The sequence below is a fragment of the Drosophila mojavensis genome, unplaced genomic scaffold (genome assembly GCF_018153725.1).
Source record: "Drosophila mojavensis isolate 15081-1352.22 unplaced genomic scaffold, ASM1815372v1 contig_80, whole genome shotgun sequence".
Classification (NCBI taxonomy): Eukaryota; Metazoa; Arthropoda; class Insecta; order Diptera; family Drosophilidae; genus Drosophila; species Drosophila mojavensis.
In genome coordinates, this window is record NW_025318906.1 from 1,849,313 (window position 1) to 2,321,181 (window position 471,869).

A 471,869-nucleotide genomic window follows, 5' to 3' on the forward strand; every position below is an offset into this window, starting at 1 on the left:
CAGATGCAAGAACTGATTGCGATTTGCGATTTGCGGCACATGTTGCTAATCATAGGTCTTGTTTGCTAAACGGCGTAGCCAACTCGTAAATATTGTAATTGGAATCCTGCATGGCCAATCAATTGGCACATATATAAGGCAGAGATATAGATAGAACCGAGCTCAATTGCCGTTGGGAGGTTCTGTGGCTAGACACAGTTAGATAGCGCTCAGACACGATGGCCAATGGGGATTTCAAGTCATATCTTGGCCTGCTGTGCGGCTTCTTTAGCGAATACCGAACGGTTTTGAGGCACAAATCGCAGCAGCCGCCACGCTTCGCCATGAACTACAATCGTGCGTTTTTGGTGTATGGCTAAATCAAAATTATGGCTCAAAGTTTTGGCCAAAAAACGAGATGAAATAATTTCAACTAACTCGTTGCATTTTCCAGCATAATGGGCCTCTATCCGAATCGCTGCCTCTTAGCCAAATACAGCAACTACAAGCGCTGCAATCGCCTGCTCATGCTCAATTCGGCATCTCTGCTGCTGCCGATCATGTTCGCCATACACGAGTCGACGAATGTTGTTGATATGGGCGACGATATGGCCTGGATGATTGGGGTTAGCTTAGCCAATACGAACTTTATCCGCCACATAACTATGTCGTCCTCTGCCCCCACAGACAACTCTGATTGTGACCAAGAACTTGTATTTATATTGGCGAGCCAATGAGATCGATGAAGTCATTGAGAGCCTAAATTATTACGAAAGCTGCTTTAGGCCAACTCAAGGCTTCCAGCCAGCAGAAGTCGAATCGGAGAATGTGGAAATACGGCGCTGGCAGCGCTTGTGCTACTTGGTCGAAACAACTATGTTTTCTACTCTAACCTGCTGCATGTTCCTCTTCAACATGGCCATTTGCGTTCAGCCGTTGTTTTCGGATCGCGATTTGCCCTACCATGCGGTGTTTCCCTTTGGCTGGCACAGCTCCGTAGAGCATCCGCGCTCACACATGCTCATCTATATTTGGCAGTCCCTCACCTCTCAGTTCAACCTGTTGTCCATCTGCCAGGTTGACGCCCTGGGCATACACAGCATTCTACACACGGCTCTCAATCTGAAGATACTCTGCCTGGAGATGCAGAAATTGAGCAAGTTGCAGTTGACTGATTTGGAATTTCATGCCGAGTTTCGTAGGATCATACAATTCCATCAGCATTTAATAAGGTAAGGTGGTAATAAATAGTGAGTTGATTCTGGAGGAAATCATGGATAAAATTCGAATCTGGGAACGAGTATATAGACAGTATAAGATTGCCTTCCTAACTCCCTTTCGCAGCACTGTCGAGAAGAACAATCGGCTATTCCATGGCGCTTTCATAGCTCAAATGATCGCCAGCTTTGCCTTGATATCGATGTCTACCTTTGAGGCCATGGCTGCTGCAAGTGATCCGAAGGTAGCTGCCAAGTTTCTGATCTTCATGTTTGTCACCTTTGTGCAGTTGTCCTATTGGTGCATCGCTGGAACCCTTGTCTCTACTCAGGTGGGCTCTCACCCTAACTCTATACTCTGTATATATCTCTAAGTGGTTATTCCTTTATCAGAGTACGTATGTGGCTCAGGCTGCCTTTGAGCTGAAGGACTGGCATACCAAGTCAATTTTCATACAACGTAATATTCTCTTTATGATCAGCCGTTCCCAGAAACCTTTGCTCTATGAGGCAAAGCCATTTCCGCCCTTTACCCTGGCCACCTACTCAATTGTAAGTCACATGGGTTTTCCTCAAAAATATATTCGGCATTATATGGATCTTTTGTCTTTTACAGATACTTCAGCAGTGCTATAGAATTTTAGCTTTGCTGCGTGAGGCCATGTAAGAGCTTTGAGGCAAATGGATTTTACGAAATATATGCGATATATATGTATATATTTATATATGCGAATTTGTAATAAATATACCCTGTGTTTAGTTTAAATTGAGATTGATGTACTGATGTCTTCCAAAAGAATCTATATAAATATGAACTGCACTGATGGAAATAGAATTTAGGCTGACTTAGTCTGCCTAAGAGAGATGACAACTAACTAACCTTTAAAATCGATAAATATCGTTACCAAGGATTTAACGCTACACAGAGTAGTCTCTAATAAAGTTATATACATACAAATGTATTTAGTATAGTAGGTATATAAAGTTCTGTTAGGAAGCATAGATGATTAAATAAGATCAAGGAACAACTTATCAAATGATCAAACAGATCTTCACGTTCAGTTCCGGCATTACCTAAACTCTCCTCGCTAAGTAGAGTAAGTTTTAGTCCGCTGCACAGTTCAATCTCTTCCTTGAATTTTTATGACAATCTCTTATAGTATAAGAGTATAATATATATAGACAATATTTTCATTTGACTTATCGTATCTTGTTGATTTTTACAGGGTATTTAATCAGGAAATTATTACAATATAATATCTAGTCCTCATCTTCAAATCAAATAATATACCATCTGTATGAAGAAATAAAGCAAATTACCTGAATTTATCTGAGCTAGTTATTCTAGTGAAAATCTCATTATAATGGGCATGAGTTTGGACTGTTCTATCCATCCATTTGTACCTCCGCTTTAAGCGCTCAATAAACCTTAGACCAAAACAAAGCCCCTTCTACAACAGTTGGACATCAATTAAAACTGAACTACTATACATAAAATTGCCCTAAACGCACTTAATCTATGTTAAGGATCGCTTATCTATCATCAACCTTGATTCCACCACCATTAATCACTTTGCTCCCACAATTATAGGAGTAATTAAAACAAGCCGTAACTAACTGAAGAGCCTTTTGCATCTGTCGGTGGCTCAATGCAAGCGCCTACAATGGGCAATTACTTGCAATTTCCTTAGGGCGTAAAGCTTCTGCTATTCAGATGCAAGAACTGATTGCGATTTGCGATTTGCGGCACATGTTGCTAATCATAGGTCTTGTTTGCTAAACGGCGTAGCCAACTCGTAAATATTGTAATTGGAATCCTGCATGGCCAATCAATTGGCACATATATAAGGCAGAGATATAGATAGAACCGAGCTCAATTGCCGTTGAGAGGTTCTGTGGCTAGACACAGTTAGATAGCGCTCAGACACGATGGCCAATGGGGATTTCAAGTCATATCTTGGCCTACTGTGCGGCTTCTTTAGAGAATACCGAACGGTTTTGAGGCACAAATCGCAGCGGCCGCCACGCCTCGCCCTGAACTACAATCGTGCGTTTTTGGTGTATGGCTAAATCGAAATTATGGCTCAAAGTTTTAGCCAAAAAACGAGACGAAATAATTTCAACTAACTCGTTGCATTTTCCAGCATAATGGGCCTCTATCCGAATCGCTGCCTCTTGGCCAAATACAGCAACTACAAGCGCTGCAATCGCCTGCTCATGCTCAATTCGGCATCTCTGCTGCTGCCGATCATGTTCGCCATACACGAGTCGACGAATGTTGTTGATATGGGCGACGATATGGCCTGGATGATTGGGGTTAGCTTAGCCAATACGAACTTTATCCGCCACATAACTATGTCGTCCTCTGCCCCCACAGATAACTCTGATTGTGACCAAGAACTTGTATTTTTATTGGCGAGCCAATGAGATCGATGAAGTCATTGAGAGCCTAAATTATTACGAAAGCTGCTTTAGGCCAACTCAAGGCTTCCAGCCAGCAGACGTCGAATCGGAGAATGTGGAAATACGGCGCTGGCAGCGCTTGTGCTACTTGGTCGAAACAACTATGTGTTCTACTCTAACCTGCTGCATGTTCCTCTTCAACATGGCCATTTGCGTTCAGCCGTTGTTTTCGGATCGCGATTTGCCCTACCATGCGGTGTTTCCCTTTGGCTGGCACAGCTCCGTAGAGCATCCGCGCTCACACATGCTCATCTATATTTGGCAGTCCCTCACCTCTCAGTTCAACCTGTTGTCCATCTGCCAGGTTGACGCCCTGGGCATACACAGCATTCTACACACGGCTCTCAATCTGAAGATACTCTGCCTGGAGATGCAGAAATTGAGCAAGTTGCAGTTGACTGATTTGGAATTTCATGCCGAGTTTCGTAGGATCATACAATTCCATCAGCATTTAATAAGGTAAGGTGGTAATAAATAGTGAGTTGATTCTGGAGGAAATCATGGATAAAATTCGAATCTGGGAACGAGTATATAGACAGTATAAGATTGCCTTCCTAACTCCCTTTCGCAGCACTGTCGAGAAGAACAATCGGCTATTCCATGGCGCTTTCATAGCTCAAATGATCGCCAGCTTTGCCTTGATATCGATGTCCACCTTTGAGGCCATGGCTGCTGCAAGTGATCCGAAGGTAGCTGCCAAGTTTCTGATCTTCATGTTTGTCACCTTTGTGCAGTTGTCCTATTGGTGCATCGCTGGAACCCTTGTTTCTACTCAGGTGGGCTCTCACTCTAACTCTATACTCTGTATATATCTCTAAGTGGTTATTCCTTTATCAGAGTACGTATGTGGCTCAGGCTGCCTTTGAGCTGAAGGACTGGCATACCAAGTCAATTTTCATACAACGTAATATTCTCTTTATGATCAGCCGTTCCCAGAAACCTTTGCTCTATGAGGCAAAGCCATTTCCGCCCTTTACCCTGGCCACCTACTCAATTGTAAGTCACATGGGTTTTCCTCAAAAATATGTTCGGCATTATATGGATCTTTTGTCTTTTACAGATACTTCAGCAGTGCTATAGAATTTTAGCTTTGCTGCGTGAGGCCATGTAAGAGCTTTGAGGCAAATGGATATTACGAAATATATATGATATACATATATTTATATATGCGAATATTTAATAAAGAAATGTATGGATGAATTAAGTGAAAGTCGATCAAAATAAATAAAATAAATTAACTACAATCAAATCCTAGAATATCTCGAGATGTACGTGATATCTACCAGTCGGAGAGTCTCGATAAAAACAGGTGTACTAGTTTTCCATCTAACATTTAAGTAATTTTCAATTATGACAAGGCCAACACCTTGAATTGACAACTAGAAGTGGATGTAAGAAGTTGGCCAAGTGCCTGGTAAAATATTTGACATGCAGATTAGTTGCTCGACAGGTAACTCAATTGGACAGTCAATTTGGAGAGAAGAAAATCTGATTTGACACTGTGCTAGAAGGCAGACGAAGATCCAGCTTGACAAGTTGTTAAGGCGCCAGTTAACCGTGATGAGGGAATTTAACAGCTGCTAAACCTCACTGTAAAGGTTACCACAATTTGGCTATGAAATGTACTTTAAATTAATCAACTGCTCAACTGTTTTTATTGAAAAGCAGAGAAGTCTTCGTCTCTTTTGCGACAATATTTACCAGCTACTCAACATCATTGTAAAGTGCCCAGTAAATTGAACAATAACCAATTTACTGTTAAGTGGAAGGGCTTGAAATGCTGCAAATGCATTTGCATGACATGCCACGCCCTTGGCTCATTAAAGCTCAAGCCGCGCCCACTTAAATATACACCAGGCACACACACCCCACACAGGTGCTAGCTGCAAAGCGCATAATATTTAAATAATTCTGCAATTGACGATGACCGCTGATGGGTTGAGACAGTGTGTGTGGTGTGTCTCTCCAGCCTCGAACTTATTCAGACGTGAAGCGCATTCACATTCACATTCACATTCAGACTCTACAATCAACTCTATATATGTATATATATACAGCTATATACAGCTTCGATTCTGGCGGACAATGAAGCGCGGGCGCAGCAAACGTTTAGCTGCTGGCTTTTGGAGCAGCGCGCTTGCCCTTCACACGGGCTGGGAAAGTAGTTGAACCCGAATGTTGTTCATGAATTTGGCAGCATATAGAGTATATACACATATGTATATATCTATATGTGTCTGTGTCTGCTACGCCCACAGGTGTCATTATGGTTAGCGTTCAATGTGCGCCCTGTACATTGGGCCATAACGATTTGCTGTATCGAGGCAGAACAGCGACGCACACAGCACTCACACCTGCACGCAGCTACAACACACCCAAGCAAGCTGCCTGTACAGAGGTGTGCGTGTGTGTCCATTGTCAACTCTGCTCCGATGGAGTTTTGTGCGCTGATTAACATTTGAATTGAAATTTACAAAAAAAAATTATTTAGAACTTTATGTTCGGTTTTTATTTTTTGTAGCTTTTGCTGTTGTTGTTGTCTCCACATCTAATTAATTCCTCTTTGGATCCATTGTTAACTGTGGAGTTGCTGCTGCCACCCCCGGCCGCCGGCTAATGTTAATGGTACATTGAGGTAATGTACCGATCCAATTGCAGCCGCAGCCACAGCCCAAAGCCAGAGCGACAGAGCTCAAAAGTCTGCCCAGCGGCCAACGCATTTAGTTTGTCGCAAATAATTCTAACGATCGGTCGAGTTTTTTGATCGAGCGTCCCCCGGAGTTAAACTCTGATTAAGTGCTAAGTGATTTATTAAATAACAGATTTAAGGCATTCGAAGGTCCTTTTCTGTTAAAGCCAAGGTGTGTGTAAAATATTTGTTGAAATTCAATGTGAAAATAATGTGTTCAAGGATCTGCTAAGGATCAGGCACTTGTGATATTTATAGGGAAATTGGAGTACTATTTTAGCTATAAAAGAAATTAAATATCCTTAAAATTTATGTGATAAATCTTCCAAATATTTTTTAAACTTTGTGAACACAATTTTGAATATTATCAAAAGTTTTTTTAATGTAAATATTTAAAAAAAAAAAATTAGAAATAAATAAAAATATAATAAAAAACAATATAAAAACATTTAAAACAGGAAAATATTTTCACTGCAGAAATTACCATGAAATTTTTATCAAAATAATAAAAAATTATATTTAACAAAAATTAAAAAAAAATATTACATATAATATAATAAAATAAATAAGCAATGTAATATTAAATGGAAAAAAGTGAAATTGAATGAAAAGAATGAAATAGAGAAAAAATTATTTTAAAAAAATAAAATAAAATAAACTAAGAATCAAGTAAAAAAAATTTAATTATAAAGGAAAAATAATAATAAATTAAAATTAAATTAAGTAAATAGTGAGCATTTAAGATTTGCATATTTTAAATTAAAAACAGAAAAAAATTTATTTAAAAAAAAAACAATTTTAACGAAAAATTTCTACGACTAAATATAGTATTTGTTACGTGTACACTACAGGCCTTCTTTATATAGGCCTTGAACAAGTCGAAGACTACTCAAAAAATTCTAAACCGTCGCTTTCCCATTTCACATGCAACAAAGAAAATCCATTTCAAAAATTCCATCACATAAAAAAATAAATTTGTCCATGATACAGCCGAATCACTCTAAAAACCCCTTTGAGGTCAATGCGACAGCTTAGTAAGTTTTCCTTTTCAGCAAAAAAAAAAAAAAAATGGTAAAAATCCGAACTAAAAGCTAAAAACTGGATTTGTATTGTGTTAAGCATAAATAGAGTTGAGTGGTACAAAGAGCCGGAAGCAACATCCGGAGTTGTGGATCGATATGAGCAAAGCTACACGTAGCATTGTTCGCCTATTCGTTTAATGATCCAATTTGGCGTTACGCATTGTGCACATTATGGTGCTGTACTTAGAAATATTTAACTATTCATATGACTCTGTTTGTTTTTTAGTTCTAATTCCAATTGTGGGGGAGGGGATGGATTTGGTGGCACTGGTGAAATTTTTAGTCACTTATTGAGGTCGAGCTGTAAATTGGTCAGCCTACGAACTGATTCGACCACATTTGATAAATACTCATTATTGAATTATACATATATAGCAATTCTAGAACACGCGATCGCCCACTGAATGTGATTTGCTGCTAATAATGCCGCGATAAACTTTTGGATAGTGTGCATTCAGTTCTAGAGCGACATGGAATTGCGCTTAATATTAATAGCCACGCTGGCTTGCCTTGCCTTGAGCCAGAGCTATGGTAAGTACTAGAGATTCCTCGTTCAGTATTGCTCTAAGCCATCTTGCCTCACTCCCAGCTCAAACCACCTGCAAGAATGGACTGGGTCGTGTGCTCTATGAGCGCCTGCCCAATCAACAGCTGCAGGGCTACGATGACGACGTGGTGCGAGACACTGCACCACCATTCCGCGTGCTGGAAAAGTGTCAGGATCTATGTCTGCGCGATCGCACCGGCACCAATAATCTAGTGCGCACTTGTACCAGCTTTGACTTCCAGCCCGGCAGTCGGATCACCTCGTTCGGTGGCACCTCCGAGTACGAGGAGTCCCTCTGCTACCTCACCTCCGAGCAGGCTGGACCGGAGGGCATTGGCAGCCTGATGCTGGTGCCGAATAGTGTGCACTTTAACGAGATCTGTCTGACATGTGAGTGTGTTTGGCTGTGTGTGTGTGTGTGGGTGTTGACACCGTTTCCAATTGGCATGCTCAAATTGCTCTCTTCATCCAACTAATTGCAGCCAGCCGCCCCGAGCGTGAGTGTCCCAGTCGACGATATGTATTCGAGCGACATCCGCGCAAGAAATTGAAACTGCCCATCAGCGACATCAAGGAGGTGAGTGAGGGATCAGCAAAGGTGTTACTCTAATCTGAATTGGGGGAGTCAGGGAAGCAGTGAAATAGAATACTGCAATTTAGCAAGCTGTTTCTCTGAGTCAAAAGAAGAGAAAAGGGGATTCCTCGACTTTAAATTCTATGTACTGATTATCCACTGAGTCAATAATAAAACAGTTAGAGGTCGAGTCGTAGAAGAAGAACGAATTCTCTACTTCAACTAAAAGTTAATAGAGAATAAAGATTCGCAGCGTACACTTTCTAAAGTCAAAAGAAGAACGTTTTATCCATGCCGATTAAAGTAAAAGAGATAAGCAGTCTTCACTCTAACACAGAAGGAGAGGGGCTTTATTTTGCCACTCTAATATGCTATAATTATATTGTTTCCTCAGATAACAGCCGCAAATCGTTCGGACTGCGAGGACAAGTGTCTGAATGAGTTCTCATTTGTGTGTCGCTCGGCTAACTTTGATTCGACGATGCGCTCCTGTACGCTCAGTCGCTTCACTCGACGCACACATCCAGAGCTAATGGAGGATGATCCCAACTCGGACTATCTGGAGAATACGTGCTTAAATGGCAAGCGCATACAATTTAGCTACCAAAATGGTCTAGAATTAAATTCTCTCATTTATAGCTGAGCGACGCTGCGACGGACTGGCCGTGTTTGTTAAGGAGGAGAATAAGCGCCTGGGCGGTCCTTTTGAGGTGGATATTTTTAATAATATGACGCTGGAGGAGTGCCAGACTATGTGCTTGCGTGCCGAGAAGTAATGACTGCGCTTGATACTTCAAAAATACATTAGGCTAATCGAAAGAAAAACTTTTTCAGATACTTTTGCCGTTCAGTTGAGTTTGATGATCAAAGCAAACAGTGTATACTGTCTGAGGAGGACTCCATTTCGCAGAAGGATGACATTAGCATTAGCTCCAGTCCCACACATCATTTTTATGATCTTGTGTGCCTCGATAATCGTAAGTGGCCAAACACCAGTTAGCGCCTCGGCTCAATGGCAAACAGGGCAGAACTGGACAGCGTGGACTAACTAGGACAGACAGGGACTGAGACTAGCCTAGACCAGACAGCAGCCAGCACGTTAAGTGCGCCATTAAGCGCTGCCCATAAAGACTTATGCTTCTGCTTCACTTTGATGTCTGTGTCTAAGTTTTATGCCACTTGCCATTTGCTCTAGCTATTGCGGTTGCTCTAGCTGTATACTGTATACCGTATGCTGTTGTATTCCCGTTGCAGAACGAGCCACCGATTATCCAGATAACTCAGTCACCTCGCACCTCTTCTCGAGCGGCCGTCGGCCAGATACAGCATTCCAACGTTACCGCAACTCGCGACTGGGCGGCGAGTTTCACTCTGAGATCACGGGACGTTCGCTTAGCGAGTGCCTGGACGAATGCCTCCGCCAGACAAGCTTCCAGTGCAGGTGCGTTGTGGTTGTCGTTCTCTTTGTCTTGTATTTCTTGTTTTCTTCGGTATTTGGTATTTTTTATTTTTTTCTGTTTGCTCATTCGCTGTCTTCCAATGTGCCAACCCACACGAAAACTCTTTTTAACAAATTGCAGGTCGGCAGTTTATAGCGATCGTTTTCGTACTTGTCGCCTCAGTCGGTACAATCAAAAGGATGGCATGCGCATTATATACGATGCTGATTATGATTACTATGAGAATCTGATGTGTAAGTGCTGTAGCTAGCTAGCTGTGTCCACTAGTGCTAATGGAGTGGTTGCACCAATCTTTGTCTTCTTAGTGAACGTTGTGGGCGGAGGCAGTGGCAGCAGCGGCAATGGCAACGGTGGCGCCGACGGCGACGTTGGTCACGGTGGCAGCAACGATGGCAAGCGACCCGGTGATCACTCTGGCAGCAATTGGAGACAGCCTAACAAGCATGACGATCGCTACGGACCGGGGTCAACGGGTGCTGGCCTGGGCGGTCCCAGTTCTCATGGGGGCGGCAATAGACTGCCGCATGGGGAGGGCATTGATTATGGTCGGCCATACGATCGCTATCCCGATTATGCAGGCAATGAATACGGTAGATTACTTGCATATCATCACAATTGATGGCAATAATACTTTTCAATATATTAACAGATCGTTATCCTTATGGCGATCGTGATCGTGACCGCGATCGTTATCCACCCGATCGTTATGGCGGCTCTCGTTATCCGGGCATCGACGGCATGGGCATGGGCTATCCGGGTCGTCCCTACGATCGTTATCCAGATGATTATGGTACGTATTTACATAACTCTATGAACTATGAATAACAGCACGCTTCGCTTTGCCACTGATCTATACTGACAACTAATTTACTAACTCAAAAGACCGAGATCGTGATCGTGATCGTGATCGCTATCCGGAACGTTATCCACCCGATCGCTATGGAGACAGACGCTATCCGGAAAGGGACCGGGATCGCGATCGTGATCGTGACCTGCTGCCCTATCGCCCGCTGCCCTATCCGGCCATTAATGATAATACACTGCCCAGCGATCTGCCACATACGAGACCTTTTCCCCCCGATGATGATGCGCCCTATAGGCCGTATGGCTATGGCGGAGGGGGACGATATGGAGACCATCGCTATGACAGTCGTTATCCGGCACGTTATCCACCCAGTCGTGATCCAGTAGGCGGCTACACGGGTCGTGATGCGCCCGATAGCATATTCCCAGACAGACGCTATCGCCCCTCATCTATGGCCCCACCGCGCTATCCCTATGCGCCTGATTCGCGCGCGCCTCCCGGACGCTATGATGATATAGTGCACAGTGCTCGGCGTCCAGAACCCGAATCCGCTAAAAGGTATCCGCCAGCTCCACTAGCGCCCACGGGCAGCGCCAGCAAGTATGCCTCGACCCCAAATCGTTTTCCGGTAGGTAGCGAACGCTATCCCATTGACATCTATAAGTACGGCAATCGCTTGGGACCCAGCGACGTAGGCAGACGCCCCGGTAAGTAGAAGACACTAATCAACTACCCCGTCTAATATGACTACCCACAAATCTACTGAACAGATAATGAAAGCAGGATTATCGATTGCTAATTTATTCTACTGATCTCTAGTTAGTTTCAGATGCGAGCTACTGCAATATTTTACTTTTTAATAGTTTTTTTGTTGCTTAATAAAGAAATTTCTACTGAAGAAAAGTTTATGAACTCTATATTTTATATTTTCCGAAATATTTCTATGTAGATCTATTAATGAGTTTCCAGTGTATAAAAGCTTTTACAACATTTGAGCTCTAAGTTCTACACTAATACTCTCTCAACTAGAAATTGTTTTAGACTATAATAATTTAATTATCGAGAGCTTCGCACTCTATAAAATTGCATACTTTTAGTAACTCGTTCTTAAATTGGCAATGCAATGAGATCAGCAGAATAATTTTAGGATTTTTAATTAATAATTATTTATATTGAATGCTATGTATATGTATTTCTGTTCAGCTTTAGATCGTCCGCCGCCTTACTATGACTACGACTATGAGGAACGCTATGGCGATCGGTATGCACCTGGACCCTATGATCGCGAATATGATGGACCACCGGCACGTCGACCGCCCTTGGGTGGTCCCTATGGTCGCTATGACACGCCCTTTAATCGCCCCTACGGAGGTGGTAGTGGCGGCGGCATTGGTGGTGGCCTCGATGATCGTCCCATACCGGTGCCCGGTCTCGGTCTGGGCCTCGCACATCCGCCCACACCATACGGTGGGGGATCGCATGTGGGCGTACCTGTTGGCGCTGGTCCACCGCGTCCGCCCATAACGCGCTGCGAGGAGAGCGATAATTTCAAGCAGATCGCAGCCAGACACAAAATGCGGCGTCATTTCGTCCGACGCGCTCTAATCGTGCCGAGTCTGATACAGTGCGAACGGGAATGCATCGAGAGTCGAGACTTTGTGTGCCGCAGCTTCAACTACAGGTAAGCCAGCGAAGACAGACAGACAGAGAGAGAGAGAGAGAGATGTGGCACAGATAAAAGCAGCTACAACTGCAATCGCAATCGCAATCGCATATTCAATTTGCAGAGACACCGCCTCCAGCTATGATGATCGGGATCGTGAACGTGATCGCGAGTCGCCCAACTGCGAACTAAGCGATCGCGATTCACGTGAGCTGGATATACACGATCCGGGTTCGTTCGATGCCTCCAACTATGATTTCTACGAGCGCAGCATTGGACGCAGCGACGGCGAATGCATGGATGGTAACAATGCTGCAGATCTATGCTTCTTCAATTGACTAAGACTAATTGCCCATTGCAGTTACGCAGACGTGCAACGAGGAGGGCATGGAGTTCACCATACGCACGCCTGAGGGGTTTTTGGGTAGAATTTACACATATGGATTTTACGATCGCTGCTTCTTCCGTGGCAACGGCGGCACCGTCAATGTACTGCGGATTAGCGGACCCCAGGGCTACCCAGACTGTGGCACACAGCGTGTAAGTAAATTTACAACTCTATGCATTAATCACGTTCGTTGATCTCGCGCTTGATTTTATCTTGCAGTACGGCGACACGCTGACTAATATTGTAGTCGTGCAGTTCTCGGACAATGTACAAACAAGTCGCGATAAGCGCTACAATCTCACTTGCATCTTTCGAGGCCCCGGCGAAGCGGTCGTCAGCTCTGGCTATATCGGCGCCGGGTAAACATTAGCCATGATGATTATGATCATTATCTCTGTTGATGATTAATACTTAACTCTGTCTTGCCATCACAGCTCGGGCAGTCCCATACCCATCGAATATTTGCCAGCCGAGAACACGCTGAGCTCGAAGGTGCGTCTGAGCATTCTCTATCAGGGCAGGCCCACAACAACCATCGCTGTGGGTGATCCTCTCACATTCCGACTGGAGGCACAGGATGGCTACAATCATGTTACCGACATATTTGCTACAAATGTGGTGGCTAGGGATCCATACTCTGGGCGCAGCATACAGCTAATAGATCGCTTTGGGTAAAATATTTATAGAAACTTTATAGGAATTTCCCTTGACTCGTATTTTTGTCCAGCTGCCCTGTGGATCCTTATGTCTTCCCCGAGCTGGACAAACTGCGCGATGGCGACACACTGGAGGCACGCTTCAATGCCTTCAAAATACCCGAATCCAATTTCCTAGTGTTTGAGGCGACAGTTAGATCCTGTCGCGACGGCTGTCAGCCCGCCTACTGTCCCGGCCCGGCGGGTCGTCAGGAGCCCTCCTTCGGGCGCAGGCGACGCAGCTTGAACCTAACCGAGGAAATGCCCGAGCAGGAGATCACGGTGGTAAATAGCACCACAGTCAGTGCTACAATGGGTGGTGCGCAGTTGAATGCCACTCAGGAGAGTGACAAGTCCAAGGAGAATGAAGAACCAGAGCAAGTGCGAGAAATGATTGAAGTAGGTTTCTGATAATTGATTGGAGATGGATATAATGCTGAAGAGAATTATTTTTTGTTCAGGTTTTTGAGACTCGCGAGGAAATTGAGAAGGAATCCTATCCACGCAAACTCGTGGCCCCCGTGGAAACTGTTTGCATGACGCCCGCGGAGTATCATGGCCTGATCACAGCCATAATATTGCTAATGATTCTGCTGTTTAGCATTACGCTAGTTGCAGGATTGGGCTACAGGTGAGGGAGCTCATTGGTAACCCAATTTGCTGTCCGTTCGCTATCTACATCTTTCGTTGCAGACGCTATTGGAAATCTATATCAAAGAATCGTCTGGTGGATCGCCACTCACCCATACACTCGCTGGGTCATTCCCACTCCTCGATACGCACCCACGAGCGCTTCACCGAAATTGGCCACATGCCAAATGGAAGTGGAGCAACTGGAACTGGATCTGTAACTGGAGCTGGCAGCAATCGCAGCACATCGAATCGCGCCTCAAACGCTTTTCGCACCAACATGTCCATGTTTGGCGGCTCATTACATAAGACTTTTGCCACGGGGTGAGCACATCCAGTCTAGACTAGTCCACTTATCGCTTAAGCTGACGAAATCTCTGCTTTCTGCTTACAGCAATTTGGCGCGCATGTGCCAGCTGCCAGTGATAAATCCCATACGCACTGCCGGCAACTCCAACCATCAGTTCGAGGATCCCAGTGAGCCCATCTACACCGATCCCTCGCTCTTCGAGCGCTCCAGGTAAACTCAATTTGAATGCTCGCTCACTTTCGATCTGATTGTGTGAATTTTATTTCGTCTCAGCTCTAGCAAGCCGCTTGCCATTAGAACCGTACGCAATTGTAAATATATAAAAACTATTTGGAATTTTCTGTTTTTGTGTGATATTTGTGTCTAATCAAATGCGCACTAGAGCGGCCTACAGATGCATAGCTGCATCTTGTTGCAAATGCCATCACGTCCGCCAGCTATTTGGCATCTGGTAGTGCACCAATCGCCCTGCAGGGCACAGACGTCCGTAAATGTGGGCAAATCGCCCACAGCTGAAGAAAACGTTAACAACAATTAATCAGCTAAACCGTTTTACGTATTTCTTTTCTATATTTTTTTGCTATCTGCCAACTTACATGCATTCGCCTGAACTAACCAGATTAACCATATAAATAGACACAAGTACTTCATATTTTTTTTTCAATCTTTAAATGCACAAATCTCGAGAGACAGCCAAAGACTAAAGTGAAGCTTTCGCATCTGTTGTAGCTCTGGGCATGTGCTCTCCGATAATGATAAGGCTTATCAGTCAACATTTCGTACAAGACGCTCAATCTAACACGAAAAGCTAGTGTCTCTTACATATAATTAGATTAGTCACAATATACATGCATCTATATATTTCTGATTTCTGTTTAATATATTTGTTGTTTTCGTTTCAATACAGATCGCTGCGAAGTCTGACCATGGTCGCCGAGTCGGAAGATAATCAAGAGGTCTAAAATGTAATGCACAAGGAAATTTTGCTCGTCTTCTTGTGATTAGCTGTAAATACCAAGCGAAACCATCTGCCTAATAATATATATACATATTGAACTGAACAATTCAGTTTTTTATTACGGATATATCCAATACACATCTACAGCCCACTGCATTAGGCTACTGCACGTGCATTCGGTTACCTCGACTTGCGTTTCGAGGCTCAATATCAAATATATTGATAATCCAAGTAGATCTAAGGCAATTCAAATCGAATATCGATCTATATTAATCTTAATAACAACAGCAAATACCAAAATCTCAAACACACAATTATTTCTACATAACTAAGATATTTAAATTATATACTATATTAAATGCAATAAAACTCAAAAACTTATCCATACCAAAAAAATTAACTTTGAGTTTATTAGATTTTTCTTTACTATGATATCTCATAGAGCATAAACATGAATCATATTATTTATTATGCGATAATGATTTATAAAAATCAGCACGATGGTTTTCTAATCTGTTTATTTTTCAGATATCTTAGAGATTCGTCGCAGTCGTTAGCAGTCTTACTTCAAAGCCAATTAGATGACTGGTTTATATGAATATGGTAAACTTATAGTAATCTGAGCGTATTTGAAATATTCATTAAAGAAATGGAATATTAGGTAAGTGAGGGGCTTACGACCATTCAAAAATATTACCCTATTTTCTCTAAACTCAATTTTCAATTTATATTTTTTAGCAGAAGCTCAAAGAACCCATTCAAAAAATTATATTTGTTTAGAATAACTATTAAAAAAATTTTAATTCTCGAGCAATGATGAGTTTTTTTCATACAAAACGTGACCGTTTACAGTTATTTTTAACTAAAGGCTTATGTAAGAGCCCTTTTTTTGTGTAAGTGCACATTTATATTATAGCATAACTACTCAAAAATACATACATCAAAATATATAATTGTTTATACATGTGAATACCGGGCTTTATCGGTACGGGGTTTTTCTGCGTCTAGCCAAAAATTCGTGCCGCTTTGGCTAAGAACTGTGAACGTGTTAAAAGACGCACCAGCACGAAACTATTTCTATGCGTAATTCTCGCCTACGTGTAAATATTAAAAACTAAAATAAACAATTACAGAAGAAACGCTTCACGATTGTCAATGACAATTACGAGCGGGTTACATGAATGGTTCTCAGCTTCCACACTGAACAATATCTTTGATCTATACTAACTTATAACTATTTAAAATATTCAATAATACGAGCAGCTATGGATTGATAGACGCTTGTTGCTATGCCAAAGCATGCAAACTATATCAGGCCCAGTTGGTTTTTTTATCATACCGCATGGAAGCATTTCGCTTAATCATTGTGCGATTGTTGTTCCGGCATCAACAACTGCAACAGCATCGATCACGTCCACGAGCTAAGCTAAATGGGACAGAGTGGCGATGGCAGACTATGCAATACCCTGGATTATGATGCTGAAGATGTCAAGAGTTCATATCGATGAGGAACCGAGAAATAGGTAGCAAGAGAAACCGTCAAGGATGTGTATAGCCATATCCATATCTGACTACTTCTTAGATAAAGAGATGAGTAAGAGAGAGCTATAAATAGACCGTCTATCGGTAGCTGAATAAACAACAGATTTATGAATAAATGAATAAAAGGAAATCCATCGATGAGATGTCACAGGAAGCCAAAGTCAAATGGATGTATAGATACAAGGAAGAACTGCCGAAGAGATGGACGAGTCCCTCAACAAAACTAATATACTCATTATCACCACTATTATAGGGTACAATTACTCACACCATATGCAAGCTGTGGTAAATAAAAATCAAGAAAGCAAGAAGAACAACAACAAAAATTGTAGTCGCAACGGAAGCCAAATGCTCGCCATCTCGCTCCAGAGCCAAGCATCAAGATGAGCTTGAGTCAGGTATTCTTTGGGTCCGCAGCAATGCTGTGATGCTTTTGCAGCTTCTCTTCCGGTTCTCGGCGCACGTGGCGTGCACTCATGAATCGATGCAGCGCGCTTAGACGAAGTGAGAAAATGTTGTTGGCTTATTTTCTTGCAGCAGCGAGCAGCAAGAAGCGAGCAGCGACTGCGTTTAGTTTCTTCAGCATAAATCACGCATCAGCACATTTGGCATTTCAATTATGCAACATTCTTAAAGCGAACAAAGTGCATTTAAAAGCCGTGCACCACGACTCTAAGCCACAAGTAACAAACGAAGCGCGAGCGCGCCCGCAGCAAAGGATAATCAAAGCGCCAAATTCGGTTTCAACTAATGTGCAATCAAAAAACAAACAAAGTGAAGACGAAACCCAAAAACTGAAACAAATATTATATATGAACGATATCTGTAAACTGAGTTATCGAGTGGCTAATACAATGACGACCTGCATCTGGCTGCTGGCCCTTGTGGCGGCCATCAATGCCCGCTCGCTGCAAGTGCCGCGTGGATATGGCATTCCCCATCCTCCTCCACATAATCCGTACTATTACTCGCCCTATACCTATGCGGCTGCTAGAGCCTATGCTGGAGTTCGGCCCAGTCCGATGCTCTACAACCCGCCGGGCAGTTACTACGACAGCATTTACGGCGTGCACAGATTCCTGCCGGGTGGCGGAAATCCTATAGCTGTGGACTATGTAGGTTTAGTTGATCTGTGAATATCCATGTACGACAAGTTACATTTGTGTTTCCTTTCTTTTCGAAAGAACAATCGTTGCTCAAGGAATTACGTGGGCATTAAGCCCCATCCCGATCAGCAGCAATACTACTATGTGTGCCAACCCAACTGTGTCATCTTCAGCAAGTGCCCCGAGCTGAAGGTAGGCTAATCTCCCTCTGATTCTATTTGGCTTAGGCTATGATACAACTTCCCAATCATCTTGACCCATTCAGAAATTCAGTTCGAGCACTGGCCGCTGCGTGGAACGCGTGAATCCCGATTATCCACCGATTTGCAAAAAGGAGGGTCGATTCGCCTATCAATACGATTGCAGAATCTATTACAAATGCGATAGGAATTTGACGCCACAGCTCTACGGCTGTCCCACAGGCACCATATTCTCGCAACTGGAAGGCAAGTGCATACCCGGCGATGAGTGTCCTTCGACAGAGATATCGAACAGCGGCAGCTATATACCGGAAAACTGCGAGCTCAAGTTTCCCGAATGCACGACAGAGGGCACGTTTAGATCACCGAAGGACTGCGCCTTGTACTACACCTGCAAATTGCAGCCCAGTGGAAACTATTTGCAAACGCGTTTCAAGTGAGTTTCCTACGCAGTTCTAATCCCAATGCATATGCAATTTTATGGAACACCGTATCTTTCATAGATGTCCTGGCAACAACAGCTACGACCCGAAGCGAAAACTTTGCCGACCCCATCATGAAGTCGATTGTCAAGGCTATCTATCCTATGCGCCCATTTCGCCTTATCAGCCATATATCTCCGAAGCAGACTTTGACGCAGAGGCACAAGAGAAACAACCAGAGCAGCCAGAGACGAGCTCGATATCCAAGGACTCTAAAGCAGCAAGCATTGACAATCCTAAGCCAAGTGTTCAACTAGTTATATTGCCTACGAAGCCTACACCCAAACCAACAACGACAACAACAACGGTTGCCACGCCTACAGCGCCCACAAACAAATATCCAGACTATCCATCATATCCGTCGTATCCTTCGTATCCGTCATATCCGTCGTATCCGTCGTATCCTGCATACCCTTACTATCCCTCGAATCCCACATATCCTAACTACAACTACGGAAGTCCGCTAATAGAGCCAGCAGCGCTGCTTGAAGAGAATCCAGACCCAGAATCTTCAGTAAAAATTGTTATCATCCCAACAACGGACAAGCCAGCACCAGATTGTGATAAATACCCTCCGAAATACCCCTACCCTACATATCCTTCCTACCAAAAGACCGACTCCACCACAGCACCAACCACAACTTCAACTACAACTGTCAAAAGCACGGACGCTCCGACTAGTATCTTAGAGTTGAATACTTTTCAGATTCAACCGTCAGGTGTTGCCTTAAAAAGTTTAAGCCAGCAAAAAATTGTTATTTTGCCCCCGGCACCCAAAAGCACAATCCAAACAACAACTGAAGAGCCAATCATTACCACAGTGGTGCTCAGTACATCCGATGCACCATCTACAACTACCAAGCCAACACCTACTAGGCCAAAACCAACGAGGCCAACTGTCAGGCCACCACCAGCTACCACACCTTCAACGACAACAAAGACCTCTACAACAACTACAAAACCAAGCACAACAACTCCACAGCCAACGACAACAACAAGGCCGACAACGACCACAATAACCACTCCTAAACCAACAACAACTGTAAAGCAAACAACAGCGAAACCAACAACAGCTCCTACACAACCAACAACTCCTCAGCCAACAACAACTTCTCAACCAACAACAACAACCCAACCAACAACAACAACGTCTCAGCCCACAACAACTCCTCAACCAACAACAACAACCCAACCAACAACAACAACCCAACCAACAACAACTCCTCAACCAACAACAACAACGCCTCAGCCAACAACAACGCCTCAGCCAACAACAACTCCTCAACCAACAACAACAACTCAACAAACAACAACTCCTCAGCCAACAACAACTCCCCAGCCGACAACAACCACGCAGCCAACCACAACAACTCAATCAACGGCTCCAACAACAACAACTCCTCAACCAACAACAACTCAACCAACGACGCCTACAACAACAACGCCTAGGCCCACAACAACTCCTGAGATAACAACAAATAGTCCTGAGCCAACAACAACTGTAAAATCAACCACTTTCAAGCGAGAAACCACCAATGAGGTTACGACTTCCAAATTAACGACAAGTCCTAAGCCAACCACAACTAGTCAGGCCCAAACTACACCAACAACCCCCAAGCCAACAACTAACAAACCTACAACCACAACTCCTAAGCCAACAACAACTACTGAGGCAACAACAACTCCCAGACCATCAACTACTACTACTATACCAACAACAACTACAACATCGGAGGTAACAACTGGTAAACCAATAACAACTAGCATTCTAACGACAAGTTCGAATCCAAAAACTACGTCAAATCCAACTACAACACCCGAGGCCACAACAACTACTCCACCAACAACAACAACACAACCAACAACACAACCAACAACAACAACTCAACCAACAACAACTCCTCAACCAACAACAACTCCCCAACCAACAACAACTCCTCAACCAACAACAACTCCCCAACCAACAACAACTCCTCAGCCAACAACTCCCCAACCAACAACAACTCCTCAGCCAACAACTCCCCAACCAACAACAACTCCTCAGCCGACAACCACCCCTCAGCTTACAACAACTTCCAAGCCCGCAACCACTCCTCAATCCACAACAACACCTAAGCCAACGACAACTCCTAAGTCCACAACAACTCCTCAGCCAACAACTCCCACAACCTCTCCTAAACCATCCCCAACTGCCGATCCAACGACAACTCCTAGGCCTACAACAGCTGCTCAGCCAACAACAAGTCCTAAGCCAACGACAAGTTCTCAGGCAACGACAACTCCTAAGCCAACGACAACATCGAAGTCATCGACAACCCTCAAGCCAACCACAACGCCTCAACCAACAACAACCAAAACACCAACGACACCGCAACCAACAACCTCGATAGCGACAACAACCAAACAGCCAACGACTCTGCCGCCAACAACAACAAACACCACTGCAACATCTGAACTAACCACAGCCACCAAACTGCCCCCATGTCAACCTGAAGGTAAGTCCTAAACGAAAGTATATTATCCCAATGCCTCATTATACACGCCACTCCAAGTGGGCAGCTTTTACCAAATGTACACAGTCAACCACACTCAATCAACTACTTTACAGACACACAATGCATACAACAACAACAACAGCAACAACAACACCTCAACAACATCAAACACACAGAAACCGAAACCCAATTTGTTATAAACAAATCGAGCAAAAATCTATTTGGGGAAAGAGATTCGCCATCCTCGCTGTTATCCAAGAGCTTAGTTTCCAGCGAGGGTAGCTTAGATTATATGAACGATGAGCCCGAACCGGAAGTGGAGAGCACCACAGCGAAGTGGACAACGGAAAAGCCACTAGCGAAGCCCTCGACCATGTCCAGCATTGCTGCAGCACATATACTCAAAAAGCTCTTCCAAGTAATATCGACAACAGCTGCACCCGTATCGAAGGTAACCTTTGCCCAAATGGCGAGGCACAATTTGGCCACATCAAAGCCCTTTATAGCCGTGTCGTTGAGACAGTCGATCAAGCAGCTGACGCGCGAATTACCAATACCACAAAATGCCACCAAAGAAGCTGAAGCTGACGATTCGGAGTACTATGATAGCGAATACGATACGAATGAGCTGGAGAATGTGGTTGATAAGCATGATCTGGCAGATATAAAGTTATCAATGAACAGTACAACTGGCACCACCAAGAGCACCACTGCGGCTATAAGTTCAGTTGAAAGCACCACAAAGCCAATGGCCATACCAGCTGTTGCTGCTATTGATCCGCTAGAAACTAGCTCCAGTGTGCCCGTGCCAGCTGTAGCTAATGCAACTGTACCCAAGTCCGATGATAAAGATTACTCCGAAAACTATGTGGACTCGGACTATGCCAATGATGAGCCCATGGAAGAGGCTCAACAGACCACTGCAAAACCCGACTTGAATGCTCAAAAGCAGACGCTGATCCAACTGCTAAAGCAGAAAATAATCCAAGCAGCCAACACCGTAGCGCCTGCACCACAAAGCTCCACCACCACCAAGGCTTCAAACTTGTTTGCAAATGAAATTGCAAGCAGTCGAAATGACTTGAGCGTGCCAAAAAGCCTATTGATGAATCTGCTAAGACAGAAGCTGAGTAGAACGAGCACCACTTTAACACCACTCAGCAGTAGCAGCAGCAGTAGCAGCAGCAGCAGCAGCAGTAGCACAACTGCTGGCACCACAGCGCGTACCACAACAACCAAGAGCCTAAACGCAATCGGTAGCAGCTCAGAATACTACGACGATGAGGATTATGAGTATGTAAACGATGCAGAGGAAGCAGACAGAGCCACGAGCGCAGCTACAGAAGCCACCATTAAGCAGACAGCGCTTAGAGCCGCCACGGCCAAGCGACACTCCCTACTCCCGTCTCTCGACCAGGTGAATGGGTTAACGAGCGAGGCCAACCAGCAACAAATGTCCGAGACTTCTGCACTTAAGCCACAAAGTGTGCCGCTGCCTGTACCCGCATTTCTCAAGCAATCAGCGAAGCAATTTAATGAAATATCAAAGCATAAATCAAAGAATGACCATTTTCTAGATAGCAACAGCATAGTAAAAGCCAAAACAACAGCAACAACAACAATAGCTGCAAGCAATGCTCGCACCACACTATCAAATAGGGGCCAGGAGATAAAATCGAGTCGTACACAATTTTTGAAATCAAACAGCACCACAGTAAAACCCAACACAACAACCGCCAGCGCCACTAGCAACACACAGACAGAAGCAGCAGCAGCAGCAGCAGCAATCACACACCAACAGACGCTCACACCTAATGAAAATCCTACACAATTCCTATCAAACCAAAGCGTAAGTCCTACAACTACAACCACCAGCACCACTCGCGACACCCTTCCACGAGCTGCGGTAGCCACGCGCCAAGAGATGCCCACACTGAAAGAAAATCCTACACAGCAATCGAAATCGAACAGCACCACAGTAAAGCCTAAAACGACAACCACAACAACATCCAGCAGCACCACTCGCAATACACAGCCAACATCAGGACCCACACGGCAAGAGATGTTCACTTTTATGAAAAATTCAATACAGCAATTGCAACTAAACAAAAACACAGTAAACCCTAAAACAACAGCAACTACAATCCCCACCACAACCACGAGCACCACACAAGCGACACCGACAGAGAAGTTCAGAAATACACGTCAAGAAAAACTACAGACACTGCAAAGTCTAAATCAAGTAAGAGATTTAAAAACAGCAACCACCAGACCAACCACTCGCACCACTCAACAGACAAAAGTGCCAGCACCAACCACACACCAAGAGATTCTAACGGTTAATCAAAAGCCGTGGCTGCTGCAATCAAAGAATCAAAGCATACACCTAATGCCGCTACAAGCGGCCAGCGCTAGCAATAGCAACCCAGTGACTCACTCGAATCGTTCATCATTATTAGAGTATACAACGGCCGGCTACTATACGACGGAAAAGGTGCCCGAGCTAATATTGAAGGTATACGAGCCCATCGATGTGAAGGTCGTTTTCTGTCCCAGAAACTGTGACGAGGACCACGATCATAAATATGGTAAGCATCTGATATGATATATCCTTCATCAAATATATGTAATATATAATATCTTTGTCCAATCGCCAGACCCAGCTGATAATTATAAGTCGAATTGTACGACGGGTTGTGATACGCCCAATCCGAAAACTCATCACAGCGTAGATTTATGGTGGAAGCCACTCGAACTGAAGGATACGGCGGGTTTCCAGACAATAACATAGATACCCATATATATATAGACTACATCTAACCGCTCTTAATATGGCTAAACAACATTAACTATATTAAACTAAAACTACGTTCATACACTCATATATATATTTAGATATATATATAGTTACATATACATTTTATTAAACATAAATTGAATAAATTACAAATGAGTTTTTCTTAGCTTAATTAAGTATACTAGGTATACATATACATTAAACCCGCTTAATAATAACTTAAGCTCTAACTGGAAAATTGTTCAATATACTTAGTTCATGACTAGCGCAAATGAAACATCTTTTCAAATGCCTTGGTGGGTTAACGAACAAAGTTATGGAAAACCGGACAACTTAGGAAAAACTTTAATCTTAAATAATAAAGAATATGTTTATAATATGTAGATATAAATATATCTAGATTTAAAATTCAACAGGTCGACAGAACATACTAAATAAGTGTTGGACTATACTTTTCCAACTGCTTTACCCGCTTTACTAAATTTCAAACTTATTATGTTGAATTTTACTTCTGAATCATAAAAGATGCAAAAAGTGCAACCTTCAAGCTTAAAACTTAAATCATACATTAAACAATAAGAGTAGTCGCATATACCCTATATATACACTATGTACAACAGAAACTCTTAATACTGTAGGACTTTGCTGCCCTGCTGCCTAATCATCAAAGAAGAGTATTTCCAATATTCTTTTTTGTACATTTTTCCGACGATCCTTATTCATTTTCAACAGCTCCGTGGTGACCAGTTCGCCTAGTAAATGTTCCGAGGAACGTTGCATGCCATGTGGATTTGATGGCGTTTGGAACTTGCCAAAGTTGGAAGCATGTGAGCTACCTGCAGCCTGTTGCTGTGGTAGTTGCTGATAAAGCTGGAAAAGGAAATCCGTATTCGATGGAAACATATTCGGATGTTGCTGTTGTTGTTGTTGTTGCTGCTGCTGTTGCTGATGTTGTTGTTGCTGCTGTTGCTGCTGCTGTTGATTATTATTATTACCATTGACATTGCCATTTGAGCTGTTGCGTTGCATATTGATTGAATTGTTGTAGTGATTTTCATGGTGCAACATTGTCTGTGGTTCCATTAGATCAGTGCTATTGTCATCCGAGTCATCATCGGTGTCTTGGCCAAAATGTCCATTTGGATTAGACATACCATTGCTGGCATGCTGTGCATGATTGCTGACACCATTGGAGTTCAGTTGCACGCGGGGCTTCTTATTGTGATAATTGGACGAGGAATGCATTTCATCGCTGCTCTTATGACTGTAGTTAGCCTGAACATTGGATGAGGAATGTACAGCTGACTGTTGAGACGCTATTGCAGTCGATTGCTCCTCTTGCTGTGTGGTCGGAGTTACACCCATACCAGGCAGAGGGGACGACAGCGGTGATTTCATTGAGGAAGACGTTGAGGTAAGGCCACCTGTGCTGCCAGTGCCATTCATTATCGGCTCCTGATAGCCCTGCGACGAGTCAGCCATAACTGCGGCCACAGCTGCCGCCTGTTGCTGTTGCATTTGTGATTGTGATATATGCTGCAGTTGCTGCGAGGCTACGGCAGCCGCAAAATCTCTAAATATTTCCGCCTCTATTTTTACTTGTCCATTGACATTCTCTAGAGCTGAGGCGGCAGCTGTGCTGAGTGCATTCATTGGATGCTGCTGATCTACTGTTCCCGACTGCTGTTGTTGCTGATGATGATAATGATGGTTCTGACCACCGAAATGCGACATATTCTTGTGTGAGCTATTCGACTTGGAATCCACATTATATTCACTATAATTGGAGCTATTCGCCGATTGTGGTGAGGTCAAAAAGTTGGGTACGTTTCGGTAGGATTTACGCGGCTGTATGTGCTGATCCAGGAATTTCATTTTTTCCAAGTATGGACGGGATAAATGCTCATAAACAGGTGGATCGCCTTGTTTGCGTTGTGATACATAGCGTTCACGCAGATATTTCCATCGCTTCTTACACGTTTCCACTGCCAATCAAAGTGTATGTGTTTATTAAGTTTACTCAGCTAATTAGCGCAAAGTTGAAACTTTTTATTAGGCTTACCGTCCGTCCGCAGCTTCAACGCAATGAGCTGCCAAGCCTCGTCCTTGGTCTCGTATTTGCCGCCGCTGGCGCTACCATTTAAATAATACTTTTGCCGATTATAGATGACGCCGTGTTGAGCTACTTCATCAATAAGTTGCTCATCCATCATGATGTAGTCATAAATCAAATTATGATTTTTATTTTCTTGTTATTTGCCTGCGCTCCAGTCTTTTCGGCGATTAGCGATGTGCAACAACGTTGAGACAACTCATCTATCGAAGCGTCAAACAATCGATATATGTGGACTTTTTAACGATAGTTTTAGTATTTCTGCTGGCCATATGAATATTTAGACTCGCGGGTGGCGACCACACTAGTTGGTGGGTCAAAATTCTCTCGACTTTCAACTAGCAAACATTTATGTCAAGTGCGCAACAACTTACTGTTTTCTTTTTACGACGAAATCAATTTTAAGCAAAATTTTTTAACTGTAGTGCTGCCGAAATTATCAATAGACTGAAGAAGCTCTGTGTATCAAGAATAGTATTATCGACTATAGACTAAATTGATCTTGTATTGCGTTGAAAAACGCATAACTAAACTTCTAGAAAATAGCTCCAAACATGTTTAAGTTAGCACAAAGGCTATTGCCGCAGCAGCGTTTACTGCAGCGCCCTGCATTAATGCGTAGATTTATATCAACCAGCGACGAAGTTAAATCTGTGGATACAATAGGCGGCCTGCCCTCTGAATTGGTCATCGAGCAGAAGCTGAAGAAGACAACGAGGTAAGAGAAAATGGAAGATGAAACCGAAATTGTTTACATTGTGATGCTGCTCCGGCCGCTAGGGGCGTGGTATAGTTGGAGTGAAAGTGGCCGGTCACGTAGGCCGCAGACAGCTGTTGCAGCAGTATTTTCCGTCAACATCCCTCATTTGTAACAGTATTTTTCTGTTATTATTATATTTACGTTATTCATATTTCGGTTTTGATTTCGTTTCTTCTACAGAACGTTATCAACGCTTCAAAATCATTCAGTGCCAATTGCAGCGCGCGTCACAGTTTCAAAAGATGAAAGTCGTGACTTTATGGCCGTATTTCCAGGTGAACATCAATTAGCATGAGAATGCTAAAAATTTGCATTTATATATTTGTATATGAATGATATTTTATTTATACCGTTTCAGATGTTGTCCGTGACCTAACCACCTATACAAAGGGATTCAATTGCAATGATGCTGTCAAATGGTTCGCCCAGGTCATGCAATATAATGTGCCCCGTGGCAAAAAGAATCGTGGCATCTTAACGGTGCTCACATACAAAAATCTAGTACCTGCCGAAGACCTAACCCCCGAGAATATAAAACTAGCTCAATATTTGGGCTGGTGTGTCGAAATGGTGAGGACTATTATTTTGTGGAGTCATACTAAAAAATACTAAATTTGAATATTTGAAAATTGTCCATAATTTGCAGCTGCAAAGTTTCTTCATTATATCGGATGATGTGATGGATAACAGTACAACGCGCAGAGGCCAAAAGTGCTGGCATCGGGTGGAATCAGTTGGCCTTATAGCCATTAACGATGCCCTTATGATAGAGAATGCCTTGTATGCGATACTCAAGCAACATTTCAGCCATTTGGATTGCTATGTGGCTTTAATGGAGCTGTTTCACGAGGTCACCTACATCACAACTTGTGGACAATCTCTCGATTTGCTCAATTCGAATAAAAGTGTCTCAGAGTTTACTATGGAGACGTACAAGGCAATTGTGGACAATAAGACGGCACATTATTCCTTCTATCTACCCTTTGCTCTAGCCATGCATTTAGCTGGGTATGTATTGACAACTTTAATTATTGACTTACATAAGAACCTAATTATCTTTGCAGCTACAAAGACGCCGAAGCATTTAGACAATCAAAGACGATTCTACTAGAAATGGGCCACTTTTTCCAGGTGCAAGATGATTTTCTTGACTGCTTTGGCAATCCAGAAGTCACCGGCAAAGTGGGCACCGACATACAGGACAACAAATGCTCCTGGCTCGCTGTGGTGGCTATGCAGCGCGCCAATGCGGAGCAGAAGCAAATCATGATAGACTGCTACGGACAAAATGGTAGAAATATAAAAGCTATTTATACCCAGATACAACTATATGTTTTTTTTATATACTTGCAGACCCCCTCAAAGTCGAGCGTGTTAAGGCTCTATATAAAGAGCTTAGCTTGCCCTCTACATATGCCATATTCGAGGAGGAATCTTACAATATGATAAAGACTCACATACAGCAAACATCTCGGGGAGTGCCGCATCAAACATTCTTGCAAATACTCAACAAAATCTATCAAAGAGACTCTTAAGCATTATACTATATGCAAATAGTATATATAATAAACAATATAGAATTTTAGTCTAAATTGCATTGGCAATGGTATATGCAATAAGTAAAACATAGAATTTTTTGAACTCACGAAATATGTTCTGCTTTTAATCATCAATCATCAAAAAATCAATCAATCATCTGTAAAATCGAAGGGCGCAAAACGTTTACGAAATTCAACAACATTTGCTTTTTCCTCCTCATTGTCAAGCAGACAATCCTTCCAATTCACTTTCTCATCACAATTTAACAAGTTCTCCGAACAGAAAACATCTCTATAAATATAATTATAATAGTATATAAATATCTATAAATAAGCAAACCATTTCAAGTCCAGGCAACACACCTGGCAAAATGCAGCGGAAAATGTTTCATTTGTCGTGTAATTAGGGCGGTATCATCGGGCAGCTCTGCCAGGAAATAGGGACCCACTTCAGGTAGCATTTTAGGTGAAGTCAAGGCGGGCAATGTTTCAAATTCTAGATTAAATTCCTCAGCTTTATCCTGTAAGCGGGGAGATATTATAAATCGGATATTTATGACTCAATAAATGAACTGTTAGTTTACAACTATACAAAAAACTTGTAACGAAATATAAATGTAGTCTGAATATCACCTCAAAGCTATGTTTTATCTTCCACGCATAGCCCTCCTCGAAGCCTATAACGTCTATAATCAAATGTGAAGTCTTATAATGTCGCTCCGTAAAGCAAGCAACTTGTCCCAGGCTTTTGAAGAGTTTACGCAAAGCGTTCTTAAATTTAAGCAGCTCTTCCCAATCCTCCGAGCTGAGCTGAGCAGCACAGGGTATATGTTGGGTTGACAAGATCAAAACATGTTGACTATTTATAGGTCCCTTGGCCAAAGCCAAATAGAAACGTTCACCCACAGCGATAATCAAGTGCTTTTCCACTTTCTCCGAAGACAAACAGAACCAGCAGTTATCTGTGAAGATATATCAGTAAACTGAATATGCATGCATGCATAATGATTTCTGATAATATTTCAGACCTTGGTCGATATGCATTATCCTTGGTCGCTTATCACGCTTGTCCGTTTCGCTGCGTCGCTTCCGATTGCCACTCGAGTCCATATCATAGAAATATTGTCGACTCTCCGACTATAACAGAAAGATAATATTATGTATATATGTACATATATATTGCTAAACTCTCACCGTTTCATTCTGGTTAATAACGCCATCCATCTTCAAGCCAATAAACGGGCATTCGATTTCATTTGTTGTCTTCTGCACAAGATCAAGCAAACGTGCTTTGTCCACAGGCTTTAGGCTTAAAGCATAAATATATTTAGCCTTATTTGCATTGCCCACATCGGCGAGGGATATAAATCTCGTACACAGCTCAAATTGCGTGGTCTCATCCTTGGGCATTCGGAAAGGCGGGCACTCGTAGTAGACACCACTGATGGCACAGAAATGATAGCGAGGTTTAATTTCACGGCACAGAAACGATATCAGCTTGGACGCCTTTGACTGTGGGGTGTATAAATAAGTAATAATTTGTTTATGAACTAGAATGTATCATATATGCAATTAGTTACATTCTGTTCCTCCTGCATGCCGTAGGGCCATTGGGAAGTTAAGAGTACATCGACGCCCCTGTAATCCGTGCCACAGTTCTTTGCAACCAAACAGGAATTGCGCACAGCTTGTACATCAGCTTTGGTAAATTCATGCTCGCTGCATTTCGTTCCACTGCTCGCTGCTGCTTCAACGCCACTTAAATAGGCAATTTTAACGCCGCTACTCAGCGTATAAACTCCTCGTTTGCCTAAGTATGTTAGATTCGTGCAGATTTCACCATCCGACAAATCTTCGTAGTATTTTTTATCCTCCTCCTTATTGGGTCCCAGTATATAGGTGGGCACGGTAACTGAAATATACATAAAGTTATAGCAATTACAAATTATATTCATAATTTTTAATCCACTCCACTTACTGTGTTTAAAGCCATTCTTGTAGGCAATCAGCTCCTCGTTTTGTTTTTCGGCGCCAAAAAAATCACCGACACAGCACAAAATCTCAAATGGTCCCGCTTTTTTGTTTACCTGCTCCACTCGGCTGAACAGCTGCTTGAAACGACCGCGCACATCGCCCACAACTAATCTGTTATTTAATTAATAAATTAAATTAAATAATTATTTTCCATATATTAGTTGTTTTTATTTTTGTTTGTCTAAATACATTTTATTATTCACATCCATCTGCTTCTTTCGACTTGTGGCGTTTGTTATCGATATATCCGATATATCCGATATTTCGATAGCCAACCAACCAACAGCTGATAGAGCTATGTTAATTGTTAACAGAGTGTAGACTAATGTTAGTGGACAAGCGAAAGGAAGCTGTCATACCAATACTAATACATTTTAAACTGAAGGCACACCGTTTTTTAATATTTTAACCAGTGCCTTGCAACTTACAATTAATTAGAAAACTACAATTAATATCATTAGTTCAACTACTCTTCTGGTAATTATTAAAAGCTTCTACAGACTTAAAAAGTTGACCCCAATGACCGTTAAGCATTTCAATTTTGGGATTACCAACAATTATCACTAATCATAAACATGTGTGGTTTTCCTTTTTTTATTAAAGTTGTCACCTTGAAATCTGAATAGCTAAATGCGCTAATTGTACTTCCTCTAAAATTACTTTTTAATTTATCGAGCGAGACATGTATGTGTGTATATTGAAAATTCATTTGACGAAACTTTAACCAGTTTTCATGTCCACGATGTCAACGTTCCAAAATATGGTATTAGATTTGACATTGGCACCAAATAGCAAACAATTGCAACAATGAACCCCTGCCCAGAGTTATTTGTTCTGCGTGGCTGGTTCTAATAGCATCTAAACAGTCTCTCCATTCATATAAAAACGTCACTTGTTTAAACTATTTTTACAGTTTGACTTGAAGCATCATTCAAAACAGCTATAGCTGCAGCTATGTGGAGTTCTAAAAATATTGTGGTTTTCGTTTTGCTGGGATATGGATCGATTGCATATGGCCAAACAATTGACTGTCAAAAACCGCCGCCATTATTGGTATGTAATGTGCTAAAGAATTCTGGAATTTTGTGGTAATTTGGTAGCCTAATTGAAATTTAAGGATCCTGCTCTTTGCTGCCGGGATGGAGGACGCGATCAAATTGCCGAAAAATGTACAGAGAAAGTTGTAGGTACAGCAAATGGTCAACAAAATAATGGACCGCCTACCTTGGATACGGCAACGGTAAGTGGGAATGAACAAAATTAGTTTAAGCTCAAGGCCATCTGAAAAAACCATTTCCTCAACTTCGATAATTAACGAATTAACTATCGCTTATCTCTTAGTGTCTGGCTGATTGCATTCTCACAACATCCCAATACAAACGAGAGCCGAAATCTCTCAACTTGGAGCACATACGCAACGATTTAACTGCCAAATTCCCAAATGATACGCTTTATGTGGAGGCTATGACTGCTGCGTTTACCAAATGTGAGCCAGAAGCTCAGCGTAGATTGGCAGCCGTTCAACAATTTAATCCAAAGCAACCAAAATGCAGTCCATTTTCAGCCATTGTGCTTGGCTGCGCCTATATGGAATATTTTAAAAATTGTCCCTCGCATCGCTGGACACAAAGCCCACAGTGTGTAATGGCCAAGACATTTGTCACTCAATGCATAGTTCAAAATAATTAATAATATTTATGATTAACACAATTAGTAATAAAGATTTTTTACTTTACGGAAATGATTGATATTTTTAGTTCAAGTTTTGTTTAAATAATTTCCTAGTGTTTGTGTGCTTAGTAAATAAATTATTAATTTCCTAAAATAATTTCACCATTTTAAGCTTAAAAGTTAACAAGACGTGTATGGTTACTTTTTCAAATAGACATTTCCGTTTTAAGTGTGTACATATTGCATTTTATATTTTCCAAATATATAATCGCTTAGCAACCCTGCTTGTGATTGCCTTAGTGTGAGTATATAGCTGTGTATGTGCGCGGCCGCGGCGTTTAAAAACATATTTAGTTAAATTGATTGAAATATGGATTTTGATGAGCAGATAAAAGGATTTCGCGAGTGGGCTACCAGCCTAGGCTGCCCGCCCGCCGCGCTGCCCAATGAGGACGCGCTCAAATCGTAAGTCTAACAAATTCGCTGTTCTAATTCAAGTCGAACTGCCATTTTATTTTTTCATTGTAGCATATCTAAATCGCGTCAAAATCAACTATTTGTGAATATGCAGTCGCGCATTCAACCGCGCCAGAATGTGCGAGAGGTGCGCGAGAATTTGCTGATTGCGCAGGTGGCGCAGCATAAGGGAAAAGTGGTGCCAGCCTGTGGACGCAGCTTTCTGCCACGCCAGCTACAAATTCATCTGAAAATGCAGGACTTGCTCAAGGAGAAGGAAAAGGAGAAGCTGTGTCTCGCCGAGGCTAAGAAAGAGTACGATAGCTTGGCAGCCTCTATCAAAACAAAGAGTAAGTGCAGCTGCAGCCGACGCTCAACATGAATCTGTTTTATAAGACTCTCCATCTATCTCCTGCTGCTTTTAGATATTCAAACGATTAGCGCAACACACAAAATGCAGCTGCACCAATCCAGATATCATTTACTCCAACTTAAGCTGGAATCTCTTAACAAAACCTACGATCAAGAGCTCTCGAACAAGGCACAAATCCTATCCACAATGCCGGTGAAACTAAATCAAAAGAACGCCAGCGAAAAGTTGGCCACAAAGGCCGTGGAGCAGGCGCTCAAGGAGTTGGAACAATTCTATAAAATCTGCAATGCAGATGGCCACAGTAGCCAACAACTGGCAGAGGCGAAGAATCAACTCTGGTCGCAGATGCGACAAATCTTTGCAAATATACCAAATGTTCTGCTCTTCAATGCGATCATGCGCATCAAGGAGGAGCAGCTGCAGCAAGTGATGCAGCTGAACAAGAGCAGCCAGCACATTGAGACCATAAGCTCTCTGTCCAAGCCAATGCTAAATAGCTTTGACATTAAGTTGCTGAAGACAAAGGCGGAGCTATTGGGCCTAGTGGCCAAGCATTTGTCAGCACAAAATGAAGTTGCACAGCTGGAGGAGCGCTTCGCCGCTGCATATAGCACATTCCTGAACGAGCTGCAGAGGAAAGTGAATAATTTCAATGCAATCAGCACCGAGGAGGAGGAAGAAAGCAGCGAGGAGATCATCTCTGAATTTATACTCCAATACAATTTGCGAAACTTCAATCATGCACGCAACGAATATCTCAGCGAACAGATTGAACAGCTTCGCCTGGAGCTGGAAGCGGGCGTGCGTCAATTGGAGAGTCACGAGTTGCTCCTTTGCTCCATCAAGCAAATCTACGCCGAAATCAATACCTCCATCAATGGAATAAGGCACGACATGTTGCAGCTATCGCAGATTAAAGAGAAAATTCTGTACTCCAAGAATATCTTGAAGAATATGCTGGATGACATGCAGGCAACGACGCACCAACAGAATGCCAAATCTCAGCTGTTCAACAGCAAGCTAAAAGTGGGCAACATGTCGTACCTGGGCATGGAGAGCTTCAGTCTGGCCAACGACAGCGTCTTCTCCAGCACAAAACTAGAGTTCGATGCAAGTCCAATGGAGACAACGCTGCGTCGCAGCTTTGATAACACAATTGTGGCAGCCAATTGTACCTCGACTCCTATGTTGCCGCCGCCAAGCACATCATCGCCTGCCACATTGCCCTCTCATCTGCTGGAGCTGAATACCTTTGCTGAGATGCCACTGGAGAAACTCAGCTGTGTGCCTCGCAATTGGTAAGGCTTATCTGTATATATTCTGTAGGCAGTGAAATCTCTTACTCATATCTGTACACATACACATACATACATAAGCATTATATATATATATAGCTTGTCTGTTTTCATAATTGAATTTCCCTTTTCGCAGCACTTTTTTGCTTTCGGCCAATCCGCTCATCGTGGAATCACAGGAATTGGCCTCCACCATGCAATTGGCTCCTGGTCATTTGCTAACCCCCATTGGGGCTCTGCAGGAAGTACGTAAACGCATTTTGTGGGCGTCAGCAATTGCTGAGCACACATCCGATTTGAAATTGAATTTGGAGACAATAATTGGTATGCTCGAAGCGCCCTTTCTCTTCTCTTTGTTTTTTGTTTTTGCAACTTCATTTCCATTTCCACTCTCGCTTTGCAGTCGATCCACACGGTTTGAAGCTGAGCGCCCGTCGCCAGCACGAGGAAATCGTACAGCTGCTCGATAATATCGAATCACTGGGCACTAAGACACAGCATCAGCTGCACAGGATCAAGCGAATCTATCGTTTCATAGTAGAGAATCCAATGCGTCTGTATGTGCCGCCCAACCGATGCTATAAGAATGCCAACTTTTCAGTCTACGAATCGGAATTCAATCTATATTATCGCATGGCGACAGCGGGCGGTTCGATTAAGTCTTAAGTCTAAGAAACTTTTATAATAATAGTATTTAAATGAACCCAGTGTGCTGTCTTAGGTTTACAAGTTAATATAAATTCAAATTCACATTTTCATTTTACACATTTTTTTGCTTTATTTTATGTTTTCTTTTCTCTTAGTTTGTAATACAAAAATTGTTTATTTACACCCAGATTCGGGTTAGAAAAGTATTAATTTTTTTTCGTCTTGTTATTCGCAATTTGTATCTTTGCCTCTCGAATTGTTCAGTTAGATGTATATCAAACTAATTACACACATACATATATAAAGAGCAGCACGAAAATACTTTATTATTTATTTAATAAAAAATAAAATATTTTCTCTTTTTGTAAACGAATTGTGGAAAATTAAACAATGTCATATGTGATGTATAGAACGGGAATGTCTGGTATATATATCTTATTATTATAATCTAAAGTTATTTAAAAATATACAGAGAGACAGAAAAAACGGACGGGTTTTGCTTTTTGGGATTCGAGTTGGGTTTTGTTTTTGTTTTACTAAATTAGTTTAAAATGCGTGAGCTCTTTTAAGAACTTAAACTTAACTTAAGATAAGATTGGACGTTTTATATAGACTGGAGAAAACATATAGATAAATCGAATTTCAAAAAGAGGATTTTGCGACAATGAAACTTCTACAGCTGATGTCTATGTTTAGCTATATATATTTTCGATATATATATATTCGTATATTCGAGATGGATTAGATATGATTATGTGAAGCATCGTTGTTGGTTTTAGATTGGCTTATCTGGAGTAGAGCACGGCCAGCACAATGCCGAGCAATGCCAAAGAGGAGGCAGATGCAGCAATATGTTCTGCTCCTCCGTAATACGCCTGGCCACAGGCTGGCGGGCAGACGGGTATGATTGTCTCGAACAGATTGACACGCGCCTCGGCATCGCCAAAACGATTTGTCGCCTTGCACACATAATCGCCGTACTGCCGCTTCTCAATCGTAATGACGCGCAGCGTCGAGTCGGTGTACTCATCGGCGGTGGCGAAGTGCGAGATTGTGTAGTGCTGATTGTTGGACAACTGGATGTCATCCTTGGTCCAGACAATGGCTGGTGGGGGATACGCCTCGATGTGGCACTCCAGATCCATGTCGTATTGCAGCGCCTGGCCGAGACGTGGCCGGGGCACAGTTATAACTGGTGCGAACTCCACCTCCACGTTGATGTTGCGACGATCACCTTTGCTGACGCCGTTGTCTGCAACGCAGTAGTAGGTGCCACGATCCTCCTTCTTCACGGACTTGATGCGCAATATGTTGCCGACATAGGTGGCACTATCTGTAATGAGAGAGCGAGAAAGGAGATATTTAATAAAAGCTGGACAAGAGATAGTGTTGGAAAGGCATAAAGAGATATATAAAGAGAGAGAAACAAGAGGAATCACACTAGCTGATCTAAGTTGTAGTTAGAACCGAGGGAGAGATTAGCGGTATAGAGAGGGAGAGTCGTTCATAGAGGGTGTTCAAGTGTGGCGAGCTATCGAAATTGGAGTTAAATGCTACTCGCTGTGGCTTTTGTGTTTGTGCACTCAAATCTGATTTTAATGAGGCGCCGCGTCGCATCCGCTGACTCTCAGATAGCGGGTGACCTTTTTTTGGAAATGCCACGTCGAGTGCCTATGTGCATTATGTAGCTATACATATATCTACAACAATAGTCGCGTTAATGACCTCTAACAAGCAGCAAACCATTTAGAGACACAGTCAACATTTTTGCAAAACTAACTTTTGTGTTTGTAAAGCGCGCGCATGCAGCAAGGGGAGGAGCACAAAAGGGGCCGAGAGAGTGGGTGAGCGCTAGAGAGAGAGAGGGGGAGGAATGCGAGTTTTCTGCATCAACTGAAGCATAAACGTGAATGGGAATGCGAATGCAAAAGGTGCTCGCATTCATTCAGTTCATAACCGGAAGTTGAAAACGAGTGCAATGCGCTCTGTCGATTACCTGTGCAGCTACCTGAGCGCCCACCTGAGGTCGGGGGAATGCGTGTGCTTAAGTGAGGTTAAAGTTAATGAGAGATATGAGCACGAACATGCATATGTTCCAATGTAGTTGTTAGATAACTTTAACCATATGAAGTAATTTCAAATTGTATTTCAAAATGAAAACATTGTTTTTCCTGTTCAATAGATTATTTTGTAGATTTAAGGGAGGTTGGAAGAGGGAGAGAGAGAGACGATGGGATTTGAGATATCTATATTTATATAAAGTTCATTTCATTGTTTTCTTTATCTATCATTCTCTTTATCTATCATATCATAATTATCCTTGTCAGCGTCATAGTCAATTGCCAATGGTATTATAGTGAATTGATAAGATCATTATGATTATCATTACATAGCATATGCCATCACTACTTCATCATCTGCATTCGTGCATCGCTGCCAAATCAAATGCAATGCACGCGCTCATCTCTAGCCTGCAAACATTTGCGGCTCTTTAACAATTGGCAGCTAGCACAACTATCAAAAGCTGAGCACACGGAGCGTTGACCGGGCCAACAAGCCAACAGCGAGCGACGAGCAGCGGGACGGAATGCCACGGAAATATGCCTTATGGGCAACCCTATGCAAAATGCCTGAATATGCGGGCGAAAAGGGGTCAAGGGGGTAAGTTATAAATGTGAATGATACATACAGACATATATGTATGTGCTTATAGGCGTCTGCTCATTCGACTGAAACATTTCAAATTAATTGCGCTGGGGAATCGAAGTAACGCATTTGATTAAAATTGAATTGACAGGCAACAAGAGGAAGAGAGAGAGGGAGAGGGAGAGGGAGAGCGAGAGAGAGACATGCTGATAAAGGGAGTAAAGGGCAATGCCTGACGACAATCGAATTGCATAGCTAAGCTGAAATTTCAATTGAAATACTTTAGATGCAGATGCTGCTGCAGTTACAGTTACAATTACAGTTACAGTTGCTCCGTCAGATGCGGGCAGCGGCAGCAACAGAAATTCATTTTGATATCGAACCAAGAAGAAAATATATATCAACTGTCACTAGGCTTCTATTTAATTAGCCCGAAACGAATCAGGTTTGTATACACAGTTGGCCCAGCTATGTGTGACACAGTAGGAGGCGTTGCTAGGTGGGTGAATACCCTGTAGAAAATGCTGAAATAGGCTGAAAATGTATGTCCTATAATAGTCTATACCCAAAGCATTTACAGGGTATATTTGAAGTAAAAATTTGCAAAACATTGTTAGGTTTTAAGTTTCATCTGTTATCAAAATTTACAGGGTATATTAAAAAGATTATTGTAGACACAAAATATCGCCAACTTTACAAATTCTTTTTCAATTCCCTTCCTCACATGTCTTCCACTCTCCCCAGTTATCATCATTTACAGGGTATATGTCATATTTCATTGTTGCCTTTGTTTTGCCTGAACGTGTCATTGGAAGAATACCAAGTGCAAGAGCGTGACAGAGCGTGTCCCACTCACAGGTTGAGCGAAACGCAGTGGCCATAACGAACTGTGCCCAATCCGAAATTCCCAATTCCGTATACCCGCATACCCATGGCCCCCACCTCCCGCCCAGTTGACAAATAGCTTCGAGTCAAGTTGAGTGTGAAATTTGTGAACATGTGTGCTGTTGCATGAAATGAGATGCAGGTCAGGTCGAACATGACGATATATGTTAACCGTTGCTCGCGAAGCTAAGCGATCTGCTAAGAGCAAATCTTTCCACAAAGTCATTAAGCTAAACTGAAGAGTCTTTAAACAATTGTGCTACAAAATTTAACTAGGGCGTGGCTGAAAACAAAAACCCCAAAAAAAATCTAGGGAAAATACCAAAACAAAAATTTAATTAGCTTTTAAATATGCAATACAAGAAGCGAGTCTCAACTTTCTATTGTAGAAAGAGAGGGAGAGAGAAGGAGAGGAAAATACTTCTTTGTCTTTGAGTTCATGTTCGTAATTAATGTCAAGAATTATGCACAAATGTTGACATTTTAGGTTAAATTTATTAAGCGAAGCGAGAAGAACTGAGAACTGAGAAGAAGAAAACCCATTCACAATAGCCACATGAATAATCCCCGCACATGACTGCGAGTGTGAGTATGAGTATGAATTTGCTTTTCCATTATTTTCCTTTGCTTGCTATGAAGTGACGTTAATTGGGCTTAATACGGCATAGAGTTACGGATCATATATCAAATGTGCAGGATAAACAATGCAGTCAAAATAATGTACCCTTCGGCCTGCTGCAAGTTCCCTAATTACGATTTGCAGTTCATATATCATTTTGATAACAAGGCGCTCTTTAAGTCAGAAATATCCAATTACCCTTACACATAATCTAGGGACTATTATAATTGTACACATGGCTCATATATCATTCGATGAAACTAGACAGCCAGACTGAAGACCTTAGGCAATTTGTTGTTATTCCTTGTGGTTTATATAATTATACGATATGATATAAAATAATAGTAATAGGAAGGAAAAATTTATAAATAATTTTATCAAAGAGACCTTAACTTTTCCAAGTCGCAGGCAGATTGAGTACACCATATCATAATATCTTATTATTATGTCTTTCATAAATGTTCTGCATATGTGCCCTATATATAATATACTCCATATTCCTAACATTTAAATTCACATTTCCTCCAAGCTCATATCAAGTGATAACCTTTAATTTTCCTGCATAACCGACTAAACTTAACTGATTGATATATAGAAAAAGAAAGAAGAAGAGCGAGCAAGAGCACGTTTTAAATATGACAAATTGAGAATGATGCCAACTGGAAATGGAGCCTGACACCGCGCTCAATTAACAAGCAAATGCTGAAAGCCCGCATTCAACTGAAAATGATATAGAGGGGAGATGTCAGGCAGAGAGAGAGAGAGAGAGAGAGTAACAGAGAAGAACAGAGAGAGATAATGATACAAATGGAGCTAATGCAGGGCCTAGCCGGAAATGATGCAACGCATACACTCGCAGCTCGCTCTATAGAGGCAAAATTAAAGTGGGCGGGGCAGACAGAGTCGGAACTGGAACTGGAGTTGGAGTTGGAGCTGAGACTGAAGTCAGAGACACAGTCACAGTCGGAGTCAGAGTCAGAGTCAGAGTCTAAATGCTGCGTTGTAATTTCAGTTACTAATGAGAGAATTAAAAACACTTTGCTTCAAGGGGCAGGAGAAGCAGCAATGATAAGCGGGAAAAACTCTCCAAAAGAGTGTGTGTGTGTGTGTATGTGTTTAGCTGCTGTTGCCAACAGGCAAGCAGGCAAGCAGCCTAACTAATGAAAGGAAAACACAAACATATGCCGGCTCACGAGCGTTGGTAATGAAAAATCAGACAGACGACAGCATTTGTTTAGGCCAGGCTAAGGAACCTGTCTGTAGCAGCAGCAGCAGCAGCAACAACAACAACAACAAACGACGTCCCTTGGGCAAACAGCCAGAGATAAATTGTCAGTTAAAGGCACAGGCAGGAAAATTGTGCAAAGTGCAAGGTGAGAAAAGAGCAGAAGACGAAATAAATAAGATGAAGCTGCCGGAGCTGCAGCAGCAGCAGTCGAGGCAACCTTTTGTGGCACAGGTAAGAGCAGCAGCAGCAGCAGGTAATACCTGCTCCCTAGAAACAAAATAATATGAGAAAGGATGCGAAATGTAACAAGGCCTCTTTTGTGGAAGGTCTCGACAGAAACTGAACAGAAATATGCCGACTCAGAGGAAATGCATTCAGGCTGGAGCGCAGCAAAGGTAAAAGGTTATAAACCGAGGCAAGAAAGAACGAGATAAGAAAAGACAACAGTTCGAATACCCTAACCAAACAAATGCAGTCCAAAATACAGGTGAGATGTGAATAGGGCAACATTGTAGCCAAGACAATGCCAAGAAACTAGATAATAAATTGAATGGATGAACAAATTATATCAAATATATATGTTTGCATTTCTTTATATCTGCTCTCCTCCAACTTCTTCATGACGAAAAGGCGACGATGTTAACTCTGGCATATACTAGTTTACTAAAGGAGTCGACTAGTGTAAACTAATATATGATTCTAGCTCTTGCAACTGCTTAAGGCTTATAGATTTAGAGATAGTTATTTGACTGGAGGAGGTTATTATTAACTTTTAGTCTAATAGTATTCTATTAATTTTATTATAAGCTAATTTAATAAAGCTAAAGTTAAGTCAAGTTTTTATATTTTGCAAAACAATTTAATCCCTTACTTTACTATAAGCATGAAGCATTGCTCATTCATGCATTCAGGCATCCCATCTTTATTCTAAAACATATCGTTTCGTTGCACATTTCTTCTCACATCGATTATGCTCCACTATAGAGTATCAAGCTAACCACCAACAATTTATTGAGGCAGTTATTTTCACCTGGCGGACCATCAACAACTTTTAGCGAGCCTCCGTCAAAATATATTTTCGAGCTGTTGAGTTTTTGAGTTATATATATTTTTGAGGGTAGCACAAACTACCCCTGCCACTGGGCCTAGCTGCTATCCCTAACCGCCGTAGCGATGCCTAGCATAACATTTTTGTTTATCGCCAAACGTTTAGTTTTTTTATTCATTTCGCTGCGCGCTGACTTGGAAAATTTGTGACAAGTTGTTGGGAAATCGAAGGGTTGCAGCACATGTATATACATGCATATACATATGTACATATATATAACGATTTTGGCTATGGTAAACTACGTTTAGACGGCGCCATTTTGGTCTGTAACAACCACCGCTGTTTTAGGTCTGATGAAAATTAAATGGCATGCAAAAATCTATTCGCACCAATCAAAAGCAGCGGTAGCATGAGGCGAGGGCAATTCAGCCAAAAAAAAAACATCAAATTGATGGAAAACGTGGCCAGGCGGTAGAGGTGTCTACCGGGCGGTGCCCTGCCTCCCCATCCCCTTTAACAGCTGCCTGTGGCCATATTTGCTTTTCCCTTTCAATTTCCTGGTTGTTGTTGTTGGTTTGAAGTTTTGGAAAAGCGCAGAAAGCAGAGAGCAGAAAGCAAAGCGACAAAACACAATCGACTCTTCAAATGTCAACATGGAGTTGAAGCAAAGCTGGGTTAAAGAGAACGTCCAGGTGGTTTAGTGACGGCATCAAGGTGGATTGAAGCGAACTCCAAGTGCGCTTTCCATTTGGTTCTAAGCAACGTTGCCATGTGGAAATTATGAATGTTAATGCAACATAGCAACGACAACGACAACAACAACAACAACAGCAACAACAATCTCATGTGACTCATCATAATCAAAGCGTCAACTGCAACGTCAACAACGACGTCGACTGCGCCGCCAGCTGAGCTTTTAATGACGCTCCACATTATTTCAGCACGTTGCACAGTGTCAGAGCCGAAGCAGAACCCAGGCACAGCACAACCTCTCCCAAGTTTCATTTCCAACTGGAGTCATGTCGCGTCTTCCCTGTCTCCTTCTGTCACTCTACGGCTCTCTCTCTCTCTCTCTCTCTTACTCTCTCCCTGGCTCTAGCTCTAGCCTAGTCTGAAATCCAATTAAAAAGTGCGCACACGTTGTTTGCTTCTAATGCAATTTTCACTTTTTTCTAGACGAGAGATTTCGTGCGTTGATTTGGTTTTTGCTCAACGCTTGCTATATAGAGCATATATCTTATGGCTGCATGAAATGCACTACAGTCTCTTAACTATGATATGCTTGTATGGAAATGTCTAGAGTTATGAAAGAATAAAATTTTAGAGCTCTTTTACAATTGAAAATCATGTAAGCCAAGATATCATAGAGCCCATGACTTAAGCAAAAGGCTGAATAGAAACGAATGTCTACTTTAAAACTTTTTTAACTATCTAGTTTCATGAGTTGACTCCGAGTTGAACAATAAATGCATAGCTATTTGTTCATATACTCTAATTAAACGATCTTTATAAAAGTATAATTAACTCTTAGAACCTGAGCTAGATCATTTTTAATGATGTGTTTATCACATCTTGGCTATAGATTACTTAGAGAGCATATAACATATACCTTTATCCTATCCTCTACTATATCCATACCAAATTTCATCTCTCAAGATTTTTCCTAACTCGAGTTACTTGAGGTTACAAATTTAACTTCTAGACACTTTTCAATCATTTGTCACAGCTCGGCAACATCTTCTGTTTGTGCCACGCATTGCAACATATCTGTCATCTCTTTCACAACTCTGTCTCTCCCTCTCTTTCTCTGTGTATGCTCTGTTATTCTTATTAAAAATTGCATCGCTGTGCAAATTTGCTGCCTCTTCCTGTTTTGTCACCCGAAACTCATCAACACATCTACATTATGAGAAGTCATCTTCCATCTTCTTCTTCTTCTTGTTGTAGGTGGTATACATATATATATATATTTATGTGTATATATCGAGCATATAACAAGCTCTTGAGACATGTGAATGCACCCACTTTGGTGGCTAACGCATCAACCTTCAACAATCTCTCAGCGACAGCAACCGCAAGCCCACAAAAACGAGACACCCTCCGGACGCAAGCGAGACTTGAGCCACCCCCACAGCGCATCAAGCCTACCCAGTCTCTCTCTCTCTCTCTCACACGCACACTCTCTATACCCTGTAAGCCTTGTACAACTTCCCCTCTCTCTCTCTCTCTCTCTCTCTCTATCTGCACTTCACTCTGTGTTGTTGACTTTTGAAAAGTGATTTCTTCGAGTAGAGCACATTATAGCTACCCGGCATGCCATTTATTGGATTTATAATACACACACATACACACAAACACATACACTTACCCGAGCAAGTCAAGAATTTTGCAGTTCAGCACTCACAAAAGAACCAACTCAATTGAGTTTTTTAGTGCAGATTACTTTTTTATTTTTTTGATACAAAAAAATTTCGTCTGATTGAATTTACGTGCAGACTGTACTTGGGAATACATATAGGATTTCTACTATAATAAATAATTAGAATAGGAAATTCTAGTTCAAGTGCTCTACCATAAGAGTAGTTGATGAACTATAGTTACCAATTTAACAAGTTCTAGTTCTAATTCAAGTTCAATTGATCGCATAGCTGACTGAACTGGTAACATTTACTGAGCACTGAACAAGTTCGCCAGTTCTATTTGACGACACATGCACAGAAACTTATTTCCAAGCACTAATCCAAAATAAATCTCCATATAACAGCTATTAAAATAGCAATAATAACAAAGAAACGGTATAAATCTCCTGCAATATCTGAGATTCGGAGTGTGCCTAAATAAATACGCATAAATCCTGAAAATAAACACAAATATTGCACACCCAAAAAGAGAGAGCGAGAAGCGACGAGGAGAGGGAGGGAAATGTCGTACCCCAAACCAAATGTGATAAGGATTAAAAAGCCGGTTGGATTTGTCCTGCGTGTGACATGGGACAACGAAAGTGCTAAGTAAATAGAGAAATTGCATTGAAATACGTGAATTACGCGCGATAAGCGCCATGAACAATGGAAATGAGAATCAGAATGAAAACGAAAAGAGCCACACAGATCTACATAAGTAAATATATATGTATATATTTATATGGGTCTATATGTACGTGGCAAACCCTTAAGCTTACTTTGGGCTTAGGGTTAAAAGGTTATAGCGAGAAGGTAAACTCACAAAATGGCGGAAAATGTGCTGTGAAATCTGAGTTAGGCAAGCCCAAAATGGGTTTATGCATGGCGAATGTCTAGCCGGTTTTCTATATTAGATTTCCCACGATTTGTAATGCGTGAAAGTAAAAAGTTGGCCAATAAATGCGAGCTTGATAGCGAGTGCGCTTAACATGCTTCAGGCTAACATTTTGGTTTAACAGACAAAGCTATGTTAAGTCCATAGAGCTAATATTCTGACTTTAATAACTGAGTAGCTATATAATCTTAGAGCAGTTCTCAATTTTTCTAAAATTATTGTAGAATGATGACGCTCAGTTTTCACAGAGAACTTTGAGCAATATAGGAACTAAATGAGATATTTAACAAAGATATCTCGAAAAAGAACGCCTTTTCTAAGTTGCTCATCCAAAAGACATGAAGTTTATATAGCCTAGAAGATCATTAAACTGTTCAAACATTAAGCCTAATTAGAACTAAAATCTGTACTTTCCCAGGAAACGTTAAGTGGTAAAGATGAATTCTATGCAGTCGCTTCCTTTGCTATCTGCCATTTTTGTTGCTTCTTCTCCATCCTGCCTTTTCCTTTCGCCGCAATAGACCCCTTCTCGTTGGATAGCAATAAGTTATGCCAAACGTTCGCTTTGAAAACCCTAAAAGCCACAGAAAACTCTTCTCTCTGCTCTCATGAACCAAGGAAAATCAAGAGCGCTTGGGATTTGGCGGTTTTACAGCCAAATCGTCTGCTGCAAAAGGCGCCAAAGGCTGCAAAAGGTATATATGTATCTATCGTAAAAGGCCCAGCAATTAACTAACAAGTTAGCTGGCCACTTACAGCTAAACTTTTAGCCACGTCAAAGCAAAGAGTGAAAAGCCCCTCAGCCCATTGTCCAATGTCCAATGTCCACTGTCCACTGTCCGTTGCCCGTTGCACGGTGCCTAGTTACCAATCCCTTCTTGTTGCCGGTTTTTGCTGGTCGTTGCCCTAGCAACCAACATTCATAAACAAGTTTTTCAGTACGTCATCATAACGTATATTGTTGTTCTGTGGTTGTTAGTTGGCAATACCCTGTAACTGTTGCTGGACATGGGGAATCTCGATATATGGGTTTGGTAAAATAACTAAGTAGACACACGTCTCAGTTCCTTCGTTTGCTCTTTAATCCGTCGTATACCCCTTTCAATATGTAATCTGTTACTAATAAATGAGCTTATTATTTACAGGACATTTCTACATCTCCTCTTCCGGTTCAACTATACTCTATAATATAATACTATAAGCAACTTGTTCATTTAACTGACTGATTTCCTGATATAATGTATAATTTACAATTTTTATGCTAATTACAGGGTATTTTTTAGTCGTCATTCATTGCTGAGCACACTGTAAGAATTTTCCTTTTCTTTGTTTCTTTCTCAATTATACTCTACTTTCTGTTCCTTACTCCAACACACATTTACAGGGTATCTCCTAGTCTAGCACAAATGCCCAGCACACGCCACTGGTTCCTCGCTATTCTATGCTACCTCTGGCAAGTAGAACACAGCGCCATAATACGCTCACAGACACAATGCAACATTCTAAAAGCTGTAGACCCAAGAGACAGGGAGACGGGGGCCTATATGTGGCACAGAGAGAGAGAGAGAGTGAGAGAGGGGAATTATGCCCACATATGCAATAATAAAAGCATAAATAGCCTCAACTCTGCAGCTGCTTCCCTTTGCTCTCTCTCATAATTACTTGCAAATATTTGAACAGTATCAAAGTGGATGCAGCCAACAGATACAAATTCGATTGCATTTGGAGAGGGTATTACGGGTGAGGGGGGCCGGGGGCGTACCGGGTTGACTTCTTGAGTGGCATGCTAGCAATTTTTCATTAAATATATTTTGGCAACAAGGGCAACTAATTTAGCCACGCCCCGTTGCGATCTGTAGTGCCGCATCGATTGCGCAACGCAATGTTTAAGCGTAAATTTCATAAAAAATAACTTCGGAATACAATTTACATAAAATGGGTGTTTTCACCCTTGGGCTACTTAGAGCCAGAGCAGCTTAGCTTAGGGAAGTTCAAATTGAAATTGTATTTGGTATTTGATTACGCAATTGGAGCACTTGAAAAAAATGCGCTCGAGTTGTTTTAATTTGCATAAACGTTTTTACGCTCAAGTAGAGCTCAGCTCCCTCTTGGCAAATGGGCTTGGATGAGGGAGAAGCTTGAAGCAGTCATGTGACAAGCGATCACACATACTGAGATCTATCGGATATATATATATGTATGTATCTATATAGGCATATAGTATGTATATCTCAAGAGCATATCTTTATGCTTCGTTCCACATTATTGTCCAATTAGCGTCAATTGGCTGCGGCTTAAGAAAAATGTTATTTCGAAAACTTATCGCTCGATTGGCATCTAAACATTCGGGATAAGCGCGTACTTATCTTTATTTAGATACGTTTTATGCCAGAAATGTTCTTTATGTTGCCGATGAATGGAATTTACTTCCTCTTGAGACATAACAATGCATGAGCGGCTATATCAGCTATGATCAGCGAGATAGAATGAGAGTTGAGCACTGAGGAGGAATTTCAGATACAAATTGAGCAATTTTATATTATTTACGACTTTACTATTGATCTAATTAAACACTGATAATTGATTGATAAAAATCATTGTTTGGGTATAAAGTAGAAGAAGATGAAGGAAGGAACCTACAAAAAAACTGCCTTCAGTAATAAGAGTTTCTTTCTATATTCTATACATTCTATAAGACATGAACTGTGTTCCTTCCTTACTTCAATTCTTTTTCTTCAAGTATATATTATAACTTTTTAGTTTCGGGCCAAAATATGAAAGAACAAAACAGAATAATCCAGCAGGATTATAGGTAAGAAGAACCACACTTTTGATATAAAACCCAGCTTTATTTCCTTTCGTAATTCATATTAGCTTCCCCACTACTTTTCAAACTGCCCTCGTTTGTGGCAGCAGCTGGCTTATGTTTATTGGTTTTCAAATAATGTCCGAATTATGAAACAAATTTGCGAGCGTTGCAAATTGCAAGGGGCCGGGTCATTGTTTGTTTGCATTTTATTTATTTTTGTAATATTTTCATTTCTTTTAAAATGCTTCTTTTTTTAGCAAACGCAGCTCGAATTTCCAGAAAATTGAAAACTCAATTCGATTCAGTTTTTTCGGCCTCACGTGAATCGCTGTAGCTGGGCCAAGGTAAGAGTCGCAATTAAATCACTGGCCAATGCAGTTTTTGCATGGCAAAGCAAAGAGCAAAGGGGCAGCGGCAGTGGCTGGGGCGTGGCTAAGGTAAACAGCCAGGTGCTTCATTCTGTGCGAAGTTAACGCTTGGGCTCAATGAAAGGTCCACACATCGATTTGCATGGCAAAGCACAAATTGAGCGCTTGATAGCGAGAGTCAGAGATGCACATAGGCATGCATACGCCCTATATACCCTGTAAATGCAAGGCAAATGTGGTATGCCGGGTGTAAAGTGTGCAGACAGCAGTCATTCAAGTCTATATATATTTAACTATATATTATATTTAAATACATATATCCAGGCCAGAACAATTTCATACCCCAAATCTAAGTGATATCTACTTTCTATATGCCCTGACTATTTTCCCAAGATTTCTATATATTGTTATAGTTTTGCCAAACATAACCAACTTCTATATATCCTTTACATTTGCATATATTTTCTATTCTTCTCCTTCAGGAACTTTATCGCGCTCTAGCTTCATATGCTTTACAGGATATCTGCTAGTCGACTAACAAGCATCCATCGGCACTTTTGCCAACGGAAGCGCCTGATTAGGGGTTCCTTCAGCCTTGTTGTTATTGTTATTGTTGTTTGTTTGCTGTTGTTTGTATGCGTGTCGCTGTTTTTCATTCTGCATGTTTTCTGTTATTTTTTTGCGCTCGCGGCGAAGGCGTCGCCCAAGCTCGAAAGACCCTCTGCTGCTAGCTGCTGTAGGATCGAGCAGGACAGGGCTGGGCAGGGCAAGGTAGGGTTGCTTAGGCTGCGGCAAATGTTTGTTTGCAGTCTTACAACTGAACAGGGGGCAGCCACTGAACAGGAGCAGCAGCAGGAGCTGTGGCAGGGGCAGGGGTTACGGATAGGGTTTTTTGGGCTTAGGGTTTGTGCGCGCTTTCTTTGTATTCGCTTTCGTTTTTTACCTTTTTGGCTTGTAATTTATATATATGTATATTGTATAGTATATATATACATATATATATTGTTTATTGTTTGCATTGTTTATGCCGGCTATCAAAATACAAATTATGCACACGCCGGGGCGCTGCAGCGCAAGAGAGAGGGAGAGGGAGAGGGTGCGGGGCGAGGTCGGTCGCCATGGCCTTAACAGTTGCAGTTTCTATTGTTGCTGTTCGTGTTATTTGTGTTGCACTGTACCCAGAACCAAAGCCGTAACCGTGTCTGATGCGCAGCAACGCCTGCTGCCTGTGCCTTCCTTTTGCCCTCAGCCCTTGCCTCGCACTCATATGTTACCTCAAACGCTGCCCGGCCAGGCCCACCTTCTATTTTTTTTTTTTTTTTTTTGTATGTTGCCTCCCGCTCCGCCTTGCTGCCAACATCATCAAACGGCGCGTTTTCAAGTTGCGGAAGCAATTGCGCGTGCTGAAGTTGTCGAATGCCTCGAATACGTACACAGACTGCACAAAAAGCTTCTCTAGTGCCAAAAGCAAGGGCGCAAAACTCTCTTTGCCCAACGGCTGCACTCCTGTACGCCCACCTCCCCACCTCCCCGCCTACCCAGCTGCCCACCTCTGCACTCTCACCTACCTTTCGGCACTGCACGGCTCGTTGGCGCATTTCAAAGCTGAGCTGCGCAGCGCGATTTCTGTTTGCCCAAGCGCTTTAAATTAGAGCGCTGCAAAAAATTTATCGTGTGAAAGTTGACAGAAGGGAGCGACGACGAAGACGACGATCCTACGACAAGGACTTGCCACATTTAACTTTGATTTATTGTATAGGTTTAGCTATATATATATATATATATATATATATATATTGTATATTTATACCACCCTGACTAACATTGAATGCAGCAAGTTTCTGAAGCGTGTCCCAAGCCCAAGCCCCTATACCAAACTTATAGCTCGAGCACCCCCATCCACTTCAAGCCACAGCCCAGGTCGTTCTTAAGTAGCTTTCAGTTTCAAGTGCCCCAGCTCGTACGGGGCACTCACACACACCCAAACAATCTAGTTGATAGCCTTTTGATAGACGATGCCAAACAGAAAGCAAATCAAGGCCAAACTAATTAAAGATTGCACAAGCTAAGCATAGAAATGGGATTGATATAGGGTCTATTAAATGAGGCGGGTGTGTCCAAAGAACAAATGAAGCGAGATATGTTCAAATAGTATGGCAATATAGCAATGGATATATAAAATTGGTTATCAATTTCAGGAGGAACTCGAAACTATCAAAGGCTGGGGATAATACTGCGGAAAAATATAGTTTCTCCTGGATTGGTCACGCTACTTTAAGATTAGATTTAAAAACTTTAAACAAAAAACTTGGATAACTTTTTCAAAGGATACTTTTTATATATGGACTCAGAAGAGTATAATAACAAATCCAAGCAGTGAAAATAAGTTATTATGCACAGTAAGCCTATAATTGAAGGCCTTTAATGTTGTACAGGTGCATAGATCTATGGAAACCATCCTTACTATCCTTACTTAGATCCTGAAATTAATCCGCTGCCTAAGCCTAATTGTAAAACTCAAGAAATTCTAGAAAGACATATTCGTCTGCTCAATATTTCCTTTAATATTTCTTAGTATTTCCTAATTGATGGTGGCTATGGCTACCGCTGCTAGCGTCGCTGCCGGCTGCATTAAGCAAATGACGCTGCAATCTTGTTAAACACGCTGCGAGGCTTAAAAATCAATTATGGCTGCACAACCAGCGGCGCGGCGTCGTTTATGGCACGCAAGGTGCTTAGAACAGGTAGAATATAGCATAAATTACGCACCTGTAAGGGATTAGCATTGACCTTGCTGGCTGCAGGTAAAGAGCTATTCACTTGCTGTTTATTGGCTTTTCGCAGCAGCAACAAAAGTGCCTCATAAAATTACAAGTGTTTGGAATTTCCAAAGAAAGCAACGACAACAACAATGCACACAGGCAACGAACTTCAAGAGCGCAAAGAGAGCAAAAGCTGCACGTGTGTGTGTGAGAGAGAGAGGGAGAGCAAGTGAGCTCAAGCTGAGCCAAGCTTAACGCCCCGAAATACTTGGCTATATTAATACTTAATTATATTATAAGAAACTGAAAAGCCAAATTACTACAAAACGTATTTAAGAACAGCTGGAAAATGCAAAAAGCGCAAAACATGCAAAACAACAATAACGAAAGTCTAGAAACTAGCAAATAAACAAACGCGCAACGCTGACGCCTGAGTGAGTCACGGTCACACGCACATACACATACACGCACACACACACATACTGCTACACGCACAGAGAGTGGGAGAATGAGAGCGTAAGAGAGGACAGCGCCCCAAAAGAAACAACAGACATGTCATGTCATGTAAAGCTTCAGGTTAAACGTCTGTTAATGGGGGCGCAGTGACGGGGTTAGCAAATGTTAGTAAATAATTCAAATAATACGGAATGAGACGCACCCGTTGGCAATATGGCATTGTTCTCGCGACGCCATGTGATGGTCGGTGTTGGGTAACCGCTTGCATAGCATTCCATTTGCACCTCGCTGCCCTCGCTGGCCACTATCGATTGTGTCGAGTTATCGGAGATGACGGGCGGACGACGCACAGATAGCTTGACGTTGGCGCTCACTTTGTGCACCGTCGAGATGACCACCTGACAGGTGTAGGTGCCAGCATCGGTCTCCTGTATATCCTTGATCTGCAGCTTGTAGGTGGAAGAGTTGGGGTCGTAGCGCAGCGAAAAGCGCGAGTCTTTAATCACCAGCGTTGAGCCCGTCGATAGGAAGACTGGATCCGAGTCGGTCTTCAGGAAGAGCACGTTATATTCTTTGGCATATTGCACGGAGCAATCGAATTCAACGGTGCCGCCAATATCCTTGATCTGCTCCTGTGTGATGTACGAAATCGTTGGCGTTCGTTGCGCCTGTGCACATGCCACCAGCATCAGCAGCAACAGTGCATGCCACAAATTGTTAATCTTCATTAGCTCAGCTTGCCACATTTTGGTTTAATTTCGATTTGTTAAGCGCACACCTATTTCGCACCACACCCTTTTGTTATTAATTTGCAACGGCCACAGCAACTTTTCTTAACTGTTCAAGAAAAACGCGCTGAAGACGTGCCCAAATATATATACAAAAACAGTTAGCTTTCTCTCTTTTTGTTGCACGGCGCAGCGCGGATGCTGAACGATCGACACACACTTGTTAGCTCGCTCTAAGCTGGTTTCTTACTTTATTTCACTCAAACAGCGTGTAAGTGTGTGTGTGCGCGCGCGCTCTTTAACTCGCTCTCACTGTTGTCTATGTGTAAGCCCAGTTTACTTGAATTGCAATTATGTTTCAACACACACACACAATTCACTGACTCTTTCTCACTTAAGACGTCTGCACACTTCGGCTGTCACGACACGAATGACTCGAATATTAAAGCGCGGCGGCAGCGGGCGCTTGCGTAAATTGTAAACCGCTATTAAGAAACAGATACTGTCAGGTATTTTTACAGCACTGGTTGTTTGAGCATTTTGCGTCGCTGTTATGATACAGAGTTTTGCGTCGCTGTTAACTAACAGCGTTATACTTATCGATAACTATGTTAACATAGCCGCGTTAGTTTTCAATTTAAAAAGAGAACAGCTTTTGATTTAGAATTGTTTAAAATGTATTTTTATTTACTTTTTTCATTTTTTTTTTTTTGTAATATTCTCCATTATTCTGTGGTTAATTATGTATAATTTATATAAATGTCTGATTTTGTTGGTTTTTTTTTTTTCATCTTATTTTGTTCTTCATTTGCCTTGCGATTATATGTAATAACATGTTTTGTTTTTGTTTATATGAATGCATAATATAAATTGATATATAATTTAAATAGTATCGACATAACAATGGATACCTTAACCTTTTTTTGTTTTGATTTTTTATTAAACAAAACTCAGCTTTTTTGTATGTATATAACATAAAATACAATATATCCAAAATATTAAATGTATAAACTTTGGAAAGTTCTCTAGTTTCTCTTTAACTTCTTCCAGCTCATAGATGTATGTATATAGGTATATATAGATTGCATACTTTATTTAATTATTATATCGTATATCAAAGTGTCTGTTTTTTTAATAATTTATTGTACTGCTGCCTTTTTCTTGAGGGGGGATTAAATTTGAAGGAATCAGCATTTAGAATTTGATTTTATGTTTTTTGTTTTGTTTTGTTTTTCTTTTCTGATCAACAATTTCTAAGTTCTAAGTACATAAATTTCTATTTAGTATTTTGTATGTATATTTGATTTTCCATTTGTTTAAATATTTTGCACAACTTCAAGTGTGCAAAAAAAAAAATCGCATTTAACAAAATTGAAAAACTTCTGTAGCAAAAGCAAAGTAATCCAAAAAATAATTAAGAGATTCAAGAGACTTCAAGTGTACGTATATAAGATGTTTTATAAATTATAATAAGATAGTATATAGACTAAGTTAGTCAATAAATAAATTGTTCTAGATCAAACATAAGATTTAAGTTTTTTTTTTTTCTTTAAAAAGCTAAGCGAGAGCCTAAGTATATCTATATATAGAGTTCTATATATGTATATGCATATGCCCAGTTAGAATCCATTTAGTTATTTTGTGAATTGAGACTCCATTGTGCAAATTGCTCCTGCCATTGGCTATTCGCATTTGCCTGGAAAAAAAAGTTAAATAATTAATTAGAAAATTTTTTAAATTGGTAATACTTGACTAGGAAATATCCTGAACCCAGCGCAGAGCTGTATTCTAATAATTTTAAAATTCAACTTTTGTTCTAGATGAATTCAGATTATGATATTACATCTGGAATTACCTTTCCAATGGGTTCAGGATATAAAAATAGATTATATATTTTGGATATCAATAATTATATAGCTACCCATAACTCTAAAACTTTAGCATGCAATACCAAAATACAAAAGAAAGTGAAAAAAATTATATATATATATCGAGTTTATATCATGTTTTACACAAGCTACATACATCAATAACATCAACAATAATACATATATAAATATGATTGATCATATTTTGAGTGCATGTCGAAACAAAAAAGGATATTTTGTATATATATATGTAAACAAAGAAGAAACTGTTTCTAGCAGGATTTCTATATCGAAATCCTTTACCTTTTCATTCCATTCGGGATTATATGTTTGGTTCTCATCGAAATCTGAAATTGTGTGTGCAAATTGCATGAGTATCAGTTTTATATATTCCAATAACTAAGCCTAAGCTAATCAACCTTTTAGCACATGTCTTCGGTATATTCTATAGATATTTCAGCTAAATACAGTGAAACTCTGATATGTGCCACAATGAGCTGATTCGAGAGTGGAGAGTGGAATGCCAAATGAACGATCAGGAGAACGAGAGAAGGGGAGATAGAGAGAGAAGGGAGACTGAACGAGAGAGAGAGAACTTCAGATACAGGTATTTATATATAGTATATATGAGACGACTTGAGTGCAAAATGAAGGCTAGACTCGAGACAAGGCAGGCAGCGGCGTAGTCTAAAAGGGATTTCAGATGCATAACATCATTATAGAATAACTTCAGATGTAACATAATACAACTACTCCCCTTTTTCGACTACCCCACTTCCATTGGTATATCATATTGAATGGTTTAGGTTTATTATACAGGAAATAAACTCCATTTGGAAATCCAGAGTGTTGATGCAGATGAAATTACAATCGAAATGAACGGTAAAACTAACGAGGCATTAGGCATAAGGTATATATGATTTTTATAGCATATCATTAGATACATATATATCACATACATATATATATTACCTGAAGAATTGCTTTTTGTCTTTTATATATTCAAACTATATTTCATAATGTAAGCGTGCATTATCAATTGCAGCTCATCGATTGTCTCACCGATCTCATGGAGGGCCGGAAAGCCCGCCTCCTGATCATCGATAAACAATTCGGGATGATGACGATACGCGAGCAGACGATTCAATTCAAATTGCGCTTCATCAAGCGCTACATCCCCATGGAAGGGATCTGTATAAAGGGGCGTGGTCAACGCCGAGGCAGCGCCCTCACATTCCACATCCTCGTGCTCATTGCCGAAAATCTGCTCATAACTCTGACAATCGCAATCGCAATCGCAATTGATGGACGAATTAGCTGCCGATTCGCGACCCTCGATGTGTCGATATTCTTCAAATTGGGTTTGTTTTGTTTACGATTGGAGTTATATATAGGTGTATATAAAAAACGAAATCAAAATTAAAAAGAAAAAACTCAACTCAACATTTGCAGCATTTTTTCTTATGCCGTCTATTGGGGAAATAATCTATAAAAAAAAAACAAAAATACGAAAAGAATATGAAACAATAAAACGAACGTAAAGTAAAGAAAACTGGGTGGCAACGCTGTACGCGCAGTTCGAACTCGACGATGTTTCTTTTCGGAAAACTTACCCAAAGGCAAAATGAAACGCGTTTGCGGCAAGGAGCCGACGACGTTGTTCGATTGTCCTGGAGCAAATACAGCAAGGACAAACGCAAAAGAAAGCAACACACAGAGAACACACAGTAAAGCACAGACAGACATAGAGATAAAGAAATAAAGGGAGAGAGAGTGTGTGTATGTGAGATAGAGATAGAGAACATTCAATCAGTGCCTAGAAGCCTGGGTGCTCTAGCCAAAATGCAGTGCCAAAAGAAAACAAACGAAAGCAGCTCTAAAAGCCAGGTGCAAATTGCAGGTGATAAAACAGGATATTCATAAGCTATATATGCTATGTCATATATCAAGCAACTAGGAGCAGCAGCAGCTAAAGCAGAGCGAGAGGGCGCGACAGCGAATACGTGTTTCGAGCAAAATATCAATTTTCGATTTGTTCGATTTTGGCTTTTCGAATTGGGAATTTCAGATGTTCTTTGGTTTTTAGGAACTGCTCAGAATTACCTGCATTTAGATCGCTGACCATCGTTGAAATGGCCGATGTTATGTTGTCGGCAGCTTCGTTGAGCTCCGCATCGGCAATTGGATTGGCATTCAATATGGGCGACGGGGCTGTGAAGCCATATAATATATATGTATATACATATATCGTGGGCATACATACATACATACATACATATATTTAAAGCGAGAGAGATTTGTAGACATATTTAATATTGGGTGAACTATAATCGTGTACAACTGACATCAGAAACAAATAGGCGTGTGTCACGAAACGCTATTGAGTGTGTTATCGAAATTTTATTTTTAGATAATAGATCTATAGATATATGTATGTGTGTATATAAATACATAGCGAAATATTGTTTATAACGACAAGTTTTTAAAATTATCCATATTCTCTACCACAAATTAGATAGACTGTTATCGGTTTATCGATATATTCAATGCATATCGATATGTGTAGATTATTATTATTTAGAGTGGCAAGTCCATATGATTATTTATATTTTAATTTTCGGGGCATATTATCAATAATCGTTATCGATATACGCGGTTCGACAACGATAACCTTCAATTCAAGTTATTCTACCAATTTTGAATATTTATCGATACATAGATTATTATCGCTAACCATAGAACATGGTTAGTGGTTTAATCCTGCCTTATGAACTACAACAATTTATCGATAAGTTTCAGAATTTGAAAGGAAAATAGCGTTTTCGTAACACACAAACATACGCAGCTCTAAAGTGTGTGAGTAGACAGTGGCTTAGTGGATCAGTGGGCTAGTGGATCATTTGATCAGTGAGTATATGTGTAGGTGTATGTGTGTGGCAATTGTGAGAGAGAGTTTAATTCACTGTGTGTGAAGATAACTTACATCATATCTATATATAGTGTGTGTGAGAGATAGCGAGAGAGAGACAAAGAGAGAGAACTGAGTTTAACCTAGCAATCAAATGTGTTTCAGCCAACCTAAACGAATTGAAGAAGAACCCAGAGCCCAATATCCAACTCCATTTAGGAGAGTCAAGTCAAGGTAATCCCTGTAAAGCCCTTAAGGTCGAAATACTCACTTGCACTGCCATTGGCGGCAAAGGCGCTGCGCATATCGCTGCTAATCTGATTGAGCTGCTCCATTTGGCTCTGACTGAAGCTGGCGGAAGATTGATTTTGTTGCTGCTGCTGTTGTTGTTGCTGTTGCTGTTGCTGCTGCTGCTGCAGCAACTGTTGCTGTGTCGAACGCAGCATGGGATGCTGTTGCAGCTGCTGCAGCTGTTGAGCATGCAAAGCGCTCATGGCACCGCCCCCAGCAGCCGCTGTGGCCGCACCTGCCGCCCCGCCGCCACCTGGCATCGGTGGCGATTTACCTGAGCGTGGACTCGAATTGGGCGTGGAACGTGGCGAGGCAGTCTGTTGATTCTTGAGCATGCGCATCAGACCCTCCAGCTGTTCCATCAATTGTCGCCGCGAATCCTGCAGCGCGCCCAAATGCCCCTCCAGCTCGCCCTTGCGCTGCCTCAGCGCGCGCAGCTCATTGATCAGCGCCGGGTTCTCTGGCGCCATTTGCTCAGTCTCCTGCTGGCGACGCAGGCGCGCAATTTCACGCATGATCTCCTTGTTCTTCGACTCCAGCTGCGCGATCAGCTCGCGCTGTGCACGCGAATTGTCTGTGCCAATGGGCGTGATGCTCTCTGCATTCGGCATATTCGAGGGCTACAAGAAGAAAATCAAGGTTAGCATTAAGATAAGTCCAGGTGGAGGCGTCTGCAGGGTCTCACCGCTCGATTCTCCTGCGCTAAGCGCGCTGCATAGCGTGCGATTAGACGATGCTCCTCATCATTGGCCGAGGCGGCGGCCACACGTGACATTGTCGTGTCCAGACTACGGCCGGTGGCACGCGAATCCAGCGTGCTGGAACGATCAAAGATGCCGGGATGATGGCCCGGTCCGGGACCGGGTCCATGCAAGTGACCCAACGCCGGATCGGAGAAGCCATTGTGTGAGGGCAACGGCGATGGGGGCACAATGTGCGATAGATTGAGTGTCTTTTCGGGCTGGTCGGGGAATCGTGGCAACACTTGCGTCGTCTTCTCGGGCACACAGCGAAAACTTTTGCGCAGCGAGTGTCCGATCTGTTTGCTTGGCGACTTATAGCTCGAGTACTCTTTCACCTCGTGATCGTTTTGATGGTTCAACGATGTCTTGCCATGCCAAAAGCACTCCTGGCACAATTGGTAGGCGTGGCACCGCTGACAACGATAACGGAATCCGGTAAAGTTTTCCTTGTGGCAAACAGAACAGATCGTCGGATGCACAATTGTCTCAACGGTTGCCAGCCGATGCAACAGCGGCAACCAAACGAGACACGATGGACCCGGTTCGGACATAAGTGTTGCCATGAAATCATTCACGGTGACCTTATTCTCAGCCGGAAAGATCTCCTCCTCCAGCCCATCCTTGTAATGAAATGTCGGTGATTCGTAAACGGCCGCTGGCAAAGCCAAAACCTCACGCAAAAACTCGCCCAGCTTCCAGGCGACCAGCTGGCCAGCGCCATCCGAAATCTGTGAGAAGATGTCTGTTCCAAACGGAGAGAGAGAGAGACAGAGAGAGGGAGAATATAAGTTCGATTCCTATAGAAAATCAAGAGCTACTCACATCTGAGCTTATCCACCAGCTTGCCCGAGCACATGGTAGCCAGCGCTACCTTAATGGAAAACACGCGTATTTTGCCAGAATTGTCGCTGCAAGAGATTAGAGATAAGGAGATTAGGAGATTAGTTGAGTCTTCCACTTCTGGCAACTGCATTCCGCTCACTCACCTGCTATAGGCAGCCAGCAGCCAATTGAGCAAGAGACCCGCCTTTGAGTCCACTGGCACCTGCTGTGCCGTGGGCAGGCGCTTATTCAAATTATGATATAGCGATGAGACCAAGGTCTCCAGTCGAGCCACGCTCACATCACTTTGCGGCTCCAGTGTGTTCAGGCCGTTCTCTCGGAATGCCTCGATCACGTTCCATATGTCCACCAAATGTAAATTTGTCGATTTCTGTATGTAGCGCAATTTGGACGCCGTGCGGTACGAGGCGAAGCGTATCGAGTCGAAGGTCTGTAGCCGCAGATCCTGCAATATAGCCACGCGAGGCTCCAGCTCCATCATGATTCAACTGAGAGCAGCTCTGGAAAGAAAAGAAAGTAATATAATATAGCTTTAGTATAAAGTGATCGACTGGGAGAACCCCGAACCCTGCACAGAGATGGTGCTCAGCTCTTACTAAGAAAAACTCTTTTAGTCTGTGTGCTTACTTATCTTTCATATCTTCCATTCTCTGTTGCGACTTTTAACTTTCTGCATTCGCTTTAATCACTAAACATTATTTAGATGATTATGACAGTAAAATAAATATAGCCACGCACTTTCAGAACTCTCATAAATTGAATCATTTTATGAACTAGTCCACACACACACACACACACACACACACACACACACACACACACATGGTATGTAGCCATACATTTATTTATGTGCGTAATGGATTTTATGGCAGCAGAGGAAGAAGCAGAGAGAGAGAGAGATGTCCCGCTTACAACTTAATATGCGCCCTGTAAACATGCCCTGGGTGCTTAGAAACATGTGTACACGGAATATTTAATTAACGCATAAATAATAATGCTTAGAGTCGCATAACTGGGTCATCAGCTGGCAAAGGATGGCAGAGAAAGCGACAAAGCACAGCGTCGCGTCGCGTCGCGAACATCATCAGCTCAAGCTTTTTTTTTTCAGAATACCCTGTTGTTCCAATTGCAAATGATTAGAGAGGATATATTGGTTTTGTTAGAGTATATGTAGCGCACAGTAGAAGACGTAAATGGATCTCTATATGATAGTAAGTAGGGGAATCGATCCAGTCTGTTGCAATGTCTGTAAACCTATCCCTTCTCCTCTCTTTCTTTCTTTAGCTCCGGCTCTCCCTGTGTCCGTTTACTCTTCTATTTTATTTGCATGTCGATCTGTCCATCTGTATATATCTCAATCTGCTGCCGTCTGTCCATGCCTCTGCGTGCGTCTGTCCATCCGTATAACCACCTTATACCGTCTGTACGTTTGTCTCTCTCACACACGCAGACAGCCTCAAATAGAAACTCTACCTAGTTCACGACACTGCCCGACTTTTCCTCTTTATTACAGAGTATCTGCTAGTCGTGCACTTTCGCCTATCGGTACAGCACTCTTGCTGTGCCATAAACATCAGTCGCAACGCAAATGCCAAAGCGATTGGAAAAAGGAGCAGCCAGGCCAACAACAGCTGCCAGCCGCCTAACCAGTACCTCCAGCCCCCCATTCTCTAACCCACTTCCGCTGCTGTCTGCTGTTATCCTGCCAACAATGCTTATATTTTTTTGTACTATTTTTCCTTTTTTTTTATAACATATTCCATTGTCAGGAGGAGGCAGCAGCAGCAGCAGCAGCCACAGCGTCTGTCTGGCGGAGGCAATCTCCCCAGTTGCCAGCGGAAGTACAAGTGAGCAATCCAAAGCAGCCCCCTCAATTCTCTTCACCCTTCACGATCCATTTACGAGCTAAAAAAAAAAGTGAGCGCGACTACAAAGCGCGTTGATAAGCAAATTTTATTAAATCATTTGTAATCCTCTTTGCAATACCAATTAATCGAAGCGCCTAAGAGCAAGGGGAAATGAAGTCCAATTGGATGGTGAATGCTGCTCCCTCTCACTCTCTCTCTCTCTCTTGCTCTCTCTCTCTGTCTGTCCCTCAGTCCCTTTCGACTGCAGTTTGTTCTGGGCCTTTGCTCCCAGTTGGGACTGCTGCACCCTTTGTGCAGCAGCGCAGCAGTTGTCGCCCCAAAGTGTCTGCCATTTATTATGTTGTTCGTGTTGTTGCTGCCTTTTTTGTGATATTCACACATCAGGCTGAGTAGCAGGATATTATCCTGCTGAACGAGTGTGCGAACATAACTCATGTTTCCCGGCCGTCAGCGACAATTCAAAACGAGCGCACAGTGAGTCAGCGATGCAATTTACATACCTTCCCATGAGCTTCCTTTGCGGAGTTGCCTCTCTAAGCGATTCTCAAATATTCATAGTTGAGGCACAGCGCTCTCAGGCTTACTGTTTATCTTATTTATTCTTCCACTCGTTCTTCTCCATTTACCTTTTATAGTTTCTCACTCTCTTAAATGCCGCCTTTCTCTGCGCTTCTCACAAAACCCAATTCATATGCTGTCAATCCACTGTGCCGCTGCTTGTCAGCCTCAAATTTGCTGCAGATGAGTGCGGCCCGAACGTGATGACGCATTCGGGATGGCGGAGGCGAGAGTTGAGATAGACAGCGCGGCACACTGAAACGTGGCGGAAATAACATGTGACAGCAGTGTGAGCAGCAGGAGCACGATGAGTAACGAAATACAAGGACATTTAAAACAGGATTTCTCTTCATTTAAATGCCGCTGCTATCCGACTTATATATATGCCATATTTGTTGAAGCGCACACAAAACCCCAGATGACAGGACATAGGGCAGGACACAGGACAGAGGACAGCTAGCCAAGGATAGCAGCCAATCTTGTTGTCCAAAGTGGAATTCAATTTCGAGTAACCTCCGCTCCCTGTAAATGAGAACCTTGATGAGGCTGAGCAATGATGACTCATATGCTCTGGCTCCTGCTTCTGCTCCTGCTCCAGCTTCTGCTCCTTGTGCTGGACTCTAAGCGAAATGGAGCGACAAGAGCTGCCAGGACAGACGTTTGTACATTTATATAAATATGCACATACCGTTTGCCCGCACAGATGTGGGCCAGCTAAATAACATGGAGACATGTATAGATATATATATAGATATATACATATATATGGCTGCCTGCATCTTGCCCAAACCGTACGAAGGACGCGCTGCTCTGAGCTGTGTAAACATTTGCGCACAAAAGTATGCAGCGAGTCCTGCCTGAATTATTCGAGTTTGGCAACGAGGCTATGAAGACGCATTGCAGCTGCTGAGGGGGCAGCTCGGTGGGGAAGCAGTTGAAGGAGGCAGACGAGTAGCTGCAGCAGGGGAGACGCATGCGATTGTGCTTGCCCCAAAGCAACGACATTCAACATTTGTCTCTTTCTCTCTCCCTCTCTCTCCCTCTCTATCTCTCCCTCTCTCTCTTTATGTGTGCGTGTGCTGCAAGTGGCCTAGACAGTGGTTCAATCGGGTCGAAACAGTGGATGGAATGAGGATATAAACACTTCAAAATTTGAACGGAAAGTGGAAAATGTGCTGTTAAAGGTATATCTGATAAATTATGATAATATTATCATAAATTATGAATATATGAATATATTATTATCAATTCTGACTATATTATCCAATGCTGACATCTTCCATCTTGTTTATCCCATTTCCCATGTCCAATATCCGATGTAGTATGTCCCATATCCCATATCCCATATCCCATATCCCATATCCCATATCCCATATCCCATATCCCATATCCCATATCCCATATACCATATACCATATCCCATAGCCCATATCCCATATCCCATATCCCATATCCCATATCCCATATCCCATATCCCATATACCATATCTCATAGCCCATGTCCTATGTCCCTTGTTTCATGCTCTATGTTACACCTTCGCCTAGAACTATCTTATATCCCTCATTTCCATTTGCCTTCTCCTATCTCTTATCTCCTATCATCTATCTCCCATCTCCCATCTCTGATTTGTTATAGTTTCCATTTTGTTGCTTTGCCCCACTGTGCAGCAATCTGTTTGGTGCCTGTCCTGCCTGCCTGCAGCTTGTCGAGCTGAACTGAGTTTTGGGGTCGCCCACAAGGCTGACCACCGTTCGCTTGTTTGTTCGTTGGTATTTTGTATCATCAGCCCCCGAGATTTTTGGCCAACAGAAAAATGCTTCGGGAAAGCGTTAACACATTTTTCATGGAATTGCAAATGGCTAAACGTTTGGATTGCACCAAATGCTGCAGTTAAAGTTTAGCTCAGTCCGGCTCAGTTCAGTTCCTGTTATACATTTCATATTCATGGCGCAGTTCGAGTCGAGTTGGTTGCTTAACAACCACAGCGTAAATATTGTAGAACATGAATAAATATAAATAAACATGAATTACGCGTGTTTCCCTCAATGTTTAATGGAAAACTTATCCCATGCAAAGTTTTCTGCGCTGCGTCACAAAACTTTGATTAAAGCAAATGCTGAAACTTTGCTCATCATCAAATGCCAGCTGCATGTTGAACATGAACGAGCCACACAATCGGGTCAGATATCGAGGAGGGCTACGACGCAACTATATGTCACAGGACAGGGCGTATATAGGTCAAAGCAAGGTTCCCTAATGAATGTCATGAGTGCGACGACAACAGCTCAAATAGCAAATAGTTAAGAAAATAGTTAAAAGCAATTTCCCACACGCTGAAAAAGCGAAGAAATACTGAAAGAGGGCATATTAGCTGAGTGATAAACTATGTAAGATATATAAGAAAGCTATAAAGAGTAAATTTATTGTAAATTATAAAAATATAATATATAATTTGCAATTGGAATTTTGAGCATATCTCAAGATTTCTAAGTCATAAAGGTATAATATAAGAATTTTGATAAGTTGAATACCCATTCTTTGCTTAGCCTTAAATAAACTGCTATAGGTGATATAAATCGATAGGTATTAGCCAGGAAACTAAGTTTGGTAGGTTCTATAGGCTCTATAAAGGGACTTCCGATATATCACTTTTTAGATACCTCTTTCTCTATATTATAGCTATCGCATTCTATAATAGCATTCTATAACGGCTATAATATAGAGAGAAAGGCTATAGGCGCACTCATCCATCACCCGCTAGACCTCAACTCTGTTTCCCTTTCTTTCCACATTATGCAACACTCACAGCAAACAGAAAAGACCCAGGTGAACTGAACTTAAGCTACTTATGGCATAACTTTTCCTTCCAGCTTTCATCTTGATGCTCAATTTACGCCAAAGAAGAAGTGCAGAAAGTAATGGAAGCAGAGCAAGAGCAAGAAAGGAAGGAGCAAAACTTGCAGTTGCCAGTGATGAAAGGCAACTCGGCAAAGCGCCGGGCACACAGCAAACAAGGATCCCGGGCACTTTCAAAAGATTTGCCAAAATAAAACACAGAAAGAAAAAAACTTTGCGACAGCTAAAACAAAAGAGAGAGAAGAGGAAGGTGTTGGTATATTTCCGTAGCGAAATCCTGCTGAAAGTCCCGACTGCCTGCTGCAGTTCGCGTGCCTTGTCAAATCAAAGACAACAAGAACAGCAACAACAACAACTGCTTTGATAACTGACACATAATGCAGAATTCTGCATTTCGAATTCCAGACAAGTCCGTCGAGGGGAAATCGTTCCGTTTTATTTCGTGTTAATTCACCTTTTTTCCATTCGGGCATGAAAAATGCGACCACAGCAAACAGGAACAGCAGAACAAAAGGCATGAAATATGCTATAGATAAGAGTTAGTTAAAGTTAAAGTTGAGCGCGATTGTATCGGAGTTTAGATACCCTAGTTAAGGCATTTATGAGTTGTCTTATGGATATACGGCTGAAGGGAAGTAATTAGATCTTTAAGAGATTTTCTTGGATGCGAAGATATACAGAGAGAGAGAGAGAGAGAGAGAGAGAGAGTTGAGTTAAACAAAAAAGAAAAAAGAAAAAGAAAAGAAAATAATCATGTGCATTTATCGATATATATCGATTATAAAAGGACACTTTCTTTCTCCCCTCCTTTCCAATTTCTTATATACTTTTAGCATACCCTAAACAACTCTCCAACACCTAGGGTATCAACAGCAACAGCAGCTACACGAAACAACAATCAACATTGCATGTCAAGCTGGAATGATAATCTAAAATCGGCAAGCGTACAATAACCTTTTGTCTCGTTTCTCTTGGTCGAAGCCAGCTGAAATTTTCAGCTGCAGATGGAGCTACAGCCAAGGCAACAGGAAAATAGCTTTTCATCTGACGAAAAGCAATTGCATTTGATTGAGAAAGAAAAATAGACTGTGAAAATTGTGCAAAACTCTTTCGATGCTGCTAGAGAAACCTTTTTAAAGCAGGTAAGCACGATAACTAATTGATTGAAAATGGGAGGCGTGGCAGCACCGCAAGTGCTTAATTATGAGAAGCCAAAATGAAATTAGTTCATGAACAGCAACAATAACCAGCACAACAACAAGAGGAAGAGCAGCAGCAGCAGAAAAAGTAGGAAGTGAGCACAAAGTTTAGCAAGAGAGAGAGAGAGAGAGAGAGACACACAGAGAAAAGGCAGGAAGGCAAAGCGAGGAAGCTGATGGAATAGGCACGCAGGCAGGAGCACTGAAGAGGAAGGTGGACCAGGCAGCAACAACAACTGGAAGCAGGAAATGCTGTGCCAGTTAGAGATGCCAAAGCACGTCATCGTCCTCCATCACAACACATCAAGTGCACAGACCACCACCACTACCACCACCAGCACCGCCAGCACCACCACCACATCGGCCTCCGGTATGAAACAGGCGGTTCTGTAATTATGCAGAGAAATGGGAACATCACCAAGGGACGGACAGCTGTACGTGAGGAGGGCGTCGAGGGGGCGCGGAGCTGGCTTCGTGCTACTTAGAGTGCAAGTTAACTCTGGCGTTTGGATAATGGAAAATGCGCATTCCATTCCGTCAGCTGCACCCACAAAAAGTACCATTAGAGACGAGCCGTGCACACGACCAAGGATTAACCGAGTGTTGCTCAAGTGGACCGACAGAGGGCGCTTTATACATAGTATACATATAGACTCTATATAAGGTATTCTTTTGCGGCTTGAACACTTCAAAGTGTCCATAAAGCAGCGCATTAAATCAACCAAACAGATTTTGTTATAACGACATCATGAAAAGAGAGAGAAAATATTTATGGTGTAAGCAAAACATAAGGCATATATTAAAAGTCCATTAAAACATACAACAGACACTTAAAATCTCATGATAGCTTAGCATGGACTTAAAGACTTTTTAAAAATGAATATAGATGATGTTGAGCAACAGAACTAAAGTTTAATAATGCTTATTCACTTATTTATGAAGCATATCTCTATTAAAATCCCTACATTAGAATCCTTTTTTACTTAAAATCAAAACCTATATTTTTATACCCTGAACCCATTGAAAATGGGAAATCAGGGTATAATGGTTTTGTGAAAAAGTATGTAACGGGCAGAAGGAGGCGTGGCAGACCCCACAAAGTATATATATTCTTGATCAGCGCGATGAGCTGAGTCGATATAGCCCTGTCCGTCTGTCCGTCCGTCCGTCCGTCCGTCCGTATGAGTGCGTCGATCTCAGAAGTTATAAGAGCTAGAGAGCTGAAATTTGGCATGCATACTCGTGTGTACCATACGCAGTACGAGTTTGCTTTATTTTTTCGATAAATCATCCGATAACTTTTTTATCGAGAATAATCGAAAAATTGATTTTGTTTTTTTAGCCTAATTTGAACACTTTTAGACCTGGAATCTTCAAATTTGCGTTGTATATAAAGTTAATGGATACAAAGATCTTGTAGTTTACAGATTTTGGATACCACGCCCCCTTCGCCACCAATTTGGAAAAAACGCATTTCAAGTACTAGAGACTTGTGCTTTGGAATGTACACACATATTCACCGTATGAATACGCTCTGAAAGTTTTATTAAGATCCTTCGTCTACAAAAGAAATTATTCAACAAATAAATTCTCATAATATTGCCCACACTGCAGTGCAGCCCAAGCGCAGTCGCTGCTTACTGCGCAGTTAGCAGAGCGCAGGCTAATGCGTGCGTGTGGATGCATGTGTATGTATGTTGCATAAAAGTGCAGAATAATTAGAATATCAGCTTAGAGGGTTCAGGGTATCTCCTAGTCGAGCAGTCTCGACTGGAGCCTTCTTACTTGTTAATGTTGATTCTACAATTTCATATTATTTAAAATATTTTATACATTTCATTTTACAATTTTCACTCGTACCGCTATTAAACAGTACCATATTTCATTATAGCTTTCCACCTGCTGCTGCCTTTTCCTGCTGATTGACTCTCATTAATGTGTCGCAACGAGTGAGCCAGGTTGATTTAGAGGTTGACACCTGCTCGAAAAACAGCTCGCTTAACGCCCACACACAAATCACTCAAAGTCTGGGCTCAGTTACAAATTATTCATAATATGCAAATGCAAATGCCAAGCAAGTGACGTCAGTGTAAATGTATATATAATTACTATACAAGTGCAATCCATCTATAGATATCTGTATCTGTATCTATATCTACATCTATAGCCATATAGAGACATCTAACTAAGGTGTGACAAGTTCTCAAATAAACAAACAAATTTTTCAAAATAATCAAGAAAGAAAAGCAAATAAGTATTGTACAGCTGGGTGCAATCGACTGCAGTATACACGCTCATTGCTCAAAACTCTAAAAGGCGATATACTCATATTTGCGAAATATGAATTTGTATATAAATATATATATTTAGTTAAGTTTCAAAATTGTCTAGAAGAGAGAGGGATAGAGACAGAGAAAGAAAGAGAAGAAGCAGAGCTTATCAAATCTTTATCCATACGAAAATCCGAGTACTATGAAGACACCGATCTCAAAAGTCACATGATCAATATACCATCCCATTCATTTACTTATTCTATATGCATATACCCATATAGACACACGAAATTCCCCTACTTCGATAGAACTCTACAGCTTTAATAGATATACTAATTTCTATTTTTCACACCTTCAGTGGGCGTATCCCCCAGCTCAACGCTTCACGAGTCAAAGCTCAAATGTCAAGCATTGCTAATCTATGTGCATTACACGAATGCCAATATACCCACAGAGCACTTAATGAACGAGTATATTAATTAAATCTATTAGCTTTACCGATCAGCATTGATCAGCATTTTAAAATTAGCCCAGTTGAATAATTATTTGAGTTTTCAAATATTTGCTAATACTATAATTGTTGCTATTGTTGTTATTGCTGCTGTTAGTATTCGTCACGCCTATTTTTATATGAATATATGTATTACAATCGGATGACACGTACTACGTGCTAAATGGCTAAAAAGAAAACAAAGTTCATATTTCGCTTCATGCTAAAACCTGATATTATAGCAGTTTACATTAAACTACAAAGCTTAAAGAAAATAAAATAAGTATTATTTTGTTAAAATATATTTTAGTTGAGTTCTTCTCGTATTAGTCTAAAGTTCTCTTTTGCTTGTAAATCACAATTGATGCAATTCTCTCTATATATATCCATTACGTTTCTTCGGAAGAAACTATATAATTTATCAAAATTATGGTGATTAATAAATCTTAAGTATTCAATTTGTTCATATATAACAAGTTTTTTATTTTTTTTTTATTTATAAGTCTTTACCCTATCAAAAAATATCTAAAATAATTCTATGACTAGCCAGACACTTTTGAGAGAGAAAAAAAAAATACATTATCATAAAGTTGACTCAGCATAAATCAGGAAATAAAACAATATATGTCATATATGCTTATACATGAAAACGAAAGAGGATTATATAGGTTTTTCGGTGTTAACTAAAGGAACTTATATTTATTTATAATACTCTAAATATTTAAATACTAATTATTTAGTTCTGAGCAAGCATCATGCAGTCAGTCATAGATGAAATCTTCTTTGTAACCTACAGCTATTTCTTGCTATTGATTTTCCTTTGATCTGAGTCCTAATTGATTTTCTTTAATTTGTTACATCCCTCATATGTAAATTGAATTTGCTAAGCCAAAGCTAATTGTTTAAACAAGTCGAAAATTGTTCGGACAACCTCAATGGCAAAGCATGCAAAAGCATTTTGCAACAATACTCTAAAAAAAAAAAAAAAAAAACAAGTGAAAATTCGCAAATAATTTTACTCGATACCATGTAAATTTAGAAAGTGTTTGAAGTGAGAAAATTAATGGATGTAGTGAGGCACATATAGAGGGATAACCTCAGGAATTGGGGTGAACCATCTTGAGGTGCTTTAAATTATATTTTGGAAGGCATAAAATTTATATAAAATCAATAGTATTCTATCGAAATTCAAACTATGCTTTATAGCATATGCAGAGCTTTGAGTGTTATCTATAAAATCGTATATCAATTGCTCAATAAATCAAATTTTTTATCAGCACAAGCTTTCCAAGAAGTGAATGAAAAAGGCAGTGAAGAAATTAATTTAAAGTTTTGGTTGTTTATAGTAGATATATAAATATACATAGTAAATACTACATATACTACACAAATATGTATAATCTTTTGACTACGTATATCTTATCTATTGGTAACAATAATTGATAATCAATTAGGGGATATTTAATAATCAAACATACTCAAACTAAGTTCTTATCAAAGTGTCAGCAGTGCTCGACTAGGAAATGTGAATGTTACTTAAATATAGTAAGCTTTTAGCTGTCTGAGTAAACTTCATGATGATCTATATACCTAGTTAAGTGACTAACAATTTGTAATCAAATCGATCTATATATGAAGCCAAAAGCCTCCAGCTCTTAAATGTGCCGAGATAAATAGCAGGATGCACAAAATGACGCTGCTGAAACAATATACCCCAGATGCACATTTGCAATGTATTTAGGGTATGGAAAAGCCACAGAAATGTGCGATTGTTTTTGACTTTTGTGGAGCAAATAACTCGCGGCGCTACATAAACAGCTAAAACTTACAAACATACAATATATATGTGTGTAATACATGTCCATATGTATATATAGGTTTATGCTCTATATATATTTATATGAAGTTGAGAACTGCAATCGCAGACAGCGTCCCACGCGCTGACGAGTGCCAAGTGGCTTGCGACATGGAAGACAACACACAATATATATGTATGTGTGCACATATATATCTATATATTTATATAAATTTCTTTTACATTTCACACTGAAAAGCGTGGGCAGCTTTTCTCATTTGACGTTACATTAGGAAAGCCCCCAGCTCAACTGTGAACAGAAATGTTGTTGTTGTCGTTGTTGTTGTTGTTCTTATTGTTGTTGTTGCTGCTGTTGCTTTGTCGACGCGATTTATCAAGTCGCGAATGATAAGAATCTGCAGCAGCCGATAAGAAACTAAATTTAGCAGGCCATAAAAGCGTCGTAAAGGCAATAAAAGCGAAAAAGAAAAACGCTGAAAATTGCATAATTCCGCCAAATAAAAGCTATTTTCTCTTTAAGGGCTTGTCAACTGAGACACAGGGGCGTGGCAAAGGTGTAGCCACAAATCAGGTGATTGCGACAGTCAACACAAAATCAAATCAATGCGGGCTAGAATGTGAATGAAGAAGAAGACGAAAGAAGAGGCAAAAGAAGCAGCAGTTAAAGAAGCAAAGCTAAGCAAATGGGGCTTTACGACTGAACACCAGTTAGATTTAAAGGGGAAAAACACAATGACTATTACATACCCTAAACGAACAATAAATGGAGAGATTAAGTGGCTAAGCTGATTCTTGCTATACGAGAAAGAATAATGAATATAAAGCTAGAATGCTCACTGCATTATACCCCACATGAATTGAAAATAGACGATATAGCCCAAGTCCTTTATATATAATATTCTTATAGAAGAAACAATGTGTCCTATATAGATCAAATAATGCCCTAAACATATAATACGTCAAAGCTGACTCATTCCTTTCAGAGAACTAGGGTATGACGACATTTATATACCCTAACAGACGCCCAAAGAAGGAATATGGGTTAAGATAGAGAAAGCTAGTTTTTCCCCAACCGGGAAGACATTAATCCATAAACTTCTATGGCGAGTATATAGCTATAAATTCGCAAGGTCTTTTGCCTTCGATGTCTCCTTCACTGCCTCACAGGCCTCGTAACAAACTCATAATACTTTTCAAGAAGGGCAAGCCAAATTCCTGCATATTTGATTACCAATGCCTGCAGTTTGTTGTAACCCGCTTTGCCGCTATACCCTGTAAGCAGCGAGAGAGAGTAGTGAGTATACAAGATTCATCTTGAAGCTAGATAGATCGTGTATATGCTATCTAATAATATTAATAAGTCATAAAAATAGTAGTGGAAAAAAAATATGAATTTTATTTGTATTTAATTATTATTATTATTATTTATTTCCTATGCTAAAATTGAATTTAAGACAATCTCACTTAAGTGTTATTTTCTTATTTGTGTTAGCCCAAAAATCGCTCAACCATTTTCATTCCAAATGCTTCAGTTCTTTATACAGAGCATCTGGCAGTCGCCTACAGCCGCTTTCGCCCTTTTTCGCAAACCTCAACATTCTGTCAGGTTTCGACTTTTTTTCTTTGCATAAATGCATAATGGGATTTAAAATGCGACTGTCAGACTTGACAAACAGAAAGTGCAATATGCATATATATTTATATACACATATATCTCCCAGATATATATGCACATATATATCTGCCCATGTCAAGAGCAAAAGCCAATCAATACGCATTAAATGCAAGGTTGTTTCTGTTCTGTTGTGCATAACTGTTAGCCCAATTACAGTTATTTAATTCAATTACCTGTCGAGAATTATTTGCATTTCGCATTTGGCAGGCAAACAGACAGCATAAAGGAAATCGGTTTGCGATTTAAACCGGAAAAGCTCATTTTGTAAACATTATTAGATTATAAACAAACCAAAACAAAGCGTAGCAGAGCAAGAAGAAGAAAATTGTTTATGCCTTAAGCTTTATGCATTGTTTACAAAGCCGATCGATTTATCTTTAGCGTGTTTGCTGTAAAAACATCTGTGCAAACATTTATCAAATCTTTGAAAATGTTTCACCAGCTAATTAAGCCAAAGGTAATTTTAAGTAATTTAAATCCTAATAAAAATTCAATTGGCAGGCAATTGTTTAAAAGAAGTTTCTTAGAGTATATATTTTCTTAGATCTCCAATTATTGTAGAAGAAGGAAAAGAGACAAAACTCATTAAGAGAAAGAGAGAAAAGCAGAAAAGGGAAGCGAATAGAAGTCAACAAAAATGGGGAGTTTAAAGAACAGAAAAGATAAGTAGAAACGACAAAGAGGAAATGTAGAGAAGAGAGAACAAAGTAGAAACGTTAAAAGAATAGAATAGAAGAGCTCCGGAGGAATAAAAGAATTCAAGTAAATAAAGAAGAGAAGAGAAATACTAAAAATTGGAATACGAAATATATATAAGCCGAGTATGACGAGTTATTTCATGAACTTCTGCTTAATGTAAAATATTTCTTTATTAAAGAACTTTTCTCTTTACACAAATGCCTGCACATATAGTACAACATGAAAGTATAACCATTCCAGTCTAACTCAATCAACATCTTGTCGCTGTCAGAGCACCCAACCAACTGTCAACATGTTGTCAACTAATTGAAGTTTGATATGAAATAGAACAAAGTCAGCCCGCCTGTGCACAGCTGACCGCAATACTGTCTTTTGATCTAGTTCACAGATGTATAAACAAACCAAAGAAGAGGCAGAAGAAGAAGTGCCGACAAAGCGCAACTGGCAATGTGGGCGTGGCAGGCAGAAAATGTTAGTGCAGTTCGGTTCAGTAGCTCGCTGGAAAGCTAAATGAGGCGTGACATAGAAAATGAAGCGCAGGCCGCACGCACGCACCCACACACACAAACACACACTTGGTAATTGGGAGCGCACCCACAACAACAACAACTGAGGGCAACAACAACCATAATAATAAACAAACGCTGAAGCGCCAAGCCATTGTGCTTAAAAACAAAGAGTCCGTGAAAATTCAAGACAAAAGCATGAAATTTATTTATGCGGTGGAAAAATTGAAAAACCTCATGAAAAGCTTAAACAGCAAGAAGGAAACGAAGAAGAAGATTGGCCAACAAGCGAAGTCGCCAAAAACAAACGAAAGCCCAATGGCCATAGACAAAAAGAGGGAGAGATGACACTAGACTGAGGAAGAGAGACAGTGAGAGGGAGGGAGAGGGACTGAGTTAAACATAAGCTGTAGAGCTGTGGTTAAATAAATGCCAGACAATGAAAATACCCTGCAGAGGCGCTAAATTAACTCAATTTAACTGCATTTCTGAAAGAAAAACTTTAAAGTGACCAGCTAGTAAAATACCCTAAGTTTATGTATCTATAGTATGCAAACTAGAAAAAAAAAAAACGGAAAAATAAACAATTTTTAAAGTATATTAAATTATCTATATATTTATAAATACTATTAAACATTAATATGATGCTAGCTATGCAAAAGAATTTTTGTTTTACTTATATATATTTCTAATCTAACTAGCTATTCTTCAGATATCACACAGCAAATATTCTTGAATATTATCTAAAATTCTTTTCGCATCATATTTTCTATATCTATCGATTATTAAAATTCTAAACACTTGTCAGATACCTTTGTACATTTCACATATACTCCATACTGAACACTTTCAATGTGCACAGGGTATAATAGAATGGGGGCCAAAGGGTCAGACAATTAACCCTTTTTTCGTAGTAGACGAGGCTGAGCCAGGCGCTAGGGCAATTCAACAATTGCTTTGAAGTTGCTTTTATGTTGTGCCTGGCTTGGTTTGGTCGCTCAGACTGAGTGCTGAGTTGTTGTTGTTTTTGTTGCTTTTGGCTAGAGGTGTTGGCAGTTTCAATGAGAAATATGGCTTTAATTAGTTTATAGAGAAGAGCGAGCAATGCAATAAAATTAATCGCTTATGCCGTAATCGTATTTAAGCCCCAACACCCTCTCGCTCCCACTCTTTCTCTCTTTTTCCTTGTCTCTCTCTCTCTCTCTAGCTCTGCCTTCCTCTTTGTGAGTGGTCTCAATTCCCAGAGAATCAATCATGTATAGCGAAGCGTACCTGATGCCATTAAAGCTGACTTAACCAGATTGTCAGCTACTCAAGCGGAAAGCCACTGCTTTGCTATTTTAGCTATATTTATATATATTGCTGATGTTTATGTATAAAGATAAACTCAATTGCATTAAAGCTTCTTGTTTCATTTCCTTTTCTATTTACTATTTCCAGAAATTAAAGTTTCTCAAACAAATTTTGAAGGACTTTCAAGGACTTAAAAACAGAAATTTAATCGAAATTATTGTAGAAAATATTTGATAATTTATCTAAGCCTTTATGTTTATATAGTCAAAGCTTAAATATCATCTTTACGCCCATTTTATTTATATTAGCACACTTGCTGCTCAGAATATGCAAATCATTCAATAACAATTTTGAGCTGAAAGTGAAATTTTTCATTATCAATTCACAGCACAAGGCGTTTGAGTAGCGCGCGAGAGAGAGAGTGAGATAGCGGCAGGGCAGCACCACACGGACTACTAATACACATAAACATACAGCAAATGATCTGCATAGGTATTCGCATAACAAGCTTAGTCAACTCGCTACGACTCGGCTCCGCTTGGGCTCAGCTTAAGCTCAGCTGCTGCTGCTTAGGCAGAGTGTGATAGAAAGAGAGAAGAGCGTATAAATACCTCTAGACTACCAACACATATGCGAAAGCATTAAACGAATTGCAAAGCTCTTGTTATAATAACTCAGCTTGGCCCGAAACGGCTCGGTTTTACCGCTGCCTTTGCCTCGGGCTCTGCCAATGCCCTACGCCCTGTGCGCTCTCCTACACAAATTGAGAGAGTAGAGAATGCAGTAATACAAATACAATACAATTACAACAACTGGATCGCAAAGCTATTGGCTAAACAGGAGCTCGGCTTCAGCTTATTCGGCAAGGCTTGACTCGGTTCATATAGGCTCGGCTCGGCTGTGACTTTGTCTCTGCTTTGATTCTGCCTCTGCCCTCTGTCATGCTCTCTCTGACCGGCAGCTTATATACACACTAAGAGAATGTACAAATACAAATAGAATTACATCAACTGGATCACAAAGCTGTGTCGCCGCAAGAACTCAGCTTGACTGGGTTCGGCTAGGCTCGACTCGGCTCGTGTAGACTCGACTCGTCTCGGCTATGACTCTGATTTGGGCTCTGCTTCTGCCTATTGCCTCTGCTGCTGCTGCTGCTGGGCTAGACACCTGCTTGAACATTAACGAGATCTGACTCGACCCAACGGTCTGCCTATGTGGTCGATTAGCGGGCATAGCACCCAGTGGAAGAAGAAGAAACAGCATAAAGAGCAGCAGACACCATAGCCACCGCTTAGCATTCGCTCCCACCGGTTAGTGGGATGGGTCGCTATCGCAGCCGCAGCAGCAGAAGCAGAAGCAGCCGCAGTCGCCGTTTTTCAAATGCTAAAATTGGCGATTAGTCAAAATGATGTCACCGAGTTATTTTGATTGTTTTTTATATATATATATATATATATATATATATATATATATATATATATATATATATATATATATATAACGTCGTATTTATTTATTTATTTATTTTGCTTTGCTTTCGTTTATTTATTTATTATTTTTTCAACGCTTTTTGGCATTTTAGCATGACTGTTCGAATCAGAGTGTCATCAATTTGCTCATTGATTAACTTCACGAAGCTCTCAACTATCAAAAGGGAGTTGGGATAATATAAGGGATTATTATGTATGAAAATAAAGTTGTGATTAACTGATTAGGTTTCTATACCTAATATATGTATTATTTATGATACCGTCATCTTTATATGTTTATATATATTATAAAGAAAACAATTCAAGACTAAATTACTTTTTTGGCTGATGTAAGAATCGAAGAACAGATCATCATCTACCTATATAGGGTATGCAATGATTTCATACCAATTAATAGAAAATGAAAGCAAATTGGAACTGTATTTAATGTACGTACGGTAAACGGTGAGTAAGAGCTATTTTCAAAGCTGTTTTTAGCGCAAAGCTGAGCACAATGTCTTTGTTATAATTAATTTAGCTTTCGAATTCTGGAATTCACGAAATCTCAAAGATTCTAAAAGATTTGTCTATAAATTGGAATTGGAAGTAAAATACTTCCTAAATATTTTGTTTTTACAATTATAAAACTTTAGTAAAAATAAAATTTATGGTTGAAAAACATAAATAACTTCCAATTAAAATTATTATTAAATGTTTCTAAAATTTTTATTATTATTAATTTAATATTTTTTAACTTTTAATTTAAAGTATTTTAAAGAGTATTTTAAAACATTGCATGCCCTGAATTATAATATCTGATCTAATGCACTGGAGGCAAGCAAAAATTATTTAAGAAAAAAACTAAAGCAAACAACAAATGACAGCAGCTAAAAAAAATGGCCATAAAAAAGCTCATTTAATTGCAAAATACCTCAAAAATAGATTAAAAAAAAAAAAAGGGGAAGCAAATGCTGCGAGAGAAGGGGAATTAGTGATGCATGCAAATGAATTGAATGAATTGCAAGCGTTTGATTTACAGTAACAGAAAACAAATAAAGCACAATAAAAAACAAAAACAACCACAAAAATGTGTAAACGAGCTCTTAATATGCGGAGAGAGGGAAAGCCGAGAGGAGGTAGACTGTCCCACACATTTTAGATCGAGCGCGAAGGTGAGGAGAGCAGAGGTTGAGTGTGTGGGACACTTTACCTCCTGCTTGCTCCCCTTTTTCGCACAAGAGTAAAAGGCTTTTCCTCACGCCCCCACTCCCCTCGACAAAAGCACCCAAAGGAGGACGGGGAAGGGTGCCAGCTGCTACGTTGCGATGCATCGCATCGTGTTTTTATGAATGAAACAAATTTGCGAAGCGTTTGTTAAAAAGAAAAACACAATTTGTGTGACGTTTGAAATGCAATTTGTTTACCTTTTTTGTTTTATTTTTGTAATTGGCTGCTTGGCTGTTGGCTGTTGGATGGCGTTGACTATGCGTCACTTTCGACCTGTGACAGTTTGTTCGAGTTTTGCACTTTTGCCCTTTGCTAGCACTAAAGTACCGTTGAATATTGTGCTGCGACAGCTGTGCCTAACGGTTGTTTTCCTTTTAATTGAATTTTTTCACCTGCTTCGCCCTTTAGCACTCTGGAGATTGCTGACTTTGGCCTTGCGAAATATGTTGACAGACAGATATACAACAACTTCTGTTTCTCTGTTATTCGGGCTATCTTCGACTTCGCTTTACGCTGCCCGAGACGCACATACACAAACGCACGCACGCACACACATAAACAATGAAACGCACACACACTCGCGGGAGCCAACAAACACAGCTTCGTAAGCTGGCTGAGTTTTTAAAATAATTTTTATTTGCACTTGTGTTTGTGTATGAATAACAGTAGTTTAGCACACAAGAACGTTTCGTTACTTATGAATGAATTAAATATATTAGCTGGCTGCTGAGGACTTTTTATGTTATTAACAATAATTTTGTTTACGCAGCGGCTAAATACACGACGCCCGCTGCTGCACTTGACTCTACTTTCAACCACCGACTGGCCAATGTGACCAGCGCGAGAGATGCGCCAGAATCTAGCAACAGTTCACATCGAATACAGCCAGAGCGTTAGCGCCAAAAATACCAAATACCATGACTTCAAAACAAATACCAATTGTGCCGGCTACTGCTTTTTTATTTGACAATTTTAAGCGAATGAAAAGAAAAACAATAATTTAAATTACTTTTTTTTGCTCTTTCGTTTTACATTCATATATATTTTCGGACAAACACTTAACAACTGATATATGGCGCTATCTATTCCTTATGCCTATTCTTCCTTCAAGTTTTTAGTACCAGTAGTTGGCGCAATAGGCGCGGTTGTTGCAGCAGAGTTTTCCCTTCGCGCTCTTTCCTTAAGCTGGGCAGTCTTTAGGGTGACCATGATTTGTGTTGAATTATATAGCCAAGTGCCCTAAAGAAAAAAGAAGAAACGTTTATCAACAGCCATATATATAGTATATATATAAAAACATAATATTTACAATTAACAGCATGCAATTTAATAAAATAGGTATGGAGAAAACGGTGGAGATAAAGAGGCCGTTGTTATCAAAGTATTGTTGCTTGGAGAATGTTTTCCAATTCGCTGCAGCATATTCGTTAATGCTTTCAGAGAAATAAACAACAGACACTGCAAAGATAAATAGAAATAAATGCACAATAAACTTTGAGCTCTGATAGTTCGATACATACAAAGTACAAGAAATAGAAAAACTTGAAAGTTTGTATAGTTCCGTGTAAGCAAAGCTGTACTAGTAGTTAACACGTGCAGCAGAATTAATCCAATAAGCCAAGGATCCTTCCAATCAATCTTAAAGAGAACAAATTCAATTCAATTCACATTTATTTATTCATATGCACGTATTATTCTTTGCACAGCTTACACTCATTAGAAATGACCAAATGCCGGTGATTTCATTAACTTCGATTTCTCCGGGATGCATTTTGTAAACTTTCTAAATAAATTATTCACAAGATTTTTTTGAGTTTAAACAAAAAGGCAACGAAGTTGCTTGAGCAGTAGCCACGCACAAAAAAGGTAAACAAATTTAATCAAAAACATAGAATAATCGGTATATCGATACAGGCACAGCTGATGTGGCAGCGATATACAGAATTAAAACATCGATAAAGTGATGAAATAACAATGTACAATTAAAAGCTTTAAAAAGCGACATAGTATGACACAATTTTAAATTAAAAATAAAAACCAGAATATATTTATTATATTTGCACGTATTATCATCACATTAATTCACTCCTGATATACAAACAGCTGATAAGACAATACGATATATATCGCATAGCATATCGATTGAGTGCACCCAATACGAATACACAATAAACAATGCACGTCATTTTGGCATAGACTGACCACATATTTTTATATAAAACTTCCGAATAAAGTATTTCAGCCCTGGCTTCTGCGATGGCTACATCGTGTGTGCGTGTGTGAGTGTGTATTTGTCATCATGCAGCTTGAACGTCTCAAACTTTGCTTTCACTGACTCAGTAGACTCCAACATTAACAAAAACTGAAAAATTCTCCACAAAGAATTTATTAAATACATATACAGTCAAAATTATAGTAAACATAAAACCAAAGCATTTAGTTTTGTTGTCGTTAAGCTCGGAAAAAAACAAAAAAATAACAAAACGTGCGAGAGCAAAACACAGAAATTCAACGATTAAACGTGCGAGCAAAGGGGAAAAAACGGAACACGCAGAGCAAAAAAAAAAAAAAGAAACACAAGCTAACAAAGCAAACTCATCTTGTTGTTTATAACCAGCGGGTGCGGAGGCGATTCCGCATCGTTACATATGCAACTGTGAACAGCGCGTTTCGCTCGTTGAATGGCTGACGCTCGCTCCCAATTTGTTTACTGTTATTTTTGCGTTAGTTGTTGTTGGCGTTGGTGTTGGTGTTGAGAGATTTGGCTGTCGGGAGGGTTAAAGGGTGAAAGCTTTAACAACGACTCGCAACGGCAGCTGGTTAAAGGACAGGCGGCGACTGTCACGCAACAACAGCCGCAGCGCCCGTGCCAAACAGAAGCCGCGCCGTCCGCGTAAGCGAGTGCCACCTGTGCGCAGGCGATTACACATACAGCAGCTGCACTCGAATTCCTTTGCGATGGCTGTCAAGCAGAACCCACAGGATCAGCAGGAGCAAGAGATCACCGCAGCAGAAGTTGCAGCGGCAGCGGCTGCAGCAGCAGCAGCGGCGTCGGCGGCGAATTCAGCTGTGGGCGGTGGCCCAGCAAATTCAACAGATGAAGGAGGAGGTGGCTGTGGTGCTGGCGGAGTAGACGTGGCCAATGAACTGAACGGTGATGCGGACAGCAAGACAGAGTCCGCTGCTGGAACGGGCAAGAGCTCGTGCTCCACCGAACGGCAACTGCACGATATCAATGGCCTGCTCAGCATTATGCAAGCCATCAATCCGGATGATCAGCCGGCCACGCTAATGATCTACCAGCACGTCATCTTCAATCTGGCGCGCATGCAGCTGAGCACCCAGCCGGAGGATCTGAAACGCTTCAAGGAGGAGATCACCAAGGTGGGCCAGTTCCTTGCGCTGCCCAATAAGAAGCGCTACCTCATGTTCTACTTGCGCATTGTCTATCAGCTAATCACCCAAGCCTCCTACGAGCCCTCCTGTGCCGTGGCCATTGTCTTTCAGCTGTTCAGCCCGAACCTGGTCATCGAGGCGGTGCAGCTGCTGCTCGATCTGAATGTCCAGGATGACAGCATACGCAAGACGGTCGGTTTGCTCTGCAAGTGGATCAGCTCCTGCAACTTTTGCCAGAATCTGAATTTGTGGATCATGGCCCTGCTGCAAGGGCTGCGCGAGCAGGAGAAGTACTTGCTACTGGACGAGATCGCCCTGGACAACATTGAGTCGCTGTTCATACTGATGATCTTTCCGGCACTGCGCCTCAAGGTGGCGCCCATCGTTTTTCACATGCTGTCCACAATCAATCAGTCGCCGGAGATCTTCTACAAGGTAAGAGACCTTCCATAAGGACTGGCCGGAATTTATATATGTTACGTCATCTTTCGCTTCCTAGATTCTGCCCAAGATTCCCCTTGTCATTGGCTGCATGAAGGGCCAGGACGGCACGCCCAATGACCTGCGCAGCTACATACAGAAGCTGGTTGATCTCACCAATGCGCTGATGATGCGCTTCTACGACAACGACGAGCTCTACGCGCCCATCAAGGCCGCCCTGCAGCTCTACGAGCCCTCGCCCAATTGTGTGGCCTTAGCCAGGGCGCTCTTCGAGAACGCCTTGCCCCGGAATGCGCGCGTTGGACTCGTTAATCTGGGAAATACTTGTTACATGAACAGTGTGCTTCAAGCGCTCGCCATGACCAGCGAGTAAGTGCATCCAAATGAACCCATCTATAAACTGTCTTTAATCTCCTCTTCCCCTGCAGCTTCGTGCGTCAAATCCTGCTTATTGAGAGCGGCTCCTTGTTGCTGCTGAAGGTGCAGCAGCAGTTGGCATTGATGCACCACTCGCTGCGCTACGAGCTGACGCCGAGTCGCGTCCTGAAGGCCACCAGACCGCCGGGCTTTACGCCTGGACTGCAGCAGGACAGCTCCGAGTTCCTAGGCTACTTGCTCGATCTGCTGCATGAGCATGAGATCAACAGTGGCGCGGCTCAGCACATGGACCCGGAGCTTGGCAAGGAGACACAGGAATCGGAGTCGACACTGACAGCGGAAATTGTCGCCGCCGGGGTTATACCCTACAATAGCAACGATCATGTGCACAATCAGCGATCCAGTGCAGCGGTTATGCCACAGGCCACGCCCACCTCGCAGCCCAGCCAGCCGAAGAAACCGTCGACCATTGACAAGACCTTCGCTGGCAAATTGTCGACGACCTACAAGTGCTTGAACTGCTCCTGGGAGAGCCGCAACGAGGACAGCTTCCGTGAGCTGCAGCTCTCCTTTCCGGACGACAAGGACGACTGCGGTGCTACCAATTACTCCGTACAGGATTTGATCGACTACTACTGCTCGCCGGAGAAGCTCGACGGCGACAATCAATACTTTTGTCCACGCTGCAAGAAACTCTGCGATGCCGAGCGACGCATCGGCATCACGCAGGCCCCACGCAATCTCATCTTAACGCTCAAACAATTCAAATACGATCAGAAGTATCATTTTCGCACAAAGCTCATGCACAAGGTGTTCCACGACGAGAGCGTAAGTTGACAAAGAGAGAGAGAGAGAGAGAGAGAGAAACGATGGTGTTATTTAGAAAATATTTCACATGTAGATAGATTTCTGCCCTGTTTCTCTATTATTACATTACCCATTCCTTAGTATAGTCAACATATTGCATTACCATGAAATCTTTTTGACTGAGTAATTCCAAGATTTCTAGTACATAAACAACTTATTGTAGATTAAAAAGATCCCTCATGGTATCTGTATGACTTCTATAGCTCCATATCAATTCCTAGGGTTTATAGTTTAGTTCAGTTATCAGAATTTGATAAGATGTTTGGAAAAACACAAACTCTATAAAAACTATATATATACGTATACAAACTATATATGTATATCTGTACATGCTATCAAATTATTCCTTATGATTAATATTCTTAATATAATTTCATTAATTTGAGGGACTTAACGTTTTCCTATGGATTCCTTATCTTCCTATTCCGGAGAGATTTTCTACTCCTACACTTTATAGATCCCATTGAGTTGTATGCATTAATTAGAGGTTCTTCTCTCTCTTTTTCGGATCTCACTCGCTCCCTTTCCCCAGAATTCTCATCACATCTTATCTCTTCCAGGTGATTGTTAAGGTCTGCGCCACCGACTCTCTCCAGGAGACGTGCACCGTGCACTATGATCTCTATGCCGGAGTTGTGCACGCCGGCTACAGCATGGACTCCGGACACTACTTCACCTTTGCCGCCGATCAGTCCAAGAATTGGTTCAAGTTCAACGACAGCCTGGTGACCAATTCGAAGCCGCAGGAGATGCACAGCCTGACCTCACCGAACACGCCCTACATCCTCTTCTACCAGATGTGCGGCCGGTCCACGGAGTCCTCTCCCGATGGACCCATGCATCCCATGGTGCCGGAACCGCTCGTGCCACCCCTCACGCTTGACGAGCTGCCGCGAACCCTGCGCGACTACGTCAAGCAGGACAATCGGGAGTACAGCGAGGAGCTGAAGCTGCAGCGCTTCAAGCGGAACGCCAAGCGGCAGAACGTGGCTGGCAACGGGACGATGCAGCGCAACGGCTATGAAGGAGATGACGAAGATGATCACATGCCGCCGCCCGCCGGTGGCTGTGGTGGCAATGATCTGGGCATGAATTTCAATCGTTTCGTCTACTGATTGTGGAATACAGAGCAAGACACAAATACACCCAAACACACACAGAAACACACGCGTATATTTATACATATATATAATATATATGGATTCATTCATATATCAACATATATATATATATATGTATAGATAAATTTGCATGTATTTGTGCTTTACGCTAAGGCGAACATTACGTTTCGTTATCATTGTTCCTTAACACACACACACATACACACACAGCATATATATTACAACTGTATTTCCATATATTTACAAATTTGTTATAATTTTTTAAAATTACGCATTGTTTTTTGTTGAAACACAAATTTAGTTATAGCTAACAAAAGCTAAAAAAAAAAGCATAGCGAGAATGTTATAATATTCCCTATATATACATATATATATATATATATATATATCAAATACCAAAACAAGCTTAAAAAAAAGAAACTTCCAATTCTGGCCTCCAAAAAAATAACTATATATATATATATATATATATATATATATATATATATATATATATATATATATATATATATATATATATATATATATATATATATATATATATATAATCCCCCATATATAAAACAGAAACAGCTCTATTAAATATAAGTTTGAAATGCACAAAACTAAATATTTTGTGCTTTGTAAAAACAATATCACAAGCAGCCACAGAAATCTAATGCAAGAAAAGAAAAAAAAAGCATATATACATAAATCCGTATATAAATTTAACATTTACTTTTAATGATTTGTGAATTTTTAAAATTAACACGAAAACATTTTTTTTATTTGTTGGAAAGTCATGATAAGATTATTGAATATTATTGCAATTAAATTGGAATAATTTCAATTTATATAAAAAAAAAATCTTTGTATATGCTGTAACTTATGAATATTTATCAATTACATTTATAAGGGTCTGAAATAAAAATTAAAAATAAAAAAAATTAAAGAAAAAGATTTTCATATAAAATATAAATACAGGGTATTTAATAGCGCCACACTTTGAATCCACTCAACAGTGGCGGCTGCACGATAATCATATTTTGCGTATTTTCAGCTGTACACACTGCTGGTCACACTTGGCACACATTTTGCTCCAGCTGAAATACGTCACATACACACAGACGCTCGCGCACACACATGGACACTTCTGGAGCGCGCCTATAAAATGAGCAAAACACGACGCGCTCTCGAACAGTCGCTCGACTTACGGAGATAAAACGCGGCGACCGTCCCAATCAGTCGACGTACAGCGCTGCAACAACAAAGACCACGACTAGAAGACTAAGAACTGAGTGCAAAAGTAAATAAATAGCGAGTTTTAACTGTGTTTTGATACGCGTGGCGCACAAATCAAGCAAAAACAGTGTGGCAAACCCAACTAGAAGACAAATAATTTGGCCAGCCATAAACTAAACTAAACTTTTTATGGCTCAGCAGCATCAAAAGAACATAAGCAGCAGCAGCAATAGCAACAGCAGCTAGCAAACACACAACAGCGGAAACAACAAACAACATTGCTGATTTATACAAATACAAATAGTTCACTTTTTGCAACAAAGCGATTTAAAGCACAATTGATATATTGTTGTAATTATTATAGTTGTTCTTGTTGCTGTTGTTGTTGTTATTCGAACTGCACGCAAAAGACTTTTGCCAGCTGTTCGTTGGAGCGAAATTGCGGTAAAAGTACAATACACGAAAATCGGAAAATCCAATAAGAAAAGCGAGAGTGTACTTGTGGCTGTATCTGTGTGTGTAAGCGGGGCCCCGGTCAACGTCCTGCCTAAAAGTAGGGTTATGTACGCTCGTATCCTCGCTGCTGCTATCGTCGGCTGCTGCTGAAGGTGAGCGAAGGACATTGCGCCTACCGGCTGCTATACCACGTAGTAAAGGCGACCGACCCACAGAGCCACAACTGATTATAAAAAAAAAAATACCAACACTCACAAAAGACACTCAACATGCGCATTTTTCCTGTACGCCTCTCGGCCGCCTCGTCCTCGATGGCGAGCCTGGCCAAAATGTTGGATTTCTACTCGGGCTTCAATCCGTCGCCGCTGTCAATAAAACAGTTTATGGATTTTGGTGAGTTGGTCTATTTTTGGTAAATAATTCAATGTGCTTGAGTCCTTGCCGGCTTTCGTTAGGTTTCGCTCGAGCTCTGCCATAACAAGTGCGCGCTCTCTTGCTCTCGCACACTCACTCAATCTTCTACTATGCGCGAGAACAATCTTGTATAATAATAAACACTTGATATCATTACTGACGTCATTAGATTCAACGCTTTTGATCTACATTACTTGCATAACGTGCCAAACCGAATAAATTGTTGTTGTTGTTCTTGGTTTAAGTTGGCGATTGAAAAGCACTCAAAATTAGCAGAAGCAGCTCAGTACGTGACATAGCTCGACTATGTTGTGATCTTGCGTAACGTAAGCTCACTCAACTTGACGAAAGAAGAGATCGAGAGCAATGGTTAATTAAGACGCACTCAAACATTTGCGCTCAATATGGAAAATATGCTCAGCTTGGCTTTGTGGATTTTAGATTTTTGCTTATACATAGCTGGACTGCGCAAATTGCCGTTATCTAATATTCAATTTAATTTCATTGAATAGTCAATTAAGCAGCTACTACTGTACAACAAACTGTTTACTGCGCACTGACAGAGATAGATAGAGAGAGAGAGTAATAGAGAACATAAATAAATAGCCATCTCAATTGCACGCTCCAATGTGTAAAACTATAGAAAACGGAAGTTCCCACAAATGAGCTTAGTTTTCATTAGCCGTCAACAATAAATGGCAATGAAATGCTATACTCTTGCTACAAGTAGCTTAGCCTCCCGTCCCCCGCCCCGCTGCCACCCAGGCCCACCCACCAGTTGCAATGACAACGGGCTCGTGCCACCCAAGGACGTTTCAATGTCAATTATATATATATATATGTGAATATATAGACAAATATATAGTTCCACGCGGATATATAGACAAAGTTCCTACATATATAGACATGTACATAAATGCATTTATAAGACTGTTCTAAGCTGCACGAAAACCTGCCTCAATAAGCGAGACTTTGCTAGCTGTAGTATGACACGATGTGCTACCCTGTAAGCGCGCCTAAAGTGTTATATAAGGTGAGAAAAAGGCTGTATTTGTATATATAACTTAGTTTTAAGCCAGAATAGGTTCAAAATAATTTTAAAAATCTGGCCTAAGGCTTAACTTTTTTATAGGAATTGCACTTTTTATCTTTTAAAATGCAAAATTATTTAATTTACCTAAGAAAAATATGACTCAGCCGAAAAGCAAATGTACGCAAGTCAAACAAAAAAACTATTGGAAATTTATGTTTAAAAATAAATACCTAAAAAGCAATTTTCCCAAAAAATTAAAATATATGTATGTAGTCATATAATTTAAACGAAAATGTCAAATATGGTATATATATATGAAATATATAGTTAATTTAAAAAGAAGCAAATGTATTTTTGCATATGTCTAATATTTGAAAGAAGTACCGTCTTTGTTTTTTGCACAAAGCATTTCTTGGGTATGAAATATTTTTTCGATGTGTAAATCTGATTAAAACTCAATATCTTATTAAATTGAAGAAAAAATAATGAAATAAGCTTTATTAACTGTGTAGAAGTCTAACTGGCTTATCAGTTCTATAGTTCCATTTTTTCTGAGGGCAATCGTATATAAATGAACATCAGTTTCTATGCATTTTTGTGCCTATTACCTTCTGTATAACTCTATACGATATCAATTTGTAATGAGTATTACGTCTCTTTTACTTGTGTCGTTGCTAACCTCTAAATACCGTTCGGTTGTTTTCCTAATGAGTCTACGTCTTTGTATGCCTTTCCACTATGTATTCACTATTACATCTTCATTAAGTTTCAAGCACGTAGCTGCTGTCACTCCTAATGTCTCTCAGGACTCTCAGCCCATGGCCCCATGCTGATGGGGAGGTATATAGATATATATACCCCTGCTCTCTGTCTCTATAGGGTATTACGCACGTTCCTTCCACCTAAGCTACTGCCACTCACAATATGCCCTTAAAGTATATTACTAAAGTACAGCTCGCACGACCTTCAACTCTTGCCATCGTCTCCTTTTCGCATACCCCTCCTCTTGCTATCTTTATAGGGTATCGCACACACGACCTTCTCCCCAGGCGACTATCGCTCTTTCTTAGGCATTTCACAGAAACAGCAACAACAGCAACAACAACAAAAGTTCTCAGCCAACGACTTGGAAACAATGCGTTCAAGCCAAGTGGCTGAAGGGCCTAGATGTGACGATGTCCTAGTGGAACCGGTTAGGGGGTCTGGCCCTAAGAGGAGGCTGTTGTTCTATTAATAAAGTGGGCTAGGCCAGGCCGAAGGTTTCTTCTTGTTTTTGTCGTTTTGTTATTAATAGAAATTGTACGAAAAACAGGCTCGTGGACAACATTGGAATATATATAGCCCCCATATAACCCCTAAGTAAACCCCATTATTATCCATTATTTATTATCTTTTGTTTTCGCTTTACTGAAGTGCAAAACAAAATTACTACACAATCAAATATCAATATACTTGATATATACAGACATATATATAAGTAAATGTCGACATATGTATATACCCGACTCTCCATGAACTTTCGATGCGAGCGATAAGATTTGCACAACTTTTGTGACCAACTGTACTTGAATATGCCACGACATGGAATAAATTGTATGAGCTCAGAGCAATTGCTCCATAGATAAATCATGAGAATCGGCTCAGCTGAACTAATTAACAACTTGTCGAGAGTGTAATAGATACAGATTTTGCACATATATAGCACAGATATCGTGGATTATCTTTTATGGCCCACACTTGCTATAGTATGCGAACATTTTTTGGTATTATCAGCTTGCAATATGCAAACTCTTAATTAAATACTACGAAAACACTTCACTTCAGATTGTTGCTAATTGTTATTTATTATTAAGCTTCTGACATATCAGACAGTCGAGCTTCGCTAGAGTGAATGACAAAGGTTATACGAGGGCCTGAAGGAATGTATCAGAAATTACTATAAAATTGATTCTAAAAAGGTTTTTTTAGACATTGTAAACTTTACGTTAATTAGTATAATTAGAGAGTCTTTAAATTATAGGGTATTAATAATATACCTCAAATGGTATAAAGTATAAAATATTCTATCTGAGGTGGGGAGGATAATTTTTGATGCTTATATACTATAGGATTGAACTATATGGTCTCCACTTAAACTATGTCTCACAGTAAAGTATACTGAATTCTATCAGATCTCTGGAATCATTAGTTTGCCATTTAAATTTTTTCAGTTCTTTCAAAGAAAAATTAAATTTCTTAAAATATTGTTTATTTATATATATTAAACATTCAGTTATGCCAAGCAAACTGTTCGTCTGGCTTACTTCAAAAAGCAGAAATTTCCAGTTTGACAATGCTTTAAAGATAACTCATACATATATTGTAGAATAACTAAAAAATATTCCAATATACGGTCGGCTGGTCAAAGTTCTAATGGTACAGCGAAGCTTCTATGTGTTTTAAATTATATAATGTAGAGAACCATCTCATGTATAGAATGCATTCAACTGAATCCTTATCAAAGGCTTTAGATTTAGATCTTCTATATCTGAGATCATCTTTGTTTACAAGGATAACTCACTGAAATCTCATATCAAGTGTGCCCAAAAAAACATTTCATTGAAACAGTCATTGTCGTATTAAATTTAAGATTATATATATGTATATATATATACCTATAAACGACCTTAATCACTTTCGCTATCAGTTGGCCAACGAGCAAAAAACAATATGTCAGAGCACATATAAAAAATATTTGATATGGCGAATTCGGAGGCTCGTTTTGATTATGCGAACGACCAAATCATGTGCCAAAAATGTCTATAGTATATTTCTTTCTTTTTTCAAAGAAATCAAATCGTGTGAAAATATTCATAAAAAATAAAATAACAAATTGCAGCGACTAAAGTCGACTAAATATATAAACACGAGTTTTTTTTTTGTTTTTCTTTTTTTTTTTTAATGGAAAATTTTTTGACGCATTCGTTAAGTATACGACATTATATTATATGGTATATTGAGTATACGTACCTGGTACATGACCATCTAAAGAAATGGAAATGGAAATGGCTAAGAACTGTTAGCAGCATCAGACTGAACAGCGGTTTCTAGACTTTGGGCACATCTTGAACTTTGGATCCTTCTACCAACCGGTTTCGTGTAGCCAAAATAAAGAGAGCGAGAAAAAAAAAACAAAATAAATATAAATAAATGCAAACGCAGACGTCAAGATTTAACCCAAATAGAAGAGGAAGCACAACAAAGAAATGAAAAAATAACAGAAAAAAAATTGCCAAAAAAGTCGAAGAAAAAGAGAGACAGAGAGAGACACCCCCGTGTTTTTTCTATACTCGTGATTATAATGACAGCCACACGCGCCTCGTTATTTTCCACGCACTTGCTGGCTAGACTGCAGGGTATATTATTTGATTTTTTCTTTTCAACAGTTATCTTTGATGAAAGAAAAAACTAATAAGTCTGTTTAGCGTCTGAAAATTGAGCGACATATGCTAAATTTGAGCTATTACAGAAGTCATTTGCCTCTCAATTGAGGCTTTCGTCAAGTTTTTAGCATTTGCAACTGTAAATTAATGCTGTGTAAGGCAACACAAAGTTCACCAATCCAGCAATGAGCTCTTAGCACATACAATGTATTTACATATGTATGTATGCATGTATGTGTGTTCTTTTTCGTTTCTTTCTTTTGCTTTGCTTTGCGATAAGTTTGTGTGTGTGTGCTAATTCGCTCGCACGTTTGCTTGTAGTCGGGCAAAGGGGGCCCGACAAAGGCGAATGTGAGTCGAATATACGCAAAAGATGATGATTGTCGGTAAAAGTGGATCTAATAAATACGCTGATGCCATAGCGAATGTTGCTGACACACTCACAAACATACGTACATATACATACATATAATATGCTGTGGGCGTGCCTTGCTGCTGCTGTGACGTCACTGCGTCACAGCAAAGGCTGCTCAAGTGGCTATTTTCGCAAATGAATATAAATGAAATTGAAATGGAAATAGAAATTGAATTCTAACTGTAATTGCAGTCTGTTCAGCTTATTTTACTCAACTTGAACTATCCATGACCTTGGTTCGGCTTGACTCCAGTGGGGTGTGCGTATGTGTGTGAGTGTGTTACCATTGCGTGACGTTCTGAATTATTTATTGCATTTTCCAGCACTGCACTGCGATTGAGTAATTGTGTGTTGAATGGCTAAACAGTTAACAAGACGCAGGAAAAGCACTCAATTGAGTACTAACTGAATTCGTGACGATGAAATTTGTCACCTGCCAATATCTAATTTGGGTATTCATTTATAGTATATAAACACATACATACATATACGATATTGGATCGAGTACTTTGCCCAGACGCACACATTAACAAACAATTATTTGCTAATAAAGTTTTGCTATCACGCGAGCTGCAATGAAAGTGAGGCCAGACGCTTATCACTGGCAATGCACCAAAGCGTTTGCCAAGTGTCAGACAGTTCCAATCAAATGACCAAAATCTTCTTTTTGTTTGCAAGCAGCTAGCACTCAGAACAATAACATCACACACACATGCACACACTCACACACAATTTCATCGTCATATCAAAACAAGCGCTGAAAGCGGAAGGCTACAACAAAGCATAAATAAATATTCATACATGTACATACATACATATGTATGTATTGTGAGGTCAATTTGTGGGTGCTTGTGCGGGAGTGAGGGGGACAGGCGCTAAATTGTTGCGCGTGTTTGTCTTACGATCGTGCCCATTCCCTTTCACTCGCACATTCTCTGTCTGCTCGCTCACTCTTGCTGTGCGCCTCTCTATTTCCAGCCGGTAGTTTCTCGCAAATTCTAACTGGGCTGACGTCGCTGCTTGTTTTGATTCTTGATTTTTTATTTTGGCTTGCTTTTGTTGTCTTTTATGCTCGCCGCCGTATTTACTACAACTTGTTTTTATTGACTCTGTTTTGTTTTTTGAATTCGTTACAATAGCAGCCCACACATAAGAAAATGGCCGACAAAGCTATCGTAACCCTTATGACTAACGACAATAACAACACACGCACACACTCACATGCATATGCGTGTATTTAGTTTGTTTTTTCATACCGATATTCGTCGTAAATTTATTGTGTTTGGCCCACCGTAAATGTTGACACTCTTTCGATTGCCCCCAACTGGACTCCGCTTATCGGAGAGCCTCTCACTTAGATTAGAGCATACACGCGTGCACAGCAATCAACGAAAAACAAAAAGAGAGGCGTGCCCTGCCAAATTTTGTCAACAGATGGCGCTGTACAGTTCAAGGTCTATATGTGTTTACACATAATTGTATTTGAATTCATGTTCGTTGTTTCGTTGAGTTCGCTGTGCTTATCTCTCGTCTGCCGCTCTCTCCCTATCGCATGTTGCTGCTTTCTCATTGCGGTTTTGTTTTTGTTACGAAATTGTTGACGAGACGAGAAAAACACAAAATACGAAAAATAAAAAATAAATGAAAAGTACAAAGTTTTGGCTCGGCTTTGTTATTTTTTTTTATATGTGCATAAATGACTAAAGCACTTTTCGTTTCTGGCTCTTGACTTGAGCTCGTTAATCAATTAAGCTGAAATGGAATGAAGTGGGTACGAGTGTATACTATATAAGTATATACAATTAAAACTTGTAATGCTTTCAGCTTGACAGAAGAAATTTAATTCTATTGATCAATCAAGCTAATTTTGATAGAAATTGCAAATGCATTTCTGATAAAGACTTTATATGTTTCTACATACCCAATGTCTTACCATTTACACATCGTATACTCATGACAGTGCTCTATTCCATTAAACATGCATACATACATATGTATGTACATATGTATATCGTCTATTACTAAGCCATTGACTGAGTGCATGATCGATGCAAATGCGATTCGGTTCCGACTAAATGGAACTATGATTGATAAGCCAAACTAGAACATTATATAGAATTTGATTATATGAAGAGAGTAAAAGAAATTGAAAAACCGCGAAACACATTTTGAAACAAAATAAATTTTCCATACCTAGAGATTAGTTTCTTAAATTGGTTTTTTATGCCGGGAAAAGTCTGCTCGAAGTAGTGTAAGATAATTCAATAATAATCCAAGCGATCTAGGCTTTTTACTAGAGCCATTGGGATAATTATTAGTTAAGATCTCATAAACTCTATACTATACATATAACAGCTCTATACATGCCCCATCTAACCATCTCTCTCCCTCTCTCTCTCTCTCTTACAGGTCAAAATGCATGCGAAAAGAAATCCTTTATATTTCTGCGCAAGGAGCTGCCCGTGCGGCTGGCGAACATCATGAAGGAGATTGCTTTACTGCCCGACAATCTGCTGCACACACGATCCGTGAGCGAGGTGAGCTCGTGGTATGTGAAGAGCTTCGAGGATGTGCTGGAGTACGAGAAGGTGGAGCCCACGCATGAAAATCTGCAAAAGTATGAACCTACCTATATATAAAATCTACTATAGAGAGTCTATAGCAAAAGTCTCTTTGGATTCCTTACAGATTTGTTCGCGATTTGGATCTCATTAGGAATCGTCACAATGATGTGGTGCAGACCATGGCGCAGGGCGTCATCGAGATGAAGGAGAACGAGGGCGGCAATGTGGAAGCGCCCACGGAGAGCTCCATACAATATTTCCTCGATCGGCTCTACATGTCGCGCATTAGCATACGAATGCTGATCAATCAGCACAGTGAGTGTGAAATGATCTCACTATATGTTATATATAAATACTATATCTCTCTTTCTCTCTCTGCCTCTGTCTCTCTTCCCTTGTAGCTCTGCTGTTTGGCTCCAGTCCGCATTCGCAGGGCCGTCACATTGGCTGCCTGGATCCCGCCTGCGATATCTCCGATGTGGTGCGCGACGCCTACGAGAACGCGCGCTTCCTCTGTGATCAGTACTACTTGACCAGTCCGGCTCTGGAGATCCAGCAGCACAGCTCGACCGATGAGGGCATACCCATACGCACTGTCTACGTGCCTTCGCATTTGTACTATATGCTCTTTGAGCTGTTTAAGAACTCGATGCGCGCCGTTGTCGAGCATCACAACCAGGACAGCTGCGACTCGCTGCCGCCGCTCAAGGTGCACATCTGTCGCGGCAAGGAGGACATATGCGTCAAGATCTCCGATCAGGGCGGCGGCATCCCGCGCTCCCAGTCCGATCAGCTGTTCAAGTACATGTACAGCACGGCGCCTCAGCCATCCAAGTCGGATCTGCACACGGTGCCGCTGGCTGGCTATGGCTACGGCCTGCCCATCTCCCGGCTCTATGCTCGCTATTTCCATGGCGACATTGTGCTGCTGTCCTGCGAGGGCTTTGGCACCGATGCCATTATCTACCTGAAGGTTAGCTCCATCCTTATCTCTGTATTTCGCCTCTCAACTAAGTTTCCCGTTACTCTCGCTTTCAGGCACTTTCCGATGAGGCCAACGAGCTGTTGCCCATCTTCAATAAGACGAGCTCAAAGTTCTATAGGGCCACGGTGCCCACAGGTGACTGGTCCAATCAGGTAAAATACGTTAAGAAGAAGACGAGCGTCGTTCGCCAATAAGACAGGCTGTGTCAATGTGTGCGTGCGTGCGTGTGTGTGTGTGCAGCCAAATAATCCCGAGTCAAATCCCCTCCCAGCATGTGGATGATGGAACCCTCGCTTAAGCCCAAAGTCGTAAAATTTATTTAATTTTAAATTAATTATTTGTTAAAAGCCTAATTTAATGTATCTTGTCTATATGTTTTCCCCGATCCCAACAACTAATTTTGCATTTTGTCATTGATTGAGTTGACATTCCGAAATTCTGAAAGATTTCGCAAGGGTTTAAAACATGGAACATAGGCTTTCCCTTTGTTTTAGTTCTTAAGCACGATAAAGTCTTATATATTTTATATACAAAATATATAAATATATATACATGTACACATAAATCCATATTCATATTTATTGCAAAGTCTATTTACCCAATGCATAGACAGAGCATATAAAACAAAGTCTTGAAACGATTTACGAAATTAGTCTTCTCATTATGTGAATTAGTCTGTAAGCTACGAGAATATAATTAAATTATATATATGTTTTATCGAGCACACACCTTATAATAATATATATACACACCTGCACATATACCCCATACAATAGAATACATTTAATGCTATTTATTTCTTAAGTTATACTGAAGTTTTAATTCAATAAACTGGTTGAAATCTTTATACACCCAACACATCAAACCAAATTTTTGTTGTTTTTGTTTTTTGTTTTTTGTTTATCCCAATTTATAGCTAACCAATTAACCAATTCCTGATAATCCTATGGTTTCTGGGTTTATATTAAGGTGAAAACTTTTTTATATAAAAGATATCGAATTTTTAATGCGAATAACTCAAGTTTTATAAGGCTATTATTTAAGGCATATATCTTTATTCTGCTGGGGAGACTCACGAGTCTGAACACATATGTAGTTTTAAGATCCGGATACATTGGCCTATTCAAGATTCTGTTGCAAATTGGCATAGTTTAAATTGGATATACTTTGTTTGATTTTGAAACTGGAAATCGATGAAAAATTTTACTAAATTCCCACATCACAACTTGAAAATAATTTAAAATTGTTTAATTTTTAACTTACCGAATTACGTATACGTATGTATGTATATTCCCGAGTTATCGTAAAAAGTTCTTGCCTCAACGTAGCATACTTTAGGGCTAGTTCTAAAAGGTCTTGCTTGCTGTGCCTGTTTGGTCTATCCCGTACTACTTCCTTCCTTCCTTATCCTCTTTCGTTGTCGCGATTTCTATTAGTTTATTACTTTTGATATTTCTTTCAGCTTCTTTATTTCTTTTTTCTTTTTATTGCTCTTAAACTTCTTTTCATTAAATTTCTTTCAGAACTTTTCCAATCGTTGGCGTTATTTATATGGTTTCTTGAAAAATTTATGAATACTCTTGAAAGACTGCACCAATTGTATAGGGTATTTCAACTACAGCACTGCTTAGGAAACTATTCAATTTACAATTTTTAATTAATTTTAGTTATTTATAAATGAAAAGTAGAAATTATACAAATTATATTTAAAGATGGATAAGGATAGAGGCTAACGAATAATTCGGTCGTGAATTTGATGAGAGGCAACTGAAACTCAATTCAGACTTTTCTTATAAAGATTTAACTTATTTAGTTATTAAATTAAAATTTTGATTTGCTTTAAATAAAACTCTATAAAGAACTCTTGTCCACTATATACCCTGTAATGCTGCTAATGGTGTTGGTTCAAGCACAAAGCCCACACAAAGCATTTAAATTTTAGGAATTTTGATTGTCTAACTGAATTAATTGATTGATTGCAGAGCTCGGACATGAATGCAAGGCAGCTAAATGCGACCATATCGAGACGCTACAGCGACTTGGAATAGAGAATCGTCATCAAAAAAAAAAAACACTCAGGACAAACTGCGAGCAACAATAGATTATAATACAGAGAACTAAAAGATATATACACATACAAATATATAAAGAGGGAGAGAAAGAGAGAGCATATTATAAAAGTATATATATATATATATATATATATATATGGTATATATACACTATATCACTAGACCTAGGCAAACTGCATTCCCAGACAACGGCAACAGCAATGACAACGGTTTTGTATTTGAATTTGTATTCATGGCAGTTAAAGCGTTAAGTTTTTAAAATTGTTGAAATAAAACTGTTAAAAACCAACCAAAACTGCATATTTTATGAATGAAAATGGAAAATCAACTATTTTTTAAGCGCTACATTTTATTTTTACATCATAATAAATATTGTTCATGTTGCAGAGATATATATATATATAGATATAGATTGATAGACATATTTATATGGAATATCTGTTAGATTATAATAATATTCATTTAGTTTTCCTTTTTGTTTACAATTATTTTATACAAAATTCTCACATTTAGTTTGTTTAGCTTTTGCACATTATCACGAGATTTCGTTATTTATTTTGCTCGGCATTTGACATTGATTTAAACTATTTAACTAGAGCAACAATTGATTCGTTTAAACAAAGTGCATTGGATTCGATAATATAATATAATATATATATATATATATGTATAGACTCATATATATATATATATTTAATAATCATACATAATATGCAATATAAAATTATATAAACAATAATACACATATATTTATAAATCAAGCGCGAAACTCAAAAAATATCTCAACGAACAATTTCTCCTTACGCAGCAGGCAAATATATATACATATATAAATATCTCTATATATATATATATGTAAATTGCAAATAGGCTATAAATAGCTATAAACTGTATACGCTCATATATATAGTAACACAACTTTTCATTCGGATCGATCGATATTGCAGCAAATGGCGTAGTTAGCACCGCTTTCGATCTACTGCTGCCGCCGCTCTTCCTCTTCCTCTTCCCCTTCCTCTTTCTCCTTCACTTGCGCAACGGATCCAAACTCTCCAATGAGAAGTCATCAATGTTAAGTTGACTCTGAAATCATATATAGATTATGTATAAATAGCTGTGGTATTTGGTGTATATTTATAGGGCTTTATAAGGCTATATATTCATCTTTCATCAGTCATATATCTCCAGTCAATCATATCACTCCCTCAACTAATTCACTACATTCCAAAATCAAAATGCTAATCTCCACTCAATCATGCCATCAATCCTCTTTATCGAATTGTTCTCCTGAATTCCTGTGGATTCTTCAGCCTGTCAATCACTCTCTCAATCAAAGCTCACCTTGAACACGCTGGGTCCGTTGTTCATTTCGAATGGATCGGAGCCAAACAGATCCGTATTGCCATTCAAGCCATTGTTGCCGCTATTGGACACCGAGGTGCTGCGACGTGGTGCCGCAATCTTTGGCGGCGGTGCCACTGTTGATCGATCATGCAAAGAAATGAACAGTTATTGATTGATCACTCTCAATACATTTCAAATGGACCTACATAGAGGTGGCGTGATGTTCAGCTCGCTGGAGAAGCCGCTGCTGTTGATGCTGTTGTTGTTGTTGTTGTTATTTAGGCTGCTGTTGTTGTTATTTAGGCTACTGTTGTTGTTGTTGTTGTTGTTGAAGAAAAGCTGCTGGCCAAAGCTCTTGGATGGCTCAAAGCCAAACAGATCGTTGCTAATGGCATTACGTCCATTGCTCAGATTATCCTGTATCTCATCGGCACGTGGATCGAAATCACTATCCGAATCCGAATTCAAGAGCAGCTCGTCCATTTTCTGGCTATTGCTCTTGCCACCACCGCCGCTGCTGCTGCTGCTCATCTGGCTGGACAGATTGCTCCGCGGCGGCACAATTGGCAAGAACGAATTGGGGGACGACGAATGTGTCGAGGAGGCGGTCATCGAATTGGTATCAATCAGCAGCTTGTCCTCATCTGGCCAAAATGATTGAAAGGTTTAATTGAAGTCTACGTTTGGCATGATCAATCAAGACTTACCCAGCTTGCCATTGCTCAGCTGTTCGGTGCCATTCAGCTCCTGGCTGGGCACCTCGACAATATCCTTGACGCCCAGCTTATAGAGCATTGCATCCAGCTCGCCCTTTGGCAATTTGTTCGACAGTTCGCGCAGTCGCTCTTTGTATATCGAAATTGTCTGCTGCAGATGCGCAATTTGTTGCTGCGCCTTGTGTAGATTTGTCTTCTCATTGCTGTCCATGAATTTTCTGTGCAGAGGAAAGAAGAGAAGAAGTGAGTGATTGATTGACTGATTGATGATTGGTAAAACCCAAATATAGCTTTTTTGTTTTTATAAAATGAAGTAGAAAATCGAATGCTGACTGCATTGAAATTGAAACCGTATTGACTGATTGAATGAACGATTGATGATTGAAGCACAGCTTGAACTGTAGGAGCTAAAAGCCTGCATCTGATTTCAGAGAGAAATACTGACAAAATATGAATACCTAAATGAAATGCCAGCCAATTCATAATGATTGATAGACTGAATGATTGATGAACAACACACAGGCTAAACTATAAGAGCCAGACAGCTGAATCTAATGGTAACAACTCTAAACTAATTTCTATACATTTTCAATGCCAATTGAATAGCTAAAGGTAAGCCAAACACACCTGTAGGCTAAATCGAAGGCCTGGCCAATGGTCAACGTAATGTCCGAGGCCAATTTGTTTGATATGAAGACAAAGCATTCGTGCGTCTCCTCCGGCTTCGCGTTGCCATTCGAATTGTAGCCGTTTATGTCTGTTGCGCCATTATCTTTCGTCTTGATTGTCTTGGCAATGAAGCTAAAGAACTTTTTCACGCCCTTCTCGTCCGCACAGTACGAGATGTTGTACAGCGGAAACTGATGAAGTATTTTGTGTGTGCGCGGCTCCTGTATGGCCACGCCCTTGATGCTAATCGTAATCTCCAGTTTCTTAAATTTCTCCTGTGTTCCCGTTTCCGCCTTCTTCATTTGCTGGGCGAATTGTAATTTACGTATTGCATCCTTGACCACTTCGATGCCTTTGGGTTGGTCCACGCTCAGGTTACCAAAGAACTGTAGAGATAGAGTTAGAAGTGGAAATATTAGAAAAGGGACTTTTTGACTGGCAGATACCCTATAGCATGGTACTTATTTCTTCTTGGATCCTTATTCTTCATAGGCAATTAATTTCTTGTTAGCTTTAGATTTCTTATATCTCTCTCTATGAATCGGTCTCAGACTTAAACTTGTACCAATTAAATATGGTACGCTGTAGTTTTTGTAGATAAACTCAAACCTGTCTTTCTCGAACCTTCGATCCCATATACCATGTTTCTTATAACATATACCATGTTTCTAGCATTCTCTACACATTGCCTATACCCTATATATATTTATAGCCCATATAGACTTGATTTATTCATTATACAGCTTTATCGAAGTCCCTAAAACACTTTTAACGGGGTGTACAACAGGTCTAAATAATGCAAAATACAATTTTACTTCAGACATATGAAGTGACCCTCAATTTGACTAGATTTATAGTATTTAATAAGCAGATTAGACCCTCTACTACTTGATCTTGAGAGTTGTTTTTTCTGAGTATGCCCATTCTTCTCTCTCTCTCTCTATCTGACTCACTCTCTACTGCTATTATCTATTACATTACAGAGTACATCCAGTCTTCTCTCTCTCTCTCTCTCTTTACCTCTGCAGCAGTGCTTAACCCTTCATATACAGGGTATTTATTTAATTTCCCCCCTACCCCCTCCCCATCATTCTATCACTCTCTTTCTTCATCTCTCTCTCTCTCTCTCTCTCACCTTGACTAGATAGACCGCATGTCCATTGATGAGCTGCTCCGGCGTGTGCAGCCAATTGCGTTTGCCGCTCTTCGAGTCGCCCTTGGAGTTGCCGCCGCTGCCGCTGCCGTTGCTGGCGCTGTTGTTGCCGCCGCTGCCGTTGCCGTTCGCATCGCAGCCGTCGGATGAGTCTTGTAGCTGTTGCAGTTGCTTGTCCTGCTGCTTGCTGCTGTTCTGCTTGTTCCAGAACTTGAGCTGCGACATTTTTGCAGCAGCTTTGCTGCTGGCGCTGCTGACGCCGCCGCCGCTGCCGTTACTGCCCGCTGGCTGATAAGGCATCTCTCCCGCTCTCACTTTGCTGTGCTTGGCCGTTTTTCCGTTTTTATCTCTTTAGGGTTTTCGTCGTTTTAATCTGCTCAGCTCAGCTTGGCTCAGCTCAGTTCAACTCTGTAAAATGAGAGTTAAAAATTTCGTTTAGAACTTTGCTCGATTGGCGATTTTCCATTGGATTTGTTTGTCGTGCGGGGTTTTTCCCTTTTGTTTTGTCAGCGGAAACTTAATTTGCAAAAACAAAAAATATGTATAAAAATAAATTCCAAACGTCTTGTCCCCAGACATTTGCCATTACTAATTAATTCGTTCGTTATACAACTTGCAATGAATCTGAATGCATTCCTTGCCAGCTGGTAAGCCAATCCCCCAGTGCATCTGCATCTACACAAACATACATATATATTTACTTATATATGTATGTACATTCGTCAAGCGTCAGCTAAACCAGTTGCTCATGCAGCCGTCAGCAGTAAGCGCTAAAATAGCATTAGCAAGTTCTATGTGCTAGAAGACAGTGATGCGCACTTGGCTAGAATTTTCACAAGCTCTAGCTATCTTCCATGTTCAAGCGGCTTCGAAGTTCGAATATAAAACGGAGTTTTAGCTAATTATATTTTTTTCTCTAATTTTTTTCTGTATGCAAGATTTGGCTATTTTAATTGGCACTTTTCTAGCTATACCATTACATATAAGTTTACTAAATCATAGTTAAGATGCCTTCATTACTTTTTGTTAAGCTTCACATTTAGCTTTTTTATGGCCTTTTCTTCAGCTAACTTGCGCAACACTGTCTTACATCAACAATCAGCTGGCTTTGACGTCACAGTGCGGCCTTTAAAGACAAAGCCAAGACAACAATAAGCCAGAGTTTCTCAGAAGCAACTGCACACAATACACACGCAAACACAGACACACACATACAAACATGAAGTTGACCAAAGTTGGTATTAATAAAAAGCAAGAAATATTTTATGAGATTCTCGTGCAATTCTCACATTTCGTGTTGTTTCTTTTTTTCACCAAGTGTGTCTCATAATTAAGAAAAATCTTGCTAAATATAATAAATAAACCATTGTTCATATATGTACATACAGTAGAAATACGCTGCAACGGAATCTAAGCTCATTTATTATTTTACTCATTGTTCTTTAGGCTTAAGAAAATGTATTTATTTTCGCAATTCTGTTTTTGTTTTGTTTTGGCCAAATCTTCATTTTTTAAGGGGACTCCCAGCAAACAGGTTTTATCGACTATGCACTATAACGTATGCGCACTGTATGCATGGACATGAGTTTGATTTATTTTGAAGCTGATTTGGGAACTGGCAGCGAGGTATTAGGCAACAGCAGCAACAACAACAACAGCAACGGCAATAATGGCACAAAAGCGAAAGCAAAATTATCCAAAAGCGGCGACAACAACAACAATCAACAAAAGCAGCAACAACGGCACAAAAATAGCACAGCGTAGCTTAACGAAACGAAATGAAAAGTGTAACACCCTGTATTTGGCATGGCAATTGTGTGCGGAATTATGGAGCCGCCGTCACCGCTGCCGCTGCCGCTGCCGTCGTTGCCGCTGACTGCTGCGCAATCAACTTAAAATTAAAAATATAAAAAAAAATTGATCAAAATACATAAGCAGACGCAGCGCTCAGCTGACACCAGCGTCAACTGCGACGAACAACAAAAGAGATAATGTCGACAATTCGTAGCCAAACCGCAATGACGTCGCGACGTCTATGTGGACGCTGACGTTGACGCAGACGCTGACGCTGACAGCTTCACGGAAGTCAACGACGCAGCCAACCCCCTTCGTTGAGTTTAGCATGCAGAATGCGTATGCTGTTTATGCGCACAGATTAGAAAAGCCAAACACAACTCAACGACAGCGCAGCATTGTAATAATTGTATATGCAGCACATGGAGGTAGGCAAAGAGGAAGAAAGAGCGGGGTAGATCAGTACGTAGGAGTGTAAAGTACAGACAATGGGATTATTGCGGTACTTCTATGTGTACTGACTGTGAAATTTTTGTTGTATACCATTTCGTTCAGCTCAGCCATCTTTATCTTCTACTCCCTCACTCTCTCTCCTTGCAGACGTTAATAACATGCTATAATTTATTTACGTGTTGGTAAACGTTGATTTATGGTTTCTTCTGTGGCCTGAAGCAGCACACCAGCAGTAGCATACTTTCTTTTAGGATTTTTAATAGGTGTGCCACAGGTGTGTTTACGCAAAACCAACACCGAAAACAACGACAAACTAATGTTTGCTTACGAATGTGCGTCTCTTAAGGCTTAAGCCATTGCACAAGCAAACGATTAACAAACAACAATATCAACAACAACAATAATACAAGCACTGGCGGCGCTTTTGGGCCAAGTCAATCAAGAAAACAATAAAAACTTTCATAATTAGCGGGCGCTGCGTACTGCGTACTGCGCTTGCGTGTGTGCGTGCGTGCATAGCAAAAAGTGTGTAATTTAAACTTAATCAAACACACTGACACACTGCAGACAATTATATTTATAATTTTGCATTTGCACTTTTGCTTTTCTTTGCGTTTCTTTAACTGAAAAAACCACGCATACCGTTTGCTTAGCAAGGCGTTAAATTGATGTTAAAATACGTTTCTTTTTTTTTTTGCAACAGTTTCGCAGTATTTTACAGAGAGTTACAGATTTTCACCGCTACAGCGCCACGGCGCCAACACGTAACGTACACGTCGGGAGACAGCTGCGTACTAAACAACAAAAAAGCAAAGCTTCAACTTTTTCAAGTCGTTTCGTTTAATTCACTTGCATTTGAGCTCAACACACACGCATACACACGAGCGCACACATATGCTCACAAAGAGAAGAAGAGAGGGGAAGAGAAACACAATAAACAATTGTTAAGATTGCCGCTCGCTGCTGAGATAAATCGAGATTAGAGCACACAACGGCAACATACATAGATGATGCCGCTTCTGGCAAGTGCGAGAGCACTCCGGTCATTATAAAAAAAAATTAGTTATACAAAAAATTAGTTATACAATTTGACCGCAAAAATATTTTTAAACTTCACTTTAATATTGCATTTAATACACACGAATTCGCTCTCCTTGATCCCACTCATAACGTTCAATCACACTCACTCACTCATACACACTCTCTTCTCATATTTTTCTTTCTCTCGCCCACACAAACTGGAACTCTCTCGCAGATGACAGTGCAAAATGAACAACAACACACACAGCTGTAGCAAGGAGCAACTCATTAAATGATTTATTTCCAGTGTATTCCGGATTTAGATTCTAAATTTGGACAATGGGCCAAATTTACATACATCTACATGCTTTTCACTTGTTAAACAATTTTCGCTAGTTTTACTCGTTAAAAATGTGAATCTTGCCTTGTGCGCTGATTGAAGAAATTAGTGCAATTGATGCGATGCGGGCGAGAGTGCGCAGCTGGAGCTGGAGGCTATACAGTTGCGGCTGTGGCACAGTTTTTACAGTTACACGCGATGCACAGTGGACAGATAATAATAATAATAACAACAACAACTATCACAAAATCGGCAACAATGGCGGGACGCTGCGGCTGGTACAAACACTAATACAGCAGCAGCAACAACAACAGCCGTTTAGATTTTGCGCGCTCTCAGTCTCCTCCTGACTAACTGCCTGTTTTGCTCTCTCTCTCTCCCTCTCGCTCACTCTCGGTTTTGGGTGATGCGGACTCGTCGCGAATTTATTTTATTTTTATTTTTTGTCGTATTTCGTTTTATTTTCTTAATTTACTGCGCAAATTTACAACAAGCAAGATAACAGCAGCCGCAGCAGCAGCAACAACAAAAAACACATCGACACTGACGATGGAATATCCTCACCACCTTCACGGTCCGTCGATTTGTTTTTACCGATCACGCGCAAGAGACTGAGGCTCGAGCTGCCGTTGCGTTGACCAAAAAGTTATGAGGCCGTTTCATTTTGCACCTGCCAGGGCTGCGTACTCACTCGCACACAGTACTCAGCTCAAGTGGCAGTCAATTGCAGTTGGCTGCCAAAGTAATGCGCATGTCCATCCCACTGAATGGCCGATTTCCAGTGAGCAACTCTATTTGAAGCAGGCGGAAAAGCTAATGAGCAAAAAAATATTTGACATGCAGCCCTGGTTTCTGTGATACATACGTAAAACTAGTTATTGCTCGCTTACGATTTGAGCATATGCTTGATGAACCTAAAGCATGCGCTACATGTGCAAAGTAATATTATAATATGGTGAGGAAATTTTTACATTTACACAACATTTAAATTATTCTATTATTTAAATATGAACATGAAACAGTAATTTAATTTAGAATGCTCTGTCGTATAAATAGTGTATTTGAACAAGTAATTTTCACATTGACCTAATGAACTCATATACCTGACCACTTCTACTGTAGGGGATTAAGCGTAGTTTTCTCTTTTGTGGTCGAAGCACCGACACATACATAAGCGGTATGAGTAAGCGCTCATTTGTGCGGCAGTGTGTGCGTGTGAGTGTGTGTGCATTTAAAAGTTTTACCTGTTGCTTTTCAATTGTTTTACACTTTGATAGAAATTATTTTGTGCACAATTTTGTTGGCCCAACGTTTGTTTGCATAGAGAATCCGTTAAAACATCAAGATTCGTAGAAATAATTACAACAACAGGTGGTTAAACACACACAAGAAACAAATCGTTTACATTTTATAAAAATGTGTACGAGTGTGTGCGCGCGAGTGTATGTGTATGTGTAAGTGTTTGTTTGTAAGCTTTGCTTGTGTAAAACAAAGACCTGACTTGAAGACAATATTGTTGTTGCGGCTGCTGCTATAGAGAGGGCAGAAGACCAAAGCTGTAGCGGCAGCATACATATAAATACATTTATAAGCATATACACACATACATATGTATGTATGTTTGTATACATGTAGGTATGTATATGTGTGCATACACATTTGTGATACGTAATTTCTTGGGGTTTTGCCTTTGGTTGGTTGAATTGCAATAAAACTGGTTTCCTAAGTCAGGCGTATAATGTACGATGTACCATACAAATGCATGTCACTATGTACATACATGCATGTATGTTTGTATTTAACTGTCCACATACGAGGATTTTAATTATGGTTGTCGTTGCTGCTGGTAAATGCATGCCGTGCATTTTTTTATTTTGTTCATCAGTATTTTCCATCAATTTTTGCCACATTTTGACTGCAGCGTTGCACGGTAAATTGCATCGACAGGCCAAGTGTGTTGATGCTCCCGAAACCGGCTTAACATGTACACGAGTGCATGTGTCCGTGTGTGAGCGTGTATGCGAGAGTATTCCAGGCTTGCGAATGGCATCCCGGTACCTGCGACTTTAGCGCTCTCATAAAACTCAGTCATACTGTCGCTCAGCACATCAGTAACTAGTACAAAACTAAAGAGAGGGAGAGAGCGTTTACAGTTAGGCCATGGCTGCATTTTGCCATTTTCGTTGCCTTTATTGCAAATTCATTTTTGTTGTTTTTTGTTTTCATTGAGAGGCTTTGGCTTTTCTTTCAGTCCGTTCCGTTCCGTTCATAGGGCGACTCAGGCAAATTGCTGGGGCGTTATTTTTGTTTTGCTTGTGTGCTCATGCTGATGTCACACCCAACGCTGCCCCCGCCCACCCTGTGCTTGAGACAGCGAGACCTTTGTTTTTTTCCTCCACAGATCATGCAAATTATAAACAATATTGGCATTTAATTTTTGTTATTGCGTATCATTGTTATCGATGTCGTCGCCGCCTTCTTAGGGGCGTTGACTGCCGCCGAGCACAGGGTACGGCTTGTTTGTGTTTTAAATCGAGTTCTGTTACTTGTCGCCGAGTCTGACTTTATCAGTAAGGTTTCGTTGAGTTCAAAGGCCCAATTAACCAAATCCAATAAGAATAACAGCAGCAACAACAACAATTGGTAATGGGCGTCTGCTTAAAATTAAATGTCATAAAAATGTTATTGTAAATATGCATTTATCAAATGACAGCCAGTTTTCCCATTTCGAGACGTGCTGGTATTTCTAAAGCGCAATCTTCAAAAAAAAAAAGAGGAGAAATAAATAAATAAATTAAATAAATAACTACTTTTTTATAAGCCTAGAGTTAGTGCCGGCAGCGACGTCAGCTGCGCTGTTAGGCAGCATAATTTACATACGTGACAATGTTAAAGCGCAGCTCAAGTCACGTTTTTGCTTCACGCTTTTTTTTATTTTTATTTATTTTGTTTTCGTTTGAATGCGACGGGCGGACGGCGACTGCGCTCTTATCGCGCCTGTGTAATCACTGGCACTGTCTGAACCGTGATCACCCTGTGGCGGCTGCACTTGCTGCTGCGCTTATTTCGCTCAAAAAACAATTCGTGATCTGGCTTTGGCCTGACTTGGGCTTATCAGTCAGCGCACACTTTCGAGCACTGAACGCCCCCAACACATACATGCATATGCGTCTGTGTGTGTTTGCAGAGTAATTCAATTATTTTGTATATTATTTTCAATGCGACAATAAAATAACAAGCGACAATAACAACAGCAACACAGATAAGTTTTGTCATTGTTGCGATTGTTGTTGCTGTTGCTGCTGTAGTTGTAGTTGTAGTTGTTGGCGCTATGGCACCGACTGGCACAGGCAGAGAGCAATTATTCTGTATTCCGCTTGGTCGCTTGGTTGAGATAGTGTGAGACTTCCGTTGAATGGGGGCCAGCGGCTGTGGAGACTCGGAGGGGCAAACGGAAAAGAGCGAAAGTTTTGTTTTAGGAAAAAAAAAAATAGAAAAAAAAGGAAAACAATTATAGAAGGTTTTTGTTGTTGTTGCCGTTTTTCTGTTTATGCAACGCAGATCGGGTTTCTTAATGGCATCATAAATTGCAGTCGTTGCACAAAAAACAAAACAATAACGTGGGACAAGGTCATTAAATGCATATGATATAGGAAAGTCTTGACATTTAAATTAAATGTTGGCGCGCTCCGTTGCCTTAGCACATTAACGTTTTCCCCGTAGTGTGGCAACTATATATGGTTCTGAGCTCCGATCAACAGCTGTTTAGCACAACACTGTTACCACTTTCAGCACTGTGGCAGCACTGCATGGTTGTAAACTCCTCTCAACAGCTGTAAAGCATTAACAGCTCGTTGCACACGTACAATCGATATGCGCGAGCAGCGCTAACATTTCGATAGTCAGTTGCGCGCATATCGCCCGACCACCGCGATTTGCTGAACGTCTTAAAAATATTTATAATTGAAACATTTACATTTGTTCGCTAATTTTCACATTGCATTTAGCGTGGTCGCGTTATTAATATAATAGCAAAGCCAGCCATACGTGCGCTGCACACACACACGCGCGCGGGCGAGCAGAGTTTTGTTTACCTTTTTTTCCCGTGTTGGATATCGAGAAGTTTTTGCTGCTGCAACATATGTACACGCACATATGTAAATAGATAGGTTTACGTGTGTGCCAGTGTTTGTGCGTGCATATTGTATATATGTATATGTATATAAATATATATAGTGTGTGTAGAAAATGGCATTTAACAGTGAACAGTTAAGTTAATGCGCAACGATGCAGATGCCGTCGCCTGCAGTTGCTGCGCTGCCCACCAGGTGTTTATTTTAAGAGTGTGGCCCCAAAAAGGAAAACAACAACAACAAAAAGCAACGAAACGAATCGCAAAGAAAATCGTTCGCGAGCTGTTCCACATGGAAAACGAGTCCCAAACAATTGGCTTTTCCCGCTCCCGCAGTCGTAGTTGTTGCTGGATATGAATCTGAATTTGAATCTGAATCTAAATCTGCAGCAAAGTAAGTAAAACAACGTCTCCCATATACTAGCCTCCTTCTCGTTCTCATTCACTCCCGTTCCCATTCTTTCCCTCCCACACACACACACAAAGTCATACACACGTACACATGTTTACGCACTGTGTACATAACATAATTATCGATGAGCTGCGCTGTTATCTCTCTCTGATAAGTGCGCTGCTTCGATTAGCGTTGCCGTATTGGTTTTCCAATTAGATTTTGTTGTTAGGTTTTTGTTGTTGTTTTGTTTTGTTTTGTTTTCACTCAAGGGCATTTTGCTTTGCGGTTTCTTTGGCACAATTTCTTGTTTTTTTTTTCAGTTTGTTTTTATTTTTTTGTGGCTCGTCTGTTTGTTATCCTGTAAAAAATCGTGTATTTGTATATTTATTAAGTGTCATGTCTTATTTATCATACTCATTCCTCTGGCTTTTGATTTATGTTTCTAATAAAATTTCAATAGACTTGCAATTTGTCGTTTTTGCATAGCAGCGTTGCCAGTCCGCCTCCTTGTCCTCTTGTAGTGCGTTGAGCTTACACCCGTCGCCCCTCTCTCTGACACTTGCCATGCTTGATGCCACGTGCGTCGGCCTGCACAGTGGTTGCATGTAGTTCAACATGACTTGAATAAGCAAATACAGTACAGCAAGTGTTTTCCATTTAATGAGTCATAAATATTTTTTTTCCTTTTAATATTTAGAAATTCGTTACTTTTTCTTTAATGACTCATTAAAAAATTGTTTGGTGTAACTGCATTAATATTCGTTTTAATTATTTTTCAATCGTAAATATTTTTACGATTTTCAAATAAATAATTTATTTTTATGGACTTAAATATTTATATTTTATTTATTTATTTATTTTTATATATATAGTAATTTATTTTTTTGATTACAAGATTAATTTATTTATAGAATATTTTTAAAATGTATTTTTATTAATTATGAATTTTATATACAATATTTTGTATAGTAATTTTAAAGATCTGTTTAAATAATATTTTTAATGTTACACATATGCTGCTCTTCTTATTTTAATTTTGCTTCCATATATTTTGTTCCACTGTGCGCCGCCTCTCACACATCAAAAGCCGCGAACGAACGCAAAAATATGCGAAACTTCAGCAAAGCCTTATGCTGAGCCATTCTCTCTCGTCCTCTCGCCTTTCGCAGCAGTGTTTTATGTGCCAGGACTTTTGTTGTTACTTAGCTCTCGCTGTTGTTGTTGTAGCTGTTGTTATGGCTGTTAGGCCTAGGTCCTGCGTTTGGGGCGGTCCTGTGTCCTGCCATACATTACAATGAAGTATGTGCGCCCGAATGAATGGTCGCTGCTCAGCTCTGACTCCTTCTGTTGGCCTGGCTGACTGGCTGCCTGGTTGCCCGCCTGATTGTTTTGCTTGGCGACCTTTTCACACACACACACAATTGCTTGACTACTTACATATGTGCTAGTACAGTGAAGACTTTGTTAAAGAACAGCTGCCTTGAGTAAATATTTGCTTGATTCTAGGCAAACTTTTGGCGAGCAGTTTAATATATTTTTGGTATTTATTGGGATGCCATTCAAAAGTACAGTGAAACAGCGCCTAATGAACGGCTGCTTGAAGCTCAACTGCTTAATTTTAGCAAATTTAGTTTACTATTTTGCTTGCCTGTGCTTTTTCTCAGCCAAATCTCTATTTATGGTTCACGGTAGGCAGCCTTCACTGTACTTATATGTAGGTATCTTTGCACATGGTCACAGACGGCCAGCAGTGGCAGTGGCTAATTATGACCCGCACGTTTTCAAAACAGCTGGGTCAGGGGGAGGGGAGCTGGGCGAGCTGAGGGCTAAGAGCAGCTGCCTTGCTCTGGCAGACGCTGGGGGAGGCTCTGGGGGCTGTCATCCTCCCCTTTCCTTGGCATACAAGTGTTTAGCTACGTTTAAATGTTTCCGGCGCTCACTTTTGTTTCGTGTCGCCTTCAGCCTTGGAGTCTATATTTGGCAACGCATGCAGCCTGACACTTTACCAACCACCACTCCCCCCTTCAAAGCCACCCCGCCCGCAGCCCCGCCTCTGCTCAGCTGTCGTCGCTCTGTTTGTTTGTTGCACTTTTATTGCGTTTTACCAGCTAAGTAGTCCTGTGTGTGAGCCATAAACATGTCGTCTTTCGCTTGATTTAGCGACCAGCCTGCCCTCTCTCTCGCTCTCTCACTCTCTCTCTCTTTCTCTGTGTGTGTGTGTGTGTGTCCTTTATAGCCTCTCTCCACTGTCAGCCTTCAGCCATTGTTGTGGCCGTCTAAGCTCTATGTCGCGCATACGTAACGCTCAACTGATCTGCTCGCAATAGACGCACACACACAATGGGCCAGCCCAGCTTGTCAAAATTTGTTGCGCCCCAAACGCTGTCAGATTTCTAGTTATGAGCTGACAATAACTGCCCATGCGAGGGTTGCCCCTAACATTGTTCGTTGGCTTAACAAGTGTTTTAAGCATTTGATGTTTGTCGATGAATGGATTGAAATGCGAGAGATAAAAGATAGATAGATAAAAGCGACGATCTCCGAAGAGTGGAGCTTTGCTAGTGGACATAGATTATTGAGTATATTATTATATATGAAGCTTTTCAGGGCTTTTATTCAATATTTGATTATGAATTTGAGACATTAAATAAACCATTCGCAAGCTTCTTGAATGTGATCTGTCTGCATTTCAAACGGTTCCTTCGACCGTTTCATCGTATCTCGAGAACTTTAAGAGCTATCGATGCAGCTTAATCAACAAATATATATAATATTTCGATATCGAAATTTGATACATTGATTCTTCTGGAATAGATCATACGAATATGAATATTAATGAATGAAGGTATGAATACCTAACCTTTTCCGTAAGACGTTCCACTAGATCACTCTCTCTCTCTCTCTGTCTCTCTCTCCCTCTGTAATACCTCCACACATTTGAGCTACTTTCCAAATTGTGAAATCAACCCTCGCAGTCATAAATCTGCCAGCTGTTTAGCTTGGCAATCTTTCAGATCTGCATACAAAGCCGCCGCCTGTCGCTGCCTGGTTTGGGGCGTTTTGAGTTATGCGCAAAGTTGGCCCAACTTGACTCTCGATAATAATGTGCTTTATTTACTTTTTATTCTCAGACCAAACAAAGAATGGCCTGAGCCGTGTTAGCCTGGTCAAATCGCAGAGCAGCGCCAAGCTGAGCCACAGCAATGAGGTCGCAACAGCAGCAGCAGCAACGGCAGCAGCAACGGCAGCAGCAACGGCAACAACGACAACAACTAGCTTACGCGCTGCCAAACTCAAGATCGAGGCCATGCAACAGCAGCGCGGCAGCAGCAACAGCAACAGCAGCAGCAGCAGCAGCGGCAGCAACAACAACAGCGGCAGCAGCAACATCATCTTGCTGCGCGGCACTCGCAACGAGAATGGACAGATCATCATACAGAACAAGCAGGATATACTCAGCCTGCTCAGCGAGCAGCAGCAGGAGAAGGCGACAGCCCTGACGCTCAATCAGCTGCCCACCACGACAACTGTGGCACGCAAAACGATTGTCCAGAGCAACAGCAACAGCAGTAGCAGCAGCAACAGCAGCAGCAGCAGCAATGGCAGCAACATCATCAACAGCTGCAGCAACGCCAGCAACAGCAGCTCGGGCAGCATCTCAATTGTAGCCAGCAGTGGCAAGGACACGAATACGATCCTGCTGCAGACGCCCATCAATGCCAGCCAGCTCGAGAGCGTGCTCAAGGCGCAGGTGAACAGCAGCAACAGCAACAACAATGCCACAAAGCTGATCGAGCGCCCCTTTATGCTGAAGCATGTAAGCATCATAGTCGTTAGCATTATTATTGCTCATTGAAATTTGTATTATTATTGGCAATTTTCTTTATCTTTATTATTGTGATTCATTGTATATACTTCTTTGTTTATTGTTCATTGTTCATTGCTCATTGCTCATTGTTCATTGTTCATTGTTCATTGTTCATTGTTCATGGTTCATTGTTCATTGTTCGTTGCTTATGGTTCATTGTTCATTGTTCATTGTTCATTGTTCATTGTTCATTGTTCACTGTTCACTGTTTTCTGTTCATTGTTCATTGTTCATTGCGCATGGTTCATTGTTCATTGTCCATTGCTCATGGTTCATTGTTCATTGTTCATTGTTCATTGTTCATTGCTCATTGTTCATTGTTCATTGTTCATTGTTCATTGTTCATTGTTCATTGTTCATTGTTCATTGTTCATTGTTCATTGTTCATTGTTCATTGTTCATTGTTCATTGTTCATTGTTCATTGTTCATTGTTCATTGTTTGTTCATTGTTCATTGTTCACTGTTCACTGTTCTCTGTTCATTGTTCATTGTTCATTGCTCATGGTTCATTGTTCATTGTTCTCTGTTCATTGTTCATTGTTCATTGTTCATTGTTCACTGTTCAATGTATATCATTATCATTATCATCATGATTATGATTGGCATCATCATTGGCATTATCATTATCATTACTCTACTTCTCCTCTTTCTAACTCTTTTTCACTTCCTCTTTCAGGCCTCTCGCAGTCTCAGCTCTGAGAGCAATTGCGACAGCAAGTCGCCCTTTGTGCTGCAAACGCTGAAGCGCCTGGAGAAATCACAGTCTATACTAGTCATACGCAACTCGACGTCTGCCGCCAACAACACGCCGCCGCTGCAGTTGAGCAGCAGCAGCAACAGCAGCAGCAACAAGAGCAACAACGCCAACAGCAGCAATGTGACGCAGCAGACGCATCTGCTGAGCGTTTCGCGCAGCTCGAAGGCGCCCAAAGCGGTGGCTGCTACGTTGCAGAAGCTGAAGGCGCCAGCGGCGGCGGCAGCGGCAGCAGCGGGTGGCACGACTATATTGAGACTGAGCAAGAGCGTCAACAAGCAGGTGGCAACAGCGACAACAACAGCAGTAACAGCAGCAGCAGCAACAGCAACAGCAGCAACAGCAACAACAACAGTCGTAGCAGCAGCAACAACTGTTGCCACAACAAATAAACTGTCCATGGAGCAGCAGCAGCCGCAAACGAATGTGCCACTGGGGAACGGTAAGTCTGACCAGCACAATAGCTTACAGAGAAGAGAAAGAGAGGGAGAGAGATAGAGACAGGAGAGAGCATTGCTATCTCTGCCTGCATTTGAGATGCGCCACATAAATCGACAGCCGCTTGTACAGGTGCACGGCTTGTCTGTCTCTGAGCGCTGCTTTTGTTTTCGGCCTTAAAAATTGACAACTGTCGAAACTGTATTTTGCTTTGCTGTTGCTTATTTCGAGGCGTTGCGCTTTAAAGCCGCAAATATCCTTGGCCACATATCCTTTCGGACTGAGCGTACGTGGCTAGCCTAACAATTATTCAATTAAATGCGAATAAACTTGGCCTCCGGCGGCCGCCAACCCAACTCTCTATCCTCCCCTCTCTCTCTCTCTCTCTTACACTCTCTTGTTCTGCATTTTTTCTTGCTTCTTGTCTCTAGTTGTAGTCCAGCTGTGCACGCGGTTGGTGGCTCATTGATTTTCACACTAGCCAAGCATTTGTTAGATACCCTGTAAGCACGTAAGCTTGCATGGGGTATATTGTTCTGCATACATCTTATGTTCATATGTGGGTATAGGTATTTGAAGACATTATAAAGGAGAAGGTATATGTATGTATACGTATAGATTAGATGTTAGGATTTCCTCAATATTTGTCAGAGATCTAGCTGTACTCAAAACTGATTCATAGATCATAAGAGATCTTTCTTTTTAATCCAAGCTGACCTCTTCAATACTGTTTCGATTTTTATATGATTCTACCAACACATAGAAAAAATATTATGTATAAACCTCTCTCTGTCTCTATCCACTAGTCTACAGGGTATCTCTCCTTTCACACCACCTTTCCTCTCTCCCGTACACTTTGACTCTTTAGCTCTTCTTGATGGCCTCTCTGGAGGGCAAACTGAAAACGTGGCTCAATTGGCTATTGCTGGTCCTTTGGGGGCGCCTTCGCGTTGCTTGTTGCAAGCAAACCAAATATATTCCTCTTCTTCTTCTTCTCAGCTCACAGTGTTCATTAGCGGCTGAGTTGCTCGTTGTGTAACCTGTAACGATTGCCAAATTAGTTCATTTGAGCATTAAGTGCTTAAGACCGACTCTCAAACATAATATTTGATTCGATTGATCCAATTGAATCTTCTTAAACTAAAACTTTCCTAAGTGCTCTTCAGCTCATTTGAGAAAGTTCGAAGCAAAGCCCAAAATGTGGAGCGACAAGCGCAATGATGTTGAAGCTGAAGCGAAATCTTAGTAAAAAAACCTATTTGAGATTTGAATTGAAGTTGTGTTTATGTGGAATTAAAGAATTATATTTTATATTTCTTTTAAAGATTTCCAGTTTTATCTCTAGGTTTCTTGAGAACTGATTATTTGTGTTTCGGTTTTAGAGCTCTTTTCCACTAAATCTTTAGGCCTTCAGTTGCTCCCTGTTTTCTTCCGTTGAATACTCCGTCTCCTTTTACCTACGCCTGAATCTCTTAGGATATTTCCTTACTTTATCTAAGATTTTTACTTTATGCCCTCCATATTTATTGAGTATACTTTCAAGTTCCTTTCTATGGAATTGGAACTGTTGCACTCTAGAAACGCTTGATAAGTTCATGTTCTTCTTCCTTCATGTTTATAAATCTTACTTCTATTTATTAAAAAGCTTTGTCTATGTGTTTGCTATCGTTTTTTGATGTTGAGTTCTTTATTCTCAACTCTATCTCAAGATATACATAAATATATTAAACACGGAAAACAACTGTTGTATAGTATAGATAAGGATGTAAGTATAGATAAGGATGCAAAATTAGAGAATCTTGGTTCTCTCTGCTCAATTTATAGCTAAAATACTCTTATTGAGCATAGATTATTTAACTTAAATACAAATAAGTTTCCTAACTATTTTAAACACATTTAACAGTTTATCAGCATTCTGAAGTAGTTCTCTGCGTTTCTATCTAGGGGGACTTGCATGGAGATTGTAGATTGAAGATTGTCGCCGTCGATTAGCCAAGTGGCAGCTGGCGTTCAAAATAAGTTGCACGTTTATGTGGAATGCCTCAGGGCAGCAGCAGCATCAACAGCAAAAGCAGCAGCAGCAGCAGCAGCTGAATTATTGCTGAGCTAAACAGAAAATGGCTTTTCTATGCGTGGTTGTTGTTGTTGCATAGAATTTGCGACAATTGTAGGAAGAGTTATTTGGTCTATCAGACCGTTTGTCAGTCTCGTTCTCTCTCTGTGTATGCGTGTGTGTGTGTGGAGGTGTTGATTATTGCACTCGATACAGAGAGGAAGAGAGAAAGAGAGAGAGAGAGACAGTGGGACAGTGTGAAGCGCCCTTTGTTTTTTTGGCCATATTTTTTTAGGTGCTGACAAGCCGAAACACTTGCAAAGAGCTGTTAAGTGATTTTTAAGCCAGATTTAAGTTATGGCCAAGACGATTGGGCTGTCACTATCCCTCTCTCTCTCACTCTCTCTGGGTGTGTGGGCGTGAAGTGGCTAAAAGTGTCGAGCTGTCGCGGCATATTGCAAACTCGAGTATTGCTGATGTTTCAATTGGTCTTTTGCCGAGAGACAGACAGCTAGGCAGGCAGGCAGCCGGACAGACAGTGGGACAGACAGTCGGGCACAACTTACTCATCGCTCATGCACTGCGAGAAAAATTGTAGTGGAAATGTATATCAAGTCAGAAATAGTTACTTCCCTTATAGTTAAAGAAACTACCAATACCACAAATATATAAGGTCTCTTTTGAGTAAACTTTTTTTTTTATCAAACGAGACTTGAAAATAGCTAAAATAAGCTAAACTAGCCAAATAGCTTCTATACTTCAAATTAAAATAAATTCTAAGCTCAATTTTTGCTTAAAATGCTTTCATTCCTTTGCCGTTACCTAAAATTTTTAACAGTGTACATTACTTTCTATGCCCAAAAACACATGTGTATATGTGTGTGTCTATGAGTGTACTGTGTGCTAAATGCAGACATCCGTGAGATACTTATCTGATTTGCAGCTAACAAAGTGCAACACACGCCGCCTCAGACCGTTTGCATTGCATTTTATTGATAAAACTTTGGCTAAAATTTTAAATAATTTTAATTTAGTTTTAGTTTAGTTTGAGGCCATATTGTATTTGTTATGCTCATTGTTGTTGTGGTGGCTTTTTGGCTTTATCATATGGAGTAAAGCCATTAGCTAAAAGGCGCCCAACCTTCAAAAAAAAAAAAAAAAAAAAAAGCGCCGAAAATTTATTTGATTCTGGCATTTCTATTTCTTTTGGCACTGCTGGGGTCTTCGAATGAAGGGTATATTGACTTAAGGATAGATTTTGCTGTGGACAGGTATATGTAATACCATATAAGCATATGTATATATTTAATAGCTAGAAGTAGACTATATACTAGAATCTATGCCAAACAAAAAATGTCGTTTCTCCTAACAGCCATGCGAATATTGCATTTATATTTAAGGAAGTATCAATAAGTAGCTTGGGATACCAATTTGCTCTCTTTAATAATTTTTTAATGGAATTCCTTTAGTTTTCTGAGCATCGTGAATTTCAATTTTGTAGTCTTCTTGTGAAAATCTAAAGCTAATAATTGATAAACATCAGTTTCCCGTCTGCACTTACACTCTATAGGGTATTTTTTAGTCAGTCACTGCATATGCTCATTTTTTTTGCACTATTTTTTCAACTTCTTTTGCCACACATTTTTTTTTTTCTATTTTGAAGGTAAGCAAATTAAACAAATTACCAACAAACAGGCGGCTCAGGTGTGAGCCCCTCCCCCTCACTGTAAGTCGCTCGTCCAAAAGTATCTATGAGATACTATATTTTTTTTTTTTTTGCATTTCGCATGCATGCGCGCGTCATGTGAGCAAAGTTCTGTGATTTTTTTTGCAGTTTGTTTTTATTTTGCCCATTCGTTTTGATTTTTTCACTTTCTGGTTTTTTTTCTTGAAAAATCCTTTTGGCTCGCTTCATTATCATTTTTGTTGCTCTTCCTTCGAGCACATAATTGCCAAGAGAAATAAAGGCAAACTTTTGCACAGCAAAAAAATGGAAAACAAAAGCTAGAAAACTTTTGCATTTCCGTTGTTATGAAACTTGAGCCAGTGTTGAAAAACAGCTAAAAGAACTGAGCGTACAGAAAAAAAAGAATCACCAACAGAAAAACTTTTTTCCCATATATTTTTTTTGGCTAAAAAATTATGATGGGTCGGCGCCTGGCACCACTTCACACATACACACATACACACACACACAAGCAGTGTGTATGAGAGAGAGAGAGAGAGAGAGGGAGAGGGAAAGAGTGAGTGCGATTTGCCGTGTGGGCGTCTAATTAGTTAATCCCTTTGGCTAATTGCCTCACTGCCACGCCCACCCTTACACAGCTCGCCTTCTCATTTCTATTTCACTTGTCTCTTCTTTATTTTTGTTTTCTTTCTTTTTGATAATTGTGTCGCAAGTTTGAAATTTGTCGTTAACTTTTTGTTGCATGCTTTCAGTGTGACCATATTTGCAGTGCCCTGATTTGCTTTGCCACACACCTGCCACACCTGTCAAATGGGTCTCACAAAGCAATTGAGCGCAAATAGACATTCGCACACAAAGTGTTGCATTAAGCAAACAAATTAATGAATTCTCTGATTTGTATTTGCTCTACAGTTAGATATGGTCGCATGCTTAGAGAGAAAGAGAGAATAGAGAAAGGTAAAAGGATGGCGAATACGCTCTTCAGATAGCTGTCGGTAGGATATGTGAGAGAAAGCCCCAGTTATTGCAGCTTTATCTGTATAGACCTAAGAATATCCTTAAGAATATCAAAAGAATATCGTAAAGGACTATCGATTGGCATTTCAGGATTTTATGAAATCCACAAACAAATTTCGCCTGAGATTTTTTACAACGGACATGGTAGAAAGTTTGCTAAAAATGTCAAAAAGGAAAAAGGACCAAAGGGAAACATTTTTGAAAGAAGAGTGTCATCGATCTCTAGATTAAGAATTAACAATTGAAGTCCCTAAATAGCACTAACAACATGCCAAGGATCATCGAAATCGTCCTTGTAGTTTCAGAGATATTATGCAATTTGTATGTTTTGGGCCATTTTCTTAGCTGCCGAGGTCAACCTGAAGGCGAAACGTGAAGAGTCTAGTATTCTTAGATAAGGCCATAGCTTTTAGATCGAGATCGATGTGGCTATTACCCACGATGCTAAAGTGCTATATGCCTTTATCCTGCGCAAGGCTATCCTCGAATTACAGACAATTTTCCACTAGTAAAAGTTGTTTGCATCCTGCTACACCTCTTTGTATCCTTAAGAATCTTTAATTCTGAACTCGAGCTCTCATAACTATTGTGTTTCTGAATTGACTGCCTTCAGCTTATAATAAATATACAAAATGTGTCTTATAAAATTTAGCCCCTTTTGAGTATGCAACAAATTTTTTATGGGCGGGTTTTTTTCTACTTCTCGCGATTTCTTTTCGCCTGTTACTTCAATTGAATTTTTAGCCAAATTTTGTTACGAAAGGGCTGTAAATTATTTTCTCTTTTGGCAATGCAAATACATTTACATACATATAATATTTTCAATACATATTTTATTTTCAATATTTATTTTAAATTATAAATGTATACAGATATAGAAATACAATATGATTCTTATTTTTAAATGTTTTTTCTGGGTTATGTATCGCTTGATCCGATCAGCTGCACGTTGTTGGAATCTGAGCTTACTGAAGAATAGTTTCACTCTGAAAAGATATACAAAATATTTATATATTAAAAGAAGAGCAAATAACATAAATGCTTATGTAAAAACTGTCTTGATTAAGAATATTTTCTCTGATTCGGCCAAATCCTTACCGTTTGGTAGAGGACTTAAAAACATTAGCCTTACTGAAACTAACTGTATTAGTCGCAATTAAAATATTATGGAGTCATCTATAAATAATCACCACGACTTGATCGTATTCCTGCGTAGCCTACGACGGTACTGCCCATTTATCTATCCGTAACCCCTTGACATATTTTGCTCAATAAATCAATTAAAATATTTGTACTATATATTTTAATAATAATTATTATAATATTAATTAAAATGTGTGTTAAGTGCTTTTCGGTGCCCCTAGCTGGCACCTGGCACCTAACACCTGGCGTATGTGTAATATGTGCTGTGCGTGCCACATATTTGCGCGTTGGCGTCTCTCTCGGCCCAACATTTGATTAAAAATTCCACTTGGCCAAACAAAAGTTTTGAATGGAGGCCTTTTGGCTGTCGCTGCCGGATGACGCCTAAAAACAGGATCCTCCCTCTTCGGCCCCAGCTGCCACTCTGGCTGGCTGCATGCCGGCCACGTGCAGCATATAGCATATAGCATATAGAATTGCATTTGTTTTTATATATCCTTGTTGTTTTCTTTGTTCGCTTTGGTTTATTGTTTGGGGTAGGCGCCACTCGTTTAGGCAGTGCGCAGGATCCTGGCTAGGTGCTGGGTTCCTCTAACGCAGCCGGAAACAACCCCTAACTGCTGTCACAGTTATTGTTGTGCAATAGAAATGTAACAGCTCAACTGAGTGTGTGGGTGTGGGTGTGCATGCATGTGTGTGTGTGTGTATGTGTAGGTGCTGTTCGACCAACCCACACAGCGTCAAGTTGGAATTAGGCTAATTGTTGGCACAGCCAGCCAAACCTAAGCGTATACGAAGCGTTGCCTGCCTAATGCTCAGCTTGAGCACCACTGCACTATGGGGAAAAATCCAAATTATCGGGTATTAATTAATAACTTAAAAACTAAGCCAGATTTTTTGATCCGGTTTTTGTATTATTAATATGTATACCATCAGAAATATATTTTAGAAAAATGGGCGTGTCACCGCCCACCCAAAAAAAATTTATTAAAATTTTGTATTAAAATTTTTTTTTTTTTTTAAGAATTTTGCTTGTTCATACTTTAAAATAATAATTTTAATTGAAAACAATCGAACTTTCATAAAATCGAAATTAGTTTTCTTCAGTTTCGAGTTCCAAATCAGCCAGAAATATTGATCCGCTAAAAAAATTCGGGTTCTTCAACTGATTTAATTGTGCCTTCAACTTTACATAATACAATACGTACAACTTCATTAGACAGCGACCTTTATGCTTTCAAACTCTTTTCTAAAGATTTGCCGAAGAAATAATCTGATCAGATGTATCCATTGTTAAAAACCATCAGCGAAATTATGGATTCTGCTCTCATGCTCTCATGCATGATGAAATTAGTCTGATTTATAGACCTGGTTGGGCAAATCAGACGCTTCCTTACCAAAAAAGCCTACAGGATGAACAGTACTTTCCATAATCTGCCTCAAATGAACAATTATTTTTATAAACATTTGCTGTCATAGGCAGTCATTCATAGTTGTCAGCTAGTTTTTGTTCCTGCTGCATTTCTTCCATTTGTAATTTATATTTTGGCAAAAAAAGCGGCTTTTGCTTTTTTAATATCATTTATAAGTTGAATCAATATTAGTCTTATTTAGTTTCAAAATCACAATTACTATTTCTTGGTTAGAGTTGCCTTTTTCATTGAGCCAAATATCACACAGGTCAGCTCATAGTCACCTGCTAAAAATTGATTTGCGCCGGTTGTGCGCAAAAGTGCACATTGAGACAAAGGCACTAAGATCCCAATTGATTACTCTATAACATGCAATTGGAATTACACTGGTGCGCCCTGGTGGCTGTTTTATATGTCTTTGCAAAGTTTAATTTTATTTACAAGAAATGAAATTTGACAACATTTGCTAATTATACAATAAATGATTAAAATAAGTTCAAACATCAATTGGTTTTTAAGCCAACGCATAGTAGAAGCCCTAAAAATTCATATCCTTTTTAAATTTCTCAAAAATAATGTCTGGTCATTGAATAACGATGATTTGAAAATCGGCTAACACAAATTGTAAGCTGAAGGCAAATGCTTTTCGAAGATAACAGCTGACTTTAACAGCTGTTAGGCTTAACAGTGGACTGTTATTCAACATTTTGGGTACAGTACCTTAAAGTTTGGAGTTTTATTAAGATGTTAACATAAAAAAATTATAAATTTTCATACTTCGCAAAAATGACTAAATACCCGAAAAACGGCAAAATTCCCCATAGTGCACTGTGCTTACACACACACACACACACACACACCTATAAGCAAACTCACACTCTCACTCACTCACACGCCCTCACACTCTCTCTCGCACACAACTACATTCAGCTACGTGCATCTCGCTCGCTCGCCTTGACTGCTGTTGGCAGCCAAACCGACGAATCCTAGCTGAATGCACAACAGCTGCCGAATGCTGCCAGCTTCGTGTCGAGCCGAAGCTGTTCTCGTGCCGAGGCTGAGGCTTCACGGACGCTGCTGCCGCTGACGCTGCCAACTGTCGCAGCTGGCATTCAGTTTGCAGACCTTGGGCAAACGTATCGGACGTGGCTCGTGTCTTGTCGCGCAACGATTGTCGTGAAACGATAAACGCAACGTAGTTGTCGCCGTCGTTACGTTACGTCTTACGTATTGTAGCGTGCCGCGTGCCGTGTGCCGTGTGCACCACAATATGCCAATATTTATTATTGTCAATATCAATAGCCAGCAAACCAACAGCTGCTGATGCTGATCCTTGGCTCCATTCAGCCGTTCAGGTTCCCACGTTTGTTTATGTAATTTGTTTAACTCTCTGTATATGTGTCAATGTGTGTGCGTATGTGTGTGTTAACCTGTAATTTCCACCTCTCGTTTATTTATTTACGTTGTTGTTTCAATGTTGCCCACTGTAATTGGTGTTTTCTGCTTATTTTTTGAATACCACGAATTACTTTTCCCCACCTTTCTTCCAATTTGAATGTAATTAAATGTAATTCAATTGATGTTGTTATTAAACTACATATATTAATGTTATACATATGATGTTGTTATCGATGTTTTCTAAAATATATCTATAGAAATAAGTTTTCCTAAGTGTCTAATCTATGTGTGTTTCTCAGTGTTTATGTGTCTAATTTTATATATTTCTTTTCAATTGGTTATTTAATTTACTCAAGTGCTTTAAGATCCTTTTACTCAAAATTGAAAGATCTACGATTTTTATGCCTATATTGTAGTTCGTATGCTACAATTTCACTAGTATAAATTTAATTTAGTTGTTCAAAGTAAGAAAATCATTGTTCTTCAAGTGTCTAATCAAAAAACTATAGAATATTAAGCAACAAATTATAAGTTTGTATTGTTTAGGCAATCTAAGGAAGGTGTATTATGAGAGTTGATAAGACTTTAATGAAGTTCTTACATATTTTGAGACGGTGAACACTTTGAACATTATTTTAAAGTCTTAAAGAGGAATTTTATGATAAATTTAAGCGAAAACTTATTTATATAAACACTATAAAATTAGTTTGTGATTTCAGTTTAAATAGATCATTTCCAATAGTTGGTGTTATGTGCTCAATGTATGTGCAAAACAAGCAATTTGTCTTATATCTATATCAAATATGTATTTAAGATTGTTGAGATCATTGAGAATTATTTGTTGTTTGTCAAAATAGAAAAAATAGCTGAAAATCTTAAAATGAAACAATAAAATCTTTTAATACTTATATTCAGCTATAGTTGTAGAACCTAAAGTAAAGTGTGATGTGAAAAGAGAACACGAGATTGTTAAAAATACAGTTTTTAAACTATAGATAAACGTAATAAGAAAAGAGTAAAGAATCTGTTTAAATAATTTTCAATTCGAAGAAAAACAAAAGATAAAACAAATAATGTATTGGCAGTCGGTTGTAACTGACTGCATAATACTCGTTCTAGCTATATAAACATCGAAATTTATAACCGAAATTTGAACGCAGTTCTGTAGATTTTCCGATATATAAGCTACAGCTAGAAGGAAGAGAAAGAAAATCTCTGAGTTAAAATACATAGATTATTCAGAACGACAGATAAATGACTATTGTATAAAGCCAATATACTCCAATTTAAATTGGTGGACGTGTTATGAGTTAAGAATTGTGAAGATATCAATTTGTAAGCCTAATAAGTCTAACTAGCAGACAAAGTATACATTTATATACATATATAGATATATATTTATATCCATAGATATAAAGATATATTTCAGCTTATCTCGAATTGCTTTAATCACATGCCTTCAAGTTGACAGCTTTACATGATACAGCAAATAGATGTGAGATGTCTAGAATTTCGTTGTTGTCGTTGCTGAAAAATTGAACAACAAAATGAGAATTGAACTTCAGTTCAAGGCCATTTAAGAACTTTTATCTAGCTATCATGTAAGGCAAATATTTAAAGAGAGATAAGCGAAGAAAACTCCCAGATCATAAATGTGGAAACTATGTGAAGCATTCTCCAAATATGATATATATGTATATATACCTACACATAGGTATATTCATGTCCATATTTATTGTATCTTGCTACATGCCGGCAACAGTTGCTGTTGTGCAAAGAAAATTAAATTTCAAAATGAAATGAATTTTGCTTTGTACTGCGCTGAGTCGCGTGTGTCAAGATAAGGCGATACGGGGATATGTTGCTTATCAGTGACATTATCTTCACTCAAGAACTAAGCCCAAAATCTCAACAAAAAATATATTGCTGAGAAAATATATATATATATATATATAAATATATGTGTGTACATATATTCAAATTCGTTAAGATTTGAATTTGCAGGAAATAACTGAAAGCGGCGAGGCGCAGGCATTAGTTAACAATTAGATTGCAAGGCGCACAGATGCCAAGCCAAGTGAAGTGAAAAGAGAAAAACTGTACAAAAAAAAACTAAATCAAGTGAATATCTATATATATATTTAGATATATATTGAGTCAGATATTCGTTATTTATGGCCGGTTATCGCGCTTTGCCACTGGCGCCAGTCACGCCCACAGCGGCTGCTGCTGCCGTGCAGCCGAGCTCCACCATGGCCTACGCCCACGCGCACCATCAATCGCTGACGGCGATGTCGAATAACGGTATTATCTATCAATCGGCGGTGCACGCCTCCATACATAGCTTGAATACAGTACAAAGTCAGCATCTACAACGCTCATCAACCACGCATCATCACATTTTAGCCACGGCAACGGCCACGGCAACCGCAGCAGCCGCAGCGGCAGCGGCAAATGCAGCAACAGCAACAGTAGCCGCAGCAACAACAGCAGCAGCAGCAGCAACAGCTGCTGTGGCGGTGGCGCTGCCCGCACCAGCACAGCCGACGGCAGCAGCAACTGTGAATTTTGGCCAACAGCAACACATGCAGCAGCAGCAGCAGCAGCAGCAGCAGCAGCAACAACAGCAACAGTTGCAGCAGCATCAACATCAACAACAGCAGCAACAGCAACATCTGATGTTGCAACATCAGCAGCAGCAGCAGCAACATCAGCAACATCAACAGCAATTGCTGCCACATCAGCAACATCTACAGCAGCAGCAACAGCAGCAGCAGCAGCAGCAACACATGAGCTTGACGCCCGCTATGCACCACCACCACCATCATCACCACCACCACCAGCAGCTGTCGCTGCACCAGAACCACCTGTACTTCAATGGCCTGGGCCATCATCATCATCATCATCGGCAGATCTTTAGCCATTTGCAGAGCGCTCTATTGCCGCTCAGTGTCAGTAAGTATGCATGCCAGTGGGGGGCGGTGTTGGGCGTGGCACGATCAAGCCAAGTTTGTATGACAATTTTCAAGCATGTTTCAATGTCTAATTTAGCCAATTTCTTTAGCCATTTTCTAGCTGTTTAATGTTGTGTCTCGATGTGTGTCTCTGTGTTTATTTTTGTCAAGTCTTTAAAGTATTCACTTGGTCATATTAAATGTCTCCATTTGTGTTCTTCTGCTTCTTCTTCGCCTTTCTCATCGACCCCTTTTTATTGTCGTCTCTTGCAACTCATTTTCATTTTAGAAACATTTCATTAAATTTTATTTCATATCTTCCTGGTGCAATAATTCGCACGCCATTCCACAAAACGCGTACGACGGTTCGCGTTTATTGTTGACACAAAAGGACAACACAAATACACACATACACATGCACGCACATATGTATGCACACACTGCCTGGGCATAGACTTTAACGAGTTGCGAGCGCCTCAATCTAAACTACAAAACAATTGAAAACAAAAGACACCAGCGGCTCAGGTGTTTTCTGCTGTTTCAGGTGGGCTGGTGTGTGAGTGTGTGTGTGTGTGTTGGTGCGTGAGTGTGTGCGATTTTATGCCGCTAACAATGCAAAATATGCCCAACATTTGCGTTTTTATGTCCCTAAGCCCATTGAAAATTTCTTATTAGAGAAGGGTATTTTAGGTCTGTGCAGAGGTTTGTAAAACGCTTGGGAAAGTTTATTAAATTGAAGGTTTTTGAATTGGCAAAACGGCAGAAAATTATTTAATTAAAATTTATAGCTGCTGCTGAGATAAAATATAATAAAAATTGATTGATTTTAGTATATATAAAAAAATTTTAAAAATAATTAATGATAAAAATATATGATAATCAATCAAAATATATATAATCACAAAAAAAATAAATATTAAAAATTAAAACTAAAAAAATAATTAATAAAAAAAAATATAAATATAAATTATTTTTGTAGCTATGTAAAAAGGGAATATGTCCTTATTTGATCCAGGGTATCTGCTGTTCTCAACCAGAATACTTTTCATCTATCTATGTTTTTGTTGTTGTCCACATTACGTTTGTCGTTTGTTGTACGTTTCGGGTTCGGTTTAGTTTTTTGTGGCTCTAGCTGGGTCTTCCTTGTCTTTTGTTGTTGCACATTGAAATATGTCAGCAATTGTGCAACGGCTTTTTCTCTGCGTGCCACAAACGCCCACCCACTCACTCGTGCACCTGCCCACCCGCTCACCCGCTCACCTGCTCAGCTGCTCAGCTGCCCCTTTCAACCATTGTCACATTAGATTTTGTTGGGCCCGACGGCAGCTTAACTTTATTATTTTAACTTAACGGCATTTTAAGTGTTTTTTATATGCAACAAACAATGACAATAGAGCTTTATGTGTGTGTGTGTGTGGGTGCGAGTGAACATTTCATGCAACAGTAGCAACAACAACAACAACAACAACAACAGCAGCAATCGGCGCATAACAAAGTCGTTTCTCGTTTATGAGCAGCTTCATTATGCGCGTTTTGTAGCATACTTTTCAGCGCCCCGCACCTGTCTCTCTCTCCCTCTCTATCCTAACTCTCTGCTGTCTCTACACCCACTCAACTCCACTTAAACACTCCATAACTGTGCCCCGTCCCGCCCCTTGCAATCGCTGTTTTGTCACTTGGGCACGCTAAAAAAAACTTTTGCAACCAAAGTGCGTCAATGAAAAACCAACAAGTGTGTTGCATATGTGTGTGTGTGCGTGTTTAGTTGTTGCTATATACATATATCTGTTGTGGCAGTCAATTTTATTGTCTTTGGCATGCTATTGTTCTGAGTCTTCAACTCTGCTCCAACTCTGTCTATGCCCGCACTCACCCTCTTTCTCCCTCTCTCTCTCTCTCTATCTCTGTCTTTATCTGTCCTGCCTTATTCGTTTGCTGCTTGACCTCATTGACAGAGTCTACCTACTCCACCTTGGCAGTACACATTTACAGCTATAATTCGAATTAGATAATTCCACTTTAGCTTCTTTTAGAATTCTCTATGAAAATAGACACTCAATAAGCAGAGTTGAAAGATATAGGTATCGTTACTAGTAGTTAGTAGTCTATTTAATCTATTAGTTAGTAACTGAATCGAAATTTTCAAACAACATTAAGTCTGAAACATTGAAAAGTATTTTATAGACTTGATGAATTCTTTACTCAAGTCTCAATTATTTGCAATTATTTAGCTACAAAATTCATAGTATTAGAACTCAAGTAAATCTCTAGAAGTTTTACTACTAAACGTTATAAATCTCTTTGTTAAACTGTTATAAATCTCTCCAGACATTACAATTGACTCTCATTACTTTTATTGCTAACTCTAGCAAACAATTTATCTACCTTTATCTCAGCTTAAAGCTAAAAATGCATTTCAACACACATTTGACACATTTTACAAAAGTACTCGATGCTAATGCATATAACAGTTGCATGTGCGAGTATATAACAGTTGGCCGCTGCTACTCTAGCTGCTGCTGCTGCTGCTGCTGGATAAACTTCAAGCATTTGTGACATTTTATAAATGTATAAGCCACAATGTCAGGGGACGCCAAAGTGTGAAAAAGTAATAAAAGCAGAAAACCTAGGAAAATCTAAAAAGAAGTACAAGTCGAAGAAGAAGAAGAAGAAGAAGCTGTAGCTGAAGCTGAAACAGTAACAGAAGTCGCAAGTTGACAAAATTTTAATAAGGCACTTTTGCTGGCCGCCTTTTGCATGCCAAACGAGCCACGAGCAGTTGGCCAAAGTGGGCGTGACCCGGCTGACCAACGTGGCAGCAATAAAAAATGCAAAATGTTTCACATGAGGCACGGCAAAAAAAGCGAAATAAGAGAAAAAGTCAAGAAATGAAAAGGGATTTGTCAAAGATCACGTACTCAATAAATATTGCCCCATGAGCCGCACAGTTGGCTACACTTTAGACTGTCTCTGTATGTGTGTGTGTGTGTGTGTGTGTGTTGGCTATTTTAGCTGAGCCTTTAATTTCGCATCAGTTATGGGCTGTGCTACAGCTGTGGGTTTTCTATCTCTTTTTTTTCTCCTTCTCTGTTTTTGATGTGCGCCTATTAATTTCCATTCGCTGTCGAAGGCAATTCAATTAGTTTTGAGAGTTATCCCGACTGTGCCTCTGTGTGTGTGTATGTGTGTGTGTGTGTGTCACGGCAGGAGTTTACGTGGCACGTAATATATATGCTCATATTACTAAAAGCTACATAAATCGTGCCTAGAAATTGTTGGGGCTTTAAGCGTTTGCCAAAATTTATGGCCAAAGTGTTTTAAAGTTAACTTTAAAGCAGCCAAGGGCCTCTATCTCGCTATCTCTAGCAACCTCTCCCTCTCTCCCTCTCTCTTCCTCGTGTGTGTGTGTGTGTGCCTTGTTGTTTAGCCTGATCGATGGGCAAATGGTGACAAAATGCAAGGCCTACGCTTGGCATGTTTACAAGCCAACTACGTTGCCTACCAGCTGCTGGCCCTGCATGTCCTGGCCGAGCTGCTATGTCCTTGCTGTTGCTGCTGCTGCTGCTGGCGCTGGGTGAAAAGTCGAAAAGTGTTTGCCAATGCCAAAATTCCAAGCAATTAAATCACTTTGATGCTAATTTGGATTAATATGTTGTTGTCTATTGCAATTTGTTTGGACCAGGCCAGAAAGCTGCTGCCTGCTCCTGCCTGCTTGCTGCCTGTTGTCCTGCCTTCAGTTCAGGTGTTTTCGATTAGCTCGCACGCAAATAGATTTATTGTACAATGCGCTGCTAAACGTTGGTCGCACACACACACATGCACACACACACACTCACACACGCATACAGTTGCATTTTTGTTGCATTGGCAGCCAGAGGCATTTGGCTGCGTTATTTATTTGGCTTATCGTCCGTCCCTTCGATTTGTGCGTAACAAAAATTTTGTGCTACATTTGTCGGTTAGACAAACAATTTGTTGGGGGCCCAAAAACCCAAAAAGTCCCCACAAACGCTCCACCCCTCTCGAATTTCAATTCCAATTTCAATATATTCTATGCTCTCCTCTCTATCTCTTTCTCGTTCTCTCTCTCTCTCTCTATCTGTGTGTGTCGCTGTCTTTATTAGCTTACACAACCATATTAATTTTGTTAGATAAATATTAGTTTTAATACCTATACTTAATATAACAACATCAATGGGGTATATTACGCTGTAATACGAATAGGCCAAGCTGTTGGTTGTTAGCTGAAAGCCCTATTTTCGTATTATAGTTAATGCAGTTTGTCAGAGCTATTTCAGAAGCAGAATTAGGTGAGAGATATGTGAACTATAATAGTTAGCGGTGCATTATAAACTTTTAAAGAGCTATTCAGAAAAGAGTGGGAGAGACAGAGGCAGGAACCGCTTGAAAGTTAGAAATTTATATAAATTTTTACATTCATCTAATTTTGTAAGCTTTTGTGGCAAATGTGAGACGTTGAACGAATGCTTTAACATCGAAGAACTACAGAAAAATCCGAAATATAAAAAAAATCATAAGAGCTCATTTCACTTGAGTGAAAAGAGTTTTCAGCATATTTACAATACTTGAATACTCTTTAATTCTATTATAGAACCACATATGTTACATAACAATATCATTTATTTTCTTACTTACCTTTTTCTCTGATATCTTAGCACAGTATCCTTTACATTCATTACAACTGAAATAAAAAAAGATCAATTTTATTACGCATATTTTTTAACAGTTTTAGAGTTTTCTAATCCATATAGTTATAATAATTTATAAATCATATGTATACATACTATCAGTCAAGAATTCAAATAGAATACATATAGCTCTCATTCATAGACAGTAATATAAGTAAATAATTTGATGTATTTCGGTTTAATTAAATTGGGTATTTTGTTAGTCTATTATACTCCGTTTCATTGGCTACCCTTATAGTTATTAGTTTTTTTTTCGGGGCATTTAGATTAATTTGCTTTTCGTGCAACGCAATTTGGGTTTTTATGTATTTTTAATGGAGCAGCGCTTGACTAACTGCTTCCATGTGTTTTTCGCAGCGCTAATTTCATGGCACTTTAAATGTTTAATTTGCAATTTATGTAAAAACCAAATACACACATCTATATATATATTTATAGAGAGAGAGTATATATAGTCTGTGAACACATACATATATTTGTGTTTGCCTGCCAGGCAAATACTTGGCCACGTATTTATGACTTCTTGATAAATACTAGCATTAAAATAAATTACAGCTTTCGCTGCTAAACAGACAAAAAAAGAAGGAAAAAGTGTGGCAATAGGGTGTTACTGACTACGTAATACTCGTTCGAAAGCTGTAAAGGAACACTTTCACTAAAGACTCAATGGGTAGAGTAGTCTGTTCTATATATTATCTATAGGTTGGTCCAATTCAACATGAATTCAACTGCGAAACTTATTAATCCCGATTTGTAAGTCTACGTAGATTAATGCAAAGAAATCCAATCAGATTATGTAATATACGTAAGCTTCCAAGAAAAATACATATGTATATATATATATACATATGGTAATACTAGAAAATTTTCGAATAAGATCTAAAAATTCACCAGGTTTTCTATAATTCTCCAAGACTTCTATAGCGCTTCACACTATAAACAAACAGATTATATATTATCAAAAGCCAATATACTCTCATTCTCACTTCTCGGACGAGTATAACAAGTAGTCGTAGAAAGTAAACTATGGAAAAAATATTTATTTTAAATAAACACAGAGGTAACCGCAGGCCGAAAAAAATGGGAAACAGATATATGGAAAGCAGGAAAAAATTCCATGTTTGTATAGTGGTGAAGGGGTAAGAGGTGAGAGCTGGAGAGATGGAGAGACTTCGGCTGAAATTCAGCGACTGCATATTAATATAATTTGCAACCGCGACTGACCGTATACGAAAAAGTTCCCACCACAACAGCCGTAGAGCACCCTGAAGGGGAAACACACACGTGTACGTGCACTGACAAGACGGACTGTACAAGACAGAGACAGTTAAGTAAAAGTTTGCAAAGTGCATTACAATTTTTATGTGTAGCATATGCCAAGGGGGCTTTAGCTAGAGATGAATTTTTATTTGTATTCATTATGGGCTGTAAAGGATGAATCGAAATTGGGTATATAAGGCTGTAAAGGAAGTTTGTGAAGTGAGTGAAAGGGAGTTTATATGCAGTAGATAAAGAGATGGAGATAATTATGGAGAGATAGATGAAGAGATATAGAGAGATGGTATAGCGATGAAAGCGTACAGTTGAGGAATCGACAGATTAAGATATTGGGAGTTCCAGTAAAGGCTTAGAAGAAGATTATTCATTATCTATATATCAAATATTAGAGTATTTATTCAAACTACAGAGTAACATCAAGCCAGAGTTTCTACCTTTTTGAGTCGTTCATATGAAAATCATTTAGGAAATGTGAAATTTTTGCACTGATTTATACAAGGCAAAGGAACGTCAAAAAGAAAAGCGGAAAACAAATGAAATGCGCACGTAATTGCATTGGGTTATGTAGACGAGAGGGAAAGAGAGAGAGAGTGGGCTGGAGAAAGAGGAGACAGGCAAGACTTGTGAGAGGGAGAGAGAGAGAGAAAGAGAAGCTCGTAGAATATAGCTTAGCTGGAGCTAAGCACTGTGTCTTGGCAGCGTTGACAATGCCGTCTCTGTCACACCGGCTCAGTTATCGCCTCTACCTCTCTCACTGGCTCTTCGTCGGACTCTACCTCCATTGCTGCCTGGCCCTCATAAATGTGAATAATTTATTGCATTTGAGCAGAGCTTTTGTTTGGGTGGTTGTCGCTCCCCTTCCCCTACCGCTCCTCACCTCATTTGCTTTGTTCTATGGCATTTTGGTTAGAAATTCATTAATAGCACTTTTATGACTTTTCGAGAAGCAGACGGAACTCTCCCGGCACGGAGTGGGTACGGAGTTTTCGGTTTAGCTGTGCATTTTTATGTTAATCCATGACCTGCCTTCATGCTTTGGCTTGCCCTGACTCCAGCTGAAATCCTTCGCTTCGGCATTTAAAAGAAAACAACAATTGCACAGCCTTTGTGGTTATTACTAATTATTGTTTCGCTCAGTTGGCTGACACGCTTATTTGCTGTTATGTGTCTTTTAATTGCTGTTGCTGCCACATAATATGCAACATTTTGTTGCTGTCGCTGTTGCTGTTGCTGTTTGCCGCCCAGCAAGAGAAATGGTTCCTTGCAACGCAATCAACAACAATTTACATGAACTGAACGGGAGTGACATGCAGGCAAAATGATTTTTATCAGCCGCAACGTATCTCCCTCTTCTTCGTTCATTCTCTTGCTATCTCTCTCTCCCTCTCAGTGTGTATCTTGATATAAATCATGTCTCGCACATCTGTCATAAGTCATAGTTGTTGTAAATTTATAGAGAAGTTTGCTTTGTGCTACTCAAGATAAACGAAAAACGCGTTGCGTCTCTCTTAAGTGTTTCATGATGCTTTCTTCCATGTGGGTTTTTACACGCTATATACCCTGTATATGAGATTGTAATAGATATACTCAAAAAGAAGTATACTGTCTAATGAAGTAGTGGAGGGCTAACATCATCTTCCGATTTATTTTCTAGTTTTACTTAGCTTCTATCTTCGATCTATTTCTGATCTGCCTTCAATATTTCTTTAATCTATCTTCTACCTTCTATATTGTACCTTCTACATATTTTCATTCTTCTCTCTTCGAGATTTATGTATGCAGTCTGCTATTATGTGGTCTATAAACTAAATTACATGTAGTATTTTACGGATTTTCAATGTATTTTTTATCAGTTTTCTGTAATATATTTTTCTGAAGTATCTCTTCAAATGTACTTAGATAACTTAAAATATTTGTAGCTTGTCATAGCAGACAGGCAATTAAGTATGCTTTATTCTATTATCGAACAGTCCATGGGATTTTATCTCTTGAAATATATTTCCTAACCCGTCGCGACTGTAATTAAAAATTTGAAAACAAACTCTTCTATTATAACATTATAATTATCATTTAAGTGATATATGTTATGTTAAAAATAAACTTTATGAGTTTTGTGTTTAGTCTCGTGTATTAATAAATAACTGCCCAAATTCCTGGAACTCTTTAATATTTACTTATATTGCTCATCTTTATCAGCGTTGCCATACCAAAATCCCCAACCATATATGATAATCGTAGCCCCTCATTTGTCTGTATTATTATTATTATCTATAAAGTTTCTATAAAGTTTCTTCAACAATGACGTCTGTTGCTTTATCACTTTTCTCTCTGTCTGCTTGTTTATTGGGGTTTTGTTGCGACGTCATGTTCGTGTTTGAGTGTGTGTGTGGCATTATCTTATAAGATTCGTACTACAACAGTTCTTGGTTTTTGGTATGTTGTTTTATAAGACATTTTATTATTTTCGTGGGCTTAGTTAGAAACATGTGGCCAAGACGTCATCATGTGAACAGCCAACAAGCTGGCCAAAGAGGTGCGTGCTGTGATTGCCTTTTTTTCCATTCTATCGTCTCCATTTGTTGACCAAGTTTTGTGAGAAGTGAAGTGTACATAGATGATAGATCTTGGTAGGTATATGTATATACATATAGATATGGTTATATAGGTGGATAGAGATACATGTGGCTGAAGATTTATATATGTATTGTTATAGGAATACTTGTATAGGCATGACTCTATATTATATATGTGGTTCCTCTTATTTATATATAAATATATGCAGGCATATATAGATAGAGCATACATAAGGTTAGGAGTAGCTATAGTATGTATATAGCTCAATGTATGTGTTAGGCCTATTCCAGATCATGTGTGCTCTTTAAAATATCTTTGATTGTTGTAAGTTCTCTCGCCTAGTTACAGCTATCACCTGCTACACACACACACACACACACACACTTACCTTCCCTCTGTTGCAACATGGCGCTAGACTATTGTTAGCTTCTACTTTTGCTTATACGCAGACAATTTCTAGCTTTTAATGGCTTTTAATTGTGCAAGTGGCGAAGGGCCACTGTGACAGAGCCTAAACAAAAGTAATTTCACACTCGTTGATTTTCGCGCAAACAATTTTTCTTTGCACAGACAGAGGCACAGCTAAAGCACTGAACTTCCCTCGCTGACGCGCGCCCTCTCTCTTAATATATATAGATAGAGATATATATATATTATTTTTTTTTGGTTGTTGTTGCTGTCAGATATTTATTAGCCACAATTTGGCAGACCTCAAATTGGCAGCTCTCTCAACCGGTGTGTGTGTGTGTGTGTGTGACGCGTAACGCGAAATCGTAAAACGAAAATTTATTATTTATGTCAACTCTTTTGTGCTATTTGCGCTGTCAGGCCAGGCCAGCCAACCTGGCAGCCTGGCAACCTGGCCCCCACCTGGAGGTCAGCTGTGAGCTCTGCTCTGCCAACTCGCTGCAAGCTAAAGCCAAATTATGCGAGGTACAAATTCTTGTTCGCTTTTCTTTTTGGATGCCAAAGCGCATTTGTCACAATTAAGCGAAGGGACTTGCAAATTATGAGAACTGCGCGTAAAATAATAAAATATCCTTTTGCCACAGCCATTGCCAGAGCCACAGTTCAGGCGCAGCAGCCGCTGTAGCTGTGCGGAGGCTGAGACTGAGGTCCTTGCACGTTGACGTCGACGTCGACATGGCGCGCCTGGGACATCAGCCGATCCCCGATGGCACCTGAGCTGTAGCGCTCAATGGGGGCTCTCGATTTTTTGCTGGCATTGTTTTTCGACTGAACTGCAATCAGTGCAGATGGGTATATGGGTTTTGCGATAATCTATAGAGCATGGAGATGGTAATATGTGGTTGCTATATATTTAGATATATCTTAACTAAGAAAGTTGATGTAGGCTATGTGAGTTTCCCTATGGATTTTTAAGTGAAGAACTATATAAGCTACAGACTTCTAATGGGATAAAAGTATTTTCTTGTTTTCATTAACATATAGAGCATATATAGAGCTTTCGGATCATATCTGCTTACTTCGATCTATTGATTATAGCCACTGCTGAAACATTCATCTTGACTTAGGCTAGAGATCTTTATTTTGTATTGTTCACTTTGCAATTCATCCATTTTCTAAATATATCATATCATCATGATCAAATCATCAAAGATTTTCGAGCACAGATCGAGGAATAAAGGCGTTAAATCTATAAATTATTGTGCGTAACTTCTATGATAGTCTATATATATTAAAAATATTTTCTTTCTCGGATATATCACCTCCATTGTTTACGAAAAAGAAAATTCTTGGCCTTTCGATTTGCTGCAGAGCATCTACCAGTCGCCCAGACCCACCTAGAACAGTTACTTGGTTATTTTTTGGCAGCCGCAGCTATAGCTGTAGCCACGCCACGCCCCAGACCAAGCGCCCCTGGGCAGTCAGTCTATTATATGGGGGCTGTAGCCGTCAGTGGATTTTTTGAGCGTTTGCCATGAAATATGCAAAGCGCAGTTAAAAACTTTTTATTTGTATTAATCAAACAGACTTTTTACGCGGCTTCACTCGGCTTTCACAGTTTTTGACATTTTGTGGCACAACAATGGCAGCGACTGCATAATAAAATATATATACAACCGATTCATTATACACTATATACACACATATATATATATAGCATATTTATATATGTATATTTACGACAATTATCGCTTTGGGGCATTTTAAAGCCAAACTCAAGGCAACTTTCACATGACAAATTAGTTGAGCAATAAAACTTGAGTGTGCTATCAAACTAAACTAAAAATATCGCCATCAATTACAAGGGCTCTCTCTCTCTCACTCTCTCTCTCTCTTTCGCTCTGCATGTGCTTGGCTGCTGCCAACGTGCGGCATATAAAAAGGTCATAAACAACGCGAACGACAACAACTTGAACTACGTCTAGGACTACATTGACAACACATTTGCCAAAAAGGGGGCTGAACTACATCATCGTGAGGCCCCACGCACTGTCCTGTCTATGCCACCCGTTCTACACCCCAACCTCTGCCAGCCTTCACCCTTGCAGCCCCTTTGCCATTTGCAATTTGGCAACACTTTTTCGGTTACGCGGCTGTGGGCAAACGTTGAGCACTTTATATAAATTCTACAATACTTTTCTTTCTTTCCTCTACGTTTCTTTTTTTTTTATGACCCTTAAGAGTGCATTCTACATGTACTCTGAATAAATATATACATGAAGAGCGTATATATACATATATATCTGTTTATATATCGGCTTTTGATATATTCGTTTAGTTCTTCGAGTGCGCGACGCTTTATTACACATTTTTGCTAAATTACACTTTGGCCGCTAGTTTATTGCGAATAGCCCATTTGTAAGAGCAGCAACAAAGCTGTTGTTGATGCTATTGAGATACCCTGGATATGCGTGGCTGTGGGCGGGTGTGATGGAATTGCATTCTAGAGGCGTAAACAGTTTGCAACTTTGAGAAATGGAAACTGTTAGAGAAAGAGCCACGAAAATGTTTTTATATATCGGAAGAGAACAAACAGTATAACAGGAAAATAGTATTACAGGAAAGATGGGAGTTCTATTTGCCAAAAGGGACAACTGAGAGACAGGGAGAAACTAAGACGAAAGAGGGAAATCTATGAATTGGAGTCAGTTAGTCAGAGAGAGAGAGATAGAAGAGTATCGATCTATATATTGAGATAACAAACAAAATAAATTTCTTGATTACAGAGTATCTGATAGTTGAGCAGCTGCCAGGTCAACTGGCAAACATATTGACTTGTTATATTATAGTTGCGTGGCATTTTAATAAGCCAAAAGTTGAACTGGAAGTAAACCTCAAATCGATTCCGAGTTTTACTAGTTGCAAGCGTCATTAAGTGCGCGTAATTATTCAATGACTGCCAAAGAGAGCGACAGAGAGAGAGAGAGAGAGTGAGAGAGCAGTTTAAAAGGAGAGACACGCATTTGGCTAGAATGCATTTTCCATAAAAAAAAGCAGAAGGAAACGTCAGCAGCAGCAGCAGGCGGCAGACATATACCAAAAGTTATTCCAGTGATAAATGATTTGGTAGAGTTGCTAAGACATGAAGACCTGAACTCCTGAAGACCTGAGGCATTATTAAGTTGACATTTAAAATTCTATAAATCATCAAGATTTACATTTTTGTCGCATTTAGCTGCACCTGTTGGCCAGCTGAAGAGGTAGGAGGTAGGAGCACCAGCTTGACTATATACCAAATTATGTGTATATATTTACATAATGCAACAGGATTGTGACTTTTGATAGACGTACTTACACTTTCGATGCATTTGCTACGATTTCATTCGTTCATTTTTTTCGGTGTCTGTTTTCTTTTCTATTTTCCAGATGGCGAACCTATCAAACTGCCCGACAATTTGGAGAGCCTGCCAAGAGCCGACAGTTTCCCATCGCAGCGACATCGTTGGAATACAAATGAGGTCAGTTTAACATACATGAACATAGGATATATATCTATAGACACTATACTATATATAGTCTCTGTGTGTATTTGTGCCTCGATTTGCATTTGATTGCACATAAAAAATGTCGAAACTGAAAGCTGAAAAACAACAACAGCAACAACAAAAACAACTTGACTCGCACTTGACAGGCAGGATGAGCCTGCCAGTCCTGCTGGCTGGACACTTTGACAGCGCTAAGGGACACGCTTCCTTTGACTATTTTTTCGTGTTAGAGATTAATAAGACACGCCTCGACCTGATGTGGACAGCTCTGCCTGCTTGGTTTATTAGAAATAGTCGCGAATTTGTTTCTTTTTTTCTGTTTATGCGCCACAAAACTATAATACAAATAGAAATGGTTTGGCGTGCCAGGATTCGCGAGGCGGTTCCATGGCCTTTGTCCCCTGGCCAGCGCACGTACGCGCCAAAGTTTCGTTTCAGCTCTTTGTGTTTACAATAAAACTTTTGCGCTTAAAAAAGCCGAACAGTCGCCCAGGCTATGGCCATGGCTGTTGCTCTGTTTTACTTGTGAATTAAACGCAACCGCAAATATTCATTTGGACAGTTGTAAAGTTTTTGCAAGAGAGTGAAAGAGGGAGAGAGGGAGTGGGAGGGAGACAGCGGAATTGGGCAGCAGCATTCGGTAAGCGACAATTTACATACTCGCGCGACAAGTTGACTAAATTAAAAATCAAGTAAAACAATGAGAGGCTAAATTTAAGCAGAGGATAAACAAGACTTTAATGCTCTAATAAGGAAGAAGAAGAGAGAAGATCAATGAGATGGAAAGTGAAGAGAGATCATTGAAGAGAGAAGATGAATAATTAAAAGAAGAGAAAAACGTTTTTAATGAACTAAGAAAAGAAAAAATACTAGAAAGGACTAGAACATAGGGAAAAAAGAATAGAGAATAGTGAATATAATAGAGAAGGAACCATATGGAATGAGTGGATAAGATTAAACGACCAAATTAAGAAAAGAACGGACAAGAAAGAAAGAGAATCGATCAACATGTAGTAAATGAATAAACTAGAGAAGCATAAAGAACAAAACTTTAGAAAAGAAAAGGATCGGGAATACAATGCCTCAATTCCAAGACAGTACAGTATTTACCTCATAAGAGTTCTACTCTTCACATGCAGGGTATTTAAGTAGTATATCTTACCCACTCTCTCATTATAAAGTACAGGCAGATTTTTATCTACTGAGGCATAATCAGAGTATAAAGCAGACCGTGCCACAGTTTATTAATATAAAGTTTCGCCAGGGGAAGGGCGGGGCTGTGTGGCCTATGGTTGTCGCACTCCCCACACCATAAACCCTGTCCAGCAGCCACTTCCGCCTCCTCCTCCTCCTCCTTCGCCTGCTGTACTGCATCAGCATGCAAAAATTACAAAATGTAACCGTGTACGAAGCATAAATAAAATTACGTACGCTTATTTTAGTCTGCTTACAGGCCGAGCAGGGTCAGGGGCGTAGCAGGAGGCTGACCAGCAGGAGGAGCTTTGAGTGGGGTTTTTAAGGTGGTTTTCAGCATTGGGTCTGACCATTAAATGGCCTCGCTTGGGCTTTTGGCTTTAACCACACGGTTTTAATTTGTCGCCGAGACTCGCAACTCGGCCATAAAGCAGCCGAGCAATGTACCAACTTCTGGTCAAATATATGGCACATGCCACGCCCCTCTGAAAAGCGCCTCTGAGCAGAATCAAGAAACTTATACGGCTAATATGTTCATTTTGGCTAATAATAAGCAGAGCTGTAAGTAAATAGCAAAGTCTAATTGTTTTGTGTGTGTTGCAAGTGCCACGAGTTGTGACAGGAGGCGTGCGTGGCAAGGGACGGGCCATGTGTGCGTGTGTGCAGCAAATGCGCTGAGGTGCGCATAAATATTTAATGCGCATTTCGCGCAGCTACTCGAACTCGAACGTATGTGCCTAGAATTCATCATAAAACCAACAACAGCAAAAATGAGAAAGAGTTGCCCGTGGCAAGCAGCTTGTGGCTGTGGCAGAGCTTTGGGGCATGCATAAATAAGCAACGGAGCCAATGCCAAAGTCAAAGGCAATTTGGACCAAAATGCAAACGTTTGCCACTTGACAAACACGCGCCTGTGATTTCTCAACTCTCAACCTACTCGAGCTAGCAGCCGCCCAATTCGTATAGTACACTGAGAGAAAGAGGCCATGAGTTATGGAAATTGTACGTGTATTAGGCGTGTATTTCCGTCATGGGAGCTCTAAATGATTATTGAAGAAATAATAACTAAATTATAAATATTAATATTACTAATATACAAAGGACATCAAACCTTTGTTGGCTAGTGTAATTAATTCAAGAGTTTTCTATATTAGTCGCTATATTCATTCCTTTAGCTTTATCGATATCTAGTTTCAAAAACGTTTCATACACATTCCTAGTCATCGTTTCGCTCCACTTCCCCTTGCTTTTCTCTCAGTGCAGCTGCTGTGCATACAATTTTTATGACACTCGCAAATGCTGCGATTTCTGACATATGAAATTGTTGCTGCACATCGTCAATGGGCTATGTATGAGGACTATAAGGACTATGGACTACGGGCATACGAAATACGGCATGTGGAAGCATGCGAAGGCATGGACTACGGCCGTCGCCAGCTGTGCGCGCGCGAGTTGAGAGCTCAGAACTGAGAGTTTTTTTTTTGGCCAGTTGTTGACGGCGCAGATGAATGGGTTCTTCGTCTTTGAATGGGCATGAATGTGAGTGTATGGGAGTGTAGTGTTTGTGTGTGAGTGTATGGCTACTTTACATTATTCATGCAACGTCAAGGCTGGCAAAACAAATTGATAACTTTATCGGCAAAACATGCAATGAAATGCCAAATGGGCAAAAGCTCAGCAAACACACAGAGTTGCCACCCAGACCCAACTCGTTTTCGTTTGGCTCTTTGTGTGATTTGCATTTGAATGTTTTACTGTACTTAAGCGCAGCTAACTTCACATTCTTCTTCATTTCTTGAATAGACTTCGCATGCTGTCACATGTCTTACGCATATTTCATAGTCTTTATAGTCTTCCTCTTTCACTTTTTACTTCCACTTCATATTCCACGCATATTTAATTGGCAATTGGCAATTTGCAACGCGACAGAGTTTTTACCCCATTCTCTCATTCTCTTTCTTTACTTTTATTATTTATATTTCTCCCTCTCTCATCCAGATATTCTACTAAACAGTCTCATAGTCAAATGCCTTTATAGATCTCTCACTCCTTAGCTTAATTTCATCACTCTTGACTGTCATATATATCTCTCTCACTCCATCTCTCTTTCTGTTGAGTGTTTATCAACGTTTTTTATACCCTCTCTCCCTCTTTTCCTTTAATTCTTCACTCACTTCTATCACACTCTCTTCCACACACCGATTCCACTCATTCTGCTGTTCATGCCCAGGTGTCAAGTGGCGACACCTGTAAATTGTGGTCACACTTGGGCATCCTGTGGCTTCCTGCCTTTAGCTTTGGGTGTTGCTGTTGCTGCTGCTGCGGTCAAATGAAATTTCTAAAATGTTTTCCTTTGTTTTATGCGCAACAAACCGAAAGCAACAAAAAGGGACAAGGGACAAGGGGCAAGGGAAAAGAGAAACGGAAACTTTTGCCGGACAATGAGGCAGGAAATGCCGCGAGTGCTTTGGCTAGCTAAAAATTTTCCAGTAACTCGGAAATTGTTAGCACGTTCACTTAACTTGGTTAACATTCATTTGCACAGTTTATAGAAGTTCTCATTGCCGTTGCTGCTGTTGTTTTTGTTGTTGTGCTTTAAGAATCGGTAAACACACGTGACTTGCTGATTAGGCAAGCTGAAGGACGCCTCAAGTGAGGGGGGAGTAGAAAAACAAATGAGACGAAGCCGGAATACTCTATAAGATAATGGGTCAGTGGACAGCTCAAGTGGCTTTGTGGAAGTCTTTAAATAAAATATCAAAAGTGATTTGAAGGAAAAGTTAACAAAATCGTATGTTTGGTTAAGTTGGCCGTCATATCTATATAATATATATAATAGTTCATATATTTTCATAAAAACCTTTTATTAGTATATTTATAATCGCACTTCTCTAAACATATTTAATCGCTTTTTCAACAAATATTTGTTTGCTTGTTTGTTGTTACTAAAATATTTCAGGAAATCGCAGCGATTCTTATCAGCTTTGATAAACACAGCGAGTGGCAATCAAAAGAAGTCAAAACAAGGTGAGTCATGCTAAATGTTGGCCCAGATTTGTGCGAAGCGCAATATCTTCAAATCTCTTATAAATTCCCTCTTCTCTCTCTCTCTCTCTCTCTCTTTCCTTTTCTCTCTGACAGACCCAAGAGCGGCTCTCTGCTGCTCTATTCGAGAAAGAAAGTGCGCTACAGACGCGATGGCTACTGCTGGAAGAAGCGCAAGGATGGGAAGACAACCCGCGAGGATCACATGAAACTTAAAGTACAAGGCACTGAGGTAGGCTATGATCTTGTCTAATATTGGGAATCATTGAGTTCTACGAGTTCACACTGTAAATTGAAACTAGAGATACTGATTAATAGGAATAGATATATAATATTAGCATTACAATCAGTTCAGATCACAAACCAAAATCGTTGCAAACAAAAATCCGCTTAGACCTAAGTTTGTAGTTTAGTAGCATCGCTTCGATTTGAGAGGTTTTTCCTAGTGACATTTTCTTTATTAAAAACTCCCATTGACGCCTGCTGGGCAATTAGTCAATTAGCCAAAAAGTCTTAAAAACTGGACAAGACTTTGTCCAGGAACCCATAAAAGTGACTAGATAAAAAAAAAAAAAAAAGACAAATAAACGGAAGGCAAAGCTTAGGTTTAACTGCCTTAACTGCTTGAGGGTTGTTAGAAACACTTTTTTTCTTCGTTCGCTGTGAATTATGATTTTCCGGCGGAAATATAAGTATAACAGTTTCATTTCTTTTTTGTTTCTTTCTATTGTCCTTACCCTTGTACTGGGCGTTTGTTTGTCTGCTAATGAAATAAGCTTTGGCTGGGGTTAAGCGTATTTTTGTCTGACTGGGAACTCAGAATTCTTCATATGTTTAGCTGTATATATAAATGTATATAGAAGAAGAGGAAAAAACTGTTGGCAATTTCACGCCAATTTTTTCTTGTTTGTTTTAATTTTTATTTTAATACCGCTTGCAGTTGGCGAAGGTTTTTTTTGCCGAAGACAAGTAGCTGCCGCGAGATTTATGCACTTGGCAAACACACAGCAGGGGTTTTCCTTTTCGGTCTGTCCGTCCGGCTGTCCGTCTGTCCGTCTGTCTGCTTTACACGATAACTAATATTTATAAACGTGGAACACTTCTGCAAATATAGCAAAAAGACAGAAAAGAAGTCAGCGGCATATCGTTCAAAGACGACGGCCAACAAAATTTATCAGCGCCAAATAGCAAAAGAAATTGCGCAGAAAACAAAAACAAGAACAAGCATAAAGGAAGTAGAAGATGAGAAGGAAGCAGCAGCAGCAGCAGCAGTAGATAATGTTGTAGAAGTCACACAAAAAAGGGTTTGATTTTTGGCACTTGACTTTTGGCTTTTGCCTTCAGCTAAAGTCTACACTGGCGCCCCCTAGCGTGGGCGTTTGGTAATTTAATTTGAGTTGCGTCTTTTTTATGTCTTCCAATTAAATCAAGGCGCTGCGTGTAGCTCTGGCTATATAAATCAATATATAAATCTATATCACTGTCTCTATCTTTCTATCGCTATCTCTACATTTTTATGTTCTTGTTTGTGTTTCTATTTTGTTTCTGGCTAAATTGTTTTCCCAATTGCTCCACAGTGCATCTATGGTTGTTACGTACACTCGGCCATATTGCCCACATTTCATCGCAGATGTTACTGGCTATTGCAGGTAGGTAAGACAGCTTGGTTGTGGGACACACTTACTAAGCTGAACTACTTTATCTTTGTGACAACAAAAAACAGAATCCGGACATTGTTTTGGTGCATTATCTGAATGTGCCGTATCCGGATGATAATAAAATGGCTGTCATTGCGCCGAGCATAACGCTCTGGGGCGATAAGAAGGAGTGGACAAAGGAGGAGCTGGTTAGCCAACTAAAGCCTATGCGTGAGTATAACAGTTGTAGCAGTTGAGGTCTATACTGTAAAGAATTTCCATTGTATGCAGTGTCCACAGTTAATTCAGATGAAGATTCTGATTCCGGCAATGATATTGAGATATCGGTAAGTGTAAAATTGTATATAACAGTTTGTAAAACAATTTATATAACAGTTTGTATAACAGTTTGTATAACAGTTTGTTAAAAAGCTATAAAAAAAGGGGCAATACTTTTATAATAATCGGTAAAATAGGTCGTATACAAGTTATTTAGCTTTTTGTACTGGCTCTACCCTAGCAACTGTTTTTACTGCCTTCGTTACACTGTATAACAGTTTCTCAAATACAATTCTCTCCCACAGACGGCCGAAACTGTAGAGTCCATTGTATGCCAGCTGATGGAGAAGCAACGTCTCTCGCGGCAAGCCGCGTTGGTTAAGCAACTCGATTGCGGCTGCGGCGATGCCAACTGTGCGGATGGCAAGACCTGCACGCATCCCGTTATGCGACGCACGGGCGGCATATTGAAGGGCGTCTCAGAGAAGCGACCCAATGACGCCTACAGCACAGCCAACGGCACGCCCAACGTTGTGGTGGCCAGCAAGGTGAGTGGAGCGCAGCAGCAGGAAATGGGGATTTGGGGCTTAAGATTCTGTTTGCTTTACAGCTGTATTCACGTTGGTCGGAGCGACACAGGCAGCGCGATGCGACGTTGCATTTGGAGAATCCGCACGCGCAGTTCCACAATGCCACGCAGCAGCTGCCGCAAGAGTCGGCGATCAAATTTCAAATCATTCCCCAGCAGCAACAACAACAACAGCAGCAGCAGCAACAGGCCAATCACAACGAAGGCAGCTATCAGCAGCAATATCGTGGCGCCAATCAGATGCTGGCCACAAGAAACAATCTGATAATACAACAGCAGCAGCAGCAGCAACAGCAACAACAACATCAACAGCAGCAACAACAGCAGCAACAACAACAACAATATCAACAGCAGCAGCATCTGAACTTGCAGCGCTTCGTAGCTAGTCACAATCAAAGCAATCAAAGTCATAATCAACTCAACAGCAACAACAACAGCAACAGCAATACTAGCAACAGCTCAGCACATTTAAATCATCGCCTGCAAATTGCCAATACAACAATAACGGCAACAACAAGGGAGGCGGCAGCAGCAGCAGCAGCTGTAGCTGCAACAACAACAGCAGCAAATGTCATGGATACGGAACTAATTGAAAACCAAAGCCAACAGCAGCAGCAGCAGCAGCAGTTGACCGCAAATAGCAACAAACTGAGCCACAATACAAATAACAGCAGCAATAAGCAATTAACAGTAGCAGCAGCATTAGCAACAACAACAACAGCAGCAGGAGCAGCAGCAACAGCTCACACAAACAACGAATTAAATGTCATAAACAACAACAGCAATAACTTTATATACAATCAACAGCAGCAAGCCAACACTCAACAGCAGCAACATTATTATAAATTGCAACAGACACCAACCCCCAACAGCAGCTGCAGCAGCAGCGGCAGCAGCAATCAACCCCCAGTTGAGGCCATGTGTATGTCACCTGAGCATCACAGCAGCAACAGCAACAGTAGCAACAACAACAACCATCAACTTGGAGCAACAGCAGCAACGTCTTCCGCTGGCAATACTCCTTCCACATCAGCAACATCATCCACCTCCAGTTCCTTACAGTCGATTATCGATGGCAATCAGCAGCAACAAATTACAACGACAACAGCAACAACAACAACAGCAGGAGGAGCAGCAGCAACAGCAACAACAACTTGTGATAATTTAATGAGCGCCAATGCGCATGCTGAGGTAAGTTTTGACCGCAAATCAACTGCATTTATGCCTATTTATGCTGATTAAATTTAACTGACAGCTGGAGTTGGGCGGCGGCAGCAGCAACAGCAGCGAGCAACAGCAGCAGCAGCAACAACAGCAACAGCAGCAGGCGTCTAGCAACTATAGCGTCAACAATCAGGCAACTGATGCCCAAATTCTTAATGGTTGTGCCAACTACAGTGCTTCCAGTGACAACAGCAGCCAAATTAGTGACAGCAACAACAACAGCAGCAGTCGCAGTCGCAGCAGCAGCAACAGCAACAACAGCAACGACGATGAGCCCCAAGCAGAGTCAATGAGTTTCTTCAATGAGACATTGGATCTATCACATGAGGATATACAACGCACGCTCATTGCCAATATGCCCTACAACAACAACAGCAGCAATCCAACAGCAGTAGCAGCAGCAGAGGACCCAGCGACAGCAGCAGCAGCTAGCAGCAACAACAACGAAACAGCGCAACAGCAATCAGATGAACGCGAAGACGAGGATGCGGCTGATGTATTTGCCAATTTGGATGCCTTTGATATGCTGGTTGAGTTTCCCGAACTGGATCTGGATGATAAGCAGGCGTTGAATAATACAGCCGTCGAGCAGGTGCATCATCAGGCCGGTGGCTCCTACCTAGCCACGCCCCAGCCCACAAGCACGCAGCGAAAGTTGCTCAACATTTGTGACTTTAGTCCGGAATGGTCCTACACGGAGGGCGGGGTCAAGGTGCTCGTAGCAGGTCCTTGGACGAGTGATGGAGGCTGCTACACGGTGCTCTTCGATGCACAGCCTGTGCCCACGGTGCTCGTCCAGGAGGGCGTCTTGCGCTGCTACTGTCCGGCACATGAGGCAGGTTTGGTTACCTTGCAGGTGGCATGTGATGGATTCTTGGTCTCCAATGCGGCGATGTTTGAGTACAAGCTATCGCTGCTGGCAGATGCGCCATTCGATGCCAGCAGCTCCAATGACTGCCTGTATAAGTTCACGCTGCTGAACCGCTTGTCTACCATCGATGAGAAACTGCAGCTGAAGCTGGAGAATGAGCTCACCGTAAGTGCACCGACTCCTTGCCTATGAAATAGAATGTCCTCTCTCTCAACTATGATCCCTCCCTTTGCAGTTCGATCAGACTTCTCTTTTTCTTGAGCCCAACTTTGAAGAGAAACTGGTGCTCTATTGCCATCGGCTCACGAAGCACGCTTGGAGCACGCCCAGCACTGGCGCCAATTGGAGCGTTGGCCTGCGTGGCATGACCCTGCTTCATCTGGCCGCCGCCTTGGGCTATGCCAAGCTGGTGGGCGCCATGCTTAACTGGCGCGCAGAGAATCCACATATCATACTGGAAACGGAGCTGGACGCACTTAGCCAGGATGTGCATGGCTTTACGCCCTTGGCTTGGGCCTGTGTTCGTGGACATTTGGAGTGCACTCTGCTGCTCTACAAGTGGAATCAAAATGCGTTAAAGATCAAAACGCAGGCCCAGCAAACGCCGCTCGATTTGGCCAGCTTGAAGGGCCACAAGCAGCTGCTGCAGCAGCTGTGCCGGCTTGAAAAGGAACGCTGCCGCAAGCCACAGCCACGCGGCGGACTGGCCAATCTCTCCATGAATCTGGCCGTCGAGGCGGCCACTGAGGAGTCCAATTATAGTGTCTACGAGATGGAACTGCAGCGCAGACATGACGGAGTCTTCCTACGACCTGTGGCGCTTCATAGGTAAATTTGCAAACCTGAGTAGAGTTTATGCAGTTGGGTTGATTTTATACATGGGCATGCAAGGCCAAGCGATTCTAAGAATGATTTTCAAGCAGATATATCTAAATATAGACAGTTTTGAATAGCTTTCACTAGTATATACGACCACCTAAAATTTGAATCCGTTTTAATAGAATATGTAAATCTTCTCAAAATAGTTTATAGTTGCTTTACTCTCACTTCTGCTGTCATTGTTATACCCATGTTAAACCCATTGAAAAATGAGAATTCAGGGCAGTAGGAGTCCTGTCAGAACCCATAATATATATATCTCTGTTCCTGATCAGCAACAGCTCCTGGGTTGATGTAGTCTTTCTAGTCGGTATGTCCCTCAGTTTATAAGAACAAGGAAATTCTCTGCTTTAAATTCTGAATCCTCCACAAAATATATTTCTATTTTCTTCCAGCAATCAAAGTCCGCCAAATAACAGCAGTCGCTACTCGAAGCGCTCTTCCATAGATAGTGGCATCAACATGGATATGCGCAGCAAATCCGGAAAGCCATTAGCTAGAATGCACGGGTAAGCTATATCCAGCTATGCCATACCCTATACCAAAAACAATAAACATTTCTGATTTTTAGTAACTATGAGACACATGACAACTATGCTCTGGGCGTGGATTCTCCTTTGGACTCGCTGAGCGGCAACAATTGTTCCGGTCTGCTATCGCCAATGCGTAAAATGGATTTCGCTCTATGTAAGTTGAGGGCCGTCAATCGAGAGTTTAATGCTCTCTATTAGATAAACTCTTTACTGTGTGTACGATTGTATATGAATGCTATAAAAATCAAAATTCTAAACACCAGGCGAGGTATCCACGGGCGAATCGAGTCCCATACACGACAAAGACATCGATTGCGATGACAATTCGACGAGCGTGACTGACACAACTTTAAATAATGAGCTCAACGATGCGGTCGTAGGTTAGTCTGAGGAAGCTGTCTCTCTCTCTTTCTCTCTCTATGCTAACCACTTAACGTAATGTCGTAATAATGTAACGTAACAATCCAAAGGGGAAAGAAGCGCTGGCCATCATCAAATCTAATATGCATTTTGTGTATAGCTCGCTCGCTCGCTCTATCTCTATATCTGTCTCTCTTACACTCTTATATATATACATATATATTTCTCGCTGTCTGTCTCTCAATGTTGTTGTTGTTGGTTGCTGTTGCTAATTGTTGTTGTTGCATACATACATATATAGAAAAATACACAGACACATACACACACACTCACACACACATAGCTAGCTCTGAGCTCTGAGCCTCTAATATCCAAAATTAATTTATATAAATGTATCGGATGATGTTCTTGATGTTTGTTCTAGCTATGAATATGCATATGAGTGTATTCATAGAACAGTTTATGGTTTCGATGTAAATACTCTATGAGTGTCTCACACACACAGACACTGATATAACTAACTATATATATATATATATATATATATATACGTTCGGCATATGTATTTGTATTTGATTAGAACTAATCTTAAATGTGTGTTTTTGTCGATGTATAACACTAACACTATATTAAGACTATTATATTAAGACTATTACTAACACTGACACTAATACACATACACACATATACATACTCACACACATACATACACATACGCTGTATATTTATACTCAAAATGTGTTCATTCTGTAAATATGAAATGCGTGTGTGTCTGACTATTGGAAAACTAACACATGCAAACATATAAACGTGCTCATTAACGAGGGTGGCTTGAAGAATTACAAATTTCTTGGAATGTGAAAACAAAATTCAACCAAATGAAATCATGCGCATCAATTCAAGTAATCTGACCATCTTTAAGGGAACTTTATATAGTTTCAACTGTCAAATTCTCAAGCTGCCCTCGTGCAATTAACTCTGGTGCTTGTCGATGTATATTTAAACAGAAAAACAGCATTATATGTAGACTCGTTAATTGAACTGTGTAAAGCGTAGTAAATCGAACCCAAAGTATAGCTCAATTCATTTTATGTGGCCTACTTTCAGGGGATTCGGATGCAAAAGTTTTGACGCTAGCGGAGCATATTATAGCAGCCATGCCAGATAGGATCAAGGTGAGTGAGATATGGTATATATATGTATATTCTATATGCTAATGTACACCCTTCTCTTGCAGAACGAAGCACATGAAATGATGGTCTTGGGCAGCCCCTTGACGGAGCCACTCACCTCAGAGTCGTCGGCTCTGACAGATAGCTTTATGGATCCGCTGCTCGATTCGTTGCCCAATACACATTTCGATAGCGATTTTAGTTTCGATTTCCATGATCACAGCTATCGATATCATGATGTGAGCACACCTTGTTCTAGTCTGAGTCCCGCCAGTTCGGGTCCTTTGCAATCGCCGGCTAGCTATTCCATACTCGGCACAGATCCTTCGGTCAGCTCACCTAGTCCGCCGCCTTCAACAAAACAATTGACGGAGTTCCTGCACGCTTCCAGCATATCGCAATATCCCTTCGAGGCAGACTTCTCGAAGCTAACGCTCACAGACACCGAGCAGCGTGAGCTTTACGAGGCAGCCAAGTGCATACAGAAGGCATATCGTTCGTACAAGGGCCGCCAGAAGATGGAGGAGCAGAATAAGGAGCGTACCGCTGCAATCGTTATACAAAACTATTATCGTCGCTATAAGCAATACGCTTACTACAGGCAGATGACCAATGCAGCTCTAGTCATACAGCACGGCTATCGGTCGTATCGACGCAATAAGCGCTTCAAGAAGTCCCAACTGGGCACTGGCAGCGAACAGGGCAGCGTGAGCAGCAATTCCCAATGCCTGTCCAGCTTTTACGATCACTACAAACAGGATCAGCAGCAACAGCAGGAGCTCAGCTCACAGCCCAGCACGCCAAAGGAGACGAGTCCTTCGGGTCCCTTGAAGTGAGTGAAAGTTTCATTTGCGAAATAATATTCTTTTTTGTAGTATACTCATAAAGCTTCGATACATTCAAAACTGTATCTATATACATACATATATCGAATACAGATTATTATCTATAACCATATCTAATCTATATCTTTACACAGGCGTACATACTCGCAGTCGACACAAAATCAGGCGGCCAGAAAAATACAACAGTTCATGAGACAATCACGCATCAAGTAAGTTCTTATACCCTATAACCATATCCCTATTTATACCTAAGCTCTATATATAAATAAGTAAAGATTTGGGTACTAAAAATTGAATTATATATAAACATCTTGCACGCTAGCATTTGGGATAGCAACTTGACGACTTTGGTAAGATGTTAATGGGATAGCATCGATTAAGTAGTAGTCGATAGTTTATTGTATCTATAATTTTCTATTGTTCGATAGAAAAAAAAAAATAAAAATAAAAAAATTTACATGTTTTTATGTATAAATCGATTTCTAAAAGAAAATAAATATTCGATACTTTTAGTTTATCTATTTTTAATTAGCTCATTATTTATGTATCAGATTTATCTAATTGAATCTTTATTATATAAATACTAATATACTTCATTTACTTATCTATATAGACTACAGAGAGAGCGAGCCGAAAAAGAGAAGCTGGTGCACCAACGCAGGGCGGAATACCTTCAAAACTTGCAGTATCAAGGGCAACAGGAAATGGCAGTATGCCATAGTGAGAATAGGTAACTTCTAACTCGATATCAATTACAAATGTATATGTAATGTATATATATTTTATCTTACAGCAACAATAACATCAACAATCTGCAACATATGCAATCCAATCAATGAGAGAGAAGCGAAAAGAGAAGCAAAAAAATATATATGGAATAAAAACTATGTTCAATAAGAATTTATTAATAGCTTTAACAACTGAGTGAAACTTTCTACTTTCATAATTGTTTATTAAGACACGCAGCACCTCTTGTAGTGGAACTTTTCGTTTTTGACTTGATAATACTTATATATATATATACCTATATATATAAATTATATATGTAATAGCAAGATCTGCACTTTTATTCATTTGCATAACGAATTTTAATATATACACATATAAAACGATTGATTTTCTGAAACTTTGTAAAACGTAGTTTTAGTATTTTATAAAACAACAACAAAAGCAACAAAAAATCTTCGCAAAAGAGATATGTAGAGAGCTCTACTTTTCCATTTGTCAACTCAAAAGAACTTATTAACGAAGCCTTCGAAAAACTTTTTAACTCCAAGTGTAGCAAAAGAAATTTAGTCTTAAATACTTTAAAACCAAATAATAGAAATCAATATAAAACATAGATATAATTCTAAATATATACATGATATATGCTCTATGCCTAGTAGTTACATTTGTATATATATCAAATTAGGTCTAATTCGAAACCCTAAACAAGAACTTTAAACTATTTTATTGTAATTGTATTTAAATTTTGAGCTCTGCTTGTTTCTAAAACAGCGTGTAATAATATCTAAAAGCATTAATTCTCGATTTTAATCATAAATATGTATGAAAATATCTAGCTATATATATAGTATTATATATTATACTTAAAGCTCAGCTCGAAAGTCCAAATGTTGTTGTTGATTTCTAAAATCGATAGAGCAAAAACACAAAATATCACGTTAAACATTTTTTTCATTTCCTTTTTTTTCTAATTTGTAACCGTACTTTAAGATTAGGTATGCGCTATATATATATTTGTTTAACGCAAGTACTTAAATCCAAGTCTGTCAACTTTATGTGACTTTTGTAGTCTAGCAATAAAAAATTAATTATAAAATAATACAAAAATAATATCCTATGCATGCAATCGATAAATCGTACTATATACATATATATAAATAACTGTTCAATCTTTAACCGATAACATTAGGGAAAGGTCGATTTTCGCTATTCAAAACTAAATGTAACAATACAAGAATTTTTGTAAATTATTTTTGTCCGTCCACATTGTTAGCTTTCATAAACGAAAAGATATATAAATATATATATATATACAGTAATATATATACTGTATATTACTGTATATATAACAACGTTTTCTGAGCAAAACTCGTGAAACTTGACATACATACAATTTATATAGACATACCTCCAGCACGCCTCAGAAAAATGAAAAAGTAAACATTGAAAGAAATCTTGTCATATATATAATATTAAGAATTGATAGACACACACAGCCACACACATACATACACATACACACTTCAATTTCTACGACATGTGCAGAAAGAACTCATTGCATTTGGGCTGTGAGTTAATCTATATATATATATCTACTCTATCTATCCCTAGACATATTTGTTGCGGGCTTGCAGCTAGAGCCAATTCTATAGATCGATTACCAATTGTTAACTATATTGAAACTTACCAAAAAACAACTTCATTTTCCGCACCTACTCTTAAAACTTTTCAATTGCATTTCTTTCAATATATATACTATATATATAACTGAACTACTTTATGTACTTAAACGAAACTAATCTGAAATGAAGACTAATTAAAGATTTTCTCTACTTAATGACTTATAAAAATATATATAATAATAAAAATGAATTGCAATCAATTTTTAGAGCTAGAAATAAAAAACTATCTAAAGCTCTTTTGTTATGTTGTTGAAATGTAAAAAAAAAATAAGTAAATAAATAAGAACCTTTGCAATATTTGCACATATATCTATATATAAATCTAATACAAATACTACTACTACTACTACATACACACAAAACAAACACACACACATACACACTCTGTACTAAACTCTAGTAAAAAAAAAAAAAGAAAAACTTAAAGTACCTTAAGCCAATTGGCACTAAAAACTTAAAACTAATAAAAATCAATTTAATTTTAATTATGAAAAAATTGAAATGAAAAAATAAAAATATATAAAAAATCTATCCCTTAGCAATTTTAATAAGTCTATGCTAAAAAAAAATTATATATACATATTAAAATCATAAAAAAAAAATGTCCTAAATGCTAGTTTCATAGTATCCACATTACCAAAAAATAAAAAAATAAAAAACTGTTATATTGTAAAACGAAAACTCTTAACTCTTAAAAGAAAAATCTAAACTAAACTATACAACACCAATTGTTGATATTCGATTAAACATTTTTATACTTGCAACTCTAATCTAGCTAAAATTGTTTTTGGTATTCACATATCTGTTGAGAATAAATTGGAGGATTGAATTCTTATAGCTAGACTATATCCCTAAGAACTTTCAAAAAGTCTTTAAGAAAAAGCAAAATGATAATATAACTTTAATTGAAACACCAACTAAATTTATGTTTGCTTTACTCTATATATATATTTTAAATTTCGCACCAGAATTTGTAGAATTCTAAAAAATAAACAAAAGTCAAGAAGAAGCAGCAATTGTTAACAAAAACAAGAACAAATGAAAACAAAAAACTTTTATGTCACATATTAAAGTATATATATATATATACATCTACCTTATGAAATATTCAACATCAACTATATATATATATATATGTAACATTTTACAAGTATAATTAAACGTGAATTCGAGAAGAAAAATAATTGTATAATTGCTATATGCTAAAATATATATATATATATAAACTATATATATAAAACGACTTTCCAGTTTATGTAAAATTGTAATTAAATTCAATAAAGTTTAATTCAACACTTTAGTTGAACTGAATTATAGAGAATTTACTTTTTGCAAAGGGAATACGATGATAAAGAGAGTAAGTTAAGGGAGTGCTCGAAAAACTGTACCAAACTGTACTATGAGTAAATGTATTCTCTTACTCATATTCTTGAAGACAGATTCCTATGCTCTTATACACATACGCTCACACATCCATTCTGTTATAATCCCATACTGGTCTTATACTCATATACTCATAGACTTAGACTCAAACACCCACTCTAGACTCTTATGGTATAATAGTCTTCTAAACAGATATTCTTATACTCACATACATATCTTTAAGAAAAGTCAGCAACACCACCAACAAGATCAGGCACCGTTTACACATTTTTAATGGGCTCAATGCATAAAAAGTGAACTTATCAACGTCATGTGTTTCCTGTCACACCTCCCATTAAGAGCCTAGGCCCTAAGATACCCTTTTCCTAATTCTTGATAACTTAATAAAACCAATTAGTGAACAATTTGTCTGGCGCCGTTAACCCTTGGCCTATCGCTAGGGTGAAAGTCAGCAGACGAGTTAAAAGAAAAACCTTGCAACATGTCGATAAGAGCTAGATTTTTACCTGCCCTCGGCTGCAGCTGTTGCTAGAGTGTGTTTTTTACTATTCCACCTTTCCTTGTCTCAATTAACACCTGAGCATGTTTGAGCCTCTTTTTTCGTATCTGTTGGCTGCATTGCTGCCTAATTACGTAGACAATGCGAAATGCCAAATCCATTCGCAACGTCTTGTTAATATAAATCTGCTTGCTTGTAATTGGATGCTGTTTGTGCATTATATTGGACTGACGCCCAAAGCCTTCCTGTCTTGGCTCAATTTACACCTGTTTTATTGCCAATCGCTATTTAGCCTAATTTATTTTAAATACAAACAACATATCAAATGTTCTCTCGCTTCAGTTCTATCTATGACAAATGCGATTTGTTGCACTCATTTGTCATTAGAGATGGGAGCGTGAGTAAGAGAGGTGAATATGAACAGAAATTTACATCAAATAAAGCCGATTAAAAATTGATTTTAGAATGGGCTTCAAGAGGCTTCTAGATACTCTAGAATGTAGTTCTACGACTTGAGAATTTTCATAGTATAAGAGTAAGAGCATCGGAAATCATATTGAGTAATTATTTATAGACTATGATGGAAGGGAGCCTAAAAACTTGACTCACATAAGGTGGAATATTAATATTTGATGCCTAACTTTTTTTCAGAGCGATAATCTGCTTTTGTCTTACATTCTAATGACATAAATGGTTGTTTTTTGTCAAAATAAACTTTGTTCGCGTTATATAACACCTAGTTCGTGTCATGTCACGTGATCCTCTCTAGCTGCAATAGATGATGTGATTTGTTATCGTTACGTGTCCATTCCGGCCAATGCGTCTGCATTGTGCCTTTCAGATTGGATCGTTCCACTGGCTGTTGGCTGACACAGCGGAAGCGGGAAATGTGAAACCAAGCGTTGCTCTATTGAAATTCCCGTTGTTACAAACAACAACAACAACATTCATAATAATACCAGCTATATATGAAATAAAAATGTATATAAAGATTTTATTACGCCCACAATTTTTTTTTTTTTTTTTTTTTGTTATTTGAACTCCAAATTTGTTTATTAGCTGGAAATTCGGAGTTATTATTTTATTGTTTCACGCTTCTGATTTTTTTTTTAGATGCCCTGAACTCATTGGAAATAGGTGAATGGGGTATAATGTTTTGCTTAGAGTGAATGTAGCAAAGAGAGGTGGAGTTGACTCTGGTTATATATGAGCATGAGTGTATATGGGTATACAATATTTTATGAGGTTGAAACGGGTTGAAACTTCTCCACTTTGATAAATTTCCACAAACATAAAGTTTACTAAAATTTTTCTCCTAGGGTATTTCTTAGTCGGTAGCTTCAGCTCTTACTCGCTTTTTATGTGTCTAGTGGTCAAGTTGCAGCTGCTTTTATTGCAGTGAGAGTACGATTTGAATACCCATCAATTAAATAGTTCCACAAGCTGAATCTATATAACTTTTGAAATGGAGCACATATCAAAAGACTTAAGTTAAAAACTCGATTGATATGAAACTAATAATTTTCAATTTATATGAAAATGACTTGATTCTACGTCTAGAATCTATATATAGAAGAGCTTCGCTACTGATGAATATATTCAACAGCCATTCGCATAAATAAGCTTAAATTCCTCATCAAATAGCTCTTAAAGTGACTAACTAATCAAGAATCGATTGGCTGTCGTAAAAAACATCTATGCAGCTAGTTTGCCATAAAATAATTATATTGTATCTGTCGTTTTTTTTCTTTAACAATCTTAGCACATAATAAAAGTCATCGTAAATACTATTAGCAATAGACACTACAGTATGTGGGTCATCTGATGATCAATATATCAACATTAATTGAAAGCTTCACACGTGTGGAATGTAAGCTAAAGACTTTTGCTCAAATGAGCAAACATATATACCCTGTAATGAGGAGTCTTACGGACTCTGAGCATTGCTATACATAAATCTAAATGTCCTATTTATGTCTAACTCAAATCTTCAGATATTTCCCTTCGTACGTCAATTCCCATAACTTTGGCACGTCTTCTTTTGGCATGCAGTATTTATTGAAATGCCACAGCTGTCACGACAATGAGCTGTTAATCTAAGCACTTCAAGATTACCAACACAATTGGCAATTTAATATAGATGGGCAGACTGAGACAGAGAGCGGGAGAGTAAGAGCCCCGCAGGGCTTTTGATAGCGAAGAGCGAACTGTGGACTTGGCTCATCTTTCTAGGAACGAAATTACAGTTAATGCTAGCTGATGACGAGACACGTTTGCCAATATAAAATCCCAAGCTGACAAACGTCCAACACTGACTGACTATGACATACCCTGAACATATCATTAACTTCATATGTATAAAGAAAAAAAACTATCATAGCCATCAATACACATTTTTAGTGGGTATAAAAAAGCGTTACTAACAATCGAAACTAAGTATAGCACTCGATGCAGACAATGGGCCATGACAAACACACTACATATATCTTTGTTGTTATTACCAACTGTTGTTGTTGTTGTTGTCGATTTGTTGAGTTATGAACTGTGTTATTGCCTGTCAACGCTGGTGAACAAAATTGTGTATTTAAAGTTAATTGCATTTAATGAGACAAACTCTGCTTAAAATGTCATCAATTACATGCGCATAGACTAAGATCGAATATTTATAAATAAATACACGCATACATATATACAGATAGCAGTTAATATATATGTATATATGGCAAGAGATTTATGCAACACGAAAGCCAAGTTCAAATTTGCATAAATGGTAAATCAATTAAAAGGCGACAACTCGTATCCAAGAAATGCATTAGAGTTTGACACAGAAAGAGAAAGAGAGAGAGAGAGAGAGAGCGACAGAGAGAAGGAGAGAGAAGTTGTTACTGCAGTAGCTGCTGCAGTTGCATTTGGTTGTCTTGGACACGGCAGGTAGCATTAATTGAAGCTCCCCCAGCCACTTTGCCCTCACCCTGTTGTTGCTGTTGGCAAATGTCAAGCTGTTTTGTGACTACCGTGGCAGAAGCGCGTAGCGTAGCGTTTCACAACTGGCCAGTAAATAACCGACAATAAATCACTTTGAACAAATACAAAATACAAAGCAAAAACTAGAGAAAAAAAACACACACACTTTTGTAAAATAGTAAACTGCTAACTGCTGTAATCGCTGTAGTTGTAGCAAATTTAAACAAGTTGTAAATTTGTAAAAACAAAAAACAAGAAACAAAAACGACAGCAAGAGAAATAAATGACGAAAAACACTTGTAAATACACATTGATGAACATGATGGGTGTGTGCAAGTGTGTGTGTGTGTGTGTGTGTGAAGTGCGCTGACAAATCACCTGTTGGCCATTTGATAAATGCTCGAAACATTGCCAGCCCCCTTCAGCCGCAAGCCACAAATTCTTGACATTAACCCACTGTAATGTCTTCTCGGTCCGTTAACACGACTTTTACCCGCATCGATAAATAATTGATTTGATTGCCGTGTCACAATTTAAGTAAGAGATAGCCAGAGAGCCGCTTGGGAGGGGGAGGAAGAGCGTGAGAGAAGCTTTCCCAAGCCATTATCAGCCAACAATAATGGGCTTTAATGGTACCCCGTACTGACGTCTCAGAATGCCAGAGTTGGACTTAATTCACGTGCAAAGGATCCTGTAACACAGCGCTAAGCAGCGATCGCTTGCAACATGTTGCAGCTGCCAGCAAACATTGCAGAGGGCAGTTCAACAAGTTGGGCTCCAGCAACTGTCTGCTGTTTGGGTTCGCTACGATTTGTATACTCAGAATTATTTGCACTGGGAGCCGCGCGAGAGCCAATTGGGTTGGTTGTAATATTCTCTGGTCTTTTGACTCATACTTAAATCCATCAAATTATGATTATTATCACTTACCTAGGAGTGCCTTAATTCGCGCTTGTTGAGCTGTAATATGGGAGAATATAGATATTAAAATTCAAGAATAATATATATATCTATATTATATATATGAGCGAATGTATTTTTATATTAATTTCTATATATAAAAATATATATTAATGTACTTATTTCTTTATATCAAAGCTGATTTGCTGTTTAATTTCAACTCGTTTACACTTCTCTCCTATGCGATTCTCACAAATTCAACTACCGCTGATGTCAACTATGTCTTTTGTTAGTCTTTCATTTTCTCTCTCGGGTTCTACCTATCTATTTATTTATTTATCTATTTATTTCTATCACATTCTCTCTCTCTCTGTCCATCTGTTTTTTATTGTCTTTCTGCTCTTGATTATCTCTCCATTCCATTATGTCTTCATTCTGCCTTGCTCTCTGCCTGTCTCTTTCTTTTTTTCTCTCTAGGCCTTTGTTCTTTTATCTATATTTCACTGTGTCTCATTTCGTCTCTGCTTGTATTCAACTCCATTTCAACGTTTCACAAACTGCCATAGCCAACCTCGCTCACGCGCAGCTTCCTCGAACTCAGCTCAAACATGTTCGCTGTGCCAGCTGATTGAATAGTTTTTACGAATTTCATTTCAACTGGCCGTCTGCCAGTTCTTATACGACAAGCGCGTTCAACGGTTGACCCGGGTTCCCAAAAACAAAACCGAAAGAAAAACCCCTAAACCTACAACTGAAATCGAAACCGTGTGGCGTCGCGTGTTGGGGATCGTTTTGCATTTTGTCGGCTCAGCTCTTTAATTGTGTCACTAATGAGCCGCATTTATGTTAATCTCGGCACCCGGGACGAGCCCATCTAAGCCTTTCAAGCGGTCAGGCCGACAACGATGCCAATGCCGACGACAACGGCGACAACGACGACGACGATGATGTCGACTCCTGCGGCATCTATATCTCGCGCTGTGTGAATTAACATACAACATACGAAATACACTTACACGATACAAAGATTTCAAAGTGTCTCTTCTCCCCCCTCTCTCTCTCATTCTCTCTCATTCTCTCTCATACTCCTTCTCTCTCTCGCTCCCTCTCTTTCTACCTGTTGAATTCTTCGTTTTTGGTAGTTTTCACCTGCTGCGCCGTTTATGGTTATTGCCGCAATTTGGTTGTGACAGTCGGCAGGCGCTTTATCATAAATTAAAAAGTCGTGTAGTGGCAGAGTCGCACAAGTCTCTGCTGTCTGATCAGTGCGAGTGGTGCAAGTGGCGCGAGTGGTGCGTGTGGTGCTGATGCTGATGCTGATGCTGCTGTTGCCGCTGATGAATGATGCGCTGCTAAGGCCAAGTTATTTTGCATGAATGAAATCGCAACGAGACGCGACGTGATAAACGAGCTGCTTCATCAACTCAGCGCTCTCCGAACGATGACTTAATTTAAAATGCCGCTACACAGAAGGTGTTAATTAGCATATGGACAAATACATCAACAACATCGACAACAACAACTATTTCGGCAATCTCAAAACTCAAACTCAAACTCAGTCTACGATCTGCAGCTTCAGTTTGTTTACTTTTGCTGTCGTCTGCTCTTTGAGCTCGATAATAATAAAAAAAGCTATCCAATGTCTGCAATTCATCAGTAAAAAATCTATATATATATATATATAGATATATATATACAAACGATAATAAAAAATATGGTGCAAAGCTCAACAAATTTTCTATGGCGAGTTCTTAAGTTTCCGAGCCGCGCATTTAGCATGAAAAGAATATGAAGAATTATTGTATTTCTATTTGCCTTCCCGTTCGTGCTCGTGATTGTGTTCGTGCCTGTGTTCGTGCTTGTGCTTGCTCATTTTCTTTAACGGCGTAGCCATGTGGAAAATACACAACAAACTTTTAATATACTTACTCTGGATTATGGAAATAAGGTATAGTAAAAAAAAAACAACCAACAACAAATCTTTCTTTTTTTCGATCACTTGGCTTCATTCTTTCAATGAAAGCCGCCGTCTCAATATAGAAACGATCGTCGAACGTTTTGTTTTTATGCTAAACAGTTTTCATTCTTATTTATCGACAAAAATTGTGTTCTAAATAGCTTGAGAACTCTTTTATGGACTTAGACAAAAGAGAGGTATTAGTGGGCACAGAACAGTGGCTGGCTTCTTTGACTAATCGTGTGATTCTTTAGATTTTTAGACAAAGCTAAAAAAGTCCACCTACTTTAAGTAGGGAGAATAAGATAAATACATGTTTAATATAAGGATACGTACATTGTTATATATCTTATAAAATAAAGCTAAATTTATATGGAGTTGCATAGCTCTATCTCAAATCATCTCTATTTTGATTCTGTTATACCAATATCAGTATCCATCTATTTGTCTTTAATGATATGGAGATTCTCTCTCTATCTTTACGTCTGTCTATCCCCCACAAACATCTATCTCCACCTATCTATCTGCATCTATCTACAGTAATAACTGAATGGTTAAGATCAACTGCTAGATAATAATCACAATTTATTGACCAATCTATCAACCTATATTACTGAGAAACAAATCTTTCGACTAAGATGAGATAATATTATATATACACTAATTCTTCCATTGCAAATTGGATTCCCATCCTAAAAAATATATAGTTACTAATCAAATCAAATGATTTACTGACTATCCATTGTTGAAAGAAGATAAATAATTTGAACTTAGAAAATAAATAAAAGCTCTGTAAAATTGTTGCTGCTTGTCTCAACTGAAACCAGATGCTGAAATGTTTTTTATCTTAATCAGAAATAGATATTAAAGTCACATTTGAAGCAACTCAGGAAAACCAGGGTATTGGATGTGAATTGACATACTGTCTCAGCTAGTTATATCAACTCAACCGATTTTTTTTTGGTTGCTTTCTCGTTTTCTTTTTGCTTATCAATATCAAATCTCGCGCCGTTGTTGACAACTGTTTCCTTTCGATCTCAACAAAGCAACAGTTAAGATCGCAGCGAATCGCTAATTTTTATCGGAGTAACGAGACAAGAAAAATCAGAGAGAGAGAGTGAGAGGGGGCAAATTACAAGGAGTTGTATGTAAATTGTTATCTAGACGCCCAAACACAATACGCCCAATCACAGCTCAGCTGCTGATCTCGTCGATCGTCGATTCTAGTGGAAAACAGGCAATATAACTTACAACAACAACAACAGCAACAACAGCAACTGCAGAAAACAGCGGGAAAAACGCTGAAAAATCTCATTAAAATGAGCAATTAAATGATGGCAACAGCAACTAAAACCAACTGACAGACGGACAGCATGACAGACGGATAAACCGACGGACAAACGGACAGACGGGCGTGTGTGAGGCAGTTACGACGAATGCCATTTTCCAAAGACAAACACAGTTTGCCAATCAAAAAACTTGGCTAAAGCAGGAGCAACGGGAGCAACAACAACAACAGCAACAACAACAACGACAACTGGAAATCAATTTTTGCCATAAACTCATCAACGTGCCCGACTCTCTGTGTGTGTTGTGTGTTTCGGCTGCTATCTAATTGCCTTGGCGCAGTCAGTTGCGAGTATCTAAAAGATACGGCGGCGTCGGCAGCCTCTCGACTTGGGATTGTTCCAGTGGGCTGGTCTTGTGGGCAGCTACGCCGCCGCCGTGGCGGCCAGCTGAACAACAATGCGCATCGGCAGCAGCAGCAGCAACAACAACAACAGCTATGAACAAGTAAGAGTGCTCTAGCAAAGAGAGTGCCAGACTCGAAAATATCCTGCAGACGAATAGAATATGAAATCAGCAGAAGAGAGGCAGAGAATGGAGCAAGCTATGCACTTGATCTATTGAATTTTAAAGTACTAAAAAGGCCAACCCAGAGATTCTATATTCATCGATTAGTATAAAAGTTGGCAATTTATAAAAATGTTTATAGATTTAAATGATATCATACATAAATATTTAAAATGGTTATCAATATTAATCGATTTGATTAAATGGGGTTTTAAAAAAAAGCTTATGAGAAAGTTTAAGAAATCTTAGGCTGTTAACATCGATTAAATTACAAAAAGCGATTTAATATCACTAAGTAGATATTACCCCTCATTACTCATTCTTAGTTCCTGCATACCCAACTTTCCTTTTGTTTGTAATGAGTAGAGGGTATGCAAAGGCTTGCTGACCAGTTAACAGGTTGCCCACAAAAGGGTCTTAACCCAGAAAAAACTGCAGCATCGCTTGTAATTGGGGTTACTGCACAATCTTAAAGCGCTCCAAATGGCATGTTGTACAAACAGGAAACACAGACCAACAGAGACTGAGAAAATCAGAGATGAGAGAGAGAGAGAGTGTGTGAGTAAGAGAGAGAGAGGGGCTTGTTACATGCCTTGAACAATTGAAGCTCATGAGCTTGCAACGTGCAGACAAACGCTCAAATTGTGATCAAGATCGTCGTAAGTCGTTGCCAGTTACAAGTCCAAAAATGGCCTTTCAAGTGGTTCCTGTGCCTGTGCCTGCGCCTGCGTCTGCGCCGGCGCGGGAGCTGTTTGGTGGTGCTCATTGCTTGCCAGGCGGATCGTTTTGTACTTTTAGATGAGTGATCGACTCGAGCACAAACAAAACTATCTGCGCTTGATCTGTCTGTTTGTCTGGCTAGCAGCTGGCTGGCTGGCCGGCTCTTGGTTTGCGACTCTCATTTGGTCAGCTTGTTGTGGCTACATTTGCCAATTGCCCATGACGAACGATACGTTTGGCCTTACCTGTTGCCATTCGGCTAGGGAGACCCTGGTCATACGTCTTTCGCGGCTCAATTACGTCGTTCGTCGTTTTCAGCCTTAGCTGTTTGCCAGGATTGAGTACAATTGTTGCCATTTGCCGTGGCAGCGACATATATTTTTCTCTCTCTCTTTTTCTTGGCCAAGGCTCGCTTTATGCATTGTTGTTTCTTTTTTTCCTTTTGGTTTTTTTTATTGATGGCATGTTGAACAGCTTTTATGGGTTTTCTTTTAGTTTGGGCTTGACTCTGTGTGCTGTGCTGCCAGTGCCCCGGCACCGCCCACTTTACATTGCAGCTGGACACGAGGCCACAAACTTTCAAATGCCGTGGCAAAACAAAACACAAAACACAGAAAACTGAAAACAGAAACAGCGCACAAAACTAAGACCAACGCTGCATTTTGCATTTGAACTGAACTCGGCCTCGCAGTCAGTCGCATTGTTTGAATTAATGTGGCTTTGTGGCTTCCGCCTCCAATTGGCGCTTTATTTTGGCTACACACTCGTAAATTTTCGGCCAGCGGGCAGAGCGCCACGAACATGTCAGCGTTCCATGTAATTACCCACGGCCAACGCAAGCGCCAGGTTCAGGTCCACAACAACAAGAAGAATGCAGTTAAAGATGCAGATGCAGATGGAGATGGAGATGTAGATACAGATATATATGGATGATGGAGATGTAGATGTAGATACAGATACAGATACAGATACAGATACAGATACAGATACAGATACAGATACAGATACAGATACAGATACAGATACAGATACAGATACAGATACAGATACAGATACAGATACAGATACAGATACAGATACAGATACAGATACAGATACAGATACAGATACGTCCAGATGATATGTGTTGGCATTGAACATATAATTTGAGGTCTACTTTAATGTTGAGAAGCGGCCGCTACTAGAGACAAAATAAAACCCACCGCCGTTTTCAAGATAAGGCAATTGGCACAGCGGTGGGTCGCTTAGACCTAGACGTTAAATATGCACATGAAAAAAAAACTGTTTAGGGGGCAACACAGTAAGTTCAAGGAGAAAAATGTTTAGAGACTTAATGTGGGGTATTCCTTTTACAACTGTTATTATATTTTTCTGAAATGTTTGTAATTTAAAGTGAGTCTTTATAAGAATGCATGAATAATCAAAAGATACGCATTAGTCCTTCTTGGGAATTAGTTTCTGATTGTATGCTCTCTATATGGTAAGCATTCTATAAGCATAGTATAATATGATGTAACAAATGTAGATTACATTGAAAATGTTTGGTTTTGTCAATTTTATTTATTCAACCTTCATTATTAAGCAACTTTCCTTCCTTAAATATTTAAATGCCTCCAATATTCTCTCAGTGTATGGCTGGCTGCCCTTTTTGGTATCATGCGTTGCGCTGCTCCTGCGCCTGCCCATAGTTCTGCCAGTTTGCAGGCCCAGTTACGCGCATTTGTCTGCGCTCTGTGCTCTGCGCTCTGCGTTGTGGTCTGCTCTGCAACGCCTGCGCGTGAAAATATTAAAGTCATATTTTTATGAGCCTCCGAAGTGCGCATTAAGAGTTGTATTTGTTGTTGTTGTTGTTGTTGTTGTCGTTGCTGCTGTTTTTTGGTTTCTTATTGACTCGCTGTGCGCGCTTAGGCATTTATGTTTATATGCTCGGGAGACGAGATATAAGTGGTTAGGCTTTAAGAGTCAGCTTCCAGCATCAAGTTCAACTCCAGCTCCAGCTCCAGCTCCAGTTGCAGTTGTTAGTGTTGTTGTTGCTGTAGCCGTTTGCTAATTGGCGCTGTGGCTAAATTATGCGACTGGCCTAATCCATTTTTAATGATAGCTGCCCCACGAATGCAGCAAATCACATATTCGACTCATTTCAGTGATTGGCCAATGGTTTATCGATGGCCCAAAAATATATATGTACATATATATATATACATATATAAACGAGTTTCGATCTTTTTCGTAAATGCCATCAATGCGAAAAGTAATGAAGACAATAAAAAAGAAATACCAATAATAATTATTAACTGCATGGTTAGTGCAGAGGCGGAAGTCGGCTACTGGAAAAGCGAGACGTAAAACTGGAACTACGCTTTTTAGTTTCGATATATATGGTGATTTGCATTGCTTCATTGTTTTCCTGACATGTTTATTTATTTATTTGTTTAACTAATATATTAAACAAGTTATTTGGCAACCAGCATTGACATCATTCATAGTCTGTGCCTTCATGATTTATCGTATTGAACAAATATGGAAAAAGTATCAAATGTGATATATTAAACAAGATTTTCTCTTATAAAATTATACGCTCAATATATCACAGTCGATGATGATCTCTAGATATACACCATAAAAGTTTGGCACTCAGCAAAGTAGATTTAAGCATTATCAAGATTCAATGAATGTATGCAAATTATTAAGATCTCTAAATATTGGAAGGCAGTCCAGAAAGTAGACTCAAATTAATACTTTACTATAATAAATGAAAAAAAAAATGACAATGACAATAGACGTAATGATGATATACTAAGGATAGTACATTTGAGTACCAATGGCTTACATTGAACTTCCAGCAATTAATTGAGCTGTTTATAATTGAGCCTTCGTCTATGCTTGCTAAGTCAGACCGCCCGCACAACCCTGGCAGCCCTGGTGCAATATCATTGATATCAAGTTCATGACAGGTCCTTGCTCTCTCACGCATCATACGTTGAGCTGGGAACAAGAATCTAAATCGTCGCAACAAAGCAAAAACACAAAAAACAGCCAGAGAAAAAAGGGTCACGAAATGAAGGCGTAGACCCAAGCGCAAAGCCTGTGCCTCGATCTAGAGCCAAAGATAAAAGAGACCAACAGCAGCAGGAAGAGCCGCATAGCTAAGGTTAGGGCAAGGTGAGGTAAGGCCATCTAAAACAAAAACATGAAGGAAAGAAAAAAAAAAAAAAAACAACAACAACAAAAACAGGAAAAGCAAAAGCGGTGCAAAACACAAAGCACAAATCAAGTACACGTGACTCGGACGTCGGTTGACGCTGCGTAAGTGATGCAGAGGCTCGGAGGATGGGTTCGGCTGAAGTTGATGATGAAATTGTCGACGTTGACATGCAACAGGCAGCCGGCAGCTGGCAACACGGAATGGAGCCACATGGCATGGGGCAGCAACGCGCTTCAAGTGGCAACGACAAATTAAATAAGGCACGGCGGAAAAAACTGCGTTTGTGGAACAAAACTGCACAAGCTGCACAAAAAACTCGAGTAAGAGCGCTGTCTAGGCGGCACTGCTCGACTAGAAGATACCCTGCTATATGGTGGCAGAAAATGAATAGCAAGGCACACCTAGTCTTATTTCCATACTTATGTATCTACATTTACCCGAAGTTTATTTTAATACTCACATATTTTCTACTCCTAAACTTCGATAAGTTTATAAGTTCATACCTTATATATAGTATATAGACAGATAGATGAAGATGATAGATAGAATAAGGCGTATATTTCTATAAGATTAGTCTATTGTTTTCTTAAACTCTTATACGCTTATGCTATATACTTATATTCTTCTACCCTTCTATTATCTTATACTATTATCTTATACTGCTCTGAACTTGTACTCTTGTATGTGTGACTTGCTTCTCTTATACTAATATATTACCATATATATACTCATGTTTATCGGAAGTATCTATATGCTTCATAGAACTGGTGCTCTTCTTCTATCCCTTACATCAACTAATACCATATACCCTTTTTATACATTTCCAATAGGTTCAGGGTATATGAAATAAGAACAAAAGGCTACGATGAAAAGAGAGCGATAGCTGTTGCCCATTTGTTGTTGTTGTTGTTGTTGCTGTTGTTGTTATTGAGGTGGGCATGACGGTCACGCTGTGCGAACGCACGAAAAGCTATTGACTGACTGACAAACGGATGCGCTGACAGATCGATCAACGTAGTTTAACAAAGTTAAAGTTGAAGGTTGGCAACGGTGGTTTTGGTGGCTCAGTGGTTCGGTGATGCGATGGTTTGCGTCGGCCACTCAAGCATTGCAGCCACACAACAGCCAGTGGCTCATTGTTGTTGCTGTTGCTGCTTCAGTTCTTCGTTGTTGTTGTGCGATCTGGTGATCGCATCCTGGCAAGCTCGCCGCGTGGTCGTGCCTGTTAAACGAGCCTAATTATTAGTTTACTACCAATTTTGGTCTTCGGGGCCTCGGCTGCATGTTAACAACATGTACAACAACTCATGAGCAGCAACAACAACGGCATTGAGCAAGAGTGTTGCAATGATGGCTGCTATCCGAGAGGATACCCTGTAGGTGTAGTTGTAAGTGTCCTGCATCAATATGAAGAATGAAGAAAATGTTGAACGTTTAAGTGTGAGCAAGAGAGCATTTCCAGAGGCTTATTAAGCTTTAATTCTATTGCCGTCTGTCCTGTAACAATTAGGGAATACATATACTAAAGAAGATCGTTGTAGCCCTACACGCTCATTAAACCCTTTACAGGGTATATTACTGCAGATTGAACTCAAAACGATCGTCGATTGGCGTCGTTGTCGTTGTTGGCCATTTCAAGTTTTCAGTTGCCAGTTGAAGGGTTAATTTGGGCGAGGACGTGGATCCACTTTGTTCACTCTGTCTACACTTTCTACCCCCTCCACCCCTCTCGCTCTTTTGTAAACTTTGTAATTTCTGTAAATTGATTTAATTGGCCCAATTAAAAATGCGTTGTAAACATGGGCGAAAGCAATGGCCAAAACTGTTGCAGCCCATTGACAAGACAGAAATCGAATCGGACTGACAACAGCGAGTCCCTGCCCCGAGGATATTACACAGCTGTGTAGCTCCATATAAATAAATACATACATATATATGTAAATAATGAATATGCATAGCTGTTCATGTTTTGGGCGCCTGCGCAGCTGTCTGATTGGCTTTTTTGTGTGTTGGCCAATCGACATGCAGACAATTGCTCGTTATGCATCCAATGAATGCGGCTATGGAATGCTACTATATTCTATCTGAGAGTGTGATAATGTGTGTGTGTGGGAAGTGGCTATACGAGCTACACATGCCATTCACAAATGCTCTTCCTACGACTCCAAGAGCGTTTATTGCCTATGACTTGCTTAATCTTTAGAAAACAAGCTTAAGAAAATAGCTGTAAAGTTTTTGTTAAAGACAGGTATTAGATAGTCAAGTGAACTTTAATAAAATTGTATATAATTATAATCAGAAATCTAAAATATAAGTTAGATATATATCTACTGGTTAAGTGGAGCAAGTAAGCTTAGCTCATTTTATTTTTCTTGGTTTTCTCTTTTCAATTTAAAAACCTTTAATGGATTTTTTAGGTTTTATCATTCCTTCTGAATGATATTGTGTGTTTTAAGATTTTAAAATAAATATTAATACAATTAGATTAATTCATTTACTTCTTCGTTCATCAATAAAATGCATTGCAGTGCATAATTTGATATTTCATAAACAATTTTCATATGCTATTCAGCTATTTGCTGCAGCAGCAACAACAACAACAACAGAAACGCCATCGTATTAAGTAAACAATAAATTAAATATGGAAAAATGACAAAATAAATGTACAAACAAATGTGGATCGATCGATGGCTAAAGAAATAATGAATCGACTAAGAGTGCTGGGAGTGCATGACTAGGAAATACCCTGAACTTAGAAGAGAACTACAAAACTATACCAAAATTGATGACTCTTGAAAGACTTTATTTAGGTTTAAGGGAACTAGGTAAAGCAGCTAAGCGAGCAGATGGTTAGAGTAACAGAGGAACAAAAGGAGTAATGGACAGATGAATAAACAAACATTGAGAGACAGACCACGCCTCCTCCCATCTGTTGTATACATTGTCACTAAATCATGATACCCAACTGCTTCTACCATTTTTCAATAGTATGAATGAAAAAACAAAAGTCGTGCTTACTGCTCAATAAATGCCGCCAGCGATCAATTCATTTCCATTTCAGTTTGCCATTGCCAGGAAAATAGCAACAACAACAACAATTGAGAACTGGCCACGAGTCAACGTTTAAAAAAAAAGTCGCAATTGGCCAATGGAAAAAGCAAATGTGCCGCATTCAAAGGCAAGATTAATGCGTTCAAATTGAAGCTGTTGTTGTTGCTGTTGTAGTTGTTGCATTTGTTGTTGGTTTTTGTTTTGTTTTTTTTTGCAGTCAGGTGAGTGAGTGGCATGCTTTTAGGGGGCGTAGACAGTTTTACTGTCAGTTTTAGTCAAAATAATGCCGCCAGCTATATTATTAGCCATAATTACATATGCATCTCAAGCGTCTAATCATGAGGAGAGAAGCTTAAGCCAGACCAAATCGAAAACCTCGCATGTCTAATCGAAGGCTTTAAATGCCAGACAGTTCAGAGCTGCTGACATAATCCACGATAATAAGCAACTAGCTTTCTATACTTAATGCCCAATTGGATTAATGGGGTGCCCAATAAATGACTTGCAAATTGCCAGCTATGCGAGCTCAGGAATTTCTCTTGCTGTTGTTATAGGAAGCATGAGACATAGATGAGGTTTGCCAAGGGGAAAAGACAAGAGAAGAAAAAATCGAAACTAAAAGACATATGCATTTATCTATCATTAGCAGGATATTCATAATATGTGAAGGCTATCATTAATATATGAATTTTCATTCCGCTTTCTCGTCAGATTAGTATCCAGCTTTACGTCTGTCATGCTCTGCGGCCGTATACCCGGTCTGACGATGGGTCAACGTCAGCTATGCAGCGAGATGCCCGATGCACTGATCGCACTAGGTGAGGGTCAGCAGCTCGGCGCCCACGAGTGTCAGCATCAGTTTCGTGGCCATCGTTGGAATTGCTCGGAGGTGTGGCAACGCAATGTGTTCTCCCATGTTGTGCCAATCGGTGAGTAGACAGACAGAGAGAGAGATACAGAGCAGTGGAAAGAGATGCAGCACTAGAATACTCGCTGATTTGCTAACAATGAAACATCCCAGAGTATATTACTCTGTCTGCGAAGTTTGTCTAATATCCGCTCTGCCTTCTCGATATACTTATCTAGGAAACTTCTATGATATGTCTATATAACTATTCCTATATATTCTCTATAAAGTATTTCTGATATACGTCCCTTCGAGACATACTCTCTATTATTAATATACTCCCAACTCTTCTCTCTCTCTCTCTGCTTTATCGCTCTCTTTCTTCTATGTCTATATAACTATTCCTGTATACTCTATGTAAAGCATTTCTGATATTCGTCCCTTTACGACATATTCTCTATTATTAATATACTCCTATCTTCTGTCTCTCTCTCTCTCTCCTTCTTCGCTCTCTTCTAGCTTCGAGGGAGGCTGCTTATACCTATGCAATAGCCAGCGCTGGTGCTGCCTATGCAGTGACTGCAGCCTGTGCGCGAGGCAACATTTCGCTCTGCGGCTGCGATGTGCGGCACAAGACGTCGCCGCCGCCGGAGCCCTGGAAGTGGGGCGGCTGTTCGGCAGATGTGGAATTCGGTATGCGTTATACGCGGAAATTTATGGACGCACGTGAATTGGAGCGAGATTCGCGTACGCTCATGAATTTGCATAATAATCGCGTGGGGCGCACGGTGCGTATGCATAATAATTCGAATATAAATTTTTAATAAACATTTCTTATAAACCCCCACCTGCTCTATCAGCTAGTTAAGAAGCTGCTGCGTACTGATTGCAAGTGCCATGGCGTCAGCGGCTCGTGTGTCATGAAAACCTGCTGGAAAAGCCTGCCGCCCTTTCGCCTGATTGGTGAGAAGCTAATGCAAAAATATCAAAAAGCCAAAACAGTGCAGGCCCTGAGAGGCAAACGTGGACTGAGATTAGTATTAAGCAGGTGAGCAGAGAAGAAGACTCCTGTTAATAAAGTCTCTCATCTCATCTCTCATCATTACAACTCTCTCACAGAAAGAAGCATCAGATGGCGCAGAAGGCCTCACTGATGGCGCCCAAACGCATGGAGCTGATCTACTTGGAGGCATCGCCCAATTATTGTGAGCGCAGCATTCAAACGGGCACATTGGGCACAAGGGGTCGCATTTGCAATCGTACTGGTCATGGCCCACAAAGCTGTGATCTTTTGTGCTGTGGGCGTGGCCACAATACGCAGCACATACAGCGAAGTCAGCAATGCAGATGCCAGTTCCATTGGTGCTGTCAAGTGGAGTGCGAGGTGTGCGACGAGAGTTACGAAGAGTTCACATGTAAATAGAAAAAATAGTTTGTCTGCAATGAACAGACAGACAGACAGACAGCTAAGCCAGTAAAAGATGCAAATGTTGCTAGTATTACTTAGTTACGAATAGTTCTTAGTGATTCTAATGTTTCTAGTATTATGCGAAATTTCATGTATTACAGACCCACACACACACACAAACACAAACACACTCTAACTGTAAGTCTCACTCAAACACCGACATTCACGAATAAATAGTTTGTATGCTGTTAAAAACCCGAGTGTTTAAATAATTTTGTATATGTATATTAATTAATTATAATTAATTAATTAAATTAATAAAAATAGTAAGTATTTAATATATGAAGAGTTTACTTCATTTCATCATAAGGAGCTTTGCAATTACAAATGACAAAATTTATTAAAAATCTTCATGTAAAAAGTGCTAATAAAAATTAATTTAAAAATATTTATTATAAATATTTAATAATTTTCTATAAATAAAAATATGTAAAAATGCTTATTAATATTTGTATATATTCATAGACTTTCTCATAATAAAATTTCAAGCTGCGGTTCCAAGTGTTAAGTTAGCTTTAAAAAAATCGTAGCATACTTTTAGGTTGTTAGTTTTAATGCAAAGCATTGCCAGACTAAAGAAAATGCATGCAAACGAAACGTAACAATTCAAATGCCGTTACGTGTTAGTGTTATAGCACACACACACACGTAACGTCAGCAGGCGAAAACGTAACGGACGCCGTTGTAAAGGAATTTCATATTTTACTATTGGAATTTTCATTTAGCCGCACAATACAAAACGCAAAGACAATTAACCAAGAGAGAATGTGAGAGCGATAGGGAAAGAGAGAGGAGAGATGGACTGTAAGAGAGTAAGAGTGAGTGTTGAGAGAGTAAGGGAAAACTGCGCGAGCGCGATGAAAATTCATTGATTGCAATCAGGAAATGCCGAGCGAACACAAATGCCGAATCTGCTCTTCACTATAGTTGCCAGCAACAACAACAACAACAACAACAACAGCAGTACTAGGAAACTCACCTCGGAGCGAAGCGGACGACTACGACTACGTTTACGTTTTTGGCTATGGCTTATATGTGTCGACTATAACAGCGACTGACACGAGCGAACAGCGCTCAGTACATTGAGGGTAGTTGTTAGTTGGACAACGGCGTTGCCGAAAAAACAAAATACCAAAAAATAAATTACATATACATACATATATCTATATATATATATATATATACATACATATATACATATGTGAAAAACGGGCCCTACAAGCTGCCGCACAACACAATTTTTTGGGTTAGATTATACACACACACAGACACATACACGCACATGTATGTGTGTGTGTATCTGTAAAAGTATCTTTTAGCAGCAATACAAAAAAAAAATACGAAAAAAGCTAACTCGATGCCAAAAAAGGCTAAACATGAAAAAAAGCTTCGCGTAATTTTGTGCAATAAAAAAACGTGAAAAAATGATTAGAAAAATATCACAAAAAATTAAATGTGTATATGTGTAGGCTGATATGTGTGCGTGAGTGTAAGTGTGCGTGTGAGTGAGCGCGTGTGTGCGTGTATAGTAGCAATTGTGCTTTAGGCCGCAACTGCACCCTGGATACAGAAAACTGATTTCCTGCAAAATTGTGCGAAAAGAAATGATAAAACCAAGCAAAAACTGATGTATTAAACTTACATCAAGCAGACATCAAACTGGAATCAAACATCAAATCGAACACCCAGAAGCAATAGTCACATTTATAGGCGCAGCTATAACCGATATAATATATTGGTCATGTTAAACGCATATCGATTGATGGAAGAAGAGAAGGAAAAATTTATTATAAATTGCTTCAACCTACATATAAAGCATACACACACACACACATACGCACAGCTATAAGCTGTATAACAGTAGACACACGCTCACACACACACACACACACCGTGAAGTTGGGGATAGGCGCGCGGAGGCGTGTAACATAATGTAGCTAGCGTAGAGCGCGTGGGGATGGGAGCCAGCAATGAAAGGACGGGGGAGGCGAGGGCCTAGGGTTCTGGTAGCCCTTATGTCGTTAGCTTCGTTTAGTGGTTCGTTCGGTTCGTTACGCTAGCGTTACGTAGACGCTTACGTTGCAACGTAGCGCGCGCACACACTCCGGCAACTCCGTGAAGCGCACAACTCCCACTCTCACGCGCTCGCCGCTTTGGCCTCTGTGTGTATGGGTGTGCGTGTGTCTGTGTGTGGGCGCAAATGTGTGTCAGTAGCTGGGAGAGAGCGAGAGAGGAGTGCCTGACTGTGTGAATGACAGAGAGAGAGAGAGAGAGAAAGAGAGAGCACACAGAGCAGTGCTCCAAGCAACTTCAAAAAAACTTCGCACAGCCCTTACAAATCACTCGTTGAGCACGCAGCACTCAAGCAACAATGCAAGCATAAAAATTAAATAAAAAAAATATACACATATACATATATATATATGCATATTAAAGTGCTTAATTAACTGTGCGTAAAGAAAAAAAAAAATGTATATATTTTTAAATGAAATTAAAAAGTTCAACAGCTTAACTCAAGTGCGGTTTGCGTGCGTTTTTTTACTCCAACCCAACAGCCATGTACATACATAAAAAATAATAATATTAATAATATATATGCATTAACCAATAAGCGGCTATCAACAAAATGCAATTAGTCAAGCGAAAATAACAGCAACAAATTTAGAAAACAAATTTTAAACAAATTTAAAGTGACAAAAAGTGTGAAAACAAAATTTTCAAATTGAAACTTAGCATAAACGGAAATGCAACAAAAGCAACAACAACAACAACAACCACACCAACAGCAGCAGCAACCGCAGAAAGCCTACATACACACGCACACACACACACACACATAGGCAATGTATGTGTGTGTCAAACATAAATTTGCTAGTAGAAACAAATTGTTGAGCTAAAGGCAGCAGCAGCAGCAGCAGCTAAGGCTCAAGTTGAAACTGGAGCTGGAACTGGAATTGGAGCTGGAACTGGAGCTGGAGCTAGAGCTGGAACTAGAGCGAAAGCTGGCGCTGCAGCATATATATATAGCTAAATAATATATCAAATAAATTTCATACGCCGCGTGGAACCTTCAAAGCATTCAAAATTCATCGTCTAAGCAAAGCGGGTGAGCAGCTCTAATACATCTACAATATACAGCTATAACCATCTCTATAAGAAATTTATGATCAAGACAGAACACACACACACACATACACACACGCACACACACACACGTATGCATTGTAAGCTCTATTGATTTTCTGCGATTGTCTTGAGTAAAAAAAAAAAAAAAAGTTCCCTAAGATCAACTAACTAATTTCTGCTTGTCTCGTATATCTCGTGTATCTCGTGTATAACTCGTATAGCTCGTATAACTCGTATGTCTCGTATGTCTGTGTCTTATATATATATAAATAACTTAATTTAAATATAAATTTAACAAATTTGCATAGTTATTAATATTTGTTGTGTCTAGATATAAGCTAATCGCTCTTAGACCTAAGTAGTTCTTAGTAAAATTACGCATACGCCCCGTAAACTGTATTTATTTGATAGACAGACACGTATATATCTATACATATATATATATGGCTGTATCCCTAGGCTCATATTTAGATTAGCTGTCAAAGTTCCCCCCTTCGATTCAATTTATTTTGATTTTAATTTGAATTTTTGTATTTATTTTTATTCCACACGAAAAGCAATTTTCAAGTATTCTGCCCCCAAAAACTCGTACTGCCCTAGGTTATCAAAGTGCCTGCAGCGGTATATGAATTGTCATGCGAGTGTAGACACACACATACACACACACACATTGACACGCAGACAGCGCATTGACAGCGCATATATAATAAAGTATTTCGACTTTTTTTTTTCATATACATTCAGAGATTGCCTACAGCCACGCCTACTCGCAAGGCTGCGTGTTTGTTTTAATGCTTAAGCGAGGGTTTATGGGCTACGTATAGCGTATAGTGTATGTGTGTTTGTGTGCGTGTAGGGCTGCTTGGCATTGCTTTGGTTTTAGTTACAAGTCGTCATATCGTCATTTGCTGCTTGGCTTTTGTCTTAGGCTTTCTGTTCTAATTTTAGACGGGTGGAATAATTTTTATTGATTTCAAATTTTAACCTTATTTTATGTGGCTGTGTGTGTGTGTGTGCCTGTATGTGTGTCTGGCAGCATAGGCCACAAAAAAAAAGAAAAGTAAAGCAATGAAACGTAAGAAAGCTAAAGAAACGCCGCCAAATGCGGCAAATGCTTTACGATGACGCTATTGTTGAATCGTCATATGTGTGTGTGTGTTTGTGCTTGTGTGTGTGTGTGTGTGTTCGTTCACGTCTCTTGCTGAGCGCCGCAGCTGCGCAAGCGAGTGTGGTGAATAAGCCAAGACGAAGCTGCAAGCTGCGAGCCCACACTCAGCTTCAGCATGCTTGGGCGAAGGGGCGTGAGGGGCTGTGGGCTGCATGCCCCACGCAGCGATAACTCACAAGCTCAGAGTGCTGATAACACCTAGCTGGTGTCGCCAGTAATAGCCGCGAGCAGAGACACCAGCAATTGCAATTGCAGCAAATGCAAGCCGGAAGTGAATGAGAAGGAAGAACATCGAGCGCCTGAAAGTAGGCAACAAAAAGTAGAGCCCAAGAGCTGCATAGCTAAACAGATGCAAATGCAACTGCAGATAGATATTGTTATAGATACGTATATAGGTAAACAGATATAGATATCGATAGCCGTAGCTGTGCGCTTTGTTTGCTTAGCAAAGTGCTGAGCCATGCTGAGCAGATGTGTAATCGAAGACGAGGTCCAGCTATAGCTATGACCTCATCTTGATAGCTGCTGTGGGGCATGCGGCACGTTGTTGTTGCTGTTGCTGCTGTCACGTAAATGGGCACTCAGGCGACACACAAACGCACACACTCACTCACACACACACACACACACTTCTGCTGCATTTGCTCAGGCATGCAAGTAAACATTTGAATGGTCTTCCGGTCTGCTGATTCGTTTAGCTTTTATTTAGCCGCTGTCGCCATTGCAACCGAACCAAACCCTTTAGTCCCCCCTTCTGCCTATTTCCACTGGTTTCCTTTTAAGCCATTGCTTTAGCCCATTCATAAAGCGGTGCTGCCTGTGCGCGTCTGCACTTCATTTCTGAGCCCTTCCGTATTTGAGCCTGGCAAAAACGTGCAACTTGTCTTCTGCCTTCAATGCAATGTAGACTATCTTGTGGCTAGCGAGGGATCTTTTAGAACTTGTAAATAATTAAGATGGAAAAGTAATTAAAAATTTGTGGGGGGAGTTTATTAAATTAGGCTTAGCATTTTAGTTTACCTAAACAGCAGAGCTTATTAGTCTAGATATATTATAATGAAGACTAAATAAAAAGCGGTATATGATATATCTATATGCATATTTAATTATTTATATTTAAATTTTCCAATCTATTTATATAGCCAAGCTATATAATGATCTATAATATTTAAAGATATATAAATGGTTATGGTAATCCACTAGGACTCCTATTTATCTAAAGATATAAAACATGCCCATGCGATTCATTGAAAATATTTTCCTTATCCAAATGAAACCCAACTTCTTATATACTGTAAACTTGGAATATTCCACCTTTTTTATTTTGACTCTACCTTCAATAGAACCCTTTCTTAGACAAGCCTGCTTCTTATAAGCAATGTTTATGGGAATTATAGGAACTTAAATATATACAATATGATTCAATATAGTTCAGATACCACTCAACTTTTCACAAGTAAGCTTTTTAACCTTAGAGAAGAAAAAAGTTAGCCTTATAAAAAAAACCAGACAATTATTTACTTGATCCACCCTCGTTGTCATTCATATGTAGCTCTATCCCTGTGCAGGTGAGTGTGCACGTGTATATGTGGGTGTGTGCACATACAGCTGAGTGCGACTCCTCCTGGCAGCGACTTGGTCGAGTGGCAATTTGCATGCAATTTGTTTTTGTCTAAATAGAAAACACAAGAAAAAAAATTTGCATAGAAAGCAAACAGGAGCTGCCATAATGCAAAAGCCACTCGACATTTCTCTCCTCCTTTCTGTCTCTCTCGCTTAGAGGGACTGAGATTTAGGTAAAAAGGTTAAGGATATGCTAGTTGATGTAGTCTAATTTAAATGCAAAAAGAAACACGCTTAATGCTAAAAGCTTAAAGTTGAGTAAAGGCGCAAACCGGGGCGTATGCGTAATAAATGTATGGCCAGAGGAGGCGTATGCTTAATATGTGTATGATATGTATGAGCTATGTATGTGTGTGTGTGTGTATGTTCTCTCTCTGTTCTATCTTTATTTTGTACCATGTTTGTTCTTTCACTTCTTACACTTGCAGATGCAGCCAATTGAAAGAATTTAACATAGAACCAAAAAAAAAAAAGAAAGCAAATTAATATAAAACGAACAAAAAGCCAATCAAAACGTGCATATCAAACGACAAACAACAACAAATAAAACCAATCAAACGAAGCATTTAACAGGACAACAGGACAACAACAACAACAACAGCAAAAAACAACAACCACAACAACAACAACAACAATAGCAACAACCACAACAACAACAACTGCGTGGGTGCATGCCGCGGATCAGCCGCGGATTATGTCACGCGACGATTATAATCCAGTGAATAGCTCTGGTGTTCGCAGTCCGGGTCGCGTGCGTCGACTGCAGGAATTGCCAACGGTCGATCGATCACCATCAAGGGATTACGGCGCACGCGGAAGTCCACTAGGTGAACAAACAATAAACAAAAACAAAACAAAACAAAAACTATCTATTATAGTTATGCTTCAAATTAGTGGCAAAGACTAAGCACAAACGTAGCGAAGCACCCCAAAGCTAAACAAAATTCAATTTGTCTATCTGAAAGATGCAAAAAGATACAAAGTGCAACAACAAATACTAAACGTAGCAGCTCACGTTTGTGCCACAAAGAAAAGAGAAAGAGAGAGCTAGCGAAACTCGCAAATTAGTTTTATATTTTCATATAACTTCCATTGGCTTTCAAAACTTAAAAAACTATTTTCTTGCCTGCATAAGAACGAAATGAAGAAGATTTAAAAATTATTATAAATACAGTAAATACATATAAAAATAAAATATAATATATATTTAAATATAACTAACATAAAAATAAAATTTTATAATAAATATGAAACTACAAAAGATATAAAATAATTAATTAATTAAAATTTAATACTTTATCAATAGTTATAAATGTATAATTTAATTTAATATTTCACATTTATAAATAAAAATTTCGTTTTTATGCAGCTCAAGAGAAATTATTTATTGGCTTAAGCGAATTTACTCGAATATCAAAGTTTTTTGTCCAAATTGTCATTTGTAAAGAATCTCATGAAATGCTTTTTAGTTTGTGCTCTTCTTCTTCTTCTTCTTCTACTTGTAGTTCTTAATTACAACAAATACTAATAAAAAAGAAAATTGTATACTAAAATCTATAATTTCTGTCGTTAACATCACACGCATGCGCATGTTACATTTTGATTTTACGTTTTCGCTTAACGCATCTGCAAAACAACAAATTGAAATTCTGTAAAACATTTTTACTTATTTCTTTTACCTTAACAACCAACAAATACATAAACACACGTCTGATATACACACACACACACACACGCACACTCGATGAATTGAAATGGAATTGCATTAAATGTAAACGCATTTGCATACTGAACTTTGCAAAAACTCAATTTTTTTTTAAATTAAATAATCTCGAGCAGCTGCTTCAGTCGTCTTGTAAATTGCATTGACCTGGCAACTCTAGAGAGAAACAAAAAACACAAAAAAAAAACATGGCCAACAGTTGGCATTAACTGCCCCAACACTCTTCTGCCTCGCACCGAGCACCGAGTTGCCCGCATCAGCATCAGCCACAAATCAAATTTTTAATTCCTGCTGAAGAGTTACACTAAATCAAAGCCTCAAACTGGATTACAATTATGGTTAGCGAGCAAATTCACTTTATGTGCGACCACATGCTCACATTCCCAACATGAAAACTCATAAAGTCTCACAAACTAAGTTGGAGTTTAGCTAGCAAACAGTTTATAGCATTTGCTTGCTCTCACGTCATGTGAATTTACATAAATGCAATAAAAAGGAAAGGTTAGAAGCTTTACAGCTCTGTGCGTTACTGACTGCATAATACTCGTTCATGATTCAAGGAAGATCAAAATTTATTCAAATATCGAGAGAGCTTAATGCAATATATATACTTACTGAAAGCTATATACAGCTAAGACTGGTAGACAAGCAAATCTAAAGTCCAGCAACATAACTTAGTTCAAACTAGTTCATGATAAAGTCAACTAAGTATATCATATATCATATATCATATATATTTCTAAATCTCAAGCATCGCCGGTGCCTTGGAGCTCTACGGCTTATACCCTGTGAAGGATACAGCAACAAGCCATCTACCACGTCAAATCTTTGCATAACTATATATAACAATAAATTACAAGTCCCAAGCTTCAGGCAGACTCGCAGCGAGCATAAGAAAAATTGTTGGCAGCATAGTAAAGTTATCCAACTAGTTGCAATTTATGGTCAGCTCAACAATCACTTTGTAAACATCCGCCTCATCGCTCTCGAACTTTTCAACAAGCAAAGTTTTTTCCTATAGTTTTTAGACACTTTATTTAATAGAAAAGTGCTTAATTGACCATCATTTTTCACACATGCTTAAATAATATAAAAGTTGCTAATTAGCGTTTTAACTTGGCTTTAACTGATGGCCATTATTGCCCTTTGTAACTCGAGCTGTGGGCAACTCACTATAAATAGTTTTTATTCTTTTTTTTTTTTAGAATTTATGACTTAATAATGTCAACCTGCAGAGCTGGCAAATATTTTACAGCTGTGAATTTTAACTATAGAGAATAGGGAATTACTTCAATAAATTAGAGGCATATAAGTTCGAATATGGAAAGGATAGTTTTTAGCCAGGCATAATGTTTCTCCAGCATATAATTCTTCATTATTTACAGTCAATAATTTATATTTAGCATTTGATTAAGAATCATAGTTCTCTTAGATTTGAAAAAAAAGCTAAAATTATATAGCTAAACATAACTTTGGCTAGAGCTAAAGAATTTTACGTACAAAGCTGAAACAAAATCTTTAAGTATTTTTAGCTATAAAAAGCTAAGTGTTCAAAGAAATCTTCAAAGCATCCATGCTAAAAATCCAACGGAGAGCGTTTAGGTTCGGCTCAAAACTATGTTAGTTAAAGCTTCAGTCTATATGAATATTTGCTAAATAGTTAGCTATTAAATAGCTAAAAAGCATAAACGCCAACACTCGAGCGCAAGGACACATCACAGCAGCAACAAAGAGCCACAAATTAAGTTTTCGTGTGGCTTAGCTTGGCTTGGTTACGTGCAGACTGTGCAGCTCGTGTGGTTGGCGAAAAAGTTTAGTTTATGCGCTGCACAAATCACACAACGTGGCTAAGAGGCTAGAGAGGGTGCGCTGAAAGCTGGCAAGAGAAACGGAGGAGCATAGTCCACAAAGTAGCTGCTTTATGAGCCATTTTATATGGCAAGTGGGGGAGAAGCTTAGCCACGCGCCGTGCGCAACACGACAAAAAACAAATTTTTGGTTGCAGTTTTGTCCATTTCATTTTTCTTGCGTTCCTTTACTACTAACCCGTAATTTTTCTACATCTTTAGTAACTGCATAATTCAGTATGAGCGACACAAATGTTAGATTTAGTGCAATAAAAAAAGCAAAAAGCAAATAAAATAAAAAAAAACAACAGAAATCTTCCACTGCACTAGTTTTCACAAAAAAAAAAAAGAAAGAATGAATCAAAAACTAGTCCAAGCTCTTTGGTTTAACATGTGAACCAGTTCATATATGATTTCGATTATCGTTTCTACTCACATTCAAACCACCAATGAAAAGAGAAACAAAACGAAAACGAACCCAAAACCTCATCCTCATTTGATCATCGTCATGAATTCTATGTGAATTTCAGCAATGGGCAGTCCATACTACCGCGACATGGATGAGCCAACAAGTCCCGCCGGGGCGGGACATCATCGCAGCCGTAGCGCCAGCAGACCACCGATGTCACATGCCATGGACTATCCAAGTAATAACCAAAGCCGCGCAGCAAACCATCATCAAATGTTCTCTAACTATCGCCCATATTAACTGTTTATCTATATATTAACTTTAGGAACCCGCTATCAGTCGCTCGATCGTGGCGGACTTGTGGATCCGCATGATCGGGAATTCATACCCATACGAGAGCCACGTGATCGCTCCAGGGACAGATCCCTGGAAAGAGGCCTGTACCTGGAGGATGAACTCTATGGCCGTTCGGCGCGACAAAGTCCCAGTGCGCTAGGAGGTAAGTCTATCTAATTATATGAGATATATATTTTAAGTTTCGGATATGAATGAATATTCTAAATCTAATCTAGGTTTCATTGTAAAAGAAAATAATACTAAAATTCAATAAAAACCGAAAAAGAACTTACCAGATTTAGTCCTATGAATTTCTGTAAAATATAAAGAAGAATTTTTAGTAAAAATGAATAAATAAAATTTAAAAAAAATACTAAATAATAAATACATAAATTCTATGACTCATAAGTTATAATAAAAAAAATACTAAAAGGATATCCAAAGAATAATAATGGAAAATATATAAAAATACATATATTAATTCTCTCGATTAATAAACGCCCCTTTTCCCTTCATCCACAATTAGGCTATAATACGGGCATGCCAACATCGGATCGCGCTTATTTAGGTGATTTGCAGCATCAGAACACGGATTTGCAGCGTGAGCTGGGGAATTTGAAACGTGAGCTGGAGTTGACGAATCAAAAGTTGGGCAGCTCGATGCACAGCATCAAAACATTTTGGTCGCCAGAGTTGAAGAAAGAGCGAGCGTTGCGCAAAGAGGAGAGCGCCAAGTACAGTATGATCAATGATCAGCTAAAGCTGCTAAGCACAGAGAATCAGGTGAGACAAAGCACAATCAGTAAGCACCGCCTATAACGAACTCCCATTATATGTAGAAACAAGCGATGCTCGTGCGCCAGCTGGAGGAGGAGTTGCGCCTGCGCATGCGTCAGCCCAACCTGGAGATGCAGCAGCAAATGGAGGCTATCTATGCAGAGAATGATCATCTACAGCGTGAGATTAGCATCTTGAGGGAGACCATCAAGGATCTCGAGTGCCGAGTGGAGACGCAGAAGCAGACGCTAATCGCACGCGATGAGAGCATCAAAAAGTTGTTGGAAATGCTGCAAGCCAAAGGCATGGGTAAGTCTAAGCCTCTCACCCAAACTCTCTCTCTAATTGAGGGTATATGCATTCGTATGCAGGCAAAGAGGAGGAACGACAAATGTTTCAGCAAATGCAGGCGATGGCACAAAAACAGGTAAGTCCTCTGACAAGACCCCTCTCTATTCCCCAACCACAAAAACCCCACACACACTTATCTTGAGTCAGCCTAAAAGAAAAAAAAATACCAGGCCTAACTCAAAACACAAAAAAAAAAGAAGAAAAAGAAACAACTCTAACTTTCGTTTTGCGGCAAACAAAATGCTCTAGTGACAATGATTTCGAAAAAAAACAAAGAAAAATACCAACGTTAAATACCACAACAACAAAAGAATATACAAAAAATACCTATTTCTTTATAGAATTTTTCCTTTATTTTTAATTTTTTCCTAACTTTTGCGACTGCAATTGCTTTTACTTTTGTTTAACTGTTACATATACTAAATACCAAAATAATACTAAACACACACACACAGAAACACACACGCATATATGCTCTATATAATGTAGTGCCTAGCATTGATCTAAAGAAAATCAAAAAACAAAAACAAATTTTTGCTTCGTTTTTTTGCTTTTGAACTTAACTGCCAGTTAAACAAGTTTAACATGAACTTAAATCTTAAATATTAAAACTCTTAGCATTGCAGTTTGTTTGTAGTGTTTTGTTTACGAGTTTTTTATGAACATACACACACACACACACCAATACAGACACACATACATTACTCTCTCTATCTCTACTCTCTCTCTCCCTCTATCGTTTTGACATGTTTTTGCTAGCTAGTTTCTTGTTGTTGTTTAATTAATTTGAAACGTTTTTCATTTTGTTCCCATGCCAAAGAGATAAAACACTGTACGTATTGCAAATGAGTCAGCTATAAACGTTCTTTAATACACTCACAAACACACACACACACATTCACACACATTTACACTCATTTATTGTTAGTCATTTCATCAGTTGCAATGTCTTTTGTATCTGATTATTCCTTTTCCTCCTCTCCCTTTCCCTTTCCTACCACTCTCTCTCTCTCCTTCTCTCTCTCTGTATCTTTCCTAACTTAATGTGGGGCAAGCAATAAAATTCAATTTGTTGCATACAATTTTCGTACATCTCACAGACAGTTGCCATTGTTTTTGACAATACCCCCGGCATTATGTCGCCCATAAGTTTCTCTATTTCTGCCATTTACCCCCCACCCGTGTTGACCCTGTTTTTATGGCACTTTATTGCTAGCACAGTTATGCAACAAGCAAAGTGCATTCGATTTGCATCATATTTCATACTTATTGACACCCTAAAAATAAGCTCACAAAAAGTGCTCGACTATTTGATACTCTGTATATTTGAGAAAATCGTAAATACCTTCACTATATGCGATAATCAGTTCTTAAATTGTATAATTATTCAGAAAAGTTTGCAAACATAAGAGCTCTCTCACTTGTTGATACTCTGTAGCTCTACGGGATAGTAATAAAAAATAGTTTTCTTCTATTTAATTAATTCCATCTTTTATTACCCAGACATTAGTATAATTAGTCATTTAGTGAATTACATATATACAGGGTATAAAAGCAGGGTATATCTAACATGATGACTTTATGTAAGCACATATACTCACATTCCAATTAAAGTAGAGAGTATAAAAATAACTCAAACTGTTGGAAAACGCCTCTAAATCAGTTAAGTGCAGCGTTTTACTGCACGCAAGCTATGCAATAGTCCAAACTGCGTGATTTATATATGCTCCATAAAATGTGATACATAGGGTATGCATAAAAATAAAGGAGCTCCAACTGTGCAAGCTGGGGGAGCTAGTTGTCTGGCCCCCATTGTGGGATAGATGTGTCGTGCCTCTCATGGGAAATCTAACTGAAAATTTGCCCTAACCAGTTTGACAACAATTTCTGACTCATCTGTCCCCAAGGACGTACCAAGCGGGCCAGCTGCTTATTATACACGCACACACATATGCACACACACTCTATAATTACTCGCATGCCAGGCCACAGATAACATGCGTATACATAATGCCATGTATTAAAAGACAGACACTCTCTCACTCCCTCCCCCCCCACTTCGGCTTGTTCGTCCTAGTTCATATATAAAGGCTAGCCGTAGTCCAGGGCATGTCAACAAAAGCGTCGGACCGTATAAAAAGCCTCCACAGCGCGCACACACATATAAATATATATATACATATGTATATATATATATATAGATATATATATATATATATATATATAACCTTGATGCTATATGATATGCTACTTATTTAAGTCAGCTCCACACTCGAACCATTTCCATCGCTCTTGGCTAGCTGCCCACTTGGCAATTTATTCGCATTTTATTCACGCATCAACTGGAAGCTTGAATGCTCGCATTCAAACTGTTTGAATTGTATATATACTCTATATATACAACTATCTATCCATCTGTATATATATTTTCTTTTTGCGAAAATAAAATACAATAACGAGAAGCTATTGAAAGTCCGCCACGCCTTGGGGCGGTATTTGACGTTGCCCGAAATGAATTTGTCTCCGGTTTTGGTATTTTCCATTTTTCTTTCCAACACCAAATACGAGCGAAATAGGCAGAGACAGAAAAATCCTTCAGTTCAGTACAACAATGACAACAAATGGCGGGTAGCAGGAAAAATACTGGAGTGCACTAGTTCAGAATGCTTGACTAGAAGTTATCCTACTACTGTCGTCATATATAGCTCATAAAAAGCAAAAACTTTAACCGATATTTATCGGCTTTAAGTAAAAAGAGAATTTATCGAAGTAAGGAAGCAAAAAAGATACTCCATTTAAAATATATATTCAATATATACATTTTGCACAAAAAAAAGAGTCTATTACCCAGTTCGAAGAATCATGAAAACTACTCAAATACTTCAAATTTACTCAGGGGAAAAACTTCCAAAGAAACAGTAAACATTTTTAACTCAAGAGTGACAATAGTTAGTTATCGATTTGAAATGAAAAAGTTATCAATGATCTGATTATTATTAGTAAATATTAGCTGTAGACATTTGATATAATATAGTGATTCATTTTCATCTATATACCCCATACTCTCTCACGTTTCTATACGATTTGTTAAATCTAGCTAAAAACGGTGCCAAAGATAAACAGATTATTTCGATTGCACATGCCCAACAGTCAAACAACAACCAAAAAAAAAAACTAGGAAAATCCTTTTAAAAAAATGCCCTAGGTTGTGTGGGCATTTCCCTCATTCTTTTTTTTTTTTTTTTATTTTGATGTCGAACGAGTGGGCGAGCAATTAAAAAAGTTGACGTTGCGTATACGACGCGTGCAACAGCGGCAAACGCGAGCAATCAGCGCCGTTAGCTGGGTCGAGGTCAGTTTTTGCTTTTGATGTTGCTCTTGTTGCAGCTGCTGTTGCTGTTGCTGTTGCTTCGATTCCAATTGCATTTGCTATATGCACATGCTCAGTCTTTTCAGCCTAGCACAAAAAAGGTAAAGCCTATGTCAACTTTAATTAATAGTTCTTATCTGGTACAGAAAGTTTGATGCCCAACTCTTAGCCAAGACTGTCACAACTTTAATACGCTGTTTGGATATGCATCAAGTGTTGCGAATACTTAGTAAACAAAAAGTGAGCCAAGTAAACGGGGATAAGCAAACGACAAACTTTGCATTGCATATCCAAAGAACAAGCAAATTGATTTTAAGGAGGCGGCTTAAAGCAGGCTAGGTAAAAGCTATGTGACAAAGATTTTCTATATAACAATAGATAAATATGAATAGGAGTTTGAGTACAAGTATTAGTATTAGTATGAAGAATATTAATATAAATGTAATTTTGAATACAAATATAAGTATGAGTATGAATATGAATATAAATAAATGAAAATAATACGAAGATATTATAAATACTATGATGATGTCTCCAATATATGTTGTATAGATTTTTAACAGTCTATCTCATGTTCATAATATATCGACTCTATATTATATTCACATACATAAAAATGTTTCCATTATCCATACAGTTTTTCCTTTAATTTGATATTACATTATAAAACTGAACATTTTATTTGTCTAAAGATTTTGGAGATCTAAGAAAATGTGTCGAGTGGCATAAATTTGGAATAAAAACAGTCTCTTGCATGAATTATACATTTCATAGATAACTCTCTTTCTATCATATAAAAATGTTTCATACATCTCTCTTATATTACTATATACAATCTTAGGTGATTCCAAAAGCAGTATTCTCTAAACTCTTTTCAATAAAATAAAATTTCTATATGAACAAGAAGTCTTTATCTTGAAATATATCCATTTCATATTTCCCCATCAAGATTATTATTCATTCCATTGTATCTAAGTCGCTTCACTATGCCATACAACTATTTCTAGCAATTGCTAAATCGAATAACCTTTACAAATTTCTCTTTATATTATAACTAAAGCATTTACATTCCTTATGGCATAAACTTTACTGATCTGCGTATATCTTAAAGTATTATCTTAAACCCTTAAACCCATGCTCAACTCAGCTGTAAAACTATCCCATACATAGTTACGAGCATTCACACAGCTAGTTCCAAGCCTTGCGCTCAAGTTATTCCATTTGCCAGGAACCTTACATAACTTAAGCGCACGCATATTTTAGCTATTCTCTCTCTGTCTGTGTGCGTGTGCGTGTGTGAGAATTTGATATTAACAACATTTATGGACATTCAACTGGCGCCACTTTGTCTCTGGCATACATTCGCCCTCTGGAGCGAACCGACATCTGAACTACAAAACACAAATATTTCTCAATTTCTCAATTTTCTCTGGGCCCACAACAACAACAACAGCTTGATTTGGAGCGTGAAATCAAGAAATACGCTCAGGAGGAGCAGGGGGTGAGGGTGAGTTGTTGTTGTTTTAATACCCTGTTTTATACAATGCTCGTTCATGATGGTGCTAGTGCTATAGGGTACATTGGTTTTTCACGAACTTTATAGTAGAGAATCGATATAATTTATAGTCCTAAAGTATTAATCAGTTTTATAGCTAAGGTCATGAAGAATATGTCTAACAGAATATATCTATATCTTAAACAGAATTCTTTCGAAAATCGGTGGCATTTAAACAATTATAAGAAGGATTCTTGAGACTTTTCTCTTGAGACTTGTCTCCAACCTATTTCCATAGTTGACCTCTTTTAAAGCTCATCCTCTTCAAGAACAATTTTCGATGAATTTACACTGCTGTAAAGATTGATATTGCTTTAAGTTCGAATATAAAATATAAAATTCCTTTAAAATCGCAATCTTTACAGATAACTCATGATTTAAGTTTTACTGCTTTGCAATTTTGAGAAATTATATATATTAATATATTATCTTTAATTGTGAACGAGTATTTCCACAGTCGGCTATAGCCGATTGCAAAAATACCTATTTGCTTTTGTTACCCCCTCTCTCTCTCTCTCTCTCTCTCGCTCGCCCTCTCTCTGTTGCTAGCGCCTTAGCCAACATTATCCAAACATAGCTCAAAAGACATTAGTCCACGAAGCAAAAACCAAGCCAACCACTGCACAAACCTAAAACCACTCAGCAACCCAGCAGCCCATCGACCCAGCAACACCCAGCCACCTGGCATAGTTGCACGTAGTTGGCCTAAACTGTCGATGAATGGCAGTCACATTCAAATATTCATGCTGTTTGGCCCTGGCCAAAGCAAATTACGTAGCTATGCAAAGCGCTGCCAATGCCTGAATTTTAATTAGCAAGCACAAGAGGGGGCGGAAGTTGAAGAAGTGGGTGTGGGCGTAAGTCCATACATACGCATAAATAATAATGGGGGTGGGTGGGGTCATATGAGTGTGTGCGTGGGTGTAGCTCGTTTATAAACATGAAACGTTTTGCCTCAACTCTCTGTGTATTGTGGCAGGACAAGGCGCCCGAGCTGTGGCAGCTCCTATGGCCATTCCTCCGGCATAGCCTGTGCGCTTTGGTCGGCCACAGGGCATAAAATAATTACGCGGCTTGACGCAACAAAAAAAAATAAAAAAGAAAATTCAAATTCATTTTGCTGTCAAAAACTGAAAACGAGAGAGCGAGAGAGAGAATGACTGAGTGGTCCTTGTCGTTGTGCCGCAATTACTAGCTGCGAAATACATTTACTTCGAGCTGCTGCTTGCAAATGAAATGAATAAAGCCGGAAACGGAAATGCGCAGTAAACAACGACGGCAGCAGCAGCACCCACTACCCAACACCCACCCAGCCACCACCCACCAGCCAACAGCAGCAGCAGCAGCAGCACACTAACTGGCACAGTGACAAACAAAAGTAAACGCACATACACACACAGAGACATACAGAGAGACAGGCGGGCATCCTTTTATGCACAGCCTCATCATTGGTCGGGCCACTCTCCACTCTCGACTCGCCACTCGAAATGTCAGACTCTAAATTGATTTATCGATTTACATGCAATTGCATTTCAATTTTATATGAACAAACACACAGGCAGCAGCAGACCTCCGCTCGCCCACTCACACCACCTGCCTCTCACTCTCTCTCTCTCTCTCTCGCCGTCTCCGTCTCCCTGGCTAATGGAGTGCATTGCGTTTACTGCAGTTGTTCGGATGTTGTCCTAGTGATTGTGGTCTGTGCTTTGTGTGTCAGTGCATAACCTAATACACACATACACACACACACATACACACATAGACACATGCATATCAATATTGATATATACAGACACATGTGCACACTAAACTAATAAGCTAAACTAGGACGCTAAGAATAGAGTCAGCAGAAATTCAATTTAAACTTTAATAGGAGAGGAAGTTAGAATAAGGGACTTAAAGTTGACTAAAAGCTTAAAGTGGATGATATAAATATAATATACAACACACAACAAGTTGATATCTAAATAAACCTTAATATCTCTTATAAGCTTTTTAAATGTTAGACTGCCGATGCTTTAACTATGCTTATAAGTAAAGTGCATAGTCCTATTCAGAATGAAAAGAAACTGAAAGATATCGGAACAACTTTATATTTCGCATCATTAGAAAATATCTTATAGAAGAGCCCACATAAAGCCTCAATAGTTTAGTAATCTTTCATATATATATAGATATAGCCAAATAAGCAGCCCTAAGTGAAAGGGGATATCTATGAGTCGGGCTATACTTCTGATACTAAATGCATATAAGTAGAGTTGCCTACTTTGGAGCGCATTGATGCTTTGGGAGATAATAACCCTAAAAAAGAAATCGACATAGAATATTCGGTACGTGTTGCAAGGACTAATCGAAAGGACGTCTCACTTGCGCTTTCATTTGCAACGGCACAAAAACAGCTGCTGAACGGCGACGGCGACAGCGACGTCGACTGCAAACCTGCATTCATGTCAGACGCAGGCGCTGCTGCGTTCGTCAAATTCAGCAGCAGTAGCAATGATAGCCGCTGCAGCACCAGCTGCAGCTGCCACTGCAGGCCTAACGGTAAATCACGAAAACTTTTATTTGACTGTTTAGTGAAATGCTAAGCACGACGTCAGCTCACGACGCCGACGCCAATCAATAATATGGCAAAGCAGCGCCAACGCGTGTCCCACAGCTTTTGAGCGTAAAACGTAAAAGCTTTTCGCCTGTGCGCTAGCAACGGAGCCAAAAGTTGTAAAGCTTCAGCCGAGTGACAAAATGCCGAATGCCGAATACCGAACGCCGAATGCCGACCGACCCGAATGCCGAAAGTGCGCGCGACGTCACACACAGAGAAAGCACACGAATGCAGCCAACCACATGACGCCTCAACTTTATTGTTGTTCTTTTTTCACTGCGTTTGAGCTAAACCGAAGCTGAGCCGAATTTGATAGCTCAAACGAAGCTTTGCCAATGCTACTGCTGCTGCTGCTGCGACTGCGGCTGCTGCTGCCAAATTGTCTCAATGGTCGCTGGCCTCGTGGTCGCGAAAGCTTTGCAAGCGCCTTTAGTTGTATACGCAACGTTTCAGCTAACAAAACACGAGACACGGAACGAAGTGTAGAAAGAAAAGAAAAAGAAAAGCAAATAGAAAAGAATACAAAAAGCGCGACGCGTACGGAAATTGTGACAAAAAAAAAATATTTAAAAATACAAAAATAAATTAATCTATATATATCTACAAAATATATATATACACACATATATATATGATAATTAATGAAAAGTGCAAACGTTTAAAGAGCGCGAATCATTGAGCAAAAAAAAAAAAAAAAGAAAGAAAGAGAAAGCAAGAGCAGCAGCAAGAAAAATCCTTCAAAAGGATGTAAAGCATTTCAAATTGTGCCTTTAGCCTGTATATATTAAAACAAAACTATGTGTGTGTAAGAAATAAATAAAAAAAATAAATATATATAAATAAATATAAATAATAATAAATAGCAGAGCAAAAGTGCATTTGCCAAAAAGCAAAAAGCCAGCCTCTGCAAAAAATCAATAAAATTTTGCCAAAAAAAGAAGAAAATCTGCGACAGCAGCAGCAGCAACATTAACTAGCAACAACAACAACAACGAACAACCGAAACCAAGCAGCAGCAGCAGTAGCAACTTTTTTTCTTATAGCCTACGCTGACATCGCAGTCAACGTCAACGTCAACGTCGTCGTCGCCCAACGTCTTGTACTGTATTTTTATAATATATACACACACACATGCGAAAGTGCCTGTTTATGCGTGTGTGCCTGTGTGTGTGTGTGTGAGCAGCAAATTTACATTAAGCAGACAGCTAAGAAGCAGGAAACAGCGTCTGGCAGACAACAACAACAGCAGCAGCAGCAGGAGGGGCAAAGACAGCCGACAGCAGTAACTAGGAAGTCACAGCTAGCGGTTTATTATTGTATTACTAAAACATACACACACATACGCACGCGCGCACACCCACACACACATATATGTATATATATACATATATATAACTTGGAAGCCAACTCAAATTACATAAATAGCAATAAGGCCTCAAGCCGCGGCCGACTCAGTACAACGAACTGCAGCTGCAGCACTATTTTGCATAGCAGCAGCAGCAGCAGCAGCAACAGCCACAGCCACAACAGCAGCAACAACAACAACGAAACTAACAGCAACAACAATTGCAACATTTTAAAGTTCAGGCATTTAGCAACAGCAACACAGCGCAAAGCCACAAACCTATGGACAATGCCTATGTCTACTATAAGGTATTGTAGTTGGCTGCAACAACAGCAACAATCGTAACAGCAATAATCGTAATAGCAACAACAATACCAACAACAAACAAAATGCGCTCAATCAGTCAATCAATCAATCAATTCATCAATCCATCAATCAACATCAAGTCAAAGCGACAACAAATCAAAACAAAACTAAATGTCAGCCACATCAATCCAACAGACAAGCACACATACATACATGCATATACACATGTCACACACACACCTATACCTACAACTACTACAGTTCATTCAGTTCATCAAACCGGTTTTCTCATTACATCATTACAAATCAAATCAAGCAAAGTGAACTTCATATCAAAGTCCATCAACAACTGGCAACTGCAAAATGTACCCCAACAACAACAACACAAATACACTCACCAACTCTATCTCTATCTCATACTTAATACCCTTTAAACTACGCATAGTTGCTCCTGCCCTGCCCCTGCCCCTGCCCCTGCCCTATCTATTAATTGCCCTTCAATCAAATAACAAAAAAAAGCAAGCGCAGCGACGCCTGCATAATATATGCGACACGTTAAAAGAGAGCGGAAGAATGGTAGAGTGGAAGGGAGAGAGAGTCAGAAAGAGAGAAGACGATGCGCGTAACGGTTCGGCAGGCAACTGCAACCCTTTGGGAAGCGCAGCGGCCTTGTTAGACTAAGAGATGCTCTCTTTTACAACAAAATCTTTTTAAAATATTTATTTGCATTTATTTTTAAATCTATCAAGCTATAAGGTATATATATGTATATATATTTATTATCATATACTATATATACCTTCTTGGCCTTCTAAGGGGCTATGGGCTATGTTTGTCAGGCACATTTACATATATTTCAGTTTCTTTCATTCTTAAGAGGCAGCATTCCTTAGACTAGCCTACTCCTTCAATAGCACTTCAAGTATAGGGTATGCAGTCTCCTATTGAGTATATATGGTATATATTTATATATTTACACGTATTCAACTTTGACCTTTCAACTGCCCAATAGACACCTTCAATAGCACTTTTAGTGCAGGGCATAAGCTGAATCGGAATTTTGAGGATATACGGCTTCCTATAAAACACACACATACATATGTATATACACGTTCTATATATACTATAGATGCTTAAGAACCTGCTTTTAATCTTTTAAATATACCTCCCTAAGTAAACTATCACTATAGGGTATCAACAGCAGCGGATTGCTTTGGACTTGCCTTAAAGGCTTTTATTTATGAGCATAGTAATTTTTTTTTTTTTTTGCAATGCACGCAATTACGCCAGAGCAGAAGAAGAAAGAGAGAGAGGGAGAGAGAGAGAGGCGAGGGACGGTAGTAAGGGCTGTGCAAGCATTAAAGTTAGTTTTTGCTTGTTGGCCATAAATTGTGTTTCAATTTGTGGCCAGAAGAAAAGAGCTTTAAAAACCATAGCATACTTTTATGCTAATCGAGTCGTAAAACGATAAAGCAGCCAAGTGCCTGCCTGCCAGTGTGTGTGGGCGAGCGTGTGCAGCCCACACACATACTAGCTGTTAGCTGTGTGTGGGATTTGCCTTTTAAAGGTCAGCATGCGTAATTAGTGAAATTTGGCATCGACGCTTAACAAATGAAGGAAAGAACATATAAACGAATGAGCTCAAGTGCATGCTCACCAGGCACACACACACACACACACCAATAGGGAACGTATGTGTGTGTGTCTGTGTGTGTTTTTGTGTCTATTCAAAATGAGGAACGTGCAGACATGCACAACGCTCAACACAATGCAAGTCGTCCGTGACGTACGACCATCCGCTCATTAGCAAAAAGCCAAACCCCCTTCTCAATTGTTCTAAATGCGACAGACACAACTGAATGGATGAATATGTGTGCGTGTGTGTGTGTAGGGGTGTGTATATGCCTTGGTGTGTTTCTGAAAATAAGCTTGCAGTGTAAGATGACACCTTGATACCCAGTATAACTAGTTAGCTGCGATTGAGATAAAATGTTTAAAATCAAAGTAAACTTGCTCTTCTACGAGGAGCTTGGCCTACAGAGAAAGAGAGAGAGAGAGAGAGGCAGAGAGAGAGACAGATCTATTGTAGTAGTGGTGGAATTAAAGTTAAATAAGCTTATGAGTTGATAAATACAAATCAAGTCCTCAAACCAAGCCATCATCTAAGACTAGTCATCTCTGCCTAAATTGAGAGATTCCCTTTGGTAAAAAGGTTACTAAAATCCATTAAAACTAATTATTAGTCTGACCAGTCTTTAGCCTTAGCTCTCAGCTTTTAAATGCAGCCCGAATAAGTAGGCAATGAAAATTTATAGATTATACAAACATAAGAGAAACCGTTGACCTTGAAGACTTCTTAGGCTGGATAAAAATAAGTTGAAAACTGAAACCTACTCAGCGGGTTACATACTTCTTTCTTCTTCTGATTAAATCAACTGGGGGTGTGTGCAGATTTGTAGTTATTCGATCCATAGAACATCAAGGATCTGTAGAACAGATAATCTTTTGGAATTCGACCTCTAAAATTTTACAAAAATCAAGTAAGAAATTTTGAGCATAACAAAATGTAGCAAGCCAAATTACAGGGTATTTTTGCAGCAGCATTAAGCTGTGGCTTTTGCATGCCAGTACACCAAATGGGCTCTGCACTTCATAAACAACACTTGAAATACTTTCATGTCGGGCCAGAACACTCGCACACATACAGACAAAGCCAACTGCAATCGCACGTGCGTGAGATGCGACAATTGAGAGAATGTGACATTAGGGTATAGGGTATACAGTATATAGCATATATATAGAGAGTGAGAGTAGAGAGTGGGGATACTAAAGCTCAAATGAGATTTCGTCTGGCCTTGTCAACGCGCTCGAAACGTGATTATTTTGTGTTAAATGCAAAAAAAATAAAATAAAAAAAATAAAGGGAACTCGAGTATATACATATATATCATTATATGTATGTATATTTGGAACTTGCCAAATGACATGGGCGTGGCCAATAAGGCGGCAGTCATAAAAAGCGTCTGGTTGAGCCTTGTTTTACAATCTCATTTTATGTGTTTATTTTTAATTTTCATGATTTGAGCCAAACACGCAGCAAATGAAAATAACAAAACTCAGAGGCACACACACACAACAACACTAACACACACACACACAGACACCCATATATATATACACTACTACATGTGTACTTTTGCACTTAACACACTTATTGTTTGGCATTTTTTGTTCTTTCTCTCTCTCTCTCTCTTTCTTGCCTTTAGCTACTTCGCTTATTTTCGGTTTTTTTTCATCTTCTTCTTTTTCATTTGCTTTGCCTTTTTTTTCTTTGTCTTTGTGTTTCATTTCATTTGTATTCAAGCAGCGCCCCCTTGTCTGGCCGCAGAGGGTATGCCGACTCTCTCTCTCTCTCTCAGTCTCTCTCTCCCTCTCTTTGTCCCTTTCGCGCTCTAGCTAACATCCCCCTTGAGCCTTAACAGTGAGACTTCGTTATTGTGTTCTCTGTATACACACATACATAGCGAGAGAGACGCCCACAAACAACACTTACTGTTAAGCACACATACACACAAACTCACACACACACATAGCGACACACATGACGTATACATAATAACCTTGTAACCAAAAATGTTGTTATTTCGGGCTGCATGTGTATAAGTGTGTGTGTGTGTGTGAGCGACGGCTTTTTATTTTCCTCTGTGTGTATGTGTGGGTTCTTGGGATTATTTGAAGTGTGCAAGTCACTTTACTTGCTCACCTGTTCTATCTGCCCACCTGACTGCCTGTCTCTCTCTCTCTCTCTCCCACGTATGCTGTGTGTGAGCTGGCATAATTTCTAAATTTATACTTTAAACTCGCAATTCCAAAACGTGCCTTTAGTAATACCTAAAATACTCACACAGACACCTACACACACAAATATATATATATTCTTACAACAAATTATTTTCTAAGTGTTGGTGTTTATTGTCGTGTGTTTCAAATTAAATGTTATTCATATATACATATACATATACTTATGTATATGTACATATATATTATTCGTTCTTTTTATATTGCATATCTACAATATATTTCACAAATTTTATGATCTCCTTGGCAAACTTCTAATTTCATATTTCAAGTTCAGCTGAAAGTGAGAAACTTGCATTTGTATACAAAATTGATGTGTAGTTTTTATTGAATTACTAGATCTGAATAAATAATAAATTGCTTTAAAGTATTTCATATAAATCTTAATTACTCATTAAAGTGTATTTTTATATAGTTACATATGATGAATTATATATTTCATCAAACATCAAAATATCATACTGTAGCTATAATCTAGCGGTTTACTCTTAAATCAAACATATATTATGAGAGAATATTATTAAAATCAATGTCTATTCAAATGCTCCAATTAGTGAGATTTAATACTTAGAAGAAGAATTCAGTATATTTGTCTAATGTTTCAATTTAAGTTTTCTATCAAGCTAATGAAACTTTCTATCAATATAATGAAGAAGCTTTCAAGTTAGGGAAAAGGGCTTAACACTTTTACATTAGTAAGAAATCTGCACATACAAATTTTGATATACAATTTGACAAGTACCACAAATCTGTTGCCTTCAAAATGCTTTTCGGAAAACACTTAATTGCATCACGCTTTTTATTTTATTTACTTCAAAACTTTCTTCAGTTTCTTTAGCTAATTGTAGAGCTATATATGACAACAAGTTTCAATACAGTTTGCAACCTTTTTTCAATTTTTAAGTAGCATTTTGTGGAACGTTTTTGAATTTCTTTTCTTGCTGTTTAATCCTTAACCAAAATTAAAATATATATACATATTTATATATATTAATATACAAGTCATATATAATATATATACATATATATATCTTAACTTAACTTACACAAATACACATAAAAAGCAATCTAAACAATAACCAAACAAAAAACCAAACAAAACCAAAAACAAACAAAAAATATATAAAAAATATATATATAAAAATTAATACCAAAAATTTTTTAAAATTATTTAAATGAAAAAAAAAAAGAAGAAACAAATTAGTGAACTGTATTTTATTTATATAGCATACAAGTATAATTCTTTTGTCATTTTATTGCCAAAAGATACAGATTTTTCCACGAAACTTATCGATTGTAATGGCTCCAATAATTGGCTTTTTTATATATACCAAAAAATACTAAAACAAAGAAATGAACAAAAAATCAAGAAAATAATAAATATTGAACGCATTTGTTTCCAGAATTGAACAAATTTTCAATTTTAAATATCAACTATTAAAACCGAAAATGAAAAAAAAAACACACATATTTTGTTGTTGTTCTAAAGGCAAACACAAAACGAAGCAAAAACAAAAAAAAAATGAAAACAAAAATTTGAAAACAAATTAAAAAACAAAACCGTATGCAACTATTTACAATATGCTTTTGTAATAATTTTCGCACCTAAAAAAATAAAAACAAAAGTAAGAAAAAAGTCAAAAGCTAGACGAAAGGAAGTAAACGAATTATATCAATATATATAGGCAAGATATTCACTGACAAATCTCTTTGACGATAAAATGATAAAACAATTATGACGTGTATATATACTATACTCCAAATAGGTACCTATTCTAACATTATCTTTATATATATATATACATATATATAAATATTTATATATACATATATATATATGATTATATAAACACTTTCTCTGTCTATCTCTCTCTCTCTCTGTCTCGCTCTCTATATATATGTTATATATATATAAATATATATGATTAATTATATATAACATTTACTCAAGTTTGTTGTTTTTATTGCGTTACTTTGCTTATCAAACAACAAGAACAACAAAGAGGTCTAACCAACACTTCTAACCCCCCTTCAATATACCCCTAAGAAATAATATATATTTTATTATATTTTGTTTTTATTTTGATTTTATTGTAAATATGCAATACAAATTGTACAACAAATTGTTATTTTAAACAGACCACAAAACACACACACACACAAACACACAGAAACACTTACACACACTCGTTGGGTTCTCGCACACTCACACAAGCTACAGAAGTTTCTGCATTTCATTTTGAAACTCAGCCGCAAAGTCTCTTAAGAACAAATAATTCTCTTACTCTCACACTCTTTCTGTCTCTCTCTCTATCTAACTGTTTCTCTGTCTCTCTCTCTGTCTTTGTCACACTCACTCTGTCTGTCAAACAAACAACTCAACTTACTCAAATATATACGATATATATACCTCTTTATATATATCTATATAAATATACATATATATCTTGTTTTTTCACACAACAATATACATATATACATACATAGACATATATATATATTTATAAACAAATATATATATACTACATACATACAGAAACAATTGTTTACAATATACTTTTGCACGTTATTTCTATAATGCATCTGAACTATATATTGTTATAAGTAATTTATGTTTCTTTCCTACGTACAAGAATAAACCAACATAAAAAAATAAGCATATATATATATATAAATATCTGTATATATATATACAACAACAAATAAAATAAATACCAAAAAAAGAACGAAAAACGAAATCAGAATCCAAGCGCATTTGTCTGCCACGTCAAACATGTCGTATACGCAATTTTCATACAAAAATAAACCCCAACAACAAATTGAATCAACAGCAGCCACACACAGAGACACTCGCACACGCCCACCAAAAGGGACGTAATGCACGTGGCAAACGTGTGACACACACATACAAATACTATACACACACATACACCTACAGCAATACCAGCCGCCAGGCTGTCTAGCTCTCTATCTCTCTCTCTCTCTCTCTCTCTGCCTTGCTCTCTCTCTCCATCTCACACACACAAAATGTGACACAAATTTCATATTGCCCCGCCACGCCCCCCCCTCCCCTTCAATACGCCGCCCTCAAACATACACATACACACACTCTATCTATACAAACAAAAAAATCCTTGTTGAACTTTTAGGTGCAGTTCACCAAAAAAAATACCAAAATAACTATTTGAAAATACCAACAGAAAGTCTTTTAAAAACATAAGTAAAGCTCAACTAAACTTAATGAGAGTTCATTTAGAAAATATACTGAAAAAATACTTTTTTTAAATACTGAAACAAAATTAATGCTATTACAAAACCTTATTGTAAATTAAGCGCAAAAAGTGTTGAATTAAGTAAACTTGTAGAAAAACAACAAAAATTCAGAGAAAAAAATACAAATTATATATATGTATATATCACCTTTCATATATATATACATACATATATGAGTATCAAGATCTATATATACATGGGGCCAAAATAGTCCGTAAGTGTTCGGGCAAAAATCGCTTTGGTTGCAAAGATGTTTGACAACAAAAATGTACAAAATGAATTGTTACTATCTATATATAATATATACATATTTTAAATATTATTCTAGATATATATGACTATATAAAAAGAATAAAAGAAGTGCCTAATTTGTAGAGAACTTATGAGAAAAACACGCCTTAACTATAATTAATATACCAACAAATTTTTAATACTATAACAAATAATAACCAATTAAACAAATACAACAAAAATATACCAAGCATTTATATACAACACGAATACTATAACTTAACTATAAGTATTACAGAAAAATATTTAATAAAAACTTACCTAAAGCGAAATACATCACAAATAACAATTATAATACTATATTCAAATTTAAACAATAGTAAAAAAAAATTAAAAAATACATAACGTTCGTTACATATAATAATAAAACTACTTATAAAATACCAAAATTAAAATGAATAATTAATATAATATATAATAATTTAAAAAAACTAAACAGATTTTTATAAAATAAATACAGTATGAACATTTAAAAATTATAATAATAAAAAATAATAATAATATATAATAAATATGTTTTAAGATAAATAACACTAATTTATTTAATCAAAATTAAAATTATAACATTAAAAATTAAATAAATAATATTTAAATAAAATACTAAATTAAACACTCAAATAAAACAACGATCAACAACAAAAAACAAACACAAAACGTTACAGTTACAGTTAGAAAATAAAACCAAGCACAACAAACAACAACAAACAAACAAAAAACCAACAACTATAGACAACAAACCAAAAACATCAACAACAACAACAAAAAATCTCGCAATCGCCCATTTCAGATGTACAATAACTACTCGGGCATCAGCGGAAGCAGCCCCCCATTACCAGATATCATTGGACAATATTACGGAAATTTAGGTCCCGGCTCTGGTTATTTACCCACAGCATCGACATTGAACGGTCATTTGGGCTACAGCAATGCTGGCTATGATCTCTATGGTCCATCGAGCTCAACCGGCTACCTATATGATCCAGCAGGAGCAGCAGCCGCTGCAGCCGCTGCCGCCGCAGCAGCACAGTTCTATGGACAACAAACGTCGCCAATACGCCGACGACGCTACAGCATTGCCGGTCTGCCATCGGCGACAATGTATAACGATATTTACGGGTATCCGGCGCCGCCGTTGCAACAGACCAGCTCATCGAACATTGTCAATTTGCTGAACGAGGCACATAAATCGATATCGCGTTCATCACAAATCTTAAACCTGAGCCATCAGGCCAGGCAGCTGGGCCAACCGACGTTGGTAACCACACCGCTGTCCGGTCGTGTGGTCTCTAGCTATCCAACGCTGCATCCGGGCGACACAACGTCGCCGACGTCATATTTAAACGATAACCTGCTGCAAATGTCGACGAGCTTCTCATCCCAACCGAACATGTACTTCCAGCCGCAAACGCAGCCGACGCAGCTGACGGCAGCGCAAAGCGCCGCTGCGGCAGCTGCGCGCTTACGTCCGGCCTATTCCGTATCGAATCTTATGGCTGGCTACCCAACAGCAGCCAGCTGCAAGTACGGCACAACAGGCTATGCGAATCCCTATCAGAGTGATTTGGGCGGCTATGGCATGGGCTTGGGCCTGGGCCTGGGCTCCAATTTGGGCCTAGGCATGGGCCTCGGCCTGCCGCCATCGTCGTCCTCGTCGGCGGCACTTGCGCAGCAGCGTCTCATGTCACACTCACTGCATGCCTCAAATCCCGCCATATCGCAGTATTATCAGCAACAGCAGCATTCGATGCCACCGCCGGCCAGCTCGTCGCTATCTTACAATTTGCAACAGCAATTCGCGGGCACGCAGCAACAACAACAAGCACAACAACAATCGCAACAACCACAATCACACATACAGGCCTCGGTGCAACAGCAGATGAATCCGCAGTATCAATATCATGTGCATTCGCACCAAAATCACCTGCAAACCCATCCGCTGGCAGCGTTGGCAAATACGAGCGGCCCATTTGGCGGTACGCTAGCGAGCAGTGCTCGAGATGTCCTTGGCGCTGGCTACGATACGCTGCAGCATCCGCATCCGCATTCGCATTCGCATCTACATTCACTACAACAACAACAGCATCATGTACCGATCGGACTGCATGCATCGTCATATCCGCACACGCACCACCACCACAACCACAACCATCATAACCACCATCACCACCAAAGCCATCAACAGCAGCTGCAACAGCAACAACAGCAACAACATCATCATCATCTACATCATTTGCCATATTCGAAACTAGACTTAGATTACCCGAAACTGCCGCAAGAGCATAAGCGACAAGTAAGTTTTAAATTTGACGTAGACACGCTATCCCTAGATTCCTAGATACTTAACGATAACTATCGATACTAATTGATACTATCAACTCGTTAATACTCGTTACAACAGCCACATTTAAAACTATCGTATACATGCCCATCAAAAAGAATTCAAGAAAAAACGTAATCTGAAGAAAAACTTCATTTGGATATACTAAACTTATGTATATCCAAATAAAAGTTTATACTAAATGATGCATTTTACGCTTTTCCCCCAACGCTCCCCCCTATTAACAAAAAAGCCCCCGACATTTGCAGTCTACGGTTCTCGAAGCGTTTAGAACTAAAACAAAAATACCAAAAATTAAAAACACCAAGTATTACACATACAATATACATATATATATAATATATATACCACATAGATATATATAAATATATATATGACCTAAGTATTAGTTATAGCCTAAACAAAAGTTCATCAGAGTAAGAAGAAGCAGCGACAGCAGCAGAACTTTTGTTTCATGTGCCATTTTAAAGTAGCGAAAAAAGATTTAGAATAATACAAAAAAATACCTTAAACAAAAAATAAAGAGCTGTAAAATTTTTTATTTCACATTTTTTAATTTAGCTTAACTGTATTTTTTTATTTATTTACCTTTTTTTTTAGCAAAAGAACTTATAGTTGAAAAAGCTACAAAAAAATATATATATTTTTAATTGATTATTTATTCGTTTGATTAAAAAAAAATGCATGCAAAAACACAGCTATAAAATTATAATTTTAATAATTTTTTCATACTTTTGAAGCTTTTTTCAGTATTTTATAATAATTTATGTTTGAAGACATAAAATTTTAATTTCTAATATTTCTTTATTTTATTTACATCATAAGCTTTAATTAAAAATAATTGTTTATATTGTAAAAAAAATGTAACAAAACCAAAAAAGAACCCTTTTCAATTTAGCTTCTTGATATATATTTTAGTACCTTTGTTAGACTTTTATTAAGTTATGCATAGAGCACTCAGGGCAAGTTTTCATTAAAGAAAATTGTTAAAGAAAACAAAAAAGCAAGCGAAGTTTATATTTATATGAAATAAATAAAACACAATTTGTTTGAAATTTGAACCACTTTGCTCTTGACTCTCAAAAGTAAAAGACTGTAAATAAACAAAAACAACAAAAAGAAAGTGAAACTAATGATATTTACTCATGAAAAACAGATAAAAAACAAAAATGTAAAACCATTTATACAATATATATATATATATGAAATATAAAGAAAAAATATATATAGATATAAATGAATATTAAAAGAGAAGATTTACTTTACTTATTTGGTATATTCCCTGATAAGCAAAATAAAGCCTAGAAATAATGAAGCTTAAAAAGTAATCATGAAAAGTAATGAAAGAAAAATACATATATAGTACTCAAACCTAGTCTTAGAAAAAAACAATTGTTAGTGCAACAAGCTCTCGCTCTTTGAGGCATAGCATGAAAAAGAAAAATACCTAAATACATGTATAACCAACGTTTGTATATGTACATGTATAAGCGAACTTTGCATAGTAAAAAGAGTAAGAGCAACTTCTCTTCCAGCCCAGACCCCTTCCAGTTTTAGCCAACCCAAGCAAGCCCTATATGCAAGGACCTCTATATTCAACCTACTAACTACCTAACAACTAGCAAATCACCTAAACTAAATCAACCGATTTGCATAATAGATTGTGTCTCTCAATTACTTTAAAAGCCCAATCTTGTTTTGGTTACGATTTAGTTCAAGAACTAGATACCTATATACATATACCTATATACCTATATATATATATATACCAGTACTCGTATTACCCATTAAGGTACTAGCGTGTGTGATTAGAAATGAAGGTCAATTATATGTAAAAATGAAATTTATATGCAAATCCAAGTGAAATGGATTGTACATGAATCGAATGTTGAATGAATTATGATATATGTGTATATAGCATATATATAGAACAAATGGAAATGTCTTGGTCAACTGGGTATATATTATTAACATCTGGCAATGTGTTTAACACAGCATTTGGTTGCAATTTAAAACAAAAAAACGATTTGAATCGAAATGAAACGAAACGAAGAAGCATTCAAAATGTGTCTATGCAAATATTATATACAAACAAAATAAAACAAAAGAAGTTCTTATATACATCTATAAACTACACTTGAAACTAAAAACCTTCTTATATACATCTATATACTATATATATATACATGTATCTAGGTGCTTTTTTATTATATGAAAACAAATTGATTCGTCTTCATAAATCTTATTATGGTAGTTCGCGAAAAAAAATATGGAAAATTTGAAATGAAAAAATACAAAAAAATGGTTCGGCTTGCAAAATTGAAACTTTTTCGACTTTTTTCGAATAGAATTTTTTCTTAAAGAAAGTAAAACCCAAAATGTTTGTTACAGCCTATATAGTAGTCTAATCAAAACTAAAATTAACTGGAGTTACTCTAATTTTTGTCTTATATATGGTATATATATACATCTAGTAGTTGTGCACGCTCATCCCCAAATCGGAACTAGTTCATTGGTGAGCGTGTATGTGTATTTGCGTATGAAATACGTTATGAGCAATACAAACTTGCGTTGTGTTCAGTAGATAAACTTTAAAAATTAATCAAATTAAAAATCGAAAAAAAAGAAAAACATTTAATTTACAACGTATGAAACTATACAATTCTTTGATTTTACCTTTAGTCCTTGCCCTACGAAAAGTGTGTAATCGCGCTATCTCTATCTCTCTCAATCTCTCGAACTCTAGACATAAGAAACGATAATAAGTATATATTAAGTATAATAAGCTTAACACTAGCCAATTGAAAGCATTTATGACAGCAGTTGCAGTCTCTATGTAATGGACATAAATAACATAAGACAAACATTAATATACATACGTAGTTATCTATGCTACAGATAATAAACTATATAACTAACAATAGATAGTCTTTCCTATTTTTCTGTTATCTCTTTATTCATTTTGGAATACTTCTTGATTTTTGGTCAGTTTCTTTTGTGAGTACATCAATAAGCAGGCATTTACTTATAATATAATTCTTATATTATATTATATTCATAGTTCTTGAAGTATTTATACTTATATATACAATAACAACAACAAATATACTTATTATTAATTAAATTACTACTCCGATATACTATATATTATACATATATATTTATACACTGATTTGTAACTTAATTAAGATTACTTCAGATGAAAAACTAATTCTTGAGCTCGAACTCTGAAACTCGATTTATGTTAAACTTAAAAAACAAGAAAACAAAAACAAAACCAAAATAAAACTAACTCTTAAGCATTATAAATGAAACATTTTCGAAAGCAAACAATAAAAATTAAACATGCGACAAAAACCAAAATGGATAAGCTATGCCTATCGTCTATAGCTATAGCACAGGTTAACAGTATTCAAATCCAACACCCAACATGCCACGCCCCCACTCCGTCCCATATCTCTCTCTTTCTCTTTCTCTACCCACTCTTATAACAATCTACACACACACACACACACTCAAACACTCTTACACAGTTTTGACCCTCAGCTTTACAGTGGGTCAACGACTTTTTGCAGCCTTCATCATTCTATTCATCCGCTCACATTTGTACCACGCCCTCCTCTACACCTACAATCCACCCACCTCTATTGCTCATATCTCTCTATATATAAACTACAATTCACACATTGCGCCGCAATTTGCACTCAACGTAAACATTTTGACACAAAAAAGTACTACTAAAAAAATACTTTTAAATACTTTTAAAAAGTAAAAACACAGAACGAAAATCCCTCCAATTGTAGTCAAGGCAGCTGCATTTGCTTTGCAGTTGTGTTTAATGCATTTGTTTTTTAAAAATCTGCTATGTCTTGTATCTTATCCTCCTTCCACCCATATTCCATTCACGAATCCACACCGACAAACAGTTGGACGAATTCCGTCTTGAAATACAAAGAAGGGATCAAGAGATACTGGCGATGGCGGCCAAAATGAAAACGCTCGAGGAGCAGCATCAGGTAATTTGATTAGATCACAACTTTCCGCTATATCTAAATTCACAATGAACAAACCTGAAATTAGGACTATCAGCGGCACATAGCGGTACTTAAGGAATCGCTATGTGCCAAAGAGGAGCACTACAACATGCTGCAGACGGACGTGGAGGAGATGCGGGCCCGACTGGAGGAGAAGAATCGTTTGATCGAGAAGAAGACCCAAGGTACATTGCAAACGGTTCAGGAGCGAAATCGTTTAACCAGCGAACTCACCGAGCTCAAGGATCATATGGACATCAAGGATCGCAAGATCAGTGTGCTGCAGCGCAAGGTCAGAGAAGATAAAGCAGCAGCAATCAATAACATTAGCTAACACAAACACTTCCACACAGATCGAGAACCTGGAGGACCTGCTGAAGGAGAAGGACAACCAGGTGGATATGGCGCGAGCACGTCTCTCGGCCATGCAAGCGCACCACAGCAGCTCGGAGGGCGCCTTGACCAGCCTGGAGGAGGCCATCGGCGACAAGGAGAAGCAAATGGCGCAGCTGCGCGAGCAACGCGATCGGGCCGAGCACGAAAAGCAGGAGGAACGCGATCTGCACGAACGCGAAGTCGCCGAATACAAAATGAAGCTGCGCGCGGCCGAAAGCGATCTGGAGAAGCTGCAGACACGTCTCGAACGGGCCGTCAATGAGCGAGAGCGCCTGGAGATCAAGCTGGAAGCATCACAGAGTGAGCTGGGCAAGTCGAAAGCGGAGCTGGAGAAAGCCACGTGTGAGATGGGTCGCAGCAGTGCCGATTGGGAGTCGACGAAGCAGCGCATAGCCCGCCTCGAGCTGGAGAATGAGCGACTTAAACACGATCTGGAGCGTTCGCAGGTACTCGTGCATTATCACCAGTTTATCGGAAAGTTATCGAACTTACATTATATCATTTATCACAAAATATATACAAATAGAGATATATCATATACCTATGTGCCCATTATGTTCCTCTGTGTGCAGTGTACATATATATTTTGAAACAAAACCAAAAGAGACAAACTTAACCGTTATTCAAATATTTAAATATCAATTACTATAACGATAACTTACTCAATATTCTTACTATTATTACATATTACTATAAAAATATGCCTCTATGTGTGCCTATATATTTACATGTACACTTAACAACAACAACAACAACTATGTACTACAACAACAACAACATCTCGCATCCCTACAACAACAACTTTATATATATATCTATAAATCGTTAATCGATAATACATTAACCAACAAATAGCTGCAGCTAGAAGAACAGACCACACTACACAAAGTAAGCCCAATGCTAAAACCTACCTATACCAACCCATCAAAAACTTTGTAGTTCTACTAGTTATTTTTTATGTTTCGTAGTGCCCTCACATGTTACTAAGCATAAATGCCCTGTAGTAAACACCTGTACACCCTGTATGCGCGGTATTTTGATTTTGCATCTAGATCCAGCAGTTTGTGATTTTTGTTTTTTACCTAAAGTTTTAGCTTTAAGATTAAAGACAATCAAAACGTCAAACCCACAGAAAGTGACATATAATATATTATAGAATATATATCAAAAGTTATATTTGGACCCATTGACTAATGACCCAGTAGCGTTATATGGATATAGTAATTATTTATAGGCATATATATTAAGTTTCCTTAAAGATAAAATTCTTTTGATCATAAGATCATAAAATCATTATCCATAAGCCATCCGTACATCGTATATAAAGAGCCAATATGGCATATAGAAAATATACTTTGTAGAGAAGAGTTAGAGGAATCTAAAAAATAATATCTTATCTGGGAGCTGAAGAGCTGAGGAGATACTTCTATGAAACATACTTTTGCTGTAGAAACATCTAACATTCATGTAAGCTATATATAAGTTTAGCTCGTCAACCCTTATAGTCGTCTTTTAAATATTTCATATCAATATTATAATAACAATCTAAACTACAACTTAAAGTTTCTATTCAACTCATTAGTCTCATTAGGCACTCAAATATGTAAGCAGCTCATTGAGTTACGCAGCTGCGAAATTGTCGAGCCATTCATTAATATTGAAAATTTAATAATAGTTTGTTTATTGTCTACGTTAACTTTGGCTAACTGAAAACTTATTCAGGGGCTGCCTATTTGCATATGAAATGAGTTGAGCTGCCACGATATATTCAAAACACGCGCACTCACAGCTAGAAAGCCGCACCTCTCTTTAGTCTGGTCATAGCACGAAGCACAAATAACTTCTCACACAGACACTCACATACCCACACACACGCCTTAGTTAGTTACAAGGATTACAAATTGATTGTACATAATTCAAGCGGCTACAATTACAATTATCATCGCCTTTCAATTAAGTATGCCTCATGCAATGTCTAATAATTGTCGCTGAACATGCATATATATTATCGTATATTGTACTTTACAGAATGTACAAAAGTTAATGTTCGAATCGGGCAAAATATCGGTAAGTTGGCAATAGAGCCAGCCACTAAATAGAGATAGCTCACAGTGTTATCAAAGCTGATTGCTCGATATGAATTATACGCAACGTAGTCACGTCTTAAGAAAATGCAGGCTCATTTATGTTACTTTACAACACCGAAATATGCACAACTTTTATGTGCAGTGTTGCGTAGTGAAATGTAAATATAATCATATACTTTAGTAAATACAAAATGTAGCTATGTACTTGAATTATAAGAACTCAATTTGTGGGAGCTTAGAGCAAGGCTGCAAATTGAATCTTGTATCGAAATTTCAATATGCTTCATAATAGAGTGGATTAGTATTTGGAGACTTTAGGAGTTTGCAGCCTTGATCTATACACAGAACATACACATGTTATGAACAAATATATATATATGAATTATAAAGCAAATACTTTGGTGTACACAAAACAAGTGTTGAAAGCGTTAAATGCACCCATAAAAAATATTACCCAACCAAGCTTGATGCAAAATCCCCAAAATCAAAACTCATGTTCATTTCAACACACTTATATTGAAGTTGTCGGGTGTATACAATAATTTATGTATATATGATATACAATAATATATTATTATTGTATACATTATTATCTATTACCTATGAATTACCCGTACAACTTCAATATAAACTAACTTAACACACATTAAGTATACGCATCGTATGCCTTATGAATTGCTTTGCTGCTGGACAATGTTTTGCTAGCTTTAAATTTGTGTTTATGCTAACTTTTACTGTAGTTAGTTGCACTGTTTTTTCTCAGCAATTGTATTCATGTATAAACACGTATATTATTAGCTCTCTCATAACTATATACTAATTATCTTGTTTCGCTTCTCGCCACTGAAGACCACATTTGGCCGCACCACAATGACCACATCTCAGGAGCTGGACCGGGCGCAGGAGCGTGCTGACAAAGCAGCCGCCGAACTGCGACGCACGCAGGCGGAGCTGCGTGTGACACAGGTAAAGTTAAATGTTCATATAATTCACAATCGCTGCATACATACTACAACTACTACTACTATATACTACTATATATATATATAAACATATTCGTATCTATAACTATGCATACGAGCTCTGTTAGCTAGTTGTCTGTGCGTCATGAATTTTCTCGCAACAAAAGTCTAAGCTAAAATACAATATTTCATGTCTATGTGTGCGTGTGCTACTACAATAACAACAGCAATAACAATTCTTGTTAACTCTATGATTCATGAATGAATACTTTCTGCTATATAATCGTACACACTCTCTATATACTTCCAACACATGCTGAACTATTCACACATTCAGCTGTCATTCAACTGCAAGAGCAACAATTATACTATATATATATATATATATATACACACACATACATATATATACACACGCACAGCCACACATATATACACATATATATATAAACACAGACGAACACAAACTTTGCACCTAGAAGTCAAGACAGATTTGATCGTGTGTCTACAAAATACAAAATACAAAAAGCGGATATATTTTTTAAAAATCTTGAAAGGACAGGAATCTCGTTTTCTTGAATTGAAAAAATATTTTAAAGTTATATAAAAAATATTAAATTGAAATATATTTAAAACTAATAAACATAATTAAAATCTAAATTTAAGAATTTAATAAAAAGATTTGTTTCCAGTTCTGTATATACGCAGATAAATACATAAAAAAGTTTGCTAAATTTTTGAACTATTGAATATTGCTTAAAAGTCTTAACAATTCCCAAAAACTTAACTTTAACGTAAAAGTAACGAAAGCTAATAATAGATGAATTTAGCATAATATCTATAAATATTTGATTTTTTGAGTTAATCTAAATGCTATTGTTTAATGTAATACTAAAACCCAAACTCTATCTAAACCGTTGTGCTTACATTCATTTTCAATATAGGGCGAAACTGAAAAACGTTTTGTGAGTAAAAAAACAAACAAAAATACCACCAAAAGATAGTCGTACAAGTTTTATTTAGTAATAGAAACTAAAACATTTGATATGCGAGGAATATGTAAAAGATAAGAAAACAAATTAGTCCAACAACGTTGCATATGTATATCAAATGTTTTACTTAGTATTACTACTTAAAAAAATACTAAACAAATACTAAACATAACTTGCATTGCCTCACATACTAACTAACTAACCAACCTACATACTATTAAATACTACATGCTTAACACATTTATCTATGTATATATACTATATGAAAGACATTTGTTCAAACTTCGACCCATGTATATTCGCCTCGATCAATCCATCTCCCATCGATCGGATTTATGTGTGTCTTGAGTGCGTCTCCTGCATGAGCTGTGCATAATTGTTGTCTAGACTCCAAATGAACATCATATGTGATCATTCGTCTACCATGCATAACCCCATCAATTTATAGTAGAGCAGATACTAAATAGGTCTAGGTTATGGTATATACATATAAATGCATATTGGTTGATAGGCAATGTCATTGAAGACTCTTTGAATCTACGTAAAGAGAAGAAATTAATTCTTAGTGAAAAAGTCAGCTCCGAAGCATTTTATAAGCGAAAACCCCGTTTTTGATTAGTATATAAGCTTATATCGCAAGCAAGTTATAAATATAGTTTATATTCTCTTCTTATTGGTTAAACGAACATTGCTAAGGATACTTCTTTCTGAAGAAGCTAACATCGTTTACATCGAAAATATTTTTTATATAGGAAACTCTAGAATAAGTTAGGACAACTGAATATCGTAAACGAAGTTTCACCTCGTCTCAAACTAGCTTACACGTCTACAAACACGTATTTTATATAAGAGCCTAGCTCATTTTTGATAAAAACATATCGTATATATATATTATATGCAAATTGTTATATTTTTGATAACTGAATATCGTAAAAATTGTAGACATTCCAGACCACATAACACAATGAATATACTAAGAAATAGTTAAACATTTTATACATAGAAGTTTTCATCTACTTGAATAGATTTATGAAGACATAGACTGTGCCTTCATTTCGCATCAGTTTTGTGCATTGAAATGTAAAGCAGATTAAATTATTTGCAAGTTTCCCTTTTACAGCCCAGCCATTAGTTAATTCAACTAATACAATTGCACCCCATACACACATGTAACATTAAAAGGATTTAGCTGCAGTGGCAGACCTTTTCTTAGCACTTTTCACTCAAATCTCTCGTGCACAAAAGACAATCTTAAGTACAAAAGTAGCAGCAAGTACATCACGCATAACCCAAGAGTATTAAGCTAGGTAGCTATTACATAAACAAAGCCACATACACAATAAAAAACACACACACACACACACACACACACACACACACACACACACACACACACACACTCACACTTACTCACTCACTCACGTTAACAAAAGCTCAAGCAAGATGTGAGTGAAGACATTTTGCAACGTGACTTTGGCAGTTGTTTTCTGAAGTGAAGAGCTGCTGGGAAAGTTGTAAAAAGTTGCGCTTGATTTAGCTAAGCTGTTAATTACGCACACGCATTCACTCATACAGACACACACACACACTCGCACACACTTGGCTGTACACTTAAAAGTCTTAAACTTACTTTTGCCTTAATGCTCATAGCTTTAAACTCTTCAAGCACACACGTTCTCACATCTTTTTGCACTCGAGCGCCATCTATTGCTGTTCTTTTGCAGCCTCATTGCCTGCTCTATCTCTCCTTCGCTCTCTCTTACTCTCTCTCTCTTTGCCATTTGTCATTCACTGTTGTCGAAATTCGCTTTTGTGCTCAGCCTCGCAGCATTAAAATTGCTCGCTCTAGACTTTGTTATCGTATTCGTAATCGTAATCGTAATCGTATTCGTATTCGTTATCGTAATGTTAAGTACTACTTGTTGTTTAACCTATGTTTCGTGTCTGGTAATACAGACAACCAATCAATCAACCAGTCAATCAATACAGTCAGACAGTCAACCAGTCAACCAGTCAGTCAGTCAGTCAGACAGTCAGTCAGTCATTCATTTAAGAACCATCCTTTCACATGGTGCCTGTAAATAATATCCGTATCCACATCCAATTTACCCCCCGCCTTTGCCCACCGTTTACAATTAACCACCGATAACCGATAACAACAATGCCAACGATCACGTGCAGTCGGATGCGGAACGTGCCCGCGAAGAAGCCGCCGCCCTGCAAGAGAAACTGGAAAAGAGCCAAGGTGAAGTTTATCGACTGAAAGCGAAGCTGGAGAATGCCCAAGGCGAACAGGAGAGTCTGCGCCAGGAACTGGAGAAGGCGCAGAGCGGTGTCTCCCGCATACATGCAGATCGCGATAGGGTAGGCAAAAAAAAAAACAAACCAAAGTATTAGCTAGCTAAATACCCTGTACAACAATCACACACTCACACCCACACACATGAAACGCTCCTCCCCCTCCTCCTTAGGCATTCGCTGAGGTGGAGAAGATCAAGGAGGAAATGGAACGCACTCAGGCAACGTTAGGCAAGGCGCAGCTGCAGCATGAGAAGCTGCAAAATTCGCTGGACAAGGCGCAGAATGAGGTCGATCACCTGCAGGATAAACTGGACAAGGCTGGCGCCGAGAACCGTCGCTTAGTCCTCGAGAAAGAAAAGCTGACCTACGACTATGATAATCTCCAATCTCAGCTGGACAAGGCGCTCGGACAGGCGGCGCGCATGCAAAAGGAGCGAGAGACTCTTACGCTGGATACGGATCGCATACGCGAAAAGTTGGAGAAGACGCAGGTATGCGATCGACACTATCGAAGGTGCCACAATACATACGCAAACACACACACACACGCACTCAACTCAACACACACACAGACAGAACACACAAGCGACAGCCAAAAGTCATGCAAGAAACGTAGAAATTGTTTAAGCTGTGCCTAAACGTTGTAACTGTAAATGTGTTGTGTGAGATACTTGAAACTCGAATTCGAATCTTCTAACATACTAAACATAATCCCGAACCCCTTCCTCATCAACTAACTGTACATACCTAACACTTTATATCCTAAATATATAAGTTATATGGGCATTAGATCTTTCGAAATATCTCTAAGTAATCTTCGACTTCTGAGAACTAAGTTGAAACTTCTAGTCGAACTTCCTGAACAACTTGATCGATCTTTAATTAATCGTACAAGTGATTATTTAATATTTCAATACAGAATAGGTTTATTAGTACATTTTAATGAACTATGTCCATAAGAAGATCCATAGAAACTTTAAAATTATTTAATGAAATTCAATATACAAATTTTGTAATATTTTGAATTATTTTCCTTACTTTATCTTTTTTTCAATAACAACTCAAAGCAAGCTTCTTTTACAAAGAAAAGATTAGAACTCTTGCCAAATATTTATTTTCCCTGCCTGCTAATGCCCATATACACATACCATCAAAGCCATCTCATCAATCATCTTTCATGTCCTGTATCATAAAAAGAAATATATATAAATATCCTTATATGTACTGCCTACGCATATATACGTATATATCTATCTTTCAACTATCTATATGCTATGTGTATGTAACAAACACACACAAACACTTTAAATACACTGAAAAAAAAACAAACAAACAAAACAACAATAGCAACAACTAGCGCGCATACAAAAGGAAAGGGATCAGTTCTCGGATGAACTGGAAACGCTCAAGGAGCGCTCGGAGTCCTCACAGACGCTGCTGATGAAGGCCGCCAGGGATCGTGAGGCGATGCAAACAGATCTTGAAGTGCTTAAAGAACGCTATGAGAAATCGCATGCTATACAACAGAAACTGCAGGTAATTTTTCACAAAAACAAAAAACTGTGAGACTGACAGAGAAGTATCCAAAAATTCAATAAAATTGGCTCTATAAAAATATATATACTTACCATATATATATATAGATATACATACACTAATCGTAACTAATCCAAAAACGCATGAGAACTGAGAAGTACGAGTGAATTGGCTGTTTGTAAATTTGTAGCTTCCTAAAAACACTGCTTGGCCCAGCTGAAAAAAAAAAACAAAATCAAACCAAACCAAACTAGATCCTCCGATACAATCTGAATAATAATGCCTAACATGAATCCCTCTCCTCTTGCAGATGGAGCGCGATGATGCCGTCACTGAGGTGGAAATACTTAAGGAGAAGCTGGACAAGGCCCTGTACGCCAGTCAGAAGCTTATCGATGAGAAGGACACGTCGAACAAGGAGTTCGAAAAGATGTTGGAGAAATACGATCGTGCTCAAAATGAAATTTATCGATTGCAATCGCGTTGCGACACGGCTGAAGCGGATCGCGCTAGGCTCGAAGTGGAGGCGGAACGCTCAGGTCTGGCCGCTTCGAAAGCACGCGAGGATCTGCGCAAGCTACAGGACGAGAGCACACGCCTGCAGGAGGCATGCGATCGCGCCGCTCTGCAGCTCAGCCGCGCCAAGGAGAGCGAGGATAATGCACGCAGCGAACTGGAGCACCATCGAGATCGCTTCGACAAGATGCAAACGGACATCCGACGAGCTCAGGGCGAGAAGGAACACTTGCAGTCAGAGCTGGAGCGCGTCACCTACGAGCTGGAGCGTGCCCATGCGGCACAGACCAAGGCGGCCGCCAGCGTGGAGGCAGCCAAGGAGGAGGCCGCCCACTATGCCGTCGAGCTGGAGAAGCTGCGTGAACGCTATGAGAAGAATCAAGTGGAGCTCAGGAAGCTGCAGGATACGGACACCTTTGGCCGTGAGACGCGCCGCTTGAAGGAGGAGAACGAGCGGCTGCGCGAGAAGTTGGACAAGACGCTGATGGAATTGGAGACGATACGCGGCAAGTCGCAGTACGAATCCGAGTCCTTTGAAAAGTACAAGGACAAATACGAAAAGATCGAGAATGAGATACAGAACATGGAGTCGAAGCTGCACGAGACGAGTCTGCAGCTAGAGCTATCGAAGGGAGAGGTGGCCAAGCTGTTGGCCAATCAGGAAAAACAGCGCAGCGAACTGGAGCGTGCGCACATCGAGCGTGAGAAGGCGCGCGATAAGCACGAGAAACTGCTGAAGGAGGTCGATCGTTTGCGCCTGCAACAGTCCTCGGTGAGCCCCGGCGACCCGGTTCGTGCATCCGCCTCGTCGCTGTCCATGACGGCGGGCGAGCGACAGGAGATCGATCGGCTGCGTGATCGCCTCGAAAAGGCGCTGCAGTCGCGTGATGCCACCGAACTGGAGGCCGGTCGCTTGGCCAAGGAACTGGAGAAGGCACAAATGCATTTGGCCAAACAGCAGGAGAACACCGAATCGACGCGCATCGAATTCGAGCGCATGGGCGCTGAGCTGGCTCGTCTGCACGACCGTCTCGAGAAAGCGGAGGCCGAAAAGGAAGCCTTAAGGCAGAGCAGTCGAGGCGGCGCCCAGGCGGCGGCTGCACCCAATCCACAGCTCGAGAAGCATGTGCAGAAGCTGGAGAGCGATGTCAAGCAGCTGGCAATGGAGCGAGAGCAACTGGTGCTGCAGCTGGAGAAGAGTCAGGAGATTTTAATGAACTTCCAGAAGGAGCTGCAGAACGCCGAACAGGAATTGCAAAAGACGCGCGAAGAGAATCGCAAGCTGCGAAACGGCCATCCCGTGGCTCCGGCCGCACCCGCCGAAATCCAGGCCATGCAGAAGGAGATCCAAACGCTGCAACAGAAGCTCCAAGAGTCGGAACGAGCGCTGGCCGCTGCAGGACCGCAACAACAGGCGGCAGCGGCGGCTGCCGGCGCGAGTCGCGAGGAGATCGAACAATGGCGCAAGGTCATCGAGCAGGAGAAGAATCGCGCCGACATGGCTGACAAGGCTGCCCAGGAGATGCACAAGCGCATACAGGTGAGTGGAGAAGAGAGCAACGAAGTAGCTAGCTTGCCGCCAACCCTAATAGTTTTCTACCTAACCTCCGATTTGAATCCCTCTGTTTTCTGGTTATCCTTCCCCCAATCAGTCCACTGAAGCTCCCACCAATCAAATTGATGCTATTGTAATCGAATCATCTAACTCAGCTAGCTAATCATATACCTCTACCTCTCTCTCTTTCTATCTCTCTCCTTACGCTCAGTTAATGGACCAACACATCAAAGATCAGCATGCACAGATGCAAAAGATGCAGCAGCAGATGGCGCAGCAGCAGCAGCAAGCGGCGGCGGCGGCGCAAGCGGCAGCGCAGCAAACAGCTGCAGCTGCGGGCAGCGGCGTCGATGCGAAGGAGCTGGAAAAGGTCAAGAGCGAGCTGCAGGCGGCCTGCACAGAACGAGATCGTTTCCAGCAACAGCTGGAGCTGCTGGTGCAAGAGCTGGAGAAGAGTCAGGTGAGTTAATAGATGAAGACTCTTTACAGATTATATGTATTAACTCGCTCTCCCTCTCTCTCTCTCTCTGCCACACAGATGTCCAATCAGGAACAGGCAAAGCAGCTGCAAGCGGCGCAGCAGCAAGTGCAACAAATGCAACAGCAAATTCAAACGCTGCAACAACAAATGCAACAGCTACAACAAGCGGGCACTGCCGGCGCCGCTGCCACCGATGTGCAACGCCAGCAGCTAGAGCAGCAGCGATTGCAGCTGGAGGAGGTGCGCAAGCAGATCGACAACCAAGCCAAGGCAACCGAAAGCGAACGAAAAATCATCGACGAGCAGCGCAAACAGATCGATGCGAAGCGCAAGGATATCGAGGAGAAGGAAAAGAAAATGGTCGAATTCGATGTGCAGCTGCGCAAGCGCAAGGAGCAAATGGATCAGCTGGAAAAATCACTGCAAACGCAAGGCGGCGGCGCCGCAGCAGCGGGCGAACTTAACAAGAAGCTTATGGATACGCAGCGACAGCTCGAAGCGTAAGTACAAATATGCTTTGGACTTACCAAGAATGATTTAATATTCATTTCGACACAAAAACGAGAACAACCAATTAAGTTTTCATTTTTTCACAAATATGGCGCATACGGCGCCATCTTTTTTAACAGTGTGACCAAATTATACTAGTGTTAAAAGACAGCATACAATGAGCTTAACAGCATACAATGAGCTTAACATATCAGCAGCTTAACATATCATTTCTAAGCCAGGTTTAACAGCTCACAATGAGCTAACCATAACAGTAGCTTATTCATGCTCTAGCATTGCTTAGCTAGGCTTAACAGCACTGAATAAGTTCGATTTGCTGAACATAACAAAATGAGTTTAGCATTTAATTTACTCTCAACTCGTATACTTAATACTGTTATTAATGACTTAGTATATCAGCATTCTATTCAACCGTAGCTAATATACTTCATTTTCCTAATCATCCTATATCTCTCATTACAGCTGCGTCAAGGAACTGCAGAACACAAAAGAGGAGCACAAGAAGGCGGCAACCGAAACGGAGCGACTGCTGCAATTGGTACAAATGTCACAGGAGGAGCAAAACGCCAAAGAGAAGACAATTATGGATTTGCAACAGTAAGTATAAATTGAAAACAGCATAAGGAAAGAAACACTCTTCTAATCACACTTTTCTACATACGCAGAGCCTTAAAGATCGCTCAAGCCAAAGTCAAACAAGCACAAACACAACAACAGCAGCAGCAGGATGTAAGTACAACATATTAACAAACATAGCCCAACATAATTAACATCTACCTCTCCTCTCTTCTCTTGCAGGCTGGGCCCGCTGGCTTTTTGAAGAGCTTTTTCTAAGCCACAGTATATGCGTATAAGTACTTTTATAAGTACAAGCCTAACATAACAAATAACAGCACTGTCTACTATTTTGTATACTACCGATTACCGTTACCGACTATGCAGTATTTCTTCTACTAATACACACACACACATTTGTAAATGACATATGTAAATGCAAGAAAATTATTTGATATTTTATTATATTGTAATTAGGTTGCCGCTATACTCAAATTATGAATGCATTTATGTAAATGTCTCTCTCTCTCTCTCTCTGTATCTATCTTGAAACTTGAACTCAAAACTCTCAACTTAAACTTAAAACTCACTTCACTTCGCCCTCTCCCTTTCTCACTCTCACACACACACGTTCTCTCGCTATCTAGTTAACTGTTGAAGTTTGAATCTTTCGTCTTATACGCTGTAAAGTAGGCAACACTTACCCGAAATTGTACTCGAACTGAGCTTACACGACGCCTGAGATACCCTGTAAATGGAAGAGAATGATTTTATAAGATTTCTGCGTCAACTCAAAATTGAGTTCATTTCTCTCTCTCTCTCTCTCTCTTTAACTACGCACGATTCTTAATTTTTCTTTTGCATACGGCGCGAATGTGATTCACAACAAAAATATGAGAAAAAATACTAAAAGCAAAACAAATTAACAAATAATAATTATTAAATATACAAATTAATATACATATATATATACTACGTATAAATTGTTAGGCGACGTATCGGAATAAAATATATAAAAATATTTAGATATATATAAATATACATATATATCAGACACTGTATATACAGCATCTATCCATATGACAAAGCATACAAAACTAAAGAGTAGAGCAATAAATTTATATAATCCCTATATATATATTATATATATCGAATATCGTATATATGCCTAGCCTTTAGCCGTGTACCAAAGAAATATACCAAAACATATATGCCTAGAAACAAACAAATTCAAACTCAATAAAACATACGAAAAATTAATACCGAACAAAAATTTCGATAAATCGGAGCTCTATATATATTTTAAATTAGTTCAAATATACATCTATGGCATCTAACTCATACAAGAATATCCCGAATGCAGAACCAGCAGCTAGTTCAATTTCCAGCGGAGTAGCCCTAATGTTCACTTTTGATTTAATAAGGCATTAGATAAATGCTGTTATTGTTATCGATATAAATATAGATATATACATATAATTAAAATATATCGTTTATAAATATATAATGATTTGCTTTGTTTCTCCTAAAGTTTATTTAATGCCAAGATTACAAATTTTTAACACTGCCAATTTTTGGATTAATCTTAATTTAATGTGCGATAAATCGATAAAAAAAAATTCCTTTTGAATTTGAAATTAAAAACATCAATGAAACTCCATATTAGCAGCATTTTTGTAATTTGAGTTTTCATTGCTACACAAAACGGTAGAAAAAACATGAAATTATTTGCTGTTTATCGATAGGCGGGAATATCCTTGTTGTCCATTAAACAGTGCCCATGACATTCAGTATATATACAAACAATCATATCATTAAACTAAATATCATAGAAACAACTGCGAGAGATAACTAAGAGATGAATTTAATAATACACAGCCGACACATTCTATAGTTATCGATAGCTAATTGAAATTTAGTGGAAAATTGCACTGACAGAAGATCATTTTTATTTGACTTACCGCTTAGACATGTCACATTCCAAGATAAGCGGGACAAAAATGACATTCGATAGAGATTTATAAAATCGATAAATCGATAATAGAGTCAAACGAGAAATTACGCATTTTCTATATAATTAAGATCAGGGATTTAAGACACCATAGTATTTCCATACATATTTGATCGATAAATTAGCACATTGTCATGATACTAATTATCGATAAATCGATAGCCTACATCAAAGTTACTTTCACTATGCTTTTTATCAAACATCAATCGAACATAGTATTGATATACATTCTATCGATGAATCGACAAGCGAGCAGGATTCACATATCCGAGCAATCGATAACTTGTTCAAAAGAACAATTGCATTTACTTTCCATATTATTTCGAGCATAGTTGCAGTAAAAATAGCAAAGCGATATATTTTCTGTCAATATATTAGCAAAATATCACGATTTACATAATCGATAAATCGATAACATGCAATCAAGCATTATTTTGATACAACAATGTCATATTTCTTCATTGTTATCGATAAATACTCAAACATTACGTTAATCATTATTGCTGTTTATCGTTAAAAGGCGATACCTATCGAATATATGTATAGATGTATTCGATAGGCATTCGCTTCGTGTACATAAGCAAACCCCAAAAAGTTCCTAAACTGGGAACGACGGGTAAAATAACAAAATTAATAAAATCGAGTCACAAGTCAAGTAAATTTTTTGGTAAACATTGTCGAATGTGTATATAAATAGAAGTCAATGCGGTCAAGAAGTTCAGGATGTCAAGAGGTTAAGAGGTTAAGCATAACACAAGCTGTAATATACTAATATACAAACACATATATATATATATATATATACATATACTATATAAATATACTATATATTTAACTAAACTAAATACTTACTTAGCATCGATATAAAATAATTATAAAACCAAAAAAAAAGTACACTGAGAGAAACAAAACAAAAGTAAATAACCTTTGAACAAGCAATTAAGGACAAATCAACAGAGAAACAGAAGAAAAAAATATGAATTGTTGGAACACTTTGCGTATACACAACATTTGACAATATATATACATACATATATATACGACTCACACACATACACTGCAAGAAAATTTGAATTTGAAACTTTGTGTTGAAGTACAACATATCCCCGAATATATAGCACCAAACGAGAAGATATAGAACTTGTACATGAAACAAACACAAAAGCAACTAAAACCAATATATATATCATATATATATGTCTATCTCTTTCTGTAAACATTATTCAAAGAAAAGGAAGAAGAAGAAGTAAGCAAAAGCTCTTTGCCTTTAAAAGTATCAAACAAAAAACAATTTCTTATTATTAATTTATTATTAATAAATAAATTAGTTTAGATAGTTGAAAAAAAGGGAAAATAAACTAAATATATATAAATAAAAAATAATACAAATATAAATAATAATAATAACTAACAGTACATTGTCTATATACATATACATATATATATATAAACTTAACTTTAGCAAAATAAAAAAAAATAAAAATACAAATAAAAAAAAAAAACTTTAATCATATTATCCCCGCCGTCGTGTACCCAAAATTACAAAAATCGTACAATTAATACAAACAATATAAAATAATAAATTATAAATAATAATAATAAACTAAAAATAAACAGCTTCAGATTTTTCTATACAAAAACCAGTAAATTAATGTTAAATAAGATATTAAAAAAAAAAAAAAAAAAAAAAACTAGAAATTCGAAAATATGTAATTAGGCAAATTTGTAAAACTCAAAGATATTATATAGACAACACACTCGAACACAGTTAAAGAAAATAAAAACAGCTTTAATTTCATTAACTTTTTTTTCATTTAGTAATCACACATATACAAATATCTGGAACATTCTATTAAAAAATATGATCAAACTTTGTGTGCGCTAATTTGGCTTTTCTTTTTGAAAACTGGTCACCCCGAAAATTACAAAGCAATAAAAATCAAACAAAACAAAGTTAAAAACAATTGAGCTTTAAATTCTACCAATTTTTCGCATCTCATTTTTTATGATTTTTCTACAAATGGTCACCCTAAAAGTCAGTCACAAAACGCAATAGCGAAGCGTATAACAAAAGTATAGAACAAATAATAATAACAACAAAAACCTAGCGCAAATTATATAAATATTTATACAAATATATATATGAAGATGAGATGAAAAACCAATAGCAGAGTACAGTGGGTGAAGAATGTCAAGTATGCGGTGAAAAGCAAATAGAACAAGAAACAACAACAACATCAGGCAACAGTTAACTTGCTTTAAGTCAACAAAACCAAAAGAGAGAAACATGAAAACAGTTTTTAAAAGAAATTCTAGAAAAAACAACAAACTAAAAGCAAGCATTAAACAAATTCCATAAAATACCACAGAAAAATACCAAGCGAGCGAAAATTCGTGTAAACATTTTTTAAAAAAGCAAAAAACAGAAAACAAGTTTTGGTGATCTACGATATTGATTATTGAATAAAAAATAATTATATATACATATATGTATATACATATATATATATACGTATAGATATATATATATATATATAAACTAAATAAGTTTACAAGGTATATGCATTAAATAAAATAAAACAAAGAAAAACAACTGCAGCAACTAATTATAAAAACAAAACAGAAAACATAAATAAAAAGCGATATGAGTAACGACAAAATAAAAATAAATAAATTTATTATATACATACATAGAAAAATATTAAAAAACAAAAATAAAAACAAATATGAAAATGAGAATGATATGGTATGAAATGAAATGATTATTTGAAACATGTTCATTATATATAAATGTCATTACAAATGTTCTTCAAAACTGCCTACCAATAAAATATATTTCAAATAATATGCAATTTGGAGTTTGATTTGTCAAAGAAATATTTGCTTGTCAGTTACTTTTCGTTAGTTCAAAATTTATTTAAATCTAGCGGGTGTGAGCAGCAAGCGCAGCCAACTTTACGTAAAGCATCTGTTTACTTATATTTGCGTTAACAGCTGCTCACTGTTGCGTGTTGCAAGTGCGTTAACAGAATAGTTGGTGTTCAAGTATAAATTATCAAAATATCTGCACAAATTAGTGAATATATTAGTTTCGATAATTTACTATCTGCTGATTTAATTTTGTGTTAATTTAATATATTTTACATATTGCTGCCTCTTAACATTGCAAATTTCTTTTCAATATAATTTTAAGTTAACATATGCTGCTCTTTTTGGCGTTAGTCTGCTATCAAGTTAAACTGCTTGCAGCGCATGCACTACAGGCGTACATTTTACACTGCTTACAGCTGCAAGCAGTTTGTATTTTGTGGAGCTCCAATTAGCGCCCTAAACTGATTGCCTACTTGAATATAAATGTTACTTTATTTCAAATATTTAATTATAATGCAAATCAATTTCAAGCATCAACTCTTTCGTTTCTCATCTATAAATTCCTTACATTACATTCTATGCAATGTGTATTTGTTATGTTAAGAGGCTACCATCCCTCCCCGTGTTTTTATTCTTAGCATCCAATTAGATTTTCTTTTATGCTCCCTTCAAATTGGAAAGCAACAGCAGCAGCAGCCAACGCAATTGGAATCGCAGTGCCAGCTGCCCTATAAAATATTAAAAGTCACACACACACACACACAGATACTTATACATATGATGTAATCATAAATATACTTATACATATATATAAGAGCTGGGTCAAATCTGGTATATATAGTCTTATATACAATTGCTTGCACATGTATTCGTATATACAGTTAGTTATTACTGTCCAATTGGATTACTGCTTGAGTTCTGCAAAGAGAGCTTTGAGCGCAAGCTTTGCCACCCCCTATTTGGAATGCTCGCTCCCTCTTCGCTGCGCGCATGTGCTGCGCCGTCGACGTCGACGTCGCCGCAGCGGCTGCTGCTTCTACTTCTGCTGCCTCTTTATCGATTGACCCAATTCTTGGATACATATTTCTACATAGTTGAATTTTCTTATCGCTTCGGTTCCTATTTTGCAGCTGAAAATTCGTTCCGGTTTTTTTCCCCCTCCATATTTTTGTCACATTCCAATGGTTTCGTCCTTTCAACGTCCTTTCCACAGCTCTAAAGCTTTTTGCAAAAGCCTTGGGATATATATACACGTATATATGTATTTTATTCACATTGGAGGTGTGGCTCTCCTTGTTTTATGGGGCTTGGTTATGCCTGCATGTTCTTATTAGAATGAGCCCACTTGCTATTAATATGCTCATTATGTCATCAACAAATATCTGCGAAATGGGATATTAATGTAACTAACGACCTAATAAGAATACGCAAACAAACAGTTATAAGAAACGGTCAACAAATGTTGACTTAGTTAATAGATAACTGAATCATAAATTTAGATGAAAACTAAAATAGATTCCACGTATATATATATATCAAATATTTAACCTTGGCTTCAATTAGATAAATCTGACGAAGTCTACTAGAAAGTCAAATATATTATTATAATATTACAAAAATTATTCAAAATTCAATAAACATTTTAAAATTCGAATAACTTTTATGTTATTTCCTATAAATAATTTCTCTATAAAGAAAGCCAATTAGATTATTGTCATGTGTATTGGAGTATTTGCGAATTGGCAACTAGTATAGATTCTAATAGGATTTATTGCAACATAAAAGAGGCGCAAAGCTGTGAGGCTTTTTAGACTTAGGTTGAGCTGCCTGAAATTTCCCGAAGGACACATTTAAATCTAGGTACATTTATTCCTATAAAACCTATAAAGTCATATTTAAGTGCAAAAGCCTAAATATACTTAGAGCTAGAATCCGCAAAATTGAAAAATAGCCTAAAGCTAGTTTGACCTTAACTTAATCCAGTAGAACACTTCCAAAAAAAATAAGAGAAATTTAATACTAAAGGAATTGAATTTTGAAGCCAAAATCTCTCGAAGAGCCTCAATTTCTATGTATTTTTTTGTATTTACATATCAAGACTTTCCCTTAAGTGTATCCAAAAAAAATTCCTATTAAAAGTGAATAACACAATTCTAATTCGACAATAAAACTGTATTACGAAACAGAAAAAAAAAAAAAACATTTACATTTACATATAAATTGTTATACAGAAGTGTCTATAAGGCAATCCAATTAGATTTACGGATTTTAAAACCCCAATTGAATATATTGTATTTTAGGCATATCTAATTATCTTTTAAATTTACATACGTACACAAATACTACAGTAAATACTGATAAGAATAACACACATATTATGCTAAAAAAAATTTAAAATTAAAAATCCAACTAGAATTTTAAATATACTATGTATTTCAATTGTGCGTATATTTTCCCAAAACAAACCGTTTATTTTTCTCTTTTTTTTAACCAAAGGCAAATAGTCGCCCATTTATCAAACACTTCAGACAATGCAAGTGTTTGTGCGTGCATGTGCGTATGTGCGTGTGTGTGTATTTGTTTCTTTTCTATGTTTGTTTTATTTGAGAGCGCATAAACAAACGATTATCCGGTCGACCCAGAAACATATTTGTGCATAAAAGAGTTTCCAAAAAAAAGAAAAATAAGCAGCAGAGTAAAGTTTTTGTTTTTTACCTCTCTACGCACACAAAAAATAATGAAGCAAGCATAAAGTGAGGTTATGTGCGCATAGATAAATGTAAAAACACACACAAACACCTATACATAGAGTGGTATACAAGTACTCGTATATGACACGTGTAATTGACCTACTTTCCCTATTCGACAAAAGCAGCGCACAGTAAATGTACAAACAAAACACACACACACACACACATGCATGCAGACATATATACATGCATATGCACATACATCTAGCATAGCTACGCATAGAGCAAAAGTGAGAGAGTGAGAGCGAGAGAGTTATAGATATGGCAACCAGCCAGCCAGTCAGCCTGCCTGCTTGGCCACTCGCCCACCCCCCACTCGCCCCTTCCAAAATACCTACATACATATAACAGCTGTGAAGGATTGTGCTTGCAAAGCAGTGTCTGTGTATGTATGAGTGCATTGATCAATGTTCTGTGCTATTGACATATTAATGGCTCGCAATTTGTTTTCATTTAACGATCAAAATTATGCTATCACACAACACACACAAACACAGAAAGAGAGAGAATATACATATATATATGTACATGCGTATGTTTGTATGCATGCACATGGCTCCGTAAGAGAAAAGCTTTTCTACAGCTGCAAAGCTCGCTCTCGCTAGATTGCGCGCTTGTTTGCGCACATTGGCTGGCTGTGTATATAGGCGCAGCTTTGTCGCTTTGTCGCCGCGACAAATAGTTTTTATTTTTCTTGGTTTTTCTGTAGCCGACGACCTATTTATTGCTGGCGTTGCCACACATTCAGCAGCTATACATACATACAAAGCAAAACGCGAAGATGGCTTGAAAAAAAGAATATGCATATGTTTGTATGTGTGTATATAAGTATAGATGAATACATATGTATGTGCATAACCATACACTTACATACATACATACATAAATACGCCCCTTTTGTGCAGTGGAATGCATAGGCAATAGCCCGCCCTATTTCGATGTACTTTTTATCAGTCATACAGGGCAGACATATATATGTATGTATGTATGTACATACACACAACCTCACACAAACACACTCACCTACAATGCGTATCTGGCTGATAGTTTTGTTTGCTCAGCGATAAAGTCAATTAGCAAAAAACAACTCGAGTGCAAAAGAGCTCGAAAAAAAAAAAGAACAATAAAATTGAAGTGAGTAATTAATTAGCTAAAGAGCTACCACACGGCACTCCGAAGCCAAGCCCCACCTTAACCCCCTCTCACAAATTTTCAAATATTTTGTTTCTTTTCCTTCTCAATTAGGTTTTTCTCTCTACTTAGCTATATTTACAGTTCGCGCTTTGTAATCTAATCGATCGATGTACATACATATTAGAACTTGGCCAATTGCCTATTTTATCGGCGATGATGCAATGAAAAGGGCGGACTAAAAGTACAAAGAGTATCTGCAAGATACACAATGAACAAAGTCATAAACACAAAAATGTATGCAACAACAGTACGAAAGTATCTCTAAGATGTAAAGTCTATAAAAGAAAAAGTATCCCTTAGATAGAATAGTATGAGAATCATAGATGCATCTACAATATGCAGGAGAAATAGATGAGAAGGTATCGATAATATATCAGAGCCTATATCTTGTACAAGAGCCTATAGAGTATCTCTAACTTAAAGAGCTCATGGATACAAAAGTATCTGCAAGTTACAAAGGCCATAAGTATGAATGCGATACACAACTACAAGAGCGCCTTATAGATAAGATACTTTGGTGACTTAAGCCCTTCCCACCTTGAAATGTTTGGCAAGCTAAAACACTCGTTCGTTAAGGCGATTTAGCTATCCCTCTCTCATCTCATCTCTCTCTCTCTCTCTCTCTTTCTCGCTCTCCTGCACAGTACGTGACGCTCAGCTCACCGCAAAATTGTGTCCAACTGTCAGTCGTATCTCTGATTTATATGTGTACGTGTTGTAAATCCCTGCATACAGCACCGAATAACAAATACACTACAAAGTATCTGTAGGTGAGCATGACTAAGCGATACTTGGAGTGCTGCAAGAAAATACCCTAACAAATGGAAGAGTATCTATGTATCTATCTATCTATGTATAAGAGCTGATATTTTAACAATAAAGTAGTACAAGTGCTACAAATGTAGTATAACAGCTGAATATGGCATAAGAATTCAATATGGTGTACAATATGTAGTATAAGAGTTGAGTGAGGCATATTAATAGTATAGTATAAGAGTTTAAATTGGCAGCGAAAGAGTGTGGTATAAGAATTGAGCTTAATGTAGTATAAGAATCGCGTAGACTGCAGCATAGTATAAGAGTTGAATAAGGGCCGTATAACAGCATTGGCACACTTTTCATTCGATAGACAAGACTTCTAAGAGAAACCACAAGACATATATTTTTTTAGGCAGAATGTACGATGAATGTATATCTTTATTAGATATATATCGAATATATGGAGAGTTTTATATATAAATAGGCTACAGACACTTACAACTTTGTTATTCCTAGAGTTAAACATGCATTAAAACGAAAAATAAGGTTCCCAAAAAGAAACTGGATGAGCTTAAATAATATATGGAATAAATGTGTTGTGCGATCGATAATTAATCATTAAAATAATCGACAAATATTAATATAGATGTAGATAGCACAAAACATTTCTAAACTCGCTACATTAGAAAAGTATTTATACAATTCAAGTTAGTTGATTAAAAGAACTTATTGTGCTCATAGGAAACTTTAAGTTAAGTTAAAATAGTTAAGAGCTAATTGACTTATGAGTAAGTTTAGCTTATAGCCATTAATCAATCTGATCTCTCGGGGCTGGACATGGGATCACCGCCGAAGGTCACCTCCTTGGGGGCATACGAAACGGGCGGAGCCATCGACTCCTCCCGCCGTCGCTTCTGCTCCCGCAGAGTGCCGAAACGTTTGTTCCGCTTCATATTCGTAAACCTCACGTAGATCTTTCCTCTGCGCTCAGTGCGATAGAAGCACAACTGCTCCTTGGGATAGAGCTGGAGGATCTCACGCTCAAGTAGATGACTTCGTTGCAAGGTCAAATGCAATCGATTATCCTCGTAGTAGCTGCAAATGAGCTGGATCAAGAGCAAACGCTGCACCGCATCCAGCTGTTCATTTTGTCCGATTCTCTCGAGCAGCGATTGAGCCTTGACGGGCGACGCTTGCAAGATGGAGAGCACCGTAACACCGCTCTCCTCGCTGCCATCCGCATCGGTCATTATTTCCGGCTTGATCAGATCCGCTGTCACCAGTTCCGTGTGAACTAGTTCACTGTGATCGCCCAGGGGTAACGGCACATTAAACGTCCCCCCATCCGTCATCTCATTGAGCGAAACGAACGGCTCGGAGGGCAATTGCTTTGCTCTCTCATCGCCCAAATTGCTCTTGGAATGACTCTTCGCTAAGTTCGTCGAGCAGTTGCAGCCGCTGCAATGAACGCTACCGCTGCCGCTGCCGCTGCCAGCGGCGCTGGTGCTGCTGCCAGCACCGCAATTCTGCTCGTCCTGCAACGGTACATTGAGCCAGCGACGCCAACGCTCCAAATGATGTTCAAAACGAATTCGCGTGCCGTAACGAAAGTTGCGCAGCAGCTCGTTCATATGATGACGCTTCAGCATCTGCAGCTCTTGCGTATTGATTGCCTCTTCTAAATTTGTTTTTTCGTATAAGAGAGTACAAGTATAAGAGTCGAACATTCGCTAATTTCTTTTCATATGTCTTTTGTGTTTGTTTACCTTGCAAATATGGCAACAGCTCGCTGACGTTCCAAGACTTTAACAGTTGCGACAGCTCCTCATACTCATTGCTCTTTGGCGTATTATCCGCATACATGTGTGTGTGCATGTCGAAGCTGTGCATGCCTATACGTATATATATGTATATGCGTTCGTTGGTATGTATGTACAGCCTACAACCGGGCGTACATCCTTTCGTCACGAACGAAACAGCGGCACTGAATTTTGCAACAGGCGCGAAGCGCGTACATACCCTCCGCTATACCTGCATGCCAAACACACACATATACACACTAATGCAGCACTCACTCTATGCCTGTGTGTGTTTGTGTGCTTGTCTGTTGTTGTCGCTGTTTGGTATACACGCTGCTATGTATGGAGTTACATACATACATAGTACAGTCATGCCATCGTTTGTTTCATCGTTTCGTCGTTTCGTTGCTTGTTCGCGTTTCGTAGTCGTCGTCGTCATCGTCGTCGCAGTCGTCGTCGTCGACATCGCTTCAACGTACTTATGTATGTATGCATACCAGTGGCGCAGCGGCAAAAAGGGATTATTTTTCAACTAACTATTACGAGTGAAACCAAAGTATTCAATTCAGCCTTTCTGTTTATATTTAATCTATGTCAATTGATCAATGAAATGATGATAAAATGATTTTAATATTTTGATACATATTTTTTTAGTATTACATATAACTAAAATTATATTTCATAAAATTTTTTTCTGTCTCATAAATTTGTTTATTCTTAAAAAAAAGAAAATATTCTGCATACTTAATTCATATGCTGAATTTCACTAGTTCCCTGCAAAAATTTGGTGAACTACGCCACTGCTACTACACGAATGTAAGTATGTTTACATAATATTCAAACATGTGTTATGTATACATAATACACACGTGCATAGCATACATACATATGCCCACATACACACGCCACTTTGCATTAATGTTGTTGTTATGTAAATAACTACATATGTACATACATACAATTATACTTATGTACATGCATAAATGCAAGCAAACACAAACACACATACACTCACGCGCATATAAATGAATATGTATGTATGTATGTACCGTTGATAAAAAGCTGTTTAAATATTCGCACTAAACATTTGAAAAAGAAAACGAAGTCTGGCAGGCAGAAAAAAAGTCTGGTAACGCTGGCAACAGTTGAACAGTTGCTGTTGTTGTTTTTGTTGTTTCTGCTGTTCCTCATCGGCGATCGCTTATGCGTGGCGGCGAATTGAACTAGTGAACTGTTCGCTCGCATTTGCTCTCTTTCCTTCTCTCACTTTTCATTCTCCTTTTTTTTTTTTGTTGGCTACCACCTTTCAGCACTGACTACTGTGCGCCCCGCCCCCTGCCCAACCGCACGCCTTTTTGTTCTATTGCAATGCCGTTGCGTTTGCCTTTAGCCTGTTGCAGCTGTGCAGCTGTAAGCGCTCTCTCGTCGCCCTCCGCTCTTCGCTCTTCGCCGCAACTCAAACAAAATCAACTTAAAGACGTTCGGAACTGGAGTTGGGCAAAGGGAATGGCCATGGGAGTGGGAGAGGGAAGCATGTGTAAGGGGGCGGGGTAGAGGCATCGTAGCCGGTTGCTGCTTGTAAAGTAGCCAAGCACTACGCAGGTTCATCGAACTTCTTTTGTAAATGTTTTTTCTTGCTTTTCGTTTTCTTTTTTTTTAGTTTTTTGGTTTACTTGGCCTGCTTTTTTTTTGGTCGCTGCTGTTGTTATTGTTGATTGGGCTACAAAAGACTTTGCAGTTGCTTCACCCAACTTTGTTGTTTCTTTTTTTTGTTGTCGTCTTCTTTTTCGTGTGTTCGCTTGTGGGCTTGGTTCTTATGACGCGACGCTCAGGCAAAGCGCGTTCAAATGATTTCATTATCTTACATGCATACATACACATATACATATGTATGTATGTGTGTATGTGCATACATATATGCTTAAGTGTTTGCATGCATGTAAATAATTACGTACATACATACAAATGTAGGCATGTTTGCATTAGCAAGACGGAACCTCAGCTGGGGAATTTCCCAGCGACTCACTTTTCAACTACAAATTTCCCCGCAAGCAAAAAGAATTCCCTGTGAAAACAATGAAATTCCCTGCAAATTCACTTTTGTTAGTTCTTTGGGCATTTCTTTATTATTCTTCTTCCCTGTTTCAATTGAGCTGGGAAAACTCTGTAACTGTCGAACACCCTACCCAACGCGCTCATTAAAGAACATACAAAAAGTACCTTTCTTTCTGAATAAAAACTCTAATGAGCTCATTTTTTTCTATTTTGAAAGTCTTTCGAGTTGAAATTCAAGCGGTGCTCATTAATTATTGCAGCAATGCGTTCGCATCTTCTTAGCAGGCACTGTATTCGGTTACCAATTAAGAGGAAATTGTGGAAAATTGTTGAACATTGTGAAACATTGTGCAAACGAATGAAAAATCAAGTTTAGGCCAAGTCAAAGCTGCTAAAGACACTAATTAAGTGCTTAAATGGATGTTTGGAATATCAATTTCGTTGATTAATCAAAAATTAAAAAACAATGCCAAAGGGAAGCCCACAGTAATGGAAAAGTTAATTAAGAGCTGATTGAATAAGCTGTTTAAAATGAAAATAAAGAAATCGAGGCTAAAATCGGAAGAGATGTGTAGATATATGTAGTACATATTATAAACATAACTGAAGGCCCTAGCTGGAAGCTAACTTCTTATAGCTACATGTATAATATAATTATAACATAATTAAAATCGGCTCTATCTATGGATTCAAAATTAATGAACGGGTAGTCCAGCTGATTCATTAAATTCATTTAAAGTCATCAACTATTAAATAAATTTTAGCTCTATAAAACCGAATTTGTTATACTGTACTTTGAAAACCTTTTAAATTTTATGGTAAATGCACCTAGATCATTTTTGGGCTCTAAAAATGTATGGTATAACAGTTTGTGCAGCATAATATGTATGATTGTATAACAATAATATATATGTATATATATAGTTACGAGCTGCATCCATGTTCATATGCTATAGTACATATTAAATTTTTTGAATATAACAGTTCAATCTAGCTTCATAGAATATCATTTACGATTTATGCTGCCGTATAACAATTTATGTAATCTAAGCATACGAGGATAAGTGACAATTGGCATCTGCTATAAATCAAATCAAATCAAATGCATACAATGCAATGACTTCATAAACCTGAATAGCTCAACTGATTTGGAATGGAAATGGTCATGAAAATACATCAAGTAACAAAAGACAGAATGAAAGAAATAAGGAAGGAAAGAAACCCCCCATATGTATGTAACTTCCTTTGCAAACTGGTTTTGTGTGTGCTTAAGATACGCATAGATACTTTTGCCTACCCTCCCCCCGGATACATTGCGTGTGACGCATAAACCAAATGCGATTGCGTTTCTGCTTCGCATTTCGCTGCAGGCAGCGCGCAATAAGACGCAATATTTATATAGAAAATAACTTCAGGTAGCATCGGAAAATTAGACAAAGGCATAACACACACACATACACGCATGCATGAAAATGTTGCTGCTTAAAACATGCGCAGTAGCATCAGATACGAGGGGTTTGCAACAGGGTGGCAAAATAACCAACAACAAAAAGTATATGGAAAAGAAGAAAGCAGTTAAGAACTTGCAATTAGGATGCATGGGAAATTTATTAAAAATCAGCACACTGGGTCGCTCGCTTAGCAACAGCGAGAGTGGGAGAGGCTGAGAGAGAGAGAGAGCAGAGAGGAAGAGCAGAGCGGCAGAGCGGCAGAGCCTATGCAGCAGAATTCGCCGTATAAAATGTTGTGCATAGCTGATAACAAGGCGAAAGCAAAGGAGAGGGACAGAGAGGGCGCGAGTAAGCTTTCAAATTCGCTCAGCTAAATTTTGCATAACCGATAACGACTCGAGTCGAGTTTCCTAATAAAATTCATTACGGAAATAAGCAGCGCAGTATAATAAGCCACCCACATAGGCATAAATACACACATAATATGTATGTATATACATAAATGCATACAAACATACATATATGTATGTATGTCTGCATGTGTACGTACATTTGGCTGCCCCTTGAGTTCTTGTTACATTATCAAAAACGCTAACTGCGCAGCTTTTTTACTTTTCCGCAGCAACAGCAACAGAACCAGCAGCGTCGCAATTTTGTTGTTTTCTTGTTCATTTCCAAGCAAATTTCCTTCCAGCGCGCTGATAACGGCACATGTCCAACACCAAACGCTTGTGCTGCGGCTTAGTCCAATAAGCGAGACATGCTGCGACTGCAGACAATTTTCGGGCGGCTTAGTGAGCTTAAAAGCTGCGTGACGACGAAGACGACGTCGACGACGACAGTGACGCCAGCAATAACGACGGCGACGACGAAAGCATTGTGTGTTGCTGTTTGTCTCTCTGGGTGACCTACACTGGCTTCCCCTGCGGCAGCACACAATCACACACATGCATACATATGTGAACATGTATGTACATACATATATGCATGTATGTATGTACGATAACTGCATATAAAAAGCACATATGTATGTTTGTATATATGTGTGTATATATGTAACGCATTTTTCGGTTGAAAACTGGATGGTCGCTGAGCGAAAGGCAAAGGCTGTGCGCACCATTCGCCAATGATTATTCGCTGGCATTAGACGACGCGCATATTCCAACAGCTGGAACGGAACGAAACGAACAGTTAGCCAGGCAGTTAGCCAGCCCAACTGGCAATTGTTTTGTGGGGTCAGTCAATAAAATCATTCCCAACAAGGCAAAACGGTAAAAGTTCAGCGGAAAGATTTTCAAAAATATAACAAATTTATATAAATATATAATATAAAACAAAGAAGTGTCATAAAAAAATATAAAAAGAAAACTTTAGCTGCGTTTATGCGAAAATCCCTAATCGTGATAAATAGTTAAATTATGAATTATGAGAAAATTAAATATATTTATGTAATTTACGGGACTGTTACGAAAATGAAACAAATGAAAGCTGGAATGCTGTTTAACTACGAAAAGCATTTTTATCACGATTAAGGAATTTCACCTAAATGTATAAATTCATTAAAAACTAACAATAAATTATAATAACTGTAAGTATAATTGTGTTATACCAAGTATATAACAGTGTATTATCAAGAATTTGTAATGCAATTTTAGCTAAGCTGAATGTTATACAGCAGTAGAGCAGAGGAAAAACAATTGAAGGCTAGGCTTATATATTTAGTTATACATGTGAGTATAACAGTTTAGATTTCTTCAAACTAATTTTCAGCTATACTCGACTCAATTCGAGTGTGAAATAAGCTGAAGGTTAAGCTCAGACATCTTCTGTTAATCAATGCTATGATAATTCATTTGGCATTTCCCTTTTTATACAACAAAATTTCCCATTATCAAATGAACACAATATTGAAACTTGTACTTGGAATTTGAACCGAAAATGAGCTTCCCAACAGCCCGTCTAATTAATCACTTGTGCACATTTCAAGGTTTTCCAGTTGTTAACTATATAGTAGTAGTATACATCTATACAGATATGTACATATGTATGTAAATATTATATATATTTACCTATACTACAGTCAAGCTATAAATTAGAATTTTAAAGTTCAACAGCGCAAAGCTGCGGCTTCATTGTAAACCCAGTCCCAAACTTCCCCAACTACAAATTACAAGCACACATTTTACTATATATATGTATGTATGTATACATACATATATACATATATATATTAACACACACATTCGAGCAGAACTAGAGAAGCTCAATTAAAACGAACGGACGTGCACGAAAACATGTTTTCAGTTGCTGCTTTTTATCAAAGTGCCCTCTCTTATTACACCTTGTCAGCTATATAAAGGGGGTATGAGTCTTATGTGAAAAACTAGTTAAATGGTAGAAACAAGTACTAGAGCTTACCTAGCTAATAAGCTTTTAATTAGAGTCCATTAAAAAAAATAACATATGTGTATATATTTGAAAGGTTACACTCCATAAAACTAATGGCAAAAGGGCATAGCTAAAAAGTTTTTGAATCACCAATAAACCCTATTACAGGGTAGCACGTAGTCGGCTACACAAGCCATACACTTCAGCTGGCTGATTCCAGATATGACAGTTATCATTGGGGGAAAACTCACTGGGCAGCTGTATACTACTACTACTACATATATACGTATGTATATACGTACATTAATGCATGCGTACATATGCATATGTACATATCACATCGGATGAATACCATTAGCTTATGCACTGACAGCTGATGTGACCACTCGAGTTGACAAGTAAAAAGGTTTTACAAACGAAAAAAACAAAACTTTCTAAAAAGACCAGCTGTTTTATACGATTTTATAGTTAGAAACAGGAAATATTAGAATATATTACATATGTATATGTGTGTACATACATACATACATATGTAGGTCAAGTAGAGTCAGAGATAAACAAAAGCCTGACATAATTTTTGTCACTAAGAGAGCCACAGAGAGAGAGAGGAAGACGGGGTGGAAAGGACGCAATTAGGCGCATAGCTATCTATGGCGTGCATATAATTCACATAATTGCTAAAGCTACAACTTTTATAGCCAAACTTACCATAATAAATCAATTGCTTTTTATTCCTCAAAAATTCCCATTCGAATGAATGCCTTAAGTCCTAACTGCATTTCATACGCTGTATTTGCGTAGAGAGCTTTCAAACGGTGCATTACAAAAATTAACACGCACATCATAAACGGTTGTTAGATAAGAGCGAATGAAAGGGGCGTGGAGGAGCAATTGGAGAGAGGAGGCGAGGGCAACGCAGCACTAAGTGTAGAGTTGTAAGTGAAAAAAATATAGCTGTGGATACGAACAAATTCGAGATCGTGCTTGCAACGCATTAACTTTTAACCGAAAAAAAAACACGCACAATCGCACACACATCTATATTCACAGATTTCTTTGTCTTTGCATTTGGTCAGCTTGTGGTTATATGTAAACTAAATGGAATCACATGCAATACACGTTTCGCTCGTAAAGGCGGCAAAAGACTAAAAGAATGAACGAATGCCAAAAAAGGGAAGGGGGAGAGAGAAGCAGAAAAACGCATGCAGAGCTATAAAGCATGCACATAGGCGTCGTAGAAAGGGCAGGGGTGGAGCAAAGGAGAGTTAAGTAGGGGTCAGCTTTCTTATTTTAACGAGCGTGCGTGGCTTTTAATTTTTGAACATAAAACGTAAAACGCAATAAAAATCAAGAGAAACAACAACAACAACATGAATAATAATATTAATAATAATGGCAGCTGTGGCGTCATCGCCAAAAATTTTATGTTGCGTCTCTTGGAACTGGTTTGATTTGATTTCGCTTTAGCTTTGATGTCGTCATCACTCAACAAAACGCAGGGAAGAAGAAGAACAATGAAATTAGTCATTTGATGCAATTTCCGCCCACTTGATGTTAGCAGCAGTAGCAGCTGCTATTGCAGCTGCTGACAAGTGCAACCAACAACACCAAGAGCAACGTAGGCGAAGTTAATAAGCAGCAGAGAGGGGTGGCCATGCAGTGAGAAAGAGAACGAGAAGACCAAAGCAGGTTGTAGAAGAAATAAAAAGAAAAACGCGCGCGCATTTGCACCAATAACCCAGTTTCTGTTTCTAGTTTGCACTTAGCGGGCATACAAAAGCTCTGCTTCTGTGTGAGTGTGTGTGTATGTGAATAACATGTGCAATGTGGTAGGCACAAGAACTCAACACGAAACTAAGAAGAAGCAGAGAGAATAGCAATGCAGCGAAAAAGCAAAGCTGTTATTGCTGCCTTTCGTTGAGTTGGCTGTTGTAAATAACAAGTTTTCTAGTAGTTGTGCAAAGTGATGACACACTTTTTACAAACACACACACAAACGCTGATTGGCAACTATATATATATACATGTATGTACGTGTTCAAATATATGTATATACATACATACATATGTATGTAAGTGCGCTGAGTGCTTCCTGCGGTCAGCCATTAAACTAATCAGAGCCACTCGCTGGCACACTTTCTACCACACACAGCTGCACGTTTTCTAATTAGATTTGGTTTTCATCAAGTTGTTTTTTTTTTTTTTTGCATACGCCCACTCTGCGTTTTATCTTTGCAATTTATCTAAGCATAAAAAGTCTGCATATACTTCTTTTCTTTTTCATTTCATGACTCTCTACTTTGATACAAATCTTTTCATTGCGTTTCAATGGAAAACGTCAAAGACGGAAAATTTTTGTTAACTAAGTGGCGCGTCAAAACTACAAAGCTACAAAGCCGTAGCAGCAGCAACACAAAAAACATAAAAAAAAGAGCAACAGCAACAACCACAAATTGAATGTGTGTCAACGACAAAACTACACCAATACACACGCACACATACAGCATACATACACATTCTCTCTTATGTACGATTGTAAAGAGCTTTCACGAAGCTTGAAGCGCTGCTCTCCCATATCCACATATATATGTAAACATGTATATATGTATTACCATACTCAGACACAGTGTAATACATACATAGCTTATATTTACTGTACTTACGCGCGGGCTTATATAAAACTGGTTTGTCGCCGTGTTGCTGTCGCTGGCGTCGCCGTCGATTCATTCGTGCGTTGAACGTTGGACCGTGCGGTTCGTAGTACGCTTGCAGCGCCTTAACCAAAAAATATAAAACCAAGTGTAAAAGAATAAAACCAAAAAGGAGAGCACTAACACAACAGAACAAAAAAAAAAAAAAAAAAAAAACTACTCAAAAGAATCTGTTGTTGCTAACGTCAAAAATAGTCGAATAGTGGCGCGGCGGTTGGTGGTGGCTTTGTTGGTGGTGGTTTTTTTTCTAAGGAACTTTGCCTCAACAGACTTTCATGTACATGTGTATGCATATGTGTGTGTGTATGTACGATTTACACCATGTGTATCATGTGAGCAATAAGAACTGAAAAGAAAAAAGAATGAAAAAATAAAACGTGTTCATAAAATTTAAACTTTGTCAAAAAAAAAAAAAAAAAAAAAAAAAAACAACCGCGCATTACGTAAACTCGCGCGCATTTTCTAGAAAAAGATAATAAAATAAATATCAGACGTAGAAAAATGGAAGAGAAAAGAGAGGTGCCGAAAAAACTGCAGCAAAAAGAACCAGGAACTTGAATGACACATTTTTGAATCGACTCGATGACAATTACGCAACTTGCAAATGGCGCAGAGTAAAGGGGAGAAAAAACAGCAAAACGGGGATTGCCATCTCGCTCTAGTGCCAGCAGCGTTTGCTCGTTGATTAAACACATTTCGACATGGTTTGAATGGCCTTTGCATGTGCTTTTTATTATCGGATGACGGCAAGTCTAAAAAATATGTACATGTGTGAGTGTCTCTCTGTGTGCGTGTGTGTATATATTTGTGTATGTATGTACTTGATTACATATTTCTTCACCTAAATTCGAAAGAGAAAAAGCTCCGGGCAACGTCATAATTTATAAAACCACACATACATACACTTAACCACACAAACATAACACACCACACACATCTATACGCGAATTCTAACGAAGCGCTTTCGGTTCGTTAAGTTGGCTTTTCGTCGAGTTTCGCTCGTGTGCGCGCCGCTGATTTCGGCAGTTGCTTTGTGTTCGCTCGCGCCATTTGCAGCTGCACAGCGAACAAAGTTGGCCGCGTTTTTGGTATCGGCTTCCAACAGCGCCTAGCTACACAAGGGGCGAGCGTTACAAAAATCTAATGGAATTTTTTTTTTTGTATTCCACTCGCCTAACGTTGCTCTCTTTCTCGATGATTCGTGTATATTTGGTTTACAAGTTTCCCATACAATTACCTCTGCCTGCTTCTTCTATAGTTGGGAAGCTGTGAGCGGTTTATTATTTGTATTTATATATGTATTTTTTTTATATCAACAACGTACTGCAACCTATGTGGGAGCGAGACGGGGACTCACTGTGATTTTTATATAGTCAGTCTTTTTCTCTCTCCTATACAAATTGCGGGCGTATCAACATGTTAAATCTCGAAACTTGGAATTGTGTTAAAAAGTTAATTAAGAAAAAGTGTGATACTAGTAATTAAAAAAACTATCTTAAGTTGGAATATGTTTGTAAACTTTTTTTGTCGCTCACTCCAAATTAATATAATAATAAAAAATAAATGCTATTGAAATATTTTCTTTTATTACACACACGCATTTTATCATTCCACCAAAAAGCACACGTACACACACAGGCGCTCAGCCAAACGCATGCATCTTTCTAGCTCTGTCGCACACATACACTTTTATCAAATGTGTGTACGCTTTTTCCACGAACAAGAAAGCGAGAGAGGCAAGCGCTGAAACCGTTACGACGCGACGGCTATGAACAGAACAAACGGTCGCAGTCTGTTTCTGCTGTTGCTGCTTGGTGTTGTATTTTCTTGTTGCTAAGTCTGCCAATGAAACACACATACGCGCACGCATATGTTTCTGTATGTGTGTTTGTGTGTGTGACGCATAAAAACTGTACAATGGGCAGAAATAGGAAATAATAATTTTTTCCTAGTTTCAAAGAGAGCAACAAATAGTAGGCAGTAGACTATGTGTGTGTGAGCAAGAGTGTAAGAGAGGAGGGTGAGCGTGTGTGCAGCTATGTCTGTATGAGTATTTTATCGTTGACGAAAGTTGATTAAGAAATCAATTGGAGAAAGCTTTTTTTTTATGTCTTTGAGGGAAGTTGATTTTAACACCTGGCACATTGTCCAATTAGCCAAATGCTGCTAAAACCAATTCGAATTAGAAATGGAAACACAATCTTGGCGATCTTTCAATTTAAAATAAACAAGTTTTACAACACACACACACACACGCTCGCAGCCAAGGGCTCGTGGACAGGTGCGATGTGCAAACAGGGAAAAATTTTGTGTCTGTTTTCTCATTGATCATGTGGCCGCTATAATAAGGAATATAATATATATACTTATATATATTAATCGTCTATTCCCAGCAATTGTTCAAATGACTAAGAAACTGCATTTGAATAGCTTTTCATTGTTGTTGGTGGTGATGCAATTTTCCTGTTTGCGAATTATTTATAAATTATATAAAAGTGCTTTGTTTAGATTTTGCTTTGTGCTTTTACCTGTCAGTAAGTCAAAAGGGGACACGGCCTGATCATTAAATAAAGTATTCAAATGGAACCGATTTGCACGATATGCTGTGGGAGAGATAGAGGGGGAATATGTGAGAGAGAGAGAGAGAGAGAGATGTAGACTATGTAAAAAAGTTGTGGGCTATTCAGATTAGCATGATGCCTTGTCTAGCGGTTCATTAAAAATTTAATAAACCTAAGTAGAAGATACGTATATGACAAACGTCTCAAAGCAGTGTTGTAAAATAAGAAAATTTGATTCAAAGGGTTAAAAGAATCAGGCGACATGTAAAACTAAGTAGGAATGATTCCCCATATCAATCGGTTAGGTGTATAACAAATATGTCAATCTTCAGCAACAGTGTTCTGAAACTTTAACAGTGTAAACAAAAAATGCAAACTGCATTCTGTTAGTGTTGTTAAATTGTATAGAAATAGGAATCTCTGGATAGAGAAACCTATTGATTTGACTTCTGGGAAGCGCATATGCTATTGTAAAACGTAAACTGAATCGAATGTAAGTATTGCATGTGTTGGTAAACCACAAAAAAAGGTAATTCAAAGCCATTTTGTTTATATGAAAATTAAGTGAATTCATGGAATATAACATTATCAACTGGAAAGATCAAGTTTTATGCATTTTAAACAATTAATTCATGGTAAAAAAAATATTAGTAATTGTAAAAATGTTACAAACAATTAATTCATGGGAATTGCTATGAAATGCAGTCAGATAAATTTAATTGACTCATAGTTGTATATAGAGAGCATGTGCAAGTGTGTGAGCTATACGATATGTTAGATATAGACTTGCATTTAATTTGAATTATTATACAAGCTTTGCAGTTGAGAGAAGAGCGAACAAGTTGCCTTCACATCACGTACATCGTTTGTATGTATAAATTTTGCATTGAAACTTGAAGTTTAATGAATTGTTCAGAGATTAACGGGCATAAGGCCTTCAAATAATAATATAGAAATATATATGTGTATAGGTATGTGTGTGTATAAAAACCCACACACATACAGGGGGCCCTGACTAACAGCGACAAGCAAGCCAAACAGTTTCTCAGACCCAGGCTGCTGACCTTGGCGGAGGCAACTTTAGTTAGACGACGGCAACGACTCTGAATACAAACGGACAGACAGACAGATCTGTCTATATGCATAGCTACACACTCACACACACTTACACACGCACACACTCATGTATAGCACATATATAGAGACATTCAGTTACTCATTAGCAAAACGCGTTCGACTCCAAAGTACGTTCTGCAAGTAAATATTCAACCTATTGGCTAACAGATGACGCCATTTTGTAGCTGTAGCTGCAGAAAAAAAAAATGTATCTGTGCCAGGTAAATATGTCTCAGAGAATGTATCTGTGACAAGTAAATATGTTTCACCGAATGTATGTATATGTGCCATGCAAATATGTCTCAGCGAATGGATCTATATGGCTCTATCAGAATTACCAAAGTATCTAAGACTTTGATCAGCTGTATCTGCGTGTGAAAAACTATTTCGCAATGTATCTATAACTATACCTATGACTCTAAATTAACTATATAAAGATGTACCTCGTATTCTAACTGCAAATAAATATATCCCTTATATCCCTTAATAAGATTGTATGTGTAAAACGTAAGTATTATTATATCTTTAACTAACAATTAATACCTAGAAATTTTATGGAAGCATGTAAGTGATTATAATTGAAGAAACATCTACAAGTGTATCTCAAACAGAGAATCTTTCTATAACTCTATTTCTGTATCTGAAAATGTTCTTATAACTTCATGTATTTGTCGCTGAAGCTGGATCTGATGGAATGCATATCAATTTGTATCTTTATGTGGTTTGCATCTATAAACGTATATAGATTTGTATCTTTAGCTTTATCTTTTATCTGTGTCTGTATCTGCATCAATCGACAGCTGCAAGTATCTGTAGGATTTTGGATAAGCATCTGCAAACATATATGCATCTATATGTATCTTAACCTATAATGGATATATCTATCACACCAAGCGAACCCCAAAGCATCTTATACTTGTATCTATGTGTATCGAGATCTGTAGTTACAAATGTTATCAGTTATATATATACCTTAATAGAGATATGCCAATGTATCTGTACGTAACTCTCTCAGTATCTGTATATGGCTGTCTGTGTGTGTACAGATAATATTTGCCATGCCTCTGTATATGTAACTGTATATGTGTCTATATCTAAGATTACTATCTCTATCTCTATCTGTATCTCACGATCTTCCAGCTAACATGCACACATTCTTATCGAAATTCCAATCAGACACTTAATACCATCCAGCTCTCTCGCTCTCATTCAAATTGCTCCACTCGTTGCCAGCTGTAATTATAATCCTGCTCTCAGAGCTCAGTTTTCTGTTGGCTTTAAGCTGAAGCCGCAAGCAAAAGCTGCGTATGCTTTGTAGCTTTAGCATTAGCTGTTGCTCTGGCTGTATCTGTATCTTGTAGTTTCTCTATTCCATACAAACGCTCACATTTTGGCATTTAATAAGAAGTTGGCCTTGAAGCGACGAGCTCAGTGAGTGAGTGCGAGTGCGAACGCGTGTGTGTGTGTGTGTGTGTGTGTGTGAGTGTGAGAGAGGTTTCAAGTGCCTTCTGTGCCGACTGTGGGATCATTTGTATATGCACATAGAACGTGTAGAGTAAACATACATAAATATATGGCTAGCAGCGTCTAGACTTTGATAAATGGGATTAGATGCCCGCAACTGTAGGAGTCTAGCAACCAGTTGAAGCTTAGCCAAATATTTTCAAAATGTGGCTCTGGTCAGAAAACAGATTGTGGAATCCATTTGGATGGCATTTGGTTGAACTAAGTGAGCTTAGCAAAGTCTTTTATAACACTGGTCAAAACTTGTAGAAGTTTTAGTAATTCAAAAGATTTTGACATCAATTTTGAATGCGATAAATTAGATTAGACTAAGCAAAAGTATTTACAGCTTTAGTTAATTATATAATCTTATTTGATTCAATTTAATTCTTTTGTCTTTTGTAGTGTAGGAAAGTCAACACTACGTAACCTGATTCAACCCTGAAATTCTAACTTATATTTCGCTTAAACTCTAATTTCTTTAGCTCTATCACACACAGAGTACTTCAGACCTTACCAACACTACTACTATTAGTTATTACAGCAATTTGATATTCATTTTACTATACCTATATATCAATTCACATCTAAATTTAAGAGCTTGAACATCCCTTAGATCATTCCCATTTCCCACACGCATAATATCAGAAACAGTTGAAATGTTTTATTCTACAGCGGAATGCATACTTTTAGGCTTACAGGCTCGAGGAAAACTGTCAACTACATATATTTTATATAGTCAGTATTTAACGGCCCCAGATCTCAACGACATCCTTGATGCCGTAGCCACGCTCCGAAGTAAACTGAATGGTAGCGCCCTTCGAGCCGGGTCCGCCAGAAACAAGCACAGCCGTAGCTCCGTGGCTCTTCTTCTTGTCGGTCACCTTAATGGCCGTAATAGTCAAGGCATCCAAATTATCCTAGACACAACGTGGAGAACATCTTATATAGATATATATGAACTTGAGGTCGTCTCACTACGTACTTTCTGCTTGAACACATATTTCTTAGTCTGCACCAGACCCACAAAGAAGGCCTTCGACACCGTATCCTTGGCCAGATGATAATCGTTGGGTCCTATTTCGCCCCAGAGATAATCGTTGCCAGCATGAACCGTGGCGAGGCCCACAGCGCAAAGCAAGAGGCCAACTAGCGTTATGGAATGGAAGCCCATCTTTCTAGCAATTGGAGAAGTATTGGGTGGAATGAGTAGACGGCGATTCGCTTTGGCTCTTTTATTGCAAAAACAAGGGAATCAGAAGACAATTTGCTATCGCTTTGATTACCAACTCAAGTGCTTAAGGTAGAGACCCCACGAAAGCCAATTAGGGGACCGAAAGCAATTGCGTAAAACGAAATAAATTTGTTTTTATCTATTATCAATATATCGAGACCATATGTTCAACTGATATCGTTTAAGCTTTGCAGTCATTTGTGTAAGTTGTTTTTGCTACTGTTAATAGCTCTTACCCCCTAGCTATAGATAGTTGTACAAATTAATTAAGTACCGCTGGCTTACCTCAGCATGCTCCCCCAGTGTCTCTTTATAGTACTAGGTCTATTATCTAGCTACTGTGGTAGCTGTAGAACACTTTAAATTGAGTTTAAATTTAGACCTATCAAAATTCCTTATCAAAAATGTTTACGAATTCCAAAACTGTACAGACTGACAATGGGGCCCGTGAGCAACATAGGAGCGGTATTCAGCCTGAGCTCAGTTGAGTGGATCGAAAAGGAATAGATGGATAGTAAACTGAAACTGTAAATAAAGTGAGTAAAGAGGGCATCAGGGAATGATGGGAGTATAAATTTGAGCTTCTAGCTCTAAAGCGTCTTCCGATTTTCGATTCTTTCTATTTCATACGGGCCAACCATATTTTTTATTTCTAAATTTCAACAGCAATAATATTCAATATATATCAGAGCTCGTATACGATCTATTGATAAGATCTATTATATATTCAATAGTGTTGCAAAACGAAAGAGTGAATTAAATTGACCTTCATTAAAAAGTTTCCTCAATAAAATTGGATTCCTGATTTATAGTGTTGTACAACGAAATGGGAATCAGAAGCCGAATGCAATGTAAAAGCTACGCTAAAAATGGGGTTAGACCTTCTCTTAGCTTGGGCAACAAGTTAAACAGAATCATTTGTTGCTGCAGCTGCAGCTGAACCAGGAAAATATGTTTTGTATAAAGTTTAGAAAATTCAAATGGAAATGTTTTTGTTTTACTCATTGTAGACACGCGAGGGTATAAAGTTTTATGCGAGTGTTGCGCCAGTTTTTGAAGCCATTTGTCGAATTGCCAGGCGTCATGCGAAATACGAATATGCGACATGCGACATGCGACATGCGACAGAGAACATGCGACGGGCGAGCTGCATGCGAGATTTATGGCGCCAAAGTGAAGGAGAATCCAATTCCTAGCCAAGAGCTCAAATGTTTTTGAGAACTATATGAATATGTATATGCGAGGGTGGCTACAAAGGTTTGTGAATATGTAAATATATATTTATTTAAATGATATAATCTCTTAAGCAGTAAAAGAAGTGTAATATAGGTTTCCTATTTTTCCTTGTCTCGAACTATGTATGATGTGAACCAGTTACATATATGTATACCGTCGTCTTATAGGGTACTAAATCTTGGAGGGCCATTTAAGAAGCTCGTCTATGCAGTATCGGGAATTACTAGTTATATATATTATATATATATAGTGTAGTCTAGCGTATTAGTATTAGTTTCTTTACACTTTTGTGTTATATTCTCCATAAACTGCCCAACGGCTTGGTTAGCCCTCGCAATATATGTACATAGTTTGGTATGTGACTATATATTGCTAAGCACTAGCTGAATTGCTGGCGTGACTTGGCGTCTTCACTGTTTGCGTGCTCACGATTTGCAACTGCAAACTTAGATGTATAAAGATATATGGAGAGATATATAGAGACTATATACAGACTACTATGTACATATATAAACGAATATGTATGTGTAATAAAGTGGGCGAGTCCTTAGACAATAAAAGCTGTAACTACAGCAAACAGAGCTGAAATGTAAAGCATATACTTGTACACATACATATATATAGTGTATATATATATTTTATGGTATATATATATATATATATATATATATATATATATGGAAGCCACTGCTAATTGCTATTAATCAGTCGTAGGCTGACGTCAGTTGACAGCCTCATTCAATCAGCAATTATGTCGTGCACTATTGACCGCAACAGCAGTAAAAGCCGTTGAGGCTGTGGCAGCTATAGAAGCAGCAGTAGTTAGTGTATTGTATATACATATGTACATATATTTATGTATATGTATGTATGCCTATTCGATTTCTGTGTAAGATCTGCCACAGACAAAGCCGCAACCACATGACAGCTGCTCAAAACGCAGCCACTTCAATTAGAAGCCACAGCAACCGCATGCAAGCCAAGTCGAAGTTTGAATGCTCTACAGGGGTCTTAGGAGATATAAATAGAAATATGAAATATATATGTATGTTCAAGCAACCGTCGTTATACCCGAAAGACGTAATAACCGTATAAGTTTACTCATTATAAGTGTGTCTGGGGACCGCTATAAACGGAGTCGTTATAACCGGATTCTACTGTATTTATATATATTTTTAAGATGGATTAAGGATGAAATCCGTTTAGGACAAAACCAAAATATTATTTTTTTCCATCTAAAGCTATTTATCTACAGTTATATTTAAGACTTCTGCAATATTGTTGTACTGGAGAAGAGTAGAGTAGAGTAGTACGATTATACGACGATATTATTACAGAGTACTATATCACATTTATCTTAATTTGCAGAACAATATATTGTTTTAGGCAATCCTTTCTAACATTTTAACGAAAGCTGTATAGAAATTACCATGTACCCTAGGTATATAGCGATTCACTCAGACCGTACCATATTCACATTCCACTGAGCATTCAGAGTACATCAAATACATAATTAGATATATAGATCGAAGATGAGATTTAGTTTAATTATATAAAATGAAAGACAGATAGCAAGTGTTCCATAATTATTAGTAAAATAAATGACATATAGTATATTTATATGGATATAGAGTTCGATAACTAATTAACAATGCGTGACACATCTATTCTCATATTCATAGAATTCTCTGTTAGAGCAGAGAAACTAGACTCTAACAATAATACGCCAGCTCAATGCTATGCAGTCATTTGTAAAGCGATTCAACAAAAATTTAAAACAATTTAGCTTATGTCACATTACGTTCAGAGAGTGAGAGAGAGAGAGAGAGAGGGGGGAGGAAAAGAGAGACAAAGAGAGACCGTGAGAGAGAGAGCGAGAGAGCAAGAGGTGCAGGGAGGTTGACAGCACAAAGTGCCGCGCAGTCAAACAAAAAATTGTATTGTGTCATGCTTGATCTCTGTACTATCCAAACACATATATCTATATCTATGCATATACATATATACATATGCATATATGTATATAGATATACATATCTGTATAGCACGTCTATGGCCCTGTACGCTATTTATACATGCACATATTTGTTTAGCTCAATAGTTTTAATTATAATTAACGCCGCATTGCAAATTAAAATTGCGCTCAACTCAACTTTTATTTATTTTTTTTTTCAATCTAATTGTCCGCTGTAAAATGCTAACAAGGACGTTGTCGGGGCTGGAAAAGGGAATTCAATTATATATATATATATATATATATACATGTATCTCTCTCTCTCTTTCTCTATATTCATATATGACAACCTGTTCATTACAACTAATAATATGATGTTCTATGATCTATGTAAGTATAGCTCTTAACTCTGGATTTTTACCTGATGTTCTCTAAGCTGGTTTTACTCGATTGAAATGTGAAATGCGAACAAAGCTCATTGAGTGGAATCATCAGAGTATTTCTCACTAGCTATTTAAGCTGTAGAAAGCTATACCTTAACCTTCATCTTCCACATATCCGAAATACATTATATATTGTATCAATAGATCCTGCTAATTCACCCATTGATAACAGATTTCTTGTAGCCTGAATTCTTATTAGCGCACTTGAAGAGCGAATAGAAAGTGCCTTTACTATATTTGTTATAGGAAATACCTTGGGCAAAACTCTGTACCCCAGCTTATCTTCAATTCTAGAATGTACTCTATTCTCTTTATGCTTTAGTTTCGGTTATCAATTGGAAATTTGTATTCTTATCTCTTAGCAAGGGAATGCCCTCAATATTCTTGATTTTCATTGATTAGCTATATTTTTTATTCAACTTTATTTACTATATTTATTCATGAACTTTACTTCTTCTGTTTGTGGAAGGTACGCCCTTATCGCTCTTTCATTACCTTTAACTACAAATACCTAAATTCCAAGCAATTCTCTAGCCTCTATTAGCTGCAACAAAGGAATATCACTTATGCATTCTATTTGACGCATAATAATTTTACATGCATATATAGCATTAAAAACTTTATTATCAGACATTAATGCATATGCTTTTCTTTCCTTACTTAGCCCCTTTTTACATAAGCCAAAGATAACGTGACATATTGAAAATTGAGCGAGAATTTCTACATAGAGCAATTTATCGAATGCGGCACGTACTTGTTCGCGCTGCTGCTGTTGTTGTTGCTGTTGGTATTCTCGCTTATCGCAATGGACATTAGCATGAGGCTTGTCAGTATTAGTTTAAAGAACTCGTTGCCCTCGACGCTCTCGACTTCCCCTACGACCCCTCCATAGATATATGTGGGTCAGGCCAGAGCGGAATGTCACCAGAAATGATGTGGCAACTGGCGATAAAGATAAAATGCAGACATGAACCGGAAGGGATACAGAGAGGGAGATGGGAATAAGAAGCGACACACATAGTGGGAAAGAGAGAGAGAGAGAGAGAGTGGAGAGATAGGAATAGTCAAAGTAGTGGGAGAATTCTCATAGAAGAGTTCAAGTAGAAGAGAGAGAGGAAGAGGGACAGAGAGATAGAGAGAGAGAGAGAGAGAGAGAGAGAGAGCGAGATAGAGAGGGAGTGAAGTATTTAGAAACAGATAGCAAAAGTGGGTTACAGGAGAAGAACATAGGGGGAAAAATTTGAAGTAGGAAGACATTTGTGTGGATGTAATAGGAAGACAGGGGGATAAAGACTGAGACTGGGAAGAGAAGAATATTATATTTAGAATAGGAGGGATAGACAGAAAATAAAGAGTGGAAGGAGAATTTGTAATTAAGAAAAGGATATAGAAGAAGAAGAATATAGAGAGGCTTATGAGAGAGAGAAAGAGAGAGAGTGAGAGAGAGGAAGTGAGAGAGAGAGAGACAGAGAAGGAGACACTAATAGGGTCGATGATAGCTAAAGTAAATGTAGAGGGAGTAAGCAGAAGAAAGAGATAGAAGTGCGCGATATATAAGGGTTACGCACGGAAAGCTGGGGTAGTGAAAAAGCTCAGGCAAAAGGCGGAATAAGGGAGAGCAAGATAGGAATTGGAGTAAAATGTTCTGTTGCGCATCCCAAGCGGATTTATGACACCAGCCGAAAACCAAAAATAAAGTGCTGCAAAACTGAGTGAGTTTTAATAATTGATCAAGCAGAGCCATAAAGAGAAGTATGGGCGGTATACTACCCAAAGGAAACAAGAGGAAGGGTCAGAGGTCAGGATGGTGGCGTGCTAAACTGGCATCAGGTAACTTCAGCAACAGCAGCAGCAGCGGCAGCAGCAGCAGCGCCAAAGGAAGCGTGTGAAATCCCATTTGGCTAATGGCCAACAACGTTGGCGCTGAGCGAGAGTCGCAAAACAGGAAAATCAACCTGTTTTATCCGAAAGCCTAAAGCGCCCAACCCGGTCGGTAGGGTAAAAGCTGGTTACGCTTTTCACGATTCGCCTCACACGTTTCACGTTTCGCATTTTCCGCGGCCCACTCAAAATTGGGGGCACAAGTACGAATGTCTCTGCGTCAAATATATGTATATGTGTGTATGTATGTATGTATGTATGTATAAAATGAAGTCGGAAAACTGGTTTCATGCCTTGTCGGGCCTGGCTTGGCCTGGCCTGCTGTTTTCCACATGACACGTTGGCCTGCTTTTCCTGTTTTCTTTTTTTCGCGAGGCGCCAGCTGCAGGATCATCAGCAGCAGACGAAACAGCAGCAGTGACTGTGGCAGCGGCAGCGGCAGAGCCAGAGCCAGAGGCAGAGGCAGAGGCAGAGGCAGAGGCAGGAGCACATTACACAACACAATCATTTCCAGGCCCTGCTTCCAGCTGCGGGGGTGGTTGCTGCAACAGGGTGTGTCAGGCATGGCCGCCGACGCCAACAGATGTAAGAAGCAGACCGTAGCTTGAAGTGCTTTAACTGGGAATGCTCGACTAGCTAGATGCCCTGTAACTAATTAAAACTCTTGGATCTAGAAGAGCTTATTACATTACTATATTAAAGAGTGTGTGACTATAAGATACCTTAGAAGACAGTAGAGTCTAAACCTGCCTTGGCAAATCAGAGACTAGCAGATACCCTGTATACATCAAAATGTTAGGCCGCATGGAAGAAGAAAGCCTAAAATAGTTCTAAAATGCACGACTACAGATACTCCTTGCGCTGCCTTAGCAGCTAGTTCAAGTGTGAGGAGTGTACGGCAAGCTAATACCCTGTAGGCAAACGAAAATCCAAAAACATGTATAATAGGATAAGGTACAAGACTCTGAGTAAACGCAGATTTACTGCTCGGGTTTGGCTATAAAACTCACGAAACTTGTTCTAGTTAAAACTTTTCATCTATTAGATACCCTGTAGGCAATAAGTCTACATACACTCTACAAAGTCAATAAGTGAGTACATGACATTGTTGAAAACTTACCCTGCCGGCAGAATAGACCAATTTATGTTTTACCTATGATATCCCAACTAGAAGCTCCAGTTGAGTCGCTACCAATCGAGGACTATTACATATCCTATAGTCAAATATACCCTGTACTTTCTTGTGCTGAACAAGAAAAATACGATTTACAGTTTGAGATGATCAATCAGATGTAATGCTGTAAGTTCAGAGGTTTCGGCTTTGATCCTAAGGGTAATAATTTTTGAAATTGTTCAAAAACAGCTTAGATGTATTTATAGAAGGAAAACATAGGCACATCTGTATCTGTTTCTGCTTTTTGTATAAGCTTACTCTTGGCAATTTTCAAGGGGTATAGAGTATGAAAAGAAAAACCATGTGAAAGCATTCAAAAACATTTTCAACGCCTCGAGGGTTGGCGTCGAGTTGCGTGTGTGCGTGGGTATTGCTGTGTGTGCGTATGTGTATGTGTGTGGATGTATGGGCGTATGGGTGTGTGGGTGTGTGCGTGAGTTAGTTCGTTTATTTGTTTGTTGTCATAAAAGTCAAACAGAATGGCGACTGGGTGGTTGGGCGGTTGGGTGGTTGGGTGGCTCTGTGGCCTGGTGGTTGAGTGGTTGCGCTGGCCTCGCCTGTTTATTTTGGGGGTAGCTACAGCAGCTACAAAAAGTATTTCCAGGCGATGATATCAGCGAAAATGAAGCAGCTCGCCTGCATATTGGCCATCAAGGATGTGCGACTGATATCGTGTCCTTATGCAAAATCAATAGGTCGCCCGCGCAGCTGGCTGCCACAGCAATGAAGTCACATATTTTGCATTTGCCATAAAAGCTCAAAATCAATAAGCCAACATTTTTGATTGCGTATACGCAGCGTGGTACTGCCTGAGAGAGCTGGGGGAATTCATTAAAAATGTATGCAGCAGGACAACTGCTGCAGGTTGACGCTGACGTTGCTGTTGATGTTGCGCATTGACAGCATCTGTCAAAATATTCAAATGTCAACAGAAATTTTGATTTAAAATCAATTGTCAATCAAAAAAGTTGCAGGAGAAAGAGTGAAAAATTGTGAAAAAAAATCTAGAGAGAGAAGCAAACAGAACACTTAAAGGAAACTATAAATACCTCTGTTATTTTGGATTAAGAAACTCATTTAACATACAAAAATCTTTCGAAATCTATTATAGAAATGATTTGATATTATGGAATGATCTATATAAAGTGAGTTACTTTACTCACGCGAAGATACCCCACTCCCTTATCGATCTTTAAATAAATCCCATGCTTAACTTAATTACAATATCTCACATCAAATTCATTTCGCTTTGTTGGCGATGCATGCATAAATTCCTCCACCCAATTGAAATGCGCAGTAATCAGCATAAATCAGAAATGTAAGTATGCAAAATTGTTCGTACGCAAAGAATATTGAAAAGGGCAACAAAAGCATAGTGACCCACATATCAAAAAGAAATAAACCTATCTATATACATATATGCACATACACATGTAGAGAGAGTGTATGTATCCATGTAAAAAGTCGAGAAATGTTTGCTCGTGTCACTACATTTAAAATTCCAATTGCCTGCTCGCATATTCGCAGATGATGTTCGAAACTCTTCCTCTTTTCCTCATCTATATGTATATTTGGTGACTTTTCAGGTTTATCGTCTTTTTTTATCTCTCTCTCTCTCTCTTTCTCTCTCGATTTTCAGTAAAGTTCAAGAAACTTCAGATTTATGCCACGACATGCGCCTCAATGAACATTGTGGGAAAAAATGCGTTTGCCAACGGAAATTCACAATTCAAATAGTCAATTTCTGCATTGCATTGAATACAGAGCTTACTGATGCGAAATAGTTTTGATTAAATTTGAATTGTATTTTTAAATTGGGTTATACTTAGAATTATATATACATGTATCTCTTGATATAGAAACCTAGAGCAAGCTAACATTTATTGTTTTCCCTTATAGAAGCAACGTTTATTAAATAAAACCTCTCTACGCAATTCTCATGTATGAAAATTAGGTTCAAGAGCTCTAATACAAGCCTCAAATACCTATAGATCAAGCAAATGATCCTTGTAGTGTTGATAAAATTCAACAAATCTTTTACCAACGCCTTTCTATGCACTTCTCATGAATGAACATAAGTTTTCAAAGTCTTTTGTGAAATCTTAATACGTATAAGCTCATAATCAGAAATGGTAGGCAACTAGAAATAGCATGGGTTAACTCATTAGCTTATATATAAACGTATTATTACAGTGAATATGAATATGGTAAACACCTGCATGGTAAGCAAGTGATTCATTAGGTAGGCAAGTGTTCAATCCTTCTGCGTGGAGCCTAATTAAGTGATTTATTATGTGGAAACAGGCATCAAAACAAACGCCTAATTAGTTAGGCAAACATATTATTAGCCGTATGACAATAGCTCATAATTATTTCGACAGCTATATAAATAGGGAAATCCTTTGGGTGACAGCAATTAGTAGAGCACAATGTATCCAAAGTATTTGAGCAAAGATTATCCGCTGGAGAAGCATTTGTTCTTTGTCACCAGATATTCATTTGGTTTGCTTGGCTTGCACTTCGAGCGCTTGCCCAGCATTTGGTCCACATGCTGGCTTATCTTTAATTTCGTGAATTTGCTGCATTGCTGCCAGGCGGAGTTTAGCTTCGGCTGGAGTTACATACACACCAGTCCACTGGATGCCATGGATGCCTTTTGTCCGCTCGCCTGCAGCCTGACCACGCTCTACAAAATGGCCTGCATGTGGGCGAGTCGTGTGGAGGTGGCATCGCTCATTCAGCGTATAAGACAACTGACAGAGCAGCAGACGGAAGGCAAGAGAACCGACCTGAAGAGCGAGTACTACAGGCTGGCCACCTTGCTATGCATGCTCATCTTTACGCTTGGCTCTATAAATACGGCGGCATTTGTCCTGAGATCCTTCTGGGAGATGTGGATGCATCGTCACCTGCCCTTCAAATACGATATGCCCTTTCGCATGATGTAGGTGTATCTGTATCTGTATCTGTATCTGTATCTGTATCTGTATCTGTATCTGTATCTGTATCTGTATCTGTATCTGTATCTGTATCTGTATCTGTATCTGTATCTGTATCTGTATCTGTATCTGTATCTGTATCTGTATCTGTATCTGTATCTGTATCTGTATCTGTATCTGTATCTGTATCTGTATCTGTATCTGTATCTGTATCTTTGTATCTCTGTATCTTTCATCTCTCTCTTGCTTTCTTCTTCCTCCTAGCTTTCCAGCTATATTTCATCGCATGCCCCTCTATCCTCTCGCCTATCTCTATTCCACCTGGAGCGGACAGGTAACGGTCTACGCTTTTATAGCCACCGATGGCTTCTTCTTTAGCTTCACACTCTACATGACGTTCCTTCTAAAAGCATTACGAATGGATCTGCAGCGCATTCTCCAAGCTGTTAAAAGTAAGTATCTTTAGAGAGTCTCTTCCGCTAAGCCTGCTTTGCATCCTTTAGAGCCCACGCCTCTCGAGTGCGAAATTTGTTGCGAACAATTGCGAATTATCATCGATCGTCACAACGATATCGTTGGCATTGTTCAACGTTTCTCTGTGATTATGGCTGCGCCAACTTTTGCACAATTTCTATCCGCCAGCTTGGTGATAGCTACGAGTGTTATCGATATACTATTGGTGAGCATACGATTATCTATACTATATACCTAATTTGGGTAGATTCTATAGGAACGATTTATATTGCAAGAAGTCTAGGGTTAGGTCTTATCCTTATCTAACGTAATGCGTATTTATGATTAGAACAATATCTGAGATTTAGGTTATTAGCTGTTTCCATAGATCTATAAAAAATTGTCTTCAGTTTCGGCTAGTCCTCTCTTCCGAACCGGAGATTGAAGGATTTACCTAGACTTCCGCAGAATTTCATGGGGCTTTACATTTCCTCTATTATATGATCCGGGTTTTGGGCTTTGAGTTTTATTTATAATATTATGTTTTCCAATTTTTCAGTTTTCGGGTCTGAACATCATACGCTATGTGGTCTATGCTAGCACAGTTAGCGCCTGTTTGTTACTCTACTGCTATGGAGGCACCGAGATGTCTCTGGCTGTGAGTTCGCATATAGAATATTATTATATACACATACATACATATATAACATATCTTCTAGAGTATGGATCTGGGTGAAGCTGCCTACAATAGCCACTGGTATATGTGGAATCGTGAGGTGCGGCAGCGTATCTTTCTGCTCATCATGCGTGCCCAGCGACCCATCACAGTCCGGGTGCCCTTCTTTGTACCATCTCTGCCCGTCTTTACATCGGTGTGTATATGTGTGTGGGTTATTGCATTGTTTGTTTCGCTCTGCTTTCTCTGTTGCAGGTCATCAAGTTTACGGGCTCCATTGTGGCGCTGGCCAAGACAATACTTTAGTGGACACAAAGCAATTGAAATTTTTCGTGTTACAAAGGAAAAATTGCCAATGGGGTGTAGTTATACATATATATTGATGTCTATGTATATACATGCATATATTGATATATATGTGTGGCTATATCTTACCCTCAAAGTATGCAGCAGTCTCTCCTTAGCTGCTAGTACTTGTGTAAAACATATAGAAAATATATACGATATGTGTGGAAAAGGTATTGGGAATTGTACGTTTTAAGTGAATAATACCACAGTCATGATCCTATGAAAGAACAACATTTGATTGATATTAAAATGTTGCATATATATAATATATAATATCGTATCGAAGGATCATCTGAACACGATCACAAATAATGAATTTTTGAAGAGGTTTAAGGATTGGAAAAACACGATATGTGGATTATTTTGAGAAGGATCAATATAGATATTCATGAATAAGTGAATGGCATTCTTACATTATTCTATATCCCCCAATATTGCAAGCCCTGTGATATCATATCACCTGGCCAATTGTAACCTAGTCTCTCCTTTGAAGTTAAGTTCTTGTCATACAAGCCATGCTCAAGCTCTATAGGATAGATTTGCTCAGTGAAAGGAAATGAGTAGGTGTTCATCTAAACAGACTGGGCAGCTGGTTTGATTAAAGTCCCAGCAGGTGGGCGAGTTCGTAATTTGCATTTGTCCAGCTCATATCAAGGGAAATTTGCATATGGTTATTCGACGACAACAACAACAACAACAACAACGACAGCAGCGACAGCAACTGCAGGTGACGTCAAAAGGCGTCACTAACGAGGACAAAGCTGAGCGCTCCATGTGAGCAGCTTGATTAAAAGCAAAAAGTCAAAGGCTGCTCATATAACAACAAAATCAATGGGACGGCATTTTATTCAATAGCCATACGGAGCGTATACGTAACGTGCTGTACAATGGGTAACCAAAGCAACTGAATGCTGCACCGATCTAACAGAGAGTGAGAGAGAGAGAGAGAGGGAGAGAGAGTGAGGGTCCCAGCTCTTTGAACACGTGCATCAGCTTTAAGTTCAGATAATTCCTTGACCATAAATTAAATGTGATTTTAAACAATTTTGATTACTTGAATATGTAGCTGCTGATTAGATTTACGTGTTTTAGATTAGGGAAAAGAAAAAACCCGAAGAGTGGTCAGTCAGCTCCAGTTTATATGAACCTCTTTTAGTGCACTTACGTTAGCTGATCTGGACGGATCGAAGTGGAATTCGCTATATATATATAGATAGATATATAGAGATAAAGTCAGCTATGGGCCAGTTTTATGGTTTATTTCGACTGCTGTTGGTCAGCTTTTTTGTGCTGACTGTAGCCAAAGCGGAAAAGGGTATGTAAATAGAGTATATTTATATATAAAGAGAATAGAATAAATATCTCTAGCTTCAAGGATAGAATAGATATGATCATCGAGGTTCGATAATGAGACAGGCAGGACTAGCTCAACTTAGCTAGTTCTCCTGAACATATATATAGAGCTGTGCTTCCACATCAACGCTTCCCAAAGAAAAATTATTAAAAACTAAATTTTGCATGAAAATAACCTTATATATTCGATATGTTTTGGTATATTTCTTGATCGAAAACCTGGTTGTAAATCCATTATATTTTATTGCGTCTTGGCAGTTGTGTGGCATATACTGTATATACTTTATGGGGTCTGCCACGCTTATAGCTAGCTGTTTAATAGATTTTAATAACACTCATAATTCCCATTTTCAATTGGCTTTTTTTAGGTGAAAGTCAATAATAGTGAGTAAGGAAAATTTGACAAGAACTAATTATATGGGCAAGGACGATCTTCATACATCCAAAATTCACATGCCTAGCAATTGAACGCAATTAGTTTAAGTTTCTCGATGAATTCAGCTAATCATATATATATTTATATAGTGCCACATATTATAAATATTGACTAGTCCCATTCGCAGATCAATGTTCACTTTATAATGTCATATACCAATAGCTCGCTAATCTGCTACTTCCACAAGCTTCTATCAAATCAAATGCTTTGATTATAGATCGTCGCTCGTAGATAACTAGAAATCCCTAGTATTTTGAAGACTAGACTTCCATGAAATAGAATTTAAGTATATAAATATCAGCACCTGCGATAAGCAGCAATGAATTAGAGATTAGTTAAAAGTCAACTGTAAATTTCCAGACCGTCAGCATGGACGAACCCTGTCAAGGCCCACGCCAGCCGTTAGATTTGAGAAGGAAACGCTAAGCAGCTACTGGCGCGAGGATGCGCAGAAGATACTGGCCGACAAGCTGGATGCACTGGCTCAGCTGAAGAAGCAAGGTGCCAAGAATGTGATCTTGTTTCTGGGCGATGGCATGTCGATTCATACGATAACTGCGACCAGGAATCTGCTGGGGGACAGCTCCGAGAAGGTGTACTTTGAGAAGTTTCCCTACACGGGTCTATCGAAGACCTACTGTGTGAATCGCCAGGTCGCTGACTCCGCCTGCACCTCCACAGCTTATCTGGGCGGTGTGAAGGGCAACTATGGTACGATTGGTGTGAATGCGAACGTGCCGCGTTACGATTGCAATGCCGCCTATGTGGAGCAGAATCAGGTGGATAGCATCGCCAAGTGGGCGCAGGATGCGGGCAAGGATGCGGGCATTGTGACAAGTGCCAGAGTCACGCATGCCTCACCAGCTGGCGCCTATGCGCACATCTCCGATCGCAACTGGGAGAACGATGCAGAGGTTAGGGCTCAAGGTTGCGATCCAGAGGTCAGCATAGACATAGCTCGTCAGCTAGTCGAATGGGAGGTGGGCAAGAAATTGAAGGTGATTCTCGGTGGCGGCAGACAGATGTTCCTGAACGAGACCGTGCGTGATGAGGTGGGTCATCCGGGCTATCGCCAGGACGGGCGCAATTTGATCAAGGACTGGCTAGCCGATAAGCAGGCACAGAATGCCTCGGCGAGCTATGTGTGGAGCCGCAAAGGTCTAACCGAAGTGGACTTGGATAATACGGACTATCTGCTGGGTCTCTTTGCCAATGGACATTTGCCATATGACGGCGATCGTGAGCGCAGCCCTAAGAATAGCCATTTAGCTGATCCATCGCTAACCGAACTGACGGAGGCCGCTTTGAAGGTTCTACGGAAGAATGAGAAAGGATATTTCCTGTTTGTGGAAGGCGCACGCATCGACATGGCCCATCATTCGAACTATGCACGTCGCTCGCTGGAGGACACCGCCGAGTTCGCTCGCGCCATACAGAAAGCACGTGAAATGACCGACGTGGAAGATACCCTAATTGTCGTGACGTCCGATCATTCGCACGTGATGACCATCAATGGTTATCCGGTAAGCTAGAAAACCCATCCGATTGTCATCCATTACTAATTTCTTAATCTGATTGCCTTCCTCTTCTAGCTACGCGAACAGGAGATAACTGGCTTGGCTAATAGCTTAGCCGACGATGAGAGACCCTATAATATACTCTCCTATGCCAATGGACCCGGCTATGCGGGCACATACACTAAGGCAGACGGTCGCAAGCCCATTAGCCAAAAGCACACCGAAAATCCGATGTTTGTGAATCCGGCAATGGTGCCGCTCAGTGCCGACACCCATGGTGGGGATGATGTTGCTGTTTTCGCTTCGGGTCCTTTCGCCCAGTATTTTAGCGGCAATTACGAGCAGACCAATATTCCTGCTATGATGGCCAGAGCTGCTGCCATCGGTCCTTTTGCCAATGTCCAGCCTTAGATGCGGTCTCTCTCACTCTCTCTCGATATATTTCTGTTCTGTGCTTTTCGTTGCTATTTTGTCAATTCGAGTTGCCAAATGCAATTAAAATGTTAGCGCAATAGCTAAATGTACTGGTCATGACAGTTTTAGGAATACTCTTACATGGGGTATTTCGCTATACGGGTCATTATGTAACAGTTAAATGTTTCTAATCTTATTAAAAATATGGAAACTACTTTTTTCGGGTTTTTTGTTTATTTAGTTATTCTACAATAGCTTCAAAATCTTCAAATCATATTAGCTACTGTGACTTACTATATTATTTAGATTCAATAGAATTTATATAGTTCCTAGTTCTTCTAACAAGTGTGCATGTAAGATATGGGAAAGATCAGCCAGTAGAAATGTAAGTAAATAATTGACTATATACTTTAAAAGAATTTCCTTATAAAGTAAAATTCATAAATCATATCAAATATTTTCCCAAACTCAATGAATAATCAAAGAAAGTAGTCAGAGAAAAGACCGGCAGTTATAGAGTATTCAAATGTCGGCTTAGCCACAATAAATAAACAGTTTCGTTTGTTAACCAAGTTTTCGTAAATGGAATTGGTTTTAATTGAAAGCCAATTGGTTGCGACAGCAGCACAATTTCCTGTCAATTCTCGCTCATAACAGAGACACACCGAGATTGATTCACAGGTGAGTAGCAGGTGCAATCGCAGTTGCAGTTGCAATTGCAGCTGCAATTCAATTAACAATCGGCTTCAATCAATCAATCCAAATAGATGTTGTTTGTGATTGATTATAGCAAAAGTCGTGAACTGAGCTAGTTGCTTAAATCTTGGCCAAACTTTTGCTGTTAGCTTAGTTCCAGTTGATTTAATAAAGAACTTGCAACTGTCCAGCAGCAACAGTGATTGATAACTAGCACAGGCACAATTAATGACTAAATTATATATTTATCGTTTAGGCGTTTAATTAGTTTGATATAGTTTCGTTAATTGGCCTATCGATTAATCGGCTAATTGGATTTTGCATTTGCTGCCGGCCCTATGAGAATTTGAGAATTTAATGGGGATTGTTAAAGTAATTCAACTTTTGCTACAGCATAATAATTGTAACATATATTTATATCTACATATTTGTATTTACAATGCTCCAGTTACGCCCGCTTGCCATGGGGAATTACTATAGTCCCGGCCCATCTGGGGGCAGCTGCTGTGGCTGCCGCTGTTGCATGCAATTTGATCACTGGGCCACAGCCGCAACGACTAACCGCACTATGCCAGCCGCCTCCTGCTGCTGCCCCGCCCCCTTATGGCAAAGCTGCACACAATCACGCACACCTGTCTCTGTGCGGTCTAGCGGACATTCCAATGAACTTCTACTTACCAGCAGAAATGCCAACAGCAGCAACAGCAACGGTAGCAGCGGCTGCAGCAACAATTTGGTCATTGTCACCCAGCGGGGTTTTGTCATGCTTCACAGCACACAAATATGTTTCACACGCACACACACATGGGCAGAAATACGCACACAAACACATACACTAGCACGTAAACGAACGTTGACAATTTAATTAAAACACGCAGCTAGTCGTGCTCAAGTGATAAACGGTACATCTGCTGCCCCACGCTCAGCTAGCGCCACTCTATGCGATCCTTTAGCCTTATTATTATTTCATTATGATATACAACATTTTTCAATTATAAGCAAAACAGATTTCCTTTCTTTTTTTTTGCATTTAACACAATTATGCACAAACTTGACTTTTTAGTACTGTAAAATGTCCTTTACTATCGATATTGCTTGGTGATCGAAACGGAGTTAGTTGCCAATTTGAGTAAACGCCATTTGTAATCGCTCTCTTTACTCAGAAAGTGAGCGTAAGGAAACTATGTGGAGCATACGATATTCCAAGCAGAGGAAACGATATGAGATATCGTAAATGGCAGATATGCTGTTTATGCATACCATTTCTGCTCTGGCAGCTGACGAATTGCCAATTGGCTGTGCAGCTCCAATTGGAGTAGCTGCTTAGTCAGCGGCCAAGGCAGCCGCAGCAATTGCTTCAACTGTAAAACTTCCAACTTCTGCTCCACATTTCATCATATTTTACTTTGGTATTTACTGCGTCTCGTTCTGTTTACCTCCTGATAAGAATCCAATTCGGGAAACGGAATTCATATTTAAATTTTAGAGCCGCTCCCCTCATTTCCGTTGTCACTTTGCATTCCTTGACGGAATTTTCTCTATTGAATTTCTTGGCTGGATTCATCGAGCACCTTAGATTGAATATCCTGCGCATCCTGCAGCGAGCCAAACCTCAAATGCAGCTCATTGAGCGTATCGTAAGTATGATTCCGATTAAATAAGGTAATATCGTAATTCGATTTACATTGAAGAACTCTTGGTTGGCCTTGCAGCTGAGCTTGCAGAGCAGCAGAATTCATATCTTAGGCATCGTCACCCTCAATCTCTGCTTATTCTTCTACTTATTTGCACAGACGGTGGAAAATTCGCTATTATGTAAATGGGAATGGAATGGGAGATGATTAATAATAATCAATATATGTTTGTCTGTGGTATTAAATCTTTATATTATATATTGGGTCGTTAGAAATCAAAGAAACTTCTTGCCTATCTATATCGCTTTATACTCAATGGGAGAGCAAGCTGCGAACGCCATTTTATTTACTTTCACTCATCTTACGATATTTGTATGCGTGTTATATATGTACATATGTTGCTATTCGCACAATAATGCGAATAAATTCCAATAAGTTAGATTAGAATTACATATGCGCACTTTACGATAGACAGGCGAAGCATATCGTAAATGCAGCATAGCAAAGCAATTTGAATAGAAATGATGCAAACGATATTTGTGTTATTTACGCATATGTGTATTTTGTTTGTATGTATGTATGTGAATGTGTATATTAATGATAAAATACTATTATTCAATGAGTTTATTTTTCTGAGTCATATCGTAAATTAAATTATTTACGATATACAAAGTCTATTTATATATGTATGTAGGTACATGCATACCTTATTTATTAGCTGCAGAACGAAAAATAAATAAACGATGTTTGCTATTCTTAAGTATCGCAAGGTAAGTAAGCAGTATTCCTTAATTAAATTATTAATGTGTGTATAATGATGTATGTATGTACATTTGTGTATGTGCGTGGCTGTATATGTTCCAGCAACTGAAACTGTGCAGGTTTTATTTCCATATAATTTCGAGTTTATACCTCTACATAGCCTCTTTTAAAAAGGACACGTTTTCATATTCGTACCAAGCAATTTATTTTAAGTTTTGAACTACTAGAAAGATATTTGTATTTATTATTTTTTTTTTTTTTTTTGGTAATTTCCGTTTTTCATTCGGACTCTAACAAGATTATTTTTTAATTTGTGCCATAGAGATGTTTGGTTAGGGACATTCAAACAACTCCAACTGGACTCCAATTGGACGGTAGAGACAGAGAGAGAGAGAGCTGAAGAGCAGAGGGCCAAAGGTGGGAGTAGCTGACAAGAAAGTTGTGAAAGCCAAAGCGAAGCCCAAGTTGAGAACCCACTAGGAAACTGGGTCAGCAGTCAGCGTCGAGTGTGTAGAGCGCGAAAGTGTGGCGTTAGAGGGAGATGGAGATACATACACACACTTATACAGCTGCTGGTGCTGGTGCTGGTGGAGAGCATGTCAGATAAAACGAAATCCAGTTGTGTGGCTTTTCGTGGGAGCCGACCACCAAATGCTTTTTGTTAAGGGCCACAGTATTTTCCTGCATTTGTATCTGTCAGCTACTTGCTGCATTAGAAAAAACAACAACAACAATTATGCGCCAAAACCCTGCCAGATGAGAAAAAAAAACCTAGAAAAAAATGACTTCAGCATACAGAAAATGTGTCCAAACTAATGGCGCTGACTCAGCCTCAGTTGCCGACGCTGGCAGAGAGAGAGAGCGAGCGAGCGAGAAACCGAAAGCTTTGCTGAGCTACACAAAACTACATGTTCGTACATATGTACACACTCAATGTACATACAACAAATACAGATACATACACAGTGGCGAAACACGAACACGTGATACCTCATGTCGTTGTGTGTGTGTGTGTGTTGAAGCTGTCGCAGTCGCAGCTTTTTAACGAAACTTTTCGCTCGCTCTCTTTGTGTAAAGCGCGCGCGCACTTCTAAGTAAATTCAAATTCGACGCGCTTTTTGTAGCTTTCGCTGACACATTATGTACAAAGTATACATGCGTGTGTGTGTGCAGGGGTGTAACATACAGAGAACAGGGGAATTTTTCGCGCAGCGACTGCGACGTTGACGCAGCATTTAAGTGTGCCACATTTTTTTATGTTTGCTGCCTGGTTGCCAAGCGCGCGCACTCACACTGTTACAGATACAAAATACATACTGGCATTCTGTTTTTTTTCCTTATGTCAAAATTGATGTGAATTAACAGCCAAACGTTAGCGTTGACTGTAGCATTTCAATTACAGTCAGAATTCGTGTCAAATGCATATTTAGAAAAATACACACATTCATATATAGATACATACATATGTATGTATGTACATATTTCAATTGTTTTGTATATCTGACGCTGCAAGTATAAGAAACTATTTGTCGTTTATCGACATTTCGTGTGTTTACTTAACCTAAATGCGTGTCTCATACCGTCCCGCTCATCCACACATGTGTGTATGTATGTATATTGGACTTATGTAAGACTGGGTGCGGAAGTGGGCTACATATATACAGCGAGCAAGCATATGTATGTGTATATAGTAAACAGAGGGGAGTGAAAGAGATGAAGAGATAAGGTGAGAGCGCGCGCGCAGCCAGGGGCCGCCCTTTGCTCTAATAAGTACGAGCTTTTTTAAGTGTACGCCTACACACAACTACAAAACAAAAAGCTGTAAACTAAAGATGGTACAGGGGGAAGGGGGCGAGGGGGTTTAAGAGAAACGCAGCATGTGTAAAATTTTGCCATTTATACATATATTTTTATATTATTCCACTTAATGCATAAAGTTACTTATATCGATTTAAATGGGATTACATACATACATATTTATATGTTTTCTTTTTTTCTGCATGTACACAAGAATGGAAAATTGTTAGAATATTGTTTTGTTTTTATAAATTGTTGCATAATTCAATTAGTCTATAAATGAATTTTGGGCGTGTGTGTGTGTATGTGCCCCGCCTTGGCCTATATTTGCCTATTATTATTGTACACAATTTACTTCCATTCAAGATATAATTGATATATCAGACATACATACATATGTAAACTAAAAAAGTTGTTGCTGCTTGCATTAAACATATTTAATTATCTTTAAAAATCGACTAAAATCAAAAAGGGCAACTTTCAACTATATATATATGCATATACTTGATCTTTATGCATATAACAAGGTATGGATTTCAATGCCAATTACAGTTGGTTATAAAAAATTAATAGGAATATGCGTAGATTTCTGTATATATAAAATGTTTTAAAGCCAAGCGAAAACGTTTAAGATATTTATTTTTAATGTGTACAAAAAATTAAGCGTGAATTGAAAATGATTTTTTAAAAATTATATGTAACTATACATACATATACAACGATATATATATATGATTTAAAGTTATTACATATATGTATATATAAATTTCATATGCGCTTTGTTGCTGCTGCTTGTTTCTTCGTTTAGTTATTAATAATTAATTATTGTTGTTGGCCTTTATCAATATAGCAACAACAACTACATATATACATTGATTTTTTTTTCCTTTTTGTTTTTTTTTTTTTTTTTTTTTTTTTGTTGTAAATTCTGTTTTTCCTGACATAGAGAGCTATGGGGGCACGTGGCATTGTTGTGCCCAGGTATAAAACCACAGGTAAATACAGGAATTTGCAATTTTTGTTCTTCTTCATTTATAGTTATAATACAACTGAATTAAAAATTGGTTGTTATTATTTTGTTAATTTAACATTTGCTGGCATTTAAAATGTTTCGTTTTCTCTTCGTATCGGTTAATATGTATGTATGTACGCATGTGTGTTTGTATGTTTCTTTGTTTATATATATATATATCTCAACACAATTAGATACTACTAAATACAGTTCGAATTTATCATATATATATATCTCGGTATTTAACAGCTGACTTTCTATATCTTTTTTTTTTTTTTTTTTTTTTTTCTTTTTTTTTTTTTTTTTTTTTTTTTGATTTTTTTTTTTTGTAGCTAATTCGCTTTTGTAATTTCATTGTTTCATATTTTGCTTAAAACGATTTACTAAAAACTAAACACATCTCGTTAGTATATATATATATATAATTGATTTTATGATGATTTTTGTTGGCCCGGCTACGGCTCCAACTACGGACACGGAAACGGCAACGACTACGGTTACGACTTCGATTACGACGGCTGTTGGCTGCTAGATGCTGATGCTGCTGCTGCTGCTGTTGGTCCGGCTGTTCGTTTTTTATGTTTTTATCTGCTCGCAAATCCGTACGCTGCATTTATTCAGTTAATGTTGACCACCTCCTGGTTGTCTACTACAACGGCGCCGCCACCTCCGCCGCCGCCGCCAACTCCACCACCAGCTCCGCCTGCTCCACCATCAATGGCCATGTTCAACTGTTGGGTAACATTCGATTTGGCCAAGCAGGAGCGGGCGACTGATTCAAAGAGTCTGCAATTGTATAATAAATATTTGTAAATACAAATAATTAATCAAAAAATTGGCTTACTTCAAATTTAAATATAAAAAGACTTACACTAATAGATACAGATATATTTTTAATTTAATATTTTGATTGGCAAACGTTACAAATTAATAATGGATAAAATGTTTACGAATGTTTCGGGTTGAAATTTGATTTCTTTTTGCTTTGTACATGGGATACATGAAAGGGGCGGATTTGCGAACGTTTGTAAGTGTGTGTGTGTGTGTATAATGGGAGCATATACAATTACACTTGAGATAATCAGTTTGGCTTTTAATAAACTTAACAACTCTTGCTCTATATTATTATGCTGCACACTGAATGCTGTTCAAAGGCTCAAATCGATTAAATACAATCAGACATTCACCAAAATATCTGAAAGCAAAACGAACGATAAAAACCATAAATAATCACGCAACAGGTGTAGGAAAATCAGCTGTGCGTGTGCAAAGGTGTATGCAGGTGAACAATATACATACAACAGACATATAATAGTTAAATAAGTAATACTACCGATCTACCGAATGGTCTCTTAACTAAATCGCTTACTTTGTTATCTCGGGTGCACAGTGCACGAAATCGTGATCCCAGAACTTATAGATCGGATTCTTGATCAGTTCAATGAATGTGATCAATAGGCCCCATGGATGTGGACGATTTACAATCAGACGTTCGAGTAGAACACGCGTTATCTGCTCCTGTATGGCCTCCGAATTGGCCTCGGCAAACAAATGCAAGACGGCACAGCTGAAATAGTGTGTGTGGCTATTCGGATAGCGCAACTGATTGGCGATCGCATTGAGGAACAGATAACGACCCTCTGTATCTAGATCGACAGCCAGGTTCTGGAAGATGTCCATGTGAGCGCTGTGCGCTATGTTCGAGGTGTTTGGTACGAAGTTCTTGTTTCTGTTGGAATAAATTGAGGAAATAATTAATGACTGTAGTCCATTATATTAATAAGTTGCTCTTACCTGATCAGTGCAATGGCCTGGGTGCCAACATACATGACCAACGCATTCATCAGGGCCATATTGTAACGTGTGCCCGGCTCTGTGGTTACCTGCAAATGGCCGCGTAGCTCTGATAGGAAAGTGACAGGGGCGCGTGCCTTTAAATACGAATCGAGATCGTTACGGAAATTGGCTGGCTGTATATTGTTGATATAGCTTTTGCACACTTTCGGTGCATTGCTGCTGTCCGAGAGCATGTCGACTTTCAGATTGGGCGTAAACGGATCCGGCAGACGCATATTGCGTGGAAATGCGGACAATATAATGTTACGCATCTGAACACAATTTGGGGGAATAGTGTCACAGAAACCAAAGTGATAATCGCAGAGGAATTCTGGGAAATCGTGCAACAGCACGAGCAGGACACGCAGCGTGCCCTTGTAGAGCAACTGTACGGGCTTGCCCAGCTCGGTGTTGCGCAAGAATGGTGCGAGATATTTGAAGAGATCCTGCAATAGCTGTGAATATAATGGCCAGCCCTTTTGGCCAGGTATCTGGACCAGGATGCGGCCAAGGAAGACGCGATGTGAGATTAACTCAAGCCAGGCAAAACAGAAGCCGGGCGCCACGCTTGGATTGAGCAGATGATATGTGTAGGCAAAGGCCGACACAATGCTGTGCATCAGCGATTCCAGAGTGCTGTCCGCAGAGCACAGCTCCATGAACAGCATCATGAAGAAGCGGTGATAGCCCACTTGCTGGAAGCCAACGCCGCGCATCTCATGATCCTTGATCAAAGTGCCCAGCACAATGCCCAGCACCTTATTGAGCAAATTGATCTTTGTCGTCGGGTTGCCAGCCTCGCCCGAATGCCTAACCAGCATAGCGATCAAATGTACAAAGGCATCGATCCATTGGAATATCTTGTTCTTCGCCTGATTGATGGGCAAATTGGGATCGCCGAACATGCGGTAGACAACGTCGGTGCAGATCTGTGTTGCCTGTCGGAAGAAGCGGGTAATCAAATCATCTGTCTTGAGGATGCCATAGCTGTTCATCTTCTGCACGAAGGCGCTGAAGTTGCGCGCATCTCGTGTTGTTTGCTGATTCTGTTGAGTGTAGAGAGCGACCCAATCTTTGAGCAAAAATTCGGTCTTTTCCTGCAGGCCTGGCGGATCATCCATATCCGATGACTACAAAAAAGGAAATATCTGTTAAATACAATCCTTTAACATCGTTGTTTATATGCCCAACTTACCCGGACATGGTGCATGCCAGAGTGTATGTAATGCGATGCGCCGGTCGGATAACGTTCTCCCGGATTGAACGAGCCATAATCACTTGTGTTCAGATTGCCCGACCATAAGGTCTCAATGGCATTCGCGATGCATTCGGGATAGCGATGACGCTGCTGTGACAGACGTCCAAGCACCTCAACCGTGGCCATGAACTCATTGTCGGATACAACGTTTATGACACGATCCTCCATGATGAGACGTTCGAGCAGTGCAATGGCAAACGAGATGGCCATATAGTTGTTGCCATTGTCGATACAGTCGCGCAACATGCCATCGAACTGATTCAGATTCACGAAATGTGAGGTGATCAGCGCGCGTGCAGCTTCCACATTGTAGCGCACCTCTTCACGGATATCAAAGAAGCATTTGGTCACCGCACGCTCCGTATTGGGTGCTCCAAAGCTGTTGTGTAACAAGCTCAGAATGCGCAAGTGAATGTCACGATAGAGTTTCATTTGTTCCATGTGATCCTGGACGTTGATCAGGCCCTCGGTCAGACCCTCCACGGCACGTGTCAGCAGATTGAATGCCGACTCCTGATCACGCAAGCGTCGCGTGGCCATCAGGGCATTGAGCAGGACGTGCATCTTGCTCGCCTGTAGCTGGAGCGTCGGCACATTGATGGCCGTATTCATGAACGCCTCCATTTTGCTGGCTACCTCGGCATAGACCATGCTGCTCTCATCGTTGGCAAACACATTCGGTGGCTGCAGATCCTGTGGCTTCGGCACGAACAGAGCAATATCGCGATCGCTCATCTGCTGGAAGCCAGGAATGCTGCGCGCGAACTCTGAATAGACGGCGTACAGTGTGGGTGGAGCTGGGCCCACCTTAAGACGCACTGGCTCCGGCAAACGCTCCTGCTGATAGCTCAAGATTTGTGCATCGACAAATCGGCTGCCCTCTTCGCGTGCTATTTTCCTCGTCTCAAAGTCGGTCGACAGTCGTCGATCGATCTCGAGCGCCGACTTCTCAGCCGATGTCTTTTGTATAAATGCACAGACCAATTCGACATTCTCGTTGGCTAGCTGCATCGATGCAGCCTGTATGTCGGACATGCTCGGCACACCCGTCAACGCGGCCATGAACGCTTTGTGCAAGTTCTGGCTAATCGCCCGTGCGATCTCGTCCTTTCCAGTAATCATGGCCATACCGGCGGCCAGATTGCGCACCATCTGATGGGCGGCAGTGCGCATGCGATTCTCATCCGCGTCCAGAGCGAAATCCTTACGTATGATCTGTTCAGTTGTGGCGCATGCAATGCGTATGCTACGATCCACCACCGGCTGCAGCCAATCGGTAATTGTGCGCTCGATGGCATTGACAACGATGTGCTTGATGCCGGGATTGGCGTGCAGAAATGGAATATTGTTGGGCATCACCAGTTGCTGGCCAATCAATTGGAAATTGTTGACATTCACCTCCAGATAGGAGAAACGTGGCTCTGGCGGGGGCAAGACCACCTGGCTGGGATCTGTTGGCAAGTTGGGCGACGACACAGAGCCAGATGCATTCGCATTGGACATCATCATGGCCTGTGCATCGACCTCAGCTGATGGCGGTGGCTGCGGTGGTTGTTGCTGCTGCTGTGGATGTTGCTGCTGCTGTTGTTGCTGCTGTTGTTGTTGAGGTGGTGCCTCAACAACCTTTGGCTTGGGCTGCGACATTTGCTGTTCGATCAACAGCGGACGCGATGGATCCTTCAGGTAGATAACAGGTTTGAGCTTCTCCAGTTCCAAATTCAGTGTTTTGCACAAAACTTCAATTTCGAACTTGAGATTGAGCTTGAGATCCGGCTCCTGATGCAATTCACCCAATACATACATTATGCCCATTGTCCAGGGATTGGGAGATTTGAATATGCGCGATTTGGCAGATGATTCCAAGATCTTTGCCACGAATGGCACCACAAACAGCAGCTCCTGCTGACCCTTGTGATACGCCTCGGCCAGCAGGGACTTCAAATCCAAATCCAATTGTAATATGGGACGATTGCGACCGAGTGTCATCATGCCCAGCCAATGGCCGAGATTCTTGAGCAGACTGCGATCCGAAAAATTGATCACACCCTTATCAGAGCGTAGCAGTACCTTGATGTTACGCAACGTCTCCTTGGTCACATAGCGATTAATCTCAACATTCTTCAAGGCATCCAAAAAGTTGTAGTACAGCGTGTGAAAGTTGAACTCCATCGAGGCACGTTTGAGCACCAAATATTGTGCTAGCCATGGCCAATACTCTTTGGTCATGATCTCTTTGATCTCCTCGCACTTTTGCGGTATATTCAGCTGGCTGAGATTGTTGAAGATGAAGGCTGTCTTGTCCTGTATGGGCTCTGGCGGCACAGTTATCTTCTCCTCCTGATTGGCTACGAGCAGGGTATCGATATTTGTGGCATTCGCAATGGATTTCATTCGCGCGGCATGCGCCAGAACCACAGGCGGCTTTTGTACATTCGGAGCTGTGGGCATGTTGCCTGGAATGGAATTTGAAATACAGTTAGAAACGGATTAGGAATTTATTGATGATATTAGTGGCTCCATACCTGGCATTGAATTGGCACGATATAGCGGTTCAGCTGCTCCTTGTGCTATAGCCGACGACGGTATTGTATTGCTCAGCCCAATCAACTTCTGGGGCGGCGGCTCCTGGCCATGCATGCCGAATTCGACATATTGTATCAAGTGCTGAGGAAAGTCGTTGAAATGCGGTATGGAGCGAATGTGCTCACAGTATTTGTTGTAGGTGTGAAGACGCGTCTTGAATCGATCAAGCGCCGTTACACCAAAGTAGTAGAGCTTCGATCCTTCCGGTTTGCGCAATGCATCCAGAACGCATCGGAGTGATAGACCAAGCGCCACGAATGTGGGCACCAAATTGCGATCAATGATGCCGCCGAAGAGTTGAGCGGTTATCTGCAGTTCCTTCTCGGGATAATGGGAGAAGAAGCGATATTCCTCGAACAGATTGCGCAGCATGCAAAGGAAAACCTCTTGCTCGCGTCTATGACTGGACTCCTTGAAGCGTTGCAGTATGTCGAGTACTTCATCAATCGAAAGCGTCGGATTCGGTTGATGATTATAGATGCGCTGAAAGTACGAGTTGGCCTCATCTTCCACCTCCTTGGAAACGGGCATCTGCAAATCGGCCATGACTGGATTATTCGGATTTGGTGGCGTCGGCGCTGGCTGCGGTCCCGCTGGCAGCATACGTCCCAGATTCCCAACATTTGGTGGCGGTTGCGCTGTGATTTGTATGGGTATCGGCGGATAGGGGTTGGCGCCGGCCGTCATGAGACGCGATGGAGATGCTGGAGTAGTAGAAACCAAGTTGTCTGTAGCCATTCATAAAGATACGTGTTCGAATAAATGTGAAAATTCAAAATACAAAGAGATATAGCTGTCGTCTGCTCTACCAAATGAACTCGATTCTCCCAATTTTTATACTTACTCAGCATATTGCCGAAGTTGAAGGCGCCGTTAGGACCGCCCAGATTGAGACCAGCCAGATTGTTGGACATGTTTGTCAAAGGATCCATTCCGCCCGGGCCAAACATTTGCTGGGCATTCAGATTGCCTGAGAAGGGCTGCTGCTGTTGTTGTTGCTGCGGTGGCGGTGGCACTGAGCCAGGCACGATGCCTCCTCCTGGCAGATCCATGCCACGGTGTCCACGCAGAATACTCGGCGGAGGCGGCACCAGACTCGGTGGCACCTGTTGTTGTTGCTGCTGTGCGGCACGAGCTTTGTTTGCCAGGATGGCCACATTGCCAGCCATTTGCATAATCATCTCAGCTGTCTCCGGCTGCATGCATGTATTGATGCACGCTTGCAGACAATTGATCATCGTGGTGACCGTTTCGGGCAGCAATTGCGCCTGCTTGGGCGGCAGTTGATCTTCGGGCAGCTTGGAGTTCGTTACTTGCGGGCAACGGCGTTGCAGCACCTTGATCATCGCCTGCATAAAGGGCTCACCATGATCGCGTATCTTATCGCTCAGCCACTTCTCGAGCTTCAAGTACTCGCGCCTCGATGCCAGACATGCCAAGTCGATGATAAACAGAAACGAGCGTGCATTGAGCAGCGAGGACAGTGCCTTTAGGTCCTGGGCCAAATCAAGAATACGCGACAGCTTCACCTGATCGAATTCGCTGCCACGCAAATACCATTCCGACATGGCGTTCATGATACTTGGCCGCAGCTGAAAATTGGTGGAACTCCAGGCGCTGGCCAAGATAACATTCGAATTAGGATGATTGCCCAGAAATGTGGGTATTAGCTGATTGAATAGATCCTGCCGCAATGGTGTCAAAGGTGGATTTATGTGCAGCAGTGCCAAGAATAGCACGTCCGGACAATTCTGCGCCGGGAACTTAAAGAGTTCGTGCACCTGACTGTAGTAGCCCTTGTCTGCAATCGACAGCAACACCTCAACCAAGTGCAGGGATTTCCATGCAGCTATCTCCTTTTTCTCGGCATCGGGTGGCGTCTTTAGCACATCCAATGCTGGCTGACTGATTACGTAATCGGCGAATGAGAATAGATCTGGATTCTGCAGCATTGTCGTTATCAACGACAATTGACCCTCTGTGTTAGACCAGTGACGATAAATGCATTCCGGTTGCGGAAAGAGTTTCGATTGCGTCGACAATCTCAAAATGGTCAACAGCAAATCCAAACCGATGCGATCCTTTAGCACAAACTCTGGATGGTCGAGCTCTGTAAGAATATAAATTGAAAATTTTGATATATTTTTATGTATTTAATATTTTTATATTTCTATAATCACTTTGTCTACAATTTGTGTCGATAATTTTTGGATACTATTGACGGTTCGGTTCAAAAACTACACATGACAAAAACAAAAATAAATAAATAAAAAAAAGAATGAAAGTAGAGTTTTGTTAAGCCAAAATAACGAAATTAGTCAAAACTGTGACAGAAAATAATGAAATAACTGAGGCTTAAAGAGAATATATAGCGATAACATTAAGAGTCCTATTAATTTATTGGATAGATACCCTGTATATGGCCATTTACTATAGTATAATAAAATGGTATAACTTACCCATGCAAACTTCCTTCCAGTTGAGCTGTGGCGCCAACTCTTTGAGCGCTTGCACAAACACCTCTGGCTTCCATGTCTGTGTTGCATCTGTTGTCTCCTTCTTATCTTTTTTCTCGCTGGCCGCGCTGCTCGATTCGCTGCTGCCATCGTTATTGTTGTTGCTACTAGTAGAATTTTGCTGTTGTGCTGATTGTGAAGCATTGGAGCTGCTGCTGCCTGCGCCCTGCTGTTGGCCTGGCCAAAAATTTGCTGGCGTTGGCAAATTTACATTGCAATCAAGCAGCGACAAGTGTCGCCTACACATGAGGCCAACAATTTTGGCAACATCTTTGGGCTGCAGTTCGCGTGATCCACAGCCGCAACACAAATGATTTCTACAATCTTCAACGCTCGATGTAAAGTCATAACCGATTTCAAGGATTAAATTAATCCAAGATGTGTCCATAATATTATTTTTGCCCTGCAATGAGATGAACGATATAATTATTAATGGTAGTCGAAAAGAAGGGATTTACTAGAGACTGAGATTTGTACCTGATTTGAGTATATTATCTCGGATAAATGGTCATAGATATCCTCAATGCCAACTTCATTCAGATTATCTGCATTTGAGCTGCTCCAGCTGCTGGTGTTCGTCGTGTTCGTGTTCGTCGTTTCCTCCTCTGCATCAGTTTCTTCGTCGTCGTTCGATTTGGCGGCCGTCGTCGTCGTTGCTGTTGTCGTCGTGTTGCGATACAAAAGTGGCGCTAAGACCAATGGCACCGCCTCACGTGGAAACTCCTCGCGCAGTTTCCTCAAAAACTGTGACTCCAGCTGGGGTGTGACGTACTCCCGCAAACAGCACAACAAATATTGTAACAAATCAAAAGAGATTTCGTGAAGACCACTAGCAGTCGCTGCTGAGGCTGAATTGTTACCCAAATACGAATTAAGCAGTTCAGGCAAAGAGCTACGTAAATTTTCTCGAGCGCTCTGCCTTAGCTCTGGATGCGAGCTATGGGTAACCGCTAATGCAAAAATGCACTCACAAAGCTTGTTAATGCCAGTTAGCTTGGCAACCTGTCCAACCAACTCAGAGAGTGCAAATGGTTTCAGACCCTGTTATTGAGAGAAAGAAAGATAAAAAAATCGATCAGCAGCTGCTTCTTGGAATTGTGTTTATAGTTTTTCGCTTTACGCACCTTTTGTTTGGCAAAATGTTGATCGAAGGCAAAGCATATATTTGTGACAAACGAGGAGCACTGCAGTTGCCGCTGCAAATGGGCGCCCAAGAGCTTCGCCTGCAGCTGTGCGGTGACGTTCGGCGACGGATCGTTCAAGTTAAGTACCGTGAACAGATATCGCAGACAGCTACGATCCGCTTCGAGGGCGTAATCTTGGATAAACTGTAAGCGAAACGTCGACGAGAGCATGAAAGAAAAACAGAAAAGAGATTGAGGGAGATTAATATGGTGTTTTAACCCCGGTTTACCTGAGCATGTTGCCGTGCCCGGGCAGCAGAAGTTAGAGATCGATAACACATGAGCAATTCATCAAAAGCGGTCACACAATTAACTGAATAATAATTGATGCAACTATTTATAATTATCTTCTTTTTCTTCGATTTTCATTGCACACTTTGAAATTTTGACAAGTCACAAAGAGAAATGTGAAGCGTAGCTAGCTCCACAACGATCAAATATAAAAAAAAAAAAACACAAACTCAAATGTGAAACTAAATCGAGTGTACGCAGAAGCGAGACAACAGCTGTAGCCGCGCAGCTGCTCCACAAAAAAAAAAAAAAAAATAATGCAAAGCGAAAAATGACATACAAAGTACTCTACTCAAAGTAACTTTTAGGCCTACACACATACAAAGGCCTGCACACAAACACACACATACATCGCAAAAGGGTGAGCAGGAAGGCAAGAGGGACTTTTGGTTTGCATGTTGGTGTTGGTAGCCAAACGAATTTTTTTTATATGTATGCATATACGCATATAAAAGGAAAGTAATACTAAGCAAATGCCTTACCCAAATCTAGTCTTATTGATGATTTTCGAACATAATATTCAAGTAATGGTAGACAGTAAATGTTCATACACTGAACTTCAAGGGCTGGCGCTAGCGCAGCTGGCAGAAAACTTTGAACACTCTCTTATATACAGTTTTTTTTTGCACAATTTCACTGGAGTTGATACACTAAGCTGCACGAATTGACGTCGTGCACAGTTTAAAGTTAGTAATAATGTTTGTTTTACACATTCCAAATAACTTGCATCTTCAGCTAAGCAAGGTAATTTTTTTTACAAGAATATCGCGCAGAGAAATTTTCTGCCTTTACAGAAACTGTAATGGCGTCGGCGAAAATGCATGTGCGAGCGAAATGGCAATATAGCCGTTGTGCGATTAAGTTGGCAGCTCTGCCTGTGTTTGACTCACAGCCGATATGTGCAAAATTTGACAACACTTATTGTATTTTTATTGCTATTGCAATTGCTTGTTGTTGTTGTTATTGTTTCAATTATTTGGTTATGTATTTTAAAAACAAGGTTAAATGTGAAACGTACCTGCTTTATTTGTTCGTTGCTCTCATTAAAATTTCGTTTATTCACGTGTTTGACCAAATTACGAATCTGCTTTAGAGGCGTCAATTGGTTCTCTACGTTCATAATTCTACGTATCAAATTTGTTGGTTCAGTGTGCGGTGAGCTTTTCCTTTCTTTTTCGATTTTATTATTTTTTGATAGTCGTTGTTTTTGTTTGGGCTCTGCTCTACGTTCCGCTGTGGCTCGGACGAGTGTGCCTTGTGGTGGGTGGTGTTGGTGTTGATAACGCCGAAAATATTGTCGGAAATACTTTTTTTTTATAATACGTATAATACGTATTTACCAATACTCGGAAACCGTCTTCGTATTGGTGCTTGACGTATTTGTTGCTTCTTCTTTAAACGTAAACGTAAACGGCGCAACGTTTCTTTTTTGTCGTTTCAATATTGCGGCGCAAATATCAATATATATATTATATGTATATATATTTAGTATATTTGCTCATTTAAAAATGTTTTTGGTTTTTGTCTTCTAGTTTTTGCTATTTCATGGCATTTGGCTGAGGCCCCCCTTCGTAGGGGCCAGCAGCAGCTCTACATTTCTTGGGACTATTTTGACAATTGAAACAACAATGAAATTGCACAAGTCATTGGGCTAACTGAAAATACCGTCCAAAATTTTGCCAGCACACACGTAATTGGAAATGAATGAATCGCACGTACACACCGACACTCACACACTGACAAACGTACGCACGCACACAAAGGCAATGACACCAAAAATTAACTTGAATTTTATAAGTACGGTTAATGTACTGTTTATATTCGTTAAAAAAAATAATACAAATTTCGTGTATAGTGAGCGAAACTTGTTAATAGTCTACTAGTTGATATTGAAATTATGTTTAATTTGGATTAATTTAATCGCTATTCGATCGCTTTAATTTTTTGTTCGTGTCTGTTCCACAACTTTAGTGATGTACAGGAAACATCGCGCACTGTTGCTATCGATATGACCACATGTGCGATGTATAGCAGTGCTGCACAGCGTTTAACATGTGCAAACAGCTGTTGCATGCTGCTAATTAAAATCAATTAACTAAACTAATTAAATCTGAAGCTTGAGTTTTTAAGGCAAAGAGTTTAGGATTTAGTTAGATTAAATATTTAAAGTAAGATAGAGTGGGTGTATGCAAAGAAAAATGGGAAATCAATTAAACATCATGCAGTCTGCTCGTGTACTGGGGTGGCGTATTGAGTTGCGTGTGTACATAACAACGACTGGAAGCACATTTAACAGTTATAACGAGGACAATTACAGTTAAATGTGTGCAGCGCGTAGAAAAATTGTGAATGCATTTCTCAAACAAAATGTGTGCAGCAGGTTGAATGTAACACAGTCACGATACTTGAGCAGCGGCATCAGCCACGATGTGGGCACAGGAGCAGCAGCAACATCAGCAGCAGCCGTTACGTCGAACGCTCTAATTAATCCACGAAAAACTGTGAGTGATTTCCACGAGCTCTACAAAGCAACCAAAAAGAAATTTCAATGTAAGCCTTATAATTAGTAGGCACTCTTATACACAGTCTATCTCGTTTATTATGTATAAGTGTTTGTATCAGCTTAATACAATTTATATATATTTTAGCTAAAAAATTGCCCGTAGATGTGCATCCAGATGCAGTTTTCGCTTGCAATGAATTGGATCTCAGTGAGGTGCAGGTCTATGGCTTCGACTATGATTACACTTTGGCTTGCTATAAGCCGTTGCTGGAGGATTTATTGTACAATCTGGCTCGGGAAATGTTGGTTAAGCGTTTTCGCTATCCGGAAGATATTTTGGATCTGGAATATGAGCCAAATTTCGCTGTACGAGGCTTGCACTATGATGTGGAGAAGGGGCTATTGGTCAAATTGGATTCATTCTTGCAACTGCAATTGGGCTCAGTCTATCGTGGACGCACCAAAGTCGAAGCTGACGAAGTGCTCAAACTCTACCACAATCGATTGCTGCCCATTGCCTATGTCGAAGGACCCAATAATAGCTATAGAGTAATCATCTGAAAATAATCAATATTTTATTTGGTATTTCTAATCCATATATGTTTCGATTTCAGCACAATACCAACTCAAAAATGGTGCAATTGGCGGATCTGTTTTCAGTGCCCGAAATGTGTTTGCTCTGCAATGTTATCGAATATTTTGAAAGGAATCGAATAGATTATAATCCAGAGATCGTATTCCACGATACAAGAACAGCCATGGGCTCCTGTCATCCCATAATGCATGCTACGGTCATGAAGGACACGCAAAAATATATCGAACGCAATGCAAAGCTGCCCAAGTATTTTGAGAAACTTCAGCAGGCGGGCAAAAATCTTTTCCTGGTTACGAATAGTCCATTTTCCTTTGTGTAAGCCAAGTTGGAGTCAGATGTACATAACTGTTTTAATACCATTCTCTAATCTTCTTTTATAGGAACTGTGGCATGTCCTATCTGGTGGGCGAGAATTGGAGAGATTTCTTCGATGTGGTCATCGTTCAGGCACGCAAGCCCAAGTTCTTTACAGACGAATCTCGGCCGATAAGGCTGTACGATGAGAAAACCCGATCGCATCTATGGGATCGAGTATTCAAGCTGGAAAAGGGAAAAATCTATTATGAGGTATACATATAGATATAAATTTAACTGAAAGAGCTCAAATAGCTTAAGCAAACAGCAGCAGTTTTCAATTTGCGTAGCAAATGCAAAAGCTGTAAATTCTTATAAGAATTTGTCTTTGCATAGTAAATGCTAAAGCTGTGCAAATACCTATTAGAAATGTTAATTTGCATAACAAGTTTCAAGTCCCAACTAGAAACTAAAACTGCAAATTCAGCAGGTGTCTTATACGCTTCTCACATCTGTTTGTATTCTGAAGAGAAACCTAAGCACACCTGTTGATCTTAATGAGAATTATCATATATGTATTTCATATATGAATACCTCCTAAACTTCACTGTACTTACCTTATCTACTCCACAGGGCTCTGTACGGCAGCTGCAGGAGCTGAAGGGCTGGCGCGGTCATTCGGTGCTCTATTTTGGGGATCATCCGTACAGCGATCTAGCTGATGTTACCTTGAAGCACAGCTGGCGCACAGGTGCAATTATTAGCGAGCTAAACGTGAGTATCACCTGTATATAACTGAGATATATCTGTATATTTTTACCTAAACTCCTTTTCCAGCATGAGATAAAGACGCTGAATCGCGTGGATTTCAAGATGAGCGCCAATTGGCTGCAAATGTTGACGCAGCTAATTGAGGATACGCAGGACGATGACAGCGCGGCGGCCCAGGAATGTCTGAAAAATTGGATGAACGAACGGGATCAATTGCGGTTTGTTTAAGATATATAACAAAAGATATTTTCATATATATTGTTATATTACTGTACTCACGCGTTATCCAATTTCCGTTTCTCTCTTGCAGGAATAAAACGAAAAATGTGTTCAACGAACAATTTGGCAGCGTATTCCGTACGTATCACAATCCGACGTATTTTTCACGTCGCCTATTTCGCTTTGCGGACATTTACACGAGCGACATTACGAACTTGCTCAAGTTTTCGACATCGCACACATTTTATCCCCGACGCGGCGTCATGCCTCACGAATATGCCTCACATTTTATATAAAACACGGAAAAAACACAGGGTATCATCACTCTCCCCTTGTCTCGATTTCTCTCTAAAAAATTGTAGTTTAAGCTAGAAAATGAAACAAAAGTGCCAGCGTATGCTTGTTATTGTTGTTGTTCTTAGAGAATTTATTATTGATGTTAAGCGTTAGCATTAGCATCACCATTAGCTGCACTGCGCTGCTCAATAAAGTCGTTGTAATAGTTGACAAAAATCCTCTTCGTATCCGTTGGTAAATAATTGATGGCAGTGCGCACAGCCTTGAGCTGCTCGCTGCTGCATTTGTATTTGCCAAAGGCTGCTAAATCCATTAGGTAGGTTAAATGGCTTATGTAGGTCATGGAGTCAGCGCCATGCTGTGCGGCTACGCCCGCTAGCAGGTAATCCAAAATGCGTGACAATTGCTTGTAGTCGCTGTCATCGAAGGTGGCGCCATCTATGGGAGAGTAGATGCGGTTAGAGATGTCGTTTTACAGTGGAAATCATATATGGAATTATTGGACAGAGTATGTATACATTATATTGTAGAACAGAATTAAGCACGAGTGAAGGGGCCTTGTAAAGAACTTCTCTATCTCTTTCTCTCTCTTGATTCGTGTGCGTTGCCTCACTCACCTGCTTTAGCTGTCAGACAGGCCGCAATTAGCTGCTGGGCCAAGTGCAGTTTTAAGCTATGATAATCCAGCAGCCAAGTGTCGAGTTCTTTAAATGCTTTATACGCCTTGCGACGCTGTTGTTGTTCAGAGCAAAACTCGAGAGTCCTCCGCAAAATACCGAACCAGTTAAACAACTGTGTCGCCTGGCACTTGGAGCAGTTAATAGCCGAGTTAGACTCTGACTCCCACCATTTGAATTCCTCCCGCTGGCCAGGCACAAATATGTGGGCACAGAACTCGCAGCGATAGCGATTAAAGGACAGCTGAGAATGTAGAGTATATATATTAGTTAAACTAACCAACTGGATCAAATGACATTTACTTACAAAAATCTCATCAGGTTTGCTGCCAGCACATTTTATGCATTTGCAACGGAACTTAAAAGTCTGCTGCAGCTGCGCCTGGCGCATGGCGCAACTGGAATTCCTGTAGTCCAAGGTATAGCAATTGAAGATCTCTTCATCCGCCTCAATTTGTTGGGCTGCCAGGCAACTGACCGCACGACCGTCGCAATGGAGGCGAATCGAAGGAGCACAAGCATGATTACAGAGGGCCAAATATGGTAAATTCAGCGCCGTTGTCAGGGCAACACTATCAAACTTATGCATCTGGCCTAAACTTAAATGGAAAGGTGCCCGCCAGAGCTTCGATTCCATCGTGTGACACTGGAAGCGTAGTACAATGGTGTCACTAACGTGGCCATTGCAGAGCAGCTGGCCGGCACAGCGTAGAATTAAGGCAGCTATCAATAAGTGCCCATCCTCGCGAGTCTCGACTTCTAGCTGCTCATAGAATTTGGTGCATTTGTGTAGATAAACTTGCAAGAGATTTGCGCAGAGCGCGTAGTATATGAGCTCCTCGGCAGCTGCTTTATCCAGATGGCTCATCATGCATAAGCTTAGCAAACCCTGCGAAGCACCTGGCCAATCATAACTTTTACTAGCCTTGGCCATTAGCAATTTCCATGCCTCTTGCACATTTGAGCCTTTGCCTAGCTCAGTCAGCCACTCTTGCATGTAGAAAAGCACCATTCGGAGAGCTAAGTGCGAGACGCCCAGCATGGTAAACAGATTTTTTCTGTAGCCAGCACATTCGTAGCTGTGGATCTGCTCGTTTAGTTGACGGCAGTGACGCGAGCAGTAAACCACTTGCTGATGGCATTGAGGACAGGGTATGGGTGCATAAAGCACACTCGCAGCGCACTGCTGGCAAATCAAACCCGGCTCGAGAGGCACAAAGCACGCCGTTTGCTCTTTGAATATGATGTCACCAGGTTGGATGGACTGCGTGGCCACCATGTGGCGTCCCTTTACGCCAGGGCTGTTCCAGCTAAAATATATGTATATCAATCTAATCATATTGAATATATAAATTATTTACCCACATTTTGTGATTCCTTGCTAAGATCTGCAACGAAGGAGCTTGTTCACTCGTGAGCTCCTCTTTCGGCTCAGAGACCTGCTGCTCTTGTAGCTTTGTTAGCTGCTCTTGCAGCTGCTCCAATTGGTTTACATAGCCTGCATTTAGCTGTTGTTGCTCCAACCACGATAGATGCTCTCTCAGTTTCCTTACATCGCCCAGTTGCCAGGCACAGTGGGCCTGTCTCATTATTAGCTTATGCTGCAGTTTCTGGGGATAGCCATATTCAAGTGCACACTCACAGTCGTCGTAGGCTTCCTTGTATAAGCCAAAGTCCTGCAGTGCCATGCCTCGATTTGCATAGCCCAAGCAGAGCTCCTCGTGGACATTTTCTGCCTGCAGAATGGCCTGTGTATAAAAGTGACAGGCAAGAAGTAAAGATTCTCTTCGATCGCTCTCATTTGTCTTGGATCTCTTTGTATACACTGCATTTCCATGCTCTCGGCTAGAGCGCGAGCGTTCGGCACAGGCCTTCAAATCGTGGACATCGTCTAAAGAGTCCAGCAATTCGTGGGTTAACTCATTGAAACGTTGCTGCTTGGCTGCAGGCAGAGTGTGCAATACCTTGACAGTTTCCAGTTCATTTTGATAGCTGCTAATAAATGGAACTAATTCATTTTGCTCAGCAAAAACTTTTGATAAAGTCAACATTTATTCTGATTTATAATTGTTAATTTTCAACCGGCTTTCAAAGCTAAAATCAGCTGTTTTAGTCCAGTGCTGCCCATCAACTATCGATATGCAGCTGCAATAGCTGCAACTATCGATAGACGCATCAACAAAAGCAGCTGTTCAGCTATCGGTAATTAAGTTATTTTCATTTTTCAGCAAAAATGAGTTGTAATTAAATATTCATTTCAAGTAAAATAAAATATTTTCAACAATGGATTTACAACAATTGGAAGAGGAAGCGCGCCAAGCAGCGCTTAAAGATATTCAAAATATGCTGCAACGTCCTGGGCAGCTGGAGAAAGTGGAGCAATATCGTCACCGCATAGCACGGAAAAAAGCATCTGTGGAGGCGTTGTTAAAGACGGGCATGCAAAATCAATTGGAGGGCGTGCGAGTGGGTCTCAAGCAGCTGGAGACATGTATGCAGGATGTGCGTGAGGTGCGTCGCCGCATGGGCGAAGTGGAACGACTGCTCCAAGGTGTACCGGAGATCTACGACGCCTTGGAAGTCGTTCGAGAGGAGAATACAAAGCATTCGCAATATGCAACGGCTATGGAGAATCTGAAGCACATCTTCAACGTGGATGCAAGTGTGCAGAAGACCATGGCACTCATAGAAGAGGACAAACTGTTGAGTGCACATCAGTGTCTGGCCGACTTGGAAAACTCGCGGGATGATCTGCTCTATGAGTTGCACAAACAGCCCAAGCAGCATGCTTCCGATAAGATCACACTCAAGCGCCACTTCGAGAAGGTGGACCAAGTGTCGCAGGCGCTGGAGAAGAAGCTGCGCCTGATCATCAGTCGTACGCTGAACACGGTCCGAAAGAAACCAACGGTCATTGTGACTGCACTGCGAATCATCGAGCGCGAGGAGAAAAATGATCAATTCGCGCTGCAACAGCAAAAGGTCACGAATTTCCTGCCACCTGGCAGGCCTAAGGCATGGCGTGCTATGATTATGGACGTTCTCCAAGCAGCTGTCATCACACGCATCGAGGGCTCCAAGCTGGAGGAGCGTGCGGACAACAAATTGTGGCTAGTGCGCGACTTGGAGATATTGCGACAAATAATTCTTGAAGATTTGCGCGTGGTTAAATCGTTATGCGTTCCCTGCTTTCCACCTCATTACGATATATTTAATGAATATGTCAAATTCTATCACGAAGGATTGTCCAGCTATGTGAGTCATATAATTCATTAATTTCATTTATATTACTAATTAACTTCCTTGTCTCGCAGCTGGACAATATTGTGAAATCGGGTCTGCAAGGCAATGAATATGTCTCCATGTTAGCCTGGGTTATGCACACCTATCCAGGCGCTGATCTAATGTCTCATCCCGATCTGAATGTGGATGTACTTAAGCTGTCGCGTCCGCTGCTGCATCCCGAGCACTTGAAATCACTAGAGGATGAGTATTTGCAGAATATGGAACGCAACTATCAGGATTGGATGAAAAAGACAGTGGATTCGGAGAAACAGGAATGGTACTCCGAGCAGATGCCCGATCAGCGCGATCACTACTACAACAGTGCTGGCCCAGTGATCATATTCGAGATGATCGATCAGCACTTGCAAGTGACAAACACCATACACCAGGAGCTGACGTTTAAGGCATTGGTGCTCAGCATACAACAGGTGGAATTGTTCGGACAGACTTACCTCAAGAATGTCATTGAATTGAAGGAGCATCATTTTCGGAATCGAGATCAAATCAAATACTTTACCCATTATATCATAACCATTGTGAATAACAGTCAGAATGTGGTGGAAATGGCACAGCAAATGAAGCATCTGTTTTGGCCCAAATCCCGGACGGAACATTACGAAGATTTCGAGAAGCTGTTGGCAACGTTTCAAAGGATCCGTGCACATGCAGCCAATTATTTGCTGGAGGAGGCCTTCCTTGATATGGAATGCCATTTCAATGATCTATTCACGGTCAAGTGGCTCGGCAGCAGCATCGCTGTGGACACCATTTGTGTTACGCTCGATGATTATTTTCAGGATTATAACCACTTGCTGCCCGCCAATTTTGAGATGGTGATCAATGAGGCTCAGAAGTTGCTAGCGAAGCGCTATATAAGAGCTCTCCTATCGAAGAGACTTTCGAAGTCCCGCAGCGAGTGCGATGCGATTACCAGAAAGATTAATTTGGAAGCTAAGCGCATTAAGCAGTTCTTTGAGAAGATTGCACCAAAGATTTCGCTGAGCGATTCCCCCTTGGATTTGATAACAACTCTATCCGCTCTCATAGTCGCGGACATTGAGTTGCTCGCATTGGATTTACATACGCTGCTGGGCAGTTATCCTTCGCTGACTGAGGATCACTTGGTGCGCCTCTTCTACATCCGCAATGATGTAAAGGCCGCCGAGGTGCGAGAGAAGGTTCAGGACGCGATGAAGTCCAAGAAGTCCATGGTCAGCATTGCCAAGCAGGATTGCATATTCAAGGAGATCGTATTTAGCGATAAGCTGTGGTAGAAGACCCAATAGTTATAGCAATATAAGTATAAATATTTCACTCATACAACTTATAAAACTGTGCTACAAATATTTAGCTATGAGCTATGTCGTATAAGTACGTTACTAATGCATACTTATACGTATGTTGTTTTTATAGAGTATGAGATTTAAACTTATACGTAGCAGGCATATTTTGTTTATGATATGATAAGCTTTCTACGTATACTTAATCATAGTCTTATACACTACTTATAAAACTAGACCCTTCCTCCACCCCCCTTCTACACCACAACGCAACAGCGCTCATTCATCATTCCATGTCCAAACGCCGGTCAGCTGGTTATTCGCCTTGGCGCGCTTTGCTAGATGAGCTTTCATACCGATGAAAGCTCTCGCTCTCTGTCTCTCGCCCAGCATGGGCAGAGCATGCACAGTGGCGTAACAGTGAAAGTTTGTCTAGCAGAAACTTTGGCTGGGCAGTGTGGGCTGCCCGGTTGGAGCTGTGTGCGTACGCCACTGGCGCAGCATAAGCATTGTGGAGCAGCACGTTTCCATATGATTTTCAGTTTTGTTTGTGCGCTTGACTCTGCAGCAGAGCGCAGAGCTCACAGAATAATTTTAAACATTAATGTGTAGTGAATTTTATAACTATATATATACATTTACAATATTATAAATGCTGGATTTATAAAATATAGCTAATATCAAATAAAATATTAATAAAGAAACGACAAAAACCTACAAATATTTGGTGAGTGAGACACGCGACACCAACTGAAGCTTTTTATGTGACTACATAAACACATGAATACATACATACATACTTATATCTATGTTTGCATGATTGTGTTAGCAAACGTGTGCAGTTTTTGTGTTTTGGTTATAATTTTATGCATTGCTCTTGAACCTTGAAAAGTTTTTGGTCATTTTGTCAAATCTATACTACAAACATATAAAATCAATGCTGCGCTCTCTGTCTAACAGCAGTCGTCAAAGCAGCGCGTGCTCCTCTGTCTTTGTGTGTGTGTGAAGGCATTGTATAAGCGGCTATTGGTATTGGTGCTGTGAGGGGGTTGCTAACTAGAAAACTGGCTGCCTGGTCCAGGCTGGTCAAACGAGATGCATAGGCTAAAGCATTTCCAATGTACCGTAAATCCACACACACACACACACACATGACGACATTATGTTCTATTTATAAATGCATGTTGAACTCTATATGTTCATGCGTGTACTAGAGCGAGTTCCATGTGCTCTCCCTCTCACTCTCTGACTGTCATTAGAGCACGTTGCGCGTGGTTGTGCTTATCAGCAAACACAATTTCAAATAAATTCTTACAGCTGTTTTTAGTTGCACTTTGCCATCGCGCCATCTGCAGTTTGTTTTTGTTTACTCTCTTTGTATTTTCTTAGACAACTAACACCATTGCAAAAGCAACTGCGCAAGCTAATAGGCAGACGGAATTCCCATCTAACGGCATTTGATGGCGCACGTGTCGCATTGCAATGCAGAAACACAAACCCAAACAGACATAGACAAAACACATGCATATACTATTACGGTATAGCCGGCTTTTTATGGCAAGTGAAGGTGTTGGGTATGATGGGTTTTAGGGAAAGTTTGTCACAGAAGACTAGATTATTTTTATTTCATTTTTATTAGCTTCCTAGAAAAATAATGTATTTATCAACTAAATCTTAGAACTTGCTTAGGTTTATATTAATAATATAATGTTTAGGTACCTCTAGTTGGCCTTTTGAAAATTGATTACAGTTATCATTTATACTCCAAATTTTAAATTACACCTTAAATTAAACAAAATTAAATGGAGTTTTTTAAAAAGAGTTGAGAAATGGATTTTTGGAATTAGGTTTAGTTTAGCTAAAGCTCGGCTTAAGCGTTTCTTTGGGTTAGTTAATAATGTAATGCTTTATTCTATACTGATGGTTGTATTATAGTAATCAACTTTCTCTATGCTCGGAATGCAACTTCAAATGTTTCACTTTTCCACATTTTTGCAGTTTACTATTAGCAACTAACTCAAATTTATAGGCTTATTGTATTCGAATAATTTTCAAAATATTTACAGGGTATATAGTCTGCGATTAGTTAAGTTTGGGAGGACTTTGTGCTAATGTAATTTTCTTAATTGAAGATCAAAGATCTTTATTGTACGCTTATCTCATTTAATTGAATAAATTCATGAGATCATTCATTCATTCCTCCTCTGCTACTTCTCCATCCATCATCACACATCCTAGTTGAGTCTAGTTTTCCAACACTTACATTCAGTTTCTTTGCAGATCTTGATTGCTTCATTCATATACATATAGTAAGCTATGAGTAAATCGCATCGGGATCTAAAGATCGTTGTCATCGGTGCCGGAGCATCGGGCGTTGCTTGTGCGACGAAACTTCTGGAGTATGGCTTTCAGAATGTTCTCATCGTGGAGGCCGAGTCCCGTTTGGGCGGTCGCATACACACAATACCTTTCGGCGAGAATGTGATTGATCTCGGGGCGCAGTGGTGTCATGGGGAGCAGGATAACATAGTCTATCAGCTGGCCAGCCAAAAGGACCTTCTGGAGTCCACTGGTCCGGTCTATGAGAACTATCAATGTGTGCGCAGCAACCGGGAGGTACTACCCGATAACGTGGCCAACAGGCTAAAGGCAATTGTGGGCGACTCTCTGGTTAGCCGTCAGATGGAGCTGCAGCATTGCAGCGGTTCCCTGGGCAGTTACCTGACCAATAAGTTTTATGAAATGCTACGCCGACCCGAGAATGCCGATATAGATAAAGTTTTGGCTAACGAGTTCTTTGATAACTATCAAAAGTTCGAAAACTCCGTGGAGGCCTCCGATAGTCTCGAGGAGGTGTCGGGTCGTGGCTACTTGGACTATTGGGAGTGCGAAGGCGACATATTGCTCAATTGGAAAGACAAAGGATTTGTGGAGCTGCTCCGCCTGCTCACACGCAGTCGAGAGCTGGAAACGTCCTCGGATCTCGGCGTACTGGAACAGCGAGTGTTATTCAATCGTGCCGTTAAAAAGATACTCTGGAATCGCAACGATTCTCGCGTGGAGCTGCAGTTGAGCAACGGGGAATGCTGCCTAGCAGATCATGTGATTGTGACCGTATCCCTGGGTGTGCTCAAGGAACAACACTTGCAGATGTTTGACCCACAGCTGCCAGTTGCGAAGCAGCGCGCCATCCAAGGCTTAGCCTTTGGCACGGTTAACAAAATCTTCGTGGAGTTTCCGGAGGCATTTTGGCCCGAGGACTGGACGGGCTTCACCCTGCTATGGCGGGAGGAGGATCTGGGTGATATACGGAATACTTCACGTGCCTGGCTGGAGGATGTCTTCGGCTTCTACAGAGTTAGCTATCAGCCGCGCGTTCTGGCTGGTTGGATCATCAACGCGAGTGGCAGGCATATGGAGTCCCTGGATCGTAATGAAGTGCTCGCTGGCTGTATGTATCTCTTTCGTCGCTTCCTGCATTGGCATATACCGGACCCGGTCAGCTTTTGCACCTCCGCCTGGTATACAAACCCAAATTTCCGTGGCTCGTACTCCTTCCGTTCCATGGACACGGAACGTTTGGGCACTGGCGCCCAGGATCTAGCGCAGCCCCTGACAGTGGTTGCCATGACACCTCAGTCGCCGGCCCGCAGCCGAAGCCGAAGTCGAAGTCTACCCCAACAGAGTCGCTGTGATCGACCCATTGTCCAATTCGCAGGCGAGGCGAGCAGCCCTCATTACTATTCCACGGTCCATGGAGCTGTGGAGGCCGGCTGGAGAGAAGCTGATCGATTGGCGGACTTTTATAGCCTAAATGATGCGACGGCCAAATCGCAGCTATAGCAATCGCTGCATATTTCATTTGACAGACTCTTCCTGGCTGACTGATTGACGATTGACTGATTGACTGAAGTCATTTCAGGCAACTACTTTGGCCCAAACGAACCAACGGCCAGCTACAGCTAGCTTTTCATATTCTTCCCGGCTGATTAACAATGATTGATTGGCTATGTCCATGGCCATTACAAAGTGTTTCCCTACTTTATAAGTAACTGTTCAATGGCTTGAGCATAAACTGATTTAAATATAAAAAAAAAACAACAATCAATCAAATTTAACTGAACAATACATCCTGAATAGACTTTAAGAAATATATATATACTGATGATGACAAATATGTATATATAGCTGATATAAATACATAAGCATGTAAAGAGCTTTACAAATTTGACTATGCACTATTTATCATAATTATAAATCTATGACTAAAACTATTAAATAAATTCTTGGTGATGGTTGACGTTGGTCATATATTGATAGATAGATACATAAGAGTAAATGATTGATGATACAATCTAAATATATATGACTGATTATACTCACCAAAGAAAAAACTCGAAAAATCATGATTGTTTTTGTATTTGATTTAAAATTAGTGAAAATTTCATTTCTCGTAACTCTGACGTAACAGATATTTATAATATATACAAATTTCGTAAATTTTTTTATGGGAAGTGTAAGTAAAACGCGATTGGAACATAATCAGCGACAACTTATGAAGCCAATTCGAATTGTTGCAGTGTTGGTCGAAAAAGAACGCAGAAGGTAGCCTATCTGGGAATAGTCATGTACACAGGAGTCTGAGAAAATCTGATTTTGGACAATATGAGCCGAAAGTTTTGATTTTGGGTGTAGCGGGTCTTGCCTGTGCTGTAGAGCTGAAGAATAACGGCTTAAATAATGTCCGTATTGTAGAGATGTCTGATCGAATTGGCGGACGTGTCAAGACCATGAAATTTGCTGACAATTACATTGATCTGGGTGCCCAGTGGGTCTATGGAGAGAGTGAAAATTTGGTCTGGCAGATGGCAGATGCGGATGAGCTGGGAAAATCAGATGGTACGATTACGAACATGAATTGGATACGTTCGAATGGGAAAAAAATTTCGCAGGGGGTTGTCGACCAAATACTGAAATTGATAACTACCATCTATGATAATATGCAGGACGACGCGATTGATCCCACAATCACCTTTGGTGACTATTTGTCAAAGATGTTTGACAGAGAGGTCGAAAAGCAAAATATCCGCATTGATAAGAAGTTAGCCAAAGAGTTTATTGTTACTTTCAAGAAAATGGAAGGCAATATGGCGGATACGGATATGTCGGCCTATGACTATTGGAGCTTCAAGCCATGCGATGGCAGTGGCCTTTTAAATTGGCGCGACAAGGGGTAAGGGGCTAGGGGTTGACCAGGTGGGGGGGTGAAAAACATAAATCCATCCGTCCCTCCTTCCGCATCCTTCCGTTCGTCCTTATCAACTAGTCTTTCTTACAGCTTCAAGCAGTTTTTGCGTCACCTCGTCCATGGCGACGACCTAAATGAGCATGGAGTGCTTAAGGACTGCATCGACTTAAATCAAAGGGTTCGTCAAGTCGAGTGGGATCGTCCAGATGGCACTGTGCTGGTGAGCTGTGAAAAAGAGAAATATTCCGCGGATCAGGTAGTCATTACTGTCTCGCTAGGCGTGCTCAAGCATAGCTCAACGCTCTTTCGGCCCTCTTTACCAGACGCTCATTGCAAAGCGATCAATAGTATGGGATTTGGCAATGTCTGCAAGATTTTTGTGGAGTTTCAGGAGAAATTCTGGCCAGATGACTGGCGCGGCTTCAATGCCCTATGGAGAGAACAGGACATGCCAGCTCAACCCTGGCTGAAGGACATCTACGGCTTCCATGTGTATGACCATCAGCCACGCGTTCTGCTCGGCTGGGCATGTGGATTCCATGTGGAGGGTATCGAGACCATGAAGCACTCTGCTCTAGTGGAAGGCGTTGTGCACATGCTGCAGCACTTCTTGCCCAACTTTCAGGTGTTGCGTCCGAACAATTTGGTGATCAGCAAATGGGGCGCTGATCCGGCGCACTACGGCTCCTACTCCTATCCATCCGCATTAGCCACTGAGAATGATACGGGGCCCGAGAAACTCGCACAGCCAATCCATGTACAAGTCGCTGTATCGCGTGAGCCGTCTGAAATGAGTATTTCCTCAACAACTCAAGCGCGACCAGTATTATTTTTTGCGGGCGAAGCAACCAGCTCCGATCATTATTCGACAGTTCACGGTGCTATTGAGTCGGGAATACGCGAGGCTGAGCGCATTATTTCCTTCTACAGGAGCTCAACTTATTCTGTTCATTCAAATAGTAAACTAAGGTAATAACAGGCTACTACCATAGGGGCTTACTATACTACCGAAATTTCATAAAGAGTTGTTAAAGTTTGAGTACAATATATATATGCAACTTTACGTGCATAAAAAGACTATTACAAAAAATTTTATATATATGTATAATGATTTTTGGCTACTCCCAGAAGCTGCCTTTGCCTTTACTTCTCTCGCACGATTTGTGGCTGGAAATCCAGTGCGGCTGCCTTGCTTAAGGATTCGGCATAGAGTGGAAGTCGTTGGGTCATGCGGAAGCCCCAGAAGTCCTTGACCTGGCGGCACAGATTCAGATCCACCTCCGTGACCAGCAGACCATCCTCACAGCGGGATAAGCTCTATAGAAAAATGATGTCTCATTAGCTTGATTGCGAGTTTGATTGCAAGGGTAAGCTTACGGGAGTTCTGGAGCCATCGGGTGCCGCCACATAAGTAGAGCCATAGAAGGGTCCGAATTCCTTATGCGCTGCCTTACCATCCCCGGAGGTGTACTCGTTGGGAAACTCCTCAGTGCCCACTCGATTGATGGCCACTGTGAAGTAACTGTTCGCTATAGCCGCATTCCTTGCCTCTATGCCCCACAGGGGCTCCGAGAGGCGTCCAATCGTAGCCGACGGATTGAACACAATTTCAGCTCCATTCAAACCGAACATCATCCAATTCTGTGGATGATGCCGGCCGTAGCAAATGTTGATAGCCAGCTTACCGAACTCTGTCTCGAAAACGGGATGCCCGGTGTTGCCCTCAAAGTAGTAGGTGGACTCATTGAAGTCACCCACACGTGGTATGTGATTCTTACGATGTTTGCCCATGTAGCGACCACTGTTCGAGATGACAACAGCCGTATTCCAAATGGTCTCGCCGTGCTCCATGTCTCGCTCCAAGATGGAGTGTATGATGACCATGTTGTAGGCCTTGGCTAGCTCTGACATCATTTTGGTTGTCGGGCCATGTTCCGCCTCCTCGGCGAACTCGCACCAGGGAAACTTTTCACGTGTGCAGAAGGCAAAGGGCATGGCTAGAGGGAGGGGAGTTAGATTGGACATTATCTATGGATGGATTTGGCTGCACTTACTCCACGCCTCCTGGGTGCACACAATATTACAGCCTGCCTCGGCTGCCGCCTTGATCATGAGCTTTACTTTGCTCCAAATGCCCTCGCGCTGCTTCTCAATGGGCGCCGTCGTCGGCAGAACTATGGAATTCTGTATGGCACCAATGCGAACCAGGCGCGGCTTACGCAGCTCCTCGGGACGAGCTTCAAAGCTGTAGCCCTTGATCTCGAAGCCATTCTGTTCGGCGGTCTGGTAGGCGCTCTCTGGCAGCTTCAGAGTGTTGCTGAGGGCGGTAAAAATGTTGGACACAGAGAGAGAGAGAGAGAGAGAGAGAGAGAGAGAGAGAGTTAGATTGGCATGGGAGTTGAAGAAAGATATCGGCTGAGTTCGAATGAGCTTCACAGAGCAATAGAATGAAATGAGGAGAGGAGAGAGTGATTTAATGGGAAAGTGCGGAGGAACGTATGGGAGACTGCAAGAACATGCATATCAAACAGCATGAGTGTGGGGGAGAGTGTCGGAGAGATTGAGACCTCAGAGAGGCAAAGCATATGAGAGCGAAGTCTTCGATGAGCGTATCATAGAACGTAAGAATGTGAGTGTGGAGGCGGGGTTGAGAGAGATAGAAACTGAATATATCTGAGCGAGTGTAGAATGATATGAAATAAAGAGAGAAAGATAATGCCCTTTGACATTATCATTGTGGAAGTGAGTGTACGAGAGGGGTGAGATATAGAGAGATATGTTGTTTTTAGTTTCATTCCCACTGCTTCGTAAACAATGCGCTCAGCTTGTTATATATTTGTTTCTGTTTTGCTCATTCAATCTTTTAATATACGCTGAAGAATAGAGTCTGTCAGCTATCAAATATGTCACATATATAATATATGCACGTATTATAATAAATGTAGTATAGAATATAATTATTCTTGTATGTAGGTCAGGTTAAGTTACTTCTTTTTCTGTCTCTCTTTCTCTCTTTAAGTATTTTCATGTAAAATAGTCACTGCATTTTTCTGTAAGAGTATTCAATCTTCATCACTGCATAGCTAGTTTTTCTACAATTTAGAAACCTCGTATACTTGCTATACATATACATATATTAAATCTAAATTTAATTTAATATGTATGTATACCATATAGATTTTATTAACGAACCGCCCAAATGTTGAACCAGCTCTAAGACTTATCTGCGCTACGTAACTTTGTTGCCTTATCAGCTCGCTGAGTGGCCCATTATTAAGCTCTGATTAGCACATAGATATACTATCCATATCAGAGCTAAAACTGACTTACGTATATGTATATACATACAAACAATATATAATGCGACATATATGCATACATAGTTAGTTAGTAGCTAGGAATTTTTACTCACTCTTTCTCAACTCCGTAGAGTATGCGTTTGACTTCTTTCAGCTCCTCGGCTGGCAAATGTTTTTCCAGACATTCGTCCAAATTTTTCAATTCAAATGTCGCCATAGTTTCCGGCTCTATTCGCTCTGTATGCTTATTTCGTAGTTGGGTGAATCGAAATAATGGGGGGAGAGACGTACTCTGCCTCTTCTTATTTTTCAAATAGACAAACGCCTGGTGCAGAGAGCAACCACTCGCGGTGAGCGTTAATCGCGGAATGATCATGGTCGATCAGCCGTTTCTAGAGATGAGCGATAGCAGACACAAATCAAACATATTTTACTTAATAATTATTTTACAGTTACTCGTGATTTTAAATTGAAAACAGATAAAGAAAAGGCTCATAGATGAGTCCAAAACTGGTGGCATTTTCAGGCTTTTCTAAATAATGATAATATATGACTAATGACAATATATTATTCACAACATATGCTTCATTTGAGAAAGCATATATATACACTTTTGTTTATGTATTATTATTTTATTATTTATATTTTTTTTTTATTTTAATATTTGAATTTAAGATCTAATGAATTTAAGTATTTAGTTATTATAAAGTCACAGTTATTTGTCACAGTCACATCTGTGATTAGAAACCACAAATATTACTATCGCTCACCTCTAACCGGCTACCTCCATATACCCGCCCCTGGCCGACTCTAGCTCTGCTATCTACACTTCGACTATGCTGGGGGCGCGCGCGCCGATTGACCTTATCACTATTAGCAATGACAACTGAAGAGAGAATGAGTCGAGTCGGGAGGGAGGGAGGGTACTGATCAGACGTTTTTACAGCTGACAAGCTAAATAGATTTAGATATGGGCACAATATTTCCATTTTGAATGAAGAATATAGTGAAAGTAAACAGAAAATCAAGTAAAAAATATTTTCTTGAGGTATATCCGACTTGTAGATATTCTATAATCGAACTAAAATAAACCTCATCAATATTATTTTTTCGACGGTATCCGACTAAAAGGCAATATTATCTTTAAGTAGTTTTAACATATCAACTAATATTGAATTGATAACAGTTGCTTTTGCGAATTTATATCAGTTATAACTTAATTTTTATGTGTGCGACATACTTACCCAGTGACATACTTCATATCTCTAAAGATTGTTTATCTGAGAAATGCGAATTGCTTACTTATTTAAGGCCAATTATATACACAACATATACTTGGCCTTATAGATGTAAGCTTTCCTCTACCTATTTTTAGTTTGGTTTATCTTTATCATGAGAATGTCTTATCAAGAGAATGTTATCACTGACATCAACTGTGTTCTATAATTAATCATTATAAAATATAGTAAAGTATAAGATAAGATTTTCATTAAATTCTATTTTCTACATTTAATACATGCACTGAAACTTTGAAAAAAAAAAAAAACATTGAAATCATAAAATTATAAAAATATATATAAAAAAATAATTTTTTTCTTAAAAAAAACAAAAACTTTTTACAAATCCGAAAGAAATTAAAAATTCTTAAGAATAGTTTAGAAAAAAACTCTCGCAGCTGGAATTTGTAACACATTTATAAGTTTTTCTTGTTTTATTTATAAAATTTAAACATTTTATATCTTTAATATAAGGAGTTTTGTTTCTTTTTTTTTTGTTTTTTTCATTTTTATGGACAAACATTATTTAAGTGAAATAATTGTTGTACAACAGATGACGCATAAATTTGGTTAAATGGATTTAGTTCTTTTGTTAATTTAAATTTTAATAATTTTCCATTAAATTTCTCTTCTCTCTTTTCGGCCTCTCTTTACAATTCTCATTTGTTTTTATTGTATTCTTTTCATTGTTTTCACTTTTACGCAAAAATAGGTACATGTTGTGAAAAGGAAAGGACGCTGAAGAGTAGCGTCTAAGGGTAAATAGTATTTATTCTTCTCTATATATCTCTATGTATATATATATAGTATGTCTCTCTCGCCTTCTCATGCTCTCTCTCTCTTTCTAACTAAATGCCGTGCAACATTGGCAACTAACTTTTCATTTAGCATAGCAGTTTTATCTTTTTTTTTGTTTTTTTATTGGGCTAAATTCGTATGGCAAATACTTTGGTGTTTGTGGGAGTGAGTTGTTGGCTGGGGGCGTGGCTACGCCTACTGCACCCACATGGATGGCGCCCAGAGCGGCTCATTCTCCAGCCTCTGCACGTGTTGGACGAGCTGCTCAAACGCATTCACCAATTCCCCATTCACGATTTCCACATCGAAAAAGTGACCATAGACAAAATCGATGCGTTCCGCCGATTTGATCATATCCTCAAATTCCTCATCCGTAAAGCTGCGCGCGTTGGCCTCATCGAACGTGGACTTGGCCCGCGCCTCCGTACGCGTCGCCTTCAACACACTCAGCTCCGGCGGCTTGATGTGTATGAGAAACGGTTTCAGCTGGGGGGTGCGCAGCGTCTTGATCGCCTGGTAGTGCGGACTCAGCACACACACACAGCCCGCATTCACAATGGACTTGACGCTCTCGGCCGAGGTGCCGTAGAGGTGACCCTTGTACTCGCCGTGCTCCACAAATTTGCCCGCCTCGATGTCAGCCTCCATCTTATCGCGTGCCACGAAAATGTACTCACGTCCAGGCACCTCACCTGGTCGCATGGGTCGCGTGGTATCTGAAACGGGAAATATATATAGGTATATCTATTATGTATAAACTCCACTGTTAGCTACTCACATGGCACTGGACTTCGAAACTTTTCGGGATCACGCGCTATCAATCTTCTGCGCAGCTCATTGCGTCCCACGCCAGGTGCTCCGATTAGTACAACGGGTCGATAGATGCCTGGACGCGGATATAGCTTGGCCACCTCCTCATAGGTTGCAATCAATTCCCGATCGAAATCGTCGTTCTCTGTTAAATCGTACATTATCTTTTTAGTCTTAGGCTGGCGGCAGGAGGAGCTGCTGCTGCTCGTCTGCAGACGAGGTGAGCCAGGAGGCGTGGTGCAGAGCGAGGCGCACGAGCCGGCTGGATGACCAGGTGGATGGCGGATGCAGGGAATCGATGTGGAGCGATGTGAGTGGCGAGTGAGCGTGTGATTAGAATGAAACGAATGAGATACATGCGAGGATTCGATTAGTTAAGGTCTAATTAGGTTGGTTAATACAAGTTTAGATGACGAAAGAACTATTAGAGGTATTCCTGAAATTGAAGATCAATCGAGCTTTCAAAATTGAGGGACTCTGCTTTCTCTCAGCTATTTGTTATTTCTGGTTATGCTCTCAACTTCATGGAATACCTCTAGTTATTAGTAATAAGTAAGATTTTATTCATTTTAAGTTTAGAAGATGAAATTAGTTTTTGCATATGATAAATATTTTTAAAGGTTAAATCTTAACAGTGAAAGTAGAGCAGTTCTATGAAAATAGCATATATTTTATAGATTTATGAATGAATGGGATTATATATATTCACAATAAATGCACCTGAGTAGCATGGTTAACCATACTTACGCTTCGAGTCCAGGTCATTTGCTTCGCGTTGCGTTCGCTCGTGCAGGATGCGACGCTCCTGCAGAGCACGACTGGGTATGAGGCCGGCGCGTGCCGAGCGCTCGTGATCCTTGCGCGCCTGCCACCAATACGCATCGTCTTGGGCGACGATGTGCAGGACATCGCCACGCTGAAATGCCAGGCCAGCCTCCTTGCAGGGTATATAGGGATCCACGTCCGGGTTGTAATCGAAGTGGGCACGCACACGCACTTTGGACTCGCGCTGAGCACCTTTCGTATCGGCGGGCACCAGCTTAAAGGTAATCGTGCCCTCCGAGTTTTGCTGCAAGTTTCAGATACAGATTAGATACGTTAGCGATTGCTGGAGTAGTCAATAGAGTGTGGTATATATACGAGTATGGTGAGCACATCGCCTGGCGTCTTGCCCTCCACGTTGATGCCGTTGACCTCGATGACCTCGTCGCCCACGTGTATTAGGCCAGACCGATCTGCTGCGCCGCCGTGCATAATGCGAGCTATAATTATTTTGCCCGTCTCCTCATCCGTTTTTATGGTTGCGCCCTAAAAGTAGGCAATGCCATTTTTATAAACTCTGCTTGAAGACGATGAGTGTGTAGCTGTGTGTATGTGTGTGTGTGTGTGAGTGACGCATGTAATGTGTATGTGTATGTATATGTGTATGTATAGAGCACAATTTTACAGATTTTCTTTACAAGTCCAATATAAAATGGAAAAATTGAAAAATTAAATATAAAGCATAAAATATAAACCATAAAAAATTAAATCTAAAATATAAACATATAAAATATAAAAAATAAAATATGGAAAATAAAATCTAAAATATAAAATATAAAATTTATAAAATTAAATATATAAATATAAAATACTTATAAATATATATAATAAATTATGAAAATAAAATGTTAGACGGTTTCACATTGAAATACATCAAGTTGATTTGTATATTACATAAGTTGTTGTTGTCTTTGGTTGTTGTTGTGGATTGTTGTTTGCTATTGTTGTTGTTGGTGGTGCCAAGTTTAACTTCCGGTTTATCTAATGCTTTTCACTATACAGTAAGGACTTTTTACTTACAACAATTGGTTCCGCACTTTGTGCTCCTGTCTGTTTTATGTATATATATTTTGGTAACAATATTTTTGATGGACGAATTTTAAAATTGTTTTTCGATTTTATTCGATTTTTTAATGTTTGGTTTTTTTTTGAGACAAAAGCAAAAATTTACAATAAGATTTGTTAGCATTGAAAAACAAATATGAGTATGAGATTTTTATATGCATGAAGAAGAAGCGAAACGTTTGGAGGCAAAGGACAAAGAGACTTTGTGAAGATATGTGATGGGTATGTATATGTGGCTTGGAAAGTTAGACAGCTATTGCAATTTATATATACGATAGACATGACACAGTATGCAGCATAAGTTAATGGACATGAATTGGGAAGCAGTTGAAACGGGGGCTCGAAATTTACCAGCGGTTCATTGCTTTTGACAAGCTGAACAATCTTGATGGTCTCCTCGTCCTCGTCCATTTCGATAGGCACCTCCGGCAGATGCGGATAGAAATCCTTTTGGGCGATCGCATCGTGGGCCAAGAGCAGGTGCTAATTGGAAATGACAGTTAAGCGAAGGTTCTTATGTCTTATGTATATTTGTGTAGCTCACCTGGATATGCGAATCCTGCAGCAGATGGAATGCCTCTTTGCAATCTTCGTTTAGATGACAACGCTGCGACAGCTGCTCGAGCACCTCGTAGAGCACCTGCGACGAGGTGGACAAGACAGGTGCTAGCCTTTCATCCCGACCCACCTTGGCCACCTTTGTGTGCACATTGACCAAGGCATTTAGCTCCTTGGACTCCAGCAAGGCTTTGAGGAAGTCAATCTCCTGATCATTGGACAAATTGTCCGATTCCTTCAATGTGGTTATCAATTTTGAAAGCGCTGCAAGTTGATCATTATCATAACGGCTGTGTGTGTGTGTGTGTGTGTTTGAGTCGCGCTCACCTGGATCCCAATTGATGTCTGATGCCATAACTGCAGCTGGCATGCTACCAGCAAACACTCAGCTACACCTAGAGCGGCGACAGTTACTTCGGACTACCTTTGTATTGTGCAGCTGTAAGCATAATTATTTAGATTTAGATATATAAGAAAAATATGTTAAAGTTGAGAAATGTATAAGAATTTATTCTATTTAGTAGTTATATGTAAAATGCATGCACAATAAATTCTTAGAAAATAGGAAAATTATTTTTATTTGGTCTAAATATTTATAGTCAATAATATTTTTTATTAGGAGCTCATAAATTACCTAATGTAAGGGAAAATGAGGCAAGTATTTAGCTGTTAGTTAGTCTGAGCACCAAATTCTTGAATTACAAGCATAATCTTATGTATTGGGCTTTGAATAAAAGACCTTACTTTACTTTACGACAAAAGTCTTTAAACTGTAAGCTTGAGCAAAAGCCTCGTCATTGTATGTGCCCCAATTTGCTTGCTGATTGGGCTGTATACAGTAAATTCGTGAGTGACAATCATAAAGTTTCTTGACAAGCCTTAATTTGTGCCTTTTGGCCAAAGCCAAGTGACTTCAGTGGAAGATGAAATGAAAAAGTTTCAGCTGGGAGGACAGTATGGTGATTCTAAATGCTAATTAGCTTACTAATTGGACCAGAGGTTTACAATTTCTGAAAGGTATTCATTAAAAGAAGAGCGAGAGACAGGAAGTCCGATTCGCTTATGCTTGAGTTCTGTTGTCATTAGGTACATTTTTCTTGAGCTGCTGAGGAGCTCATCCCGCAATCCTAATTGGGAATACGGAAAATCGAATCGGAAACTTGACTCAAGTGACTTCCTGCCAGTCAATAGTTAACTTTTTCACTCAGCTAACAATTGAAAGCGCACAAGTCAGCTCAAGAGCTCGCCCCTACATATACCTTAATGCTCTTATACTTGTATAACTAATATATAAATATATATATGTATACATATCACCCCCCACAAACTTTTTGAATAATCAAAATCGATTCTCAATTTGGCAGCCAACTTTTTCCATTTCTTAGCCATCTTTTTTTGTAAACTTCCTCATAAACAGGACAATAACATCCTGCGACACTGAAAGACACAAACAACCGAACAGCAAAATGTTGATGCGTGCTGAAAGTCAATTTTCAATCACTTTGCTCTCCCTTTGCCTGAGCCCCCGCCCGCTGTCCCACAAACTGATTTTGGCAACGCGTCGCTTGCGAACATTCTCGTTAGTCGCAAAACCCTAAGAAGTTCGCTTCAATTGGGTCTTTAGCTGGCGTCTGACTGGCGCACAATAACTTGGAGCCCCTACTCCTCTTATTTTGTAGTTGGTGGACCCTAAAAGGGATTTAAAGTGGTGTCTTCATGTGCTCTACACTGAAATACGTGGGGTAGATTGATAGGGGGCAAATGCTTGGAACTGCAGAACTTAGTTATCTTTTATGTTAGAAAACCTGGAATACGGGATCAAACTATGTATTATAGATTTATATATAGATATTGATTTCTTTTATTATTAAATATGAAGTTTCCTAAGCAAAGCTCAAGCTTTTCTTTTTCTTGTCAATATCTTTAATTCCTTCTCTCAGCTTTTTCGGGATCTATCAAATTGCTTCGCTTAGAGTACAAGCCACTACATACAGTTCCCCTTTTGATTGCCTCTCTCTTTTCCACCCAAAGTAATCATCTTTGCTCAAGCTTAGGGTATCTTTTAGTCACGCTCATCCAATCAAATTCACTTTAACATTGTTTGCTTTGGCGCAAATGCAATTAGTTGCCATTAAGTCGGAGCCAACTAGGCTGCTGCTCCACTTGTCGCTGATTTACGAGAAGCGCAGAGAGAGGCAGTCTGGTGCGAGCCAAGCTGATTAGAAGAGGGCACAATTTATGGGCACTTGCCCGCTGCGTTGCGCTGCCCTGAGTGTCGCGTGGGCTGCAGCTTAGCGCTGAGTTGGCGCCGGCCCCGTTTAAGTGACAGCCATAAATTAGTCGAGCCAGTGGACAAAGGCAAATGTTGCAACGCTTTCTTTCTGCATACATTAAATGTTCAATGGCTGCGCTTCCTGTTGCTGCTGCTGCTGCTGTTGGCGAATCCTTTGTCCAGCCAGCTGGAAAACAAGTCCTGGACAGCTGCCAAACGGCCGGGCTGCGGCACAAAAGTTCACTAACACTTTGTGTGCAGGGCCCCTTTGCTATTGTTAGCTGTGACCCGTTAACACTATGCCAGCCCATTACCTCCAGCCCAGTTTACGGCCAAGCGACCGGCAGCCCAGGTGGACTGGGCTAGCACTCGAAGTGAGCTTACTTTGTCATGCAGTCTGGCAGGTTTATTGCCATACTTTGTATACTTTATTGACATTTTGGTCTAGAACTGCGAAGAGAGTTTAAGAGTCTCGGACTGGCTGATTTTTTGCCTTGCAAAGTAGTTCAAATGGTATGTGTTTATAAAGTTTTTGTAATGATTTCGTTAGCTACCTGCGAACTTGTAGCTTCTTATAATCATACTACAATTTGGGACCTGGAAAATGTTTGTGAATTGTATTCTTAACAGGAAAAGCTTCTAAGTGGTGTTTGATACCTATTTGTAGGAATTTAATCCATTCGCTGAAATTCGTACTTCCTTAGTCGTGAAATGGGAACGCGTTTTTACAAATATACATATGTCCAGTCTAAAGTTTCTTCCAAGACCTCATAAATAACTGTGGGCTCGTTAATGAACTCTTAACGGTATTTCTGACACTTTTTGACTAATGCGAATACTCTGCAACACGAATAAAAGTAATCAAGTGACGCGGACAACACGCATGTTTCCTTTTCTCTTTGTTTCGCTGTTGACCTTGACAGTGGACAGCAGCGAGCTAGTTGCTGACCTCCCTCCCTAGTGGACAAATCAATTTTGGTTGAGCAGCTTCTTCCTGCTCCAGTTTCACGTTATCACGCAGAACTTTCGAATGACCTTGAACTAAATACACAATATGTCAAAGGTGGACGAAACAAACAACATATAACAGCTGACATTGTCAGGGCTATAAATGCAACGACGTCAGCAGCGCGGGTGGATGATGGGTGAGGGGTGGTGGGTAGTTGGTGGTGGGTGAGACTTTGTTTGCCAGAGGGTTGGAGCTACATTTAAGCCTGATAGCTATTTATAACATTGGGTGCACCTATAAAGTGAACTTGAAGCTCAACAAAGGAACTCGGAGAGAGAGAGAGAGAGAGAGAGAATAGACAAAGTCAAAACAAAATTGCTATAATCAAAATTCATCAGGATTACCATAATTCACAATGCAAATTGAATGTAATGTAATAATGGATGAGCTTGTTAGGCAAGGGCAAAACACAATGGAAAACTTTGAATAATGGAAATTATGTCCAATGATTAAATAAATTAGAATTCTAGATAATTCGAATAAGTATAATTTATTTCAAAAGTTATGAAATTAAATAAGGAAAACAATTCGTCTATATAAGCCAATGCTCGATTTAATGAGTACCTCAAATTTCTTTATGAATAATATTTATTAAAATAAATATGTATTTTATTTTACAAAATAAATATTACAATTTATAAATAAAGAATACTATAATTAAAAATATTATTCAATCTCTTATAAAATCGTATTATTCTGTCATCACATTCATTACAGAAGCTAAACTGCTCCAGGAGCAGTGCGAACAATTTGTTTTCTTTAAGAAATTGGCGCTGTCATCTGATGCCAACAACTGTGTGCGTGTATGTGTGTATGTGCGAGGAGTGAGTATGCGCGTGCGTGTGTGTGAGTTGAGCCGCAATTACGGTAATTGCAAGCGTGTGGTGTCAGAGGACTTGAGACTAAGGCAAGTGCGTGCTTTTCGTCTTATACATAGTATAAGTAGAAGAGTGCAGCAGTTGTTGTTGTTCTTGTGCATAACGATACGTGTCTATGGATGGCAAACAGGCAAAAAGGAATGAAAAAGGAAGTGTGCGCATAAGATAAGACAGGTAATGGTAGATAAGCAACAGAGTTGGAGAGAGAGAGAGAGGGCCAAAGAAAGAGAGAGCGACACACAGGGAGAGCGTGCGTGCGTTAAGTTGCTGAAAATAACAATAAAAGCTTCGACACTTGATGTAATATCATAAATTTGATCAGCTGCAGCTCAGATGAACTACGAACAATGTGTGAACAGTCTGGCAACGCTGCCATGAGAGAGAAAGCAAGAGCGGCCATAGATAACGCGCCTGCATGTATGTGTGTGTTTGTGTGTCGAAGCGAAAGAGAGCCGAAGAGAAAAAGAGAGCCGAGAGCGAGCGCCGCAGCAACATTTGCAAAATTTTCGTTTTTGGTTTTTAATTAACATTGAAAGGAAAAACAGCGCGAAGCAGTTGAACTCAAAAGCAAATAAAAAGCAAATAAAATACCTGAATGTTTGTTGTTTTTGTAGTAATACTAGCACTTGTTGTTGGTGTTGTTGTACTTGTTTACAGTTATGCAGGTAAATTTTGTTCACTTCTCTCTGATTGACAAAAGTTTTTTGTTAAAGCTTTTGCTGTTTGGCGTTTTTGTTATATTTTTAAACAGTTTTCCACTTGGCGCACACACAGAAAACAACACAGAACACTTAGTTCTCATATACATATAAGTATATGTATATATTTATGAGAGTATGTATATAATTATGCCAGATTTATAGCTCAAATTTAGTTGCTATTTTTAGTTAGGCTTTTTAGCTTTTGCCTTTTGCCGTTTTCATTTAACAATTGACAAAACTTTCGACCTGCTCACAGCGTGTTGCAAGTGCGGCTGCAGCTCGTGCAACTCTAACTGTAAAATCTAAGCAGGAGAGAGCGACAGTGTATTAGCGACAGCGAGGGGGCGAGAGAGCGAGAGCGCGCTGTCAGCGTCCACGACGAGCGACTGCAGCGAGCGACTGACTCGAACTGTGGCCAAGGCGCCTAGCCAACTAAAACTGTCTGCCTTGGCTGGCTGGCTGCCCCATTCAGAAAAATAAGAAATAATATACACCCGCTGCCGCACCACCGCCACCGCCACCGCCACCACTGCGCCAAGCAAAGGCAACGGCAGAAGGCAGCAGGCAGCAGCGCAGCAGGGTTGAAAATGCGCATGTCAGCAAAATGCGTGAGCATAACAACATATACAGGGTGTCTTATTTAGTGCTGGAACATAATCCAAATACAGACTGATTCTTTGGGATTGAGCATAAGAAATATATTTCATTTATTTAAATTGAGTAGAGGTTACAATATATTGATTGAACATAGCGTACAATTATGTAGATCTACAGCAAAACAGGGTGTCTTTTGAGGTAAGAAAATCATTATGATACAAAATCAAAATCATTATGATACAAAAGCAGTAAAGGGTATCTATTTGAGCTTTGTTTGTATGCCACAAGCAAAACGTGTTTGAACATATTGTATAATACAGGGTGGTTTCTTCTCCTGACCACATCAAGCACCATAGTGGATCTGACTTTTCATTTTGGTTTTATTTCATAGACATAAACTTCTTATCGAAACTAATTATAACTAATATTTAATTATCCAAACAGTGCGCCACCGCCTGCACCGCCCAGCACGCCAGCACCACCAAATCCACCCACGACCTTTTTGTCGTAGCGTGCGCGAAAGCCACCGCCGCCGAAGCCACCGGCGCCAAAGCCGCCATGTCCAAGGCCACCTTTGAAGCCACCGCCGCCGAAGGCACGTCCTCTAACGCGATAGGTCTCGCGATAGCTGCCGAAACCACCGCCGAAGCCAGCTGCACCACCGCCCAGCAAGCCACCACCTAAGGCCAGCGCCTGTGGTTGTTGTTGTACTACGGCCACTTGCTGCACCACCGGCACTTGTTGCACCACCGGTACTTGTTGCACCACCGGCACCGCACTGATGCCACCCAAGCCGTAAGCCTGCAGCACCACAGCTGCACCACAAATCAGCAGCAATTGAAGAAAACAACTCATCTTGGATGTCGCGTTGATTACGTTCTGTTGCGCCGGCGCAGACGTCGCAGCGTATTTATGCGACGTTCGAGTGGTGCGTCATGCAGCACCACTGACAAAAAATCCCACCAGCTTAGCTATGTTTGCATACGCATTAACCAAGCATTGGGCGGGTTTTCACTTACGCGTCTCCATGCACGTGGCTCGCAACCAAAACTGACCTTCACTCAGTTGTGATCGATGCGGTTGATGTGTGAAGTACACTGAGAGAAATTATCATGTATGTTGAATGAGTTCTGACTGATAAATTTTTGAATCTTCTGATTGATCCACTGGGTGACTAAGAAATGACTGATCTATGGATTGATTAACTGATTGACTGCCTGTTAACTTCTTCTTCTTTTCTTCGATGAATTTTGGCGGATTTCCTAGATGTTTTTCTTTTCTTTCTTCCTATTTTCTGCTTTGATTTTTGCTCTTCTTCCTTCTTTGTTTCATCTTCAATATCTTTCTTTGTTTCTCCTCCTCCTTTTCCTTTTAGTTCTTTTTCTGCTGGATTTTCTTCTCGTTTTTCTGCTCGTTCTCTTCATTCATCTCTTTTGTATCATCTATCATTAATAATACCATCTTTATTAATAACAATCCATACACAATTTTCTCTCAGTGTACACTAAGCAGCTGCTTATGACCATATTCGAGTTAGATCTATATAGAGTTAGCTTTCAGTGCTTGGGGAATTTCGGCATCCAGGTATTTGTGAATTGCTAAAGCAAATAGGCCAGCCTCTGCGCTCTGGGATGCGAACAGACGTGGCCCACTAATTAATTTGCATAAATAACGAGGCTTGCGATGCTACTCCAATCAGTTGGGGTTTCGAAGATGCTGCGTGGAACATTTTATTCGCTGATCTTCGCACTTGCCGTTGCCCAGCTGGCGGCCACGCCCATTGTGCGTGAAGGCAATGAACTTGTGCGCAAGACCCGACACATTGGAGGCGGTTTTATAGGCGGTGGCATAGTGGCTGGAGGCGGTGCTGCTGGTGGTGTTGGTGGTGGTTATCTCGCACCACCTGTCATACAAACTGTGCCCGTGATACAAACTGTGCCGATCATTACGACCGTGCCTGTTGTGTCCACCATATCCACGGTGCCCAGCTACGGCGGCTTTGGAGGTGGTTACGGTGGAGGCTATGGCGGTGGCTATGGCGGTGGCTTCGGAGGTGGCTATGGCGGTGACTTTGGTCGAAGTCTCGGCGGTGGCAGCTTTGTTGGCGGTGGCATTGGCTTTGCCAAGTTCAAAGGAATTGGCTTTGGCGGTTTCTTGGGCTGAAGCTAAGGAGTTCAGGTGGATATATAAGGATATATATATATATAAAAAAAAAATTATATATATGTATATATAAATATAAAAACAATATTATGAATAGCTGAGCATAAATAATAATAAATGATATTTAAGATTTATCATGTTAAATGTAGATATTTCCAAATAAAGTGTGATATATACCATGTGCATTCAAACAGAATCATATACAGATCTAGATCCCTATACATAAGTCCACATCTTGGAGCTCTCATTACTCTGATGATGCTGCAGTTTCTTCGTAGCTCCGTTGTTGCTGCTGTTGTTGTTATTCCAGTTTCATTTTACGCTTTCAGCTTGGTTTTGTTTGTTTAGCTAAATAAAAATACACAAATAGCGCAACAACAACAAACAGCTTATGAGGCCATTCGGAAAAAAACATCATCGACTCTTTTATGTGCAGTCAGTCAGCCAAGTGCCTTTTGGCTGAGCGTTAAATCCGATCGGCAGCTATGCTTAAGAGAAAGAGTAAGAGAGAGAAGGAGACAGAGAGAGGGAGAGCTCAAATACAGCGGAGAAGCGGTAGAGTGCGATCATTGAATCTCAAGTACTGTGGACAAATATATCAAGTTTCCTTAAGAAATATTAATTGTGAGCGACAAATTGTTAAACAGATGAATATTTCTTACGAATTGAATAAATTTATGTTTTAGTTGTAGATTAAGTAAATTTTTATTTATCATCAGTTTTATGAATTAAAATATATAGCTGAAATTAAAGATTGAGGTATAGAAAGTGTATGTGTATTTATAATTATATATAAGTAAATATGTGAATGTAGATCAAGAGAATACTTAATTTAGAGCTGTGCATGTAATATATAAACACGATCGATTGATTAGTAGATGACTATTGATCTAGCAAACAATTCATATGCACTTAATTGAATTTTTTTTTTTTATATTTATTATTTTAAGCGCTGAATCTGTACAATGCAAGTATAGTACCTTAACAACACAGTTAGATTATATTATATAGAACCTAACCTAAAAATTCAAATTCAAATGCTTAAAAAATCCCAAATTACAGAAACATACATTCAGAGTATATTAGATACAAAAATATCACAAACGCTCCTTAAATTTTATTTCTATATAAAATCAAATATTCATTATATCATTATACTTTACTCAAAACATTTTCAGTTCATGAAATGCCACGCATAAACCACACAAAAATGATTAAATAAATGATATAATTATTACAAATTGATAATCAGCCACACATAAATCACATTCTTCACAGTTGGCCATGCTAAGGTCGTTTACTGTAGCGCATATCTGGACCCCATATATCAAAGTAATACATCTATAAAGCTTCCGCATCTGTCAGCGAGATCTGAAGATTGGCTTCATTTCGAATTCAATTGGAAGTAAACAACTTAAAAGCCAAACACAACCCTCATCTAGTGGCTTTTAAGTGTAATTACTCTTGCCTTTTTGGTGGTGCGGCAAAAAAAAAAAAAACCCAAAGAATAAAAAACCTTTCAATGACAGTCAAGAAATGTTATTGAACCTCTCCATTAAGTTAATTCTTCTAATATTTGACTATAAATTCAAGCTCGACTCGATGCTCACTTTTAGTAGCTAACAAAATTCGAAATGGAATACCTGAAGATTGTCCCGCTCTTGTTGCTGGGCATTTGCGTGGTGCTGTGTGGTGCAGTGGAGCAGCAAGAAGTGCTGTCTGTGGTTCAGGAAAAGGAGCCGCAGGAGCCACAGGTGGTGTCGGAGTCACAGACGGAGCCGGAGTCAGAGGTGGTGCAGGAAACACTGGTGGTGCAGGAACCACAAATGGAGCTGCTAACATCTGGCGATAGTTCTCAAACGGATGTGGTTGCAAATGCCACAGCGGATGCTGATGACACTGAGGGCGGTGCTCGCAAAGTACGCCAATACTTTGGCCCACCACCGCCGCTCTTCTACGGTGGACTACCGCCACCCTACTATGGAGGAGGTGGATTTGGTGGCTTTGGCGGTGGCTATGGTGGCTTCGGCGGCGGCTACGGCTTTCAGCGCACTCGTGTGGTTACGCGCACGCGCTATCGCGGTCGCTACGGTGGCTTCGGTGGTGGCTTCGGAGGCGTCGGCTTCTACGGCTAAAGTTTACTATTTTATTTGGATTTTAATATGTCGATAGATATATATTTGATATTTGTGATATTCCATTGTGTGCGGCACAGCGATTGGCGTTGCCTCAATAAATATGTGTGATTTATAAATATTTGCTTTTCGGCAAATGTTGTGCGCTTTGATACCCTGTATATTATTAATAGTAGGCATAGGGAGTTTTCTGTTGGCTTTCGAATGACGTCAACTAAGAGAGAGGCTGGAAGCTGATTTTAGCAAAGAAAGATATTTAATATATAAGAATTGTGTAGGTAAGGCGTCATAATATATATATATAGGTCTATAATATAGTTCTATAATTATGTATAAGTCTTAATTTTTTCAATCTTCTGCGCAAAGAAATGAAATAAAGAAATGAATTTCATTTGGCTTTACTAAAATCGATCAATATGTAATACCTATCGATATACGTCGATTATAATCTTAAAAATCGGTTTAGCTTGCTTTGGGAAAGAAACTTTTTGGGTTATCAATAATCAATTGGACTCTGCCCAGGGTATCTGCCAGTCAGTCCGTCTCGCTCTCTGTACAACCACTCACTCGTTATGTTTGGCCTGCCAGTTATGATTGTTCGCGATTTTATGATGAGAAAGTGGCCAAGAGCCCTTTGGACTGAGGCGCGCCTATATAAATTTGCCAACGACTTGGGCTCAGTTTTGATTTGAGCTTAAAATGTTGCGATTGATTGGCCTAATGCTGTGGCTGTGGCTGCTGCTAGTCGGCGTCTGCTGCTTAGATGAGCTGGAGTACGATGCACAGGTGGCACCACCAACCACGGAGGGTAGGCATCAGAAGAAACCTCTCTCAATTCTCAACCTTCCCTGACTCTCATTCTCAATCCTCTTTCTTAGCCCCTCAATCACCGCTGAATCTGTGGCGCGGCTTTGTGGGTCAGCTGCATCAAGTCATTCGCAGTTGGCGCACCACCAAGGCGCCACGCGTGCAATTGCGCAGCACCACGCCCGACGCTGATGTCGACTACGATGCTCAGCCGGAGCTGCAATATTATGGAGCATTAAATCCGATTTATTTAACGCAAAATTTTTAGTGTTTTCATTTTGCCATTTTTGTTTACTTATTACAACTAGAATTTGTTACAAAATTTAATAATAAAAACTTATTTTTAAGTCTAGCCATTAAAAGCCTTTGCTGAAGAGTCCCTTGAAGCTGCCAAGACCGCCGCCGAAGCCATGTCCCAGGCCACCGCCAAAGCCGTGACCGCCGAATCCACCGCCAAAGCCGTGACCCAAGCCACCCAAGCCGCCGAAGCCACCGAACTTGCCACCGAGGCCACCGAAACCACCGCCGAAGCCACCGAGTCCCAGGCCACGTGCCACACGCTCGCTCTCCGACAGCTCCGATCGCTCCACCTGCAGGTCTCCATCCACATCCAGCAGATTGAGTGGCTCAATTTCCACCACCGCAGGCGCCGCCCAGCCAGAGGCGACCAGGCAAAGGCAAAGGCAAAGGCTCAGCGCGAGAAGATTCATGTTGGCTGGGCTGTTAACTGATTTGTACTTAATCTGCAAGTGACTGAGATCCATGCTTATATATGCACAGCATTACTTCTGGCCGATCTATTGGGCGCTACGGCTGGGGCGTGGCTCGTGCGTGTAGCTGCTAATTGCGTTTGTCCACATTGCGACTTTGTGCTTGCTTTTCATATCCAAATGTACTTTCATTCATTCATTCATATTTTTGAGAGTCTGCATGTTGAGCGAACATCATCTGTGTGTGTGTATGTGTGTGTGTACACTGAGGAAAAAATCTTCGTTGTACTTATATAAAAAATTGTTTTGTATTTATTATAGCATTAAAGTTATGATTATGATTAATATACAAACACTTCTTAATATTTAATAAAATAAAATTTGTAAATTAATAAATTTATTTTAAATTTTCAATAAGCTATTTAAAGGCAGATTATAATTAACATAAAAAAATTGTAGTAGATTTTGTTGAGGTATATAAACAATAATTATAATTTAATTATGTTTTTTTAATATTACTTAATCTTATAATTCAATATTTCTAATAAACTGATTTTTTTTATTTATTTTATTTTTTTAGGACTTTTTTTTTAATTTTAAATTTTTATCAGTTTTTAATACAATGTATTCTTAAAAATAAAATTATGAAATATATATAGGAGAGCATCTCTTAGTCGTTACGCTAGCAGAGGTCTTTAACGGTTGGTGCTAAATTTTCATTGGGCTGACTTAGCTTCTGGCTGTGACACTGACTCTAGTTGTGGCTCTTTCTCTATGTCTGGCTCAGCATAGTTTGCCTAGGTCTTTAGCTGGTTGTGTGGCGTTTGGGGCTCGCTTACATCATGTTTGCATATGTTTTTACCGCCTGCGCATTGGCGGGATTTGGTCTTGAAACGTAATCCAATTGACCTTAGCAACAGTTTATCTATTTGATCAGCAGTAGATTTTGTAATCGAAGCTGCTGATAAGAAGCGTTGATAAGCAGATAAGTACATATATTGAGAGAGAGAGAGAGAGAGACAGACAAATAGATGCTGCTGGCCTGGTTTGATCTTATTTCTCTGTCCGAATTGAGCTGCCTAATAAAATTCCCAACTTTTGTGCTATAAATTAAAAATTAGGCAGCTTTCTTTTAACACTTTAATAAATTTATGTATGTATATTATTTTTTCTGTTTAAACATATTTTCTGGCAAATAATTTATTACGCTAATTGGCACTTGAGTTGCTTAACATCTCGTTTGACGCAGCATGAGACGCCTTTTGCGATGTCGGCGCACGAATTTCTTGTAGTTGTTCTTCTTCTTCTTGCTGTTGTTGTTGTTGTTGTGGGATCTGCTGCTGCTCCACCAGCTGCGCCGGTGCTGCTCCAGCTGCGGCAATGGCATCGGCTGACTGATGCGCGGCTTGCGAACTTGATCCTGAACGAAGGCCCGAGACCAGGCAACGGGATCCAAGCTAGAATCGTAGCCCGCATCGTTCCGATGCCACCAGGGCATGGCCACGCCCAGTTGCAGCAGCACTAGTATTAGCATCAGCAGCAGACAGCTGCCCACAGTCGTCGCCGATGTGTTGAGCATTCGAGATGAGTGTGTGTCCTACTTGCCTGGCGTTTAATAAGAAACTGTTGCACGGCAAGTGGAACGAGTTGCGTCTTATATGAGCCGCTGCAACGCAATCCGCTCTAGACTCGGCTCGGGCTCTACTCTCCTAGGCCAATCGAGCTAAGTCTTCTGCAAACAGACCTTTGCATGCTGCACATGGCTTTCGAGAGCATTTACTGATTAACTGTGTCATACCTGCTTCACACACACACACACACTCACACACCACTCACCTGTATAAACTCTCCGTTAGGTAAAATTGTAGCGCAGGTCAGAAATGTTTTTGGTCTCAGTTTACAAATCTCTTTCGAATCGCTGTCAAATCTCTTTTCGAAATCTCCTGCAATAACACAAGCTGTTATAAATCATAAAAGTAGAGGACAAAAATCTGTTTTAGAACTCAATTAGAAGTCGATTTAGGTTTGCGCACAAAAGAACAGTTGGAAATTCGTCTGCAAGGGTGAAAAATGGGCGAAAATTGCATTGAATGAATTTCTTTTTTTAGGGATGGCAACAATCGAAAGTGGGTTACATGAGGGTAGATGGGTTGAATGGAAGGGCATGTGACAGGTAGAGGCACAGCACTGTGAATATAGAGTCCATATAGGCTAAGGAGTGCAACGAGCTCACAATCTGGAGAGTCGATGAGAGAGAGCGAGTCGATGAGAGACCGACTCGATGAAGTCTATTGAGCTTAGAAATCTAGATGAGCGGGCCCTCTCCACATAAACACCTTAACCTTAACCATGGCCTCTGAATAACCTACTAGAAAAATATATATACTAAAATTCGAAAATATTTATTGATATCTTTATAGAAAGCGATAAATATAAATTAAATGTTTTTTTTTTTTTTTTAATTTTAATTTTTTTTTTTAATATTTATTAAAAGATTTTTTCAACTTGATTTCATTCAATCAAGGGCATCTTTTGATCCAACATCTCTATTTGGCACAGTCTTCATATGTCGACTCTTAGTCAAAACCCTTTCTAAAGGCACTTTCATTCATTCAGATTCCTGCTTACCCATTAAGCAAATGCCATAATAAACCACAGCCACAGGTAGCATAACTCAGCCACATTCTACTCTACTCTCACGTCGATTCGCAATGGTCTTGCTGTTTTTTTTGTGAATACCCTCAGGCCATTGAAACTGTTTTAGCAGGGTATATGGAATGGTTTATAGCTGCTAATGTTTCCATGTAAAACAACATGTGCCATTGTCTCTAGCCGAACAATGGGACCCTACAAATTTCACTTTCTAACGAGCCAATTGCCAAGTGACTAACAAATTAGAGCTCTCTCTCTATCTCTGTGTGAGTGTGTGTGTGTGTGTGTGTGTCTGTACCTGTATTGAATATCTTGGTCAACACTTCAGTTTCATCTTGGACCTGCTTCTCGCCTTGCACTTGACACTCAACTCAACTCAACTCAAGTGGAGTTAACTCAACTTGATTCGGGTTGGCTGTCAGCACAATTAGCGACTTTTTGCCTTTTGGGACAGTTGTGAAATATGCGCTATCCTCGAAACTAGTTAACAGCAACAGCAACGGCAACACCAACGGCAACAACTCAACTAAGCCTAGTCCCAGTTAAGAGCAACTACTCCAATGAGCCCCAGTTAACTGGCAGCCACTTGGAGCAGTGCTTAAGCCGCCAAGTCTCCGGTTAATCCACTTTCCAGCTTTCCAGCTGGCTGCGACGCCAGTTGCATAAAAGCAGCAACTGTTGCCCGCTGCAGTGGCAGTAAACGGAAAAAGTTCTAGGCACGATGAGCTGTAAGTTTTTGCTGTGGCTTTGCCTGAGTCTCTGCCTGATCCTGGGCAGCTTTGCGGCCCAGCAGAGACGCGTGGCCGTTCCGCCGAATCATTTTGTGGGCAAGGGCGCCTACACGCTGGCCGCCAAGCGACATCAACCAGTGCAGCAGCATCAGCCGCCGCAGCAGCAGCAGCAGCATAAATATCGACAGCAGCAACAACAGCAGCTGCAGCAGCAGCAACAGTTGCAGCAGCGCCGGCAACTCTTTCAATGGGCAACGATGCATAAGAAATTCCATTAAATGTTCGCACTTGATATATTTTGGCTAAATAAATTAAATAAATAATTGAGAGAATTTGTTGTAAGTTTTAAGTGAATTTGCATTAAAAGTGCATGGCCAATGCATCGCCACCAAGGAAGCCCTGCATGGATGCCAGGCCGAGCTGCGCGCCTGGCTGGCCAAAGATGCCAGCGTGAGTTGGGGCTAGACCTGGGGCATTGGCCATGCCAAGGATGTTGTCCAGACCGAAGCCAGGCATAGGTTGCGGATTGCCATAGAGTGGATTGCCGAGCATGAAGCCAGAGTTGGGAAAGCCGCCAAGTCCGGCGCCAGGTGCAGCTCCAAGACCAGCTCCAAAGCCAGCTCCAGTCATAGGTGCTCCCAGACCAGCACCAAATCCTAATCCAGGCGCAACTCCCATGCCAGCACCGATGCCCGCTCCATATCCAGCTCCGGGCATGATGCCACCTCCGAGGCCCAGTCCAGCGCCGGGCAGACCCATGCCCAGGCCCATGCTGGCATCGCCGGGATAGCCGTTGGCAATGCCAGCCTGCAGGCCGAAGGGCGACATCAAGCCGGGATAGTTGGGATAGCGTGCCAGCTGCATGTTGCCCACCATGCCCAGAGCCATCTGATTCATGGGCAATGCGCCGCCGACGCTCATCGAGACTGGCGTCATGTTTCCTGTGCCCGTCGTCGCCATCATCTTGACATCCGCCTCGGCCGCTGGCGTCATCATCTTCATGTTCCGCTGCTCACGTGCCTCCTCCTTCACTGGCGCAGCCTGGCAGTTGCCCAGCAGCAGCAGCGCTAGCATCAATAGGGATCTCTGTGCGGCAACCGACTTCATTTTGCTTGACTTCGACTTGCGTTCGACAACTGTTTGCTTCCGGCACGCCAAAGTCGCTATTTATGCTGAGGGGGCGCAAAAAAAACTTTCTATTGCAGTTTTCTATTTGGCTCATAAAATGGCTCAAAGTAAGCGTTATTTTACGCTTTTATGACAGTAGCAAAATATATATGCATATATATATATTTCTGTATATTACTCAAGTTCCGCAGAGAGAAGCTGAGGCTGAGGCTGAGGCCCAAGTCTGCATCTGCGTTTTGTAATCTCTTTATAAACAATTCGCACATTTTGGCTAACGGCGAACGCAAATAAGGTGCTAAATGTCTCAGTCGATGGCATAAAATTATTACGAAGCAAAGTGAAATGCGCCGTGGCCTCAGTTGAAAGCTTTGTAAACGAAAGACTTAGGCAACGAACTTGATTTTTCTCCGCTTATTTCTTGGCCGTGCCTGAAAGTATGCCGGGATTTGTTGGCTATGTTTTTGTTGCTTGTGACTCATAACTTTCAGTTTCCATGCTAAATGTTTATGACTAATTTATGATCTTAAATTGAATCAACCAAATCAAGTGATTTCAATGCCGCCCGCGAATATCGTTAGTAGAACATAAAAATCAAAGACCTAAACTAGATTTTTATTTGGCAAACACAATTGGAGCGCTTTGTCCATAAGATATATGCAAATGTTACCGAATTTTAATAGCGTTTAGAGGCCGATATAGTTCAAGTTGGTAAGCATAAGTGTAAATGTACATATATGTTAGATTTTGAATAGCCTTGCATATGTGAGATATAATAAGTGGGGAGATAATCTCTAATAGCTAAAGCCTTTTTGGAATAGGTTGCTCTAGCTAGCTAACAATAAATGAATAGAGCATAGAGTAGAATTTATATCATTATTTATTATGTTTATTATTATGTTTATATGTTTAATAAGTGTTGCATCTATACAACGCAATTGTGTAATCTAAACAACACTAGTACGATAATATAGAAACAGCCGAACCTCTTGATATATAGAACAATAGATTAAATAGATCCTTTCATTTGATTAAACTCAAATTTATTTATTTTCTTTAGCTATGATGTAGTTCAGTTCTGTTACTCAGTTCCCTCCTATTTGTTATTTACGTATATATTTATGTATATTATCACAGCTTGAAGGTTCTCTTCAGCTGTTTCGAATTTCATATGACAAAAGTGTCTATAAAGGCTGCTCATTGATCATCGATCATCAGTCACTGACTCATTCAGTAATCCCTTGGCTATTACGCAACAGAAATACTCGATATTCAATTATTCCTAGAACTGAATGCAGATCCCAATGACACATCAAACGCATTGCATATGTCAAGCAATCTTTAATCGGATTAGCTTTATCAGTTTCATGATCTTTTAAATCATTTGTAGCATAGCAGGCAACAGCTAAAACAATTCGTAACTCGATATCTAGCTATCGAAAAGCAATCCCATAATTGATTAAATTTTCAAATTAATTTTAGTTTTAGTTTCTTAATTTCTTTATTTTCATGTAGTACATATAAATATAAATAAATAATTGTAGATTTTTAACACCTGTGCGAATATCTTAATGACTATTTATTGTAGAGTAGGCTTTCCTCTGAACTATCCGCCAAAGTAGTCCACCTCGTGGTCTAGATTCCCACGATTCTTGCGGGCATAGGAGTCGTAGTCGTAGCTGGAACGACGATGTGAGCCCAGGGAGCTGGGAATGTTATGGTAGCTGTAGACCACGCGGCTTGGATAGCAGATATAATAGTCGCCGTGATAGCTCGCACGCTTCTCTCTCACGGGCTGTCCGCTGAGATCGTAGGCAGACTGGATGGCCTGGTAGGGATTGCTGTCAGGTGCTGCCTGCATAAGGCTGACTGTAGCCAGCAAAAGTGCCAGGATCAGTGTGAGTTTCATTTTGTATAGTGATTCTGTTGCTGCTGCTGCTGCTGTTGCTATTGCCTTAGGTGTGCTCCAGTTGAAATTCCTTTTGCTTCTGTTTGGCAGCTGTCGGCTCTCAGCTCATTTTATACGAGCAATCGCTAATTTTTGACCGAGCCGCCTCATTCGGTTTGATTAGCACCTGAATAACATTTCCGTCCAACTTTAAAGAGTGACGTTCAATTCACGCTGGAAACTGAGCTCAGCTGCAAGTTGATCCATCAGTGTGGTATTTATTAACGCCCAATTTGCGTCTTAATTGTTTTTATGACTGTTGCGGTAGGCGCTGTGAATCAAATATATTTCACCAGTATGAGTGCCTCACAGATAATTCTTTTGCAATCCCCAATTTGACTGCAAATGAGTAATTTGGTTAACAGCTAGAAAGAGGCGTATGTATTAGATTACATAAAGCATATATATATTCTTGAGCAGGTATACAGCTTTATTAGTTTAATGATCTTTTAAATCATTTGTAGCATAGCAGGCAACAGCTAAATCAATTCGTAACTCGATATCTAGATACCAATAATCAATCCCATAATTAATTCAAATTTCAAATTAATTTTAGTTTAGGTTTCTTAATTTCTTTATTTTTATCTAGTACACATAATAATAAATAAATAATTGTAGTATTTTTAACACCTGTGCGTATCCTAATGACTATTACTTGTATCCCATCTGTGTTCCTCAAGTCTTAGAGTAAGTCCACCTCTTGGTCTGGAGGTTTGTAACGACGACGTGTGCCCAGGGATCTGGGAATGCTATGGAAGTCGTAGACCACACGGCTTGGATAGCAGATGTAATAGTCGTCCTGATAGCTCGCACGCTTCTCTCTCACGGGGTGTCCGCTGAGATCGTAGGCAGACTGGATGGCCTGATAGGGATTGCTCCCAGGTGCTGCCTGTATAAGGCTGATTGTAGCCAGCAAAAGTGCCAGGATCAATGTGAGCTTCATTTTGTATAGTGAATTTGTAATCGGCTCTAGATTCTGCTGCTGCTGCTGTTGCTATTGTCTTGGATGTGCTCCAGTTGAAGTTCCTTTTGTTTCTGTTTGACAGCTGTCGGCTCTCAACTCATTTTATACGAACAATCGCTAATTTTTGTGACAGACCGTCAGACGGTTGATTAGCACCTGAATAACATTTCCGTCTAACTTTAAACGGTGACGTTTAATTCAAGTTGGAAACTCAGCTCAGCTGCAAGTTGATCCATTAGTGTGGATTTTATTAACGCCTAATTTGCGACCTTATTGTTTTTGTGACTGTTGCGGTAGGTGCTGTGAATCAAATATATTTCATCAATATGATTCTAGATAAATCCAATTTGATTTCAAATGAGTAATTTAATTAACAGTTAGAAAGAGGCGTAGTAGATTACATAAAGCATATATATATATTCTTGAGCAGGTATACAAGTTGAGTTAATGTTGCTAAGCACGTACTCCCATTAATCCCTCTATCTATAAAGACTGTTCATCTGTTGCCTTATCCATCAATCTAGATTTATTTGTATATCTGTTCCAATTTCGGGTCTTATTCAATCATCTATTCGTACAACTCCCTATAAGTCAATTTGTCCATCTCTCTCTCCGTTCCTCTGTTGGCGTCCAGAGTATCTCAAAGCCATACACTCTTATCCAGAGTATGTTTACAGTAAGTAATATATTGTAGAGCTCCATTCAGTTGCCAGGTCTAAGTTTAGCTTATGTTTATTTGCGTTTTCTGTAATTCTTGTTAAACAAAATAAATAGATGCTAATTGGCTACTTATCATAAATCACTTTTCATCATACCCAAGTTTATTTCCGTGTTATTTTGCATATTACACCAAATTGAATATCAAGAAACGACGACAATTTGAGAAAAGAGGAGGCGGTGTTGGGCTAGGCTTGGCATGTCATGGGAGTTTGGTGACATGTTTGTTATAAATATTTACGGATTCTTAACTTAAGATATTGAACAAATATTTTTCCAAAAATATGTGTTATCAGGTTTCATTCAAGACTCAATGAATGTGTATATTAATAATCAGGCGATAACATACTCTGTCCAAAGGAAAAATAACTTGATAATACGACTTAAGTTCAAGTTCAATAAACCAGATATTCTGGGATTTGATCTGCATACAGCTTATGACAGCTAAAATATAGGTATATACATATACACATCTCCATTTATATCGCCAAGAATAGCCCATTTAATCATATTAACTTTAAAAGAAATATTTCACTTTAATTCGTTTGAATTTAATTAATAAAAATTGATTGAAAATATATTTTATTAAATTTTTGTCTTTTTTAATAGATATTTTTTAAATTGAATAAATTTTTTAGTTTTTAAATAATGTTTATTTAATATATTATAAATGGAAATAAAAAGCAAAAATAACATTATTCAAGAAAATACAAAAATATTATTCAAAATAATAATTTAATTATTTTTAATTTATTTAGTATGTTCCTTATTTATTTATTTGGCTTTTACTTAAATTTTGAGTACATATTAAATTAATTCATTTGCATAAATTAATTATTTTTTTGTTTATATATTTTTTCAATTACTCTGAAATCATTTGATTTATTTAATTCATTAATTTCAACCGCAAAAGCATTTTTAACTCAGCCTTAAACAAAAACAATTGTTGATGACTAATTTAAAAATCATTTATCACCTCTTATTTTACGGCGATAAATTTCTTGGCGTCAATTTTAATTGTCAATAAAAAATAAAAAACGTCTAATGAATTGTCTAGTCGAAATTTGAAGAAAATATTAAATTAAAGGTTCAGCTTCAGTAGTATTTTATATGTATATAGAATTAATTAATGTCATATGCCGTAGTTATGTGTAAATTAATAAATTTGTATGGAATATTTTTAGCTATTTTTCTCTCATTACTTTGTTTGTTTTACTTCTTTTTGTGATAAAAATAAATTCTTCATATTTGCTTGATATTTTGTTGTGTTTTATTAATAGTATTATTGTTAATGCCAAGATTGTTGACTCTGCTGTTTATTTGTTGTTGTTTGTTCGCTAAAAAAAAAACCGGCTGGTAGCAGGCGTCAACAGCTGAGCTCCAACATTTTACGCGAATGCGTAGAAACCGTGCCCCCAAAATCTTCCAGCTTTTTTTCAGCTCTTTGTTAACGAAAAGTGTTACGTATTTGTTTTAATATAAATAGTTGAATGTCTGCTCTCTTTGTTATGATGTGCGGCATGATTTTGAAATGAATATACTTTTATTTATTTATTTATTTTTTGGTTCATAAGCGAGTATTACTCAGTTTTTTTTTATTAAATTTCATTTTGTTTCGTTTTACATTAAAAGTCGATTACGTTTATTTGCCAAAGCTAGAGCTGGCCGAGGCCGAGGCCGATGCTGAGGCCGATCCAAAGCCACCGCCTGGATAGCCGCCACCGAAGCCGCCTGGATAGCCACCGCCGTAGCCGCCGTAACCGCCCGGGAAGCCACCGAAACCACCGCCGCCAAAGCGACGGAAGCCACCGCCAAAACCACGACCACCGTAACCTCCGCCAAAGCCACGACCTCCGAAACCACCGAAACCACCGCCGCAGCAGAAGCCGCGAGCCTCACGTGCTCCATCCGCATCATTCACTGGCTGCGCATCCACATCCTCAAGCGTTAGCTGCTGTGGCTGCTCCTTCTGCTCCACCTCCTCTAGTACCAGTGGCTGAGCCCAAGTCAGGCTTAAGGCCAGGCAGTAGATGAGCGCCAGCACCACAAATTGTTTCATGTTTAGTTGTGCAATTGCTTCTATTTGGGTTCTAGCGATTGTCGAGATCTTTTATAGGCAACGATATTTGAACGGGGATGCCCCAAAAGAGAACAACTATGCGAATCTGATTGGCTCATCCTGCCAAGCGCATCATTAGTTTCAAGCATCTATCATTATTTTTGTTTTCAAATTGTTTTTCGTTTTCGATGATTTCACCAGAGCTTGTAAATGGAATTCCCAGACCCCCAAGGCATTCGTTTCGGATGCCCCCGCATTGGGAGCTTACTTTTGGATGCCATTCATTAGTTTGGCCTAGAGCCAAAGACCTACATTGTTGCAAAGCCCGAACTTCTCACAGAGTTGCCATAAACATTAAACCTCTTCAGCTGGGGACTCACTGAGAAAATACCCTGTAAATTGGGGAATTATATGAGGTAGTTTAGCTTGCTTAAATGGGATAGTGTAATATTCTTAAAAAATATAAAATGTACTCTCTAAGGCATTCATTCTGTCAATACCCTGTAAGTATACTAAGCATAAAAGGTAGTTGAAGCCATGACAAGTTCTAGGGCCAATCATAATTAGGTTTATTTTTAGTTATCTAAAGTTTGTCTATGTCTTCATGCCTCAAATTTCGTTTTATCATAATTTATAGGGTATTTTCATGTGCTACACTTGATCTTCTTTTGATTATTATTGCTTTCGCTCGTCAACAATTTAAACACCGTGAGCGCCAATCGAAAATAATTAAAAACTTGTTAAGAGCTCTGATCACTGACCTTTCAATTTGATTGCAGAACTGCGCAGTTAAGAGTTTGTCTCAGCAGCTACTTATTTCAATACTTTTTTCATTCTCTAATCTTTTTCTTTTTCTGTCATTAAAAACCCGTTTTGTTTATATCTATATTTTTATTAAGAGTACTTAATTTGTTTTCGTTTTCTTTTTGCCTAAAACAAGTGTCGGCGTCATGAAATTGTCTAATTAGCTTTTATGAAACCATTTTTCTATGTATTTTAAACAAATTAAAAACAATTTTAAATTCAAAGAATTTTTTAAAAAATGTTTTTAAAAAATCTTAAACAAAATCTGTATAATTAAATTGAAAAACAAAACATTATAGATATAAATATTTAAATTGCAATTGAAGAATTGCTATTAGAATACATAAAAAAATTCTTCACAAATTCATTTAAGTCATTGATAATATACGATAGTTAGAACTGTTTTATCTGAAGCATATTTTTAGGCTTTCGCCAAGTTTAGATCATAAATCTTTGTCTTGTGCAAATGCTTAAAATTCATATATGTTAGGTTGACCAAAAAGCTGTGTAAAATTTTCGCTCAGTGCACATCAAATTTAAACAAAAAGTCCATATGAACAAAATGTGAATGACGTTTAGACAAAACATGAGTCAAATTAATGAGACAACAAAAATGAGAACCGGTTGATATACAAATATCTAATTGCTCTGTCCAGACATCAACTGAGATGACAGAAAAAAAGATGATAGACTAATTAATAATTGTAGAATCACATGATAATCAAGATAGATTACATGTGTTTACATTCATTCAAATAATTCTCCCACAGAAATGCATATTTAGCTGAAAGGCGGTTAACGAACTCTATAGGGGGAAGATTTTCTTACTTGCATGCAGAGATTAAACGACTTATTAATTAACTTTTAGATAACAAAATATTCCATTCATTACACTTAGCCCTCTACTAAAGTCGAGTACTTGTTTTGTTTACGCACTTGTCAAGGTATTTCTACTGAAAGTAAATATAATTATAGGCGTCTTAAAATACCTTATATCATATTTCATATAATTCTAGTTCATCCCATAAAGCAAACAAGTTCCACAAACTTTTGAAAAACCCGCGGAAGTGAACAGAAAAAAAAAAACAAACAATAATAACGCATTAGCGGTGTGAAACAGTTTTTGTATACCCATTGAAATTGATTTGAATAGGGTATGTTGACTTTGAGAGTTGATATGAGATATATTTCTGTGAATATCTGATTAAATATGTGTTTAGATCTATAACTATGTATATTCAATATGAGATCTATTTGACATAAAAGAGAATATATACTATCTATATGGAAAGATATATGATGTTTGCAAAAAAATTGATTAGAGAATTTTTAAATTTTTTTTATTATACACATACAGACTTTTAAATAAAGATATATGTAGTATATGTATATGTAGTAAAAAAAAATGTATAAAATATAGAAAACCAAAAAGCTTTTTGATATGTATAATAAATCCGCAAAGCCTCTTTATTTACTCAGAGCGCCTACATATAACCTATATGTTAAACAAATTAAGCTCACATCTCTATATACCCCTTAGCTCTTATATACTGATCATAGGCTACCCACACACGCCATCTAAGCTGAATGTTTTCGTCTCAAATCCACATTTGATTAACCTCAAATCTTTTACACAGTATTAGTTAGTCGTGTTTTATTAGTGTTTACTGTTTTCGCTTCATTCTTACCTATTTGGTCAATATTTGCCGAGTCGTGGAGTAAGGTCAATGTCAGACAGCGTCTGCAGTCGTTTGAGCATGCGTGAAAGCATGAAAACCAGTCCATGACGCGATTTCGGCGCGTTTCCGAGGCGTTTCAAGCGCGTTTCTTACTTTGCGTGTGCGTTTGGTGCGGTTCCGTTGTGAATTTTGGCAACAAATATTGGATGCGCCGAAGGTCTGCCAGTTTCCGTAACAGATTTGGCCAACAAATAGTTGTTAAGGGGCGTGGTTGTTTCTATACCTTTTGCGCATATATAAACTAAATTTGGTGAAGTGCCGCAGTTTTAGTTTGTGTTCGAGCGTCGCCAGAGTTAAGTTTGTAAAATGTATTGGCGCTCGCGTTTCTGTCTGCTCGTTGTCTTCCTCGCGCTGGTGGCTGCCCAGAAGAGCAAATCGAAAGCATCGGATCGTCCTCAGGGACGCACATTGGGTCTGCTAGCGCCGTTGCTGCTCGGCGCGGGGGCGAGTCCGCTGTACGATGTGCCAGTGGTGCCCGTGGGTGGTACCAGTGGAAGTGGCAGCGGTGCAGGCACACAGTCGGATCCCTACTATGGAGGAGCTGGAGTTGCAGGTGGAGGCGGCTATCCGGGCTACGGCAACTACTATGGCTATGGCTATCCCAGTCTGGGCCTAGGCTATCCCAGCTACGCCAACTACTTGGGCTATCCGAGCTATGGCTACAACAGACCCAACTACAGCTACAACAACTACAACAGACCCAACTACAACTACAACAACTACAATAGACCCAACTACAACAACTACAACAACTATGCCGCCTATCAGCGACCCACACAATATCCAGGCAGCTACAACGGCTATCGGCCCAACTACAACAATTTCAATAGCTATGGCAACGCTGGCAGCTATGGCAACAGACCCGCTGCCTATCCAACGCCAGTCAGCTCCAGTCCCGGCTCAGGTAGCACGGCAACAGGTGGAGCTGGCTCACAGTTAACCACGGCGCAGGCAGCACAAATCGCTGGGCTACTGGGCCAAGCTTTGGGCAGCAGTTTGCGTCCTCTTTTGGCCAATGGTGGTGCAGGTGGTGCAGGTGGTGCTGGCATCAATGCGCAAGCGCTAAGCAATATCTTGAGCAACCTCAGCGGCTAAGCTCGTTTACTCTAAGTGATTAATGAAGTATTTGTAAGCTAAGTCTGTTAAAATATTAAATATTGTTAATGCATTAATTTTGTTTAATAATTGTTATATTTAATATATTACTCAGCATGAGTTGCAATTATATATTTTTGTTCATGATTGACTGGATTCTAAGTAAGTTGAATGGACTCAAACAGGGGATTTACTTTGAAGCATTGGCAGCACTGGTTGCCTAAGAAATTTATCGATAAATTTGCAATATTTTTCTCTCAAGGATTTGAAATTATATGCAATACATTGAGGTATTTTGTGTCAGCCTAAAAGTATGTTTTCCATTTGACGCTCATACGCGCTTGCTTATTGACATAAATTAGAATTTAAATAAATGCTATTGACTTTTGAGAGTGAAAGAACTTTTATTTATAAAGCAATGGACCTTGTTTGCCCTGCACTTCAAACAACCCGCTAGAGTGCAAAGTCATTCAGGCAAAGAGCGTGGCTAAATTGTGGGTGTCAATAGTTTTAATTGGAAGTGCAAAGTGCAAGTCTTGGACCGGGAGTATAAAGGTGGCAGTTGGCCCCCATTATTCCTAATATACCCAATATACCTATTGGCAGACAGTTCGTATTCCTCGATTTATTCGCAATGAAACTGTGCATTTTGTTCGTGCTTGCACTTGCCAGCTTTGCCTGTGGCTTGCCGGCTCCAATTACGCTGGAGCAGATGGAGATGGAGCTGCAGCAGGCGGTGCAGCATCAGGACAATAAGGACAAGGACAATGACTCAGTAGCTACCTTGAAGGATGTCGCTGACGTGGACACCCAACACTCTGACCAAGGAGCTCGTAAATTACGCCATATATATGGCGGCCCTTGGTCACGTAGCTACATTTACTTTCCCCGACCACCCTGCAACGACTACTACTATTATTATTATTGGTGGTAAATCTACTAGACCAGTCTCATGATGCGAAATATTGACGACACCGATTGTATACATGGAAATGATTTGGACTTGCTATAAAGTTATTATTTAAGTTTTGTTCACTTAAAATGCTTTTAAAATATTTTTCAATTTTTTGGTATGTAATGAAATAAGAATGTAATAAGAATACTTTGATCATATATTTGAAACCACACTTGTTTAAATATGAGCTAGATGGCATAGATCAAAGATCACAGCTTATAGTAAATTTGATTATAGATCATAGACCATAGATCATAGATAATAGATCATAGCTTATAGTAAATTTGATTAGAGATCATAGATAACAGATCATAGATCATAGATCATAGATAACAGATTATAGATCATAGATCGATGATAGATCATAGATCATAAGACATGCATCATACTTTTATGATTAGGCTATAAACGATAGAACGGAATTTACATATTATTTCATAGAGTTTAGACAAAAGCTCATAAAAAAAACTTGATTTTGTTTACCTTTACGAAAGGTTAATAGCGGGGTCAGCTCTATCACTTACTTTAAATAATCAACTATAAAATTTGAAAGCTAGCTAATCGCCATTGAACAGAATAATTCAACACTTAGTCATAGAAAAAAAAAAAAGATTTCGCTGATCATCTATGAAGGTGTTAATTGACGCTAGAATGGAAGGGAATCACAGTGGAGCTTATGACGTTGATCGAGTAAATGAAATATGTAAAAGCTCATCAATATTTAAACAGAATCCACAAGAGTAAGAGTAGATGCATGTCATTGATCAAATAGGCTGACTCTAAATATGCTAATATTAGTAACATCATCTGCTTAGTTGTTCTCCATTCCAGAGTATTTCACATTCGACGCTTGCTTGGAGACTTAACGTCTTTATTAGTCTCAACTAGTTTCTAGTATTTAACAAAGATTCACACCTACTTAATTTACTGCTACTTTTTGCATTCCACATAATAAATTCAAATCGAACGGGATTTTATTTATAAGTCGAATCGAGTCGAGGCGAGGTTGGATTCAAATTTATTTGTATTTTGTATTTCATATGAATTTATATTCATTCTGATGCCAAATCGCCTCCATTTGGGCAGCGCGACGTCGCCGTTCTTTGCGCTCCTCAATCTGATAGAGCTGCGCCTCTTTGGTAGCCAGCAGTATTTGCCTCGTCTCCTCGTGGCGATGCTCTTCTGAGTTTTCACTGCAGGGGAGTCAAGTTATATTTCTAAGGAAATGTCGATTGCAACAAATTCAGCTGACTCACATTTCTCGCTGCTGTTGCTTCTGTTCGAGCAGCTCACGTTCCGCTGCCTCGTCTCTCATCAGCGCCATTTGGATCCATTCAATGCGCTTATTCTGCTCTAAGTCCGTCTGGGCTTGCTGCAGCTCCGCCAGTTCCTCATACAGCTGCTGCTCCTCGCTGTGGAGCTGGTGAGCGAGCAGATGACGACGTCTATCCAAATCTTCAGCATATTCGCCTAGCTTACGTTCGACATGGCACTCGATTTGGGTATTTCGATTGCGTCGATTGGTTCGATTCAGAAACTCGGCCACATGCATTTTCGGGCTGTTGCTTGTTTGGTCGTTGACTGGACTCAACGAGCCTTGGTAACGGCATGAAGAATGTTCAGTGCTGACTACTCGTTTGGCTCTGTTACTGTACTGTTAGCTGTATTTACATTTCATGAAACATACTGTTTAGACACTAAGGAGAGGTTGAAATGCAGACATAGAGTAGAGATAGAGAGGGAGAGAGAGCAAGAGAGAATGCCTATAATAATATCAATATTCAAGCTTAGCTACCATATGATGGAATAGATAGACTCCATGAGTCCTTTTGCCTTTTGATGTTTTCTAATTCCAAAATTGAATTATTACATTCTTAGCCATACGAATCAGTAATACATATATTATTTACATTCAACAATACTAAGTAAATGAGTTGAAGCATTCGGACTTACATTTTAATGCGCCCCTCCGAGACTAATTAATCATAAGCGCCTACAAATTATGGGTATTTCCATAAAGCTGAAACAACAATTCATCTTGCCAAATCTGCAATAAATAGGTCTGGCATTACTCAGGTTGGGGTCAGTTGAGAATTGCATTAGAACCGGAAAGATGCGCCTAACACTATTGCTGTTGATAATTGTGGGAGCCGTCTGCCTAAGCTTGAGCTACGGCCAGCCATTGGAGGATGATTCAGTTAAGGATAACAATAACGAGTTATCGCTGCTAAGTCTGGCCGATCAGGGCGATCAACATGGGAACGAAGGCGATCGAGAGGCCCGTGCATTTGGATTTGGACGTAGAGGATATGGCCGTGGTGGCTTTGGATATGGAGGATATGGTCGTGGTGGCTTTGGATATGGAGGATATGGCCGTGGTGGCTTTGGATATGGAGGATTTGGCCGTGGTGGCTATGGATATCGAGGATTTGGCCGTGGTGGCTATGGTCGTTATGGCTATGGCCGCTAATCTGGAGTGGATTTTTACTATCACACCACAAAAATATATATTATGTAATGTAATCTGAATATGTTTGAAAACAAAGTAAATCTCATATTACTTGATATATTGAAATGTATTAATTAATTTGTGAAAAGTTTAATGTTGAGTGTGAGGTGTGAGATCAACAGATACCCCGTGCCGAGTCAAGAACTTCCCGATCAAAGTCTTTCATTGCGTTCAGTTTTTTGCTGCTCTATTTCTAGGGCAAGCATGTGTCGATAGATTTTGTGAGATGGAACTCAATAGCGGTATGGTTTGCTCAGATGTATAAATAGAAGGATCTATAAACTCTCGTATTTTTAGGGGCGGACAGTACGAATTTACCTAAAAAATCTGTAATCCTATGCAAAGCCTTAATCATAAATAGCAATTTTTAATTGGTCATTCCTCCCAGTTAATAATGTGCATCTCATTAGAAGTATATCACAATTGAGCTTAGAAACACGTTTAGCTCTTTAGCTACCCAATTATTCATTTAACCAATTTGCATTATAAAAAGCGGTATATATATGTACATACATGTGTCATATCAACTTAGCTATGCGCAATTTGAATATTTTGTTTCAGCTAATTTGTTTTGATATTTTGGATATTTTTTTCTCTTTTGTTCCATTATAATGCATCAGTGTGTCATAGAGAACAATTCACGATTATATGCGAATTTCGAGTGTTTACTTATTGGACTTTTGACTTTAGCTCTACTTATGTATTCTTTTTTCATAGTATATACATTTAGCATAGCTAAAGCGAATGACTTGCCGATTGCAATTCAAGTAGCTCACTTGCCAGAGACTGCTTATGGGACTTTACAATAATACTTGCTGATCAGCTCATCTTTATGTATTGATTAATAGTAGTAGCAATAGTAAAGGAATTAGAAGTAGTAGTAGTAAGATATGGTAGTAGTAGTAGTAAAAGTATTATTATTATTAGTAGTAGTAGTAATAGTATTATTAGTAGTAATGGTATTAGTAGTAGTAGTAGTAGTCATGATAGTAGTAATAGTAGTAGTAACAATCGTGATAGTAGTAGTAGTAGTAGTAATAGTAGTAGTAGCAGTCGCGATGGTAGTAGTAGCAGTCATGATAGTAGCAGTAGTAGTAGTAATAGTAGTAGTAGTAGTAGTAATAGTAGTAGTAGCAGTCGTTATAGTAGTAGTAGTAGTAGTCGTGATAGTAGTAGTAGCAGTCGTGATAGTAGTAGTAGTAGTAGTAGTAATAGTAGTAGTAGCAGTCGTGATAGTAGTAGTAGTAGTAGTCGTAATAGTAGTAGTAGTAGTAGTAATAACACTAAAACCCCAAACAGCTCGCTTGTATCCTCCCCTTTACAACACTAACATTAGCATTACTAATGAGCAGCTTCTCCCCATTAAGTGGGCATTGCACAGTGACCTGCTTAGATGCATAATTTGTATAACAATAACAAGAGTTAAAACAAAAGAAATTTAATTTGAGCAACAACAACAACCGCAGGCAGAACAGGTGTAATAATCTAGAGAGCAATAAATAAATAAAAACATTGTGAAAGTAACAATGCCTGGCATCGACACCAGGCAAAAAGTAAACAAAAATTCCCATCCCCATTTCCATTCTAATATTGTTTGTGGATTTTAAGTACTGTGTGACACTTAAAATCAGGCAATGCGTACGAGAACAGGAACGGGAACAGCTCATCCGGTTCTGGCCAGGCTCTAGATAGCCAAATAAAAGGCCGACGGATTAAAGCATCAGGCATCAGTAAAGCACAATCACTCAACCAACCAAGTAATAAACCAAATCCATTTAAGGAATTCTCCAATCAGGATGCGCTTCACACTTTTGGCACTCATCGGCGTGGTATGCCTCGCCTACACCTATGCCCTGGCCGACATCGAGGCTGAGGAGCAGTACCCTGACGCACAGCTGAATCTGCTCAGCCTTGAGATGGATGGAAATGCACATGAGAACGAGGGTCTCCGTCAAGCCCGCCAAATCTGGCGTGGAGGCTATGGACGGGGCCTTGGCTGGGCCGGCGGACGTGGAGGATGGGCTGGTGGACGTGGTGGATTGTCTAGCTGGGGCGGACGTGGAGGATTGTCTAGCTGGGGTGGTCGTGGCGGTAGATGGGGCGGTCGCCGTTGGGGCGGCGGTTGGTAAACTGTCCAAGACGAAGCTCATCTAATCGAAGCTGCAGGACAGAACTTTCAGTTTTTGTACATATTCTGTTTGCCAATAAAGAACATTAAAAAAAATATTTTTAATATTTGTTATTTTTTTAATTTTTTCAAACTAAAAAACAAAAATTATAAGGAGCTCAAAAAAAACAAACATTTTTTCTTTTTTAGTTTAATAAATATATATTTTTACAAATAAATACAATATCTTTTAGATTTTGAATTATTTTCATATATTTAAATATGATGTAGATTTTTCTCTAGTTATTATAAAAAAAAAAAACATATTTATATTTTAAAAAAATATATGTTTTGAATTAATATTTTAGAATTCCGCAATTTTGTTTAGCAATAAATTTTAAAAATATCTTAAATCTGTTTTGCAAGATGCAAGCGGCTTGAGTAAATGTAAGAAAACATCAAGTCGAGTCTTCTTTAGCTTTGTGTATTTAGAAAGATTTCTCGAAAATTATTTGGCTCTCTTAATCTGTCATCAGACGATGAAGCCATTTATCCTTCAACTCTTTGATAGTCATCAAATTAATAAGTTTATTGACTTCTCTTGTTTGTGTTTAATATTTCTAAAAACATTTCACATTTTGTTTAATTTATTTTCTTTTTTATTTTGTTTTGTGTTTGTCTCAGAACTGGCTTTGACAGTCCCCCCATTTAAATGCTTGCCTTATTATACGCTAATCAGCGCTTCCATTATTTTTGCCAAGTCATTTTTAGCGCGCAGCGCCGTAAATAAGTGAAAGTGGCATCTGGAATTGCAGTTGAAATTTATGAATTCGTATTTGTTGCGGTATATAGCTGAGCTTTCAATTTTTGAAATGTCTGGCAACGCTGCTATTTTTTTTATGAGATTCATTAAGTTGGACTTTTGTTTATTTCGATTGATGATATTTTTCAATAAAGAAATGAGTCAATAGATTTTTATATCATAGTATACCATTTGTTCCCCACTCATCTTTCACTTCGACTTTGTATATGATCGGTATATTCTAGTCGGATAAACTAATGTCAACTCAACCCAAAGAATAAAATTTGACTTATGGCACATATACTCGTTGATTCCCTCGTCTTATAAAGTGTTTAGTAATAAAGATCGTCAGATAGGGGGGAGCATACCATAAAAAGAAGGAGCTGCACATGATTCTAGCTCAAGACGCTATCGTTTCTGCAGATCTATTATAAAGGTTGACAAAAAATTATATATTCACGACAACTGGGCAAAAAAAAAACAAGACCTATAGTTAGATTATGATATACAAATAAAATCAGATAGGGTATCTTCTAGTCAAAATTTGTCACTTTCATCGCTATTCGCTTATTTGGATCAAAACAAAAATAAATAATATATTGCACAAAACTTGATTAAAGAAGCACTCTTCTTATTGTATGCAAATTAATGGATTCACGCAATCGCACAGTCGCACATATTGTCAGGGATTCACACACACGCACACACAGACACACACTTGCTTGCACACACCCACTCTAGCTACAAGTTCTAATAAATTCAGCTGTTAATATAATCCACTTAGGACTTTCATTACACTGATCAACATGATTTGGCTACGAAGAAACATCTGGAACTTTAAATTTTCTAGAAATATTTACATACAAATATTAAAAAAAAGAAAGTTGAATTGGCTTTATTGAATTGTATAATATAATATATAAAAAAATCCTTAAAGAAAATAATCAAAACTCAAGTGAGGCATTAAAATCTCAGATTCTGTTGAATTCAGCTTCAGATGTTCCTCTGGGCTTCAAGTCTTCAAATTTGTAGCCGGAAATTTCTAGGTTTTGCAGAACTTAAAACCCAAATTATATATTTTTCTAATTCCAGTTACGTTTATAGCACATCAAATACTTGCAAGTCATGTTCAAGACTGACGCACAGAATTTCATCACACTCTGGCTGGCCTGTGTATTTGGGAAGTACCTTTTGGGCAGGTGCAACTTTTCGACCGTGTGCTAAGCAAATGGCAGCGTGAAGCAGGTGTAATAACCTTCTAGCGCATGATCAACAAATAAATAAATTACGTGAAAGTGAACAAAATAAACAGAATTGCAATAATTAATATAAGCAAATAAAGTCCAACCACAAGTTCTACTCAGCCTTAGAACTGATATACATATACGATGTGAATTAGAAGAAGGCGCTGAAAATAAAGAAAAACAAGTCGAGCTCTCAGGCAAATATAAGGCCGACGAAATTAGGTTTGCAGCATCAGTTCAACTTAGAACGATTTACCGAGTATATCGAGAGCGAGAGAGCAAGGAAATCAAAACAGTGAAAGATGCGTTTAACACTTTTGGCGCTAGTTGGCGCAGTTTGCATCGCCTGCAGCTTTGCCCATCCGCTGGAGGAGCAAGCCGAGAAGAACGACCTGTACAACGTGGCTGATCTGGGTCAAGGCCATGCCAATGAAGAAGGACGACAGGCTCGATTCCTGCTTGGAGGCCTTGGCGGCCTTGGCGGCTGGGGTGGCGGCTGGGGCGGAGGCTTCCGTCGCGGCTGGGGCGGTGGCTGGGGAGGCGGCGGCTGGGGCGGCGGCTATGGCGGCGGCTGGGGAGGTGGTGGCTGGCGTGGTGGTTGGGGCGGCGGCTGGGGTGGTGGCTATCGTGGCGGCTGGGGCGGCGGCTGGCTTGGCTAAGCTCTGCTCAAGCAAGCAAATCAGCCTCTACCAAGAACGACCTGCCAAGCAGCTGCTGCACCACAACAGCTTCTAATCCTTTACTGGTGTTTGTAAATAAAGAACATTTAAAAATCGAAAGATTTTTTTATTTTTTGTATTTTAGAGAACTTTCTAAACATTGCAGAGTTCTAAAGAAAAATGTATTGGCTTTATAAAAGTAGAGGAAATGAAATAAGAAACCTTTAGTCGAGACTGCTCGACTAGGAAGAGCAAATGACGAAGAAGAACTACAGAAGATCATCTCAGTTGCCTATGTATGTGTAGCAGTATTCCTTTGGTATTTATATGAGTAAAACGAAGCTAGAAGCAATAGAGAGAGTGAGAGAGAGTGTTCCCATTGGTTATTTATGGCTCGACTGAAACGAGCCCTACCTGACTTCGGCCCCAATAAATGAGTACGATTTAGGCTTTGAGCGAAAGTCGATCGATATAACGGGCAGCAGCTTCAGCATTTCTTCAGTCGCCCAGACCCGGTGGGGGTCATTCGTGCAGTGCATTAAAGTGAAGTCAAGTGTGTGATCATTGCTAAGCATTAAAGACATGGAGGCAATACTTAGAGGAAATACTTGAAGACAATACTTGCAGGAAATACTTAGAGAAATTAAAAAACAGTTTTTATAAGAATAATATTTATTTACGTTATCATCAATACTTCATTAATAAATATACATACATGTATATAATCTGCATCCCATACCCAATCTAATAAATCAAAGTCAGTCGATATATATTTTTCGAGCAATATTCGTTTTATTGCAAAGCTTGCTTTAAGTCGTACGACAATTTAACAATCAAACTTACATAATGTACAAAACATATACATACACATATATAAATATATTTATATACATATACATATACATGCAATTCGTTAGGCGCTAGGTAGATGTGAAAGGGAGTTCGAAAGAGAACGCAGGGAAAATGCATAAATATACACAGAGTGGGAAAAATGAAAGGAGGGGGAGTGAGTGAGTGGGTGAGGGAGGGAAAATGGAGACAATATACATATACATATATAGAGAGACAGAGGTCTGTGAATCCTTTGCTGCCGACCAGCTGAGCTTCATCCTGGATGTTATCATACAAATATAATCAATTATACATATATTGTAAATATATATATTTCTCAATGGTCGTCATATGAATTATTTGAAGAATCTGCGTGGAGCAGCGGCAGCTGGGCTAACTGGAGGTGGAGTTGGAATATGAGCGCCCTCGGCACGGAAGCCATTTTCATCGGCGATGTAGGTGATGGTATAGAGAACACCGTCGGGACCGGTGTACGAGTAGGAGCCTTGCATGACCTGGCAGAGAAAATAAGACGATTATGTTGAGAAGATTCTGAGAAGTGTCTAAAAGTAGGCAACGAAAGCTTTAGAAAGCTTTCACTTGCTCCCGAAAATGGGCAACGGGTAAAAGTCTACCTGAGCTTCCAGCTGCGAACCGGGATTCTTGAGGTAGCCAGCTTCATCGGCGCGAATTCCGTTGCTCGTCTCGTAGCTGGGAATGAATTATATGAGAGATATTTCATAAAAATTCAATTATATAGAGCATCAATCATATATACGATTTGCTTCAATCATTTCGAAATGGGAGCTGGATTAGCATTATATATAAGATTCATATTTTAGACTAAGACTAACTGGCAGAAGGATTGATTGACTGATTATCCAAATAATCTATGACATATACATATAGAGCTGCCTGAATGAGTTGGTCATCAATCCTTAATAGCTTGGCCATGATTGAATTATTGACTAGTTCAATGGCGGTAGAACAGTGCGAGTATAATACATATATAGGTATATAGTATGATAGTTATCTGCATATTAACAGAACTGAGTGAATGATTGGCTAACGAGCTGACTGACGTTTAGTAGATCTATTAATGCGACAATCTGAATGATTGACCTATTGGTTGCCAGATTGAATGATCGATTGATTGATTGATTGGTTGACTTATTACTTGTTAGGCTAACTGACTGACTAACTAGAGAGCTATGTGTACCATAAAGATGTGGGAGTGCTCCTGCCTCCTGACTGAGTAACTAAATGGCAGACGAAATGATTGATTGACTGACTCTAAAAATGCTTGAGCGTTCCAACTGATTAACTGAGTAACCAAACGACAAACTGAAGTTGTGACACAATAGTTTGATTGTTTGACTGATTGGAGGATCTAACTGATTGAATGTCTTACAGTGTTGATTGATGGCCAATAGAATGATGTCTATGCATTCACGTTTGCTTATAATCAAAGCCTACCTTCATTTGCGTTTCCCAATTTTGTTTAAAATGTCGCACATCATCATCACCATCTACTTACTTGTATTGATAGGAGCCATCCGGATTCAGATCAAAGTTCTGCTTGAGTATCACAGCGTTCGCATCGTATGAGTTGCCGCGGGGCTGAGCCAGACCGCGTTGTGGCTGAGCTGTGACCAGGCACAGGGAGCACAACGCCAGGGCGGCGACGACGTAGGCGGAGCTAAGCAACTGCATGACCTTTTTGTATGTTTGATAAACGACAAGGCAGATGATTGGTTAATTGAGCACAGCAGCAGCGACAGCAACTTCAGATAATGTCAAACGATGTGAATAATTGCAATTGATGGCTCTACTAATAACCAGCAATCATCTTTTATGGCATCTTTCGAAAGTCAACAAATAATTGGCGAGACAAGAAGGTCGCAGCTAAATGCTGCCTAAATATGCATATGAGGAAGAGGAAGAAGAAGACACACAGAAGTGAGCTGTGAAACTTTGACGAGGTACTAGATTATATGGGCATATGAGTAGAGGGCGGTAGAGAGAAGTGAAGTATTTCTGTTATCGATTATTGGCTATCGATATTTTGCTGAAATTACTAGGATACAATCCAGAGTCAAGAACTCGGAAATAGAGTCAAAAAACTGATAGCTAAATGCCTAATAATGTGAGAGAGCGAGACAGAGCATTAAGGAATACAATATCGATCGATCGATTCTTGACTATCGATATTTTCAGCTTATTTCAGTCTTCCTCAGAAGTATTTTAGCCTTAGCTAAGAAACTTTTTAGAGCAACTATTTCATTAATTTATTTAAGAGGAAATGCAAACAAGTCCAGATTACTTTTTCTTGATTTTTTTCTTGATCTAGCTTTTATATATCCTTTTGAGAATATATTTTTAGAAACTTGTAGATCTCTCAATTGTAATCCAAAGGATTTGCCTCCTTGCCCACATGGAACTTGTTTTATGAAATGTTCATAATAAGTATTTGGTTTTCTGTTATTTATTTTATTCGTTTTTATATCAGATCCTTGCTGATCCTTGGGCACAACACACAAAACACCAGATTTGCAGAACTCACTTTAATAAATTTGAGCGCGATTTTTGTGTAGAACTGAAGCGTTTGTGTGGCGCTCGGAAGGCTCGTCAAAACTGTTTTGACTTGAATGCAGTCGACGCAAAGGTTTTTATACCAAAAATGCATTCACTGAGCCGCAGCAGCAGCAGCAGCAGCAGCAGCTGCAGCAGCAACTGCAGCAGCGGCAGCGACAGCATCCGCAACGAGAGCAGCGCAGCAGCAATCAGATTGTCAAGAAGAAGAAGAGGCAGCAGCAGCAGCGGCAGCGGCAGCTTGAAGATTAAGAAGCTGTACATTTGACAGCAGCGGACGAGTTGGCAACAGAATCGGAAGAGGCTGCCACTTGTACCACGCGGCGTATGCGCAACGTGTTTGAGAATGCAAATGGGCGTTGCGCATACGCCGTGTATAAGCAGCATAACCATATGACTGAGTGTGTGTGAGTGTGTTATATCAGTTGAGCCGACAGCTAAGCTACATTCTATATATGTGTAGATGTATGTGTCCCTCTGTGTGTGTGTGTGTTTGTGTGTGTTTGTGTGTGTGGCACGCCAGCTTGTCTAGGCTTTAATTTATGTGAATTAGCAATGCGAAGTTCATTTGATTAGCCCACGCTGGCGTTTACCCACACCTCTCTGCCTCTCCCTCTCTCCCTCTCACTCTCTGCGATGTGTGTGATTCAATTTGCGATGCGCCGCAATATGCAATAATTTGTTAATTCAAATATTAATTAAAAGATTAATAGCAAGACTTATGGCATGGATGTTGCAATGGGCTCGTTGAATCTATGAGCATTTGCTTGCATTAAATTCTCGTTTCTTGTTTTCATGCTTATTGACATTTGCAATGCGATTGCCTTGGGGGCGGGGCTTGGCGCACTGTTTGCCCACTTGCTTATGGAACACAATTGAATGCATCATCCAAGACCCAATCATTTGTTTGCCATTGTTTGATTTGCAGCATCTCACAAAACATCTCCAGCAGCAGCAGCAGCAGCGGCAGCAGCGGCAGCAGGAGCAGCAGCAGGAGACGCGGCGGCAGCTGTTGCTAATCACAATTTAGACATTTGAAACGCTTGCGCATGTTGGCCAATTTGCTGACCAACTGTGCCACTCCCCTGCACCAGTTCCCACTGAAAGGTGAACCAAATGATATGCCCACCGCAAAGGGTATGCGGCAAAAGGGGGCGGGGCTGAAGCTTCAGCTGTGCTAAGCTAAGCTAAGCTAAGCCGGCCGGCGCATAAAAATTGCAATTTTCAGCTTTAAACTTTAAACTTTTGCGGCGTGTAGGAAATGTCAGTTGCAATTCATAAAAATTGCAGCAATAGCAGCGGCCACCACGGCAACAGCAACAGCAACAACAACAACAACAAGAGGAGCTGGAGCAACAACAACAACAACAAAGAGTGCGCGCTGATCACGAACATGCCATGATGAACATCGCGCGAGATTAACGCGCCTCCAACAACAACAACAACAATAGCAGCAACTGCAAATGAGAGTGCTCTAGTCGGGTATGCGTGACCATCTGATGCTCTGCAAACATGGCTTGGCCAATCTTTATACTAAACATATATATTTGTATACTTTGCATTTATGAAAATGGAACTTAGCTGGACAAATATTTTATTTTTAAGAATATTATTTAATGTTTATACATTAATATACATATGTATAGTAAAAATTACTACATTTTCTGAATGATTCCCTATATATGAAACCCATATACATATAAATCTTATTTGAAATCACTCAAGTGATGATATATTTAGGGCTTAATAAATATTGATGGAATTTATAAGGTAAAATACATTAATAAATATTGATAGAATTTATAACATAATAGCTTGCACTTTAATTATTTTAATAAGGGTTTTTTTTTTTTTTTTTTTTTTTGTCATTTTGCCATATACAAATATTTGTTTATAAAAGAATAAAAATGTTATAATTAATTTATTTTTTCTTTATTCCAGTAATCCGTTTTATTGCTGCTCTGCCTACTGCCTACGGTCACCTACTCGATTAGCTAACCAATATACCCTGTGCTAGCCTGTATTAAAAAGCGCTCAGTTAGTGCAGCGAAGACGCCTTCTCTAAGCTCAGTTCGAGCTCCACCTCTCTGACTCCACCCGGCGTCTTTACCCGCCCCCGCGTCCAGCTGATCTTTGCCTAAGCCACCCTTTATTGTGGCTGTTGTTGTTGTTGTGTTCATAGTAGTAGTTGTTGTTGTTGTATTGCTGTGGCTTTTCCTTTTCGTCTCTTGTGCATTTTGTGTGGCGCGATTTGCCCGCGTTTTGCTGGCCTTCGTCTTAGCCAGCATCTGTAGCTGCTTAAGTGCATCTGCTGTGCCCTTCCCAATGGAGCATGTCGAATTAGTGGTAGTGTTTGTTACAGACACGACATTATTTATATATAATATTATTGTTAATAAGTGAATAAATATTACTATATATACATATATCTTTTTAAGTATACATATATACCTAAGTAAACCACTAAGCTAAGCTAAGGCCTTCGACTTGATGTTGTTCTTGTTATATTTGTGAATTTCCAATCAAATTTAATCAACACCCACACATCACTAGCTATGTAAGAGCAGCATCAATTGACCTCTGTCCGATCGCCCTTGGATCGTTCGTCTTATGTTCTCTCTCTTTACAATAGTTCTTCGGATACATAATTTCTGTATTTACTCTCAGCTTACCTATTGAATGAAGGCAGTGTGAAATTGGAGCTCAAGGCAAACGGACGCTGCTCCGATAATTGTGAATCCCTATATAAGAAGTAGACAGCAGCAATCCAATGAAACTTTCTATATCATTATCGTTAGAGTATTTGTTTAACCAAACAGTTATATTGTAATTCCTTAAATTTTCTTTGAACCTTTCAGAGTAAATTTCATCAGAAGTCACAGAGAGAAAAATTTAGGCTTGGGCAACATCAATAAGATCATTTTTGAAAATATCTTATATTAAATACTACTTCTTCTTCTTCACTTCTGCATCTCTTCGAAAGGGTATTCAAACGTCTCTCAACCCTTGTCCCGCTTCACTTCTCGTTCACATTTGACATACGCCATCTCCGTGCTTGGCCTACTCGTATTTGCAATACAGTTTCACACTCGTATTTCTCATTTAGTTGCTATTGCTCTCTGCCCAGAAAAAATTCCCGTGTGCCTTAGTGGACGTTGCTCAGTTTCAGTTGGAGTTTTCCGTCAGCTCGTTCGTTTCCCATTCACAATGATGAATGAATGAATGAATCGCATGTGTAACTCATTTTATTAGTCGTTTCAATCAGAGCTCGCATCATAAGTGCGCTTAAAATCTAACTGAAATTTATGCGGCTTTTTATCTTGCTGCCGCAATTCTTCTTCATCTTCTTCTTCATCTGCATTAGAGTGATATGCCTAATGATCAATGTGCATGAATGTAGGTATGTAGGTACATACGTATATGCTAATATTGAGTGCAGTTTCTGAGAGAAATACTAAGCTGAGTCGAGTTGGCCAGGCCAAAAAAAAAAAAAGACCAAAAACGAGTTTATGACGCAGCTTAATTGTTGCCCTGCAAGCAGTTGTTCCGAATGGGCATATTGGCTATGTGAATCGTGGAGGTAATCGACTTCAGATGACTTTGAATATTTAGCAAGAAGTATTCCTGGCGGGGCTGTTAAGTTGAGGTGTTGTAGGGGACTACAACTATAAGAACCAGACTAGATATGGATGTAAAAAGTCCGTTTCCAGACTTGGCTCGGTAACATTGGATAAGTTTGAACATAGATGCAAATTAAGATTTCGAGAATAAATTTAGATTTTATTATTGATATGCATTTTCAATGAAATCGATAAAAATCGATATAAATGTTGTTTTCATAGATTTCATAGATTTCGTTCTATAGGTATAAATTGCTCATAAACTGCGCACATATGCAAATAGATCTTTCTCTTTTAATAACCCTATTTCCATCTCTTTATGCATCTGATTTGTTTATCAATAATAGAAAGCTAGAATATTTTAGATTCAGAGTATACCCAGAGTATACTCTCTCTCTTTCTCTCTTTTACTCTTTCTCTGTAGTTCATGCCAACTTCTATTTAATTAGCATATATTTCGTAAGACATTAGAACTAGCTTCAAGTGTGATCTAAGAACTTGCCAGAGCTATTAAATAATACGCGAATTGTAAGCCCAACTAAAAATTTTGTCTGGAATTCCAATAAAAGCAGATTCATTAATTATATTTTTCGGCCTCTTCGGCCTGAGATAATCTCTGAATATTTCCCCACGCTGATTCACTGTGTTGTGTGAATAGTTATGCAAATCGAGCTGTGAGTGTTTTATTAAAATACATTCGGCGAAGTTTCTATAGAATTTCTTTACTGTTTTTATGGTTGCTGTTTTTTTTTTTGTATATTATAAATAACGTAATGGATGCTAATTCGTTGTCGACTGCGCCATATAAAAGCGACGCATTATCCAAACTTCTAGCCAGGTTAAGAGTGAAGACGACACAAGACGCGACATGTTCAAGCCAACAATCTGCCTGTTCGTGCTGGCGGTGGCCAGTGGTGCTGTTAGTGGTGCCAGCATTGGCGGCAAGCTAATCAACGATGTAACCACCGAGAAGCGTGAGATTATACCCCTGCTCAGCTTTGAGGTGGACAAGAAACCCGACGGCTCGTTCCGCTTCCAATACGAGGGCGGCGATAGGAGCTACCGCGAAGAGACCGGCTCGGTCAGCAATGCCGGCACCGATGATGAGGCCATCGAGGTGAAAGGCTCCTATCGTTACATCGATGCCGATGGCCAGGAAGTGGTGGTCCACTACACCGCAGGCAAGAATGGCTTCGTGCCCATTGGCACCAACATTCCCGTTGAGATCTCGAATCTGGCCAAGGCAGCCGCCGACCTGCCCGAATACACTGAGGAGCAGCAACGTGCCGATCGCTACAATCAGCGTCGCGCTCGCTCCAAGTCTGAGGAGCAGCCCGTCGAGGCAGCTAAGACTCTTGTGGCCGCTGAGCCCGTCCAAGCCGAGGCAGCTGTGCCCGCTGAGTCCGTCCAGACAGAGACAGCTGTAGCTGCTGATGCCGCCCAGACAAAGACAGTCGTGGCTGCTGAGCCCGTTCCAGCAGAAGCAGAAGCAGTCGTGGCTGCAGAGTCCGTCAAGACAGAGACAGCTGTACCCGCTGAGACCGTCAAGACGAAGAGACTCGTGACCGCTGAGCCCGTCCAATCAGAGACAGTTGTGGCCGCAGAGTCCGTCAAGACGGAGACTGTTGTGCCAGCTGAGCCCGTCCAGACGAAGACACTTGTGGCCACAGAGCCCATTGTAGCGGCTGAGTCCGTCAAGACAGAGACAGTTGTGGCCGCAGAGTCCGTCAAGACGGAGACGGTTGTGCCAGCTGAGCCCGTCCAGACGAAGACACTCGTGGCCACAGAGCCCGTTGTAGCCGCTGAATCCGTCAAGACGGAGACTGTTGTACCCGCTGACTCCAAGACGAAGACACTCGTGGCCACGGAGCCCGTTGTAGCGGCTGAATCCGTCAAGACGGAGACTGTCGTGCCAGCTGAGCCCGTCGAGGTAGTGAAGACTCTGGAGCAAGTCAAGGCAGCTGAGCCCGCTGTCGCTGCATCTGAGTTTGTGCCCGTGAAGGTGGTGAGCAGCCTGGTATGAAGAATCCTGAGTGATAAATGAGACTTAATACGATTCTATGTTAGTATTTTAATTTCTATATTTGTAAATTGATTAGCAATAATAAAAACAACAATGAAATAAGTGAAAATGATCAACTGCGAATTTAATTTAAATGGTTTAAAAACTTAAAATAAAATAATTTTGACATTGTTTGCAGCAATGCATAGCGCAGACTTTCAGATATCAATTTCGGCTATTTAGCTATGAAAGCAATACAAAATAATGATTTATATATAACGAAAATTTATTGAAATTCCATTTAAATAAAGATCTAGCTAGTTTTTTGCGAACTTTCTATTCTTTTATACTTTTATGCCTTGGAAAGGTTATTGCTTTATAAAAGCCTTTTATTGATTATAACTATTATGTCATCAATGCCTAATTTCATTCATTAGCATAGCAATATACATACTTCTTTAACACTGTTTGCAATTGACAGAGCTGCAAATCTCGTCTATCTATAGCCCCTGAGATCGCACCCAAAATGTTTGCAAAAAATATCATGTTAATTGCCAAATAATGATGTCATAAAACTTTATGGAGCCACAGAGGCTGCTGTGATGATGAAACGTGAGTTTTGTGGACCATAAAAGCTCTTTTTTACTCTCTCTGTCTCACTCTCTCTCTCTCTCACTCTCTCTCTCTCTCTTTGCCACTCTCTGTAATCAAAACCTGAGGTAGAAGTTCTTTTACCTAATGAATGTAGCTGGAAGATTAAAAATTCGGGATCTTCTGGCTTAATTGATAGGAGTTGAAAAATTTGCATAATTAGTTGAGTCATTTGTCATTGCTATGATGCTGTCCGATAATTGAGCATTCAACTTCAAATCCTCGTGCTAAATGTAATAAATCATGTGTGCTCAGTCGGGCCATAGATTGGCTAATGCCGCCAGACGTTTCTGTGGTGCGAAACAAATTAATTACAGCAATGAATCAAGCATAAACAGCAAAAGTGATTGATGCTGCAATGAAGATTGATTGATTGTTTAAGACTCATTATTAAGAACTGTGTACATAGAGCGGCAGAGCTTAGACAAATAAATAGATAAAAATATCAAGTAAAAACAATTATTATTAAAATTAAACATGAACTATAAAGAATAAAATAAAAAAAATGAAATTAATCAAAGTAATAAAAAAAGAACAAGTAAAAATTAAATATGTAAGATTAAATATTATAAAAAGGTCTTTTAATAAAAATACGTAAATTTTTAAAGCTATGCATATTTACGAAAAAAACTCGAAAATAAATGAATTAAAAATATAAAATATCGGTAAACAAGACAATTATCATCTTATTTCGTATTTCACATAGCAACTACAACAAGTTGAACTATGCCAAGCTCCACTGCAGCATCGAAAGCGACTAAACGCGTGATTATCATCGATTGCGCACGTCTGAAGAGAAGCATCGATGTGGCTCCCCAAAGCATCGAACCGCATGCTTGCTAGTGTGTCAAGCTTTTGTTTTTCAAGGTCTACGAAGTTGGGAATTTCTAATCTTTGCTTATAGAGAGAGAGAGAGAGAGAGAGAGAAGGAGAAAGGGAGAGGGGGATAGAGAAAGATTATGCAAAGCAGCAGACGAAATTGGGTGTATTCAAATATTTCCTCCGCTTGTCATCGATTCAATATCTTTGATATTTTTCGTTTTAAATTTTATTGGCATCTTCATTATGTTACATAACTATTTCACTGACTATATTTCACCTTCGACTCCAATTCAGAGTCGACGGCGTTAGGCAAATCCTTGGCTGCCTCAGCCACGGCCGTGATATCGGGATTAATGATGGAGCCATAGGGCACAAAGCCATTCACACCCGCTGTGTAGAAGACCTCAACGGTTTCGCCGAATTCATTCAGGTACCTGTAGGAGCCCTTGACCTCGAGTGCCTCGTCGTCGGTGCCGGCATTCACCAGGTGAGCCTCCTCTTCGCGCTTGGTGCCATCGCCAGACTCGTAGGAGGACCTATAGGAACCATCCTCGCTTTTGCTGACCTCTGAGTTCAGAATGGGCACGACTTCCTCTTTCTCGGAAACGGGCAAGGCCTGGGCGACGGCCAGCACAGCCAGGACGAACAAGGGTAGCTGCAAGAAATCCAGATCAGGGCGTTAGCTCAACTATCTGCAGAGTTTGCCTGGGGGTTCCAGCGCACTTACGAACTTGAACATTTTCAATATATTTATATATATGGTTTTTTTCTTTTTATATTCGAACTGGATCAACGAAAGCGAGAGTTTGAGTGAGACTAACCCGTGCGTTGGCTTTTATATGCGGCTGGCATTGCGATCAAATAATTCAACGCTTCTCTATGCGCTTAAACATGCCAAACATGTTTGCATCCCGGTTTATGGCAGCTGCGCTACGTCCAAAAACTTTAAACGATGCTCAAATTACTTCACGCTAAATGTCAGGGTCATTCCACAAAAAAGAAAACAGAAACAACACAAAAAATGTGTCAACCACTGAGGCGGTGCTGGCGATTAGCCACTCAGTTATTCCAGAGCCGCTGCAGCAGTAACTTCCGCGCTCTATTTGCTCCTCTATCTTTAAACTGCATCCATACGATGGCCGTAAAGAACCGACATATAATTTCTAGTTTTATATATTTGTACCTTAACTATTCTAACTCAAAAGTCAAACAATGAACTCAGAGATGATCGTCAAGTGTCGGCAGCATACTCAAATATTTAGTGAGCCAGCAGACCTACCCAAAATTGGACTGGAAATGCCCAGGGCACTTAGTAAACGTTGTGGCTGTGGCTGTTCGGGTTACTCCTCTGCTCAGGTGTCAGACTTTTTTGCATCTTACACGAATCGCATTCAGATGGAGATACTTACTAATATATTACAAGAGAGAATGACACAAAGCGCTGACATTTTACATGCTAAATGAAAACATTTGTGGGCTTGGTGGTGGATGCCAATGCTGAGAGGCAATTAATCGCAACACCTTGAGTGGGTGAAGCAGCCAGCCAACAACAATTGTGTCTCTAGCTTGTAAAAGGTAATGCCAGCTGAGAGCCTGCTAATGGATGCACTGATTGATGCCATCAATTCAGAAGATCTAGCCACAGATAACTGCTGGAATTACAGATATGAAATGAGTTTGAATTACGAATGAAGATACAGATACGGATGCAGATACAGATACAGATACAGATACAGATACAGATACAGATACAGATACAGATGCAGATACAGATACAGATACAGATACAGATACAGATACAGATACAGATACAGATACAGATACAGATACAGATACAGATACAGATACAGATACAGATAGAGATACAGATACAGATACAGATACAGATACAGATACAGATACAGATACAGATACAGATACAGATACAGATACAGATACAGATACAGATACAGATACAGATACAGATACAGATACAGATACAGATACAGATACAGATACAGATACAGATACAGATACAGATACAGATACAGATACAGATACAAATACAGATACAGATACAGATACAGATACAGATACAGATACAGATACAGATACAGATACAGATACAGATACAGATACAGATACAGATACAGATACAGATACAGATACAGATACAGATACAGATACAGATACAGATACAGATACAGATACAGATACAGATACAGATACAGATACAGATACAGATACAGATACAGATACAGATACAGATGCAGATACAGATACAGATACAGATACAGATACAGATACAGATACAGATACAGATACAGATACAGATACAGATACAGATACAGATACAGATACAGATACAGATACAGATACAGATACAGATACAGATGCAGATACAGATACAGATACAGATACAGATACAGATACAGATGCAGATACAGATAGAGATAGAGATAGAGATAGAGATAGAGATACAGATACAGATACAGATACAGATACAGATACAGATACAGATACAGATGCAGATGCAGATGCAGATGCAGATACAGATAGAGATAGAGATACAGATACAGATAGAGATACAGATACAGATACAGATACAGATACAGATACAGATACAGATACAGATACAGATACAGATGCAGATACAGATACAGATACAGATACAGATACAGATACAGATACAGATACAGATAGAGATAGAGATACAGATACAGATACAGATACAGATACAGATACAGATACAGATACAGATACAGATACAGATACAGATACAGATACAGATACAGATACAGATACAGATACAGATACAGATACAGATACAGATACAGATACAGATACAGATACAGATACAGATACAGATACAGATACAGATACAGATACAGATACAGATACAGATACAGATACAGATACAGATACAGATACAGATACAGATACAGATACAGATACAGATACAGATACAGATACAGATACAGATACAGATACAGATACAGATACAGATACAGATACAGATACAGATACAGATACAGATACAGATACAGATACAGATACAGATACAGATACAGATACAGATACAGATACAGATACAGATACAGATACAGATACAGATACAGATACAGATACAGATACAGATACAGATACAGATACAGATACAGATACAGATACAGATACAGATACAGATACAGATACAGATACAGATACAGATACAGATACAGATACAGATACAGATACAGATACAGATACAGATACAGATACAGATACAGATACAGATACAGATACAGAAGATACAGATACAGATACAGATACAGATACAGATACAGATACAGATACAGATACAGATACAGATACAGATACAGATACAGATACAGATACAGATACAGATACAGATACAGATACAGATACAGATACAGATACAGATACAGATACAGATACAGATACAGATACAGATACAGATACAGATACAGATACAGATACAGATACAGATACAGATACAGATACAGATACAGATACAGATACAGATACAGATACAGATACAGATACAGATACAGATACAGATACAGATACAGATACAGATACAGATACAGATACAGATACAGATACAGATACAGATACAGATACAGATACAGATACAGATACAGATACAGATACAGATACAGATACAGATACAGATACAGATACAGATACAGACACAGATACAGATACAGATACAGATACAGATACAGATACAGATACAGATACAGATACAGATACAGATACAGATACAGATACAGATACAGATACAGATACAGATACAGATACAGATACAGATACAGATACAGATACAGATACAGATACAGATACAGATACAGATACAGATACAGATACAGATACAGATACAGATACAGATACAGACTTCCTCCTCATAGTTCGCCTTTTTGCATCTCATCAATCAGTCTTCGCTCAATTTCTTCTTCTTCTATCTTGTTTCCCATGAATCGCAGAAACTGTTAAATATCTCATCAGCAATTAAAACTTGTTTGATAAATGCTTCAAATTAAAATTCTAATTAGCTGCATAAACTGTGTTTATCGCTCTCCTCGATAATGAAAATTTCAATTGAATTCGCAATAAATATCGAGAGCCATAAACTCAGAACTAGAAGATTTGTTGAATGGCCAGCAGAGAGAAGAATAAACATTATTATTAATTTAGCTACATTTTTTATCGGCGTCGGCGTCGACGTCGGCTCTGACGACATTTGGCAAAAGGGCACAACCCGGACTGGAGAGCCGTGGGGCCCAGTGGGCCCCAGCTCGAGATCGAGCTCCAAAAACAAGAGCCAACTGAAATTACCATGTTGCAAATTGTGGTGCCAATAAAAATTGCCACAATTTATATTTGTGACAGGCGCAGCGAGGCGATGCACGTACCCAAATTAAATATGTGCACGATGAGCAGCTTTACGACCAGTGTTGGTAGCCGTCAGAGCCGAAGCAGCAACTGCAGCAGCAGCAGCAGCTGGTGTTGTAAGTATTTGAGCTGTCCATTGGGCCATTTGCTCTCGCTTTGGCGCTCCCCATTTCGGCATAGTTGCCCGCTGAGCTGGCCAAGTGTCTGAGCTGGGGATTTCTGAATTGAATTTATTGACTAGCCAGGCTACGTTTGGTTTATGAATCGTTTATTTTCAATAATTGTTTGAATAACATTTACCAAAGTGCGACAATCAAGGCAGTTTAGCCGGCGCATAACAGCTCAACTGCTGCAGCTGCCAAGCTGAATGTCTTCAATTGATATACTCTTAATATTCTTGGCTTGATATTTATTTTATTTGTATCCTATTTCCATTCATTTTATGCTTATTTTGTAAAATTGCTTGAATATCATTTGAAATTATGCTTTAAGAATAGTTTATACATATGTAACTTCATATTTTTAAATAATTTAATTAACAACATTTGAAAGAGTGACTTGAGCTGACTAGTTAAGCAGCGTATAACAGTATATAACAGTTTATATAATGTGCTCAGTGATCTTTTCTCTTTTCTCTTGATGTACTTTTGAGCTTTAATAAGTGAACATAACTGAAAAGAGTTTGATTTAATAGTCAAGGGAATACCTCTAATAAATTCTTTGCTTACTTACAATTCAATATTTCTTACATTTTGCATTCCCAAGTTTTTTTTATACTTACCTTTTGCTGATTCGTAAAAATTAAACAGAGGCATAACAAAAAAAAAAAAAAAAAAAAAAAAACAAAAAAAAAACCATTCTGTTTACTTTCATAAAAATAAACTTTGTTCTTAAACATACATTTGGTACATTTTCTTGTAATACATTTCACATATCTCGTTTGTATAACACTTTTATAACAATTCAAATACTTTCGGCCCCACTTTAACTCCTTTTGCCCGCTCTCACCTCCAGTGATTGCACCGCATTCCTCGCCGCGTCGCTTATTTCCTTGGGTATATTCGTGCCCACGGGCACAAAGCCATTTTTATCAGCCACATAGCTGACCTCCACCTGCTTGCCATCACTGTCAATGTAACTATAAACACCAGATACTTCTAGTTCCGTATCGTCATCATCATCATTGTCATTATTATTATCATCAGCAACAGCCGCAGCAGCAACAGCTGAGTGCACATCTTCATCGTCTGCTGATCTCATGTGATTCTTGGAGCGTCTTACGATGCCCACCTCCTCGCGATAGCTGCCATCGGCGCCTTCATAGGCAAAGAAATAGGAGCCATCATTTTTTTGCTCGGCTAACGACTTGATAATCGGCACCAGCTCCAACTGCTGCTCAGCCTCAATGCCCCAGCCGCCTGTGCAGCAGAGAGCCAAGAGCAAGCACTACAAAGAGAGTGAGAGAGAGAGAGAGAGAAGTTGATGAAAGATAATTTCTGCTGCTGCTGCTGTGGTCGTTGCTTACCAATCGAAACATGTTTTATGGCAGTTCTTGTGAATTTATGCTAATCGCAAACAGTTCTTGGCGCTTTTATACCATTTCACTGATTGTGCTGGGTCAATAGAAAGTTGCGAGACGAGTCGCAAGGCGCAGATAAAGTCGTTGAACTGCATTTGCAATTTAAAGTAGCCGAAACCGAGTTATGTAACCTGCCTTAATTTGGCCATTGTCTGCGTGTTAAATGCGACACATCAGCTCGTTGCTGCCGTCGGTCTGTGGGCGCCTATCTGAATATCTAACAGCTTGTAGCATGAGCATGTGAGGTGCAGCAGCAGCTAATAAAATTTGTCAAATTGCTTGTACAAACATGTCGCCAAGTAGGCGTGGGCCATGCCCCAGCGACCAACGTACGTACAAAGCCAAGCCAGAAAAGAACAACAACAAAAAGCGAAAGGTGCTGCATATGCAACGGCTGACTGGCTAAGAAAATGGCTAAGCTCTTTTCCACTTGACTACCATGCAAATTCTTTGCCACAGTTTCAATTTGGAGTTTCTGAATTTTTGAGTTTTGTATCTTTCGAACTACGCTGTTACAGTGGGTGGGCACTGAGAAGCGACTAACATTTATGCCAAAATACTCAAAAAGAAGCAAAGCAAAAACAATTTTTAATAATTTTTGGCAAATTTCGCAACCAGACATTGGCAACTGTTTTTTTTATTTGTCTGCCAAAAGACTTACTAAATGCCCTGTAAAATGGGAATTACAGTAGTGTTGTTAATCGAATTAGTAGTATTGTAGTGTAAGTAGTAATTAGTAGTAATGGAAAGTAGCAATAGTGGAAATATTACTCCAATTGGAAGCTTTCTACATATATTAGAGGAGTCAAAGAGTTCTCCAAGTTTAATAAAATGTAATAAATGTAATAAATATGAATATTATTTTATATATTTAAAAGTTATCGTATATTAATTTTAGTAGTTTTGTTTATTATATATAAAAATTAATAAAATACTTAAATGCATTCTAAGTTGTTTCGATTCTAATCTAAAACTTGCATTTGTATCAATTTACAGGGTATCTTGCTGTTGGATACTCAGCAACTCTCTCGCTCTGATTCGGTGTTGGCATTTGCCTTGGCGTCTTCTGGGCGTCAAACACAACACGCCCAGTACCAAAAGACAGGCTCCAGCTCTGGCTCTGGCTCTAACTCTGGCTCTGGCTCTAGCTTAGTTTCTAGCTCTGTCTCTATCTCTGTCTCAGTCTCAGCCTCTAGCTCCGGCTTCGAGACTCATTAATAAATTGATTCTGAGACGATTCGAAACTAGTCTGGCTGCTGAAATGGAAACACTTTAATGAGTTTTGAGTGGTTGCAATGCCAACGAGTGCATAACTTAGATGCGACACATTAACCTTTACACAGCAATTGCGAATGCAAAACGAAGAACCGGAACAGCAGCAGGAATCTACGCATACGCAGAGAGAGAGAGAGAGAGAGAGAGAGGGGGACAGAGGCTGACACGAATAGAGAGCAATTGATCGTATCACATTGCAGATTCAATCAATTAGCAGTAATTAACCTGGCCGAATGCTATACCAGTTGCCAAATGCCAAGTGCCTCAGTCTCGGCAGATCATTCAATAATATCGCCGAAGCGTGGAGGCGACTGCCCGACTCGCCAACACGAATCAAAGTTGTTTCCCAAGCGAACAACTTTTATTTATCTATGTCTTTATATTTTCTTTTACCTCTCTGCTTCTTCTTCGTGTTTTGAGCGCCTGCTCAACTATTGTTCAAATTAGCATACAAACTATTTCGCACTCATTTGCAAAACTATTTATGCCTACAAAAATTAGCAACCGAAATGTTTGAATAAAGAAATTGTATTTAAATTGATAACAAATTTGGGGTTAAATATTTTATTTTGAATCGTTCGAACATTTGACAATGTAAACAATAATATAGTAATGGGAGCTTTTCTCAGGGCTGAAAACTTTTGACAGAGAAGAGATATTTGTAGAGCAATTTCAGATATTATAAAATTAAAAAAAAAATAAATAAATAAATAAATAAATAAAAAAACTAAGTGAACACATTTCTAAATGAATATATCATAATGTTATGCATAAAAAGATTTCTATTTGAAAAATCACAAGCAAAAATAAAATATATTTTCAATATAAATATAAATCATTATACGAATCATATATATGAATATGTATATATAAATATAAATAGATAGAATATTGTTTCAGCTGTATTATACAAGATTCTTGTATTCCTAACGATGTTAAGTTATAGCTAAACATTCTATATGTAGATGCAGGGTACTCAAATGGGTTCATGGCTTAATGCCTAAAAAGCTTTATTATTCAATTTCCATACAACATACTTTTAGGCGCCGTTCAAAAAGCTACCGAAAAAGCTCATGGATCATAAAAAAGATTAAAAATAAACAATTTCCGAACACTTAAAAAAAGAAAAATATGCTATAATATATATAGTTCAACATTGTCTAATACCCAACCGCACCCTCATGAGACATCGCTTAAAAATCTCGTGTAGTTTTCCAGGTAATATCTATTCGCCACAGTAGCTTTGACCTTGCCAAAAGCATATCGAACAAAGAAACAAAAAAACAACAACCTCATAAAAATTAACATATTCAATTAGTTAGCGAGCAGAACATGAAGCGAGATATGTTAAAAAAAAATGAGATGAAAAAAAAAATTGTAATAATTGCAGGCGAGAACGCATTAAAAATGTAAAAATTGCATTACTGTCGAGCACTTAGTTATAAATGACTTTTCAGAACAGATCAAAACTGAGTGGATCGGGGCAACACCTTAACATGAACAGCATGACGAATGAGCAATGATAAATGGTAAATGATGAATGATGAATGATGAATGTGAATGAGCAGACAATGGAAGACGCTCAAGAGTAGCGAAGCAGACAGAATTCACAGACTTATCTATGGAAGAGACTTCTGGCCAGATAACTAACTTAATTAACATATCATCTTCAACTTTACCTTGACCATAGGGCAGATAATTGCGTATACGCCGTGTTTGCGACAGATTTCTGAAAGTTGTGCTTACATCTAGAGCAGCAGAAATGAAGGTAATTAAACAGCATAAAGACAAGAGACAGAGCCAGCTAAGAGATTGTTTTGTGGATGTGTATATTGAGTATACGCCATGGATGCCCCAGTGAGGTCTAGCTGAAATAAAATAGCTCCTGACTATACAAAATCCTCAGCTCAGCTGAACATGACATACAGAGCACATAAAACTAACTTTTGTCTATAGAAATAAGCAATTATCAACTTTCAGCAACTGCTTCATCGCTAACCTTGACCATTGGGAAAAGTTGCGTATACGCCATGGCAGCCCCAGAAACCCAAAAGCCCAGCTGCAGCTGCGATCGGGAGCAGTGCAAAAACAACACGAACACAGCACACATCAGCACATAACTCACACAGACACCTTAAGAACAAAACAATCGATGTACGAGGGGTAAAAAAAGTGAATAGAAATTTGCATACGGCAATCTATGTAGCTGGCGGGGCATGCATCTTCTAGATGCAACATCATAAATATAGCTGCACATAGCAGCTGGAAATTCGTTTGTCCTTCTGTCAATGGCCAATAAAAAACCAATAAAGCTGCCAACCAGCAAGCCGTCAGTCGCTGCTGTTAACACGATTCGCATGTAGATAAATTACAGTCCGGCAGCAAATCAAATGTGACAATGCTCGACTCTACGCTACCCTGTATGCAGTTGCTGGAGATATATTGATATTGATTAATTAAACAGAATAGTCGATAATTATCGATGCTAAGTAATAGTAGACTTTGATTTAGAAAAATCGATATTTATCGATTTTCGAGGGAAAACTCACTCATCATTTGAGTATTTGTTTATTATGAATTATTGATATTAGAAAGAAGAATAATATTTAGTTATCGATACTTATCGATTTCACAAGCAACTATTCTTGTAATCAACTTAATTGAGTAGTAATACTTACTGTAATATAAATTACACTCCGACTATCCAGATAGTATACCCTCTGCCTACTCATTCATAATGCATGCAGGGTATAACAAGATCAAAATCAAGATCAAACCAGCAGTTGGTCAGATATGGCAGCTGCCCATATGCTGGCTGCAGCTAGCGAGCGAGTGGACTGGACAGGAAGACGTTGCCGTTGGGCGGCCGGCGATTCTTATGATCGAGCTGCGCTTTAGGGCCTGCCTTGGTTGAGCTTGGCTGGCTGCCAAGCTAGGCGAAGTATAAATAGATCTGGCCCCAGTTGCAGCATTTGCAGTCTAGTTCAAGTGGCAGCAGCAGCAGCATCGATACTCCGATACTCCGTTACCCGTTTCTACATCCCACCCACACACTCAGCGCGTGAGTGTAACGTCAAACTTATCGAGCGTGTAATTTGTTAAGCGATTTTCCCGTTGAGATTTATGACTACGTCGACAGCTTAAATGCGGGTAAAGCTAAGCTCAGCTTCCTCTCTCTCAATCTCTCTCTCTCTCTCTCTATTTTGTATTCTTACTCTCCCTTAAACTGAGCTGTGAATCTATTCTTGTTTCTTCGAATTTCTCAGTGTTTAGTGTTTTGTGTGCTCATAGCCGTTGGCCACGCCCAGCTGCCCAATGCGCCGTTTCAGCAGACGCCCTTCCAGCAGCGCCAGCTACAGCAGCAACAGCAGCCGCAGCAGCCACAGCCACCGCCGCCGCCCTTTCAACGCCAACGGCAACAGCCACCTGGGCAGGGTCTGTTTCCAGTGCAGGCCAATCCGCTGAATCCTCTGAGTCCGCTCAATCCGCTGACACCCAATCCGTACAGTCGCTACAATCAGTATACGCAGCAGAACTATGTGCCGATCACCGCCTATCAGAACGATCTGAATCTGGATGGCAGCTTCTCCTATGGCTATGCAGCTGCCGATGGCACCACGGCTCAGGCGCAGGGCTATGTCAAGAATCTGGGCTATGGCGAAGGTGTGGAAGCGCAGGTGAGAATTGAATCCAAATAAAGATACTCGTAGTTATCGGAGGTATAGGGTATATGAACTATAGAAATCATTAATACCTTGAATGAGTATTATGTAGTCGCTTATTCCCGACAGTCTGAAATTTCGGCTTATTGTTCTCTTCTCTCTTACCAGGTCATCCAGGGCTCCTATTCGTATACTTCACCCGAGGGCACGCCTATTACCGTGCGCTACATTGCCGACGAGAATGGCTTTCGTGCCGAGGGCACTGGCATTCCCGCCACGCCCTCTTACTTTGTGGGCGCCCAGCCGTACCAGCAGGGCGTGATAAACCCAAATCTGAATCCGTATCAGACGCCCTTCAGGCAACTGCCCACAGGCGCACAGGGATTTCGCCCCGGCCAGCAATTGACGCCGCAACAGCAGCAGCTGCAGCAGCAGCAACAGCAGCAGCAGCGCAACTTTCCAAATTCCGGACAATTTCAACCGGATCAGCCATTCAATAGCCTGCTCTCCGGCAATCTGCCAGCTCAGTATGCGGGTCAGTTCGGTCAGCCGCTGGGCGGCAATTTGACGCCGCAACAACAGCAACAGCAGCAGCAGAATCTCAACCAGCAACAGCAGCAGAATCTGAACCAGCAACAGCAGCAGAATCTGAACCAGCAGCAGCAGCAAAAGGATCCACGAAATGAGCAGCAGCAACAGGCGCTGATCACACAGCAGCTGCGCGGCAGACCCAACCAGCTGGTCGATCCCTTTGGCTACAACCAGTTCAACAGACGCTTCAAGAAGTCATCCAAGCAATAATTAATTGATCGAGCAATACTTCAATAATTTGCATATACTTATACATATATCTATATAAATCTTTTTGCGAATTAGTCGATTTAGTCGCATTCAAATGCGTGATATATACATGCGCTTCTAAAAAATCAAACTGTTCGTGTTTCATTTAAGAATTTCCTGAAATTCGATAACGATTATAGAATATTTAAGGACTTAGACTCTTTTAGGTAATTTTTTCTATTCATTAACAGAATTGCTTGTCTTTTCTATGTTAGATAACAAAATTATGTTAACAAAAAGTGAATGAGTAATATGCCAGATAAACGCCTTAAGAAAACATTAATGATGACATGCTCCTTCAATAAGTTCTGTTATGATATATTAATTATGTTATATACAATGTTAACTAACAGAGCCGCCAACCATTGAAGTCAACAATAATAATTGTATGTAAGCTCATTTATATGCAGCTGGTATTTGAGACGAAATTCATGGGGGGAATTGACCACAATCCCACAGAAAACGTAAATAGAAATATAATTTTTTCAGAAACTTGTCTAACTATAATTAATACAGACAGAGGAGTAAAGAGTCTAGATAATCGAGACTGCAACAGCAGAAGTGAATATGCAATGCTTTAATAATTCCCAGCCTACGAGTATGCCATGAACTATTTCAACTTTCTTAAGATTTTATTTTGCTCAAAAAAGCTTTTAATACTTGCAACTTTCTTTAACTAAAAATTATTGTTATTATTCCAAGTACATCTAATTAATATCGCTTAATATAAATATAGCTTAGCTATATCGCTTATAACTAAGTCTTAATTTGGAAAGACAGGATTCTTTTGGAATGATTGTTTAGAAGCGAAACTCTTTCCTATGAGCTAAGTACTAAGAGTAATTAGCGGCAGAATGCGTTGCATTGAGGTTTCATTCGTCTTCATCTTTAGCGCTCTAATAGATGTAGCCGGTCTGTGGATCGAATTCGCCATTGCCACGACCGCCACCAGCAGGAGGTGGAATGTATTGCGCACCAGGTCCACCAGCACCGCCAGCACCACCTCGTCCGGCACCACCGCCAAATCCTCCGGCGCCACCTGATCCACCAGCACCACCACCGAAGCCAGGAGCGCCTGCTCCTCCTGGCGCACCACCACGACCAGGAGCGCCTCCAGCTCCACCGCGACCGCCAGCACCACCAAAGCCTCCAGCGCCACCTGCTCCACCAGCACCAGCACCACCTCCGTAGCCAGGAGCACCAGGTGCACCTGGTGCACCACCACGACCAGCGCCACCGCCACCGCCAGCTCCTCCAGCTCCGCCGGCACCACCTCCATATCCGGGTGCGCCACCTGCTCCACCACGACCAGCACCTCCAGCGCCACCAGCTCCACCTGCGCCTGCACCGTAGCCTCCGCCTCCAGCACCACCTCCTGCACCTCCGCGACCGGCGCCGCCACCGAATCCACCAGCTCCACCACCTCCAGCGCCGCCTGCACCACCGCCGAAGCCTCCAGCGCCACCTGCTCCGCCGCGACCGGCACCTCCTGCACCACCGAAGCCTCCAGCTCCACCTGCGCCTCCACCGTAGCCTCCGGCACCAGCTCCACCTCCAGCGCCGCCTCCGCGACCAGCACCTCCGCCACCACCAGCACCACCACCGAAGCCACCAGCTCCAGCACCGCCTGCACCACCTGCGCCTCCTCGACCGGCACCTCCTCCAAAGCCTCCAGCACCACCGGCTCCACCAGCACCACCGCCAAATCCGCCAGCTCCAGCACTGCCTCCACGTCCAGCGCCTCCACCACCACCCGCTCCACCAGCACCTCCGCCAAATCCACCTGCTCCAGCACCGCCACCAGCACCTCCACGACCAGCGCCTCCACCACCACCAGCACCACCACCATAACCACCAGCTCCAGCGCCACCGGCACCGCCTCCAAAGCCTCCACCGCCACCGGCTCCGCCAGCCCCACCACCGAATCCGCCAGCTCCAGCACCGCCTCTACCGGCGCCTCCGCCAGCACCAGCACCGCCGCCATATCCTCCAGCGCCTGCACCACCACCGGCTCCACCGTAAGATCCGGCACCACCTGCGCCACCACCACCACCTCCACCTCGACCGCCGCCTCCTCCATAGCCACCAGCGCCAGCTCCTGCTCCGGCTCCAGCACCATCACCACCTGCACAATTTAATAATGTGAATTAATGGAAACTGAACTCCACGATGGGCAACTAACTAATCAACTCACCTGTACCACCACTGTAGCCACCACCAGGAAGCGGAGAAATGCCTTGGGCAGCCAACGCCTTGGCTATGGCTTCAGGTATGGGCGGTGGAGTGGGCAGAGCTGCGCCCGAGGGCACAAAGCCGTTCTCATCAGCTGTGTAGGTGATCTCAACGAGCTCTCCTTCCGGATTGGTGTAGGTGTAGGAGCCCATTACTGAAGGAATCTCATTCGCAGAGCCCTTGTTCTTAACGGTGCCCTCCTCCTGAGCCTTGATACCGTTGCCCGTCTCATAGCTGAAGCGATAGTTGCCATCGCCATCGTTTTCATTCACAAACGATAGGATGGGTATGGGTGGCCCGCCTGCAGGTGGTGCAGGGGCAGCAGGACGTGGCGCCGGAGCACCACCAATTGGTCTGCTCGGTCCACCACCGCCTGAGAAGCCACCAAGTCCGTTATTGATGCCACCCAGTCCATTGTTGCTACCACCAAAGCCACCGCCGCCGCCGCCACCACCAGCGCCCGGTCCCTGTAGACCCGCACCAACACCACCACCTGCACTGGCTGCATTCGCTGGCGGTGGCAAATATTTGTTATCCAGTCGCGCCGCATGCGTCAGCGCCAGCGTCGTCAACAGCGCCTGCAACAGAGATGAGAGATGGAAGATTAAACACAGCCAGCCAACTGACATTACTAATTTATGCGGCTCAGTGGTGCGGCGAACAGTTCAGCGGTGCATAGCACATGGCAAGCTTTCAGTGGAGCGTCTGACAGCCGTATAACCCATATGCCATCGTGATGCACGTTTTACCCAAAGGGAGGAGCGACGTGCCTGCCCCACCAGCCAGCCAGTCAGCCAGCCAGATGTGTAAGAAGATTTACATAAAAGTCAAATGTCTGGCTCTTAAGAAGCAATAAAAGTTGATTACAAGAGGATACCTATTAGGCTTACCTGCTGTTTACAGGGTAACTGACAGTTGGGCACTTACATTTAGAACAGCATTACTTATGCCTAAAGAGTTCATTGACATGCAAACTTATAATTAAAGAGTTCAGTTGAAGCCAACAATGCACTTTAACCTCCGGCTAACTTCATGTTAAGTAGTTGAAAAGCATGCTTTCAATATCTGATAAGGAAACCTATACTATATTCAAATTGAGCAATAGGCCTCATCTCTTACACTTTAACTACATAACTTAAAATGAACTTAAGCTTCAGGATAGCTTCGTGATGAGCAGTGCAGATTCACTTTTCAGATCTAGCGCCTGACATTTGTTCAATTAATATATATATAATAATTAGCTTTATTCTCATTTTAAGTTAATGTTAAATAACTGAATTATTTTTTTATGATATCCAATATAATATCGTAAGACGTCTTCCTTACAAAGACCTCTACCCTCAAGTTAAATGTATCTAAGAAGCATTTCGGTATAACCTGCAAACTATACTCAACTATAAAACAAAACCATGATACCCCGATTTTGAATGGGTTCAGGGTATTATTAGCAGAATGTCTTCTACAACTCTATTTAAAATAGTCTACTCAACGTAAGTCTCATAATAACTTAATGTTAAACACGCATACTAACAAATGTATTTTTAATGTCAAAACGCAGCTACATTCATTCAACTACAGAGAGACACGCTCGGCGTTGAACCGCATGAATCACACGATTCATAAATTGTTGGCTGACATGCAAAACATGGCAGATGACAGGCAGAGCTACCTGATAGACGGTGCTTATTTATGAATGAAATATTTAGTAAAAAAGAAAAAACTTTAAATAAATCCATTAAAATATCAAGCAAAAATATTTTAGCTAAGAAATTCATGAAGTCAAAAGTTTTACAATGCGCTCACGTTTTGTCTCAGTTGCTATTAAAACATTTATCGCTGCTCTTCAGGCTAAAGACAACTATTTAAACAATCGACAAAGGCATCAAAGCCAAATGTAACGAAGTAGAAGAAGAAGAGGGGAAAATATTATGTATGGAAAAGGCTGAACGAACTCTGATATTTGCTGCAACAGTTGCAGTTGCAGTTGCAGTTGTAGTTGCAATTGCTGCAGCGTGTGAACCATTGAGAAGAAGCAATAGCAGAAGGTTAAGCAAGCAAGCATCTCCAGTAAGTAGCAAGTGGCAAGCAGCAAGCGGCATGTGGCAAGTGACAAGTGGCAGAGCTGCTACCTTAGTCAAGTGTCAAGTTGAAGTTTAAAGTGCTTAACTTTAATTGGCTGCGAGAGAGATGAAGAACTCTATGGACAATGTCTGTGTATAGACAGCCTCAATCAAATCAATATATTTGAAATATTGAGTAAACTGATATATTTGACATTTAGCTGGACTCAGTTGCGCACAGTTGCTGTTGCATGCCTCTGCCTGGCCTGCCTCGAGAGCTCTCCAGCTCGACTAGTTCGTGACTAACTCTGCAGCATCAGCCCATCCTCGTCCTCTGCCCAAGTTGTTGCCTCGCTTATAATTGAAGTCAATTGCAAATTGTGTGCTAATTGGGTCAACTCTGTATAAATCTTAGCCAAGTTGATCTGCTTTTCTAAAATAACAAAAAAGGGGGCGTCAATGGAGGCGGAGGCGTGCACGAAGATGTCGTTGCTGCTGTTGCTGTTGCTGCTGCTATGTATGTTGCTGCTATTGCTGATGATGTTGCTGCTGTTGCTCATGCTTATAATGTTGCTGCTGTTGCTGATGTTGCTGATGTTGCTGTTGTTTCTGGTGCTGTTACTCCTTCGGCTGTTAATATAGATGTCGATGATGTCTCTTTCGTAGTTTCTGCTGCAACTATTGCAACTGCTGTTCTTGTTGCTGCTGCTGGTGCTACTCTTGTCATGGTTGTTGGTATTCTTGATGTTGCTGTTAATATTGCTGTTGCTGTTGTGGGTGATGTTGCTGTTGCAGGTGTTGTCTCAGAATCTGTTATTGATGATATTGTTCTGGTGAATGTTACTGCTCCTGCTGCTGCGTGCGCTGCTGTTGCTGTTGATGTAGCTCATATTGCTGTTACTGATGTTGCTGCTGTTACTGATGTTGCTGCTGTTACTGATGTTGCTGCTGTTACTGAAGTTGCTGCTGTTGCTGATGTTGCTTTTGGTGCTTATATTGCTCGATATTGCTGTTTCTGTTGTACTTCTGTTAGTGATGTTTCTGCTGTTGCTGATTCTGTTGTCTCTGCTTCTGTAGTTGTTACTTCTGTTGCTGCTGCTACAGTTGCTGTTGCTACAATTGCTGCTGCTTCTGCCTCTTGCCCAACTTTGCGTGCTGATTTTTCATCAATGAATCAAGCAAATGCTGATCTCAGCTCTGTGATTTTTTAATGGGCTTTTAATTTATGCGTTTTGTCTTAGATCTCTGGGCGCTGTTGCAGCTGCTGGTTGCCAATGTAGTTGCAGTTAAGCTTGTTGCAGCAACTTCGTTTGGCTTTTGTCTTTCGCATTGCGTGTGCCGCAAAGAACGGCATTTGCGCCCAATTGAGCAACGTATTGAAGACTTGAAGACTATTTGACTGTTGCAACCACTGAGAATTTGATGCGGGTGGCAAAAAGTTCGCATACAACTCGAAATGATTTTGCAGTGGAAAAATATTCAGAAATTAAATCAACAAGCAGCCTCACAGAAGCTGAACTTGGATATAATGAAACGAAATCTAACTAAACGATATGTCTATGAATATATATTTATATGTATATTGATTTCTATTAATTTGATTTGTAGCTCTAATTATTTTTTAAATTGTTCATTCCCTGAACACAAACACATAATATATTCTATGTAATAATCTTAATAATGATATTCATTTCTATTCACATTTATCTTCATCTATTATCTATTTCTCTTATTGAGTACCACCTACCTACTGAACTAAGAAGAACAAGAGAGTATCCTTAATACAGGGTTATCCCAACCTGAATTTACCACTATGAACTTAACATGAATTATCTATAAATTTTTACAAATTAATGTACTTAAAATTGTTTTTATGATTTATTCTATATATTTTAAATTAATACTTTTATTATTATTTTTGTATAATTTCATAGAATTTTTAATTATGATTTTTAATTTGATTATCATCATTATCATCATCTATATGCCTCTTACATATTGCTTGAAGAATGTTTGTGGAAGTCGAAGTCGAAGTTGATTAGCCAGCTGTGCTCATGATGTAATTTACGAACAGAACAAACATGTTTAGCGTAACCTGTCAATCTCAACCAAATGCTCTGTGTAAGCAAAGCAAGAAGGGGTATATTAGTTTTGTAGGCACTCTTAAATCTCCTATAATTATGGAAATCTATCTGCAATATCTAAGTGTTCGTTATGTAGAAATCTCTAATCAAAAAGGTATATATATATATATATCTACTTCCCAGCTATATGCATGTAAAGGCAAAAAAATTAAATTAAAAATTTTTTTAAATCATGGCAATTACTATTCATGGATGATTCGTATAAGCTTACTAAGATTTAATATGAAACGAAGCATTTGAGAATACATATAATAATTATATAATATATTTTTTAATTATTTTTATTTATTTGATTTATCAATGCTTTTCCACAAACTCACCAAGCTCAGCTGCATTTTTTTGCTTCTGCAATGGTAAAACAATATTGTTCTAAAGCTCGTATCCTTCGGGGATTGCACAACACTGGAACACACAAGCGCTCGCACGCACACATACACGCACACAAATACTAATCACAAAATGTGTAGCATCCAAATACGGAGAATCCTTCAAAGTCTATTTATAGCTGTCGCGAATCGCTGTGTCGTTGTGGCTTCGTCTATTGTCACGGAACTTGTGCGCCGATTCGAGTGCAGGTTCTTCGGCTTTTATACAAATGCAGCACGAGATCGTTTGGGGCGCCAAATGCAATCGCATGGAATGGAATGGAATGAACGAAAAAAGCTAAAGCTGAAGCTGAGGCTGAGGCTGAGTCTGAGGCTGTGCCTGAGCGGAGATTTTGATACTTTATGGCATTTATTGCAAACGTATATATATATGTGTGTGTGTGTGTGTGTATGTGTATGTGTTGTGCCGCACAGCTGGCAAAAACAATTGCATGCCAAAAGGGAGACAGACACGACAGCAAAGTCTCCGGCTGTGGCCATTGTGTTGGCGTTTGCTCAATGTAGCAGCAAAAACAACAACAACAACATAAACATCAGCAGCTACAAGCTCTCCACTCTGCTCAGTCTCCACTATCCTCAACAAGAATAGCATTAGCCGCCGCTCTCTCTCTCGCTCTCCCTCACTCCTCACGCCTTTACAGTTAGGGCGCTCTCACCACTATCAACAACAAGAATAGCATTAACTGTCGCTCTCTCCTGCTCTCCACTCTCCGCACTCGTTACTGTCCTCTACAAGAATGGCATTAGCTACGGCTCTCTCCCACACGCCCGCTGCGCTCTTCACTCTTGAGCGCATCTTTAATTTAGTCAGTTGCAATTGGCAGTTGCCCAGCTACCAGTTGTTAAGTTTTTGCGCTCATAAATTGAAACCCAATCGAAGCTGAACGCTTCGCCGCGCGCGCTCTCTCGCTCTCTTTCTCTCTTCCATCCCATTTTCAACTATCCCATTCCAAATGCTTCCCATTTAAATAGTTTACACGTTTTCAACAGCAACAGCAACAACAACAACCTCAGCAACAGCAACATTTCATTGCATTTGAGCAACTTTGCAGCTTCATTATGAAACGGATGTCAATAAATCTACACGCTGACCCTTTGAGGCGTTGAAATTCTGTTTAGAAATTTAAAAAAAAAATATATATTGAGCAATTATTTCGTTTGACCTTTTGGAAAACGCTCTGGTCATAAATATCATTAATATCGACAGCAACACCCAAATGTAGCCTGCGGCTAGCTGACAAAATTGCCAAATTATATTGACCCCAACAACAGCAGCAGCAACAACTAGTTACAACAACAACAACAACTAGCTACAACAACAACAGCAATAGCTCAAAGGGCAATTGCTCGCGAAATTTTGTTTAAAGTTTTTGGCCACAATATTGTCATTAGGCTTCATCTGTGGCCAAGTGGGATGAGAGAGTGTTTCTTAAGGCGAGTGCATGACTAAATGATACCCTAAGCTGCGAAGAAATGAGATAGATCTAAATCCAATATTGGCAAAAATCTTAAGGAATCGATTGAACTGTTACTATTAAGTTCAAGGAATTCTTTTATTTCTATTATATAAATAGTTATTAAGTCTTAATACCCTCTGCTGACATTTCATATAAATACAGAGCATTTTAACATGCAAGCAACATTCATATATATATAGTTATGATATATCTGTATATACCTATAACTGAGCGTAACCAACTTAGGGAATGCACATTGACATTTGAAGAATTGTTATTTGTTGTTGTTACTGTTGTTGTTGTTGCTGTTTGTTGTTTGTTGTGATTTAGAAAGGCTGGCAAACTTGGCAGCCGAGCAACAATTGAAGACGAGCATTTGCAGCATGTTGTCAACATCTTCAATATATATTTTCCTTTGTCGTTTTGTGCCACTTTTGTCATATGGCAACACAGAATATACCAGTTCGTATACCCTGTAATCATACTACATATCGGGCATATTAACCATAGGTACTTCTAGTAACCATACGTAGTTACAGTTAGCATATGTTGCTGGCGTATGGAAATTTTATGTACCACTGGAACGTGCAATACCCTGTAATTTAGTTGAGAAATGGTTCATACTCTCTATCAGATATATTATAAATTCATTAGAAATATACTATTACAAACAATTTCCTTTTCGCATAGCGTACAGGGCATCTATTTGCCGAACATACCCCATATGTTCTACCATTCTGTGCCCATTCACGCCCAAGCAATGCAACAAGCTGCATCCAAAGTGCATTTGGCCAATTTATTTGTTCTGGCTGCAATTCAATTATTGAGCCAACAAACTGTGAGACACACGAGAGCAAAAAGACAAAAGAAGTTAGATAGAATAATAGACGAATATCAAATACACTTACAACTTATTAAGAAACGCGCTCAGAGTGGAGTGAAGAAACTAAATACGATATACACCCAAAAATTCAATAATTTGCCTATTATTTAGGCTACAGCCAAGTTTTCAAACTAGATCATGCGACCCACAGCAAGAGTATTCAGTTTCAGCCAACAGATGTCTTTCAGCCCGTTGAAGCAATCAGTAACCCACGAAGAAGGTCAGCCAAGTGGCAAAGGAATTTGCACGCAGTTGGAGACAATGCGTATACGTGATATATGCTGGCTGGCTGGCTGGCTGGGCGTGCAGATGTTAATCATACGCCATGTTGGCCTTGCCAAATTAACACCGAATTAGCACACAAATGAGTTAATGCATATCTGATCAATGCGAGCTCAAAGCTGTTTTCATAATTATTTGCTTGCGGACCTAAATCGACCCGCCTGAGTCACACTCGGAGTTAACTCTGATGCAATTGCGATGAGTGAGGCAAGTGGCAAGCCGCCGCCTCTGCCGCTGCCGCTGCCTATAGACCTGCCTACGCTTTCATCACAGCCCCTCTCTCTGCCTCCATCTCTATCACTATATCTACATCTGCCTCTATCTCTAGCTTAGTCTGGGTTTTCCGTTAGCTTAAATAGTTCCTGTTTGAGAATTGATTAGTTTTAATGCAATTATTAGAACTCATCGCGAGTTGTGTAATGCTTGGCTCAAACATAAAGCAGTTCAGCTTTAAGCATTTTACTTTAACCGGCTTTGCACGGCCTGAAACAAATTTACTTTCAATTCGTGTTCCCTTAAATTTTTTTTATGATATGTTCAAAGAAATATGTTTATTTTATTTCACTTAGAAGTAACTAAATTGAGTTTCTATCTATAACCTATACAATTTTAAAAATAATTTTAGTATATATGTTAATCTATATTTTTCACTCATACTAACTCAAGTTTCATTCTGACTTCACAGTTTCTATGAATTGCATCGTATTAACTTATCAAAACATTACTTCAATCAGTCAGTCATGCTAACATAATAATCATAAAGAAACTCCTTTGCTTGATTTATAACTAAATTTAAAGTGTAACCTTAAAACTTAATAGCTTTGATGATATAAGACCTTTAGAACTGTTCTTTGATCAATCAATCAATCACCAACAATAGACTTGTATATGTATGGTTGTATGTGTGTGAATGTATTTTATTAGAAACTCTTGTGCATTCGGTTAGGAAAAAATGTAGAAAAGTTGATTTGTTGCTAGCGCGCAAAGCTGGTTAGCTTACTCGCCCGTCATCATTTCCATGAATTCTGTAAAAGAGAAGAAGAAGAGATACATTAGATTCTCAAATATATATATTGTACATACATAGAGATATAAAATTACAGCCATGGATATAGACAACAAAAACTTGAGTACAAAAATAGACAAGGGCAGCCGAACAATCGGAATGGAGCAGCAGGCGAGCTGACAGCAGATAGAGAGAGAGGGAGAGGGTGATAGGAGGGTAGATGGGGGCATGGAGAGGAAGTAGACAAATGGTGTCGCCATGGCCGTCATTTGTATCTGGCATTTGGCCAAGTGTATTTCTTTTGTTAATATTTTGACAGCTGCTGCATAGCTGCTAATTGTTGGAAATCTTACCATCAAAGTCCACGGTGCCGGAGCCATCAGAATCGATTTCCTCAATCATAATGTCCAATTCCTCATCTGTCAGCTGATCGTCCAGCTCGCGCAGAATCTCGCGCAGGCAGGAGGTGGGAATATAGCCATTGCCTTGCTTATCGTACAAACGGAAAGCCTCACGGAGCTCCTTCTGCATGGCCTCGTCATCCTCCTCCACAATGAATTTGGCTGCCAGCTGCACGAATTCCTCGAATTCCAGGCGACCCGATTCTAAAAGGGAATAGAAATAAAAATAAATATTGTATGGAAATATGTGAAGAAGGAGATGATCATGATCATGATTAAAAATATCGCTATGATCTATACTATTTGATCTGAACTGTAGAGAGAACTTAAAATTTATCCCAATTTTCATAAGAAGTGACAAATATGATATGGGGGATTCTTAATTTTTGGTATAGAACATTCGTAATTCTAGCTCTAAACCAGTGTCAAACATCTTCATATTGCGATATATCAGCAATTGAATATACCCTTCCTTCAACCTTTTCAGCTAGTATTATGAGGAAAATTGAATATTAATCCAAGTTAATCTTCACTTACTGTCCTCATCGACCTCATCGATCAGCTCCTCGAGAATCTTCTTGTCGAAGGGCTGGCCCATAAGGCGCAGAATATCGGCAACCATTTCGGTGGGTATGCTGCCAGTCTTTTGATGATCGAAGCTGTTGAAGGCCTTCTGCAGCACGGCAATCTGCTCAGGTGTAAGATCGTCATCCTGCAAATCGAAACACAAACACAACACAACAATCAGAATGCGCCCTTCGAATTATTCGAATAATTTCAAACTCACAATGACATCCATATTTATTTATTTTGATGCTCTGCTTTGTTCTTCACCCGACGGATCAACGCTAAAGACTGTGCGCCCAACTGAATTAGTTCCTTATTTCTTGATATGCTTAAAAGGCGCACACGCATTACACAAGCACACACAGCCACCCACACACACACACACATGCGCACACACACAAACATACGTCACTGAATGCTGCATTCCAAAAGTAACAAGCTAATTTATGGTTTTCAACAGTATTTCGAAAATAAGAGCACAGCAAGAGTAATCGCTATACACACACTCAACACACACCCACATAAGTTTGTGTGTGTGTGCATACATTTGAAAATTTTGAAAAACACTGTAAAATCATAGAGCATTTGGCCATGTTTACTTTGCTGTTGGCCAGGCCAGCGCACCGCAAGAACAATTTGAATTTATTTTTTGTTTTTCCATTTGTTTTGTAGTGGTTTGCTAAGCTTAACGTGGAGCACAACGATTATATTTAAACTACACTGCAAGAAAAGTGTTAGTAATACCCAATACAACATTCAACATCAAATGCTACCACAGATCAACGAGAAAATTTTTATGAATTTAATTAAAAACAACAAAATACCAAATATGTTAAACTGTTCTTGGATAAGAGCAGAGACGAGGAAAGTAGAAATGGGCATCACTGGAGTGAGTCTTTTTCAGTTTCACGCTAACAAAAATTAATTTCCTTACTTTCACAAATTTCCCTTCCCTTTTGATGGGCAGCACTTGAGCTCGAATTGAGTTTCAGGCCTGTGCGACAAAATTGGCAGCACTTTTGATTGCTAGTTAAGTTAGTTGGTCAACGACAGCCTATCAAAGTTTCATTCCGTAAATATTAAAACCAATATTAATAATAATACAAAGTAAACTAGTTGAATATACTAATAATAATTATATATTAATAGAAACCTTGCAGAAGTAGCTTCTTTATCGAAATATCATAACGAATTTTGTAGCAGTGTATTATTATAACGGCACGCGATAATTATTGAATTAGATTCCCAATTGCCATTCCACACTGTGATTTACTTTGCGAATCAATCAGCGAGCGGAACACACACACACATACATTCAAACTTTGTAAAACATGATAATTTGATCAAATAATCAAATGGCTGAATGAATTAATTAATTGGTTTCACACATATAATAGGCAAACATGCAGGAGTAGCCATGATGAACTAGAAAATACCCTGGCAGGCAGAATCATGATTGATTAAAAAAATGTCATAGAGCAGATCATAGAGAGAGGGAAAAAGAGAGAGAGAGACAGAGAAGTGGAGAGTGATAGATGAATAGTCGAGATCCTTATATATAATATAAATATATACCATATACATACATCTATACTATATACAGTGCCACGATTTGTTAACCAATTAAATACCCTTACCTTATTCTATTATACCCCATTTACCCACTAGCAATAATTTCAGAAAAATCATCAAAATCCATACAGCGACGCCCACACACACACTCATACTCACACAAACGCACACACAGAGGAAGCAAAAATTTTATAAGCGATTCGAAAATGCTTTAAATATAAAATTAAATTTTTAGTTTTTCTAAACGGCAGTAATAATTAATGCCAGTTCTTTTTTCATTTTTATTTTACGGGCAAAATAAATGGAACTTAATTGATTTATATTTGCCATTAGGATATTGTATATCTGTTTGTTCCTATATTCATAGCTACATAAATATTTTGTTTGAATTATGATTTAGTATCTGGGGAAAAAGAGACAATTTTGACGTCATATTTGACATATTGGTCATTTGTTTTGATTTGTTGCGAATGTTCTCGCTAAAATATTGCCCCCATAATTTAGCTACAGAAGAGTATGCAGTTATGTGGTCGACAGCTGTTCTGTTAATTAGCTGCTGGAATGCTATAAAGTAAAGCATATTATAATTGATTCTCATTAAGGTAATTCTTTTCCGTACTCTTGGACCATTTGCCAGCAATTTCTTAATACCTTTTACCCGTCATATATTCATTGGGTATATCTAAGCAAAATTTATATATGCCAAATATTCATATTTTATTTGTTATATTTCATATCTTGTTTCTGCAATTTTAAAAGAAACAGCTGCTACCGCATTGTGGCATAGAAGAATATCATTTCTATCATCATTATCATTACGATTATCCTTATTACTTATTTGACGGCATACAAAGCGGGACATTCAAGTTAATTATTATCATTATTAATTACCACATCATTATCATGATAAATATTTTTATTGATTATCATTTTAATTTGTATTATATCAATATTTGTTTATATTTATTTCTCATTTCATTGCCTTGCTTGCATGTTAATGTCCTCCCTCCATGGTTAATTCATTTCAATCATTTCACAGCTGATATACTCTGATGCCCGAGCTCTGAATGATCGACAGCCTCGACATCTGACGCTGGCGCTGCGGCTGGCGTCTGAGTTGACGTCTTGGCAGCTCTCTTAGCAAGATGTTGGAAAATTAGTTTTCGCTTACACTCCGTCAATAGGTTTTCAGTTGTTTGAGTTGCTGATGCGATTAGCTGCTACGTGTTTTGGAAAACAAGATCAGGCCAGACCAGACTAGGTCCGACCACCAAACAAGCCTGCCTCCGCTGCCTGAATTGAGTAAAAGTTGTTGTTGTTTTGACATTTGACGATGTCGAACTTCAGCTTTGACGTTAATAATGTTGCCTTGATCATCGACTAAGATCACTTTTACAGACGCGCCAGCGCTTCAGCTCTTGGCCAGATAATTGATGTTGGCTTTAGTTGCCAGCAGCAGCATTCACTTTGCAGAGGTGGCAAAATGCTAAGAGATCTCTTTGCAGCAGTCTACAGTTAGCATAGTCAAGGGCAATCATATTTGCAGAGAACCTATTTTCATATTTTATAAATATTTAAGGTGTATATATGGTATAAACGTAATAAATAAAAAAAATAAAAAAAAAAATAAAAACTTTATTGGCATGTATTTATTTTGTAGCATACTTTTGGGCTGCGCAAGAAACGCCCCCACAAAAATTAACCCTTGCATACTTTTCTGAGCAGAAGAAAAACACTATTTAAAAATTGTATAGCATAGTTTTGGGGCTGCGAATTAAATATTTACAGCCATGCGAGAGCCAGTCGAAAATTTTGTTTATAATTCGACTTAAATGAGCAGAGAGTAGAGAAGGAGAGAAAGTAAATCGAAGGAAAAGCAGTTTATTTTGTTGAATGACCTTGAACTGCGACTGCTATTATGACTGGGTGGCGATGATTCAACTAAAATTTGACGAAAACACCAGGCGCACAGAAATGAGCAGCAGGCCGATATTTCTCTTTAACATAATTCAGGTGACTTTGAGTGCACTGTTTGTTAACATTGAAATGACACAACTATGCCACAGAGCCACTTGTGTACACTGGAATTGCACAAAAGCACTAGGCGATCAGAAATGAGCAGCAGGCCGACATTTCTCTTTAACAGAATTGCTGTAGCTGACCTTGAGTGCACTGTTAGTTAACATTAAAATGACACAACTATGTTATCTATGAAACAGTGCGACTTTCGTGCACTGGAATGAAACAAAAACACCAGGCGCACAGAAATGAGCAGCAGGCCGACATTTCTCATTAACATAATTATTTTAAGTGACCTTGAGTGCACTGTTAGTTAACATTAAAATGACACAACTATATTATCTATGAAACAGTGCGACTTTCCTGCATTGGAATGGGACAAAAACACCAGGCGCACAGAAATGAGCAGCAGGCCAATATTTCTCTTTAACAGAATTCTTTAGGTGACCTTGAGTGCACTGTTCCCTACCATTGAAATGACACAACTATGTTAGCAATCAAACAGTGCGACTTTCGTGCACTGGAATGAAACAAAAACACCAGGCGCACAGAAATGAGCAGCAGGCCGACATTTCTCATTAACCTAATTATTTTAAGTGACCTTGAGTGCACTGTTAGTTAACATTAAAATGACACAACTATGTTATCTATGAAACAGTGCGACTTTCCTGCATTGGAATGGGACAAAAACACCAGGCGCACAGAAATGAGCAGCAGGCCAATATTTCTCTTTAACAGAATTCTTTAGGTGACCTTGAGTGCACTGTTCCCTACCATTGAAATGACACAACTATGTTAGCAATCAAACAGTGCGACTTTCGTGCACTGGAATGAAACAAAAACACCAGGCGCACAGAAATGAGCAGCAGGCCGACATTTCTCATTAACCTAATTATTTTAAGTGACCTTGAGTGCACTGTTAGTTAACATTGAAATGATACAACTATGTTATCTATGAAACAGTGCGACTTTCGTGCATTGGAATGGGACAAAAACACCAGGCGCACAGAAATGAGTAAAAGGCCGACATTTCTCTTTAACAGAATTCTTTTAGGTGACCTTGAGTACACTGTTAGTTAACATTTGAATGACACAACTATGTTATCTATGAAACAGTGCGACTTTCGTGCATTGGAATGGGACAAAAACACCAGGCGCACAGAAATGAGCAGCAGGCCGATATTTCTCTTTAACAGAAATCTTTAGGTGACCTTGAGTACACTGTTAGTTAACATTGGAATGACACAACTATGTTATCTAACATACAGTGCCACTAGCGTGCACTGGAATGGGACAAAAACACTAGGCGTTCAGAAATGAGCAGCAGGTCGACATTTCTCTTTAAAAGAATTCTTTTAAATGACCTTGAGTACACTGTTAGTTAACATTGGAATGACACAACTATGTTATCTATGAAACAGTGCAACTTTCGTACACTGGAATTGGACGTAAACACCAGGCGCACAGAAATGAGCAGCAGGCCGATATTTCTCTTTAACAGAAATCTTTAGGTGACCTTGAGTGCACTGTTAGTTAACATTGAAATGACACAACTATATTATCTATGAATTAGTGCGACTTGCGTGCACTGGAATGGGACAAAATCACCAGGCGCACAGAAATGAGCAGCACGTCGACAATTTCTCTTAAAAATAATTGTTTTAGGTAACTTTGAGTGCACTGTTAGTTAACAGTGGATTGATATAGTAATGTAAGTTAACTTTGAGTTAACATAATAATGTTGGCCATGTTAGCAGTTTGTTAACATAATAATGTACGTTAACATATACCATTAACATATTTAATTATATGCTCCTAAGATAATAATGTTAGTTAACATAAGTAGTTAACATATTTCTGTTTGTTGGCATATGAAGTATTGTTAATAAAAACGTAATATTTATTACCAATTTTTCGCCAAGAGTGCCAAAAAAGGTCTGTGCAAACAAGCTTGCTTCACAAAAAGCCTATATTAAAAAAAAAAAAAAAAGAATATTAAAAAAAAAAACGTATAAAATAATTTAACAAAAAAAATAATTTAAAAAAGAAATTCTCTATAGCTAAACTGACCTATAAAAATGAGAAAAGGTCAAGTTCACGAGCGAAAACGAAAATCTCATTAATCGTAATTTGAAACTAATTTGCATGGCAACGCATTCATTTCTGTTAAACTTGTTTTCCTTACTCTTTTTCAGACTCTACGCCGCTGGCAACAAAATCAGATGCAATGACGGAAAAGAAATATGTATATATCAGAATATATTAAAACATGCCCAAAATTTATGTGCATTATCATATTGCTTGGGGAGACAGCAAAAACAAAAGGAGGTTTTAAAGCTGATTTGCTTAAGTAATAATACTAGAAATTATAATAGAGTAAGAAAATATATACATATATAGTATAATAGTGGGAACAGGATGTGCAATTGTAGAAGTAGATATAGAATAATAGAAATACAGTGGTAAATGAATATTTGTAATAATAATAGCAACCACAACAGCTACAATTCAATTTTGTGTCAAAAAGAACTTACACTATAGTATTAATATATAGTAGTAGTAGTAGAAGCAGTTGAAGTCACATTAAAAGTAGAATATATTTATAGAGGTATTAGCAGTAGTAGAAGTTATAGTATTAGTAGTTGTCATATTAGAGGTCATTAGTCATAGTAATTTTCGTAGTTGGAAATACCAGAAGAAATAATAGTAGAAGCAGTACTATATCTCTATTACTTCTACTTAGTAGCAGTATAAGTAATAGTAGTAGTAGTAGAGATATCAGTAATTGGAATAAAGGATTATTTTTTGGAGAATTTTTCCTAGTGGAAAATGTTTTCAGATCCTGCTTTCTTTACGTTAACAATAGAGAACGATACAGTATATTTTCTCTCAATAATATCAATTTTCATTTATTAACAAGACAGAAAACCTTAGTTCTGATTTTCAGGGATCGGATGGGCCCTGATATATTCAATGGCCCTCTGGATTGCCTCTGGAATTGCAGGTGGGGTTGGCAGTGGGGGGTTGGCCTTAACAACATTGTAGCCATTTTCGTCGGCGACGTATTGAATGAAAACGTTTTCACCCTCAGGAGAGACATAGCTATTTTGTCCAGAAACCACCCAGTTTTCACCATTCAGTTTACCGCTTTGTTGTGATTCAATCGTGTTCGAGAGCTTATATTCAGTTTGGAAGCTGTCAATGTCGAGATTTCTTGCGTCAGTAATGACATCAACATTTTCATAGGCGCAGGCCACAGCCAACAGGCAGGCGAAAGCGATCTGTAGAAGGAGAATATAATATTATATATATGATATGAATGAATGGTATATTATTTAGCATCACTTACGAAGAACTTCATGTTGTTTCCTGGGAGACTCGAGAAGAGTAACTGATATCAGATCTCTGACTGTTAACGCCTTTTATACACATTTTCGTCCGTTTGTTTATGTAAATAAGTCTGTGCAATAGACAAAAACTTATCATTAGATCTACTCCTCTCGACTTGACTCTTTTGATTTCAAAATAAAAACTAGTTTTCGGCATTTTGAAGAAGCGGAAATCGAATTAAATATATCATATATACTAGCTGCCAACTAGCCAACTAGCTAAACAATGCATATATGAATGTCATAACTATTGATGTTTTTTTAATGATATTTTTAAGATAATTAGGTATTTTCTTCTTGATTAAGAACGCGTTATAGACATTTGTATATTAATTGTTGATGAGAAGGAGGCATGGCCGACTGACTCCTTTCGGTATTTATACCGTACGGATTATCATATATAAACTCTCCAGCCTATTTGTACTTTTTTAATAGTTTCATGCACAGCCTGGTACTGAATATATGGTTCTCTATTCTGCGTTGAGGGTATCTTCTGGTCGTACACTCCGGACTGAAGATCTGTTTATCTGCTATCAGTTTCGCTTGACAGTTCACGACTATCATCAATTATTAATTTTTCTATTGTACAAAAGTAAACAAATAAAAAATTTAATATAAAATAAAGGTATTTCAAAGGTATCTCAAATCAATTCAATTACTCCAAAAATAATTTCTAGTGTATGTTGTGATATTTGTATGTATATGATATTTCATTTAGTCTTAACACCAAAACATTTAATTTGAATTTAATTTTATATTTTTTGGCATTATCTCACGTGAATAACAGGTTTATATAACGTGCTATACCGACTGTGTCAACTTAAATTTATTCCTTAAATAAACCTCTTTAAGCATGAATTCAAATTTACATTTTCTACAAAATCAATTTATTTCTTATTTTTTTTTTTTTTTTTTAATATTGAAAATGACCTTGGGTTTCCATATATGTAATTATTTATTATTATGATTTACATATACACATAATTTATATTAATTAATAATAAAAAATATCTCTCTGCTTATATGCTTTTATTAAATCCGTTTTAATTGCTCTATTAGATCTTCATTAAGAAGCGTCGACTTAACTCTTCAGAATTATTGAACAAGCATCAGCATAGGCATAATGGAAATGTTTATAAATATGGAATTAAGTATATGCTAAAATAGACATGGTTGTCTCAGAATGATTCACGATTTGTGTTGTCAAATTATTTATTTAATATTTTTGATAGATATAGACAGTTTTACTAGAATAAAATAGTAGAAGTTATAAGACGAATTGTTTATAATAAATATATATAATATACAGCATAATAATGTCCCCTCCAGGCGCCTATTATTTATTTATTTACATTCAATTCCTCTCCTCTGATCTCCAATCATCTTTTGTGTTGCTGACTTCACTCCACTGCTAATCAGTCCCTTGCAGTAGCTCCTCTCCTCTGACACGCTTTTTTTTCTACTCCAAGAAACGTTTCTCTTAACCAGTGCTCGGAAGTAAACTTCCTTCCCTCTTCTCTCTTATCCTATTCATTGCTTTCCTCATATCCGACCCTCTTTTCTTTTACAGCATTATACATTGCCACTCATTAGTTTCTGCACTGCTCGGTCAAATTTTCTGTAAAAGAAAATATATTGATTACATATATATGTACATATTTATCATTTTAATTTAATGCATACTTAAAAGTCAATTGCTCGCCCGGAATGTAAAAAGGATTGCACACAGCATCCGTGTAAAGCATGTGCAAATTTCGAAATATCTGCAAGACAAGCAAATAATTACAAATAATTAAGATCAACTATACTTGCTAAAACAAATCCATTGCACATACCGCGCGCACCTCGTTCTCTCTCAGTGCAATGTTGCTGGAGTCAATGACGACAATAAACTTGATTTTGGAGTTGGTGACAAAGCCATAACTAAAACAATAAAAATGGTAGATCATTAATGAAATAAAGTTCTGTGTACCCAGCAGCTATTACATCTTATGGTTCTCTGTTGAAAAGAGTTGACCCAAATAGAGTTCCTTGGACTCGGGAGCTCCTTTGCCAATTACACATTTCTCCTCTACAACGTCGAGTGCCGCATGAACATGATATTGAAGATCCAGCTCACGCTCCACATCCGATGTGGCCAAGTACAGCGGAGCATTCTAAATGTATTATGTTTAATATTTATTTGTTTATTTAGTTGTTATTAAGTACAACTTACGTCTTTGCCAATTACAGCAATACAAAATGCCATTGTGAAGAATTTGTTTATATTTTATGTACTTTACACGAACAGCTGTTAGTAATCAGGTGTCGACGCTCTGTGTGAAATACAAACCGTTCTGTTTGAATGGCATTTAGGTAAGAAGATAAACGAAGACATGTTTACGAATTGTGTAAATTGAAAGGAAAATGAAAACTAATGTAAGCTTGCACTTTTTTTTCATATACGCATGTATAATGGAATGTCTATTTAAAATGGAACTGCTTATATCACCGACTATTAGTAACGTGTGTTGTATGCGCACTGCTAGCAGTCTACGTGCAGTTTGTCAACAAACAGTCGGAGCTGCCAACTTGTTAAAATCTAACGATATGAACGAAATGTTACATTGTGAATGGTAATTTTGGAAGAAGATATATAAAAACACTTGTACGCTTTAAAGAAATTGAAATTTTTTTTATCAACGTCAAAACATATGATTAAATTTGTTCAAGATGGCACTGCAAGTAGCACGGAACAATGGGGAATGGGGTGAACTATTTAATGTACCGCCGCAGGAAGAAGTCGAGGTATACGTGCTTTTTGTGAACACAACAAATCGAACCCTCGATTTATATTGGGCAAGCGATCCGAACACCCAGAACATACAACTAACGCTAAAGCCGAATCAGGGCGTGCCTGTAAATACGTATAATACACACATATGGTTCTTCTGTGACTATTACACTGGCGAACGTATGCATGTGCGATCGAAGCGTTTATTTTATCCTATACGCATACGAGTGCCAAGGAATCCCCAACAGCCGGATGAACTATGTGATGTACGCAGCCAGGTGCTCATCCACTTTCCAATGCGTACTCTGAAGGAGAATTGCTTATGGCTAATTGTACGATGGCTAAAGCGTACATGCAATACACCAGAGCTTCTCATTAATAACTATTTAATACCCGCGACACTAAAGCAACAGTTGCTACTCTTGCTACGGACTATCAATACCTATTACAGACAGGCGCATCAGAGAAGACTGCGTATGATGAGTCGAAGATAAAGGATTCCTCGCATATATACGGATACAACTATATTAAGACTCAATATTAAGTAGTGCTGTGGATAACAAAAGCCAAACTGGCTTTTCAAATAAATAAATAAGATTTTTTTTTAATAGTTATCTTTTTAATAGTTTATCTTTTTTCTTTAATTTATCGTATTTCAAAGTACTTTGAAAGAGTTTGATCTGTATCTACTTTCAAAACTAAATAATGTCGCGAAAGGCTTATATGTACATAATATGATTCAATATCTTACCGATTTTATGAAACCCTTTTGTATATATACATACATAGATGGTGTTTGCTTGTAGTTTATGCAAATGGTATGTTTGTTATAAAGGTGTATGATATAAGATCTAATTAAATTTTTTTTTTTTTTAATTCATCTTAGAGTGATGTTTGTGGCCTTTTTACTACGCTCTGGTTTGATAATTTGTGGTATTTTAAGGAACTTAGGTCTCGCACCAGCAGGCGACACTGTGCGGTCGCCAGCGTCACTTAGGCGTCCAATACTCTAGCAAGACTTCCAAAAACAGCTTTCCAGAATTTATCAGTGAAATTATTCATACAGAATACAACTACAAGATACAAGATATTTCAGTCATATTCAATCATTGCCATCAGGACAGGGTGTTTTATAGATACTCCGGTCCTCTTTGCTACTCAAACACTTGTACGATTTGAAGAAAGTTTAAGGCGTTTAACATACCACCTCATGAAGAACTAATGGAAGTATTTATATTGTGCAAGTGATCTGTACCCTCGGAATTTAATATTAACACTAAAGCCGAATCAGGAAGCGTATGTAAATAACTACAATACCCACATATTTTTCTTTCTCGCCTATACGTACTGTACTGTACAGCCGAGTGCTCATCCATTTTCCAATGCGTACGCTGAAGGAGAATTGCTATAAAGGATTCCTCGCATAAATGTATATGGATATATTTATGTTAAGACTCAATCTTAAGTAGTAAAAGCCAAGCTTGTTTTCCAAATAATTTAATGTGATATTTTGAATCGATTTTTCTGTATTTTTTCTTCGATTTACTTATGTACAAGTTGGCTTGCATATATGCTTTAATGTTTTTTGTTTTTTTTTCCTACAATTGCATTGTTTTGTTTTTGTTTTTGTTTTCTTTAATTTATCATATAACAGAATACTTAAAGTTAAAATATTATGTAATTTTAATAAGTAAACAACTAAATAATGTCGCGCAAGACATATACAACATATACATAATATGCATTGATCTCTAACTGGTTTTATGAAACACACATATATATACATATGTGTGTTGTTTATGCAAATGGTATAGTAAGATATAAAGGTGTACGATATAAGATCTATATATATGTGTATATATAAATATATACTTCTTTGAATTCGTTTCAAATGGTTTCAGTGAATTCAACTCAAATTGAAACTTTGTTGTTCATCCAATTCACATAATATTAAAAACAGGCGTACTTGACAAATTTGGCCCATTTAATAACAAACAGATTAGAAAGTTAGAAATCACACGCGTCTGTGGAAAGCAACGCCTTTAGTTAAAGCACAATAACTCTGGTAGCTGAAATTTGTAGCTCAATACTTGCGAGTCACACGCTCCAGGCTATCACCGATTGAACCTAGGATTGAACGAATATACATATAAGTCTTAACTATAATTAGGTTACAAATTAAAAATACTCTCTGCTTTTGTGTGTGTGTGTTTTTGTATGTGTGTGAGTTGAGTGTGTGCTATGTGTGTTTTACTGCAAATATGCATTATTTACCATCGAAGTTAAAGTTCTGCTTGGTTTTATATTGAAATGTTAAATCAGTCGATTGCTTCCATATAAAATGACGCACAGTACGCAAATCCATATTCGGATCAACGATCTATATGCAAAGAACAAAATAGAGAATAGACGTGAGCATATGCCCATTAATCTTCCGCGCTGCTACTTACCACATCGTTGCACCACAGCTCAATGCGTTCCTCTGCTGGCAGCTGTGATCCTTCAGAATTGGCATCGCTTTGACTATTTTGTAAAGAATTATTTGCATTGCCAGCGCTGGGCGTTGTTTCCGCATTGAGCACCTTTTCAAGCACATGCTCGCACACCTTGCGGCACTGTATAAACTCATTGGCCACCAGACGATCCTATTCATCAAATATAGAAATAGAAAGTTTATTAAATAAATGTAAAAAAAAAACTTTTCATCTTAGAGAGTTAATTTTCTAACCTTTTTGGTACGCTCTGGTTTGGTCATTTGTGGATGTGGCTGCAGGAAGAAGGGTATTTTAAGGAACTTGGGTATATTCCTTTCGATCACAACATCAGTCACCCATTGCGGCGCCGTTTCATGCAGCAGCGTGCTCTCACTATCGCCGGCTGCATCTCGCACCAGCAGGCGACACACTGTGCGGCCGCCAACCTCACTGCAAGAGCAATACATTGTTATAAATTAACTAATTAGTTTAGGTATTTCGTGTTCGCTTACCTAAATATGACAGGAGTGTGTTTGGGCACTTGAAAATAACCATTGCCTCGTACGTCGGGCTCCATTTCATTGGGCGGCATACTATGGGGAGGTGTCCAGTACTCGAGCAAGGCTTCCAAAAGTAATTTTCCATAATTTATCTGTGAAAATATTCATTTTTACATATATATACATAGAGAATACAATTATAATGTATTGCCATAATACCTTGATCTCAGTTGTTGGATCATCACATTCAGGCAATCCTGCCTCAATGGATACCCAGGCAGCAAAGCAGTCCACCTCCTCCTGACCTAAAACTATCGTAGGCATCTGTGTAAGTAAAAATTATAATGTAATTAGTCAATTTACGCATCACACTAATATAGTTCTACGTACGCCAGTTTTAAGGTCAACCGTAAACCAATTTGGAATGTAGACTTGTTTGTTCCGCTTCTTTACCTCCTCCTCGTAGTCAACCACACCCAGCTCCTCTTTTTTGGTAACACGCAATACATCATAGACCACAACCTGATCCTGTGAGTCTTTTGTTATGATATAGCGCTTGTCATTTAGTACAGTGCACTCCTTGATAGCAGCTCCGCCCTTAATGCAAGCCAATTCCGTGCCACCTAGCGTCCACTGGGCATCCATGCCGCCAGAGCTGAGCACACAACGATCATACATGGGCAGCTTCCAGCAGCGTATATCGGAATTCCAGGTGGTGGCCCACACGCCAGTTTTATCTATATTATATCCAAGACTGAGCACGGGCGCCTTCTCCTCGCACACGAGCATCTTATTGCTGGGATTACGCATTTCCGTCACAATGATATTTCGATCCCTGCTGCCCGAGATAATATATTGGAAATTCTCGCTCATTAGCAGCGACCAGACGCCTTCCTTATGCACATGAATCGTCTGTATGCAACGCTGTTGGCCCAAGTTCCACACTTTGATGGTGCCATCAGAGCTACCAGAGACCACTTGGTTTCCATCGGGCGATACAACCAAGCAGCGCACGTTCTCTGTATGACCGCGTAGCTTCATGCTACGCATGCAGGTTCGCGGATCCCAGATTCTTAATATGTTCTCTGTGGAGCCGCTGACAATGACCGTACCGGAGGGATTCATGGCCAGGCTGTAGATGGAGTCCTTCGAGCCTGTTAGACTAGAGGTTGTAACGGTATTGTTGCTGGCAGTTAAAGCAGTTAATGTATTCACATCCCATAAAAATATGGCCTTATCCAAACCAGCACTGGCCACCTGCTCCCGATCCTTGGCATAGGCTAATGCCTGCACATAATCTCGGTGCGTACGCAAGGTGGACATACAAAAGCCTTTATGTGCATTCCACACCTTAACAGTTGTATCACAGCTGGCACTGATTACTGCAAAATAAAGATAATTCATTAGTTAACGTTCGCCTTGAGAGTTGCATTCTTACAATTTCTGCCATTACAGCAGAGCACAATATCGTTGACCCAATCGTTGTGATGCTCCATTGATTGAATATATTTCTCGTTGGCTTCGGTGCGTGTATTCCAGACACGTATTATCGCATCTCGCCCAGCCGAATATAGTTTGCCATTGTTGCTATCCAGTTGCAGAGCATTAACGCCATTCCTATGCTGTTTTTCTTCCGCGTCTCGTATCACAAAGGAAACCTGCCAAGAAGTGAAAATTAATACAAATCTAGCTCAATATCCCATAACCACATTTAATTTGTCAGTTACATGAATGATAAGGAATATTCCTTAATCTTTTGCATTGTTAGGGACCCGGTGTTTCTTATTGGGGATATTCGTATTAACTCACCTGCATTTTTTTTCGTGCCTGGCAAGTTTTGTGCGTCAACATGTCTTATACGGCCGTAGCTTTAGCTGTCGTTGTTGCCTGTATTTTGTGTTATCTTCACGTGTTAGTTGTCTCCTGCTGCACATTAAATACGCGCATTAATTTATTTCTTATCCTAGCTGTAAAATAAAAACTCAACACTTTAATATGCTTTTCGGCCAATGCACGATAATTTCTTTTACGATGAATTTATATCGATATAATTGGAGCAAAATGCAATTGTATAGCAGCTATGTGGCAACGCTATGACTCAAAATTTAAACAAATTTATAGGAACTATTTAAGAAATTATGACAAAATCAACTATTAAATGCGAAATAAAGTTGCATCTTTTTATACGTCCATTTTATATGCATGTAATATACGAATTTCATATAACTGACGTCGACTTTGTAAGCGATAGCTTGCCACCATGTTTTTCAAGTACCGGCTTTCAGGTCATTCGCAAAGTATTCTTATTGTCACTCACATTGCATATTTAGTCAAATCATTTTAAGTAAAACAACATAAAAAATTTATATTATAGACTATTGTTTTATGTAGAATTGACACAGCTTTAAAGGAACAAAAAAACCGGCACAGTTAATTTTAATTGCGACATTTGACAACACTGTTCTTTACATAACTGAAGAGAGCAGCAACTTTTTACTGCATTTGTACATCAAAAAATTACAAACAATGGCTAGCACACAAAATAAAGACGTCTGCACTATTTGCGAGAAGGTCGGCCTAAAGCCCTTCACCAAAGAAAACGTTTTCAACTATTACATACCATTGCACGGAGTCGTGAGCTATGGAGCGCTCAGCGTCAACGTGATGAATCCGCAGATTGTGCCTAAATTATTGCCCAAAAAGGATTTAACAAATGTTTTCCTAATTTCCGCAATCGTCGGCAGCGCCTTCTACATATACGGCCGGCCACACTTAAAGGATATTAAGAACAACAAACGTGCAGCATACGCCCTGCTAGGCGCCACACTCTTCAGCATGGGTTCGGTGCTCGCCTGGGCGTTGATCAAGTCTGCCTTGCCCAAGGAGAATGCACTTCTGGCAACGATCGCTGGCATCGGCTCTGGTGCTGCCATCGTTAAAATTGGCACCGATTATATTCGCGATCTGGACAAGCTAAAGAAGAACTAGAGGGCAACGGCAATGGCAATGGCAATGGATATATAATATTTAATATATATCCATATGTTTATGGTAAAGGCGATTTATGTTGTCTACTAGTTTTTTGTAAAGTGTTTGCCCGATCTTTAAACGCTCTTAATTTATAATTTACAAAAATAGTTACGGTCGCAACATCAATAAAAAAATTATTAAGTGAAAAACAATAAATTAATGCAGCATGTCTTTAAATATTTTCCAGGAATATAATATTTAAGCGAAATAAAAGTTTTATAAGAAACAAACAAATATAATTTTCTATTTCTTTTTCACAAGAGATTTGTTTTTTGTTTTTTTTTAAATATTAAATTTGAGTATAGAAAGTAGTGTATAAAATTTGGTTTAGCACAAATAAAACTATAAAATTAATATTAATGTTTAACTAAATATTTTAAAAAGAAATTAAATGTAGAACAAAAAATAAATTTTTTAAAACCCAAAAAATGTATATCGAAGAATCTTAATATAAACTCAAAAAATATTAATTTAGAACTTTAAAGAAAATTCTAATATTTCGATGGATAGTAAAAGTAAAAAGATTTTCAGATTTATTCAACATCTTCAGAATCTTTTGATTGATAAGACTGATTCGCAGGATATTAAAATTTGTTTTTATTTTAAAATTAAATGTACCTTTAATTGCCTTCTCTTAACTACTAATAATGCTTAACAATTGAATTGTTTTTAATATATGTATGTGTGTGTATGAAATCGTCCGACTTCAATCAAGAAAAAAGTTTACTTAAGCGCCAATATACTTATTTACAAAGTTGATCTGGGGGTTAAAACGTTCTACAAATTGCCTTAGTGACATTCAAATTGACGACTACTATTTATTGTTAATCATTTTTTTCTTCACTTTTTTTTTATAAACTTTTCAATTGTTTTGTATTGCAAAAAACATACAAATTAGTTGTAAACTTAATTTTAAATATGCATACATACTTTACAAACATACAGTGGTCATTCTTTAGTGTCTTAACTACGATCTCTAATCAATATATATATATACATATATATTCAAATATATATGTAAAAAAAAATCATCTAAACATCACTGTATATATATATTTATATATATAAGTTTTCCATTTTTCGTTATCAATTAATTAATGAATACATATATATTGCATTTACAAAACACAAAGGTGCGCGGGCCTAGAAAACAAATTGAAGCATGAAATTGGAAGATACGAAGCGATTTTCGACTATTGCATATATAGTGGAAAACAGAAACCACAAACACTTAACGCTTTCGTTACTCTCTTTCTCTCTGTCGTTTTTCCTAATTGTAACAGAATGCATAACAATTTCAATTGTTACTAACAATTGAAGGAGAAATTGTTGCACATTCTAGTTATAGTCTCTACTGCACTTTCAGTTGCACGCCGAGTACCTCGCGCAGTTCGTGCAGCTCCTGTGGTCCCTGCATAAGGCGCTTAACGCCGCGTGGCAAGCCGCGACACGATGCCAAATTAATTGAGCTCATGTGCACACAATTCGTGAGTATTTCCTTAACCGCCTCCTCGGATACAGAAGAGCCGCACAGATTCAAGTGGCTGCAATAAGAGAATATAGAATTGTTATTACAAATTCTTATATACAATATTCAATATTCTAAGACTTACGCCAATGGCGATTCTTTGCCCTTTTCAGCCAGGGCACGCAATGCATTATCTATGGGCTGCTGTACATTTGCCCAGGCCAAATCCAGTTCAATGAGACTATGCGCCCACTTTGACGCAATGAGTTCCAGACCCGATCTAGACAATTTACATACATTAATATTAATATATTATTATAATTAACTCTTGTTCTGATTACCCACCCCATGTCACGTGTCACCGAGCAGCCCGAAAGAAATAAATGCTTAATGTCCCAGGCTGGCAAACGTATTAGGCTCTCGTGTGTTAGTCGTGTGCAATTGCGTACGTCGAGCAGCTTCAATTTGGAACTACTCTTCAAGATGCGCTGCAAATGATCATCACTGATGATACGAGATTCATCAGTCAACGCAGCCACTGAAAGCTCCTCCAAATTGGGAAAACCCGGCGAATCCATCTACAACATAAATCAAGTTGACTTAGAAATTGGCTGAGTACAGTAATCACTCGATACATACAATCTCCTGCATGCTGGCTGGACTCGGCGTAATGTGTGAATTGGTAACGCGTAGAACTTTCAGCTTTTGACACCCATGCTGCAGCTTTTCTATGTATAGCACGCCGTGCGATGTAGCCTGAGTGGTCACATTTGAGAGATCTAAGAGCTCCAAGTTTGGACAGTGCGTCTGCAATTGAATTGATTAGAATGTATGTTATTATAAGTTAACTATATAAATCAAAGCTAAACTATGAGCTATGGCTAAGACTGCATCACATTGTCACTAACAAAGCTTAGTTTTCTTACGCACCGCTAGAACGCCGACAATATTGGGTATGCCCGCCAGACGATTGTGTGCCAAGTAAAGGTGAGTCAAGCGACTGCCCATGGTCTGCAACGCATTGCACAGTGAATTAACGCCCACAGCGCTCTTGCTAGCATTCATCTCGACCTGGAAGACGAATATAAATATTAAAAGTCCCATATGAAACGTTTTATATTGTCCTTTACATTGATTGAGCTCAAGTCTATGCGTTGAAGCTTTTGCATATTATCGACCAGATATGTTAAATGATCTGATGTGAAACCCTTCCAGCCAGATAACGTAATGCCCGTCAGATTGGGACACCCATTTGACAACTTGACCAGAAAACAATTGATATCCGATATTTTCCAATTGGCTGCAATTAACATTAATATCAATTAATAATTGTCTATTATTGAAAACTCCGAAAAATACTTACAAACATTAAGTTCAGTGCACGCACTGCATCGGTTATCCACAAACCATTTTAGTTTGAGCTCCGTCCGATATTTCTCCTTGATCCAGGTGGTCAAGTCCATTGTGCGCCACAGCGTGGGCCTAAGCGAAACCTGTCTCCATAACGAGCAGACACGCCCGAGGCGAAAGAGCGTGGGCAAGCAACCCTCCTTATCGACAACGTGTTCAAAGATCTACAGGAATCAAAAACAAATATTTTTATTAATTGTATAACTTGTCACGTTTCTATGGTCTTACATGAAAGAGCACATCTTCGGGCAAGTCATGACCCCAGGGACTCTGCTCAACTGGCTCGGCATCTGCTTCTGTAGCTGCCGCATTTGCTATTCGCTTTTGACGCTCACTGTTATTGCTACTGCCACCGCCGGCCTTCTTTTTACGTGGCTCGTATTCGCTCTCGTCGCTATCCTGTTGCTTCGGTTTACGTACCCGTTTGCGTGCAGTTTTGGCCGTTGACGTTGCGGATTTCGGTGAAGGTGCTACTGGAGTTGCGATTGCACCTGCAGCTGGCAGCTCTGTCCCGCCAGCAGCTGCATCCGATTTCTTAATGCACAGCTTGATGCCAACTTTATGGGCACTGATTTCGCTTTCGTACATGGGCAGAGCTTTCGGCTTGCGCGCACGTGATGCTCGAGGCGATGTGGTGGCTGACTTGTTTAGTTTCTTGTTGAGCGCCGTTACCAGCGGTTTGCCCGACTTTGGTATGGTGCCATTAACTGTGGTTGACTTTTCCGGTTCCTCAGCTTTTGGTGCTGGCTTATCTGGTTTCTGCTGTAGTTCTGCTTCTGCTACGGGTGACCTCTGACCCTCTGAGGCTGGAGAGCAAGAGGTCGATGTGGCCGTATTCGTTTCATCCGTTTGTGTCTCTGACTTGGGCGGCGATAATATATTCTCTGGTATGGCTGTTGCAGCAGTCGCCCCACTTGAAGCAGCCGATGCTGTTGTTGTTGCACTTGTTTCAGCTGCCAGCAGCTGTGGCGGCGTCTGTGAGGGTGTCGACGGCGTTAACGTATTGATATCCACTGTGGTTACTGAAGAATTAATAGGCTTCACGCTTAAGCATTGCTCGCTTTGTGCCTGCACATTATCCGCATCAGCATCCGCATTCGCATTTGCATCCGCATCCGTGTCCATGGCTGTTGCATCTGCATCGTTATCTTTGGATTCTTTCATGTCAGCCGCTTTCACTTGCTGCTCCTCGCTCTTTGCGACATCATTTGTGGCCGTCGACTCCGTGGTGTTCTCCGTTGTTTCACTCATTTCAGCACGGATTTTCTGAAAATTTAAATTGGCAATAGGTAAATACGTGCATTCATTTTTTAGCGGCCGGAAAATCGATGCAAAACAAACTCAACCCATTTTGGCGGTTTTTCCTAATTCTCTATACGTTCTCATTCTTGAGCGCTCTCCCAACTCAACACGCATTCGTTGAATCTCACCTTCAACAACAAATTACATATGTATTTTTTTGTTTTTATTTTTATTCGTTTGTTCGCTTTTAATAAACAAGTTGTGGTAGGATCGCACCGACACAACTATTACCTGCATACTTTTTCCCCTCAATGTATAAGCACTTTTTTCACTTTTTATTACACGCTAGGCACACTGTTATCGCATGGTGATAACGGAAACTCGTGGAAATTAGCTCCCACACGCATAAATCCCGAAAAACATGTTGATTTTCCACTGACAAGCAAGCGCTGCACTTATATGCCGCGCACTACAATTGCGTGCAGGGTGCAGTAATCGGCATTCAACTCACCACTTGAAGAGAGGTAGGTACACAAATGTATGTTATCTTCGTATACGACTGTTTGCTTCACTTGCACTCACTGCGGTACTATAACAGCGCTCCGGTGTGAACAGTGCGGCACTATGTGTTAGTTTGAATTTGTTCGATTCGGAAGAGATTTTTTCGGTTGGCGTTCATGGAAATTTTTATGTGTTTTGCTATGAAAACTTAAGCATTTACATTTTTGCCAAGCACTAGAGGCACTAAACACTTGTTAATCATGGTATTGACAACGATTTATGCATATTAAACATGCCGATTCAATGAAAACTTATTTTAATCAACTGCAACGACGTAGAAACGAGAGCAGCGATGTTGTTGTCGTATCGATACACGACATCGATAGATTAGTTTACACAAGCCAGTGGGACCAAACTAGATAACGACTAAAATACTAAAAACTCACAAAAGCCGCCATTAATCTAAAACTTAATCACCACATAAATTTAAATGTGTTTACTGTATTTTTTTTTTTTTTTTAAATTCATACACACATTCAGCAGAGCCAAGCACAAAACAAATTGTCTGCGATTACAGATTTGTTTAATATTCGAGATCCAATTTGGCAATCTCGGGTAGAACCGTGAGATCCTGGTGAACCTCCAACCAGCGTTTCGCATGGTATGTTGTCTTCTCAAACGAACGTCCAAATTTGTAATTATGGCCAGGAACGTGACCGGCATAAGTTGGATGCATGCCATGATTGTTATGGTAAATGATGAAGTGTCCAACTGGTGGGCACTTGATAGCTGGCGTTGTCAAATCCTGGCCACAGCACCAGCTATCGCGCTTCTTTTTGTACATGTAGTCGGAGAAGCTGCATAGGGCATTGTGGGTGAGTACCTTGCTCGGCTCACCGAATCGTGTCATGGCCATCGGTATATGAGCAGCATAGCCCTTGATGATGAACTTATCGGCATCATCATCGTCCAGAAAGTGGGGAGTAGTGAATTTGCTGTAGCATAGCTTCTCCGTTGTCGGTGGGCATTTTTCGTCCTTGTTGCCCTTGCAAATGCGCGTAACGGGCAACAAGGGTGCACGATAGGTCGATTGAGGTAGCTACAAGAGAGCAGATGTTATTTACAACCATAAATGATGAAGAGAAAATGCTAACCAATCGCTCATTCCATTTGTGCTCGAACAATCCTCTTCCACTCTCCAGCAAATCTCGGTGACGCAATGTGCGCTTCTCGCAGCGGTAGAGCTGCATCAGCGTCTCGTGTTGAGCGACGCCCGCTGTTGCGGCGGCTACATAGCGTTTGCCCGTCTGCTTGAACATGTTGGGCACGAAGCCCGCATAGCCCGGTATAATTGGATGCTGATACACGGGGTCAACAAACTCCTTGCGATCATGCAGAATCTTCAGCTCACTTTGTGTAGGATAATCCTTGTTATCGGGCTTGGCATCAATGGGCGCCAGAATTAGCTCAGGTGCATGATTACTGCAAGGATCGATAAGTAGCGTGTGCGTCTGTCTGCCGTACGTCTTGCCCACTCGATCGCGGTTCTCAGGACAGTGCCCGGTATAACTGTAGGACGAATTAAAAGGGATGAGCAATTTTAGCAAGCAGCTCGATACACGCACACAAAAACACAAAGATATTTTCTAAGCTAATCATTTGTTTTTATTTATAAGGGAAGATTATGCAAAAATACACAAAATCATAAGCACATAATGTAACGGAGCGAAATTGAGGTGAAGAGAGAGAAATCAGCCGTTACTTAACATTGTACATACATTCGTACGTATTTACATATAAAAAGAGAGTAACACTTTAGCGTTACTGGCAATGGTAAACAGAGAGCAGCTATCTCGCTCGATCGCTCTGAGAGCGAGTGAAAGAGCAGCCTGTCGCACAGACGTTTTGTTGTAATAGTGTGTATTAGAAATCTCTCTTCATGTAGATGTGTGCTGTGGGGTTAGTGATGATAGGTGTATGTGTGGAACTAGTGGCGATAGTTAATCGCTCTCACCCTGGCACCAAGTGCGGCTCTGGAGTCATGCTGTTGTCCATTTTTCTCAAATTGAATTATTGTAACTGCAAATTTGGAAATGTACTTTGTTTATTTAAGAGTAATTGAAATATAACATAAATTTTTTTGTATGAATACGAATATACAAATTTACATAATTATATACATATATAAGTATAATGACAACTAAAACAGCTGCTGTGCTGTTTCAAGCTCCATCAATCTTGATCAGACGCCTGCAATGCGCAGCATTTGCTCAACATCCACGATCTTCTCGCGAAGTTTGCCCTTGGCCTTGCCCGCCTCGCATTCGTGTTGGTCAATCCTGAGCCAACCATCCCAGGTGACTATCCTCTGGTTGGCCACCTCGAAGCCAGGTTTGGTTGAAGCCGTGTCGAAAGCATTCGCTGTTATGTCATCGCAGATGGTTTTGGCAACCGCAAAAGCGCCATTCATAGTGGTCAAGATGACGCCCGTGGGTCCAGTTCCCAGCCAGCCAGCCACATACAGGCCTGGCTCCACACTGCTCCCTTCGCCTTCCTTCAGCACACGCCCCTGATCGTGGCGCACATGGCCACGTTGGGGATCGAAATTGATGGCTGGATCTGCACAGCTGGACTTGTAACCAATGCTGCGCAAGATAAGATCAGCTGGCAGGCATTCCGTTGTATCCGTAGCCACTGCCGCGTTCTCCTGCAGCTGCGTAACAGCAAATTCTATTTCCTTGGCAGAGATGGCTTTCGGTGCTCTCAGGAAGATGGGCAGGAATTGCTTGCCATCTACAGCTGTCGCTGTGCGTTTGCTTTGCTCGCTCAAACTTTTAAGCATTAATTCGGTTAGACGTCGCCTTGGTCGTTGCAGCTGCTCCACCTGCTCGGCTATGCCTGCAGAGCGAATAGAAGAATTTAACTAGATTTTATATTTATAGTCTTTGTAGCCCATACCTGCAAAATCATCTGCTCGCCAATTAGTCGTCACATTGGGCAATTTGAGCATTTCGCGCAGCTCTTTTATCGTAAAGGCAGCTTGCAGAGGTCCACGACGTCCCACGAGATGCACCCTCTTCACTTGACTTCGCGCCAGAGCTTCCAGTGCATATTCTGTGGTATCTGTTGCCTGTGGAGAAAGAATAAGATTAACTAAAATAAAAATAACATATATCTATACCTAATTACCTTCAGTGTGTCTATTGGACTGAGCAGCATGCGTGCCACATCCATAGCCACATTGCCTTGTCCCACAATCGTTACATCACGCCCGCTTAGATCCGGCTGCAGTTGCTCCGCTCCGGGTAAGCCATTGTACCAAGCCACGAATTTGCGAGCGGATATCACGTGTTTCTGCTCCTCGTTCTGTAGCTGCAGCTCACGGTCCTGATCTGCGCCGTAGGTGAGTAGAACAGCGTGGTAGCGTTGCCGCAACTCCTGCAGGCTGACATCCTGGCCAAGGCTAACGTTGCCAAAGAAACGTAAACGCGGATTTTCCGCAGTTTTCGTAAACGTATTGATGACGTTCTTGACCTCCGGATGATCGGGTGCAACACCAAAGCTGGAATGTCGATTTGCATAATGGCAATTGTCATTAGTCGATAAGTGTCAGCGTGTTATCCACATGCAACAGCCATTAAATATAAACGCCCCAGTCAGTTGGCCGCACAAAACGCAATTGTCTCTCGATTCTTCAAGATGTGGACGTCTCGTGCTTTGATTGTGTTCGGCCTAGTAATGTTGCTTTGCCAGCTTGTGGCGGGTGCACCTGGCCCCATATGGAGCTTCGACCAGGTGGGCTGTAAGTAGCAACAAGTGCAGCTCCTCTCTATCTTTCTCGCTACCTCTCACACACCTTTTTCTTCACAGCCTATTTCAATGGCATCTTTCGCTCAGTGGTTGGACCAATCTTTGGGCTGGACGACAATGCCAAAAGTGGCAACAGCACAAGCAACTAGGCTAACTCTCCCCTCTTACCGCACCAATCCAAAAGGCACTGGCAACTTCTCAACGATGTCCACGGTGCAGTCGCTCAGCTGTTTGAGTAAATATTGTGCTGCATAGAAACCGGCTGGACCAGCGCCCACAATACATATCCGTTTTTTTGCCGTCACCTGTTGCACATTTTGTAGCCTAACTGCACTTGTATTTACATTACGACTGTATTTATTTAACGAACTCAAACGCGAATATAACAAATTGCGAGGGAAAGTCATGATTTTCTTGGGAAAAAGCTGCGTAATGGTGAAATCGCCAAAACCAAAACATAGTGCCAGTGTGGCCGTAGTACATTCATGCGATGTGACAGCACTGGCCGCCAGCAGCGAGGTGGCATTTTTAAATGCTAAGTCAAAGCTGTTGAATTGTATTAGATTCTAAATTAAAGTCAAATAGTTTGATATCAAAATTACTCTTAACTTGCTTGCAATTCAACTGCCAGAAACCAAAATTTATATTTCAGCAATTACAAAAGGAAATCGTGAGAAAATCCCAGATCTAAAAACAGCGCCAATGTGACCATTGCACATTAGTTGCTGCACGGATAAGCCGCTTTGGCGGCATTTTTAAATTCCTATGCAATTGACTGGCAATTATATTAAAACACACAATTTAATTATTATATACTTTGCAATTTGTAACGTGCTGGTTAAAGCGAAAATTTTCTGACTTTTAACTTATTTATATTTTGATGCAGGGCAAGCATTTAATCATGGTGCAGAGCTAGCCAGCGTTTAGCGTCAACTGTGGAACGTCCAAAGGTGTAGCCCACCTTAAAGATTTCGCCAGGCACATGGCCGCCATAATGCGGCAACATGCCGATGATACGAGGATAGATGACACCGTTAGTTATGGCAAAGGAGCGTCCGATACCAGCGCTGCGTATGGGCACCCATTCAATGCTGCGACGAAAATATTTATCATCCTTCGGATTGCACCAACCGCCCGAGGGCAGGAAAAAATCAAAGCCACCTAAAGAATGAGCCACAATTAGCCGCAGCCAAATAAACGTGACAGCAAATACCCACGGCTCGAATATGACATTCTCTATATATCAATAATGTGCTCAGTCTGGTCGACCGCTGAAATAGAACTGAAGGCCAGAAATTTTGTTGTTAGTCCCAAAAGTGTCGAAAGCTGACGGCAAAGGCTACGACTAAACGTTTTATTTATTTGTCATGACAACGGTCATGTTTATACGAATTTTGATATATACATATGGTATATCGATGACTTACAATTGCGGTATTTTTGCAACAAGTTTTGGTTTCATCACGTAATGCCCATGAAAGGATAACAAACGGTCTTGTTTAATGGGAAATAAACACGCAAAGCAAACGGAATTTTCTTTCAACTTTCAACTTTTAAATTTTATAATGATTTATATATTGTTTATACGCATAATGGCTACATGTACATTGTGTATAAATTGAATTCATTTACAGGCAATTTATATTTGACGTTATTATTTATCATTTAAAACAAAACTTTTGCAATTTAATATAAATTCAAAAAGAACGATTATTGCGATATATATAGATATATAACTGTATACACTATACGCATATATCTATAGGAAATGGGCAATATATAGAGCCTAGTTTGATTTCTTGCTTTTCTTCTGCTGTTTGCTCCTGAGTTTCTCCTGTTTCTTGAGCTCCTTCTCCGTCAACGATTTGTAGAGCTTGAAGCCAAAGAGAGCTGAAAGAGAAGAAATCGAATGATTATTAGCTATCTTTAATGCGGCTGTATTGCAGGGGCTCGATATTAACCGAAAACCGAGACGATTAGAAATATGATAGCCACCAGAATGGAGGTGGTATAGGCATGGGCGATATGCGTATGCTGTTGCAGCCGCTGCTCGATTCTCGCTATTGCCTCTTGGATGGAGCCCTTCATCTCACTGACAAACTGATGCCGATCTACATCTGTCAGCGAATCCAATTTGCTTTGCAGTTTCCCAATTTTCTGTATTAGATCCTCAGCGAAACGACTGTGCGGCCCGGTCTTGGCGACCAGCGACTCCACAGAGCGCTTCAACTGCTCAATTAGAGTTTCATCATTAGAAGCCATGGCACAAATTTACAACCAAAATTTTGATACGAAAAATTATAATAATAAAATTAAAACTATAGATAGATAGAGAGATAGAAAATAAACGGCATGGCCAACCACGCTGCTCGGACCAAAAACCTTTTATGTTGATTTTCTTGTCTTTATTCATATATATATATATGTGTCTATATAAATATTTTTGTTGTAATTATTTTGTGGTGGATTTCTCCCCCTATCTTATCGAAAATCGAACAGCTATAAAAGCCGACATTCTCAGCAATAATAAATAAGAGCAATGTTTATTTCAGAGTATGTTAACAGCGCACACTATCCGCAGATATCACCAATACACCCATAATTATATACATACATATATTGTGTTTGTTTTAATACCCATTCGTAATGGTCATGTGGAGCATATTGCTTATCTGTAGCACAAACGCCACAACAAATGCCACTTTTTAGTTTAATATTTTTAGAACTTTCAGCTAGATAAGATGCTAGCTTATGCTATCTAGGACCGAAGTTGATCAAGAACCAATTCAACACAAAGACAGACGGAAGAACCAGAGCTATGCTTTATTTGTGAATGAATGCTTCAAGGGATATGTGTATGAGAAGTGGGAAATCCGAGAAGAATTCAGGTAATGCCTAGGCCAATATACCCGACTCTCATTTTTTTTGCTCAGTTGGAGTTTTCACGAATGCGAGGTAGTATTCTCAGCTTACCAAAAACCAGCAAGATGAGCGCTAGCATCACAAAGAATATTATATACTCCTTTGAGCTGTGGCCCGGCTGTCCGTATTTCAATAAATCATCTGGCGACGCTGCCTTCGGATTGAATATGCTCTCGCGCAGCTCGGCCCGTTCATCGTCTGTGATGCCGTCCATGGACTCGACCATTTTCCATATTTCATCAGCGGTGGGCATTTGGAAGCCAGCCGAACCAGGACCTGAGCCCGGGGGCAAAGCGAAGCCCTCATCACCGCCAGCTGCTGCCGCAGCGGCCACATCTTCGGCAAATGCGCGCTGATTCAATGGATCTTCGGCCATCGTTTACGGTTTGTATTGATTTAGCTTTGGCTTTTGACTTTGTCTTTTAAGTTAAGTTTAAGTTAAGTGTGGTACTGCTGGCTTAACGATTTATGGCGTCTGCAAGTTAAAATTTCTTGAGTGCAGGCAAAACAATGTATTATTTAGCTATAGACTAACTAGCACATAACGGAATAACTATTTTTATAGCATGCAGCAGCTTTGTATTTAATTTCAATTTGTTTCTTTTAACTATTTAGCGAATATTTAAATTAAATAAAATTCAATGATTGATGTTGAGCAAAAGAACCAAAAATTCAACGTGGCAAAGAGCAAGACGAAAAAATTTCGCTCACAGCTAAATGCGCGCGTTCATTTGCTCTCTTATGGCACTTAGGTCGCTAACCATCAACAGCAGTCGTGGCCGAGTGGTTAAGGCGTCTGACTCGAAATCAGATTCCCTCTGGGAGCGTAGGTTCGAATCCTACCGGCTGCGAGGTGGATAACTTTTTTTTTTTTTTTTTTTTTAATTTTTTTTAATTTACCATCAAATAAATAAAATGACTATTCACTTTTTATAGCAAACTAACTCACTATTTTTAATTAATTGTGTCCACTTTATATGTTTAAAGCGACGCGACTAACGTTCGGCAGCGTTGTCTTGAACAAACTGAACGTTAAGTGGCAAATCTAATATATAAATTGGAAAAATAAGAACTTATTCGTAATCAGGTGTGCTTATATTTCATTCTATATGATATATACGTGCGGACAGGTAGTTGCTGCGCTTTGTATTGAGTATTGCTTTTATGTTCTTTTTGCTCAAGCGTCAGCATATTTTTTTTTACAGGTAGTTGGGACTCAAGTCAGTAAATAAAATAATAAGAGATAATATGGACTTATCAGCTGCAAGCTTTTACATATATAGAGGGGGTATTGGCTATATTCTATAGGCTATGGGCATGCATAGTGTTAAAGTGCTAGCTAATTAGACGCGAAGATACAAATGGAAATTATAACTCGAATCTGGGCACGTGTTCAGCTCCCCCATTAACATTTTCTCTGCGGGCTACCAAACAATTCGTAGTGCCGCCCTTATCGCTGCTAGCTTATCATTTTCAATTTTTAACAGCAAAACTTTTGTATACGTCCTCAAAAATATATTAAAAAGAACAAGATAGGTATGCTAAGTACACGTAGACAATAAAAATAAAAAAATATGCATTTTTGAAAGCTTTGACAGATACTAAAAACCACATATACATTTATTCCAATCAGCATGAAGATAACGGCATTTCCAATCAGCTTAGCAGTGTAGAAAACAAAGGCAGACACATGGAAGAGGGACGAGGGACGGTGGAGCGAAGTAGTTCAATTCTAGTTAGATTTAGAGTGGTGAAAGTTTTCTTGTTTTTGTCTTTTACTTTTGACCCACATAACAGTAGTGCGTCTGTCATAATGGTGTGGCGGATGTGTATAGTCGGATGTACAGTTCATTTTATTGCATGCATGACGCAACAAAACGCATCCCTATGTTATGATGCATTAACTAAACCAACTCACCTGCTAATCCAAAAACAACAACGGCCGGCACATAGAATGCAAGATTTGGTATGGACTGCTGGAACGGTGAGCCGGCATCGGTTAAATCGACCATTGTGTGTAAATTAAAAAGAAATTATATTTTTCGGATCACTGGGTAACTAATGCAGCTTGGCAGGCTGTTTCTATTGTGGCGTATGTCACAGTTTAAGTTTATCTCAGAAATTGCCGAAACTCGACTCAGATGAAAATAATTTAACTGGCGTTGCCATCTAACTGAAAAACAACAAGGCTGCCACGCGACGCAAGTTTGTCTGGTCGCAGTGCCGTTAACGTCACGTAAAACTTTTTACGCTACCTCACACTGGTTTGTGACAGCTGATTATTGGCGTGCGAGAAGCGACTGCAATTTTGCTAGAAAATTAAAAATTTTCAAAAAATCTAACCAAAATGAAGGTTATTTACAATTCGCTGTTTAAACGTACATCCACATATGCTGTGGCCATCATGGCATCGGCCTTCTTCTTTGAGCGCGCCATTGATGTCACTTCGAACTTGATCTTCGACAGCATCAACAAAGGCGTAAGTGTTTTTTGTTGCTTATGTAATAAATTTGTGCAAATGAAATGTTATTTCTCCTGTTGCAGAAACAATGGAAGGACATCAAGGGCAAGTACGAATAGACGAGCGGTTGACTGCGGCTAGTTTTAAATAAAACAATGATGTTGGTTCATTGTAATTAGCATAATTCAACGTTTATTATAAACGAAACGACATCCGAAACAATTTTGTCTTTGTTTTTATTTCTTTGCTGCGGGTTGTGTCGATATTTGTTGTTCCGTTACCTCCCAGGGTTTCTCATGCCTAAACGCATCCCAGGGATGTGTAAGTGGGAGTCTAGCGGGTTCCTGGAAGCTGACTCCGTTTTCCTGCACAGCTTTCAGCAGCTTCTCCAGTTTACTGCCGGGGACAGCGGTTACGTTGCATGTCATCTCAGTAATGCCGGCTTGCAGGCAGCGTTGGGCAAGTACACGGCCAAGATTGACAAATGCAGGTGTATCATTAGTTTTGTACAATTGTTGCTTGATAGCCCACTCGGAGGTGCTGGCACTCAGAATTGTGCCATTCTCGAAATGCTTCACATCGGCGCTAACGTAGCGACCGCTGGTGTTGATCTCTAGTGTGTGCCAATAGGAACGGCCAGGCTTTTCTAGATGATAACCGGTTGGCTTATAGCCTATGCGTAACCTCTCCAGATTGCGAGGATTCCGGTTGACCACGTAGTTGCCATCGGCTGACGGCGTGGTTAATTCCTTAATCTTGTGTCGCACACGGGCTGAGGTGAGAGGACGAGCACTACGTGACATACTTAAGGCGGATTATTAAAATAAATGTGTTTTTAATTCACTTTTAAGGTAAAATGAATAAATTCTTTCCGATTACAAGTCGATATTTTTAAGAGTATTTTTTTTGAAGGGAGCTGGCAGCACTGTCTTATGTAATAGCTCGCCGTGAATGGCAAAAACGCTCAGCTGTTTCGGCCTTGTTTACATAGAAAATTTTCAATTTATTTCTTTTTCCATTTTGGCCCCATACATAATACACTCTATTGCTTTCTTGGCAACAGCAATTTACCCAGACATGCGCGCTACAGCGAAAGTGCGCGTTAGGCACAAGAAACTATTGCACGGGCCTGAATGCGCTAACCTTGGCCAACCAAAATTCAACCTGGACGTTGTCAGTTGCAGTGCAATCTCCTCCTCGCATTAACGAATTGGCTGTGTGTGTGGTGCCGCTAATGATAAATAACGCTTATGTAAAAACGAGTGGAATATACAAGAAATTAGCCAATCCACGGATATAAATCTTTATATATACAACAGACGCATATCAAAAACAAATTGAGTGTTCACCATGCTGATGGCAATTTATGCAAGTTTAAGGCGAATTCGGCCAGATCACGTGAATTTGACTGCCACGCGTTGTCTGTGGCAATGTCATAGACAAGAAAGGTACCTGCCGCGGATCATCTATGGCCGACATGCGTACATATTGTCCGTGCGGGTAAGAATCAAATCAGAATATTCAAATTTGTTAAGTAAAATCAATTAGTTTAGTTCAACTTAATTGATTTTTTGTATATGTGTGCATATATGCACATTTGTATGTATATAAATGGCACGCGTGTTGATATTCACCACAGCGCAATTGGCGATGCGACCTACAGGTCAGGGATGTTACGCAAAGGCGCGTAATTCAAATAGCAATTTGCGATGTATTCAATTTAACTGATTAAGACCTAAATGTGATAGTCAATGAGTTGTATGTTTGTTAATCGATGGTTCCTTTTTGTGTGTATATTTTTATATTTATATTTTTATTTATTATGCTTGCTTATTGGTCGTCTATATTCACCAGAGCAGAGTGCTTATCAGACTAGGGCTGCAACACATTCGCGCGCAATTTGAATAGATTTGTTGTTATCTCTCGGTGCATGCCAAGTGCAAATCTGTGTGTGAAAACGTGCTTTCGCAACAACTGATAAATATTTACTGATTAAAATGTGCTGCATTACCACTTGACTATTGCCCAAGCACTCTCTCTGGTGCCACTCACTGTCTCTCTTTCTCTTTTTTTTTCTTGTGGCGCCCTTGTACGCATCTAATCGTGCACATTTGAACTTGACAAATTGTCAGTTACGGTTTAAAGCTGCCCGCGCGTAGTTGTGTTCGCCCAAAACAAAATATTCTTTAAGAAGAACAAATTGCAGACATTTTAATTGAATATATAAAGATATATTTTAAATTAAAAGAAGACGCCTCCAATTAAGCATGTTAAATGTTTTGATTGGACTTTAATTGCCCACAGTGAAACTTGCTCCATAGTGCCCAGGTGAATGTCAATGAAATATGAAGTGTAACACACACACACACACTTTATTCCTCAAAATTATATGTAGTCTCGTTTTTTTTTATATATATTTTTGTATTTGTTTGTATAAATGTAAATTGTTCTGCTAAGTATTGCCCGTCTTCGTGTAAGTGAAAAGACAAAAGAGTTGAATGCTTGATATCAGCAACGCTAACCGTTGCAGCTGTGCGTTGAGCGAGCTTCTACTGTACTTTGATTTGCTATAGGCTGCGTAAATTACGTTTCTTTGTTTTTGTCGCACTCTATCTCTCTCTCTCTCTCTCTCTCTCTCTGTCTCTCTGTCTCTCGCTCGCTCTCTCACTCTATCTGTCTTTTGCTGCAGCTTCTTTAGTTTATAGTACAAAGTGTTTTAGTCTGACAGACTCAACCCGGATTGTCACTGAACAGAAACATATATATAATTTTTTTACGTATCTTGAAACTGAAAATGGAGCTGAGAGAGAAGTAGTCTTTGACCCAATATAAAGTACATTTTTGTAGAATGAGACTGAGACACACCTGCCTCATGGCTGCTAGTTAGATTCATAGCTAGATCGCCATGTTAAACAATGTTACCATCAATTCGCAGCCGTTTGTGCAGGCCCCCGAGGCGCGCCCCTTGCCCGATGATAGATCATTGCCGGGACTGCAGCAGCAGCAGCCGCCGCACAAAGAGCCGGAGCAGCAGCAGCAGCAGCAGGAGGAGGAACAGAAGAAGCAACAGCAGCAGCAGCAGACGCAGACGCAGCCAGAGGCACAGCAAAAGAACTCCACACAGCAGACAAGCACACTGCAGGTAACTTTATCGACTGACAGCATTAGGCAGACGACGGACAGGGAGCTCAAGCCACAGGACGGTCGTACGCCGGACCGGGAACCCCCGAACATGGCGAATATGTCATCCGGCGTCGAGATACCATATCCCATCGATTGGATATTTCCCCGGCTGCGCAATCCATCCAGACTCTGGCTCATCACCAGCCAATTGGTGGTCACCATCGTTGGCATCATCAGCAAATTTGTTCTGAGTGAGTGGGAATGTGTCTACATATATAGAGTTTGTAAATATGTACAGCTTGATATATTACTTGATATTCATTTTGCATCCTGTAAGAAAATCTTTTGTTGACTGAAAACAAATTCGTTTTTACTTGCAGAAAGCATTACAATATTTTCTTTGTTTCTCTTTCTATGCTTCCCACACACCATCTCTTAAATAGCTAAATATCTTATATATGCTCTATATATACCGTATTATCTATTTATATTTGCTTGATTTTGTTTTCGTTTCGTTTTGGGCCATCACGGCCAAGAGCTTGCCTCCATTTATGCTTCCTGTTTGCATATTAATTAAAATTTGCTGCTGCATCTACGATATAGCTCTTGTCTAATAGTGCACGCTTGACTAGGCAAGAATTACACAGATCACGACTTATAGGGCGTGCTCGACTAGTTCCTTCACTGCAATTAGCTAAGTGTTGGAGCATGCTCCACCTTAAGCTTTTCGAACAATTTCCGAGATTAAACAATTTCCGAGTCAAACATAGTTTAGCTATATAAAGAGTCGAGCTCTAGATTTTCTCTTTCATCTTTCACTAGAATTTTTTTTATGCTTGAGGAGCTCGCTTTTGGCTATGCTATAAACTTGACTTAACTATAACATATTAGGCTATACCTATAACTGCATATATATCCTAATGCTCTCTCTCCCTCTCTCTCTCTCTCTCACACAGTTCTCATGAACAAAACTCAAGTGTACAACAAGGAGCGTCTGATGAAGGCAGTGGCCAAGCGGCCAAAGGGCATACCCTTGGTAACGGTGTCCAATCACTACTCCTGCTTTGATGATCCCGGTATTTGGGGCATGCTGCCCATGCGCTATGTCTGCAACACGTTTCGCATTCGCTGGTCAATGGCGGCGCACGATATTTGCTTTACCAAAAAGATTCATGCCATGTTCTTTATGTACGGTGAGTGCAGTCTGTAAATAGATATATATAAGGTACTATAAATGCATAATTATTATAGGTAAATGCATACCTGTGGTGCGTGGCAATGGCGTCTACCAGGAGGCCATTAATCTGTGCATCGAAAAGTGCGCTTTGGGGCAATGGGTGCACGTCTTTCCCGAGGGCAAGGTGAACATGACCAAGGAGGAGATGCGTCTCAAATGGGGTGTCGGGCGCATTATCTATGAGTCGCCGCGCATACCCATCATTGTGCCCATGTGGCACGAGGGCATGGACAGCGTGCTGCCCAACGTGGAGCCCTACAAGCTGCAGTGGGGCAAGAAGGTCACCGTCAACATTGGTGAGCCGCTCGACTTGAATGATTTCGTGCAGGGACTCAAGGATACGCGAGTCCCGGAGCCAGTCGCCCGCAAACTCATCACGGACAAAATACAAGACGCCTTTAGGGTATTTTTTTTAGCACCCATTCACAATTAATTCGTTTATTGAATGTATATTTCCATTGCAGGATCTGCGTAACGAAACGGAGAGATTACATGGAGAGCGCGCTTAGCTCGGGATAGTCATGCTGTAGCAAACAAAACTCAATGAAAGCTTATTATTTATTTGAATAGTATTAAGCCAAAAATGAAGCCTCCATAGAATATTCTACATATATTTAATGTAATTACTGAGGCTTATGCTGCCAGTGTGCGAAATTAACAAATTAAGCAATCAGAACAACAAATACTATTGTGTGAACGTTTACTTTAAGTAAAAGAGTGTATTAAAAAGTAGTCTAAATATAGCCAGCACGTTAAATGGCGCTGCATTTTCTGGTTTGTTTAGTATCTAAATATGATGGCAACGCCAATAAATGCACCGACTAACAGCACTATTGTGAATGTTTACTCTAAGTAAAATAGTTTCTATTCAAAAATTGCCTAAATTTAAAGAGTAATGTAATTGTTTAGTATTTACTTCCAAAGTTGGCTACGTCAAATATATTACTAAATTCACTATAACAAAAGCAGTTTTTATTTTTTAAAGTTGGGTAATAAAGATAAAGAAGACAGCACGTCTAAAATTTTAAAGCGAAGCAGCAATTTCAATTTATTATTTTATCAAGCTGGCAACGCTATTCAATACTCATCAGCTGCTAAATGCACCGTTAAACGTCATATAAAAATGTAAGAACATAATTTTATTGCAAATAAATAAAAAACCTATTAAAAACCTAATTGTTAGGTCCTTTTTAAAGAGAGAGAATGCACTGGTGCTAACCACACCAAAACGCATTGAGCTGCTCAAGGACGGTCCGCCAGCTACAGCAAGGTCCAACAGGTGTCAAATTTTGGGCCGCGGAGCCTATGGTACGGTGTTCAAGGCTATATATAGAGGTATTTCCCAGAATTGTACTAAGTTCTCTGTCATTTGAATTGTACTATATTGCCAGAGCATGCTGTCGCCTTAAAAATCATTAAAGCCGGCGCCGTATCCACTTTGCAAAATGAGGCGCACATCTTGAACTGGAAGCACAAAAATATTGTGCGTTTAATTAAGCTGGAATCGACGCCCGAGTTTGGTTTGCTCATCATGGAGCGACCCAGTGGGCTGTGCCTTCAGCGTGTGCTGGATACGCTTGCGCTGCCGCTGCTGCACAGAGTGTTGTAAGCTGTGATGGATCATCCATGTAGATCTTATAGTAATTTGTATTCTTGCAGCATAACCCTTGATATTCTCGCTGCGCTGCGATACTGTCATTGCCAGCAGGTGCTGCATCTGGATGTGAAGCCTCCAAATGTGTTGGTTGCCCTGGGCACCAAGCAGACAGGATTTGGTAGACTGGAGCAGTCCAAGCGTCGCTACATCTGCAAGCTCTGTGACTTTGGCAGTTCCATTCGCTTGGGCGATGAGCAGAGCAGTGTCAAGGGCACATTGCGCTATATGTCGCCGGAAGCGTTGCGTTCGTTGCCCCTGAGCAGCGCCTCGGATATTTACTCCTTGGGCATTACCATGTGGCAGTTGCAGTCGCGTCGCTTGCCATTCCATACGCTCAACTGCAATGAATCCATTGCGTATCAGGTGGTGAAGCACGATCTGCGACCCGATAACTACGCGCTGCTGGAGTCGCTCAAGATGGGCAACGAGCCGTTGCCCTTGAATGGCTGTTATTGTGCAACGGATTGGCCAGACAGCTCTGTGGAGCTCGTCTGCAGCTATATAGGTCGGATTAGGCCCCAAGTGGATGTGCTACTCTCCACGGATGTGTACAAAAGGGTGCGTCGCAATCTGAATTTTGAGGCCAACCACGGCCGAGTCCTCAAGCGACACAAGCAGCGCAAGCAGCCACGACTAGCGCACTATTTCGACGAGCCATCATGCGATCAGGTGTCCAGGTATCTGGAGGGCGCTTATAGCGAGCTATACAGAAGCTGTTGGCTGAGCCAACCTGAGCTGCGTCTAAACTCTCTCCAGCTACAAAAACGCCTGGAGCTGATCCTAAACAAGTGTGTATCTACCTAATATTTAAAAGTCTGCGAGAATTTTAGCTTATAATTAAGTTATTTATAATCTGTATGTTTTCTTGTAATATTTCTTTTATGTTTAACTCTTATTTAGCTAAAATATATTTTTAATTCTTTTATTTTATTCGTATGTATAGTTTAGTGTCTTTTATGCAATTGAAACTCATTTTCGCATTGGTTTAATAATTTATATTTCGTAACTTTTTTTGTTTATTGTTTACATTTTGTACTTGCTACGCTAAGAAAATACATTTATAATGTTTTATACGAGCTTAAATTTAGAACTTCTCAATTTTGTTTTCCGTCGAGCGTAGTGCGTTTGCTATAGGTTGTATATGCTCTATACTATATATATATATATAACTCGTACTTAGGATGTGATTGCAAGGACCGAACCAGAGTTCGGTTGCTACTTAAAGAGACTAACTAGAGAGTAGAAGAAGAGCTGTATGCCTATATATATTATGTATCTATATACACTTTATTGTAATCGCTCGGAAACCATATATACCATACACGGTATATATCTATCTACTGTATCTGTATCTTTTTATATATATATATATGTACTGTATATGCCTTTTTGTTGATTTCTGTTTTTCACCCAAATTTTTAGCGACTGTTTTATAACTGTTCTACAAATCTATATATATAGTACACTCGATTTTGTGCGGAAGACTACATTTTTAAATATATATATTCTATTTGTTATTATATATTTATAGTTCTGTTTACTGATAGTTAATAGTTTTATTAGTTTTTGTTGACACTTTGCTCAGATGCTGAGCAAAGCTTTGGCTAGTCCAATAGAAATCATGCAAATATAAATATATATATATTGTATACAGATTATACAGCTTATAAACTTTATATATATACTGAAGAGCTCATCCTCTTTCGATCAGTTTGGAAATGCGATTTGGGAACTTGTAGCTGCGATCGCTGCTCTACAAAACTGTATAGAGCACGTCGAGCCTTGTATCGATTGTAGTAAACATTATCCAAAAGACTCTTAAATGTATATATGTATATATAGGTGTGTGTATATATAATATAAATATGTTGTATTCGTGCATGCACGCCCTCTCCTGCTGCTTCTGCTCTCTTCTCTGGTTTTTAGTTTGAATATATATCACAATTTAGTCTTTTAAATCTTTAAATCTACGGCGAATGCTCGATGGCTCTTCGCTCTGTCGTTATCAATTTATAGAATTCTGTTTGAGATTATGCTTAGAGGGGGGATGGGGGCGTCTCTTAGCTGGCATAGGAACGACGCACGGGTACAGGTGGAGGAATTTTGGATTTGCGCTGCTGCGATGGCTGCTGCGGTGTTTGCTTCGCCTGCTGCTTCTGTTGTTGCTGCTGCTGCTGCGTCAGCTTCTGCGTCTGCTTTGGCGGCGAGGGCGACGAAGGCGTTGACGAGGAGCAGGATGAGCTTGTGGAGGATGTGGTTGATGTCGTGTGTATGCATGTGGGTATACGTGTGGGCGGCGCCTTTTGCTGGCAGCTCTTTGGCAGCTCCGTGGTTGTCTTTGTTGCTTCCTGCAAAGATTTCACTACATGAACTCATATTCCATGATTGGGGCAATGAAGCACTTACCTTTTTGGCTGATCCGGCAACTGGCGAGGTGACACGCTTCCAGCCATTGCTGCGCCGCCAGGAGTTGCCAGTTGGATTTGGAGCGTGGCGCTGCAGCAGTCGCTCCTTTAGCTTGGATACCATTGCTGGCGATGGGGGCGTCTCCTTGGCCATTTTGGCCATCATCGCGCAGCTGATGCTGTCGCTGCGCACCACGCTAGACTCGAGCTCACGGCGCTGATTGTGACGCAATATGCAGCTGGGCTCCTGCTCCTCCAGCACCGACTTGGACTTGACCAGCACGTGGGGTGGACGCCTCAGCTCTGTCTTGATGATTTGTGCAATGCACTGCTGTTCGTTGAGAGCAGGAGACGAGTTCTTCACCAGGGGCACATCCTCGATCTCGATGTCGCTCACACGTCTTCGGCATTCCTCAATGACAGCGTAGTCATGCTCCTCTTCCTCCTCCTCCGCATGCGCCGCCTCCGCTTCCGGTTGTAGCGGCGGGGGAGGTGCCACAGAGTGCTCATCGGTTTCGCTGGAGGAGCAGCTCGTCAGCTGGGCACGTCCCGCCTCGCTGGGCGTCGGACTGACACGCTGCTTAATCTGGCTCTCCGACATGCTGGAGTCCTGCTCGTCCTCCTCATCCTCGTCGTCCTCATCATCAGTCTCGCCTTCCAGATATGAGAAGAGGCTGCGCGAGGAGTTGGGGCGTATGTTGACGAGCTTATAGAAGTCGTTGGTAAAGTCCGTGCAGGCAACCTCCTCATCCTCCGAGTAGACAAGCTGCAGTGGGCGGAAAATAAGTTAAAGATTAAGTTGACAGTGAACTCAAGACCCAACTGACCTTCTGCTGCAGCAGCTGGGCAATGCCATCGGCGACAGAGTCGTCCGTCTCCACGGTCGTCGAATTGATGAAGTCGCTCGAGGGCCAGAGCCAGTCGTGCTCCCGTTTGCGCCGCTGCAGCTGCAGCTGTTGGCGATCGCGCTCATCGTCGAAGGTTATCACAGCCAGCTCCTCCTGCGACATGCTCCAGTCTTCCATTTCGGTTGAGCAGGGCTCGGCTGGCAGCAGCCACTGCTCCGGCTCCTCGGGCAGTCCTTCCAAATGCCCATTCGACGGCTGCGGCTGTCCGCTGCTCATCGTGCAGTAGCCCTCGTCACGCCCCTTGACCGGACTCGCCGACAGTGCTGCATTCTGTGCCTCCAGATCGCGCACGCGACTCTTCAGCATGCTCACCTCCTCCCTCAGATTATCCTCGGCCACAATGGCGTCCACCACCTTGCGCATCACATCATCCAGGCAGTGCTCGTACTGTCGTATTCGTGTGAGCAATGCTCGATTCTCCTGCTGCATCGTATGCAGCAGACTCTCCTGCCGTGCAAAGCGTGTCTATGGGAAGAGTGAGAGAGAGAGAGAGAGAGAGAGAGACGAAGGCTTATTAGATGTGAAAAACTTGGGATAGAGCAGTAGAATTACGGAAAAGAGTTATTTAGTACAGGCTCAACTATTGAGTTTTCTCAAATGGAATCTCATTTTCCTCTTGATGGTACTCAGGCTTATGTCAGTGACTTGACGTAAGGCTGAGATCTAAGACGTCTGTTCTGCATATGAAGTCATAGTTTAAGTGTCTATCCGAAATATATTGTTGGATTCAAAATCAGTTTTGTTTTCTCTGGATTCATTTCTCAAGAGCTAAGCTGAAGCTTCCCATCTTCCTCTAATTTGATGCTCATATCACAAACGGAAGAAATATCTTGCCCTTGGCCGAATCAGTATTAAATTTCATTAGTTGGTTAAACAGGCAAGATAATCCTCTTCAAGGTTGGCTCAGTCATAAAGCTTAGCTTATCAGTGATGCGTTGGCCATTTTGATCCGCCCTAAGACAGACTCTCGACAATTATAGTCAAGGTTAGAGCCTTGTCTAAACTAATTTCAATTTATAGTTCAATTTAGATCAAGGTTCGTTTTATTCATGAGGCAGTTTATGTGTTTCCAGCTCGATTTTATAGTTCAATTAAATTGGTAACTCCTAGTCTCACATCTCGGGTAGAGATCTCCCCCGACTCCCAGTGGCACTTGCATTGACGAGGGTCGCCCATCGATCGTGGCAGCACTCCGGCTGACAGTCAACTCAAAAGTGCTAAATGAACGACTTACATGCAATCGAATAAACCCACAAAGAGACCCCGAGTGCCCCGCCCATTTGGGTTTGACCAGCTCTTGTTAACTGCCTCGAAGGTCACTGCAACTCGTCGATTCGAGAGTTCGTGAGTGTGAAAAGCCTTGGGCTTCATTAGAGTCGCTTTAACAAAAGAAAACCAAATTTACTCGACTTGAAGCTTAGCCAATGTCAGTTAGCACCGAATGCGCAGAGAAACAATTTCGTATAAAATCTTAACAGCCACCCACTGCGTAGGGGAGGGGGAGGGGGAGTGGCTGGGCGCCTCTCTCGCCTGTTGGGCAATGAAAAGATGCCGCAGTGGAGCGCAGTGAAGCGTCTCTAATGCAAACGCTCAATCAATTTCCTAAAATGAAAAAAATGTAAGCAAGAGACGCAGAAGCTAAGGAAATAAAGCAAGTGAGTGTGCGACAATGAGAGGAGGAGAGAAAGAGAGAGAGAGAGGGAGCGAAGGAAGTAACAGACTCAACGTTACCCAATAAATCGATAGGAGTTTTTATATAAATGTACCTATACTTTGATTTGTTAGGCTGACATTCTAGAATTCTAAAATTTTGAGGAAACTTGAAATGATTTTAGATAAGCTAACGGAAATGACACTTATCGATAAAAATCGATTTAGTTCACTCAGTGAAAAACTCTTCAAAAAACTTAAGACGAAGAATTATGTTGCTACAGATAGAGCTGTATAGCATATTTATCGATAATTATCGATATTTTGGCATTTTAAAGAAATATAAATCTTTAAATTTTAAAGATAAACTCAACGAAACGTGATAGAAAGTATATGCTCTTGATATATATGTATACTTAATAAAGTAGAGCCCATGTGCCGCCTATTTGCCGCAAAATACTTCCTTCAGTCATTTCTCATCAACTTTACAGGGTATTCGAAAACAATATGTCTGGCGAAAAAAAAAAAAACAATTTCAGCGCGTAGTCTCAGTTTTCTCAACTTCGCAGCCTCGGCCCAGATAAGCGACAATTTGTATGCACGAAATGGTAGCGAGGGGAGACATTGTTCTTAAAAATGAATTTATGCGTTTATTTATGACTTCGTTGAGACTTCGTCTACGTCTTCGATAGCAACTGGCCGTCTTAGCAGACAGACAGTCGGCTTGAAGCGCCCCCTAAGAAAACTCCACAACTTCCCCAACATCACAGCTTGAACTTAAAAAAAAAAGAGAGGAAAAAGCGGAGCGAAGAAAACTGAAAAGAAAAACTCTTTGGTCGCAGAGTGCAAATTGTATTTTCCACATGCTGCGCATTGCGCGTGGGTGGTTCAAACAGTTTGTTAATTGTTGTAACAGAGAAATACAATTTAGGGTAAAGCTGTTTCAAATGTTTTGATTTCAGATACTTTATAAATTGTATAATAATTTAGTTATGAATATGAACGAGGGCAGCTTCATTAGTAAGCAAAGTGTACTCGACTTGATAAACAATTTGATTTTATTTTATACTTTTTGCTATTCAAGTTTTAGTCGAGTTCTCATAACTTTCATGCCAGCCCTCGCAGCTGTTGCTACAGCGCATAAAGCACAACATTAGCAATCGCAATAACCAACCCTACCTCCCCCCAATCGAGATGTATATATGTGTATATGTGGGGTACGTACCTGCAGGGCCTTGTGATCCCGACATGTTTGCAGTTGTTTGCGTTCTTTGGATTTCATAATGCGATTCATGCTGCAAGCGGAAGTGTTGTTGTTGGTGTGAAAGAGACAGCGTATGGAGAAGCGGGCAAGCAAAGGTGTAGACAGAGAGAGAGACAGAAAACAAAAACAAAAAGAAAAAGACATAAATAAATAAATGTTGTATGAAATGGTAGAAAAATAACAAGTTGCAAGTGTGTGTGTGTGTGTGTGTATGTATACGTATGTCTATGCTTATGTATGTGTGAAAATCAAAGTTGAGCGCGAATTGAAAATTGGCGTAATTAGCTTTTGAACCGGAATACAAAGCAAGAACGAAGGGACGGACATTGCCACGGACAGAGGGACGGACAGCTGCTGCTGTTTTTGCTGCTGCTGCTGCAGCTGCGACTGTGGCTGCGGCTGACTGATTGATGGCCGCGTCTAGGCATAGGCATGTTTCTAATGGCCAAGACCCAGGCCCTGCTGACTGCAAATAAATGCTTCCTGATTGCCAAGCTGCTCCAACTGCTGCTCCCGCCCCCTCCTCCCTCTCCCCCTGCCTCTTGCAGCTTGGCCAAGCCATTCGCTTTGCTTGAGTTGGCTCAGTAATTTGGAAAATTGCATTCAGTGCCGTTAACTTTGGCCAAGTCTACGAGCTACCCATAGTGCTCCCTCACTCTTTCTCTCTCTCTCTCCCTCGCGCGCGCTGGCTTCTTGTTGCGTAAGTCGTTGAAGGCGTTCTTGGTCACGAATTTGGTATGAAATATATTTAACGTCTGCTCCGGCTGCTTGGCCAGCGCTAGGCGCAAAGAAACTCTTTCAAAAATTGCATAATTATGTAGCGGAAAATCCACAAAGAACATGGCCAAAGTAAACCCCTTTCCACACACACACACACACACACACACACACATTTGCCCAGTGCTGTCCCTGGCCAACATTTGAATTATAATTTCGTTTTTCGCTCCAACCAAAATGGAATGCATAAAACATTTCGGGCAATTCTCCTTTCTGGCAGCGCTCGTAAATATTTACGTATAATATTTACATAATTCTCTAATATATTATTTGTCCATGCTGAAAGTTTTCCTAAGTAATTGTTAACCTAGTCCTAAGCAGTTGAGGCACCTAAATTTTTAGCATATATATTATTTGTATAATTATCTGATTGTATTTTAAAGAATATATTTATATTATATTCTGTATCTATACTAGTTCTATCAAGATAAGTTAGTTAATAGTTGGAGCCGCTCTTTATAATTCTTCTTTATTATCTTTATTACTTCCTTTTCCTATAAAGCACTTCCATTATCTTTTGTTATATGTTCTATATATATTTTCTTGTGATATTTGCCATTTCTTCAGTTTGCGAACTTTGAACTTCCGACAACTTAATAACTTCCCTTGCGGGGTATCTTATGTTTCTTCTACTTATCTAAGAACTACTTCTATTATCTAGCTGAAACATAAATATATTATATATTTGAACCTCTGTCTAGCTCTGTCGTTCTCAATCTCTCATATTTTGTAGTCTAGTGTTCTACTATCAACTGACTGTTGCTATGCTTCAGCTCTTTTGAACTATATTCAAGAGCTAAAAACCTCTGATAAACCCCATAGATAAGCAATGCTAGGCGGAACAATTACAATACACTTAAGTGTTTCAGAAATACTTAGCCTACATTCCACTTGACTTGCCCTGCAATGCAAAGATTATGTTCAGGGTATAAAGTGAGCATGGAGCTTATTTGCAAAGCGAATCATATGGGAGTGTCTAAAACTATTCGAAGATAGTTGAGTTGAGCTTGGAAGACAAGAAAATGGAACTTGAAGGATAAATTTGGAGTGCATTTTATAATAAATTACATGATACATCATGAAAAATCATGACTTTAACTTTAACTAGTAATCGCAGTTGGGAGTTTGAATGCAAAAAAAGTAAACCTGGACAGCTTTAAAATATATATTTAAATGTTTTAAAATAAAGCTCTATACTTATGACTGGCTGATAATAATAATAAATAATATGCTAAATAAGTTTAGACTGGAAGGCAATGAGACATAGAATTGAGGTAAAAAGTGACCCTGGAGGACAGCTGGGCTCGTACGTATAATTAGTGATAATTAGCCACATTACCAGACTAGGTAATGAGCTAAGCAATTTCAGATTGAGATAGGGGCAAAAAAGTAATACCGGAAGACAGTTGCATAGCTAAGTTCTGATGTTATATGCACTTAAGACTCAACTGACACGGGAGTACAGCTTTAAATCTGAGTTATTTCATATGTAGCTAATAAGTCAGGTCAGTCTAGACTGGAAGACAGCTTCAGAACTAATGGAAACTAACAAAAAAGTGACCCTGGGGGATGCACAGAGACATCCCACATAGAATAGTGTAATTGGTGTAATAGATAAGGAAATCAATTTAAATGTATATACACACACACATGCGAAACACACACACACATACATCAGTACGATGAACAATGATAATGTAACTTACTTTTCGATTTGCTCGCGCAGCTCCTTCTCGAACGTTGGCGACCCGCATTGGCTCTGGAAAAGTGCATTGAAAAAGAGGCAAGAGTTTGGGGTGGGGGAGGGTGTTTATATAGATATACATATTATATATACATTAAACGAAATGCTTAAGTAATTAAACACAATAAATTAGTGCAGTTGGCCAATGATTAAGAGAGACAATTTAATTGCCAGATATCACGGAGACAATCAACGCCGACAGCTGATGGAAAGTGACAAAAAAGAAAAGATAATACAGGGTATGCAGAGGGTTGGCTAGTCTGTGTCTGTGTGGGTGTGGGTGTGGGTGAGTCTAAATGAAATTGAAATGCGGGAGAGAGATGCAAGACGACGTGAACCAGACACAAAGAAAGAGCCGACCTTACACGACACCCCCTAAACCACCAATCCCCACCCCATCCCCCATTCGACTAGACTGCAAAGCTCTAAATGGCATCAAAAAACTTCGCTGCGAGAATGCGGAACAGCAGCTGAGCGAGAGGGAGCTGTGTATGGGTGTGTGTGTGTGTGTGTACTCTGTTGCATGCAACAATAAATCAACAGAGTCAACAACCGGCAGCCAGTGGCCCCACACGCCCCCCTCGCCCTTTGGCTGTTGCGCTTTTGGCGTGAAATGTAATCGATAAAAAGTAACATCACGACGTTTTCATCCAACTGACGACAGCTCACACAGCTACAGCAACAGCTACAGCTACAGCTACAGCTACATCAACAGCTAAAGATACAGATACAAACACATTGCCAGCTAGAGATACAGATACTTTGCTAGAAGTGGCTGAGCGCCAAGCGTTTGTAATAAATCGTTTTGGTTTTAGTGCAAATATAATGAATGACAACACAGCTTCGAGTGCAAATCAAATTGAGCTGCTTATGAGACGCGGTTAGGGGGTACAGAAATGAGTAAACAAACAAGATTGGAGCTTGACTGGATGATAGCTAGATAGCTATATAGCTAGATATACATATATGCATGTATACAAAACAAATTTGTTTAATATCAAGCACGACTTTGTCCATAGACAACAAACAGCATTTACTGCTTAAACACTTCCTCGTGCATCAAAGTTCATTTAAAGCGAATGAAACTAGTTTTAGGTAAATATTTTTGAACTTGAGCTTAGCCTGAATTCCAATTAAAGTACTGAAGCACTTCAAGGAAATATTTAGAAAAATATTATTAGAAATATTGTGTCTAAACTCTGAGATATCCTTGTGCAAACAAAAGGTGATGTATATTCTAAGACTCGAATATAGTTATATCATATATCATATTTTTTTTTTTCACTAGGATATCTCAGAATTCGATTGTCAAATATCAGTTTGCATAGATGATGCAGTTAGGAAACTAAGTTCTCTAGGAAAAAAATGTTTTCAGAAGAGAATCAAATCATATTAGCTCTATAAGAGTCAGTATGGAAGATATACACTTTTCATTCAAGTAGTTTTCCAAGTTATGCTATTTAATATTAAACATAAATAAAATTATAAAACCCTATCTCAAAGTTGAGTTTAATGAATACAAGCTTCAACAGCTCTTGAGAATTTACAAGTACATCCCCTTTTCAGAACAGAGGTAACAGAGAAAGCCCCCCACTCACACTCTCTGGAATACCTTCGAAATTTTGCTTTGTATTAAAATAAATATTGCGAATACCTCAAAGGAAACTCCTCGAGTGGGAAGCAACATTCCATGCTAGGCCTAAAGAATGCCTTTGATATAAGACAAATATTTGTCTATAAATATATAAAGGACTCTTTGTATACCCTGTGGTAAGATTAACTCTTCTTCTGCTACACTTTCGCTTTCTCTTTCCCTTTCTCTTTCCTCTTCTATCTCTGTCACTTTATTCACTCTCCTCAGTTCATTCCACTTTATATGCTAATCAAAAATGTATCAACTTTTTCCTTATAATACGGCAAATTGTTTTTGCTTATATGTGAAGTTTTCTCATTGTTATACCCTATGTTTTCTATAGCGTCTGCTTGGGAATGACAATAAAAAGGCAGCAGCACGCGCGAAAACAACAGACGGAACAGAGCGGAAGGAAGGGGCGGAAATCCAAAGCTAAAACCAAAACCCACATCCACAGCCAGCCCCCACCCCCATCCCCGCCCACTTTGCCGCAATAAAGCTGAAGCTCGCTTACTGAATTACAAAATATATATGCAATAATTTTTATTAATTCGCCCTGGCATCGGGCGAAACATAATACAATATTAAAATGCTGCCGACACAAAATTCGGTAGCTAGCTGGAGCCGCCTCTTATAACTACCCCTACTACAGCGCTTTCATGACTGCCCCCACCCCTGCCGCTGCATAGCTCGTCATCTTCATCTCGTGCCAGAAATCAGGCGCCAAATGGGCAAACGCGACTGCTGTGGCAGACTGATTGCCGTCCGCCTCCTTTGGCGCTCCCAGCACCCAGCACCCAGACAAGTGCTGTCAAGGGTAGTGTGGGGCAGGCGGAGAGGGGCGGCTGCCATCGAAGGCGCCACTTGTGCCTTGTGCCTTGCGCCTTGCGCCTTGTGCTGCTGGCTGTGTGGCAGTGGCATAGAATGATGAACGTGTTAATAAAATTAGAGCCCAAACAGCAGGCGTGGTGGCGGCACTGTTTGTGCTCCCCACTCACCACTCCCCCCTCCTTCTTAAGAAATGCTATTTTGGGCAACTGGTGCGGCTGTCAACAGCTGTTGGCCACTGCCACTGCACCCACAACAACAACAAAAGCGAGAGACCCCCACAAACTGTGGCGCATAAATATTCATTGTGAATTTTTGCTCATAAAAAAGCAGAGCCTAGCCGAAAAGGGGGGCAACTGTGGAGCTGGGGCATGTTTGTGTGCGCTTTTTGGGGGAGTCCAGCCTATGCTGTGTCCATTGATAAACTCATAAAATCGAACCGGACTTTTGCTTATTAATTAAAAGCCACGAATAAAGCCTGGAAAAGCTAAGAAAAAGAGAAAAACAACACAAATTTCCATAAGTCTCAATTAGTCAATGACACCGGACTAGGTGAGTTAGGGTGGCCCAAAAAAATTGTCATAGAACGAAATGTGATTGTAAGAAACGGGCCTAGGCAACTGTCCAATGCAGTTCTTCTTTAGGGTGGTTTAGTCTGGCTACAAATTGGACAAATATTATTAGAGAAATTTAATAAACGAGCTTAGCCAACTAGCTAATACTCGTTTACGATTTAGAGTTAGCTCAAATACAAACTATATTTACAAATAGTTAAATAGAGTTAATTTAGGGTGGCTCAAATACTCCTTTAGACAGATATTGGGTATTACAAATATTTCTATATGCTAACAAAATACGATTAGATAGTTAGGGTGGCCCAAAAATTTAAAAAAATAAATTAAAAGACAAGCATATTTTTTCAAGGCTGATTTTAAAATATATTTTCATTAGTTTCAATTACTCAACGACACATGACTAGGTATGTAAGGGTGACCATCATAAAAAAGAGAAAAATCTAGCATGCATTTTTCCAATTAGGCATAGGGGTTTAAAAATAGCTCAAATTCAATTCAATTTCGCATAAAATTTAATTAGTCAATGACACACGTCAGGGCATATTAGGGTGACACAAAATGCAAAGGTAAAACAGTAAGCTGCTCAAAGCGTGTCATAACCAACTATGATATACTCGTTCAAAAAAAAAAGAGATGATGAGGGATGACAGAACAATATAACAATTACTAATTTTCATTCAAGGACAAAGCAGAATATATATTTATCTATATAAAAGGCACATATAACTAAACTCCTCTTCTTTTTCTCTAAAAATACTACCATAACTTATAGAAAACTTAACTTAACCGCATACGCTCCCATTTAAATTTGCTGAGCGAGTATTCAAACACGTTGATGATTTAGGGTTGTAGAAATTAACAAAACAAATCCCGGCAACATGTTGCACTCGTGCCAGGCTCAATGCCAACAACCAAAACAACAATAAGTCTTAAGCCTGATGGGGGCGGGCAGTCGCTTCGTATAAAAAACTGAATCAGAGGGTGGCCACCGGAGTGGATCAGCGAAATGTTTGCACCCGCTATAATCCCTGGACAAGCCACCCCACAAACACACACACACACATACTCAGCGGTTGGGGGGTGCAGTTTATTAAAGTGGATGGGGTCGAAGCTTCGAGTGTGCCAAAATATTTTACTGATAGATTTGTAATTGGAGTGTGGAGAAGGGGCGATTCCTTAGAAAATGTTTCAAGCCAGCTTATTAATAATTAACATGCAGATTGCATAGCGGGTGGTAAATGTCTAGATGGTCTTGAAAGGGGGACAGCAATGGATTGTGCCAATCAGCTGTCAATCTAATTGTAAGCATATTTTCTTATGGATGGTAATTTATAAGAGGGCTTATAGAAGAGGCTGCATAATAGCAGAAATACAATAGAAATAGAAATCTTTCAAAATTTCTAAAGCAGTTATTTTTCAGAAATTTTTTTATTATATGTATAGGGGTTGAAATTTTGAGAGAAATATGGATTAAAAAAGCTTAAGAACTATGGAAATATATTCTTATAAGTCCAGTTAAGCTTCCAATTTTCATGAATAGCAAAGAAGCTAATGGAAGGACAAAGGTGGCTTAAAAACGTTACTTTAATAAGGCATTTGTCTTTTAAAGAAATAAAAACAAAAATAAGTACCAAAAATTTCCATCAGAAGTACATTTTTCGGGTAGGGTAAATTCTAAGGACATTTTATGGCTGCAAATGAAACTTCAAAGTTTTTTCGCTTAGTGAGCATAAAAAAAAAACTTTTTCAATTTATTAGGAAGAATCTTACCATTTCAATAGTTCCAATATGTCAATATATCAATTGCTTATTGATGTTTATCTGCATGCAGTAATTTCTTGGAAAGTTCTTTACACAGCACGAACAAAAACAACAAAAGGTCAAAAGGCAAACCGCAAGCAACCGGTAGCACAATATGCACATACGCACACAAGCATGGCAACCATATGTGTCTCTGTGTGTGTGTCACATGTAAAGCAATACAAACAACGCCACAAAAGCAATGGAGACGGCAGCGGCGACGTCGATGTCGTTGTCGTTGGCGAAAAAACAGACAAACAACCGACGTTGCTTTAGCCTCGGGCGCTGTCCCCAAGCGTTGTCATAATGTTTGCTGAGTACAAGCCAAAACGGATAAAAAACTGTTTGTAGAAACCCCCAAAACGAGCGTTACTTAAATTAGAGGTAAAGTTATAATTTCTATGGGAAAGAAAACGAAATAAAAAAGCGTAGCAGACGGCGCGACCGATGCAAACTGGGAGGGCAGAGAGCCGGCGGAACACTGAAAAACGTCCAGTGTAAAACAACCCTCGCCGCAGTGCAGCGGCCATGAGCGTGAGAGAGCAGCCAAAGAGGCGGCGAATTCGCCGCAGGCAGAGAGCCGATTGACTGTGTGTTTGTGTATGGCTCCACTCACACCACTTGAAACTGCTGTTCTATGACCGGCAGATCAGCATCAGCATCAGCTGAGACCGGCTCAAACTGTCTGTCACACTCACGCACACGCACACACCCGTTTTCTCTGTCCATCAATTGCAACGGTTTTTGATGTATTGCTTTGGCAACGAATTGGCTGTTTTTAATTTAATGAACCGCGACGGCAGCAAACATCAAACGGAACTGGAACTAGGAACTGGAGTCGGGTTGAAGTGGCAGTTGGGAGTTTGAGTTCGAGTTCGAATTCAAGTGCGAGCAAGAGATGGACAGATAGCAACATAACAAAAAAAATGGGAATATTTTGCAGATGTGCCCAGCAGAGGGTTGACAGCAGTTTCTAGGGGGTGATCTACATAGAGACGAGCCATCCAAGTTCTTGGCAAACACTAAACGTCACTTGAACAACATCAGCAGCAGGCTGACAAGGGATACGAATTTAGCCCTCGTTCGTGAATTCGCGAAAAATTAATTGCATTGCACTCTTTTTTTTTTTTTTTAAATTTATCAAGGGGTACATGGGTCTTATATACATATATATTTATATAATATATATATGCATATATAGTGTGGTGGTAGTTTTCATAGCTCGACTGGTTTGAGTGGGCGTATGATTCATCATCAGTTAAAAAAGCAGACCGTTTCTTGGGGGTCAACTGAAAGGTAAGGGCATATAGAAATTAACATGCATATAGACGACTATATACGACTAAATAATGCAAAAATAGGGTGGATTTGGCAATGACAAAAGGGTCATTAATGCATGTGTGCAACAGTGTTGCAAAAGGAGCTTACGCTTTTAAGACAGTTAGCAACGCTCTACGACCTACCCTAAAGGGAATAAACTTGATGGGGGGAACTCAGCGATAAAGGAGGGTTCAGCTTTTTTCTTGGCAAATATAGAAACTTCTAGTCAATTGTGGAGAACGAAAAACTTTACAGAACTTTACTGTTTAATTGAAGTTTTTATTTGTTAAGTTTGTAGATCTATTTAGCTTATTTAAAGATATATCTTAGTTAAGGTATATTAAGATATGCCTATAAAAAGGCATATATTCCGATAGCATCATAACTACATCAACTTCATTAACTATGAAACAGATCAAAACTAAATTGTCTTCCCCCTATTAAGAAAATATCATTCATTTGATGAACTTGGTATTTCTTGCAGCATTTTAGGGATTTCTTCCCCTACCATTAAACATTCATTTCAGTCCAAATTGAATTACATAGTTCATTTAGTCTTTAACTAATTGCCTTTTAAGTGCATTCTCTTAAAGTCGCCTCATCTTCAATTTCTCCCTCATCTTCAATTTCGGGGCGGGGCATGGAACGTATTCAATCAAAAGGCGTACACCATGGGGCGTCTGAAACAGGGTCTTCAACGAGGAGTTTCGAATGGGCTGTGGCCGTTGGCGCCGCTTTTATTTCCGAGTGAGCGAGCCATCAAAACGTTTGTCACAAAACTTATTAGCTATTCCAATGCTGATGAAGAGGCCGATGATGAAGTTGTTGCTAATGAAGATGTTGATCATTATGCTGCGGCACGTTGTTATTAATATTAAGCAAGAATGTTGCACAAGTCGCGTAGCAACGACTGCTTAACACTCGTTCAAGGTTCAAGGAGGGGGTTTATATATGCGGATAATAGATTTATCTGAATCTAAAAGGAGAAAGGAGCTCAATAAAGGATCTAGCAAATGGAACTACTATATGTTTTCTTTGATAAAAAATTATACTATATAGTATTACTAGATCGTTGATTTAAACTTCCAGTAGTCCCCTCTGCTAATCTTAAATAAATATATTTAAATCTCAGGTTTGGGAGGCAAATAGACTATTGTTTATATATTATATAACTTTAACATGAAAACCCATATACTCTTCTCTTCTTTCCTGAGCGGGCAACAAGAAAGTGCTCATGTTGCGACTTCTGCTCTGCTCTGCTCTGCGCTGCGCTGCGCTGCCCGCCTCCAAGGCTCTTGTCAGCGACCAAGTAGCACTCGAAGTCGACTCGACTCGAAGTCGACGTCAGACCCGCCCAGAGGTTAGCCAAGTGGCTTGCCCCGCTATCCACGCATCCAAGCAACCGCCTTGACTGTGACATTCAGATATTCTTTTCAATTGTGCCGGCCCCCTCCCTCGCCCTCTACACTCCCATCACTCCCCTCACTCCCCCACTTCCTCAACAGTTTCGCAATCTTGGCAAGTTGCATGCAACTCAGCTTATTAGGGCGTAGCTGGAGCATTCGGATTGGGGGACGCAGATTGGCGTCTCTGCTGCATTGGAATTAAAAATTGAGCACGTGCTGCTGCGCCAAGACTTGGGGCTATTGTTGACAGCTGACAAAGGGTGTGCGTTGGGGGTGGGGTTGGGTGCTGGATGCTGGGAATAGATGGGGTTGTCAGTGCTTGGCAATTGGAGCGCTTAAATCTAATAAATTGTCCGAGCCAACTTCATTAGCAAATGGCCAATGTTTGAGTCGGAGAATGGCGACGTTTGCATTTTCCCCAATTTGTTGATTTATCACTGATGAAAAGCACACACACAAAGCTACAGTAAACACACGCTAACACACACACAAACAGAAATGCAAATGCGAATCTCTCTCTCTGCTTTGACACTCGTTTGTTTACATTTCTTCGTTCTTTTTTAATTTCTTGGCTAAATATTTGAGAGATTTCCCTGGCACGAAAAAAGGGATTAGATGTCACTGTGATGGGTGGTTGGGTTTGATTCCGTTTCCTGGGCTCAGCTGAAGCTATGGCATAGCTAAGTCCTACAACAACAACAATAGCAGCAGCAGCAGCAGCAACAACTGTCAGCATTTTGAGTTGGGTTAAAAGATTTTTGTTCATGCTTCAGCTGAATAAAATTTCTGTTTCAATTCCGAAGCTAAGCCAAAAGCTGAAGTAAAAGTTTCAGCCAAGTCGCTGCAGTCACAGTGAACAGAAAAGAGTTCACAATGTAAACAACAATAGCTTCTGCCATAACAACAACAACAACAACCACAACAAATCAATTTGTAGCCAAGTCAAGTTTCAAGATTAAAGTTCATGGCAAGAGATTTTTCGTCTCAAGCAAAGGGTAATTATCTACATCAATTTGTAGGTTATAAAGCCATACACTCATCTATTGTTATATTCTATCTGATTGTAAGTCATATGTGGTATAAAATTGTCTATGGTATAAGAGATATGTAACAAAGCTGACAACTTTTTGATTCTATCTTCGATACATTTCAAAAATTATGTTTTTTTGTGATTTCGTTTCGCTTTTCCCTCAACTTCAATCACAGCTCGGGTTTGTCCTTTCCTGGACCTCTTCAGTTTCTTTATAAGTAAAAACTAAAGAGGCAATACTATGGGAATACTATGGCTGTGGGATCGTTACTATATGCATATATACTATATATTGTCTGCCAAAAATTGTGTTTCAAATATTTAACAATTTCCGAAAGTTTTCGCAAAAAATTGGCTTTGACCTATTGCACATTGATTAATAAACAATAAACAATCAATCAATATTAGTCTTGGCTCAAATCTGAGTTTGTGGCCGAGGGTTTGCGGTTTCTGATGCTAATCAAATGATGCTATGGCAAATGTCATACAATATGCATAGATGGAGATAGAGAGAGACCGGGAGAGGTAGGAGGCAAGGGATGAAGAGACAGGGTAGTATAACTATCGCTATATTACTGCATCCATACATTTGCCATATAATATGCATATATATTGAATACAAAGACAGACAGAGAGGGAGAGAGAGAGAGAGAGAGAGATAGAGAAACACAAAGAGCAAGACTGTGTGTGAGAGAGAGAGAGAGAAGCTAACTATTTATGGTCACGACTAGCAATAATCAGATGCGAATCAATTACATTTGGCATGGAAGTAATGCGAGTACTTGCACAAAGTGCTTTGCCCACCCTCGCACCGCACCCGCTGTCCAACCAGGAGCTCTGCACTGCCTCGGCCAGGGCCACTGTATGTTGTCCAAATTAGAAGCAGATGATGATGATGTTGATAAGAGCGAAGCGAATCATAAGATGGATATTCATTGAATCGTGCCATTTATTGCATGCCACATGGTTCTCACTCCCTCTCTCGCTCGCTCTCTGTTAGACTGGCCTCAACATTTTGCAACATTCACACTTTTGGGCTGACTTGTCATTGTTGCCCCTCCCCTTCCACCTTCCACTCCCACACTACCACGCCAGCCACTGATATGCCAATAACAATAAAGCACACACCCAGCGGGCGTGCCGCAAACTCCGTCTAAGTGAAACCGGGTAGCCCGGGTAGCTGGAAGCTGTGAGCATAGTTAATCGTTATTTACAGACAGATAAAGTGCAGAAATATTGTCGAGCAGCAGCAGCAGCAGCAGCAGGAGACGAGTCGACAGACATAGCCAACGTTAGCTCATGTATCTCATGCGACCACCAAAATGTCGAACTGCCAACCAAGTAAAAGCAGCAAAGCAGCTCACCAAAAGGCAAAAATAAGAAGGGAAAAAAAAGTAAGACAAACAACCGGAAAAGGTAGACTGGGCATAGCACGCAGCTAGAATACACTTCGAGTGGACGACATCAGCTGTATAATAATAGAAAGAGAGGGCAGAAGAGGGAGGGAAAGGGTCAGAGTTATCTTTGTACAGTTTGTGACTTTAAATCAGTTGTACGAAGAATCTTTTCTAGGAAAACTTTAGACTAGGCAGTCTTGCATATTCAAATTGATAGTATCTAGCATAGCTTGCAAACAAATATATGTATTATGTATATCTTCTCTTCTAAGAGCTGACCTACTCTTTTATAGCACCTGACGCACGTCTAGAAGAGCTTAGAGAGCTAATAGAGCGATAAATTGACTCAGTTTCTTCTTATGTACAATATCTATCTAGCTACCTAGCAAGCTATAGCTGCTTAAACTTTTATCTATCTCTCTCTGAATCTCTCTACACATCTACCATTTACCTATCTGTCTATATCTATATTTTCATCCATCACTCTAGATAGCAGTCCAACCATATCTAAATTGATCTATCTATCCAAAAATTTATTTATGTATATTTACTCATTCATCTATCTCTCTAGCGACCCATCTTGTCATCCATCCATCTCTGCATTTATCCATTCACATATCTATCCGTCTAATCCATATATCTTTTTATCTATCCATCGATCTATATACATAAATATTTATGATTCCTCCATCGATCTATATACCTACATCTACATATATATCTATCTCTATCTGTCTATCAACTTATCCATCTATTCATTTGTCGGTCTATCTTTCGCTCTATATATTCATCAATCTCCTATCTATCTACACATATACTAATACATCTACTGTAACACTCAGACCGCCTCTTCTTGAGAACGTTACATAGTTCATCAAAAATCTCATATTACTCGGCCATGAAAAGCGCATTGAGCAAAGGAATGCGCACACTGGCAAAGTAATCGGATTCCCATGCATGAGCCCAAAAGGCGAAGGCGGTGGTGGTGGCAGTTGGAGCTGCGATAACGAGCTGTATGAAAGGGGGCAGAGCCAACAGACGGGGGAAGAGAGGAAGCAGAGGGCGACAGTAGCTGTAGCTGTAGCTCTGCCATTGCCAATGCCAATGCCAGTGCCATAGCTCGTAAATTTGCGCTTTTGCCAGAACCCGAAAAAAAGTAGCAGAGCATAGAAAATCAGACGAGCTGAGGCGAAAAACCAAATGCCACGCCCACACCCATACACTTAAGGGGGCTGCTGCTGCTGCTGTTGGATTTTTGTCTCCAGCGCTTCCTGTGGCCGGGCGTCAGCAATTTCGTTGCGGAAATCATTGGCCAGGAGCCGGCAGCAGCAGGACTAGCTAGTGATGGCTCTTCAGGCCGCATGCTGTGCCTTTTCACACGATAAACTCCGCTGTTTAACTCGTTGGCCATTTATTTGGGCCAAGCAGCCAAGCAGCAGCCAAAATACTGTAGGCTGTTATCAAATTCAATTACCTAAAGCCGGAAATGCGTTTGCCTCGGCCATAAAACTGACGCCCCAAAAGATGACTCAAGATGTGCCATTTAGATACGAGATTTTTTCCCCCGGCCGGAAAAGGTGTTTGCAATAACAGCGCCAAAAAGAAAGAGACGAAGGCCTAAAGCTGCGATGTCTTAACTAAAAGCAGGAAGCAAAACCCAGCCTAGGGGCTCTACAGTCAGCGAAAAATGGGGGCTATAACTCAACTAGGGTCTGCTGCTGCGTAAGACGAGAGGCGAGGCACAACAACTAGGCCTAGACAGTCAAGAGACTTGGATATATATGAATCTCCATAAAGCTCTAGCACACTTCAGTTAGGTCTCATTGAAAAGAGTTAAGGGAAGAGCTAGTTATAAAAACCCAGACTCTGTCAGCTTCACTCGAAAAGGGCCTTGGGTCAACTAGTTTGAATTAATCAGAAGAGCTACACATTTCTTTTTCTTTAGGTCTTATCTTTTATTTAGATCTAGAATATAGTCTAGAGATAGAGAGAAGAACATGAAAAGGGGATAGTCTCAAGAAAACATTTTAATGGTTTTTGACTTGGGAATCTTAGAACAGATTTTCAGTTCATGGTTCATGGTCAAGCAACAACTAACTAACATTAGAGTCTAAAGTGATCTAGCCCTTAAAAAAAGGGCAACATCTTCACTAGGGTTAGCTACATGGTAACTAAAGAACTAGGCTTAGACAGAAGGTGTTAACAGAGTGAATAACATATCAGTAGAAGGGGATGGCTATCCATACTTACGACTCGACAAACCTTAACTTTGAATATGCCAACAAGTCAACTATTTACAATGAGAAACACGAATCCAGCCTCAAAATTTACAATATGGTAACTAAACAACAACAACAACTAGTTCCAAGTTCAAGAGTCAAATTCAAAACAGAGTTCGTTCCTAGAGTCTCACCCGCTAGCAGAGCTCTAGCCCATTGCTTGGATAATCTAATTTCTGGCTGCGTGTAATTAAAGCTTGTAACTTTTAATTACAATAGCCGAGCTTGCTGGCCAGCGAATGTTGCTTTGCCTGTTGACTGGCTGCTGTTGTGTGGCATGTGCATAGCTTGCCACAGTCAGTGGCTCCAAGCTCTGGTCCGTTGACCACATAAACCACGAGAGCCCAAACGACTCTGGGCAAAAATGCCAACAGCACGATTAATGAGCACAGCTGGGCCAAAAGGGGGGGGCGTGGAATATGGTCAGAATGTCCATGCGAACCAATTTGGCAGGAAATACAAACATTTAATACATATAGCTGAAAGCACTTGCGTCCCTCTCACACCATAGATGAGAATGAGCTGGGAAATTGGTGAGGTCTGGCAACGCTGGCTGACAATTTCGAATAGCTGTGGGCACATATATATACTCACTTTTTGGAACTGCTCCTGCAAACGCAGCAGCGCGCCTTCAATCTCAATCATTCGCCTTTCCAATAACAAATCCTGCAAAAGAACAACAAAAAGAAAGAAACGCAAACTGAAGAACAAAATGCAAAGATTTTTGTTGTTGTTGGTTGTTGGATTGAGATATGGCAACGATATCGAAGCAAATCCAATAAGAAAAGCTATAGATGATGTAGCAGTGCGATTGAGAGTGAAAGTGCCAGGTGTGTGTGTGTGTGTATGGATAGATGACCAATGAAACCAATGAGGCGTATGCGTAATATATTCTTATATATTTCTATAGGCATATGTAGGTGTGTGGGTGTGTGTGTGTGTGGGTGTAAGCGACTATTAACCAAAGATTTTAAATTATAAACAACAGATTACAATTAGCTAAAAGCTGTTACACACTTAACATGTACTTAATAGAGTAGAGAACTACAAGCTACTCTCGTATATCTATATCTAGAGATAACATTTAGTTAGCCATAAACTGTTTGTTAACAAGGCTGAGCAGCACCCTAACTCGTTCAGTTCCAGTCAATCATTGATAACAAATTTGTCTGTCAAAATTATAGCACACTAATTAACAATCGATGAGGCAATCGTTAAACAAGATATACAATCATATCGTAATTCCATATCAATAGAGCTAAAGGAACTGACAGTTCAGATTATAGACAGCCACTTAAGCTTATTATCAATCTATAAACATATTATTTTAAGTTTTCTCTAAACTGTTCTGACATTGACAAGCCGTTGACAATCAGTTTTAGCTTGTTGTCTCGAGTTAGTCTCATTCACAGATCTGTGTCTGAAATTTAAGAGACACTTGAAGCTCTTGAACTTGAACATGTTGTTAAGCTATTTAACTGGCAGTTAATATTGGCAAATCCTCTTGGCATTGACGTAGCTATAAATCAGAATAGATACATTTGGTTCTAGCAAAAAGCATTTTGTGTTAACTTGACTCACATTTTATAGCTTAGCTGTTGGTTTAACAAGTTCTTAAGTCGCAGTTAATCATTGTCCGGAAAACATTGTCATAGGAAAACAAACAGCTTAAAATGTTGCCAAACAAACAGTTAAAATGTCAGTTGTCGTATCGATTATAATCGATAATACATTGACTGTCAAAAAATACAGAATTTATAAATTCAAGTTTCGTTTTTTCTTAATTGACAAGAACAAACAGAAATAGCTCACACTTCTTAACTCAACCTCCATTCGCAGCTTCTAGCCTAACAAAGTATTTTAGAAATATTCCTGAATAATTTTCAGCTTAAAAAAAATTACAAAAATTTTTCCAAATCTTTTTCAGCTTCAATAACAATTTTAAAATATTTAAAAATTTATCAAATCTTTGCAAGTGAGCAAATTTTGTTATGAAATATCACTTAGCGATAAATTAACTTGAGCATTTTATTGATAAGTGCTGTCAGTTGCAACATCTCACCAAAGATAACGGAGCTGCGAATGAGCTATTTATGAGCCAAATTACGGTTTTTATGTAGTTCGACTAAATGCGGGTCTAAGATAACGAACGAGCTGTAATTGAACTGTTGCTAAACTTGGCTTATCGACTGCATTTTTATCGAGGCGACAAAGCGGCGTTGCCACACAATTGCAACAGCTTTTGTATAGCTGCTAAGTGAGCTGAAACGGGTATATTGGTTTTATGAAACTCTTTCCAAAAAAAAAGATATGTATTTAGGTATTTAGTGTTAAGTTTTAGGTCATTCTATATAGCTTTTGGTAGAGTATTAGGCATTCATTGCCAACCGATTGCAACATTCTTAACTGATTGTAATTTAACCAACATGAACTTTAAGTGGAGCATGAGAAAATTAATTCGAAAATAATAAAAAATTGAAATTAATTTACGAGCAAGTGAATTTATTTGGATATTTTGTAACTTTTGCATTCGCACGCGATGCGAAGGTCTGGGACTCGACTCGGAATTGATTTTGCAGGTGTGCAAGGCCCATAATTCAGTCGAGTGTGGCATGCAACAGCAATAGCAACAGCCACAGCAATAGCAGCGACAGTGCAGCACGAACAAAGCAAAGGCACTTGCATAGCAGAGCGATCTATCTATGACTTGTTTTGGATAGGTTCCCCCACTTGGCTGCCTATATAAGGTCTCAGCTGGGTGGGCGTCAGCAGGAAGTTGGAATGACAGTCTCATAATTGGAATTGGAGTTGGAGTTGGAGTCAGAGTTGGAGTTTCCACTGGAGTTGAAGCTATTTTATGAGCCTTTGTCACCCAGCTAGCCAGCGAGTCAACTTTCAGCCTATTAGTCGGGAGAGTCCAGCGGTTTTTTAGGCGCTAGACAAAGTAGCGACCACAAAAAAAAAATATTTAAATGGGATCGTAAAAACAAATGTTAAACAGCAGTTCGAATAGAGAAAGGCAGAGAGAGAGAGAGAGAGGGAGAGGCACACATAGACACAATCAGACATATCGTAAAACATATTTTGCTTTTAACACTAAAAATTAGTCGAGTGGAAGTTGTAAAAATCTAATTGTTATAGCTAGAAAAATAGATAAATACAAACATATATATATATATATATATATATATATATATATATATATATATATTGTTTTTTGGTGTGAAGAAAATTAATAAATGCCAAAAGGCTGTGCCAGCCAGCGAGGGCAGTTAGAGAAATCAAGCAAACAGAATAAGTCAAATCATAAAAAGTTAATTTATATATACTATATTTATACTTATGTATTGCTAGTTCTCGCAATAAGTCATACCACCCTCGTTTGCACATATTTCTGTACTATTTGTATGCCAGCTAGAGCCTGGCTAGATGCATGATTCAGCCATGATTTGTGGCAGGAAATTACGCAGACGTCGAGTGGGTTAAGTGGAGTCCATTTCAGAGCCATAAAAGAGTTATAAGGCAGAGATATATATGTATATATATACATATATAAGTATATATATACACATAGTCCAAGTGAGATCGTTTTGTTATAAATGTGCCACTTGATAAATACTAATGCGTGTCTAACCTATTTAAAGCGTATGTAACATATATGTATACACATACATATATCCACAAATATATAAAAAAAACGCTTATCTAAACAATATAAAACTGTTGTTGTCGAGTGTGTGCGATGGCTTGAAAAATAAAAAAAAATAACTAAAGCTTCAGCTATATATCACTTGCGACTCTGACATGCTAGAGTGCATAGCTGAAGAAGTAGCTGTGGGTGAACTAAGAGATACCCTGTAATCTGAGCTGAAGTGGAGAGCAATACAAAGCTTACATTAGATATATATTTATATAGAGCGAGAGAGAGAAAGGGGGTGAGTAAGAAAGGGAGAGTAAGTGAGTGAGAGAGAGACAGAAAGGGCGAGAGACAGGAAGAGATAGTTAGTGAATGAGGGAGTAAGAGAGAGAGAGAGAGAGAGAGAGAGAGTGACAAATACAAGTAGTTATTGATAGTAGATAGAGAGCATATATAGAGAAAAAGAGATTCTGCAAAATAGATTAAATAGGGAAGAAAGAGATTCTCCCTTTCTTATTAGAGAGCGAAGTCAGGGTATAGGCAACAAGAGATAGAGACAGCTAGTAAAATACATACATAGAAAGAGAGAGAGAGAGAGAGAGAGACAGAGACAGTTACAAGCAAGTGGACATCCCTTCTAACATCTTCTATGCCGTCGGTCGACTACAGGGTATACGCATAGCTATGTTACTTATACCTCGCTTTATTGCCTCTCGCATACACACACTCAGCTGAACAAAGGCAACGATTGCTGTCTGCTGCGCATGTGCAACTGCAACTTGCAGCTGCATTCGCCACAGCCAAGTGGCAACTGGCAACTGGCAACAGCTGAGCCAACCCGCCAGCCCGCCAGCCAGTCAGCCAGTCAGCCATTCAGCCAGCAAGCGAAACTGAAACCAAAAACGTTGCGAATCCAAAGCTGGCAAATAAATAAACAAACAAAGATTCAAGGGGCAGATCGATGCGGCAGGGGCAGGTGCTGAAGACGAAGTGCAAACGTTGCACATAAATTGCCGCACGTTCAATGAACTTTTTATGCGTCGAGCCCATGGCATAGTGTAGCAAATGGGGTATATTAGTTGTTGAATATGAGCAGATGGATGAAAGTAAGTATAAAGAAAACTTATAGAGATTTCATGAGGGGAGAAATTTGAAGAGCTGGAGAGTAAATAATTGATTTCTATAGTGAATACCGTATGGTGAATATCGTATGCCAAACATAATATAAGAAATATCGTATGCCAAATATAATAAGTAAATATTGTAAATGGAATGACAAATATCGGGAACCAAACATTGTGTCCGAATATCGTAAGCAAAATAATGAGTGCTAAATATCGTATGCCAAACAAAGTATAAGGAAAATATTGTGGATATCGTATACAGAATGGAAAGTGTCGAATATAGATAAGGAATGTCGTTAAACCATATGCTGAATAACGTATCAAGTACGTTTGTTTGAAGGATTTCGTATGGCGAATATCGTATGCTAAATATCGTATAACTTGTATCATATGATTCATATATTAATAATTTTGTATCTTATGAGTCACATATTAATAATTTATGATGGTATGCATAACAAATATTATGTTCACTTATTATGCATAGCAGTTGCAGGGTATTAGCTAGTCGAGCGACTTCTGCTTGCAGCACTTTAGTTCAATCAGACGACGCAGAAATGCAACTGCAGCCGCGCAGAGAACGTGACTGGGTTCTGATGACAGGGCGCTGGGATGCAGACAGAGTTGATGCAGCAGTAACTGCAACAGCAGCAGGTCCATTGTATGCGAGCGGCATAATCAAGATGCCATTTAGAGAGAGAGAGAGAGAGAGAGAGAGAGAGAGAGAGAGAGGAGCAGCTGCTGCCATCTGTGAGTGGGTGTTGCCATTTGAAGAAAGCGAGAGAGAGAGAGAGAGAGGGAGAGGGGAGAGGGCAGAGTGAGAAGAGCTGCTCAACATGTGTGGCAATCAATACAGACGCTGCATTTGTCCCACTGTGCGGGCCAGGCTTAAAGACAGCTTCAATTAGCAGCCAGCAGCCAGCAGCCATCAGCCATCAGGCATCAGCCAGCTGCCTGCTGGGCCGCTTCTAAGAGTCGCGAGATTTCTGAGAAACATTACACGGCATGGCTCAGCTCTGTCCTAAGCAATTTTACATAGCCGCAGATTCTCGGATGCGCGGAGCTCATTTGCAGCTGCTTATGGGGCCAGGCCAGGTTGGCCACGTTCCACGGCTGGCAGAGGTGGCCATAAATCAAGTGGTCCAGTGCGCGCCTGCGCCATAGTTAGCGCTATTAAAGCGTCACGGAAGTCGAAACGTGATCGCATAAACCTCATGCTCGAACATCCAAAGTTTTATGGGAACGCTTAGCTAAACACGCTCATGGGAAACGCGAGAGCAAACCAATGCCAAAACGAGCCGCAATTGGCCATAACAGTCAAGTGGAGCTGCACAACAGCTGAGAAATGCGGCTGAAAATGCAGCCGAACAGCTGACGTTGATTTGGCATCGATGAAGGTGTCAGTCGGAATGAAGAGGTTCAGGTTGAGGTGTGGCAAATGCAAAGCGATGGGAGTGAATGCTATGAATGATGGCTAATGAGAAGTGAATCATTGAGAATGAGAACGAATGGTGGACATATCTCTTATTGGGAATAAAAGGGAATGATGTAGTTGGGCAATTACTAAAATTGCCATCATTCAGAATGATAAGATCAAAAAGTCTATAACTCTGAATGATACTCAATGATATCACAGATGAACGATTCTATTATTTTGAAAGATAGAGAGTGGCTAGTTGAAACTTAGCAAAAGGAATGGGTCCCCCATAGAATGATGTGAGTTATTGTGAATGATAGATACTCCAATGTTGCTCCGTCTAAAGTCTATCATTCAGAATAATTGTGAGTGAAGTCCAAATATAAATTACCTAGAATTATTTCACCGATTAGCAGTTGAATAACCTGGAATAATATTCAGTGGTGAGTAGGAAAAGTCAGTAGAATTAGGAATGCCAGACTTCATACACAATGATCTGCCTGATATAACCCTAAAGTCGAAATCTAACTATGAAAAATCTTGAAACTGACGCAAGCTCTACTTAAAATATGTCATTCGAAAGTCAAATGTGAATAACATTTGTGAATCATAGCGAATGATATAAACGCTGATCCCAGCTTCAGTCAGTGGCGTCATTATATTTCACAAAGATGACCCAAATCTAAGTAAAAAATAAAATACTTTCTAAAAAACTTCTGAAACTTTATTACATACACTCACCGAATGCGCATTTATCTATAAATCACGTTGTAAATCTTAAACATAACCTCAATTCTAAGCGTAATATGTAAAGCATAAGCGAAGAATCTGACGAGATGAAAGCAGGCCGCAGTTTTAATCACATTGAACATAAATCTTGCCACAGATCAAATCATGCAAAATGTTAAGAATGATGAGCTTAACCCTTGCTTCAAATGTTGCTAAAAATATCATGTAGGTTATCAGCAGCATTCTAAGCAGATGGTAAAACGCCGATAGAGATTCGCTGATTTATGACCCAAACACATGAAAGATAGAGACACGCAGTTGAGGCTTGACTGGGGTTTTAGAGACTCTAAACGTTCTGCTGGAGGGTCAAAGTGTCTGTTAAATTTTAACAGCAGCTGGCAAAGCTGCGTGTTCAAGTGGGTAGTTAAACTGCATGTTAAAAGGGCAATTTTACTTTACTTGAATGTATTTACATAAGAGTTAGTTAGTCCAAATTTAACAGCAGGTTAAAGTACTCGTCAAGTAGAGTTTTGATAAAATTCTATTGACAAATTAAAACCGCAGGGTAAACTACATGTTAAAGTTGCTTTGAGTGCAAACTCTGAGAGCGGATCAAGCCATATGTTAGAAGTCATATAATAGCAGCACTAACTACATGTTAAAGCTGCTGCTAAATGCCACAGCTGTCGAGTCGAGAAGCTAGTCACAACTCTACAAATTCTAGTCAAATTGGAAACAAAAGCTAATCACAATCATGCAGTCAACCCTAAGCAGCAGCTTTAACTGCATGTCAAAAGTGCATTCACATGCAGGAATTGTGACTCGCGTCAGTCTGTAGCTTCAAGTGGCTGCACTTCAGCTAATCTCAGTTCAGGTTCAAAGGGTGTTGCATGTCAGGTTTTTCCGCACGCCAAGGAAAAGCACGACGGCGCCTTTCCCAGGCCAGCCCAATTGGCGTATGGATAGATGGGTGAGGGTTATACAAATGACAATAATGTATAGTTGAATGTTGTATAATGGGTCTGTAATTGCATTTGGGCGCTGCTACCAGGCTAAGCAGAGTTACGAGTTACGAGCCAGCACCAGTGGTAGATTACTTTTGGATTTACATGGGGTATACTTGCTGAGCTACTTTAACTACTGCAGACACTAACTCACCTTATCGCTGGCACGCTCCAGGCTGAGCGCCGGCTCGTGCTCCAGGGAGCGCGCCTGATGCACCAATTGGATTTTGCCCTGCGATATTTGTATATAATTCGCTGGCGGCATTATATCGTGCACATCGTCCTTGTCATCCTCGTCGCAGTCCTTCTCGTTTTGCCTGCAACAATCAATTGGAAACATATATAAGTAATCAGAGAGACAGATAGAGAGAGAGAGAGAGAGAGAGAGCTTGATTAATGCCAGCTGACAGCCTTCAATTGCAGCCGCTGTGTCTGCAGCCAAAAACTTGCTCAACCAGCTTCCAGCTACGAGCTTCGAGCTTCGTCGCGTGGGCTGCCGATCGTATCGCATCGTCTGGTTGCATAGCTCAAAAATCTTGCCCAATGCTTATAATCCGGCACCGGCTCCGGCACCCCCAAAGAAGTGTCAAAATTATTGTTACTATTCGCTCAGCCAGCTGGCCGACAAACACACACACACACACACTTGGAGCTCTCTAGCCACTAATCTGGAGCATTGTGTTGCAACAGAAAACATATCTTCAAGTGCCTCAATAGGCACAGCTAAGTACATGAAGCCAATAATGCAATCGCACGAGACTGCACACTGATACGATGCCAGGGGAACATGTGACGAAATCCAACAACAATCAAGCAAACAAATTTCAAGTTGTTAGAGCTCAAGAGCTACTCGAGAAACCTAAAAGTATTGAGGAAATTTATATATAAATAAGCATCATGGTAATATTTATAGCCATGAATTGGATATTTATTCGACAGAATTTGATCTATAATACGGCTGTTTCTGCTATTCCTATGAAAAACTCTCTCCTCAAAAAATATATGAAAAGTTCAGTTGCATCTACTTAGCTCGCTTTCCACTCTACATTCTATATTTTTCACTCTACACATTCTGTTTCCTACTAATCATTCTGCAGTCTCCATTCTCCGCTCTCCAATCGTCGCTTTCCATTCTCTACTCTCCATACTCTAGTCTCTACGCTCCGTTCTCCGCTTTTCACTGCTCACTCTGCACTTTCCACTCTCCATTTTACATTCTACACTTTTTACTACTCTCCCCACTCAACGCTCTGCTTTTCTCTCTCCACTTTCTACTTTCCTTCCACTCCCAACTTTCAACTGGGCTCTACACTCTACTCCCAGCTGTTCATTATCAGCTCTTTATATTCAACTCTCCACTATTCACTATCCTCTCCACTTTCCATTACCGCCACTTCCCTATTTCTCAATCCGTATTCTCCATTCGCCTATCCATCCTACATTCCAAACTTTAACTCTCCAGTTTTCACTTCAAAATCTCCATTCTCCATTGTCTTTCTAGCCTTTTCTCCACTCAGCACTTAACACTCTCCACCTATAACTCTCCACTTTACGCTACACACTGTCCACAGTCTCCACTTGGCCACACTCTTACCAAATTGTGCACCTGGCAGCACTGTGCCTTCTGACCATGTCAGTCTCCCCCCGCCCCCTTGCGAATTGTTTGGCTGTCAGGCGTTGGCACCCTGTGTGGCACAATTGACGTGTTGACCCAATATTTGCAGCTGACAAAGATATCGATTATTGTTGCACCTGTGGAAAAGCAAGGAATATGCGTGCCACAGATATCCTAGGTTTCTATTTAGCATGTCCCCATAGCCACATGTCTGTGAACTGTGTCGGCCCCCAAAGCCAATTGCTAACAACAACTGCCACAGCAACAACAACAACAACAGGCAACAACAATTTGCTCGTTATTTCAAATTGAATTTGCGAGTTAAGTGCAAATAATTTGATAAAATTGGCACTTGGAGGCATTCGAGTGGGCAACAACAGCAACGGCAACTAGAGCTTCAACTCCAACTCCTGCTCCTACTCCAGCTCCGACTCCAGCTTCGACTGTGGCCAAATGCTTTTGACTTGACTGCGTCCATTCAACCACATGCGAGCAATCCAGTTTTCTTTCGTTTTTTTCTTGGTTTTTGGTCAAGTCTAACGCTCAACTCTTTTGCTGCAAACGAGCGTCTAATAAATGAATGCCTCAAAACGTGCAAATGAATGGGAATGAGCGACGTGTCAGATACCCTGTAGAAATTTTAAATCTATTAAAAATGAGACAAAGAAGAGAAAGCAGAATTTCTAAGGGATATACGCTAGAGGTGAGGAGATGATGAAGCTATTAAAGCTACATATTTTAAAGGGAGTAGAAATTAGCTTGGGAATACAATATATGATTGCTTGTTCTCTTAAGGCCGTATAGATAAATAAAACATGTCATAGTGCTAGACAATTTATACAATTGTGGTATGAATATTTGAAATCTCTTCAAGCTTATATATTATTTTTATCGAACTTTAGCTATAAAAAAAAAAATAAATAAATTTTTAAATATGTACGAAGTATATTTAATTTGCTCTAATTGAGAATTATAGATATGGTCTAATCCATTAAATTTTTTTATAGCAGATAAGCTGTACTAGTACTTCGATAACTTATCGATAATATGAACTTAATCGATAAATACAAATAGAAAAAAAAAACAGCTTCATGCTATTTTCTACACTACACATTTAATAATTAAAACCTAACGCCCCCACTGAGTCGTTTCTAATTTGTACAGGGTATTCTAAAACTTACAAGCAAATCGCACAAAATGTTTTCGTTTCGTATCGTGTCCGGCTGTCTGCTGCGAGTCGGACAGCTGAAGCAGCAGCCAAGTGGGCAGCGTCCAAGTGCGTTGCTTGTGTGTCTTTCGCTGCCTCCATATCATGCAACCATCTGTGGCAAGTTTTTCACTTTGCTTTTCAAATGCGGCCCACGTGCCGCTTCGCAGTTCTATGCGCCTTTGATTTATGATCATCAAATAAAGCAATCAAAATCAATTTAACTGTTATCAAACTAGCTGGACTTTGGCTTCGCATATAGCCGTACATACATATATCTACATATATATGTGTATAGGTGACTCATGCTGTCAGCTTCTTCGCCTGCTTCGATCTGTGCTTTGGCCGTTGCAAACTTAATTAGCTGGCACATCAATGCCATTGGCGCAGTCAAAAGGTCAGCTAATGGCATTGCATTGACTTAATTAACAATCAGCTTTGTGGCATGCAACATGCAGCTACCCCACCCATGGCTCTTCCGCCGCCTCTACCGCTTACTCAATTGTCTGTGCAATAGGTGCAAAGTGCAGACGTTGCATTTCAGGAATCTAATTTAGCGCCCGTGACTCATTGCCCATACTCGTTCCCATTCCCATTCCCATTCCCAATCCCCGGCCCATTCTCATTTTCATTTCCATTTCGAATTCGCTTCTGCCTTTTAAGGTGCAGTCGCAATGCCTGCGCCAGGGTATTTGCATTTCCATCAACTTTTGCTTCCGTTGGCGCATAAGTCATAAAAAAGATTTAGCATATATGTATATGTATATATCTAGTCTTTAGTCGGAGCAGTTTCTATATAGAATGCCAAGAGTTTATTACGATATTTATATTTTCCGATTAATGACGAACTATCCCATCTCCAATTCGTACATCAATTGAATATTTAAGTTCTCTGAGTTTTTATATATTTACTATATATGGGCTGACTATTCTTTTGCATAGTAATCAATCATATAGCTTAGCTTGAGCTTCTTTATTTATAGTTATGGGAACTCTTCCTAAATATTTACGATTTCGTGAGGTAGTTGGATAAATTGCTTGGCCTAAAGAGTCACCTATAGTTGTTATACTTATTTTCCTTCCTTTCCTATAGCTGGCTGCCCTTCCCTAACTAATTTATATGCCTTAAATAGTGGCAGACAGATAAATTAATATATTTATATATAGTCATGATGTTCATTGAATGTTGCACATTCGTCAAGCGCGCAATCATTTAAAGCTGAGGAAACAGCAGGAGCTGGAGCGGCATTCAGTCCATCCATCCATCCACTTGTCCATTCGTCCATTCGTCTGCTTGTCTTTCCGTCCGGTCATTCGGTTAATCCGGCTCGACTGTGCGGCACATTCGTTTACTGATTATGCGTTTTATGTGACGACCATAAATTTCCGCTGTCGCAGTTGCCACGCCCCCTTTCAAAGAACCGACCCCTCCCGTCATTTGCTTCTGTTTGCTGCTGTCGCTGCTGCTCCTCCTGCTGACCCACCTCCTGCCTCTACTGCTGCTGCTGCTGTCCGGCGCTTATCAATGGCCAGTTGCAGTTGGCATAAAAATAAATATTGCACAGAGTGGACAAAGAGGGAGCAGCGAGAGAGAGATAGAGAGGGTAGACGACTACGTAATACTCGTTCGGGATATGATAGAGATACCATATGTAATGATTGCAAATACCATATAATATATAACTCAAGTATAGATCGTACGATTTTTGAGAGGTTTCGCATTCATGACTCTTTCAGTGTGACTCTAGCTCTTTAATTTTTACCATACCATAAATTGCATACTCCTAAAGAAAACCGAAAACATTCGAAATATCTGCAAAGCCAATATACTCGCGTCTTTCATGTGAGCCGGCATTCAAAGTAGCTGGAAACACTTTTGCCTTGCATTTAATGGCAATTTCTTTAGCTTTTTTTTAATGCAAGCTACAAATAAGCCCCATAAGGCGCTTACTACTTGAAGCTGACCGATGCCGCAGCCGAATTCGGCCTGTGACTGACCCGAAAGACCCTTAAAGGCAATTTATGGAAAGTAATTACAGCCTGCGTGGGTGTGGATGAGTGTGTGTGTGTGTGTGTGTGTGTGGAGCTCCAGCTGTAATTGGGGGAGCTACAGAGATAAGCAACATTTTATACATATAATTATAGCTAGAGTGGAATATAATAAATACTAAGCAGCTTTTAACTGCTTATGAGCGAGTGATGGACCTTGATGGAATTGAAGCTTAAGATTAACTAGATGGGCCAAGGAAATGGATGGATAATAAAATACGAATGAGCAATGAGTGCAGTACTAAGTGAGATAAGCGGATCTTAAGAGTTTTGGCTTGACTCCTGTGGAATTATACACAGAATTCTTTCGTTATTATAATGATATAACATTTCATATAATTGTAATTCCTCGAATACCACAAGAGCTAGAGATTTCACAGTTACTATGTAGTTTCCTGATATAAGTGCACATAATTTGAACATTTCGAATTTTGGATAGCTGCTCTACCAACACCTCCTAGGCTCGTTGCCTAGCTGAAATATCAGTTCTGCAAAGAGTAAGCACTCTCCTCACTACAACACATATATTTGTGTTCCTCAACAATTATAGGGTATTAAATAACTAACAATGTAATACGTAATTGGTGTCTGATCATTTGGCTAAGTAATTCGAATTTTTTATGCAAATCAAGTTTTTGCATTTACAATAGAAAAGCTTGATTTATAGCTACATAGACGATTAGCATACGTATAGAGACCAGTACATATGCACATATATATTTTAACTGCCAACTAATTAAAAGTAACATTTAAAAGCAATTTGGACAGGTTTTCGGTTAAGTACACTCGAAAATAATTATGGGGCTATTTGGGAAGCATTTACACCCAAACCGAATGCAACGAAATGAAATTTGCATAAAACGCGTTTGAATTTAATTTCATGAATAGCTGCATATTGAAGAGAGTGTGTGTAATTTAGAGTGCGCATATGTGTGTGTGTGTTGTACGTGTGTGTGTGTGTGTGTGTGTTGTGTCTTTAACTCTTTTAAAGCGCTGACAATGAGGTCGACAGTGCAAATAATTTACAATTCTGCAATAATTTTTCGACTGCTATTCAAGAGCTGCCCACGCCACGCCACGCCCACCAGCATCAGCTAGCCGCCTCCATCGCGAATCGAAGCTGCATACGCCCAACTATTCGAAAACTCTTTCGAACTGTCCGAACTGTCAGCCTGGGCTGCTTTGGCCTGTTGGTCTGTTTGCTCTTGTGGCTCTTGTGGGTGCCACAGAGAGTTGACAGGAGGTGGCGTGGGGCGAGGGGCGTGGCGCGTGGGCCTCGAACTGAACTGACCACACGCAAAATGCTGATGCAGTTGCTGTAGCACATCGAGATGTGGATGCTGGACAGAGACATAGGCAAAGACTTTTGGACACACTGTGATTTAAGGCTCGCTTGACTTGGCGGCGTTGCAAGAAAAAAAGGTTAAGGCACTGCGCTACTGTTTGCATAATTATCGATAAATTTGCATAAAATCGATTAGTCGCGATAGATATTGCTTTATAGTTGACCTATGGTAAGTAGCTGGAAAACTTGAAGTAAAATAATAAAATAACAAGTAAGAAAGCTCTAGTCGAGACTACTCGACTACGAGATCCCCTGAACCCTTGGAGTAATAGCTATTTCAATAATTTTTCGCGTCTTTCAGCTTACACAAGAAACACGCACACACACACACACACACACGCACGCACGCACTCACACACAGGCATACATACACACACATACATACACACATACACACACACACACATACACAAACAATTACATACATATACACACACACAAGCATAAACACGCATGGGCGGCAGTGAGCGCTTACTATGAGAACTTAATTGCTTAATAACTTTTTTGTGGACGTACGATCTTCATGAAACTTTCAGATTATGATTATGACATGGATATGCATGTAATTGCCAAAGCACAAGTCTCTAGTATTTGAAATACGCTTTTTACAAAAGTGAGGGTGAGGGGGGTGAATTTAAGGGTGGGGGGTAAATTTTAACAAAAAACGAAATTGTATAAATTGCATATAGGCATACATTAAAATTTTGGAGACTCTAGCAATAAAGGTGTAGAAGATATAATTTTATAACTGGTTTTCGATAAGGTTTTTTATCGATAAAAAAGATCGGGATGAGTTATCGATTTTTAATGATAAACTTGATATGCGCGCTGTAATTACGAACATTTTAAAAAAAATTTGAAGTCTCTAGCTCTTATATCTTCTGAAATCGACGCGTTCATACATACGGACAGACGGACAGACGGACAGACGGACAGACGGACGGACGGACAGACGGACAGACGGACAGACAGACGGACAGGGCGAAATCAACTCAGCTCGTCGCCCTGATCAAGAATATATATACTTTGTGGGGTCTGCCACGCCTCCTTCTGCCTGTTACATACATTTCAACAAAACCATTATACCCTGATTTCCCATTGAAAATGGGTTCAGGGTATAAAAATAAATATTATTGGAAAAGTTTATAGCGGTTCAGTGTTAAGCTTGAACCCCAATTAGCATGTAAAATTAGGTAAAAGTGGGTTCTAGATATTAAATGTGACTCTGAACTCTATTTGAGCAGTTCAGGAACATACTCTAGCTTGAACCCCAATCAGCATGCAAAATTAGGTAAAAGTGGGTTCTAGATATTAAATGTGACTCTGAACTCTATTTGAGCAGTTCAGGAACATACTCTAAGTGGGTCTGGGCATAGTTCGTAAACTAAAATTTTCACTTCTTAGCTTCATTTTAAGTAAGGAACCCACCATATCCTATATTTTGAAACTGATATGTAATTATATATTATTAAATTAATGATTATGATTAAGGCTCGAAAAATGCTTACTGTGAAACGATATACAAACGCAGCTGGATTGACATGGGAAGAGATCAGCGTTCAAGTACCGCATCCCATATAATTAATGAAGAGTTGACTACGTAATTTAAGTCAACAATGAAATTTCTTTATGAGTAAAACAAAAGAAGAGTTCCATTGAATTAATGCAGCGTGGCCCAGATTTTTGGGTTACGCTATCTTTTATCTCTTATAAAAATGCATTTTTGATTTAATATTAAAATTAATTTTTGGGTCAGTTTACGGCTCGAATCCCAATTCGCCCACTGTGAACATGTTGGGCATGCAAAGCTGCCTGAATATTTGGGCAGATAATATATATAGTATATATGTATATATGCCTGTATATATGCACATATTTGTGCATTTAGTTGGGGTCTATATAGATATAGTAGGCCTTTCTCTGGCTCTCCCTCTCCCTCTCTCTCTCTCTCTATCTCGCTCTGTGTGCATGCAAATTTGTAGTCAACGATTGTTAATTTATTCATGATTCGAATCGGCTAACGGGCAACGGGCTAAGCTTCCGTTATAAATCCGCGCCACACGCTTCGCTGAGCAATCCAAAGGGCCGTTCAGTAACCCATTTTGCAGACTTGAAACAAAATCCGACAACGAACAGATATATGTACCTATATATACATATGTATTCATGTGTGTGTGTGTGTGTGTGTGTGTGTATGGGCGGGTACTCATCCATGCAGCAGCATAACCCAAATAGGCGTGTCCAAAACTCTGTTTACAATTCGAATGGGGTCTCCGCTTACAGCTTGCAGCGTGTGCAAAAAGAGAGGAAGAAGAAGAAGAAGAAAAGTGTTGAGGCCAAGTTAAACAAGCCAAAAGGATGCAGCTGCAGTTTGCTTAGATTATGAAGAAGAAGAAGAAGAAGAGGTGGAGACAGAGACAGAGATGAAGGCAGCGTCAAGGCCCGCTGCTAACTTGGCCATTGCAGAGCCAGCCAAGCATCTCATTCGCATTGTTAAACACTTCCAGCGAACTGTTTTTGGAGTGTTAGACTAGGCATATATCAAGAATACAGTATATATAGTCTAGGTGCCTATAAATAGAGCGTGCATCGAGTAAACTTTAGAGGATAGAATAGAGAAATTCGCTATATCAGGAAAATAGATAGTATATCCAAAATACGGAAAATATATAAAGTATCGAAAATATACATACATATACATGTATACATATGTATAACTAAATATAGAGCATTAGCAAGATGTATACTCTATATATGGTTATGGAATATCTAGAATATACATAGAGCCTGGAGTAAATGTATATACTATATACAGTGAAACTAGAATATTAACATAACATAGGATATAAGAAAGGTAGGCATAACAATATATACGCATATATTCTATATAGAATATCTAGAATAAATATACTGTGTCATCTAGAGAGTCAAAGATCATAAATCACTATACTATAATTGTATTAAAAATATTTAAATTTATTAAAAATATATCAGGAGTAGTATATCTACAATATATATCCTTCACTCGACTATGAATAACTACTAAACGGATACAAAAAATATTTAACTATATACCATATAGATATACCATATATGGTGTATCAAGAATATATATTCATTAATTTACTATAAACGACTGACTAACGGATAAATCGAATATACTCATAATACAAAATAATACATGTAATTAAAGAAAAATAATCCAAAAATAAATCCAATATACTCTTTTCACTAGGTGAACGAGCATAAATACGTCACTATGCAAGGGAATTTACTCTTCTATAAAGGTTACATATAAAGGAATTTAAGCTCATAGAGCCCTGTGGGTGTGATTAATGTAATGAGAAACTTGAGTAGTTGTTGCTGCGTGAAATTCGCTCGAGTCGCTAGTGTCTTTCGTCTCTCGTATCTCTGGTGTCGCTTAACTCTCGGTTAGGTGCGTTTCAGCACGCCCTTTGCTGTTGACAACGTGTTGACTGAATGCGCCATCGAAGTTTGTATCAATGACCCAAATCTGCTTCATTTTTTTCGGGGCATCTCTATCGCACACTCTTCTTCCCTATCCGCCTCTCCCTCTCTCGCTCTCTCACTCATTCATAACTGATTTTGTAGCCCACACTTGAAATTTGCATAATTTGACAAGCGTTAACCACGAGAAGACAAAAAACAAAAGCCAAGATTTATTATGGGCACACTCTGCATATACGGGTAAAACTGATCCGATAACCATCTGATAATTGTACTCGAACAGGAAACCATCTACTATATAGTACCCTCACACAGACAGTCGCATAATTGAGTCGGCGACAGCCACTGATCGTAATGAGATCTCTGTAACCGCAACGCAACAAATGTCATTTGGCTGTAAAGGGAAGTTGAAGAAACCACCGAAAAAAGCATTTGAACTTGGCTGAGCTGCTGACGATTTAGCCTTTTTATGGTTATTTTTTATGGATTTATAATGAAGATATTGTTATACATAATTATGAATCATAATCAAAATTTACATAATTATTGAATTTTACAGCTTACAGCTGATTACTAAATTTAGCTTTTTAATAGCTATTTTTACTTCTGTTAATCTATAAAAGTTTTGTGGGGAAATTATAATAAGGAAAATATTAAAATCAGGTGGAAATTCGCTTGTGATTTACTAGCTCAAAGTAGACTGCGCTGCCCTAAATATGGCTCATTTATAGCTAAATTTAGCATTTATTGAGTATACACTTATTAGAAATAGAATTTTAGCATCAATGCCAGAAAATCTGTCTACGTTCATATTTTAAGCAGTTTTCAGGCTATTTGAATTTAGAGAACTGTTTTATTGCAAAGCGTAAAAACTTTAATATTTTAGCTTTTTAATAGCTAAGTTATTTGATTAGAGAAAAAGCTAAAGATAAACGCTTATTATAATAAATAGCCATTAAATATATACAGCTAATATATGGCTGTGCTTTTATCTAGCCATTTAGCTACTTCTAGCCAATTTTAACGTCAAACAAGCTAAAACTTGCAATTGAAGCCAATAACTTTTGATGTCAGCTTAAATCTCATTTTAGCACAAACTGAAATCGAAGTGTTATCGTTGGGTTTATCGCATATAGATAAACTTGATTAGAGCTTTATTGGCCCATCCAATCGGCACTCAAATGGAGCGTTCGAGTGCTTTATGTGCTGGCATTTGCAAATATTTGATATGCAAATACAAATGTTGCTGCTGCTGCTGTTGTTGTTGTAGTTGGTGGTGGTGGTGTTGGTATTGTTAGTGCGATGAACGACAACAAAGAGAGGGCCCGCCGCCGACTCAGCCGGCAAATGCAAATAGCTAGAAACACAAATGCCAAATGCCTATGCAAATCGTATGAATTAAACCGCAGCACAGAAACTATGGCAAACATCGATGCGGACGTCAGCACATGTCACGTTTGTTTGGAGTTTCTCCCGTCTCCCGTCTCTCTTCTCGAGCTACGAGTTACGAACTGCGATTCCGGGAAGCGAACGAATACGAAGCAATCAGCAAAACGGAAGTCAAGTGGACACCTTGTGTTTACCTGGGCAAACACTTCACACAACGGTTTGACTGCCAGCTGACGGCCAGCCAAGCCCTGGTTCTGGCCCTGGTGTGCGTACAGTGAAAGCTGGCTGGAATGAACCATGAATGAATGGCAAATGCCACATCAATATGGCCATATTCCATAATTACCTTGTTGAAAGATCATGTGAAGGTACAGTAGATGCATCCAGTAGGCCATATGCATTGGTACAGTGAAAACTGACTGAAGTGAACAACTTTAGTTTTAGTATATACAGAAAATAAATGTATTAGAGTATGCATAGCAACAGTTAGTTGGAAGATGACTCCATATATCTTATAGAGTATGAGCATAGGTACAGTAAGGCCTGTCAAACAATAAACGATCACTGATAGACGATACACTATATAAAAGAATTCTCCTGCTAAGCTAGCAGTTTAGCTATAATAAAGTTGGTCCTGTCTGAAGCATTTAACACTTGTACAGTGTTTTCACTGTAGCACATTGATATATATGTCACAAGCATAGGCATACTTGCAAAAGGAAGCCGTCAAGGTGCAGCCAGCTTAGAAAGTTATTTGCATTCAGCAAATATGCGTAGCTCTGGCAATTGGCCAGCCGGAAATTGTAGCTAGCACTTGGCACTCAATCACTTTAACTGCTATCGGCTGGCAGCTATCGGTTATCGGTTATCGCTTGTCTGGGGACCCTCAAGGACAACAATGGCATGCTAATTATTTGGGCCACGGCGCCCTAATGGGCCATAAACAGCCGGCTCAATAGCCCATTTCCGTAGCCGAAATAGATAACGCACTCGCGCTATTGTGCACGACATATAACATAAAACGATATACACATATATATAGAGTATGTACATGTATATAATATGTCCACCTGATACACACACACACACCTTCGCACATTCACATTCCCATTCACCTATATAAATTTGTGTGTTATCAACAAACATTTGCCGCCTTCTGCTCGGCTCTCGCTTCAGCCAACAATAATACCCTGTACGGCTATAAAGCTGCGTCTACGCCCTTACAAATATTTCGTGTGGGTGTGGCAAATGGGCGTGTGTTTTTGGCCAACAATCAAGCGTCGAGCGGAAACAAGTTTGCGTTTGTAGCGCGCGTTAAGGGCGAAAACTTTTAATTAGAAAAACAAGTGCAAAAAAGCTAAAAAAGGCTAAGAGAAAGAGCTAAAAATAAACTGAATACAGTAATTGGAAAAAATTAAAAAAAAAAGAGAAAATATAGAGTTTTTATATCTTGACAAAGAGCGAGAAAATAGATTAAAGAGAAGAAGCTAAAACAGTAAACACTCGCTAATAAAAAACTTCAAGTTTAATTGTAATGAAATGTAAATAAAAATAAAATATTAAAGTTTTATTTCAGATACAGAAAAGGACGGAAAGGGCTAAAAACTTAGACACTACAGTAAACGCTCGCTAATTGCAGCGTAAATAAATGAAAAGCAAACTCAAATAAAATTTGTTGCTTTCTCCTCTTGATTTGATATCCACTTTTTTTGACTTCAAATTTTTCTACTAACTAATTTTTAGTACACATGGAAACACATACATACATATATAGCAATAGTATATATGTGTATATTTGTAATAGAAGAAGAACAACTCACTTTGCATGTCAAAGCGCAATAAAGAGAAATACTCTGGTCAACTATTTGGGTAGGTTAGGGTCATTCCATGCGTCAAAGGTAACAATTTATGATTGAAGCTTGCGGCTGAGGCGCATAAAGAAACAAGTGTAAGCAAAGGGAATATAGACGACTTTGGAATGCCCTGAAATAATATTCGAGTAGTGAGACAAAGGCAGATACTCAAAAGGAAGAAGAATGAATATCGATTTTAATCGATAATAATCGATGATCATATTCACTTATACTTAATTAAGGAAATGCAAAAACTGTATGATTTGAAGCCAGCTGGCATGCCTTTTAGCCTTTTTTTGGCCAGAGAAAACCACATGCCTCAATGGTTAAGATTACAGGGTATCTGCAGGTCAAATCAGAGAGCCAGGAAGAGCCTTCTTCAAGCACGTAAAAAAGCTATGCCAATTTAGTTATATTTAGCCTTTTGGCTAGTAAGCCCACCATTTTCATTGACTACAGGGTATCAAAGAGAAAAAGCCCGTGTAATTTAGCTGTTGCAACTCCGCAGGCTGCGCGCTCCGCTCCGTTAGAGCTGAGGCAAGGCAAGACAAGGCAAAGCCAGTCGAGCCGCGTCGCTTCGCGTCAAGTCGAGGCGATAATAAATCGTCTCCGGGGTCTGTGCGATCTATACATATTCATACGTCAGCTGCTCATTAAAAAGGTATTCATCATTATGGCGTCTGGCGGCTGCGACTTCGACTGCGGCTGCAATTGTCACACCCAAATTGAAATCTGTATCGGTGTCCGCTGGTATCCGCATCTTTTCGAATGAGGGATTGCGGCTGCTCCGTGTGCAGCGTGTTTGCTGTCAAAATGCAGAGGAGACAGACGTCTATGCTTGATGCTTTCATTGTGCCCATTTTTTCGAGTATATACTGTGAAGTGAGGTACACCAGCTGTGCCAAGTGACTTGGCAAAAAACATTGGAAAGAAAAGGCATTAAATAGTACATATGTACAATATTATTTTCACTAAACATAATATATTTATTTTGAATAATTATAATTTCAGCTTTGAATTCTTGAAGTTTCCTTCTTAAAAACTTAAATTCTCTCTTTCACAATTTATTTTCAAGCCAATCACATTTTAAAATGATTTTAGCTATTTAACTCGAAGAGTAGCTTATTTTAGCTATATGATCACTAAATGCCAACACTGACTGCAAAGCTAGTCTTATAATTGCAATTATCGATATGTAACTCACTTTAATCGTAATAGCTTGCTAAAATTGTGCAACACTGCATTTATGGAAATCTCTTATAAATCAGCTGTTGCTCGCGGCGAAGTTCAGCATCCACGTTCTTCGCGTATTTTTTGTGCATTTTTTGTTTCAGTGTGAGAATTCAAATTAAAAGCCAAATAGCAGTGCAAAATGTTAAAGTGAAGTGTGTGTTGTGTTGTTTATATTGATTTGCTGCTATTATTTAATATGCCATAACCATTTACTAAGTGCAAATTCTTGTTGGCAATATTTCCATGCATGCATGCATACATACATAAATAAATATATGTAGGTATATGTGTGAGGGGGTGAGTAGCAAAAATATTCTCTTATTTATGCAAACAGACACATATTGTGTTTATAGATTGAAAGTGTATATAAAACTCGACGTTGCTGTTGCTTTTCCCACATTTCATTTGTATTTGTCGTTTAGTTGAGATATTGTTCAATAATTTTGCTTTTTTTCCTTTGATTTGGCCTGTCGCCCCTTTTGTGAAAATGTTATGCGATATGTGCGCCACTTTGGCTTATGATGGAATTGACACTTCACTCGCTCTGACAGACATATGCGACGAGGGGCGCGAGAGGGAGACAGACGGACAGATGATGTGCGGAGTGCAGCAAGCACATATACAAATAGACAGGCACACACACATACACACAGAGTTATTAGAGATGTGAGATAGTGCACAGACGGCGACGCACTTGAAATGCATAAAATGGCATATCTTTTGTGTGTGTGACAGAGTGCTTGAGTGTAAGAGGAGAGAGGGGGAGAGGCATACTTTGTTGTGGGTGGGTGTCTTGTCTAAGTGAAGTTGTTAGCTCTAATGGCGCATTTATGACAGCTAAACGAAGAGAATGGGCAGAGGTTGTGAAGTTTGCTAAGCTGGAGAGGAGAGGAGAGGCACTGCTGCTGGGCATAAAATGTGCTCATTGTATCTTCCCTCCCTGTCACTCTTCCGCTCTTGCAATTACTTTACGATGAAGTGTGCTCTATCTAACTATCTATTGATCAAGGCGAACAAAAGATGTGTTTTATGCAATGCCCAACGAAAGGCAAATGAACTATGAACTGTGAAGAGACTGTGAAATTGTGTAAATGCTACCCTCGCACTAAAGCCTATCGAATGTCGACTCGCAATTAGGCAAAAGCAGCCGAAAAACTTTACGCCCTATCATAAAACACAAAATAGACACATAAACATACATATACATATACAGAGGTGGTCAAAAGTATTTACACAACGAACATTTTTCTACATGCTCTGCTTAACGAGCTTTTTTTTGTTGTTTTCGTTCGCCGTTTTTGAAAAAAAGCTTTTGTGACATAAAGCCTATTCTATGTAGAAGCAATCGGCTGAAGAAATTGCTAAAATAGCGGTACATGCTAATAAATAGAGCGAAAAGAAAAATTACTTAGAGGTTGTCAAAAGTATTTACACACATTTTTTTGCGTCTTTAGTATTTACACAAAACTTAAACAATGTTTATTGCTATTGTTTAATGTTATTTCTTTTGGATTTTTGTTTTATATAACTAAGGGCTTATTTATTTAAGTTTGTGTTTAGTTATTTCTGCTTTTACTTCAATTACAGCCCGATGCCTTGCTGGAATTGATGCCACTAAGGATAGGGCAAAGTCAATTGTTAATTTCGACCAAATTTCGGTAATTTCCTTGATGATATCGTCCAGTTTCGGTCCTTGTTGAATAATCTGTTTGATTTCATCATTACCCAAACATTTTCATTTGATAAGGCCCGGACTTTGCGAAAACCAGGGCAGAATGGCTTAGCTTAAGTCCCTCAAAAGCTTTGTGGGTATTGATCCTTTATGGCAAGGAGCATTATTTTGCTGCAGCAGCCAGTCAATAACTAGAAATAGTCTGTTCCCTATGTAAATCATGGTGATTTAATATTGGCAGATATCCTGATTGATTTAGAGTGCCTCCTATTGGCAAGACATTACTTCCCACCTCCAAATCAGATAAGAGGCTTCACTGCATTTTTCTTTTTTTTCGGCACTAATGCAGGAAGATGTTTCCAAATGACCCGTGAAACTGAAATTCAGCTTCATCTGTCCTCAAAACGTTGTGCAAAAGATCTAAAGGCTTTTCAATGTACTCTAAAGCAAAACGCTTTACTTTGGTGCCAATAGGAGGCACTCTAAATCAATCAGGATATCTGCCAATATTAAATCACCATGATTTACATAGGGAACAGACTATTTCTAGTTATTGACTGGCTGCTGCAGCAAAATAATGCTCCTTGCCATAAAGGATCAATACCCACAAAGCTTTTGAGGGACTTAAGCTAAGCCATTCTGCCCTGGTTTTCGCAAAGTCCGGGCCTTATCAAATGAAAATGTTTGGGTAATGATGAAATCAAACAGATTATTCAACAAGGACCGAAACTGGACGATATCATCAAGGAAATTACCGAAATTTGGTCGAAATTAACAATTGACTTTGCCCGATCCTTAGTGGCATCAATTCCAGCAAGGCATCGGGCTGTAATTGAAGTAAAAGCAGAAATAACTAAACACAAACTTAAATAAATAAGCCCTTAGTTATATAAAACAAAAATCCAAAAGAAATAACATTAAACAATAGCAATAAACATTGTTTAAGTTTTGTGTAAATACTAAAGACGCAAAAAAAATGTGTGTAAATACTTTTGACAACCTCTAAGTAATTGTTCTTTTCGCTCTATTTATTAGCATGTATCGTTATTTTAGCAATTTCTTCAGCCGATCGCTTCTACATAGAATAGGCTTTATGCCACAAAAGCTTTTTTTCAAAAACGGCGAACGAAAACAACAAAAAAAAGCTCTTTAGGCAGAGCATGTAGAAAAATGTTCGTTGTGTAAATACTTTTGACCACCTCTGTATGTGTGTATGTTTGTGTATATGTATATTCTGTGTGTTTGAGCTATTTATCAAGAGCTGCGCATATCCGGTAATTGCAATAGTTTTCTAGGCTTTCTGTTCCGTTGTAATCTTAGTTTGAAATTAGCGCAAGGCTGCAGATACAGCGACATGCCACAGCTACAGATACAGATACATTTCACAGTTACATCAGCTACAACAGCTACAAACTGCCTATTACACACGCACAGTTTGTAACTGCGTTAGTTGCTGCCGCTGCCGCTGCCACTGTCGCCTCACGCCTTACGCCTCACGCTTTGTTGCATCACATTTCCTTTAACCCATAAGCCCCAATAAGCTTGTCTAAGTGGCACATGCGCAGCCTCACAAGTTGTCAGTCAGTCAGTTACAGCAAAAGATACAAAGATACATTTGATAACTCGGCTGCACAACAAGCTCAGGCAGAACAATGAGCGCAGCCAGCAGAAATGAGCACAAAATGGAAAACGCTGCTTGGGGGCACCGAATAACAAAAACAAAAACAAGCAAAGAACAACTACAACAACAACAATTATCAACAAAGGCGCCAAAGCCAACAGTTGTTGGTTGTCATATCCGTTGCTACAGGGTATTTTGGAAGGTTGCATACATATGTGAGATATATATGTATGTATGTGGTCTAATATTTAAAGCATATGCTACATATTTATTTAAAAAGAATGTGAATACATTTATGTATGAATGCCAGATATGGGAATAAATAAATGTAAATGCATGAGTGCATGAATGAATATTTTGATCAGTATCTATTTCTAAGCTTCCATCTATGCATATCTTTATAAAGATCTGAGCTGAAATCTTCCATATTCATTTAGTATATAAAACAATGAGACTATTGTAGCTGCGCATATAAGGAGATCTAGATTTATACATCCGACTTATATCTATTACAAAAGATGTTAAAATTTGAGAGAGTGCAGTTTAAGAACATTCGAGCTTCTTATTGAAATAAATAAAGTAACTCCGTCTACATATCTTTAAACTCATGTTATAACATTTTCGAATTTCACCACCTTTCACTCCAATGTACAGTAAACACTCGTCTTTAAGAACGCCTCCATTACACAGCTGATTTTGTCTTTCACAACATTTTTAAAGTTCTTAAAAACCTCACAATTATCATCATCATATATAATCTTAATGATGAGAAACTACTTAAAACTTTCACCAGAGCACATTAAACATCTTGCAGAGCCGAGCATATTACATATTCGAGCTCCGCCCTATTACATATTTCCTGTGTTCCCGTATCAATCATAATTAGGCATGCAATAAATGCAAGTTTTTCTTAAAGAAACTCAAGATGCAGCTAATTATATGTTATGTATTATGCAGCTAGACTCAACGCGACTTGGAGCTCAGCTTCGTGTGTGCTTTGTTGTCTAGTTTGGATTTGTGTGTGTGTTTGTGTTTTATAGGCGTGAGAATTCATCAACTTTTTCAGGGGTTATCGCACGTATTGTGGGCCGCACGCGTAAAGTTTAATGCTTGCCCACATAAAATCTTGTGCTTAATGTTTAATGTTAAATAAAATTGTGTGTTATGGCTTTTCGTGTAATTATTTTCGATGCTCGTTGGTTAGGAGATAAGAGAGTATATTGGTTTGGGCAGTCTGGGTGTCTAGATTACATTTTATATATATACTTATAGAGCTAGACTCATTAGGTTTCGCTCTAGTAAGCTTCCTTCTTCATAGAAGAGTAGAAAAATTCAGATATTTGCAGCTTGGCGTATCTGAAAAAGTTACTGTTCTCAAGCAACTATCTTGAGCGAGCATATTGCAGTCGTGTATGCCCTATTGCATAGACTATACATGTTATTTCTTAAATTTAGTCGCGCTTGATTGCGAGACGAAGCGTTTAATTTCTATGAACATTGTAAGAGTGTGTGTGTGTGTGTGAGCCCACACACAAGATCTGAAGCTTGAACAAATTATATATACATGAGGATATATACATACACACGCATACATACATATATATGTATATTTTGAGTCTCCGTTATGTTGCTTAAATGCTGCCACCTACAAAAAGTGCCACAAGAGTCGAAGCTTAGGCCTCGACTACAACTTTAGAGTTTTCGGTTTCTATTTGCACAGGTGTTTTTAGCACCTGAGCCTAAAGTATTACGTTGTTGTTGTTGGTGGCCCTCCAGCTGCCGTCAACGTTAAGTGCTAAAAGGCATTTGGCTGCACTTTTCTGTAATAATTAGCACATCATGACTTGTAAACAACTTCGACCAAAAAAAAAAAAAGAAAAACATTAAAAATGAAAAACATTCGCCTTTGTCATCTACCAAGGGGCTTTCAAATATACATATATATTTTTAAGGAGTGGGTGTGAATTATGCAGGTACTTAGTCAGATACTGGAGCGTGTGATGTATAATGTACCTGGAGCTAAACTCTAAAGTGGACCACTTGAAAAGTGAAAAGAGGCCTAAGGAGGGGGAGAGATTGAAAGAGAGATGGAGGCATAGAGAGAAATGAAGTTTGTCAAGGATTTAAGCTTCCTTTTTCTTTTTCTTTTCATTGTAATTGCTTTGATATAATATGTAAATTTTATTTAGTATAAAGTATATTGTTAAGCTAGTGATATATGTCCTATATATGATATGTACTAATGGATAACGTTTGAGTATCGATATTTCATATAGTTAAGATCTATAAGAAGTCAAGTAACAATCTCTCAATCTAATAGGTTCTGAGATTGACGTGGTTAGACAGACGAAGAGAGCTCCATCGTCTCAGTTCATCTTCTTGATCAAGAATATATATGGGCTCTGCCACGACTTCTTTTGCCCATTACTTGCACTTTTACGAAAAAAAAAAAAACAATTATACCTTGAGCTGACATTCTCAATGGGCTCAGTGTCTGATTATAAATTCCCTTCAGGAGAATTGTTCTCTAATCCCAATAATCCCCACTTAGAGAGTTACACATGCGCACTCTCACCTCTCCCCTCTTCCTCTTTCTCTCTTTCACATGTGGGCTAACAATTGAATACTCTGGAGGAGGCACCCACACTCGAAGCAATTACGTGTCTATTCTTCAAACTCCTCAACTTTCTATGGCTTTCATTAGAGGCCAACACGAAATTCATGAAAATTTCCCACGAAAATAGTTGCTAATAGTTTTTTTACTTGCAAAAAAAAAAAAAAAAAAGAGTTTTAGAAATTACACTTAGATCGTTTCGGGGTCTGCACGCGCCACAAGCCACAACAGTTCGGCCACCAATTTGTGGGGCATAATTCAATTTTGTTTATAGAAACTGGTTTTCGTCTCCAGCAATCGGGCTAATAATAAAGATTTTTTTAAGCTAATTGGCTCATTAAAGAAAAACGCTAAAAAAATAAACGATGATGATAATGATGACGACGAATGATGATAAATGATGATTGTTGTCGAAACGTGCAACATTTGCGCAAATCAGCAAATTCATAAGCTTCAATGTCACGCTGAAGAGGGGGTGTGACGGGGGGAGGGGGCGTAGGGGCTGCTGACTGGCATTAATAAAGAGGGCGGAGTGAAGACAGAGAGTGGGCCTGTAGTTGTCTCCCAAAATTTTCAGCGCGGCGTCTCGAGTGCTGCGTGCAAATGAGCTCCAATTTCCAGCTCCAGCTGTGCAACAAAATTAATTAGACAAATAGTAAATGATATTCTAAAAACAACTTTTTTTTTTCTCTACTAATTTTTGCAAATTGAAAAACGCCCTGGAATGAGGGTTGGCCATGCTGCAGACCCCCTCCGGTCCCCAGCTCCCGCATTGACCTTTATCGCGTAAGTCATTAACAAAGGAATTGGGCCATGAAAACGACGAAGGGACAGCCTCGATAAAGGCAGGAATGGAGTAAAAGTATCAGAGGTCGGATTTCGTATGCCCTAATACTAGATTTCAACACTCGTTTACTTTGTGAAAAGAGTATATATTTCTTAAAATTAACAACTTGAAGTTGGCTGCATTTGCTCGTTGTTATCCCCGTCTTATAAATAGTTCAGATTTGAGGATCTGAGTCCCAGCAAGTTGGAATGCAAATAGATCTATTGATTTAAGTTTCTATATTTAAGTTAACTCCACAGAGCACAAATATAAACTTAAACTTAAATAACTCTAGCTTAATACTCTTCCATGTAAATCTCACATTCCCTTCCATTAAATATTTCCACCTGAAGGTGTTTACTCTCCCCAAGTTAGGGTATTTTGTAGGGTAAAGGGCCAACTGCGATAAAATAAAAGCAGCTCAAATGGTTGACAAAAAGACTTAAGAATGGCATCAAGAGGGGCGGGGGGCTGTTGGTATTACTCACTTGCGTGCTAGTCTCTTTCTGATGCCCGCGAACATTTTGGCTGCTTCCTCTGTGACTGTGCTTTGTTTTGCTTTCCTTTTCTTTATTTTTATGGGTTTTCGCTCCACTTTTTGGATGCCTCCTTGGCAAGCGTCTTATTGTAAATTAAATTGCTGATTTCCGCTTGGACACACACACATACACACGCGCGCACGCACAACCAAACCGTAGCCAAAAACACAAAAAAAGGGCCAAGCGCGGTTTCAAATTAATTAAAAAACGCGCGCGTGGAAAAGTCGCGCACAAAACGCTCACGAAACGCGCCCAAAACGCAGTTGTCGCACAGTTGCTGAAGTTGTGATTGTTGCTGTTGTTGTTTAGTTGGTATCAGCAAATTGTTGCTGCTGTTGTTGTTGTTGTTGTTGTTGTTGTTGCTGCTGCTGTTGTTGGCATTGAAACGCCTCATTGCAAGACAGAAATCAATTAAGCAAAGTAGCCGCAACGGCAGCTGCAACTGTTGTTGTTGCTTTTGTTTTTCCCCTTCTCTGGCTGGTCTTTTTTTTCGACACGTTTTCGCTCGTTATGCAATCAGTAGATTATTTCTCTCAGTGTGCGTTTTATTTATCCATTGAGCGATGGCTTGCTCTTTCTTTATACACTTGTAGAAATCAATAGTAAAAATTTACTCGGCATTTCTCTACGCACACACATACCCTGGATTTGTGGCTGGGTGTGGGGGGATGGGCCTCAGTTATGATGCAGCTGAAACGAGAGAAATTCACACATTATTCACAAATATTCGCCGCAAAAGGGAATGCAAGAAAATGAAAACTTGAAAATAAAACTTGACAAAATATTTGGCTTTCATAAAGATTATTTTCTTTCTTAATACTCTGCCTTGTGCATTGTGGAGAGTCTTATCGTTTGTGCCAGCTGTTTGTATTGACTTTTTACGACTATCAAAACTGTGTATTTTGTGTTTTCATTGTGAATTAAAAGCTAGCTTCTTAACATAATATTATCTAGGGATATTATATAAGACGAGTTATCTATAGAGTTCAAAGAGTGTGGTAAAGCGCTTTACAAATATGTCGATTGTATTTAGTTAGTTATATAGTTTACAGAGAAGGGATTATATCTCTGCGAATATATTCAAATTCTCAATCAGAACCAATATACTCTCTCTATAAATATGATGGAGAGTACAATAATATCTTTTGTTCTTATTTATGTATGAGAATGGGAATGTTGTCAGCCATGCAGCCATGCAGCCACGCAGCACGTAGCACGCATCAAGCAGCATGCAACATATAGAAGCGATTTATATAATTGACGTGTCGAGTGACAAATTAAAAGGGCAACATAAATCGACTGCCTGGATATTGTGGCAATTGCGGTTAGCATTGTGTATGTGTGTGTGTGTGTGAAAAGTTGTGCATATATATGAATATGAAGAAAAATATATACACTTCAAATGTATATATACGAACAGCAAGATTAATGAGTTTTTAATTTGATGCAAGTAAGCGAAATTTGTGAAAGAATTAATGGTCAAAAATGTGAAATTATTACAAAAGAAGCTTAAGTGCTACAAAAACTCTATAGAAGATACCGAGCCGCAAACATCAATCATAGCGCGTGTAATTAGAATTGCCCAAAAAAAGAGGGGCGTAGCACAACAGACACTGATTCAGATTCGGATTGGGATTCCGAGTCGGATACACCACACACACACACACAGCTACAGATGGAAATGCGTATACAAATACATTAACAGATGTAATTATGCACGGTTGCGCCCTAATGGGCCAAAGGGCGCATGCACTTGGCTCACAGACACAGATGCAGATACACAGATACACAGTTACATAGATACAAATGGTAGAACGAGCTACAGCTACAGCTACAGAGCAGAGGCAGCCAGCATGACAAAGAACATGTTTTTTTTTTCTGTTTCCAGCCAGCGAGAGCGAGTCACAGCTCGATGCAGCAAGCGTGAAAGAAGAACAAACGCACGCTCGCAATTGTTGAGTGGAAAATGTATCTGTATCTGTATCTGTAAATGTATCTGTAGCCGTAGTTGCTGCTGCTGCTGCTGCTGCTGCTGCTGCTGCTGCTGCTGTTGTATCTATTGAAGATTGCAACACGTACAATTCGTGCATACAACAAAAGCTGTCGCGGCCAATATTGACGAGGCCCCGCACTCGCACTCGCACCCCCCGCCCCGGCCCTCGTACGCCACGATTCTATCTAGTTTTTCTTTTTGTTCCCATCCATGGTTCCGCTATTTTAGGTCGTTTCTCCCGGTTTTCCAGCAACGGAAACCTGCAACATACGATATGCTTCAGCGCGCGTGCAATTACCACCGCAAAACATCGCACAGCAATGCGAGATGCGGTTACTGCGTGAGCTACCAGCTAGGGGGCTGGGAGAGGGTCTATCAAGTGGGGAGGGAACGTTGGGAGCTGGGCAGATGGGGCTGAGGCTGGGAAAAGGCTTTGACAAAGTGAAATTCAAGTGGCCCACCGAAAATAGCTGTTGCATATTAAGTATAGTTGTTAGCACGCAACAATAAGTGAAATACAAATGTTCTTTAGACGTAATGCCACGGACTTACACAAGTCTCTGACACTTGTATGCACTGAGAAAAAAAAATCATATAAAATAAGAAAAATAAGAAAAAATATTATAAAGTTAAACTGTATTCTTCTATATGTCCTTGTTATATTTTAAATATATATATTTTATATTTTGATTTCTCTCACTGTAAAATATTGTCAACTTAAAAATTGAATATGAAGAATTATGCCATGCCAATTAGAAGTTCCTTCCATCTTTTCTAGTTCTCTTTCAAATTCATGTTATTTAAATGCTGTTTCTCATTTTTCTCTCAGTGTATTATATGTATGTATGTATATATAAATATCCATCAGAAGTTTTCTCCCTTTTCTTATTCAAACTAATATTTAATACATTTGTTTAAGTTTCATCATCATCGCATCACACTTTTCTCTCAGTGTACAACTCTGTCAACTTCAACTCGAAATTTATCGTGAATATGAAAGCTAATCAGAACTTTCATTTCCTACTCTGTTAGCTATCTGTCTGTCATTCGTTTGTTAAAGAGCTACACAGTTTTACTTGACACGCCATGCTTTTCTCTCAGTGCACATTTTTGATTACTTCACAAACAATCTTTTCGTTGGCTTTCTGCTAACGCCCACCCGTTCGTTTGGCATTCGGATTGAATAACAAAAGCGCTGTGGCATCTCCTTTTTGGAGTCGTTGATGGCGTCAATTGTGCAATGTGTCTACGGCTCAGTGTCCGGGCCCGGGTGGTCAGACCCGGATTGGAGGCAGCACAATTCGCTTAACTGGCATGGAATTTGCATCAGTTGAACGCTATTCATAGAGCTGCACAAGTGGATTTTGTTGATGGCTACCCGGGATTATTATTATGATATTTATGACAGACTAACCTAACTGATTCCAACACAATGGGAGCACAATGGAAGCAAGAGAGAAATAGTGTAGCAGGGGGGTTTGGGTGGGTGGATTTTAGTTGGATTATGCATGTTATACACAGTTGGCATATCTAATTCAAAGCGAAGCAAATATTTTCATTTAATTAAAAAAGGAGACGAATCGCGTTGATTACATTTAAAGTGAACGAAAATTGGGTGAATGGAAAGATACAGTGAGTGATAAATATATACATATTTAGAAACTGATTACATAGTTTCTGATAAATAGAAATATTATAAAATCGAGAAAATGGCTAGATAGTAGATTGATAGAATGAAATGAATATATAGAAGGATAGAAATCTAAGAAGCTCGAAAGGTAGATAGATATCTGGAAGTCTAAATAGAATCCTGAATAGATAGACAGATAGATTGAAGTTTAATCAGTTCGATTTCTGGGGAAAGATTGGAATATTGAAGTATAGACCGATAGATATATCGAAATAAATAAGTAAATATATAGGGAAAGACCTATCATAGATGATAGATTCTAATTTAATTTACATTCAATTTAACTATACATCTCTCTCTCGCTATCTCTTTTGATCTCCTCCTGTTACTAAATCTATTTACATTTTCATAACAATATTACTATTTAAGTTTTTGCTTAAATGTCCTTTAGGTTTTTTTATGCATTCCTGGGAGTTTAATTAAAATGTTTTAAGGTTTTCACAGCTCGAAGATGAAACTTTTGCCCGCAACTTTATTTGAAATAAAGTTTTGTTAAGCCACAGTTGTTACATTCGAGTTTTGGAATCTCAGTGATATTTCAATTTGTTTTTATTTTTCTTCAAACTGCGAGTGCAAACTTTAAGTTTGCTTTAAGCCATGCAAGTTGAGAATTTGAAATAGTTTTTGCGTAACTAATTGCCGTCTAAACTTGAGCGTTGCCTTTGGTAGAGTCTCTGCCGGCTTGGCTCAAGTTCAGGCTGTCATTCAAATCCCGCAGACAATCCGCTTTAGTCTGGCGCTGCGATTTAATTACGACTACAAGCCAATGGCCGGCGGAGCAGTCTGTTTAGTCCAATTTAGTTGCCATTTTAATTACAGCACAGTTTTCCTGCCGTTTTCCACTTAAAATGAAAAACGAGGCAAGCAAACGCGTTGTGCAAATGTGCGAAATAAAAAATTTCATAACGTGAAATTAGCGCAAATAACTTGAATGCAAATGCAATTTGGGCACGTCGAACAGTTCGGGCCAAGAACCAACTGATGGATGTGCCTGCTCTCTCTATATATAAATGTATGCATAAATATATTTAAATGTGTGTATGTACAGTATCTGTCGGCTCATAAATGCAGCAGCTGCTGTTGCTTGAACGCAGACGAGCACGCATTTGAGTATTCATATTCAGATTCATACTCATAGCGCCCGTTTGTCTCAGGCGTTTTTATATTGCGAATCTATGGGGCATTTTGGGAAGGCAGGGTATACTGCTTGAGTGTGAGTGTATGCGACAGCCAGTGAAAGTCAGATATCTATAAAGTATAAATATGTACAGAGTATATAAATATATACATATATTAGTACTGCATCAGAATGGCGTTAGTCTAGTCTAGTCTTCTCAAATTGTACTTAAAGGTCCTAACTCTGTCTATAAAGTATATACATATACAGAGAGTAGAGAGCTTAGGGTATCTGCTCAATAAAAACAAAACTCTATTGAGAATAAAAATATTTATAGAACTCGACTATTATTTTTATAGTACTCTAGGTAGTACTCTAGACAGAGCAAGTATGATGGATCTCTAATTCTAGGGCAGCTCTTAGCCGTTCTTCCACTTATTCCACTGTTACCTATTTTACTTTGATTTATTTCACCTAAAATTCCATGGCATATAGTTTTTCTCTCAAACTAAACTCATAGCAAACTACAACAATCATCTTCTAGGGTATCTGCTCTGCCACTTACGTCGCTCTTATGTGTTTTTAGCTGCGTCTGTTTGGTTTATAATTAAACCTAAAACGCACTCACGCACTCGCCACCGCCAGCCCATTTATGAATTTTGCCAATAATAAACAACAGCCAGCGATCCCCGTTTCAGTTATTAAAAGCGAGCCCCGCCCCCTGCTGCCACAGGCCCCACGACCCATTCCAGCTGCTGCTCTGGCTGTGGCTGCTGCTGCTGCAGTTGCGTTTTTAGTGCTGACAGCAATTCGAAATGCAAATCTTTTTGCAGTTGTGCGTTTTTCTGCCGACTTTATGAGCTGCCTGAATATGAATATGAATATGTGTATATGTGTATGTGTATGTATATAAATATATGTATATATATTTATCCACTCAGCTGCTGTGAATGTGTCGCCAAGACGCGCGCCTCTGGTAAACAAAACAACATTGCTTGCCCCCCCACCCCCCCTTCACCATATGCCACATGCCTCATGCCTCACGCCTTGTGACTCAAAAAGTCAACAAGTTAGAAAGCTGTGCCAAAGACTCGACGCATCTCAGACTTTGATATACCCGCAACTAATTGAATCAATGTGAAAAATGTTTACTTCAGCCAAACCGAAATGGGCATATCAATTCGCTCAACATACCTCCATGGTCACCTCTCAAGTTTACACGTCTCGCCCGCATCCAAAGCTCAGCTTATCATAAAGGTTGCCTAATTTTACAAAGTGTCTCATAAATGAACTCATTTTGTGCTCTGATCACACCTCCAAGCTGAGTTTATTTTGCGTCATTTGTATAACTTTTGTGCTTAGCTTATAAAATAGCATATTAGATTGGCTTCAAAAAGGTTAAAAGGTTTCAGATTTGTGGAAATTTGATAGGTGATGCTTTATAAGGGCGACTCTATGGTCACATTATTTTGTAATTTTGAAGATCTTAAATTTGTGTGAATTGAATAAGCTGAAAGTATAAGGTATGTTAAATTTAGGCTAAAGCATATTAAATGCCTTTCGACTATAAAGTTGGCGAATCATGTTGAGTCGCTGGTCAGCTTTTGGGTCAGCTAAAAACATGATTTAGTAAATCTTTGTTTTTAGGATATATTGAATTCTATATATAAATAATGTCTAATCTCAGTTCCAGAGTTCATTTACTTAGCTAATTTATTAACATCTAGAACCAAATTGGACATTATTTCGTTGATAATAAATTCAAGGAAACTGATAGAGTTCTTAGTCTTAGATAAGTATTTGGTATATAAGCTATAAGTTTTTCTTTAATACAGTCGAGTCTCGAAAATCGCGATAAATCGTTCACAATAATTCTCGATAATTTCAATTACGAATTGTCGGGATTCTACTGTACTGTTGGTTGTTTGAGGCATTCTCCAACTAACAGCTAAATATATTTTATTTTACCAAGTCTCCTCTAAGATTCTCCTTTCTATATCTTAATTAAACTTTTTTTTCTTGTTATCAAGCCAACTAATATGCCTGTTTATTCTACATTCTCTGTAGGGCATTTCGAATGATCGCAGCGAATATCGAAAATGAGAACGCAAAATAAACAAATCATAAATCTGGGAAAATGTGCGCGACCAACGACCACCCAAAAGGGGCAACACGAACATCTTTTAGCTTGCATCACTGGTAAGTGTGTATGGTATGGGTGTATGGGTGTTTATATATATGTGTGTGTGTGTGCGTGTGTCTCGAGTGTTTGATTTTTTGCCAGTTTTGTTGCGTTGCAGAAGTTGTCAACGCTTTGGCTGAAATGCCATTTGGTTTAATTTTAATTGAGAATCTGTTTTGGATGCTGATGATGTGTCCAATTAGAGAGGCATAAATTCGTATGCAGGTGTGTCACACACTGACAGGCATCCATACTCATGTTTGTTTTTCCCCTTTACCACTTAATCGAATATTTAACTTTAGAAACTTTCAACAAAATAAAAACAGGCAATCAAATTTTTCCAAAAACAAATAACAAGCAAAGTTTTTGCTTAAAAGCTATCAAGTGGGTGGGTGGTGGTGTGGTTGGATTTGGTAGTAGTTTAGTTGAGGCTCTTAAAGCAGTTCGGCTTGCTCACATGCCAATAAAGTGTCAATAAAATTGCGTGCTGAAAGTGGCACGTGAACTGGGTTTTTGGCACAATTTTGAACTTCATTGTTGACAAGTTTTCCGAACTACTGTAATTGACAGCAGAGGAAAAGGCTTGGGTTTTTAGAGGGCTATGAAAAGGATATATAAATTCATAAGAGCGGAATAAAAATGAAATTTGTTTTGGCATAGAAAATGCCTAAACAGGCTAGAACCGGAGCTGGTTTGTCTAAAAAGCAAAAATATATGATGTTATATAAAATATACATATATATGTATATATATATATGAGAGAGACGTTAGATAGATGGGTAAACAACTAGATAGATAAACTAGCTACAAAGACAATAATGACTTAATACAATATTTGTTTACCATATTTGATGGATTAAAATTGTTGACTTGATATGAAATTATATATATGAAAATAGTACTTGATATATTACTATTCCATTTCTAGTTAATCTTTAGCTTTGTTTAAATACAAGATAAAATTTATTTTTAAATATAGCAAACCGATTGAATAAATTGATCATGTATTTACAGAAGGGAGTAGAGGGAAAATTAGTGAATACTAATGGGAAAATATAATAATATTAATTAAGTTTTTGAGGCAACTACGTGATAAGATTAAAGTTCTTATTGCAGCATAACTATTTACAAAAGAGAATTGGAAAATCTTGTTCTACACATTCATGCAGCATTTAAGTCTAGGTCCAATATTGACTTTTCCAAAAACAGTCCCATTTTTATGCCCAAATTGATTTCAATTTCTATAAGTTCCCATAGCCCATGCCAGCTGCGCTATAAATATATCTTTCATTTTAGACACACAAATTGACCATACTCAATCGACTATTGCAGCAACAACAACAACAACAACAACAAACAATAAGCAGACACACCCACTTAGCCAGAGTGTAGTCAGTATATATAATCGACAGAGTGAAACAGCCCCCACCTGCTGCTGCCATTGCTATAAATCAGTTGGGCTCTTATCTAGACTAAATGGTTTTTTACTTTGGGCCGATAAAATTGCGCCCGTCAGCAAAAACTATGCCAAGGCAGCAGCCACCGAATCGCTGAGCCACTGAGCCACTGAGCCACCGAACCACCTCTCTATTAAGCCATAATGTATATGCCACAAATATATCTATATATATAACAAAGTGGATAAGTGGGCGTGGCCACAGACGCTCATTTGGCCGGCTTAGCACTGAAATCAGTAATTCGACTTTATTTGCCAGCCATAAAATTTCGGATGCTTCTGCTGCCTGCCGCCTGCCGCCTGGCGAGAGATAGAGCTACGTCTGCAACGGCATTTGCTTAAGTAATTAGCGTAAATATCAGAGCATAAACTGGCTTTTAGCTCTGGCATAGAACCACCTCAGGCTAGACGATTTGGTAGTGTATTTGCCTTTGGCTGTTTAAACATTGAGCTGCACAGTGAGGCAAGGTGTGAAAAATGAGCAGACTTTGAGATTGAAGTAGTATGAATTGACGATGGTGATTTGGTGTCTATCTTATCAGCTAGACTTAGTTTTATGATTTTTTAAATAAAAATAAAACATTTGTTTTGAGCTTTGCCTTTAATCTACTTCAATACCCTAATTCTCTAACTTTGTCTTTTCTCTAACCTTATGAGCTCTTATCACAAGTTCAACCCAAACATTAACTGAAACTGAATACGCTAGAATCTGCTCTACTCAAACTCTTAAGCTCTGTAGTTTGCCTACATACCAAGTTCTTAACAAAAGTCAAATATAACACAGTTAAGTTCACATTCTTTTAGGCTTCAATCGAGTCTTGAGCATGTCAGAAGTCTGTCTATAAGCTCTATTAATATGATTAGCCATGGCTAATGGACATCTGTGAAAAGCTAATTACCGAAAACACGTTAATTAAATTGCACAAATGACAGCCTATTGAGTGCTCGAGAGATGCTGTCAGCTCCTTCAAATAAGTTTGTTGTTTTCTTCCGTTTCTGTTTACGAGTGCCAAGTTTGATCCCCGAGGCAAATCGCACGCGGAAGTGTCTGTCCATAAGTGGAGAGACAACAGCCGAGGCATTGCCAAAAAAAAAAAGAAGGCGAACTGACAACAGAAATACAAAAACCAAGTCTTAACACACATATCATTGGCTAAATCACTTAGACGTTAACCAGTCGGACAACTTTTTGAGTCCGGCGAACCGAAACTGAAACTGAAAAGGCGACAAATGTTCTCTTGGCGAAATATCTGAAAACTTGGCCGATTATCAGCAACGCGATGATGATGTTTTTGTATGATATTTGGCTTTTGAATGGAAACCAGTTCGCCAGCCAAACACCTACACGGCGTATGAAAATATAGATAGCTAGATACATAGATAGAGAATTATGGCCACGCTCATACATATATGTAGTTGAAATTTCAATTGAACTCTTTGCGCCTAAGCCGAAAAGGTGTCAAAGCTACAGCCTTGGCTTGTGCTTGAGCTCGAGCTGTGTTTTTGGTGTTTAAAAATGTAAATGTAAAGAAATTACCATAAAATGCAAAACGTGCCCCGGAGTCACCAAAGAAACTGTTGGCCAACTAAACTAAACCGAAAGCTCGCACACTTGACTTTCATGGCTTTGAATATCCGAAAATTAGTGCGCGTCTCCAAATGCGTTTTTGGCTGGGGCCGAAGAGGCGTACACCCAAAAAAACAGACAAACAACACAAAACAACAACGAAAGTGTATCAAAACAAGCCACGATGGTTGTTGGTGGTAGTACCCGACTAGAGTATACCCTGAAAGTAGTTGCTGCAACAAGTGACTAGATTAGAATATACCCTAACTATGAGCTGAGTTTGAAAGAAGTGCAGAATGCCTTAGATGTGTGATACTTTATATATCAAATTATCTGAAAATGATCTCAATAGCATTCGTGTATAATATAAGCTGACATACTATTTGTGTTTTAGCTCACCTTACATTCAAAACTTGAGAGCATTTAAAGTCCTGGAGATTGATCTTAATGAGAAGAAGCATATCCTTAGGAAGAATCTAGCCTTGGGAATACCTTAAACCATATCCTTGGGAAGAACCTAGTCTTGGAACATTTAACCATGGCGTCACATGTCTTCCCTGTTATAACACATCTACCTTGACATATCTGATCTCATAGATCCTAGACTATTTGACTTGTAAGCGCCCTGAACCTGGTGTTATGTTAGAACAGTAAGATATGCTTTAAAGTTGTCACTATAGACTCGGTATACCAAACATTATATTTAAACTCCCAACAGTTCCATGCTCAAATATAATATGTAATATATATATACATAACTTCATGCTATGAAAATGAAGGAAAGTTTTAGCCAAAAGGGAATGCATCAGTCACTGCAAATTTCCTGTTGCTCCACATAAATTTGAATGTCACTTCTCCAACTCTAATCGAGACAGACAGACTTGACTATCTGAACAAAATTTGTGCTGATTTGCTCTAATTATCTATCGGAAAGACGACCTTGGGTCTTGGGTCACAAATCCATGTCAATAGGTCATACCCTGCCTAAACATATTCTATCATTTTAGGGTATATGCAGGCGAGAGTGCGAGAGCTAGGCAGATAGGGTGAGAGGCACGCTTAATGGTCTGTGTGAAAGTCTCCAAAATTTACGAGCAGCCCTATGAGATATGGTTATGGCTGATGTGTTTATACTGTCAACTGGAACTGGGAACTGGGAACTGGGAACTGGCAGCTCGCTACTGAAACTGAAACTGAAACTGAAGCAGGAGCATAGGCAAAGGCAGTGGCAGAAATAGAAACTTTTGCACACACATAGACATTTCGGTAGATATTCATATGGCTTAAATGAATACCCCACATTGGGCGCCTATGCAAATAGCAGCAACTGTTATTCATATAGCCCAGGCCTAGCTGTGACTTTATTTATTTGCCAGACACACGAGAGAAAATGGCTTCTGTGTGTGTGTGTATGTGTGTGCGTGGCCTTATTACAGTGCGCTCTGGCTACGTCTAACCGCCCCCACCGGATAAAAAGTTCAACTTTAGTCAGATTTTAATCAGTTTTGCTCTCATGAAACTCTGGGAAAACTCGGCAAATTCTGGCTACTAATTGGCTTAAAAACTTTGCGCCAGAGTCCGGCATTTAATTTGTTTTGTATCTGTTGCAAATGTCTTTATTTATTATGCTAATGTCAGTTATATAGGTATGTGTGTACGTGTGTGTGTGTATTGACATGTGTAGCAACATATATTTGATGTTTTTGTTGGCTCACACGCACGCAGTCAACGTTAAAGTTAATGTCAAATTTTTGACGTCGAGGCGCACCTTACTTCCGGTCGCGCTCGAGGGGTCACTTTTTCACTTTTGTCAATTGCTTCGCTTCATTTTGTATTCACTTTATATATGTGTATGCGTACATATACCTGCACCTAACTAATTAGCGGGGCATTATAGACGAGGGATGATTTGTTTACATAATATGTGCATTATATTTGAAATAGGTTCATTAAAAATGACAATTTATATGAAAGCCTATTAATTATAATTATCTGTTATACATTTGAAAAAAGTTAATAAATTATCAAAAGTAAATAAATAGCTGTGATATTTTATATTTAATAATAATTTACTAAAAGACTTGAACATTAAAAATATAATTATTTAAAATTAAAAATATATATATTTAATTTTAAATACATTTCAAATAATTATGCTATAAATGATATAAATTATTAAAAATAATTAATTACTTTTAATAAATTGAAAAATAGACAATACTGTTAGCTAAATTAATTATTTAATATTTATTCAAATTCAAATATATCTTTTAGTAAATATTTAAATTTTACTCGAGGAGTATAAACTTTTAAGGAAACTTTTTTGCGATAATTCACAGCCATAAATTCTACTTGGTATTCCTTTAGTATTCATCAAAGAAAGTCTCAAGTTCGGAGTGCAGGTATTTTGAAGTTGTTCAAGCTCTCTGCCTTTCGTTTGCATTCGTATGCCAAACACATTTGGCATTTTCATTGCTAATGCTCATATTTTTCAGCCAGGTCGCAGCACGTGCGTGAAAATTTGGCCACGCAGACCCTTCGCTCGCCTCGCTCCCTTCCGGCCATGGCCTTTTGGGAGCCCCCATTATGATTGTTGTGGCAACCATAATTAAACGCCCAAAATGCTAGAAATTACAGTCTCGAATGGTGTTCTATGACGTTTCGTCTGCGCTTTATGTCGCGTGGGTCGTGCCTGCGCTGAGTTTCTAGTTTTGTTTCGCTTTGTAGAAATCGACGCGTAGATTGCATAATTACGTCTACGACACGGCGACGACACTGCGCTAGCCGTGACATTTTGTTTTGTTTTTGTGCTGAACTTTAACGATGGAAAGTGTAAGTGCGAAACGGTAAAACAAAAGTCGAAAGGCAAACTCGTGACAGCAGAAAACACATAAAACTTGAAGCGAAAGGCAAGCGAGATATTCTTGAGCAACATATGAGGAAAAGAAGATTTTGAAGAAGGCTAAGAAATGGAGCAGAGACTGGAAATTTGTATTAATATTTATGCAATATGAATTGAAGTTTAAGTTAAATTAGTTCATTTGAAAAGAATTCCTGCAAAATATGTAATAAAGCTTTAATAGAGAAATGAGTCGAGTTCTAGCTAAGCTTAAGCCATCGAACCTTTGATTCTTAGGTCAAATCTATTCAAGCATTTAATCTAAAGTCTTAGCCGAACCACTGAGCACAATTTCGTAGGCATTTCTTACGTGCCTTTCATCTATATCCCCAACTTATTCACTGATTGATGAACTCCATACGCACAGAAAGTATTTTTGATCCGACCAAACTCAGCCAAAGCGAAAACTTTCCAAATGGAATTATAATATGTGAAGCAAGTCAGCCATGAAAATGATACAATATGATGTTTACGCAGTGTTCATTAATAATTTCTATGGAATCTATATAGTGGTTTTAATCTTATCGGAGAAATGCTTTTTGGAGCCGTTGGCCCATTACAATTTCCATTACTCATGAGCTCACTGCCATTGTGAAATGGCAAATGGCAAATAGCCATTGCACTGTTATTAATTGAATCAATGACAAAATGAAATGAAATGAAATTCAATGCGAGCACACGCACATATGTACACACACATTTTGATAGGCGACCTATTCCAAAATCGAGTTATCAGCCATGGCGCCATGTGGCGTATGCGCAACAATATTACCCATACGACCTCTAAGACTGAGCATTGTGCAAGCATTGGCCTGCAATGGCAAAGCCAAACAAATTGAAAGTATTTTCACAAAGAAAACGAAGAAGAAGATGTACAAAATAAATATTATTAATAGCACAATATGCAATTGAGTGTGAGTGTAATTAAATGCATGCGCAATGAAGGGGAGTGCGAATGAGGTCTTGGTCTTGGACTAACTTGACTTTTACTTGATATGAATTACGAATGTGGAGAAAGATATCGAAAATCGTAAGTAAAATACACATAAAACGGGGAATTCTTTTAAAAAAATCTCTCAGATACCTGACTAATACTTGATAAGAGAGAGAGAGAGTGAAATGCTACGTATAAGAACAAATACAATCGGAGTTTATATTATTTGAGAAAAACCTCTAGCGGGGACTTTTTATTAAAATTTTATCTAGCTATTTATGGTTAAAAAAAAAGATTTTTTAAGCTTTGACTATGTCTCTCAATAAATTCCATATATATGATTTATATATTTGATCGTGTTTTAACTCTTCATAATCCATCTATAGAAATATATATATCCTCTTTTTTTAACTTCTTTATTTATATTTTTTATATTTCTGTATCGATAATTTATCTATGGCTATAATATATGCCATAACAAATTTGTTTATTTCTTTTAAAACTGGTTTTTACAGATAAACAATTCATAAGTCATATATAGAGAAATGATCTCATGATTACTTAATAAGGAACAAAATATTTGAAGACTTTACAAAGATTTATTTTCTATAGAGTTTTTTAATTTTCTGAATTATTAAGAAACATTTTCGAATTTTAATGATTTCTAAATGTTTTTAACTCTATTATTGAGCTTGAGCCCAAAATTATTTATTTATTTAAACAAAAAATAATAATAATATTCAAAGACTTTAAAACTATAATAAGGATTGAGCCCATAATTATTTATTTAGTTTTTTTTTTAAGTCATTAAAACTTAATTAATTTTTCAGCGCCTTATCAGTGCCTATATTTAGGTATTACCTATTTATATCAATAATTGCAGAATTCCCTTTAAGTATTCAATTCTTTTTGAATAATTCCTCACTTCCTGTTTTCCATTAATCAGATATGAAATTCTATATAAAGAGAGATTCCGTTTTTACATTTTCCATGTACAAATTTTTGTCTATATTTGTTTGTCGAGTGACTCTGCCCACAGTTCCAGAATGCAATGCCAGAAGCATTCACCAGGTTGTATTATGTTGTCGCTTTTTTGTATTTTGGTGCCTGATAAGAGCTTCGCATTTGACGTCTGCTATTGCCATTGCAATGAGCCGCTATCAGCAATTGATATCGGAAGCGGACAACGTTGCCAGCCAAGGCCTGATAAAGATGACGACGCTCGGGTTACACACAGGCGCCGCAGGGCGGGCGTCCAATAAAAAATTGTGGAATAGAGAGCAGGCCACGACTAGTCAAATACCCTGTAACTGACTAAGCCAAAGTTAATTTCGGCAATACTTGGTGAAAATTAGTCTAGAGTGTAAAGCTTCCACAAATTGTATATATATATATATATTTTTTTTTACATTTTTAATGGCTTTTGTACTTTTTGTAAAATTTCAAAAACTTTTTAAAATTTCATTACTCTGCATACACACTTCGTAAAACGAACTCCCCTTTGAAACTTAGCTCGCTGCAGGGTATTACCGTGGACGATTGAGTGAGCAACAACAATATCAAATGATTGAGCAATTGACAAGTTCATTTGTGAACTGCGACACTTTTACGTTGGGCCTGCGTCCAGAAAAGCGAGAAAAGCGTCGCGCAACCAAATTTTCAATTTGTTTACGCAAACACAAACAAAACTCTACATGTGCGTGTGTGTGTGTGTGTAGAGCAGCTGCTGTTGCTGATAGTGTTATCAAATTAACATAGTGGCAGTCGTCAAAAAAAAAAAAAAGAGAAGAAAACGAGCCGAGCCGATAATAATTATATGTAAATGAGTTTTTGTCGCCCGGCTGTCTTATCAGGTGGTCAACAACAGCTCATTAGAACTAGCTCCCCGCAGTCATTGAACTCTCTTCGAATTGGCGTCTCTCAATGCACTTACTTTTTTTTAGAAGCACAAATTCTGATGGTATTGAGCGAAGTGTATCGAAGCCGGCGAATGAAGACAAAACAAAACAGAACAAAAAAGCCGAAGACAGGCAGCAGGTGTGTTTGTTGTCTTCCTTTTTCTGTATCTTCTTTTCGATATTTTTTGTTTGTTTTCTGTTTATTTATCGCTGTTGGTTGGTTAAATTCACGCAGCGGCAGCTGTCAACACACGCGACGCTGTTCGCAGTTTTAGAGCGGCTAAATTATCGCATAATTTGAATGCAGTTGCTGCTGCTGCTGCCGACAAAATGCAGCGTTAAACTCACATACACATACACCAGCACTCACACGCTCACACAACTTAGGCTAGACGACGACGTCGACGGCGACACACCAAATAACATCTGCACGCGGCGAAGACTCGATGGCAACTAATAGCAGCATATGCTATGCTGCTGTTATTCTGAGCGCAAGACTTAACAGAGCCGTAGAGAACGTCGACTCTCAGACACTGTTAACTGCGGCGAATTGAGCGCCGAACAGCTGGGCCTGCTGTTGTTGCCGGCTTTTTGCATGTCGCTCTTTTCGGTGGTTGCCCACACTGTATAAGAGTCATTGACGCGTGTATAAGACGGGCTGCAGGCACGCTTGGCGCTAGTTGTTGTTGTTAGTATAAGTGCTGAAATGTGCTTAGAATTTCAATAGAGTTGATTTAGTTAAGAGTTAAAAGTGGGAACATGTAAAGATTATCGGGCATACAAAAAAAAATTGTAAATATATACATATGTATGCATATATGGATGTATGTAGAGTATATAAATCGTATGGAAGAATTTCAAAGAAAGCTTAAAGTACTAACGTTTGTTTTACAACATTCTAGTGCTCAAATGATTATTTAAAGAGTCTTATACTTTAAAGTCTTTCTAGAAGTCAAACTGATTCTAATTCAATTAATTAAATAAAATACAAAAATACCATGTTTCGTTATTTACGCTTCACGCTGAACGTTTAGGCCATAATCAAATGATGTAGTCAAAAAAAAAAAAAAAAAACATGTATTCAAAATTCGAATACCCTTAAATAAAAGAACTTATAAAAAGGATACGCTCGAATGCGTCAGGACCTTTGCATTGTTGTTAACAATCCATCATTATCGCATAGACATCCGGGCGCAGGAAACGCAGCAGCAACAACAGCAGCAACAGCAGCTGCCGAAGGGGGCGGGCAGCGAGGCGGGTGGCGTGGTAACATTGCATTACAATTTGTGGCTGGCTCTTCGAGCGATTCCTTTTCTTCCTTTTTATTTTCGTGCAGTCCGCTTGGCCGTTAGTCTGCACACACACACAAAGACACACACACTTTGGTACGTGGCGCACGTGTCTGGCAACTCTTGTTGGGGATTATGTGGCGCACGGGTCGGTCGCAACGGCCTGCGATCCACAGGGCTCAAACAGCGAAACTGAAAGTGAGTCCCGTGGAAGTGTAAGGATATATATATTTATATATATATGTATGTGTGCAGGATAGTAGCAATGGATGACAGCCGACTGCAGCCGTGAAGTACGGTTAGGCTGGCAGCCAGCAAGGCACTCAGTCAGTTGGTCGTGGTTTTCAAAATATACCCGGACCACAGGCAGATGCGAGTTAGTTACATGAGTTACAGGAGAGAGTTAGTTATGAAGCATGGATTCATACTTTATATAAAACATAGTTAAAGGACTTTTCATACCGACTATGAAGGTTTTTTTTTCTCACCATTTATGAATCATGTTTAATTAAGCTATACAAATAATCGATATTTATCGATTTTCATACAATTAGAATTCCATTCCTTTCCTTCACTCTTCATTAACCAGTGCATTAAGCTTTACGATTGCCTTTCACTCTGGCTACTCCCAACAGCCAAGTGCGGGTATTCCAATAGTCGTATATCCTTTGCCTTATGACCGACTCCCCTTTTTTACCAATTTGAAAGTTGCAATTTTCCATCTCTTTTTATGGCCTTTTGGAGAAGAGTGCGAGAGTGAAAGAGAGTGAGAAAGGAGGCAGTGGAAGGGGGCGATACGGTTAACTTTCAGCCACGTCGGTTGTTGCGGTTTATGCAAATTAGCAAAGTTAACATTTACCAAATTGTTGACGCTACCAAAATTTCATTTGGGCCAAACTCTCAACCGGCAGAAAGGGAAGGGTGTTACGAGAGAGTGAGAGAGTGAGAGAGAGTGAGACAGGGAGATGAAGAGAAGAAGAGTTGTAGCTGCAACACGGAAACGCAACTTGGTGGCAAAATCGAAATCAAAGTGTTTGCCCGCTTTTTGATCCGGCTATGTGTTAGAATACGGCACCTAGAACTAGGTAGAGCTCCCCCATTGACATATCTATTTTCGACTAGCATTCGAGTTGACAAGCGGCCAAGTGATGACATGCACCTGCAACAGCTCCATGACTCCATGCCACATGCGGCACTCCGCGTGCCTCACACAGCTATCTATCATAATTAGAATACGATTTGGAAGTTTGTGCGCGCCCCAGATGCTGCAAATAGAGCGTCTAATAGCATTTCATTTAATTTCCGCTCTAGAAAAAGGGATACAATGGGGGCTTACGCATGCAGGCGTAAATCGCTAAACAGGGTATATTAGCTTGAGAAAATGTATGCAGGAGGTTACAAAATTGATATGATATCTAATATCGAATAATATCGAAGATTGAAGATGAAGATTGGAAGATCAAAGATTGAAGATGGAAGTTAAATGATGAAAGGTGAAAAATATAAGATGGAAGATAAGAGATTAATGGAAAATGAGAGATGGAAAATGGAAGACAGAAGATGCAAGGTGGAAGAAAGAATATAGGCAATAGAGAATTATTGATATATAGGTATGTATATGTACATATGTACATAGATATTGGATATCGAATGGTAGATATATAGATACATAGATAGATAGATAGAGAATAGTTTCAGTTTATGAAACTCGCTTCCCGAAATATAAGCAACTCTTTCCTTCATGTAACAGTTCACTATCATCATCTTCCACGCAGATAACCCCACCAGGAGCACTCTTACTTTTACAACTTACCAAACTTGACATTCTGTGAAGAGCTGCCAACGTGGCGTATGCGCAATGCCTGAAACATCTAATTGCGCCCAGGCGAGTCGTTGCGACCGAAGGCGACAACTTCAAATGGAATAACTGAATGGAGCTGAACGGAGTGCGGCTGCATAATAAAATGTCAAATGCTCGACCTGTCGGCAGGTGAAAGCATAAATAGCAAACAACTACATTAACACTAACGATGTCCTGGCGCAAGCCCAGGACAATTGAAATGCCTTAGCTAGGACACACAGAGAGAGAGAGAGAGAGAGCAAGAGGAAGCTGCTGCAGCAAGCGAGCGACATATGATAAACAGATGAACGGCTGCAGAAAAATGGTTGCAAATGCTTTATGCTATCTTTGTTATTGTTGCGGCAATATCGGGGGGGAATGGGGTATGATAGGCATAAGGATAGAGCATTGTAGCTGTAAAAGTATAGAAAAAACCAAGATAATTTATCAGCTTGGCTAAACACAGGGTAGTTGAAAGAAGAGACTCTGATTCTCTCCTCCAGTTACATACACAATACAGGGTATCCGTCGGTCTAAGCTTCCATGTTGCCCGCAACTTGGTTTACTTTTCTTATTTGGGAGTTTAGCGAACCCGAGCTCCAGTCGGGAGTTTGTCTCGGAGTCGGAGTCGGCGTCGTCGTCGGAGTCGAAGACCCAGACAAACGCTTCCATACGCTTTCTTTGTGTCTGCCACAGTTCGCTTGTGCTTCCCCCCGCGCCTTGGCCACACAATGGGCAACGCTTGGATCCTGGCTCATGGCTTAGGAACGCATTCAAGAGGCTAATGCCCCTTTGGCCATTGGATCTGTTGCGCGACACACACACACACACAGACACACACACGAGCATAAATACATAAAACATAATAATAATATAAAAGCAGTTGGCAAATTTATGAATGCACCACAGAGCATTGCAATTAGCTCTCTGGATTCCTATATGTTCGTACGCTATAAACATGGATGGATCATAAATGTATTTGGCATGTGAGTTGTGTGTGTCGAAATTTGCATAAACTGCACATAAACTAAATTAACATACAATGAGGCACTTTGGCATTAACTGTAATTAAGTGTATCTACATGCCACATGCCACCTGCCACTCGCCACCTGCCCCTCCCTCTTCTCCTTGCGAGGTAATTAAATGCTCTTCAGTCGCATTGAAAAGTGCAGCTACAGCTGTTGCTGCGGCTGTTGTTGATGTTGATGTTGATGCCAAACCCGAACTCTCATACTTTGACTAACAAATAGGCACACTCATTAATTAGACACACACACACATAGGTGTGAGGTGAAGTGTGTGTGTGTATGCCTTCCAGGCTGTCTTGCTTTAAAGAGTCTTCCGACCACCAAGTGAACTTGTGTCAGACCTAAACAATAGATTGCAGCTACACACAATTAGTTGGGATACCTTCACTCTGCAGTCGGAAAGAGTTATGATAAGCTAGGTGCTTATTAGATGTGAGAAAAGGAGGGAGAGTGAGAAACAAAAATCAAAGAGGTGCTGAAAACAGTATAATTATCTAAAGTAATTTAATGAAATGGGGAGAAAGGCAGAGTAAGATGAAAATATTTCATAAGGCAACGAGAGATTAACAAAGAAACACATTTTGAGATATCGACGGAATAGAGAGAGAGACAGAGAGGGAGGCAGAGAGACTGACAGAAAGAGAGAGAGAGACAGGGAGAGAGAGAGAGAGAGAGACGGAGAATCGATGGATAGTGTGTAAAAAAGATAGAAATAATCTAATATTATGTGTAGAGAATTCTCAATGAAAAAGAGATAATGAGAGAGAGAGAGAGAGACGGAGAATCGATGGATAGTGTGAAAGAAAGATAGAAATAATCTAATATTATGTGTAGAGAATTCTCAATGAAAAATAATGAGAGAGAGTGAGAGACCAAATTTTGAGAGAAATTGAGACTTCAAAAGAGAGAGAGAGAGAGAGAGAGAGAGACAAAAATTTGGATACGAAAAAAGAGGAGTCAATCTTAACACAAACTGAGGAAAACATAGGCAGACAAAGACAGAGAAAAGTCTTTTTAGAAAAGTAAACTGAGATACAAAAAAATATATAATAAAGACGGAAGATATTGAACGAGAAAAGTTGAGAGACTTAAAAACGGAGCAGATAAAACGAAAAGACAAACGTGCACTGAGAGTAAGAGCAAGAGGAGGCGAGAAATAATAGAGAAATAGAAAATTAAAAATCTATTGTTTGCCCATATATCATTAAATATTTTAAATATTTTATTATGCAATGCCTTGCATTGAAAGCTCTCACTTCAAATGCCAATCATTGCATAACAATGCAGGTGCAGGTATCTTGAAGTCAGTCAGCAAGTCAAGGCAAAACTTTCCCACTTGTAAAGATGCAATCGAGTGAGTGAATGCAGTGTAAGAGAAAGTAACGGTAAATAGCAGCTCTGTAAGGCCTGAGAACAAGGCAAAAGTTTATCTTATGCATTCATTTATTCATGAAAGAAGAAACTGCGCACTTTCGACTCCAACTTCCGAGCGCCCAACTCCAGTTGATAATTTTTGAAGACGTAAATCCGAGACGTGGCACTCAACTAAATTAAATCCTTTCACGGCTTGGATTGTGATTTGAATACTTGCGGTGTTGTTTAGATTATGAATTCATTTATAATCATTTAGTTTGAGTTATGTACGTTGAAACACACTCAAGCACAAATCCCATAATGAGCATATTCTATTAGGCCGGAGCTACCCTTAGCTTCAACTTACCCCTAAATATATCATATTGTACATTCCATCTTGCTTGTTTGGGGGATGGAAATTAACAAAAAGCAAATCCTGGACACATGTTGCATTCAGTTGCGCCCTTCCAGCGTCGGGGGGGGACGGGT

At 39.5% G+C, this 471,869-nt stretch overlaps 69 protein-coding genes, 1 long non-coding RNA gene and 1 other non-coding gene across 124 annotated transcripts; 35 read left to right on the forward strand and 36 right to left on the reverse strand.

The window, feature by feature from the left end:
• Positions 1-431: 431 nt before the first annotated feature.
• On the forward strand, positions 432-1,917 carry LOC6578413 (odorant receptor 47b). The gene is made up of 5 exons (XM_002004289.4): positions 432-605; positions 667-1,211; positions 1,324-1,528; positions 1,590-1,748; positions 1,813-1,917. The coding sequence occupies exons 1-5, from the start codon at positions 438-440 to the stop codon at positions 1,861-1,863; spliced, it is 1,128 nt and encodes a 375-aa protein (XP_002004325.2). The 5' UTR covers positions 432-437; the 3' UTR covers positions 1,864-1,917.
• A 1,208-nt stretch (positions 1,918-3,125) lies between these two features.
• On the forward strand, positions 3,126-4,903 carry LOC6578414 (odorant receptor 47b). The gene is made up of 6 exons (XM_002004290.4): positions 3,126-3,256; positions 3,341-3,512; positions 3,574-4,118; positions 4,231-4,435; positions 4,497-4,655; positions 4,720-4,903. The coding sequence occupies exons 1-6, from the start codon at positions 3,126-3,128 to the stop codon at positions 4,768-4,770; spliced, it is 1,263 nt and encodes a 420-aa protein (XP_002004326.2). The 3' UTR covers positions 4,771-4,903.
• Positions 4,904-6,372: 1,469 nt separating this feature from the next.
• Positions 6,373-15,794, forward strand: LOC6578415. Of its 2 annotated transcripts, none has more exons than XM_002004291.4 (22): positions 6,373-6,520; positions 7,806-7,961; positions 8,020-8,367; positions 8,460-8,554; positions 8,946-9,132; positions 9,191-9,323; positions 9,386-9,528; positions 9,806-9,992; positions 10,132-10,244; positions 10,317-10,601; positions 10,661-10,801; positions 10,894-11,523; positions 12,020-12,497; positions 12,604-12,782; positions 12,841-13,019; positions 13,087-13,226; positions 13,302-13,538; positions 13,595-13,961; positions 14,024-14,193; positions 14,256-14,516; positions 14,587-14,712; positions 15,410-15,794. In XM_002004291.4, the coding sequence occupies exons 2-22, from the start codon at positions 7,901-7,903 to the stop codon at positions 15,462-15,464; spliced, it is 4,515 nt and encodes a 1,504-aa protein (XP_002004327.1). In that variant the 5' UTR covers positions 6,373-6,520; positions 7,806-7,900; the 3' UTR covers positions 15,465-15,794. The 2 variants fall into 2 exon arrangements, with proteins under 2 accessions (XP_002004327.1, XP_043866967.1); XM_044011032.1 differs by having other exon boundaries at positions 7,815-7,961.
• On the reverse strand, positions 14,740-15,210 carry LOC26527940. Its single transcript, XM_015163133.3, has 2 exons — positions 15,099-15,210; positions 14,740-15,014 (listed from the first exon to the last, which is right to left on the reverse strand). Exons 1-2 carry the CDS (start codon positions 15,151-15,153, stop codon positions 14,881-14,883), a joined length of 189 nt encoding a protein of 62 aa, XP_015018619.1. The 5' UTR covers positions 15,154-15,210; the 3' UTR covers positions 14,740-14,880.
• Positions 15,795-17,671: 1,877 nt separating the features above from the next.
• LOC6578416 (mucin-2) lies at positions 17,672-24,228 on the forward strand. Of its 2 annotated transcripts, none has more exons than XM_044011033.1 (6): positions 17,672-18,117; positions 18,187-18,300; positions 18,374-18,744; positions 18,812-21,285; positions 21,399-23,873; positions 23,943-24,228. In XM_044011033.1, exons 1-6 carry the CDS (start codon positions 17,815-17,817, stop codon positions 24,074-24,076), a joined length of 5,871 nt encoding a protein of 1,956 aa, XP_043866968.1. In that variant the 5' UTR covers positions 17,672-17,814; the 3' UTR covers positions 24,077-24,228. The 2 variants fall into 2 exon arrangements, with proteins under 2 accessions (XP_043866968.1, XP_043866969.1); XM_044011034.1 differs by having other exon boundaries at positions 17,673-18,117; positions 23,745-23,873.
• On the reverse strand, positions 24,188-26,403 carry LOC6578417 (protein kinase 4). Its single transcript, XM_002004293.4, has 2 exons — positions 26,145-26,403; positions 24,188-26,067 (listed from the first exon to the last, which is right to left on the reverse strand). The coding sequence occupies exons 1-2, from the start codon at positions 26,293-26,295 to the stop codon at positions 24,740-24,742; spliced, it is 1,479 nt and encodes a 492-aa protein (XP_002004329.1). The 5' UTR covers positions 26,296-26,403; the 3' UTR covers positions 24,188-24,739.
• An 83-nt stretch (positions 26,404-26,486) lies between these two features.
• On the forward strand, positions 26,487-29,132 carry LOC6578418 (farnesyl pyrophosphate synthase). The gene is made up of 6 exons (XM_002004294.4): positions 26,487-26,913; positions 27,136-27,230; positions 27,314-27,525; positions 27,602-27,963; positions 28,020-28,246; positions 28,309-29,132. The coding sequence occupies exons 1-6, from the start codon at positions 26,750-26,752 to the stop codon at positions 28,488-28,490; spliced, it is 1,242 nt and encodes a 413-aa protein (XP_002004330.1). The 5' UTR covers positions 26,487-26,749; the 3' UTR covers positions 28,491-29,132.
• Positions 28,588-30,817, reverse strand: LOC6578419 (CWF19-like protein 1 homolog). The gene is made up of 8 exons (XM_032729659.2): positions 30,717-30,817; positions 30,472-30,638; positions 30,074-30,405; positions 29,688-30,005; positions 29,522-29,630; positions 29,127-29,455; positions 28,857-29,014; positions 28,588-28,785 (listed from the first exon to the last, which is right to left on the reverse strand). Exons 1-8 carry the CDS (start codon positions 30,734-30,736, stop codon positions 28,644-28,646), a joined length of 1,575 nt encoding a protein of 524 aa, XP_032585550.1. The 5' UTR covers positions 30,737-30,817; the 3' UTR covers positions 28,588-28,643.
• Positions 30,818-30,856: 39 nt separating this feature from the next.
• On the forward strand, positions 30,857-32,268 carry LOC6578420. The gene is made up of 4 exons (XM_002004296.4): positions 30,857-31,004; positions 31,441-31,580; positions 31,645-31,767; positions 31,869-32,268. Exons 2-4 carry the CDS (start codon positions 31,482-31,484, stop codon positions 32,214-32,216), a joined length of 570 nt encoding a protein of 189 aa, XP_002004332.1. The 5' UTR covers positions 30,857-31,004; positions 31,441-31,481; the 3' UTR covers positions 32,217-32,268.
• A 221-nt stretch (positions 32,269-32,489) lies between these two features.
• Positions 32,490-35,085, forward strand: LOC6578421 (augmin complex subunit dgt5). The gene is made up of 5 exons (XM_002004297.4): positions 32,490-32,663; positions 32,727-33,004; positions 33,080-34,325; positions 34,459-34,646; positions 34,726-35,085. Exons 1-5 carry the CDS (start codon positions 32,569-32,571, stop codon positions 34,986-34,988), a joined length of 2,070 nt encoding a protein of 689 aa, XP_002004333.1. The 5' UTR covers positions 32,490-32,568; the 3' UTR covers positions 34,989-35,085.
• A 574-nt stretch (positions 35,086-35,659) lies between these two features.
• Positions 35,660-52,254, reverse strand: LOC6578422 (lachesin). Its single transcript, XM_002004298.4, has 2 exons — positions 51,288-52,254; positions 35,660-36,303 (listed from the first exon to the last, which is right to left on the reverse strand). Exons 1-2 carry the CDS (start codon positions 51,829-51,831, stop codon positions 35,756-35,758), a joined length of 1,092 nt encoding a protein of 363 aa, XP_002004334.1. The 5' UTR covers positions 51,832-52,254; the 3' UTR covers positions 35,660-35,755.
• Positions 39,187-40,921, forward strand: LOC122757747. Its single transcript, XR_006357882.1, has 2 exons — positions 39,187-40,579; positions 40,675-40,921. It is a non-coding gene; the product is annotated as an uncharacterized LOC122757747 (long non-coding RNA).
• A 769-nt stretch (positions 52,255-53,023) lies between the features above and the next one.
• Positions 53,024-77,237, reverse strand: LOC6578423 (dystrobrevin beta). 6 transcript variants are annotated; one of them, XM_002004299.4, is made up of 9 exons: positions 76,594-77,237; positions 58,610-58,966; positions 58,446-58,531; positions 57,566-58,365; positions 56,861-57,500; positions 55,785-55,892; positions 55,295-55,351; positions 54,654-55,031; positions 53,991-54,028 (listed from the first exon to the last, which is right to left on the reverse strand). In XM_002004299.4, the coding sequence occupies exons 2-8, from the start codon at positions 58,945-58,947 to the stop codon at positions 54,676-54,678; spliced, it is 2,385 nt and encodes a 794-aa protein (XP_002004335.2). In that variant the 5' UTR covers positions 58,948-58,966; positions 76,594-77,237; the 3' UTR covers positions 53,991-54,028; positions 54,654-54,675. The 6 variants fall into 6 exon arrangements, with proteins under 6 accessions (XP_015018625.1, XP_015018624.1, XP_015018621.1 ...); XM_015163138.3 differs by lacking the exons at positions 54,654-55,031; positions 55,295-55,351 and adding an exon at positions 53,246-53,509 and having other exon boundaries at positions 53,985-54,028; positions 76,594-77,236; XM_015163137.3 differs by lacking the exon at positions 53,991-54,028 and having other exon boundaries at positions 54,994-55,167; positions 76,594-77,236.
• Positions 77,238-77,401: 164 nt separating this feature from the next.
• Positions 77,402-78,287, reverse strand: LOC6578424 (transmembrane protein 18). Its single transcript, XM_002004300.4, has 4 exons — positions 78,108-78,287; positions 77,917-78,034; positions 77,706-77,854; positions 77,402-77,635 (listed from the first exon to the last, which is right to left on the reverse strand). Exons 1-4 carry the CDS (start codon positions 78,165-78,167, stop codon positions 77,492-77,494), a joined length of 471 nt encoding a protein of 156 aa, XP_002004336.1. The 5' UTR covers positions 78,168-78,287; the 3' UTR covers positions 77,402-77,491.
• A 356-nt stretch (positions 78,288-78,643) lies between these two features.
• Positions 78,644-82,977, forward strand: LOC6578425 (ubiquitin carboxyl-terminal hydrolase 38). Its single transcript, XM_002004301.4, has 4 exons — positions 78,644-80,227; positions 80,292-80,602; positions 80,662-81,439; positions 82,039-82,977. Exons 1-4 carry the CDS (start codon positions 79,355-79,357, stop codon positions 82,591-82,593), a joined length of 2,517 nt encoding a protein of 838 aa, XP_002004337.1. The 5' UTR covers positions 78,644-79,354; the 3' UTR covers positions 82,594-82,977.
• A 755-nt stretch (positions 82,978-83,732) lies between these two features.
• On the forward strand, positions 83,733-95,168 carry LOC6578426 (pyruvate dehydrogenase (acetyl-transferring) kinase, mitochondrial). 2 transcript variants are annotated; one of them, XM_015163141.3, is made up of 6 exons: positions 83,733-84,669; positions 91,970-92,177; positions 92,249-92,439; positions 92,526-93,097; positions 93,163-93,261; positions 94,633-95,168. In XM_015163141.3, the coding sequence occupies exons 1-6, from the start codon at positions 84,546-84,548 to the stop codon at positions 94,681-94,683; spliced, it is 1,245 nt and encodes a 414-aa protein (XP_015018627.1). In that variant the 5' UTR covers positions 83,733-84,545; the 3' UTR covers positions 94,684-95,168. The 2 variants fall into 2 exon arrangements, with proteins under 2 accessions (XP_015018627.1, XP_002004338.2); XM_002004302.4 differs by having other exon boundaries at positions 83,734-84,669; positions 95,092-95,168.
• A 448-nt stretch (positions 95,169-95,616) lies between these two features.
• On the reverse strand, positions 95,617-103,311 carry LOC6578427 (PTB domain-containing adapter protein ced-6). 3 transcript variants are annotated; one of them, XM_032729773.2, is made up of 7 exons: positions 103,238-103,311; positions 99,046-99,471; positions 97,869-98,296; positions 97,233-97,459; positions 96,732-97,169; positions 96,523-96,659; positions 95,617-96,264 (listed from the first exon to the last, which is right to left on the reverse strand). In XM_032729773.2, the coding sequence occupies exons 2-7, from the start codon at positions 99,361-99,363 to the stop codon at positions 96,208-96,210; spliced, it is 1,605 nt and encodes a 534-aa protein (XP_032585664.1). In that variant the 5' UTR covers positions 99,364-99,471; positions 103,238-103,311; the 3' UTR covers positions 95,617-96,207. The 3 variants fall into 3 exon arrangements, with proteins under 3 accessions (XP_032585664.1, XP_032585665.1, XP_002004339.1); XM_032729774.2 differs by having other exon boundaries at positions 103,235-103,290; XM_002004303.4 differs by lacking the exon at positions 103,238-103,311 and adding an exon at positions 101,953-102,104.
• A 3,266-nt stretch (positions 103,312-106,577) lies between these two features.
• Positions 106,578-150,222, forward strand: LOC6578431. Its single transcript, XM_032729816.2, is given in 23 exon segments — positions 106,578-107,196; positions 110,328-110,515; positions 110,518-110,570; positions 110,572-111,013; positions 111,742-112,261; positions 136,317-136,408; positions 140,589-140,656; positions 140,771-140,906; positions 142,252-142,323; positions 142,398-142,542; positions 142,603-142,658; positions 142,896-143,138; positions 143,201-144,370; positions 144,435-145,439; positions 145,510-146,102; positions 146,549-146,662; positions 146,725-146,840; positions 146,950-147,066; positions 148,154-148,221; positions 148,284-149,050; positions 149,198-149,272; positions 149,677-149,793; positions 149,857-150,222. Coding segments are annotated over 23 exon segments (6,243 nt in total). The 5' UTR covers positions 106,578-107,156; the 3' UTR covers positions 149,903-150,222.
• A 7,422-nt stretch (positions 150,223-157,644) lies between these two features.
• Positions 157,645-170,315, forward strand: LOC6578432 (protein Wnt-2). 2 transcript variants are annotated; one of them, XM_002004308.4, is made up of 5 exons: positions 157,645-159,168; positions 168,719-168,936; positions 169,374-169,642; positions 169,715-169,902; positions 169,974-170,315. In XM_002004308.4, the coding sequence occupies exons 1-5, from the start codon at positions 159,113-159,115 to the stop codon at positions 170,275-170,277; spliced, it is 1,035 nt and encodes a 344-aa protein (XP_002004344.1). In that variant the 5' UTR covers positions 157,645-159,112; the 3' UTR covers positions 170,278-170,315. The 2 variants fall into 2 exon arrangements, with proteins under 2 accessions (XP_002004344.1, XP_015018630.1); XM_015163144.3 differs by having other exon boundaries at positions 157,648-159,168; positions 168,724-168,936.
• A 2,937-nt stretch (positions 170,316-173,252) lies between these two features.
• On the forward strand, positions 173,253-216,873 carry LOC6578436 (trichohyalin). 19 transcript variants are annotated; one of them, XM_044010680.1, is made up of 22 exons: positions 173,258-173,428; positions 176,668-177,066; positions 180,340-180,456; positions 180,544-180,717; positions 181,081-181,337; positions 181,394-181,640; positions 181,703-181,758; positions 199,070-200,572; positions 204,547-204,636; positions 204,701-204,946; positions 205,008-205,496; positions 205,906-205,938; positions 207,987-208,103; positions 211,273-211,455; positions 211,563-211,883; positions 212,740-212,928; positions 213,239-214,984; positions 215,211-215,459; positions 215,538-215,980; positions 216,453-216,587; positions 216,656-216,719; positions 216,789-216,873. In XM_044010680.1, the coding sequence occupies exons 2-22, from the start codon at positions 176,934-176,936 to the stop codon at positions 216,822-216,824; spliced, it is 6,828 nt and encodes a 2,275-aa protein (XP_043866615.1). In that variant the 5' UTR covers positions 173,258-173,428; positions 176,668-176,933; the 3' UTR covers positions 216,825-216,873. The 19 variants fall into 19 exon arrangements, with proteins under 19 accessions (XP_043866629.1, XP_043866623.1, XP_043866615.1 ...); XM_015163159.3 differs by lacking the exon at positions 205,906-205,938 and adding an exon at positions 207,079-207,117; XM_015163145.3 differs by lacking the exons at positions 199,070-200,572; positions 205,906-205,938 and adding exons at positions 186,506-186,559; positions 207,079-207,117 and having other exon boundaries at positions 173,260-173,428.
• A 9,658-nt stretch (positions 216,874-226,531) lies between these two features.
• LOC6578437 lies at positions 226,532-228,151 on the reverse strand. Its single transcript, XM_002004313.4, has 2 exons — positions 227,897-228,151; positions 226,532-227,808 (listed from the first exon to the last, which is right to left on the reverse strand). Exons 1-2 carry the CDS (start codon positions 228,018-228,020, stop codon positions 226,943-226,945), a joined length of 990 nt encoding a protein of 329 aa, XP_002004349.2. The 5' UTR covers positions 228,021-228,151; the 3' UTR covers positions 226,532-226,942.
• A 4,293-nt stretch (positions 228,152-232,444) lies between these two features.
• On the forward strand, positions 232,445-255,139 carry LOC6578440 (odorant receptor 45b). Of its 2 annotated transcripts, none has more exons than XM_032729827.2 (6): positions 232,445-239,588; positions 252,840-253,027; positions 253,079-253,254; positions 253,588-253,686; positions 253,748-253,900; positions 253,960-255,139. In XM_032729827.2, exons 2-6 carry the CDS (start codon positions 252,862-252,864, stop codon positions 254,008-254,010), a joined length of 645 nt encoding a protein of 214 aa, XP_032585718.1. In that variant the 5' UTR covers positions 232,445-239,588; positions 252,840-252,861; the 3' UTR covers positions 254,011-255,139. The 2 variants fall into 2 exon arrangements, with proteins under 2 accessions (XP_032585718.1, XP_002004351.1); XM_002004315.4 differs by lacking the exon at positions 232,445-239,588 and adding an exon at positions 251,264-252,580.
• On the reverse strand, positions 242,359-242,907 carry LOC6578439. The gene is made up of 2 exons (XM_002004314.3): positions 242,700-242,907; positions 242,359-242,634 (listed from the first exon to the last, which is right to left on the reverse strand). The coding sequence occupies exons 1-2, from the start codon at positions 242,886-242,888 to the stop codon at positions 242,461-242,463; spliced, it is 363 nt and encodes a 120-aa protein (XP_002004350.1). The 5' UTR covers positions 242,889-242,907; the 3' UTR covers positions 242,359-242,460.
• Positions 255,140-255,206: 67 nt separating the features above from the next.
• Positions 255,207-257,986, forward strand: LOC6578441 (membrane-bound alkaline phosphatase). Its single transcript, XM_002004316.4, has 3 exons — positions 255,207-255,367; positions 256,202-257,364; positions 257,434-257,986. Exons 1-3 carry the CDS (start codon positions 255,292-255,294, stop codon positions 257,767-257,769), a joined length of 1,575 nt encoding a protein of 524 aa, XP_002004352.1. The 5' UTR covers positions 255,207-255,291; the 3' UTR covers positions 257,770-257,986.
• Positions 257,987-263,818: 5,832 nt separating this feature from the next.
• LOC6578442 (CCR4-NOT transcription complex subunit 1) lies at positions 263,819-275,094 on the reverse strand. 6 transcript variants are annotated; one of them, XM_015163162.3, is made up of 10 exons: positions 274,360-275,086; positions 272,991-273,194; positions 272,344-272,907; positions 271,810-272,269; positions 270,195-271,460; positions 269,290-270,078; positions 266,705-269,220; positions 265,468-266,639; positions 265,043-265,402; positions 263,819-264,459 (listed from the first exon to the last, which is right to left on the reverse strand). In XM_015163162.3, the coding sequence occupies exons 1-10, from the start codon at positions 274,459-274,461 to the stop codon at positions 264,291-264,293; spliced, it is 7,602 nt and encodes a 2,533-aa protein (XP_015018648.2). In that variant the 5' UTR covers positions 274,462-275,086; the 3' UTR covers positions 263,819-264,290. The 6 variants fall into 6 exon arrangements, with proteins under 6 accessions (XP_015018648.2, XP_015018650.2, XP_002004353.3 ...); XM_015163164.3 differs by having other exon boundaries at positions 269,290-270,054; positions 274,360-275,085; XM_002004317.4 differs by lacking the exon at positions 274,360-275,086 and adding an exon at positions 273,281-273,431.
• A 255-nt stretch (positions 275,095-275,349) lies between these two features.
• On the forward strand, positions 275,350-278,236 carry LOC6578444 (5'-nucleotidase domain-containing protein 3). Its single transcript, XM_032729824.2, has 7 exons — positions 275,350-275,891; positions 275,990-276,393; positions 276,459-276,754; positions 276,820-277,006; positions 277,367-277,507; positions 277,571-277,722; positions 277,815-278,236. The coding sequence occupies exons 1-7, from the start codon at positions 275,663-275,665 to the stop codon at positions 278,017-278,019; spliced, it is 1,614 nt and encodes a 537-aa protein (XP_032585715.1). The 5' UTR covers positions 275,350-275,662; the 3' UTR covers positions 278,020-278,236.
• On the reverse strand, positions 278,002-280,827 carry LOC6578445 (SET and MYND domain-containing protein 4). 2 transcript variants are annotated; one of them, XM_044010717.1, is made up of 5 exons: positions 280,063-280,827; positions 279,005-280,007; positions 278,638-278,941; positions 278,186-278,458; positions 278,002-278,091 (listed from the first exon to the last, which is right to left on the reverse strand). In XM_044010717.1, the coding sequence occupies exons 1-5, from the start codon at positions 280,746-280,748 to the stop codon at positions 278,087-278,089; spliced, it is 2,271 nt and encodes a 756-aa protein (XP_043866652.1). In that variant the 5' UTR covers positions 280,749-280,827; the 3' UTR covers positions 278,002-278,086. The 2 variants fall into 2 exon arrangements, with proteins under 2 accessions (XP_043866652.1, XP_002004356.1); XM_002004320.4 differs by lacking the exon at positions 278,002-278,091 and having other exon boundaries at positions 278,119-278,458.
• A 55-nt stretch (positions 280,828-280,882) lies between these two features.
• Positions 280,883-283,471, forward strand: LOC6578446 (exocyst complex component 3). Its single transcript, XM_002004321.4, has 3 exons — positions 280,883-280,899; positions 280,960-281,952; positions 282,012-283,471. Exons 2-3 carry the CDS (start codon positions 280,981-280,983, stop codon positions 283,254-283,256), a joined length of 2,217 nt encoding a protein of 738 aa, XP_002004357.1. The 5' UTR covers positions 280,883-280,899; positions 280,960-280,980; the 3' UTR covers positions 283,257-283,471.
• A 78-nt stretch (positions 283,472-283,549) lies between these two features.
• LOC6578447 (spermine oxidase) lies at positions 283,550-287,666 on the forward strand. 2 transcript variants are annotated; one of them, XM_015163166.3, is made up of 2 exons: positions 283,550-283,989; positions 285,543-287,666. In XM_015163166.3, the coding sequence occupies exon 2, from the start codon at positions 285,579-285,581 to the stop codon at positions 287,103-287,105; it is 1,527 nt and encodes a 508-aa protein (XP_015018652.1). In that variant the 5' UTR covers positions 283,550-283,989; positions 285,543-285,578; the 3' UTR covers positions 287,106-287,666. The 2 variants fall into 2 exon arrangements, with proteins under 2 accessions (XP_015018652.1, XP_043866653.1); XM_044010718.1 differs by lacking the exon at positions 283,550-283,989 and adding an exon at positions 285,027-285,148.
• A 77-nt stretch (positions 287,667-287,743) lies between these two features.
• LOC6578448 (spermine oxidase) lies at positions 287,744-289,590 on the forward strand. 2 transcript variants are annotated; one of them, XM_032729826.1, is made up of 4 exons: positions 287,744-287,778; positions 287,843-288,495; positions 288,601-288,730; positions 288,789-289,079. In XM_032729826.1, the coding sequence occupies exons 1-4, from the start codon at positions 287,770-287,772 to the stop codon at positions 288,978-288,980; spliced, it is 984 nt and encodes a 327-aa protein (XP_032585717.1). In that variant the 5' UTR covers positions 287,744-287,769; the 3' UTR covers positions 288,981-289,079. The 2 variants fall into 2 exon arrangements, with proteins under 2 accessions (XP_032585717.1, XP_002004359.2); XM_002004323.3 differs by having other exon boundaries at positions 288,601-289,590.
• On the reverse strand, positions 289,539-292,292 carry LOC6578449 (beta-ureidopropionase). Its single transcript, XM_002004324.4, has 4 exons — positions 291,923-292,292; positions 290,565-290,827; positions 289,888-290,507; positions 289,539-289,827 (listed from the first exon to the last, which is right to left on the reverse strand). The coding sequence occupies exons 1-4, from the start codon at positions 292,183-292,185 to the stop codon at positions 289,654-289,656; spliced, it is 1,320 nt and encodes a 439-aa protein (XP_002004360.2). The 5' UTR covers positions 292,186-292,292; the 3' UTR covers positions 289,539-289,653.
• Positions 292,293-293,552: 1,260 nt separating this feature from the next.
• On the reverse strand, positions 293,553-302,434 carry LOC6578450 (MAGUK p55 subfamily member 7). 4 transcript variants are annotated; one of them, XM_002004325.4, is made up of 9 exons: positions 301,890-302,434; positions 297,467-297,578; positions 297,126-297,403; positions 296,933-297,064; positions 296,537-296,566; positions 295,835-296,002; positions 295,442-295,763; positions 294,663-294,839; positions 293,553-294,600 (listed from the first exon to the last, which is right to left on the reverse strand). In XM_002004325.4, exons 2-9 carry the CDS (start codon positions 297,507-297,509, stop codon positions 294,080-294,082), a joined length of 1,671 nt encoding a protein of 556 aa, XP_002004361.1. In that variant the 5' UTR covers positions 297,510-297,578; positions 301,890-302,434; the 3' UTR covers positions 293,553-294,079. The 4 variants fall into 4 exon arrangements, with proteins under 4 accessions (XP_002004361.1, XP_015018654.1, XP_032585714.1 ...); XM_015163168.3 differs by having other exon boundaries at positions 294,663-294,956; XM_032729823.2 differs by lacking the exon at positions 296,537-296,566 and having other exon boundaries at positions 293,554-294,600.
• A 594-nt stretch (positions 302,435-303,028) lies between these two features.
• Positions 303,029-303,451, reverse strand: LOC6578451 (keratin, type II cytoskeletal 1). The gene has a single exon (XM_002004326.1). It carries the CDS (start codon positions 303,449-303,451, stop codon positions 303,029-303,031), a length of 423 nt encoding a protein of 140 aa, XP_002004362.1.
• Positions 303,452-304,309: 858 nt separating this feature from the next.
• Positions 304,310-304,759, forward strand: LOC116804177 (glycine-rich protein 23). Its single transcript, XM_044010540.1, has one exon. It carries the CDS (start codon positions 304,310-304,312, stop codon positions 304,757-304,759), a length of 450 nt encoding a protein of 149 aa, XP_043866475.1.
• A 1,634-nt stretch (positions 304,760-306,393) lies between these two features.
• LOC122757665 (WW domain-containing protein C660.06) lies at positions 306,394-306,894 on the forward strand. The gene has a single exon (XM_044010541.1). It carries the CDS (start codon positions 306,394-306,396, stop codon positions 306,892-306,894), a length of 501 nt encoding a protein of 166 aa, XP_043866476.1.
• Positions 306,895-307,423: 529 nt separating this feature from the next.
• LOC6578454 lies at positions 307,424-307,969 on the forward strand. Its single transcript, XM_002004329.2, has 2 exons — positions 307,424-307,702; positions 307,773-307,969. The coding sequence occupies exons 1-2, from the start codon at positions 307,594-307,596 to the stop codon at positions 307,967-307,969; spliced, it is 306 nt and encodes a 101-aa protein (XP_002004365.1). The 5' UTR covers positions 307,424-307,593.
• An 88-nt stretch (positions 307,970-308,057) lies between these two features.
• LOC6578455 (glycine-rich RNA-binding protein blt801) lies at positions 308,058-308,465 on the reverse strand. Its single transcript, XM_002004330.2, has one exon. The coding sequence runs from the start codon at positions 308,463-308,465 to the stop codon at positions 308,058-308,060; it is 408 nt and encodes a 135-aa protein (XP_002004366.2).
• A 743-nt stretch (positions 308,466-309,208) lies between these two features.
• On the reverse strand, positions 309,209-310,081 carry LOC6578456. The gene is made up of 2 exons (XM_032729830.2): positions 309,761-310,081; positions 309,209-309,320 (listed from the first exon to the last, which is right to left on the reverse strand). Exons 1-2 carry the CDS (start codon positions 309,988-309,990, stop codon positions 309,209-309,211), a joined length of 342 nt encoding a protein of 113 aa, XP_032585721.2. The 5' UTR covers positions 309,991-310,081.
• Positions 310,082-312,154: 2,073 nt separating this feature from the next.
• On the reverse strand, positions 312,155-312,909 carry LOC6578458 (elastin). The gene has a single exon (XM_002004333.2). It carries the CDS (start codon positions 312,899-312,901, stop codon positions 312,155-312,157), a length of 747 nt encoding a protein of 248 aa, XP_002004369.1. The 5' UTR covers positions 312,902-312,909.
• A 1,482-nt stretch (positions 312,910-314,391) lies between these two features.
• On the reverse strand, positions 314,392-314,926 carry LOC6578459. The gene has a single exon (XM_002004334.4). It carries the CDS (start codon positions 314,826-314,828, stop codon positions 314,526-314,528), a length of 303 nt encoding a protein of 100 aa, XP_002004370.1. The 5' UTR covers positions 314,829-314,926; the 3' UTR covers positions 314,392-314,525.
• Positions 314,927-315,417: 491 nt separating this feature from the next.
• Positions 315,418-315,916, reverse strand: LOC6578460. The gene has a single exon (XM_002004335.4). The coding sequence runs from the start codon at positions 315,808-315,810 to the stop codon at positions 315,550-315,552; it is 261 nt and encodes an 86-aa protein (XP_002004371.1). The 5' UTR covers positions 315,811-315,916; the 3' UTR covers positions 315,418-315,549.
• Positions 315,917-318,126: 2,210 nt separating this feature from the next.
• Positions 318,127-318,638, reverse strand: LOC6578461 (glycine-rich RNA-binding protein GRP2A). The gene has a single exon (XM_032729828.2). It carries the CDS (start codon positions 318,605-318,607, stop codon positions 318,191-318,193), a length of 417 nt encoding a protein of 138 aa, XP_032585719.1. The 5' UTR covers positions 318,608-318,638; the 3' UTR covers positions 318,127-318,190.
• Positions 318,639-321,133: 2,495 nt separating this feature from the next.
• Positions 321,134-322,354, forward strand: LOC6578462 (shematrin-like protein 2). The gene has a single exon (XM_044010758.1). It carries the CDS (start codon positions 321,457-321,459, stop codon positions 322,243-322,245), a length of 789 nt encoding a protein of 262 aa, XP_043866693.1. The 5' UTR covers positions 321,134-321,456; the 3' UTR covers positions 322,246-322,354.
• Positions 322,355-324,205: 1,851 nt separating this feature from the next.
• Positions 324,206-324,761, reverse strand: LOC6578464 (trichohyalin). The gene is made up of 2 exons (XM_002004339.3): positions 324,457-324,761; positions 324,206-324,393 (listed from the first exon to the last, which is right to left on the reverse strand). The coding sequence occupies exons 1-2, from the start codon at positions 324,750-324,752 to the stop codon at positions 324,237-324,239; spliced, it is 453 nt and encodes a 150-aa protein (XP_002004375.1). The 5' UTR covers positions 324,753-324,761; the 3' UTR covers positions 324,206-324,236.
• Positions 324,762-325,277: 516 nt separating this feature from the next.
• On the forward strand, positions 325,278-325,767 carry LOC6578465 (glycine-rich RNA-binding protein 1). The gene has a single exon (XM_044010734.1). The coding sequence runs from the start codon at positions 325,314-325,316 to the stop codon at positions 325,668-325,670; it is 357 nt and encodes a 118-aa protein (XP_043866669.1). The 5' UTR covers positions 325,278-325,313; the 3' UTR covers positions 325,671-325,767.
• A 1,652-nt stretch (positions 325,768-327,419) lies between these two features.
• LOC6578467 (neuropeptide-like protein 32) lies at positions 327,420-327,844 on the forward strand. Its single transcript, XM_002004342.3, has one exon. The coding sequence runs from the start codon at positions 327,506-327,508 to the stop codon at positions 327,836-327,838; it is 333 nt and encodes a 110-aa protein (XP_002004378.1). The 5' UTR covers positions 327,420-327,505; the 3' UTR covers positions 327,839-327,844.
• A 2,230-nt stretch (positions 327,845-330,074) lies between these two features.
• LOC6578468 (protein FAM98B) lies at positions 330,075-330,641 on the forward strand. The gene has a single exon (XM_002004343.4). The coding sequence runs from the start codon at positions 330,165-330,167 to the stop codon at positions 330,519-330,521; it is 357 nt and encodes a 118-aa protein (XP_002004379.1). The 5' UTR covers positions 330,075-330,164; the 3' UTR covers positions 330,522-330,641.
• Positions 330,642-331,289: 648 nt separating this feature from the next.
• On the reverse strand, positions 331,290-333,983 carry LOC6578469 (cuticle protein CP14.6). Its single transcript, XM_002004344.3, has 4 exons — positions 333,916-333,983; positions 332,890-333,068; positions 331,988-332,063; positions 331,290-331,867 (listed from the first exon to the last, which is right to left on the reverse strand). Exons 2-4 carry the CDS (start codon positions 333,063-333,065, stop codon positions 331,709-331,711), a joined length of 411 nt encoding a protein of 136 aa, XP_002004380.1. The 5' UTR covers positions 333,066-333,068; positions 333,916-333,983; the 3' UTR covers positions 331,290-331,708.
• A 4,403-nt stretch (positions 333,984-338,386) lies between these two features.
• Positions 338,387-339,696, forward strand: LOC6578470 (titin homolog). Its single transcript, XM_002004345.3, has one exon. It carries the CDS (start codon positions 338,433-338,435, stop codon positions 339,585-339,587), a length of 1,155 nt encoding a protein of 384 aa, XP_002004381.1. The 5' UTR covers positions 338,387-338,432; the 3' UTR covers positions 339,588-339,696.
• A 1,546-nt stretch (positions 339,697-341,242) lies between these two features.
• Positions 341,243-341,870, reverse strand: LOC6578471 (larval cuticle protein 65Ag1). The gene is made up of 2 exons (XM_002004346.4): positions 341,767-341,870; positions 341,243-341,694 (listed from the first exon to the last, which is right to left on the reverse strand). The coding sequence occupies exons 1-2, from the start codon at positions 341,776-341,778 to the stop codon at positions 341,299-341,301; spliced, it is 408 nt and encodes a 135-aa protein (XP_002004382.2). The 5' UTR covers positions 341,779-341,870; the 3' UTR covers positions 341,243-341,298.
• A 4,418-nt stretch (positions 341,871-346,288) lies between these two features.
• LOC122757701 (larval cuticle protein 16/17) lies at positions 346,289-346,969 on the reverse strand. Its single transcript, XM_044010782.1, has 2 exons — positions 346,939-346,969; positions 346,289-346,859 (listed from the first exon to the last, which is right to left on the reverse strand). The coding sequence occupies exons 1-2, from the start codon at positions 346,948-346,950 to the stop codon at positions 346,398-346,400; spliced, it is 474 nt and encodes a 157-aa protein (XP_043866717.1). The 5' UTR covers positions 346,951-346,969; the 3' UTR covers positions 346,289-346,397.
• A 4,286-nt stretch (positions 346,970-351,255) lies between these two features.
• On the forward strand, positions 351,256-352,860 carry LOC6578472 (mediator of RNA polymerase II transcription subunit 25). Its single transcript, XM_002004347.3, has 3 exons — positions 351,256-351,417; positions 351,534-351,944; positions 352,098-352,860. Exons 1-3 carry the CDS (start codon positions 351,412-351,414, stop codon positions 352,728-352,730), a joined length of 1,050 nt encoding a protein of 349 aa, XP_002004383.1. The 5' UTR covers positions 351,256-351,411; the 3' UTR covers positions 352,731-352,860.
• A 522-nt stretch (positions 352,861-353,382) lies between these two features.
• On the reverse strand, positions 353,383-359,773 carry LOC6578473 (glycine-rich cell wall structural protein). Of its 2 annotated transcripts, XM_032729821.1 has the most exons (4): positions 359,526-359,773; positions 354,964-355,579; positions 354,397-354,894; positions 353,383-354,285 (listed from the first exon to the last, which is right to left on the reverse strand). In XM_032729821.1, exons 1-4 carry the CDS (start codon positions 359,538-359,540, stop codon positions 353,666-353,668), a joined length of 1,749 nt encoding a protein of 582 aa, XP_032585712.1. In that variant the 5' UTR covers positions 359,541-359,773; the 3' UTR covers positions 353,383-353,665. The 2 variants fall into 2 exon arrangements, with proteins under 2 accessions (XP_032585712.1, XP_002004384.2); XM_002004348.3 differs by having other exon boundaries at positions 353,383-354,894.
• Positions 359,774-363,104: 3,331 nt separating this feature from the next.
• LOC6578474 (troponin C) lies at positions 363,105-364,516 on the reverse strand. The gene is made up of 4 exons (XM_002004349.4): positions 364,408-364,516; positions 364,158-364,332; positions 363,573-363,824; positions 363,105-363,238 (listed from the first exon to the last, which is right to left on the reverse strand). The coding sequence occupies exons 1-4, from the start codon at positions 364,417-364,419 to the stop codon at positions 363,210-363,212; spliced, it is 468 nt and encodes a 155-aa protein (XP_002004385.1). The 5' UTR covers positions 364,420-364,516; the 3' UTR covers positions 363,105-363,209.
• A 6,144-nt stretch (positions 364,517-370,660) lies between these two features.
• On the reverse strand, positions 370,661-371,232 carry LOC116804060 (cuticular protein 47Eg). The gene is made up of 2 exons (XM_032729660.2): positions 371,128-371,232; positions 370,661-371,059 (listed from the first exon to the last, which is right to left on the reverse strand). Exons 1-2 carry the CDS (start codon positions 371,137-371,139, stop codon positions 370,709-370,711), a joined length of 363 nt encoding a protein of 120 aa, XP_032585551.1. The 5' UTR covers positions 371,140-371,232; the 3' UTR covers positions 370,661-370,708.
• A 1,129-nt stretch (positions 371,233-372,361) lies between these two features.
• On the reverse strand, positions 372,362-373,709 carry LOC6578476 (trafficking protein particle complex subunit 2-like protein). Its single transcript, XM_002004351.4, has 5 exons — positions 373,383-373,709; positions 373,154-373,323; positions 373,003-373,090; positions 372,851-372,930; positions 372,362-372,785 (listed from the first exon to the last, which is right to left on the reverse strand). Exons 1-5 carry the CDS (start codon positions 373,413-373,415, stop codon positions 372,740-372,742), a joined length of 417 nt encoding a protein of 138 aa, XP_002004387.1. The 5' UTR covers positions 373,416-373,709; the 3' UTR covers positions 372,362-372,739.
• Positions 373,710-373,788: 79 nt separating this feature from the next.
• LOC6578477 (protein Vhl) lies at positions 373,789-374,548 on the forward strand. The gene has a single exon (XM_002004352.4). It carries the CDS (start codon positions 373,880-373,882, stop codon positions 374,432-374,434), a length of 555 nt encoding a protein of 184 aa, XP_002004388.1. The 5' UTR covers positions 373,789-373,879; the 3' UTR covers positions 374,435-374,548.
• Positions 374,549-375,421: 873 nt separating this feature from the next.
• On the reverse strand, positions 375,422-378,946 carry LOC6578478 (WD repeat-containing protein 48 homolog). Its single transcript, XM_002004353.4, has 9 exons — positions 378,724-378,946; positions 378,353-378,572; positions 377,305-378,296; positions 377,134-377,238; positions 376,927-377,066; positions 376,669-376,864; positions 376,391-376,585; positions 376,215-376,320; positions 375,422-376,067 (listed from the first exon to the last, which is right to left on the reverse strand). Exons 1-9 carry the CDS (start codon positions 378,763-378,765, stop codon positions 376,024-376,026), a joined length of 2,040 nt encoding a protein of 679 aa, XP_002004389.1. The 5' UTR covers positions 378,766-378,946; the 3' UTR covers positions 375,422-376,023.
• Positions 378,947-379,212: 266 nt separating this feature from the next.
• Positions 379,213-380,100, forward strand: LOC6578479. The gene has a single exon (XM_002004354.4). It carries the CDS (start codon positions 379,441-379,443, stop codon positions 379,900-379,902), a length of 462 nt encoding a protein of 153 aa, XP_002004390.1. The 5' UTR covers positions 379,213-379,440; the 3' UTR covers positions 379,903-380,100.
• A 421-nt stretch (positions 380,101-380,521) lies between these two features.
• Positions 380,522-384,957, reverse strand: LOC6578480 (F-box/LRR-repeat protein 6). 2 transcript variants are annotated; one of them, XM_015163172.3, is made up of 9 exons: positions 384,576-384,957; positions 383,051-384,088; positions 382,776-382,986; positions 382,543-382,712; positions 382,343-382,483; positions 382,052-382,219; positions 381,758-381,990; positions 381,558-381,692; positions 380,522-381,488 (listed from the first exon to the last, which is right to left on the reverse strand). In XM_015163172.3, the coding sequence occupies exons 2-9, from the start codon at positions 384,071-384,073 to the stop codon at positions 381,296-381,298; spliced, it is 2,274 nt and encodes a 757-aa protein (XP_015018658.1). In that variant the 5' UTR covers positions 384,074-384,088; positions 384,576-384,957; the 3' UTR covers positions 380,522-381,295. The 2 variants fall into 2 exon arrangements, with proteins under 2 accessions (XP_015018658.1, XP_002004391.2); XM_002004355.4 differs by lacking the exon at positions 384,576-384,957 and adding an exon at positions 384,356-384,511.
• Positions 384,958-385,046: 89 nt separating this feature from the next.
• Positions 385,047-386,725, reverse strand: LOC6578481 (UPF0605 protein CG18335). The gene is made up of 3 exons (XM_002004356.4): positions 386,580-386,725; positions 385,720-386,134; positions 385,047-385,664 (listed from the first exon to the last, which is right to left on the reverse strand). The coding sequence occupies exons 1-3, from the start codon at positions 386,618-386,620 to the stop codon at positions 385,149-385,151; spliced, it is 972 nt and encodes a 323-aa protein (XP_002004392.1). The 5' UTR covers positions 386,621-386,725; the 3' UTR covers positions 385,047-385,148.
• A 3-nt stretch (positions 386,726-386,728) lies between these two features.
• LOC6578482 (NADPH:adrenodoxin oxidoreductase, mitochondrial) lies at positions 386,729-388,858 on the reverse strand. Its single transcript, XM_002004357.4, has 4 exons — positions 388,544-388,858; positions 387,755-388,127; positions 387,524-387,695; positions 386,729-387,463 (listed from the first exon to the last, which is right to left on the reverse strand). The coding sequence occupies exons 1-4, from the start codon at positions 388,780-388,782 to the stop codon at positions 386,808-386,810; spliced, it is 1,440 nt and encodes a 479-aa protein (XP_002004393.1). The 5' UTR covers positions 388,783-388,858; the 3' UTR covers positions 386,729-386,807.
• On the forward strand, positions 388,236-388,545 carry LOC6578483. The gene is made up of 2 exons (XM_002004358.4): positions 388,236-388,367; positions 388,436-388,545. The coding sequence occupies exons 1-2, from the start codon at positions 388,265-388,267 to the stop codon at positions 388,522-388,524; spliced, it is 192 nt and encodes a 63-aa protein (XP_002004394.1). The 5' UTR covers positions 388,236-388,264; the 3' UTR covers positions 388,525-388,545.
• A 317-nt stretch (positions 388,859-389,175) lies between the features above and the next one.
• LOC6578484 lies at positions 389,176-389,813 on the reverse strand. The gene is made up of 2 exons (XM_002004359.4): positions 389,593-389,813; positions 389,176-389,536 (listed from the first exon to the last, which is right to left on the reverse strand). Exons 1-2 carry the CDS (start codon positions 389,606-389,608, stop codon positions 389,271-389,273), a joined length of 282 nt encoding a protein of 93 aa, XP_002004395.1. The 5' UTR covers positions 389,609-389,813; the 3' UTR covers positions 389,176-389,270.
• A 105-nt stretch (positions 389,814-389,918) lies between these two features.
• LOC6578485 lies at positions 389,919-393,453 on the reverse strand. Of its 4 annotated transcripts, none has more exons than XM_015163175.3 (3): positions 393,216-393,304; positions 391,349-391,772; positions 389,919-390,265 (listed from the first exon to the last, which is right to left on the reverse strand). In XM_015163175.3, the coding sequence occupies exons 2-3, from the start codon at positions 391,671-391,673 to the stop codon at positions 390,162-390,164; spliced, it is 429 nt and encodes a 142-aa protein (XP_015018661.1). In that variant the 5' UTR covers positions 391,674-391,772; positions 393,216-393,304; the 3' UTR covers positions 389,919-390,161. The 4 variants fall into 4 exon arrangements, with proteins under 4 accessions (XP_015018661.1, XP_015018659.1, XP_015018660.1 ...); XM_015163173.3 differs by lacking the exon at positions 393,216-393,304 and adding an exon at positions 392,247-392,346; XM_015163174.3 differs by lacking the exon at positions 391,349-391,772 and having other exon boundaries at positions 393,216-393,453.
• Trnas-cga lies at positions 392,067-392,148 on the forward strand. Its single transcript has one exon. It is a non-coding gene; the product is annotated as a tRNA-Ser (tRNA).
• A 94-nt stretch (positions 393,454-393,547) lies between the features above and the next one.
• LOC6578488 (cytochrome b-c1 complex subunit 9) lies at positions 393,548-393,980 on the forward strand. Its single transcript, XM_002004362.4, has 2 exons — positions 393,548-393,776; positions 393,842-393,980. Exons 1-2 carry the CDS (start codon positions 393,645-393,647, stop codon positions 393,875-393,877), a joined length of 168 nt encoding a protein of 55 aa, XP_002004398.1. The 5' UTR covers positions 393,548-393,644; the 3' UTR covers positions 393,878-393,980.
• Positions 393,924-394,676, reverse strand: LOC6578489 (39S ribosomal protein L18, mitochondrial). Its single transcript, XM_002004363.4, has one exon. The coding sequence runs from the start codon at positions 394,559-394,561 to the stop codon at positions 393,995-393,997; it is 567 nt and encodes a 188-aa protein (XP_002004399.1). The 5' UTR covers positions 394,562-394,676; the 3' UTR covers positions 393,924-393,994.
• Positions 394,677-394,735: 59 nt separating this feature from the next.
• On the forward strand, positions 394,736-398,875 carry LOC6578490 (tafazzin). The gene is made up of 5 exons (XM_002004364.4): positions 394,736-395,258; positions 396,694-397,132; positions 397,838-398,074; positions 398,133-398,521; positions 398,583-398,875. Exons 1-5 carry the CDS (start codon positions 395,109-395,111, stop codon positions 398,625-398,627), a joined length of 1,260 nt encoding a protein of 419 aa, XP_002004400.2. The 5' UTR covers positions 394,736-395,108; the 3' UTR covers positions 398,628-398,875.
• A 92-nt stretch (positions 398,876-398,967) lies between these two features.
• On the forward strand, positions 398,968-400,862 carry LOC6578491 (serine/threonine-protein kinase mos). Its single transcript, XM_002004365.4, has 4 exons — positions 398,968-399,243; positions 399,302-399,453; positions 399,510-399,723; positions 399,778-400,862. Coding segments are annotated over exons 1-4 (1,170 nt in total). The 5' UTR covers positions 398,968-399,241; the 3' UTR covers positions 400,580-400,862.
• Positions 400,863-401,163: 301 nt separating this feature from the next.
• On the reverse strand, positions 401,164-466,331 carry LOC6578492 (uncharacterized protein DDB_G0284459). Of its 8 annotated transcripts, XM_002004366.4 has the most exons (9): positions 465,905-466,331; positions 450,083-450,823; positions 428,857-429,019; positions 421,386-421,457; positions 408,486-408,538; positions 405,964-406,033; positions 403,008-403,553; positions 402,182-402,946; positions 401,164-402,123 (listed from the first exon to the last, which is right to left on the reverse strand). In XM_002004366.4, the coding sequence occupies exons 2-9, from the start codon at positions 450,115-450,117 to the stop codon at positions 401,836-401,838; spliced, it is 1,992 nt and encodes a 663-aa protein (XP_002004402.2). In that variant the 5' UTR covers positions 450,118-450,823; positions 465,905-466,331; the 3' UTR covers positions 401,164-401,835. The 8 variants fall into 8 exon arrangements, with proteins under 8 accessions (XP_002004402.2, XP_015018664.1, XP_015018662.1 ...); XM_015163178.3 differs by lacking the exon at positions 421,386-421,457; XM_015163176.3 differs by lacking the exons at positions 405,964-406,033; positions 408,486-408,538.
• Between the last annotated feature and the right edge of the window lie 5,538 nt (positions 466,332-471,869).

What these genes read in the sequence shown, in the direction of transcription:
- LOC6578413 (XM_002004289.4), top strand. Translation starts at nt 438, where the DNA reads ATGGGCCTCTATCCGAATCGCTGCCTCTTAGCCAAATACAGCAACTAC. An exon ending in ATATGGCCTGGATGATTGGG is followed by an intron (nt 606 to 666) that starts GTTAGCTTAGCC and finishes CTGCCCCCACAG; the next exon opens with ACAACTCTGATTGTGACCAA. An exon ending in CCCTGGCCACCTACTCAATT is followed by an intron (nt 1,749 to 1,812) that starts GTAAGTCACATG and finishes TGTCTTTTACAG; the next exon opens with ATACTTCAGCAGTGCTATAG.
- LOC6578414 (XM_002004290.4), top strand. Translation starts at nt 3,126, where the DNA reads ATGGCCAATGGGGATTTCAAGTCATATCTTGGCCTACTGTGCGGCTTC. An exon ending in TACAATCGTGCGTTTTTGGT is followed by an intron (nt 3,257 to 3,340) that starts GTATGGCTAAAT and finishes TGCATTTTCCAG; the next exon opens with CATAATGGGCCTCTATCCGA. An exon ending in GAACCCTTGTTTCTACTCAG is followed by an intron (nt 4,436 to 4,496) that starts GTGGGCTCTCAC and finishes TTCCTTTATCAG; the next exon opens with AGTACGTATGTGGCTCAGGC.
- LOC6578415 (XM_002004291.4), top strand. Translation starts at nt 7,901, where the DNA reads ATGGAATTGCGCTTAATATTAATAGCCACGCTGGCTTGCCTTGCCTTG. An exon ending in GGAGAATACGTGCTTAAATG is followed by an intron (nt 9,133 to 9,190) that starts GCAAGCGCATAC and finishes TCTCATTTATAG; the next exon opens with CTGAGCGACGCTGCGACGGA. An exon ending in TGCCGCAGCTTCAACTACAG is followed by an intron (nt 12,498 to 12,603) that starts GTAAGCCAGCGA and finishes TTCAATTTGCAG; the next exon opens with AGACACCGCCTCCAGCTATG.
- LOC26527940 (XM_015163133.3), bottom strand. Translation starts at nt 15,153, where the DNA reads ATGAAGTACTTGTGTCTATTTATATGGTTAATCTGGTTAGTTCAGGCG. An exon ending in GTTAGTTCAGGCGAATGCAT is followed by an intron (nt 15,015 to 15,098) that starts GTAAGTTGGCAG and finishes CGTTTTCTTCAG; the next exon opens with CTGTGGGCGATTTGCCCACA.
- LOC6578416 (XM_044011033.1), top strand. Translation starts at nt 17,815, where the DNA reads ATGAACGATATCTGTAAACTGAGTTATCGAGTGGCTAATACAATGACG. An exon ending in GCCCCCATGTCAACCTGAAG is followed by an intron (nt 21,286 to 21,398) that starts GTAAGTCCTAAA and finishes ACTACTTTACAG; the next exon opens with ACACACAATGCATACAACAA. An exon ending in GGACCACGATCATAAATATG is followed by an intron (nt 23,874 to 23,942) that starts GTAAGCATCTGA and finishes TCCAATCGCCAG; the next exon opens with ACCCAGCTGATAATTATAAG.
- LOC6578417 (XM_002004293.4), bottom strand. Translation starts at nt 26,295, where the DNA reads ATGATGGATGAGCAACTTATTGATGAAGTAGCTCAACACGGCGTCATC. An exon ending in GTTGAAGCTGCGGACGGACG is followed by an intron (nt 26,068 to 26,144) that starts GTAAGCCTAATA and finishes TTTGATTGGCAG; the next exon opens with TGGAAACGTGTAAGAAGCGA.
- LOC6578418 (XM_002004294.4), top strand. Translation starts at nt 26,750, where the DNA reads ATGTTTAAGTTAGCACAAAGGCTATTGCCGCAGCAGCGTTTACTGCAG. An exon ending in CTTTATGGCCGTATTTCCAG is followed by an intron (nt 27,231 to 27,313) that starts GTGAACATCAAT and finishes ATACCGTTTCAG; the next exon opens with ATGTTGTCCGTGACCTAACC. An exon ending in TGGGCTGGTGTGTCGAAATG is followed by an intron (nt 27,526 to 27,601) that starts GTGAGGACTATT and finishes CATAATTTGCAG; the next exon opens with CTGCAAAGTTTCTTCATTAT.
- LOC6578419 (XM_032729659.2), bottom strand. Translation starts at nt 30,736, where the DNA reads ATGGATGTGAATAATAAAAT. An exon ending in ATGGATGTGAATAATAAAAT is followed by an intron (nt 30,639 to 30,716) that starts GTATTTAGACAA and finishes ATTAAATAACAG; the next exon opens with ATTAGTTGTGGGCGATGTGC. An exon ending in GCATGCAGGAGGAACAGAAT is followed by an intron (nt 30,006 to 30,073) that starts GTAACTAATTGC and finishes TACACCCCACAG; the next exon opens with TCAAAGGCGTCCAAGCTGAT.
- LOC6578420 (XM_002004296.4), top strand. Translation starts at nt 31,482, where the DNA reads ATGTGGAGTTCTAAAAATATTGTGGTTTTCGTTTTGCTGGGATATGGA. An exon ending in AAAAACCGCCGCCATTATTG is followed by an intron (nt 31,581 to 31,644) that starts GTATGTAATGTG and finishes TTGAAATTTAAG; the next exon opens with GATCCTGCTCTTTGCTGCCG. An exon ending in CTACCTTGGATACGGCAACG is followed by an intron (nt 31,768 to 31,868) that starts GTAAGTGGGAAT and finishes CTTATCTCTTAG; the next exon opens with TGTCTGGCTGATTGCATTCT.
- LOC6578421 (XM_002004297.4), top strand. Translation starts at nt 32,569, where the DNA reads ATGGATTTTGATGAGCAGATAAAAGGATTTCGCGAGTGGGCTACCAGC. An exon ending in AATGAGGACGCGCTCAAATC is followed by an intron (nt 32,664 to 32,726) that starts GTAAGTCTAACA and finishes TTTTCATTGTAG; the next exon opens with CATATCTAAATCGCGTCAAA. An exon ending in AGCCTCTATCAAAACAAAGA is followed by an intron (nt 33,005 to 33,079) that starts GTAAGTGCAGCT and finishes TGCTGCTTTTAG; the next exon opens with ATATTCAAACGATTAGCGCA.
- LOC6578422 (XM_002004298.4), bottom strand. Translation starts at nt 51,831, where the DNA reads ATGTGGCAAGCTGAGCTAATGAAGATTAACAATTTGTGGCATGCACTG. An exon ending in CAATGCCATATTGCCAACGG is followed by an intron (nt 36,304 to 51,287) that starts GTGCGTCTCATT and finishes CTCTCATTACAG; the next exon opens with ATAGTGCCACCTATGTCGGC.
- LOC6578423 (XM_002004299.4), bottom strand. Translation starts at nt 58,947, where the DNA reads ATGATGGAGCTGGAGCCTCGCGTGGCTATATTGCAGGATCTGCGGCTA. An exon ending in GCTGGTGGATAAGCTCAGAT is followed by an intron (nt 58,366 to 58,445) that starts GTGAGTAGCTCT and finishes CGTTTGGAACAG; the next exon opens with ACATCTTCTCACAGATTTCG. An exon ending in GCGTTTCATTTTGCCTTTGG is followed by an intron (nt 55,032 to 55,294) that starts GTAAGTTTTCCG and finishes CCCAATTTGAAG; the next exon opens with AATATCGACACATCGAGGGT.
- LOC6578424 (XM_002004300.4), bottom strand. Translation starts at nt 78,167, where the DNA reads ATGCATCCCGGAGAAATCGAAGTTAATGAAATCACCGGCATTTGGTCA. An exon ending in TTTGGTCATTTCTAATGAGT is followed by an intron (nt 78,035 to 78,107) that starts GTAAGCTGTGCA and finishes GTTCTCTTTAAG; the next exon opens with ATTGATTGGAAGGATCCTTG. An exon ending in TTTTCTATTTCTTGTACTTT is followed by an intron (nt 77,855 to 77,916) that starts GTATGTATCGAA and finishes TTATCTTTGCAG; the next exon opens with TGTCTGTTGTTTATTTCTCT.
- LOC6578425 (XM_002004301.4), top strand. Translation starts at nt 79,355, where the DNA reads ATGGCTGTCAAGCAGAACCCACAGGATCAGCAGGAGCAAGAGATCACC. An exon ending in CGCCGGAGATCTTCTACAAG is followed by an intron (nt 80,228 to 80,291) that starts GTAAGAGACCTT and finishes TTCGCTTCCTAG; the next exon opens with ATTCTGCCCAAGATTCCCCT. An exon ending in GCGCTCGCCATGACCAGCGA is followed by an intron (nt 80,603 to 80,661) that starts GTAAGTGCATCC and finishes CTTCCCCTGCAG; the next exon opens with CTTCGTGCGTCAAATCCTGC.
- LOC6578426 (XM_002004302.4), top strand. Translation starts at nt 84,546, where the DNA reads ATGCGCATTTTTCCTGTACGCCTCTCGGCCGCCTCGTCCTCGATGGCG. An exon ending in ACGCATGAAAATCTGCAAAA is followed by an intron (nt 92,178 to 92,248) that starts GTATGAACCTAC and finishes GATTCCTTACAG; the next exon opens with ATTTGTTCGCGATTTGGATC. An exon ending in CAGGTGACTGGTCCAATCAG is followed by an intron (nt 93,262 to 95,091) that starts GTAAAATACGTT and finishes GATTGATTGCAG; the next exon opens with AGCTCGGACATGAATGCAAG.
- LOC6578427 (XM_032729773.2), bottom strand. Translation starts at nt 99,363, where the DNA reads ATGCCTTATCAGCCAGCGGGCAGTAACGGCAGCGGCGGCGGCGTCAGC. An exon ending in GCTGAGCAATGGCAAGCTGG is followed by an intron (nt 97,170 to 97,232) that starts GTAAGTCTTGAT and finishes CATTTTGGCCAG; the next exon opens with ATGAGGACAAGCTGCTGATT. An exon ending in ACGGACCCAGCGTGTTCAAG is followed by an intron (nt 96,265 to 96,522) that starts GTGAGCTTTGAT and finishes ATATGATTTCAG; the next exon opens with AGTCAACTTAACATTGATGA.
- LOC6578432 (XM_002004308.4), top strand. Translation starts at nt 159,113, where the DNA reads ATGTGGAAAATACACAACAAACTTTTAATATACTTACTCTGGATTATG. An exon ending in CTCCCATGTTGTGCCAATCG is followed by an intron (nt 168,937 to 169,373) that starts GTGAGTAGACAG and finishes GCTCTCTTCTAG; the next exon opens with CTTCGAGGGAGGCTGCTTAT. An exon ending in ATAATCGCGTGGGGCGCACG is followed by an intron (nt 169,643 to 169,714) that starts GTGCGTATGCAT and finishes CTGCTCTATCAG; the next exon opens with CTAGTTAAGAAGCTGCTGCG.
- LOC6578436 (XM_015163159.3), top strand. Translation starts at nt 176,934, where the DNA reads ATGTCACGCGACGATTATAATCCAGTGAATAGCTCTGGTGTTCGCAGT. An exon ending in CGCAAGAGCATAAGCGACAA is followed by an intron (nt 200,573 to 204,546) that starts GTAAGTTTTAAA and finishes ACCGACAAACAG; the next exon opens with TTGGACGAATTCCGTCTTGA. An exon ending in CTATACAACAGAAACTGCAG is followed by an intron (nt 212,929 to 213,238) that starts GTAATTTTTCAC and finishes CTCCTCTTGCAG; the next exon opens with ATGGAGCGCGATGATGCCGT.
- LOC6578437 (XM_002004313.4), bottom strand. Translation starts at nt 228,020, where the DNA reads ATGCACAGCTTCGACATGCACACACACATGTATGCGGATAATACGCCA. An exon ending in GCTGTTGCCATATTTGCAAG is followed by an intron (nt 227,809 to 227,896) that starts GTAAACAAACAC and finishes AAACAAATTTAG; the next exon opens with AAGAGGCAATCAATACGCAA.
- LOC6578439 (XM_002004314.3), bottom strand. Translation starts at nt 242,888, where the DNA reads ATGGGCTTCCATTCCATAACGCTAGTTGGCCTCTTGCTTTGCGCTGTG. An exon ending in AATATGTGTTCAAGCAGAAA is followed by an intron (nt 242,635 to 242,699) that starts GTACGTAGTGAG and finishes CGTTGTGTCTAG; the next exon opens with GATAATTTGGATGCCTTGAC.
- LOC6578440 (XM_002004315.4), top strand. Translation starts at nt 252,066, where the DNA reads ATGTATCCAAAGTATTTGAGCAAAGATTATCCGCTGGAGAAGCATTTG. An exon ending in GATATGCCCTTTCGCATGAT is followed by an intron (nt 252,581 to 252,839) that starts GTAGGTGTATCT and finishes TCTTCCTCCTAG; the next exon opens with CTTTCCAGCTATATTTCATC. An exon ending in GTGTTATCGATATACTATTG is followed by an intron (nt 253,255 to 253,587) that starts GTGAGCATACGA and finishes CCAATTTTTCAG; the next exon opens with TTTTCGGGTCTGAACATCAT.
- LOC6578441 (XM_002004316.4), top strand. Translation starts at nt 255,292, where the DNA reads ATGGGCCAGTTTTATGGTTTATTTCGACTGCTGTTGGTCAGCTTTTTT. An exon ending in TGTAGCCAAAGCGGAAAAGG is followed by an intron (nt 255,368 to 256,201) that starts GTATGTAAATAG and finishes GTAAATTTCCAG; the next exon opens with ACCGTCAGCATGGACGAACC. An exon ending in TGACCATCAATGGTTATCCG is followed by an intron (nt 257,365 to 257,433) that starts GTAAGCTAGAAA and finishes TTCCTCTTCTAG; the next exon opens with CTACGCGAACAGGAGATAAC.
- LOC6578442 (XM_015163162.3), bottom strand. Translation starts at nt 274,461, where the DNA reads ATGAACGTAGAGAACCAATTGACGCCTCTAAAGCAGATTCGTAATTTG. An exon ending in GCAACGAACAAATAAAGCAG is followed by an intron (nt 273,195 to 274,359) that starts GTACGTTTCACA and finishes TTTCGCTTACAG; the next exon opens with TTTATCCAAGATTACGCCCT. An exon ending in AACATTTTGCCAAACAAAAG is followed by an intron (nt 272,908 to 272,990) that starts GTGCGTAAAGCG and finishes TCTCAATAACAG; the next exon opens with GGTCTGAAACCATTTGCACT.
- LOC6578444 (XM_032729824.2), top strand. Translation starts at nt 275,663, where the DNA reads ATGTGTGCAGCGCGTAGAAAAATTGTGAATGCATTTCTCAAACAAAAT. An exon ending in AACCAAAAAGAAATTTCAAT is followed by an intron (nt 275,892 to 275,989) that starts GTAAGCCTTATA and finishes TATATATTTTAG; the next exon opens with CTAAAAAATTGCCCGTAGAT. An exon ending in CAATTATTAGCGAGCTAAAC is followed by an intron (nt 277,508 to 277,570) that starts GTGAGTATCACC and finishes CTCCTTTTCCAG; the next exon opens with CATGAGATAAAGACGCTGAA.
- LOC6578445 (XM_002004320.4), bottom strand. Translation starts at nt 280,748, where the DNA reads ATGTTGACTTTATCAAAAGTTTTTGCTGAGCAAAATGAATTAGTTCCA. An exon ending in TTAGCAAGGAATCACAAAAT is followed by an intron (nt 280,008 to 280,062) that starts GTGGGTAAATAA and finishes CATATATTTTAG; the next exon opens with CTGGAACAGCCCTGGCGTAA. An exon ending in CTGTCTGACAGCTAAAGCAG is followed by an intron (nt 278,459 to 278,637) that starts GTGAGTGAGGCA and finishes ACTCTCCCATAG; the next exon opens with ATGGCGCCACCTTCGATGAC.
- LOC6578446 (XM_002004321.4), top strand. Translation starts at nt 280,981, where the DNA reads ATGGATTTACAACAATTGGAAGAGGAAGCGCGCCAAGCAGCGCTTAAA. An exon ending in ACGAAGGATTGTCCAGCTAT is followed by an intron (nt 281,953 to 282,011) that starts GTGAGTCATATA and finishes CTTGTCTCGCAG; the next exon opens with CTGGACAATATTGTGAAATC.
- LOC6578447 (XM_015163166.3), top strand. Translation starts at nt 285,579, where the DNA reads ATGAGTAAATCGCATCGGGATCTAAAGATCGTTGTCATCGGTGCCGGA.
- LOC6578448 (XM_002004323.3), top strand. An exon ending in TTAAATTGGCGCGACAAGGG is followed by an intron (nt 288,496 to 288,600) that starts GTAAGGGGCTAG and finishes TCTTTCTTACAG; the next exon opens with CTTCAAGCAGTTTTTGCGTC.
- LOC6578449 (XM_002004324.4), bottom strand. Translation starts at nt 292,185, where the DNA reads ATGATCATTCCGCGATTAACGCTCACCGCGAGTGGTTGCTCTCTGCAC. An exon ending in CTCTACGGAGTTGAGAAAGA is followed by an intron (nt 290,828 to 291,922) that starts GTGAGTAAAAAT and finishes TACCGCCCTCAG; the next exon opens with CAACACTCTGAAGCTGCCAG. An exon ending in CCGATGGCTCCAGAACTCCC is followed by an intron (nt 289,828 to 289,887) that starts GTAAGCTTACCC and finishes ATTTTTCTATAG; the next exon opens with AGCTTATCCCGCTGTGAGGA.
- LOC6578450 (XM_015163168.3), bottom strand. Translation starts at nt 297,509, where the DNA reads ATGCCAGCTGCAGTTATGGCATCAGACATCAATTGGGATCCAG. An exon ending in AGACATCAATTGGGATCCAG is followed by an intron (nt 297,404 to 297,466) that starts GTGAGCGCGACT and finishes ATCAACTTGCAG; the next exon opens with CGCTTTCAAAATTGATAACC. An exon ending in AAATGACCTGGACTCGAAGC is followed by an intron (nt 294,957 to 295,441) that starts GTAAGTATGGTT and finishes CTGGTCATCCAG; the next exon opens with CCGGCTCGTGCGCCTCGCTC.
- LOC6578451 (XM_002004326.1), bottom strand. Translation starts at nt 303,451, where the DNA reads ATGAGTTGTTTTCTTCAATTGCTGCTGATTTGTGGTGCAGCTGTGGTG.
- LOC116804177 (XM_044010540.1), top strand. Translation starts at nt 304,310, where the DNA reads ATGCTGCGTGGAACATTTTATTCGCTGATCTTCGCACTTGCCGTTGCC.
- LOC122757665 (XM_044010541.1), top strand. Translation starts at nt 306,394, where the DNA reads ATGGAATACCTGAAGATTGTCCCGCTCTTGTTGCTGGGCATTTGCGTG.
- LOC6578454 (XM_002004329.2), top strand. Translation starts at nt 307,594, where the DNA reads ATGTTGCGATTGATTGGCCTAATGCTGTGGCTGTGGCTGCTGCTAGTC. An exon ending in GGCACCACCAACCACGGAGG is followed by an intron (nt 307,703 to 307,772) that starts GTAGGCATCAGA and finishes CCTCTTTCTTAG; the next exon opens with CCCCTCAATCACCGCTGAAT.
- LOC6578455 (XM_002004330.2), bottom strand. Translation starts at nt 308,465, where the DNA reads ATGGATCTCAGTCACTTGCAGATTAAGTACAAATCAGTTAACAGCCCA.
- LOC6578456 (XM_032729830.2), bottom strand. Translation starts at nt 309,990, where the DNA reads ATGCTCAACACATCGGCGACGACTGTGGGCAGCTGTCTGCTGCTGATG. An exon ending in GAGCAGCACCGGCGCAGCTG is followed by an intron (nt 309,321 to 309,760) that starts GTGGAGCAGCAG and finishes ACTGTTGCTAAG; the next exon opens with GTCAATTGGATTACGTTTCA.
- LOC6578458 (XM_002004333.2), bottom strand. Translation starts at nt 312,901, where the DNA reads ATGAAGTCGGTTGCCGCACAGAGATCCCTATTGATGCTAGCGCTGCTG.
- LOC6578459 (XM_002004334.4), bottom strand. Translation starts at nt 314,828, where the DNA reads ATGAAACTCACACTGATCCTGGCACTTTTGCTGGCTACAGTCAGCCTT.
- LOC6578460 (XM_002004335.4), bottom strand. Translation starts at nt 315,810, where the DNA reads ATGAAGCTCACATTGATCCTGGCACTTTTGCTGGCTACAATCAGCCTT.
- LOC6578461 (XM_032729828.2), bottom strand. Translation starts at nt 318,607, where the DNA reads ATGAAACAATTTGTGGTGCTGGCGCTCATCTACTGCCTGGCCTTAAGC.
- LOC6578462 (XM_044010758.1), top strand. Translation starts at nt 321,457, where the DNA reads ATGTATTGGCGCTCGCGTTTCTGTCTGCTCGTTGTCTTCCTCGCGCTG.
- LOC6578464 (XM_002004339.3), bottom strand. Translation starts at nt 324,752, where the DNA reads ATGCATGTGGCCGAGTTTCTGAATCGAACCAATCGACGCAATCGAAAT. An exon ending in AAGCAACAGCAGCGAGAAAT is followed by an intron (nt 324,394 to 324,456) that starts GTGAGTCAGCTG and finishes ACTCCCCTGCAG; the next exon opens with TGAAAACTCAGAAGAGCATC.
- LOC6578465 (XM_044010734.1), top strand. Translation starts at nt 325,314, where the DNA reads ATGCGCCTAACACTATTGCTGTTGATAATTGTGGGAGCCGTCTGCCTA.
- LOC6578467 (XM_002004342.3), top strand. Translation starts at nt 327,506, where the DNA reads ATGCGCTTCACACTTTTGGCACTCATCGGCGTGGTATGCCTCGCCTAC.
- LOC6578468 (XM_002004343.4), top strand. Translation starts at nt 330,165, where the DNA reads ATGCGTTTAACACTTTTGGCGCTAGTTGGCGCAGTTTGCATCGCCTGC.
- LOC6578469 (XM_002004344.3), bottom strand. Translation starts at nt 333,065, where the DNA reads ATGCAGTTGCTTAGCTCCGCCTACGTCGTCGCCGCCCTGGCGTTGTGC. An exon ending in GATGGCTCCTATCAATACAA is followed by an intron (nt 332,064 to 332,889) that starts GTAAGTAGATGG and finishes ATTCATTCCCAG; the next exon opens with CTACGAGACGAGCAACGGAA. An exon ending in GTTCGCAGCTGGAAGCTCAG is followed by an intron (nt 331,868 to 331,987) that starts GTAGACTTTTAC and finishes TTTCTCTGCCAG; the next exon opens with GTCATGCAAGGCTCCTACTC.
- LOC6578470 (XM_002004345.3), top strand. Translation starts at nt 338,433, where the DNA reads ATGTTCAAGCCAACAATCTGCCTGTTCGTGCTGGCGGTGGCCAGTGGT.
- LOC6578472 (XM_002004347.3), top strand. An exon ending in GCGAAGGTGTGGAAGCGCAG is followed by an intron (nt 351,945 to 352,097) that starts GTGAGAATTGAA and finishes CTCTCTTACCAG; the next exon opens with GTCATCCAGGGCTCCTATTC.
- LOC6578473 (XM_002004348.3), bottom strand. An exon ending in TGGCTACAGTGGTGGTACAG is followed by an intron (nt 354,895 to 354,963) that starts GTGAGTTGATTA and finishes TAAATTGTGCAG; the next exon opens with GTGGTGATGGTGCTGGAGCC.
- LOC6578474 (XM_002004349.4), bottom strand. An exon ending in CGATGAGGTCGATGAGGACA is followed by an intron (nt 363,825 to 364,157) that starts GTAAGTGAAGAT and finishes ATTCCCTTTTAG; the next exon opens with AATCGGGTCGCCTGGAATTC. An exon ending in CGGCACCGTGGACTTTGATG is followed by an intron (nt 363,239 to 363,572) that starts GTAAGATTTCCA and finishes TCTCTTTTACAG; the next exon opens with AATTCATGGAAATGATGACG.
- LOC6578476 (XM_002004351.4), bottom strand. Translation starts at nt 373,415, where the DNA reads ATGGCATTTTGTATTGCTGTAATTGGCAAAGAC. An exon ending in GAGAGAACGAGGTGCGCGCG is followed by an intron (nt 372,931 to 373,002) that starts GTATGTGCAATG and finishes CTTGTCTTGCAG; the next exon opens with ATATTTCGAAATTTGCACAT. An exon ending in GGCGAGCAATTGACTTTTAA is followed by an intron (nt 372,786 to 372,850) that starts GTATGCATTAAA and finishes TTTCTTTTACAG; the next exon opens with AAAATTTGACCGAGCAGTGC.
- LOC6578477 (XM_002004352.4), top strand. Translation starts at nt 373,880, where the DNA reads ATGGCACTGCAAGTAGCACGGAACAATGGGGAATGGGGTGAACTATTT.
- LOC6578478 (XM_002004353.4), bottom strand. Translation starts at nt 378,765, where the DNA reads ATGTTGACGCACAAAACTTGCCAGGCACGAAAAAAAATGCAG. An exon ending in AACCAGAGCGTACCAAAAAG is followed by an intron (nt 376,586 to 376,668) that starts GTTAGAAAATTA and finishes TTTGATGAATAG; the next exon opens with GATCGTCTGGTGGCCAATGA. An exon ending in AGCTGTGGTGCAACGATGTG is followed by an intron (nt 376,321 to 376,390) that starts GTAAGTAGCAGC and finishes CTTTGCATATAG; the next exon opens with ATCGTTGATCCGAATATGGA.
- LOC6578479 (XM_002004354.4), top strand. Translation starts at nt 379,441, where the DNA reads ATGGCTAGCACACAAAATAAAGACGTCTGCACTATTTGCGAGAAGGTC.
- LOC6578480 (XM_002004355.4), bottom strand. An exon ending in CCGAAGATGTGCTCTTTCAT is followed by an intron (nt 382,987 to 383,050) that starts GTAAGACCATAG and finishes TGATTCCTGTAG; the next exon opens with ATCTTTGAACACGTTGTCGA. An exon ending in GTGCACTGAACTTAATGTTT is followed by an intron (nt 382,713 to 382,775) that starts GTAAGTATTTTT and finishes TGTTAATTGCAG; the next exon opens with CCAATTGGAAAATATCGGAT.
- LOC6578481 (XM_002004356.4), bottom strand. Translation starts at nt 386,620, where the DNA reads ATGGACAACAGCATGACTCCAGAGCCGCACTTGGTGCCAGG. An exon ending in GAGCCGCACTTGGTGCCAGG is followed by an intron (nt 386,135 to 386,579) that starts GTGAGAGCGATT and finishes TTCGTCCTACAG; the next exon opens with TTATACCGGGCACTGTCCTG. An exon ending in ACAAATGGAATGAGCGATTG is followed by an intron (nt 385,665 to 385,719) that starts GTTAGCATTTTC and finishes GCTCTCTTGTAG; the next exon opens with CTACCTCAATCGACCTATCG.
- LOC6578483 (XM_002004358.4), top strand. Translation starts at nt 388,265, where the DNA reads ATGTGGACGTCTCGTGCTTTGATTGTGTTCGGCCTAGTAATGTTGCTT. An exon ending in GAGCTTCGACCAGGTGGGCT is followed by an intron (nt 388,368 to 388,435) that starts GTAAGTAGCAAC and finishes TTTTCTTCACAG; the next exon opens with CCTATTTCAATGGCATCTTT.
- LOC6578482 (XM_002004357.4), bottom strand. Translation starts at nt 388,782, where the DNA reads ATGACTTTCCCTCGCAATTTGTTATATTCGCGTTTGAGTTCGTTAAAT. An exon ending in GTCCAATAGACACACTGAAG is followed by an intron (nt 387,696 to 387,754) that starts GTAATTAGGTAT and finishes CTTTCTCCACAG; the next exon opens with GCAACAGATACCACAGAATA. An exon ending in GCGAGCAGATGATTTTGCAG is followed by an intron (nt 387,464 to 387,523) that starts GTATGGGCTACA and finishes TTCGCTCTGCAG; the next exon opens with GCATAGCCGAGCAGGTGGAG.
- LOC6578485 (XM_015163175.3), bottom strand. Translation starts at nt 391,673, where the DNA reads ATGGCCGAAGATCCATTGAATCAGCGCGCATTTGCCGAAGATGTGGCC. An exon ending in GCTCATCTTGCTGGTTTTTG is followed by an intron (nt 390,266 to 391,348) that starts GTAAGCTGAGAA and finishes CTTCTCTTTCAG; the next exon opens with CTCTCTTTGGCTTCAAGCTC.
- LOC6578488 (XM_002004362.4), top strand. Translation starts at nt 393,645, where the DNA reads ATGAAGGTTATTTACAATTCGCTGTTTAAACGTACATCCACATATGCT. An exon ending in TCGACAGCATCAACAAAGGC is followed by an intron (nt 393,777 to 393,841) that starts GTAAGTGTTTTT and finishes CTCCTGTTGCAG; the next exon opens with AAACAATGGAAGGACATCAA.
- LOC6578489 (XM_002004363.4), bottom strand. Translation starts at nt 394,561, where the DNA reads ATGTCACGTAGTGCTCGTCCTCTCACCTCAGCCCGTGTGCGACACAAG.
- LOC6578490 (XM_002004364.4), top strand. Translation starts at nt 395,109, where the DNA reads ATGCTGATGGCAATTTATGCAAGTTTAAGGCGAATTCGGCCAGATCAC. An exon ending in CGTACATATTGTCCGTGCGG is followed by an intron (nt 395,259 to 396,693) that starts GTAAGAATCAAA and finishes ATCAATTCGCAG; the next exon opens with CCGTTTGTGCAGGCCCCCGA. An exon ending in TGCCATGTTCTTTATGTACG is followed by an intron (nt 398,075 to 398,132) that starts GTGAGTGCAGTC and finishes TAATTATTATAG; the next exon opens with GTAAATGCATACCTGTGGTG.
- LOC6578491 (XM_002004365.4), top strand. An exon ending in GTTCAAGGCTATATATAGAG is followed by an intron (nt 399,454 to 399,509) that starts GTATTTCCCAGA and finishes CTATATTGCCAG; the next exon opens with AGCATGCTGTCGCCTTAAAA. An exon ending in CCGCTGCTGCACAGAGTGTT is followed by an intron (nt 399,724 to 399,777) that starts GTAAGCTGTGAT and finishes GTATTCTTGCAG; the next exon opens with CATAACCCTTGATATTCTCG.
- LOC6578492 (XM_002004366.4), bottom strand. Translation starts at nt 450,117, where the DNA reads ATGTTCGCGGGCATCAGAAAGAGACTAGCACGCAA. An exon ending in CTGCGCGAGCAAATCGAAAA is followed by an intron (nt 406,034 to 408,485) that starts GTAAGTTACATT and finishes TTCCGCTTGCAG; the next exon opens with CATGAATCGCATTATGAAAT. An exon ending in TTGCCGGATCAGCCAAAAAG is followed by an intron (nt 402,124 to 402,181) that starts GTAAGTGCTTCA and finishes AAATCTTTGCAG; the next exon opens with GAAGCAACAAAGACAACCAC.